The sequence below is a fragment of the Anastrepha ludens genome, chromosome 5 (assembly GCF_028408465.1).
Source record: "Anastrepha ludens isolate Willacy chromosome 5, idAnaLude1.1, whole genome shotgun sequence".
Taxonomy (NCBI): domain Eukaryota; kingdom Metazoa; phylum Arthropoda; class Insecta; order Diptera; family Tephritidae; genus Anastrepha; species Anastrepha ludens.
In genome coordinates, this window is record NC_071501.1 from 72230693 (window position 1) to 72807408 (window position 576716).

A 576716-nucleotide genomic window follows, 5' to 3' on the forward strand; every position below is an offset into this window, starting at 1 on the left:
TTTACGAAATGGGACGCTATACGCTTGAACAAAATTGGGAGATTTTGAAAACCTATTTCCAAAGTGGTGAGTCTTCGTCTTCTTCCGCGGTTACAGTAAATGGCAAGCGTTACGTGACATGCTCAACGAGTTTTTGTTTCCAAAAATTGAAGGGGATGACATGGACGACATTTGGTTTCAACAGGACGGTGCAACTTGTCACACTGCCAAAGTTACACTCGAACTTTTGCCTACCGTTTTTGGATTCCGATATCAATTGGCCGCCTCGGAGCTGTGATTTAAGCCCGTTGGACTATTTTTTGTGGGGAGCCGTTAAGGACAAATGCTATGCGAACCATCCAGAGACGATTGATGCTTTAAAACACGAAATCGAAGTTGCCATTCATGAAATTGGAGCCCACACAATGGAAAATGTGCTTAAAAATTGGGTTGATCGAATGGCCTACTGTTAAGCCAGTCGTGGCAGTCATTTGAACGATATTATTTTTCATTCATAAATGACAATGTTCAATCTTCAAAATAAAAAAAAAAGTTTGAAAAAATATTGATTAGTTTTTTTTTTTTATAGCCGATTCAAAAAGCAAATTTTACATGGCCCACCCTATAGAATGATCGGTCAGTATCTAAAGCATTTCCCCATACTATTAAAACAAATTGTTAAAATAATTCTGACTTGGTTCAATAAAAATGCAACTTTAGTAATCTAAATAAAATTTTTTATTTATTAATTTTTTTTATCATTAATAATAAGTATAATAACATTTTGGTTTTTATTTTATTTTTCAGTATTTTTATATGTATATATGCGATTTTTGTTTTTGTTCTTCTTGTTTTGTTTATATTTATATTAATTAGAATTAGGCAATCAAGTTTTCAGTAATTTTCTTTGTTTTTTTATATTTTTTATTTTATTTTATTTTATGCAATTTTATATTTATTTTATTTTTCTTACCTCATTTAGTTTATCATTAATTAATACTACATTTTGTTTAATTGTTATGGTTTTCTTTTCATTGAATTAATGCAACGAGTTTTGTGTTCTTGTCTTATAACTCCAGTTTTTGTTTTGTTTTGTGTTTACTTTTTTCTGTTTGCTAATTTTTTGTGGTATTCATTTAAATGTTGCTAGTTTTATGTTTGCGGTCCGTTTAACGCCGTTGGTATTTTTAACTGCAATACTGCAAAACAATGCTGATTTTTAACACAAACATTTTGTTCATTGATTTTTACTGTACGATCTGTAATTTGGTAGCTTTTCGTATCGAATACATTTATTTATTTGTTTTTTGGTTTTTTTTCTCTTTGTTTTTCAATTTGATTTTTCCAAAAGTCATGTGATTGGTATTGCTGTCATTTCTTTATTTTTTGTTTTTGTTTTGGTATAAACACTGCGTTGTTCAGACGTACTATAGTATGGTAGTAGTAGGAGTAGTAGTAGCTGTTGTTGTTGTTGTAATTGTGATTAAAATGTTGTCTGCTGTCTGTTGTCACATTGCCAAAACCAACAAATTTTTGGTGTACATATGTGTATGTATGTGTGTATGTAAATTTTACACAATTTTAGTTTCAGTTATTCTCTCATTAGGCGATTAATACTCGTTAGTGTTCTGCATTTAACCATTATGTGGATCATGGGCTTACCTACAGTACTCAGTTTTTCTCATGTTAAATAGTACATAGCTATTTATTTACTTTTTTCTGTGTATGTGTGTGAGTTTTCTGTTTTTTCGCGTTTTCGATTTCGTTTTTGTTTTTAAATTATTTTAAATCTTACAAACTTTTTGCCTATTAACGTTTAGTTCTCACAGATGGTATGGTAATGTGGTGGAGGCGTGTGCTCTAAGGAAATGGACATAAGGGTATAAATAAGGGTATCATCATCTACAATCAGCAATTATTTGTGACACTTCATGTCGACCTATTTATTTATGGAACTCTCTTAAGTATAATACATTTCATTTTATTTACTCTTTTATTTAATTTTTAGGTTTTATTGCATTTCATTTAAACTAAGTAATCGTTTGGTCTTTAATTTTATGTTAAATTGTTGTGTGAATAACATTTTACATAAGATTAGTTTATTTTTTTTTAAATATAATTCCTTATAAGGGATAATTATGCATTTCATTTTGCTTTGCTTGTTTTTTTTTACCTTTTATTTTTTCAATTTCATTTTATGGATGCATGTATGTATGTGGATGTATGTATGTGGCATGTATGCTGCTTTGGTGTGTGCACATGATCACACTTAACGGTATTTAATTTGCGGTAAAAATTTAACAATAGTTCATCCTGACGTACATGCTTTCAAACGCACGTACTTACATATATTTACATATGTATGTGTGTAAGTGATCGCAGCAGCGTGTGTAGCAGCGTGAATTGTACAATAGTAGTAGTAGTAGTACGAGTACATACAATAGTTTAATGCTATCAAGTGTAGATAATATAAAGTAGTTACTCTTCAACAATGCATACCATACAAGTATTCATATTTTTCCCATAGGTTTCCTCATAAGTTCGAATACTTAAAATAAAGCTGAGTAAGTGGTGCTTGAAACAGAAATACAATGTAGGTTTGGTATTAAGGTAGATAGTTGGGGATATACATAGTGTAGGTAATTTTTTGTTCTTTTTTGTTGCAATTTTTGTTTTTGGTTTTTTTTTTTTACAGTAAAGATGCACTTTTGTTAGTATAAAGTATATAGTATGTAAGTACTTATCTAAAATCTAGAGGTGGTTTTTACCAAAAAGCGGCAACTAAAATAAAGTCGCCTCCCGGCTTAGTCAAATTTTAAAGGTTTTAATTTGTTGCTTTGTTGATTTCATGTTTTTGTTCTTGTTTTTGTTTTTATTTTTGTTCTACTAGGTTTTTATAACATTATTAGCATTATTTTATTTCAGTAAGTATATTTTTGATGTATTAGTTTAGTGAACACATTTCTGGTTCAAAATTTTGCGTTCCCTCGTATGAGTTAGGGTAAGTTGCACTTGATTTTCAAGCAAAATTCATCCAAATAAAAAATAAACGCAACGTCAAGTAGCGTTTGAATTAAGTATATAAAAATATATACAAATATTTATTTATTTATTAAATTTTGTAGTCAAAAAACACAAAAGTTCTTACTGACTATTGACTTAGCGCTAATATAAACCATTTGTTAATAAATTAACAAATAAAACGAGCTGCAACTAAAATACTACTAATCAAAACATTAACAATTATATTAGCGAATTAAATGACGCATTCAACAAAAAAAAAGAGAGCTGATTTTAAGTAGTTGTCAAATCCAACGAGATCTTATTAAATTCGTGAAGAGTCCGAGCAATAGGTGCACTGGACTCGAAATTCTTTTTGAACATCTTCACATAAAAGGGGGTGAGAGCTTCGTAAAGTTCTCTCTGTATTAATAAAGTTAATGCCTTGTAAAAGAAATGCACAATCAATGTCGCCTTGAATTAAATTAAACACAAAAGAAAGCGATAGAATCGATCTTCTGCACTCAAGCGATTGTAACCCATATTAATAGATTAATAACAAGCGGGAGTTATATGAAGGAAATGGGATAGAAAAATCTAAAGACCTTACGGCATATTTAAGAAACATCTTTTGTACCCGTTTTATTCTTGTGATAGCAAATTGGCGATAAGGTCCCCATATAAATGAAGCATATACCATACCTAGATTGAACAGACGCGGTGAACAGTAATTTAATCGTGAAAGGGTCTGAGAAGTCAGCACTATTACGTCTAACATAGCCCAAGATCGAGTATGATTTTGAGATAATGTAATCGATACGATTGAATAAGAAAAATTATAGTAAAAAATTACTCCAGGGTTTTTCCTATGCAGATCGGAGGCTATTATTAGAGATATATATTGTAGAATATCACGTGAGAAAGAGTAAGTGGCTTCAATACATTTTTTTAAATTTAATTAGATACATGAATATAAAAACCAAGAAGCGAGTTCATTAAGGTCATGTAAATTGTTCAGGCGTTTTTATTTACACTTCAGTAGGAATCCTCTTGGTTCTAAATGGTTCCAGAAAAATTAATGCTCTCATTATGTTTGGAGGCTGAGTAAGTTCAAGCAATGGATTCGTTACATATTTAACTACATTTTACCGATCTATGATTATATGACAGTTACGATTGGCGACTTGGAAGCCAATATTGGACTTGTTATTAACGAAAAATGGCGGCCGGCGAAAGGAGGTGTTAAGAAATTGGACCGATCGTATGATTTTCGTAAGTCGCAGACGAGATGGCGCTCTGACCGAAGTTTTTATAATATTTCTAGTATATTTTCATGATATAATAACAAAATGTTCGAAAATCACACGCTATGGATGGCTATGATCCATGAATTATAAAATATAGATTTTTAATTACATGTTTGAGACGTTAAATACAACATTTTGATGTATTGCGTCATATCTTGAAATTGAAATTTATACATCTGTACATAAGTGTATCGCACGTTTGCATCAAGAGTGTCATCACAAAAATTATTTTTTATATAAGTATGCAGAAATTACCAGAAGCTCTTCTTTTATATGAACATAACTAGCGCGTGCAGCGTGCATCCTTTATTGGGTGTTTGGCCGAGCTCTTCCTCCTATTTATGGTGTGCGTCTTGATGTTATTCCGCAAATGGAGGAACGTATAATTTTAAGCCGACTCCGAATGGCAAATGATTTTTTATGAGTAACCTTCTCATGGCAGAAATATGGTACACTCGGAGGTTTTCCATTGCCTGCAGAGAGACGACTGTTATTCGAAAAAACTGTTTCTATCATTTGATTTTGCATGAACGGCGATTTCAATTAACAGTATCTCACTAGATGAAAATGTGTCTCGACTTCTACTTAAGGAGCCTTGGTACATTGAAGCCGGTTTTCAAGACAAGTTGATATTTTGGTTTATGACACTCTTGCAGTAAATGAGCGATAGTGACTGCAGCCCTGAAGAAAATCTTCACTGCATGCTTGGCACTGGCTTTTATACCACGCTCGTGGAAGATGGTGAGGGTCGCTTTCATCCCTAAGGTTGGGAGAGTTGACTACACCAGCCCCAAAAGCTTTAGACCTATCAGCATGACCTCTTTCATGCTGTAAAGCCGCGAACGGGTGGTAGAGTTGCATATGCGTCAGAAGTCGCTGAAGGTTCACCCACTCTCTCCATTTCAGCATGCCTATCAAAGCGGAAAATTCTGCGAGTCGGCACTGCAAAACCTTGTTGCTAAGATAGAGCAGGCCATCGACAGAAGGGACTATGCTATGTGCATCTTTTTGGATATAGAGGGGGCTTTTGATAATGCCACTTTCGACAGTATGTACAGCTCTGCCAGCAGACATGGTGTAGACCGGGTGCTGGTGAATTGGATACGTTCAATGCTAGTCCAAAGAATCGTCACGGTGCGGGCCGAAGAGGATCTACTGGTGTCGTCCGGGGTTAATAGAGGTTGCCCCCAAGGTGGTGTGCTGTCTCCATTGCTCTGGTGCATGGTGATCGATCCTCTACTCACCACCTTAAATGGTGCTGAAGTCTACACACAAACATATGCGGACGACGTTGCCTGTTTGATAACGGGCCCTTCGCATATGAACATCTGTAGAAAAGTACAGAAAACACTGGATATGATTGATTTGGTGCTGTGCAAATGGGCTATCGGCAAACCCCACCAAAACTGGTATTGTCCTCTTTACCAGATGGAGGAAACCAAAGAAATCAAATATCTTGGAGTAATCCTCGATAGTAAACTTCTTTGGAAGTCATACGTTGAAGCAAAAACATCCAAAGCACTGACAGCCTTCTGGCAGTGCAAAGTGTCTTTGGGAAAACGGCAAGGTCCTATGGATCTATACGGCTATGACAATACCTATTATCACCTATGCATCAGTGGTCTGGGTGAGTAGACTCTCTATCGTGGGAGTCAGGAGCACCTTATCGAGACTGCAACGCACTGTGGCCATCTGTTACACCGGAGCTTTTCCGACTACTTCAGGTCCGGCATTGGATGCTCTGATTGGTTTGCCACCACTTGATGCTGTCATTCAAGGAGAGGCCTTGAAGGCCATTTGCAGGCTGAAACGCAATGGGAACGGGTACGGCCCCTGTTCGGCATTGGAAAACAGAGAAGGCATGGACTTCGATCAAATGATTCTATCCATGTCCCTTGACTTCATGCTATCAAGAGTCGTACTTGAAAAGAGACACAGTGTAGTGCTGCCAGAGGCTCAGTTGGGGTCAAACTCTGAAAATGAACCCGGCAAACACTGTTCTCGCATTTTCACGGATGGCTCCAAGACCGAGCACAGCTCCGGCTCTGGGGTCTACCTGGAATCCAGCAGGACAAAACTGCACTTTTCTCTTGGAATGCATGCATCTGTGTTTCAAGCGGAGGTGTATGCAGTTCAAAAAGCGATTAACTTTGTTGTGGAAAACTGATGGAGAGGCAGATCTATATGTGTCTGCAGCGACAGCCAAGCTGCGCTCATGGCCCCAACCACATCAGGGGTAGTAGAGTCCTGTAAATCTAGACTTCTGACTCCTTAGCTAAGATAGGCTCTGAGGCCAACTTCTTTGGCCCAGAGCCCGTTTTGCCACTTCCTTTTGTGGCCATCAAAGCCACGGTTAGCAAATGGGTTACCACAACCCCCAAGCGAGCTTGGCAGGCTGAAAGAGGCTGCAGATGGACTAAACTGATGTTACCAGAGAGGAGTGCAGACAGCTGGTTTTACTGATGACGGGCCACTTTCTGTGGGCGAAGCACATGGAAAGGGTGGGCATTTCAGACAGTGTACTCTGCCCAGCTTGTGAAAAGGAGGATGAGGCGGCGGACCACTTCCTGTGCGTCTGCCTCGCCTTCGCTCGAATCAGGTTTGAGGTCTTTGGCACTGATGTGTTAAGAAGCGACCACCTTGGCACCACAAGATCTACTCAGATTTCTTCGGAGATCGGGTAGATTTAAAGAACATTAAAAGGGAATCCAAGTGTAGTACAATGGACTTAATTAATGTCTGAGTGCTCCACTTCCTAGTTGTCCCGACAAAAAAAAAAAAAAAAAGAGCGATATGCCAACAGTTATGGAATCATACATATGTATGTATCGTATACGTAAAGCAAAGAGGTATGATTAGATAAATTTAGCTATTAAAATATTATAATGATGGAAAAAAGCAGATAATTTATGAAAAATATTAATCATACTTAAATATATAATTTATTCTAACCGCAGACCTTATTTAATTTTATTTTATTACTAAGCTTGTGTAAAATTTAAAATAAAAAGTAAAAATTTCTAACGAATAAAAAAACAACAAAAATATTTCCATTGAATACCTGCGCATGTGGGTACATATATTTTTTCCATTTCTTAACTTTGAATTCATATAAACTTTTATTTTTTATTTAAAATTCACAGCACGTGAAATAATAAAATTAACCAACCATCGTGGTTTATATATAAATCGAATTTCAACACCGTGCTTCACGCACTTAATAAATCTACGACAAGTAGTTCGACCTATCAACAACTCTTCGCAGAACAGGAAAGAAACTACCGGACAACAATTGGAATTTTTTATATACGGATGGATCAAAAACCAGCACAAACACCACGTTCGCTGTAGTTAATCAACAAGGATTGCTCATTTCTGGAGGTCAGTTATCTAAACACTGCTCGGTGTTCACAGCGGAAGCAATGGCCATATATAAAGCAGCAGATTTCGCGCAGAGTAATAAAGGAAAATTCCTCATTTGTACGGATAGCATGTCGTCTATTAAAGCCATACAAAACATTTATAGTAGTAGCAAATTGGTTGACAAAATAAGAGACCTTTGTATTCGGAACTTAAAAAAGATCAACATTATGTGGGTACCAGGCCATAAAGGCATCCGAGGCAACGAGCGAGCCGACGAAACAGCTCGACTTATGCCAGCAACAAGCTCATTGTTTCCAGTTTATTCAGAGAAGGATTTACATAGGCATATAAAAAAACATATTGACTCGATTAAGCTGGCAGAATGGTATACGTTTAGGCATCGGTATACTGAATTCAACGCCAGGCGCAAACCATCTCTATACCCAAGCAATACACCTCGATATTTATCAAGCCAGTTCGCCAGACTCAGAATCGGACATACTAAACTCACACACCAACACCTCCTCAAAGGAGGTGCCCAACAACAATGTCCATTTTGTGATAATAACGCATCAGCTGACCATCTTTTAAACGATTGTCGTACCTTAGAAAGTTTCAGGAAAAAACACTTCGGATCTACCAAACCGTCTGCTCTGCTGGCTACGGTTTCTACCATCAATATAACTGCTTTAAAAAATTTTTTGAAAGATTGTAACTTAACTACTATGATTTAATATGACTTGCTAATAATAACACAGACTGTTCTATCTATCTACCGAGTTGTAGGCCCTGGCAGCTAGTACTCGTTCTTGTATTAGTTTTAGTATTATATATTAATTCTAATAAATAAATAAATAAAAAATTATTGTGTAAAAAAATTTAGACAGTTTCGATTATTTCAAGAAATTCTCACATTGAAAGGCCCCCAGAAAATTGTGATTTAACACCATTGGCCTACTTCTTTTGGGGTTATTCGAAGACTGGCAAATACGGTGGGAGCAATCCAAGGAAGCTCGGTGAACTTTTCAACTGATTCCAAACATTGCAAGATGGATTGACCAAAACACTGAGAAATCGATTTCTATACCACGCAGTTGCTTACTGAGTATGGCTGCTTCAACGCATACCTAAACAGGTTCCATCTAAAGAACGGACCCTTACTGCATGCAGTGCCACGAGGAATACGAAATGGCGAGGCATATTCTTTTTCCATGCCCGCGTTTCAATAATGAGCCAAATATCTCTCAAGCATGGTGAAAACTTAACTGAGTCAAATCTTATGCCACATATTTGCGCAAACGAAGAAAACTGGAAACATTCAGTAGCGCCAAATATCATGAAGATCCTTCTTCTATTGCAGAAAATCGGACTCGGACAGAACGACGATAGCAGACGACTGCTAACGTTAACAGTGAGATTCCGGGGAAATCTACCGTCGGATATGAGGTATGAGTTTAGTTGGGTTTAAGTCCGACACCACGGCTCCAGCCATAAACGTTTGATGCTTGCTCTACTCCACCCAAAAAAAAATTTTTTCATGCTTAAAAAGCTAATATTCAATGCGCTTGGCATTCGTGGCATACAACCCGATTCAGTGGAAAAATGCTATTCAAGCTGAGATTGAAAATCTTTATTCGTGGTGCGCTAGATCTTATCTTTGCTTAAATATTAAAAGATGCTTTCATGCCACTTACTCAAAATCACGCTTTAGTTTGAAAGCTCCTAGACTATTGCTAGCCATGTGCTGGAGACTGTTGATCAAATAAAAATTAAGATTCTGTATTCACATTAATTTTATCATATCTAAATCTTATGCACCCATTCATATTAAAATTGCTTTATACTTCTTTTGTACGTTCTCACCTTGAGTATGCCACTGTTTTTTAGTGGCCTTATCAACAATTCTTTTTAATTTGTGCTAGTAGTCTGTAAGAATTTGTTGTTCCCAGACTAATTAAATAAAATTTGGTTAACCGGACTCGTTGCGGCAATAGAAGCCGTGGAGGCTATTCGCATGATGCCTATATTCAAAACTTAATTGTGTCGATTGTACATACTTCACATTGAATAAAAAACATTTGAATTCCCTCAACAATTATTGTGTTTTTTTTTCGAAAAAATCATATCACGCTTGATGAAAACGCTTCATGTTTTTTAGTACCTCAATACATACGCACTCGCATGTACAATACATTTATGTGTGAAGTTTGACATTTTTATTCGCATGTGGCCAATTTAGAGCACAAATGTATCAAGGTTCTATGCACAAGTATAATATTATCATTTTATCAGTGTATGCAGGTATGTGGGTTTGTATGTATATACCGACTTGTACTGCCTTGATAAATTTTCGCACACTTGCTTATCTATAGAGTGCACCAACGCTATCTGGGAACAAACTGATATGAATTGTAGAAAGGAGGGCGTGATAAACAAGGTTTAAGTTATTAAAAATTATTTTCATTGTTTAATTTTGAATTTTTATTAATTTTTAAAGCCATTCAATAATTCCATTGACCAGACAATGACCAAACACCAGATTGGATTCTTTGACATTTCATCATGGAAAGGTCTCAACGTTTACAAATCGCACAATTGTATTACGAAAATCGACGCTCTGTGAAAAGTGCTCATCGCGCGTTCAGGCCATAACTTATGTTCAGCGATGAGCCCCATTTTTTGGCTTAGTGGTTAGGTCAATAAGCAAAATTGTCGCATTTGGGCTGAAGAGCAACCCGAAGCTATTCAAGAACAGTCATTACATCTCTTGAAAGCAGCCGTTTGATGCGGCTGTGGGCTATGGGCTGGAGGAATCATCGGCTTATATTTCTTCAAAAGTGAGACTGGCGCCAATGTAACAGTGAATGGCGAACGCTATCGCGCCGTGATAAGCAAATTTTTGAGGGCGGAAATTGAAGCTCATGATCTCCACAATATTTGGTTTCAACGAGATGGTGCTACTTGTCATACAGACCATGAAACAATGGATTTACTGCGTTGTCGTTTCGGTGCGCAATTTTTCTCTCGTCTCGGACTAGTGGATTGGCCATCAAGATCGTGTGCTATCACACCTTTGGACTTTTATTTGTGGGGGTATGTAAAGTCTAAATGCTTTGTGGATAAACTAGCTTCGATTGAGGCATTGGAAGCCAACATTACTAAAGTTATTCACGAGATACCGACCGAATTCCTCCAGCGATGCAATGCCAATCTTTCATCATAGATTTCGAGATTCTGGGTGGCACAAACAAAAACCAAATACGTTTGTCACTTGTTGTTTTCGTTCTACGCTTGCTAACTGTTTAATGAGGCTTAGTTTATGCGTTTTTTCTAAAATAAAGCAAACAAAAAATCTTAACTAAAAAGTAATGGCGTATTGGGCAAAGAAGCCTTTCTGGTCGGCGACACAGTTCTTATGGAACATTGAATTTTAAGTAGCGCCATACGATACTGTGCTGGCGGCTTAAGGGCTCAGCTAGAACTCCATGGCTAGCTTGATTTAGGGGTTATCGCAATAAGATAAATCTTATAGCTGAATAAAGCGCTGAATGCCATAAAACCTGGAATTCTAGCTCAACTCCTCGATTCTTAGTACTTTCTGATGCAAAACTGATATGAAGTGTTTAAGAGATGTCAAGCACTCTCTACCAGCTTCAAGTATGCAAAGAGAACAATGGTATTGGGAAAGAAGACCATTTTTTTTGTATTTGTTTTTTTTTTTCAAAATGTTTTATAAGTAACTCAAATATCAAGTGCAACATTTCCGCTCTTATTCAGTACGTGCAGTTAAAACGCCTTTTAGTATCGTCAAAGTTTTCGTGGCTGGTCAATTATGTATGTATGTATATGTGTTTACTGTTTTTCAGCATATCTGCTCGCTTTGCGCTGAACCCCGTTGTTCATTTACATTTTACAAATATTTTTGTTTAGCAAATACTTGTAAATCGTAATAGTTTATGAAACAAAGCTTTTGGTGCACTGCAGTTTTCTTTGATTTTCGTTTTGTTATTGTTGTGTTACTTTTTGCGTATTTCGCCTATGTATGCATATCGTTTTACAGTTGCTTTGCAGATGTTTAAATACTTTTGGTTCATAATTAGTTTTTATTTTTGAATTATTATGTTTTTTTTTGTTGTTTTCTTTTCATTTAAAATAACACGTATGTGTGTATGTATGCATGCTTTTTATGTTTTCATTTTTATTATCCTTTTGCTCTTTAATTTAGTTAATTTCGCATAACTATTTTATACTTTCTTTTTTTGCTTTCAAAAATTTATTTTACCCAACCCGCTTCGCTCTACTCCGCTTCGTTTTAGCCTTACTATCCTATCAATTTGAAGACATTTGGAGTAATTTTTATTTATTTTTTGTTTCTTTTTTTAATTTTTTATGCTAAAAAGTTTTCATCTTCTTTAATATTATAGTTTGATTTTATAAATTTTAATACTAAATGTAAATGGTTTTCGTAATTTGTTTTGTTTTTGTGATTCAATTTTTTTTTGTTTTTTTTTTCTATTAATGATTATTTTGCCATGTTGGTTGTTGTCGTTGAAACAATGCGGTAATTACATGTTTGTTTATTTATGTGTCTATGCATGGATGTGTGTATGTATGCATGTGATTTGCAATTTTTTTGCATTGTAAATTTGTCCTGTCTGTCGGTTGGTTGGTTGGTTGTTCACGTCGCAGTGTCTGCACCTATCTTAAGTAATGTTTGTATATATGTATGTATGTATGACTGTATGTATGCAAGTATTGTATACTGTGTTTTTTTATATTTTTATTACCCGTAGTACGTAAGCATTAACGTTAATTATTTATTTCACTAATTTGTTTAACTTATATAACGTTTTTATTTCTTAGTTTTTTTTTAATATTTTTTTATTTATTTTATTTTGTTACTTATTTTGCTTTGTGGGTATGTTTGTCTGTTTTGTAGGTGTTTTTAGTCTGTAGGTCTTTAAAGTTTTTACAAAACTTTTATTATTTCCGCTATTAATTAATTCTATTAAATGGCTGTTTCCATAAAGCTGATGAGTAATACATAATTCGCATAAAGGTGAGTGTATTTTGTTTTTATTTTAATTTTTTTAGTTCCCTTAATACAAAAACAACTATGAAACACGCCTTTGCAGTGCAGATTTTATTTTACATGATTTTGATGATTTGTTTGTTATGTATATATGCATGTATGCATGTGTGAATGAATGTACGACTGCATTTGTTTTATGTTATTTAGTTGTATGTATTATTATATATATATTTGTATATTTATAAGTGGGTATAAATTTCTGTTTTGGTTTTTTTTTGGTTTTTTCTTTCAAAATTAATATCTTAAGACTAATTAAAAATATATTTTCTTACAACATTATCGTTTGAGTATTATCTTTATTCTATACTAATTGTTTTTATCTTTGTGTTTTGTTAGTGGGAAAATTTATGTATCTACAAGTTTTTAATTTACATTATCGAAAAAGTTAAATTGTTTAGTTTTTCTATTGAATAGAAATTTTAATTGTCTACCCGTTTTTAGTCAAAGAAAAAGCGATTTTTTAACGGGTAATTCTAGAAGTGGTAACTAACATATACGAGAATTAAGATGTCTGTATGTCTGTATGTATGTAAGCATATAATTTTACGCTTTAACTAAGCAAACCTATCCTCATTTTTACAACAAATAATGCATATGCAAATATTATAATACAAATGCGCGTGCATTAAATTTGTATGTATGTATGTATGCATGTATAGTGATCCTTTCCTACTTGTATAATTCAATTAACACATTTTTTATTTAATATATTTGTTTTTTGTTCTTTTACTCTCATTTAATTTTTCTCATTATAAATTATAAGGCAGAAGTTTGGGTTGAACAAATTTTTTAGACGCTCATTTCCCCCACATCAATATTACACAATAGGCTAACATCACTTCAGCAACATTCTACATATAGTCATCTCCTTCGTGCGTCTGTCTACATTAATAATTTAACCATTTTGGCTTTTTAAGCATACTTGTAACTTTAAACTCGTGAAATTTAGGTCAAACCGATTTCCCATATATTCAAATGTGATACATCCGATAATGGAATACGAGTATGATATGGTGTGTCGCAAAATTCATGACAAATTTTGAATTTTGAGGCATTTGCGGAGAAGAGTGTGTAGCCAATGGACAAAAAAAACTAAACTAAAAGAAAATAGAAACAGCTGGTATGGTTTTTTTATGTCCCACATAACCGTATACTATATATTTTGTGAATCAATCATCAAAAAACTAAAATACCATTTTCAAATAAAATGTTATTTAAGCATAGTACTATGTAAGTTCGCGTTTCACGTGAAATGGCTGTCAAAAGCCATACAAATAATATTGCCGTGAAATATGCGTGAAATTTTGTGGGTATCTCACGGCTAAATCGTACTCAGTTCACGCCGTGAATACACTGCGCAGCATGCTAGCAACATGATGTCAGCAACATTATGTCAGGAGCATGATACCAGCAACATGACGCCAATCACATTTTTTCACACGTATTTAAAATTCACAAGTCATTTAGAACTCAGCCAAAACTAACATTTTGTGCCTGAGTGCGAATATTCCGAAGGTATGGCATTGTTAAGCAAAGCATCATCGCAAAGAGTGTAAGCACATAAATCTGCTTTATATTTTTTGTGTCAATAATGTGTATGTTTAAAAACACTTTTCTTACCAAAATTTGCCAATCGATTTTTAATAAGAATGATAGAATAGAAGAACACGCCTTCTAACTTCTAGTAACTTCTCTTCACTTTGTTCACATATTCGCTTCGCGGCGCTGACGTCATATGTATATATATATATATATATGCAGGGGCCACATATGAAGGGGCCTGCAGTTTTAAGCCGACTCCGAACAGCAGATGGATTTTTATTAGAAGCTTTTTCAAGGCAGAAATACACTTCGCACCACGACATTGTCTTCCGATGGGTGAAAAAACTTTTCTATCACTTGGTCTTTCATGCCCGGATTTTCGAGCCTTGGTACTTCCAAGCAGTAGTCACGCACCACCTACGGCTACGGCGGCCCCTGTCGTCATTGGTTGTCAAAATTGCGAGAAATTAAGTATTCTGTATTCTGTGGTGAACATTTAAGGTCGATTTGAGTCGAACCGAAATTTAGTCAATTTCGGTCGAAGCCGAACCGAACATGATTTAAGATTTCAATAGGTTATCGGCATTTTCACCTTAGTGGTAACGTCTATGGCTGTAAAATTGATCTGCAACACTTTACTATCGAGTAATCGCTGCGAATAACGTTGTTAGCGATAGTCGGCGAAGTTGTGAATTTTTGATTTTTTATATACAACTTTTTTTCTAATATATTATTACAGAATAGGTATAAATCCTTTTTTCAACTTAAAAGGCGTGTTCGCAATACTCATAAATATTTTAAATAATTTACGTGCGCCATGAAAAATCTTTTTTTCTACTTCTGAAAATGTTTTGTCGCAATTTTTTTTCAAATGAAAATGTGGGACCAGTATTCAAAAGCTACAATTTACAAAAACTAAAAGTGTATATGGTAGAATTTTTGAGGAAAAACTTTTAAGAAATTTGCGTAAAAAGTTCGGTTTTTTTTGCTGAGGACGAGCACAAACCGCAATAACCTTTTATGGCTAAACATGGCTGCAGCCAAAGCCAATTCCCAAGTTCGGCCGTTCTCTTGTAATAGCATTAAAAAATACCACAGAGTTAACTGTAAATTGATTTTCATTAATTAAAAGGAGAGAAAATTGTAGTAGAATGGAACAGAATTATATTTGTAGTACTAAGATTTTCAACGAAGCAAAAAGCTTTTAGTGAATTCAATGTTACTATTGTCTTGCTTTTGTGGTATTGTTGTCCTACCTTTTCTACTCCAAAAAAATTATATTGTAATTTGAAAATTAATCCATAATTTCATAATTTTACAAACCATGTTAAAATTTTCTATTTTGACGTAATATGAAACAACTGTGAGGCTAATAAAAATGGTGATTCAAAGGGAACTAGAACTAATGTGACGTATCAAACCCTATTAAAAATGGTCATATCGTAAAGTAAGGACACTCGTTAATTACCAGTTGGGAATGGCACAAAATAATACAAGGTATATATTCTACGTTGACGTTTCTTCCGCTTCGCTGGTGGTACATCTACTAGATGTAAGGCGCATCCAACTCGTTTTCAGATCTCTAAACTCTTTTCACACATCTAATTATTTGAGTGAAAATGCGGTTGCCTATCGTTGGCCGGTACAGCAACTTATTATTGGGCTGGTGTAGTGTTACACAAGTTTTCTATGAGCAGATAATATAAGATGTCCAAATTCGACTAGACCTCCACGCCAAACTTTCACAGCGTATTGGCTTTCAGTCCTGCATTGAGTTATAAGATTTGCCTGCTGAAAGTCATAGCGCCCAGAATGCAGAGTATGCAGCTCTAACTTTACTGCTCTGACACATTCGTGGAAGTTCTCAATCTTAGTTCTGCTTGTGGGCATTAAAATCTTCCTCTAACCTTAATGTACTTATATGATACTATAGATGCCGCACGAAAAATAGAAAGCATTTGGAAATATTCGCTTATTTTGAAACCACTAAAAACCTTTTCTTGCGAACTCATTGCTTTATTGCACTGTTTTTTTTTTCAGTATTAACAAAAGTTAAGTAGTTAAAAGTGTGAAAATAATTTTTTATAAATGGAAATTCTACTTCAAAGATTCATTGCACGTTTTTCACATGAAGTTTTTGCATTTTTAGAGATAAGAACAAGGCACATTGAACAGGTGGTAGCAGTAGAGCAAAACAGCAAAGGCATTGCATTTCGTTTGCACTGTTGGTTCTTACAAATCCAGCATCTATAAACAAAGATTGACAGTTTAAAGTAATTTAGCAAAATTTTACAATTTAGAGACCAAATAAATAGAAAAAACCAAATACCTGCTCTACTGCTACTACCTGTTCAATGACCCAAAGATGGGTATAATCTCCTTTTGCGGCAAATAGTTTTAAATATATCTGTTTTCTTGCCGTAAGAGGTGCGCGATTCGATCGGCTTCACACTTCATAGTTTTTAGATTCCCGAAACGTCTTGGACGAGCTACTTGATTTTAACGAATCGCGACGAAACAGCACAAAATAGTTAAAATTGTCAACGTTCTTGCACACACCTTCTTTCTTTTCTTAATACGTAGCGAATTTTTAGACATCTTCCCTTAAATATACATACACACATAATAAAAAACTAATAAACGAAAACAAAAAAAACAACATTCAGTGTTTCTATATAGCTTTCACATAAAGTAAAATAAGTTGATTAATTTCCGAATCTTAATTTCGTTGTAAAAAATTTTCACTTTGTCTTTTGGTTTTTTTTTTTGTTTCTGCTTCAATATTATGTTTTTATCTATGTAAGTATGTTATTTTGTTAATTCATTTCATTTTTACTTTATTATCCTGTTTTTATATTTTATTTACAAACCAAATAGTGTTGGAAAGATAGAAGGAACAATTTGGTGGCACCTTTAACAGTGATCTTTATTTATTTGTATGTATACGTTAATTATAGCTAATCTACAAATGTATAAATGAATTGTTAGTTCGATGCATTTACAGTTTGCTATAAAAATAATAAACGGTAGATGTGTTATGTAGGTATCCGGAAAATTTGCCCTTCCATAGCTTTCATTACATTTCAATTTTCAATTGCTAGCAAGTGAGTGAAGCTTTCACTTATCCACTCAGACGAGAAAAGTTTGCCACTCTAGTAGTTCCCATTGTCGAATTTTCAAGTGTTAGCCGGTGAGTGCGTTCAGCACATTTTCACATATTTTGCAAACTTTCACTGGTCATATGAGGGAGCTCTCACTTTTCCACTCAGACAAAGAAAGTGTTCGCTGGATCGTTGGCTTTAACTCGCGAACTTTGAGTTACTAACGAGTGAGTTGGGTTTAACTCACAGTTAATATATTTTGCAAGCTTTCACTGCTCATTAAAGAAAGCTCTCACTTCTTCATTAGCGAACTTTAAATCATTAAAGAGTTAGTTGAGTGTAATAACCATTTGAGATAATCTTCAAGCTTTCTCTTTTTCGCTTAAACTAGAAAAGCTTTGGTAGCTTTCAGTTGCTAACGAGTTTAGCAGACATTTCAGATATTTTATAAACTCTCACTTCTCCACTCAGGCGAGGGAAGGTGCGCTGATTTGTTAGCTTTCGTTTGTGATCTTTCATTTGCTAACGACTGAGTTGAGCTTAGCTTGAGTATTTCAAGGTTTCACTCCTCATACGAGGGCAGCTTTCAATTCCCCATGCAGGCGAAAAAAGTTTGCTGGTTTGATAGCAAACAAACTTAACTTTCAATATGGGAGAAATTCTCTTTCGTATTGCATTAATGCAGAGTGTTTTTGAGACAAAATATAAAGTAGTATATTTTTTTTGAAGATCCTTAAATAGACCTTAATAAGCAACATAAAATATGGGTTTTTTTCTGAGGTTTGAGGTACATTGCATTACTTTTAGAATATATTATATGTTGGCAAATTAATATTTTTAATGAAACATCTTAACGTATAAAAAAAAAGTAAAGTTAAATTTGTGTGTGATTATTTTTATAACAAACTGTATGTCAGCGTTTTATTGTAGTAAGTGTAGCTCTTTGAACGGACAACAAGCCGAAAGAGTATGAAAAAGTCTTCAAAGGTTTCTTTATACATATTTACGAGTCAATTTCAATGGTACATTATATAACTGTAACAAACAAATACCAAACAAAAAAATTAAAACTTGTTACTATGAAAGAAAAAAAAAAAAACATTCAGACAGTCCGAATTTGCAAGTTCTTGATTAGTTAACTTTGTTAATTCTAATGCTTCGGACGGTCCGAAAGGGCGAAATTTCTTCAAATCATTAGATTCTCTGACATATAAGTATTTTGCGCACATATGGCTATACATATGTCTTATGTCAATTATCTACGATATACATATAAGTATGTATATACGACGAGTATTCCGAACCATATTGCTACGAAGTTAGTTATCCGTTGTTTTTCTGTTTTTTTTTGTTTTTTTTTTGAAAAAAATTCGCATAACTAGAAGCACTAATTAATATTCAACAATTTCAAGACGGCAACTTTCGTCTTGTTCTTCTTCTACGAAGTTGATGGTGAAATCACCTAACTATTTTTTTCTTTAACATGCGATAGCTAAAAGACAAGTTTAATTTTACCTCTATATTAACCTTGGCTTGAGCTTAAAGTCAGCTCGGTGAAAATTTTTGCGACGCTCATTTAGCGAATTGTAGCCAAAAAGTAGCTTGATTTGCTTCATGTCGGATATGAGTCCTGGAAACTTTTAGAATTATACCAACCAAGTTGTAAAGCCTAGGAAATTAGTATTTACATATTATTGACGTACCTACAGATATTGAAAGAGGCAGATATTTGTAAGGATCGTATCCGCAATTTTGCTAATCTTTTAAATAATTGAAAGTATTGAATACTGAATACTTCGATCTTGCATTTTATGTATGCCAACTCTGAGTTTTTTACCCATTGCAGGCGGGCGCCTCTTCTTGCAGGAATTTTTTCGTTACATTTTTTATTCGCTTGGTAAAACTATGAAAACACACAAGACACTTTGAAAACACCGTTTCATATATATGTATATATGAAACAGAAACACCTTCACATACATATTTATCTATGAAAAAAAAAAATTAAAAATCTTGAACTTGAAGCCACTATTTTTATTAGAAACTCGTGCTCACTCAATACTGGCCACCTTTTAGCTACAACCGCGGCTAGTATCAGATACTTACATATGTACAGAATCGTTAAGGTAAATTCAGAAAACATTTTTGGAGACTTGGGTTGTGACATTGTGTGCGATTAAAATGCCATATTTCCACTTGATTGTTTCCTGCTTGCTAGTGCAATGATGAGTCGTGGGCAGGGTAGAAGAGCTGTGATGCCATAGTCAATACGCGCCAGAAAAAGTTGTACAGAGAAAATTGAGCAGTTTGGCTACATAAAAACACAAGTTTTTGACACAACGAGCGCCTTTCGTGAGACTACATTGGTACCTGCTCACAAGGCAAGGAAGACTCAGGCTTGGTTTCACAGCAACTTTTTCTACCACTGGTCGGCATTTTTGTGGTCACCTTCGAGCGCGGACTATGTTCGCACAACAGTCACTCGAGCAGAATGCCCTAATTCTTAATTCTGGGTATGTTAATGCTGTTACAAAAACAACAATAACTGCAATTCCGTTGATTATCACCTCCTAGCCGTAGCTGAAGCAAAGCTTAGCATAACGCCTCATGGCGGTAAGAACACTCTCGAGACTAGTATCATGGAAGGAGCAACCAGAATGCACAAAGAGTTGGCATGTGCATGTAGATGCTTCACGACTCTGGCTAGAACAGAATATTGTACTTATAGTTGATTGTGGTTACTTTCGGGCAATTCACAATATTTTTTAACGCCGAAAAAGTATACGTGACAGAGGTATATCGTCGTCTTCGATTTTTCTTTACGAAACAACTACAAATTTTTTACAACTGCCGTGAAGTGATATAGGTTTCGCAGCCGCATCGCACATAGAGACAGCGATGCCACTCAGACCACGAAATGGGCCCGTTGTGATATAATTTCACATCAAATAAGACACCTTGTGAATAGCCTAATTGAATATTGCTCAATTATGACATGTGTACTCGCATTGCACCAAGATGCATGAAAAGAAAATTAATTTTAAATGCATACAGTGAGTGACATAATGATGAGGCAACCACATATTGATAAGTTTTGACTATATATTATGTATATTTTTTTTCAAATTAATTTTAACTATTTTTTCTTATTGATAAGTTTTGACTGTATGCACATATACATATTTTATTTTTAAACTATTTGAAATACCTTTTTTATAAAAATATATGTATTTCATTCTATACCAAAAAGCACATAAATCAAAGCTTCAAACTTTGTGCGAAATTGTTAAACATTCATCGAATTGCCATCAAAGTTGCGTGCCTTTCATTTAGAATTGTTAGAATTTTTTCTGTTTAATTATAGTAGAATAAGCTGCTGGTTTGAAGTAGCTCAAAATTCTCGTTGATTTTTGTTAATTTGTCTTAATTTTTTTCGCTGAGTTGTTGGGAATTCTCTCCAAATAAAAAAAAGCGTTGTGCATTCGTTGCATGAAAAAAATGCGTCTGCTATCGTGGGGGAAAAATAATCAAAAATAAAGGAGATTTTTTAGAAACTTCAGACTTGCGCTTTATTACATTAAAATTTAATAAACTATAAAAATGCATGCCCAAATTTTTCCAGAAATTCGATAGTAAAAAACCGTGGCATTGTGAGGGATTTGATGATGGTTTGTGGCACTTTTCTAATTTTTGTTTAAAGTTTGAAAATAAATTTACATGGTTTTTATTAGACAATGAGCCATACTTTTATAAAAATGTAATCAGTTTTCAAGAAAAACAAAAAAAAAAGCAAAAACTATTCAAAACTGATAAAAATGTTGAGGTGCGCTCTTTCTTGTCGCGCTCTTTATGCACTGTTCTAATTTTTAAAGTTCAATATTCCGTGTTCACCTTGAGGACCCTGTACATATGTAAAGTTTATACTGAGGAAAAAAATCGGTATTTCGTTTTAAAAATAGTATAGCAAAAGGACACATACATTTAGTCCGCTTTTTATGTGAGTGTTTCAGAAAATATCAAATTTGTTTTTCAGACTAAGTAAACCTAGCTTAGTATAGCTGTTAAGTTTCGTCTCCCAATTGGAATTCTTAAAAACTCCTTCTTTTTTTAATTTTGTAATTACTAATAACAAAAAAAAAATCATTTTCAATTTAATTATTCATATTTTATTCACATAAGCTCTGCTTTAAATCAAAGTGCGTTTTAATTATCAATTATCAATTTTTCAATACTTTTGTTATTATAATTATTATTACATTATTAACTTAAATTTTGTTTCCTAGTTTTCTGTTATTCACTTGTTAACCGACTAAACCTGTCCGGAACTTTTAAAGTTTGGCAGTTTTTCTTAAACTTATACAATGAGGACAAATTAAACATTCGCGCATAATCCTTCAACATTATTCATTTTTTAACTACTGCATATTTCTCGCTCTACTCTCATCGCATTCTAATTTTAATTTGCCCACATGCTAATTAACTAATTAGTTAATTCATAAATAATGTATTTTTAATTTTTTACTTTTTAATTTTTTTCACTATTAAAATTATACAATTCAACAGTTTGCACCATAAAATTAGTAAATATTGAATTAACTCTCCAATTTGTTGTATTATTATTTTTTTTTTTGTTCTTTTTGGTTGTTTTTTTGTTTCTTTCTTTTAAATTTGCATTACAAAATCTTCATATTTATTTACTTGCTGGTTTTATTTAATCTTTTATTTGTTTGTTTTGCATTTTATTTTTAATTTTTTTTTGTTTTTTTTTGTTGTTTTTTGTTAAGTTAATTTACTTTTTCATAATTTATGAAAACATTTTCGCCACTCTGCGCCTAACTCGTGGCGCAAAGTTTTCTGCGCGAATAACGACGTCCGCCTATTCGTCTATTCGTCAGGTCTTTTGCGTTTTTGTGTTTAGTTTTTAACTTTTTTCTTCTGATTCTTTTTTTAATTTTATTTTTCCTATTACGACAAATCTCATTCATTCTTTTCATTACATTTTAGCGCTCAGTATGCCGCATTTGTCAAAATGTGATTATACATTTTTTGTTGTTGTTGTTGTTTTTGTTCTAGTGTTTTTGTTATCTATAATAATTTTGCGGGTCGAGATATCGCAATTACATTTTTGTTTGGGAATTTTATCACTTTCGACTTTCGACTTCGAATACACGCATCATTTTCTACAATACAATAAAACAATGGGCTTTTTGTTGGTACTGTTCATGTTGGTCTTGTTCTTGTTGTTGTTGTTGTAGTTTACTATATTCTAATGCTCGTACTCGTTTCTCGCACATTTTGGATTTGTTTGGAATTTAAGCTTCACGATTGCAACAGTGAGTGTGAGAGTGTTTCATACATTCATTTTGTATGTCTGTAAAATTTCTAGGAAATTTAATCATAATTTCTCCTTTTCTTCTTCCTGCAATTATAATAGGTAAATAAGTGAACTTTAGTGTAATAACAAACTTACTATATATGCATGTATGTATGTATGTATGTATGCACTTATGTAGTAGGCATGTATGTATGTATGTAGTATGTGTATAGTAGCCTGAAGAAAATTTGCAAAATTTTTTTATATTGATCTTAAAATTACGAATATTTTTAATATCTAATTATTTTTTTATTTTTGCATTCTTTTCTTTCTTCTTCAATATATTATAGCATAAGTGAGTGAATTTAAAGACTGCTTATTCATAATTTTTGTGTTCTTTTATTTACTTTTGACATTTTTCTAAAGGGTAGGGGTTGCATACAATTGCACATGAAACATTTTTCGCTAGTGCATTAAGGCGGAGCCAAAAAACAAGAAAATGATAAATATTTGATTTCATAACCATGGAACTAAAATCTATTATATAGAGCTTTAAAAAATTCTTAAATGGCACTCTACGCAAACGGACATTAAAATTTAGTGAAATTTTTATGAAATGATTTAAATATTAATTGAAAAAAAAACACTAGAAAAATATTATTTTTAATTAGAAATTAAGAATTTGTTATACTAAGGTTACCTCTACTAGGGTACTATAATTATATTCGAAGCTAATAAACAACTGTGCTTAGTGAGTATCATAAAAATAAATGCACTCGAAGGTGGTCGCTATTTCTGAAAGTGAAATATAAGGTTGCCACAAAAATTACCGGCTTGAGCCTGAAATTCGAAATGTTGGTATTTTTTAAAAAAAATCATAAAAAAATATGTGATTTTAAAGTATATTAAAAATCGTAGCTAATCAGGGAATAAGTGGGAATAGCAGCACAACAAGTAGCGGGTGTTTTTTCAAGAGCTTGAGAACTTGTACGAAACTGAAATATTGTTGGAAGTAATTTTTTCTTAATTTATGATAGTCGGCATATGTCCGCCGCGGTTACGAGTTACATAAGCCATAGTAGATAGTACTAATGCAGCTAAAAACACTCGATACATACATATTTACAGTTGTATATAAAATAATATAATAAAAAAAAATCTTTACAAAAATTTTCTTTTTTTTCTTAATTTAAATTTTTAAATTAAATTTTTTTTATAACTTCAACAAAAAAATTTTGTTTTCCCAAAAAAACATATTTTAAAATTGTGACTTTAGTCGGACACTATAAAACCTTCTCGGGTTAAAATTATATAAATATATATAGGTATATATATTTAATATATATAAATATTATATAAAGTTTTTTTCTTATGCTTCTAGAGGAAAGAAAAAATATGAATTTTAGGTCGGAAGTCATATTATAAGTATATATTTTCAGATTTGAACTCTGGATTATTATTATTAGTCAACTGCGTATTGGTGCAATTGAACTCTTCTGAACTTTCGAGCTTTTGAACAATTCGCGCAACTGAACCAAAATGTTTAACTATATTTGTCAGCAGTTGTTCTTTAGAATAAAAAATAATATAATAAATAACTACCGGAAATATGACAAACGCCTATTTTAAACGAACTTAATACCCCTAGCGGCCGCCGTAGCCGAATGGTTTGGTGCGTGATTACCATTCGGAATTCACAGAGAGGTCGTTGTTTCGAATCTCGGTGAAAACCAAAATTAATAAAAACATTTTTCTAATAGCGGTCGCCCCGTGGCAGGCAATGGCAAACCTCCGAGTGTATTTCTGCCATGAAAAAGCTCCTCATAAAAATATCTGCCGTTCGGAGTCGGCTTGAAACTGTAGGTCCCTCCATTTTGTGGAACAACATCAAGACGCACACCACAAATAGGAGGAGGAGCTCGGCCAAACACCTAACAGAAGTGTACGCGCCAATTATTTATATATAATATATAATACCTCTAAGAATTTGTGAAAGGCATAAAATTGTTTTGAGTGTATTTCATTAGCATTCCAATGATGCTAGTACCGCGTATGAATAGTTTTTAAAATTTAAAGTGCTTAAAAAACGTGCTGGTAAAAAGTCGAAATAATCAAATTAAGCATCGTTCAAATTACTCCTCTCCTCGGTATGCATCGAACAGTTTTGCGGCCACTTGTTGCTCATACGCCCGGGCTGTTCGAAAATGTGTGAGAGACCTGCTTTCTGTAGATATCACCACCATTAGAAAAAATATAAATTTCCTTAACTAAAACTATTGGCATATATATGACTTTCTGTTAACGCTGAAGCATGAGAACTGCTAGTCCTATGTAAGTGGTATGCAAATATCCTCCAGCCTAAGTGTTGTGTGTGCCGGCCATTTTTGGTTGTTATTTTTTCTAAAAACACAATTCTCCGCCAAATGTGATGAGAATTTTAGTAGCTACATATGTTGAAAAAATTTATACTCAAAATTATCGGTATCCCGGCATCCCAGGATCCCGGCATCCCGGTGTCCGGGATTAATATCCGTAATTCTCACCGAGTGAGTGAAGTTTTAAGCTCGAGACAAAAGAAACCAAAAAAAAAACAAATTATTTATCATTTGAGAATTATTATTAAAGATAGTTGTGGCAAATGTTTAGAGAATTATAAAGCTTGTATGTTTTTTCTATAGTTTCTCGTTTGATTTATTTTATACTCGTAATGAATATCGGTATTTAATTTGACTATATTTATGACTTCTTCAATCTTATGCACATAGTGCGTATGCCCATTCTTTCGGAGGAAGGAGACAGTTGCTATTAAGGAGTGTGGGAAGAGATGTCTTACTTCTAGAAGTCTGGTTATTGTTTTCAAGGACACGGCATGTCTAGAAATAATTTCATATGGCTATTGGGAACTGCAGCGTTTGATTTAAGCGAATGCAAAATTGAAGTAAAAAATTTAAGGTCAGAACTGAAGTACAGAAACCTTTAATGGTATTTACAGCTGCATTTTATAGAACTTTAGAACTGGAATATTCCAAGGATAATAGATTCCATGGATGATGATTGGTCATCATATGCCCAGCCGTGAGCCCATATGAGCGAAAAGGCAATCTACGAAATGGTGTTCTATATAGATGAACAAATGCTTTTCTCAAAAAATGAAATCAGTGCAAATTGCTGCTTTAGCGAAAGCGCTAGCATAGGTAAGTGCTCGTATATTACGGCCGTATGCAAATCGCTCGAAGCATCGTTTCGTAGATATTTGAATACAACTCGAAAAGTTATGGAAATCTCATTCTGATACTTACAGGAATTACTGAGAATAGGCTCAGTTATTAATAAACAAATATGAAAAAATGTAAGGGGGCTGTTTCTTGAAAATGAAACAAAAAATATTTCTGTCTGATAAAATTTCGAATAAAAACAAAAACTAAATTTTTTCCACCAGTTTTTTTTTAATTATTAAAATATTAAATATTATATTATTAAAATTATTAAATACAATATTAAAATCCGAAGTTACTTGTATTTCAATTTAAAAACTTTATACCTAAATTTCAACATTATATTAATCTGAAAATTACAAATATTTTAATCTCAATCTGACATTTACAGGGATTGCTGATATTAATAAAAAAATATGAAAAAAAGTCTAAAGGGGTTTTTTTTCGTAAATGAAAAAAAACCAATTATTCCGAAAAATTTCGGACAAAAAAATATTAGTTTTTCCCCCAATTTTATATTATTAAAATTTTAAATACTGTATTATTAAAATTATTAAATATTGAAATCCGAAATTTTGAACGACTCAAAAATTATATTACCTTATTCTGACACTTACAGGGATTACTGAACATAAGTTAATAAAACATAGGTTATATTAATAAAAAAACATAAGAAGAAAATCAAAGGAGATTGTTTTTTAAAATGAATTTTTTTTTAATTTCGAATAAAAACATTTTATTTTGAGTTAACAAACTGTTAAAAAGATCTGAAGATATTTCACTCTAACAAACCTTATACTACAATTCTTAGAAAAATTTACGACAATTTCCAAAGTACTTGGATCACTTGACAAATATCATACTTGGTAATGAACAAACATTACGTCAGTAAAAAAATTAATAAATTTACAAATAACTCAATTTTGAGAAGAATTGCCGACGATTTCCAAAGTACTTGGATCACTTGATATGGAATCGATCCATATAAGGGATAATTTTCACAAAAATTCACATACAAATTTAATTGAGTAAAACAAAAAAAAACAAAAAATATTTTCAATGTCCGCTTTTGCGTAAAGCCACTTCAAATAAAAATATGGATTTGTGTTTAACGGTTTTCCTTGACTTACACTACAAACAAATAAAATAATCATTTGCAGGAAACGAAAAATGCTTCTCTGTGTATTTTCAATTTCTACGAATTCACACTGGGGTGTAACTATGTATGTATGTTTCAATAATAAGGTTTATATATAAAAGACAAACTAATCATCATTACATCCTTAACAATACAACAAACAACAAATGTTTAATAAAAACATTTTTTCTTAATTTTGCAAACTAGTACACTCCATATTTTTCGTAAGTTTTTAAAATGAATAAAAATGCAAAACATTCAGCTATGGGTTAATCGTTGGTCAATTGGTTGATGGTTGGTTGGTTCTTTGGTTCATTGGTTGGTTGGGGTAGAGTGATTGCATTTTGGATGTTATGGTACTGGATAGTGATGGTTTTGGTGGCGGTACAGTGATACTTGGTTATATGCTGTTGATGTCTGTGATGGCTATCGATGGGAGTTTTTTTTTATTGGTTTTTATTTTTCATTCGTCAAATCAATTCAGTTTAAAATCGTTTCTTTTACTCGTCGCTTGCATCACGTTTATCAACTACACACAATCCATGGTGGGGTTATTTGCAATAGTAGTCAGCGCATTTGTTGATGGGTTGGACGTGAGACGATTGGTGTTTTTTTTTTTATTTAGAAAATAATTCATTTGCCATGGGTGGGTAAATAAATGTTGTGGATAAAATAGAAAAAAGGGAACGTTTAATGTTTTTTATAATCAATTATAATGCAGACAAATATATTACGATGTACAGGAATATTTGTTTATAAATAAAATTAAAAGAAAAACATACAAGGCAACGAAGATGGGTTTTTCTGCTATTCTAAATTAAATGCACATGCCCTGCAAGTTGAAGGGTTTACTAAATCAAAAATAAGCAGATTGCAGATTGGAAATGCTAAATAAATTAAGAAAAAAAAAATCAATACAAATATGTGACATTTTAATATAAAATTGTTTACTATTCATATATACGAATTTGCGACAAATGCTACTTCAATGCGTAAATCATTTTAAAGTAATAACAGTAAGAGCAAATGTTAGTGAAAATAATTGTGTGCGTATGTAAATATATATTTTAAATTAAAGATTACAAAATGTGTGTATTGAATTAGCTGGGGGTTAAGGTGTTTACATTTTTTGGCATTTCATTTTTTACGATGGTCGTTTGAAAAATTCGTGCAAAGTCAGAGAGTTTCCACTACTAGTGCATATCGAGGTTATGTTTAGTCAGTAGCATCTCTTGGAAGAACACACACCAAGTTTCAGCCAGTTCGGTATATTTCTTTGTGTTTGGCATGCATTCGTTTCAATCGAGGAATACGAGTGATTTTCGAAAAGTCATTTTCCATCACCGATAACGCACCAGCTAACGCGTCAGCAGTTGTGGAGGCAAAACTAATGGAAATAGTTTCATCCCTCTCATTCTTCAGACTAGACTCCCTCGGATCCCTTGGACTACTATTTGTTAACCAATTTTAAGAAATGACTGGCGATTTTATTCAAAAGAATTTGATTAATCCTATTATTCGGAAGGAATCAACAAATTAGAATAGCATTGGACGAAGTGTCCTAAAAGGAGGTTATGTTGAAAATTAAAAAAGATTTAATTAGTTGTTTTTTTTTTTGCACGGACTTTTGAAACGACCCTCGTAAGTTGATCGGAGCAAAATTGACAAAGTTATGAGCATTTGAGCGTCAATTGCTACAAGTGGGGTTCTATACCTGCTCGACTTTACAACGATAGTCTGAAACTTGATGGTTTTGAATTCCGTGCGCGCCATAAATCTATTGGACAAATCGTTCTAAAAATTTGAACAATACTTCTGCACAAAATTCACTAAGTATCTCTGTGGTCACTTTATTTGTGTGAAAAAACATCAAGCCACATAGCACAAATAGGAGAAGGCGCTCGGCCAAACACCCAATAAAGGAGGTTAGCGCCAATTACATATATACGAGGTGTGTTAAAAAAATTAGATGATGATACATTAGTCGCTTCGATTATTATTATTTTTATGCTGGTACACTGGCCTCGAAGATATGTTCACAGTTTTAGCAATACAGTATGTTTAGTTTGTTTGTGAGAGCGATTTTCTCCTATCGAAAAAATGGATCAAAGCAGTTGCAACAAATTTTGTATAAAAATGGAATTAAGTGCACAAAAACACTTGAAATGTTGACAGTGGCATACGGTGAGAGTCCTCTGAGTCAAAAAAACGTTTAAAGTGGTACAAGTTTTTCACAGAAGGTTGAGAAGATATGAATGGCGACGCTCGCTTTGGACGCCCCAGCACATCAACAACCGATGAAAATGTTGAGAACGTGAACAAAATTATTATGGACAATCACAATTAGAGAAGTTGCTGAGGATGTCCGCATATCGGTTGGCTCATGCCATGAAATGTTTTTGGAAATTTTGAAGTGTGTGGCAGCGAAGTTGTTCCAAAATTGTTGAATTTTGACCAAAACCAACGTCGCATGAACATCGCTCAGGAATTGTTGATTGAGGACGACGATGATCCAGATTTGCTTAAAAGGGTCATAATTGGTTACGAATCATGGGAATATGGTTAGGAGAATCGTCCCAATGGAAGAGTCCATGAGAGCCAAGACCAAAGAAAGCACGCGAAGGTCGATGAAATATCAAGGTTTTGTTAACTGTTTTCTTCAATTACCATGGCGTAGTGCATCAGGAGTTCTTACCACAAAATCGTACGGTAAATAAGGAGTATTACCTTGAAGTTATGCGCCGTTTGCGTGAAGCAATACGAAAAAAACCCTCGGAACTGTGGGAAAAAATGTATGATTTTTGCTTCATGATAATGCACCACCTCACTCATCTTTGCTTGTGATGGGTTATTTGGCCAAAAACAACAGCGTTATCATACCTGAGCCACTGTATTCACTGTATTTTTTTGGAACGTAAATCAAGGCGAATTCATTAAAGGCGGTGGCACTAGACCAACAATACCATTTTGTCCATTAGAATGTCACCTTTAATAGATTCGCCTTAATGTAAATTAAAATAAATTTTATATGGAAAAAAGAATAAAAATAAAAATTAAATCAAACAAATGTGATGAATACAAACCCATATATTGAAAGCAACTGAAAATCAAAAGTAAATAAAAACGCTAATGATATTTATATGTTTTTGTACTTTTTTATTTTTTATTTGTTTATTATTCAAGTTGAAATTGACATTTTTTATTTTAAATTTAAAACTTTGCTAAATTGAAGAGAAAAAAATATGGTATAACTATGGTATGGTAACATAACGGATCCGTAGATATAAGGTTTTAGAGTTTTTATAAAAAAGTAAACAAATTGGTGATAATAATAAACAGAAAGTAATAATTACAAAACAAAATCTCAAAGTAGAGTACATAACAGCGCCGAGATAATTATTTTTTGTAATACTACATAGTATATCAAAACAAAATATTCATTATAATAAAAAGTGGAAATGAATTGTATTAAGTTTTATGCTCATTAAAATTATGCTTATTTTTAGCCTTGCTTTCATTCGTTTTTTTTTTTTCTTTCTTCAATAGCCAGATTAACGCCACTTTGAGGTTCGTCAAAAAGAATTTGATTCTTTATTTTCATTTGCGCTCTTATTATCATTGTCATCACTTTCAGTGTGATTATATGTATGTATATATATATATTTTTTTTTTGTTTTCATTTCAGTTTTATGCATTTTATAAAAATCGGTTTTCCTCTCATTATGATCCTAATCTCCGTTATTTTCTTTTGTATTACTATTTTTGCTTGCATCATCATCTTGTTCAGAAGCTCTACTATATTCCACCGTTCCTGCCTCCTCTTCTTGTTCTACTTCTTGCTGACTAAAAACATGAGAAGGTGGTTACATGATGACTCGTAAATTGAAATAACGATAATAAAGAAATTGAGCATACACTGCCGCCATTACTGTTTCAGAATGTTTATTGGTATTTTATTTAAGCATCGAAAATACAAAACTTAAAATACGTGTAACATGAAAAATATCCAAAAGCACGAACCAGTATATGATTTCTTTTCTTCTTGTTTTAGTTGTACATGGAAAACATATGCAACAACATGCAGTAATACATTTAAGATAACGAAAAAAAAAAAAGAAAAAATTAAGGCCACTAGCTCGTACTGAGCTTAATAATTTATGGATAGCTTAAGATTTTATCATATTAAGTATTATCTCTTAAATATTGTTCAAAATAGCAAATTTAGCCGAACATATGCACGCAAGCGCTTGAGGGTAAATTTAATTTCGGTAGCGTCTACATTTTTTCATGATATGCAGCCGCAAACACGATGACGTAAAGCCATTTGATTGTCTGCAGGTTACAGAATATTTCGTTTTTTTTTTTTTTTGTTTTACTTTTGCATAATACCTGGAGCGTAGAATAGTTAAATGGCACATACGTGCTACGGTCCATTCATAGATCTTTTCATTATTTTACTTTTGCTATTTCTAGCGCGCGTGCTCCTCCCACAGTTCATTGCTTTTGTTGCATATGTTTTATACAGCAAAAAAATATGTACATCATTTTCACACCAACTACATATGTGTGTGTAGGTAGGTGGTACCTACTTTGGAAAACATAATCATAAAAAGTGTAAACATGATTAAAAATAAGCAATAAGTACTTAAAACAAAATTAACACACTTTCATTACTTTATTTCGCATTACTTTCCTCCTACATTTTCTAATGCATTACAAGAACAATCAAAAACTATACAGATGTATTTAAATATAAGTATGCACTTTGTAAACATTATAAAAAATACGGTGTAAAGCAGAAGAGAAAGAAAAACCAAACTATGCACTAGTTGCAATTTAACAAAATAAAAATGTACGATTCTACAGCAAAGTAGTGCACAAAAGTAAATAAGACATTAAACGAATCGATATAGAAATAAATATTACAGCAATAATATATTTTTTGGACAATTTTTGCATTGCATTTTTTATTTCGTGTGTGTGTGTGTTATTTAATTTTTTATTTTTATTTTTTTTAATTTGTTTTTGTATGTGTAGGTGTGTCCTATGTACGTTTAAAGATGTGGTCATTGAGTTTTTTCACACTAGTGTTGTATCGTAACAGGCCAAAATTAAAATAATAAATTGTGTATAGTGTGACGAAAATAGTTAACATATTAAGTATCATTTCCATTGCAAATATATAGTTGTATTTGTATTTGTTATGTTTGTTTAACTGCGACTTCGCCGTTTGCGGATGTGTTCGTGTGCAGAGTGTTGCCACATAGTACTTGACGCGAACGCGAGTTTTAACTTAGACTTTAAATAACTTAAAATGTTATTATTAACTGTTTTCTCTTTGTAATTATCGGCAAAAACAAAAAAACAAAAAATTGAAAACGTCATGCAATTTTTGCATTGCGGAAATTAAATAATTTTAAATTTATAAATAATTTACATTTAAGTAAATCAGTTTTCAATTTGTTAACTAATTTTTTTTCTTTTCGCTAAATTTCATATTAAATTATGTTTTAAATGTTTTGGACTTTTCTCAACGTCTTGTTGTTTTTTTTTTTTTTTTTAATGTTATTTTAAGTTTACGCACGCAAATACACCTATATTCGTTTCACACAAAAAAAAGTGTAACTATATATTTTTAGAGCTAACCGATTAGCGTCGCAATCAAGGCGAATCTATTACAGTTGGTAGTAGACCAGCTGATTTGTTTTTTTTTTTTTCGTTCGTCGTGTACATTCGAATGTCAGCGCGAAATTGAATTACGAAACGTATTATAGGACTGTCACAATGGCCAAACGTACCGTAGTGCCACAATGAAAGTCGGCATGGCGTCGGCACGCCACATATAATATGTGGCACCTTCGACTCAAAGACATATAATCTATTTTGTCAGTCAAATTCGTTGCCGCAACGGACCCATTGTAACGGACCTATTACTCGCATTCGCATGTAATGAATTTAAATTCAAAAGTTATTATGAACATTTTAAAATAATTTCAACACCAGCACCGAAGGCCCTAATAGCCAGTGTGCAAATTAAGTTAGGGTTATATTGTATATATCCCCTATAAATAATAATAATAATTTCAACAGCACAAATAAATTGTTCCTTTTTTTCAATTTTGTATTCTCAAATAAATCGCTTCTTTGTTTTTCACTTTCACGTGACATTCTAATGTACAAAATGTTGTTGTTGGTCTAGCGCCACCACCTTTAATGAATGCGCCTCAATTGCCATCAATAAACGTATCTGTTAGAATAGAACCCTATTAGAAAACTTTAACTTTACCCTTATCAACTATCGATGAACAAACACCGATTACTTTTTAGCAATTTGCCATTATTAATTACTTGTGGCTAGCAATGTTTCAGCGATTAACGCATGAAATGCACGAATTAGAACTGAAAAATTGTTGCTTTTGTGACAAACTGAATTTTACTTGTCTTGCTTCATGTCCTACGTGTGTGTGAGTGTCCTAGTATTACTTTTGTTTTTTGTATTACTATTGTATGTTTATACAGCGTATGCCTGTACAGGTGCATGTCTTGGATTTGGAGAAACTTAAGATCGTTTGGTGTTTTGTGTTCCAACTGATAAATTATACAGTTGTGCATTGTTTGTGTGTGTGTGTGTATGCGTGTATGGTTTTTTTGTTTGCTGTCGTTTACGTTGTGAATTCTGAGTTTTTCTTCATTCAACCAAAGTGTAATAAAGTGTGCCAGCTAGCAATGGCATTCATTTTCAGCACGCAGACTTGGCAGCTAAGCAATAACTTGTTTTCGCATTTTACCTTGATTCTGCCTCATTTTTCAAAAAAAATATATTAATATAAATGAAAATAGGGAAACTTCAAATATGCGTGCATCAAATTGGGTGGCACACTTTATATTATTATTACTACTCAACTAAATGTCTGTTGTTCTACATGTAATAGTTTTTTTTCAACACTTTCTATTTCAGGTTTTGTAACACTAATCTGTTCTACATGTTTGTTTACAAGTATACTCGTGTATGTATATGGTTTGTTTTAATGGTGGCTGGTATAACTGTGGTTGTTGTTGTTTTTGTTGTACAAAACTTACTGATCTTGTGGATCTGTGTCGCTTTCTTCCAATTCACTCTTGTTGCGTCGCTTTTCATAGATGAGAATGATCGCACAGAGGATCAGAACTTCGGCGCAGATACCCAGGAAAGGCCACAAGGCGGCGAGTTTGCCTACAAAGTGTTTAAAAATAAATTATTAATTAATATAAATGTATAACATCAGTTTTTTTGTATAACATCAAGCACATATCACCACATCCATGACTCACCCTTAACGCGAACAAATGAAACGTCACTGGCCTCGGCGTAGTCAGCATACTCATTGGCGTCATTGCGACCAATGCATTTATACTCGCCTCTATCATCAAGGCTTATATTCTCAACGGACAAGATTGCGTTTTTCACATGATTATCATCGGGTTTCAACATATAACGACCTGTGCTGTTTGAGATTGTTAAATTACCTGCAATAAAATGAATGCACATAGTTGTTATTGCTGATTGAAAGTGTAGACACAAAATCATGACTTACCAATCTTCCAAGACAATTGCGGATCCGTACCAGCAGTTGTACAGAGAATTGACAATTTCTCACCCTCAACAACACCGGTATTTGAAGGCACTCGTACAAGAACGCGAGCTGTGAGAAATAATTAAAAAGCATTTAATACATTTTATTGGCTACCGATTCATAATCATATTATTTATTTTTTATTCATTAAACCGTTGTATTTCAACAGTGTGTGTTGTTTTCTATATGTTAAAACAGCTCAATTCATAATTAGAGTCAAAAATGCAGTGCATGATATTTCGGTTAATTAACAAAATGTTTTTTACCACTACGTATAAAGTTGGTTTAAACAGCTGACGCACGTTTCGTGTTTTGTTTCACTGTCAAACATCTTCAGTTTGGTCTATAATTTAACCATGAATCGTCTTACAAACGAAAAACGCTTGCAAATCATTGAATTTTATTATAAAAATGCTTGTTCTGTTAAAAAAGTTTAAAGTCGAAAAATTGTGTTCAGCGACGAAGCTCATTTTTGGACCAATGGGTACGTAAATAAGCAGAATTGTCGATTTTGAAGTGAAGATCAGCCACAAGAATTGCAAGAGCTACCAATGTATCCAGAAAAGGTCACAGTTCGGTGCGGTTTATGGGCTGGAGGTATCATTGGATCGTACTTCTTCAAAGATGCTGCGAATCGTAACGTAACTGTGAATGGTGAGCGCTACCGTGAAATGATATCCAACTTTTTTTTGCCCAAAATGCAAGAGCTTGACTTGCATGACATGTGGTTTCAGCAAGACGGTGCCACATGCCACACAGCACGCGTAACAATGGGCTTGTTGAGAGGCGAGTTCGGTGAACATTTTATTTCACGTTCGGGACCTGTCAATTGGCCATCCAGATCGTGCGATATAACGCCTATAGATTATTTTTTGTGTGGCTATGTTAAAGCTCATGTCTATTCAGACAAGCCTGCTTCAATTAACGCATTGGAAGACAACATTAAAGCACTTATATGTAAGATACCGGCCGAAACATTGGAAAGAGGTCCCTAGGTCCCTCCATTTGTGGAAAAACATCAAGACACAAACCACAAATAGGAGGAGCAGCTCAGCCGACCACCCAAAAAGTGTGTCTGCGCCGGGCGTTGCTACTAGCCTAAATTCTTTTTATGTTTCTACACTCTTCATATGAAAATATGTGAAGTTTCATTTCAATATGTCAATCCATTCTTTGTTTATAAGCCGTGTCCCAGAAGGCTTAAAAGCAAAGGAAATTCATGAACGAATGTTGAAAGTGTATGACTTTTCGCCAACAATTAGCACAGTAGAAGCCTTGAAAACTATCCACGTCAAGGACGTACAGATACAATCCAGGCATCTCATTGGGCAGTGTAAGCAATATTTTTACTGAAGTTTAGGGTTTTCGAAAGCTGTATGCACAATGGGTGCCGCATTCGCTAACAACATTCTGAGCGTTTTCAAAAGGATAAAGTTGATTTTGTGTGTCGATTCATAACTATGGATGAGACTTGGGTATATCACCATGATCCTAAATCATAACAAGATGTTAAAGAGTGGTGTGAACATAGTTCTTCGGCCCCGAAACAAGTTCGTGTCTTGAAATCGGCCGAGAAGGTGTTAGCATTAGTTTTTTGGGATGCGAAAGGGATGTTGATTGTGGATTACTTACAAACTGGTAAAATAATAAATTCTGAATACTATTACAACCTTTTAGACCAGCTAAAGGAAACGATTCGTGAGAAAATACACAATCTGCAAAAGAAAGTACTATTTTTTATCAGGACAATGCACCGTGTCACAAGAACATTTCGACAATGACTAAAATCCATGAATAAAGTTCCAAATTTGTGGGCATCCACCGTATTCACCAGATTTGGCCCCTCGCCACTTCCACCTATTTCCAGACCTAAAAAATGCATGCGTGAAGAGCCTTTCTCATCAAATAATGACGTCATAATAGCTGTAGAAGCGTCTTTTGCAGACCTTCAGATTCTCACTTCAGGGATGGAATTCATAAATTGGCATCTCGTGGAAACGAGCGTACTGATGTTCAGCGAGACTATTTTCACTTTGAGAACGAAGAGATGACAATTCGCTGGAATTTTCATTCTGGATAATTTTTATTGCAAAAACTACAAAAACTACTGACATTATTATAGCCTCGAAGGGCTGGCGTTATTTATAATCAGCCTAGAACTTTTATGATGAAGTGAAGTGCCACCAAACCAACTGAAAGCCTGGTGGACCTCCAGAAAGATCTAGGGATGCCAAGAAGTTTTAAGGGTGCAAAAAAAAACATCAGTAGATATTTTATTTTTTTTTATTATTTTAATTGTGCAGGGTGAAATCCAAAATAAACAAGACTGAGCTAAAATAGAAACGACAGGATAGAAAACGATCCGATAACTCCGAGTTTATTAATTAAAAATAGTCTCCTCTGGCCTTGATACACTGTTTTGAGCGATCTAAAAGTTTTTCGAAAGAGTGTTTCAAGTCATTGACTGGAATGTTCTTCAGGATGTCGGTATGTACGCAAAACGTTTTCCTTTCATGGCCAAATGCAATTTTTCGAATAGGTAGAAGTCACAGAGAGCCATATCAGGCGAATACGGTGTGTGATTGATGGTTAAAATGCGATAAATCGATGTTTTGGAGATATTCAACCTCGATTCCATGAATTTCAACAATGATTTAGGTTCATTTTTAATAAATTTACGAACAATTTCGATGGAGTTTTCGGCGATTACTGATTTTGGGCGGCCCGTATGTTAATTGTCGTTTATGTCCTCACAACCATCTCTGAAGTGTGTAAACCACTCATGAACTCTTGCACGAGATAGACAATCATCGCCATAAACTTCCTTCATCTATACAAATGTCTCGGTAAACGTTTTACCGATTTTAAATTTAATATTAGCTCTTTGTTCGAAGCTCATTTTTGTACCGATGACACAAACATACTGTCACTTTGGACGCAGTAACTTCGCTTCCACTGAACCGGATGTGACCAAGCTTTCACTGGAAGTCAGCAAAGGATGTAACTTCCAACGCACTAACTCATTAAAAAGATGGCGCCATCAAAAACATTTCTATGACGCTAGTCTTGTTTATTTTGGACTTCTCCTTGTATTACTATAAATAACACTTTTTTCTTTTATTTGGGTAGGTATATATCATGGATACATAACATATCGCACCCTAAATACAAGAGGGTCACAGCTCAAAATTTGCCACACTCGAGCTTGACTTGTTTACAGTAGCACAGAAAACAAACTATGTGACATATCACGCTGAAATTTGCCATGTAAGCTTATAACAGTCCTACCAAAAAACAAAAAAATTATTTTTGCCATATGTCATCCGCGGACCGTTTTATTGATAACGTCTCGTTTATATTTGAGCAGAACGTACATTTTGAGTTGTGACCCTTTTGTATTTAGGGTGCGATATGTAAAAACACCATTGACAACGGAAACTGGCAATACTCGCAATTTGGAGGGTCGTGATATGATTAAATTCCTTGTTAAAAAGGGAAAGGAAATACTCATACAATTTTGAATAATTGGCATCGGTTTTTAAGGGTTTAAGGGCACGGCTATAAGAACAAGGAAGGCATGTGAAGAGGGCTCTCGCTTAAGTCGCACTGTGACAATAAGGACCACGAGTCGATTCCGGTTCTAAGTTACGGGAACGACCGGGATTTATATCCAGCCAAGGACTGTCACTCCAGCGGCATTATAAAAACGAAAATTTTTGGCCATAGAAAACCATTTTGAAGAAAATTCTAAAACATATTTCTTCCACCCTACCGTCATGGTCTGGCTCCTAGTGATTTTTTTCCTTACGGGGAAGAAGATTTCCTTGTAACAGTGGCCATTTTGAAAAGAAAAAGTGTATTTCACTTAAAAAATAAAATAAAAAATTTAAACCATACTTTTCATAGACTAAGTACCTTAGAGGTCCTGAATTATGGCTCATAATTTAGCACTCATATCTCGTATGTTGAATTTTAGTATTAAAATATTAGGCTCTCCTAAGAACGCTAGACCATCGTTTCTGAACAGCTACTTCGTGAGCTACCGCTTGTTCCTTATAGTATTCCTAACCGGGCCAAAACTAAGATTTTTTTTTGGGTCAAGCGTTCAGCAATAGTTTAGAATTTGTTGTATTTTTAACTATGATAGTGCCCCTATAGAAAGTGGGTGCTAACATCATTCCGCATGGCGGTGTGGCAGAAACAGCTCTCCATGCGGGCAAATGAAATTTAATCGGCTCAAATTATGAATACCTGGCCGAAGGGGTTTATGGGTGGTTCAGTAAGGTCCGTGTTCGAAACCCATTGTCGACATGCTATGCTATATTATGCTAAGCTAGATACTTTTGTACTTTGCAGTATAATTAACATCGTAGAAACTTACCAACTACATTAATATCTTTCTTCTGATCATCGGCTACACAACTGTAGAGACCATCATCGAAGATATCTGTTCGGTCAATTATGAACTTTCTTTCGGCCTGAATTATTCTGTAACGTCCTGTAAGTTCTTTGACTTTCGCAACATCCGTACCGTTCTTCTCCCTAGAAAAAGAAAGAAGAAGAACCATAAAATTTATTTCAGCTGACAACAATCAAAAAATGTGGTGTAAAAGACTTAACATATCTAATAATATTTCTTTGTATGCATAATATACCTTTTTTTGATTGCAATTTAACATATATTTTATTTTTTAAAAAACTAAGTATTACACAAAGAAACGTAGTATGTATAGCCAACGTCTTTCTTACTCCAGAATAACTTTGGTAACTTAAAGTATAATTTTTTTTTCAACTTACGTCACCTATGAGAGTCGCTGGGAGCTAGAGGGTTAAGAATATGCCAGTCCAGTAAATTTTTATAATCTTGTTCAAAGTATTCCTCAAGTGATATTCTATAAGCCCGACGCTTCTATACTTTGCGTTCGAGCACCAGTAAAAATATGAAAAAGTATAATATAAATAAGTTCGATGAACTGTGAGCGACAAAAAAGCTGCTCGATCACGTTAAGAGGAACTACTCGAAAAGAAAATGTGTTTTGCGAGGTTATCGAAGGATTATTACACGGCATTGGTAAGTTATTAAAATCATTGAATTTTTCTCAAAATTAAATTTATGACCGCAACTGGGATGGTTTGGCGGTTTCTTATTGTTTAAGACACTAAAAATTCAATGCCATCAGCCCCAAGTGAAATTGCTTCTTTCTCAATTGCTTAAAAAAAAAAAAAAATTCGAAAGTTTTTTTTTACGAAAATATGTACAGGGTGGGCCAAATAAGTCCTACTAATGTTAAGCACAAATAACTTTTTTATTTTTTGACATATTTATTTTTCTCTTTTTGTAGGTTATAATTGAATTGTTGGAAATTTATTATGGAACCACCAACCACGGCTACAATACGCTATTCGTTTTACACAATTAGCCACACAAATTGATTTTTTAAATAATGTTTTGATGTCGGATGAAGCGCATTTCCATTTAAATGGTTATGTCAACAAACAAAACTGAAGATTGTGGGGCTCTGAAAATCCAAGGGCAACACACCAACATCAGTTGGTGCGGTGTTATGGCCACTAGAGTTAGCGGTCCATATTTCTTCGAAAATGAGGATGAAACGCTGGAATCGATTTCAGGAGCTTCTTACATTGATTGAAAACGTTTTGCGGCCAATGGTGGTACAGTATCCTAATTTGTGGTTTCACAAGATGGAGCAACTGCGCATACTGCTAAGTCTTATTTGGTATACATTAGTAGGTCTTATTTGACCCACCCTGTATTATTTTAAGGCAAAAACAAGTGCTGGCATTTCATTTCATTCAAATATTCAGAAGTTATGAAACCATTTTCAAACGCGTTTTTTTTTTTCTAAAAGTTGATTTTAGTTGTCAACCACTTTTCCCCACAAGCAGCAACATTCATAGTAGGTGTTTCGAACCGACGAGTACGATAATTCAAAAAAAATTTATCAATTTCGTTGAAATTTTGAACATTTCAGTATTTTCTAGAGAAAGAACTTGGTTTGAAATTTTTTTTAATCTTTTTTTTTTTCAAAGCAGAACCAAAGTTGGGTCAAAAAGCAAATCTCTTATTCATTTTGCTTCCTCAAGCCAACTTTTCTGTCAACAATTGTTTCAAAGCAAGAACTTTTGAAAATTTTGGTCAAAAGTATAAACAATTTTTAAAATGTCTTTTGTTATGCTTTGTGTGTAAAATGTCTTTTTGTTGATCTTGTGTTCTGGCTTGTTTTAAAAATTTGTCAAAAATATAAGAAAATATATAAGAATTTTAGTCATAAATGCAATAATTTCGATATTGTCTTTCATTTTGTGATTTTTCTATTCTTAATTTTTGAGGTAATTATTTATTTATGATTGTAAGTTGCAGAACTTTCTCTTTCATTTCATATTAATTCAGGCTGTTGATAAGTCAAGTTGTGACTCCCGCATAATGGACTAGCAATTTTCATTTTCAAAAATTCAACAAACCAAAAAAAATTCTATGCGCTCAAAAATGAATAAATAGTATTAAATATCTTTGAAATGTAGAGTAATTTATTCATTAAAAAAAAATCAAAGTCTGTTCAAAAATACCGGACAAGCCAACCAGAATTTTACTAAAACTGGAGGGCACTTTTCTAAAGGTTTTCGGGATGCTAAATTTAAATCCATACTTGCTCTAATGGCTCAGGTTTCCGAGATTTTTTAACAAAGAAGTGCAAAAAGCGATATTTCGGACTATATTTGAGGTTATGTAGCATCACAATTTTTTTTTTGTTTTTTAGAAAAACCAAAAGTAACATATAAGTCTTTTTTTTCGTGTGCCGCTGAACTTCCTCCAATATCTATTTTTCGCCGACTGTTCGACTGTTTCATGTTGGCGTGGTCCAGAGATGGTATTTGAGTACTGAGAAGTTTTTAATTTGAAAATGTTGATGTCTTTCAACTCAGCGAGAAGAAAAATATTGGCGTATACTCAACGGCATTCGAAAGAAGAAGACTTATACTTTTAGATTCTGCGTATGATTTTTCCTATATAAATATAACCTCAAATATGGACCAAAATCGCGTACCATTATTTCAAAAAGTCCGAAAAATCCTCTTATAATTCTCTTTGAAATTACAATGGGCTAAGTTAATCTTAAATTTAGTAAAAATTATAGACATTTGTAACTACATTTTTATTCTATTGTTGAGAATGCGCCATCCACTCTACATGCAACTGTTTACTATTACTTGTTTATTAAGTCCTGGTATAAGTCTTCAAACTGAAATCGAGTAAGCTATAAAACATTTTTCATTAAACTTCAGAAAACTTTCATTTAACTAAAAAATTCGTCGTGTGCGAAACGATTTTTTCTTTTGTCATAAACAAAAATTTTACAAATCTATTGACCCGTTAGCTAGCGTGCGGGTGGACAAGGCATTGTAATCGAAAGGAAAGTTTGGAAGTGCATAATCAATGGCCAACCAAAATGGACAATTAATTTTACAAGCGTTGCAGAATCTGGACGAGCCCGCAACAGTTATGAAAATCGTAACTCACATCGCAGATACGGCTGGTGTAAGTAACTTGTTTTTGTTTAATACAGAATGGTACTATATTGAAAGGTATTCAAACGGAATTTTATTTTTTTCCAGGTGCATCCCAATGATGTGAAAGAATCAGTGGAAGAGACATTAAATGGGGGCGTGCGCTATGGCTATATACAACGCTCTAACCGAAAATACTATGCCGCACCTGTTGACTTGGACATTATGGACAGCGAACCTGAAGATAAAAATTACAAGGATAATGGCGAGTTGGAAGATCGCGGTGGTAGGCGACGAAGTCGCAGCCGCAGACGACGCAACTCACGTCGTGGCTCCCGACGTCGTCGTCGCCGCTAAGCTATACTAGGAAATCGGTACGATTTATAATGACTAATTTGAATTCGTATATTTTGATGTAAGTAGCTTAATATGTATGCTTCCTTTTATATACATACATATTAACATATTTTGTGAAAATTGTGTAAATGTACAAAAAAAATTATAATTTCGATAAAATTTGTAGAGACATAAAATGTGAGTTGTTTTAATTACAGAAAATTATTGGTTGCTTAACTTTGCTATTTGGTAATAGCTGAATGTAAGAAAGGTGAATGTAGGGTGGCTGATAAGAACGATGTGCCACAACACATCACAACAATGATGGTGATATCAAATTAATTTCGACTATACCTTGAAGCGACGTTCATTGAATTTATCAAATAGCCACCTATATTTCGCTGGCACTGTTTCAAAATTTTTGATGACATGATCAAATATGTGTGGTTATAGCGTGTTAGCCACGTTCTCGTCCAAAGTGATTGGCTTGTTAGTGTAGACAAAAGACTTGAAATAGCCAGAGAGAAAGAAATTGAGAGGTATTCAGTCGCTTGAGGGCGGCGGTGACTAATTGAATAATGACTAAGATAACCCAGTCGGCAAATTCCTCCTGCACAACCAAGGCGAGTTCATTAAAGTAAGAAAAGACAAATAAGCTGGCCTACTGCTTCCACCTTTAATAGATTCGCCTTGTTCACAACTTCGAGGCTAGTTGTGTGGTACGCAGCGACGTGTTGTTGGAACCACAACTCGAATATTTCGGTGTGGTCGAGCTCTAGCCAAAGAAAGTTCAACAAAAGGTGTAGAGAACTCGATTAAAGGCGTGTCGTAACATCCTTCTATGCTTTTGACCTCCTAAATGTTTGGGGAATGCTACTAAAGTGAGAGTTCTTGGTCGTATACACAATCAGGTCGTTCCCGTAACATAAATAAAACTGACTGTAGAGGGAACGAGAATCAAACGGTATTTCGGAATAATGAATAAAAGAAAATATTTTCTTTTAATATAAAATTTTGGCAAAAATTGTTATCGAAGTTAACAAGTTAAAATAAAAATAAAAATTACTGTTAGTTTCATATTTACAAGGTGCTTACAAAACCTGTTTTCTTTCAAACATACAAAAAATCTCCATTCCACAACCATGTAAAACTTAACATTTATAAAAAAATAATCAAGTTATAAACTGTTCAGCGCGTGAAGTTATGATGCCAAAATTGGTTTTTTAAGAATTGAGAATTTTAGGTTGTTGGGAAAAATTTTAAAAGGGGAACTTTAAAAGAAGTTTCATACGGTAAATATTTATAATTGCTTGCATTTCAATCATTAAAGGCTGCCGCCCTAAACTCTTAAAATATCGAATAAACGCGGTACAAAGAGACGTATTACTAAATACTATAGGCCAAAAGCGCGTTCTTTGAACTTTTACATTAAAATATCTCGGAAACCTATGGAAACCTACAATTACGTCTTAACCGCTTTAGCGTCTTTACCGCTGTCGTCGTCTTAAAGCTGCAATTAGTGGTGCCATAACACCATAGCCGTAACCATAACCATAGCCGCAACATTACAGCATGTGTCGATTAGTCATGCCATGACCGTAATCAGCTGATATTGAAGTAGAATTAATGACAACATTTGCATTTTGTCATAAAACACGGATAATTTTCCATTAAGTCAATCAATTTCTCGTCTCACATTGTTAATATTCAAATTTTTATCGCAAACAAATGCCAAGTATTTCACAACTGCTTACGGTTACGGAAAAAACCAAAACCAAAATTCAAATTCAAAAATGCATATGGCTAAGGTTATAGTTATGGCGTTATGGTGCGGCACCTACAATCGCTTACAGGATGTCCATATGTTTAATCAGAACAATTGATTGCTATGATTACGGTTATGGCTAAGGTATGGCCCTACTAATTGCAGGTTAACTCTTTCGCCGTTTTCTTACACTTCTTTGCTTCGTCGTTGCACAACATTTTGTCGTCTTTCAACAAGTAGTTATCATCTTTCTTCGCTTTTTACAGGTAGATAGTAGAGTTGGAGTTTCTACCCCACATATTTTAACACATGTCCTGAAAAGTGCTGGACCTAACACATAGATGGCACTAGTTTTATTGCATTCACCTCTTTTTCAGTTAGTACTAACCTTAAAAAGACAGCTGTTAAAATTTCATGATATTCTCTTCCTTAGTTCGTGAGTTATTGTGCTAAGAGTGACGCTGCTTTTGTTACTTTCAAAACATTGGATCAAAACTAATTTCGTGTTTTAATTTTACACTGCTTCTTGATGAGAAAAAATACCGTTTAAAAGAAGCAATGGCTTAAAAAGTGTTATGGGGACACCACTCCATGAGAAACAACAATGAACCTATGGTTTGTTGATTCAAACGTGGTTGTATAGATGATGCACAATGCAGTGGACGTCCAATTGAGGCGGTAAAACCAGAGTACAACGAAACATTTCACTAAATCGTTTTGAATGATCGAAAAGTGAAGTTGCGTGAGTTAGCTGACATCGTAAAGATATTAAAAGAAGGTATTGGCTTTATATGGCATGATCATGTAACTAGGAGAAAGCTCTGTTTCAAGTGGATGCCGCGTTTGCTCACTGTAGACAAAAAACCAGAACGTGTTGATGATTCTGAGCAATTGCTACATTAAGGGGGTAGCCTGGTTTATAAGGTCAAAAAAATCAATTTTTTTTCAGAATATTCACACAAAGTTACAGAGCCTAATTCTCAATATTTCCGTAGATACAAAGCCAAAGGTAGACGAGCGTTAGGTAGTTACGCTGTGACCGGACAGCTATAGTACAAACTTTATCTTCTTTTCTCGACTTTTCATTTTTATGATTTCTTTGAATTGGCGTACATGAATGAAAAAAACCAATGAACCTTTTGAAATGAATCATAGGTTGTTCCCTTCAGTATTAAATTCTCTTCTACTTGAACTAAGAAAATGGATAAAAAAAATTTCAAGATTTTTATACCAAGTTGAAGTGAATTTTTTTTTTATAGAAAGGCATTTTTTTCTTTAAAACCTCCAAAAAGTTGAAATTTTGGAATTTCTCTCAGTTTTCTTAGTTCATCTAGAATAAAAAATCATGATAATTAGAAATCCATTTGAATTTTTTGCTTTAGATAATAATTACTATCTTGTACGCCAGTTGGAAACTCCAGCGTTGCAGCGCTCTACTAATTTCTATGTTAAACATTTTTTTCAACTTATTTTAACCAGTACAAAAATTTTTTATACTTCTTAAATGTTCATTAAAAGATAGAAAAAACTTTGCAGTGCTAAATTAGTTTTTTCCTTAAAAAAAAATCGCAAAGAGATGCAATTTTTAGACCTCCCCCTTAATTGAACTTCGAATTGCTCCCAAATTCACAAAAAAAAAACGAGTTTTCTTTGTTAGGCCCGGACTTTTCAGCACTTGTGTGATATTGTAATAATTGTAAGGAAATCAAATAGAATAATTTGAGGTTTGCATTGCCACCTAAAAATCGTTTGTGCCCTCTACTTACTCATCACAATACCTCATCCAAATCCATTTCTAAGCCTCTGAACCTTCCTTCTGGTTGTACCAGGCCGAATAATTGTAAAAATATTGTAAACATTTTACTCACCATTTGAGTACGGCACCATCACCTTTGGTTATGTTACAGCTAAGTACTAGGGGTGATCTGATTTCAAATACTTTTAACTGATGTTCTGCATTATCATAGTTTGGCACCAAAAAGTCAGTATCTGCAAAAAATTATTCATATACAAAATTAATATTATATCTATACAAGCATATGGGTATCTAAAGGCACTACAAAAATAAATCATTGTATTCCATTAGATATCAATAAATACATCGACATTAACTCATTGATGGTAAATGAATTTAATGTTGTGCTTAAATTTTCACTTTTCATTTTCAATAAGACAAGGTAATGATGGTTTTAAAAATAAACTAAAAATAATACACTCTTCACTTAAAAAATAAATAGATAAATTATTGTAAAAGAAAAAATAGAAAAAAAAATATGAATATAAATTAAATCGCACTAGCAAGAGAACAAAAATACAATAGTACATACATATAAGCTATTCAAAGACATATTATTTTACACATAGTCTTGGAAAAATATATTATAATAAAAAAAAGAAATACACTATATGTACATATATGTATGTATGTATGCATGTATGTATGTAGATATACTATGGCAATAAAATAAAGTATGTATGCTAAAGAAAAGTTAATAGGAAACTTTTATCGTAATAAATAAGTTCATGTGTGCATATGTAGGTAGGTGGGTGGTAAGCGTGTGTGCAAACTTCATGTTTGTGTGTATGAGAGCCAAATTGGCGTAAAATTTGAGAAAACAAAAAAAAAAAACGTTAAAGCATTTTCGGGTGATGATACAGAAATTCACACTTGTTCATTGATACAAATTAACTTGCTAGCTAGCCGCTTGCATATGAATCAGCGCGCTATGTGTTACACACACACATACATACATATATAGTATGTATGCATATATCGGCTTTTTGGGCGCTATTATACGTAGGTACATATCGTCCCCTTAGTATAACAATAGCCTATGTGCTCTTAGGCTATTATTTTTTTATTGAATTTTTGCATTCTCCATCGTCGACTTTATATGTGGTCAAAATTTTGTCAAATTCTAGTTCCACAAAGTGGGTCAAAACGCCAGTCAAAAAATAATAAATATTTACAGACATAACGAGATTTGAGTGAGAGCTACTTTCGACAAAAAGTTTGAAATTCATTTTCTCAAAACATCAAAAAATTTATAGGCTATTTTAATACTAAGGGGACGATATGTAATAGAATAAGCATTCATGTTGTTGTTGTATGTACACATTATGTCATAGTGGTGACGGTGATGATGATATCACTTTTGAGTTTTATTGAATAAGTTGACGAATAAACGATATGTATGCATGTGTGTGTGAGTGTAGATTTGCGAAAGTACACAATAGATGAGAGCAGCGCAGAATTTTAAAGACTCTTTTACAATTCAAACTTGGACTGAAATCATATAATTTTTGAAAATATTTGTTATTTATAAGCCTCGCACTCCTCCTAATGTTTTTAGTTATGGCAAAAGTACGGAAAAAAGGAAAAAAAGCTTAGAACAAAGTTTGTTTTTGTTTTTGATGAATCAGCGCTCGTAAAGCTGTGTATTAATATGCAATTAATCATTCAATTGATAGCATTAACTAATAAATGTGTAGAAAGAAAGAAAGGCATAATATTTAAATACTTGAAGCACTTTATATCAAACTTTGCGCGTTAAATGCGGTTGATAAATAAAAATTATTTTCTTTTTCTTCTTTTGGTTAGCGGATTTGCTATGCACAGTATGCGTTCTTTATTTGTATTTTAACGGCACAAATTATATGATTAGCGGCGAAAGTTGTACGTAAGGAAATATAATATACACATATGTACATGCATGCGTTTTTTTTTTGTTTTTATTGTATAATTTTCAAATAAAAATTACACGAGTTTTGTTGTATTATTTTATAGAAACTCAAAAGTCTTATTAAAATTGTGTCTCTTTATTGCTCTTCCATGGCCTCTCATTTGACTAAAAAAAAAATTCGATGATACGCTGCAGTTGTTTGACTGCCAAATACGTTTAACCCTCTAATGCACAAGGCTGGTTGAGGGTAAACATGTTTAAAGCCACTTATTTTCAATTTACTAATGTTTTTTTTCCAAGTCCATTGATGTTAGGATCACTCAAACAAATTTCTACCAACAAAACGATATGAGTTTGCTAAAATACGGCAGAAAATTTCAAAATTATTATCGGTAAAATTTTAGGATTTACAGAAATTTCTGGTATTTACCAAGAGAATTATTTCTGTAGGTACGTAGATGAAATGGTTGAAGTACCACTCTGGCACTCCCCAAGTAACACTAAAGCGCAGTTTTGATATCATTATCCCAACAAGCAAATATTTACAGCCATCCAGAACTGTTGTTGTAAAGGAGAAGATTTATGGGATTAAGGTTGGCGCACTGATCCAGGCTGTCGAAGAAAGGATCAGGAGCCAGTGGCCTTAATCGTCTAGCTGCCAAACCCGGGCATTTACAGAGAAAGGGTTCAACAGTCTCCTCTCTGAAAGGTCTCTACAGCTTCTACAATCGGTGTTAAATGGTAAACCTTGCTTTTCCGCGTATGTGCCGATTGTCCAATGACCAGTAAGCACGGCTATGAGTTTGGAAATTGAATGGCGTAGAGTCTCCAGGACTTTCCGAGTCCTCGGTCCAGTGTACTGGGGCCAACAGGTTTTTGAAATAGCACATGAAGAAATGGAGCTTACTCTTTTCTGGGCTTTCCTAAAAAATAAGTTATTTCTGTAAAAACGATATATTTCTGATAGTCGTATCGAAGTGCATAATTCTTTCATAGCTTCAATAAAACTCAAAATTACGATAATTAATTATGGGTTAGTAGTTTAAAAAATAAATTTGTGGGTTAGCTGTACGCACACAGGCATCCACACGTATAAGCTATGATGAATATCACAGAACCGACTTCAGGTTCGCGCTTTTCTCACCCAGAGAATACATATGGGCTAATAAATTGCAGAAGTTTAGCTTCACACATTAGAGGGTTAAAAGGGATAACGCAACGAGTATATACCAATATATTTATTTGGGTATACATATATATAGGCGCGTTCATCCTTTGCTGTGTTTCTGGCTGAGCTCCTCCTCTAATTTGTGTTACTCGTATTAATGTTGTTCCAAAAGCGGAGGGGCCTAAAGTCCCATGCCACCTCCGAAAGTAACATGGGTTTTATGAGAAACTTTTTTCAATGCAGAAATACTCTCACTCTCTGATCCCACTGCTGAGGGGGCGACCGCTACTAGAAACAGCTGTTTATATCATTTAATATTTGATGGAAGCATAATGATCATGGGGCCGTGGACTAACTGAATGCTCATCACGAATAGGCCACCACGGCTAGTGTGATCATTGAACTTACAGCTCCCACTTGTTTTAGTCCCCAGAGATAATATCACTAAGATCATACACTTTTAACCGAGGATCTAGATTAAACTGAAAAATAAAGCAAACTGGATACCCCTGTTCTTGAAAGAAAACTCGAAGAGTGCACACTAAACTGGGTGCTGGGTATGTGGCTTCAGAAGAAAGCTGTCTGCGCCGATGGGTGGCTTCCAAGTGAAAGTGTATGCCATCAGTCTGTGCGCAGAGGCCGATTTAGGAAAAAACCTCCGATATGCCATCCTTTTAATCTGAAATCCTCATTAGCCCTTGCGTGTGTAATGAATTTAAATCTATTAGGGATGCGCAATCACATACGGCTTATATTGGTCCCGGGGCATACCTGGGACCGAAGTAGTGGCACCCACGAAACTAAAAGGAATTTGGCTCTTTCTGGTCATTCAACAACATACCATCTGCGAGATCTAAGCTGGCACCTAACTATAAGGCTACGACACACTAAATCCTTACGGGGATGATATAATTAAAAGGGACTTAAATATCTCATAAACCTCCCTAAGGACCAACTGAGAATGCTTGCAGGCTCGGGATGTGATCCAACAATCCCCGGAAACAACACACCTATATCTCGAACGCGAGAAGATGGAGTAAACCGATAGAGCAGCACATGCGCTCTGCAACCCAGCTCCATCCTGGGTTTCGATGAGGTATTTTTGTGAGTAGAGGGCGCAGAAGATCGAAGTTCCAGTCTCCGTTTTTATTCTACTATTCCATTTTATTCCACATTGAAAATTAAAAAAAAAATTATATAGGTGAATTTTTTTTCCTCTTTTTTTAGAAATATATTTGTCTTAACGGTAACTTTAATGCTTTAATAAATTATTAGTTTTTTAGTTTATTTTTGAAGCTAAAGCTGTATAAAAGTTTTAGTTCCGCAATTTTAAAGCTATTATGCATAGATATGTAATAATAATTAGTAATAACAAACGGTAAAAATCACACATAAAGTTTTTTGCTTAAAATATGTAAACATCACCAAGTTTGAAAACAATAGTGATATTCAGCAAGAGTAAGTTTGCCATTTAATGAGATTAGGAAAGAGAGAAAAGCACGAGCAATATTGAACGAGAAAAAAATCAAACGCAGTAGAAAACATATTCAAGTATAAAATAACAACAAATATTAAAAATCTGAAATGGAAATAGAAAAAAATATTCAAATAAACAACGTTTAAGTGATAAGGAGAGATGAGAACCAACTTCAAATTCGTATCCATGGTCACTGAGCAATGGACGGTAAGATGGTATTGGTTAGTGTTGGGGGGCTTTTGGTGACAATTGTGAAAGTGAGTGAAGACTGAGACTGAAATGCGTTGATGCGTTCGGACTAACTGAGTTTCATTTATTCTTTTTTATTTCGATTTTTCTTTTTTGTATTTATTCTTTAGCGATAAAAGCTAAAAGGTTTAGGCTCACCCTTGCGGATTGGCATTTGTGCCGTGGGAGTGGGTTGTGGTGACAGAGATGTGGGTAACACCATAGTGCCGCCCACCGAAACTGCGGTAACACTTGGAAACACTGGCTGCCGCTGCTGCTGCTGTTTTCGCTGATTCTGTTGGCTCAAATTCGGATTCATAAACTGATGCGGTGGATAAGTTTGCTGTTGATTGGGCTGATGCTGATATATTTGCTGGCGGTAGTTATCAATTGGCGGCATTGTTTGTACACCAATTTGTTGTGGCGTGAACATTTGTGTAGGCTGCTGGTAGTTTGACGAGGCCGTTTGCAGCGGAAATGTGGATTGTGTTTCGGTCAGTTGATAGCCGTGCGTCGTGAAGGGATTGTTATTGCTATTACTGTTGCTGGCAGTGATCCCGTGGTAGTGATGATCCGTATTACGATGCGGTGGGGGCGCTACTGTCAAGCGTGGCGGTGGGAAATTTGGCATAGGTGGATATTTAGCGCCACCAATACCACCACCACCACCGCTGTTACCGCGATTGGACGTTGTTGTTATTTCGCCATGCTTTTTTGGCATCATATATTCAAAATTGTTTAACCGTGTGTCCAATTCACTACCAACACTACTGCCGCCGTCACTGCTGCTATCTGGCAGAGTTAATGACGGTTTACCATCGAAATTTGTGGCGTTTATATAAATCAACTTGTGCTGCTCATCCAGATTTGTTGCTTTGAATTGTGGCATTTGTGGCAATTGTTGCTGATGATGGTGATGATGTTGTCGCCGATGTGTGGTGCTTGCTGTTGTTGTTGTCGTTAGTGTTGGCAGTGACATAGCCGGCGAAACGCCCACATTCACGTCCGTGTCCCACATTCCTGTGAAAAGATCATCCACCGAACTGGGCGTCAGATCGTGTATAGTTTCGTACGCCGAGAATGTTGAAAGATGTCCACCAGCGTCACCGTCACCGCCGCCGACGCCACCCGCTGTCACGACAAATGGAGAGTATGTTTGTGGATGTTGAGGCGCCTCATTGGCACTGCGTACGTGCAACATGTGGTAACTTGTGTGCAAGTTGTTGCACTTATACTGACCCTCGTGCACTTTAAGCGCGTGACGCACGTTAAGATGTGCCTCGATTTTGTGTTTCTCACCTTGAGAGTGGAAAGTTGGAGTTTTAGAGAAAGTTTTGGTTTTGTTGTTGAGATTTTGTTCTACTAGTTTTTGCTTATTTGGTTTTTTTTTCTTTAATTTTTTTATTAATTTTTTATTTTTTTTATTAAAGTAATGACAAAAACTATTTGTTATCAAACTAAACCTAACTTTTAAAAAATAAATACAACGAAATTCAGGGTAAGGAGACTAGAACTGGTTAAATTAAAAGAAAAATTTGGCTATAAAACTAAGTTGGATTCAATGGAAAAACCACTCTGTAATATATTTCAGTTAAGTAAGTAAGAAAGAAAGTAAGAAACGAAAAGGTGTGCCAGGTGAATCAAAAAGTAACTGGTCGGAATGAATCAAATGCGAGACTTATAACGAATGGGTTTGGAATGAGAATATATTCTTAAATAGGTGTGTAAGTGCATATCATTTTAGTATTCTGCTTCTCAATATTTGACATTCTTTGAATGGATTAATGAACGAAACGAATGGAAAAAATAGAGATCTTAGGGCATCTCTTAACTTTCGAAAATATTTAAATGGATTGATGAACGAAACGAATTATTTGAAGCGAATCGTTGCTCAAATCAAATTCATTCAGAAAATGAGTTACGCTTACAAATTGGCATGGGCAGTTGAGAGCTGAAGACATCACACCAGAAGTACGGTCCCTAAAAGATAAAGTGACCCTCTATTCTTCACTTTCACAGATGTTGCTCTGAAAGAACTACCGTAGATAAAGAACGTCGGAATGAAGAAAAAAAAATGTATTCTCGTAATTTTATACCTTGTATTTCTAATATCAAGAAAACAAGAAATTTAAGGTAAAAAAATTTGGTGAAAAATTGAAGATCACAGTTGGTGTTTTTTTATAGTTGGTAGCTTTTGGAGAGAATAATGAAGCAAATAATTTGTACACAAAAAATATTCTTTAAACCGTTTTCTTGTAAATTTAGTATCATGAGAACTGTTGTTGTGTAATCTATAAAGATTCTTCTCATACAGATATTTTAATGGAGAATAAATTATGGAATTTTTAAAAAGTATGTTGTAATGGAACACTTTTAAAGGTATACTGAAAACTTTTTAAATAAAAATTAACCATAGCATGATTTACCTATAAGGGTTAGAAACGAACTCTTAACTGGACTCTGCCAAATAGTCTTAAATCTCGTATATTTCTCCAAGGTGCTATAAAAGCTGCATTAAGAACTATAGGATGCAGGAACCGATTTTTTCAAAAGACTCGACGAGGTTAATCAAAAACATTGGAAAATACGAAAAGAGGGACTAAAATTAGGAGATTGTGCATTGTATATTGGCGGCAGTCAAGTTACTTCAACGAGGTTCTTTACGGACTTCACGCCATTTACGTTAATACACAAATCAACCTTCAAACAAAAAAAAAAATAACAATTTTTTGTTTAGAAAACCCTTAGAAAATTACTGCAAAACGTATTCGTTTATTTTCTGAAAGGAAGAAAAGTATGCAAAAAACATATATTTTTATTGCTAACTTCTCCAAACTGCCGTCTGTGAGGCCACCGCTTTCTAAGACGACCGTAGCTTAACTTTGCAGCAAGAGATGGCATAAGCGATCAGTTTAGTGAAATGGATTTTTTGAATTTTTCTTTATTTATTTTTTTTTGTAACTTAGTTTAGTACAATTGAAGTCTTTTACAACCTTTTAGCTATTTTTTGATTCACCTTTGGGATATTCAAACCACACAGGTTAAAGCCATTCAACGCAAAAACACTTTTTTCTAGCACTCTTTTCTTTCTTTTCGTTACTCATTACCTTGCTAATCTACAAAAAAAAGCGTTTATCACCTGAGCAACAAATACAAACTGCTCGCTAAAAGCATATTATTAATTTTTTAAAAGCACGACGCTTTTTGGTCTACATCTATTTTTTTTTTGTTTTTTTTTTTTTTTTTACTAGAATTTCGTATACGAAAATGCTTGCTTTTAGCTAAAAACACCCACTGTTTGGATACTCACCCTCAATGGCACTCTCCGACAGCGTGTACGAGTGCTCATCGCGTCCGTGTCGCAGATTGTGCCGCGTTATTGGCTCGCCATCTTTGAGCCAAAATATGGGATCGGCCAAGGGGACTATGCATGTGATTGAGAATGGCTCGCCAATATTAACATTTGAATCGCCATAATAAATCGCTGTCTCATAGTCAAAATCTGGCAAATCTGTGTTGACATTTCACGCATACATATGTACATGTATCATAGGAACATACATATTTGCATAAATTGTTGTTGGTTTTTAATTTAGTCGATTTCGCATTGGTTGTGTAGTAGCAGTTGTAGTTGTGGTAGCGGTTGTAGTTGTAGTAGATATTGTTGTTATATCGTATGCCATATGATATAAACGCAAAAATTTTGCGTATTTCGCCATTAAAATATTTCCATTTTGCACATCGTTTCGTTTCGTTAGGTTTTATTTCGTTTCGTTTCATAATCCACAACAAATGTTTGCATGAACAATTCGCATTTAACACAGATTTCAGTACATACATACTTGTAATTTAATTCAATTCAATTTGTCGGGCTAATTATACGTTTTGCAGAAGGTTGAAATTGGAGGAAATAATTATAAAACCAAATGAAACAACATAAAACTTGAAATCAAAAATTACAAAAAAAAAAAAAGAAAAATAGGTAGCAAGAAAAAAACCAAGAACAATAACACGCTACACTTACTCGAGTATTCCAAGTAGAAAGAAAACGAAATAACGAAGAGGTAATTAAATTAGTTTTAAAATAATAAAACAAGTTTGTAGGTATGCGTGTTGTAAACAAATTGTGTGTAAAGGTATTTATTTATTTATGCATGTGAAGGAAAATTAAGAAAAAAAATGCAAATTGGAGAATGGAATAATGTGTGTATGTGTATGTGCGCGTGTGTGTGTTTATTTAAATAAATATAGATGTATTTGTTAAAGGATTCTTATTTATCTCAGTGTAGTTAAAAGTCAATTAATATTGCTAATATTTATTTTGTTAATTCCTTAAATTAAATCGAATGATAATATAATAGAATTTTCGTTAAATTTATTTGATTTCAGCGCCAAGTTGAATGTATCAATGATTACTTTTGTGAATAACAAATTGTAAATATGAATGACGTTGTCGCTCATAAAGAATTTGTATACAATCAATATTGCTTTAACAAAAAAAAATTATTCATAGTCAGTTTAAAGGAAAGAAAGGAAGAAATGCGTTGGCAGTAAACTAAAGAATTATGTACCAAGCAGCTAAAACGATACACTATATTTAATTCTTTTTTTTTTGCACAAAAGGAGACATACATGGGGTGGTACATACACAATACAAATACAGGTGATCTAGGTGAATATTACCTAAGCAATGTGAGTGAATATAATGTGTGCTTTCTGCTTGATTGACTTAAGAAAAAATAATTGTTCTATAGATTAGGGTAGAGTAAATGGGAGAAAATTAAAACAATAGAAAACTAAATAATAATGGTAACTTGAGGCTTTGGTTAACCGTGTGCATCTGATTTGTATTAAAAAAAAAAAACACGGACGAATATCAAAATTATTATTTATTTATTTTTTTTTTATTTAACTTTTTCTATTTAATTTTTTTAATTTAATTTTTTGTTATTTAATTTTTTTTTATTTAATTTTTTTTATTTAATTTTTTTTTATTTAATTTTTTTTTATTTAATTTTTTTAAAATCTTTTTAAACCTACATAAGACACCTTTTTAAAACTTTCGGTTGGGCACCCAGGTCTGGCCTTTTTTCGACCTTTTTAAAAGGTTATATCTATAAATCGATAGAAAATTAAAATTTTAGGAAGCTACCTGGAAGCTCAAGTCGTTGGCTATAATAGAAATATGTTAAATTCACGTCCTCGAAAAAGTTTGGCGAGACCCGAGTGCCCAACGGAGGGTTAAATTAAAAAACAAAAAAAAGTTTATCAAAAACATTTTTTTTTCTAATATTTTTATTCCAATTTTTTTTTTAATGTTTTTATTCCGAATGATTTTTTTCCAATTCCGAATGTTTTTGTTTTTTAATTTTTTTATTCCGAATGTTTTGTTTTTTAATTTTTTTATTCCAATTTTTTTTAAATTTTTCTATTCCAAATTTTTTCTATTAAACATTTTTTTTAATTGTTTTTTATTAAAAAAAAAAATTTTGTTTTTTAATGTAAGAGTTAATATTTTTTTAATTAAATAATAATTCGTAATTTTTAAATTAAAACAAAAAAAAATTGTTTCTTTAATTTAGCCACACTCCTTTCCCTATTTGTGTCACACATACTTTATACCATACAAAAATCACAGAACTCATGGAATCTATAAAATAAGTTTTTTTACTTGATTTAGTTATTCCTTTATTTTGATTTTAAATATTTTTAAGAACAATAAATTCGTATAGAGGAAAAATTTAATTGTCTATCGACGCAAGACATCGGCTGGTATGACAGATATTCATTAATTCAAATATAAATATATGTATGCATATGAACCCAATGACATCCCCCTGCAAAAAGCAATGAGATAAATGCTTAAAAAATCTAACTTGCCCATATGATCATCAATCGTGTTGTATGTATGTCCTTTCAATTTATTTTTTATCCTAATTATTGATTATTCTTATTCTAAGCCTACATTTTTCTAAAATTACTGTTTGAATCACTACATTAACAAAAAGATGCATGGCCTGTTCAAGAGTGAAGAAAATCTAGAAGACTTCATAAGGACGCCATTATACTCAAATCAAAGAAACTGTATGTATGATTTATGGTTTGATGCAGTCAAGAGGCCATATTCGGTACGTAGAAGCTTGTAAAGCTTCTTTTAACTAGAAAGCGTCAGTAGAGATGTAATGCTTGGCTTCGTCAGATAGCACGAGAAAGTTAAAATGCAAAGTTCTGCATGAGAGGAGGGACTTCTTTGCTATTACATCCTATACCTACAATTCCTTAACCCCTTCCAACTCTCATATAGAAGAATTGGCTATTTTACTTTGATTTCATACACTAGTGGAAAAAATGAAGGGATCAAAAAAATTTGGTCGCCAGCTACGGTAATGCCGACGGCATTTTTAATTTCATGCGTGTCTTGGGGATAATCTGAATTTATTTTTTATTTTCAGAATTTTTTGTTTATTGTCACAATTTTTTTGGTTTAATTAGGAAAAAAGTGTTTCTTTTTTTCATAAATTTGAGAACATTTTGGCAAAAAACAAAATGCAGAGAAAGTTGAGAAAACTCGTTTTTTTTTCATTTTGATAGCTGTTTTTCTTGCTTTTTCAAATTTAATAGAAGGATGGAACACTTTTTTATTTATTTTTTATTTTTTAGAAGCCATAGACATTCATTGAAGATGATTTCATCGAGTTTTTGAAACCGCTTTTAAAGACAAAACGATCTACAAAAAAAAAATGAAGCTAGATAAGCAAGTTATCTGATCCGTGTAGTGGTGTGGTTGGAAAAAAATGTTCCTAGTTCGTGGAGTAGTTCAAAGTCTGAGCACAGTAATTGCAGCATTTAAATTTTATTTGGAGTAACTAATACCAAACGTTTTTTGCGGCGCCTTATACCTAAAAGGTTTTGTATTTTATTATCGAAAAGAATTTTCACAAAAAAACAACATAAAATTTTGTTAAAGCCAATGACCCTGTCGTGTCTTGTAGATTTTGGTTAGTTTGAACATAAAATTAAAATAAAAATATCTCTGTATATGTACAGATATGTTCACAAAAATAGCAGCGTGACATACATATTTTAAAATTTTGATAATTTATTCATTTTTTTAAATTTTTTTATAAAAATATAGGTCCTTCTACAACAAAGACAATATAACTTATATTTACAATAAGCAAAACAATATAAGCAACAAAAAAGCGGAAAAATGAAGAAAGTCTACAGTCCAGACTTTTATTTCTATTTATAGAAAATATATCAAAATACAATAAAAAATAAACACAAAATAAAAAAAATATTCAATGTGCTTCACATTTTCCACACAAAATGATGAGATGTTGTGCTCAAATTGACACAAGGGACTGATGCGTCTTAAAGTTTCAAACTTTGTACGAAATTAAAAAAAATGCATCAATATTCGAAGCATGGAGTTTTTTTATAATTATTTTTTGTTGGCGGTGTTATGAATTTTTTTCCATATAACGAATGCGCGAAATATCTTTTATATGGAGCAGACCATCAGCAAAAAAAAAATTGTCTAAATTCAATGCAATTTTTGAACCATTTCAAATTAGCACTTTCTTATAGCAAAATTTAATGGACTAAAAAACTGCATACTCGAAATACTTTATGAAAATTCTGATTAAAAAGATTGACATTTTTGTGAAAATTTACTGATTGTTTTTAATTTTGTATACGAGTAAAGTTCGAAACTTTAAGGGGTTATACGCAGTTATGACTTTCAAAAAAATCGATTTCATTGCATTTTTGTAATGTACATATATTCAAAAGTATACGCACGAAATTCGAAGTACATAGATCTAAGCAATACTTTCGGAGTTATACCTAAATATGTAGAGATGCCTCGGCACGTTTTAAGGTAGGTTCAACCGGTATTGAAACTTTAAACGTGTTTTTTTTCAAAACGGCATTTTTCAAGTCGGTGTACACGATATCTCGAAAACGGCTTGTTTGATCGGTCAACCGTTTTAACTCAATCTTTAAAGATACATTTTCTAGTAATTAATCGTTCCTTTTGTAAATCTGATACTTATTTTCCATTTTATAATCAATTTACGGCCAAATTTTTACGTAAAAATCGAAATCATTTCTTTTAAAAGCTGCCATTTTGTGAAAATTCACTATTTTGATTAGCCGAACGATTAATTACTAGATAATCTAATATATTAACAAACTTTGTTTGGTTTTTTGATTTCAGATAATCCAATCCTGAGTTACGATGTACACCGTAAATCGTCTTTTTTTAAAGGAGGTTCCAGAAATCGGCTGCAGCGCGCTCTATAATCAACATTTTCATAAATAAAAAATTTTGTTACGTTCAGGGATGAAGGATGCTTTTATAACCGCCAAAAATTTTCAAATTAAAATATTCTGAAGTTTCTTCAGGATAAATCCTTGACAACCCGTCTTTTATTTGCTTCATAACTGCGTATAACCCCTTAAGTAACATGCTTTTTGTTTTTTGTTTTTTGCTGTATGTTTATTTGTATAAACTACATTTTTATAAAAAAATAAATAAATTCAAAACTTTGAAATATGGATATTTTGAACACAAGTGTGTACATATACATATATATATATTTTTTTTTGTATTCAGGTTGTATGTTCATGCTATGCTTATTCTGCTAATTTTAAACTTTGCATATTTATTTCTTAGTATATGTAGCAAATAAAAACAAAAAAGTCTAAAGGCAAATGGTTAACTATGCTGAAAAAAAATTTAATTTATTTCGTTCATCTCAGGCGTCCAAACTGTAATAAATATTAAAAACTATCCTTTGATATGTTTCACATTTGAGATGATGGTATGTGAAATTTAATTCAAAGCAGAACAAAAACAAAATGCATGGCTTAAAATCTTGAGTTTCCCATTACGCTGCATCTAAGACGGCCCTACAATTACCCCGTTAATCCATGGTTTCTTTTGACTTAAAAATCAAGTGCGTAAGAATTTTCTCAGTAAATACAGTATCTCTAAGTATTTCCACCTTAACTTTTTGGAAAGGAAAAAGCAAACAAATTCAATCCAAAAGGGTTGTAAATTAGAATTTTTGCAATATCTAGCGCCAAGCGTCAGCTCTTTTGAAACGGAAAATGAAGGGAACGAAAAATTTCTATATTAAATTATAAAACTAAAAAGATACAGAGCAGTAGCTGTTCAAATTATCAAATTATTATACAGCATGATATTTCGAAATATGGCATTTTCAGTTTGAATTAAATAATTTTCAAATTAAACGGATTTCTTTGCAAAATAAACGAAATTTTTTCCAAAACAAACGGAATCTTTTTTAAAATAAACGAAACCATTTTGAAATTTAGTGAAATTTATTGAAATTAAATAACAAAAAACCAAAAAACAAATAGTAAAATATTAACTCTTATTAAAAAAAATAGTCAACAGACAAGCAAGACTTAAAAACGTTCTTTTAGATTCTGTTCACATGGCTTATAAGCTTAAAAAGGCCAATGGACGAAAGTAAATATATACAAATATTCTGAAGAACATTTTAGGTATACATATACAATGTATGTATGTATGTGTTGTAATTACCAGCTGAACATTCAAAATTTTAAGAGGCTAAAAGAATTTTGAAGTATTGACACAAATTTCTATGAATTCTAATTAGTATTCTAACAAGGCCGCGGAGGTGCACGTAAATAGTCAATGCAACGTTCTCACTTGAGTATTTCTATGTATGAAAAAATGTACACAGTTACAAGCATATGTATTATGAGTAGCTACTAGGGTTTATAATTATGTGCAAGCATGTATGTAAGTGCCCCTTCCACTTTCCACTTTCCACTTGCCATATGACACCCAATGATCTAATTTATAATTTTACGAAATACGAGCAAACGCCTATGACTGGCTCAAGATGTTAATAACATGGCTGCTTATAGGCACACGCACATATGTCCGTACCCTACATGCAATCATGTTTACATATATATGCGAATATTCATTAATGTGCAGGCATGTGCGCAGAGGTTTAACTGACGCTGTGTACAAAATAATAGTAATCAAAAATTTTGCTTATTATTACACCAACAATTTTGCCAAATAATAATAATAATAATAATAATTTTGAAATAAGACACATAAAGCGTGAGAGATAGAAAAAAACTCTACACTAACATTCAGCATGACAGATAATTTCTCTCAAAGGATTAGCAATTAATTAACAATTTTTTGGGGCTGCCCAAATCGCATGAATAAATTATAATTTTTTAATGCTGAAGAGTAGATTTCGGATATAGTACTGGTAAAACCAGTATGAGATAAGTACATATTTGTTATCAAAAATCATATTCCTTCAAAAGTTCAGTATGAATGATTTTGTTGAACAAAAAGACATTTTTTCTACAATTTATCATAATAAGTATAGACTATTTTCACCGAACCTTAACTGCGGCGGATGTTGCTTAACTATAGCAAAATATCGAATTCAAATACCCAAATCTTCATACAACTAATTTTTGCCAAAGCGCGTCAACCTCACTTTCAGAATGGAGAATGTAGTGGAGCCAACAGAAAATGTTAATGTTAACAGTGATAGCCGTATTACGAGTGTAAATATTTTTGATAGATACTTTCCGTGACTACACAAGCGAAAGAGAGAATTTAATTAATGCAGAATTTAAAGAGGTAAAATTTTCGTACAAAAAAAAGTTTTCTTTTATATTTAGCATAAACATAAACATTTTGTATTAAGCAAAGTAAATGTTCTGATTATTGGGAACAGCATATGTTATAAGAGCGAAACTATTAAACACAGAAATAATAAACTTGAAAATTACAAGTTTTACGTACAAATACGTGCAGCTGAGGTAACCTTCAGCAAACGACAAACCTTCAATATATACAATAATCAGGGGCATGAATTAAATCTATTGAGATCGTATAATATTTCTGAAACTTAGCAGAGTTTTTATTGATGGAAACATTTATATTGAGCCCTACTTTGTAACTTCAAATGAGTAATTAAAAATTTCTGAAGTCGTTTTACTTGAATTTTTAATTTTTTTGAATCGTGACGTTTTTCAAACAAGCAAGTGCTTTTTTAAATTTAGTTTTCTAGCGATATGATATCAGTTATAAGATCAGGAAATTTTATAATTTTGCCATTTGTACGTCATACAATTTGATAACAAATTCAATTTATATAAAATGGAGCCGCCACAGAGGTTGTACTTCTTTATGGATTGGAAAGAGTTGATTGACCACTTTGGAACAGATTTGATATGTGATTTCGTTTAAATGCTCTGCAAAGAGAATTTGTATGGCCAAAACCAGATTTTGCGTCGCAGTTTTTTTTTCGCGTTAATGTATATTAGCTGCAATATAAATTGAGTCAAATTGAAAGTTATATCACTTAATGCTTAGATATAATGAGGAGGCACTAGCATTTGCCACGTTCCCATGCCAGTCGGTTCTACGTAACCGGAACGATCCAGATTTATATCCGGCCAAGGACTGTCACTTCAGCAGCATTCCTCGTATATCTATGGGATAAAACGCGGTAACGTTCCCACAAGGGGCGAATTTATGATATCAGAACGCAACCGATTTATATACGACCAACTAACTGTAACTCCAAGAGCATAAAACAAAAAATTTTGGGACAATATTTTAAGCAATTGCAAAATATCAACACGTTTAGCTGTTAATTTAAAATATTTTAAATACCACGGAATTCCAAAAACAAAAAAAAAGCAATAAAAAAATTTAAAAGTCACATTTACCACGTAAAATTCTACTGATATGTATTTACCTCATTTGAACAATGTTAAAATGTACTAAATTTTAAAAATTGAAAGGATATTATCTTGTGTCAATATTTAAAAATAAACAAAAGCGGCACATAACGAAAATATTTTTTATAATAATATTTGTTTTATTTTTAACATTTTTTCATTTAGACTTATTGCAACTTTTTCGCACACAATTCCTCGCATATACAAGTACTTTTGGGAGCGAGTATGTGCGCTGTCTTTGTTTTTCGTTTTAATTAAAAAAAAAGCGTTGACTATGCGACTGGTTATGTATGTGTGTGTGTGTGTGTGTGTAAACAATTTTATATTAGCGTTAGTGAATTAGGAATTGCTATAAATTTTATTGAGTAATCATCACTTGAGAATGCGACAAAAATATTTATAATAACAAAAATAAATTAGAATATAATGTATAAAGAAAACTATATTATTTAAAATAATATCGCAACAAAACAAACAACCATATAATTTACTACCACTACTTACACAATTGGGCGCTTATTATTAAATGTACATAAATACATATATACATACGCAAAAATCTATGTGAGACAGAAATATTTTAATTATGTTTGCTTAAATTATAAAATGCTGATGTGACAATGTCACAGTCTTTGCCGTTTTTAAATGTTATTGTAGGCAATGGGCAATTGGTTGGCGATAATTAGGCTAACTAAAGAGTCTGCAACCAAGTCAAAAACAGACAGCAACAAACAATCAGTTACTGGAGGCAAAAAATCGTATCTTCTCACTCTGGTTGCCAAGCTTATTGGCCTGGAAAGGGGCCTGCAGTCACCGAATACACAATGAATTTGAATTTGTAAATAACTTTAATCAGTATGCAGTGCCAAATAGACAACGACCGTAAAAACAACAACAACAATAACACGCTCTACACATGTTCATACTTATAATTAGCAATGTATGTTATCTGTAATACGCCAGCTAAGAAATAAATATGACAAATACTTGAAGCGTATTTCGAGATAACGTTATTATAGAGCAGAAAACTGATAAGATAGGAGCCATCAGAAAAACAATAACAGGTTCGTTACTTGAGATTGACAAGGAACAAGAGGCCAGGCTAAAGCCAAAGTAAAATGTACTTAGTTAGATATGCTGTTCACAAGTGACAGATATTCGCTGACAACGCGGGCAAGTGACACGGCACGCAGCGGCGCGGCAAAAGCGAAGAAATTCCTGTATTTGTCAATGTACGAGTAGATTTACTCAAGTCCCCTTAAGTGCATCCATATGTATACTATATGTATTGGTACACATGTATATATACATCTACAAAAGTATCATTCTAAGTACACGCGTGCATGTGTATGACCAGAGCGATAAATTTTATCAAAAGCTTTACAAGGTAATTTCATCAACGCTGTGCTATCGCAAACCTGCTGTGTTTTTCTTCTCTGTGCTATACTTTACGTGCGTGTGTCTGTTGGGTTATTGGTTTGTTTGTGCTTTGTGATTGGGTAATTAACTTAGCGCTCGTGCGTTGACTCATGCTCGTATTGATAAAGTCAAACGATGAGTTGATGTCGGCTTTGATATGCGAACACGATCACCTGCTACATGGATATTTGTATCCATGCTGATTTTTTGTTTGCTTCAAATTTCTATTGCCTAGCAATTACTGAATATGTATGTATGTATGTATGTATGTATGTACGCGTAGTTAGTTTCAGATATGCATTCAGCACATTTGCTCATAAGTTATCTCGAAATCGAAATTTATTATTTTTAAATTTTTCGAGCATTTACGTAAAACACAAATCAATTGAATCGATCAATTGATTAAGTATTCGTTCAAGTGTATGTTGGCTTGATTGCAAATTTTGTAAACTGTTTAATTGAATCAATTTAGTAGCATATTGAACGCCTACCAATTATGACGGTATTTCGTCGTACTTAAATAGTAGTAATTTAAGTTATTTAAAATTTTAAATAACAATGATGTACAAAATGCACGGACTAGATATCGGTGCTCATACTAAATAGGTACATATGAAGATGAAAATAGCGTATATAAAAAATTTTTAAATGTAAATTTAGAAATTTCTCAATATTCAGAAATCCCTGAAGAGCACGCATGCATTTAGAAACTTTTTAAATTCAATATTTTGGAAAAAAGCATTGGCATTCGAAAGAAGAAGATTTGCACTTGTTGTGTATAGCTTTTTTTCTTTTTGTTTTTTTCTTTTGATTTGGAAACGAATCGCAATACTACGTAGCCTTAAATATAAGTCAAAACCGCATTTTTTACACTTTTAGGTTAAAATATCTTGAAAACCTGGATCATCAGACTAACCATGACCCTGAATTTGCATTCAGTACCTGAGAAAAAGTGGTTCCCTCTGGTACCTGTTAAAATTTCTGTCTACCTGTGTTATCAGATGAATTAGAATTTTGCTATCTGCCTGCCGTTGTTCAGATACCGATGAAGTTTGTCTACCTTTTTTTAGCTACCATAAATAACAGAAATTTTGCAACTAAAATTACATATGACGTAGAAATATATGTAATTCAGATATAATTCCATACATGCCCGAAACGCCTCTTTTTCTGTTGATAAATACAGACGGTGACAAAAGATGGCTTCTCAATATTTTAAGTCTTTTTTTGGTGAATGTTAGTTATTTTTATATAAAGTTTGAAATTATAATTATAACTTTTATAAAAACTGTTTTAATTTCATAAGCAATAAAACAGTAACCAAACATTTTTTCTAGAAATTTTAATTAAAAACCCGTTGAATTGTGGAAAAATTTGTGATTTTTTTTATTTTTTGTATATGGTTTGAAGTTTGAATTAATTTCAAAATAAAACCAAGCATATCCATTAACAAAAAAGGTAAATTTTATAAAGAAATTCGCCTTTCAATTCGAACACAAAAGTACACATACATATATCATACTTGTAAATGAGGTAAAGTGAAAACTTCTGACTATTCGCCTCCTTTAGTGAACCATTTCTCCACAATTCATTGTGGAACAACATCAAGACGCGCACCACAAATAGGAGGAGGAGCTGGGACAAACATCCAATAAAGGGTTTGACGGTTAATTATACATATATACATATATATATTATTGCATTGAGTGATATGTTACTACTATACGACTATTTAAAGGAGAGATTATGTTTCAAGAGATACTTTTTAACGGTTCTGTTTTTGTTAAGGCCAGGATGTGTTACAGCATGTATTACAAAATGGAGGCAAAAAAAGAAAAAAATTTAAACATTTGATTTGACAGCTACGTCAAGCATTACCTATTTCTAATTAAATTACACTGTACAACAAAATCAGACTTTTTACCAAATTAACAAGGTTGTTGTAATAGGGGACGAAATTCCCACCTTTTGGGCATTCTTTTGGTAAATCGCCATAGAAACCCATGTGATAGGGCAAATGATTATGTATCGGGGGAAGAGAACACAAAACCCAAAAAAAAAATTTAAGGGAAAGAAACAGATATAAGACAAAGAGTTGCAATCACATCCATAATTTTTTATTTATCCAAATTTATTACAACCTGTTTTCCATCATGCAGAGAAAAAATATTTGTGTGTGTTATGGCTTCTTATTTGAAGCTCTTTCCTGACACAGATGATTGTCATTACCTGCCGAAGGATAACCCCAACCTTTGATGCTTCTTTTCGACAGTGCTGAGCGCGCTTAGACAGCCTCCAACAAGTTTATTCATATTTTTAATAACATTGCTAGAAACATTACACATATGTATGTATGTATGGGTAAATGAAATATTTACTCGTGTTTTATGTTATTGCAGCATTAGCTTATTTAAGCGATAACAAAAATATTCACTGAACAGACTAAACTGCCAAGTGTAATGGGCCTGTAAACCAAATTGCCGTTAAATGTACAGCTGCAGCAATCACATACTTGACTTTTGTTATTTTTTGCCCGATAATGCAATAATAAGCTGCGAGTAAATTGGAACGAGAAGCAAGTTTAAATAAATTTACTATATTGTGTGCATAGTACTGCATTCAATCCGTGCACATACACACACACACATGAAATGTGTTAAACAAAAATATCTAAATATTTATTTAGTCAGTAAACAACTCAACAGGTTGGCAATTTTTAGCTACAAAAACAGTAAAATATATAGAGTGAGATGGAGAAGCAAAAGCAGGTAATCTGGAATTGCAAATGGCTAAGTGCTCCTGTTTATTGTTGGTGCGGCTGCAGTGATCCTACGTAGCATTGCATGTGTGTATGTACGTATATACGCCCATACAGATATACATATGCATGTGAATTTTTTGCCACGAGTTGTTTGCATTATTATTAGCATGCAACACGCATTTAGTCAGCACACATAAACACCTAGTAGTGACACGAGGGTTAAGAGCAATAGCTCTTAGCACCCAACACGGTATGTATACATACATATGCATATAGATGGACCTAAACACAATACATTGAGTGCCTTACACACATACAATTGTACCCGAGTTGCTGGCGAACAATAGCAGCGGCAGCAAAGAAAAGAAATATTTTTCAAATAAAAGGCGCATGCTTCGCACATTAATTCACCGACAAAAAAAAATATAAATAAACAAAAAAAAAACTTTTAGTTAACACCTTTGTGTAGATGCGATTTTATTTCGAGAACCCGCAAATATAAAATTGTATACAACAATTTAATGTAAACAATTCTTTTTTTGTATATGCGTTCCACAAACGCTGAGCGCGTAATAAGATATAAGAGAAAAGTGAAAAGTGAAATAGCTACGAACAACTTAAGTAAATAATAAAATAAACGAGCAAACTGACGTCGAGCACGATAGTTAGTTATGACAGTGCGGTGATTTTACTTCATATTTATAGAGATGCTTGCGCCCACAGTATTCACAGAATGTGCAAGCAGGTATGTGTGTATGTAGGTATGCGTTTATATGTAGATAAGTTGGCACTGTCATGCAGTAAGTGAGGCAACGATCAATGGTGCATATATAATAAATGTGTGTATGTGTGTGTACTAGTAAATACTTGTGCTTTTGGAAGTGTGCTGACTGCAATCAGCCTACAAAGTCCACTGATTAAATTGCATATAATTGTTATAGCCTTTAGGGATCCACTAATAATCTTGAGTTCATTGTTTGACAGCTACACAAAGAAATGCTCAATAAACTGGGCCAATCGAAAGTGCGTGCGTGCGTGTGCATGTGTATGTGCGTAAGCTTATAACTTTGTTCGATAAGTTCACAGAATTTGTCGATACGCATTGTAATGAAAACAGTTCAATTACACCGGTCGACACGATTTCTGGGTATAGCTACTGAATGCCAAATTTTGATTACTTTTACGTTACTAATGGAGTTTAAATAATAATTTCGATCAAATTTTTTGTAGACACAACCATTTCTGGAATTTTGAAGAAAAATTACTGATATTTTTTCATAGTTTTATTATAAAATGCAATCACAAGAATTTTCGCTGTACATCGGAGTCTTTTTAATGTAAAAATAATAATTACTAATAGCACAAAAATGTAAAATAGAAAGAAATCAAGTGGAAAAGTCCAAGGAATAAAAAACACAAAAAGTATAAAAGTGAGTATTCTTAGTGATTCTCTTATTTTTGCATGGATTTCCCTGTATTATCAACTTAAAATAGCAAATTTTAAAAGATAAGATGGGATAATCCATGGTTTCCGACGCCTGTCATCAGAATGAATTAAAACAGAAAAGCGAAACAAATTTTTTTTGTTATTACATTGATATTCTTTTTATACCCTTAAACTAATAGCTATTGTAATTATTATACAATATACGGGTTTTCCAAGCTTTAAACACTTTTCATCGAACGATTTCGAAAGCGCATTTAAGTCGTTCTGGCCGATTTAATATCATGTTGTGATCCAAGTATTTTGGCCACTGTCGTAAATTTTTGTGAAAATTGGTTTATTTGTAGGCTTGAGTATCATAAGAAGTAAACGCAGAAAATTAAAAAAAAACTTTGGCATAGTTTTTGAGCGTGAAATATCTACATTTGTTTTTGATATTTTTAATTTTTTTAAGGATTAAATGAACTTCAGAAAAAAAGTTTGTTCAAAACTAAAAACGAAAGATTTTTTGGGAACATTTATTTATTTTTAAATAAACTTCTACCATTTTATTCTTTTTTTCATTAACAACTGAAACAATGCCTTTGAACATTTTTTAACTTTTTCCATGTTTTGCTCTGTCACATTGGAAAGAGACAAATTCATGCATGACTGTGTTTTCGACTTACTGAATGCTCGTATGTTACCGTTAAAATTTTCCACAATTCCGCATATGACATTTTGCTAAAAATACGATAATTCAAATAGAATTTTTAATCAGCTAAATCCAAAATAACGAAATTTTAAGAATACCGCAAAAAATAATTTATTTTCAAAGCTTTTACTCACACATCTGAAGAATTGCGTTAAGAAATGAGACAGAGAAATTAACTGAGAAACGTAGAACAAAAATACCCAAAAAACCATTTTCACAAACCCATTGTACATAGTAAGATTTTCTTAGACTGTACGAAAAAGGCACCACTGAGCTCGAATGATAAAATCGTAAATTCGAAATTCGTACAGTGTGTTCATTCGTAGCGCCCTGTTTATTGCCCGCTCTAACAAAGACTTTAAAGTTTTTATAATACATCTCCCGAATGGAAGTTACAAAAAAATTTTCAAATAAATTTTGATGGCTTATTGAGGTTGTCAGAAAAAACTTACTAATTCAGATTCTTTTCTATTTTGTCGATTTTTTAAAATGTGGTAATTTAGTAAAAATGTGAGTAGTAAATTTAATAAAAATATTCTTTTTTAAGAAATTTGCTTGTGTGTATTTTTTTGTTCATCGCGTCACCAGCACGCTCGATAGCTGCAATTATTATAAGAAAATCCAGAATATGAAAATAATTACCCTAGAATTCCCGAGTTACAGCAAATGCTAAAAAATGGACAGATTTTGGGGAAAAATGCGGCAGAGAAGCTTTCCACCTGCTGCGTTCAATCGAAATTGTTTAAGAAATCTTTTATTCAAAACTGGGAATCGGCCAAAGTGCCATCCATTTCCAAAGATTTCAAGGTAATTCTCAGCGTCCTCAACTGCATCTGAAGTATTTTTAATGTTGTTACCTCTCTTCATTCAAAAATACTATTACCGCATTTTCAGTAGATTTTAGAAAATTAATTCAAGAAATGGAAAACCATTGCAAACAAGTTTTTATGATAAAATTCGTGTGTTTACTTGGTGCCAACTGGTTAATATTTCGCATTTGAATTTGGTAGCACTTTTTTGAGTGCACATGGGTACAGTGATAAGGCTGAATATCTAAAAGGTGGTTCATATCCATTTCAATAAATGACATCCGTTACTTTTTTAACAGAATATACAAATAAATTTAATATGCGTAAAGCGGAGCATTAAAATATCACTGAGTTGTTCAAAGGAATTGGCATATTAAGGACTCTTTGACCTTACAATTTGATTTTTTTTTTGTATTGCAAACTTTCTTAATGAATAACAGACATCTGTGCATATATACTTCCTCTTCCGCTGTTAAAAATATAAATTTCAATTTAGTTATACCAGCTGCTCTAATCCATTCATTAACTGTTAATAACACACTGAAAATGTGTTTTATTTTAAATAAACTTTATACTTACATACATATATACATATGTATGTACATTAATATATGTACATTTTTAAAAGCACCAGAAGTCAACCAATACAAGTAATGAGTAAATAAATATTAGCGGCACAGAATACTAAGAAATAACAAACAAACAAAAAACCCAAATAAGAGTGCAAGTTCATTAACATAAAAGAGTAAAGAACCAACTGATCATGCATACATACATACATATGGTATATAGGTGTTGCACACATGCACAAGCACGTATGTAGTGACTGAAGCCGGCAAATATGCAATGGCAAAAATCCCAAGTGCTTGGTGAGTTTTAATAGAAACCGGTTTGAGCATTTCAAATATGAGTTAAAAAAAGAAGAAAAATGCATGAACGCCTACTTTCAGTACAACCTAAGCTCTTAAAATTAATGTATGAGACCAATGCTTTACGGATAAACTCGTATGTACACCTATAAGCATGAGTTCATAACTTCACCCGCTGGCTGGCTCATTTAATTAACAAATATTTTTGCTGGCCACAATTTGCTTTACACTTAATACTTTTGTGTGACTACTACATCACATTGAAGGGTTCAACATTAGGTTATGCGAAATATGGAACTCTAATAAACAGTTAATTGCACTCGCCTAGCAAATTTCTCAACCGACTTGTGAAAAACAAATTGAAAGCGTTCACTGCTTACGCAATCATTCTACCACTACGCTAGAATTTTAAAAATAAATGGTACTTAGCCGCACAAAGCGCTACCGTTTCAATTGCCTGCCTCAACTAAGTCTACAGTTCCATGCATTCCAAGTGTTTTTGACGCTGTAGTAAATTTTTCTGAATTTGATTTATTTGTAGGATAGAAGTAAATTGAATACATTAAATTTTCAGATTTACTCAATATTGAAAAGTTTGGCTGCGTTTTTAAAGTGAAATAACTTTTGTTCTTTTAAACATTTTAATAACTTTATTTTTGTAATTATTCAGGATAAAATGTACTTTAAAAATTTTTTTTGGAAAATAATTTAATTTTTTTGAACAAAATTTTTGGCGAAAAAATTAGTTTTAATTATTTTTGAAAAGCACCCTCCTAAGTTTAATTATGTATATATATAAAAGAGAAATAAATTATTCGAAATGCAACATGTTGAATAACCCTTTAGAATAGATAATTTATGCACATACACTCTACACGAGCGTCGATACATACCCCTCCACCCTAAATCAGTTATGCCGGATTGGCATATGTTGCCATAAATGCGGTACGTATTTACACCACTGCCAATGGAGCGTTCACAAGCATGAAAATTAGGCAAATGAGCAAATGAGGAAAAATTGCACATGGAATGGATGTACGTATCTATGTATGTATGTATGTATGTAAATGCCAACTTGTACAATTTGTTATAAACAAATTAATAACAAACAGAATACCTATCAATAAATTTAAAAAATTAAGCGAGCCAGCAAGCGCATGGTATGTATGTATGTAAGAATGTATGCACGGACGTTTGAATTTACAAAACTTTTTTCCTCAAAGGTTATACGAGTATGGTCGCTTAAAAATATATGCATAGTTACATACGCGTACATATAAATGGAAAATTTATTTGTTGTGCACAACTCAATTTGTTTGGACCGAAATCCACAATTAAATGTTTACTCAATCCATCAAAACTGTCCGTCCCATATCACTTCCAGCGAAATAATAATATACAAGGTGGCGCAAAATTATTCATTTTTTAATACTTTTTTAATCGCTTAATCAATTTTGTTTCTGAATACGTTTTTTATTCACAAAAAAAAATATTTTGAATGATGGAAATCTATTGACCATTGTCAAATATGATTGACGTACGACGCCGCGTCGATTATAAATCTTCCGATAGGGTGATTAATTTTGTGCCACCTTATACAAATAACTCAATGACATCGTTGCTTGTGTTTGAGCTATTATATGATGCGATAAAAAATTTGAAAAAATAAGTATTAATAAAACAATAAGCGTGTACATACAAACAAACATATGTATAGTATACCAAGCGCATTGCCGCAATAGTCTAATCGCCTGCCATTTTATTATTTATAAATTTTCGATAAAAAGTACTATTCACTCCGGTTTATCAACTTTTGTACAATTGACTTCATTTTATTTTTAGCACTCATACATATGCACATACACACGTATAATTGAACTTTGTTTTGCAACCTTTAAAAAAAATACAATAAATGCTGGACAAAGGCAGCACAAATGATTTTAAAATGCGCGAAAATATTTATTATACGAATCAAAGAGCAAATAATTACACGTATTATTGTTAATGTTCGATCAAAATATCATCGAGGTGCAAATGCGAGCACTTTTTTAAGTTGAATAAATTATAATAACAATAGATGATATGGAACTTGGCAAACAACTTCAAGTTACTGTGATATCTTTGAGATATTCTTATGAAATTTCGCAAGTAGCTTCACAATTTGAACTTTTATTTAAGTACAGCGTGATCGGATAACAATGATGATTCTTTCAATTTTCATGTTTCACCAGGTGCCAAAGTTCGCAATGAAGACAACCAGCTGTCAAAATATTCAGTAAGAATTATTATTTCATCGTGCATCGTTTCACGCTTGCCGAACGTGTGAAAATTAAAAGACATTATCGAAATTCCGGCTCAGTTGTAAATACTCAAAGCGAATTTCGTCATGATGTCGGTCGTCAAGTCTTCGGACAAGACTGATTTTTTGACTCAGCGACTATATCAACAAGCAAAATTAGGATTATTGGAGCGAACATAATCCACACGTGTTCGATTAAGCCGCGATGCATTCACAAAGTTTGGCTGTTTGGTGCGGTTTATGACGTGGCGCTATCATCAGACATTACTTCTACTCTCAATTGCTCTCGGCATAAAACAATTTTAATGGACTTTCTGTGAGCAGAGCTCGATAACATCGATACATTCAAGCTATGGTGCGATACAACAAATTGAAGGTCAAAGTGTGGGGCGGGTGGGAAATTTCTTCGCGAAAAGATGTCGGTCGATCAAATTAAATAAAATTTTAGCAGCAATTTTTTCGTAAAACATTTTCACCCATTTTTGTCTCTCATAGAGGGTCTTTATGATACTTTATTTGAAAAATACTTAAAATGTGCTATTCAGAGAGAAGTTAGAGGATTAAAAGCGTACACAAATCATCAAATTTTAATTAAAAACATAGGATTTGTGTAGTGGAAATCTTTATTTTGACCTTCATCCAATTTTGTTTTTGAATAACTGTTTTACTAAATAAAAATTTTTTGAGTGATGGAAATTTTGCTTCTGTGTTTGTACACTGCTGCGTCTAGTTCACAAGTGCCAAATATGGTTGACGTATGACGTCAAAAATTATAAATCTTCCAATAGGGTGAATAATTTTGCACCACCTTGTATAATAAAAATCACATAAAGTCAAGTTTCAAACTTTTGATATATTCATCCACTTTCCATTAAAATGTCTCAATTTGTATGCGGATTTTCTAGAAAATTTTTGGGTATGAATAGCCTATTTAATTTGAGTGAAGTGAAGTACAAATTAATCATGTTTTTCTTGATGGTGTTTGCCAATTTTTTTCATATAAAAAATGCATGACATTTTTCTTATATGGAGACAATGCGCAAAAAAATTAATGGACTATAAAAGCTGTGGAACCAAATTATTTTTAAGTGTTTAATTTTCGAATTTGATGAAAATTTTTCGAATTTTTATAAATCTTGCACAAAGTAGGAAACTTGCATTAATATGGTCATTGTTTAAAATTGACTGTATTTTTCATAAAAAATTATTCAAATAAATTTAAAAAGAAAATTTTGACCAAACATGGTAAAACCACACATATCAAAATGCGGTTATCTGCTCATTATGTCATTCACGTCATGCATTAATCCGTTGGGTACATTTGACGTCTGGGACACGTGATGTACTTGTTTGCCCCAGGAGCGAATGAAGTGTTTTGTTTTTGTTAATTTATTTGTGTTTCGCAATTCTATATTAAATACCTGATAAGACTACGTATGCCAAATGAACTTTTATGTAAAGTGTACTGCTTTTACATACTACTCCAACCCCTCTACCATACTTCCAAAATACATCAACAAAGCCAAGATTTTTTGTTTGTTATGTTTGATCGCAGCCATTTTCTTTGACCTTTTATTGCAAAATGCACTGAATATTATTCGCAACTTACTGCTTTTTTGTATCGAAAAATGAATCCAGAATCTGTACTAAACTCGAATGAAAAGTTGTTCTTTTATTCATAATAATTAATTCAGCGCTGATACGGGTTCAATATATTGTTTATATCACAAAATGTATCGCGATTTTTCGAGGTCGAAAAACTGATTGCACTTTATTGACCGCATGTGTAGGTGAATATACCATATGCACACATACATGCATGCATATAAGCAAGAAATAGCGGATATAAGAAAGATCTTTAAAACCACACAAGCAAATGCGATTAAAAACAAAGGAAAGAAACCGAATGGACGACGGTGGCCTAGTTGAATGACTGACTGGACGATTGCTCACAATGATTTCAAGCAAATAAATAAATACGCTGACATACATATATATGTACAAGTATAGACGTGCATTTAAATTGCATATACATATATATATATACAAGTAGATATAAACCCTTTCATGGACAATCGCATGTTAGTATGTAAGAATGTCCGTATGTACACACCATGCGCCGGAAGACAAGCTGGTATACATTCGTTTTAAATACATTTCAGAATTTCATTTCCTACTACCATACAATATATTCACGGTTGAATGTACGTATATACATAAGTGTATGTACATATATATGTATGCATATGCTATATAAGTAGGTATGTGCACACATACATACATATAAAATATTACTTATGCACACATTTTATATTTTAGTTGTAGTTGTGGGGCTGTAGATCGTCTACACACTCGCACGTGAATGCACATACATACATACATACACATATGAATTTGATGGTAACTCTGTTGCCATTTGAACATTCATCCATATTGGCCACCACTATTACCGGCAGGTAGTGGCAGCAGCATTGGTGTTCATTATAATTTGCACTGTAGAAAAAGTAGTAATTCAATCATATCATGATGAGCACGATATGAAAGTTCACAAGTTGATTGTGATACCTTTCCTTTCACATCTAAATACACATAAATATACAAACACACACCTACAACACACACTCACTCATACAAATACATGCATCCATACACACATACATACATACATATTCTGCAGCAATCTATGGTGGCAGCGGAATTGTTCGCACAGTATCCACTCACTCACTCACAACAAAAGGATGCGCACAAAGGTGATGCGACTAGGAAGCTTGAATGAATAATGAAGCGCATTCTCTGGCACGTGAACTGAACGTAACTTATGTCCGTATGCAGGTTGTAGGTACTACAACGGCAGCGGTGGCGGTAACTGAAGACAACGCTTACACTTACTTCCGAACATACACCACGCGGTAGAAGTGGCTTTGTTTGGTAATAATAGTAACAGACGAGGAGAACGTTTCATTGTCGAATGTCAAAACATTGTAAACAATACGTAGTGCACGTAAGTGTGGCAAAAGAGTGAGCAGTTGGCCGTAGTGGATGGGTGACTGGCTGGCAGGCTTTCAGGCAGGCAGGTGAGGTAATGGTAGCGGACGAAGAAGGTTGCATATTTGCGACGACGACGACCACGACAACCACATGGTCGCGTGCATTGGTACATTAATAGATTTCGGAGAGTGCAAGCAGGGGAATAGGCGAGTGTAACAGAGCAAGAAACTAAATGCAAACACAGCTGTGTAGACATATGACAAATAAAAAAAAAGTCACAAAAAAATCAGAAGGGACACTACTCGTGGGGCACACTGATAACTTAGGTTAATAATAAACAAGTAAATACGAGCAGACATGTAAAGTGCCAAAGAGTAAATAACTGAATGTATTTGCTTTTTGTGTTTTTTGAAGATAATGCCAACTACGTTTGCTGCTAGACTATCAATTCAATTTAGAAAACTTGACACTTGAAATGTGACAAAGAGGGAGGCGAGGTAATTAAGAAAGTAGGGTTGGGATTTCCTGTGGCGATGCATAGTAACTGAAATGTTTTAATGAAATCGATTTGAATTGCAATTTCGTAAGATTTTGAGCTATTCATATTCGGTATGAATCGTAGGTCCTGCCAGCTAATACTCGTTTAATATAATATAAAGGGTTTCTCAAAAATGTAGATGTTGTTTTAAAATAAAACATTTAAACATTTAGATTCTTTCAGGTTACACTATTTTTATTCGGCTCTATTATTAAACGGCTCTTAACAATTATATGTGATTTATATGTCATTTAAATGACCATCATGAGTACGTCTACAAACTGTCATACATTATCGCATTGACTTCAGCAATCTCATTCCGAATGTTGTATTTCAACTCTGGAATCGTTGTCGGCTTATTCACATAAACTTTACTTTTCAAAAACTAGCAGTCGGATCTGCCAGTCCTTTTTCTATCCTCGGTAGTGCCAGTTGCTAAATTTAGTTTTTTTTAGCCAACCTTTGAATTGCCGACAAGAAAATACGAATTTTGCGATCCGTTGTTCATAAAGATCGACCATTTTCATAAAAAGCTTCAATAATTTGAGTTTTTTAAGTCTATCCATGGTTAAAATTGTACATCCACCTACTTGGCAAAATGTTAAATAAGGCATAAAAGAAATATTTTTTGCTTTTTATAATTGTAAAATAAAAATAAAGCTAAATAACCAAACAAATTACATAAAATAAAAAAAAACAACAATTAAAATTGTTTTAAAGAGATTAAAAAAACCATAAATAGAAAAAAAAAAATTAGGAAAAATGGTTTTACGATATTCTTCGTAGATATTAAAAACTAATAAATTGATAAAAGAAACTTTTGAATCATCAAATTAGGTTCCCGAATTCTTGAGTTATTAATTTTTGAAATTCTTGATTTTCTGAACTTAGACGGTTTTCCATCAAACGAGCAATATGTACATGATGGCACAAAAATAATTACCCTATGAGAAGATTTATCATATTAATTATATTATTATATCATACAAGTAATGGAGCGTGTAAAGGTCAAAACAAAGATTTCGATCACTCGAGATCATTTTTATTTATTTAGTAAAAAAGTTATTCAAAAACAAAATTGGACGATTAATTTCGTGCCACCCTATATTCAACACATATATATGACTACCTGATTCCCATTCATGTTTTTTCTAGCCGTTAACACCTTTATTTAATGTGGACAAATTTCTCCAAGATTTACATACCTACTTTTATGTAAATGTGATTCTTTATTTGCATACAATTGATGCAGTACGAGAAAATGTTTCCCTGTTATTGCCCGTCATTGCCCGCCCACAGCGGGCATCGAACCGGAGACCACGGAAAAACGAAGTACAGTGCGAATTGGTTGCTCAAATCAGCTACATAAATAATATATTGTTTATATCTGATTAAGTAAATACTATTTAATTTTTTGCAATTTACTTAACTTTTGTGTAAATGTACTAAAGCTTCGGATATTTTCTTGTAGACGATCCCAACATATGCTACTCAGACGACCTGGCAATATTCAATAACACTCATACGACCTGACAATTCAAAATGTTACTCATACAACCCGTAGATACACATAAATTTGCAGGTGCGATGAAGATCGATGATAATTTTTTTTTGGGTGCCAGCAGTCGCTAACAATGATTATTTTTACAAATGTATACAATTTATGTTAAATATTTTTCGTAATTTTCTTATAAAACTGTAGTTCGCTCAATAACGTGACTGTGAGCTATAAAACTGCATAAGGTAAAAAACTGTTAAAATTTTTAAAATTTGATACAAAATATTTAATTTTAATTTGATCCAAAATTATTTCAAAACTTTTAAATGTTAATAAACATTTTTTACATTAAAATTTTAATACAATTTTTTTTTAATTTAAATTTTGATACAAAATTTTTTAATTCGTTGATTTTCTTGCATTTCTTTTAAGGTTTTAAATATTTTTTATTACGTTTAAGTTATTGAATGAACTATATTTTTATAAGAAATATTTTCAACAATGCTGGATATATTTTAAACAAGGAAAGTTCCATAAAACCGGTTGACGAAGTCACCCAAAGACCTGCGACGTGTTCATTTAAGCTGGGCTAAAATGAGTTAATCGAATCAAATGCCAAATTGAGAAAAAATTAATACTAATTTCACAGATCGCACCGAAGAGAAACTTAAATAATAATTTATAATTTTGGAAAATATGAATAATGCTGTATAATACAATAAATTTTCTGTATGTCAATGAAGTCATTTACTTTTATAAAAAAAAAAACAGGCGAATCAAACCATTTTCGCCGTCACATGCGAAAATAATCCAATTATGTATTTAAGGAATGCCTCAACATATTTTGTATTCCACGCGACTGTATTAACCATTTCGTAATAAGAGAGAAAAAAAAAACCAGTTGTAAATCTTGAAAGCAAAACCGCTTGTGCGCATTTTTACCGCTATTTAACAAGCATATTAGGTGTGACGGCAGTAAGGTTTTGGAGATAACTACTAAACTAACTGTAAACACATGTGCATACACGGAGATACATGCACACTTATGTATGTATACATCTGTGATAAGATATGATAGATAAAATGTCGCAATGCGTCACAAATCATTCAGGGAGAAAGAAAAAAATTAAATTAAATAAAAAACTTAAACAAAAAATGAACAATTGACAGAAATAATCAATCTGGTAAGTTAACCAGTTTGAACCGCTTGAATTGGATCAGAGCAGCTTTATTTTTTTATATGTATATGTGTACATATGCAATTGCACGCAGACCAATGCTATTAATTGCAAACATATAAATGAATTTTTTTTATAGGAATGAGTCAATATCACACTTAGAGTGCATGAGCATTTGAAAAAATGAAGCGTAGAAATCTAAAAGCAATCAAAGCAGATGACTCCAAAGCTTACTAATTTATGTACTCATTAACATTGATTTATTTATTAAATTTATATATATATATATTTATTTAGCAAATGAATAAAATATCAAAATTAGTGTAGGCTAGAATGTGCATATTTTAAGTGTAAGTGAGAATCAGAAACAAGAAATTCATGAAGCAATTTCTTGAAAATCCAAAATCAATATCCACATGTTTTGAGGAAAAGAGCCGAGAGAATGTTGGAACATTATTTATTTTAATTAACAAAATGTTTATTCAAATTAACTACCTTTTGGGTAGGATTTTAAATTGGCTGCCAAATTTCGGATATAATTTCTATGAAAAAACTTATGCAAACACAAGCCTTCATTAAATATTTTTCCATACAAGCTCAAATAAATCCGATTATTACTTTTTTTGAACTTACGAAGAAAATTTTGTTTTCTTATTCCCGAGTTTTATCAAATCCGTGTTGTAACAGAGCACTTTAAATTGCTTTTTTGCAACATCAGGAAAAACTCGTTTGCAAATGTCTACATTATATCTAAGGATCTCACCTAAAAACAGCGCGATGCGTGCTGCATTTATTAGCCATTCAGCAAAAAGCTTTGGAACAGTATTTTATATTTACGGAAAATTGTTAGAGACTTTAATTTTTGGAGAATCATTGGAATAAGTGTAATGAAGTTCATGGAGACTATAAGGAATAAAAAAATTTTTTCCACATTTTATATTATTAAATAAGTGCATAATATTAGGAGAATATTGTGCCAAAATTCCAAATCGATTTAGACAAAATTGACGAACCACGCCGGGTTTCTATAACAGCTCGAATTTAAAGCTTTTTTTTTTTTTTTTTTTAATGTGTTATTTTTAGTGTCCGTGTACGACAAAACTAAAAAACCGACTGGGTGAAATTGTGTACAGTACTTTTTCACATAATTCATAAGGTATTCCAGCGACATTTTTTGTTTTTTTTTTTTTATAAATTAGTCATCTTGCAATAACAAATTGTTCGTTTTCCAATAGCAAAAACCGTAAATAGGTGAGTTTTGTTTCCAAGTGCTACGAAATGTTGAAAAATTGAAAAAACTTCCCAACTCGAAGAACATCTCCTTTAACAAATGCATTTTAATTTTTTTCTTTCAGATGTTGCAAAACAAAGTTGTGTTTTCGCGGTGCCGAATATTCACTGACACTCGCCCAAACTTCAATATTTTAGATTGAAATTTCAGGAAAATATAATTCAAATGTTGTATTACTATATGGAAATTAATTGAATAAACCTACACTAATTGCATAGCCAAAAAAAAATTTAAAAAAAAAATGGCTTTCTTCGCCGAATTAACCTTATCCCTCCTGAATGCTTCTTCCAAACAAGGCACTGATTGCCTACTGTCTCAACGATTAATTACTCAGTGAGGCTATGCTTACCCCTCCTATATCTCTACAATTTCTTTACTAAACAATTCGAAAATTAAGGGGATATTTCTAATTATTACCCTATTAACATACCTATAGCACTTTGTACAAGCTAATACAAATAAAACTAATTATGAGCTTTTCTCATCAAGATCACATTGTACCCACACCACTTCCACATATACGCATGTATGTATACATATGCATATACTATGTATACAAGCCCACATGCATATGGGAATATATGTACTATATAAAAGAAATATATCGCAGAACTCTAAATATTATATTAATATGTCCCAGACATTGGAAAAAAAACTGAAACGAAAAAGGAACATACGCAAGATATTGGTATGTCTGGCAAATTTTTCGGCATCACATATACTAATATATGTGTATGTATACTTAAAGAAAATTAACATTATATTATATTTTTTCACACGATTGTTTTGACGTCGTTGGCTGTCTAGAAACGCGATTTATTTTTATACCATAAAGACAAAGAGCCAAAGAAAAAAATCGCAACGTCGCGAAATTTCATAACTATATAAAAATAGGAACAAAAAAATATAGATATGTACAAGTATATTATCATATATGCGCGTACATACTTAAGTACTCACAGTTATAGGTATGTATGCAGATATTCTATACTACATTGCACACCAGATGAATATAAATTCTAAAATATTTATGTTTATATCTTCTATGTAGAGCTCACACATTGAAAATTGGTTTCAAAAATTTTTTTTCGATTTGAAACGATTTTTATGCACCTTCAATGAGAAATGTCTCTGCATACATATACATACATATAAGTGTGTGCCTGCGTATGTTTGGACTTATGCATGCGGAATAACAAATGAAACAAATTTCACATACAGACATATGTATGTAATATATATAAAATGAAACTGTTGTATACTCAGTAGGTAATAGACTAAAATGCATATGCGATTGCGAAAATATGCGTGTACGACTATGTACTCGTATGTATGTATGTATGTATGTATGTATGATTAATACATTTTTGGAATGCAAAATAATGTAAACATTGTAAGAATTGCTAGGCTCAATAATAGAGTGAATGAATGAATGAGCAAAAACGCAAAGAAATATGTAAGTTGATAGAAAATAATAATAATTTATGAAATAAACCAAAAAGAGAAAACCGATTAGCAAGGCAACAAATTGAATGCAACTCAAGGTAAATAAACTGCCGCAAGAGTTAAGTTTTGCTTTTTAGAAGAGTACAGAAAAAACCAAAAAAGGATTAAAAATAATTTTTAAATAAACACATTTTTCATAAAACTAAGTAAATTGAAAACAAATAGAAAAGAATTGCACAGAAAAAAAGAAATAGAAATTAACTCATTCATGATGATAATTTGCAGCAATTAATAAAAACAAAAGTAAACTGTTGAAATGATAATGAGGAATTATAATGAGTGCCTGCAAAAAACAAAACACCCAAAAACAACAAACACACACACACACACAAAAAAAACAAAAAAGAAGGAAGTAAAAATTCATTTGAAATAACACCATCATTCCTCCAAACTCTTCGCATAGTGTCTGTTATATGGATACATATGTACTGATAATTGTTTCATACATGAATTACGGCTATTATTCCACACACTCGCAAGGGAACTTAGAGATTATACCAAGGTTAATTCGACCAGAAAATTAATTAATTGAGTATGTATTTTTAATTCATGTGTTAATTGTATAAACTAAATAAAAAAATAAAAAATTTAGCACATCACATTTATCCCATTGCTTTGGTGTTAAAGTAACACTAAATTTTCATCGTGCCAACAAAATTAAGAATGTTTGCTTTTTTTGGAAATATGAGAAAAACAAGAAAAATAAGAAATATTTAAAAGAAAAATTAAATAAAAAACATAAAACAAAAAATTAAAAAACATAAAACAAAAAATTAAAAAAAAAAACAAAAAATTAAAAAAAAAAATTTTTTTTCAATGAAAACCCGAGCCTCATATTGAATAATATTTTGGACCAACTTTTCATGGCGCATACGTGTTAGCGCAATACTAAAATGGTTTTCTATTAAAAAGCATGTTTTCTAACATTTTTACATTTCCCTTCCAAAATGCCAATATCGAACCCACAAACTTCACATTAGCTGCCAATAAGACACTTTCCATCATTAGAGTCTCATTAAAATTGTATAGCTATGATGGCCACATGTCACTTATTAGCGTTCATAACTTCTATCTCCTGGTTATATTTTCGATTCGCTTTCGATTTACTGCTCGCTAGAAAATTGTGTTGCTCGCTGAGCGAAAAATTTATATGTGACAGCAGCTTTGTGTATAGCCGCTTAGCTCACAAGCGATATGCTTATTGCTTATGCTACAAACCTTCTCCGTGGAGAAATACATATATATACCAATTTTTATAATAATCGGTCCAGTAGTTCTTGAGTTCATCGAGGACATACAAACAAACATTCATTTTTATATATAAAAGAAGGATATATTTTGCATACTTTAGGAGCGATGCTTTGAAAAGGCCATGCAATGGCCTAACCGTTTGTTAGAAGGAAAATAATGCAACGTTGAATTCTAAGGAAATGGTTGGTAGGTGGTTGGTGAATCGAAAGCAGCTGGTGATTCTTTGTCAAGTTAGACAAGAGCAAAACGGTCTCTTTCAACGTGGCCAGGATAGTTTTTGGGTGTTTGACCGAGATCCTTCTCCTATTTGTGGCGTGTGTCTTGATTTTGTTTCCTATAGTTTCAAGCCGACTGCAAACGGCAGATATTTTTTATGAGGAGCTTTTTTATGACTGAAATACACTCGGAGGTTTGTCATTGCCTGCCGAGGGGCGACCACTTTTAGAAACAACGTTTTCTTAATTTTGGTGTTTCACCGAGATTCGAACCTACGTTCTCTCTGAATTCCGAATGATAATCACGCACCATCCCATTCGGCTACGGCGGCCGCCATTGAAAGATTTTTCCTAATATTAATTAGATGAGGAGGCAGACTTTACTCTCGTATCAGAATATATGCATTTATGAGACTTTAAAGGAAGCTGAATAAACTTGAAAGGTAAGACTGACAAAATATCTAGGACATTACCTAGACAGCAGTCCCCGGCACATTTATCACTTAAAAAGTTATTTTGGTAATTGGTTAGTCTGTATTCCGGTAAAACTTTGAATTGAGAAAGCATTTTTTATTAAGTTTCAGTAGTGTGACAAATTGCTTCATAGCTGATTCAGTTTTATTGAAAATTAAAAATGCCACAAAAAGATGCGATTTCGAAAAAGTTTAATTGCAAATTCTGAGAAGCAAAACTCGCTAATTAATGGTAATTACTTCAAAATGGGGCAGTGAAGATGAAGAATTGTTGGAGGATACCATTAATGTGTTTGCTAGTCGTTATGAGTTATCGCAGAGGTGTGGAAAATTGGATTTCAATAACCATTGGTCGCTTTGTTGTTGTTGTAGCAGTATCTTCGCCCTGTCAGTGTAGTGTAAATTACCGGTCGTCTTCGTCTAGCTCATCTAACGGTAGGCCCAGGAAACTGGCAGTTTCGACGGGTTGGGTCCAGAGGGAGAGAGGTGTTAGATGAGTGGGTTTGATGGGGCATGTGAAGAGGTGGTTAGTGTCGTGCGGGGTACCTTCACATGCACGACATATGTTTAGTATGTCGGGGTCGATTCTGGATAGGTAGGAGTTTAACCTGCTACAATATCCAGAACGTAGTTGTGCCAAGATTACGCGGGACTCTCGAGGAAGCTGGAGCTCTTCGTCTGCGATAGGTGGTGGTTGGACTCCGATAACGGCATTCGGGGGTCGGGAGCTTAGGAAGGTGGTAAGTGTCTCCCGATGAATGTCGTTAATAGCCTGTCTGTATACTGTCCGATCCTGGAGAGGTCTGTCCGTTTTGTCCTGGATCTCGTCCACGTAGTTGAGGAAGTGTCTCCTGATGTGCCTGGGAGGTGGCTCAGGCTCGAGCAGGTGTCTGCATGGGTGAGGCCTACGGTGACACCCAAGCAGAAACTGCTTGCCGAGCATTTTGTTATGCTCCTTAACCGGGAGCATGTGCGCCTCGTCATGTAAATGGTGGATAGGGGACATCAGGAGACATCCTGTCGCGGTCCTGATGGCAGTATTCTGGCAGGTCTGAAGCTTCGTCCACTGCGTATCACTGGTTCCAGGCGACCAGACAGGCGCGGCATAGTTCAGAACCGGTCGGCCTATTGCTTTGAAAGTCGACAGCAACATTTCTTTGCCTTTGCCCCAAGTGCTGCCGGCAAGCGACTTGAGGACCTTGTTGCGATTCTGTACTCTCGTTGCAATAGCGGTTGTGTGCGCCGAAAAGGAGAGCAAGCTGTCAAAGGTGACTCCCAAAATTCTGGGGTTGTTTATCGTCGGAATTGGGGTATCGTCGACGTGTACCTGAAGTGGCAGCTTGACCTCCTTTGTCCAGGTGGTAAATAGGGTCGCCGTGGATTTAGTGGGAGAAAGTTTTAAGTTTCTCGCAGTGAAGAAGCGAGAAAGGCTGGCGAGGTAGTCGTTTACTTTTGAGCATAGGCCATCAATGTCATTGCCCGACGCCATTATCGTGCAGTCGTCGGCATATGAGACCAGTGAGACTCCCTCTGGTGGCTGGGGGAGTTTCGAAATATAGAAATTAAAAAGCAAGGGTGAAAGGACACCACCCTGCGGTACTCCTTGCTTTATTTTTCTCTGTTTTGAGGTTTGGTCTCGAAATATATTACTACCGACGAGTGACGACCACTCAGGTAGTTCGCGGTCCACCTCTTCAGCCCTGGCGGGAGTGTCGACTGTAAAATGTCATCTAGTAGCGTGGCGTGGCTGACTGTGTCGAAAGCCTTTTGTAGGTCCAACGCTACTAGGACAGTCCTCTCGCAGGGGCGGTTTTGGTTAAGGCCGCGGTTTACCTGGGTGTTTATGACGGTGAGTGCCGTGGTGGTACTGTGCACTCTACGGAAGCCATGCTGGTGTGGGGCTGGAGTCAGGTGTTGAGTGAGGAGTGGGAGTAGAAGGGCCTCAAGTGTCTTCACTACTGGGGAAAGGAGAGTTATCGGACGATAAGACTCCCCTTGGTTGGCGGGTTTCCCAGGCTTCAGCAGTGGGCCCACTCTCCCTAATTTCCACTTATCAGGAATGATGAGCGTGGCCATAGACAGGTTGAAGACCTTTGTGAGATATTCTACTCCCAATGGACCCAGCTTTTTCAGCATCAGCATGTTTAGTCCGTCGGGGCCAATGGCTTTTGATGGTTTCATGTGTTTGATGGCCCCCTGAACCTCGTCGCTGGTGAAAGTAAGCGGTGCACTGTTGTAGGGCAGTTTGTGCAGCCGTCTGGTGGCACAACGTTTGGATCTGTCGACCGGAGGATGCAATATAAATTGCCGGCTAAAGTAGCTCGCGCATCTCTTCGGGTCCGACGAAGTACGACCGTTGAAGGTGATATCCACCTTGTCGTTGTGCTTCGTCGGGTTCGACAGGGACCTTACGGTGGACCAGAGCTTGCTCACACCAGAGGTGAAGTTACAGGACTTCAGATGCTCTACCCATTTGGTCCGCTTACGTTGGGTGACCAGTTGCCGGATCTCCAAATTGAGATCCTTTATACGAGGATCCCCGGGATCGGCCTGGCGTAGACGGTCACGCTCGTTTGCCATAACGGCTGCTTCGGCTGGGAAATTGGGACGTAATTCCCGGATCCGTCCAGCAGGTATGAAGCGAGCCGCGGCGGCTGTAATCGCCTTGCGGAGTGCGCGTTCGCCTGCGCGCACATCGGTGGGAGTGGGTAGGGCTGCGAAGATGTTCTCAGTAAATTCCGCGAATCTGGTCCAATCAGCTTTGTTAAAGTTGATATATGACCGGTGATCCGCGGAAACAAAATCGGCGGGTCTCTCGATCGAGATGATAATGGGCAAGTGGTCTGATGCAAGCGATAGCATAGGTCGCCAGGTTATGCTATTTATCAGTCCAGCGCTAGCAATTGTTATGTCAGGCGAGCTGCTACAATTGCCCACTACCCTAGTGGGGGCGTCGTCGTTTACAGTGCTGAACGTCGAATCGTCTATCTGCTCTGCCAATAGCTGTCCCCTACGATCATTTGGCAGGCTTGAATGCCAAAGATCGTGATGCGCGTTAAAGTCACCTACTACCAATCGGTTTTCTCCCCTGATGAGCGCACCAATATCGGGGAGATATCCTGCCGGGCAGCAGGTGACAGGGGGTACATAAATATTGTAAATTTCGAGCTCGGCATCGCCTGACCGGACAGCTATACCTTGACGTTCTAAGGTGCTGTCCCTGCGGTCGATGCCTTCATCAATAAGACGATACTGCACTGAATGGTGTACTATGAACGCTAGGCCACCACCGTTGTCTCGCTCGCGGTCCTTTCGGTGCACGTTATAGCCGTCCCTGGTAATCAGGGGGGAGCTAGCGTGCAGTTTTGTCTCTTGGACCGCAGCTATCTTAATTCCGAGCCGACTCATGAAGTCGACTATCTCGTCAATCTTACTCGTTAGTCCGTTGCAGTTCAGTTGCAAAAGCTTGAAGCTTCGCGGGAGGGTCGTCGTAATTCGGGGGGTGAGGGATGCGTGATGTTGTCTGCGTTGGTCCTGCTGTGCGTTCCGCAAAATGGGGAGTGGCCTGATGTTGTCGGGTGGCCGCGCCACGGTGGGCGGTTGCGGGTGCAGAGCTCTGCAGCAGGGGGCAACGTAGTCGCGTGTCCACTCACGGGTGGTGTGCAGGCCGGAGCACCTCCGAAAGTGACACCAGCCACTGCAAGAACTGCATTGGACAGTTGTCAGGTTCCGAGGTACTACGGTCTGGCACACGGAGCAGACTGTGCGGGGGACCAAGAGCTGCTGGTTTGTCCCCGCACTGGGGTAGGAGCAGGAGGGTTGTGGGTTGGAGAGGGAGTCGTGTTGCTCTTGGGGGCTCCTGGCCGTTGAGGTGTTGTTAGTGGCGGCAGTGTGATGTGCCGGCACTGAGGGCAGTGTCGCCGTAGAGGCGGTGACCGCCTGTGGGCGGGAGCAACACGTGGCCACATACCTTGTGGACCACTCCCTGTGAGTCTTAAGGCCTGAACAGGTCTTAAGATGGCACCACCCATTGCACTGGTTACACCTAACCGAGGTGGAGTTCGGGTGGAGCCGCTTGTGGCAAATGCAGCAGTAAAATACTTCAGGTCCGGGGTTGGGTTCGACGAAAGGTTTAGGGTAAAATATGGTGCACTAGACAGGGCTAGTGTACTGGGGCGGCAGCCCTTGGTCGGGAATAAAACCCCGAGTCATTCCGGTAACGTAGAACCGGCTGCCATGGGAATGAGTCATTCCGGTAACGTAGAACCGGCTGCCATGGGAATGACGGGACGCTAATTGGTGCCGCTTATTCCCACTTATAAATAGCTAATGACGAAGTTTTCATGAAATGCAGTGGCAAGAAATTTTCAACTCACAATCAATTAGTTGTCGTTTTGTGCATATTGGGTGCATTAGGAAACACTAACAGTATTAAAATAAATTAAAATCAGTTTGAAAGACAGCGTCAACCACTGGGATTTGTGATGGTGGAACCTAAACTAACTCGTACGTAAAGTATTCAAAACTTTTTTTAAATAACTTAATCAATATACCTATACATATGTTTATGGCCGGAACCCACCTATCCTCGAGTTACTATTTTGTGTAGATTGCATAGATTGCACTGAAATTAGACTTGCCGAAACACCAATGAAAACCATGAAGTTTTCTTTTCAAGGAGTCATATTTATGCAATTAAGGCTCGAATGGTTTGCGACTACAAGCTCATAATTACTGATGTTGTTGACGACTTTAGCGACTCCACGCAAGATGCCAAAATGTTTACCAAGCACCAAGTACCAAAAAATTATCAAGTAAACCAAAAAATACATAAAAACTACGGGCCAACAACTGACGAGTTAACAAGCCCGATGTGAATACCACTCATCTTTATCTCCATAGTTAATGAGATCTGCTAGGTGCGCCTGAAATGCAACTATAGAGACTACGATAGAAGTTTTGGAATTACTAATTTTTCTTTTTGTCATATTGTTGAGTATGGGTTTAAGCTGTTTGGTAAAGTTATGAGTTCGATAGAAACGGATTATGCGCCAAAGTTTAAAAAACTGATATGCATGACGTTTAATTTTTTTGTTTTTTTTGTGTAATTGAAATTACTATATTAATAAATAATTTAGCATAAAATAGTGAATAAATTAGAAATAGTGAATATTCATTGGCATGCTCCGCCCTATATTATGTGCAGAGAGATGTGTTTTTTATGGTAATTCTTTGGTTCTAAAACTGTCATCTAAACGTGTATATTATATTATCAAAAAATAAAAACAACAATAAAAATGTAAGGAGCGCCAAATAATTTACAATTTAGTTACGAATGCCCGTTTTTCAATACACGGATACCCTACATATTGTCGATGACTTAACAGCAGCAAATAAGATGTCATTCTACAACGGCAAAGTGAGGTGAAATGATAACACAAGTGCCTTCTTTTTCTTCGCCTACCTCTCATTGACACAATCAAATGCACTTGAGCATAAAAACGTTTGGAAAGTGAAAATGAAAATTACATTACATTTAAAAGAATAATTGTATGTAAATAGGTAGTGGACACAACAATGAGACAAACTGTATACAAAAGTGAATTTCAAGGAAATGAAGAAATGTAATGGAAATAGGAAACACTCAAGTTAAAAACAAATAAGAAACAAGGTGAACACATAAGTAATGCAACAGACAAAGAGAGAGGGATATTGTAAAACATAGAAACTGTTCTGTATAAATTTATGCTTATTGTAGTTTTTGTTTTTTTTTTGTTGTGTGTTTTCTTCTTGCAATTTTACAATTGTGTTGTGTTTTAAATATTCGTTAAAGACAGTTTGCATTTGCAATTAGTATTTGTATTTGCTTTTTATATATGTATTTATATTCTTTTGTTTGTACTTAAATAAAAAGACATAAATATATACTCGTATGCAATAAAATATTAGAGAGAGATAGTTATGTTAAAATATTATACATATTTATAAACAAATAGATATGTTGAGGATAGTATATTAATTTTAATTTAACAAAAATAAAAACAAAAAACAAGAACAAAAACAATTTACATATGTAAAATAGTTGGTAAATTGTGTGCCTATTCGACATTCGGGTACTCACCAGCATAAATCGCTAAAAATATCGAGAGGAATGAAATGACGCTTGCCAAGAATTTTGCCTCCATCTTTGGTATTGATCCGTGGTTTGTACTTTTATGCTTATTATTGTAATTATAACAATTGTGATTTTTACAACTTCTTTAAACTACTGTTGTTGGTTGGTTTGTTGTTGCTGCTGCTGCTGCTGCTGCTGTTGCTTCTGCTTCTGCTGTTGCTGGTGTTAATGTTGCTGTTTTTGTTTTGTGTTTAGCTTTCCTGTTTTGTGAACTTTTTTGTTATAAAATATTGTTGCCACGTCTGTTGTTGTTGCTGTTGTTTAAATTCTATTTAATTTTGCTGCAATTATTATAATTAACGTTTTAAATTTGGTTATTAGTTGGCGAGATTTTCTTCTTATTCTTGTTGTTGCTAACGCAGGCTGTTGCAGCTGTTGATGCTACTACTATTATTAGTATTAATGACTTTATAATTTTTACTTGAATTAATTTCTTTTTTATATTGCCACGGTGCAAATACTTTTAAATTTTGTAATTTTGTTTAATTTTCCTTTGATTTGAATCATTAACTCTTTTAAACTCTCTTTGTGTTAATTTTGTAATCAAACGCAGATATACCGTAACATAGATGTATTAATTATTGCATTAAATTTACGCTTAATTTTCTATATTGAATCCAAAGTTGATCGTCGTCTGCGTCGTAGTCTTCGTCGAAGTTAAACGAGCTGCACATTTTTAAGAAAACAAAACCAAAAAAAAAACAGAATAAATTTAATACGAACAAAGAAACGGCAACAGCAACAGCGAGAATGACGATGATCGGTTAAAATTTACAGGCATTTTTTGCCAGTGATGACAGCGTTGTCAGTGCGCGGAAGAATTAGAAAAAAAGAAAGAAGAATAGAGAAAAATTTAAACTTTAACGCTATTGAGAAAATGCACTCTATTTTAATAAAAAATAGATTCAATGAAAATACGCGTTTTTGTGTTTTGTTTCTTAATTATGTTTTCATTGTTGTTTCATGTTTTGATTAGGTTTACTGTTTAAATGTGTGTACGTATGTTTATTTTGTTATATTTTTTTTATATTGAGTCACTGTTCATGAAAATATGTAACTGTTTTAAGTTATACTGTACACAAATAGGGTGAACAGAAGAAATTTTAGACTTGAAATCATGTTTCAATCACTACCCCAATTCCGGGTTTGTAGTGATCGACAGTCGAAAAGCATTCAAACTTCAAACACTCCATCTATCCAATTTTTCTTCTTATCCTCCTAAATATGTGTGTATGCATGCATGTACATATATATGTATTAAAAAAATAAATAAAAAAAAAACAACTACGTACAAATTTCACGTTTTTGTTCAACACTTCAACACGCGTTAGAACTGTCCTATAGGCGACAGACAGCAAATATGTAAGGAATGATCGAAAATAATGGAAAGAATCAATGTGAAAGCCAGGCAGTCGCAGACACTATTTGTTGACCATCTACCGTTGACCGTCAGTCACCTCAAAGTACGAAGCGAACGAAAAATGGCACTTCACTGGTGAGGAGAGGTGGGTGTTCGATAGTGGCTAGTACACACGCACAATTTAGTGCAATTTGACTTGGGCCACACAATTCACACTAATTCGACACATACAACGTGCAGACTGACAACTTTTTTTTATGTTTGCTCTTTTTTTCGTTTGCCTTTGGAAGCACGAGTTAACGAAAACGTACCAGCAAGCAAGCGAGTAAATAAAAACGCAGGCGGACACGAAGATGGCGAGCGCGATACTGACTGACTTTGAGTGTTTTCACAAATTGAAAAACACTACCCGACAACAAGGAATCGGCAAGAAATCGAAATCCGAAATCGGCACCGACAATGGCAATTACGACCAGTGAAAGATATGAAGCAGTATGTAAATTACTCAAACAACACAGCACAAGCGATAAAGCAAGAGAAATGACAAAAGCTAAAACTATATATTATATCGACAAAGACGAAGGAAAATAATTGTAAATGAACACTAACAATGGAAGGCCAATAAAAACAAAAAGAACGGCGCGACGCGATGACACCAACTAAAAAACCCAGACTATTAGCGACGATGGCGGTGGCGGTAGCGGCTGGGAGTACAACATTCGCGAACGACCACAATTTAGCGACTAATCATGACCAAAGAAGCTATAAGGTGAGCAGCCCATAGCCAGCAACCAGCAGTGTCAGGCGTTAAGGCCACGCGCTCGAGCATGCCAGCAATGGGAGAGCGCATTCAGACAAGCGTGCGACCTAAAGAGCGAACACCCAATAGTACTCATGGCGCGGATCGGTTGCTTCTCCGTGTGTACCGCGTTTTTTATTTGCCTACAACGCATCGCTGGTGTGCGAGACAATTACATTACAAGAACATTGTCGCGAAATATATGTAGATGAGTGTTTTTTTTAACACGGACATGGAGAATGCAATACATACGCACACCCGCAAATCGCCCGCCCTTGCGCCCAAACATACGCATTAGCGAAGCGCAATGCGCTATTTGCATTTGTGATAAATGTGTGGTTTTACTTTATCAGTAACTATCAGTAACTTCACTTATCTTAAGTTTTCTAGATAAAAAGAAAAGTTGTGTCATTATTGGCATAGCGTTGACTTACATACACATGTACATGTGCATATCAATGACGAGCACTACAACAAAATTCATAGTAATTTCGTTATCATTGCAAAAATAATAATAAATGTATGTATGTAGTTATAAGAATGATGTTGCGGCAATATGACGACTAATGCGATGGCTGACAGCAGCCACACGCACGTGCAAACATACATGCATACATTTATATAGTAAGTATGTAAATACGAGCGAACAAGCAATCGACCGGTCAACTACTACACCACCAACTCAACAAGAAATTGTAGCCAAACCCCACCTTCAAATAGGCTTTAAACCGCATGGAGAAGCACACATACACAAAAATACATGAATGTCAAGCACTACCAAATAACGATGGCGACGACAATTTTTCGACTTGGCAGACTTTAATTCAGTTTGCTACTTTTTTGCCATTACCGCCAAACAAAAATCAGCCCACATTTGCATTCGTTCAGGGGAAGTCGTATGTGCTTATAGGTTTCAGATTTTTGAACGCACATATGTATGTATGTGCATACGTACGTACATATTCCGATGTGCAAATATTTGTATGTATAATAGAACCACTAAGACGTCCCAATATATAGCACGATTCTGTAAGTGAATCGTAGAGTAGTGGCTTTCCTTTTTGTAACATTGCATGTGTGTTGGTGTAACTTTGGTGCCGTTTTAGTAATTAAGATAATGTCATATCTATAACCTACAGTCACGAACTGCTACAAAGCAACAACGATGGCGTTTTGGATGGACAAAAACTAAATGGAAACAAAAGCTAAGGAATATCATTTTCCTGCTCTAGCTGGCTTGTGATTTTTGTTAATTTGCAAATACTTAAATTTATCCTAATCACAATACACCTCAAAAAGGTGCACCTAGTGGTATTCAATTCTGCCGTGTGCAACTTTTGGGAATTCAAGTAGTCGACCGCAGTCCACTCAATATTGTACACATAGCACCAACGAAATCAATGTATTCGGATCCAGATCTCAATTTAAAAAATTCAATGCATTTTGTTATTTTTCATTGTGATTATGACTAAATACACAGTTTCTTAGTTAATAAACCTTTAACGTTTTGAAATAGCCTCATTTTCTCAACACTTTTCACAATTTTAAAAAAGCAGCACAGAAAATCGATTTCGAATATACCATAAGAGCATATGAATTTCCGTCTTGTAGCTGAATTTCCTGTTAGCTCCTAAAGGTATGCTTATGTGTCTTGTCTGAAACATATTTGCACAAGCACACAGTTCAATTTCAATCACTTTTCTAAACTCGATTCCAATATTCATCAGTACGATGATTGTGATGATGACCAAACTCCAAAACACTGACTAATAACAACAACATACTTATGTACTACCGACATATGCGCCAATACTCTTATTCCGTACACTACACTGCGCTGATGACTGCTGAGTACGAGATGGATGACGTTATTTTTGCTGGACACGAACGTAAACTACTGACGGCAACGCGATTAGGGCGAAAAACGAGATGAAACAATAAACGATGAAGTTAGCTGCTTGCTGCTTGGCTTTGTGGCATTGATGAACTAATGCAATGTTGTGGTATTGCAATAATTTGTACAATAGCTATTTATTCTGCTAACTGAAATAAAGAAAACTCAGTCAGTCAGCCTCCAACAATGCAATACATTTTCTATGTACATATATGCATATGAATACTTGTGTGCTCTTACATATGTATGTATTTCAAATGCATTTGGATGTAAGTTAAGTACAATATGTGGGAACTAATGCAGGCGCGCAGGGAGCGCCGCAATATGACAGCATTGTGGGTGAGGCGATGACGGATGCCAATATGTCGGTATGTACTAAATTTTTGCCAGCATGTTATGGCACTGTATGCATGAATGTGTTTGTGTGTCAAGTAAGCGGCGAATCAAATCACGAGTTCACATAGCCGGAGAAAGGACGTTGATAGGGATGGCGACCGTGGTCGTATTCCTAACCATCAACTCATTAACTATACACATCACTTGCAAGCATTAAGTAGTTACGTTTTCTCCTTTTGTATAATTTTTTTTCTTTGGAGAACTGTAAAAAGCCAAATGTGATCAACTAATTCGCACGCTAGCCACAGAGTCAAAAACAAAAATAGAATTGAGGTGCTCCGGGCTAGTTGACGGACGCAGCGATTTGCAGAGACCCGTAGCGGTTAATTTGGCCATTACGGGAGCTCCCAAAAATTTGCAGATCGGCTCCACTTTACATTTCACCCGGTGTACTCGCTGATTGTAGAGTATTTAGCAAATACACACACACATTCACAATCACACATTTTTACCTTGCGGGATATTCCCATTTTTCATTTATGCAATAATCGTACAACAACAACAACAACCAGCTTAAGAACAACACAGAAAATGTATTTTTCTTTCGAAGGAAAATGGCACAAACCCCACGATGAAAACGAAAAATGATGAGACACGAAAACGGGGAAAAAAATTCCTCCGATGGCCACGGACGGCAATGACGAAATTCTTGCTACTCCCTTATGTTTGCCTACTTTAGCAGACTTTCTGCTTTGTGATGGTATTTTTCGTAGTATGGTTGGTACAGGTGTATGAGTACTAGTGTATAGTGTGATTTTTGGTGGTAGTGGTGGAAGAGGAGTAGCGGAATGGTAGTGGATCTTTCTTATTGGGTTCTTGATTTTGATCTTCCTGCTCCAAATAAAACTTTGACTAAGTTGCTCATTTTGATTTTATTTGGTAGCCTTTTCCATGCTTTCACCTTATTCTTTCTCCTTTTTTCACGAATGCCTCCTTCCTTCCACGTTCCTCTTCTTCTAACCACGTTCAATTCCAATTCACTTCGCTTTTGCCTTTTGCCTTTTCACTTTTCGATTTTTTCTCGACGAGAATTTTTTTCACACTTTTTTCTTAAACTCATCACTGCACTCTTATTATCCCGCTGTTGTTCATAATTATTGCATTATGGCAAACGATTCGTCGTCAATACACCTCGCACTATATAATTATTTTTTAATTTACCTAAGCACAGAATACAGAATTTTATTTTCTTCTATTCTCCCATTGATGATGAATTTTTCACTTCGCTCGCACTTCCTTCAGCTGCGAGTGACCTTACATGTGCGCAGGGTTGTAATAATAGCGCTGTCAAAGGCAACCCATGTCCCAATAAGACCGAAACGTTTGGAATCTTTGAAACGAATACTGTAGCCCTTGCCCAAAAAACGGCATCACTGTTTGAAAGTGAATAACCCAAATATTGCTGTAAGACAGATAAATAAAACTGAAAAAATATTAAAACAAACGAGTAAAATTACATTTTTCTTAAAAGTTGTTTTATGGATGAAATAAAATAAAATTCCCGACAAGCACAGGTATATGAATTATTGTTTGTATTATTTGCTTAGATAAAAGTTTCCTAGAATTTTTATTTATCCATTGTATTCTTAGCACAATATAAAAAATACTTACTTAAGGAACTTATACAATCACGAATATGATTTTTAGTGAGTTTTGGAATTTTTAAAATAAGATTTAGCTCTTTGTTTTATAAAATAACACTGCGGACTTCAATTGCTTTAAGTTTCTCGGTTCCGAATATCCGTTAAATTTATCTTTTGAACAAGTAGTTGCTGTAGAACAGCTGACTTTACTTTTTTCTATTTATTTCGTCCCTAAATTATGAAATTTTGTTTAAATTACTATAAGCTGTCAAACTTTGTCTAAGGTCCAAAATACATTGATCTTGTTGTTTTTGCTGTACTGCTTCTACCTGTTCAGTATGCCTTGCCCGTAACAAAAAATGTAAATGTGTTTATATTTCAAGGTCCAGAAATACAAGTTATTCCAAAATTGCAAACTGAAAACGTCACAGGAAAATTGAAATAAAAGTTACGATGCAACGTTAAAAATAAACATTTGGATATAACTCTTATTGGCGAAATAAAAAATATTTCTCTTTTAATAACTGTAATGGAGCAATACTTTTACGAATAAATCTTATAACTTTCATGTCCCTGATTTTTGTTTTTTACTTATCACCAAGGAAGAAACAAGAAGCTGCAGTTTCCGACCTCTTCCACTAACATATCGAGCTAAGATATTTCGCTAACTAAAAACCAAGCGAAACTAATGAGTTTCAGTTGAAAATAGGGGTTTGATTTCATGTCCTTGGCGTCAATTCAGCCCAAAACTCAATTATGGCCATTTCTTCAGTATTAGTTTAACTACGAGGAATTTTTAAGCTCAGCTAAACCTGTAAAATTGGGCATCTAAATTTAGTTTAACTGAAAAGATAAAAGATAATAACAGTTCCAAATGGTTTTTGGGTGCTAAATTCCCTAGCCAAGTTTTGTGGGCGGAACTGGCCAGGTACTGCAATTTCTTGTCTATATATGTCTTTGCTGAAGCTTCCCCCTAAGGAAACGTTCTGACTGGCCCAAAAATGGTATCATCAGTAGATATGTCAGATATATCTATGTATCCTACTACTACTAATAAAGCAACATTTAGTAATTACGTTTTGTTTAGAAAAATATTTTTGTTTCGGAATTTGTGCAAGAACGGAATTTTCGTGAAAAAAATGTATTAGTTAATCCTGTTATTTGAAAATCGTGTATGGAAAGAAGGCGTACAAAGAGAGTTGGCTGTGCATGATTGGAGTTGGAGATCCATTTACCTATATTCACCAACAATAATCTTGATTGAATTTGGCCTATAGGTAGTATATAATGAAATAAGTGTCCAACAAGGAAATTTTGAAGAGTTGCCATTCGCCGAAGAGTTGGCAATACTGTTTAAGTAATAGATTCATAAATTTGGAATAGATTAAGTTGAGGGAGGGAAGCAGCATTCATTAGTTTGTCATCATCGCGACAGTGCGTTAAAAATTCTGTGTGTTATTTTTGATTTGTTTAACGATTAATTTTATTTATATTAGTTAGAAATTTTGTTGCGAATAATGTTAGAAAAGTGATGAAGTAAGCAACTAAAATACTACGTGCTGCGTAAGGTAAGTGTGTAGCAGGTGTTAAAGCGATAAATAAATAACACTATTGACAACGCCCGGATAAAGAGAGGCTTGACAAATACCTTTGCTTTGGTGCGCTGTAATTGAAAGCTGTTGTTGTTGGCACATGGGCGTTGACCAAAAGTAGAAATTGTTAAAGCTTTATTGTTTTGGTCAAATTGCTAAATATACAGTTAAGCCCATCATTTAATATCTTAAACAAGTCACCTGACCCTGATCTTCGAAATTCCAATTAGAATGCTGCACAAGTATTGCAGGTGTCAGCAATTACTACCACACCACCAAAGTACGTAGAAAAGCTAATATACATACATACATACATATATACAAAGCTGTGTAGCTGTGTCAGGGCTTCAGCTTGCGTTGATACAAACTGTTTTTTATGTTTTTGGTAATATCCCAGTGGTTTGGCATAAACTAAGCGGAAAAGGCTTGAAAATTGCATTTCTTCCACTTCACCTATCAGCCAACCCGTTTGCCAATTACACTTTGGCCCCTGGCCGTGCGCCCCTCATTAATTAATTCATATTATGATTCATGTAAAAGGGGTGAAAAATACGTAGTGTTGGTGTGCAAATTAGGTGCTACAACAACATTTCGTGAATGAATATCGTAGTTCTCGCATACTCTGCTACAATACTGGTCATTTTACAAATATGTAGTAGGTATTACATTCAGAGCGAACGCTTCAGTGCGCACTCGGCGGCACAGCAGACTTTGCTTGCTATACCGTTTTTTAAGCTGCATATGTTACTAGTGCAACATTATACAGCTTGCGGAGATAAACATAGGGCTTATGGAAGCCAAATGTAAATATGAATGTTCACATACGCATACATATATGTATGGGTGTGCGACAACGTCCACATGTGTATACTCTTCATACTCGCTGTATTATTTTGAAATATAGTCTGACCAGAGATCCGCTTTCAGCAATTGCTCAATGTCTAGGCAAATGCAATGCATCTGGTTTTAATTTTATTTCACATATTTTTCTTAGAGCATATCTATAGTTTTGAATTTTGAAATTTTCCTTATACAATATTTAGAAGTTCTGATAACCCCGAAGTTGTTTTAGTTGATGGGTCATCGAGATAAGAAATTGTGTAAATAAATATGTACATATGTATGTACATACTCCTTCAAGTTATTACATTGCTATAAACATAGTACATCGAGCGCAAAGTGAAATCAATTTGGATTACAAATTTACTTTGCCCAAACCATTGATTTATGTAGTGCAGTACCATAATATTTTTGTTTAGACTGCCTAGATGTTTGATTATAGCTTATAAATTATAAATTATTATGTAGCATCACTATGTACATACAAACATAGATATGCATATTTGTATTTACATATTAACATATCAATCACTTATGCTGTACAGTTGTTAAAAAATTTCGAAATACTAAATTACGTAAATCATTAGTGCAATGACTTGTCGCCGCTTAACTCGCTGAATGAAATGGGCTCTATAAATACACAAAATATTTTGATTTCCCAATACGTTTTTTGTTAGGATTATTTTGTGGGAAGCTTTTCTAACAACCAACAGCATCCAGCTTTCGAGCAACACAACTAGCACACATTTCCCACTAAGAATTGGCATCGACACGCACTAAATTTAGAGTATGTGAAGTAAATGAGTGTTGTTGTCTTTTGCAAGTAATAGTACAGTGTCGCGATTATGGATGTAATAGTCTCAATTTTTTTTCTGTTCTTTCAGAAAATTCTAAAATAAAATCATGCTTGTTATTATGTGCATTCATACTTACATATGAATATTATGTTCCAAAATATTTGAAAAAAAAAAAAAAAATTATTTGAATATAATCGATAATAAGAGCATGTTTTTGTGTGTAAAAGCGTTACATTTTACATATATTGAAGTATTTAAAAAACGCGTATTTTTGCTTTACATTTGACATACTTTGCTACACTGTCGACGCTGCTCGAAGGTGCTTACATACGGTACGCATAAATTGCAGTTTAATTTCTGTGATCGCATATTCGAAATTCTTATTCAGTTATTTTATGTGGCTCACATAAGTGGGTGGTGTAGTAAGTGCACGCGAGATTGCCACACTTATTTTATTATTCTTCTTCACTTGCAGATTACATAAAGATTCCTTCAATGTATCCCAACGGGATACCGTTGCCCGCCATGTCCTACTCACCTTCATTTAAACCATGGCTACTTACAGCTGCGTTTATTGCGCTGTGCTGTAATTTAAGCAATATTGCCGCACAACAAGACAATTACTATAATACCCAACAACAACAACAACAAGAAGTGTTCAATCAAAATAATCCACAAAATCCATACCCGGACACTCAAGGCTACGACGAGGCGAATCAACGGTTCAATAATGATCCATATAACCCCAATCTGAATACGAATCCCAACCAAAATACAAATTATAATGTGAATGATCGTGATCGTGATCGTGATCGCACACGTTATCGCACCGACAACTTTAATGATTTGCCACTTGATGAACGCCCTGGTGGCGGTTATGGCACTGATGAAGACTTGAATTTCGGTCGCGGTAAAACTTCGTACAATGTGAAGGCAACTTTCCTTGATATGTATCATTCACACGAACCGACTTATTTCATTGTTTCGTCGCGTATGGTACGCCCTGGTCTCATTTATAAGGTGGCGGTGTCGATTTTGCGTGCTCAATATCCGGTTACGGTGCATGCCAGTATTTCTTGTGATGGTGTGCAGATTAGTGGCGATTCTAAGGACGTGAAGGTGGGAGTGCCCGAGACGATGTTGATGAGAGTACCACCAACGAGCGTGATTGGAGAGTATAAGCTACGAGTGGAAGGCTTTTATCAGGACATCTTTGGCGGTTTAGCATTCTTGAACGAAACTCGCTTGGATTTTTCACAACGCTCGATGAGCATCTTCATACAAACCGACAAACCTTTATACATGCAAGGTGAAACTGTGCGCTTCCGCACAATACCGATTACAACTGAGCTAAAGGGTTTCGACAATGCTGTTGACGTTTATATGCTGGATCCAAATAAGCATATTGTGCGGCGTTGGATATCACGGTAAGAAAAAATTTGCTACTGTTTCCCAATAGATTTATATTATTTATGTTTTAAATATAGCCAATCAAATCTTGGTTCTGTCTCTTTGGAATACAAACTTGCTGATCAACCCACCTTTGGTGAATGGACCATACGTGTAATTGCGCAAGGTCAAGTGGAGGAAGGTCATTTCAGTGTGGAAGAGTATTATCAAACCCGTTTTGAAGTTAACGTTACAATGCCAGCATTCTTTTTCACCACCGACCCTTTCATTCATGGACGTGTGATGGCCAATTTCACTAGTGGGCACCCAGTGCGCGGCAATCTCACATTGAAAGCTACAATTAGACCCATTGGCTACTTCAGTAATCAGGTGTTAAATGAGAAATTTCGCTTAGGACGTTCACCCACCGAAGAGGCTGCACGTCATTTACAACATCAACAACAAATGTACTACAATCAGTACAGCCCAGTGCCTTTACCAGAAGATGTTAATCGTAATCAGGATATGCTGTATCGCAACCAATATGTGGTCGAGCGGCATTATGAATTCGAAGAGGAATGGCCTTTCTGGGTGCGCAAACCTGACGTGCCGGAGACCTACGATACCTGGTCTGGTAGTTATCGTAAAACATTGCCGTTTTTGCGCTACTTCAATGGTACATTCGATTTTAAATGGCCTATACGCGAACTGGAGGTTTTGGTGCCAAATTTGGCAGGTAAGTCGCTGGTGAAATGCATTGAAAAGTTTAAAAATTTTAATCATGAAATTGATAACGTAATATACAACACAACACACAGGCCTAATTTATATTTATACAAAAAAATGTAAAGTACTTCATAGTTTCCAACTAAACTCGAATTTGAAAAATTGAATTTGAAAAATTGAATTTGAAAAAATAGCTAAGCTGCTGAACGTCACTCATATATACTTTTTTTTACTTTAACTTTTACTGAAGGCATGGAAGTATTAATCACCGCTACAGTTGGCGAGAAATTCTACGATGAAGTGATTTCGGGTTATGCCATAGCGCGCGTTTACAATTCCAGCATTCGTGTAGCATTTTTAGGCGAGTCGCCGCAGGTCTTCAAACCCTCCATGCCCTTCACCGCTTATTTGGCTGTAGAGTACCATGATGGTTCACCAATTCATAGAAATCTACTGCAGCAAGGCATAATGGATGTCACCGGATTTGTAGAAAGCAAGAGTGGTGGTCGACGGGATTGGCCTGCCACACGTTTGCAAATGTCTGCTTCCAGTCCGGGAATTTGGGCCGTGAAAGTGGATTTGCGCAACGATCTTCAGCTGGATGATCGTGTGCAGTCTCGCGATTTTCTAAATGGCGTCGAGCGCATGCGACTGCAGGCGAGTTTTATTGATCCCCGTGGTGAACGCGCTCAAACGGAGCTTCTAATGGTGGCCCACTATTCACCACGCAATCAACATATTAAAGTTTCCACCAGCACAGATACACCAGTTGTTGGAGAATACATCATCTTTCACATACGCACCAATTTCTATTTGGAGGACTTCAACTATTTGATTATGTCAAAGGGTGTGATTTTGGTAAACGATCGTGAAACAATAACGGAGGGCATACGCACCATCGCTGTGGTGTTGAGCGCGGAAATGGCGCCTGTAGCTACGATAGTTGTTTGGAAGATAACGCTTTCTGGTCAAATTGTTGCCGATTCGCTCACATTTCCCGTGAACGGAATTTCGCGGAATAACTTCACTGTATACATCAACAATCGTAAAGCACGCACGGGTGAAAAGGTGGAAGTGGCAATTTTCGGCGAACCTGGTTCATATGTGGGTCTCTCCGGCATCGACAGCGCATTTTACACCATGCAAGCAGGCAACGAGTTGACCTATGCGAAAATAGTTACAAAAATGTCCACATTCGATGAACAAACAAATGGCACGTACAAACATGTTTGGCATACACATGAGGGCACACCCGATGAGCTCGTCTATTTTCCTGCGTCGTCGTTCGGTATCGATGCGAATCGAACCTTTGAGTATAGCGGCTTAATCGTTTTCACGGATGGCTATGTGCCACGGCGCTACGACACTTGTAATCGCACACTCGGTTATGGTGAGTGTTTATCCGGACGTTGCTATCCACTCAATAAGCAATGCGACGGGCTGCTAGACTGCGATGATGGCACCGACGAAATTAATTGCCGAGTACGCAATGATACAGAACTATTAAATTTCCGTAAGTATCGTTTCAACCGCATTTTGCGTCACTACGAAAATGTTTGGTTGTGGAAAGACGTAAACATTGGACCGCATGGACGTTATATATTCAACATTGAAGTACCAGATCGTCCTGCCTATTGGATGGTGAGTGCTTTCAGCGTTAGTCCTTCGAAAGGTTTCGGTATGTTGAACAAAGCTATTGAGTATGTTGGTGTCCAGCCATTCTTCATCAATGTAGAGATGCCCACTCACTGTCGGCAAGGCGAACAGGTTGGCATACGAGTAACTGTTTTCAACTACATGACTACGCCCATTGAGGCCATGGTGGTGTTGCATGCCAGCAAGGAATACAAGTTTGTGCATGTCGAAGAAAATGGCATTGTGCGTTCCTACAATTCACGTACCTCCTTTGGCGAGCAACAATTCTTCATTTATCTGGACGCACAAGGCACTACAATAGTTTATGTGCCGGTTGTGCCACAGAAATTGGGCGACATCGATGTAACGTTGCATGTGGCAACGCTGTTGGGAACTGATACTATCAAACGTCGTCTGCATGTCGAATCGGACGGTTTGCCACAATATCGCCATCAATCCATTCTTTTGGATCTATCAAATCGCGCTTACGTGCTGGAATATATGCATGTGAATATTACACAAACGCCAGAAATTCCCTACCAAGTAGATCGTTACTTTGTCTATGGCTCAAATCGAGCGCGCATCTCTGTTGTGGGCGATGTGGTTGGACCGATTTTCCCCACAATGCCAGTGAACGCAACCTCGCTACTCTACTTACCCATGGAATCAGCCGAACAAAATGCATTTTCATTCGCCGCTAACCTTTATACTATCATGTACATGCGACTGATCAATCAGCGTAATAAGACAACGGAAAAACATGCCTTCTACCATATGAACATTGCCTACCAACGCCAATTAAGCTTCATGCGCCCGGATGGCTCATTCTCCCTCTTCCGTTCGGATTGGAATAACTCTGCGTCATCGGTGTGGTTGACTGCGTACTGCGTGCGTGTGTTCCAGGTGAGTGGTGTTAACTCGCATACATATATGTACATTTATGCTGAACAATAATAACAGCCTTCTTGGCAAAAAATTAAAAACGAATCCCAGATGGGAGCCGGTGAGGTTCAGCGTACTAGACAGGCTATTACTAGTGTGCCAGCTCTTGATTGAGATCGAGCCGAGTTATTTCCGTATCTAAAACCGGCTATCATGCGAGTGACTCCCAGATGGACTGCTGTTGCTGTGATAGTCCTAAGCCGTATATAAATCCGAGACGTTGCGGAAAAGTAGAGCCGCCTGTCTTGTGTTTGTGTACTTAAAAGCTAATAACTTTGCTGGCTTGTTCAGTTTTTTAGATGGGTACTGCAGAATTAAAACAAACATATGTATATTTCTAAACAAAAAAAATTGGGAAAAAAATTATTTAAAAACAATAATTAAAAAAATTTGTTTGAATGAAATAATTTATTTATTTGAAAAAAAAAAATATATTTATGGCGTCAAGTTATTTAAAAAAAATTACAATATTCAATAAAAAAAAAATTTATTTGAATGAAATAATTTATTTATTTAAAAAAAAAAAATTTATTTGAATGAAATATTTTATTTATTTGAAAAAAAAAAATCATTTAAATTATTAAAAAAGCAAATTTAAGGCAATTTAATTACATTTATTGTTTTAAATAAATATTTTTTTTTAAATAAATAATTTTTAAATAATTTTTTAAATACATTTTTTTTTTAATAATTTTTTTTTATTCATATTTTGGTTCTTCTTTTAGAAATGTATGTTTTTTTTAATTCTGCAAACACTCTATTTAAGAAAAAAAATTGACATAAAAACGTCTTTCTTTTATACCCGAAATAAAGTTATCAGCTTTAAAGTACACAGTATGTATAAAAAAATGATTTAAGAAAAATTATTTAAATAAATTTAGTTAAAACAAAATTATTTAAAAAAAGTTTATTTAAAAAAATGATTTAAAATAATTTTAAATTATTTCTAAAAAAATTTATTTCTATAAAACAAAAAAATTTCCTTCAATTTCTTCATGCAACTACTTATATATTTCTCTTCGCAGGAAGCTTCCTTCTATGAATGGGAAAATTTCATTTGGATTGATTCGACCATCATTGAGAAGAATATGCGTTGGCTGCTGCAGCACCAAACGCCTGAGGGCGCTTTCTACGAAGTCACTTGGCTGCCAGATCGCAAGATGAATCGCACGAATTTCGCGAATAATACCAGCCTGCAAAATCGCAATATCACACTCACATCACACGTGCTTATCTCATTGGCCACGGTTAAAGATCTTTCCGGTTCGTTGGGCGCGCGCGTCGCACTAGCCCAACAACGTGCAATATCGTGGATCGAGCGTAACATGCAATTCTTGGAAGATACTGAAGAACCATACGATGTGGCCATCACTGCATATGCACTGTTACTCTGTAAATCACCAATGGCTGAACATGTATTCTCGATATTACGCCGGCATGCACGCGTTCTGGGCGATTTTATGTATTGGGGCAGTAAAGAGGTGCCGCAGCCACCAAAGAAATTGGAAAATCAAAAATGGTTCTCTCTACCGCGACTACCATACGAATTCGATGCATTGAATATCGAAACGACTGCTTACGCCCTGTTAGTTTACGTCTCCCGACGTGAGTTCATAGTGGATCCAATAGTGCGCTGGTTGAATGCGCAACGTCTCAACGACGGCGGCTGGGCGTCCACACAAGATACTAGTGCAGCTTTGCGTGCGCTCGTCGAGTACACGGTACATTCGCGTATACGTGAGGTATCATCGTTGACGGTTGAAGTGGAGGCGTCATCGCAAGGCGGTAAAATACAAGCGCTACACATCGATGATACGAATTTAGCGCAGCTGCAGAGCATTGAGGTGATTTCATGGGGATTGAGAGAATATAATTTGAATTATATTTAATAACATTAAATTTGCTTTGGCACAGATACCCGAATCCTGGGGCACAGTTAAGGTGCAGGCTAAAGGTGCTGGTTATGCGATATTGCAAATGCATGTGCAGTACAACGTGGACATAGAGAAATTCCAAACGAAGCCACCAGTGCCAGCATTCGGTCTGCATACAAGAGCTATTTTCCACGGCAGAAATCAGTCGCACATCTCATACATCGCCTGTCAAAAGTAATAAGTTTGCTGCTTTAACATACGATTTTCCTAATTTGAAAGTTAAATTTTTTTTCAGTTGGATTAATACACGCGAATCGGAACGTTCGGGCATGGCGGTACTTGATGTCGCCATACCCACTGGCTATTGGATACAACAACAACGTCTCGATCACTACGTGCTAAGCAATCGTGTGCGAAATTTACGCCGCGCTAAGTATACAAGTCAAAAAGTTATATTCTACTTCGATTATGTACGTTGTGCAACTTCATAAGCAAAGAAATGTGTATTAATGGAAAATCTTCATTTTATCCACAGCTCGATCAAGAGGATATTTGCGTTAATTTCACTATCGAACGTTGGTTCCCAGTGGCGAATATGTCACGTTATTTGCCCATACGCGTCTATGACTATTATGCACCAGGTAGGAAACAATTGAATTACATATCGCAGCAGTTTAATTGATTATTTGAATCTCCTTCAGAGCGTTTCAACGAGTCTATTTTCGATGCGTTACCAACATACCTTCTAAACATCTGTGAAGTGTGTGGCAGTTCGCAGTGTCCATATTGTTCGATTTACAATATGGGCTGGCGGGCCACTATGTCCGTGTCACTCCTGTTCTTCAGCGTTTTTATATACGTAATGCGCAGCCGAATGCATATCGTTTTGCATTGTCTGTATTTGCTCACATAAGGCATGCCCATATTTCCTTCATTTGAGTTTATGTTTAAAAACTAAGTTTTAAAGTGAGTTCTTTAATTTTTTTTCTTTTTTTTGTAAAAAATAAACTGTTTTTGAGTTCTTAAATCACACATCAATTAATATGTAAGCTAGAAAAGACAAATGACTTTAACATAATGGAATAGCATGCTCAGCTGGTCTTTTAGTACTCTGAAATATAATTTATAAATACATGAAATACGAAAAACTTTACGAAGCATATATCGATTTGAAATGCAGCTTAATTGCCAGCGCAACGCTTAGCAACCGCATTCCGTCCAATACTGTGGTCATTAGCTGACCACCGAATCTTGCGCCGCTTTTATTTTGCTACCATTTAAACATGTTCCAGTACCCATTTGTTTGTGTTAGTATAGTGCATTTTTTAACTACTTACTACTAATTTTAGTTGAAAAGGTCTTGAATATTATTAAAATAATTGAAAGCAGCAATAATCATTAATTTTATGTTAAGTAAACACTGAAAATCTCATTTGTACAAAGCTAAAAACAGCTGATATTTAAGTACGTGCATATATATTTACAAATTCGTGTAGATTGGTTTTGCAATATCAGGTAGCTCCGTTCTCAAAGAGTTCTGAAACTCGAAAAAGCAGTAATTTTGAAATATTTTTACGCACTGAGTGTGTAAATAAATATGAATAATAAGATAATACAAATGTGTCTTAAAACGGCAATTAACTGCCCTTCATGTTAGATAAGTAGAACATATCATTGCAATCACAAATGCATTTTTGGTTTATTAAAGCCATAGAATGCGACAAAACGAATATTCAGATTTTTTTTAATACGTTTTCTATTGAAGTTTGTATTGTTGGTAAAACTCTGTAGTAGCAATTAGTTTCGTATACATACACATATACACTTTTATAAACTTACTTTATGAAACAGACGATTTGTTGGCGATGTAAAAATATAAGTGTAATTAATAATTACACACACTCATACATACAAAGAAATGTTAAGCAAAGAAATTGCAAACGAAAAGCTTTTATAAAACACCTTTTTATAAGCGAAATTTTATCCGTCCTCTTTGTGAAAAATCGAATAAATAAATAAATATAAAATTTTTTCACTTATAATAGAAAAAAAATTGTTTTTGTAACACCGTAGCCGCTTCCCCTGAAGTTGTACTACTTGGTTGGATAAATATTTGTAGTTCGTGACTTAGATCCGACTGACTAATAGGCCTGTCACAATGTTATGCTGAAAACAGTGAACACCGTAAACGCAATCCCGACTCAGCTGTTCCGTTCAAACTAATGAGAACCCCATGTAAATGAAAAGTTCCTTCCTTCCGTACCATAGTACCGTAGATTTTATTTCACGATTTTTAAAAAAATGCCGTAATACCGACTCAGCTGATTGCTCTCTCACCACACAGTGTTGCAAGCAGTACATTTCGAAATCATTTACAAAATAAGCTTTGAAAAATGATAATTTTTGTTAAAATACCTTAAAAATACTGTTGAATAATGTTAATTATAGATGAATGAACTATTTGCATTTGTTGGTTTTTGGCGTTGGTTTATTGAACAGCTTCACCATTACTCTATGTACGGCACGCATGTTGCGCCTTTGACTCAAGGGGTTCGGGTAGTCAGAGGCCCTAAAAAATGATGCTTTACAATAATATTTTTTTGCTAGTCAATTACTTTATTACAAAAACGAAATCATGGCATTAATACATCATGTTTCGACTTGACTTAAGCAAAATTTCAAAAAAAAAAAAATTAATAACTAAAAGTTATCGCTGTTTGTGTGGAGCCTGTTTCTCCAGATGTCCCTAAGTTCCTTGCGGTGATCATCACAAATCCTTGGAGATTCCTCTAAAATCAATCAGACAAGAGAAATTAGTTTTATTACTAATCAGGAAATATTTTTCACATTTTCGAGAAAAAACCGACAATTGTTAAAAAAATAGAAAATTTTGAAAAAAAGGCCTTCGATCAGGCACGAGTTTTTTACGTTCTTCAAAAGCAGTATACATTTTATTGAAATCTACCAAGCGGTTTTTAAGTGACAGTGATCACCTGTTCAAAAAACAAAGTTTTGAGAAAAACGCATTTAAAGTTTTGCGAACGCTCCGGAGTGCCCTTTGTTAATTGTTGAAAACTCGAAAAGTATTTGTCGGATTCACTTCAAATTTTTACACAATATTGTTAAGATATTATACCTTAAGAAAATGCAAAAAATTTTTCTGGCTACCCTTAACCCCTCAAATAATCCATAATCCATTTTGCTCTCAGTCAAATTCGTTGCCGCAACATCGTCATCGCCATCGGAGCCTGAGTTCATAAAGGTGATGAGGGGCAGACACTCAATGAACGTCGTGTTTTATCTGTTTGTATGCCGACCGGAGTGCCTGACTTCGAAACTCCGGGTATGAAATACCAAATGTTGCGTAAGGTTTTTTCTAATAGTGGTCGCCCCTCAGCAGATACAATGGCAAACCAGCGAATGTATTTCTGTCATGAAAGCTCCTCTTAAAAGAAAAAGCAATTGCCGTTTGCAGGCCGCATAGAACTGTAGGTCCCTTCATAAGTTCTGTTACAAGTTAGGTCCGTTATAGATATGAAATTATAATACTTTGTTTAATGAAGTTAGTTTTATTTAATCATGTAAATTAGAAAAAAATTATAATTTTCATTAGAAATGGTCCGCATTTGCTTTTATTTGATATTGACGTTGTTGCTCAAACCAAAGATTGTTTGAGACTCTACATTTTTGAGAGGCCTTCGACAGGCCATGTTCTATTGTACAATTCTGACTACAAACTGTAGTCCAATGAATTCAGATCTGGACCTCCAGACGGCCAATCTTCTGCGGTTATGAACCCAGGAATATTGTTTTTGAGCTACAGCTGGGTGGTTTTTGCCTTATGGCTTGGAGCGGGATCTTACTAGCAGATCCAACACTCTTCATTGAAGAGAGTACTGCTCAACCGCGTCTTCTAAGACAACCTCCTGTTACACTTTGCCACGGTCTTAACGCCTTTTTCGCAGAAATGAAGACAAGACACTCTCCATCAAACCATTACCGAATCTAGATGGTGGCCATACTGAACCTTTGATAGGCCAAGCAATGTTATAGCGAACGCGTGTGCGTCCTTTGGTGTGCCATCTCAGAAGAAAGTTTATATTTATAAGAAAATGACAGGGTTGCCACATATATACCGGAAGATCCAGTGGTAAGTAGTCATGAATCTCCTCAGTCATGTCATGCAGATGTCTCCTCATATACCTAGGACGTGGCTCAAATTTCAGCAAATGGCTGCGGTAGCACTCCCATAGCAGCCTGTTCTACGTACTGGAATAACTCGGGTTTTATTCGATCGAGGGCGGCCACCCCAGTAAACTAACCCCACTTAGTACGCTGAGTCCTAAGTCGGCAAGCAAAATAAGTTGGTTTTTATCGGATGAAGACAGATCCTCAATTCATTTTAATCCAAAGTCACATTAAACCTGTTTAGGCGGTGGCTTTGTACATGACTACCAGGGTTCTGGTTGCCGAAAATGGAGCTGGACAGTTCGGAAATTGTCCCGTGTCTCAAGCTACAGAATCCTGAGGTTCCTATGGATGACTGGTCTGTCATCAAAGTAGAAGAACCCCAGCAGCATAGCTCAGCCATATTACTGCTGATCAACAACGAGTCGCTGGAGGCACTCGAAAAACAGCAGTTCAAACTTCGCTTTGGCCTCAGGTTGGCCAAAGTGAAGGTCTTCCCCGCCTCTGTCGCCCTGGACGATGACTTGGAGAAATTGGGGGATGACACCAAGAAGCTGCTCGACGATCTGCGGCTGTCTGGGACGGACGCAGACTCTGAACTGGGGGAGCAGTCGTAAAGGTAAGTAACACTTTTGAACAGGTTGTTAAAAGTATTACAAATTAACCTTCGTCATTCCAAACTAGCCACAGATAACCTACGAGTCCCCCTCCGGGAGGAGGACATCGATGTCTGCCTGATTCAGGAGCCATGGATCTGGCAGCAAAAAATCATGAGACTGAGGGACAGATCCTATGACCTTTTTTATGTCCAAAGTGATGGTAAGCCAAGGGCCTGTATCCTAGTAAGGAACACAATTAATGCCTTTTTGCTGTCTAATTTCAGTTCACCGGATGTGACTGCGGTCAGGGTGGAACCATCCAGTGGCAGTTGCTTCTGCTTGGTGTCTGCCTACATGGCCCATGACAGATCGGCGCCTCCTGAGGAGTTGCAACATCTAGTGGATACTCTCCAGCTCAAGAAGGAGAACATCCTGATCGGATGCGATGCGAATGCCAGACACACCATTTGGGGCAGCAGCGAGATCAATGAACGGGGTGAGTCTCTGTTTGATTTTATACTAAGCCGTAATTTACTTATCTGGAACAAGGGCAACTCCCCAACTTTTGTCTTCCCGGCATCGGAAACATCAAGTGGTTGGGAGGAAGTTCTTGATATCTCTCTTTCTACTAACTCATCTGCTGTTAGGGTTGAAAATTGGACGGTCTCCCAGAGGAACTCGTTTTCGGACCACAGGATGATCCTCTACGAAATCGATTTCGTTCGGGAGACCTTGCTACCCCGCAGGAACCCTAAACGAACAGACTGGTCTCTTTTCCACAGGGTTTTCTGCAAGAAGCTGAATAGGAGTAAGTTCTTGGCTTCCACTAAGGAACAACTGGACACGCAAGTTAGACACCTAGAAGGGTCCTATCAGATTGCCTTCAAAGTGGCCCGTCCAGTATCCTTTAGCAAGAAAGACTTTCCTCCCTGGTGGAGCAAGACGCTGACCGACTTGAAAGAGAAGGTTAGCAGAGTCTTCAACAAATGTTACCAAATAAGGAACTTTCAAGATTACCGGGAAATTTTGAAAGCTTATAAGAAAGCCATTAGAGATGCGAAGCGCAACTCTTGGAAAGAGTACTGCGAATCCATCGAATCCGTAAGAGACTCGGCCAGACTCAGCAGGATCCTATGCAAGGACCACTCCTGTAAAACTCTTGTCAAAAGAGAGAACGGGGAGTGGGCTGAATCTGCAGACGAATCCTTAAAAATCATTATAGATGCCCATTTCCCGGAAAACTCTATTGATCCGGTCTGTAACGAAGACGCGAACCGGCAGGAGAGGTTACCTGTGATGTCCCTGACACCGGTCTTGTCCGTCAACAGAATAAACTGGGCAATCGAGAGTTTTTCCCCTTTCAAATCTCCAGGCATCGATGGTATCATGCCAGTAATGCTTCAGAAGACTAAGACCGTGGTGGTTCCCGTTCTTCAAAAGATCTTCTCGGCGTGTATCTCGCTGAACCACGTTCGTGCTAGCTGGAAGAAAACCAAAGTGGTCTTCATTCCTAAGGCAGGAAGGAGGGGCCACGTCCTGGCCAAGGACTTCAGACCTATAAGTCTTACCTCCTTCTCCGTGTTCCTTCAAAACATTCACATTCTAAAATCCGGGGCTCTTAATTTGCTTAACTAATTTTATATATCTCTTTTTTCAAGTATTCATCGTTTTATTTTTTCCTTTTAATTTGAAACCCGAAAATTTTAGTTTTATTAAAGTATTTATTTCGTATATCTTTGAGGCAAGACTTAATTTTCATGGCGTACCAAAAACTTCAAAGTGACTACTATTTTTTACTGATCTATCCGACATTTGCCTTTTTTTCTGATTTGTCTGATCTGTATTTTTTTCTAAATATTGTTTTTGACTGTTAAGAAACATGAAACGCCACTCATCATCGTCACTGTTAACTGAACAACGCGGTCCGGGTCTTGGCTTGCTGTAAAATTTGTCTCCAGTTCGATTTATAGCTCGCTTGAGTTCTCCAACAACGTATACCAAAAGCTCAGCGTCCCGATCTATGCCATCCAACCTTTGCCACTATTTCTTCGGCACGTACTCAGCATTCAAATTATGACGCCTACCAAAACGATTTTCACAGCACAAACCAACTATGAAACTACAATATTTGTAATAATTGTAGGGTGTTGGTGAAATCGGGGTGTGGTACATTGAATGAAAAAGTAAACTTCAACGCAACCACCCCAGAAATAATAAATGCAGTGACCAATAAACCCAAAATTTACAAGAAGCTTCCAGCAGCCAAACTCAAGTAAGCAATTTAGCAATTGCATACTTCACTGAATTCTCTACGTCTTATCTATTTTCAATTTTTGATGATATTAAAAAGAGAAAATTAAATTTAATTCGGTATCGATTTTTTTTAGTTTTATGCGTTTTTTTTTTTTTTTTGTTCTTGTGAGGTTTCTATATTTCGTTCTTTTCACTAAAGGCCAGGTTTCAATTCCGTTTTTTTAAATGGTGCTGATTTTACTCCTCCTATCTGTTTTCCATAAATCTTTTCGGGCTGTGATGCATTGATTGAGTTTAAAAGTCGATTCCACAACTCACAACGGACCCGGTGTTTGAAAGAGTGATCGACTGTCACATCCGAGAGCACTGTGAAACCAGACTTTCTCCAGCCCAACACGCCTACCTGAAAGGGAAATCTACCGAGTCAGCCTTACATGAGGTAGTAGGGACTGTAGAGAAATCTCTGGAGGGGAAACAATTCACTTTGGCGGCCTTTATAGACATAGAGGGCGCCTTTAATAATATTACGGCGGAGTCAATTGTCACAGCTCTAAACAGGCTAGGGGTGGAAAGACCTATCTACCGCTGGATCTCGTCCCTGCTTGGAGGCAGGGAAATAAACGCGGTGGCAGGAGGGGCAAGAATCACCAGATTCGTACATAGGGCCACACCGCAGGGCGGTGGTAGCATATGCCGATGACTTGGTCCTGATGGTCTCAGGTCCCTTCCCATCAGTAATGGCTGAAATTCTGGAAGGTGCACTGGCTACACTCAGCAGATGGGCCGCCAGTTGCGGTCTCAGAGTCAACTCTGACAAAACGGAGTTGATGCTATTCACCAGAAAATACAAGCCTCCACCTTTTAAGCTTCCTAGACTTAACAACCAGTGCCTTACACTTTCATCGGAAGTCAAGTATCTTGGTGTAATACTTGACCCCCAAGCTCCACTGGAAGCCGCACATAGAAAATCGAGTTAAGAAGGCTAATATAGCCTTCTACGCCTGTAAATCTATGTTCGGCAAAAAATGGGGCCTCAAGCCACGTGTCATACTTTGAATGTACAACTTAGTGGTTCTGCCAATTTTGACATACGGCTGCCTAGTTTGGTGGTTAGCTCTTCAGAAGGGCTACAACTTCACTAAATTAGAGAGAGTGCAGAGAACTGCATGTGTAGGCATCACTGGTGCCTGTAGGACATGTCCCACCGCTGCGCTCAACGTTATTCTCCACTTAATTCCTGTGGACCTGCAGGTTAAATCCATTGCTGCTCAGAGTGCTATTAGACTGAAGGAGTTTGGCCTTTGGAGACAACTCCCTGTAGGGCATAGCAGCATCTTGCAGCAGATCTCCCCTTCCTTCTCTGATATTCGCACCGACCTCTCCATCCGCAAACTGTGCTTTGAGGGTTGTGCTAGGGCTATCTTTCCGAGCAGGCAAGATTGGAAAGAGGGGAGAGTTGTTGCGGATATAGATGCCCCTGTTTTCACTGACGGATCCAAAATGGAGTCTGGAGTGGGAGCGGGGGTCTACTCCAAATCAGCCAGCATTTCGGTCTCCTATAAACTGCCGGAGACAAGCAGCGTCTTTCAAGCAGAGGTCGTGGCGATCCTGCAGGCATGCAAAATGCTTCGGGATCGCTGTTGGGAGGGAGACATTAAAATTTTTTCCGATAGCCAAGCTGCAATCAAGGCACTGTCGTCGCCGTATTGCAGCTCTCTTCTCGTGAACTCCTGCAAGGAGGAACTCAAACGCCTCGAACGTGCAGGAAACATTTCCCTCATCTGGGTTCCTGGACACAGGAATATAGAGGGAAATGAAATTGCCGATGAGCTTGTCAGGAAGGGGGTCGGCAGAACCGGTTCCAGCTGCCCCCTTTTCAGACATCGGTATCCCCTTGGCCGTCGTTAAAGGGAAACTACACAATTTCTTTCTAAAAAAAGGGCAAGACAGATAGAGGTCTGTCTCATCGTGTGCCATTTCAAAAGCACTATGGCCTCAATACGATATAAACAGAACGCTTAAGGTGATGGGAACCCCCCGCCATTCAATTTCCAAACTCATTGCGGTGATCACTGGCCACTGGGTGATCGGCACTCACGCGGAGAAGCTTGGAATTCCGTACAACCCCCATTGCAGAAGCTGTGGGGATCCCACAGAGAAAGAGACTGTGGAACACTTTCTCTGCAGATGTCCGGCTTTGGCGGCTAGGCGCTTGAGATTCCTCAGCGTGCCCTTTGGGGATGACTTGATGAAATTCTCCAGCCTAGATCCCTTTTCTCTCCTCCGCTACATCAACAGCACTGGATGGCTGTAGACGGTCTTATCTCCTCCCTTAATCCTTTCACAGGTAGTGGTCCACTTTATGGTATCAAAACGGCACGTAAGTGCTACTTGTAGTGTACCTGGGCTACTCTTGCCATCTTACCTACCTACCTACCTACCAGGGTTCGACAGGTGTGGACATGAGACTTAAAATGCTAGAAGTTTCTTCTAATAGCGGTTCGAACATAGTTGTGCTATGAAGAAATGTCTCGTAAAAATCGAATGGCATTCGGAGGCGGCATAAAATTGTACGAACCTCAATTCCCAAGACAACGTTAGACAAAAGCTTCTCGTAAAAACCGTATGCCGTTCGTTTTGGCATCAAATTGTAGATACCTCCATTTGGACATGCAGCTTATGAAGTTAACCCTCCGTTGGGCACCCGTGTCTGGCCAGACTTTTTCGACTTTGGAAGTGAATTAACATATTTCTATTATAGCTAACGACTTGGGCTTCTAAGCAGCTTCCTAAAATTTAATTTCTATCGATTTATGGATATAACCTTTTAAAAAGGATTCTCGAACAGGACGAAAAAAGGCCAGACCCGTTTGCCCAACCAGAGGTTTTAAAAAAGATGCCCAACGGATGGCTAATAAAGTCTCTTTTAATACTTTTACTGCGGAATTTTTGATTACATGACTTTTCGATGAGAACAATAAATGTAGACATATTTTCGAAGAGTTCAAAATCTAGCCGCGATATTTCATACAAAAACTAAAAAAGGAGAAACAGGTTTATATGAATAGGTATATAGGTAGATATCATACGTGAATATATATATTTCATTAGATTAATATTTTTAAATACATATTTGAAAGGGAATAGGCTGTCCTATGGAATATAAGTTGATTCAATTTAAAATATAGGCAACAAAACATGTAATCTAAGTAAGAATAAAATCACAAATAAAATTTTTAATTTTATTCGTATAGCATATTATCGAGTGAGCTAGGTAGAATGCCGTCTAATGGTAAAACCAAACTACGCAGTTGGTGCTACCACTGTCACTTCTTCATTGTCATTACTTTCCGGGAGCGTTGGTGGCGCTGGCGACGCAGCTGACGATCCGGACTCAGGCATTTCTGGTAAATTTTCCATCGTTGTTGTGGGCGCTGTGCCACCTTCAAATGACACACGCTTTTCGAAGCTTATCCTTCTCATTGGCGCTGCGCCTGGCGCCTCCTCATTTGAAGAGGTACTAGTTTTTCGTGCCGCAGCTGAGAAATTTACAATGCCCTCCGTCGCTAATATACTGGCGCTGGACAATAATATGGACACCTGCTCTGCTGTTGGGCAGGCAGTGATGGTCATATCATCGTTATTGTAACCATTTGTGGTGAGAAGTTGTTCGAGCTTCACAAATGTTTGAATGACATTATTCTGCAGGAAACAATTTGTTTATATGCAGTATGTCAGTATATCAATATCATCTCAATGTCGAACAACTTACCCGTATCGGTCGAAATATTATAAACTCTGTATCCCGATTACTTAAGTATAGTTGCATCGAGCGTTGTAGCGTGGACAATTTGTTTTTTATTAAACGCTGTGACTCTTGAATGATACTGCTAATTTGCTGTGGGCTCGCCCAAGCACTCTGACGCAAGGCATAGTTTAGTTTAGGTGTAGCAGTTTCTCTCTCATTCGCGGCTGCTTTGTTATCTTTGCTTTGTAGTAGCGCCTGTGCTTTATCCAAAAATTGCAAAATTGGCGAAATTAACATTTGCACCGCGTCTTTTATAAATTGCTCGCACACCATTTTCAGTTGGCGATCGACTTCTTTACGCGAATCAAGCAAATGCTCCTTAATCTGTGGGGTACCTTCAAGCAGAAACTCGAGTAAGGCATTATTGCTACCCATGGAGAAAAGCTGTTTGCGCTTGTGTAGCAAACCAAAAGCAGCAGTTTTTATTTTACTGAAGTCCAAAGAGGTCTCTTTGATGGTAAAGTCTACACGAAATGGAGCTATTTGCTCGCGCAGAATAAGTAAATGTTTGATTTCAAAGAGTTCACCATCGATGGGGGTCTGAAAGTTGAGATGGGGAATATTGTGAGGAAAGTGTTAAATGAAAATTTGAATTTGTCCATACCTTCGCTGCTGAAATTTTCGTAGCTGCTGCGGAGACACTCTGTATGCAAAGTTTGAGTGCCTCTTGTGAGAGACCCTGAAATATGGGACGATCTACGCAACGGTAAAGGCGCGAAAGACAAACTAGCGTGCGACGTACGGTTGGATACCACATGCCATGCAGATCAGCAGGTGATGAGTCTGAAAGTTACCAAAGAGAGAATTTGATGGTATTTGTAATTTAAATATTTAAGATACGAGCTTACTTATATTGCGTGGTCGATATGCGGTATCGACGCTTTCGTTTTCTACTGCACTCGAAATGCTTGAATTGATTGACGAACGCGAGTCATAACGGCGCATTTGTTGAGGCTCCTGTAGCGACAAAGCAATACTCTGTACAAAAGATATTAAACATGTTAATCTTGGGCAGGTTACTGCTAGTAATTTTTATTCAATGCTGCACCTCCATCATTTCCAGTTTATCTGGGTAGGCAAGGTCACCGGACGATGGATTATAATTTAAAATATCTGATTGCAAATAAAGATGCGCACGAAACACCAGACGTTCTTGTACATCTTGTAGCAGTTGATTTACAGTATTCGCAAACGCTTCCAGCGCGCCGGCTGTACAAAACAGAATAATATTAGAATATATCAGTGCATATGGGACACTTACGATTTTGTTGTACATGTTCCTCTAGCATTTCAATGCGTAAAATAGAACATATTTCTGCCAAAGTTTCCAAGTGGTTAATGTGTATGATATAAGGGCGCAATGTGTCATACAATATAGTGCAAAGACCCTCCAGGTAAGTGCTACGAATATAAAATTTATAAGTCGATTTAAGCTAAAAAATCAATGCTAAAAATTTCACTTACGTCAATTGCTCACTGCCTAACGCGAAAAATTGAAAGAAGAGCCTTTGCTCATCTTGACAAACATGCACCAGGAATGCACAAGCACTACGCGTCAGCGCACAATGATCTCCTTTGTGTGCGGCCTTCAGCTCCTGTATGGCTTTATTGACTGCTGGCGACATAATAGTTGCTCGTTCATTCAGATAATTTTGATGCATTTCACCAAGTAACTGTTCATATTCTGTACTTCTTTCCAGCCGGGACTCGACTAGTTGCGCCACGCGCTTAATTTTTACCGCAGCTGTTTGATATTTGCCATAATATAGTGCAAATGCGGCATCCGGAGAAGTACTTACTGGAGCGGTGTTGGATTTATTTTCACTCTCCATTGTGGTGGATGTCGTGCTTTGTAGCATTGCAGAGTGCACTTGTTTCGGATGTAATGTGGCAGCGGTGGCTTGTGACATTACAACGGTAGAGTAGTTCTTTATCAATGTCACGGCTTTTGCTAGACAGTGCTTATATTTCACCGTGTAAGCACCAACATCTTTGAACTTGGGCTGAAAATAAATTGAAAATAATAATAATAACATACACTTATACAACTATTCAAGCCTTACATTTGCTCTTAAGTATTCAAGGCACTCATCGATACGATCTAAACAATCACGGAATGCCTCGCTTGAGACCGACAGAGTTGGGCTTTGAAGTCGCTGATGAAGTAGCTCTACTTGACTGAAATAGTGCAAGCGACGTTGTATTTCTTCGCCGAGTTTTTGTAAACGTTGCTGCTCTTCGGTTAGCTTTTCGCTGGCAGTATTTAGCGCACTAGTTTTTTGCGATACTGTCTCATATTCACTGTTTAGCGATGTGAGCTGCTCTATTGCAGAGTTTATCTGCTCCAAAATTTCCCCACACTCCGCATCACGTTGTTCCAGTTGCTGCAAGTATTGGTAATACTGCGCGTCTGCATGTCGAGTGATCTCCTCATTGACGCGATCATACCATAACAGAAAATCTTTAGTGTTATTTATGCCAGGTTTCGGCAATGCCTGCAATTCTTGTGCGCTTGCACTACCTACAAATGTTGTTGATTTGCTTTGTTTAGTGTCTTCAACAGCCAGAGATTTGGCAGTGCTTACGCTAGATGTAGCATCCGATGGTACCTAATGTTGGAGAATTTATACATTTATGGGTCGATGTAAATGGGTGGGGTGGCAGTTACCTCATTATAAATCCGGCACTGGTTAGTTAACACATCTAAGCATTCCAATTGTAGGGGGTTTAATGGAGCAAGCGCATCACCATTTGATTCCCACTGAAGTAGTCTCGCGCGAACTTTTCGCAAATTCTCATTTTCACTCTGGACCACAGCAACGTCATCCATTTCATCCGAATCAGAATTGCTGGCACATAATCGTTTGTGATGTTTTTTTCTCTACTTTTTCGTGTTTATTTTGTGAAACTGAGCTAACGTCAAATCGAATAAAAGAGATGGTACCAAAATAAACGATAAATTTGAAATCGTCTTCTTAAAGTATGTTCAATAAATAAACAAAAATAAATCCACCAAATTAATCTACCCGTTCACATATGGCAGATTAGCTGCAAAATTGACAATCAGCATCTTTCAAAACAGGTTTTCCTCCATAGAAGCAGGTATGGTGGAATGCTTTATTATTTTTGGTTTGTTCAATTATTATTATCGATATGAAGGAAAGGCGAAGTGAAGCAATAGATAATTTCATTGTGCACTTTTTGTTATACTATCATACGTTCACATAAGTAGATGACCTACTTCTTCGCGCTTAACTCAAAATCCGTAATTAAAAAGCGCGATTTCCCATACAAAGTTTCTCTCCCAAAATCTGAGATTATAAAATAATCCTAGATAGTAACGATATTTTTTGGCATACAACGTTGTGTTTACTGTGTTATCGATAATTATTATTACGAATGTAAGGAGAAACGTCAAAATAGAAACTAAATGAAATGGATGCCGGGATAGAAAACAGGTCTGTAAACATAATTCTAATAAAATGTTTGTGAAATATTATTAATTAGGGATTCATTTTACAGAAAAAAGCGTTTGTCCATAAACGTTTTGTCCTCTTATTACTTATTATAAAATGTAATACTGAATATCCCATGAGGATTGCTGCCATAATTTTTTGCAACCTCGGTAAATTTTGCGCAATTAAATTAACTATTCCTTCTCCTTGTATTTTCTTCATATCGTTAATAATAATTAAAGAAACCAAATCCACCGAAATATTCCACCAAAATAATTACTATGAAGAAAAACCTCTCAAAGCAGTATTGACAGCTGATTGTCAATTTTGCAGGTAATCTGCCATATGTGAACGGGTAGATTAATTTGGTGGATTTATAGGTCATTAATGCATATGTGAACGTATTATTAGTAATAGACATTCTACTGGGTTGTAAAAATTTATGGCAGGAATACGCATGCGAAATTCGATATTACATTTTATAATAAGCAATAACAGCCCAAAACGTCTAGGGACACACGTCTTTTTCCTGTAATATGAATTCAAAATGAATAATATTTAACAAAAATTTTGTTAGAATTATGTTTACAAACCTCTTTTTTGCCCCGGCAACCATTTTATAAGTGTTTACTTTTACGTTTCTTCTTGCATTTGTAAACATAATTGACCACAACACAGAAAACACATGGTTGTATGTAAAAAGTATAGTAATAATCTAGGATTATTTTATAATATCAGATTGCGGGAGAGAAATTTTATATGGATAATCTAGCTTTTTAATTACGGATTGGAGTTAAGCACGTAGTAATAGTAGAAGATAATCTAGTTATAGGTGTGTGAACGTCTTATAACCTGATTTTTGAATAATAACATACCAGTTTTATATGAAAATTTATTTATTATTAGTATCGTATTAGTAGTATTACCTTTATACATAATAAATTTTCACGAAAACAGGTATAGCTGGAATTTTGGATTCTTTCATGTATGAAATGTGATATTAAAAGAATTCGTAAATTTAAATTGAGAGCGTAAATTCTGTTATGAAACTGCAACACTGCCAAAATCATTTGTTTACGTCGAGTAATGAAAGAACTTTTTTCCTAATAGGAAATCGCGCATCCAAGAAAATAAACTTTTCCCAATGGCTCCACAACCGGTCGTAACTGGGCTTTCACCAAAAGAGGGTCCACCAGGCACTCGTGTTATAATACGTGGAGAGTTCCTAGGTACAAGAGCCACCGACCTTATAGGTAAGTCGAATCATAAATGATATTTACATATTGTTAACGCCCAGTTTTGCAGGACTGAAAATTTGCGGTTCTGATTGCCTGCTATCCGCGGAATGGAAATCACCCAATAAAATAATAGCACGTACAGGACCTGCAAAGGGCAAAGGCGATATTATTGTGACTACTATTAGTGGTGGTGAAGGCACATCGACAGTGCAATTTCGTGCATATCATGAAACTATTGGCCCCTTGAAAGAGTCGGCAGTATGGATAGAGGAATCTCCATCACAAAATTTTGCTTGGGGTCGACGCACTTTGGCGCAATCAGTTTTGACGCAGGAAGATCCACTCGGTTTATCTATTGAGGGTAATGAGCAGAAAATACCGGAAGATTTGCGAGACTTGTTTCCCGATGCAAGTGGTGATTTATCACAAGATAATTTTTCACCTGCATGGTTTTTGCTTGAGAATCACTTAGCCACTTCTTTTGAGGATTTGAAGGCTGGCTTAGCCTATTTGAAGCGAAAAGTAGAGAGTCAAAAGGAAGGACAATTGTCATTTTTGAAGTCTAATGCAGGTTCTGTGATTGATCAGTTAGACACGCTGATGAATATTCGAGATAAGTTGCAAGAGGATACGCGAATATATGGTACAGAGCCCCTAAATGTTCTTGAGAGTTCTATAGATAGTAAGTAATTGAAGTTTATGTTTATGTTACGTTTTTACTCATGCAATTTTGCATTGTTTTAGATTCCATTAGTGAATCACAAAATATTTTCACTGAAGTATTATTACGCAAAGAGAAAGCTGACTCCACAAGAGCAGTTCTATTTGCACTTTCGCGTCACAAATTTCTATTTTGTCTGCCAAATTCAGTGGAACGACGCGCACAGGCTGGTGAATATGATATAGTAGTAAATGATTATGCGCGTGCTAAGAACCTGTTTGGAAAAACCGAAATACCGGTGAGTATTGAAAACAACGATAAGCAATTTTCAAATTATTATTTTATTATCTTATTTCTCTATAGATGTTTCGACGGGTGCTCGAGGAGGTGGATCAGCGTATTCTACAAATTCGGAAGCAGCTGCACGAGAAAGTAGTTAAAATGCCTCAAAGTGTAGATCAGCAAAAGAAACTGATAAAAGCGCTGACCAGTTTAGAGGTGCATAATCTTTGTTTACTTTTCGATTGTATTATTTATATTTATTCTGTTTTTAGGTACAACAAAGCGGCACTACCATTGGTGATCGCCTGCGTAATGCCGATCCAGCTTGGGATGCTATTGAAGCACGTGCGAAATATTTAGAATTCACTTTCAAGCAAGCGTTTGAACAGTATGCATCGAAGGATCAAGCAGGGCAAGAAAGTAAATTATTAAATATTAGTTTATGCACACACAAATAACATTTGTTTGATGATTTTCAGAATCCAAGAACCGCGAAAATACCAATCAACCGCATAGTCGAGTACTCTTCTGTGAAGAGATTTGTGATATTGCTGCATCCCAATTGCCAGATTTGTGGCGGCTAGGCCAGTTATATTTCACGGGTGAACTGCGTGGTGCACACGATCCCAAACCAGGAGATTTCAAGGTAGTAAAACTGTTAACAATTTTTTAAATATACTTTTATTGAAAAAAGTGAATTTTCTAACAGCGCATGGTTTTAAATGCAATCGAAAAATTCTGTGCTTACTTGCGTGTCGCTGTACTCATTGCTTCAGACTTGCGTGCGTTGCGTCAAACAACTGGCTTGGCCTGGCCAATAGGCTCGTCATCTGCTACCCACCAATTTCTGCCTTGGATATCGCAGTGTTTGCGCTATACGCGCATCACATACGCCACTCTTATACGTTTAGATTTACCGTCTGAGGCATTGGATATCATACAGAAGTTAATTGATGAAATACGCATTTTCTGTTTCTCAATAACTTTCAAACGCGCTACTGATCGCTGTAAGAAGCTAGGGGAACAAGAATCTTGGGATATGGGAGTCGAAGACTTTCCAGGTGCAACAATGTTGCCCAATTGCTTAGAAAAACTATTGATAGAGACGCTGGATGAGACGCAAAGCACATGTATGAACCCAGAAATAAGGTGAAACAAATTGATTTCTGTACATATTTTAGTATTGGAAATGCATTCATCTTAAATGAATATGAATATGCACATATATGTATATCTGCAAACTATTTTTTTTAACAGAGAAGGAAATTTACTGGAGCCACAATCAGATGGCCAACGGGAAGTGTCACAACGTTTACAAGAATTTCTAGCAACATTCTGCGGCGTTATTGAAGAGCTAGCCTATCAGTCACATGACGAGGAAACACCAACACACAATGTTTCGCAGCTTATTGGCTATCCAAATGTGCAGCAAAGCGGTATGATGTCGGGACGATTTTGGAGCTCAAGCGTTATTACTTGGGAGCAACGCATGCTTTGTTGCCTGGCCAACTGCGCCTATTGCAACAAGAGCTTCTTTCCACACGTAGGCAATGTTTTTGTTAAGTAAGTTGCTTGGCTAAAATTTATATTAAGTACACAAATTTTACGCTGCTATTAATTCCCTCCTAGATACGGTTACCCATTGCCCACACTGGCAATTGAAACTTCACGCTATTCCGTAAACCAACTATTCACAAATCTTCTGGAGGCCTATGTAGAACATAAGGGTGATCCGTTGGTTGGCACAATAGAACCATCAATGTATTTGGGTCGTTTTCAATGGGACAACGAAATGGAAATCGGCAAACTGCGTCCATATGCGCACGAATGCGCTGATAATTTAGTCGGTGTCTATTCAGAGATATATACCATATCACCAGCACTGCTGCGCCCAATACTTGAACCGATTGTGCTTACCGTTTCTGAGGAGTTGGCGCGCCTGATGAGCTGTGTTCAAGAATTTAGCTACACTGGCGCCATACAAGCGAATGTCGATATACGCTTGTTAAGAGATGCCTTGAAATTCTATACAAATGAGACCGGAAAGTGAGTCAAAATATTTGTAGAAAAACAACTTTCGGTATTTTATTTGATTTATTGAATTTTCAGAAATTATTTCCTTGAAGCCTTGGAGGCTATAAAACCACCACTTAATGCGGAGCAATTAAAAAAAAGCGATGAAATTTTGGAGCGTGTAAAAGAATGCATGAAGTTGCAACTAATGTGCTTTGCAGTCAAGGATCCGTGAATTTGATTGTTACGGTGAAATATGCAAAAAATAATTCGTAATTCAAATATGTATTAAGCCTAGGTGTTAAAGATACTCATATATTTATTCCAATTTGATTGCTACGAAAATTTGAAATACACTATCCAATATACAGCCATGGTCATATAAATAGCACATTAAGACTTTGAAAGCAAAGAGTACAATATGTTTTTAAATAATTATTTTTTATTGGGGGAAAAAAGGAAGATAAAAAATAAAAAACTTATTTATTTCCACTTTAAAACAAAGGAAATGGTCAAAAACAATTTCAGTTCTGATTTAATTTACGATAACGTTGATAACTCACGATACCTCCTGGACACATAAATAGCACAACCTAAAAAAGTCCAAATAAAAGCAAAAATAGTAAACAAATCAGATAGTTAAGTAATAGTATTGCTTTGCCAGATTAGTATTTTATACTATATCCACCGTTTTTGATTACTTCTTTAAGCCGTCGCTCCATGCTTTCTACAAGTTTGTGGCATCTTTCCGTCGAGTACCAAGCCTCCTAAACTGCGGCCTACAAATCATAAAAATTTTTACAATTTTTGTTAGCGATTTTGACCTTAACGTCATTCCACAAATTTTCTATTGGATTGAGAGCAGTGCTCTGCGCCGGCCAATCCATTACATTAGTTTTTTCTCTTCTGAGCCATTGCTTCACTGTCTTTGCAGTATGCTTTGGATTATTGTCCTGCACAAATGTCCAATTTAATGGCATAAACTCAAACACAAAAGGCTCCATTTTATTTTGAAGTATATCCAGATACTTAAATCTATCCATTTTACCAACCACGCGAATAATCGGCCCAACACCATGCCAGGAAAAAGCTCCCTAAACCACGATGCTTCCGCCGCCGTGTTTAATCATCTTTTTTGTGAACCTAGGATTTAGCGTTTGATTTTTTGGACGACGTACAATAGTTTTCCCATCTGGTCCCATCCTATTTATTTTCGTTTTGTCGGTCCAAAGTACGTTTTTCCAAAACTGAATAGATTTGGCTTTGGGGGCTTTTGCAAAGGCAAGTCGGTGTTCGATATGTCTTATGCGGTCAAGCAACTGGGCTTCGTTAAGTCGCCTTTCTGGACACCTGTAAAAGGGTCTACTTTGCTCTTGCGTATTATAGCTCTAGCCACATTAACATCAGTTTTTCGCGGCTTTGGTTTTCTTTCTGTTTTTTTGCTTAGATAAGATGAACCTTTCTTAGCTAAATTAGGAGCATTATAAACCATTTTCAGAGAGCACATCATCATTTAAGCTATTTCTGCATAGCCTTTTGCGTTTTGACTCCTACGGTATATAAGAACTCTTTTCTCCGGCGTGCAATGTTTTCCACGCCCCATTTTTAGTAATTACTTTAAAATTTTATTTAAGAAACAAAAAATTATACTAAAAATCGCTGAAACAATATTAAAGTTTTACTCTTCGCTGCATAAGTTAAAATGTGCTATTTTTGTGTCCACTTCAAAACAGCAATAAGCATAAAGGAATAGGAACGCAAAAAAATCCAACGAAAAAAAACGGTAAATTCCTTGCATAAATGTAAGCCTAATAACGGTAATAAATGCAAACAAACAAATTTATTTGATCAAAGCAGAGTTCGTACTAAAAAATTAACTTAACATATAAGGTTTACATTTATGCTATTTATCTGTCCATGGCTGTATGTACATCCATACCTACATATGTATGTACTCGTAGTTAAAAACAAATAATAATTATGTTGTGTACATAATCTAGAGATCTAACCTACTGAGCTGCTTTTGGTGTGTTGGTGTGTAAATGATGGATCTTAATTATTTTAATATAATTTAAATAATAATTGCGCGCATGTTTTTGTTTTATTTTGTTAACCGGTGTTGAAAACACTTCTTATGTATATCGACCTAGCTTAATACAACCTATAACGGTAGCTACGCACAGGCACAGCTGGCTACGCCTTACACTTAATATTTACGCCATATGTAATTACGATCTTTAAACAATATTTAGCAGCACAAAAGCCCTTCAGCTTACATTTATTTAAAAGCGAATTCTCTAAATACATACATACAAATATATGTAAAAGTAAATATTTTCCATTTATAACTTAAAGTCAAATGAAAAGTCACTACCCATAGTCTCGAACTTCTCAATGTTATCCTTGATTGCCTTTTCTACATCAATTGTATCGAATTTCTCCTGTATACGCATCTTAATGGGGTTTTCTAGTACATCCATGATTTGATAACGCAATAAATTAGGTAAAATATTGACAGCAGCCTCTGCAATATAATCCAATGTACCGGCGCCGTCACTGCGCACTTGCATATTACCCAAATCGATTTGTAGATCGTTGATACGTGGCCGCTTACGTGTATCCAAAGCTTGGCTGACATCCACCGTCAAGCGAATATATTGAATCGAGAATTTAAATGTTCCTGTACGCGATGCCAAACCAAAATCGATTTCCCAATGACTTTCGCCAGCTATCTCCTGTGTGCCCACATGGAAGTGCAATTTGATTGTGTTGTTTTGCATCGATACCGACATATCACCCACACGATAGAAACTCGCCACACCCCAAATCCAAGAGTTCACAAGCTGAAAGGTAAATATGCCAGCGGTACGATTATAGTCAGGCAAATGGTAGGGATCATAGCCCCTGCTACGCACTTCCCTTCGACTTTCGGCTATGGCCATATCGAGTGGAGAAATCGAGTTAGGCAGGCGTCTGTCCCCTAAAATTTTTTCCAGATTTCCATTTATCTCATCACGCAATTTCTTATCCGCTTCTTGCAGCATGAATGGTTTCATGGCGTCGAAAACGAGTGTGGGCGCTGAGTTTACAATACTCTGGAATAAGTTGCCCATAAATCCTAAATTCTGGAAATCCGTAGTCATATCACCGAAGGTAATATCCATTTTAATACGTTCCGTAGTTAAGCGGCCATCCCTTTCAACAGCCAGTGTGGCATGCGCCTTGACAAAGACGTTTTTAAGCACAACAGTGAACGGACCATTAGCTCGGGAGAAGAGGGCATTGAGCGTGTACAATCCCTTTACGTCCATCTCATCCAATTGTATGCCGGCATCGACCTCAAGGCAGCGTGAAATGCAAAAACAACTTAATTAGAATATTTAAATGCTCAGTAAAAAGGGGAACGGAAAAAGTGGATTCGAAATGGCAGTTCCGAGAGATGTTGGATTCCTTTCAAAAGAGGAAACTGCTTTTTTTCCTTTAACAAAAATTGTTTTTATTTGAAATTTGACTGCTACAGACTAAACAGATTCCGGAAATAACTCTTAAGTTTTGAATGAAAAGTGCAATAGGTCGGGTCTACACTATTGGAACGACCCCGGTATATATATTTATAATAGATTGAAGAGATTGTATCAGACAAGCCATCGAGGCCAAGGATGACCTAGACTCAGGTGGAGGGACGAAATGGGAGTAGACTTGCCAAAAATGGGAATCAAAAACTGGCAGTTTAGAACAAGTAACAGACAAACATAGAAATAAATCGTCTTGTGGACCAAGGCTCTCCAGGAACTGTATTACCAAACGATGATGAATATACTAATGACCGTAAGAACGGCGTCCGGTATTGACATTGATGGCTCGTGTTCAGAAATTAATGGTTATCTTAGTGGGCTGACTCGCTTCCACACCACAGGGAGCCTGCAGGTTAAACTGGCAAATTTAACGTTCCCACGACAGTCGGTTCTACGTTACTGTGAATATCCGGATTTATATCTCGCTAAGGACTGCCATTCCAGCATTATTCTCAAAGTATGTGATGAACATTTTTATGCTATTACTACAACAATAACTAAGTTACCTTCCGCAGTACTTCTCGCGGGTTACCAAATTTATACACAAAAAACTGAGCCAACAAAGTCCTACAAATTTAACGGAGGTATTAGAGGTTAGAAGAAGGTACGATACATTAAACAGCCCTTGGTCTTGAACAACCCGAGTCATTCGTAGTCATTCGTCATAACGTAGAACCGGCTGCCATGGGAATGTTACCTAAGTACTCAACTTTATACCGAGTCTATGAAGGTCATTTCTATCCCTCAGTTTGTTCTTCAAAGGTGTAAAAGATCTTTAAGCTTGCTGAATTTGTCCCCTCCCAGCAAAGACTTTGACTGGCGTAGTCCCAACTGTTATGTCAGTATAGGTCTCTTTTCATTTTCCTTTCTCCTGTAGAGTACTTCTTCAATGATGTGTTCAAACATCGGCAATAAAGGCTGGTGACAACTTAGAAGTCGATATGAAAGCTGGTTTTAATTTTTCACAAGGATCACCCCAGCAGAGACCGCCTAGAGCACAAATCCAGATTCTAGTTACTTTAAATGGCATTTAGTCGTCCTAAAAGACGATGACAAGCAATGCATGCATAATCAAATCAAATGGACCCTAACAGGAATAACATCACATTCACCTAAAAGCAACACCCTTACTATATAAGCTCGCGTGCAGTAAATGCGAAATATCACGTAGATGAAGAGCTTGAGTTGCACATAAGGACCCTGGATTCTGTAGCACAATAAAGTTCAACTTATTCTTATACAGGGTGTTAAGAAAAAGATTGTAAAATATTTAGGGTGGTAATATACCCCTTTGGGTGTTTGGGTGAATTGCTCCACCTATTTGTGGCGAGCGTCTCGATGTTGTTCCACAAATGGAAGAACCTACAGTTTTAAGCCGACTCCGAACGGCACATGTTTTTTTATGAGGAGCTTTTTTCATGGTAGAAATACACTCGGAAGCTTGCTATTGTCTGCCGAGTAAAGCGACCATCATTTAAGAAAACTGTGTTGGAGAAAACAATAAGTGTTTCATGCCTAAGGATTCGAGCCTGTGCACTTCTGGATAGTCGTAGATACGGCTACGCACTAGTTTTGAAGAGCTTCTCCAGTTAACCAAATTATCTAACATCCCTTTCCTTTGGGCGAGACCCCTTCGAAACAGTAAATTTTCGAGGAAGTTAGAAGGCTCCGTAGCCAATGAAGTTTGGTGCGTACTACCATTCGATAGGGCCCGCGTTCGAAAACCACTATGGGGGGCAATTCCAAATGATAAAAATGTTTTTTTCTAATAGCAGTCGTCGTAAGCATATGCTCTGCCATGAAAAATATTTTCTTAAAAAACCGTCTGCAGTTCGTAAGCGGCATAGAATGGGATCTTCCCCTGCAAAGTCCCTTCCTTTGTGGAAAAATATCAAGACGCACATTATAATTTGGAGGAGGTGCGATGTATTACTTTATTTGGATTTTCTAGTCATCCTGAAATAAATAATTTTACATTTGCTATCTATCCATCCCTAAACGTCTAAGCAGCGCACTGAATTGAAAGCGGGATTTTAGTTATAACGAAAAATAACGTCTGGCGCTGCGGTCATCATTGAATCATTGATTTCAGTTGTACACTTAAAGCCGATGTTATCAGCTTCAAGACTCATTTTAGTTAGCTGTCTCGACTTTCTCAAAAGCGCCAATTCAAAATGCGTCTCGTTTTTATCTGTAGCAGTGATCTTGTACGCAACAGCTTATAATCTTAGACAGACAAAAAGAAAAGCAAATTTCCACATAATCCACGTAATGAAATTCCTAGTAATTATTCTTTTGCTTTGGTTGTCTTCCCATTTCACTATATAAAATTTAATTGAAAATTTTTAGTAGCTAAAGCTTGAATTTTTCACTCACCACCATTTCTTTTAAATCCGCATCTATCGAGTCGATACGAAACTTGGACAATCCATACGCCTTCACTTTCGACATACTCAACGTACCCATACCGACGCTTTTACGAATATCCGGCACCTCCATTGGATCTGGAATCGGTGCGCCAGGGAAACCCAATGGGTCTTCTTGCTTGTAATGCTCAAGTATGGCGAAGAGTTGTGCAGCTAAACGACTCTCGGTTACGCGTACATTATGTTCGTCTTTCGCCTCATCGGACTCTGTAGATTCTGTGTCATGGATAACATATTGAATTGTTTTTGTTATTTATGATTGTATATTGTACACCGTTCATTTACCATTATCCTCATCTTCTGCTAACGCTCTGTGGAAGCTCGAGCAAAATAGTAAACCGAAAGATAACGTGATCCATGTGCGAGTTTTTAACATTTTTTTTTTCAAAGTGTAAACAACAACAAGTTATCAGCAGTATTAGCAGCCAGCACAAAAAAAACAAAAAACAAAATAGCAACAACAATATTCAATAATCAATAAGAATTCTGAATATTGAAAATCTTTGATATGCTCTGACAAACGAAACGTTCGAAGACGCACACAACACGAAGAGCCGCACACAAATGGCATTGTGAATCGATAGTTAGCTGCTGCAGCTCGCACATTTGGCGCTGGAGTACGGAGTCGTACTCAGTCTCATTTGAGAGGCGAATTTAAAAGTGTGTAGCTTTGAAGACCCTTTAGTTTGGTTTTGAGATAAGCGCTGCTGGGATTCGGAATATGATAACAAATCTCTATATGAAACGAGCGACAAACATATGTACTTTTCTACACAACAACAACACAATCGATATGGATTTCAATGGCAGAGCCGTTTCCACAACGGTGAGATCTACGCCACCAAAACGACGCGGGCTTATGTATTGTTAGCTTTTACAACAATAATGACAACATTGAGGCAGCGTAGGCAGGGTAAGGACAGTTGGAATAGGCCAGAGCGTAAATTTTGAATACTCCACTAACATTTCAAATGGCAAATTCTGCGTTCGACCAGCGACTTATGTTAACAGCTTGAAGTAGTTGTTGTTGTTGTTGTTTTGTAGCAGCATAAACATTCCCCATACATATACGGAGAATGCTGCTGAAGTGTCAGTCCTTGGCCGGTAATAAATACGGGTCGTTCCGGTTACGTAGTATCGACTGTCGTGGGAACGCTTGAAGTATATGTGACCTGGTCTATGAAAAGGTACCTTACGTGTCAAAAAATCATTTTTCACTTTTTTGTTCATTCGAATAGTGTGTGAAAGGCTCTTTAAAATGGTGAAAACCAGAAAGTCATAAATTGTTTAAAAGTTTGTTAAAAGTAAAAAAAAAATAAAAGTACAAATTCGAAAAAGACTGATTTTTTGTCATGATTTCTGCGATTTGCATTAACTTTTTCTTATTTATTTATATATATATAAATGTTTTTCACTGCTTCTGTGATTTTATTGATACTGTGATCTATGCTGAAGAAAATAAGCAGTTACAAGGGTTTTTAGAAGTTTAAACTTTAACTGCTGTTTACTCGAAAACTTGTTTTCGCACGTAAGGTACCTTTTCGTAGACCAGGTCACATATATTTATAGCCAGTTGGACAATTTGAAATCAACTTTAATTTTTTAATAATTTATTACATTTATTACCCAATTCGATTTTGATTCATTTTAAAACTTAATTATTCCAATTAAAAAGTATACAATCAATTGTAATAACATACATACATACATATGTACTACTACATACTAATTAATACAATATATCGTACGGATATATATCTTTTGTTTTTGCTGTGTTTATATGTATTTGATTTTTTTGTATATTGTTGTGATTAAATTTTTTTTTTATGATTAAAAATACGCAAATATGTAACCTTAAACTTAATTGTAACATTTCAGAAATGCTTCGAGGTTCATTCAAATTTAAAGTTATCGTTGCAAACGACTATACCACATTAAAAATGCACTACAAATAAAACAATAAATTTTCATTAAAAATACAATTTGTTTTAACATCAATTTCATCCCTAAACTTATTATTGTATGCAATACATAATTAATAAAAAATCGCAAATTATTTCACAATTTGTTCGAATCGACTTAGAACTAGAGCAATACAAAATTCTGAACTTACTAATAACAAAATTATATTGCAACTAGCTTATTTGCTTGAACCTGATTGCAGGTATAAAGCAACGCCTAAAAGTAGGTAAAGGTATGGGCGTGTAGCGCAGGGCGGTAGGACAGTCGAATCGAGGATGTATAAGAATAGTATGTAGCTCCTAATACAATAGAATGCATTCGAAAATAAACGAATTTAAAAATTAATTATAACAGTTCTGCAAGCTAAAACTAGTATAAAATAGTTATATATGTACGTTTGGCAAAAATGTCAACTAGCAAGAAAATGTTGGTCGATTGGTTGGTTGGTAGGTACAAGTTTTACACTACTGAACTGAATTGAATAACTATGCATATCAGAGTATTTATTTAGCATTGAATAGACGAGTATAATTTTCAAACCGTTTCCATTGAAACTATGGGGGAGTTCAAAATTCGTTATTGTTTTCTGCTACACCAAATCTTTTGTTTGCATGACGTCAAAGTAAAGCCGAACCTCGTGCTCTACTATCAGGCTTTAGATATTTGTAACCGGCAGATAATTAATTTTAAAGGTTTAACGACTTATAGCAACTATTACATACGTAACTGTGGTCACAATCAAAAACAGCCTAGGTTGGGCTAGGTTAGATTTTTCACTTAATCAACGGACCTATGTGGTACCACTGTGTAACACGGGAACCTTAAGAACTAAGTTGACTTAAGAAAGATTTGAGTTATATATGTACATATGGCCATTAAAATAGTTACGCTGGCTTTGTCTATCGATATCGTTGTGCTGTTTGGAAAAATTTAAAGCACTTATTGAATTTTTTTTTTTTTTTTTTTCAAATGGCACCACTACAAAAAATGGCGTTTTATGCAAGATAAAAAAAAACTCCTCAGTGCTAGTACGGAAATGGTTTTTACAAAATATTGCCAAAATTATGGATTGCCCAAGCCCGTCACCCGACCTAAGCGCCATTGAAAACCTTTGGGGAGTTGGCAAGGAAACATTAAAAAGTAAGAAGGATTTATGACAAAAATATAAAAGAACTATGGCATTCCATTCCCACACAAATCTGCCGATGTCAAATCGAATGTAGAAGTCCTTGACATGGTGTATCCACAGTTGGTTATCGATTACACTTCGATAATTTAAACAACACTTTTAATGAAGGGCCTCTTCTATTCGCCACTTCTCTGCTCGACTAACTTGACTTGACTTGGCCTCTTCTATTTGCCATTTCCCTCGATGCCCGATTAACTTGATTCGCCGTAGCCGAATGGGTTGGTGCGTGATTACCATTCGGAATTCACAGAGAGGTCGTTGGTTCGAATCTCGGTGAAAGCAAAATTAATAAAAACATTTTTCTAATAGCGGTCGCCCCTCGGCAGGCAATGGAAAACCTCCGAGTGTATTTCTGCCATGAAAAAGCTCCTCATAAAAATATCTGCCGTTCGGAGTCGGCTTGAAACTGTAGGCCCCTCCATTTGTGGAACAACATCAAGACACACACCACAAATAGGAGGAGGAGCTCGGCCAAAAACCTCACAGAAGTGTACGCGCCAATTATTATTATTTTTTTTTATTTTTATTCCCGCGTTGGCAATATATGATCATTTAAACCAGTTGCTTTATCTATTTCCCTTTATTTATATTTATTATATTAATCTGATAAATAAAAACTATATGCAATTCAACATCTGCTATTGTTAATTGAAAAAACTTGCTTTTTCGGTATGAATGTGGGGGATACCTAATTTAATGACCATATGTGTATAAAGTGTGCTTCCTCTCGAAATCATGATTTTCGATTTAGGCGGTTATTGATAGTGACTACAGTTATATAAAAGACTTCGATACCTTATAAGATATTCTTAGTCCCTCTGTGAATTATACGAAAGTTTGTACTACATACCTTAGTGGTATTGGTAAAGTAGCTTAAGACGAGACGACTAAAACTAAATAAAATGAGAAACTAAAAATTTTCTTTCCTATAATTTCCGATAGAAATGTCATAAATATTGTTAATTGTTTACAATAAATAATTGCACTAAATATAATAAACCACTCACTTTGCGTTTAAATTCGCTAGCCGAGTGGGAAACAACAAGAATATGCATGGTGTTGTTTTTTACATTGCAATTAGAACACCTTGACCCATTACCCGACCCCCGATACCCCGAGAATTCTTTAACACAATTCCCGAGATAATTAACTACAGATTCTCAAATTCTTTGTTTTTAGCGTAAATTTAACGCGGCGTATTTTCGATCTTAACTTAATCCGGCACGATTGGAAGTTTAAATTCAATTTAGCTTGAAAGTTGTGGCCTACTTTGGCGGCCTTTAAATGAAATTTACAGCCTTTAATTGGCCATAAGTGGCAATTTTGGTAGCGACTGCTACTGCCCAGTGCCGTACTGTATACGAATTTTTTATCCAATAAAAACTGTACACAGTAAACTTGAATGTTTTTAAAACGGTGACAGATATTTTCATTCTTTTCGTCAAGTAGAATATTTGATATTCCAACTGAAGTAAATACTATACTGTGCTAACGCCAAATAATCGTCGCCAAAAATTAAAAAAAAAAAAATATATAATATATATAAATACTGCTCCAATTGTTATACAATTTCTGGTGTCCATCGTATGCCAGCTTTTGGAAATATTGGCTATACAATTTTAGTGATAGCGAAAACTCTCCGCACATATTTCTTTACATTTAACAGCTGCCTCATTTTGATTCTCGATCTCTTTATCTTACAAGTATTCTTACCCAAGTAGTTGTTTACTCCCATTCTTCCTCCAGCTACAAATCACTGGCTTCAATTACCTCCACCAACGCAGGTGTTATATGCGATCCCGTACCTGAGATATTCATGTTCATGCCCAAACTCATACGACTGGCGCTGCCACTCGCGCTACTCCCATTACTGCCACTACTCAGCGATGTCACTGATGTTATGCGTGGCGCGGTTGGCGTGCTCGAAAGGCCACTGTGGCTATAGATTGTGGATAGCATGTTGGAATTGATATTGCTATTGTTGCCGCCGCTATTAACGACTGTCGTTGATGTTACGGCGCCTGTGGTAAAATTTATGAAGTCTGATTCGGAGGAGTCCGAAAACAATTCGGCCTTGAAAGTGTTGGGCGACGAGGACATAATGATAGGCGATAGGGTGATGGTTGTGGCTGAGGCATTCGATGTTAGGATCGGTGTGAGGGTTTGTGATTGATGTGCATTGCTGTTGCTAACACTTGCAGGACGCATTGTTATAATATTTGATTTAATTTGTTGGTTTTGCGCATGGGTATGATGCAGTTGATGCTGCTGTTGCTGATGCTGGTGGTGGCTAGGATGATGTTGTAGTTGTATAGGTATCGAGGTTGTTGCACTACTGTTGCTTACAGCAGAAGTTGTTGTGTTATTGGTAGACGTTGTAACGATATTGGAAGAAGTTAGCCGCTGTGCGTGCATCTGTTGCTGATGGTGCTTTTGTTGTAATTGATGTTGTTGCTGTTGCAAACGATTTGTGTGTTGTTGCTGATGCAGCAATACACTTTGTGGAGAAATTTTTGTGGTTACAGTCGTGGGCGATGACGCGACGGTGTTGGTGGTTGTACTTGATAAAATATTCACTGTCGTCATATTACCCAAAATAGTGTGGCTATTATTATTGCTACTATTGCTAGAGGCTGATGAAACGACTTGTAGTTGGGGAATATTATGAATGCGCTGGATGCTGGAATTGTTTTGCTGGTGGTGTGTGGGTCCCGTCGTCAAGACGTTGACAACTGAAAAAAGGTTACGAAAGCATGAATTAAGCAAATTAGTGTATTCTTTCATCTTATTTATCTAATTTTAAGCTCACCTTGATATTTACCCTCGGCATTTTGTATCAGTACCGATTCCATTGGCAATATATTGGATTGCTGCTGGTTACTGCTTATATTTGTGATTGTTTGGGTTTGTTGCTGCTGCTGTTGGTGTTGCGATTGCTGCGACGAAATGGGGTGCAAACTGATGAATGGTATTAGAGTAGCTCCTTTGGAAGACGGCGAGGATGTGCATGTTGTCAAATGTAGTTGAGATGGCACAGTTGCCACCGAGGATGACGACATTGCTGTAGACGAAGAGTTATGTTGCTCAGACACAGCTGTTGCGGACTGTTGATGCGCAGAAAGTTGAAGAGGCGATGTTGATGTCGCCGCGGAAATAGTGTGAGTGCGCGTCGACAGCAAGTTGCCAACCTGCAAATCGGTTGGGCTCAAACTTGGAGTTTCGTCGGCCATTTGAATTTCATAGCAAGCCAGTTCTGGAATTACCGGACGTACTTTGCCGCCATCCGGACGATGAGGGTTACGACAGCCACGGCATTTACAACCAATACAAGATTTGGAATCTACATAGCAGGGGCAACGCTGACCGCAGCAAGTCAATTTACCCGGCGTTGGGGTGGCATTGCCGCAGCGGCAACCGCGCCGTTTTGCATTTAACTTGTTGGCAGGTGTTTGTTGCTGTGCGATGCCTGGTGTGTTGCTAGTAGCCGCAGGTGTAGTTGAGGGAGTTGACGATGTAGAAATTGAAGTTGCAACGCTTTTCTGAAAGTATAGTTTTTATTTAATAAAAAAATTAATTTGAAAATTTTACATTAATGCTTACTCTCTGCCCACTTTCATCATCACCGTCGGTCTTTCTTTTAATTGTAATCTTATTCCCTACACCGGTGTACAACACAGAGTACATTGCCGAGCCGTTGGAAACCGTTTTTATAGAAGGAGGGTTTCGTATTTGTTGTGTAGTTATTGTGGCAGTAGTGGTCGTTGGGGTGGCGGAGGTTATCGATATTGAGTTTGCGATTGTGGATGTAGCCACCGCCGAGATTGTTGCCGATGATGTAGGTTTTGTTGTAGTCGAAACTTTAAAAGTGATTGGAGCGTGTGTATCAGAATGCGTTAAACCGGCAGCCTTTACTGCAGACGCTATGCTAATTGGTGCACCACCGCGTGCCTGCGCTTGCGCCAATTGACGTTTAAGCGATTGCAGCTTGGCTGAAGCTATCGTTAAGGGAGCAGTAGTTGTGGCGGATGAAGAAACAATAGGCACCACAATACCGGGCGTATTCGGACCAACGTATGTAATTGTGGGTGCAGCAGATAGCGGTGCCATACTGTTGTTGTTGCTTCCCACAATGGATTGAGTGGCGCATAGCTGTGACGTATGCACATTAGCGGATTCACCGACTCCTGACTTTAAATTATTCACATACACCATATGCGATTGATTGTGTGGTTGTGCTTGTATGGACACCGATGAATTCACTTTCGATGTCATAACCAAATGCGCATGGCTGTGCGTAGATGTCAGATTAGTGTTTTGTTGTTCCAGCTTTATAATGGTTCCGTGTGTTGGTATTAAAGTTGATGAACTGTTGGTGATCGCCGCCGGCGGGTTAGGAGGTGTTGCCAATCGTGGTGCGGTTTGAGTGTGCAGGCGCTTTTGGGGCATTGTTAACGGAGCTAGAGGCGTAACTGCACTAATGGACAATGGTGTCGATTGGCTTGTGGCCGCTGCCGCCACTGTTGGCATAGTGGCAAGCGGATGGTGTAGTTTTACCGCAGGACCTATTTGCGGTAAGTCAGCATTGAAGGCATTCAAAATGTCCTCATATCGTGCTCCTTCCTGAATTATGTCACCACATGTTGTCATATGTGGCATTGATGCCACTCCAAAAACATTCTCTCCACTACACGTCAACGCCTGATGAGCCTTTTGCCGGCTGAGCTGAGCATAAAAGTTCGTACCTAACATATGTTCACAAAGGCTTTTGTAGCAAAGCAGTAAGCAACGCATCGTCTTGTTTTCGCCATAAGTTTTAAAATCCTGTAAATCCTTACAACTTATGCAAAGGGGTCGTAAAGCTTTTCGACCGCGCACACAAAGCCGACAAACGTTGTGGTGACAGCGCGCATTATTGAGTGGTGCGTATGGGTCATTCAGTAGACGGGCACATACAGCGCACGAAAGCAGCTGTCTTAGTTGTCCAAATAACCGGGTAAGGTCAAACATACGTTGCTCGCCGAGTCCGTTGCTCTCCGTTGTGTCGGACTGCAATACTAGTTGCGCCGTGGATACATACACACAGACGGCATTCATAGCGTCAAGACGCTTATCTTCACCAACACCGCAACCGCCACTAGCGCTTCCACTAACTACTGAAAACATCAACAAAAACAGTTGATTGGATAACTTTTATGCCCACTAAACTATTGCAAATAAAATAATGCTGACAGTTTATAATTCAATGGCCCATATTCACAACAAGCTGTATATAAACATATATATTTATTGTTTTCTACGTATGTTTTGTTGTTATTGGTTTAGTTCAATCTGTTGCAAAATCGATGGCGCTAACTACCGGCGGTCAATAGACGGAACTCGAATGTTTATATTTCATAGGAGACACTATTTAGCACAGCTAAGCAACTTATTGAAAGGCACCTCGGAGATTGGCGTTTGCGACCATTTGTCAAGAGTTTGTAGTCTCCGTTTTATTCACTGGATAAAGTATAAGAAATAAACTGCACCAAAAGAACGTTGTTCCCCTGCGGCTGTTAATTGCTATTTTTGTGACACGCGCTCAATACTTTGAACAACTAAATTTCGGTGTGCAATATATATAAAAACAAATAACTTTTCACTTCATACACACACCGCAAATGGAGGCCCGCTTTAAATACAATTTGATTACGAAAAATCTCAATGCAAATAAAAATTGCGCTGGAAAAATGCTGAAAATTCTGATAAAGCAGCAGCAAAACTCGCCGATTGTTTTTTGGCATTTCGTTTTGCGACGACATTCGGTTTGTTGACATTCTTTGATTTTTACTTTTCGCTATTTCGTACGAAGTACAACACGAACAAAAATAAATTAGATCATGTTATCAAAACTATAAAAGTTATAATATAAAGTTAAATAATTATTTTTGATAGTTTCTAATGTTTTCGTATGATCAGAGCTACTATATATCAGGTATATTAAAAATGCATTATCATTCATTATTTTTCTGAGGTACAGTACGTAATTTATGTTTACGATAACTGCAGCCAACTTCAGCTGTTTAAAAGTTTTATTGTACCGGTAATAATGAGGTTACGAATATGCTGCAAATTTGTATGTTAACTAAAAATTAAGTATACGACCACTTTATAATTTGGAATACTTTATTTAAACAAAAATGAAAACGCGCACTGGTTGTGGGAATATAGAGGTTATGTGATGCATTTATGTGCGATGTGTAAAAGTCTCTGCAGGTGATTTTCCCTGTTTCCGGTAAGTGGTTTACAATTTCCGTTATTGTATGTATTTGGGTGTTACTGCTACAGCCTATAAGAGCTAGGCGCGCTAAGTAAACATTTTTCATGAAAGAAAATCAGGGGAAAAGAGAGGCCTAACAAAGAATACACGCCAATTATATATACATACATATATTAGTATGTCTCACTGAAAAGTTGAGGTATGTCCACCAGAGTTATGAAATTTATTATATTTTTAGACTTCCGCCAATTTTCTGTTGAAAAATCTTCAAAAATCGAGTTTTATATAAATTAAATTAGTTAAAAAAAGAAATCACCTCAGATGAAAGAAGAGTTTACGCTTAAAAGGTCTGCAAAAATATTTATAATAAATATATATACATATATATTATATTTACAATATTATAATTTATAATATTTAGAATTTCGCCGCTGATTTCAAGACAGACGCCTACTTGACTTTATTTACTTTAGTGGACTCTTCAATCGAATACGACAGATTGTCTTCATTAATGCGCTTGGTTTGGTTACCACATCTCGCATATGGGGTGCTCACGTTGCGCACGTGTGTAGGTGCAGAAGTCGGGATTGAGTGCAGCTGTGGACTTAGCTGCATCCTTAGAGGTATCACTGTATTACTTTAATCTGTTCATAAGAATAGCAACGCTGCCATTAACTGACTAGTGAGTGGAATTATTTGCGTAAAAAAACCATTTCTATCTTAAAGCACATTATTTTTGGTAATTTTTCGGTTTTCAGTTCTCAGAACCTTGATAAAAAAATGCGGAAATAAAACCAAACCTACAAAAATATTTGGCTGCTCAGCGAAAGTAATGTTCAATGCTCCAAAATTCAAGAATCATCCTGAAACGTGCGGGCGAAAACGATTTACAGATGAAAAAACTGACCGCAAAATAGTAATTTAGTGTGACGGCAACCAAATATTAGTTCCCAGAAGATTACGAAAAAGCTAAAGCTCAATGTGAATGCAGTGCGAAATCGTTTGTTGGAGTCAAATTTGAATGCCCATAGCACATGAAAGATACCGCTTTTAACCTCGCGGAACGTGAATAAAGCTATGTTGGTACTCATGTCTCTCACTCATGCCGACGAGTTCGGCCATTTCGAATGTTCAGTTAATTGTTGACAGCTGCTTTGCTTGCACTTTTTTCGGCTCGTCTTCGTTTTTTACCTATTCAAAAAGATGGATCAAAGAACCTGTATCAAATTTTGTATGAAAAACGAGATTAAGAGCGTGGATGCATTCCGAATGTTGACTGTGTCATACGGAGAAGCTACTTTGGACCAAGGCAACGTTTATCGGTGGTACAAAATGTTCTCAGAAGGCCCAGAAGATGTGAACGACGAAAAGCGTGCCGGACGCCCAAGCACTTCAATAACAGACCAAAAAATTGATGAAGTGAAGAAAATGGTATTTGCCAATCGTCGAATCACCGTTAGAGAAGTTGCTGAGGACCTAGACGTATTGATTGGCTAGCGCCATTCGATTTTTTTCAATGATTTGGGCATGAGATGAAGCGCCGCAAAATGACTGAAAACCAAAGCTCAATCATCTTAATGGAAGCTGCCGTACGAACCAAGACCGAAAAAAGCGCGCCAAGTTCGGTTGAATGTAAAAGTTTTGCTTACGGTTTTCATCGATTGCAGGGGCGTTGTGCATCGTGAGTTCTTGCCACAGGGTAAAACGGTCAATAATAAATATTACCTACAATTTATGCTTAATTTGCGTGAAGCAAGAACAAAAATTGGCTCTTGCATTATGAGAACGCTTCCTGCTCACACATCGTTGTTTGTGCGAGACTTTTTGGCCAAAAACAACACACTAATGATGCCACAGCCACCGTATTCCCCAGATCTGGTCCCCTGTGACTTTTTTTTTTCCCAACTGAAGAGGCCCATGAAGGGACGACGCTACGATTGACGAGATAAAGACGGCATCGAAGGAGGAGCTGAACAAGATAAAAAAAATGATTTTTTGAAGTGCTCCGAAGATTGGAAAAAACGTTGGCACAAGTGCATAATATCTCATGGGGATTACTTTGAAGGGGTAAAATAGATATTAGTGAATACAAATTTTGAAAAAATACAAAATTTGCGATACTTTTTGAACATACCTCGTATGTTGTTGCTTTTCCTATTTCGGTACGGAACCTATATATACAATTGATGATATCCTCGATCAGCTACACGTATGTTGAAATCCTAAATGATACGGCGTTGGCAGCCGATACTTTTTACGCTTGATTATATTTGCTGAGATCACAATAATTTATTTATTAATTTTTTCTGGAAGGTTTCGCTTTAATTTTTTGCATCTTAGTAGGAACACTGATATTTTTGTGAGAAAGAAGTTTAAGAACGACTCTGTTTTATATTGTAACTGGTAAGTAAATAAAAAATAAAGTATCTGGAGTATTCCTACAGTACTTTACTTTCGTTGAAACGATTTATAAAGTCGAAAGCTCTTCGAAAAGCAATCATAGAGTTGCAAAAGACCGGTTTATCCTACAGTGCTATTTTAATACAACTATTAAAAACGATGGTTTCTAAAGCTTTGAAATATTTTTCCGAGTATAAAACAGCAGAAAACGTTTCCAGAAAATCGAAAGCGCAAAATACTACTATCCAATTGATAGGATGATCGTTAGATTGTCACTACCCAGAAAGTGATGCTGACATCCATCGAGAAACTTTTTTCTACTCTGAAAAACCAATAAGGAAAAGAACAGTTGCGCTTCGATTGAAAGAAGGAGGGCCTTTCGGTCGACTGGTACGTTAGAAGAAGAAGCCGTTGGTAATAAATCCAATGGCACATCTTTGGAATGACGTAAAAATGGACTCAGTGTACAGAGTACCACAAGTTTCGATCAGTTATTTGAAAAGGCCAAGGCAGTAGGGAATCCATCCATTCCTGTTGAAAGTTGTAGAGTGTCAATGCGAAGGCGCTGTGCAGTAGTAATAAAGCAAAAAGGGTTTTCAACAAAATGTCAATGTATCCTTTTCTCTTTCGCCTGCATTTTTTATGATTTGTCTGTTATTTTGCTTCATTCTTAAGTATTTTTTTCCCAGGAGTTTCGCAATGTATTAACTAAAGTAAAGTACAATTTTTTATGGTTTTTCTAGACAAAAATACAGATTGAAAATTTTCCAAATTTATAAAATAAAGCCTAATATGCAAAATATTTCAGTGATTTTATTGAAAAAAGTCTCAAATGGAGAGAACTGGGTATCGTTCTTAAGTATTTTTCAATGGATGTAAATGCGCTGCCATCATTCGGAATGAGGGCTGTAGGTATGTATGTATGTACTATTTTATGTGAACAGGGTTTTTTTGTCTATTTGTGATTTTTTTCGTTTTATTGGAAGAAAGTGCAAAGAAAAATAAAACTTTTTATTTTAATTATATGTGACCTGGTCTATGAAAAGGTACCTTACGTGTCAAAAAATCATTTTTCACTTTTTTGTTGATTCGAATAGTGTGGTGAAGGCTCTTTAAAATGGTGAAAACCAGAAAGTCATAATTTGTTTAAAAGTAAAAAAAAGAAAAGTACAAATACGAAAACACAAAAGCTAACTTATTTTTTAAAACGATTTCTGCGATTTGCATTAACTTTTTCTTATTTATTTAAATATAAAAAAATGTTTTTCACTGCTTCTGTGATTTTATTGATACTATGATCTATGCTGAAGAAAATAAGCCTCCGGTTTGGAAAAATATTAATATTTAAAAAAGTTACAAGGGCTTTTTGGAGGTTTAAACTTTAACTGCTGTTTTCTCGAAAACTTGTTTTCGCACGTAAGGTACCTTTTCGTAGACTAGGTCACATATGTGTTTTCATTCATCACGCATTAGAAAATGATAATCTTTTGATATTTTATTCAGTTTACTTTTGAGGAAGTCGTGTTATCCCACTTTAGAGAACGCACTGCTATTAATACGAACATAACTGCATTTATGCACATTTAAAAAATTGGAAAGTAACCAATAATAATTTTTGTGGGAAGTAAGCTCAAAAAAAGAAACAAAACAATAAATAAATCTACCGATAAAGAAAGGTAAATTACAATACATAAACATTAAAAGTGTATACATATGTCATAAGGGCCACATTTGTTACTACAGAACAAAATAAAAATAAAAATTTTAAGTGAAAAAACACTAAAAATAAAAGAAATAAAAAGAAAAAAAAACCGCAAAAAGCATTACTATTAAGAAATTAACGCATCTCATCAGCCAGCTGGTGCAATTCGTCAGCCGGCAAACTGTTGTTATACTTGGGGGTCGCTCGGCACCATCAAACCGCTCAGATGTACTTGTATTGGCGGGCCATTTCATTTTCATTGAACGCGCGCTGTTTTTCTTTTGTCGAAAATTTTCGCGTGGCGTTTTTGTTTTTTTATTTTTTTTTGCCGGCAAACTCATAAATTTTCCTGCGCATTGCTCTATTGCCGCACGATCGCACGCAGCTCTAGTATTTATCTCTTCGTTTTCGTAGTACCTACGTAAGTGCTTACGAGTACGTCTAATATTGCGAGTATATCCTAGATATATATCTAAACCTATATATCACTAACACAGGAAAAAACAGAGCAACCAGCGCCATCGCCTTCGGAATTGGCATCGGCATCGGCAATCACATCCACACTTCAACAGCAATATTAACGGTACATATCATCCGCACTGGCGACTGACTATTTGCATCACTACAACCATCGTTATTGCAAGAGGAAAATTCTTTCAGTTGGTGTTTCGTACTCGTCGAGTGTTGTTCTCGGTTTCTTCCTCAGAAGATTTTCCGTTGCTCATCTAAAATAAGTTTTCTTTATTTAATTCATACATATACGCGCGCACACACCTACATACATACATGTATACACGTCGCGCTCCTTTGAAATAAAAGTTTTTCTGTTTCATATTTCAATTGGGCGAAAATCGCATTGTTTTACATTGGTGTACCTTTGAGTGTACGGCTAATTTGTGTATCGATCTCTACGTGTCTAGAGTTTATGGTTAGTAGTGATGTACTCCCCAACAAAATCCCAAAATCCATAAGAAAGTGGGAAAATTCGAAATACTTCGTTGTTAAGCATACCGGAAATGTTCAGCCAAGTTACATAATAAGCGAAAATAGTTTTTTTTTAATTCTGAACAGCGGAACGCACATTTCGAAAGTGAGTTCACACACACACACACAAATCCACACATAATTGCGTGAAAATGTATATGAATATTATTAGAAAAACAAAAAATAATAATAATGACTTTATTAAGTGGTACCATTTGAAATCTTTGGATATAAAATCCTCATCATTGAACACCTTTCGGAACTATTGAAACCAAATGGAAGTGAAAATCAAAAGTCGAACGATGGAAATGTGGAGACGTTGAGTGTGACCGTTGTCAGTAAAAGTGTTCCATCAGTTGCAGTAACATCGCCGCAACAGCAACGGCATCAGTACCAACAGGCAGCGGCGGTGGGAGCTCGCAGCAGAAAATTCGGTTCAACAAGTTTAACGAACTGAGTTCATTTCTATTTTTGAAATACGAAATAATTTTCCTAATTTTTCTTTTACTTCATTTCATCTAACGAATTAGCCACAAAGTGTGCTACGCTACGGCGGTGGGTATGGGAAGTGCTGATGCTGTTGCTCTTGTTGTTGTTGTTGTTGCGTTAGCTGATGATTTTGATGCTTTTGCTGGTGATGGCTATATGTGTGATTATGGCAATGGCTGCAGCTGAGTATGGCTGCGCGCTGTTGGTTAGCCCATAGCGCCTCACAGCCTTGCCGTACCGCTGGCACGTCCACACTGCGAATATTATTTTTTATCGTGATCGGTATGAAATGAACAATATCGGGGATAATTAAAAAAAAAATTAAAATGAAAATGTGCTGTAGTAGATTAAGCAGAAATATAAAAGAACTTCATTTTGTTTAACAAAATTGATTAACTTGAAGAGATAACTTGGAAGATAAATGAACATGGAAATTGGTTTTCCCTTTAGGTATACTCGTCTGTATGAAATTTGTAGAACATTTTTTTTGGTATAACTGGTTGAATGCGCAAGTAATTTAAAACTGAAAAAAAAATTGTTTCACTGAGAATAGTTTTTTTAGATTATATAGAACAACTTAAATTCTCACAAAATTCTATAGCCACATTTCATCAGATAATAAGCTTACAAAAATAAATATAAAAACATACAATAATAGAAATAAATGAAAAGTCCCAAAACTTTTAAAAGCTAATTTTATATTTATGCGGGAAATATAAATTAAACCGGCTTAAACGAGAGGAATCTAATATTCGCCGCCTAATGACAGCTCAATATGTAAATATTTGATGGATTTTTTCATAGCCGATAAAATTCTCAGATTTTCAGTAGAAGATGCTAAATTAAAGTTTGTTGCTTTGCAAAAAATTTAATATATTTTAGGACATTTTAACACAATTTTTTTAGAAAAATACTTTTTGTTCATAGGACCCTGCGCCGCCAAGACTTTTTGTATAAATAAAAATAAATACTGAAAAATGTAATTTTTAAATATCAAAAATTCTTTTGGAATATTTCTAATAACCAAATTCTTGGTGGTAAAGGAACCAACTATGCTTTATTGCACATACTTCGATCCATCTCGCCTTAATAAATGTGAGTGGGGTCGTTAGCATTAGCTAACTATTGGAATTCTTTACCGTTAAGTTGGTTGAAAAAAAAAACAAAAACCAAGATAGAAACAAAAAAGCAAAAAAAAAAAAAAAAAAAACAAGTAGGTAGTGCTAAATTATGTCCCGACCGCACTTTTCATAACAGCGCACATTTTAGTAAAATTTAATTCAGGTCAGACGGACGAAAGTTGGTCTTAACGTATAGAAAGTGGACCTGATTTTTATCCGATCTCAATAATAAGTACATAAGTAGGATCTAAATGAGGTGCGGAGCAAAAAGGTGTACCAAGTTTGTGCAAGTTTTTATTTTTGTTTTGGGTTCATCATTTGCACCAAATTTCAGTAATTTTGCCGATATCGCCCATTTTAATATCAAACTACTTTTGACAAACAGTTATAAGAGTACCAAGTTTAATTAAAATATCTTAATTTTCGCTCGAGTTAACGTGCGCTCGGCAGGCGGACGTACGAATCTTTCCCTCGACAGTCGGTTTTTCGTTGCCCGAGATATCCGGATTTAAATACGGTCAAGCACTATCATTCCCGCACACATTCCTAAAAAATTTATCAGTAATATTTTATGCTGTTACAACAACAACACCCACACCTCTGATTATTCTAACGCTAGATTGAACTTTTTTTTTACTTTTTACTCAATTGTGGTGAAAAATTATTTATGATGATATTATAATTGGTGCTTACACGCTCTGTTGGGTGTTTGACCGAGTTCGACCTCGTATTTGTGGCATACTTCTTCTTGAAGTTATTACATAAAATGGAGGGAGCTGCAGTTTCATGCTGCCTCCGAACGACAAATGAATTTTTATGACGAGCTTTTTCATGGCAGAAATGCAGCTCGCAGGTTTGCCAAGGAAAAAACTTTTCCTATCATTAGGTGCTGCATGCATGATGTTTCCAAGCTGGTGGTTTCCGAATGGTACTCCGTACCAACCCATGCGGCTACGACAGCCGCGAAAAATTGTATAGAAATATCAAAACTTAGCATATTCGTGCTTCAGAGTCTGAAAGGTTTTCTGAAACCCAAACCCACAGAATACGATCATCGAAGGCTTGGCAGTAGTTAGAATTTGGCGCTTGTATTTCGTTAATCGCGTCACGCATTTTGAGTTTCAAGGGCGCAATCGATTCGATTTTCGTGTCATTTAGTCTCTATCGCTAAACTAAAGCTTTTCATCAAACATATTTTGATCATGCAGCTCTCGGGTTACATTTAAAATTTTTGCCATTTACAGAAAAGGAAGATCATCTCATCGAACTCCCCACACCAAACTTTCAAATCATCAACTTTCAAATCCAAGCTTTTTTTCTGGCAATATGTTTCCTAACTTTCATGGGAGTTATTTGTAGCCGAGCACAGTAAGATACTCACAAAATAGAGAGCTAAATTATTTGATAACGATTTAAATTATTTTTATTGGACTCCAAATATTTAGTTTTCGTATTTTTAGTTAGCGAGTTGTCTGTTAATAATTTTTAATAATGGAAAAGGTATTTTGTAGTAGTGAACATCAATAGAAAACTTTATCAAATGTAGTTACAAAGGTTTTTGATAGCTGTTTGCTGCCATTTCAATTGAATTTTTTCAGTGTATCTGGCAATTTTTTATAGCCACCTAATAATTAACTCAATAAGCATTTTTACATTTGCCTCCTAAATATAGGCACAACGCTGTTCTTTCGAATAAATTCACTACAGTCCGCACAATTTGGCAGTGTATAAAAGAAATAAACAAAATACTAAATTCTTCCACAGGAAGCGTGTATTTGCACAATGCGTGAACTGGAACAGATCCAGAAATTTGTTGTTGGAATGAGTTTAAAGCTACGCACAAACGGTCAAAAGGATCGAGTGTTCATACAAAAGCAGATACATATGAAAATCATTTCGCATTCATTTCGTGTACTGATACAGGGCATACAGGGTGGCTGATGATTTTTTTTAAGAAACTCCAATTTTGTAATTATGTAATATTTTTAATAGTTTTTAAAAATGATGGAATTTAAATCGCCACAACGCTGAGTGATGCACCTGTGGCTTTTTACAATAAAAATTATCATCACTGCGTGCAAACTAGAAATGGGAATTGCCTCAGTAATCGATTCAATCGTTTTATTTTAAAACTAAATTTTAATGATTTATTTTTGTAAAATTGGCTGAGTCATTTCACCTAAAGGTAATATGGGTTTTTGGACATTGCCACATTGGGGGTAACTACAGGGCCTAGTTCATCGGCCGGCACCAAGTTGACTAATGATTATACAGACAATGACATATGTATGCATACCCTACAGACTTGTAAGCTTCTTAATTTTGTTATTTGTATAAGAGCAGCGAACGAGAGATGGTGTAATGAAACTACCTGCCAATACGCCCGACAGTTGTGGCCGACACTCAATGCTAAACTTACAGAATCTATCTCTGCTAAAACATACTAAGCATACTGAAAATTACTCACTGGTTTTAAGAGAGATAAGGACATGTCATCGCAATGGGCTATGAACCAGAGTGTGGCTCATAGTGGACAATCGCCTCAACCTAATGCAACCTAAACAAATTGAACAATTTCCTTCAAACGATCAGGCTAAATTACAGGGCCATGAAACTGCAGAGCCCACTTTCACTAAAGTACCGTGCAGTTCCGTCTCGTAGATAATTTCAGAGTCATAGGCGGTCGATGCTCGACACTTTTCCTTATTAACATTGCCGTTGAGGTCGGAATGAATTGCGTCGGACTTGAAGCTGGAGCTAAGTATGTTTCCGTTCCCTTTCACCGTCTGAAGAATCCTCTGGGGGAAATCTCAAGCACAGCGGAAAGCCCGCGGAGTTTATTGAGTTGTAAATTGACCTTTACAAAAAATAAATTCAAAATTTTGTATATGTAGATCTATCTGCAATGCGCCCAATTCTTTGACTAAATGCTTGCAATGACCGAATTGTATTGATGAAGCTGTTGAGCAATTTTCTCAGCTTAGTTATGACCCAACTGCTCAGAGGCATGATTCTAAAAAATGCGTCGAAAGTTCTTTTGTGTGAAAATTTCCAACTCCAACGCACAATCCGAATATGTGTAACATCGTCCTTATTATTGATTTTTATTAAAGCAAAAATGTTATCTGAAAATAAAACAATAAAATTTAGTTGATTAATTACGCAGAAAATAGAAATTATTAAATATGAAATTGTTTTTGGTAGCCACCCTGTACAGCATATGATCAATACATTTACTATATTTTTGAAGTGAAACTTCTAAGACGTCGATGGACGAGCGAGAATGGAGAGTACAATTTCAAGGCCATGCAACGTTTTGGGCATTTTCGTTCCGCGAGAAAGAAAAAAGATATAACGCAGAGGAAAAGAAGAGAGAGAGCTATACCTAATATATATCTTAGATACACTTTAGGCTATTTTTCCTGAGTTTTTCCTTGTGGTTGCTAATTTCTGAGAATAACATTGCCTACTTTTTGGCGCTTGTTTGTTGGTGCAAACTTGTAGTAAATATATTTTTGGTGCCTACTTTTTCGCGTTATATTTCCTTGATGCCTACGGCGTTTTTTGGTCCCAATTTTTTGGCTTTTTTTTGGTGTCTACTTTTTGGTGCTTATTTCCGTTTCCTGCTTAGTGCTTGTGCGTACTATAAAGTGCCATCCATTCCGGCGTCGGTTTTATTGGTATTGCCTTGCGGTAATTTGTGCCGTTGCTGCGGTCCGGGAATCGCTGCGTTTGTGCGGCTGATAAGCGCTCGGAGTAGTGCGCGTTGTTGCCACGGTTTGTGTCCGGCGTTTACCTACACCGGTCGACCCTTCTCCGTTTTGTAAATTTTGTCTATTTGTATTCACTGCAAATGTTGTGAATTTATTTAGAAATATTTTCTTTCTCTCTCTCTCTCATTCTCTTTCGGGTCTCTCCTTCGGGTCTCCTTCGGGTCTCCTTCTTTCTTTGTCTGCCTTGAAAGTTTCACTTCTGTTATTTGTACTACGCTACACGCACCTTTTCTTTTTACTGCACAGAGGACAACTACAGAACAAATGGGTTAACTAACCTCCCACCGAAAGAGATGTCTAAAAGACTTTTTAATTCGTGCAGAGCGGACCCATGAACACACTCTGGGTCGATCAAGGGGCAATTTTATCTCCGATAATACCTTAGTAAACTGAAATTGTTATTTTTTAGGACTGATCCAATCAATTGCTATGACTATTAATGTTCTCTAAACTATAGAATATGAAAAACTGAGAAGTACTTAGAATCTTCGACATTTGTATAAGGCGAATGGCCACGTTAGAGGTCACAGTGAATCAATGCCAAGTAATAATAATAATCACTTTACATTTCATTTGAATAATTTTCTAAAATATCACGATTTCTAGCCTATTCCACAAAGCAAAATATACTTTCTAATATCGGCCTTGAGACCTTTAAAGCAAATATCCGCCACAGCTTACAAGAGTGATTACATTGTGAAAGCCAAACACTTACCAAGGTCTGTAAACCAACAAAGAAAATAGAAGAAAAATGAGGAGAAATTAACACACTATTTACGTTCAAAAAATATCAAGTTAATCCCTAACAACAAATTCAAGTTTATTTATGAGTAATGGTGCTTAAACTTTTCCCTACATAATAAATTAACCCGGAAAATGTCTACAAACTGTCAAAGCTGCCAGCGTAGAAACACAATTTTAGCTGTACGAGTGTATCAAAATGTTCAAAATGTTTTCCTGTCTTCGGACCTCAAAAACATGCGCCAATATGTGAACATTCACTCTCACATACAGCTCACATCAGGCCATCCACAACTTGTATAGAGAAGATAAATGTGTTTTCCCACAAAGTAAATACTTTCGCTTTTAAAATGTCGTCAGCGCCATTTTTAATAATTTTTAGCACAACCTGCATATTTCCGTAGTGCGAGCAACTGGTACATTAGACTGAGTTGTTGTTGTTGTATTTCGACCTCCATTAGACTAGTGGGTTAGCGAACTAATTTTTTGTTTTTGAAATTTGTGACAACTGTTAGGTAAATTCCAGTTCATGAAATGAGTTGCTCGAATTTCGAAGAAAGATTCTCAGAAAAATATTTATTTTTTTTAATAAGTTTTTTATTTTGTACCTACTATTAACAAGTTGGCTCGAATTTCTTGCAATTTTTGTTAAGTAAACATTACAATTAAGCTAACAATTCGCTACAGCACATTTTTTATATTTTATTTATTTATTTTTCTAATTCGTCAGTGCCTGTTATGATACCGTCAAGTGTTCCCTAATCAATTTTTAACAATTGGATTGAAATAACTACAACAAAGACACCTAATTCCAAAACCTAAGAAATAAAATAAACACCAAAAGAAATTTACATATAAACCAACGCTGCCAAAAAAAAACCGAATTTATTTAATATTAAATTTGTGTACGGATTATTCGTGAAAGAACTCATCTTAGGCGTGTCCAATAAGCAATATGTCCGGTCAGCAGCCACCGCCCTTTGGTGGGCCGCGTGGTTGGAATCCACGTGCGCATAATCCCGCCTCTCCATCGCCATCGTCGTTCATGTACCGTCCACCATCGCCATGGACACCGGTTGCGCCCAGTCCGCCTCCGATTATTTCTGGTCCACGCCGTCCCTCTATGCAATCGCCGGCGCCCATGAGCCCTACTCCGTTCGGGCATGCCATGTCGCCGGCGCCTGGCCAAGGTATGCGCGGTACACGTGGCACGAATAGCATACCATATCCTCGTCCACAATGGCCGCAACAAGCCACATCGATGGGTGGCAATTTATCGCCTGCGCCTTATCAACCCCCCACTTTCCAGCCGACTTTCTATCCTAATCAGCAAGCAGCGGTACAGTCACCGCAATTACCGCCGAAAGTGGCGCAATCGCCTACGGGGCCTAAGCCGTTCCGTCCCATGGTACATGTGCCCGTGCAGCATCAGAATTCGTATGGCGTTGGACCTACAAGTTCTTTCCAATTGTCACCGACACCATCGCCGATTGTTTGTCAAACACCAAATTCGGACTTCATGTACAGCAATCGTCAGACACCGATGTCGCAACTATACGAAACACCACAGCAGCAGCAACAACAACAAAAGCCGCATTATCCGAGACAACAGTCGATACCGAATCAATACGACTATGTCGGTGTGCCACTGGAGCCTCCGCATCCTAAATCATATGTAATTTATGATGACGAGGAGGAATTCGGCCCATCGACAGCGGAGATTATAGCGAATCAGTCGCAAGATTATGTCGATGAAAAGTTGGCCGAATATCAGCTGACTATTCTGCAGTTGCAAGGTAAGTCTTGTTAATAGTAATTAAGTAGCCCAAGAGGTAACTAAGCAAAACACTATTTTACACTTTGAAATATTTTTCTATCTTTGCAATTATAATCCAGTAAAATGAGCCTGGAGGTGTACGAGCGCACTCACCTGTCGATGCCCACGTATCTGTTTAAATTAAATAGTATAAGGGTAAAGTAGTAATTGACGTTTTGAGACTCAACATTAGCACAATTAACAATGTCAGCCAGAAATCTAATGGAAAATTTCTCTAGCCAAAATGGACAAAGTAGGCAACAGAAGAGTGAATCCTTTTTCGACGAACAAATGCCATTTAAATCTTTTATCACGCTCGTTCTATTGCATGGCGTGGAAGCTTCCACGATGAGGCGGCTCTTGGAGCATTCGGAGGGAAGATTCTGGGAAAGATTTATGTACCCTTACTCGTTGGTGATGGCGAATATTGCCGACATAACCTGGTGTATAAACATCGTTGCACGCGTGGATAGTACAATAACTCTGGCCGTCAAATTATTCCATGCGGTACCTCCGTTGGAAAAACCAATTGGAAAAATACCAGCTTCACTTAGAGTTGGTAATAGACGCGGATTTCCGTTGAAACGAGTGGAGCGCTATAGTCATCCCGCTCAAATCCACCACATGGACATTTTCAAGTCTGGTTTATACCAATTTTCAAGCCAAAACTCAACTAGTCGCGCTGTTGGAATTTCTTTTGTGGAACTATCCTATAAATATACTGAGAATTCTTCTCTTGACCATTTCGCCGTTGTTCAAGCAGAATGAGGGTAGATGTAACACTACAGACTCACTCCAAAATATGATTTGTTCGCAAAATTTATTGCCCTGTAGCCTGAAAACGTGCTTTGATCGGCATATCCTATTATGAACTGAAAAGGCCAAAAATAAAAATTTTTTCATTTGAAAGTCTCGTTTTCAAAAATTTTCTCTTACTCACTGCCCAAATTTAAACTGTGATCAATGTAAAATTAATCCTAGAATCCAACCTGAGAATGTTTAAATCTATAAACAACAAAGAGTGACAGCTGAGAAATTATGGATATCAGATTGAATCTGTACAGAGTCCCAGTGCTTTGAAAGTGTAGAATAAATCGTCAAATCATCGACATACAAAAAAAATGTATTTCATAAAAATGTGAAATAGCGAAGGGTCAAAAATATTGCTGTGGGGAGCCCCGGACGAAGCAACGACTTTGCAAGACAGGCACTCGTTAGTGAACGTGTGTTCAACTAGTACCCTTGCCTTGGTTTGGCATATTTTGCAGGTTACTTTTGTTCTGGACGCAGGAAAAGAATAACATATTTTCGCGCCTTGCTAGACGTACGTGTGCCTCTCTTATTCACTTCTCCCTTTTTTAATTTGGTTTTAAATTTCTTGATTACTGCAGCCGTTTCTCTATTGGTAGCAGTACCTCGGTGTAGAGAATTTGGAAGCTGTAGCAGCATCAGACCATTAATGCGCTCCCACCGAATTTGAAGGAGTCAGCTGCTTTGCTGGTGTAGCCGGGGATGTGACGGCGGCTTGTTTACGACACAGGTCGGGAAAAACTAAAATTGTGTTGGTGATATACGAAAAAAACCAAACGCGTTAAAATACGCGTGAAATGAGGGAGCACATTTCTGCTGCTGAGTCCCCTATGACGTGACAACCGAAGTTAAGCTGTTATATTGCTTACCATCTAGGTCATTTGCTGATCTATTCAAACCGTTATGCCGGTTACCTCGCCAATAGCGAGGGGTTATCGACTTGGTTATCTTTTTGTTACCTTGGCCGGCTGCGTCTATTATCCGTGCGGTTATCTTTTGTTACTCTGTCTATTTCAACCAATTACCTTGTTTTTTATAAATTCTTCGTAAATAAAAGTCAAAATTAAATTTTATCTGACTACGTTTGTTGGGAGCTTAGGAGATTTCCGTATCTACTTCACTTTTTTTTATTTATTTACTTATTTTTGTTTTTTAAAATATTAAATAATAATAGAATTGTTGAATAAACAAAAAGATAACGCAGCGCTAGCAACAAAGGCTTTCAGCTGGGTGGGAAAGAATTTCTTGATTATATAAGTCGTAGAAGATCGGAGTCCTTCAGAAATTTATAGATTTTGGAAATGCACTTTTTATTTGCACTACATACAATTTTTTTAAATACAATTTTTCAGTTGCTTATTAAGCTAAAATTTATTCAGTGAAATAGTGATAGAATTAATATTATAATATATTTCCTATCTGCATATTATGGTATGCAAGCACGAGAAAGGGGCTTAAAATTTTCCTCAGATATTATATTTTTATCTGTTTTAGTGTTAGTACTTGGTGTATGTGTGTGTGATGCTCTACATATATTAGCTGTATAGCCATTTAAATACTAATTTCTGAATTATATCTCTCCTAGAGAAATACTTAATTTTTTTTTATCCTAAATTAATAAAGCTAGAAGGGCGAGTTTCGAGTGTGTGCATATATTTTCAAAAATAATTATAGGAAATTTTTAAAGGATATGCAAGAATAAGGTTTTACAAGGGAATTTTCAACACCAAATTTAATTACCTTTTTTTCAATTTTAAATGTACATTTAATTTTTTCCAGTTCCATGGAGTTTTCTCTCTTTTTCAATGCCCATTTTACTATTTTTATTTTTTATTTTGTTTATTTTTTTAAATAATTTCGATAATTAATCATATCCTTGAAATTTCAAAGTCCTTAACGTCGCGAATGTGTTGATTTTTTCGTGTGTTTAGAAATTTTTCGGTTTTTGTTGAACGGTGTTATGGACAAACAGTCTCCAAGAAAACACTTAAATCTAAAAATTTTGATTTCATTCAATTATTTTCAAAATACATCTGTGCAACGCGTTAGTGAATGTGCAGGTAAAGCAATTTGAAGCCGATTTAACCGCGTCTAAGTGATTTATGTTTTCCTCTCGAAAATATGTATCTATTATTACTTTCCCTAATTTTTAGCTTTTTCGAATATGATGGATTATTTTAAGAATTATTTTTCATTTGAAATAATTATACAGAATATTTAAAAAAAAAGTGATTTTCCTGGTATTCTCTCGAGTCGGTCATTTTAAAATAATTTACTCAATATTCTTCTTGGCTCACTGCAATTTTTACCAATTGATTCAGTTCAAATGATTCATTACAAGTTGTATTATTGCCTACTTAGATATTTAAAATTAGCAATATTTAAATTTAAACGACGCCATTTTTCGCGCACAATTAATGCGTTACATTGCACATTCTCGGAGAATGTTCAAATAAAAGTAAAAAGATCGATGCAAGCACATACTTGCGGCTATGTAGAGTTAGATTGTGTGTCTAGCTGTTTATTTTCGACAAATTTTACTTAGCAGAGAATTTAACCAATTGAAAAAGCGTTGCATTGCAGGAAAATGTTCGCACTTGACCCAGACGAGAGAAGAACCCTCTCACCACCTCATACATATATTGTACCAATCTACCTTATGGTTGGTGTGGTTGTTGTTATTACATATACTTATACATAAGCAAGTATGTTGAAGTGTCTGCGCAATGGTGATGGGGATTTGTAAGAATGTATCGAAAGTTTTGGGCGTTCTGCCAAATTTGTTAAAAGCGCCATTTGCGATGACATTTGTAAGTCATTACAATTATGTTTAGCCACTTAAATATGTGTAAAAAAACACAAATGTACTGGTATTTATACATACTAAATAAGTGTGTATAGTATTGTATAAGTATAAGTACACTAGTGGCACTTACTCAAATTGCTATTTTTTAATACAAATTTGTATAAAAAAATTTAATTAATACCCCGAAAACCTCCTCTGACCTTCCAGCATCATTCTAAAAATGTGTTGTAAATTTTGTTTTTAGCATTTGTATTTTATTTTTTGCAATACCACATGGATACAAAAAATTCCCAGAATAAATTCTGAAAATTCAAACTGCAAGTTTATTCCTCAAAAGTTATATTATCACCTTCAACGTACTGCCCATCAAATGCAACGCACTTATGCCAGCGTTTGATCCAGCTCTCGAAACATTTCTGGAACTCTATTTTCGGTAAAGCCTTCAGAGCCCTCTTTGAACTTTCCATTACTTCCTCTCGGCTGTTAAAACCCGTTCTCTGTAGTAGTTTTCCATATAGTTTTTCTCCAAACATTCACGGATAATGGCACTGTGCGACAGTGTGATATTACAGTGTTGTTTTCTCACAAATCTTTTATTTTTTGACAAATTGCTTCACGTAAACGTCTCATACAACCCAAATAGCCAGTCCCTGTTCTAATCTGACTGTCTGACCTTCTGGCAAATAATTGTGGTGAATAATACCGTTGATGCTTTCCATTTCAATTCAACCGGGCTATTCGGGTCATGTTCTTCGATTTCGATGTAACTTAAATATGTTGCTCTCTGGTCAAAATAATGAGAGTATTTTTTTGTTCGCCCGAAAAAATTTTTTTTCAAGAGTTATCGGCAATTTTGTTTTTCGGCTCAAAATCGATTTTTTTTAATTATATAAAATTTTTTTTTTTTAAATGCCCATAACTTGTCAAAAATAAACTGCTTTAATAGTTCTGGGTTCAGACTGATCGTCATTACTCACACGAGTGATTTCTGAACGGATGCATAAACAATGATTAAGTCCTCTGTCTATTTTGCGATTATTGATCAGCTTTTCATTCACTTTATTGATGTTTTCATTAGTTTTCGTGGTCGATGGCCTGCCACTACGAGCGTCATCCTCTTTGAATTCACGATCGCTTCTCAAGCGTTTATGCTACTCCTAAACGGTTGTTTCATTACCCAACAGTTTCCGAATATTTCTAAGGTTTTCGCACCAATTAACCCATTTTTTCAAAACCTCGTTGTTGCAAATTCAAATCCGTTTTTAAAACTGTAAAAAATCGTACTCGAATAGGTTAAGAACAAATTATGCCTGTAATGCTTCTATTGTTCATTCTCTTCATGAACTCAATGAGATCTCGAATTATCTAAACTATACTTTTTTGCTCAATTCAACTGTGTATAATAATTTAACTTAACCTTTAAATTAAGTTAACTTAACACAACTCAACTTAACGATACTTTTGTAGTAGTAGTAGTCAGTAAAAAGAATTGTTTATTACTTTCAGAATTAGTAAATAAATTAGTTAATAAATAAAAATAATAATTAGTTATTACATTTTATTATTTAGTTATTACATTTATCATTTATTATTACATAGAAATTTAATGCATAAACTATAGGTATCGCCAAAAAAATTCTTAAAAACATTCTTTTTTTCACCGAATTAAACTTACCCCCCAACAGAAATCAGTCCCAAGATAGAGAAACAGGTTGTCTTAAATCTCGTCCTGTATCAAGCGGCTCGAAGAGACCTGTTCAAATGCTTGTGAAGCTATTGAGGAGATAGAGCATTCAGACTTTGCAATATATAGGCAAGTTCCTCTCGTGCTGATGAGAACGCCTTTAAAATTGACAAAACGATGATGTGTGCCGATTCGTTTTGCTCGGATTTCTTTCGAGATTCGGCGTATTGTCAATATCTGGTTGATGGTAGGTTTACCAAGTCTGAAGCCACGCTGATAAGGCCCAAACAGTTCATTATTGTTGAATTTGATCTTTGATAAAAAGAACCCTCTTGATGTAACTAATTAGAGTTAGTGAACTTATTTTGGTTCTAAAATGATAAAATGCACCCAATATCACGCTCACATCGCGAACCTTAAGAGTACTCTATTTGATCAATTTTAATATAGTTTTTAGTTTATAGTTGTAAATTTTTAATAATTTCGGTAGTATAGAAAAAAAGTGAACGTTATTACACTAACAACTCTTAATATTTCAAGCGAATTTTTTATGAAAACAAAAATGGAAGTCCAAAGCATAAAATAATATTAATAAAAGAGTCAAAGTTGTATTATAAAGTGTGATTTTTAAGAGCTTGATAACTTAAAATGATAATCCTCATCATTGTTGGCGTGACGGTTCGGGTTGAACCTTGGCCTCCCTCAATAACTTCCACCAAGAATATCGATTCTTTGCAGATATTCTCCAGTTTTTCAGTGCAAAGATCTTGTCAATCCTAGCTTTCCTTGGACGACCCCTTTTCTAAGGTACATGCAGCTTACTATTGTAGATTTTTTTTGCAGATTCGTTTGGGTTCATCCGCAGAATACGCCCAGCCGGTATAAGACGCTGAAGCTTGATGTAGTCGCCGATTCGGAAGTAGTTTCGCTCAGCTACGCATTCATCATTGTAACGTAGGCGATAGTGGACGTGATCTATCTGTGATCTATGGAAAATTATAATGCAAAACAGAAATATTGTTGGAATGATTTTTTTTCTTTATAATCTGGAAGATAATTTAATGGCATTTATTTTTTGAATATGACATCCGGTATATGTACGCCTCGATCAGTACAGTTTTTGTCTACTTTTTTCAACAAATCTGAATAATAAATCTAAATGAGCTCAATCAACAAACATGCGACACAAAAAATGGTCATTTGGCTTCAATTCTTGCACGAGCTGCATTTTATACGTATGTAAAGCAAGATACTTACTTCCACGTAGTGGAAAAACAATGGTCAATAAGTTGAGAACGACGACGAATCGACATTTCCGCGTCTCTGTGAACTTGGCGAACAGATGTTTTTTTTTTCAAAGTAAATTTCCACAATTTAGAAGCGTTGATCTCTGCTATGTTTTAATATAAATAATCGGATATTTATTTCATTATAAAGAGAAGATATGCCGTTAATAGTGGAAAATAACATCAGGCAAATGACCACCACGACCACGCTTACAGGACAATATTCTTTTCATGAAATTTGTGATCACATCTTCGAGAGATAACACGGCCCGGAAACTTTTCCCGTATGATCTATGGTTTCGGTGCTTGTGTTGAAAATAAACGTTAACCAGATCAATACCATTCAACTCCGGCCATAAAAAATCGTTAATCATCTCACGATAGCGCAATCCTATTCAAAGTAACCCCTGTTATTGGAAAACCCTTTATGAAGACTCGCTAAATCTTACTGAACAGAAATGCCACTCTCAGCTGTCAAACCGTAGTTATCGATATCGATAGTTCTCATGCAGCTAAAAAAACACCGGCAATTTTTTTTTGTTTTTAATAAAATATTATTTGTGATGCTCCTCATGAATCGACAGATACATTTCAATACTCGGAATGTGCAAAAAAAATTTTTCCAAATGCGACTATGTTTTTTTTATTTTTTCTAATAGGCTTTTAAAGAAATAAGCACATGACTAAATTTATTGCTGATTTTTTTCAACTGATTTTAAATAATTTTATATGTTCCATTCATACCATTAATGCCATTCATAGCAAAAACTTGCGGGTTTTTTCTTTGCCTATAATTTGATATTATTATAATTAATGACCTATTTATTAATTTACGTATCTGAATTTTTTTTTAATAGACTTCGGATTGCTTTTAATGTGCTAATATTATTAATTACCTATCGGCCGATATTAAGTCATCTGCATAATTAAAATTCCCGAAATCACTTTAGTTGTAAAAATAAATATTTCAAAAATATTCTGAACCACATACATACATACATAGCACGCTAAATAAATTCATATGTACATATGCAAAATTGAATACTTTTAATTTCAAAATAATGATCTCATTCTGTTAATCACCGGCCATGAACACTGGCCACGTCTATGTCCGAGCACCGCCCCTTGCCTTTACTATCTGTCATCCACGGTCAAATGCGATCATCATCGCCATAGAATAAATATTTTCACGAAAATGCAAAATACATATGTACATTGTATATATGTATGTTGTTACACTAGTCCACACACACATACATATATGAAGGTGTCTGTACATAAATGCTTATCCATTGTTGACTAGGAATCAATCGAACAATATGCGATGAGCATGTGCCATCAATTAACTGTCAAAGTGGAAAGCCTTTTGGGATGAACTTAGTGAAAAGTTGCAATTGTTCGCAAACTATTTATTCACTCCCAATTGTTTACTCTATTTTTTATTTTTGTGTTTATTTTTCACATAATTTATTCTATTTTTAAGTGCAACACTACATAAGTGCGGACCGTAATTTCGTTTTCAATGAATTTCCAATACTTATGCGCCAATGGGTGGGAGTTAAATTTATTGTTTTCGTTTAAATAGAGATTTTAAAAGTGATAGCGTAGTTATAAAGATATGTAGATATAGATATACCGATGTGAACATTAGGATAGCCCAAAAAAAGTTCCTTGATATAAAAAAACTAGGGAGCTATTTTTTATATATTTTTTAAATTTTATTTTCACTCACTTTTTAGGCCAGGGTAAAGGGTGATTTAAGGAAGAAAATTTGCTTACAAATTTTAAGTTGTTTTATTGAGTTTCCTCTGTGCAGCTCACTTTGCAGATGTATTTGTGGCTGCACAAATGCTTGATGACCAAAGGAAAAAAACTGAAAAATATTTTTGTTTTTTAATCATGCATTTTTTTTAGTTGTTAGAGATTTTTCGTGATCCCTATAACAAATTTTTTAACTAAATTTTTTTAATAAAGGATAGCACATCAGTTTTTAGTTATTTATGAATAGAAATTACAAGCGGAGATCAAATAATATCGGTATATATTCAATAATTTTCTAAACGTTGGCGGCACGGGTAAATGCTTCCTTATTAAAAAAATAAATTAATTGGAATAAATTTAGGGGTAGCATGAAGAAAAAACATGTTATTTTTTTTTTTGAGCCGCCCTAGTACAATTTATATGCTTACGTAAAGGGTGATTCAAGGAAGATAATTAGCTTAAACATTTTTAGCTTTTTTATTAGGTTTCCTTTATGCAACTCTGTTTCTGTACAAATATATTTGAATATATACATATAATCGGCGTTTACACTCTTTATTGGGGATTTTGCCGAGCTCTTACTTCTATTTGTGGTGTGCGTCTTGATATTTTGCACAAATGGAGGGACCTGCAACTTTTTTCCTGGCAGAAATACATTTGTAGATTTGCCATTGCTTGCCGAGGCAAACTTCATAATTCATTTAGCGAATCTTGCTCGCTTTTTGTGTCTCAGTTGCCAATTTTCTGTGTTAAAAGATTGCTGGAGCACTTATCGAAAAATCGAACCACTTTCATCAACAATTTCAGTAACAACTGTTTCAATGATTTCTAAAAACTTGTTATAATCCATCTTCCCGAGGTGGCGCTGGTAACGAGATATTTAAGAAAGTCAAGTTGACCGATTTGGCTCATATTTAGAACATAGATAAATATAGGTAGTTCGAACGAGCATCCTTAGCTGAACTCCTCCTTCAATAAGTGGTGTGCGTGTTGCTGTTCTCTGAAAAGTAGAGTAAGCTGTAGCTTTTTGCCGTCTCCGAAAATCACTGGTTTTTAGGAGGAACTTGTTTTCATAACAGAAATGCACTCGGATGTTTGTTATTTCTTGCAGAGCGGCGACCGCTATTAGAAAAAATTTTCCTATCATTTGTTACTTCAGGTGTTTAAGTTTTTGTGCTAGCAGTCAGTAGATAGATCTTGAGATTCACGTTTTGGATAGCAGTGTTGATCCACTTATCAATGGATAAATAAAAAAAGTGAGCTAACATGTTGAGGATGGACCCGAATGAAATTGCAAGATAGATCTACAATAGTAAGCTGTATATGCCTTATAAAAAGGGTCGCCCAAGGAAAATCTTGATTGATACAGTCAATGACAACGCCAAGATTTTTGGAATGAAAAATTGGATGATGTCTACAAATGATCGATATTCTTGGTGGAAGTTTTTGAGAAGTAAAAAAGATCTAAATCTGTAATTTTGAAGTAGAAAAGATCTAAAATTGATGAAGTAAAAAAGATCTAAATCTGTAATTTCTCTTTTCATGAAGAGAGGTTTAAATTTCGAGTTCCCCTTGTTTGATCTGCGACTTGTTCTAAGAATCGTTTATAGATTACGGATTGTGACAAAGTGGACAAAGAAAAATACGAATTAAAAACAGTGCAATAAATCTTCACTTATTACGTGAACTCAACAGTGGACTCTGTTAAATTCACAGAGAGCGGGATAGCTGTTCGCGGATGTCGGATTGGTTTGGCGGCTCAGTACTTGTACTTGTACAATTAGTTGTAATTACATCAAGTGGTTGAGCTGCTCATCAAATTATTTTTTCGCAGCTGCAGCGCAGTTGAATCCCTTCACCTTCTCGAGCGACATTGCTATCTTCTTTGAATACCTTGCGTACTTTTATTTGGACACCAATAAGGGGTGGTTCGATCACTATTTGTTCCTACATCTAAAACTTGTTATAGGACAAAATGTTCGCCCAAGGGAAGTGCTCGCCCCTTAGATCTGTTTAGGGGAGGATAGTCTGTAATTTATTAGCTTAGGCTCATCTTTTCACACTCGCGTGAAAAGGGGCTTTAGAAAGTTGCAAACACTAATTTAACATTTTTGTTCTGAACATCATGAAATTTTGGCTTTAAGTACCGTTAATATCGCATTAAGATAAAATTTATAATATTTACTTCTCTAGGCCTTGCAGAGCACGCCGGTTCTACACTTTTTAATAGTCATGCATTTTTAGTCGTCTTCATATTTTTTTACCACGTAAATGGAATATGGATTTTGGAACACCCTTTATCTTATTTAAAGGAATTGTTTCCTAGTCAATGGTAATTTGCATTCAACGCTGAACTTTTAAATTGTTTCATTTCAATTTTTGCGGCATACAAATTGCTGACGAATGGCTGATATTCATATGTACTCGTATATATTACACGTAGAAAGTGCTTATCTGTATGTATGCAAGCATGTATGTACTTGTTGTTATTCATGGGCACTAGGTAATGATGCAATTTTTACCCCTGCCAAATTTTCAGACATGCAAATACAGTTTTATGCCAAAACCTTTGTATTTAATTGCGACATTATGTCATTTCTTTATTTTCGAAAGAGACAATTCGCAAAGACGTCTAAATAAAATTCAAACAGATACAATGGAAAATTGATAAAAAATGGCAAAAACGGCTATAGCGCTGAGTATAAGTACGAAATTAAGTAATTACTGGATTAAGCTTTTAAGATTTAGATAAAAAGTATTTTCATATTTTTTGGGCTATTTTTAATGCTGACAGAAAAATTATTGTTAAGAAAAACGCTTAAGTAAATACGTGATGCGATAAAAATGTTTACAATTGCAGTTTAAATAATTTTTAGTATACCCAGAGGAAATTCAAAAGCGCAAATTTAGGTGCGAAGGTGGGTCCATATGTATCTGAAAGATGAAAAAAAGGAGCACTTTATGGCAATAAAAATTTTATTTCTCATAATAGTCTAAGCACCATACGCTTCATCAGACGCTTCCCCAATTTTTAATGACCTCTAAATAATACGATTCTTCGGGGACTTCGCCCATGATTTCTTCATTCTCTACTCTACTCGACTCTACTCTCTAATCGTCAAGCCATTTCTTTATATTTGGAAACAATAAATATTCACAGGGGTATAAACCAGATTAATATGCTGGATGAGGAAGCAATTCGTTAGTTCGTAATTCATGCAATTTTCTACTGCGATTGCGAAATTGTAGACTTGGGCATTGTCCTGATGAAAAGAGCTTCGCATAAATGCAAAGGCGGTTTACCATTTTCAAAATAATCGATATGAACTCAAGAAACCGTGGTTATTCTCAAATGGTTGTAACAACAAAACAATTTGACGGATTATATAGAAAATTAATCTGAAAATTGGAATCAAATTGTGAACATTTTTGTAAAAAATGGAAAGTTTTGTCTTCTACTTCCTTCAGGGCATATATTCCGCAGTTTATAGTCAAAGAATTCTCGGTGTTTTTAAACTCAGCGGAAAAATCAATATTTCACGATTTGTATCCGAGCCGATTACTTACAATTATCAACTATTTCAGTGACGGCTTGTCTGCTTATGCTACAAGTTCGATTTTTCGTGCTAGCGGAGGGCTCCTTAATCTAAATGCAAGGACTTAAAAAAAAACAACTTTTATCGCTTGTCCAGTTTGTACAATGACTTGGATCTCCCAGAAAATATTCAGCGCGTCATTGGTACCTGGCCTGTCTATGCAAATTTTCATTGTGAACATTTTGGTGAAAATAAATTGGTTATCTTATGTATAAAAATGATTTTGAACGGTAGTGATTATAAAGCTTTGTACAAATTCTTATCTAACTGCCTCAAATACAGGGAGCTTCTTCTTAATGAATTCTCGTAATCTGCTTGTTATTTGTTGTGTACTGATTAATTTATATTTTCATTTTAGGATTAGCTTTTGAATAAGTAACGTTGGAAAAAAATTAAATATGTGTCAAAAAATAATATTTTTTATTTATTATACCCCCGACTGACAACTAATGTTATAATCATACGTTCTGTTAATTATTATTATGCCCTTGTAATTATTTGAATTTAATATGAGATAAAGAACTTGAAACAACAACAATAAAAACATATTTGCGTGATATTTTCTATGACTTTCGATTAAGCCAAGCATTTAGGGCTAAACCAACAACAGCGTTCTGATCAACTCACTTCGACTTTTGGTAATGAAGCACTCTTTCTAGACGCCATGTTTCTTTGGTTTTCCAAATCTAATCACGCTCGCCGTTCTCACTACAGTACGAATTTCTGACAAATCATATTAATGGGAGATGCAAAAAAGTTCTAGGCGCTTGAATATTTGAAAAATTATGGGCAAGCAGTTTTCTAGCTGAGGTGATCGCTCAAAGTATAGTCGATGTTGTATAACTCCCTCAGTTTTTCTCTGATTTTGCTTGAAATTTTTACACGAAATTACGGAAGCGTTACATTTTTTTAAACACAAACAATTTTTTTGTTTGAAATCGGTAAAATAAGGCCTAACCAGTAGCCCTGGCTAAATTTTTTTTTTGTCGAAGTTGTATAACTCTCTCAGTTTTCCTCTGATTTGCTAGACATTTTTACGCTAAATGTCAATTACGAGAATGTTTGCAACAAATATGCCAAAAACAAAAAATCGGCTGTTAAAAAAAATTAATCAAATGAAATTAATCAAAAATAAAGCCTCACTAGTACCAAGCTGACACATTTTTCTTTGTTTTATTAGTAATGAAATAATTTTCCCTTCAAATAAAAAAGTAAACTTAAAACCCATTTATTTATTATTTATGGATGCAATTTTTTCGAGTGAAGCTGTTGAAAATTACAGAATATCCTAATTTCGGAATTTCGGGATTGTAATAACGATATCCCGAAAGCTCCTGGCTCATAAAAATCGAAACAATTAGCCCAAGGCATTTGAATATAACTCGAAAAATTATATACAGTGTGAAGTGGCCGTTTCCAGACAAATAAAGTTAAATACATTTTTTTGTAAAAAACTTATTGCAACGGATGTATAAAAAAATTTTAAATTTATAGCAGAATCTTAAATTAACCAGTGGAAAATATTCCACGGTACTCAGGTGGCACAAAATTAAACATCCAATTTTGTTTTTGAATAACTTTTTTAGTTAAAAACATGATTTTGAGTGATGGAAATTTTTATTTTGATCTTTACGCACTCCATTGCTGGTCTAGTTTCTTCTACTTCTTGATTAACGCGATAACCGCTTACGTAATTTTGGCCGAGTTTAACAAAGCGCCAGTCGTTTCTTTCTCGTGATAACCGGCGCCAGTTGGAAAAACCAAAGGAAGCCAAGTCCTTCTCCACCTGAAGAGGAGGCCTCTTCTTCTTATCTACGCTCAAAGTCGAAGCATTTGCATCCATTCCGACGACATGTCTCAGCCAACAGAGCCGCTGGATCGCTGCACTATGTCAATGTCGCAATACTATGTATAAGACGATTTATTCGCTGAGAGGGTTCGTGTTATTCGCTAGTCAATTGCCTACTTAGTCCAAAGTAGCATTTGTTCGTAAGAGAGATTCTACGTTGGATTTCAAGGCTGACATTGTTATTGGTGTTAATGCTGCTTCCTAGATAAACGAAGTCTGTTACAACCGCAAAATCATAATTGTCAACAGTGATGTGGGTGCCGATAAGCGAGTACGCCGACTGCTTATTTGATAACAGGAGATACTTCAGTTTGTCCTCGTTCATCACTAGACCCATTCGCTCTCAAGTTTACAAGTATCAAATATGATTGACTTTCGGCGCCATTTGCAAAAAATATAAATTTTCTGATATACATACATATATGTATTTATAAAAAAAAAAATTATGTGCAGCATCGTACACGTGGTAGAAGTGAAACTTCTGTGTGTGAATGAGTGTGAATAAGAGAGAGAGAGAGAGAGAGAGAGAGAGAGAGAGAGAGAGAGAGAGAGAGAGAGAGAGAGAGAGGAAGAGAAGGAGACAGGGATAATTTCAAAAGAAATAAAACAGTATAAAATTATATTGATATATATATGTATCGATTTGCGGATGACAGAGTTTGTTAAATCTGCGGAATGTGCTCGTAGGCTCTGACAATTAAGAGTATATACAGATAGCCCTCTTCTCTGAGTCATGAAATCGATTAATTGTTTATCCACAGTTTCCAGTCTATTTAGTGATAGTCTCTGGAATTCATTTTGAAAATGAGACATACTGACTCTTGCTCGTCGACCATGGTAGAATCTAAAATCATTTCCGTTCGTTATAATCCACAGGCCTTCAATACAAGTGACTCGTGATAAAGCAACGTAAACTAATGATTGCGAATGCTTTTTATCATATTCGTAAACAACTTCAGAATACGTGCTTCCCTGAGACTTGTGAATGATCGTCGCACAAGCACAAACTAATGATAAATATGATCGTTTAGCGTTAATCGTTTTATTGTTGTTAAGCGGGATTGTTGATGTGCGTCGTCCGATTGGTACCGCTGCTTTACTGATATTATGCGCTGCAACATGACCAGCAACTTTTTCTCTGTCGCGTAACATTATGGTGTATAGCTCTCCTTCTCTTTCTCTCTAAGTTATATATCTGTATACTCTGTCTTACAACGAAGCCTATGTCTTAGGTATAGAAAATGTATAGCTCTCTTTCTCCTTCTCTCTACGTTGTATCTTTTTTCTCTCTCGCGTAACGAAATCTCTAAAAATTACATTTTTCCAATTCACTCTCCATTCTCGCTCAAATATCAGACCGCCGCTAAAGAAGTTTCATTTCAAAAATATATATAATTGGCGCGTACACCCTTTTTGGGTGTTTGGCCGAGCTCCTCTTCCTATTTGTGGCGTGCGTTTTAATGTTGTTCCACAAATAGGGAAAACCTACAGCTTCAAGCCGATTCCGAACGGCAGATATTTTTCATGAGGAGCCTTTTCATGGCAGAAATACACTCGGAAGTTTTCCATTGTCTGCCGAGGGGCGACCGCTATTAGAAAAAACTTTTTCTCAATTTTGGTGTTTCACCGACATTTTGGGCCCAACTTGTGTAACTTGTTTGAGAAGATGCATACCAATTTTTAAGTTAATCGGTTGAAAACAATTTTAGAGAAAAACACAAATAATCTATACTTCTTGAAATGTTTAGTAATTTTTAAACAATTCCTGCCTTGAGCTTAACTGAATAACTTGATGGCCAAAATCAATAAATAAACTCAATGAATAAAAAAATAAATAGACTAAATAAATAAATGGATACGTAAATAAGCAAAGAAAATATCAATATATTTTTGTTTTAATTTTAGGTTGTTCAATGAATTTTGAAAATAATACGATTTCATTCTTAGCACTCATACATTTACTTTGCTAAATGGCAAAGTCGCTGAGCAAACGTTAAAACCAGAAAGTCATGATAAAAAAGGAGCTTTTTATTTCTGATACAAAAATTTCCGAGGACTTGGAAAATTTCGCACAACTGTTATTTGTTAGCATCACAAGACTATTTATTATCTATTTTGTCAGATTGCTTCAATTTCAGAAATATACGCTACACCCCGCGCTATGACAAAGCAATTTCATACAAGAAAAACTAGAAGATTATATTCCATTAATTAGAGTATGGAAATATTTGATTTTCATTTTCTTTAAATCAAGTCTTTTTGATGCGAAGCTTGTTTTCATAATTTACTATGCCTTACGGTAAAACATATGTTGCTTATTTTTGTCTAGTAATGACAAACTATACACAAGACACAAGCCATGGAATAACACGCGTACGCTGTATGTCTGTACATATATGTACATATATACATACATGTGTATCTATATGTTTCTTCAAGATTTGACCTAGGCCACAAAGACTTTGATGTCGTCAAAAGATTAATTATTGTACACTGCTCGCACAAAGCTTTAAATCCTTGAGAGAAATTCAAAAATATACAAAAATAACGACAAATAGAATTTATTGCTAAAGGAAGACGTACACGCCCACGCATAGTTGCTACGCTATTGTACAATGGGGCACATATATATGCACTAGCAACTATTTCTAAATATATATATAGATTTTCTTTATATTAAAATACACTGATTTCCTTACACAAGCGCGTAAGCAAATTTTAGGTACGTACATATGTATTAGGCCGGGTCGATTTGTGGGAAGGGAAAAAAATCGCCCATTGCTCTGTGAAAATCATATTCTAGGGATCAAAGTAAGAAACTTTGCCGAAGGAACCATGCCTCTAAAACGAATTCTGATGTTTCCCAATTTGGGTCGAACTTTTTAGTTTCTTTTCTCATGTAAAGGCCAAAAATGGTGATATTTTGAAATGATTGTATGCGGAACTCCCCAGGAGAGTTCCAGGGGATGTGCCACTGGCATGGGTGGATCGGCCGTCCAAAGTTAGTGGGGGTCGGTCATACATTTGGACTCGATTGGAGCACTCTAAATGGGTCAAAGTGGGATTTTTCGTTCGACCCAAATTGGGGTACATCAGAATTCGTTTTAGAGGTATGGTTCCTTCGGCAAAGTTTCTCATTTTGATCCCTAGAATACGATTTTCACAGACCAATGAGCGATTTTTAAATCGACCCGCCCTAATATGTATGTAGGTGTATGAGCGCACATATGGAAAATGTGTATGTATTTAACACTTCTCTATATATTTATACAAATGTGCAATAAAAGTATATAATATATACATACGTATGTATGTATGTATGTATATAGCTGCATGATATGCTGAGCAAAATCTCGCCGCCAATTGCTTGGCGACGCCTAAAATTGTTCAAATAATTTCTTAAATTCCACTCACAATTGTCTAATGAATAAAATAATAATAAAAATTGTTGCGAAAATGTAAATTAAATATTTACTTACGCTGTCATAAATGTTAATTAAATTCATTTACGCTCGCGTTTTATGCTTTTATTTTATTCATAAATGTTCAGCGGAAATTTAATCGATTCGCCATTGCGACCACGGCGCCCATTGGCTTAGGCGAGCCTTTCCTGCACGGCTGTTGATTAGCAGATTCACTCATCACCTCATTTATTGGTGTATTTTGGTGGTTTTCGCCAACGTAGATAAATATTTTTATACAAATAGAAATATCTGCATAGTTTTATTTTTGGCTACCACATCCACTCGATTTGGCGTAAAAGGGGTAATATTGTGCATACGAATAATTATGTATGTATATCTATACATGTACGAATATATATGCACATCTGCATGTATAGTGCCTGTGGTGAAATACCAAACTAGTCAGTAAAAGGCGTTTTGTGACTGAAATCGAACTAGTCCGAAGAAGACCAGATTGGTACCGATTTCGAAACGATTTATTCATGCCTATTAATTTATTTCTATTTATGTTGTAAACCATTAAAGCGGTACACCCGTAAACCATATATTTTTAATTATGTATTAAGTACTTAATTGAATATATCGTCGCTTCGCAATGTATCGCATTTCAGGCTGAAATTCTAGCCATTAATGAGGTAGCTGTCTGGTTAGACACAAATGTGACTACCTTTAGAAAAATCTATATATCTTCTGATATGAGTGCCAGGGCATAGTAACATACCAGGGAATTGTAAGACAAACAAATTAGCGAGCGGGGGCACTACCACTCGCCGCCCTCTTGATATGGAGATTCTAGGTATACCCTTCTAAACGAGGAAACTGCGTGGTACAAGTAGCTTTGTCACTCCAGCCAACACGAGAAGGGTGGACAGAATGGAGATTCAGGCACTCAAAGGCGTTACTCAATCGGTGAAGTAAAAACGTCTCTAAGTTAGTTGCTTTGATCACAGATCACTGTCTCCTAGGTCGACATGCTCAAATATTGAATATGCCTCATTTCGACTATTGTTGTAGCTGCAATAATGACATAACGGTCGGACATCTTTTTTGCGACTGCCCCACCTAGCATGCCAGTAGGTTTAGATACTTTGGTTCATCGATCTTGGATGATATTGATGACCTTAGGGTTATATTATTATTAGAAGGCCATTGCGCACTGCGACCAGAGTTGATCTATTGTGCAAGACCTATTTTTGTAACCCTAGAGTTTAAGGCTTTTTATAAATTTTAGCACTATTGTGGGTTTGTTGTTCCAAAGATTACATGGAGATACTACGATACCACCAAGGTGGTGAAGTCTTTGTCTGCCCAGCGCAGGACATTCACAAAGCACATGTTCTGAGCTTTCTATATCCATTTCGCAAAAGCGGCAGACATTGGTCTCTGATAGACCAATGTTATTTAAATGATACCTCAGGCTGCAGTGACCTGTGAGGTATCCTGTTAAAAGACGCAGATCTACTCTGTTTAGTGAGAGTAGCTTGTCTGATATTCCTTTGTTGGGACTAAGAAATTGTTTGGCTTGACGCTGACCGGCACAATTTAGCCAGTGTGCAGCAAATTTCCTTTCTTCCCATTTCCTGAGGAATTCATTAATGTGGCTTTTCGTGAGTCCACAGAAAGGCTCAGGACCAGTAAGTTGCATATTTGCTCCTTGTTTTGCGAGGTCGTCAGCCATTTCATTCCCCTCATGCCCTTCATGTCCCGGAATCCAGACTACATTTACTGTGTTGAGGTTTCCTAACATGTTGAGAAGGTTTAGGCAATCATTTACCAATTTAGAGGTGATAGTTGTTGATAGAAGGGCTTTTAGAGCCGCTTGACTATCTGAGAGTATGTAGATGTGAGTACCTCTCATTTTCCTGCGAAGGCATTCTCTCACACATATTTCAATGGCATGTATTTCTGCCTGGAAAATTGTTGGGTAGAGTCCCATCGGAATCGATTTTTTAAATTTAGGCCCATTGATTCCTGCCCCTGTTCTACCATCTTCCAGCTTGGACCCATCAGTGAACCATAATTGAGATCCAGGCTTGAAATTGATAGAATTAGTTCTCCAAGTTGTTCGTTCATTAATAATAATTCGGAAGTTTCTGTAGAGAATGGGTTTGGGAGATATTGTATCCACCCTGTGTAGTATAGGAGTGTGTAGAAAGTCTTCTAAGATCTTTAGATGTCCTCTCATATCTCCACTTTTAAGATCGGCGTTGCCTTTTAGTCTTAAGGCACTCAATCTTGCTTCTTTTTCAATTAAGATGGGAAGCGGTGGTATACCTAGGAGCACGCCCAAAGCTTCAGTTGGGCATGTTTTCATTGCTCCTGTTATACCGATGCAGATGAGGCGGTACAATTTGTTAAGATCGCTTGCCGCCTTTCGTTGCTTAACTTTGGGCCACCATGCTATGGAAGCATAAGTGACTATAGGCTTAACAACAGTAGTGAATGTCCAGTAGGTCATTCTGGGGCTGAGCCCCCATGTTTTACCAAAAAGCCTTGTGCAGGCATAGAATGCCCTTGTGGCTTTTACAGTAACTTTCTCAAGATGCGAGTTCCAGGTAAGCGCTTTGTCAAGGTTGATACCAAGGTAGTTCGCCTCTGTGGAGAGTTGTAGAGTCGATCCATTCAGGACAGGACATTTGATGTTGATATTCCTTTTCCTGGTGAACGGCACTAGCGCAGTTTTAGATGGGTTGATAGAGAGCCCTTTGTCAGTGCACCATTTGTTTATTATGTTAAGGGCTTGTTGCATGCGGTTAGAGATGGTCTCTTCATGCCAGCCCATTATATATACTACCAGGTCATCAGCATAGCCCTGGGTGTGGAATCCTAGGTTGTTCAGTTTGTGGAGAAGTTCATCTATTACTAGTGTCCACAGAAGAGGAGAGAGTACTCCCCCTTGCGGGCAACCTCTTGTGGCCTTGATAGACTTTATTCTTCCTCCTAATTCTGTACTGATCGTTCTGGATTTCAGCATCGATATAGTCCATCGTCTGATGGGTTTAGGTACGTCCTTTTGAGATAGGGCATTGTTGATTGCCTCATAGGACGTATTATCGAAAGCTCCTGTTATGTCAATAAAAGCGCAAAGTGCGATTTGTTTTGACTCAATAGCTTTTTCAATAATGGTTACCAGACTGTGTATTGCAGTCTCAGTAGATTTACCTTGTTGGTAGGCAAATTGAAGTTGGTGCAGTGGGAAATTAACCAAGTTATTCTCCCGTATGTGCTGATCCAATATTTTTTCCATTGTTTTTAGGAAAAATGAGCTAAGGCTAATCGGTCTGTATGACTTAGGCAATTGTTCGGGTTTTTTCCCTACCTTTGGAATGAATACGACCTTTACCTCAGCCCATTTCGTAGGAATATAACCTAGCAATAGGCTTGCTTTATATAGTCTGGACAAAGTAGGGACAATGTATTGGCTTCCCTTTTGCAGAAGGCAAGGGAATATCCCATCAGGTCCAGGAGATTTGTATGGGCTAAATGTAGATATAGCCCATTGTACCCGATTTTCATGGAATAGCTTATTTGCCAGCTTTAGGTCCTCCCTGCCAGCATAAGTGGTAGGTTCTACCAACATTGTGGACTCATGTAAAGCATGGCATCCCGGGAAATGGGTGTCCAGTAGAAGTTGGCTAGTTTCTTCTGGGTTTTTAGTGTAGCTACCATCTGGCTTTTTCAGGGTACATATGCCGTTTGAGTGATCCTTTGATAAGGCTTTCTGGAGGCGGATAGCATTAGGAAGATTTGAAATCTTATCACAGTGATCCCTCCAGGAAGCTCTCTTAGATTTCCTCAATTCTTTGTTGAAGTTGGTTAGAGCTCTTGAGTAGGAGACCCAGTCCCCTGTTTGTTTAGCTCTATTCCATAATACTCTGGTTTCATGGCGTAGTCTTGAAAGCGTACTATTCCACCAGGGGACATCCCTTCGTGGTTTTTTCACTTTTTCCTGACAGCTCTCATGAAATGCAGACGTAATGTTTGAGTGGAGTTCATTTGCCTCCATCTCAAGCTCAGATTTAAGCACCAGGTGATGCTTAGAGTAGTTAGCACTTTGTTCCAAGTTAAAGTGAAAGACATTCCAATTTATATTCCTTGGATTTCTGTAAATTGTTATGTGCGGTAAGGTAGCACCTAAGTCAAACCTGATAAGACTGTGGTCCGACATTGATGCTTCCCCGGACACATGCCAATTTGAGACTTCTGATAGTACATTTGGACTGCATAGGGTAAGATCAAGTACTTCCTCCCTTATTGCATTCCTAAATGTTGGTTCATTGCCTCGGTTTACTATTGATACATTATATCTAAGTAAGAATTCAAGAAGGCACTCACCTCTCGCATTGATGTTTGTGCTGCCCCATATCGTATGATGGGCATTCGCATCGCATCCTATTATCCAGCGTAGGTGGTTCTCCTTGCAGTAGTTGACTAGGGCTACAAGTTCCCTTGTTGGAGCAGTTTCCTCATCTCCTGGAAGGTAGGCAGAGGCAATGATTACCTCGTGCTCGCCTTTGTCTGTTGGCACCTTGGTCCAGATCGCAACGAGATCGGTGGTAGTGAACTGCGAAATGGGAATGAAAGTTAAATTATTGCTAATTAAGATTGCCGCTCTAGGGCGATCATTGTTGGCATAGATTAACTTACCATTAACATCTTGGAGTCCCTCAATGACTCTGTCACGTACCCACGGTTCTTGGATTAGAGCTATATCCAAGTTTTGTTTGTTAAACCTCCTTGCTAGTTCAGCCGAGGCAGCCTTTGCATGGTGGAGGTTTAATTGAAGGCATCCGAGTTGCCTTCTATTGTTGCTTAGGATAGCGTGTGGCATTATCGCCTCTGTTTATTGGCACTGGCTGCCTTTCTCTTGCCTCTGTTGCTACCCAGCAAGGCCGCTTCCTCAGCAGAGTGACGCTCGCCTTTTTTGGTCCTCTTTGGACCATTATTTTTCTTGTCGGCACGAAGCGGGGGTCGCATTCTTATGCCTTCCTCTACCCTTTGAGCACTTGACATTGGTGCAGGCTTGGTGGCGTGTGGCGCATCTTTAGAGCAACATGGCTGCTCATCAGTTTGCGTTACGCTCACTGCGGTTGCTGCGATCGCCGATGCCGAAGTGCAGGGTTGTTCCTCGGTCCGCTGCAATGCGGGAGGCTTGGGCGCTTCTGGTTCAGCATCCTTCTCCGTGGTTTTGGCCTTAGTTCTAAGTTGAACTGTGCTAAACCCATAGTTCAACCAGTAGTGATGTTTTTTGATCACAATGGCGGAGATGGGGTCGATTGCGATGGTTAGCTCCGTCACCTTACCCTTTTGTACTCTACGTAGTACCCGCCATTCCTGAACGTTCAGGCCAGAGTTTTGCCCATCCAGGAGGTTGAGGATGTCCTCTGTGGATGTGCTGTCCAGTTCTGGAAAGTGGCATGTGAAGATCAAAGGCCTTGGTATGTCCTCTTCTAAAACGATCTTAATTTGCGCATCTTTCCATGGTTCAAGTTTAGGCATTGCTGCCTTTAACCAGTCGGTTGTTTCATCGTTGCCACATGAGACAACTATGTATCCTGCGCGGAAGGTGCAGCTGTTAAAGATTGGCTTGGCACCACCAGTCTGCTTTTTCCTTATGCTGTCCAGGATAGCGTGTTGAATGGCCTTTAGTTTATCCGTAGGCCATATCGTTGCCGGATAATCAGGTGGTATGATACCCAGCTTGGTGCTACATGCAGCATCTTTGTAGGACATTTTAGCCGTCCCTTCTTTCACCTCCAGGTTAGGCACTGCTGCCTTTGCCCTTTCGGCTTCTGATGGGTCAGTTGTCCTTTCCACTAAGTTAGCTCTTTTGGGAGATCTTTGCTTAGGGGTGGTGCTGCTGGAGCGCTGACGCTTTAAGTTCATTGGCTGCTGTGCTAGTTGTCGCGCTTCTTCAATGGAGTGACCTTTACCCAGGTGGTACCTGAGTCGCTTTCTGGCGGCACCGCTGAGCCGCAGCTTCACTTCCATTTCCGCTCCATTCTTAGCCGAACTTGTGTTTTTTGAGGGAGAAGTTAAGAGTTTCTCCTCTTCCTCTGGTGATAAAGCGGAAGTTTTCCCGATGGGCCCTAGGTCCATTTCGTCGACTTCCATCTCTAATTGCGCTATGGCAGAGGTCGGGCATTCGCTGCCTTTTGTTGCCTGCGGCAGTTGTTGTTGTTCGACAGTAGCTGCCGAAAGGTCACTGCTGACCTGGTTTGTAGAAGGCATTGTTGCCTTTTCTTTGTTTTCGTTTTTATCGTTAGTTTCAGACATAAGTGAATCCCACGAGTAAAGGGGAATGGAGGTCGAGCCGCAACAGTGCCCCGGTGTTGCGGTAAGGCTAATTACAACCAGAGGGCGCCCGGTATCTGGAGGTCACCGTTAAAAGACACACTGACGTAGTGCCATTCATCACTTAGGCACGGTACGAATAACACCTGTGATTACGGGTTTTTTCGAGTTTGCCTCTCTAGATCCGCCATTTTCGGTCGAAAGCAGGGGCACCTCGTGCAGGAGTGGAATATTACCACAATGGTCGGTCTTTAGGCTTTAGGCAGTTCCTGCCAGTCGCCTCTGTGTGCCCTACCTCTATAATAGAACCAAAACACACTTAACCCCCTGCGAAGGGTTATAAGTATCAGCCAGATTAATGGGTTTACACTTAAAATAAAGTTGTTTACCGAGGAGTAGCATGTAAACTGCTACTGGGATATTACAATGGACCGACAATGGTCCAAATTAGTTAGTTTAAGGGGTTAGAGGTAGTCAGAGGCCCGAAAAATGATGTTTTTCATAAATTTTTGTTTTCTAGTCAATTGCTTTATTTGTAAATAATAAAAAGATAGAATTAATACATCTTGTTTCGACTTGACTGTAGCAAAATTTCAACAAAAAAATTAATAATTGTAAAAGTTATCGCTGTTTGTGTGGATCACGTTTCTCCAGAAGTCCCTTGCGGTTACTTAGTTTTATTAATAGATAATCTTGTAACTTTTCGAGAAAAAAACCGACAGTTAATTGTTTAAAAAAAATCGAAATTTTTGAAAGAAAAATCCTTCGATCAGGCACGAGTTTTTTATGTTTTTCAAAAGCAGTATACATTTTATTGAAATCTTGAGCAAAATTGAGAAAAACGCATTTAAAGTTTTGCGAACGCTCCGGAGCGCCCAGGCGCCCTTTGTTAATTGTTGAGTAACTCCAAAAGTATTCGTCGGATTCACTTCAAATACTTCACACAATATTTTTAAGATATTCTACTTTAAGAAAATGCAAAAAAAATCAGTTTTTTGAGAATTCTGACTAGCCCTAACTCCTTAAGGACCGAATACAATTTTTATCTACCTACCTTTGGCAAAAAAAAAAATTAATATTTCATTTCATTTCTTTATTAAGTCTATGATTACCAAAAATCTTACAGATTAGCTACTTAATGGCTAAGTATACAAAGTTTTTATTATGAATAATGGGAAGTAATTCCAAAATGAGGCCATTAGTATGGGTAAATCAAAATCTAATATAGTTTTCTATAGATTTTATTAATTTCATTAGCTGTTCTAGTAATGGGTGCAAAATAAAAATAAATGGAATTAAGTGCTACAACATGAAAGGGGTAATATTCAGGTTTAATTTTTCGTCTTGGTTCATTTGGAGCTATTTACTCACTCGCCTGAATCTCCATTAATGATGGGTTTAATGAATGTTGGGTGAGGTTCTGCCTTGGAAGTTATGCTTTTGGCGATACCCAACGCGGTCACTTTTTTCATAAAATTAAGATGCTTTGGGATCAACTTTGCTCAACACTATTAAGTACATATACAATGCCTTGAACGTATCCATAAGCAATATTTAAGTCCTCTGCCAACTCTCTGATGGTTAATTTGAGGTGTTATCAACTTTTCCTTCACTTTTCATCAATTTTCGATGTCGATGACCTGCCACTACGTTCGTCATCCGCGATGGACTCACGATCTCTTCTGTAGCATTCATGGCTCTCGTAAACGGCTCACCAGAATCACCACTGAAATAGTTTTTCAACATTTCGCACCATTAAATCCATTTTCAACGCAAAATTTAATACGAACTCGTTGTTGCACATTCAAATCCATTCTTAAAACTGTAAAAATCGCCGAGGTGGATTTACTAAAGACGGCGTAACTTTTACAATGTCAAGCAAGGGCGATACAATTTTGGTAGGAATAGATGTGGCAACCTAAAAAAATGAACTCAAATCAGATGACTTAGATATTCACTTGGCGATTGTTCCGGGAACTTTTTGACCAAGGTGGTATATACACACATTTATTTTTTCTTCCTTTCTTTCTTTTTTACACCAAGACTTGTGGGTGCTTAGTGAAAAATATTTGCTTATACATGCATACATACTTGCTTAAGTAAATATTGCGGCTTAATTTTTAAAATATTTTCTCACTTCCGATCCAGCATCAGCTGCAGCGAGCTCAACAGATGGGGAATAGGGACACTGACTTACATACAAAAGCAATCAGAATTTTATTTAATCTTGTACAAAAAGTGTGGTCCGCGTATACTGCGGTTGCAAAATAAATGTGTGCATATGTATATGTATATGTAAAATTATATGTATTAAAGCGATATGATCTAAAAGTATTTGCAAACAAACGAGTGGTGTGTGCTGAGTGCTGATCTAATCTGCTGTGTAAATGAATTTTCGCACAACAAAATATTTGGGCTTTCGAAATTTGCATTTCATTGCCAAGGTTACACAAAACGTATAATTAAGTACGTAATGATGTGCAGATAAATAAATATGGTACGTATACATAAGTACATACATAGAAGTTAATTGGCAGTTCGCGAGTTTTATGCGAAAACCTGCTATTGTAATGAAATTAAGCGGCCTGTAAAGTTTACTTATGGAATGTGAAAATACAAGGTAATTTAACATTTTCATTTCTGTTACCAGCAATAATTACACTAACTTATAGCTATCAGTAACAAATAAATTGTCTCTATTTATTTGATACGTAAAAATAGTGGAGATATATGCAAGGAAATATAAATAGTTTTATATTCACTCCAAGGTAAATGGGGGGCTTTTTTTTTATATCCGTGTTCACACCGCTCGGGAGCATAGGGCTTCGACAAGACTCTTCCATCGTACACGGTTCTGTGCTGTTGTTTTTGCGCCGTCGCATGTGATACCGGCATCTGCTAGTTCGTGCAACATCGACCTTCGGCGAGTGATCTTTGGCCAACCGCGATCTCTACTTTCTTGCGGGTTCCAGTTCAGTGCCATTCTAGTGATGCTATCTGATGGTTTTCTAGCGTGTGACTTATCCAATGTGACTTTCCGCGTTTGATTTGTTATAGGACGGGCTTCTCATTCGTTAATATTCACGGCGCGTTGTTGCTGATGGTATTCGGGCGGAATATTCTACAGATGATGCGGACGAATTTGTTGACGAAAGATTGCAGCCTCTATGTGATGGTGTTGGAGACCAGCCATGTTTCACTTCCGTATAACAAACCTGATTTCATACATGAGCTGAATATTCGCATTTTTGTGCGCCTGCAAATTTGCGAACTCGCCCATACTGTATGCATTCGCCCCAATGCCGCCCTTTTTTCAGAGGAGGTTAATTAAAGGTCACACCAGTGGTATTTTGGGCATGCTCCCACTAACGCTATAACATTCCTCCCCTCTCGGTTGATTCCACCCTGGGATTGCTAAAAGTAATTTGAACAAGGTGGGGCCGTGTTTATGCCTTTTAGACACACCAGGTACCTTCGTCCAGGTTCCTCTCTTAATTGCGTATTGGGGTTATATGCTATCGATAGCAACCATTGGTTTGTCACCAATGGGGCATCGGGAAATTGCGATATTGACTTGTCGTCTGTTTAGGGTCGTCTTGAGGCTTTACCTCACGCGTTCGTGCTTGTCGTCTGTTCGTGAATACAGTCATCCCCACAGGAATCCGCACTTGCTTTGTTTAGCCTGCAGCTGACATTTTCATCTGATACGTCGGACTAGCGAGCCTTACGCCTGCGTTGGTGGTGATTGGGCCGCTGATGTTGCTGTTGTGGAGCACTGCCAGTTCGGAGTTCTCGTAAACGGCTCTGGTGAGGCGGATTATCTTAGCGTGAACTCCCTTTTTACATTTTATCAGCCCAAAATTCTATTTTAGAAAGTACAAAAGCCTGCTTGGGTTGTATTCAGAATTTGAGTGGCATGAGACAGGCGACCTGTCGGGTAGCTTCTCCGCGAAATGAGAGAATTGGGATACCTTTGATGGTGGTCTGCTTCTAGAAAGGTGTGCTACGCTTCAACTATGCGTGTGCTGGGGTAGTACACAAACTTGCAAGATCGCCAGATTCTTCTGGCCACGCGTGGATTGGAGGCGCTCGAGGAAGCTTCTGAGATAACAAAGCATAAGTTCTCGAATTTTGTGGGTGCCCTTAAAGTGGGTGCCCAAACACCTGACAGAAGTGTGTGTGCCAAATATTTATTTTTTTATGCATGCTTTGAGACTAGACATTACTTTGAGTCCTTTTTGCGCTAGCTACATGGAGTATAAGGTGGAATTATGTGAGTACTTTCCCCTTAGCTATCCTGCTCTCGCGGGACAAAGATTTAGTAATTTGGCTCACACTTCACTGCAACGCCGACATGATGTAGCAGGCTTTGGTATTAGCTTTTGAAGCGCTTAACGTAGCCGTAACTCAGTCGTCGTTAGGCCATCCTTCAGTCATCAAGAACCAAACATATTTTGTTCATGCACCATTCTATTGTATATATATTTACACTTTTGTGCACTTATTTCTTCACAATATTTAGTGTAAAACAGCTTTTCATTCTTAGTGATAGCGACCATCTTAAGTTAAGGTATTCTTTTGCGCTTTGGAACCTAGTTCAAGTTCAAGTACCATACATATTTGAGTTTCAACGTCACGCATTACTCATCAACTCATTGCAAGCACTTTGCCTGGCATTATTTCGCCGTATGGCTGCAGTACTTTTCTTCCTGCTTTTACTATTCTTCCCCCTGCTATTCTTAGCAGCAAATAATAGTTTACTGCAAAGGAGGATCTCTTAGTGTTGTTTCAGTTGCCTATCCAATCTATCTTCTCTTACTTTCCTTTACATTCCTTTCTGCCTATGGGGCCTCGGATCTCGAGAAGTTGGATGTGCAAGTGTGGTGTTAAAGTATTGAGCTTTTAAGACCAAAGAGTATTTTTATTTCACAGCTCGTTGAGTATTAGCATTCGCACAAAGACTAATAGCGTGAGACGCCGCCTGAGAAATACTCGGGAAGTAGTCAATTCCTGCTGATTGATGGTAACATATCTGCTTGTAGGTGTGGAGGTGTGCGCCTGAAGATATATATATATCCACAAATGGAGGGACCTACAGTTTAAAGTCGATTCCGAACGGCAGATATTTTTTATGAGCAGCTTTTTTCAAGGCAGAAATATACTCGGAGGTTTGCCATTGCCTGCCGAGGGGCGATCGCTATTAGAAAAAAACTTTTTTCTTCATTTTGGTGTTTCGCCGAGATTCGAACCTACATTCTCTCTGAATTCCAAATGGTAGTCACGCACCAATCCATTCGTCTACGGCGGCCGTAAGAGATAACCTGCAGAAATTTTAGACTGCTTTACTGCCTTATTCAATTCTGAAATTTTGTCGCAATTTACGATTGAATTAACAATGTAGGCGACTTGGTGGCATTTTACTATTTTCAAAGTCATTCCTGCCTATGTTGAACTAAATGAAGTGGTGTTGGTTTAAAGATCCAAGTTATTGCTATATGTTCGCGATATCCGCGTGACTTGCCTGCTAGACGCTTTCATTCGATTAAGATCTTTTTTAGCTATAGAGATGATTTCGTTTCACCGCATATATAGAACACATAAAGAAATTCCTTAGGAAATCCAAAGTGAAGCGACACTAATTCTGTAGAATTAAGCGGAACGTAACCTAAATCACAATAGGACTCTTAGTCCGGGTAAGCCCCAATAGAGTGATTTTTTGAGTGAGCCTTTCTGCCATGGCCTTGGCTTCGTTAAATTGCTAGGCACATTAACTCTCTTCTCACTTTCCATTGTAGAACTTGAAATCAACCCTCGACCCTCTTAAGTCATTTGGTATAACTAAACTAACTGCAATTTAAAAAAATGGAAGAATTGAATTTCTTGAAAAAGCTTTTTATTGAAAAAAAAAAAAAAATAAATTTATTATACTTCTCTTGTCTACCCCTTTTCGTTACTATAGAACCACTTTTAGTTTGAAATTCCTAGGAACTGGAATGTACGCAAGCACATACATATACATATAATGACATACATCGGTATGTTAACATAGGGGTTAAAAATAGTTTTACAACAGCTGCCAATTGTGTTGAAGTATTACAAACAAGTTGACATGCTTGTTACAGGGTTTCTTAACGGGACCTTTTATGTGATCATTAAATATTTAAATCACTTTTCCCATCTAACTATGCAGAGAGCTTTATACACTAGGAAAACTTATAAAAGTACACGACATAACAACGCCTTAAAACTATTGAAGCTTATTCTGAAAATGGTCGATCTTTAAGCACAACATATCGCAAAATTCGTGATTTTTAGTTGGAAATAATCGTCCGAATAAGCCGCCAATTCAAAGGCTGGTGAAAAAATTTCAGGAAACTAGTTCTGTCGTGAATAGAAAAATAAGGGCTATTGAGAATATTGCTGCTGCAGTGCAAAGCGCTGCTGAACAACCTTAAATATCGATATTTGGACGTTCTCAGCAATTAGGCATTCATGAATCGACTGTTTGGCTGATATTACCTATAGAGGTGGACATTTAAATTATGTAATTTTTCACATGTAATATACATAAGTCGTATTGTACATAATTGTTAAGAGTCGTATTTTGAATGAAAATAGTGAAAGTTTAAATTATCTGAAATTTTTTCATTATTATTATTATTTTAAAAAACATCTAGGCGTGCCTTTTGAAAAACCCTTAATTTGTTGGTTATTATGTAGTGCCTGAAATGAAAAAAAAAATGCTCCGAAAACGTCTAAAAATAGAGATATTATCTAAAATTAATGTTCATCAAAATTTTTGATGAATTTGTAAATACGTAGCAAGGTGACCATTTACAAAAATTAATATATTTCATATTTTGACTGAAAAATAAGGGAGGATTAAAGGGCTTAGAACTATTTAACTTATAAAATTAATAGGTACATACATAGATTAAATACATATGCACATAAAATATAATAGAAATATATATAACAGAAAATGGGAAATGTAATATAATATATAATAATAAAATATAATAGAAAAAATATTAACAGAATTTATACTGATATTTACTTACTGCGCAGAGCCCAAAAATAATATATAAATTTATTAGCAACATAATTGCGAATTTTTCGATTACGCCACTAAAGGTCAAAAAGACACAACTAAAGGTCAAGTTGTCATAGTTTCATATTCTTTACACACTTAACTGCAATACAAAACACTTTCCCTCTCATACAAATATACAGAAGTACATAAATATAAATACACGAATGATCACAACTAAGTTATGATGTCAGCCCACATTGTGCATTCAAATTTAATTGCCTGAGAAAATAAACAAATAAGCAGCCAGCCATTAATTACCATAGTTGATGGATAGATCTCCAATGCATTTAAGGTAAACGCCAATTTATTGTTTGCCGGCTAATTCAATTAAGCGCCTTTTCAAATGACATCCAATAGAAAATACATAGATAAATATGTATAAACTGCTTGAATACATTTACATACATATGCATGTAATCGTTAAATGCAAATGTAGTGTGCGACAATGGCGTCACTTTTTAAACTACCTCCTAGCCATAAAAAAAGATAACAAGGTAATAAAAAATAACAGCATGCAAATTGAGCTACAGCAATGAATAAGGTGGGTCAAAGGCTTAAAGATCCATTAGTTGATATGCGCATTTAGCAGAGAAGTTCTCTCAGTTACTACCGTTCTGTTAACCGTTAAGCAACTGTTAGGCAGCTGTTAGCAAATCAGGTTATGTACCGTTGCTCTTATTTTGAACTATGTAAAAATTGTTTTAAGGATCAGTTAATATTTGAGATAAAATGGGAGTGTAAAAAATTGGGCAAGCAGCACTCAAAGATAAATTGAATGAGAGATATCATATACTCGTATAAATGAGACCGGCTCGCCGTGCAATACCGCATTCAACACTTACATCTGCGTATAGATGACAGCTGAGATATTGTGAGACTTATGTAGTTACTATCATATTTATGGAGTTCGTGATAGCTTACTGCTTAAACAGAAGTCGAACAACGTATACCATATTTACATATATTTATAGAATGTTATTAGGTGACTTATGTATGTGTAAATAAAATGTTTCGCCGTCGCTCGCTGGATACTCCATTTTATTTGCTCCATTTTATTTGCTCCATTTTAATTTTTTTCCATTATATAAAATACATAACACAGCATAAATTAGTTCTCATTTCTTTGGATTTGGCGATTTTGGCGAGCTCTGTTAATACTTTTATATGTATGTATGTATGTGCATACATTTGTGATTTTGTGCTCTTCAACTAATATTGCCACTAATACTTCTAAATATACATATGTCCTAGTATGCACCGTGCAAAGGGAGTGACTTAGTACGTACACATCTTGACGACCACAAATCGCTCGTATGTCATGCGCCGATACGTCGCTCATTGTAATTCTGTTCACGGCTAAATTTTTAACGGACTGTTCACTGTATTGAAGCATTTGTATTAGTTAACGCCACCTATTATGTTATTGTGTCAACGAACAAGAGCATTCATAGTGCGCGCACACATATATATTAATGTATTTATTTTACACACACCTATGCATATTTATACTGAGGGTACACTTGTAATCGTGTAAAGCGCGCACTCGAAACTGGGTAAAAAATAAATGATGACCTATTAAGCGATGCGTGCTTGTAGTGTGACTATATGCCTGCGGGGAATACTTGTGGCTCCGATAATAGATATCATACATACATACATACGTAATTACATCATATGAATGTTTTGCCGTCAACGTAGAAGCTCATAGGTACTCTATGTACATATGCGAGTATTATATATGTATTTCTACACACTTAATACAGTACATAAATACACTAAGGTATTCAATATCCAAACTGACCTTGTACAATAACGAAAGTGTAATGAGAATGTAATGAAATTCTGAACAACTGTATTGTGGTTTTGTTGACATTGCTTTTGTCAATTGTTGAACTAAATGCACAAGTGCTTAGTGCTTATTAATCTAGAGAGATCTTTTTGAAATTTGCTTTTGTTGGTGAACAAAACTAGTCGCAAATATAATGCTACACATGTATACTACCCACATACATACATATATGTATTATATACATATGTATATAGTACATACCTTAGTTAGTAAGTTTGCAATAATTGTATTGATAAATATGAACTGATAATTCAATTCTCTGTGCATGCAGTGTTATCAATGCGATCTATGCTATTAGACCTAGCAGCTGCAAATATCTAGTCTTAAAGTTGTTGTTTATACCTGGCAAATAACGACCTGCAAAAGCTTTGTAAAGAGGATATTTTTAGAACAATCAATATATGGTTATAATACCGAAAAGAAGTTAAATCAGTTGTTACATAAGTATATCTCAGCCTCTGCTGAATTTGAAATCGTGATTAGATTAGTAGCCGGGTTCTAGGTAATGAACTGTCGATATTTTGTTATTGCTGTTAATTTCTTCTAATAGTTTTAAGTATATGTACATAAACGAAACTAGTTTTTAAAAACATTTTTTTTCCAAATCGTTGTAATTTTACCGAAATACTTTGGCAGAAGTCTTAACAAATAATAAGTTTTATAATTCTGAAGGAAAAATATTACGTGTGTATGTAAAGTGTATGTAAAGTGACGCATCCTAATGTACATATGTACATACATACATATATATTCTAACCTCAGCGTAAACGATGTTTACAAGCATTTCTATGACGTCTAAATTAAAGTCGTGAAAATAACTGCTCTAACTGGTAAACCGCAAGACTGGCATTGTTTAACGGTCAATGTGAAGAAACCGAACACATATCGCTAGAAATGCGGCTTGGTATATTAAATCTTTTGAGACAGACAGAAGAGCTCTGTATCAAATACAGTCAATGCCATTTAGAATAATACAAGGGCTAAAATATGGGAAAAGACACGGTAGAGTCTTACTTTAATTTTGCTCTTTACTTGTAAGTTGAATCTTTTTTAAGACGCACTTGTTTCATAAAATAATGCCCAATATTTACCCCTTGCATCTCAAAAGTTTACACACTTACTATGTAGTGTAAAGGTGATTTTTTTATATTCGTTTGCTTTTCGTCGAATACGCGTGAAATGTTTACGATGGTGATGTCACATTCAAAACAAACCCTCTCACTAAAGCGTGCTGACTGTGGCCCACAAAGCAAGCCAACAAACATTGTAAAGAGAGCTACTACAGCTAACGTGTGCTTATCCATGCATTTATTGTTGTTGTTCTTATCAACCCCAAGTGGACGTGCGCTGGCACAGTTTTACGAGCGTCTCATAGCCGCTGTTTATGCCCGCACATGAGTCCACTTACTTTTATATGAGATTGCACTGGTATGTTACTGGTGTTGTAGTGGTGGTTGTAGCCGAACGTAAAACGTAGTAAGAAGCTCCGGTAAATACCGATGCTCTCTGTGCTTATACTACATAGGAACATGCACGTATACGAGTATATTTGTAAGCACGCTTGCTGAGCGCTTTCAGTGTGTCTCATTTCCATTCAAAAATCGATGTATGCTTCTCCATGGTTGCGCTCACAATGAAGCTGGGACTTCGTATCGCTGGCGCTTTGGAGCAACGAGAAAAGGTGTAGCAGCACATTAGGTTTATATAGCCAGTCTCGGTTTTAGTATCGAACCGGCTTTCTACTGCAACGGATTGGAAATAATACAGCGAAAAGGCGAAGAAACGCACAAAATTATATACATATATTTTTCTACTTAATATATTTTGCATTCCCCTTGAAAAAAAAAATTGAATGAGGTAGTTGTGAAAAGGCTACTTACTACTTAAGCGAACGCCATTTGTGTGAATTTGCATTTTTATGTGACTAAATTAATGAAATAAACGAGTAGAATTATAAACCGTTCAAGCTTACGGTAAAATATATATGTACAGCACTTGCACTGTAGTTTGAAAAAAAAAAAGATATTGAGAAAAAATTTATCAATCAACGAATACGAAAATAAGAGAAAATTGAAAAATTAATTAATGTAATTTTGAGAGCCCTTCAATTGAAAGGGAGTAATAACGTGAAAAAGTGCGTTTAAAAGTGAATTGTGTTTGTTAAACGGTTGTTTTTTTACTATTGCCAACGACGCGGTGCTGCTTATCACACCAAGACGCAATTAAATTAACTTAACATTTAGAGTTTGTGGTGTTATTTTTGTTAAGTTTGCTTTGGCACGCGCACGCCAAAATCTTATTGTGTGAATATAAATTCCTGCAGGTTTCAGAGCCAATCGCATATCGAAGGCGTTATGTGCTAGTGAGAAAAATCGATTTTCCTACATTTTCTCCACATTCCACACCAGCAGCATTTCGAGAAAACTGTGTATAGAGCGACGTAAAACGCACTGAGACAACCTCAATGTGTTGTCCTGCAGATTGGACGTACATGACAAACGCAGCAACAAACATATCGATGTCATGGACAGAGATCCAGGAAAAAATAAAGACCCACCCATATCACCATCAGATGCTGGGGGTCGAGCCCGTGGTACCAACGTTGAGGATTATGATGCAGCAGCGGCACCTCCGCCCATTCCAGCTGCTCGCAAGAGGCATTTAAATCGCGCAGCTGATGAGGCACCATCTAATAATGCAGCGGCAACGCCAGAACCAGTTGCAGCTGATACCAGAACTATTATAGGAGATGACGTACGTGAACAGCTGGAAACATCGACAATTACGCGCACGTATACCTCACGTAAAGTTATACACCACTCGACGGAATTCCATGAGAGCAGCTCAAGTTCGAGTTCTATGCAATACGTGGCAGATGAAGATCTGGACTCGCCGACTACTCCGCACCGTTTGCGTCAAAAAGTGGCAGAGTATGAAAAGGTTTGGTCCTCTGGTGGCAGCCTTAAACGCTCACCAGACGAAAGTGCAGATGAGTTGCGCCGCGAATTCGTGCAAACTTCAACTCCTAGTGCGGAACACTCAACTCAAACCTTTACCACCGTTCAAGAGTCACTGGATAATCCTTTTGATATTGATGTGCTGGAAATTGAGAAAAGACTTCGTAGAGAACGACAACGTGGATTAGCGGAGGCTGAGGCGGCTAAGCTTGCATTTCAACAGGTGCAGTTACGCCACACCCCACAACCTTCTCCACGTCGTGTAGAGGTACAAGAAGAGTATACCTCACTGCCCTTTAATGTGACACTGCGCACGACTACCAAATTAAGTCCAGGCGACGAAACGGGATATGTTGACGCAGGTGATACACCGGATAGTCCTTTTAATGTGACACTTCGTACAACGCATCGTATTGTAAAAAAGGACCTTTCAACTAGCTCGCAGCAATATGAAGAGACTTCGACAACCGCAGGTAGCCCCTTTAACGTTATATTGCGCACAACAACAAGCCGCGGACATCCGATTAGTCCAGTGAGTCCTGGCGATCCGAAAAACGCATCTGCGCGTTTTCTGGAATCTGAAAAGACAGTACGTGAAGTAAATGCTGCTGATGGTGTGCGCACCATTGTGACATCGTCCATGACAAGTGATGGACGCAACCATGAAGAGAAAATCTTTCGCCATGGTGAAGGATATGTATCACCACGTTGTTCACCACAGCGTGAAGAACGCCCCTTCTTCGAGACACCCGAAAGCGAACGTGAGAGTTCAGTGCCGCGTTCTTTAAGCGGTCGCGCCAGTGCAACACCACCACGGTCTATTGACATGATGGCCGGTGGCCGCCGTATCCTCATACGTCTCGAAGATGAAACGAACGAGTTGAGTACACATCACGAAACCTACGACTTTACTGACTCGGTTCAGGCGCGCATACGTCAGTTAGCACGCAGTCCAGACGGCGGTGGTGGCCTGCCTGCGGGTGCAATGTATAACGTTGCGATGGAAACGTTACCTGGTAACATTGACATTACGGTTGGTAGCACCCACCACCACCACCACCGTCCTCATCAACAGCAAACGGATTTGCAACAGCCCAGCCAATGGTATTACCAACAGCAACGGCAGGAACAACAAATGGACAGCGAAAACAGTGTGGAGAATGTGGTTTCCAAAACACAAATACAACAAGAACAGGCATATCATCAACAAACACCATGGCAAATGACAAAGTCAACGCATTCAGGCAAAACAGTTACAATCAGTGCACCAACAGGAGAGGCCGCGACAGGACAAACGAAACCTGGTACGCATACGTCTAGTGCATTAGAGACGGGCCAATCGCACGGTTCTTCAGCGGAAGAATCGCAACGAGTTGTTAGCACGAAAAAGAAAACGACAACGACCACAGTTACCAGTAGAAGGTATGCAAGCGAAGATCGCGAACTGCAAGAAGAACAACAACGTCAAGTTATCGTTGGAAAATTAACGCGACCGACCGGTTTAGCTTTATCCGGTGCGAATGTGCAAATCGGTGGAACCACGGTTGGACAGTCAAAAGGCGAAAGCCTACTGAAAGGTGAATTAAGTGACGACTCAGATACTGAAGGTGTGGCTGCAAAGAATCTGGTAATTGTGCCCACACGTGTGGAGCCAAGCCAGACAGCAGTAGCTGGAGCGGCCGGAGTGAGTCAGAGTCAAAGTCACAGTCAGAGTTCAAGTGCAAGTGCGAGTGCAAGTGCTAGTGCAATACATACGCCAACAACCTCTTCAACGACAACTGCCAGCAGTACTTTCGGTAAGAGTCTGACAGGACATCAGACACTACAACAACAAAGTACTCAAGACGAATACCAAGAATTCCAATCCACAATGGCAGCGATTAATTTCGCCCGCAGCAACTCCCAATACGACAGTCATATCAGGGAGAAGAGAGGTAAATAAAAGAAAGAAAATTATTAATAAATATTAAAATATTCTCATAAATATTAAGTTAGAATTTCACACCGAACTTACAAAACTTTGGGGTTTGCAGTGCGTTGTGCAGGCTTAAGATTAGGCTGTTGAAAAAAAATTAAAGCGGCTGTGTGTAAAACGCGTATTTTGGAGTTCTAGTTTTAAGTTTGGGAATTATTCAAATTTAGCTAGATTAGTTTTGTGTGAGTGTGGCTAACTTTTTAGTTAGTACTAAGTTTTTAAAAATTTTGCCAAATGGTTGGAATGCTTTTAAAAATGATTTAAACATACTTTTTTATGGCTTTTTATATTTGAGACCAACGAAAAGTCATCTAATTAGGGAAGGTATCTGTGTTATTTCACGACTTTGGGGTATTTCGATAATTTCTAAAGAAAATATTAGCTCAGCTAAAGCTTAGACTTATGTACGTAAAGTGTGCTGAGTTTATTTCTGTATGAGATTTATGCGATTTCAAAAGCGCCGAAGCCTTGCTAGGGAATTTCAACTTACTATAAATTCTTCGCATGCTACAACCTGTTTTCAATGTGTGTTTAAAGAAATCAAAGGAAATATCTTTGTAGAATTTTATTAGGTTCAGAGAGATTGGAGCAAAGTTTTCTAAAATTGATTTGAAATTTAGTCATGGGCTACGAGCATCCTTCTGATCATCGTCTCTTTTGAAGAGGTCAGTCGGTAGCTACAACTGATGTCGCTGCTGCGTTGTGCGATTTTATTGCTCGGACCTTGTCGTAATCGGGCATAGCCTCTAGGACTTCTTCGTTGTTGTAACAGTATAAATATTCCACATGAATGTTGGGTGAATGTTGCTGAAGTGACAGTCCTTGTTCGCATATAAATCCGGTCTTTTCGGTAAAGCGTAGAAATTACTATGTGGGGAGCAACGAATTCCTTTTTCTGTCTTTTGTCTATTGAAGTTATGCAAAAGGATGAAAAAGAGCAGAATAAAGAGCTACAAAAGCCTCCAACGGCAATTACTGGATAGTTATGTTTGTTCTTCTGCACGCGTGTCTATCAGTCAGCCTGTGAACTCTCACAATCCAGTGCGTCTCTGCTTTCGAGGATTTGTCCAATACTTCTCTGTTATCGTGTCTCTCTGTGGCTTATTAAGGGAGGGGGACATATTTTTATGTTATGGGGAAGACGCTATCCTCAAATTGATGAGTCTTAGAGGGCGTGTTTGAGGAACAAGCAGCGGATGGGCTTTGCGATAGATGTGTTTCGCTGTTTAGAGCCTCACATTTGTGGCATCAATTAGGCCTCGAAATGTTTAAGTAGCCAAAACTAGCCAGGCCCCACTTCTTGTAAAGTACGTGGCAGCAGAAGTTCCAAAACGTTTTCTTATTTTTTTTGTAACGTGGGCTTAGTAGCTCCTTCTCTACTACGAAATAATTTATGCACTAAGTGAGTTACTATGTACATATGTATGTACGTATTTAACAAATCAATAAACTACGAATGTGGTAGCTGTTGTGAAGGAAGAACCAACAAACAAACAAATAAACAGCAGACATGACATCACCTAATGGTAAAAAAGCTATAATTAAAAAGTAAACAAAAAAAAAAATGAAAAAAAAACAGCTCAAAATTTGGATGACATGTTGGGATGGCAATTTAAGAAAGATTTAATATTTGTGTTTTTCATTTAACGCGCATAAAAATTTACGTACTCACATACATACATATCGGCCTTTTATTTGGTCACTTGCGAATACGAGAATTCGCACTTGAGAATGTGCTAACAAGTCGACGAATTTTTTCACATTTTTGTTTCTGTTAAAAGTTGTTAAGCGTGACTTAAACCAGCTCGAATACATTTGCGTGTTGTCTACCGAGATAAATCACGGCAGTTATTAAAGAATGACAGCTAAAATGTGTGTCTCTGCGTAATGTGATTTTTATGCTTTATGCACATGGCTATTATGCATATGTATATACATATGTATGTATGTTTGAATTATTTTACGGTGTAATGTTCCCTTTTTCAATGTTATTGTTCAGCGGTTTGTAACAAAGTGAAGCCCATTGGTTGCTCTTCGTTTCATTGGCTACGAAAGTTAGTATAAATTTGTGTGTTCGTGTGCGTATGCTGTGTATTGTATTTGCTAACTAAGGGCATGCTAGTGCGGTTTTTTGCCCATGCCGCCCTCAAGCATACTATTCAATTACAAGGCAAATCCACGAGTTCCTCATTTTGCTTACGAAAAACGCGTGCGTTGATTTCGAGTGCATTTTCGGTTTTAATTTTAATTTAACTAACTGTAATGTTCCGCTTTTCGATTTCAACAGATAAAACCAATAGAAAATGAATTTTTATTCAACACATACGGTTTGTGAAAATAACGCACGTGCTATCGGAAAAATAGAAAAACAAATTTTTCATTTCGTATTCGGCTTTAGGACTTTAACATGGCTCGTACACTCGAGAGACAAGTCAATGCGGCTCGTTAGTTTGCCAGTAGTTTGTTGCTGCAATATCATGCCAGCGTGACTTTGCGTTGCGCTTTTTTCTATTTTTGTTGTTTTTGTTTTTATTTTTTGTTTCTTTCCCAAGAAACTGTGTTGGCAAGCAAACAAGCGCACTAAGTTTGTTTGTTAAAGAAAATAAATTTATGAGAATAATCAATACCAACTACCCACGAAACGCTCAGCTGTCCATTGTTGAAAAAAATGACACGGCAGAAACGAAGGCAGAAGTAATAGTTTATGAACTTGTCTAACACAGAAATAATTTATTTGTTGGAGTTTACGTATTTTGGTGACGAATGAAGTTGTGTGGAGTTAATTCTTTATTGTGAGCCTTTTTCACACAAAAAAGTAAAAAACAGTGCGTTATACAGCAAATCGAAGTTTGAAATGTGTATGTAACTGGTACTAATATTTATTTACTGCTGTGCGGTATTAAAGAGTTTGCCGAGGATTAAAGCGAAGATTTTGTAGGTAAGGGTTAAGGTGGCTTTTGGGATTTTATAACGACAATACCGGGATTTTTCGAGATTATAATACGGGTTTTCGTGATATTCACGTATTTCAGGGTTTTTTTTGCTATTAATTTTAATACTATTTTTTGGGGTTTTTGCGGCATTTCAGTGTTTTTTCCTCTATTAATTTTAATATGCGTTTATGGATGTAAGTTAAAGTTGTGTATGTATTAGTAGATATACATAAATTTTGCATTTTGTAATTTATTAAATTGCATTAAGGCGGTTTTTGGGGCTTAAAAGGACAATTTTGGTATACTTTGCTCTTCGACAATTTAAAGTTACAGTCGGAATTTTTTGATATTCTTTATGTAATTTTCCGGGCGATTCACGGTTTTTCCATTCTATTATTTTAATCAAATTTTTCAGTCTTTTTTTGGTATTTTCGCGATATGTCAGGATGAAATGTCTACGATTTTAATATGCGTTTATAAACGTAATTTTGCATTTTTGTATGTAAATATAAATATGTTTTGTATTTTTTCAAATTGTTAAATTGTATTAAGGCGCTTTTCGGGATTTAAAAATTAACAATTTTGGTATACAGAGATTTTCGGGCTTTTAAAGTGCCAGTCGGAATTTTCCGATATTCCTTTCGTGATTTTCAGGACATTTAACGGGTTTTTCTTTCTACTATTTTTATACAAATGTTCGGTTTTTATTCGGAATTTTTCCGGGATTTCCTCGGGATTTTTCCGGGATTTTCGCGACATGTTAACATTTAATTTCTATTAATTGTAATATACGTTTAGTAGAGAGCCATACGCTCTAGCTCACCAAGTGAGTCTTGCAATAGTATTTTTAAAGCTGGCTTTCCATACATTTGCTTTCATTTGTTCTGAGCCTGATAACATAAAAAAATTAGTATGTAGTTTTATATGTTTTTCAATCCTTTGCTTCACAAATCTAAACTGGGTTTTGATTATTTACATAAAAAAAATCGCAGCTATGCGGAATCTCACTATTTTGATATTCGCCAAGCTAATATCTTTCAAAGTTTGCTTGATTGTATAGCCTTTGGAAGGCCATAACCTCTGCTGGTAGTGCAAATTTGTAGGAGCCACAAAGACTATACCCAAATGCTTCTTATTCTCTGAGCGAACAAGCAGTGAAATCGTTTACAAAAACAATTCATAGCTTTAACCAAAATTCTGATTTTCTATAAAGCGAAAAATCGTTTTTGAAGATATTAGTCCATATATATTAGTATTTCCTTCCGCAAGTATGTATATCTCCTGATTTCTATTTTATGCGGTGCTATTAAACTCTCTTTATTCATATTCCAAGAAGACTTTACTTCTTCAATGAAAGGCATGACGCAAAATTGTTGCCTGATAAAATTCCTTGAATATCCAGCGCAAAGCGTGTAACTGATATAAATTTAGGTTGCATGCAAACAACAAATCAACAAACATTCCCCCAGCACTTTAATATGCTTGGAGCTGAATTTAGCGGAAATTTGATTTGATTTATTTTTGGCAGGAAATTTGATCGAATAATCTATTATGCATAGATTCCTGAGTATGTTGAAATTCCTCAAAAATACTTGTAATAATGAATTAAATAAGACATTTTTGTTTGACATTTAGCGGTAGTTATAGCCATTGTGGTAGTATCCTTTTTATGACTAGACGGTCATAAAGCTATTTTAAAGAGTCAAAAGTTAGTGTAGAGCGTCTCAGCGCTGCCCATCTAAGGAGTGAAGCTTTTATTGCCATCACTTCTTTGCTGGCGTTAATATTTAAAACTCGGTTTTTATTTATTACTCTACATAAGAAGTAGGCACTGATTCTTCCTAATGCTTCTTTAAATTTAAAAGCTGTAGTTCGGCGAACTCAGTCAACATTTTGTGCTCGACATTCTCCATTGCAGTTCGATAATTTTCTCTCATTATGTACCTATGCATGTTTTCCAACGTATTTCTTGTCCTCTTCTCTAAACTGTGAGCCACTTTTCAACAGCTTGAGGTTTTAACTTCGATTTAAACTCTGGGCATAAATACCAACAAAGATCAGCACTAGATTATGCAATATTAGCTCAAAGGCCAGGGTTAAAGGGAGTTATGTACGGTTTATCTTGGGTTAACTAAGACATTTCTTATAACTGATTGTTTAAATTATACTATTATTTAATTTTGATCGTCTATCGTAAATTCTTTATAGGCGACTATATCCCAGTTTTAATTGACTTCATTTTTTGTCTTGGTTGTCATGTAATTAGTTATTCAGCTAGTAATCTAAGGAAACTATTGTTAGAGTCTAAGTTATACTCGTACATATATTTCTATGAAATTACAAGTTTCTTATACCTCTCCAGATATTATCTTAATTGCTTCTAAAGCTATTTAGTACGTGTAAAACTTTTATTTTTAAAAAATGTTTATCTCGGCTCATTTTATACACTCCTTTTAACATTTTTGCCAACTATTTAACACTTTCAATCAATTAAATAATTAAGCGTTTGTACATACATATCTTCATCTAATTCTACGTGCTTGTTCGAGTTTACACCTGACTAGAAAAGGCTTGAAATTCACACGCGAGTTCAAAGGTGTGAATCAATTTTCTAATTAAAACATTGCCATATATACTCGTAGTTGGTTCTAACATCATCGCTATTGCCATTCGACTGTGAAAATATTCGTTGATGTCGTGTGTGCATGTCTAACTTTGTATGCGTGAATATGGGAGAAATCAATAGATTCACACCCTAATGAAGAAATTGTGCAGAATTAATTTTCTTTGACTTTTGACTTTTGGTGCATACTCTTTGGCATGTTATTGTTGTGTAACGAAATTTTGAGTGGGTCGATGCAGCTCGTTTAAGGCGGCCGTAAAAATCATTCGACCAGACAGGCTGTGCATGCCACAGCGGACAAATTCGATTCAACATATTCACTACTGAATGTTTCTATGCCAGTAAGACAATGCAGCCGTAAATGCTTTGGTGCAAAATTAGTACAATCAGTGGATTCAATGCTGCTCACAGAAATTGGGAATCCGTCAGTCCGTATTGAGGCGAAAAGATGTTGAACTACACTGAACAAATAAACTCAAAAAGTGCAGCGGCTTGATCATTTGAAACGCCGCAGCTTCTTCGATTGGACTCTATAATAGGTGTATTACGTTCCCATTGAAAATTTCTCTATCAAATTTAATTATTTTCTTGCTTCTTTTACAAGTATTCAAAGTCATTTTTCGCTGACACAGTTTTTGGGTAGTTCCATTTTTTCAACAGTTCTCTGAATTCTGACCTATAGGATTGAACATTAACCAAATTGGGCCGCGAGATTAATGAAAAATAGTAGTCCAAACCTTAGGTAGAGTAGACAGAGCAGTAGAATTTAAGGTTCAACTATAGGTTGCATGGTTTTTGAGAACTTAGTAGGGCAGCTGATTAATAGATAATGGGAATTCTTAGCTTTCGTTAAGACCTCGAAGGTTTACAGTGTGTTGTAATATAATTTTTTGAAAGATGCGGATGTAGTGACAGTGCTTGGCTGAATATAAATCCGGGTTGTTCCGTTATTAATATAATTGTTGGAGATAGTGGTGAGCAACGTAGGATCTTTTATGCCATATTCAAGGATTAAAAGAAGAATGTTGTTGGTATTGTTATAACAGCATAAACATACCCCATACATGTACGCGGAATGCTGCTGGAGTGACAGTCCTTGGCCGGATATAAATCCGGGTTGTGATTTTCGTGGGAAAGATTAAAGTAATATGTCGTATTTAATTCTGCTTCCGTGAGGAATTTTAGTATTGACCCTAAGGCCTTGAAATTCATTATGCCGTTTATTTTTAGATAGTCACCCAGATGCACAAATCAGTAAGGAGCATCGCTGAAGTATGTCCCTTGCAGTTTTGTTCTCTACTGTACATAATAAATTCCCAGCCTACAATCCTGCCCAAAGTTCCGTGACGATTCCACAGCTGTTCTTAGATAAACTTCATGCATTTCTTAAAGGATTTTCTGTTTAAGATCCCAAAAGTGCTTTTGCAGCACTCAAACCTGGTAAATTATTCTACAATAATTCTGTGAGAGCAAAAGCACTTTGACTCTATCAAATAAGTTGATACTCTCGTCTATGCGAGTTTGCCCACAGTCGCATTTCCTTTAATGCCACTGTGACCAGATCTTGATTGGTCGTGCAAAGTGTGTTTATGGTAGTTTATAAAGCACTCCGTCACCAATTTAGAGGTCATCTGGTTAGATCTGAGTGGTCAAATATAACAATTTGAAAAAAGAAAACGAAAATTTTACAGCTCTGCCGGAAGGCGGAACGAATGCGTCATTAATGTGAGAAACACCACTAACTCAACACCACTAAACTCAATCCCGGTACCATCTCCAGTTACTGAACCATTCGTGTACCAGGTTATTATAGTATATTGGTTTGGTATGTGTGCTTCAACTACACCCATCTAACTCTTATTGTTACTAGAACCCATTCTGAATGCATGTTGATTCTCGGTATTGCAATTTCGGGCTATTTGTTTGCCAGATTTCACAGGTCGACTACACGTGTGCTTTTGTTTTTGTTTTTTAACATGCGACTGGTTTCCTTTCTTACGCCTTTGTGCGCGGAACTCGATTCTGGTGATCAACAGTGCTAACCACGTCAAGGTTTTAAAAAAGTGGAGGTACAAACCTATAAAAACGTGTTTTTGGGTGCCTGTACGCCTCCTTTTCTCAAAAGCTTGACGTGCTAAAGCTTCAATTTAAAAAAAAGTTATGCAGGACCTGTGCAGACTATTAAGTAGCGCCCACCTCTATCGCAATTTCTCTCTCATTGAATTTGACTGGCAATCGCTGTGTGTGCGACGTGACATTTGTGCAATTTATTCGTGCTATTTGTGTAATTTTTTCTTCTTGCGCTCGTTTTCGCATTTTCATATTTTGCTCACGCAACTATACCAGTGTGAAGCCACGTCTCTCTATCATTCCTCAACTCGGATTCCCTTTATCCCCGATATTGACATTAGTTATCTTCCATCATTACGATAAAGTGGACCACGTTTGTTGCGAGGTCTACTTATATTTCTGAATTTTCTAATTTTCCCAGGGTGGGATTCAGCCGAGAAGGAGGATTGTTGTAGTGTTAGTGGGAGCATGCCCCACATATTATTGGTGCGACGACTCCTTTGATGGTGTTTCTGACATTTTGATTTTAACCTCCTTAAAAAAAGAAGATATTTCTGAAGATTTAAATATACTTGAGAACTTGTTATGCTACCCAAATCATGGCCTTCTTCATGCATAGCAGTAGACACGTCGAGTAGAAAAATCCTTCTGGATTTTCACTCACTTTAGTCTCGTTGCTTGGTCCCAAATTACTCGTCGTGCGTTTTATGCACTAAACGCCTTCCTATCTATCTTCAATTATAAAACTTAATTCTATTTTGCTTAGTCATCTTCAAGTCTAACGACAAGCGATGGCAACACTTCTGCACTCATTTTTCTTTCGGCTAGAGTTCATTGTGTAAATGTCAGAAAATGTTTGATTTGAATATGATAAGAGTTCAATACGTGGGATTCCACATTTGCGAGTACGCGTGTAATACCAAGTTGAATTATTTTCATTTTCCTACACGAAGCATGTAGATATGCGTAGGTGTGTATGTATGCACATACTATGCTCGTAGGCTTCACACCGGCTTTTTATCAACGCCTACATACAAGTGGATAATACCCGATGCCTACATGCAAAACAACAAGCACCCGATACTATTTATGTAGTTTCTAATAAGCCATACAGTCAAACTCATTGTGCATTCTACTGGCTGCACAAGCATGCGTATCCTGGCTGAAATCAGTTTGTCGAAATACTATTCACCTTCGGCACGCTACTAGTCCACAATTAATTTCTCGAAATATTGCAACCGTCTACTAGGGCGTGGTCATGCCATCAGTTTTTTGCACTCATCTTGAACTAGTTTTTAACTAGTCCTTGGAAGATACTCACGATCTTAATACATAAAATATTATTTTCACATCTATTTCCATACACTCTCGAGCTGGTCCGCAATTTGTACTGCGTGCATGCAAATTATATAGAAGTTGCTTGCATGTAGTCTTTCTAAAATAGATGTGCATGTATGCATGTATGTATGTGCGTAAATATATATCAGTTTTAATGTACTTAAGTGCTTCTGACAGCTCACAAACTTTCCGCACAGGATTGAATTAAAAATGAAAAAAAAAAAAAAAATACTGGTAAAAATATGAGCCGGTTTTCAGACGCCTACAGTTCTACCACAAGCACCAACTCCTTTACTGCTCAACGAGTGTTGTTTTTGTACAAGTATTTATGTATGCATGCATGTACAAGTATGGCAACAAATTTGAAGTGCGAGTTGCACCCATGACAGCCGGCTATGGCTACATGCAACCAATTCGTTTTGGGTAAAGTTGAAAAAGTATAAACAGGGGCGTGCTATAGGTCGCAGAAAAATCAATTGTGATTTGGGTTTATGCAATACTGGGTAGTCTAAAAAGTGCGGTAATAACTTTGCGTAAAACTAAATAAAATTATTATTTTTTTCAATGAAATTTATTAAATAAAATAGTTGCTACCTTATTGAGCATTTTTTTGCATTTTTTCTTTCTGTGCATTGTTTTCTGTGTTTTTTGAATGAAAATCTATTTAGAGCACTACTAAAAGGCCACCTCTAAAAATTTTGTAACGAGCGAAAAAATAATAGTTTGCAGCTGCAAGTCAGACACAACAGGCTGTATACATCTAAGCTTCCCAACCAAAACTTGCTCAGTCTCTGCCGCGTCATTACCGATGTTTGTGATCTGGCGTTATTTTAAGAGAGCCCATTGTGCGTTCTGATCGCTGGAACTGAATTTCTTGCAGCAGTTTCTCAAATTGTCGACCGTTAAGGTCAGATTCAGTCATTTGGATATTCGATAGTAGCTCTTAATGTATCATTTCCTTTAAATTCCACCAAACAAGCGGCTTTATTTGCATGGTCGTCAATCCACGGCTTGCTACCATTTATATTCGCTTATTAACTTTAGCCTAAGAGTTAGCCTTTAAATCTTAATGTGATTGAACTGCTTGTTAGTCTATTAAGTGGGCTCGTTTTGACCTCTCTTCGTTCTAGTTGTAATATGCCGATTTGAGGTGCGTGAACAGTAGCCAGAGGATTACAGAGGATTTGCAATTTTTTTAATGAATTTATAACTAGTAATCATCCGTTATAAAAATTCCTCACTTTCGTTTCGTGAGTCTCAGGAAACAGGGGCAGAACTGGGAACGAAGTAACGGACGCATTGGCTAGAGAAACTGCGGTCTCGTTACCAATAGTATCCAAGCCCCTTTTTGCTACGAGACAGCACACCATCAAGGAGTAGCTTTGGAAGAGCTAAGGTTAAAGTAAGTTGCTGACACCACATTATGGTGCTATGCCCAGGTATTGGTGGGGTAAAATCCAAAGAGGTTTAGAAAGCTCATAACGCTCCCTAAGGATAAACCCTCACAGGCCGTTGCAGATTGCGCGGCCATTTGCACAGGATTGGGATATGGCCCACTGACTCTTGTCGTTTTTGCGACCAATCTCCTAGGCTCCTATACACCTTCTCCTTGAATGTGGCGCTATAACGCGAAGAAGGTGGAGACATCTCGGCCAATTGCAGCCAAATGCAGAAGAATGGCATATACGCTTAGCTCAACCCAGCCTTATCATAAGCTTAATAAGGGAATTGGGTGTATGAGGTACTGTGATCTGTAGAAGGCACAAAATACCATGAGATCGAAGTGCAAACCTCAAATCAATCTATCTACCTTCCTTTGTACAGCCACACATCGAACTTGTTTTTGTGTGCGTTTTCTTTTAATAGTTCAATATTTTTTGATGATGGATTCTTAGTTCCCTAGCAGTTCCGTGACTGCAAAGGTGTCAGTCTACCCAAATTTTACACATAATTCCAATAAAATTTTCAGTGATTGAGCGACCAGTCCACAGTGGTTCCGCCATAGGACATTGGATGAAAATAGTCATGTTAAAATTATGCAGCAATATTTAGCTAAATGTTAGTTAATTAGTCATAGTTACTTAGAGTATAAAAGAAATTTCAACTGCACAAACACTTCACTTATAATTGTGCCTCCAAAGTAAGAGAATTTGAAAAGTGATAGTTAGCGTGGTCTCCGCTCCGTACTTACGCAGTTCCGGGAAGTGTTATTTTTCTAAGAATTACTGTGTTTATGACCTGTTGTACAATGGAAATTCAAGTTGAAAGTATGTAAAACATGTTGAACGTTTTCTTATCTTTTTTAATTATTATTTGATGGGTTTTCAGACCGTACGAAATACGTACTTTAAAATTTCCCTTTTTTTTTTATAAGAAGTTTGTAAAGTTTTAACTAAGTTCGCACGAATTCGCACAAATGAAACATACATTAAAATATTCTTACATATGTCCTCTTTAAGGAAAAATAGTTTCCAGCTGCGATGACCTGCGACTGCGCTTGATATAGGGTCTAATCTGTACCTATGTGACTCATCTACGAGTAAATGTTAGATTTGTGGTGCGACACCTAAAGAAATGAATGACGTAGAAAAGTGTAGAAACAAACAAGTAAACTCCAGTAGATTTGAATTTGGTTTATCACCCCTGCATTCTTGGATTAGATTTTTTGAATACTTTATTCATGTTTCTTATAGAATCGAATTTAAAAGGTGGCAAGCACGTTCATCTGAGGAAAAAGCACTTTTAGCTAAGAGAAAGGAATTCGTTCAGAGGGAGTTTAGAGAACAATTAGGCTTGATAGTTGACAAACCGCGAATTGGAGGAAGTGGCACCTCTAATGATGGAAATACAGCACGAAAATTTTTCCTTCATTCAACCATATCATCCGAAATCACAGGAATAGACAAACACGTTATAGACAGATGTAGTTATCTCCTACAATGTCTTTCATCTGGTTTTAAAATTAATTCGAATAAATTCAAAATATATGCAGTAGACACTGCTAAAATTCTAGTTAGTTCTTGGTATAATTTACCTGCATCAGTTCATAAAGTGCTCATTCATGGGTCGGAGGTAATCGATCATTGTTTATTATCAATTGGAGAATTATCAGAGGAGGCAGCTGAATCATGTAATAAATTAGTGAAACAATTCAGACGTGACAATACCAGAAAGCACTCAAGAACTGTAACTAACACGGATCTTTTACACAGGCTTCTTCTTAATTCCGATCCATTTATATCTAGTCTACGAAAATTACCATGTAAAAAGAAATCTATGATGTCAAGAGAAGTGTTAGATTTACTGAGTTAAAAGTTTTGTATTTCTAAGTACATTAACTTTTTGGAAAGTGAATATTTTATTATTTTCATAAATAAGAATATGTTAACTCATCCTTTCGGAATTTAATGTTTTTTTCTATTACTGTTTATAATTTAAGATTTATGCAAAACCTTAAACGGAACAAAAAAATTTTATGTAAAAAATGTGTGTACCTAATTTTCCTTTGACTTTTTATATTAATTATATATTACTTTATTATAATATATATTATTATTATTATATCTTATATATATTCTTATTATATATATATTACTTTTTATATGTCTTAATGTTTTTTTAACAAATAAAAACATTTATCAACTTAAAAACGTACTAAAAAGTCATTTATCACGCCAAAAGTTCCTATGACCGCTCTTCCTGCGCAGCGGGACCACTGTGCAGTCTCAGCATTTTCTTTAGTACCCTAATTTTAATGACGAAAGCTAGTTGCTATTATTCTAGACATTGCATTATGTTCGTAAGCATCACATTTTTTTGCAGTTTGCGCAGCTTAATTCCCTATTTTTTATGGCTAAAGAGCAAAATAAGTTGAGGATTCTGAAATTTTTAAATTTTAAATCAAGTTTTATAATACATATAATTCTTATGCTCTTCTAAAGCCGTATATTCGCAGGGTGTTATCGAACTTTTCTCATTACCCATTATAACTTTGTTGGCAACAATTTTTTTTATTTATTCGATTTTCCTTATCCTTAAGAACACATAGTTTCGAAATTGTTGCTATTTGTGTGTGTTTTTATTTGTGTATGCCAAGTACACACCCTAATTTGGCATGTCATATGGCCATTACTTAAAGGCTATAAAAAATTTTGTATTTTATACGTTATCCTTTATTTATTTAATTTCTTTATCCTACTCAGCAGGGGAACAAGAATTTTTGGATGATTTTGTTACGATTTATTTTTGTTTTCTTTTTTCATTTGTTTGAATATTTTGTTATAAAAATAAATAACTAAGCCAGCATTGAGGGACTGAAATGTTGGCTTGCAAATATAAATCGCTTTTGAACACGTGCATAGTGCATTGATGCGCGAAATGCTGAGAGTTTTATGAGGCTTTACCTGTCAAACAATGAATCCCTTTTTAGTTGTAGATTTTAAAATTGTGTAATACAAATATAGTATTCTTGTTGCTGTAGGTATATGAGATCATCAGCTAATATTATATTCATCAGCATTTGTTAGAAGCGAAATTCTTCAATCTATTTGCCGACATACTTACATATATGGACATATTTACATACCTCACTCCTATTTTTAATAGAGGAAAAGCGCAACCTTTTACTATTTATTTGATTTCAACAAAGGCCTGGTCATATGAATGTGGTTTTAAAAAACACGAAAACAATAAAACATGAAGCGGTTTGCGCCGGCTGACTGTCGCCATAAATCGCCATTAAAGCCGGTTTCAATGTGCTAAGTTTATGGCGAATAGCAAATTAACGGAAATACTGCGCCAATGACGTTCAATATTTTAGCATATAAAATTGGTATCAAATAATTTCAAATTGAAATACAGGCAAAACATCAAATACGTAAATAGGAGCATAAAGCAAAATGTTGCATAATAAATACTTAGCATCTCTATTAACCAAAAACAAAAAAAAAACAAAGAAAAAAAGTTAGTGGCTAGCTGAGATTGCTAGTTAAAAAGGAACAAATGAACCTATAATTAACACAATTTTAATTAGTAATGTTTTGCGTCATGTGTAGAAATGGTATACATAACTCGATCAAAACTCGCATTGACCCAGAAATACCCGTTCGCTAACTTCACTTCTTGATATTTTAAATAATTTTTCTTTTCGCCGAATCGTAATTTGGTCTCAAAAACTTACGGATATTAATAAAATTTAAACCAAATTGCCAAAAATAACAGCATTTTGTTGTATAAATTTGATTAAAAATTTAAAATCAAATAAAACCTGACATTGCACGAATGAGAACCTTTTAAAAGCGACCGCTAACATAAAACTGTAAAATTATTATTAAATTGCTTTATATTTCGCTGGCATCATTAATTGCGTGGTTGCTTAACAATACACGATGGATTACACTAATTATTCTATAAGCTATAAAAAATATTCTGAGGAAAACAACTTAAGGGTTACTATTAATGTAAACGAGCAAAACGATTATAAATTTTAGTGCATTAAAACTTTCCATTAGCATTAATTTTGGATAATTTAATAAATAAAAATTTATTAGCATTTTTTTCCAGAAAGAAGCATGAAAATGACTAACTATATCCTAGTTACTTGTAAGAAACAAAAAACATACATACAAATATAAATATAATTGTATATTCAATTTTCATTTATAATTTGGGATTTGAGTAACTCAGACTCTGAACCTATATTAACGGAAATGAAGAAATGCCTTAACAAATTTGTGTCTGAGAAAATAAAAACAAATTTTCAATTTGTGTCAACCTGTACTTTAGCTATCTCATTATGACACAGAAAAATATTAACAAAACTTGTTCACATTAAAATTAGTAAATATTTTCTTAACAACCCATCATAAATCAGTTGCGAAATATCAATAAATCTCGATAATTCTTTTTTGATTGATTGCCTAACTTTAAAGTGCAGCAGCAAAATGCATTCACAGTCATGTATCAATGGGAAACACATACTTACCCAAACATATGTTACGAACATTTACAGCTTTAAAAGAGAACTCGTATTGCTGCTCACCTTACTTATGTAATTTAAGCTGAAAGTCAAGTTTACGTTTGATTGTACATACATATGTATGTGGTTATAGATGCTGTTAATGTTGTTTTTCTCTTGCTGTTGTTTTGCTGGTGGTGCCAATCAAGTACATTCACACTTATAATATGATACTTATACATACGAGTATAGCGCCGGCCGGTCAGAAGTTATTTTTAGTAGTGAGTAAAAACTGAGTGCCTTTGAAAATAATTTGAAAAATTAATATTTAACTACAATATTTTACAAATTGAATATAAAAGTGAAGGTTTAAAGTTGGACATTAGAAATTTAATTAATGAGTTACACGAATGCAATTTCATTGCAATGACAAAGCTGTCTATTGTTAATTGATGTTGTCATGCGATTTTCTTAAATATTCAGCGCTTACCGGAAAAACTGCATATTTTATTGCCGCATTACTAATATGGTAAATATTTTTTTAAATTTTTATTTTAAAACTGCACAGCATTAATCATTCATATGAAATAACCCATAACTTAAATTCTTTCAGACCTGGTTGGAGATGGCAAGCAATACGGGTTTTCAAAATAATTTTCCTGTAAAAAGAAAGAAATTTTATAGTTTGACTGCATTTGTCACCAGCTTAACAGTTTACAAATTTTCCTTTAGCGAGTTTTATTTTTCTGAAAAGTGCTGTCGAAGCGTTCGCGTATTGACATATGAGATTGTGGAATGGCCGTTGGCAGTCTGGAATCCGCAAATTTATATACTATATTTATAAAGACTATTATTTTTTTAAATTTTTTTTTACATTTTTCCTTAAGAGTTTTTCGATGACATTCATTATATGATCTTCCACCTTACAATAGTCGCCTAAAGCTTATCAATTTCCCACTATTTATAGTCGTAGGAAAATAAAATTTTCTGTGGCGAGAGTTAACCTTAATGTTCTTTCTCGAGCATCAAGGCCCTTTAAGCCTCTTTTTTAAAACTGTATGACATAAATTCCGAACTCAATGAACTATTTCAACTCTTATGCCAAGATTTAAACTCTCATTCCCGCATCCTCGATATATCGGACTCCTTTGATCATTAAGTAAAACCTATCCTCTCTCAATAAATAATTAACCACAGGTTCTCAAGTAACGTTTTTGCTGATTTTTCGGTATGATGTCGCTTATTTTTGACTTACAAGTATTTGTCCCCCTAGTAGATGGAGGATTTTGATACCGAATAAATAAAATCGAAGATCGCATAATCGATAAATTCAGAATCGGCTTGATACATTTTAATAAATGGGGAATCGAAATTCGATATTTTATACATATTTCGTATATGTAATATATACTATTTTTTGAATAAAAACTGATTTAGTGAAGACTTAATTTAAGTAACTTGGAATTCTAGACTTAAAAAATTCTAGTAAACGAGGAATCGAAATTTGATATTTTTTGAATAAGAGGTCACTTAGTGAAAACTTAATTTATGTAACTTAACTTAACACTTTGGTTGGTTGGTTGGTTTAAGGGTGACCCCGCATCGGAGTACCACATAGACCGCAAGTTGGGTCCGTTGTGTTGCCCTAGAGCTCATTATTTTAAATGATTTCCCCACCTAACCGAGATTTTTATTGTAGATTTTGATCAAAGATATTAATTCGTTTCGAAAATTTGATGAGAGATTCGATTTTCAGGTCCGAGAGTACTGAAAGATTGTCAATTGTTGGAGAGCCTAGAAGAGCGAGTCGACTTCTGGCTAGACCCGGACAACTGCACAGCAAATGTCTGCTCGATACTTCCTCATCTTCGTCCTCGCGGTATCTGCACAGGTCGTTCTGAGGAACCCCGAGCCGACGTGCGTGAGTGCCCAAAAGGCAGTGGCCGGTGATAAGAGATGTTATATGCCTTAGTTCGAGTTTCGATAGACTTATAAGGGTTTTTGTCTGTTTCAGATTGTAGGATGGCCAGATTTGTCTGGTCGTAACGCAAGTACTTTCCACTCGCCACCTCCGATCAGCAATGCTGTGAAATTCTCGATCGATGAGCATTTTACATGTTGAGAGCGGAATGTGGATTGTGGGTAAGTCACTAACATTTGATTGCGCAGCTCCAGCTCTTGCGAGCTCATCAGCTTTGCAGTTACCTTCGAATCCACTGTGACCCGGTATCCAGATAACTTGGACAGAATTCTGAACACTTATCTCGTTAAGAGATAAGAGACAGGATCGAACCACATCTGAGTGGGTATAAGAGGAGCTGAGTGCTCGAACGGCCGCTTGACTGTCGGTGAAAAAGCGGATATCCTCTAGTGATATTCTATTTTCTAAGAGAGTTTTCGCAGCATACCAGATAGCGCATACTTCCGCTTGGAATACGCTACAGTAGTCGGGTAATCTAAATGATAGATTGATGTGAGGGGATTTGGAAAAGATTCCAAATCCCACTTTGCCGTCTTGTTTTGAACCATCTGTATATATAATCAGCGGGCCATCGATTTCGGTTAGATTTGTCTTCCATTCCTCCCTAGTTGGGAGTGAACAGGAGAATAGCAAGGGTGGTGATGGAAGACTTACATGGTAGTCTATGTCGGAAGAGATAACAGTGTTCCTGTTCAGTATGGCCGAATGGCCAAGATACTTATTCTATTTCGATATAGCATTCATGCGTGTCGCTGCTTTCGCTGCAATCGCTTTGCCAGCCAGATCGATAGGGAACAAGTGAAGCAACGTATTTAGAGCCTTAGTAGGTGTTGTACTTAAGCATCCTGTTATCAGGAGGCAGGCTGTTCTTTGGACTCGATCAATTGTGGCTACTCTGCACCGTTTTTCGAGTGCTGTCCACCATACAACCACACCGTAGAAGAGTATTGGTTTGATGATCGAGGTATATATCCAATAAATGATCCGAGGTGAAAAACCCCAGGTTTTGCCTATAGCTTTCTTACAAGTATAGAGAGCTATGAAAGCTTTTTTACATCTGTTTTCGATGTTCAATTTCCAACTCAACTTCCTATCTAGAATAACTCCTAGATATTTAGCTGAATCAGATAGGAGTAATGATTCCCCTTTTAAAGTTATTGTTTGCAGTGGAGGAGATTGTTGTTTCCTATTGAAGAGAACAAGATCTGTCTTTGCTGGATTCGCATTTAGTCCGCATTCGGTGCACCATTTTGACAGAATATTGATTGAGCGTTGCATGAGCTCAGTGAGGGTATTCAGGTGTTTGCCTGACACGCAGAGTGCAATATCATCTGCATAGGCTACAACCTTGCAGCCTGCTTTTTCGAGATTTCGAAGCAAACTGTTTACAGCGAGATTCCAGAGAAGGGGTGAAAGTACTCCGCCTTGAGGAGTGCCTTTGACGGCGTACATTCTCATGCGGCTTAACCCAAGCTCTGAAGTGATTATTCTATTTTGGAGCATTTGTTCGATCATCTTTCGGATGGAGTAATTAATACCCAATTTGGCAATTTCAGACAAAATAGCGTTGGGTTCAATATTATTAAAAGCACCTTCTATGTCCATAAATGCGACATTCCCTTATTGTGAAGGGAAGTTTCCACTGTTTGCACCAGTGAATGAAGTGCCGTTTCAGTCGATTTCCCTTTAGTGTAGGCATGTTGTGCCTCAGAGATCAACTTAGTATCAAGTTGGGTTTTGATTTGCTCATCTAAGACTTTTTCAAAAGCCTTTAAGCAAAAAGAGGTTAGGCTAATGGGCCTGAAGTCGTTTGGTTTGCAGTGTGAAGGCTTCCCCGTTTTCGGAATGAATACTACCTTCGATTTCTTCCAAATTGTCGGAAGGTAAGAGAGATTTAAACACTTGTTAAAGATCCTTGTTAACCAAGGCAGTAGAATTTCCAGTCCTTCTTGAAGTTCTGCTGGAATGATGTTGTCAGGACCTGGTGATTTAAATTTTTTAAAGCTTAGTATTGCTGTAGAGATGCTATTAGAGCTGATTAGATCTGATCTATTCCCATAATTACTCTGAAGAGTACTGGGAAGTGCAGGTAAGTTGGCAACACAGCCTGGAAAGTGAGATTCTAGAAGTATTCTAAGAGTGTGGTCAGTTGAAGTAGTCCAAGTTCCATCTTGAGTCATGATAGAACTGGGAGAGACTGGGTTTGATGCAAGAATCTTGCGTAGCCTGCTTACTTCTGAAGTGTTCTCTAATTCTTGAGTGTATGATCGCCAGGATGTGCGTTTTGCACTTCTGACGGCTTTCTTAAAGTCTTTGAGACATTGTCGATATTCTTCCCATTCGTCTGTTATTTTAGATTGGTTAAAGAGTTTCCGAGTTCGATTGCGAAGTTCTGAGATTTCTGGAGTCCACCAAAAAGGTTTTTGCTTACCTCCTGTTTTCGTCAGGGGGCAAGATTGTCGTGCTGCGCTTTGACACGTCTTCGTTCTCATGTTGACAGCGTTTTCGATATCGTTTTTATTTGCCATTTCAAACTGCCTGATATCAGGAAGTCCATTGGCAAGATGTTCTTTATATTTGATCCAACTTAACACTTTAGTTTTGAAAATAATTTATTTGATGCGGCATTATAGGAAACGAACTGCTTAACAGATGTAATATATGATTCAAGAACAAAGTCAAGTCAAGTCAAGTTAAGTCAAGTCAAGAGCAGAGGAAGAAGAAGGTTTCATCGGCTATCGTGTCCATTAGTAAGAAGAAGAGATCTGAAAGTTCTTAGAAATTGCACATTTTTATTTTATGATATTGCACTACGCATATTTACATCACTATTAGAGATGTAAAGAAAATATTGTTCTGAAATAAAAAAAATGTTGGCCTCCGTTTTGTTATATAATAAGCAAAATAGTACTTCACCGGCCGAGCCGTGGGTAACATCTGTGCAGCAATAAATAAAAAGCAAGTTCACCACATCAATTGACCATTAAGTGCACCAAACACACACGTTTCAAAGCCAGAGAAGTTCAAACTAAATTAATGATACGTGCATTTAGTCGTCTATTAACTTATGGCATACGTACATTCTTTTTCACTATTTGCACAAGCAAGCTTATTTTGGACACGTCTGCGGTCACTTTAATTTAAATAAATTTTGAATTTAATAGCTAATTCAATTATGCCATATTTTTTCACTCTCTAGCAGAGTACAATAAATTATAATATTTTTTAATGGTTTGAAATTTCTAAATTTTTGCAAAAGCAACAAATAAAAAAAACGTAAACTCAATTACTGAGGCAGTTCAATTATTAAAGCAAATTAAATGGAGCATAGAGGCGATCAACAACTAGGAATTACTACTATTTTAAAATACTAAATGTGTAATACTACATAAATTTTCATTTGATTCATATTTGAAATTATGGCCACTTATGTATGTTTGTCAAAGTCGCCTTACATTTTATAGGTCTCTTCAAATTTACCATAATTAAAAGAGCAGCGTTTAATTGTTCTAAGAAATTAGGCGTTCCAAATTGTCTGATTTCATGACTGCGGAATTTGTGTCAGTATTCCGCGTGAGCAGATTTTTGTGGGTCTCTAGCTAACTATGTGTTTTGTTTAACTTTATGTACAAATTATTCAATTAATTCGTGCTGCAAGATCCAGACTTCTTCAGTTTGAGCTTGTGAAGAAAATTCCAAAAAAAAAGATGATGCTTCCAAGAAATATGGCTGGCTGACATCAATTAAGCTGACACTAAATTGGAAAATGTAAGAATTATTTCTAACTTTTTTTTTACAAATAAAACTTAAAACTTTCAAAGTATTTAACTACTTATCTACCTACATTTTGGTATCACATACCATCAAACAAACAAATGTGCAAACACTATTCAGGTCAACACGTTTGACAAGTGCGCTTGCGAGTCCAATATTTTGGCAATGCCTTCATTTATCATTTACTCAATATGCTAAATAGCTGCCAAAATCAATAGCTCCCACTACCTACAAAAGCCATTTAAAATGCTTTCAACGAGCTTCTTAACAGTGCACGAAATTGACAAAAGCGAATTGGCCAAAAAGGCCAAGTGGTGGGTAAAAAAGTGGTTATTCATCTGCCTCCTTGAAAATTTGTCAATAACTAGAATTTGACAAACTGGATTTGAAACAGAACTGCGTAGAGCATTCGTATAGGTGTGCATGTGCACATATGTATACTTATACACATATACATACATATGTACATATATACCTACCATACCATTTGACAATGTGCTGGATAATCTCAGCTACCCACACAAAAGCCGGCCAACAGCCGTATTTGTATACATAACTGCTTTTGTTTGCCGCTTTTATGCCAACTACATTTGTTTAAATTATTATTTTTTTATATTCGATGCTTATTTGTTATTCTAATTGAGTTTTTGTTTGACTGTCTAAAAACTCTTTCGCCTGAATGTGTTGCTTTGCTATGGTTTTGAGCTGTAATTGTTTTTTTTTTTCAAACTTTTTTGTGTCTACTGCTTTTTGTATTTTGTGTTTTTTTTTTTTTAATTTAGTTATCGCATTAATGGCACAAATTTGAGAACCCACAAAGGATTAATGATATATTTTTCGCACTCATTTTATAGCTTTGTGGCCTTAATAGGATTTCTTATAAGATCTTTCTTAAGTTCACTTTTACAGCTGAATTTGGGTTAGGCCGATGTTTAAGTATTTCATGCCTTTCACAGCATAGGCATACAGATTTTTTTAGCTCTCTTTTAATCGGTCATATAATGAATACTCGATATTTCTTTTACGTAGAAAAAACATGAAATATCCTCAACAAAAAAAGTTAAAAATCAACACTTGCACTTTATTACACCAAACTTAAATTAGCGACACAGCTACATATTAGGAATTTTTCTAAAAATTCTGATGAAAATGATTGAAATTTTAATGAAAATTTGCTGTATGCTTGAAACTTGGATTTGTGTGGTTTTTGTAGGAGAATAATTAGATTTTCATAAAAAAATATTAAAATTAAACCAGAGAAAAATATATTTTCAAAACTTATCAATAAGTCCCTGTGCTATTGTACAAGGCGACGCAAAATTAATCATCATAATTTTTCTGTTGAATAACTTTTTTACTAAGAAAAAATCAATTATTTTGAATAATGCAAATTTTTATTTTGACATTTACGCGCTCCACTGCTTGTCTGTTTGTATTTTGCAGCTGAAATATGGTTGACAAACTACGTCATTTGAAAAATTATAAATCTTTTGATAGGGTGATTCATTTTGCGCCACCTTATAGTTATTTCACGTATGCACATGCATAAATCTCCATACAAAAAAAAAAAAAAATAAGAAAGGTATTATTTTTCCATCAGAATAACGAAATTTGTTATGATTTAAGATCTTTAAAAGATTTACGTGAGCAGGACCGATTTGAAAATACCTAAAAAAATTGAGATTTTCATAAAAAACAAATTAGTTTAAAAACACTTTCCATAAACTCACCTCCAAATAATATCTTAGGCTTAAAAGGTGTGAGTGAAAATGCCTAAATATTTTATCAATAGGATCCACATAGTGATAATTGGGAGGGAAAAATTTCGATGCAAATAAAGTAATTTCCTAAGAATGAAAAAAAGATTAAAAAAAGGGGAATGGGCTAATTATGCAACAAATCTAAAGGATGGTAAAAAAACATTGCAATGCTACTTTAAAAGTTGAAATCAGTCAAAGTTTGGCTGAGTTATTCAAATTTTTCTTAAACCTTCCAAAAATAGTCAAAAATAGCAACAAAATTGGCATTATTTTGCTTCCGCTTGTAAAATTTTTAAAATTTTTTATGCTGTTTCAGGCTTAAACTAATTTTATTTATAAAAAACTCCATATTTTCAAATAGCTCCAGCTCACTTAAATCTTAAAATTGATCCGAAATATTTTAGCGTAAGCCTTAGAATATAATAAATTTTATAGTTCCGTTGGAAAAATCACAAATTTGTCTGTAAGTATCAAAACGGCGCTTTAGTGCTATTTGAGGAGCGCCAGACTGGCACTTCAACCATTCCACCTACCTACCTATGCACAGGTAAACACACTATTCCCCCGACCAAACTAAAATCAGCCACTTGTTATCATTTTTTCAAAAATTTGTTTCTAGTAAGTGTCCTCAAAAGATTGACACTGCTAAGTAAACAAGGCGGACAGCAGCCATGTGACACATTTTCACGCCTGACTGCTTCTGCCTTGTGCATAAATCATATTTTCGTAGAATGCATAATTTTTTATGTAAATATAGTTTTTTAAACTTAATTCCATGAATTACTCATTTTTTGTTACTGAATTTTTTCTTAAATTTTCTTAGTTCGATTATCTGCTATTCTGCTTTTCTTAGTTCGATTATCTGCTACAGGATCTTTCAAGTATGAGTTTAATTTTTATCAGTATTGTGTGCACAGCTGTTGCAGTTCGATGACGTTTGACAGACGTTAAGCATAAAATCTATAATTGACTATAATGACTTCGTTTTCGTTCGAGTGCCGTATAAAAATTATTAAAATCCTTTACAAAAGTCTTAAACCTGTGGGAACAACAACAGAAATTCTGCATATTTTTGTTCGTTATATTCCTTTAACAGACTTTGTAATAAAAAGTTATAGCTTTTATATAATGCTGTATTTTCGGTGCCAAATATAAAACACTAGAGTAGATTTGTACCAACTTCTCTCTCTTAGCTTCACAGTCTGTGGTGGACCATAGCTTCATCAACAAACCTCCTCCAATTCAGTCTCTCTCTTGCCTCATTTCTCCAATTACGAACGTTCATCGCTTTTAAGTCGTCCATCTCTTTCTTGGTCGGCCTCTCTTTCTTCGTCCTGTTGGACGCAAAGTAAACACCCTTTTTCGGACTCCATCTAATCCGCTGCGCTTTAATAAAACATATTACATTTTCTCCACCAATAAGTTTTTCAATTTCGTTCTTGTAACGTTCTTGTAACGGATGCGATACATGCCGTTTTCCAGCCGAATAGGACCGCAGATTTTGTGTCCTTATGGTTTTTTCAAATCACAATAGCTGGTTTATATCATTACCGGACGTATCAAAGTTTTATGCATATTGATTTTCTGCATTCGTGATAAAACCTTTGCTCCGAACAATTTTATATTTGCATAATAAGTCTTATTAGCAGATTTAATTCTTCAATCTATTGCAATTGATGTGTCTTTACTCGCTGATAGAAAGAATCCTGTACCAACTTTTGAAATGAAAATATCGTTGCTATTAGGGAAAATATAGAAGAGAATGAAAATGAAGCTGGACATTCGCTTACCATCAACGAATTGCGATATCGGGATATTTGATTTAATTTTAATTCAAAAAGGTAAATTCAAAATGAGAAATTGTAACTCAAAATGCAAAAAAATTAAATTGTATTGGGAACATAAATTTAAGTTGATATTGAGAACTGTAAATTTCAAATGAGAAAGGTAAATTCTTAGTAAGAAAAGGTAAATTCAAAATAATAATGTGCAAAAGCCGCTGGTTATCCAACGTTGGGCAGTTTTGTACTTTACACCTAGCGAAACACAATTTGAGCCTGCATTCTCAACATTTACTTTAACACATAAACAGATCGGGATTAGAGTTTAAGCGCCATGAGGTTTTTGAGGGTACAACTGAAAAAACTTTCCACAAACTTAAAGGAAAAAACGTTAAATTAATAAAAAAAAGTTAAATGAAAAGCGAAAAGGAAAATTTGCATTGTGTTTCGTTGTTTTCGTAAGCTCTCAAACCATTTTACGAGTAGGTGTGCGCGAAACTTTTTTAGCCGCAGTGAAAAAGTTTTGCGGGGACCTGCTCTTCTACATATACCAATAAACATACATAGATATCTAAATAGATTGTATATATCAGTATACAAGAATTGTATTCTTATTCAAAATATGTTTTTAATCATCTTTAAATGGGATTTAAACAAGAAACTCGAGTTTGAAAGACCCTGTATGAACAAAATTTATTATTCTTCTTGAGCTCCGTACGGCGCACTACATTATTTATTGGTGCTTTCAATACACTTGCTACCTTCTCACGTATTAATAATGATATTGAAAGTTCCTACCTGAAAACGTACAAATTTTTGTCTAATTTAGCACATTTTTCCAAACAGCTAATGAATAACTTTCTTTTTTGTTGGCTTTGTATTACTGAATGCCATTAGAATTCTATGATTCTCTATATATTATCATTGACGTAGCATGACTGACTGCCAAATGCTGAATACACCCATCAACAGCAATTATATTTGATGAATGAAACTTCAATTTTTTCTGATGAGAAAAATTAAATAAACAAAAAAAAAAGTTAATTATTCAATAAACCAGAAAGCAAAAGCGCAAAACGACACCGGAGACAGAGCTGCAGACAGCTGGTATTGTTGTTATAGTAATTGTATACAACATGACCCATTTACAGTAAACTCTGACGAGTACCTCACACACAAACACACATGCAAAAAACATACTTATTCATGATCTATTTATAAATAAATACACACTAACATTTAGTTGGGGGAAAATTAAGGTTCCTGGAAATAAAACTAAAAAAAAATGCTGTGAAAAATGAGTGAAAAGTGAAAAAGCTTAACAATATAAAATAAACGAAATAATAATTTATACCGTGCACTCGTACTTGAGTGCGTATGCTGTGAATATGTAATTGATGCACATACATACATATCAATGTAATTGTAAAGGTGCGGCTGTATCACATTTATGTACCTGAATTGGTACGCGTAGACACACATAAATGGCAAACAATTACCGTTCACCGCCGGCAATTGTGGGTTAACAAATTCGGTTTTTTATGTAACACACATATACTCGTACATATGTACATACTATGTATGTAAATAAATTAAAACCACAAATAAGTCTGAGAGTCTATTAAAATACACTTCACGTACGTACCGAATGACTACTTAATCTGGCTGCTACATAGCAATAAAATAAATATTGTAAACCTGTGATTTACTTGCTTATTGTATAAGTACAACATGCAAAAACACTCAACTACAGCTACTTATTTAAATACATACGTACATATATAAATTGTGTGCCTCAAATGCAAATAAAAATCATTTTTGGTTGCTATCATTTCACTTAAGCGCAAAAAATCAAGCAATAAAAAAAATAAAGCCAAAAAGAAAAGAAATAGAACCAAAATTAAAAAAAAAAAAACAAAAAACAAAAAATAAAGAAATACATTACCAACCTTACCCATTTCTGGGCGCCTCACTTTCGCAGGTGCCTCATCCTCCTTACCATATGCATGAATGTATGTATATGCATGTTGGAATTTTTAAAGCTGAGTGGCGTCGGAAATGTCGGAGGCATTATGAAAAATCACTTGTAGCCTATGCGCTTCAGTGCGCTTGAATCGTAAAGCAAACAAATATTAAATTATATGTAGCAAAAATTTAATAGAGAAACAAAACAAATACAACAAAATGAAAAATGAATAACTCTGGCAATAAAATTCGTGAGTTTATGTCTCAGGAAGATTAGATTAGCCAAAAATAATAGAATTTTTCTGAACATTTTTATAGCAACTACGTATGAGACTCTAAGCATTTGAGCTAATTCGTGGTATTTGAATTTTCATTTTCACAGTTCTTCATTACATGAGAAAGGTCATAAAGTTGTGAAAATTTTTTAATTAAAACGTTAGAACTTTCGAACGAATGAAGGCGCAAATAGGCTTGCGAAATGGATATAGAAAGCTCAGAACATGTGCTTTGTGAATGCCCTGCGTTGGGCAGACAGAGACTTCACCACCTCGGTGGTATCGTAGTATCTCCATGCAATCTTTGGAACAACAAACCCAAAATTGTGCTAAAATTTTTAAAAAGCCTAAAACTCTAGGGTTACAAAATAGGCATTTCACAATAGATCAGCTCTGGTCCCAGTGCGTAATGGCCTTCTAATAATAATAATAGTAATAGTCTGTGGAAGTTAAATTAATATTTTTTTAAATTTAATATTTTAATATCATTTTGATTATTTTTAGTAGAAAGTGATCAAACATCATTTTTTGAGCCCACAACTGAGCCGAAGCGAAAATTTTCGAGGTTACAAAAATTCATTAAAAAAACTGAGTTTATTAAATTAATAAAACAAATAATAGTAAATCACACAATTGCAGTGCTTATTTCAAAATAACAAAAGAAAAATCGATTAATTTGTACAAATTACACATAAAGCATTAACAAACATCTTTACACACATATGTACAGAGGAAGTCTCAATAATAGCACAGCGACATTTTGCAAAGTCTTGAATTATTTATCTATATTTTAAATAGCGATCAAATTCAACGTTCCCAAGCAGAAACAAAAACAGACAAAAAAATTATCGAAAACTAACACGAATTTTGAGCCATCTTAGGGCTGCACAATATAATACTTTAAATTGATAACTGAATGGGTTCAAGGATCCCTTCTATCCCTTCTACTCTGAGTCCCTACAACTGTACAAATGTCCAAGTCAATGCTCCTTCCAGACAAAGCTAGCATATTCTAGACAGAATTGCTAGCAATCAGTGAAGCCTGGAGTCAAGATATATAGGTCTTCACGGATATTTAGGTTGCTATAAATGCGATAAATTCAATCAAGATAACTTCCAAACTCTTAATGCTTTTACACAGCGGCAACTCAGCTCGCTAAGTCAATGGCTGGATATCACTCTAGTATGGATTCTAGGCCAAAGTGACGAGAAGACGAATGAGCTTGCTGGGCTCGGATCCTCCACAAGCTCGCCCGAGGCGGAACCAGTAGCAGCTCCCTTCAGAAGGATTAAGACGGAAGTAGAGTCTCTCTATTACAGCATTGCTAATAGACGATGGAAGGGCATACCAACCGTTGCATGTCCAGTAAGGCATATCTTGATTATAATGCTTAAAGATCAAACAACTGCTTGAATATGGTCCTCCTGGCATTTCAAGCCTAACCGCGTTTCTCACAAGCTACTGGAAGATAGAGGATCGCATAGTGACGTTAAACAAACCACACAACAAAATATGCCGCAGTTGTCTGGTGTTGTCAAGAGTAAGGTTACGAGCTTTCAGCAAATCAGCAAACAACATTGAAGACATTTCGGAATCAGAATTGAGGTCGCTTCTTTTCTTTTTAAACACAAGGATTTTATTATAGAAAGTAATACTCCATCACTAAAAAAGCAGGCGATTGTGATACTAAAACGGCTCCAGACGAAAATTAAATGCATACTATGTATATATATATATATATATAATTGGCGCGTGCACCCTTTTTGGGTGTTTGGCCGAGCTCCTCCTCTTATTTGTGGTGTGCGTGTTGATGTTGTTCCACAAATGGAGGGACCTACCGTTTCAAGCCGACTCCGAACGGCATATATTTTTTATGAGGAGCTTTTTCATGGCAGAAATACACTCGGAGGTTTGCCATTGCCTGCCGAGGGGCGACCGCCATTAGAAAAATGTTTTTCTTAATTTTGGTGTTTCATCGAGATTCGAACCGACGATCTCTCTTTGAATTCCGAATGGTAGTCTCGCTCAAACCCATTCAGCTACGGCGGGCGCCGGCATACTAGTCTGGGAAATATAGCCACTCAAACAGCAAACCACTTAATGCAGTCCCAGATTTTTTTTTAATTCTGATTAAAAGCCTAAAATTTGTAAGAAACATTTTTTTTATTTCAAATTTTTTTTTTGTTTTTAATTTTATAAAAAGCGTGAAACTTTTAGTTATACGGTTAACTATAATACGAGTTAACTCAATGTAAAAAGCCTGAAATTTAAGAAATATTTCTTTAATTAAATTTTTTTTTGTAATTTTGTAAAAAGTGTGAAATTTTAAGTTATACAGAAATATTTCTTTAATTAAATTTTTTTTGTAATTTTGTAAAAAGTACGAAATTTTAAGTTATACAGTTAATTTTAATACGAGTTAATATCAACTAAAAGGCTGAAATTCTAAGAAATATTTTTTAATTGAGAACAATTTTGTTTTTAAATTATAAAAAATTATGAAATTATGAGTTATAGGTGCTATAACACAATGCAAATTTTAATTTTTTGTTATCACTGGGAAAAGATTAACCGCGTTCGATAGCGGTAATTCAAATTCGGACACAACATTTTTTCCACATTAGTTTTGTGAAAATTTTACTCATTATCATCAAAAAAATGTATTACAAATGAAGCGAAAATGTTACTATTAATCCAAATGACAGCACGAGTATTAAAATTTACACTTTTATACTCCCGTAAACACTATTTGAAGTTTCAGTCACCACGACTGACTCTCTCGTTTGGCCCAGCGAAGTTTGAATGCAGTAATTTAACGGCTCAATGTTAGTTAACAGCCTTATGTTGACCTTGGCTGTTAAATGCTCATGGACCTTTAATAGCCGGCACTACCTATGCCCCTAGAGCTAACCTGCAGTACTGAGCAGTTGCTCACTAGGCACACTCGATGGCGGAGCATAGGCATACTCGTACATGTATTTTTTTAAACTCATATATTTTATTTTTATTATTTATTAGAGGAATATGAAATATTACACAAATTTTTTGAGCGCACTAGCTACATACTTAGGCCTACAGTGCCATATATTTTATATTACATTTTGAGCCGAATAAAGCCCAGTAAAATAATAATGAAAATGGAATGGACTGAAATGAAAAGTAATTAATATTGTTTTTCAAAATATTCTCCTTAGAAATCAAACAAAGTCCCAAAGCACTTTTGCCACTCAGAAGTGGATACCTCCAAAACTATTCCCCGACCAAAGTAAATTCAGTCACTTGTTATCATTTTTCAAAAAATTTGTTTCTAGTAAGTGTCCTCAAAAGATTGACTCTGCTAAGTGAAAAGGCGGACAGCAGCCATGTGACACATTTTCACGCCTGACTGCTTCTGCCTTGTGCATAAATCAGAAGTGGATACCTTCAAAACGAGCTGTTTAAAGGCTTCAACAGCTTTTTCAGGCGTTAAAAAACCTTGACATCTCATTTTATTTTTGATGCTAGGGGGGGGGGAAAAAGAAATCCATAGGTGCCAAATCAGGTCTGTAAAGCGGATTATCCATTAATTCGATATTTTGTGTGTTAAAAAAACTCCTCTGGGTGGGAGCTCGCACTGGCTTCGTAAAGGATGATTTGTCTTTGGCCGTTATATTTCCTTAAATTGTAGTTAGGTCCAAATAGTCACTTCTGATTCGCATTTCCGGTTATAAAAAAAGGTTTCCGAAAAGGTCCATACTCGTAACATAGAAGCAGCAACTCTTGTACTGAAAGTAGCATACGATATTCCTGAAGCTAAGAAACAATTGGTTCAAATAAGAATCAATAAACTCATGGACCTGTTTTGGGAACCTTGAAAAAAGTTTATCAAATACATGGACTTTTTCTCTTTCCCATTTTTTCAAAACTATATTCGTGCATAACTTTGATTGACAGTTGAGATAAAAAAATAGTTAAAGCCGATTTTAGAGCTAAAAAAGTTATTGGTTTGATAGGTAAAGCTCATGATTCAATTATACAAGGTTAAGTAAAGTTTGACAACTGATTTCGGATGCTACTTAATCCATTGATGCAATTTGGAAGCAAGGGAAAAAAGGGCATAAGTTTATCCCCTTTCTGAAAATGTAGTAAAAAATTGAAAAAGGTCGTTGTAAGCCATAGAATAATTTTATGTTATTTTATAAGTGGTACTTAATTATTTATGTTTTTAACTTAACTATTCCCATGGATTTGTGTCATATATATAAAACAACTTGAGAATAGTGGAAACTCTTAACGAGGAAAAACCACTTTTATTTCGTCAGGTCCGCTAATCATACATTAGATTTTTTAATGAGATTACCTGCAAAGTTACAAGTATAAAGTCTGTGTTAAAAAAGATAAATTTATATATACGCAGTAACACAAGTAGACGCCTAAAGCATTGCATACTTTACTTACAATTATCTTATCGAATGCTCATTGTTCTCTTCTTTTGTTTATTGCACCGGTTAAGATGCTTTATTCGAAAGTGCATCCGGCATTTAAAAAAAACCGTTTAACATCATCGCGTAAACTCACGTTTTCACTTAAAGTGAACAATTTTTGTAAAAATGATATCCCACCGTAAAGCTTCCTGCCGTTGAACTGGTTAAACGCTGATTCCAACATTTTAATTTTGTCCAAGAACTCGGTGCTTGGTTTAACTAATCCGCCCTTAGATAAAGTGCCAACCCAAGTAAATGTAGGCTCATTGCATGAACAATCGGTTAACTTTAATTTGCGTATTATGTAACCGGCAATATATTCAAGGGCATCTTCGTGTAAGCTATCAAAGTCAGCGTCCTCATTTAATGAATCGTTAGCGAAGAGAGAGTCGTCTAAAACTACATATCTCATCTTCTGTTAGCAAACTTTGTAAAGTTTCTAAAGAAGTATCATTGAGACGGAGCCCGCTAGTTTCGTCGGCCTCAACATTGCCACGATCAACTAATATTGAAGTATTTCGTGCTGCTACTATTCTTATGTATACGAGTATATGTGTGTGTTCATATACATATATAAAAAACAAATGAGATTGTGATTTGCTGACATTTGACTTTGTAATTTATCGAGGGTGGTTAGCCTTCAAAAATTGATTTATTGAATTTTATTGCAAACTCCACTTACGTCATCATGACCTTTTTGCTTAATATCCTTGGATTTCGTAATCGAGTATAAACGTGTTTATACAAACAAACCTATTTACATACATATAAGTACATGTGAGTAAACGGCTTTACGAATTTTTGCGATAAATAAGCCATTTGCACTAACTACAAAAGCATGTCCGGTTCGTATGCGATAGGAGTACATGAGATTAATTTGTCAATGGCACGTACACGATTTTCTTGCTGTTTGACATGGAATTACTTGCAGTTTATTTGCGAATTTCATACACGAATTAAAGCGAATCAAGCGAGGCTTTTGGCATTGCATAATTTATTTACATACATACATACCTAAATTCTAATGTGATCGAAATGTTTTAAAATAAACTACGCTTGCATATGAAATTAAATACAAAAGTAAGGTAAACAAATTTTAAAAATAAAACAACAACTAAATAAAACATAAAAGTTGACAAGTAATGCAAGCAGAATGAGTCAAAACAAGTTTCCTACCTTATTTTAAAACCTTGCCAGATTTGTGATCATGAAATCGTGCAAAAAATGAATAAAAACAAATTAATTCATTTAACATCAAAAATTTATAATACTGGTTAGGCACAAATAAACAAGCAAAAATAAGATAATGTGAATTTAATGTGAAATAAAATGAATCTGAATGAAATTTGTTTTTTTTTTTAATCATTACTGGCAAATACAGCATGCGCTGATCTGCCGTTAGAGCAAAGTAAAAGGTATTTCAAAAGACGCGCCCAGATGTTGCTTTAAAATAAAAAATGATAAAATTTAGGATCTTTTTGGCTTCACTATTTTTTATTGAAAATTTGGCTCTTAGAATTTGTATGTTAAAAAGTACATCTTTTAAACGACCACCACGAGCACGTTACAGGTAGAATTCGCCAAACAGTCGATTCATGAATACCTCTTTGTTGAGTACATCGAGATATCGATGTTGAAGGTTACTCAGCAGCACTTTGCGCTCAACATTCTCAACAGAAGTGTAGTTTTTGGTTCACCGGTTCTTTTTCTATTCTCGGCAAAACCCAATTTCTTAATATTTTTTCACCAATCTTTGAATTGTCGACTCATTCGGACGATTATTTCCACCAAAGAAATGATCATTTTCATATTACTATAAGTTTTAATAGTTTTAACGCTGTTCTATTGTGTAAAATAGTACAACTGTCTACTTGATAAATGTCAAAAATGGCATAAAAAAGGGCGCCGCTTAGGAATTATTCACTATTGACATCCAGGCGTCTTTTTTGAAAGAGCCTTTGCATGTATACAAAGGAGTAGTGAGCCCCACAATAACATATCAGGAGCTGCTTATTTGCGTTTAGTGGAGCTTGGCACATAGCAAACATGCAACTTTAAAAGTTGCGCCTTTTGTTTTAAAAATTTTAATAGTAAAATCTTTTAATAAATATCTCCTTCAGTTCATAAATGCGGAATGACAGTAAACATTTAAAAGTACAGTACTCCAATCGGTCGAGTTGTTTTTGATTTACAACAGTTTGAAAATAACTTTTATGATTTTCCAACAGATGTTGGCTGTATACGCGCCCATTTTGCAAGTTTATGCAATTTAGGTTGAACAAAATCCTTCCGGGAGAGATTACTTTTAAAATAAGAAAACTCCTGTGCAAATCGCAGCATTTTGTGCAAAGTAATTAGCTTACATGTGTACATACATATTTTAGAACTTTATTTTTTAAAATGTAAAGCTAAACACCCTCAACATCACTGAAAAAATTTCAACAATTGTCGAATAACTTCACAACATCTTTGCCATGATTTTCCAGAAGCAATGCGAAATACTGCTGTACGGCAGTGACTTCGCGAACAGCTTTTTCACAAGTAATTCTTCATGAGAAATATATAATAGAGTATTCAAATGGGAAGCTTTTCTGATCTTGAGACGGTTGGTTAAGTGGTTGTTGTTGTTTTAGCAGCATAAACATTCCCAACACACATGTACGGGGAGTGCTACTGGAGTGACCGGATATTAATCCAGGTTGTTCCGGTAACGTAACGGCATATGGAAGCGCTGACTGCCTGCAGTGGGAACGTCCATTAGGCGGTTTATCCATAAGGCTTGAACGATACCGTTTCAACTGTAAAAGCCACCGATGTACGGTTGGAAATCAAGGAGTGGATTCTTTTAAGACTTCCTCATTTTTTTAAGTTATTTCTGTCGCCGTAAATCCTTCAAAACCAAAAATTTTAACTCAATATCCATGACCGATATTCGGCTTTCACTATTATAAAAAAAAAATTCACCCGCACGTCAACTTCAAATGGCTTGTAAACAAAAAATAAAGTAACAGATGAAATATAAAAATTACTTAAATATAAATTTTGATACCTCTATCGCCTTCAGTACTTTTCAACCAGCTTGTTATTATTTGAATTTGCTAATTGGTTTTTTCTTTAAACCAGTTGTATCACTTTTAGTTTTTATGTATTTTCCTTACGACCTTTTCGTCTTAATTAAATGTTTGTATAAAAAATTTTTTTAAGATTTTGAATATTTTATTTGCACACATGTCTCAAACTTGTCGCTCTTGTTGGCAGCTGCAAGTACAATTTACTGTTAAATACCAAAGTGTGTGTATATATTCGCGCAATTAAAGGTACTTAATTGTTGTATTTTTGTTTTCGTATCTGGTGTAAATTTTTAAAATAAACAAAAATTCTCTGTACTAAAAATATTTATTTTTATTTCACGAAATTGGGTCCCCAAATATTTTTAACGCACTTGAATTAAGTGGAAGTACTATTTTCGTTTTGGCGGTATTATTTTAGGCTAATTGCCGAAAATTTTACTTCGAAACTGAAATTATGTAACAGCTTTAATTTTATTATAAATTTCACAGCGCTTTTATAACCTTTGCGTTCTGAGGCAAAACAAAATCACTTTCGAGATATGTACATGAATACATATGTATGTGCACATGCGAAAAATGTTCGAAAATAATTTTCAAAATTTAAAAGTGTTTTTTGCAGTTTGTCAAACTAATATTGGGCTCACTTTTGCAAATCACTCACATAACCTTGAACCAAATTCTATTTTAATAATAATGGCTTGTGAAGCAATTTGCATTGAGCAATCGCTCACACTCTAAGTGTATGTGTGACATATGTGCATATATATGTATGTGTGTACGTCAATTCTTTTATCTAACGTTGGAAAAGTGCGTCAGTAGAGTACTCGTTTATTTGCATACTTTTGTATTCAGAAGAAATGAGATTATTTCGAAATAATATTGAGCTATATATTAACATCCGTTTTCCAAAAAAAGAAAAGAAACGAATATATTTTTAACTAGTGACCTACTTAAACAAGCGTACACAGTTATGCGACCATAGGAGTGTCGTAAATGTATGTATATGGAAGCGCTCAGTATGCTCCTTCAACTAGTCAACCTCTCATTGGAATTATACAGGCAATGGTTAGGGCACTTTTTTTTGACTTGAAAACGATTGAGTTGAGAGCCGCACTCAAAATCTTACACTGAGTTTGATCAATTTTAAACTTCAATACTTTGAGTGGGTAGAAGCGCCATACGGCAAAGTAGAAAATGAGACTTCGAGGAGTGTGGCTTAGAGCTCTAGACAGGGCTAGTAGGTTAAACTCGTACACATCCCGAAAATACCCCGACATGCTCAACATGAGTCTGGCATGTGAAGGTATCCCGCACAACACTAACCACCTATTCACATGCCCCCATAAATGCACTCATCTAACACCCTTCTCCCATCGGACCCAATCTGTAGAAACAGTATGCTTCATCGGCCTGCCGGTGATTACATCGCACTGGCAGGCTTTGATGAACAGCTACAAAAACAACAACATTAACTTTTTCCCACGGTAGTCGATCCTACGTTGCAGGAACGACCCGGATTTATATCCGGCCAAGGATAGTTACTTCAGCAACACTTCTCCATACATTCATAGGGTATGTGTATGCTGTTACAACAATAACAACAAAAACATCTTTCGACTGAAATTTTCGAATTCCTTTTCCTGGCGTAACATACTATTCGTGTGGAGAATTTAGCTTCTGGAATTGCAGTAGTTGGAATGTTTCTGACTCTTGAATTTAAAAGTACATCATAGGAACTTTCCAAAGCATCTTTTATATATAATATTCAGGAAGCATTGGGAGTTTAGTTTGAAAATCCACATATGCATTTTTTTATTTTTATTTAATGTGGAAAATTAATTATTTAATGAAATGCAATTTCTTCAATAATTCATTTAATAATCGTTTAAAATTGGATTTTGATAAAGAAAAATTTATAACAAAAAAATGTTAGAGTAATAAGCCAGAGAGTTAATTTTTTTTGTAAGAAAGAACTTTAATTATTATTTATATTTTTTTACTCTTTTTTTATTTACTTTTTATTCTGTTCAAAAGGTAAGAAAGAAAAATTTAATTGAAGTAGTGACAAAAATTATTTTAATAAGCAGGAAGCACTGGGGATTTAGTTTAAAAATTCACATATTTTTTTTTTTTATAAATACATATATGTTTTTTATTTAGACGTGAAAATATAAAATTTCGTACAGTTGAGTTAAGAAAACAAAAAAATTCTTCAACCATTCATTTAATAATAGTTTAAAATTAGATTTTGATAAAAAAAAACCGATAGCAGACACATTTTTGAGCAATAAGCCAGAAAGTTAACGTTTTTGCAAAAAACAAAAAAAAATATTTTAAAATTTAATATGTAAATAAGGATTTTTTTAATCAGTTTAAAGGGCAAGAAATAAGAATTTTATTGAAGCACTGGCAAAAATTATTTTATAATCCTGGATTTTAGTTTGAAAATTAGCATTTCTTTAATCTGGAAAATATAATATTTCGTGCAGATGAGTTAGGAAAAAGAAAAATATTTAACAATTATTTTAATAACAGTTTAAAACTAGATTTTGATAAAGAAAAACTAATAGCAGAATAATTTTAGGGTAATAAACTAGAAGGTTTTGAGTTTTTGTTTTTACGTTTTTTTTGAAAAAAAACTTATTTTTGTTTTAATTAAATTTTTTTTTAATCTGATCAAAACCATTTTAATAATACAGGAAGCATTGGGGGTTTAGTTTAAAAATTCACATATTTTTCTATTTTTTATTTTATCTGAATTTATTTAATCCTAACTTCGTAGGAAGTTCTTTTGTAACATATTTTTCTATTGTAACTTATTTAATAATCGCTTGAAATTACATTTTGATAAAGAAAAATCGACAGCAGAATAATTTGTTAGCTATATTTCAGGCTTATTTTGTAAAAACAAAAAAAATTAAAATACTAATAATAATTTTTATTTTGTATTTGTACTTTTTGAATTTTTTAAATATTTTTCTTTAGGTATATTTTTAATTTTATTTAATACATATTTTAATTTTTCTATTTTTTAATTAAAAATATTTTTTATTTTTTCCCTTTTATTTTAAAATTTACAATTGAAAAATTACAATTTGTATAAAAGTACAGCAATAATTTATTAACTATCAACACCTCATCTTCAGCGTTTTATTACCGTATTATTTTCGGTTTTTCCGCATCATTCTTTACCCAAAGCCATATGAATTAAAGTTCCAAACTTTGCACAAAATTCAGAAAAAATCATCAAACTTTCATAAAGATTTCCAACTTTTTATATATTCTTTCTAAAGAACTTTGTAGTAAGCAGTATTCTAGTTCATTTAATTTTAGTATAAAATTGTGTTGAATTTTAATAATTTTTTTATTGATGATTTTATATGAAATACATTTTTAAGTGGGGAAAAGTTTAACACTGACACCAACTTTTCTTTTGAAGATTAGTTAAATTTAAATAAAAAAAAAATTAAGTGTAAAAATTTGTAATCACTAAGGGTGCGTGGATATTTTATTCATCAACGGATGTGCGTACATATATATGTTTATATACATACATATCGATGGTTTTCGAGAAAAGTGACATAATTCAAAAATACAAAATACTGAGTTGGGTCAGTTTTCTAGATAAGTGACGCGCCAATTCGATCACCTCACAAAACGACACTAACGCCATCTCTCAGAATTGCTTCAAGATTGGCTTATGACGCTTTTCCTGATAAAAATATATAAACTCTGTAGTTGATTTTTGCTTTTAACGGCAAAACTCCGAATTTTGAGTTAATTTTGAGTTATGTCGATTTTCTCGAAAACCATCGATATGTATGTATATGTATGTGCTCGGTATTACGTACTTTCTTCCTTGGCATTCTTAGCGCTGAAATTGAAAATTAGCAAAACGTCAATGTTTAACAAGCAGCTTCAGTAATTATTTTCCTAAAATCTTATCTGAAGAAATTTCATTTATTCATCTTGCATTTGGAGCATAATCACAAATGTTGCATACTCACATCCCATTTGTATGGGTTCAATTTATGAAATACATCTGACTCGAACTGCGGCAATTCATAGGATTTCATCCAAAATATTTAAATTGTGATAAAACTATTTGTTGTTGTTCTCGTGCATATTTCTTTTTTTCTTTGGCTAATTACTTACGAAATACAAAGCAAATCAACGAAAATGATTTTATTACGCGGGAAGGCGGGATAAATTATATTTTATTGAGGTTTTGTGTTTTTCTGTTATTTTCTGGAAAGTTGCCAATTTTATTTTAATATTTTGTTTTTGTAGAAAATTTATTTGAAATTTGTGTTTTTATTTCTCATTTTAATTTACCTTCTTTGCACTATACATTAACTTGCTAGTCATCGACTGCCAATAGACCGTGACCAGTTGCGGTCGATGGCGCCGCCTCTACCGCTGGCATTTGTCTGTAGTAACTTTTCCTGTTTAGCACACTTAGTAACGTGCGCAACGGTCGGTCGGTCGGTCGGTCTGACTATCTTGGCTACATTCTCCTCTTAAATATATACATATTTAAATACATACAAACGGCAAAATCTGCAGTAAATACACACATACATACGTTCTGATTTTCGTAGTTTCGACAGGTTCCGGTACTTTCGTGTGCAATTTCATATGAGCGTTGTTGTATTTTACACCAGTTCAGCTAAATTGCTTACACAAAGCAGTGAAGACATTTTGGCGCTTTGTTCGATAGCAACTAAAATTTGGACAGCACCGTGACAGACAGTTTTCCACGACTACGTACGAGTACCTTCATTGCATGTGAATAATAGGAAATATGGTACAAATTGTTATATGCTTATCGATAATACAAACACTCATATCTGCGTCTGCTTATTCACATTTTGGCTTTATTATAATTCATATTTACATACATACACACATATTTCTCTATGCACTTAATAGCGGAAACGCTAACTCTGAGGTAGCTAATTTAAATTTGTTTTTTAATTTTTCAATTTTACTATATAATTATATTCCTAATTAATACTATACAGAGCTGATTAAAATTATATTCTCATTATTTTTTCAATTTTAATTTTTTTATTTTATTACTTAAAATAACTTTTTCATTAATTTTTCATTATTACTTTTATTCGAGTTCTCTGACGCATCATCTGGTTTATGAGCCAATTACATTTACGCTTTGTACTTCAAATACATTTTTTTCAAAGCTTAAAAAGGAAATACCAAAGATAAGTTATCGCAAGTATAATTCATTTTATCATCACTCATGATACCGTTAAAACTTGAAGTGAAATACAAGAAACAAAGAAAGGAATGCACTCAAATTAGTGTCATTTAGTATACATATTTATAAAATAAAAATAATAAAAAAAAATATGTACATATGTACACTTGTATAATCACATGTTTGTTATCGGAATAGCATTGCAAAATTGTGTACTGAACCTTAAATACCTGTGTTTACGGATTTTTGATTTTGTTTTGATTAATATAGTACACCGTCGTCACCCTATTAAAATTTCTTATCAGAATTGTTACATTGACTTTTGTCCTTTTTAACAATTACATATACTTACGTTTATATGTAAAGGGTGTTTTTAGACGATAGATTTTTATGCATTTAACTTTCTCTAATATATTTAAATATCTTTTTTATAATTTGTAATTTTATTTTTCCCTTTTATTTTCCCTTTTCTGGCGTGCTATTAATGACCACAAAAGCTCACTCCCGTGACTTGTTTTCCATGAAAAGTCAAAAAGTTGTCGCTCTATGCCGATACATCAGCAGCATTGAATCACTTCGGCTAGAACTCCATACTAAGCGCTCCATATCACAAATTCCATATCTTATAGCTGAAGAAAGCGCTGAAAAACAAAGCGCCGCGTACGAGTAGTATGAATCATCTAGCTTTAGAAGCCAACATTCGTGAAATTGTTGCTTATATACGGCATCAACTTTTGAGCAAGGCCATGTTAAGTGATCCAAGTATTTAGGACATTGTGATTGATTCTGAAAATTGGTTTATTTGTAGGCTTGAATTTCTTACTATACTGAACAAATTTAGAAGCCAATTTTATAATTTTTAGATTTATTCAATGTTGAAAATTTTAGTGTAAGGTTTTTCAAAGTGAAATATCTGCGGTTTTTTGACATTTTTATATTTTTGTTTAAATTTTTTAAGATAACATATACTTAAACAATTTTTTTTCTGCTTTTATAAGTTTGAATTTCTTTGAATAACTTTGCGATTTATGCAATGATGAAAATTTTGGTATAGAGTTTTTTCAAGTAAAATATCTGCGGTTTTCTTTGACATTTTTCTATTTTTTTTAATTTTATGTTTTAGGATAAAATATATTTAAAATAATTGTTTCAAGTTTTTTTATTTGTAAGCTTGAGCATCTTATTATGTATACTGATTTTTTTTTAATTTTTATAATTTTGAGATTTATTAAATTTTGAAATCTTTGATATAGACGTTTCTTTATTAATATAGTTTTTTTCAACAGTTTTATAATTTTTACATATAACTTTTTTTGGATAAAAAAACACATAAAAAAAGTTTTTATTTATTGTTGATAATTTTTAAGAAAGGTTTTCGAATTAAAAAAAAAAAGTACTTTGTTCAAAGTTTTAGAGGCAAAAAAAATTTGTTTTGGTCGAAAGTTTTTGAGACAAAACAAAAATTTTGTTTGTTGAAAATTTTCGGCTTAAAAAAATATTATTTTTTGTTAAAAGTTTCTGAAATAAAATTTTTTTTATATTTTGTTGAAAATGTTTGAGACACAATTTTTTATTTATTTTTTGTTGAAAATTTTTGAAAAAAAGAAATTTTTTAACTTTTGAATAAACAAACTACAAGTTCTCAGAGTTTTCTCTTATTTTTGTCGTTAATAGCTGAGACTATGCGCAATAATCCCTGAAAGTTTCATAGTAGGATTCCCATAACTTTTCGAGCTATATTCAAATACGCTTACAAATGTACGTAGCGACATTTCGTTTGACTTTCGAACGGATGTAATATAGGAGCGCTTCGGTAAGGCAGTATTTTGATCTGAATTTTGGTATGACAAAGTGCAAGTTCTGAGTGACTCATAAGTCGCGTTGATTTTTAATTTTTTTTTTGTCTGGCGGCCTTGTGCATTTTCGACTCATACACAAATTTCAAGCATTTGTTACATGGAAAAAATGCATAATACCCGACAAAAAAGTTTGTCAAAAATGAACGTGAATTTTGAGCTACTTTAATATATTAAGCCAAATAAAAAAAGCTGGCAAGTCTCGCTGCTTCATTGCTCTTATGAGCATTAATGTTCCAATCATAGTGACCTTCAAAAAAGCATAACCGCTATCGTGATTTCACAACACCCTTTATCAGCAAATATTAAAGACTATCAACCAATTTACCTATACATACCTATCTATGCCTGTCCATGCTTATCTCTTATAGCAAAACATTTAATTTATTAGAACTTATGGTTTAACAACTTGATAAGTTCTATTTAATAATACAAATAAACGTACGTTTGTGGAAACACCTGCATATATGTACATATGTATCATATGAGTAATTCAAGCCACTGTCAAATGCATAATTAAAATATATTATAAAAAATATAATACAATGAAAACTTAAAACGAATTAGGCAGACAAGCTGAATATTTTTAGGCTGACTACTTTGTGGTACTTCAGAGAGAAGGCTTTCATATCGCATAAAAAGGCGTAAACCACAAATTTGTAAGGAAAGGGGGATGGTTTTTAATAAACAACAGAGCTTTAAAAAATTTTTAGAATAGCAAGAAAAAATAGGTAATAGGTTCAAGTGATAAAAATTTATCACAAATTTATAATTAATTTTTAAAGAGGTCTAGGAAGCTTGATTTAAAGCCATAAATTTTTCATAAAAAAACAACTCTTTAAGTATCCGAATACTCATTTTTGGATAAATAATAATATTTATGGTTACATTTGTTTTGCTTTTTGAAAAACCAGTAAATTTTATGATTTTATGGAATTTCATTTTATATGCATTATGCTTGCATTCCGCAAGGGTTGGTGTGCGACTACCATTCGGTAGGTCCTGTATTCGAAAACCTCGGCAGGCAATGCCAAGCCCCTGAGAGTATATTTGCCATGAAAAGGCTCTTCATAAAAACCATCTGCCTTTCGGAGGCGGCATAAAATTGCAGTGTTACGAGCAAATGTTACTAAATATTATTATTTTTTAAAATGTAACTGCTTAGAAACTTTCTAGGTGTTCGCACAAATATATTTGGGCAAAGGTATTAATTTTTCCGAATTGCTAAGGTTATGAATATTAATACAAATAGCTAAGAAAACGATATTGGTAGCTTTCGCTGTGGTATTTTATTCCTTTTTCCGGACTCGTTACGTTACGTCGGAAGAAATGTCATCATCTTAACAGGTCGAAAAAACTTAAATGTAATCATAATCATAATAGGTAAAAGAATATACAAGGTGGCGCAAAATTAATCATCCAGTTTGGTTTTAATTACTTATTCAATTACTGGCTTCTCAAAAAATTTGTTTTTCTTGGGCACACATTTTCATAAAAACTCGACCACACCATTTTTGTCTTTTTGCATTTTAGTAGACCTTGAAATGTTCATAAATTCTCGACTCAAAGTCCTCATCTCGTTTCATTAAACAGGTAATTGTTTTATTTTTCTGATGCGTAGGCATACATATACACCTACATTAAAGCATTTTAGAGTTGAAAATAAAAGAACAAAGGGTTTTATAAACCATTTCATGTTTAAATATATGAATGTAGAAAACCGGAGAGATTTATTACTTATCTAATTATTTTTGTAAATTGAGCAGGAAGTAATAAAGCTATGAAATATTTTGCTGAGCCCTTTTGATGATTTTTGACACGCCTAAATATCTAGAAAGTCTTAGAATAAGTGCATAGGTACGACTAGAGTTATTTATAAAATATTAAAAATATCTCACCCCTTTGATCTCTGTATTTTAGTTGCCGCATAAGCGGGCGTTACAAATCAAATATTACATCAGTTCTAATTTGGTATGAATTAGGCAGTAAAATATTTTAATATCTAACGTTAAAAATATGCCAAGCGACAATTTATCAGCAGAGCGGAAACAATAAATGCCAAACAAAGAGAAATAAAAGTGAAATGACAAATGCCAAATGAATTATTTGAGGTAAAAAGACGCATATATTTGAATGTGCCTAAGCCAGCAAAGTGTAGGGTTATTCATAATTTAAATCGAGCGCGTTGTATAAACAAAATATAGCTCATACGTTTGGGAAAAATCTGCAAATTGACTTCAGTCATATATTTACCTTTTTTGAATAGTTCCATCTACTGCGTCAAATAACTCTAGTATTAGGACTTAATGAAGGGGTTTGTCTCATATTTAGTTTTATTATTTTTTTAATCAAAATATAGTTCATTCTGCTACAAAAATCATCTAAATCCAAGCATCAAATTTGTCCAATTTACAAAAAAAAATTTTGATTCTATTTAAAATATGAAACTTATTAATTGGAATTTCTAGTAAAATTTCAAATTTGCTGTTCTATCGCCCATTGAATTTTGGTTTTATAAAGTGCAAGTTTCAAGTAGCTTAAATATATGTTGTAAAATAATGTGGAGTATTCGTTATATGAAGAAAATTCACATAATCGCCATGAAATATAAAATGATCGCCAGCACAAGAATAAACAAAAAATTGTCAAAAATCAACGTGATTTTTGAGCCACTTAAAACTTGCACTTTATTATATCAAAATTTAGTGAGCTATAAAACTGCATATTAGAAATCCTGATGAAAAGGTTTGAAATTTCGAGGAAAGTATGTTGATTTTTTTAAGTTTTCACATAGTTTGAAACTTCGATTTATTTATAATTTCTGGTAGAATAATCTATGTGTTCATAAAACTAATTATTAATGTTAAGCAAAAAACAAAAAAATTGTCAAAGAAGTCAATAAGTCGTTGTGTTATATTTTTGGAATGGAGTATAGTTTTTAAAAATAAAAAAAATCGGCGCATTTTTTAAATTTTTCTGCAATAAATCAGCGCGGTGAGATTTATCCGATTTAAATCAAATATTTGCTGTCCATTTCGAAAACAAATCAATGTTGAAAGTAATTTCAGAATTGCAGAAGTCCTCGTCCCAACTTTGTCCTGCTAATTTACACAAGCCTCTCTTGTGGCTTATTTTCTAGAATAAATAAGAAACGAATGGCAAAAATACTTAAATCTATGAAACTGATTCAAAAATAAAATTTCTTTTAGCTCAAGAGATTTTTGATGGGACTCACTGTATGATCTTCCACCACACAATAGTCGTCTAAAACTGATCTATATTTCCGCTCTTTGTTAGTTGTAGAAAATAACTGAGAATAACACTTAAGTTAAACTGCTCACAGGTCTATTTCTAGCCCATTTTCTCTGGTGCAAGCCTTAATATTCCCTCACGAATATAACCATTTTAACCTTTTTTTGGAAGCAGTGTCTTTTGTAACAGGAATGGGCATGTTGTATAAGATTGATATAAATAAGTAATAAAGTATGTTTGAAAACTAAAAAAAAATAATTAGTTCTAATTTTTACAAGCAAAATTTTTATTTTATGAACAAAATAAAACACTATTGAATTCAAAATATCAGGTCAGTCCATAAGTTCGTGCGTATTTTACCCATAATTTCACTTTTGTACGATTTTTGCATACAAAAAATTATTCGCGGAATATAACGGAATTTTTTATATTTTCCTTGATATTTGTGTATTCAACAAGTGATTTTAATCGCGGATAGAAGCACGTGTTGTTAAAAAATAAAATGGTCGTCCTGAAGTCTTTAACTCCGACGCCTTGCTCGAACTCGTGGAAGCTGAGAGTGAATGTGTGTTCTCAGCTGATGCAACGGCTTGAAAATGAAAGTTTTTTGAACCGTATCGTTACTGTGATTAAAAATGAGTATTTTCCAATAACCCTGTTCGTAAACGCAAATGGTTAGATATAGATGAAACACCAGAACCGACCCCTAGAGATGTCCTTCACGCCAAGAAGATTCTCCTGTCTATTTGGTGGGATATGGCCGGTATTGTTTATTACGAACTTCTGGAACCAAACCAGACGATAGCTGCTGATTATTATTCCCATCACCTATCAAACCTGAATGAGACACTTAACAAAAATCGACCGTCTTTAGTGAATAGACGCAAAGTTTTGTTTCACCATGACAACGAGAGACCTCATAACGCAAGGCAAATATTAGCCAAGCTGAACGAGCTGGGATGGGAGCTAATGCCGCATTCACCATACTCTCCGGATATTGCACCTTGTGATTATCACCTTTTCCGTGGACTTCAATCCCATATGAGTAACAAGAACTACTCCTCAAAAGAAGCTATAAAAAGGGATATCAAAGCGTATTTTGGCTCCAAGGACAAACAATTTTTTTAACAGGGAATTAAAAATTAGCCTAAACATTGGGAAGACATTGAAAATAATGAAGGAAAATATATTATTGATTAATAAATACTTTAAACATCTTTTTTATTAATTTTAAAATCACCTTTGAAAAGCGCACGAACTTATGGACTGACCTGATATATTAGGAAAAATCTTCGGAAAATATTTAAGGATTGATTCATCATGACAGCAAACAAATCGTCGCTTGTGATCGCTTGCCTAGATCCGCTGCACCTTCCAAAATTACTAAATTCTGCTTGCACAAATTAAAGAAAATTGGGCAGTAAAAGTTTGTTTCGACCGCAGAGTAGAAAGATAGGCGAAAGAAAAGAAAAGCATTGGCGGGGTGTGTTAAGGGGGCGTCAAGCACGATTGCACAAGAATTCGCTGACACAAATAAAATCGTTGAAGCGTTTTTTGACAAAATTTTAATGGTGCAACTTGGCCTTAAGGGGTTATACGCAGTTATGAAGCAAATAAAAGACGGGTTGTCAAGGATTTATCCTGAAGAAACTTCAGAATATTTTAATTTGAAAATTTTTGGCGGTTATAAAAGCATCCTTCAAGAACGTTACAAAATTTTTTATTTATGAAAATGTTGATTATAGAGCGCGCTGCAGGCGATTTCTGGAACCTCCTTTAAAAAAAGACGATTTACGGTGTACATCGTAATTCAGGATTGGATTATCTGAAATCAAAAAACCAAACAAATGTTGTTAATGTATTAGATTATCTAGTAATTAATCGTTCGGCTAATCAAAATAGTGAATTTTCACAAAATGGCAGCTTTTAAAAGAAATGATTTCGATTTTTACGTTCAAATTTGGCCGTAAATTGATTATAAAATGGAAAATAAGTATCAGACTTACAAAAGGAACGATTAATTACTAGAAAATGTATCTTTAAAGATTGAGTTAAAACGGTTGACCGATCAAACAAGCCGTTTTCGAGATATCGTGTACACCGACTTGAAAAATGCCGTTTTGAAAAAACACGTTTAAAGTTTCAATACCTATCTTAAAACGTGCCGAGGCATCTCTACATGTTTAGGTATAACTCCGAAAGTATTGCTTAGATCTACTTCAAATTTCGTGCGTATACTTTTGAATATATGTACATTACAAATAACTGCGTATAACCCCTTAAACATTTTATCTGCGATCTGCATTAGACATAAGGCTAGATCACCTGCTCTAGGTGATTTATTAAGTCACTGATTATACGATTACATAAATATGTATGTGAATTCATACTACTAGTTTAGATTTATTTCTGAATATCTATAAACATACATATATACATATATATTACCACTTCAATCGCTAATGAGCGTTTTTTCCATTCTCTTTCCATTACAGAGGAGCAAGAACGTGTGCAGAAGAAGACATTCACTAATTGGATTAATTCGTACCTCTCGAAGGTAAGACGATAAAAAACTCATGTAGACGACTTGTCTCAGTTTTATTAAAAAAAAGTTTGTTTTTAAGCGCTGTAATATGTGCACACTTGTATGTTTACTTTTTTGTGCTAATGTCAATGCATAAGTAATTTGAGTAGCTTTATTTGTTTTTAATTACATGCATTGTACTTTGTCGTTACCTTGAATTTATTGTTGTTGGTGCAATATCAGGGCATTAAACAGCATACTTTTGTAGATACTTTGCATATTCAGTGGAGTTAAAGAATGTGTAGACAATTTCAAAGCATTTTATTGTGTAGAAGTTTGCAGAGTTTGGATTACATTACTAATTTTATAGATATCAGTTGACGAAAGAAATATTCTTACGAGGCAATATCGCCTACTATAAGTATTAATCACATGGAATAAAATATCAAGAGGAAGGAATTCGATTCAATCGTCACTCCTATAAATAACTTATTCACAATGGTAAATATATCCAAATTTCTGACTGGTATTTGCTATATTCTGCGAGAATTTTCTACTCCACTCGAATGCATACCAATGTCCAGTACGTTGCAGTATTTCTCAAGCCAAAATAAACGCTCCAACTTAAGCAGCTGAGTTCGCATTTGACCTAAGTGCTATTATAGCCTAGACACTCGGCGGCGTTAATCGGGATTACCGGCGCAGTTAATTCTGATTAAAATTGAAGTGTGGCAGACAGTTGTTACGCGGACTAGTGAATAGCTGAGTTGCTTATTGGATAGTTTTATCAGTAAAATTTGGATCGCAGGCAACAAATTCGAATATTAGCTACCCTGATAGTAAGAAATAATTATTTATTTAAAAAAAATCTTGAATTTCAATTTCGCAATTTGTTCCGAAATATCGAAACAATTATTGATTTATCTTAAAAAAATATTAAAAAAAATTATAAATATGTTAAAAAGAAATTAATACAATATATTTTTTAAGAAATTAATATATATTAATTAACCACCTCGTGGTGGTTAGTTCTATTCTGAGTTAGACGTTTCTAGATGTGCAGAATCTTCCAAACATTTCCCATGTTAATTGAAAAAAATATATTAATTTCTTTTTAACATATTTATAATTTTTTTAAATATTTTTTTAAGATAAACCAATAAATGTTTCGATATTTCAGAACAAATTGCGAAATTGAAATTCAAGGTTTTTTTTAAATAAATAATTATTTCTTACTGTGTTTTTAAAACTGACAAAAAAATGTTCCCAAATATTTTTACAAATAAAATTAAAAAGTTTTCCCTAAAAAAATGGTTTTTACAAATACATACATATATTTTTTTCGAAAAAATAAAAAAAAAATTAAAAATATTTTTTTTCTAAAAACTTCAATTCTAAATTTTTTCTTTTCATTACAATTCTTGTTTTAAATACAATACATTTTTTTCCAAAAATTGTAAAAAAATTAAAAAACAAATTTGTAATATTTTTAAATACATAAATAAAAAAAAAAATTTTTAATATATATTTTCCTAAAAAATTAAATTTTTTTGTTTCAATATTAAAAAGAACTGAAGATATTTCGAAAAAACTCTATATAAAATGTATTATTATCTCATAATTATTATTTTTTTAATTTTATTTTTTTATATATTTTTTGAATACAAAAAAGAACCGAAGATATGTATTTTTATCTCAAAATTATGGCATGGAATCACTCTGTTGTTCAATGAGATTAATCTATTCTATTTACCTAAATGAACTTTTCATTTCCACTAAAGTAAAAAATAATAATAAGTAACTAAAACAATGCAATTTGAAGAACTTAATGTTTCTTTCCGATTCTCGAAATTGAAAAAGTCGAATTATATGGGTAAATAGTTTAACGAATCTCCGAACCCATTAGAATTGTGAAATGACAAATTGCAGATTTTTCAATCCGATAATATTTTTTTGTCTGGTAATTTGTGTAGTTGCTCTTTTACAGGGTTAAGGTCAAAACAAAATTTTTTTTTTCAAATATTTAGTGAATTTTTTAATTTCTTTATCTCAGTTAAAAATGGTTTTACTAAAAAAAAACTATTTGAAACTGTAAGTCTCTAGTTTTTAGCTCTTAGGTAGGTAGGTGAAATGGTTGAAGAGCCAGTCAGGCACTCCTCAAGTAGCACTGAAGCGCCGTTTTGATACTATTATGAGACCTCCAACAGGCAGATATCTTACAGCCAGCTAAAGCTGTTGATATAATGGTATAATGGAGATGATTGATGGGATTTAGGTTGGCGCACTGCGCAAGGCTGTCGAAGAAAGGAGCACGCAGTGATCTTAATCGTCTAGCTGCCAAAACCGAATATTCACAGAGAAAGTGCTTAACAGTCTGCTTCTCTGAAAGGTCCCCATAGCTTCAGCAATGAGGGTTAAATGGTAATCCTAGTTTTGAGTTCTTTTACCGAGCAACAAATATCATGCAATTAGAAGTAGCGTGAAAAAGTTTAGATTTTTTTGCATCCTTTTTTGGGCTCACATATTTACACAAATTTTTCCCGTCTAAACTTTTCAAAGGACCGACAAACTTGTTTATCCAGTTACAAATTTTTTTATATCCCTCGAAACGATCGGGCTTTGAATCGAAAAACAGTTTGTTTTTTCTCGACCATCCTTATCTCATCAACGAATGATCGCATGCAAACAACAGTTCATCGTTCGAGACTCCATTGCATTTTATTATTTCAAATTAAATTTTTGATGAACAGGACTTAGTCCTATAATAAAGAAGAAAAAGAAGAAAGTCATTCTCGCCCCTCACACTTTGAAATCGAAATGAAAAAAAATTTAAATCACGGATTGTAAAGCATCGCCATTCCAGTCACAGTTCAAAAGAGAGAATGGTCGATATCTCTTCAACCTTTTTGAATTTGGCTTGCTTTTTTCTAAAAACTAATTTTGAAAAATATTTCCACCCGAGCACATTTTGGGTTTTGTGTATGAATTCACATGAATTCATCATAAATAAAAAATGACTATCAGTAAGAAATTAAAAAGTGCACATATTGTTTTCTTGTATAAACATACAATATTCATATTTTCAAAATAAGAAAAAAAATATCCAATGCACACTCGCACAGTAATTGCATGCTGTTTGAAGAAATACAAATTTTCGTAAATGGAAAACATTTAGTTTCACTCTGAGTCAGCAAAGGTTTCTTTAATTTATTTATAAATTGAAAATTCAATGGAAATTTGTCTGACGGCAGCGATGACTATGCGCCAAATATTACTTTCCCCCACCTAAAAAAGGAAAAAATAAAGAAAGTAAAAGCAAATTAAAAATATGAAATTACACTTTTAATGCTAATAAAAATTTTTGTACAGTATAAGAATAGAACAAAATCGAACAAATGGGCAAATAAACCAATAAACAGCCATGTGGAAGGCATTTTGCCAATAGAACCGTTTGCAATGCGAGCAATTGGACATGCGAAAAGGCTGAGTGAAAATTTTGAAAGTGCATTGTACTTACGTGCTACTTACACATGAATATTCATGTGTATTTGTATTTGTATATAGAGAAATGTTCTCATGAAAATAAGAGAAAAAAAACAACGCAATAATGGCCAAAAGCAGAGTCATGTATTTATTCTAGAGAATGACCACAAATTCGTAATATTTTCGTTGCTCTCGTGTCTGCTCCGGACACGTTGAAGGCTGTGGCTGCGTCTGTGGCTCTGTTGCGGCTGCGGCTGCATGCCTTGATGACTACAAAAAAATAAAACGAAGTAAAATGCAATATTGTCTGCAGAGACAATGCAGCTGGCGGTTTTGTAAGGCTTTCGAGGTGAAACATAGCAATAAGGAAATGTAAGAATGCGCGAAAATGTTCCATGTACAAAGCCAAAAGTAAACAAAGCGAAAAGTTTGAAGCTTCGCAAATACACACTGAAGTACTCTTGGCCTAAAGACTACGTGGACCAGTCTAAAATTAGCTCATAGTTGCAAGAAATCGTACACACTCTAGGGAATAGCTGCTTCCAAATGGATGCAAGTACGAGTATAAATTTACATTTCTCTTGAGTGAAACAAATCAAAGTGCTATTTAAAACGTTACACAAATGTACATATGTGTGTACAGTATGTCTAGGGAAAGTGTGACCGGCAAAATTCAATTCAAATGGTAATGTCTCTATATATACTTGTACACCTCAAAAGGTCCGAAAATGTCACTTATATCTGCAGCAAAATATTTGAAGAAGTCAAAGATGATCATAGATAAATGGGTGCTTACACCCTTTTAGGGTGTTTGGGCGAGTTCTTCCTCCTGTTTGTGGTATGCGTCTTGATGTTGTTCCACAAATGGAGGGACCTATTTTTTATGAGGAGCTTTTTCATGGCAGAAATACACTTGGAGGTTTTCCATTGCCTGCCGAGGGGTGACCACTTCATTTTGGTGTTTATCTCCGAATTCCGCATGGTAGTGGTAATTTCTACGGGGGCTGCATTGGTACACAGAAATTAAGAACATCGACAAAAAAAATACCTTTCGAAGATCGGAAGATCATTGAAGCTGTTTTAAAGAAAATGTATGCAAAAACACGATTCGAAAATGTCTACGTGCAGAAGACCTCAAATTCTAGAGCACAGTGAAAAAATCGCTGTTCTCATTATCACACATTAAAGAAAGACCTGCATGGGCTAAAGCAAATTCATAACGGAATTGGGCATACGTTATATTTACTACTGAAACTTCCTTTTGGGTGAATAGTTAGTTGCATACGTCGGGCCTGGTGCACTGCTGATAATCGATAACGCCAATGAACTGTTAAAAGCATCCAATTAAGGTTCATGTTCGGGGCAGCTATTCCGGCAAAGGATTTGGCCGTTTAATTGTGTTCACTGAAATTTTGAATACAGTTTTGAACGGGTGACCTAAAAATCAGAATAAATGTTGGTTTAGGATCGGATCTCCTTCTCCCGCCGAGCCAGATTTCGATCTGTTAATAGTATTGTAATTGCTCCAGCTAGTACTGGTAATGATAAAATAAATAATAAAAATAAAATTTACTAAAAAGCATTATTACCGCCACCTGAGAAGATGTTTGGAAGAACTTACACTAGTTTACACCAAAAATTGTCCTCGACCAAAAAGCGGTTTTTAAATTAATTTGAGGTTGCTGAAACCAAACATGAATTTTATTTTTTTTTCAAAGAACGGTTTCCGAGATATTCCCAAAAAACCTGTTTTTTTGGACAATAGTGCAGCTCTGTTAAAAGTAAAAAAAGGCATTTTTGACGTTTTTTACTAAATTATCAAAGTTTATTAACTTTTTTCTGGAACAACAAATTTTTGTATATCGACATAAGATAGGTTTTCTGAAAGACAATTTTGTCACCTACATTTTAAGCTTAAGTTTGTCTGAATCGACGAAAAATTGTAGAAGCAGGATAACAAATATGGACAGCCAAACAGTTATCAAGGCAAATTCGGCTGATTTTGAGCCAATTTCAATTCCACAACTTTCGCAGAAGCTAACACAAAGTATGACTATGAAGATGTGAAGCCATTATAGCTAGTGGTGGTGACTGGTCCATACAATGCAGTTTGTTAGAATTGAATTGGTGAAAAAGTTTCTAAATTATGGCGGTCACACTTCTATTAGACAGAAAGTACATATGTACTACTATGTCTATGTGATAAATTTTAGTGTGTCAGACAGGAATGCGTAAATACTTGTCATAGGAAAAGAGTTGTGGATAAATGAATCACGGTTTAGGTGTGGTCTTTTTTCCGTTATATGTTAGGAAGAGATGATAAATAAGCCATTTGAAAATATCCTCTTGAAAGCAAATTCTCGAAACTTGTGCTTCAAGCATGAAACATATATAAAAAAAGTGGGCACATTTGTTTGTTTTCATAGCGGTCGCCAGTAGGCAGTCACAATTATCGAAACTCCACTTGTGGTTCGCCTTTAAAAAATCTTTTCCCAAAAACAGAACGCCCGCCGGTGAGTCGCCATAAAATTTAGATCGCCTTATTTGTATGAATAAAAAGCAGGCGCAAAACAAAGAATATATGAAAGGTCATATCTGTATAGTTCTGCCCCTTCAACTCATGAATCTCTCTGCACGTGCTACAAATTACAATTTACTACTCATAGCATTGATTTCTAGCTAATTTCTTCTGGCCGAAGTTGACCCTAATGTCTAACCCTAAACATCTTGAAAGATTTTATTAGGGAGGAGTGGAGAAGATTACTGTCGAAGATACTATTGAAAATGGTAAACTCTATATCCAATGGATTTAAAGAAGTGTTGAAACATCGTTGGTCCCCCACAAACTACTCCAAAAGTTCATACTGTTTGAGAGTTTTTTGAATATTTTAAATTTTCTATAAGCGAACCAAGGCGCACTCATTAAAGTTGGTAGCACTAGACCAACAACAATATTTTGTACGTTGGATTGTCAAAGCAAAGTATTAGCAAAGTAGAAAACAAAGAATGATTTCGGTGTGTCCATGTGGCTGTCAGCACAAATCAAACAAGGCGTTTGGGACGCGGACAAAATCCTTCTATATATTCAACTTTGTCAATGCTTTGCTTTGACAAAAGCCTTGTTTCATTTGCGTAGAGCGTAGACTTTTGGAATTTGATATTTTTGGGTTTCAAAAAAAATCTATTGTTCTATTATAATTTGTTAATGGATGGATCTAAAATGAATTATACATTTCATTTAATAAGTTTAATATCGTTATATAACTAAAAAAAATTAATTACGGTTGAGGACGTTTCTTTTCGGATTTTTCTAATTTTTTTTAACTTTATTGTGCGAAATCGCACAAACCCTTCGGCCTGACAGCATAGCTGCACGATTCCTATCTTTAAAAAAGATAAGCAACTGCTAGATAACTACAGGGGATTATCTTACTTAGCTCCGTGTTAAAACTTTTTAGCTGAAAAGGCTAAAAAAAAGAGCTTTTTTATGTTTTGCCGACCTGACAAAAGCATTTCATAGGGTTTCGCTTAAAGATGTAAATACAATTTTAAAAACGCAATTATGACAGCAATGTTCTGGCAGTAATTAGAAATCCCAACACTGAAAACACCACTTCTGCCAAGACTAATAATGAAATATCAACCCGAATACCAGTGGCAGCAAGTATAAGACAAGGCGACAACTTAAGTCCTATCTTATTCAATCTGTTAATGAACGAGATAATATCTGCTGTAAAACCTACACGGGCAAGAGGATATTTGCTGGCAAATGAAGTCAAGATAATGTGTTACGCCGATGACGCAGTTATAATGTCGCACAATGAAGACGACCTTCAGCGGATGTTGTATGCCTTGGAGAAAGCTACCTTTGCATTTAATAAGGTGTAAGCTCGTACAATATGGAATTGGGTACCATAAATATATCAACGAAAGAATTCTCAGCTGAAATAAACAACCGCATGAATAAAACAGCACGATTCTTTGGATGTTAAAGCGATGTAATATGGCAAAATAAGCATCTAAGCGTAAAGGAAACGGCAAGGCAAGAATTTATAAAACATGCGTTCGACCAATACTCATTTATGCTGTTGAAACCCGATCAGATACATTTGTAACACAACAAACAATGAACGAGGTTGAACAAGGCAACATCTCCTGCGATCAATCATTGGACATAGGTACTCGCAGAGATCTTATGCGTAACGAAACGATTAAAGGGTTATGCGGGAAGGGATTAAAGGCACGTAGGGCTTTTAGTTTGTGAATCTGTTCAATTTAGTTTTCCTGGAAGGCACACTTGTAGATTGCCACTTTCCTTTTTGCGGCTAGTAATTCTAAAATGCCTTAGGGATATCGTTTTTTTTAATTATTGTTTGTTTGTTTAGCTACTAGTGGAGGGACTTATCCAACCAGCTTTTTTAATATGTGTTGTTAGTTTTATTGTCTCATCTGCAATATCGTCTTCGCTGGTAATTGTGTCGGTAAAGCCTATCTAAGTATTGAGTTTGCACTTGATTTTGGCTTGCCATTTACATACATAAAACTGGGTGAATGGTCCACAAGTATACCATCTTCTACTTGGACGAGATGGTTTAGTATATGTTTGATCACGCAGAAGTGTATAATAGCGAGAACTTTCTAGGGGTCTGAGAACAAATAGGTTAGATTTCCTGTTTCGAGAACTGAAAAAAGTTGTAAATTTTAACTTAAGAGAATTACTTTGCAGGGGAAGATTTCGATCCAGTAGTATTCAATATGTATATACTACTGCAAAAATGTAACAACATGCACCTAATCCAAAAAGAAATTAATTGTAGATTTCCCCACTTTCCCCACTAATTTAATGCGACGCTGAAGGCTGGCAAACGATTAGCTCACTCCCAGCTATGTAGCCGCATTGAAAGGTTAAACAGCTGAGTGGTAAAAGTACTATTAAATAGAAGCATACCTATGTATACACTATACATAACTAGCACATACATACATAAGTATGTTGATGTGTGCACAGTAGATTGCATGCCATGATAAAGTCTTACATTAATTTTTTTTCCCATTCACTCGCTAAAATTAACTTCGACTGAGTCGCGCCTGCAGTACTCGTATGCTTGCGGCGTTTTAATGCAATTGTGGCGAATGCCGGCCGGCCGGTAAACACAAAACCGGCACGACCGCTAACTCTACACACGCGCCCCTCCTCACTTCGGCCATGCTCGTGTACTTGAGTTTAGACCGGTATTATAGTTTACTTGTATAGTAGTTGCAAGCGTGCACTCGTTGGCACTGATAAATAAATATGCACGCCTCTCTTGCGATACACTTCTGATAGACGTTTATACCGGTGCATACCTACATTTAACACTCACGAGTTAACTTTATTTGAAAACGCAATGTTGGTAATGCTAAAATGAAATTGCATATTCTTTTGTGCATGAATATGCATTTTGTTGGCCGACATACGCACTTACTATTTTATACTGTAGCCTCTTTACATATTTATGTATGTATGTATGCCTATTCGCATTATTGGTGCAGCATACAATTTGTGTGCAAACCAGTTACTTGGCTTCAAACATGCAGTTGGTTGCTTGCTAAATTATTATACGTACGTTTGTATGTGAATACATTAGGATGGATTTTAATTTCTCTTAAAAAAATTTACCAAAAAAGAGTTAAATTTTTTTTTTTGGAATAACATTTTTTTTGTTTTTAATTTTGGTTTCAGGGTCGTCTTATACTTGTATCAAAACTGTTAAACTGTTTTTTTTTTCAAAATTTGGGTATAATTTTTTACACATTTATGAAAAAAAAATTGAAGGAGGAGATTAAATATATATTTAATATCGATATGTAAACCCTTTACACCAAATTTATGGAAAATTGCATAGTTCCCATGGGAATTCATGGGTAATTTTTAAAGTGCCGGCGGTACAGGAAAGTATTAATAAAAATTGTCATTGCAAAAAACTTAGGCTAGGTCTTTGGATCGACGTTTTTAAAGTCAACATGACTCAGGTGATTGGTCGAATTCAGTTAAATTTACTCAACAGAGTAATAGGAAATTAGAACTTTCGGAATCGTCTCATCTAGCGAAGCGGCAAAGAAAATTTGAATGATGCCAAAAAAAAGACTTTCATTTGCTTATTTTAATCCATTTTGGTCCACCTCTATTGTACATGACCCAGGTGATTAGTTGAAGTCAGTTAAATCGGGTCTGTAGAGTCATAGAAAATTATACCTTTCGGATCCGGGTGAAGCCACGACGGACATTTGAACGATGTAATTTTCCATATATATTGGCAATCATGGGTCTTTCAACAGAAAAAAAACAAAAACTAAAAGAAGTTCGAGAATAAAGAACCTTTCAGAAGATGCGCCTAGATGTTGTTTTAAGATAAAAAATGTAAAAATTTTGATTCTCCCAGGTTTCACTCGAGATGTCGATGTTGAAGATTCAAGTTCAGCCAGTCCTTTTTCTATCCTCGACAGAACCAGTTTCTTTTTTTTTGACGACCTTTGAATTGTCGACTCATTCGGACGATTATTTCCAAAAAAAAAGACTAATTTTGTGTTCTTAAAGATCGACCATTTTCATAATAAGTTTCAATAGCTTTAACACGTTGTTCTATCGTGTAAAATTGTGCATGTGCCTACTTAACAAATGCCAAATATGACCAAAAAAAAGGTACCGTCTAGGAAGCATTCACTACTGACATCTAGGCGTCACTTTCGAAAGACCCTTTACCTAACACACAGCTAGCTAGCTTTATTCCATTTCGACCCACTCCTATTGGAAAGCCCTGCATGCAAGAACAGAAATATGAGCATTGGTTTGTTGCATGCCGCATATTAATTTGCATCAGTAAATGCCACAAGCAGCATGCCTTTGTGGTGTATAAATATTTGAATATGTATGCATGTTTGTTTGTGGGCATGTGCGGGGGGATATCGCTCACTTGGCACGTCGGTAATCATTTTATGGACAAGTTAGTGCATTGGCTTTGTCAGCTCGGCGATAATTATTGTCCAAACGAGTTGACTCGCTCCTTATGTAGGCCCACATCTACATACGTCGATATGTTTGCTTGCGTGCAAAGAAATATTACTGCCGCTCCTTGTTTAACATTGCGGTTTTAACACGTTTCTTTGCTGGAAGTGCGAACGGATGTTGCAGACAAATTGTTAGATTGACAGAAGCCAAAGACGCAAAATGCATTAGCATCCGTTCCTTGCAATGTTTTTCGAAAATTCCCTAACGGTTTATTGAATAAAAATGTATTTTCATCAGCCATGGCCGCTCGCTCACATAAAATGTGTTGAGATGCCTCATCGTTCTCCAGACTTAGTCCGCAATATGTCCAAGTAGACAGACCCATCACGTGCAAATGTGATTATAATCGACAACAACCAGTTGACGTCTTAAGTGGCAGAAAAATCTACGTTAGGTTGCCTATGAGAGGCCTCGCTAGGGAGAGAAAAAAATCGTTCCTGAAAAAGGAAGGAAAGAAGATAAAAAAAGGGGATCGGAGGTATCGAGATTGAGGATTATGAAGAACAAAAACGGAACGATGACTAATCACTAATCGTGCTTCTTCTTTTTCAATGGCGCGATAACCGCTTAAGCCAAGTCCTTCTCCACCTGATCTTCCCAACGCAGAGGAGGCCTTCCTCTTCCGAATACTTTCAGAGCCGGCGCGTTTGTATCCATTCGGACGATATGATCCAGCCAACGAAGCCGCTGTATTTTTTTCGCTGCACTATGTCTATATTGCCATAAAGCTCATACAGATCATCGTTCCGTCGAATGCGGCACTCGCCATCGCTAACGTGCAAAGGTCCAAAAATCTTTCGCCGAATCGAACTGATAAAATTAATCAGATGGTCAATATTTACATCTGCTATATCCAAAGCGAGCGCTAAACCAACTGCACTTAGCGCTGCTGGAACAGGACAGCTGAGGCACCTTCTTCCCTAGGTATGCATGCTTGGACCCATTTTGTGGCTGTTGTCGATAGGATGAGATGTTATGGAACAAGACAGCTCAGGAGAAGGTGCCTCAGCCGCAAACTGGGCACGAGTATGCCTACCTATCGGAGAAGGTGCCTCAGCTGTCTTGTTCCAGCGGCGCTAAGTGCAGTTGTTTTGGCGCTCGCTCACAGTTTTGTTAGCCTTAGTAGTTCCCTAGAGCGTCTTGGATTAACACGTGGCCAAAAGGATCTCGCGAACTTACAAGTGTGTGCACTTTCCCGGCTTTCGCTGAGTTGGCACGAAGCTCACCTTTTCAGAAACAGACAACAGGAAGTCAAGGGCATCCCTATCATCTAGTATCACCGGGAAGCCGTCTTACAGACTCCTTGTCTAGCTAACTTATCCGGCCAGCGGTTTTCCGCAGTATTCCTGTAATCAGGTATACAAATGAGTCGGATTTCAAAAAGTTCTGATGTTGTGGAAAGGGAAGCTAGGTTTTCCCGACCAATTTCAAATGCACCATCTCAATTTACGTTTGGCAGTCGAAGTAAATATTTACTTTCTTGTCAATCAGCTGTTTCTATGATTGAAGGCGGGCTTTCTCCAACCAATTTCTGCTTGGCTGTAGCAGTAAATGTTTACTTACTTCACAGTTGTTGCACAAGTGAGCAGCTAATCAGCTATTTCTACGATTGCGACAACCTCCGCTTGAAGCTCTTTCGTCTGGTCCGGTAGCCCGAAATCGAGTTTGATGTGAAGCTCCTCGCAAAATACCGTCAATCCAACTTTGAACCTTACGTGAACAGGTTGGCCAGGCCCTGTCTTCAAACGCTCTACCCCGTCCACCTTTCCTCCGAAAAATCTGGTTCTCACATGCAAAGTTCTCGAGTCATCCACGATCTCAAAGATTACGTGACTTTCACTCAAAACGCGTCAAAAAGCTTGTCACGATGTGTCAAGCATAAAATCACGCATTTTATCCGTCGTTAATTCAGAGTGCAACACAAAGCTTTTATTGCTTTTATTGCTAAAATGTGAACTTATAAAAAAATTTCAAAGCGAGAATTTCGTCATACTGATTTGGTTTATTACTTTGTTTTATTTTATTTTTTTAATTATTATAAAATATATTTTTTTTCCACTCAGCAAAGAGAGTATCTTAATTAAGGCCACATCACTGACGTATGTAGATAAAGATGCAGATACGCAATGTACATATGTATGTATGCAAATGTGTGTATGTGTATCAATAAATGTTTGAATAAATATTTTGGTGGTAGTATAGTGAGACTTATACATGCACATGCGCACACACATACTTATATGACTAAATTTGTTAAGCAAATAAAATTACACAACTGAATTTCAAATGCAAATTTTATTCACCAATTGACACTTAACTAACTCAATAGCACAATTTGGTTCAGAACAACAACAACAACAAGTAGGAGCAAACATCTGATGACAAGCTTTTGTATTTGTGCTACATAAATTTAATTGTGAATTTGTGATATACAAATGTAGGGTGGAGCAATTTTTCAGACCTGAGTATCATCCAGCAAATTTGAAGAAAATACAAAACAAACCACGTAAATGTGATTAAAATTTAGCTGCGCCGCGAAATAAGCTCGTGTGTGCAGAAGCATATGCACATATCTATATACATATATATATGAAGGTATGTGCGAACTTGCTGTTCCAAATGTGTTTACATAGCTTGACAGTTGCGCGGCAATTTGTTTGAACTTCAGAAAATCCAAACATACATAAACCCATAATCAAAACAAAAATCAAAAACCAAAAACAAAAAGATCTAAACTTTATTGCCTGCCTTTTTACTTTTTTACAGTTTGTTTATGGGCGAGTTCAAGGTGAGCGCGTCGAGCCGCTTGTTCGGCGTTGACGGGCTAAAGTTTTGTTTTTGGCTTTTTTGGTGATTTATGTATGTTTGCCTGCGTGTGTATGCCATCTCAGTTTCAATGAATGTGCCGGTGCTATAAAATTTTTTGTAGCATACTTAATTTTCGACTGTCCAGCTTCGGCTTGGTTTCAAAAGTTGAATGTTAATGCAGAAATGATGCCAGCTAAGCCATGGATGCATGATTAATTTCAACTTGAAAATGTAATATCATGCGAAAAAAAAGAATGTGTGATTATTTGGCTTTAAATAAACCAGCGACCGAAAATAACCATTTTTTTTCAATAAAAAGAAAATTTAAAAGTTCGAAAAATCGAAATATCATACAACAACTTGGAATATGTAAATGGTGGCGCACAATTAATCACCCTAGAAAGATTTATAATTTTTGCAAATGGCGTCGTACGTCAATCATATTTAACACATGTGCATTAGACAGCTGCAGTAGGCAAACAAAATATAATATTTTTTTTTTTAAATAATAAAAAAGGGAGTCAAAAATTGTCAAAAATTTTATGATTCATTTTGAGCCACCTTGCATGTACATACATAGCTATGTACATACATATGTATATGTGCATATTTTTTTACTTTTATGCATCTTTCGCGATTTAAAAACTTTTGTGCTTTCTATAAAAAAATATTATTAAGAATGACATTTCAATTTATAATTAATCGCTCAGAAAACACAATCACATATCGAGTAAAATTTTTTAATGAAAAATAAAACTTCTTGTTCGAGTCATAATTTTTTCGCTCTGAAATAATAATTTGTTGATTTGCTTTGTGAGCTGTTAGTTTTTGATCAGAAACAAAAGTTGTTTTTTTTATCAGAAATAATAATTTTTGTGTGAGTTATTTTTTTTAGCAGAAATAGTAATTTTTTTGTGAGTTATTTTTTTGTTCAGAAGGAATATTTTTTTGTGAGTTATAATTTTGATAAGAAATTTTTTTTTTCTTAGTTTTGAATTTTTTGTTGAAAATTATAATTATGAGCTATTTAATAATCAAACATAATTTTTGTATGAATTGTAATATTTTTAATCAGAAGTAATAATAGTAATAGTAATAGTAAAAGGCGGCCGCCGTAGCCGAATGGGTTGGTGCGTGATTACCATTCGGAATTCACAGAGAGGTCGTTGGTTCGAATCTCGGTGAAAGCAAAATTAATAAAAACATTTTTCTAATAGCGGTCGCCCCTCGGCAGGCAATGGCAAACCTCCGAGTGTATTTCTGCCATGAAAAAGCTCCTCATAAAAATATCTGCCGTTCGGAATCGGCTTGAAACTGTAGGTCCCTCCATTTGTGGAACAACATCAAGACGCACACCACAAATAGGAGGAGGAGCTCGGCCAAACACCTAACAGAAGTGTACGCGCCAATTATTTATTTTTTTTTTTTTAATAATAATGTTTTTGAGAGTAAGCTTTTTGATCAGAAATAATAATTTTTTTGAGCGTTAGTTTTTTGGTCAGAAGTAATAATTTTTTTTGGGTGGTTATTTTTTTTAGAAGAAATAGTAATTTTTTTGTGAGTTGTTACTTTTCTGTTATCAATTATTTAGTATTCATTTTTTTTGTGAGTTGTTATAATTTTGAACAGAAATTTTTTTTATCTTAGTTTAAATTTCCGTCGAAAATTATGATTATTTTTTCGAACTATTTGTTTCGTCGAATAATTTGTTTCTTTCTAAACTGCAAATTAATTTTTGACTTTTATTTTATTGTATTTTTCGGCAGATTTAAAAACTCAGAACGCCGCATATCAACCAAGCTCACCTTAACTCACCTTTTACATGCATAGATACATAAGAAAATGTGTCATTTTAAAGCACGGCGATTTATTGAAAAGATGAGACAATTTATTTATTTCTCATTTAAATAATTTTGATAACATTTTTTATAAAAGTGCATATGCATATCCTATTGCATTCTACTTCTAAAACTATATAAAGCCAAGTTTCCACAAATTAAAGAAATAATAATAATTTCCATCGATTTTACAAACTATTTGATCAGAATTCTGAGGAAAATTTATAACTCATCGAACTTTGGTGCAATTTCGAATTGGCTCAGAAATCACGTTGATTTTGACAATTTTTTTTTATTGCGGATTTGCGCATTTTCTCTATATAAGGAATGCTCGAAATTTTTGTTATTCGTAATACGCCAGAGGCTGTCTATGGAGTTTAAATAATTAACAGGAAATATATTGCCTGTCAAATTCGGCTAGTTGCATCTATGACGCCAACCAAATGGAAAAAATGGTCTTCAATTGAAGGTATCAGGTTTTCCTGTAGCTGTTGGTATTTAATTGCGTTCACATTTCCATCTATAAAGGCAAGGTATTCTTACTATAATTACGTACAGCATGGAGAAAATTCCTCTAAATTATCCTACTCACTATCTGACATATTAATTAATTTTTTTTAATTTTCCATGGATTTTCGGGATTTCGTTATTACAATTTCGGTATCCTGAGATATTTATTCTTCAACAATAACTTAACTCGAAAAAATTGCACTATAATTTTTTTTAATTTTCCATGGATTTTCGGTATTTCGTTATTACAATCTCAGTATCCCGAGATATTCATCATTTTGCAATAACTTAACTTGAAGAAATTTGCAACACTGTTTCTTGAAAAGCACTATTACAATATAAAAACTTATAAATAAAAGGGTGTTAAATAAACTTTTTTAAATTAAAGTCAAAATCATTTCTTTGTGTTTTTGCTATAAAATCGAATTGTTAATCCCGAAAATCTCGGGGTTATTTGCAATAAGACAAAAAAGCTTGGATCTCTAGTCCCTACATAGGAAGTATATTTGTTTGTTTTTCCGCGAACTTCACTTGGTGCACATTATACTTATATGTGAACTTTATGCGTAAAGCAATGCCACTTTGTTGGTGCACTGCTGGCTATGCGTTTACAAACTTCCATAAGAATGCCAGTTTTGTCTCTGTCGTCATGCAATTTGCATACCTTGCAAACAATGTTGTCCAATTATGCATCATGTTAACCTTTTATATCAGCAAGTCACGCAGTCTCTGTACTTTTTAGAACAATAAGTTTGGCAAATAATGCCGTTAAATGCTGTCTTGCAAACTTTTTGCTAACTAAGGAAGTATAAATATTTCTTAACTATTGCCGTTTGCATTAAAATGCCTCTATTTGCTATTTGCTAATTATAATCGTTTATTACACACCGTCTAATTTATTTTTCTTCTTTTTCTTTAATATTTTTTAGCGTGTTCCACCGCTTCGTGTTGACGATATAATCAACGATTTACGCGATGGTACCAAACTTATTGCACTTTTGGAAGTGCTATCCGGCGAACGTTTGCCCGTGGAGAAGGGTCGCGTTCTTCGGCGTCCGCATTTCCTCAGCAATGCCAATACAGCCTTACAATTCTTAGCCAGTAAACGAATCAAGTTGGTGAATATTAACCCGGCAGATTTGGTGGATGGGAGACCACCAGTTGTGCTGGGTCTGATATGGACCATCATATTGTACTTCCAGGTAAGTTGAAGTGTTTGAAAAATTCGATTATCTTAATAAAAAAGTAAATATATTTAATTATTTTTCTAAAGCACCCTGTAAGTGCACCATTATTAAATAAGTATATTTGTTGACGAAAATTGAAAACTCTACCGAATGCCTAGAAAAGCTCTCTAAAAAAATTAATCTCTTATAGTTTATTCATAGTCAATTACAAACACCCTACATACAGAGTGAACCATATGGTGTTTTTTTAATCATATAGTATGCTATTTTGATAGTGACAGCTTTTTTCTGCTGAAAATTATTATAGAAAGTCAGTATCAAATAAATTTGTGCGGGATGAAATGAATCGCTTTACGCTTGAGCAACGTCGGGAAATATTGTAAACTTCTTTCCAAATTCAAAGTAGGCAGCCCTAACAGTGTTTTTATTGAAAATAAATCAATCAAAACTGATGCATCTGGGAATCAGAAAGACCTCACGTGATCGTCGAGAAACCAATGCATTTTCAGAAAGTGACGGTTTGGTGTTGATTTTGAAGCGGTGCCATCATTGGCCAATTTTTCCTTCAAAATGCTACTAGAAATGCCATTCCGATCAACGGTGAGCGTTTCACAGGGATGATAAAAGATTTTTTGTGGCCGAAAATTGAAGTCATTCATGGACTTGGACGATCTTTGATGTTAGCATAGCCTATACCATTGACAGCCCATACCATAAACGATTTTTTGTGCGGACAAGTTCGGTAATCGTGTTATTAGCCGTCTCGGTGATGCCAATTGGCCACCCTGGAGCTGCAATTCCATACCGTTAAATTTTTTTATAAGACTACGTGAAGGAACGATATTGTGCGAACAATCCTTTAACGGCAATCCTAAACCGTCACCAAGATCTTGAAAAACTGGGTTAACAGGATGCGCTACTGCGAGGCCAGCCGAGGCAGTTACATGAATGAATGTTTGGTCTTTCGAAAAAAAACTAATATAGTAATAACAACTGAAAAAAAATTTATTACATTTTCTTTATTTTTTGAAAGTTTTTTGAATTTGTAAAAAGAAATTAATATATGAACCACCCTATATTTAGTATACACTCAAATACGGGACGATCCACATCAAACGGAACAGATCTATTGTTGCTGTAGCAGCATAAAAATTCCCATATACATTTACGGGGAAAGCTGCTGAAATGCCAGCCCTTGGCTGGATATAAATCTGGGTCGTACCAGTTGTTGGAACAGATCTATAGTCCAAATTGGCGCAGTAAAAAGAACTCACTTAAAGGGATTATGTTGAAAAATAACATAAATTGTACATGTGTACAAATGCAACCCTGCCTACAAAAATTAAGTACATTTACTTTCTGGACAAGCCTCGTACATAAGAAGGGCTGGCTCTCTTCGTCTTGCAAAGCACTATGCGCGTGCACTGTAGAATTTTGCACTCAATGAAATGACATAAAAAAGATAAATGAAAAACTATTTCCAATTGCTGCAAAGTGGGCGACACATTTGTATTGACAGGCCGTGAAAAATGCGACCCTCTGTCAGGGGCTTGTTGTACCTTTGCGGCGTGCAATGTGAATAGTAATCTCGCACTTGTGCATACTTCAATATAGGTTTTTTGCATTCCCTGCCATTGTGCAACCGGGTTGTTTCTGAAAAAGCCTCTGTAGTATTATGAAGGAGAAAATTGGAAGATTTAAATTTTTTCTTCCATTCAGTAGTCACTTTGGGTGTGAACGCGCTTTTCTATCTGCTTGGCTTGGCGCGAACAATACGGGCGGCTACTTTATTCTTACACTTCCCACAAAACAGAAATTAGGTTGTGTGTAGAAAGCTTGTAAACCTGACCTTATCTTCCATGTATATAGCCATTATTCCCCGTGACATTTCGGCTAAAAAGTTCAGGCAAAAAATGTAAAGTGCAAATTTGTACCGATGGCATGAAAGTAAGCCAGCGCTAGTTTGCCCTTTTGGTCATTCCCTCACCACGAAGCATAATTAATATAGATATTCGCAAACTTAATAAAAGCGAAAGGCAGCGTCTAATCCAGTTCAATTTATTGGTAATCATAATAATGCACAGTGGCCCACTTATAAATATTTAAATGCTTTTCTAGGCGTTCCTTTCCCTTATCTATTTTCTAACATAACACAGCACATAATCTGTACTTTCACAATTGCTAACACTTAAAACAAAAATAGAAATTAAAAAAAAAAAAAATACACAGTATATACACTAATAATAGACTAAAGTAAAGTAAAGTAAATAAATTGTGTGTACTTCTTTCCTTTCTATCTATTTGTCTCTTTTTGAAATCGTTTTGGATTTTGAACGGTTTTTAACTTTTTATTTGCTAAAAAAAAAGCTTCATAAGAAGAGGCGGAAAAAATTAGTAGTAGTAATAAATTATGCGCCACAGGTAGGTTTGTAAATAGTTGATGGTTGTTGTAATTATGTACATAACGATGATAATTACGAAATGGACAAATCAATTGATTTTTACGCTTTTCAATTTTAATTTCAATTCAAGTACAAACATAAATGAAAATTGCACATTAACTACACGCCATTATGAGTTATAATAAGTTTTTATGTTTTCGAAATTGCTTTTAAATTTTATGGCAAACGACTTATTCGTATTTTTTGACGTAAATGTAAAAGTGCAGGAATTAAATTTAATGCTGCAAGTCTGCCAACAAATGGCTTTTTTTTTTAATGGAACTTTAACTAAATTTTTTCTGGCATAGCCTCATACCAGAATTCAATATCAAATATGTGCAAACACTGTGCCACATGTATTATACTGTGCTGCCCAAGAAAAATTTCATATGCACGTGCAACTATAGTTTTTTTATAGTAATGCTGCATACTCAGTCTTTCATTTTCAATTTAATCAATTTAATTTTTCAAAGCGCAAGGAAGATTTTATTTTTTTGCAAATGGCCAATCATTTTTGACACTTGTAAATTAGACTGATTTCGATGCCTTAATACAATTTTTTTTTATTTAGCAAGAAAGTTATTCAAAAAACAAATTGGATGATTAACTTTGCGCCATTTAGCTCCCTCTTCAGGCCCTCATTAATTTTGAAGGGTGAAGGAATAAATTCTGCAGATTGGATATTGTCAGAAGTTCCTTGTGTTTTTGCGATTTCCAACAGGTTCTGAATTCGGCGATCCTTATGAATGAATGAATGGGCGCACTTAAGAAAATTAGAGATTTATAAATCGGTGTGATTTGCACATATAGCTACGATAACTGCATGTCTTCATTTCTCGAGCAAAGTGTAGTCCTCCATGTCTTACCTGAAAGAGGGCAAAATGAAAAATAATGGTTTCCGGAAGTTATACAATATATATTTATATATATAATTGGCGCGTACACCCTTTTTGGGTGTTTGGCCGAGCTCCTCCTCCTATTTGTGGTGTGCGTCTTGATGTTGTTCCACAAATGGAGGGACCTACAGTTTCAAGCCGACTCCGAACGGCAGATATTTTATGAGGAGCTTTTTCATGACAGAAATGCTCTCGGAGGTTTGCCATTGCCTTGCGAGGGGCGACCGCTATTAGAAAAATGATTTTCTTAATTTTGGTGTTTCACCGAGATTCCAACCAACGACCTCTCTGTGAATTCCGAATGGTAATCACGCACCAACCCATTCGGCTACGGCGCCGCCGGAAGTTATAGCTACATTAGGCCGGGTCGATTTGTGAGGAGGCAAAAAAATCGCCCATTGCTCTGTGAAAATCATATTCTAGGGATCAAAATAAGAAACTTTGCCGAAGGAACCATACCTCTAAAACGAATTCTGATGTCCCCCAATTTGGGTCGAACTTTTAAGTTTCTTTTCTCATGTAAAGGCCAAAAATGGTGATATTTTGAAATGATTGTATGGGGAACCCCCCAGGGGAGTTCCAGGGGGTGTGCCACTGGCATAGGTGGATCGACCGTCCAAAGTTAGTGGGGGTCGGTCATACATTTGGACTCGATTGGAGCACTCTAAATGGGTCAAAGTTGGATTTTTCGTTCGACCCAAATTGGGGGACATCAGAATTCGTTTTAGAGGTATGGTTCCTTCGGCAAAGTTTCTTATTTTGATCCCTAGAATACGATTTTCACAAAGCAATGAGCGATTTTTAAATCGACCCGCCCTAAGCTATATTACATATATGCATGCCCTCAAATAGTGTGAATTTCTCCATTTTTCCCATGAAGAAGTTTCTCATAAACAAAAAAAACTATCTGGCGTTCGAGGTGTACCAAACTTAAGGTCTTTTTATTTGCAAAAAAAACATATAGACGCAAAAAACTACAAATCACAAAACGAAAAAGTTGAGCTTTCCTCCTATGAAATAAGATATACACAAGAGATGTTTCTGTTTACGTTCCCTCTTTGAAACTTTAACCTCCTTTAGAAAATTAAATTGATGAAAAAATGATAAAATGAAAGATTGTGTATACTGCATTCCTAAAATTACAAAAACATGTTCTTTCTCGTGCCTATGAAAATTTATTTTCCTAAATAATAAAAAGTTTATTTTTGTCGCATGGTGTTATAATACGTGCGGCATACATACGTCAACCACATTTTATCCCCTTAAAAACGACTATGACTCATTCCCAGCATTGTTGCTGCAAACGAATTCCAGAACGAAAAAAAGCTCTCGATTTGAGTGGTTTCCTTCTTATGTTATCTTTCGCCTATGAGGCTCTTAAAGAAATTATATAATAGTATTAGAACTTCTTCTACTTAATTGACGAGTTAACCGCTTAATCGATTTTATCCCAGTTTATCGAAGGGCGTCAATCATTTCTTCCTCCGTCCAATACACAAATGAAGCCAACTCCTTTTCCACCTAATATTTCCAACGCAAAGGAGGTACTCCATTGAATACTTTCAAAGCTGAACCATTTGTATGCATTTGTACCGTATGACCTAGCCAGTGTAGTCACTGGAGAATTATGCGTTGTGCTATTTCTGCTGCGCAGAAAATTCGTACAGTTCATCTTTGCATTATCTGCCATATTCGTAGTCGCCAAAGCGCAAAAGGTCCAAAAATCTGTCGTTAAATATTTCTGTCGAGCATCCGGCTGTTGTCATCCTCCAAACTTTTCCGCCATCAGCGTGGTACTCCTACACTATTTTTTGGGTATGAATGGTGGGTTCGATAGACTACGATTTTCGCATACCAGATAACTTGACGAGCGGGGTATACTCCCATTTCTAGAAGTAACCAATAAATTTATAGTTTTATAGGCAGTAAATGAAGAATATTTCAGACCATGGTTGTACACTTTTAACCCTTTTGCATCATTCGACGGAATAATCCGCGAACAAAAACTCTCCCTTATCACCAAGAGAGGAATAGTCCGCCTGATCGAAAATTCTCTTTTATCACCAAGAATGGAATACTCCGCAATACATTATTTTTTTGTTAAAGTTTGAGGAAAATAAATAATTTAGGCAATGCTGTATAAATCTTGCCGACGTAAGGCATTATGACGCAAGGTATTTTGAGTATGGCTCGAAGTGAGCGAGAGCGGTGATGCAAAAGGGATTAGAACAAAAAATCGTTGAACATGACTTTATGCTGGTTGTTGTTGTTATAAAAGAATAAAACATTCACCTAATATTTTTTATAAATTCAGCCGGAGTGACCGTTTCTGGTGTAGACCTGGCAGTCGTGGCAACGGTGTGCTCTGGCTATTGTCTCTCTGTTGAAGGGATACTTCTTGATGTATCCTTTCTTTTGTACAATCGATTCTGAACTACTGATTTTTTAATATGGAAGGGATCAAGTGTCTATCTTACCGAAATACTTCCAATTCTGTATACGAGGTATGACTATTAATAATATTGAAATTGCATTGAATTACAGCGACCGGCCGTTGTTTAAGTGAAGACTTGTATTTCGCATGCATAACCTCTCGATCTTATAAGTAAATTATGTAGTAAAGCTTGGTCTGCGTTCGCAGTAGAGCTGGTTTCGTTTCGCCGTTTGAAGTGTAACCATAGAGCAAGAAAATGCGCCATCTCTTTCCCTCTGTCAAGAAGCTTCCATGGTAGAATACCATCCGTCATAGTCGTCATAACTTGTGCTGTACGATTTCTATCTGTTTCTTGAGGTAGAAACGGCACTAAAAGGAACAAGATTTGAGCTGGCTAAAGCTACAAGACACGCCTGCTGTGAAGCTGACAGAAAAAGACTTTTTGCACAGTTTCGATCAATGGAAGATTCCCGTGGAGCGTTGTAGGGATAGATAGAGAGTGTATATTGAAGGTGATAGTAAGCAGATATGGCAAGGACGAAATCAATATAAAATGTTTTACAGTGTCAGTCTCGTTATTGAATGAAATGAAACCTCAGATGCACACCTGTGTTCAAAATAATAGCAGCGCAACGAATGACCAAATTTCAACAGATGTTTTAGTATTCAATTTAATTTTTTATGTTTTTGTAAAAGTATAGTGCATTCTCCAACCAAAAACTGTATACTCAAATTCACAAACATTTTACACATTTTTTGCATCAGAAGTTTCAACTTTTTAATCAGAATTTTCTGAAAATTTTGAATTTTAGCGTAAATAAATAAAGGGTAAGTTTGAAGTCGCTCAAAAATCGTGCTGATTTTTTAAATTTTGTTTTGTATAGGATGCAGAAATTTCTTTTCCATATAAAGCATATTGTCGGAATTCTTTTATAAGGAGGAATATTTTTAACACCTCAGCGACAAAAAAAATTTCAAAAATGAACGAAAATTTTGAGCCACTTGGAACTTGCACTTTCTGGGTTACAAAAGTGCATATTAAATCTTTTTTTTTTTAATTTAATATAAAGTTAGACAATTTTTATGTATTCGCTTCAAGGTTTGTTAAATTTTTGTGAGTTTTGTGCAAAGTTTGAACCTTTGAGTTGTACGGACTTTTTTTGTAAAATCGACTACGCTTTTATAAAAACATAAAAAAAGAAATTAAACACCAAAAAAATTGTTGAAAGTTCGAATTCGTCGTGCTACTGTTACTTTGAACGCAGGTGTATGTATTTATTGTAATGAAAAATGCAGAAAATCGAGTTAAAGTTCCAACATTTTTTTTCATAATTTTGTACAAACTGAAATACTTTTTACTTTTTTTTATTTAGACTTTTTTTTATTTACAAATATTTATTATGAAGCTTTAAAATTGTATTTATTTTATTTTTCTTTCTTACTGCACGCAAAGTCCATTCCAAACTGATATTTTGTTCTTTCACTCTGACAGATTGAGGAGAATAGCCGCAACCTTGAATATTTGGGTCATGGTATTGGCGGTTCGGTTAGTTCTCTCGATAGCGTTGGCAAGGCAGTCAGCGACCAAAAGGCTGAGAAATGGAAGCAAGGTGCTAGGAAGACTCTATTGAATTGGGTTACCAATGCCTTGCCAAAGTAAGTTTTACTTGGATTATTTCTTTATTTCCATTTTATTAATCGCACTTTATTGCCTTTTTTACCTGCTATTTACAGGGACAGCGGTATTGAGGTAAAGGATTTCGGTGCTAGTTGGAGAGATGGCGTCGCCTTCCTAGCCCTGATTGATGCCATTAAGGCAAATCTTGTCAATTTAGCCGATTTGAAGAAGGCCAACAATCGTCAACGTCTGGAAACTGCTTTCGATGTGGCCGAAAGTAAACTGGGCATTGCCAAATTGTTGGATGCTGAGGATGTGGATGTACCAAAACCGGATGAAAAGAGTATAATGACATATGTGGCGCAATTTTTGCACAAGTACCCTGAACCAAAAGTGAGCAATTTCCACACATTCACACATCCTTTTCCTCCTTTAACTAAGTGTGATTTTTTTTAATTTTAATTTCAGGGTGCCTCTCGTGATACATCACATATACAACAGGAATTGGACGAACTACGTCGTTTCCTGATTGAAAAGACTACAGAATACGAGCCCATGGTCATGTCGAATTCATTCCCGCGTGATTTCGCTGAATATTTGATTGCACGTTCGGAAATCGACGCTCACTTGCCGGTCTACAATCGCCTGAAGGAATTGATGGAAAGTCAAAGTGGTTTCCTACAAGTACCACGCCCTGTATGGGAGGACATAAATTCGCTGTGGCAACGTTTGCAATATCAAATGAATTATTGGCTGTGGTTGTTGGATTCAGAATTGCCCGGCGAATTCGGTGTGGTCGGCAAGTGGCTCGCTGAAGCCGAAAAATTACTAATGGATAACGAGATACCAAGTGCCATGAATGAAGAGACAGCATCAGTGATCAGTAGAAAATTGGAGGAGCATAAGTTATTTTTTGCCGATTTGCCGCGTATTATGGCAATGTTCGAGAATGCAAAGCGTTCACCATTGGTGCAACAAGTGCCCATCGAGCAATTGCGTAATATGGGGCGTCGTCTGCAAGAAGTGGCGCCCAAGGCAGCCGAGCGTAGAATACGCTTAAAGTTCTTGGAACATAAGTGCTGTCTTATTGCTTTCCTCAATTTGGTTGAGAACAAAATGAAGGGTTGGACTGGCAAATATGGCTACGAAGAGAAGGTCAGCCAACAACTGGAACAATACAAGAATTTCGTATCGCGTAACAAAATTTTCCAAGAGTTCCAGAAAGCTTTCGTCGACATGCAACAAGTGGTGGACGAATACAAACGGGATGGCAATGTGCCACGCAAAGATATAACAGAAATCGATCGCTTCATGTACGAGACTGAGGAGCGTTGGAAGCGTGTCTCCATGGAGTTGAAATGCTGCCAGAACTCATTAGAAGAGGTTGTGACCTGTTGGAAGACATGGAATAATTTGGCGCCCACCTGTGAGGAATGGCTCAATTTGGCCGAAACTAAGTTGTCGCGCTCAGAAGATGAACGTTTGGAGTTTTTCCAGGACATCACCACATGGAAGGACAAATTCGATACACTCGCCAATGCGGCAAACTATTTGATTGCCTCCTGCGAGGATGGCATTGCGCACAACTTACGTCAGAAGCATGGAAATCTATCAGAGCGCTTTGAGCGTCTCTTTTCCAACACCAAGCAATACATGCACGCAGGTGATATCATACGCGCTCGTAACGAATACAAGTCGGGCATTGAAAAGCTTTCACAATGGCTGCGCCATGCTGAACAAGTGCTCGGGCAACGACAAATGCTGGGTAATACACAACAGATTGCCAAATATGGCGAGGACTTGCAAAAGCTAGCTAGCGAGATTGACGATAATGAGGAACTCTTCAAGACGGTTAGCCGCAACTTCCAAGGACTTATACAGGATCTACCACGCGACGAGGTTGATAAAATGATGAAATTACTCAAGCAGGAGAAGGAGTCGTTGGTGCGCATACGCGCGCAAATACCAGCGAAATTGCACCTCTTCCATCAGCTACTCATACAGCAGGAATCGCTCGAAGCGGGCCAGAAAGAAATACACCAATGGCTGAATGATGCAGAGACGTTGCTGAGCACGCATACGCTTTCAGGTGGACGTGACGCCATTAGCGAGGAGCTGAACAAGCACAAAACTTTCTTCTCGCGCACCGTCTACTATCGCTCCATGTTAGAGAGCAAAAATAAGGTTTTCCAGAACCTATTGAAGTCCGTTGCCGCTGATGATAATATCGACACTTCGCAGACGTCACACAGTATGCAACAGCTGAACGAGCGCTTTAATTATGTCATACAAAATGCTGAGCAGTGGGAGCAGCGCTTGAATGACACCTCACGCGGTTGGCACGCGTTCAAGGAAAGCGAACGTGTTGTTAGCGAATGGCTAACGCAGGCCGAATCAATGTTAATTGAGAAACACATTGAATCGAAGACAATAATCGAGACACAGAAATACTTCTTTGAAAATGTCAACGAGCGTTGGATGCACAATCTGGTGGAATCAGCACAGGACTTGCTGAAAACGTTACCGGCTCAAGAGCAAAAGCCTGTGGTGGACTCGGTTGAGAAGTTGCAAGCCAAGTGGCAGCAAGTTTTGTCGCAAGCGCCATTACATTTGCTGAAGCTAGAGTTCCGTCTTGACGAATCGGCCTTCTATCAGACGCTGCAGGAAGTTGAGAAGGAATTGCATTTGGAACAACAAGCTTTGAACCGCAACGAAGATATCGACTCAATTCTCAACCGCAATGAGCAATTCTTCCGGCAACAAGGACCAATACCGCAAATTGAAAAGTGCTTGCAGAATATGCATCGCATTAGTCAAGCTTATGGTTACCAAAAACCAACCGACAACAGTTTGGGTCAGTCTTATGACAATGCTAAGCTGCAGTGGCAGCAGTTGTCCGGTAAAATTGGAGATATGCGCGAGACATTGCAGCAAATACCGGCACAGTGGGACAGCTACCATGAGAAATTTAAGGAGATGGTCGAGTGGATGAATATTGTGGACAAGAGTCTGAAGAATATTGTCAATGAAGTGAACAGCATGGAGGAGTTCGAGAAGGAAAAAGTGGTCTTCCAGGTAAGGACGTTGTTATTATGTACATAAATTATTTGTGTGGATTTTGAAAGAGGGAATTAACCAATGAGTTTGTAACTTTATTCTTCAATACTTGACAAAAGTGAAACATATCTCCCAGAATTTCCGAACCGCATCCAAGTCAATTGCCATAAATAGCGACGCCTCTCATAAACTTGCTGTTTTACTCACGAGTTGCAAGTCAAATCGCTAAGTGAATTGGAAAGTATTCTGAACCCGCTCCCAGGCAAATCAAAAGTTGAATTGACTGTTTTCAGAATAGGGTGATTCAATAAGACCGCACATTGTCTTTTATACATAAAACTACAAAATTTGTTTTTTAGACGCCCCATAGATGCATTATACAATATCCGCTAAATGTCCACCACGACTCTTTTGGCAACACAGCATGTGACAAGTCACGTCATTTAATTTAGACCATAAAAAGTTTGTTATCATGTCACAATAACGTTCACTGTTGATTGTAACATCTGTTACTGATATCATTTTCAAAGAAGTACGGTCCGATGACTCCGCCAATTCAAGTGCCGCACTAAAGATGGTGAACGCTCATGGTAAAATGCACTTAGTGCAGTACGACCATTCCCTTAAAATATTTGGATCACTTTTACGCATTGTTCAACTGATTATCGCTCTATGACTAAGTTTTCGGAGGACTGTAGTAACATTTGTCTTGAAAAAAATATACACAAAATTTACATATCTCAAATAATTGCTGTCAAATATCTGCATCAGTCCTGAATCACTTTATACAGATATATCAAGACTTGAAGAAAGTCTCCCATTGAATTCATTCCAGTCGGTGATTTTTCGCTCCTTGGTTACTTCTCAAGTTAGGAATGTTTCAAAATCCACACTCAACTATTCTCGTTCCCATAACCTCAAGCATTGTATAAATCACCATACTAATCAAATTCTCATTGCAAATCCATTAATGCAGCTCAGGGAACTTGTGGTAAAATTATGCTTCATTAAATTGCTCTAAAATGTTTGCTTCATACAAACGTAACATACGAGTACTCGTATAAACTGAACCCATTTTTCAACATTACTGTTTATTAATATCGAAACCTTTTCGTTCACTTTGTTTCCAGAAAATCTGCCAAGAAGCAGATAACAAAAGGGAGGACATGAAATGGCTGGTGAAAACGCTAGACTCCTTACTTAGCTACGCCAGCGAAGATGAGGCAAATCTCGAACAGAAGAAACTCGAAGATCTAATTGCTCGCTACAAGAACCTCATACCGACCATCGAAATAACAATGGTTAAGACCGAGGTGTTCTCCAAGTGCTACACATATCGTCGTGAGGTGCACGAGGTTGTCTGTCTGCTTAGCAAAGTGAAGGAGCAAGCCACCAATATACCCCCACCAGAGAGCCTTGAACGCGTCAATAAACTTATTGAAGAGCAACAATATGCCATTAGCCAGCTTGACCATCAACGTCCACACATTATGTCGATGTTACAGCGTGGTCGTGACTTGAGCAAAGATGTACATGCGCCAACTTTCGTTAATGTAGAAGTGAAGAACTTGGAGACAGGCTGGAATGAGGCATACACAGAAACTTCTGACAAATTGCAATTACTCAAGGGCACCCAGGCTGTGTGGAATGATTTTGTCGATCAGAAGAACGACATCTTTTCCATGTTGCAGACAGCGGAGACAGAATTGCGTGCGTTGACACCACTTCAAACCGACCCCAAGAATGTGAGTCAAGATTTGCAAGCTAAGCGTGAGCTGAATGTTCATCTGCAGCAGGCCTCACATCAATTGCTGCCTAAATTGCATTCCTTGAAAGCCGAGCTGGCACCTTTGGCCGCGCCAGATAAGCGTCCCATATTAGAGAAGGAAGTGACTGAAGTCGAGAAGATGTTCTTTAATACAATGGAACATGTAAAGGATCGCGTCGGTTATCTAGAAGATTATAGCGCCAAGTGGAACAACTATAAATCGCGCCTGTCTGAATTGCAAGAATGGGCAAATCGTGTGGCGCCTAAGAGCATAGAAGCATTGCAGTCCGAAGACCTCACACCCGAAGAGCGTGTTGTGAAGGTGAACGCTTTCAAGGGCGTGCTTGGCGAGCGCATGAAGCAGCTGGACATATTGGCTTCGGATGCTGCCGAACTGGCACCCAAGGAGGGCAATATCGCCGAAGCTAAACGTCTTAAAGGTGAAATCACCAAACTGCAAGAGGTGCTGAGCGCAATCAACCGTAATGTTGATCATCAAGCTAAGGCTGTGAAGGAAGATCTGGTGAACTGGCAACAATACCAAACTGGTTTGCAGCAAATCAAGCCGATAGTTGAGGAATGTGAAATCAAGGTAAATACCATAGTTCCTAAGCCCATTACACTTGAAGAAGCCGTTGCATTGCAACAAAACGCCAAACAGTTCGAAACACAATGCCTCGAGCAGTTAGACAGACTCCAAGGCATATCAAACATTAGTCATAAAATGCTGTGCAAAACCAATGCCCCTGACGAGCTAGATGCCATGCATTCCCGCTGGACATCGGTTCATGAAAATGCCAGGCAAGCCAGTGGTAAGCTGGAAAAACTTGTCGCCAATTGGAAATCTTTTGATGCCGACGCTACCAAACTGGAAGATTGGGTCAATAAGGGCGATCAAGCGATGGGCAAACGCCCGGCAGTGCTCAATACACCGCACGTCGATAAGCTTGAGAAGGAGCTTGTCAAACTCAAGTCATTCAATAATGAAATTTCGGAGCAACAAGCAAAACTCGTCGCACTTGGTCAAGCAGCCGATCAGATAAGTTTGCATTTGGCGCCAGAGGGCGCAGTTGCACTCAAGGAGCGTGTTAATAATATGAAAGCCAAACTGCAGAAGCTCTCCGAGGGTACACGTGCTAATATCAATGAAGTAACCGATGCGATTATAGCGCGTCAAGATTTCAATGCCAAAATGGTGAACTTTTCCAATTGGATGGATCAGCTACGCAACCAAGTGGCACAAGTCGAGGAAATCAATCCTGAACGCGTTGAGACCAGTTTACACGTTATTCATGCTTTGATGCAAGAACATGCCGACAAGAAACCCAGCTTCAATGCAATATACGATGAAGTGAAACAACTTTCGCTATCCGCGCCAGCTGAAGAAGCCAAAACACTGAATGACAGTTATACAACACTGGTTGTTAACTATCAGAACCTCGAAACAAATCTGCAGCAAAAGAAGGTCGCGCTCGAGAAGTGGACAGAAATACTTGGCTGGAAAAATGAGACCGAAAGTCACTTGAATTATTTGAAACACCAACTGGAGAAGCCCGAAGGTCCGAAGCCAGAGGAGCTTAGTAAGATCATCAATGAAATCGATACAATTGGCAGCTCGGTGAGTTATTGGAAAGCACAAGCCAAGGAGATCGATGAAAGTCCGGCCATCCAATTACGTGATGCTTTGACACGTAAACCACTGATTGCCTCACAGATTGTTAATGATGTCGAAAATAAATTGGACAATTTGAAAATACGGTCTCAGGCACAAAAACAGCAGGCTGAACAGATGAACGTACGCAAAGAGAAATTCCAAACGCTTGGTCAGAATTTCGGTCAGTCATTGCTAGACAATCGGGCTAAATTGCATAGCATTCTACAACAGAAGCCCGGTTTGCATAATATAGACCAAATTATAGCCGACTTAGTTGCTTTGAATGAGGTAATCAAGGGGCAGGCCGAATTAAAGGATCGCCTTCATGATGAGGGCTCTATATTGATGCGTGAAGATATCGGTATTATGCCCGCCATACAAGAAAGTCTCTTGATCTTCGACAAAGACTATGACACGCTGCAGAACGAAATTGCCGATCGCATACAAAAGTATAATTTGATTAGCCAAGCGTTGCGCGAATACGCTGACACAAAAGATAAGTTTGCGAAAGAACTTAAGAAGGCCGAAGATCTATTCAGCGCTATACCACAGCAACCGCGCGATGAAGTGGAATTGCAACAGGCTGCGGAAAAGACGCGCAAAACTATGGAGCAAATACGCAAGTCCAAGGCGAATCTTGATGATCTTGAGCGACGCGGCAATAATGTGGCGAAGTTATTTGACGCCATCGGCGAAATTGTGCCACAAGAAATCTCCAATGATGTAAAGGCAGCCAAACAGCAATGGCAAGATTTGCACGACAAGACTGCCAAGAGTGCACATATGTATGAGACAGAGGCGGTAATCTGGTCACAGATCGAAGATGCTAAGAAGGAACTAGTACCATGGTTGGCTGAAACTAATCAGGGTCTATGTGATGCTGCTGATAATTCAATTGAAATCGAATTCGGCCCTATGCGTCTGACTAAGTACCATGCTGAATTGCCTTCCTACCAAATACTGAAGGACACCATCGCAGAGAAGAGTCGCGAACTTGTAAAAATTAACAACGGCGTGGAAATTCCAGCACTTACTGAATTAAATAAACTGCTCACAGCGCAGTTCCAGGAAGTGGATTCGAATGCCGCACGTTTAGAAGCAGTCACTTCAACTTTCAATGAGCAAGAACAGGATTTGCGCAAGAAGATCAAAATCGCAGGCGAGCAAGTGAACAAATTGCGTGAGCAGTTGATCAAATGCGATGACATGTCAGGTGAGCCGAGCAAAATCATGGAACGTCTACTGAAATGCCGCGACTTACGCAGCGCCTTAGACGGAAGCGCTAATGAAATTGACAACATTAAGCAGTGCGTTGATGAGATGCGCGCCCAATATCCAACATTCAGTGAGTCGATTATACCCAAGGAACTGAACAATGTGCAAAAACGCTTTGAGGCCGTGGATACACATGCAAAGAAGATCGAGTCCTCACTTCTGCAATTTCTGAAGAAATTCCATGCCGATAAGGTCGGTATGCTGAAGCGCATAATTGCCACACAGCGCGAAAAGGTGGCTTGGTGCCAACCTGAGTCAACAAGTGACAAATACAATTTGGATGTGAAGCGTTCATCGCTACTGGAGGTCAGCAAGGCAATTGACGATTGCCAAAAGCGTAATGCTGAAATTGGAAAATCTCTGGAGCTACTACAAGCTGTTGAAACACCACAAAATCTTAAGGACTTGCAAAAGGACGCCGAATTATTGAACGGTGAAATGAAAGCATTGCAAGATAATTTCAATAAAATCAAGAATGTGCTCGATGAAAATGTAGATTTATGGTCGCAGTACGAGCAAACCAATGAAGAGCTTTCCTCGTGGTTACGCGATGTTGAGGGGCGCATCAAAGCCGAGACAAGCAATCAAGTGAATGTACCAGAAATCCAGAAGAAGTTGCAAGAACTCGCCTTATTGCAGCAAGACATTAAAGCGCACGAGCCAGTAGTGCAGAATTTAGAGAAGACATCACAGCTGCTGATGGAGAAGAATCCCGAAGCACGTATTGGTCAATTTGTTACACACTTGCTACAACGCTACCAAACTGTGGCCAAGAGCTTGGCTGGCTACATCGACAAGGTGCAAAACGCACAGCACGCGAATAGTGATTTTGTGACAGCCGTGAAAGATTTCAATGACTGGTTGTCTGATGCGAAAGTTGAGTTCCAAGAATTGGCGCGCATGGGCTCACCCGGCTCATCTTCGGCTACTGCTCAACAGTTGCAGACAGTGAAGAACTACTTGAAGACCTTCGATAATGGCCAGCTTTTGTTGAATAATGCTGTTGATATCGGTGAGGCACTATATCCTGTTGTAATACCTGAGTACAGAGAGAAGATTCGAGCAGAGCTGCGTAATATACGCGAAAACTACGACTATTTACGTGACGAAGCCAATGCGCTCTTACAACAGATTGAGGGCGTTTTGATACAGAAGACCTCCATTGAGGAGAGTTACACGCAGGTGTCGCACTACCTCAACGAGTCCAAAGCCAAGGTGGCCGCAGCTGATGAACTCTATCCCACCTTGGCGGCTAAGAAGAGCGCTCTGCAGAACTACAAGACACTTCTGCAAGAGATAACATTGCATAAGAACGCTTTAAAACAATTGCACGATAAGGCTGTGACACTCTGCGATGACGAATCTGAACGTAAAACCGAAGAGTCTATCGAAGAGTACAATGGTTTGTCTAAAAAAATTGCCGATCGTATCAATGTGGTCGGCAACCAGGTTGTCAAGCATGAGGCATATGACCAAGTACTGGAGAAAGCACAAGATTGGCTCAACACCATAAAATCGGAAGCAATTGATATTTTGAATGAGACAACTTTTGAAAAGGAAGGTGCAGAAGAGAAGTTAACTGTTGTTGAGAATCTGCTGCAACACAAGCCCGAAGGCGACACAATATTCGAGACATGCCACCAACTATTGCAAACTGTGCTTTCACAAACACACCCCAACGGCCATCCAGCATTGCTACGTAGCTACGAAGAGCCAAAGAAGTCATGGGATGAATTTATGACTTTGTGTCGGGATTCTCTCGTCAAATTGAAACAACTTTGTTCTAAATGGGATGAGTTTGAATCCATTATCGACGAGATCGATAATTGGATGAAAGATGTCGAGAATGTCGTGAAGAATCAGAGTTTGAAGAGCACGGCTGGCACAAAGAAAGCGCACTTAGCCCAACTCGAGAGCATTGCAAAAGACATCGACCAACGAGCAGCGTCCATTAATGACTTACTCGACCAAGGTCGTGAAATCGAGGGTGAAACCGATTTGAATCTTAAACTGTCTCGACTGAATACACGCTATCAAACGCTGAAGAATCTCTGCAAAGAATCTATTGCGAAGTACGCCAATTACGTAAAGGATCATGAAACCTTCGACACTGATTATGAAGTGTTTAAGAAAGACTTACAGCAGTGCATAGAAAATTTGGCACAAAACGGTGAAATTGTCGGGGATCAGAACATATTGCAAGAACGCCAAAACAAATTGCGTGAGATGGCAGACAAACGCATCAACGATTCAACTAGCTTTGAAAGCTTGGTCGATCGCGGTGAGAAGTTATACGGACATACAAGCCCCGATGGTCGCGAGATAATTCGCCAACAACTGCGTGCGTTGCGTACCATGTGGGACAATTATTCGGATGACCTAAATGCGGCCACACAGAATATAGACCACTGCCTGCAACAGTTCAACGATTTCAATATTGCCAAGGATCAGCTGACCAAATGGTTAAAGGATGTAGACAAGGCGATGCAGAGCCACACCGAACCAAAGACAACACTGCAAGAAAAGCGTGCACAGCTGCAAAACCACAAATTGCTTCACCAGGAAATTACAACACACAATGTATTGGTGGATAACGTTTGTGATAAGGCGCAGGTGTTAATCGATCAAATCAAGGACAACACACTGAACGTCTATCTACAGTCTATCAAACAATTGTTCAACAACATTGTGAAGAAGTCTGAAGAAATTCTAAATAATTTGGATAAATGCGTGCAAGAGCATACCGATCTACATAATCAAATAGCAGCCGCTAAGACTTGGATCTCTGGCGAGAAGGAGAAATTGCTGGAGTGTGACGACGCCTATGGTGAAAAGGCTGACATCAAGCGAAAGATTGAGACATTGGTGCAGCTGGCTCAGAATAAACCGCATGCGCAAAAGATAATCGAAGAAATACGTGGTCAGTTCGAGAAGGTGAAGGCCACTACTTCAGAAAAGGGCAATGAGATCCTCGAAAAAGAAATCGAAGAACTAGAGACCACTATAAAGAGTCACTTTGATGATATTGAAGGCATCGAAGGTAAGCAAAAGGACGTTCTGCAGCAATGGAATGATTTTGAGAGCAAACTTGAAGAGCTCACAAAATGGTGTCGTCAAGCCGAAGTCGTCTTCCGTGAACAGCAATTAAAGTCAACTTTGCACGAGAAGGTGGAACAATTGGAGAAATACAAAATCCAACGTGATCTTATATTGCAGAAAGAGAAGGAGATTGACGCATTTGCTGACGCAGCTCACGCTCTGTTGAACAATTGTGGTGCAGATCGTCTGAAAACGCTAACAATGCAAATCACCAACCGCTACCAACTATTGCAAGTACTCAGCAAAGAGGTAGTGAATCGTTGGTCGAACTTAGTGGATGATCATCAAATCTACCAGGACAAATACAATGAAGTGGATTTGTGGCTTCAACCGGTCGAGCAACAATTGGAGAATGCGCTTAAACATGAACCTTCTCAAGCCGCAAATATTTTACAAGTTCTGCTCTCTGAGAAAGAGCAAGCAGAAACGCTCTTCAATGCGTTGAATGCTGCCGGTGAGAAGGCGTTGCCTGAAACCTCCACTGAGGGACGCGAAAAAATACGCAAAGATTTGCGTGATATACATGAACGTTGGGACAAACTGGACGAAGGTATACGCAATCTGCAGAAACGGCAAGAGGCACAAAGTGTGCAACTATCGAGCTACCAGGATATACTTGGACAGACACTCAACTGGCTGGATCAAATAGAAAAGGTGCTACAGAACGAAAATCCCAACACCTGGACTAGTGCGCAGGAAATACGCTCCAAATTGTACAAGTACAAGACCACCACACAAGACATCAACTCGCACAAGCGCATCATTGAGGCTGTGAATGAGAAGGCGGCTGTACTTTTGGAGGGTACTGCCCCTACAAATATTGCTGATATCAAGAACGCCGTTGCCGATGTAAACAAACGATATGAAAAAGTGGCCGATGACTGTGCCACATTGCTTGGACAGCTCGAGGAAGCATTTGAGGTGTATCAGCAGTTCAGTGAATTGCAGAAGGCACAGCAGGATTATCAGAAGAATCTTTGGGATCGCTTGACCGGCTACTCAGATTACTCTGGTAACAAGCCAGCTTTACAAGCGCGCCTAAATAAGATATGCGAAATTCAAGATAGTTTACCCGAAGGTGTTTCTAAACTACAAAACCTCTCAGCTCATATTGATGAGAATGCAAAGTTGTTGCCTGCGCGCTCTAAAGAGGCGATGTCACGAGATTTAGCCAACTTGCATGCGGACTTTGATAAATTTAGCGCCGCACTTAGCGACGTAAAGAGTGGCCTTGAGAATCGCCTACAACAATGGAGCGATTACGAAGTAAATCTGGATCGTTTGATTAATTGGTTGAGCGAAGCTGAGAACGCACTCAAGAACTATAATCCAAAGTCGACAATGGAAGAGAAGGAAGAGCAATTAAATCGCTTCCAATCGCTTATGCAGAACTTACGTCAAAATGAAATAGAGTTCGAAAAAATGAAAGACGATTCCTCGGAATTAATCCAAAGTTCTGGTGAGACCAGAATCGCTGTTAACGTACAGCAAGTTACCTCACGTTTCCAATCCATTCAAGCGACCACGAAAGAGATTCTCAAGAAATGCGAACAATCTGTGTATGACCATCAACAATTTAACGAAAAATACAAGCAATGCTCTGATTTCTTGGCAAATGCGCAAGCGAAGTTCGATGACTCCAGCGATCTCGCGCAAGTGGGTTCGCGCGATGATCTGCTAAAGAAGCAGACCGCAATCCAAGAACTCTTAGCCCAACAACCCAATGCCTCTTTGATGTTAAACAGCACCATCGAAGGGGGTGAGAAATGCTATGCATCCACGGCCACGGAAGGACGTGAAGCCATACGTGTGCAATTGGCCGAATTGCAGGAAGCCTTCGACAAGCTTTATGACAATCTCACAATCGTTTCTAGAAAGATTCAAGATAAGATGTCCAAATGGTCTGGATTTGATGAAATCGCCGAAAAATTGCAGACGTGGTTGAATGAAATTGAGAAAGCCCTACCAGCTGAGATTGAGTTGAAAACCACGTTGGACGAGAAACGCGCTAAATTGCAATCGTACCGCGACACTCTTAATGATCTCAACAATCATCAAGTTGAGGTGAAGAATTTGCAGGAAATCGCTAGCAATTTGCCGGAGAAGAACGATCATGTCGACCATGTTACTAAAGAGATTGCTGAGCAATTCGATAAAGTGCTCAAACGTGCCCAGAACTTTGTTGAACGCTACGAGGCTATTGTGAGTGACCACCAGCAGTACACTAAGGCCGTCATGGAAGCACAAGAGTACATTGAAGCCACGCACAACACAATTGACTACTGGGGTGATTTGGATTTGGAACAAGTATCTCTGCATACAAACTTAGATCGTTTGAAAAATCTCAAAGACAACTTAGCCGATGAGTTCCCTCGCGTGGATCAAGTCCGCGCCTTGGGCGAAAAGGTTATTCCTGGCACTATTGAGAGTGGACAGACAAATATCAGATCCCAAATTGATACCACCCAACAGGAGTGGGAAGGTCTTATCGCTGCCATTACCTCGACCATTGAAGCTATCGAGAACCGTTTGCAGCAGTGGGCAGAATATGAGCAGCTACGCGACCAATGCCTGGCGTGGATCCGCGAATCGGACAACAAGTTGCACGCAATTGACTTGAAGCCTACACTTAACGATAAGAAGGCGCAATTGGAAGCATTGAAAAATCTACAAGGTGAAATGCGCGCTAAGGAGCTAGAAATCGACAGCGTTTCAGAGAAGGGTCAATCATTGCTGAAGGGTGCGTCCAGCATGCGCTCATCTGGACCTGAGTTGACTACGAAATATCAGCAGATCTTCCACAAAGTAAAGGAACTCAACAACCGTTGGCAACAGTATGTCACATCTCATCAAGAATTCGATAACGCCATTTCTGAGTGTTCCACTTGGATTAATGGCATCAAAGATAAGTTGGACTACTGTGCTGATATGTCCTCCATGAGCCAAAAGGAACTGGATAAGAAGTTAGCAACTATTCAGGATATTATACTACTCAAAGATGAGGGCTCTGCGAAGGTACTCAGTATTGTTGAGCTAGCGCAGAATGTGCTTGCCAATACCGCACCAACCGGGCACGAAGCGATCAACAAAAAACTATCAGATCTACAAGAATTGTGGTCCAATATTGCATTGCGCATTATCGATGTAAAATCTACTCTTGATGATTCCATTACTCAGTGGTCTGGTTTCTTGGAACAAGTACAAAATGTACGTAAATTCAATGAATGGTTGGAGAATGTGTTGAAAGAGCTCTCCGAAAATCAAACTACAATGCCTGAGAAGCGCGCTCAACTCGATCGCGTAAAGGCCACCGAAGAAAAGGTGCGCATGGAGAAGATTGATGTTGATTCGTTGAAGGTGCAGGCTAGAGAGATGATCGAAAGCGGTCAACAAAGTCAGGCAGCCTTCCAGGCTCAGAAAGTACTCGATAATTTCGATGAATTGTTTGCGCGCATCCAGAAACTGCTCTCCGATCGTCATGATCAATACAGAGATCATCGTCTCTACAAGGAAGCTTATGATGATTTGGTTAGCTGGATTAGCCGTGCACGCGAGAAGTTCCCATCGCTTAAGCAGAGTAGTCTCAGCGATAAGTTGGCCATTGAAAATGCCGTGCAGGCAACTGAAGCCATGCTGAATAAGCAAGCTCAGGGCGAATTATTAGTGGAGCATTTGGTTCACACGGGCGAAGTTGTATTGGCTAGTACATCCCCGCAAGGACAAGAGATTATTCGTAATGACATACGTGCTTTGCGTGACAGCTTTGAGTCACTGTTCCGTGAAATTAACCAACAGAAAGAAAACTTGGAGGTTACCATGGTTCAATGGCGGGCCTACAAAGATGAATACGAACGGTTGATCGAGTGGTTGCAACAAATTGATATTCTTGTTAAGAATCACAAACTGAACTTGTCGCCAAACTTACCAGATAAAGAAAAACAAGTGGCGGATATGCGTGAAGTAATGTCTCGTTTGGAAGGAGGCAAAGCGGATATCGATAAATTCAATGCTTCATCCGCGGGACTCCTGAAATCACATTTGGAGTCCTATGTGAACAATCAGCTGAGACATTTGAACTCGATGTATCAAGTGCAAGTTAATCTGGCTAAAGATGTGCTAAAGAAGGTTGAAACCAATCGCGATCAACATCGTGAATACAATGCGAACTTGAAGTCAGCGCAGGATTGGATCAGTGACGCCAAGGATGCAATACGCGAGGCTAGTGATTCTTCCAGCGCTGGCTCAAAGGAGCTACTGCAGAAACGCTTGGAGAAAATTCAACAATTGATTAGCAATAGGGAGGTGGGACAGAACTTGGTACACACGGCGATCAACAACGGTGAAAAGGTAGTTAGAAATACTCGCTCCGATGGTCGTGATACGATCAACAGCGAGATGAAAGAACTGCAGAATGATTGGGATAGGCTGGTAAAGAAAATGTCCACTGCCAAGGTACAGTTGGAGACCAATTTACTGCAATGGGCCGACTACAGCTCTAGCTATTCACAACTGCAACAATGGATTACCGACCGCGAGTCCAAGTTACAACAAGCATGCGAACAGAAGGTTGTAAAATCGAAACGAGGTCAACCAGGCTTAACCTCTGGTTTAAGCGAGCGTAAAGCCAATTTGCGTCAAACTAATAACATTGTGCAGGATATAGTCTCCTTCGAGCCAATGATACAATCGGTGGCATCGAAGGCATCCGATTTACAGCAAGGCGCCCCAGCCTCAGAAATATCATGCAAATATGAGACACTCACCAAACAGGCCAAGGATCTGTACGAAAAACAAAAGAATACTATCGACCAATTCCAGGCATTGATTGATGCCGGCAATGAATTCGCTGCATGGCTGCGTAATGCCAAGGAGCATCTGAGCAAATGTTCTGAGCCAACTGGCGATAAACAAGCGTTAGCTGAGAAGACACACCAACTCAAAATACTGCAGAGTGAAGTGCCTGAAGGGCAAAAGAAGTTGCAAGCTGTATTGGTGCAAGGTGAATTAGCTTGTCACAATGCTGAGACCGAGGATCGAGAGATCATTGAAGAGGAGGTTGGATTGTTACAAGAAGAGTTTGATGCTTATGTAGAAGCACTGAAGAAGGCCAAAGACTACTTAGAAGTTGGTATTGTCAAGTGGTCAGACTACCAAGACCAATACAGCGAAGCGCTAGAATGGCTTAATAAGACAGAAGCAATGGTGCAATCGTACAACAAACTACAAGATAGTTTGGCACGCAAAAAGATAGTATTGGAAGAGTTCCAAGGTCACTTGCAAACACTTTTCGACTGGCAGAAAACATTAGATCACCTCAATATGAAGGCACAAATGTTGCTGGAGACCTGCTCCGATACACGCGTTAGCAATGCTATCATGCAGTTGGCAACCAAATACAATACACTGCTCACGTTGGCCAAGGAAGTGATGCGCCGTCTGGAGTTGCACTACCAAGAACACCAACAGCACCGCACTTTGTACGAAGAGTGTCAATCATGGATTGAAATCACACGCGAAAAGCTTGCGGAGTGCGCACAGATACCAGGTACCTTGAACGAGGTGCAAATCAAACTTAACACCGTTAAGAACTTGCGCCAAGGCTTTGAGTCCGGTCAGAATAAGCTACGCTATCTGCTTGAGCTGAAGGAGAAAGTGATTATGAATACCGAACAAAGTGGTGCGTCCAAGGTTCAGGAGGATACCGAAGCACTGAAACAAGACTTTGACAAGTTGTTGATCGACATGAACGACGTACGCCAGAAATTGGCGAATCGCCTGTCACAATTGGAAGAGGTTTACAAATTACATAAACTGCTAACCGAATGGCTCGAAGACGTCGAACCCAGCGTCAAGACCAGCGACGAGTTCCTAAATGATTTGAGCGAAAAACGTGCAGCGCTCGAGAAATTCCGCGCCATTCAACGTGACATCAACGGTCATAATGATATTGTCGAGAAGATTAATGCGCGCTTGAATGAAGACAACAGTTTGGATCGTAAAGACTTCCATGAGGGTCTCAACAAGTACGAGACCTTACAAGAGACTGTCGGCAAGATCATCGAATCTCTCGAAAACCAAGTCAATAATCATGACAAATATAAACAGGCATTGAATGAAATACAAGATTGGTTGCGCAGAACACGCATTGAGATCGAACAATGCGCCGATTGTCACGGTGAAAAGGTGCAAGTTGAAGATCGTCTTAATAAGCTAGGAGACATTGGTGCTTCAATGGTGGAGGGCAAATCGTTGCTGGATGCTTGTGAAGAACTAAGTCAAGCAGTGATTGCCACCAGCGGCAATGAAGGTCAAGATGCGGTGTCTCAGGAAATCAAGCAATTAGTAGGCGAATGGGAAACACTTCAGGCGATGATGCGTGATGCGCGCGCCAATTTGGAGACTTGTTTGTCGTTATGGAATACATTCTTGCAGAATTTCAATAAGATCAACAAATGGATTGAAGATATTAGCAAGCGTGTATCTACAGCCGCCGAAGCCGAAAATAAAACACCCGACGACTTGGCATACGCCAAGGTAAGTTCATTCATGTATCACTCTCTTTCCTTACTAACTCAATACCCAAGCTGAGCTATTACTAAACGCACTTATCAAACTAATCATCTAAGCTAATTGCAATCAGTCATTGAATATACTCACATTCCATTAAAAATGCTGCGTCTCACCTACGAAACACAGTGTACAAAACACTATGCTTTTTAGATAAGAATTCTAGTAAAACATGAGTATTCTAACTAATACTATTATTATATTAGAAAAAGTAAAATTCTTAAAAATGTGTATAAAAATGATAATAGTTAACAGTATTTTTCTTCTTTGTAAAGAAAACAGATTTTTTTAATAACCCATATATCTTTTACGATTTCCGAGCAGAAATTGTTGGAGGAAGTTCTGGCGGAGAAGGACAATGTCGAGGATCTGAATGACGCTTGTGAATTGCTCATGGAGCACAGCGCTTGCACGCGTGTACGTGATCAGACAGTGGAGACACAGGCTAACTACACTAAACTGCTGACATCAGCACAAGGTTAGTGTTTTTTATTGTAGAGTTTGAGACATTCGGCACATTTGCTGATTGATTTATTTCTCAGGTCTTGTTTCTAAGATTGAGAAGAATCTCTCTGATCATACCGAGTTCTTGAACTACAAGAAGGAAATGGATGCCTGGATTGAGAAGGCGCAACAAATATTGGATGGCTGCACTGCGGATGGTGATGTTAGCGAAATCGCGCAACAATTAGAAACCGTTAATGTAAGTTGAATTACTATAAAAGTGAATTTGCGTTTTTGATAATCTGATAATCTTAATCGCTGCTCTGTTTACCACCAACGTAATCACATTAAAATAATATAAGGGTACGATATGCGCCAATTAATAAGACCTCGGTAAATTTCATAGCTATTTGTGAGTGAATTTAGTTAAAAATAATAGTAAGAAATAGCGCTTATGCCTTTTGTTGGAAGTGTGGTCGAGCTTCTCCTGCTATTTGTAATGTGCTTCATGATGTCTTTCCACAAATAGAGTCTATAGATCCCAGTTCCATGCCGCCCCCGAACGGCTGATGCTTCTTTATGAGCATCTTTTTCACGGCATAAATACAGTCAAAGGTTTGCCATTGTCTGCCAAGGGGCCTCCGCTATAAGAAAAAACTTTTTCTATTATATAATTTGGTGTCTCATATCCGGAGTTACAAATTTGGGCACTACCGGCCAGGAAATAAAGGGGTTTTCAATTGGCGGGTCGATTTTGGCGCCCTGTGGCAGCCATTTTGTTTTGGTGACATCTGTGAAATCTTTTAAAAATTCTAGGTTGCTCCTATTTTTCTTTTCAAATAATTTCCTTCTTTCTCTCTTCCCACAGTCGCTTGCTTCTCGTCTACCCGAAGGTCAACATCTGCTCGGCATGGTACAAGATGCCTACACGAAAGCTTCGAATGTGACACCCGAAGGCAAGCAGGAGGTATTGCGTGATCTTATGACTAAAGTACGTGAGGACTGGGATGCATTGGGACTCGCTGTCAAACAGAAGTTGACAGACTTGAAACAAGCACAAAATCGCTGGTCCGACTTTGCCAACAATCGCGATAAGCTCGAGAAATGGCTTACCGCCACTGAAGATACACTTAAAATCGCTCCCGATACTAAGGGTGAATTGAGTGAAATGAAGACACTTCTCGAACGCTACAAAGCACTGCAGATTGAAATCAAACAGAAGGGAAACGACATCGAGAATTTGTTGGGCGAAGCTAAAGGTTTGGGCACCGAAGTGGATGCTGTGCACCAAAAGCAGGCACGTTGGGACAAAGTGAAGAATGATTGCGCCACCTACATTAAGGGTCTCGAAAACGAAATGGCTGACTATAATGCCTATCATCAAAGCTTGCAAGATATCGAGAAATGGCTACTGCAAATTTCCTTCCAACTTATGGCACATAACTCACTGTTCATTTCGAATCGCGAGCAAACAGAAGAACAAATCAAACAACATGAAGCACTGTTGGATGAAATACAAAAATATCAATCGAATTTGGATGATTTGAATGCCAAGGGACAAGCGCAAATTAAACGTTACGCACCGACGACACCGGCCATACGCGACACCGTCGAAGAGCAGCTGAAGAATATTCAGGAAAGCTATAATTCGCTGTTACAGACGTCAGTGCAAATCAAGAATCGTTTGCACGAGTCGTTGGCGAAATTCAAGGAATATGAGGATACCTTGGACAGCATAATGCGCAATTTGGAGGCCTATGAGCCGGTTATACAAAACGAACTCGATGCGCCGGCCACGAGTTTGGAAATTGCGCAACAGCAATTGAAGTGTGCGCAGGTGAGTGTGACTGTGAAGTGCTAAGCAACGGGAGTAAGATTTTTATTACTTTTTGTGCTTAAAACAAATTATATTTAGTATTAAAATAACGAAAATAGATTTATTAAAAAAAGTATATTAATAATGACGAACACTATTTTTGATTTTTTTTAACTTATCTTTAATAATTTCTAAACATTGCATTTGCTCAGGATTTGCAAAACAAGCTGAACAACGAAAAATCGCGCCTTGCTGCTGCTGTACAAGCGTGTGAAGCTGCCACTGCTTCCATCAGCCGCCCCAGCTCTCCGCTGGAGACTGCTATGCAAGCCATACCCGAACGCGAGCTCATTGTGCGCGCGAAGCTGGAAGATTTGCTGGATCAAGTAAGTTGTTGACTAAGTTTTTGGGGGCAATTATGCATTTATACAAAAGAAAGGCTTTACAACGCTTAGTAGAGCGCTTATATAAGAGTGTAATTATTGCGTAGAAAATGAGTAATACCGATTGAGCGTTAACACCTGTTGTCAGAACACATTCGAAATCCCTATTTATTTCTCTACTGATTTATTTTTTATAATTTAAATTTACTAATTGTTTTTGTAATAATTTTCTAATTAATTGTAATCCGCTGCACTTACACTACAATGCGCACTGCTATTTTTCAACAATACAAAAACAAAAATACCCTACCTGCTCATTTAACCACCTCCCGCAACAATTCCTTACGCCAAAAAAAAAAAAAACGAACAAAAACAAAATTTCAAAACGCATAAAGATGCCGAGCTCTGCCAACCAAGCATTGCACTCAAGCAACATCGCCGCTAAAGCAGATGTCGATGTTGATCTACAAGAGGCTAATGACGCTCTGCACGATCCAGCTGCTCAGGAGTGCACAAATAGCAAAATCATGCGTTCGACTAGCGAGCGTGTAAACAAGCTTAACGCACTAATCACTAAGGTAAGTTTGGCGCCTGTTGGCATACAAAACTTTCGACCACTCTGACGCTGCTGATATTGTAATGCTTTTCTTAATGCTTTAGTTTTGTACTAATTTTCGTGCTAAACCTGCAATTTGGGTCACAGCAACAAAATTTTCTATTCAAAATCGTTTAACAAACTCTCCAATATATAAATACATACATACAAACACACATATACACTTACATGCATACGTATATATAATATGTTTTGAAAGGTTTTTGGGCAAAATTTCACATTCGCTGAATTAGGTTCGTTGGGCATTATTTTCTTTTGTTTTTTTCTTTGTTTTTGTACTATAAAAAACAAATTTTTGCTTTCTTCATCTATTTAGGTGCAATCCCACTTGGGTGGATTGACCGCTTCAGTGAGTGAATTAGAGCAACAACAGAAACAACGCGCCGAGCTACAAGATTGGGTTAAGAAGCAGCAATCAGCGGTTTCCGATTGGTTAACACGACCATGCAAGTTGCGTCCCGAAGCTGCTAAGCAGGAGCTAGTAGCTATGAATGATTTGTTGAATTCCATTGGCGACAAACGTTCACAATTGATGTTGGAAATGACTGGATCATGTAAGTATTTGAAAATGCAAGCATCAACTGGCGAGTAGCCTGATTGTACTGAGATGAAAATCTCCTCTTTCAATTAAGTTTAGACGGTAGAGTAACACTGGGTGATATTCACTCTAGCTATAGCCAAAATAGAGAAATCTCAACTTTTCTCTATCAAGTACTCTACAAGGTAGACCATTGGTACCTCTCCTCTAGAGTTAGTTTGCTATATCCCTGGGTCCAAATGAAGCTAAAATTTTTTTGGGTTGCACTTAAACTAAAAACTTAAGACTGTTGAGAAGGTTAAAATTGCCGCTGCTGTGTATTATTTACTGCAATATGACGAGCAAAATGAAAAAAAAACAGAAATTGTTGGCTGAAGAAACGGTATAATAAACGACCCATAATGTAGACCGCTACCTAAAAAATTACAAAACATACAGGAAGAAAAACCATCTACAGCCATCCAGTGCAGTGGTGGAAGGGAGTAAAGGGATCTAGGCTGGAGAACTGCCTCAGGCACGGAAACTCAAGTGCCTAGCCGCCAAGCCCGGGCATTTGCAAAGAAAGTGTTCAAGAGTCTTTCTCTGCAGGATCCCCACCGCCACAGCAATGGGGGCGAACATAAGTCCAAGCTTATCCGCATGAGTTCCGATCACCCAGTGACCGGTGAACGCAGCTCTGAGTTTGTAAATTGAATAGCGGGAAATCCTCTGCACTTCAAGCGTCCTGCTTCTGTCGTACTGAGGCCAAAGTGGTTTTGAGATTAGATTTGATTCTTTATGAGGTTTGCACTTCGACCTCTTGGTTCTTGTTTTTGAGATAGCACACGATAGGATACAACTCCATCTGTCTTGCGCTTTTTAAGAAAGAAATTGTGCAGTTTCCCTTTAATAATGGTCAAGAGGGTACCGGTGTCTGAGGTGGGGACAACTGAAACGGGTCTTTCGACCACTTCCGGGCAAGATAATCGGTAATTTCATTTCTTTCTAAGTCCTATGCCCTGGAACTCAGATAAGATAAATGTTTCCTGCACGTTTGATACATTTGATCTCCTTGTAAGAGTTGACTAGAAGAGCGATACAATATGACGACGACAGGGCCTTGATCGCAGCTTGACTAACGGAAAATATTTTTATGTCTCCCTCCCAATTGCGATCCCTAAGCATTTTGAATGATTGCAGGATCGCGAAGACCTTTGCTTGAAAAAACTACTAATTTTCGGCAGTTTAAAGTAAACTGAAATGTTGGCTGATTTAGAGAAAACTCCCGCTCCAAGATTTCATCTTGGATTCTTCGGTGAAAACAGAGGTACCTATGTTCGTATAGATTCTCCTCTTCTTCCAATCCAGCCTGTTTAGAAAGATAGCCTTAGCACAACCCATAAAACCCAGTTTGCGAATGGAGAGACCATGAATACAACCATAACGGCTCAAATAAATAGACAATAGACAATAGACTCAGGCCATCGTTTGTGCTTCAGTTATTCTTTGAAATTTGAGTTTACATCGGTTTTCGTCTCTCTATCGTTAGAAAAGTTCTGCTTCACTTAACTTGAATGGAAGAGCTTTGAACTTACTAATGATCTCAAACACGAAAGACCTGGCTTCTTACGGACTAATAGGACACTGGTTTTGGCCACCAGGTGCAGATACGTCTTCTGTAGGCAACAAACATCTAACTTCACCTGTCATTCTGACTTTTTCACATTCCCTTGTTAAGTTCCTTGTTTAAACATTCCCATTTCCCCCTTACTTTCAGTGGCTGACGAAGACACCGATCTCGACGATAATCTCGACAAACTCGAATCCGAGCTGATGGACGCTATCGCCAAGAAACAAGCTGGCCAAAATGATATCGACAGCTACCGACAAGGTGTGCAAGATGTTCAAAACTGGTTCGACTCGCTAATCAAACGCATGGATGTATTGGATAAGGGTTCTGGTTTGAATTGTGGTCAGAAGGTGGCTGCCATCAATGAAATCAAAAAGGAATTTGAGGAACAGGGTCCCACCAAAATACAAGAACTGAAGGGCAAGGCGGCACAGGTTGCTGAGATTATTAGCAACTTGGATGGCCAGCAAGTAGAAGAGCAAATGAAATCGTTGGACCGTCGTTACGCTGATCTTGGTAAGCGTATCGATCGTAAGGCACAACTCTTGGATGTCACCAATAAGGGTGTTGATGGTGCTAGAGGCGAAATTGATCAACTGCACAACTGGGTCAAGGATAAGATACAAGAGCTACAAACACCCACTGTTATGGGCTATGAACCAAAAGCTGCTGAAGCACGTCAACAAGCCATCAAGGGTATTATGAAGGAGGCTGAGGCAAAGAAGTCACAGGCCGATGCTTTGGAGAAACGAATTGCCAATATGAAACCTGAACTTGAACCTGTTGAGTACGCACAACTTGAATCTGCTCTACGCCAATTGAACTCAGAGCAAAAGAATCTTTTAGAAGTGCTGAAAAGCGAATTGGATCGTGCATTGGACGCATCCAAAGCACGCAAAGCGCTCGAGGTTGATTTGGAAAAGGCGCGCGCTTGGTTGAAATCGAAGATTGCCGAAGTGCGCAAATTGCCTGTGTATCATCCACTGCCATCGTCCGAAATTGAGAAGAAATTACAGGAGAACAAGAAGTACGATGATGAAGCCAAACAATTCAACGATTCAGTATTGAGTGATGTACAACGCCAAGCGGCAAATATAATGAAGGACTGCCCGGAGGCAGATAGAGCAGCTTTGCAAAAAATACTTGATGAAATAGCAGGCGATTATCAAACGTTGAAGGAAGAGAGCAGCAAGCGTGCTAAGGCGTTGGGTGATCTTTTGCAGGGACGCAAAGCATTCGAGGATACTATGAAAAATATGGGTGATTGGTTGAATGAGATTGAGACCGCTACCGCTGGTGAATTACGCACCACCAGCGTGCCAGTTTTGGAGGAGCAAATGGCGCACTACAAAAAATTGCTGGCAGACGCTGAAGGCAAGGCCGACTTGATGAACAATGTTGCTGAGCAAGGCAAGGGTATATTGCCCACACTAAGCAATCCTGATAAATTGAAACTTAATGACGACATCAAAAACTTGAAAGACCGTTACGGCAAAGTAACGCAGAATATCAAGGATCGCGTCAATACACTTGCGGATCATATCAAGAAATACAAGGATGCTAAGGGCAAATTAGCCGACTGCATGCAATTCCTCAGTACTATACAACAACGTTTGCGCGATTTAAACAAACCTATCGGCTCAAAGATCGAAGACGTTCAAGACTTGCTGGGCGCATATGAGGACATTCTCAAGGAACTTAAGGACAGCAAGAACAAGATGGGCGACATACAAATGGATGATTTGCCTGAGTTGCAGAGCATATTACAGCAACAGGATGATATGATCAAACTGATTGAAGATCAGTTGGCTCATTTGCGTCAATTGTTGTTACTTCGTGAGCAGTTTATTGCGCTGATCAATGAGATTATCGCTTTCATCATGAAGTACACTGATGTTATAATCGACATTGAGAACTCGCCTGACAGCTTGGAGGACAAAATCAATAAATACGATGGTGTGATTGTTAAGATTCAAGAATGCGAGGGTCTTCTCGCATCCGCTACCGACAAAGGACAGAAGATTGCATCTGAAGGAACAGCTGCCGACAAAAATAGCATCACTGAGCAATTACAATCGCTGAAGAATCAATTGCAGAATTTGCGCAAGGCTGTCGAGTCACAACGCCAAAAGCATCAAGTGCAACTCGAACACCATCGCAAAATGGCTGCCGAACTCTCTGAAATTCTTGATTGGTTGCATAACAATGAAGCTTCCGCCAAGTCGCGTCCACTATTGGATCGCGATCCCGAATCTGTGGAACATGAAATACAAAAGCATCAAAAGTTGTGCAATGAAATCCAAGAATATTTGAATAAATTCAACAAAATCAATGATAGCGTCAAAACTGAGGTAGGCATGCCCAGTTCATTGGTCGAAATGCTTTCCGAGGGTCGTTCATTGGTCTCCTCATTGCCACAAGAGCTTGAAGATCGCGAGAAATACTTGATTAATAACCGCGACTCGCGCCTTGAATACATGAAATTGGTGGCCAAGTTCAATGATTGGGTGCATGAAGCAGAGACACGTCTCCAAAATAGCCAACATGGAATCGACTATGAAAATCTTGTACAAGACTTGGAAGAGCACAAAATCTTCTTCGGCAATGAGACACCCATCAAGAATTTGGTACATAAACAAATCCAAGAGGCAGCCGATAAAATCTGGCCATCGTTGAACAACTTTGAACAGTCGGAATTATCCAGAGAATTGGCGCAATATCAAACAAAATTAGCAAATACCTTTGCAACGGCGAAATCGCAACAAGGTGAATTAGAGAAGGAAGTCGAGCGTTGGCGCGAATACCAACAGTCGGTGGAGCGCGTTAAAGCGACCATCGAGCGTAGCAAGTTCAGCGATGAACCGGTGCAGAATTTGGCCGGCCTGCATTTCAACATACAGAAGTTGACGCATGCCATCGGCAATGTGCAGGTGAGTTGAAAAAGATTTTAATGTAATTATTTTTAATTATGCAACTATTTTTATTTTTTATTTCAATTCAATTATTCTTAATTATGTAATTATTTTTATTTTTAATTTAATTATTTTTAATTCAATATATGCAATATTTGAGATTCTGACTCAAATATGAGCTCTCGCCTTACTTACCAACTTAGTCACATAGTAGTATGATAGTTACATATTCTAAGTTAGTAGTTATAGTTACTTGGCAAAATCAGCAAAACTCTCGAATGAAGTTTAATTAAGGATTATGAACGTATTAGCTTGGAAATACATTTTTCTAAAAATAAGATTTTTTGAAAATTTTTCATTTCTGTGCAGTAGTAAGGAAGAATTGTGAATCTGCTTCTGATAAGTGGCAAATGATTGCACCTATCTGACGAATGCTATAGGGAATTAAAGACTATTCCTGTTGAACTGTTGACTAAATAGTTAATATGCCCGAGCCCTCCAATCCTGGCCATTGCTCTGTTCTAAATTTATTTATTAATTTTTTTTTAATTTCTTTAAATTTAATTTTTTTAATGAATCCTTCAATGAGCACCAGAATGATTTAATTAATAAATTTAATTTTATGATTTTATTTTATGTTATTCTATTGTTATATTTTTATTTTATTTTATCTCATTTTACTTGGTTTTAAAATTTAAATTCTGCAATTTAACGTAATTTTTTTGATTATATATCATTTTATTTAATACATTTTTTTTATATTTAATTTAATGAATATTTTAAATTTAATGTAAATATTTTATTTGATTTTATTTTATTTCCTTTTTTTACTTTAATTTCATTTTGTTTTACTATTATTTTTAATCTAATTTTTTAAATTTTTTAATTCAATTTAGTTTTTTATATTTCATTATATTACATTTTATTTCCTTCATTTTTTATTCATTTTTATTCTAGTTGCCCTAATTTTAATTAATTGTATATTTTTTTACTTTATTTAGTTTTATTTAATGAAACTTTATTTAATGTTATTGGTGTTAATTTTTAACTTAATTCAATGTAATTTTATTTTATTTAATTATTTTTTATTTAATTATTTTACTTTTTTTAGTATCAGTTGATCTGGTTTTTACTTTATTTTTATTATTTTATTATATTTCTCTTAATTTTGTATTACATATTTTATTTCATTCTATTTTCTCTTATTTTGTTTTATTTTACTTTATTAAATTTAATTTCATTTTAATATTCAAATTCTAAAATTAAAATTTATTATTTTATTATTTTTAATATAATTATTTTGCTGTATTTTATTTAGTTTTGTTATATGAATGTTTTATTTAATTTTATTTAATTTTCTTAGTTTTATTTTATTTCATTTTATTTTTTACAGTATATAATTTTTTATTTTATTTCATTTATTTAAAATTTAAATTCAAAAATTTAATTTAACTTATTTTATTACTTTTAATATAATTTTTTGATTTATGTTTAGTTTAACAATATTTTGTTTTTTATTTTAATGTAAAGACTTTATTATATTTTATTTTATGTTTCTTTTTTTAAATTAGTTTAATTTTTGTTTTATTAATTTTTTTATATTATTTCATTTTAACCTTTTTATTTAATTTCATTTTTTTTAATTTCATTTTAGTTTGTTTTATTTAATTTTATTTTGTATTTTGATTTTTTATTTAATTTTAGCTTGTCTTATTTAATTTTATTGTTTATTTAATTTTTTTTTCAATTTTGTATTTTATTTTTTATGTTTCATTTAATTATATGATATTTTGTTTAATTAATTTCTTATTCTTTTTGATTCTATTTGTCCTTAATATACATTAATTTCATATTATTTTACTTTATTTTATTTAGTTTTATTTAATGAAATTTTATTCAACGATATTTTATTTTATGTTAATTTGTAATTAAATTTTATTTTATTTCATTTTTTTGTATTTAGTTCTTTATTTTTTAATTTTTGTTTTTTGGAGGCTACTTATGTATTTTTATTTATAACCAAAGCGACTATGGGCCACTGTTTATATGTAGCCAGAAATATCCCACATTCATGTCTGGTCTTCACATTCCGCTTTCAATTACTCCTGGCTTGTGATTTTTTTGTTTTAATTTGCTGCCGGCCGGCAAAAGTTGTTAAGAAAGTTGTTCGGTGCGGTTTGATGCGTTTGCCTTTTAAGTCTCTTGCTACGTGTAGCACGCACCACACCCATGTGGACAGGTCAAGAAAATGGCAGATTGCAAGTGAGCGAAATTAGCCAACTGCAAAAACAGAAGTATTCAGAGAGCACAAATGGACTTTAAATACAGCTGCTGCAGCGCAATACTCAGATGAGCAAAAGCCAAAAAACAAGGCAGCAACTCTCAGCTTACTTTGAGTAAAGAGTTAGCTACAAGAAACATGTGGTCAAAGCTTACAATAAAAAAAAGTGAAATATGTGAAAATGTGTTCGAGATAGTATTATCGACTGTTGTATGGCGGCAGCTAAATGACATCATCATCAATATCACCGTCACCATCATAAAACGTCGAGCCAACAATCGCGAATAGGTGGAGTTGAGCTGCTTCAAAGGCATATTATTCTCGTGTGAGAAGGAATATGTGAAGTTAAATTGTTGTTTAATTGAGCTTTTCTATGACTGAGTATTACCATGCAGGGTTAGGCTGGATTGCGTAGGAAGGAAATTGGCCAGAGATTTTATTTGAGTGGATGTACGAGTATATACGCTCACGTATGTATGCATGTAATATAATTTTTTACTCTCCCACAAAATTGCACACCTTACATTTGCATCACTCCCCATCTCTCTTCACTTTTCTCTCTCTCTCTCTGGCTCGCTCCTTCTGAAGTATGCTGGAATTTATGGAAAAGTGTTAGCCGTCTTGGCCATTTGAGGCACATTAGCGCATGGTGGCTTTACGTTTTCTCGATGCGTCAGCTGTTTCCCTGCACATCTTTTTTGGTTTCGCTTGTGCGCTTTAATATTTTCTTCTTTGTTTTTGTTTTAATTTTTCATTTGCTTGCATACAGTTGCATACTCGTACAAGAGTTTCTCTTCAACTTTGCCACATTTCGTTTTGTAAAAACACCGGCTTTTATTGGCTTATTGTGTGTGAGTGTGTGCGTTCGTGCGTATACATGTTTGCTAGTGCATGTGTTTGTGTTGGGGAGAGTGCACATGTTAGTATATTTATATGTCGGCTTAAATTGGAGGCTTTTACTGATTCTTTGGTGCCTACTTTCATAGACATCTCCATACATATAAATATATAGAGTATATGTATGTGTATGAGAGCGCATTAAATTGTTTCCACATATTATTTTATAGTAATTGGAAAAAGTTACTGTAAGAATTAAGGCTCTTCTCCGGTCATAGACAATTAATCTTCTTTTCGGACAATAACTTAAGCCCGCTTAATAACTTTTACCATTTGTGAAGTTTTAACGGTTTTCCATATTTTCTTAATTTTTCAGTTTCTACCGCTTTTCTCTTACCTATATGTACGCGCACATTATATCTTTCATAGTTTTAATTTTCCTTAATTTTCCTGCAGTTCATGTTTTGATCCATAGAGTAAGTATTTTTGTTACCCCACAATTGCAGGGCCTTTCAGTCCTATGTGTCTCTTAATAGCATTACTTGTCAAGTAGCAGACATTTTTTGGTGCTCCAAGCCCGCTGTAAACCGTTTTTCTCTTAGCCGTAGCTCCATACCAATTGAAATTTACATTAGTTTCGGTCTATAAACTAAAAAAATCTTAGCCAAATAAAAGAACACTGGTGAAATCATTAGGCGCATGAAGTTGCAATCTGGTTTTCCTCAAGGGGGCCTTGTCGAATGGGGTTGGCATTTATGCCGGTTCTATTTAACAATTCCACAGGTTGTTCGCCTTTGTTCATTGAGATTGCTTGAGAAGCGCCATAAGTTTAGCCCGTTAATGGCTCCCAGTCGCCCCATATTCTGGCGATGATTAGTTGATAGAAAATATTCGTGCTAAAACAGGCTGCGAGACATGGAAAGATTGACACTTGAACGACACTCTAGTCAATTGGTCAGATTTTTCATCTCAATTTCAGGTACTACCATGTAACTTGGCACAAAGAGTAATACTAATGTAGTGGTTTGCTTTGCCAAACTAAGTTCGAACTAAGAAGAGAACCAAACTCACATAATATAATACAATGAATTAAAACGACCAAATGAGGCAGACACTATGCACACAGATGCTGAGTAAAGTGGCATCCATCTTAACCGTGATTGGAGGGGGCTGGATATGCGGTTTTATAGACCGCTAAGAACTCTCGAATAGCTAGTGGGGCATACTTTTACATATACGAAAAGTTTCTTAAACGAGGTGCGGCTACTCAATAATGAGACTACTCCAGTAAAACATTGTGTTTTGATCTCATATGAATTAACTTACTATTATCACCTTGAACTATCCCTTTCCCTTTCCCTATCCATACAATCAATGTGAATATTTCATTACTCAAAACACTGCCACAAGTCTTCCTCTGTCAGTTTCCTCATAAAGCGTACCACTTTTGGTGGCCCCGAAGGTAGGCGGCGCGTGATCCGGCGGATAAGATGCTTGGTCTTAGGCTACGATGCTGTAAAGTCATGAGAGAGAATGCGAAATGCGCTGGTACTTTGTCTTGGTTTAGAATCTATGACAGGTTCTTTCACAATTCATGTAATTTCTTCCTTGTCCCTTTACGGAGATGGTATAAAATTTAACTTTGGGAACCCAGTGATGCTACCACATCGAACCAGTTTACCAATTTTTTTCAATATTTTTATTTTGACATTGCAAGGCGAACCGCCTTCTTAGAAGCACCTAAACAACTCAAAAACTGAACGCGACAAATACTGATTGGCCTACACTTCTCGCAATAAATTATAAGTTTAAATTCAATTCAACAAGCTTCGAAATTCCTTTGAAATTTCACAACTCCTACTCCTTGCTCTGCTATTACATGCAAGGCCACAAAGAGAGAAGACTTCTCACTGAACAGCTGGCGTCGTTGGATTCTTTGGCATTTGGCGCATGCCTACATTTTCTAACGCTGAGCGAACTTCATTGGACGAAGCGCTGTCATCGGGTCATATTCGTCGAAACATTTCACCCAGTAAAAAAGAACCAGAACGAAATACCCATCAATAGCGCAAAGACGAATTCCCGAATTTCTCCATTAATTCAAATTATTAAAGTTTTAAATATCATTTTTATATTGTGCAAGGTGTTTCTGCAAGTAGGGCAACGTTTGCGTAGAAGTATTGTTAACATTTTTCACTGTCAGCTGATTTTGCCTATTGGCGACAGCGGAAAAATTAAAAATAGTACTTGCTATCGAACGAAATTTTTCGTCCTGTGCAATTTCACATACTGTAGTGATTTTTAATTGTGACAGCCAACATTCGTCCCACTAAATCTGCTAAGTGCCTTGGTTCTGTTAACACTTTAAAGTGGCGTCAATCTTATTATTTAGTAGCCATATCTCATACAGCGTGATGTGTTGATACATAGGTGGATATTAACTATGTTATTAATTTTCCTACAGGCTGCGATAATTTTAAATTCGTTTAAAAATGTATTTGTTTAAGAATTTTAAGTATAATAGTGTCTATATATGTAGATGTATGTTTTTGGATTCAATTTTGTCTTTTTAATTGTTTTTTTACATTCCTTCTCTATTCTCCTAAACTTGTACGCATATTTCGAGTCATTTTTCGTCAACTAATTCAACCGACTACGTAGGCTGCGTTATTTAGCCGTGCCTCAACAACGTGGTTTTTATTGCAAAATTTGTTATTTTTTTATGTTAATTTTTCCACATGTACGAGTACTCTTTCATCTTGTCTGAGTGCCGGCTTTTGGCTTCGTTCATTTTATAAACATACGTGGTTGTTCGTATGTGTGCATGCAAATATGGTTGCTTTTGTTTTTATTTATGCAGCAGTGCTGTCGTTTCAAGTTTTTTGAACGGACTGAAAGTTCCCAAAAGAAGGGAGTATTTCGGAGTGGGACAAAGGAAAGTGTATTGAAGTCTCAGGAAATGTAAAAATATTTAAAACCATCCGCTTCCGAGAGTCTAGGCATCGAAAGTCACTAAATTATTCATTATTACCCTTACTAAAGTTTGCTTTTGCCTGTTTTTTGAAGATAAGGTGTTTAATGCGAGAAAATTCATACAAAGTAAGGAATTCGCTAAGAATATTCACTTTTGAATACTTTGAAATTGTTTATTATTTTACATTTGTATGATATTGCTAATCATTAATCTTGTATGAAAAAAACTGCGATGTTCTGCAAAAACTTTTGTTATTATAATTTATAATAAAATATAAAAATATTATAATAAAATAAAAAAAGTTGTAATTTTTGCTAAGAATTCGAAAAATTGCCTTGGTTTGGGCAAATGCAAACTTTGATAACAAAAAATGTTTTTCCGTGTATTAGTAACGTAAACAAATCCAGCATCCAAAATTCAGAAGTCAGATCAAAAAATCGAATTTATTATAATTCATTTTAAAATAAAGTGGCACTGCCATAAGATATTAGTGCTCGTTCATCTATAGGCCATTTTATAACCATGTTCGTAATCAAAGTAGTTTCGGTATGACCAGTTCAACTTCTGTCCATGTGAGTGTCATCCATAAATCGAATCATGATTTGTTTATAATATACTTGCATTGACTGTTATTTAAGAGAAAAAGTTTTTAAGTGAATTTATAAAAATATCACCACCAAATCATTTATATTTTTTAGCCCCTCGTTTCTGTAACTTTTATGAATAGGGTGAACTTTAATGAACAGAGTTTCATTGAAATCTAAGTAATTGGAACAAAGGCTTCATACTTCACTAAAACGATTATACCACTAGAACAATATAAGTTCTTGGTGGGCGCCAATCTTTCAAGCTTTGACAATACAATAATTTTTAAATATCAGGGAATTGACGGTAAACTATTTCCAATTGCATTTTTTATTAAGCTGTTTTCCGGCCTAATACTATTAGTGGTATAGTAATGCTTCGACACATTTTTTCAAGCCTGAGTATATTCGTAGTTTCACCTGAAGTGTTTTTCAAGAAACTTTATATATATTTTTTCTATTCCTTGCCATAATTAGCCTTCAGTTTGTTATGAATAACAAAATTAAGATTTCATTGATCGGTGTTTTTGTCGCAGTTGACTGCGAATTTGTGACTTTCACGTTTTGTTGATACTTAATAGTTTCATTGTATATCGGGGTTGTTTGAAGTGTGCTTATCAAACATCTCAGTCATCTTTTTTCGGGAACTTTATTTAGACATCTATTGATTCTCAAAAATTTATGTCGCATAAGAATTTTAGAAAATGATTTGAAATTCAATAATATATTTTTCGAAAATGACTTAACTTAATTTTTTCTAGTTTTTCGAATAATGTCTTGTTGTTTTTGAGGTTTTTTATCCCAAGAGAGTAATCAATAGTTTTAGAAATATGTTTTTACTACAACACTGACTGCAATTTGTCGTTTAAAAGAATACGGATTCACAGTTTTTTAAACTAATGAAATGAATACTCAAAATTAATGTGGGGTAATATCAATTTACATACATCGAATTATGTAGGATGCTTTACAACATTGTTTTATTCTAATTCAAGATTTAAGTTCTTAACCGACCTTGCTTCTAATTTAAACTCCTTTGAAAAGAGTGGTGATGTAGTGGAATAAAGAGGGACGTACGTCTAAATCGTAGTGAAAAACTCCATTCGGAGTTACGGCGACAGCACTGTCTTACCTGCTGGTCTCAGCGTCTCGTTGCGGCTTATACGAGTACATTTACTCTCTGTGCTCTGTATGTACGCATACATGTAAGTTTGTATGTATGAATGCAACACCTCACGTTTGCCGCCTAGCCCGCCGGCTTTTATTACTACCTTTTATTATGTCTATTTGACGTTTTTTCGTACACACACATCCCCCCTTAGACACATTCGTATAATATGGATGTATTAGTGTAAAGTATTTCTGTTCTGCTCACGGTTGCCACTTGCAAACAAAAAAATAGCCAACCAAAATCTAAGAAAAAGCAACCAAAATAAGAAAAAAATGATTTTTATTCTTTTTTATTACAAAAAAGAAAAAAAATACAGTTACGAAAACCAAAAGGTATGGGTACAGTAATAATAATTCATATTTCATACATACGTACATATACATATGTAACAACTTGTAAAATTAACCAAAATATGTGTATGTTCAACCACATTGTTAATAATTAAGTAATTTAGTGTGCCGAATGACGGACTCTTAGGCCCTAAGAGATCTTTTGTGTCCCAGTACATCTTTCAAAAGCAGTTAATACTTCTTCTTTTGACTGGCACTAGCACTATTAGGTATATTAAGTATATTACATCCGATTGAATTTAACCTAGATGTTCCCTGTCTCTGGTTGGAAATTGGCTGATAACCAAATTCTTTTAGTATCCCTTCAAATTTCAAAATGTCTGAAACAGGAGCATTCTCGATTTCATTCGAATCTATTTGATCTCGTTGAAAGACGCAGTCTTGTCTTTGCCAAGGCAACACAGTTGGCAAAGAAACTTCGAAATGTATAAATTATTATTCTCTTCCTATAGCAATACCGTCCAGTGCGACTAAATTAAAAGTTTATTTTAATAGATTTGATGATCATTCTTACTATCGCATACTTTTTTTAAAGGGAAAAGAGATAATTTTTTAGTAAAAAACAACCAAATCAAACCAAATAACTAATTAAAAAAAAATAAGAAGAAACCATCCAAGTTTGGTTGAAAACTGCCAACAGTGGCAACCGTGGTGCTGCTCGCTCGTTTGCAAACACGCAAACATACCGACGTACATACACACATACTTGCCCACATTACGAGTTCATACCACATAATACATCCATATCGGCGGCGCTTCAAGTTTTAGCGATTTTTTGAGCGGCGCATGAAATCATTTCCAGTTGAGACGTCGTCGGTAACGAGTGTGAATTTAAAATTCCTAAATGATCAAAGTGTAACTTCTGTGTCGTCATCACAAAGCAACAACAAATAAAAAGGGCAAAAGCGAAAATATAAAATAAAAGAACACACTTTGGTGACGAGGTGAAAAATTCAAGTCTAGCCAAAATTAAAGCAAGTTTAAGTTTAAACGAGAAAAAAGCTGCAAACTTATACAAAATTAAAGTGATATACTTGTAAACATTAATTTGTAGCAAAAAACAAAAAAGAAAACATTTGTGGACACACGTCGCCAGCTTGAAACGCTGTCGCCATTCTGACCATCAGAAATATACATACAAACAAACACACCCGTACGCACATATTTTATGTGTACAAGTTTTAAATGAAACATACAGCAACGACAAATACAACAGTGAATAAAAGTGCAAAGGGATTTTTCCAACATTATTATTGTGCAATTCAATTGTGAAAAGAAGTGACAACGTGTTCAAGATTTATGTACTTCCGAAAAATCGAGTAGAAAAATCAATTACTGTCTTCAAAGCATTTTTCGTGCTTTTAATTTTGAATTTCGCATACGAGTAAGGTGAGTCGCCACTGTCATTGTGAGTAGTACTTCCGGTGTATTTTAGTAGGAAATTCGTTCCGAATATCCGCACAGATTGTAGATTTCCCAGCTTGTCAAAAAAAAAAAATGTTTTTTTCGCCTACGAATATGCGAAAATCCTTCGGCAAAAATGTGTTCATTGTGTAATTTGCGTGGCACGCACAATGCCGACATCAGCCGAACAGTTTGTACCCACACATCAATGCGTTGCCCTTTTTTGTTGCCACTGCCTTGGGAATAGTGGATTCAAGTGCCAACGTGTCGGGCCAAAAAAATTAAATAAAGTATAAGTAATAAAATTGTTTGAATTGTTGTATGTACGTGCACACTAAATATATTCACATAGTTACTTAGCTATCCATATAATGAGTGGGGAAGCTAAAAATTAAAAAGAAATGTTAAACAAATTTTCATGAAAAATAAAATAAAATAACAAAATCATGAAAAATGAATAAAATGATTTATACATGCATATGCGTCTATTAAATAGATATATTTGTGCATCAAATGAATCGGAAGAGTACAAATTACAAAAGTAAATTAAAAATAATGAAATTAAATTTAGAGTAAAATAAAGTAATGAAATATGGAACAAATGTATGCGCATAGAAATATGTGTATCAGTTTAAACAGCTACATAACTCCTTATGCATGAGTAAGAGAGTACGAAAATTTAAAATAAAATACAAAATTAAAAAAAACAAACATTTAAATAATTGAAATAAAAATTAGACAAATTTTTTAAATTTTTAAATTAAATACATTTTTTTTTTTAATTAAATTAAATAATCAAATGTGTACGCATACATTCGAATATACAAATATATACGTACGTAAGTTTACATCGCAACATGCATAAGCACAATTAAAAATGAAAAATATTAAACGATAAAAAATAAATTTGAATTTTGAAAAAAGTAAATTGCTAAAATATGGAAAAAATAAATAATTAATGCTTGCACTCGTTCATGCGCACATAATTAATGAAAAATTAATAATCAAGAAAATTTTACATTTAGCAAAAATAGAATTGACAATAAAATGAAATAATAAAATACGAAAAAATGTAACTGCAAACACATGTATGTGTGAGCATTTATATAAATTTGAATTGTTTGTTGATAATTTTAATTATATTAAATGAAAATAATAAAAGAAATTTAATATTAAAAAAAAATATATACAATACATAAATAATTGTTTAAAAAAAATATATTAAAAAAGAATATTAAGAAAAAAAAATTGAATACAAATAATAAGAATAGTCTAATAACAGCGTTGCGATGTTGCCAAGTCCTGGCTATTAATTTATTTTTTAGTTTCTTTATTTTTTTTTTATAAAATTGTAGTATCTATAAATGAAGTATAGTTTCATTAAAGATATATCTAGTTAAAAAAATGTTTACATTTTCATCAAAATTTCAAACTATTTATTCAGAAATTCTAAAAAAAGTTAGTGTACGACATTTTATAGTCCATTAAATTTTGGTATAATAAGCTGAAAGTTTAAATTGGCTCAAAAATCGAGTTGACTTTTAGCATTTTTTTCTGGCATTTTGTTTGTATATTTTCATGTAAAAATAATTCGAGCATTTGTTTGATGAAACAAAATGCATAATACCGTGAATAAAAAAAATTATTAAAACCTATGGGAATTAGAGCCACTTTTAAACTAGCACAATATTATAAAAATTGAATGGGTTGAAACTGCATGCCCGGAATTTTTTTTTACTTCTAACTAAAAATTATCTATGTAATTTTGATGACAATTTGTTGATTTTTTTCTTTTTAATTTTGTGCTAAGTTTAAAACTTTTAGCTATGTGATTTTTGTTGTAGTATCTACGAATTATATTTTTACAAAAAAAAAAAATGTTAAAATTAAATAAAAATAATATACATTGCTTTGCAATAGGCCGCGCTGCTTTTATTGTGATCGCAGGTGTACATACATATATATTCTTAAAAGTTTACATCGCTACATGCATGCATATGCATATAATCAGTAAGAAAAGTAAATATAGCTATAAATAGCAATGAAAAGTAAATATTAAAATATTGGAAAAAAATAAAATAAAATAAATAAAATAGAAATATATATATAAATGCATGATATCAGCATATAATCACATGTGTCATACTTATTGAATGTTCAAATGCCAAAATTGAAAAAAAATTTAATTAAAATAATAATTAATAAATAAAATAAAAAATAAACAAATTTAACAAAATTGGAAAAAAAAAATTTTATAATTAATAAAAAAAATATTAAATGAAATAAAATAAAGAAATAAAAAAGCTACAAATTTAAATAACATAACCCACTAGAGTTATTTAAAAATTCTAAAAAAATCGAATCGCATCAGCTTGAAAGTGTAGGAATGTCATTAAGTTTATTTACTTATTTAATTTCTCATAATTTGACTTAAGTTTTTTATTTAGCACCTATTATTAATTTAGCACCCACTAATTAGTACTGATTAAAAGCTTAGTACTTATTATTTAAAATCTCCAAAAATCCACTTTTATTTAAACAGAAACATATATATGTGTATGATATTATGTATATATATATATTATTACTACAAATTACTTTCAGTAAAAACATCTTGTTTTCATTAATTCCAAAGCTCAACAACAACACAAAAAATAAACATAAAGGAACATATGCTTTAATTTTTTTCTTACATTTTCTCTTTCTTCTTCTCTACTACGTTCTTTGCACACACTCACACCCATAGAGCCAAACGAGTGACATCACTCTCGCCAATCAACAAGCACAGGGACTTATACGTGAAGCAGACGCGCGCAACCGTCAGCTGATTGAACAGGATAACGCTGCATTGAATCGTTTGTGGAACGAATTGATTAAAGGACTTGAGACACGTCGCGATTCGTTACAGAGTATTGCCGAACGTTGGGACGATTTTGAAAATCGCTTGCATAGCTGGGAGAAGGCAATTAGCCGTTTGGAAGATAAATTCCGCAATGTCGACCCAGTAGTTAGGTCGCGCCGTCATTTGGAAGATACGAAGAATGTCATCCAGGTGAGTGAAAATTAATTTCAAATAAATTGAATTTTATGATACATATAATGCAGACACATATGCTCTGTTTATAACGGTATCATATTGATACGAGTGGTAAAAATAGTGTTGGTGGGGAAAAACTTTAGTTGAATTAAAAGTTTTCCCTATATAAATTATATAAATGCGAATACTTCTCTGTGGAGCATTCATGTATATCCGTTCCAATAAACCTGGAAAATTAATGGTGCTATTTTGCAGCTAGATGAATTAGGTTACTGGGTGTTCCTTTCGTCGACAGCCTGTTTTAATGCACCAACCTAAATCCCATCAATTTTCTTCATTACATCAACAGCTCTTGCTGGCTGTAGCTCTCATAATGGTATCAAAACGGCGCTTGTGAGTGCCAGAGTGGTACTTGAACCATTTCACCCACCTACTTATGGTGCCATAACCATATACAAAATGCAGAGGTGTGGCCAACTTCAGGCCGTTAACGGGTTCTCAGCGATTTTGATTGTTGAAATATGAAACAAATCAACGCAGCCCTCACCTACAGTACTTGTGAGAGAGTAACTACGACTGCCATGTTACCGGGGATTCGGCAGCAGAAATCTGCCTGCTCATTTCACACGTACTCACACACTCGTCCAATCAGTTTTTATTCAGACGGCCACGAAGCAACGAATCAGCTGATTCCTTCAAATTCGCTGAGAGTCGATTAACGGTCTGAATTGTTCTCACCATGAGAGCGCTTAACATGCAGGAAACTGAAATTGGTAGAAACAAGCGGCTACCGTTTTCGCGAACTGAATGATGAAACTTCAGTAGTTCTCGAAAGACGAAAACTTTTTCCCTCAGGTGGTGTAATTCTAAATCCATTCGAGGCACAAAAGACCATGAGCTCGAACTGCAAACCTGCGATAAATCTAGATCCATTAGTGATATGGAAAAGAAGTCCAAATGGAGTCAAATACAATAAACCACATCAGAGGTCGCAGTGTATTATGACCCAATAATAATAGTGGTAATATTGTCTGACCGCTACAGGACTGACGATAAATAAAGCTGCAAGAAGGTGCGATTTTATTATCTTTTACTCCGGTAAGCGGCTGCTTGCGCAGGCGTGGGCTCTCCAAAATAGTCTTGTTGATAACCATAAAAGTTGTTTGCTCATTATTATATTATGGGGTTAGTTGGTTTGGTGCACAAACTCACAGAATTAATTTGCACACAATATATTAAACTAGAAAGTGCACAGAGGGTTTAACGCTTTGGGGCGATAGGCGCTGTGAGCAAGTGCTCTATGGATCTCCTAAATTGTATAGCAATCTTTCCTTCTTATTGATATTCATATGAAGTACATCCCATCGGTGTCAGCTCATCCCTAAGCTCAAATATTGAGCTGAACTCTTCCCATAAGTGTAATACTCATTACAATAAGCCTCCGAGTAACAAGGCTTAATAAATTAATAAAATATATGGGCTGCGCTAAACAACTTTATGAACTCTAAAGCTTATTTGAGCGTAAACACGTAAACTAAACCATCACGAAGCTTAGGTAAGACTCCCACTATTCTCAGTTTCCCCGCTCGCATATACTATACTCGAGCTCTTTAACTAGAAAACTTCTTTCAATACTAAAACTCACCTTTTTATGCTCGAAATAAATTGACGATAGTCGGAACGACCCGGATTTATATCCGCCCATGGGCTGTTACTTCAGCAGCATTTTCCAAACATTTATGGGGGATGTTTATGCTGTTAAATAACAATTACAACGATTTTATTGTAAGAGGCTTCTGATATACGAGTAAGAACACGTCCGCTAAGGCTCACAATCGAGAAATATGCTTATTGGAATAAAAGTTAATTAAGAAGCACGTACCTTTTTAGGCTGATTATACACGACTTAAAAATAGTTCTATAGACTGGTTTTCCTTTTATTGATTTCTGGGGAGCATTTTACATATCTGCCCGGAATCATCAACTAAATTGATGTTGGCAACTCTGCGAAAAGAGTAACTTGTAACTGATCCATTTCACAGCTTCACTAGAAATATAAAGCCAAATGTATTGCTTCATTTCGAAAAGTCAAATGGATGACCTAAGTTGTTTAGTGATAGTGTTTGACTTCTGAGGAGTGAAAGTAGATTTCATAATGAAAAAAGCTGGCCCAAGCATTTCTAATGGAGAGACTTCTGAAGCTTATTCTTCTTCTTAAGTAAAAAGCAAAGACAAATTAGTGGCTTTCTTAAAAGCAATACTTTGTAAGTCATAAGTTCAAGAAAGTATATAGTCGTATTTCCATTTCTTATTTTCCTTTTTTGTTTTTTATGATTGTGGGATCATAATACCCACTATTCATAATCACTTTAGGACTGTATCTGCTTTGTAAGATGCTCACTTAGTCAGCTGTGCAGTCTCAAGCTTAAGAACAATTAAAAATATGAAATAAGGCATTAATTAGTGTCTATACTTGTTCACTTCAAAATTTTCTCTAAGGCCGCTTAGTTTTTAATAACCCTTTTTCTTTTTCATTTACTGTTAGTGCGCTTTCTCTGTGTGCACTGGAGCCAGTGTGTTAATACGGGAATGAAATTTTGCACGGGAAAGTATTCATGAAAACAATAAAACACATAGAATCAGATGAAAGTGGGAAAAAAGTTAACAATAATTACAGTCAAGGGAAACTATAAGTATACTGAGCAGTTACAAGCAGCTGATGTGAACAGTTGATGTGTATGAGGGTACAGTTAAAGCGTGCAGCTACTTGTGCATCTACTTGTGCACCTACTTTTAACTAATGATAAAGCATTTTTTAGCCAAGTCATGGCTACTTTCCAAAATTTATCAAATAGGTAATATCAAAACTATACAGAGTAGAGACTTATAGAAAATTCAAGTCAGTGTATTGCAGTGTGGGATATTTTCAACAACAAAGCATACTGCATGTACATGGATATGTATTAGGATGTATGTACACTGTGCATATATGCATATATATGTAAATGGAAAACGTTTTACATGTTTCTATTTAAGTATCGTAAATATTTTTTTGTGAAAAAATAGCGATACTTATTACGAAAGTAAATATGAAGTGCTCTAATTTGAATTTACTAAAATTAGTTCTAGGCTAAATGCTAATAACAGAGACTCAGTAATAGGGGTGTCCCATTAACACCTTCTAAATAAAAAAAAAAAAAAAAATAATAATAATAATAATAAATAAAAAATATAGTCTATAAAAATATAAGAATAAATAAATAATAATAAACAAAAAATAAAACCAATGAAATAAAAAAATTAGCATTATAAATAAAAAAAATAAAATAAAAAAATAAATAAAAAATATAAAAAAATAAGTTAAAATAAGCAAATAACTAAGAAGTAAAAAAATATAAAACAAACAATAAATTAAACCAATAAAATAAAAGAACAAAAATTTTATAAATTCAAAAGGAATTTGAAAATAGATAATAAAAATAAATGTTAAAAAATAATAAAATATATAATATTATAAAATAAAGGAAGAATAAACAAAAACTAAAATGAAAAGTAAACAATAAATTGAAATAAAATAAAATAAAGAAATAAATAAAAAATTAATCACGTTATAGTATATAATATAAAAAAATATTAAAAAATTAATTAATAGAAAAGTATATAAAAATAAGAAATAAATAAAAAAATAAATACTTATTAAAAAATTACTAATAAATAAAATTATAATAATACTAAAATAAAAAAAAAACATATAAAATAAAAATATAAAATAAACGGTAAATAAAACTAATAAAATAAAAGAATAAAAATTTAATAAATGAAAAACATTAATAATAAGCAAAAAAATAATAAAGTAAATAATAAATAATAATATATAAAAAACAGAAGTAATGAATAAATAAATATATAAAAAGAATTAACAAATAAAAAAACAAATACTTTTTAAAAAAATTACTAATAAATAAATAAATAATAATAATAAAATAAAAAAATAAAAATAATAAAATAAAAAAATAAAAATTAAAAATATAAAAAATATATAAAATAAAAAATAAATATAACCAAAATAAATAAAAGAATAAAAATTTAATTAATAAATGAGTTTTAAAATAAATAACAAATAAAAAAATAATAAAAAATGTAAAAAATAGAAAAATATAAAAAAGTAATAAATAAAAAAAATACTAATTAAAAAATAAATAATAATTAAAAAAATAACCAATAAATAAAAAATATAAAAAAATAATAAATAAAAAGAATCAATAAATAAAGTAAAAAAATATAAAATGAACAATAAATAAAACCAATAAAATAAAAGAATACAAATTTAAGAAATTTTAGTTATAAATAATTAATAATAAAAATTAAGTTATAAATAATAAATAAAAAATATAAAAAAATTAATAAGAAAATATATATAAAAAATGAATAATAAAATATGTAAAAATAAAATAAAATAAAAGAGTAATAAATAAAAAAAAATAAATAATAAATCAAAAAAAAAAAAAATGTAAGTGTAAATTGGAAAAGTTATAATATTTTAATTGTAGTAATCAATGTAGGCATGGAAATCTATATGTAGGCCCTGGCAGCTAGTACTCGTTCTTGTATTAGTTTCAGTATTATATATTAATTCTAATAAATAAATAAATAAATATATGTAGAACACTCCTTCGCCCTTTTGATGAAATTTTCGATGCATTCGAAATTCAGCGTCTTTCAGTTCAAAAATTGTTTCTAGTTTTTTTGGCATACGGCTTTCGTTTCAAAACCCACAGAAAACGCAATAAAGAATTTAGCTCGAATACTCTTGGTGCACAATTCACATCGCCGCACATTGGTATGGTTGAGGCTTAATTTTGTCGTAGTTGTTGTTAGTACAGCAAAAACATTCCTCATAAATGTTTAGGAAATGCTGCTGAAGTGACAGTTCTTGGTTAGAAATAAATGCAAGCAGTTCCTGTATCAGCTTATTGTAATTTCTAGCTCTCTAGCAAACTAATGCTTAAAATGCCTTTATCAGTTGAAAGCCTTAAAGTAGGATAATGTTGTTGTTGTTTAATCAGCACAAACATTCCCGTACATGTACGGGGTATGCTGCCAGAGTGACGGTCTTTGGGCGGATATAAATCGGTGTGTCCTTCCTGTAACGTAGAACTGACTGTCGTGGGAACGAAAAGTAGGATAATAATTGTAAGCATTTGGTTCTTCTTATAATAAATAAATAAACGAAATATCATACGAATCTAAGTAATAAAAGAAAGTTGATAAGCTGCAAGTGTGCGTATAAATAAAAATTCGTTAAACGTTTCGACTATTTGAATGCGATGTGGGCTTTTGAGCTGAATTGTTCTCCAACTCAATTTATTTTTCGCGATATACCATGAAATAATCTCACGCCGGTACGCCATAAAAGTTTCCCTACAAAAGTATCAACGTAATTTTAAACAGGCTTAGTTACATGAGAATGGAAAGCAGAAATTATGTACTCCTTTCGAATATAAGTTGGAAAACAGTATGCAACGCTCGGCGGAAGTTTGTTTTCTTCAAATATATATTTCAAGCCTTATAGTCCGAGTTTTTAGAATAAATAATTCTGGGTATGCAGTTTTATAGCCCATCTAATTTTGGTATGATATTCCGTAAGTTTAAAGAGGCATCTAAAATTCAAACTATGGAAATTAGATTTTTAATAACTTTTTTGTTGCTGGTCTTGCGCATTTTCATTCATATAAAAAAAATTCAATCATTATTTCTATGGGAAAAAATGCACAACAGCCTCAGCGAAAAAAATGATGAAAAATCAACTCGAATCTTGACCGAATTTAAACTGGCACAAATTATGCCAAAATAGATTGACCTATAAAACTACATACCCAACATTTTTATAAAAATGCTAACTAGAAATTTTAAAATTTCGATGAAAGTTTGTTGAAACTTTTCAAATTTTTTACAAAGTGTGAAGCTCTGCATTATTAGTTTTTTTTTGTAGTATAACTTATATTTGAAAACTATATTTATTATAGAAAAAAAAAAATAAAAAAAAAATAGTAAAAAATATATATATAAATATATATATAAAAAATAATAATAAAAATAACAATAAAAAATAAAAACATATATATAATAAAAAATTACAAAATTTCGCACTGTAAATTGTTATGCCAAAAGTGCACAGATTTGCATATATAAAACTTATATTAACCTCTTCGGGTAACGTTCTTTCATTTTTTTTGTATCCTCAACTGTAAATCGGTAAAATATGCGTGATTATAGTAAAATATTTCATTAAAATTTCCTGGCAGTTGAATTGAAATTCAGTCGGGGGAATTACGGAACCTGCCCGAATAAATATTTTTACTTCCGTTTTTGATGGACGGCTCCCATAAACGGACAGTTATTTCCGTACGTACTACAAATCCTTAAGAATTTTTACAATTTTTCCCTCTTGCACGTTATCCCTCCCATAACGTAGCACTTTTCTCAAAGCGAAAATCCCCATAAGCGGACAAATTTTTTACTCCCCCAGGTGTCCGCTTAACAGAGAGTACACTATAATGGGATATTTGCTACAATATTTTTTTAAATAAACAGTAATTGTAATGATAAAAATATAAAACAATTAAAATAAAACGAAAACATACGTAGAAAAAGACGGGGAAAGGTTAAATGAAACCTTTTTTGTTAAGCAAGCTATTCGTATGAGGGTACATTGTTTAGGTCACCTTTTACACCATTAAATTCATTTGATTTTGAACAATGCATTAAATAAAAAAAAAAAATTGCACAAAAAAATAATAAATAAATAAATTAAATGTTATAATAAAAATATAATATATAAATATACAATAATTCTAAGAAAATAAAAAAAATAAAATAAAATGTAAAATAATAAAAATATAACAAATAAAAAATATATAAATACATATAATAATAAAAAAAATTGAGTTTTTTTGTGTTTTCTACTAAAATATAAGCATCTATAAAAATACTTTTGAAAGAGCCAACATGAGAAATGAAATTTTTGAAAAATAAATAAACCACTCGCATATTTCAAAATAAACTGTGAGCGTCGAAACACATATTGACAAGTTTTGACTATTTAGTTTTTATTTGAAATTATTTTTTTATAAAAAATATAGTTCATAGTACCAGAAAAGCCACAAACAAATTCGGCAAATTTCAAATCCGTAGATAAAATCCGTGTACACAGTTTTATAGCTTATTAAATTTTGTCATAAATATATAATATATACATACATACGTTTTAGGCGCTTACACCGGTTTTTAAGTGTTTGGCCGAACTCCTCCTCCTATCTGTGGTATGCTTGTTCTTGAAGTTATTCCATAAAATGGAGGGATCTGTAGTTGTATGTCGCTTTCGAAACGCAAACTATTTATTACGAGGCGCTTTTTTGTGGCGGAAATATACTTGGAGGTTTGCAATTGCCTGCCTAGGGACGACCGCTAGTAGAAGAAACTGTTTCTATCATTTGATGTTTCATGCACGTAGCTTCGAACCTGTGCATTTTCAACCCATTAGGCTACGACGGCCGATATGTATAATATATATTGTACTTTAATATATAAAATGCAACAAGTGGCTAAAAAATCGCATTGGCTTTTGGCATTTTTTGTTGACAGATGTTTTCTTACATAAAAAAAAAATATCGAGCGTGCGGATTTTACACAAAACTTTCACTATTGTGATAGTGGATTTTAACAATTTTCATGCATTGCACATCCGAGGAATGTCATATTACTAAAAATGCTATATTCAAATTAGTTATCCTAATTGAAACATCCAACAGGTTTGAAATATTTCCAGTGCCAATTCGAAAAAAATTATAATAAATTCACTTATCAGTATATTTTTTTTAGTTTTTTTTGTTTTATTAGCACATTTCTCATTTTTTTATTATAGCTGAAAATCTGCTTTGACATATTGAGTAGAAAATCCGTGATTGCAAAACAAAAAAGTAGATTTTCACAGTACTATTTTTTGTATAATTACCTACATGCATAGAAATTGTAAATGACTGAGGTAAACAGCATTACAAAGAAGGTTTTACTAGGTAACTAGTCAATTTGTGTTTTGCTATAAATGCAAAAAACTGTAATGAACAAATAGCAAACGACAAAAACTTACAACTCAACGAGCTAAACTTATTGTGGGACTTAGTTGAATTCGCTTTCGTGGCGCAAATGGAATTCGTTGCTAATCAAATTTATATTTAAAGCGTGACGTAAGCCGGCAAATAGAAGCTTGAGTGCGAATGCGATAAACAGGGTTTATGAAACTTAATTAGACAAACAAAAAAGCCCAAGCAAAAATGCAAACAATTCGAAAATTAAGCAAAAAAGACAAAAAAAGAACAACCGGAAAAAGACGAAAAAGGAAAAATATATTGTAAATAAGTACAATTTGTTATTTTTTAGTGAGAATTTTTTTTCGGTCAACTTTCAAGTTAATGTCATCGCTCAAATTCCAGCAGTTTGCGTTTCGGCAGGCATCCACGCCTATCTACTTATGCAATCTTATGCATATGTGGGTATGTGTGTATGTATATAAATACATATGTACATATGTACGTGTATATTGCTAGAAGCTCCCCAAATCACATGCAAAATGGTCGGAGAGCACGCGACACTTGTCGCCAGCACTCGGCTCAGCTCAGCTCAGTACGGCTCAGCACAGCAGCTAGACAGTTTTATACATAAATGGGGCTGTGGTTAAATGTTTGTAAACGTTTATGGCAAGTGTCCGCTGAAAATCAAGTTCATGGGCAATGCCACTCAAGTGCACGTACTTGGTTACATATCTACATAAATACTTGTACATATATTGGCATATGGGCCCATACATTCACACATACCATGAGTAATAAAGATACTTATTGAAATCAATGTATAATATTAAGCCACTACCGGCTGCTACCAGAAAAATTTGCTTTTCTTCTGAATTAGTTATATACCATTCTATTCAAAAAATAAGTTTGCAGTTCTCTACCTAGTCGAAGCCCTTCAGCAATTACTTTTCCAACAAATTTTTAAGCTACATTATTGGCACCATCAGAACTGACCATCTACGTCATCTGCGGAATCTTTTGTGGTACTAATTCCACAAGACCCGCATCCAAATCACTAAATCCCTCGTCACCAACAGAATGATTTTTTTTTGTTGACATTATTGGGCTCTACTATAAGTTGAAGCGCCATTACGAAATACATTTTTAAAACTAAAAAACTGCATTTTTCCACCTGTTATTAGAATTCAATCAGAACAAATGACTAATACTAATAGTCAGCTGTGATGGCAGCTCTGGCACTTTCAACGAATTCAAAAATTCCATCGCCTAACTGACAAATTCTTCTGGTGTGATAACGTTATCAATCGAATTATATTGCATGCTCGTAGATTCGCCGGCGGTTTGTCCTTGAACTACTTATGTACATATACAGTGAGTCAAAAAAGTTTTCGAAATCTCTTTTTCACTTTCTTTCTTTCACTCACTTTTTTTTTAATATTCGCTATATTTTTCATGAATATATTTTTCCTTAATTTTGTATAAAAATATAGTTCCTACTACAGCAAAAGCAGCAAGTTTCAAACTTTACACAACATGAGAAAAATTCGTAAAATTTTCAACAAAATTTCGAATTTTGTACTCTAAATTTGGAAGTTTGAAGCTGTTGAAAGCTTCTATTGATTTTAAATATTTTTTTTGCCGCCGGTCTTGTACATATTTCAGCATACAACGCTTGACCGCTTGAAGTGAAGAAAAAAAAGAGACGGTCAGTTAGAAAATAAGTAAAAATCAACGAAAATTTGCAGTAATTTTAAATTACACTTTGTAACACTAGCATTACATACCAGAAAAAATTTTAAAATCACTTTTGGCATTGCCCAGAAATTGTAGATTCACCGAAATGCTATTTGGAATTATTTGTATAAAGATATGTATAGTATAATTACAGATGGCAATTCTTCGCCGAAATAGAGGCATATAATTAAGGCAAACATAACAGGCAGGTCATTAAGTAATACAATCCAAATTGCAGAAACTAAAAAGAAATATTTGGAGTTCCTTTGACACCACTGTAGGGTCACAAATTATTATGACAGTACTCCAATTATTATGTGTGGTTACAATTTTTCAACGCAAGAGCTACTAAGCTAACGATGATGACGATGTCCAGCGCTACAGTTCAAATATTTGCGTTCCTTATTTTTACTCCGCAGATGAAGACGATAGAGTTAGTATTAATTTTGTTTAGGGAAGATTCAATTTATATATACTGTGAGTGTCAAAAAGAAGTGTATATCCAATATTTATCTTAATTTCAATGATTTTTTATAAAAATATAGTTCATACTACAACAAAAACCATATACAGCAAAGTTTCGAACTTTGTATTAAATTTGTAAAAAACCGGCGAATTTGTATCAAAATTTCAAAATATGGTATAAAATTGTTGTTTAGAAAAATTTTATGTACGCAGTTTTATAGATAATTAAATTTTGGTATAATAAAGTGCAAGTTTCAAGTGGTTGATGTTTGACAATTTTTTCTGCTGTCGGTGTTGGGTGTTTTCTTACATATAAAACAAGATTGGGAGGGTTTGTGGAGAAAATGCACGAAATAGCGTTAAAAAAGAAATTTCTCAAAAAACATTTTGATGTTTGATCTACTTGAATCTTGTCAAAATTCAATGATCTATAAAACTGCATACGCAAATTTTTCTTTTTTTTCCATTTTCAAAATCAACCAAATAACCAACATACAAGTAATTGAAAGTAACTTTATTGAAAACACAAATTTTATAGAGAACCTCGCTCAAAACCAATTATAAATTTTAAAAGCAATTCATTTTAACCGTTTTCTATCGTATGCCTATTCTCAGCCAACAAAGATTTTTTACCATTCCGATTGTATGTCTACTCACAGCCATCACAGCAATGAACCATACTAATTTTCTACTCTATTTATTTATAGAATTAATCTTTTCTATCCTTCATAACCTGACAGGGTTTGTATCAGTAGTTTTTCAAGGAAAATTAATTCCGACTAGTTCTGACCATGTCCAAATTTAATACGACCGTAAAGGGTTAATGTTTACTGACTTTTCGATTCTTAAAATGTTCATGAAAGATTGTAGGAATATAAGATAGTAAGCATTTTATATATTTAAGTTCTTCTGCTGCCACTGGTGCTGGCTGAATATAGTGGAAATAAACTAATATTTTAAATCTTCCTCTGCTAGGTGGAAAGTCTTGAACTGAAAATTCATTAGCATCAATATATTTTTTATATGGTAGAGCATCTTGTAAGGAGAATTTTTTTTTTAATTGTATGCATTGAATTTTCATCCAAAGACAGATTCGCTCGCAGTATGTTTTACTCTTCCCGATGAGTTTGCGAATTTTTGTAGTTGCGCTTTCAGTTATAAAAGGGGTTGCCCTCGTGCTCTTTATCAGTGTTGGATGATTGATGTAGTTAATTTGGCGTTTTTTTTCTTTTGTTGATTTAGATATTTTCTTAATTAGCTTTAAATAATTAACTTTCGCATAGCATTGCAAACATTCTCCGTTGTATTATTTTTGACAATAGCGTAGAAATTTTTGTGAAAATACTAGAATTTGTTGCCCTCCACTAAGAAAGTGCGAGGCTCACGAGGGACAATCCTGAGACCATATTGACAATATCGAGAGCGAAAGTATGTTAGATCCCTTAAACGCGCATTCAATATAATGGAAACGTTTTCAAGGGTAACCATCTTTGACTGTTCGAAAAAGAAGCAACTTGAAATGAGAGGAGATAGCAAAATTTAACATTTAACCAATCATCACTAACATATTAGCGAAATATAAAAATGAAATTAAAGTAAATAAAATCACACATACACTAATATATAAAGAATTATGATGAATTTGGAATTAAAAGCTTAAATGCAAAAAAAAAAAAAAAAAAAATTAAAAGCAAAATTTACCCATAAGCAGATACTAAAAATAATGAATTATGTAGCGACAAACAAAAACCAAAACAAATGACGCCAAAGCAAACGAGTTAGTTTGCCGCAAGCGTCTAATTAATAGAAATACATTTATTAGATGCAGGTTTAGCTTACACGTACATGAGAAAACCGCGCGCACGTTGTCTGATGGCTAACCAATATTTGATGCAAAGTCGCGAGGAAACAAAAAAAAAAATCATGAAACATTCTAAAGAAGATAAAAAATAAAAGATATAAAAATGTTTTTTTTTTGGTTCGTTTAATTTGCTGTTGTGATTGTTTGCCTTTTTGATTTTTTTACTTTCAATTTCATTAAAATTCATGGGAATTAAAACCAGTTAAAAAAAAATCGCTAAGCGAATGCTTACGTAAATTTGTATGCAAAAAAGGCAAACGACCAAAGGCAAAAAGAACTCAGGTATGGAAATAACGAACGATACGCGCTGCTATGCGGTAAATACAAGCATAAATTAAGTTAATTTTTTTTGATTTTTTTTTTGTGTTTTTGTTTGGTTTTTTTTTGTCTTTTTCCATTTGTTTCTTGAGAGCTGTAAATAACTTTTTGACTTCCTTACTAATATTACTTACTTTTTATACCTCTCGTGCTTGATTTTTTTCCCTAGACCAAATGAAGTGGCTATTTGCCTTTATAGGTTATTGCTGATAATGATTAATAAGTACAATTATAAAACTACATACATACATACGCATTTATATGCACGCAGACAAGTATTATTCATTCAAAAAAATTAAAAGAAGGCAATAAATACTAGATAGCCGCGGCAAGCACTAGTGTTTGTAAGCATATTAGGGTGGGCCGATTTTTTATGGGAATTAAAGCAAACGCAGTATTGCAGGTTAGAGTTACAATTCTTGTAATTTTTATTAAGGGTTTGAATTACAAAAAATTTTTTTTTGCAAAAACTCGAATTTTCAACATCAACAACTACAAATAATAAACAATAATACAGTTACGAAATTGTAATAATATTACTTTCGAAGTTATAAGCAGATTTCTTTTATTAAATTTTTCACCTCTGTAAAGGCATCTATACTCACTCAACGCCTTCTGTAGAATATTTTGATATCACACATAATTTATAGGGCGATCAACCCACCCTTTTGTAAATATGCGCGTAAATAAATACTCGTAGCTATTAATAAGTGAGTAAAAAAATTAAAAATAAATAAAAGTAAAATTGCCGCTCAACTGGTTTGTCGGCTGGCGGAAGAGGAAGGTCCTAACGTGCGAAAGCTGTTTGATATTTATCAGCTTTGCACTTTTTTCTGCTTTTTTCGTGAAATGAATATATAATAAATGCTTCCATTACCAGCTTTACTGCTGTTTGCGAGTGTTCCTAGAATTTTTAATCATTCATTCCAGTAGTTAAAAATAGCACCCCCATGGCTGGTTTAATAAAACTTGCATAATTATGAATGACAGTTGTTTATGGCATCGAGTAGCGGTTATAGCACAAATAATCGATTTGAGGGTGTTTAGCAGGGATTACATCTTTCACCCGCAATACATTACATTACAAATAAAACTACTTAACTTTAGTTAGTGCTACTGAATTTGAAATGGCTTTCTGCATATTCACACAGACATATGTATGCACATGCACACATCCATCTGAACATTATAAAGTCCATTAGTACTTAAAAAAAAGTACTATTATTACACTTTAATAGGAGTGTGGTGAGTCGCAAAAAGTTGACCTGAAAAATTCTGGCGGAAAATCGTCGCCATGATACTCTTTTAGGTGTTCAATAAATTCCCAATTTTTAAATGATTAAAAAATAATAATCACTGATCAGTTGGCTTCCCGATGGTCACTGGTGCTGGTGGCAGGCCAGCAGTGCCACAGAAAGATGTGTGCGTCGGCACGTCATTTGCCATTTGCATCATGCGGGAGATGGGTTTAATACAAGTAAATCTCATAAAATTTCGAAACGACCTGTGCGCAGTGCAAGAGAATTGTTGTTGATGCAAAATTACGCATTCAATTTTGTTTTCGAATAACAATTTTACTAAATAATAAAGATTATTTTGAGCTATGGAAATCTTTATTTTGACCTTTACGCACTTCACTGCTTGTCTGTTTGTATACTGCAGCTATCCAGTTCACAAGTGTCAAATATGATTGACGTACGACGTCATTTGCAAAAATCATACATTTTCCGATAGGGTGACACATTTTCCTTAGAAACTGCACAACTGGCTGGGATTTTGAGAGCAATTTCACGTGAAACGCGTACATAGTACATATTATGCTTTAAGACCTACATACATGTCTCAAAATTTGCGATTTTTTGGGTGGAATTAATTGGTTGAATGAGTCGACAATTCAAAGATTGGTGAAAAAATGTCAACTGATTTTGTCGAGGAAAGAAAAAAGAACTGGCACACCAAAAACTCGACGTTCTGATGAGAATTTGCTGCTTTGGCGCTGAGTGCTGCTGTAATGTTGCTGAACAAATAATACTATTAAATATTTTTCTTAAACCTGATGGTTCTGGTTGTGGATCAGTCATTTTAGGGGTTAAATTGAAACCAACATCAAATATTATTTTTCTCAAATTTCTATGTTAATTTTTATTTTCACACAGTCTTGCCCTCACGGGGTTCAGTCGGTCTCGAATGGGTTAATATATTCCTAAAGTTATGTATTAGGAAAAAATACATTCTACGAAAATCAGAGTGGTTGTTGTTATATGAATGCCTATGTTGCTGTTGTTGTTGTTCTTATATGGATGCTTGTGTTGTTTGTACTGTTGTTGTAGCAGCAGCATAAACATTCCCCATTGTACGTGGAGTGTTACTGGAGTGACAGTCCTTGGCCGGTTATAAATCCGGGTCGTTCCGCTATCATAAAACCGACTGTCGTGCAAATGAAAATCAGCGTGGACTTACCCTTTAAATAAATAAATTCCCTACATTTAATTTCAATTTCGTCAGCCTATGATTTCGCAAGCCTATACGTTAATCTATCTGAATTGTGTTTTTGTTTTTGGTTGCAAATATATGAATAATAATGTCGTTGACACCTACCCAACACATTATACGATATAAATTCACATCATTACATTCACGCACATGTACATATGTACATATAAATATTTATAATATGTAGTCCGTGCTTTGGATCGCCCCATTAAAAATTCAATGGCAAAATATTAAGGCATGACGTTAACCGCGAGAGAATTTTCTTTTCAATTTCAGCATTTTTGTTGTATATACAGATATGTAAATAGATATGTAATCGTGCAACTGTATTTATACATGCATAGATACATACGCGTATACGACTTTGTAGGAGAATGACTGGCCAAGTGGCTATAAGTTTGCATGATGATTTTAGTTATTGTAAATTATAAATTCAGTGCAATGAATACTCAATGGAACTACATACATACATACATATGTATGTACATACGTACATGTGTTTGTTGGTAGGCACGTAGCAATCGTTATTCTTACACAACCTTCACGGTCTTACTTTGTATGAACCGATATGTACATACACTTGTAGAAAACCCGCTTTAAAATTTTTTAAAAGCCAGCAAAAAAAAAAAAACTAAATGACGTTGAGTGGAGTGAAAATGTAATAAATAAAAAGTGTAGCTAGAGATGAGGCAATGCTCATAATAACTAATGGAAGAAGCTGCTTTTGCAATATAATGTTTGTAGGTATGTATTTGCACTTAAAATTCTATGTATTAATTTATGAATCAAATTATTTTCTTTTTTTCTGGCAAAGCCATGAGTCAAATTAGCATCCAAGATCAACTTTGTTAATTGAAAAAAAAAAACAAAAATTGTATATTAGATCTAGCAGCTCAGATACAATTATTTTAATTAAGCAACCAATTAGAAATTTTGTAAAAGCGCATGACAACTCGTTTGCCGACTGCTTTTATAAATTTGCTTACATCTTCTGGCAAGTCTGCATAGTGGAGTGGCCAAAAAATATTTTTTTTAAATTGATTTTGTCACCTAATTTTTTTTTATATGGTTAAAAAAATGTGACCATACTGCATAGTCTGCACTAGCCAATGTTGATAAGAGCCGCATTTTCTTCTTTTTTTTTTGTGACAAGCAGAAATTCTTTTGTCTTCTGAAGGACGCTTCATAATATGTGTTACCTTTTTTTGAAAAAAAATGGCTTTTTAAACACATTAGGGTGATCATGTGCACAAAAGAAAATTCTTCAATTACGTCGGTGTATTCTTTAAACATTTACTACTATATATATACTTATTTCATTTAGTACCACCTCGACGAAATGCCAGGTCTCAAGCTCCGCCATGAGTGATTCCATGTGAAGGGAACCAAGTATTTCGGACATTGTCGTATTTTTTCCCCAAAATTGATTTATTTGTAGGCTTGAGTATAATAAGAAGTAAACTGAAAACATTTTAGTTAAATTTTATACATAATTTTTTTAATTTTTATTTAAATTTTTTGGGGTAAAATACAATATAAAAAAGAAAATTTTTGGAAAGGAATTAAAAAAAAAATCCTTTTAAACTTAAAAATTTTTTTTTTTAATTTTTTTTCAAAAATTCTTGGAAAAGAGTTAATGTTTGGATTAGAATTAAATTTTTGGAAAAAAATTTAAAAAAATCTTTTTAAATGTTTAAAAAAAAATCTTTTTAAATGTTTTAAAACATTTTTTCTAAGGTTAAACAATTTTTCCGTTTCAGATTGAAAAGAAAAAAAAATTTTTGGGAAAGTTTATAAAAAAAATTCTGTTTAAATGTTTTAGAAAAGAAAATTTTTGGAAAGGAATTTAAAAAAATTCTTTTTAAATGTTTAAAAAAAAATTTTTTTCTTAAGTTAAAAAATTTTTTTTTTTTAATTTTTTTTCAAAAATTGTTAGAAAAGAATTAATGTTTGGATAAGAATTAAATTATTGGAAAACAATTAAAAAAAATCTTTTTTAAATGTTTTAAAACATTTTTTTTAAGGTTAAACAATTTTTCCGTTTTAGATTGTATTTTATTTTTTTTTAACTTTTTTTTCAATGTTGAACTTTTTTTAAATGATTAAAAAAAATGTTTGAGTGTGGTAAAAAATATCTTTTATTTAATTTTTTTAGTTTTTTTTTAATTTTTTTTAGCTTTCCTAAATTTTTTTTTATTTAAAAAATGTTTTGTTTTGTTTGCAAAAGCATATCTTACTAAATCTCAAAATTATTTATTCAAAATTTGTTTCAGTTATCTTATTATTATACTGAAGTTTACAATCAGATCTATTTTCAGAAAATTGACCAAAATACTTGGATCTTTGAAATGGAATCATTTCTATGTAGAACAACTCTAAGGGATCCCCCCAAGGTTTTCCCCAAACAATTAAGTAGTATTTATTTTCCCACGGACTTTTCAAATGACCCTCCTATATATATGTATTACATTATAGTTTTGGACACGGAGTCAAGCTGACGGGTCAAATCACACCATCGGGCGACCAATTGATACAAAAATTTGATTTTTTGATAAAACTCTGCATCATTTCGCTGAAAGCAAGAATCATCCAAGCGCGTGCTCTCAATTGGAGTCCATATGAATCCGTTAGTGATAGTTTTGTAGTACCCACAGTTAACCGAATCAAAATCCTTACCAAAAAGACATATCTTGCAGTTATATTAACTCGCCACACACACGAGCAAGTTCTCAGAGGCCCAGGTAGCGCAGTTTGGTTCTTATTAGCATGATCGCTGTAATGAAAATGCATCTCGTCCGAAAGGATTAGATATAAACTGCACTAATTCTAGAGTACAGACGCGTAACGAAGCAAATAGTTGCTTGCCCGTAATTCCCGAGTTCACTCTAAGCGAGTACTTAACTAAAATCATTTTGTAAAGTTTTTATTAAGTTGGTGGTAGATGAGTCGTTTTGGTTTGAAAGTGGTATAAATATATTAATTTTTTTTCATTTTATTGCAGATATAAAATAGGATATCTGTATCTTACAAAAACTACCATTAACTCATTTTTTTCCAAAAGTAGATTTATACCACTGCAATACATACAAAAATAAAAATAATAAACAAAAAAAATAAACGACTCAAATATTAGGTCTGTTCATGTAAAAATTATACAATAACTTGCCAGTTACTGAATATTCGAAAATTTGCCCTCAGAGAGAAAAATATGAATAAAGTATGTTAAAACAAAACCAGTAACAATTTGCAAGTTTTACCAACAGTTAAAATCACAAAGATTATTATTTTTTTCAGTTGCGCAATCTCGTATGATAAAAAAAAATAAAAGCAAAATAACGTGGTGAGCATCCCATGATTTTATTTCGTCCACAATAATTAGTTCTATTTCGTCATCGCTGTCAGATGAAGAACATTCCATTAGCAATTGTATTATTGTGGTAATCACATCTTTCTTCACATTTCCCTTGCTTCCGTCTCTGCATGTATATGCATATATTGTCAAATTATTTAATAACTAAGAAGTAGAAGCATAAAATATAAAAGTACGTTCAATGCTTTCGATTAGTATTTTGGAAATCGTAGCAACGGTGCCTGGAAGCTGTGTTTCAGAAGTACTTAAATACCATTGGCCGATTCCTATTTAATATATGACTTCAAATAAACTTATAAATATTATCTAAAAGATATTTACTTACATTCTCCATTTTAATCACGATTCAACTAAATTTAAATGCCTCAATTTGCAATTTTTAATCGTTATTTTTACTTTGCGATCAGCTGTTTTTCTCAGTTGGAAATTCTTACAAGTAAAAATGTATCCAATAATAACTTGCAATTCCTCCCCAATATGAAATTTCCTTTTGCTCTCTCACTTTCCCCTACTTTGCAACTTTTTCGAATTAGTGAACACCAAAACTTGATAATTTGTAACAATTATTACAAATTATTTGCTTCATGAACAGGCCTCTGAGTTGCTGAAATTGAGGCAGTCATAATTTGGTATAGGAAGTAACCAAAACAACCACTGATTAAAAATAATTTTTTTTTTTGTGAAATAACCTGTATAGTGCAGATATGTACATAAATATGAGCATTTGCAAATATTATTGATTTTCTACCATTAGTCACTTTATTAGCACATTCTTGCAAATTATTTTTTCGCATACGCCAAAGGGTTCCGGCAGCTGTGTGAAATATCAAATATATGAATACTTGCGTATACAAGGTGACGTAAAATTGATCGCTTTATCGAATGATTTCCAATTTTTTTGCACGTGGCGTCATATTTGACACTTGTGAACCAGACAGCTGTAAAATAAATAATTTCTTTTATATATTTAGTAAAAAAGGTATTCAAAAACAAAATTGGATAAGTAATTTTGCGCCACCTTGTGTTTGAAAATATAAGTGACAGATATTTATGAAATTCTTGGAGTTCTATTTTACGTGCACGAAAGTGATATGCAATTAATAACTGAATAATGAACAACACCGGGTGTTTTTTTAAGTGCTTGAGACCTGAAAATGATAATACAAAACAGAAATATTTTTGGAATGAAATTTTTTTACTATAATCTGGTAAATAATTTCTTGGAATTCATTTTTTTTAATATGATAACCGGTATATGTCCGTAGCGGCTACGCATTTCATGGTCCATTCGAAAAAACACGCGATATAATAGGTCAGATCTAACCGATCACTGTAGTGTTTTAGGGTGTTCCAGGCTGAAGTAAAACCCATCAGCTCTTATGTCCGTCACTTTCAATCCTAAACGAGTGCTGTTCTGATAGCATTCGTTTCAGTAGAGGAAAGCTGTACGGTAGATAAGCATGCAAGTCAATGCACGGCCAAATATATTTTTTATAGAAAACAAAAAGCAAAAAATGTTGAAAGATATATTCGAACTCTGGATAAAAGTGGAAAATTGTAATTTTCTAAATTTTTGAATGATAATCTGTGGGAATTTGTTATAGCTTTTTTATATTACGAGTGTTTTCTGTTTTTCCAGTAATTTTCTATGAGTTTATTTAATTGCTATAGATTTAAATTCACTTCAATTTGATTTTTCCGATAAAATTTTTTGCACTCCCTATATTTTTTTAAATGACCACTCGTATCACAGGTCTAGTGTGTAACAGAAATTCTTGACATTTCATATTCAAAATTATTTTATTCTTATATATTTAATTTTCGTTGTTTTTTTGCCATTTCAGGAAATACTCGCCGAATCTGAAGAACTTAAATCATCACATAAAGAGATTGAGACGCTCTCAAAATCAATCGTCACATTCCTTGGGGAAGTTCACCAACCCACATCACAGGCCCTACAGGCCAAAGTGGATAACTTAGTACAGCAGCAGACAAAGTAAGTACCTAACACAATTTTCAGTTGATTATGCAATTCAATGCAAGAAATAAGATGAGTTATCCAAAAATTTCGATTATTGCTGGAAAGTGAAGTCGATTGTCACGAGAAGATATGTATAATAATTTTGATTGTTCTTCAATTTTAAGAACTACAGAGTTTGAAGTGTCGACGTGTTTTATTTTTCCGCTTTTGAAGATAATACAAATTATTATCTAGAAATATTTGTGGAATGCTTTTAAAGTTCCAGTCTTTGGCTGAATATAAATCTTTGTCATTTCGGTAACGAAGAACTGAACATAAGTGGTGGCTTTACTATGCCCTTTTAAAAGCCTTTTGAAGTTTTGAATCTAAATTGCTCTTACTCACGACAGCTTCTAAGTGCTACCAGTGCAGGTGTAATTTTGCTATTTTCCTGTTCTGTGATTAGATTTCATTGCGCAAAGCTACTTTGTGGCCATATTACAAAATACTTCGATCCTGAAGTCAATCTATCGGCATATTCACTTGAGTTTCAGCCGCAGATTCAGCTTCTCATCTTTTCTTTTACTTATTTATGTTTTATTCAGTTTTTGTCTTGCTTTAGTTGAGTATTTTCGTTTCAATCATATGTCACGTGACGTGATCTCCTCATTTCAATTATGAAAAAGCGAATGGAAAATAACTAACATCCTCCTTATGCCACATGAATGTTCGCATTTTCTAATTTTCAGTTAATGGTCTGTACCAAAACCCAGAAAACCATTTTTTTGTTTTGCGGATGAGGTGATAGAATACTACTTTCACCAACTTTTTTTTTTATCTGAAACCAAACTTTACGTGAGCAATAAACTTTCAAAATTGGATTCTTCAAGTTTGAATTATTTCAAATTCATGTTTTTGGCATGAGAAGAACTATCTATATAGGCATTCTATTGCGCCCCCCATGAAAAGCTGGGAGATGAGCAAAAGTAAGTAGGTACAGAGAAAAAATGCACTAGGCATCAGCCGGTTATCGCCCTTCTGTTGCAAAAGGAACATTTCTATTACTTGAATATCGTCGAATTATGCCGGTATTTTAAATAGCGTTTCTTCTTCTTTGCGCTTCAGACATAGGCAAAAGTAGGTTTCTGCCGTGATTGGCAAACAATAAACGAGGACTCTCAGGCTAATCGCACGGAAAGAGGAAAAAAGTGAGATAAAAAAATCCAACTGTCTTTATTCAGTCTTCCTTCAGTACTGACAAAAAACCATCCATAGTATGCGCAGATTCGCTAAAGTGGGAAACAATTTTTCTATAAAACTCGGTTTCCAGTATGGAACAATCGGCTTTGTATAATTCTGCTTCCCATGACGCCCATGAATATTCAGCCTTTGACCAAATCAACCGTATGTACGTGCTTTGACAGGATGATCCTCAGGCACTTAAGAGCTCAACCTAGTGGACTTTAACGGCTTTACTCACCGTTTACAGGAATTTAAATTATTTGAAAAACCTTATGGGTTGGCAATATAGAAATATTTTGGCAATTGATGTTTGTGCAACACTAGTCCGCCTTTTCGATATAATTTGTCAACATATTTACCTAAGCCAGTTTTTCTTGTTAAGTGGGAGGGAGGTTTTTCGTTTTATTTATGTTGTTTCTGTACCTCGTGCCTCTGAAGACTTTTTCACTTACACCTCACTGTAGCTCAAGTCTTGCTTTATTAAAACCAAAACTCCTCTCTCATCTCTGTCTGTTTATATGGCATTTCATCAGGGATGCACAGGGATGACATCGCAGTCCTACAACTCCAGGTTAATAAGATTAGAAGGTGGATGTGCCAAACTCGTACATATCCAAGGTTAAGTGTCTTTTTTTACAAATTTCGAGATGATGCTTCGCCTAATCTTAGCTGCATCGACAAGAGCCATTGCGCTTTTTATTAAATAAATTTGTAAGCTTAATTTTTTCTACTCTTTACTGAAAGAGTCAAGCTTTTCTGTCAGAGTTTAGTGAAGTGGCGGATGATTTACAACCTTCTGAGAGTTTCTGCGTTTCATTCGCTCAAATAACATTCATGAAATCTGTGTAGTCAGTTGTTACTTCAGTTTGACCAGTGTAACTGCAAAATGTGGAAAATCATTAACAAGGAACTTTTTTTTAATCTTTTGAATATTTATTCCACTAACGCCTATAGTCTACTCCTTTAAAATCCAGACTCCACCCTTTTAATTTTTTTACCAACAGGTGCGGTGCACCCCACTGCTTTACTTTGGGGTGCCCCTAAATATTTTGAGCTATGGAAAATCACAAACTTAGCTGTATTTATACAAGCCTATGCATGAATTTTTTGGTTTTGTTTTTTACAACCATTTACCGAAAACACTAGTATATAATGTGGCATACGAAACCTGCGCTGGCGCCTACCTATAATTGCCTTGCTCCCATATGTACTTTAGGGTGCATCATCCATACAAAAAAGAAACAAAAAATCGTTAATGTCCCTCTGAATTATAAAATTTATTATCCGCTAAAATATTTCGAATAAATATTTAGATTTATGTGAGCTGAACTGATTTGAAAATACCTCTAAAAACCGAGTTTGTATTTTTCAAAATATTTTTTTTTCTCTAAAATCTTCTCACATGATAAAGTAGTTTAAGCTTAAAAGGTCTGCATAAAAGTTGAGTGTACAAGTAAGATAAGCGATTATAATTCTATGTTCAACTGAGGCGTATTGATATTTCCAAAAAACAAAAACCAAAAAACAAAAATTGGACGTGTTTGGGTTAATTTTTCAAGAAAAGAAATAAAAGGTGGGGAAAATATATTTCTAATAATACCTTAGAAGCCTAAATTGGTCACAATTTGGCTGAATTTTTTAAAAATTCCTTAAATCTATTTTCCAAAAAAGTCAAAAAATCTTAGAATTTTGATGTCGTTGATAAATTTTTGTATTAATTCTTATGCAGACCTTCCAAGCTTTAACTCTTCTATCATATGAGATAATATTTTTGTAAAAAAATACCACAAACCTCATTTTATTAATAACAAGCTCGATTTTTGGATTCATTTTCAAATCATTTCACATCAAGCAAAGCGCAATATTTTTTCGAAATATTTTTGCGGTAGTCTTAAAATATATTTATTTTTATTTTTATTTATATGTAAGAGTAATAGTTATAAATAACCAATACACTAAAATTTAACAAGAACTCTGGCTACTAAGGCCTTCGGCTCAATTTAAAAAAATATATTTCCGATGGAAAATTTGCAAATTTTTGGTGAGGCACCCTGTTACAAATACATGCATGCATACATCTATGTAGGCATATATTCTTGCCTCGCCAAAATAATTGGCGTCACTCACTTATTTTTCATTTATTACAACCTGTTGCAGAACATTGTGGAACCCACATCGTAATCTAATACGATCGTTGCGGCATTTCCACAATTTACATGCTTAAATTTTTTTCGCATTCAGCTGAGCGTCGCTTTCACAATTGCATAACTTCAATTACACTTGTAATCGCTACCAAAGCGTCTACGAATTGTTAAAAATGTCAAAAGAAAGGGTTTAGTTTTAATTATAATGTATAAATATGAGTACACCTGATAATGTGATATATCCGATACCACCGACACCACCGTTAGTGGCGACAAGGCCACATTTGTGGTGAGATCTCTCGCTCTCCTATTGGCAATTAGAGTAGTAGCGGTTTTGTTACTGATATGCCAGCTGTCTGTGTGCTCTGAAGCGTTTATGGATGGTTTCATTGCATTGTGTTTGTTGCTTTGTTCAAGGCGACATACATTAAATTAATTATATCGTATACAGGAGCATTCGAAAAAAAGAATTTGAGTACTTTTGTTTTTGTTATGTTCTGCATACTGTGTACATGGAATAGAAATGTTATTGTTATACTTACATACATATAAATACTTATACAGATGTTGGGCTACTTCCGCATTGCAAATGAGAGGCGAGAAGCATAGAATACGTACCGCTGAGTTTGACGTGATGAATTGGTGGATATTTAGCGCTAGGCAAATCTGCCAATGTTGTTTAAATACGTAATATATATTTTTTTGTATCGATAATTTTGCTAATTTAGAAGCAACAAAAACAATGCACTATGTATTTAGTGTTTCGCAGATTATATTCGATTTCGAATGGCAGATATTAAATTTAAACTTGAAGAATTATGGGTTTCGTTCTTTTTCCACCCGAATGTTTGTGATTTAATTTCTAACAATAGACAGGGTGTCCTAAAACTGCGTACTTAATTTTTTTCTTTCGGAATCGATAACTCCTGTTGCTCTTTTAGTTGTTGTTACAGTATGAAATATTCCCCATATACATACATATTTGGCTTGGCCGATTATAGATTCGGGTCGCATTGGTAACGTAGAATTGAATGTCGTTGTTTAAAGCAGAAACTGGAAAACGGGATGTATTTTAATTTTTTTCTAAATTTTCAGATGAACTGAGGTTTTTAATATAACGGTACTTTACATATGTTTGCAGTGTTAATAAAAAAATAGTTTGCTACGCTGGAAAACTTTTAATTGTTTCTAATTTCACATTTGCACATAAATTCCCCAGCCAAAATGGCAAAAAAGCGTTAGATGGGCAAACACCAAAATGCAAAAGTTAAATTCGAAGAACACACTCGAGCTTGACTCGTTTACAGTAGCACAGAAAACAAACTATGTGACATATCACGCTGAAATTTGCCATGTAAGCTTATAACAGTCCTACCAAAAAACAAAAAATTAATTTTTGCCATATGTCATCCGCGGACCGTTTTATTGATAACGTCTCGTTCATATTTAAGCAGAAGGTATGTAGGCATAATTTGCATTTTTAGTATATGCATACATACGTATCGAGCATTTTCCGCAAGAGTCTTAAGAGTCATAAGCCAACAAAAATTTTTGTTCAGATAAGTATGTAGAAATGACTATTAGCTTCTTCTGTATGCTATGTAAAAATTCATGGCGATATATTTATATATTAATACTAGATATTTCATTGTATACAAATAGGTCTTTACTTTTACTTAGGGAGGCATAGTAAATTGACAACTTGAAGGCGTTTTTGTCGTCATTTTAATTTTTAGGTCTATGGCACTCTTGTTTAGCAAGTGGCGCTAAATTATGGCATAAAGCTAATTAGTTTGTAAGCAATAAATATTTGTCAGCGAAGGTTGGAACCGCAGTAGACTTTTTTTAGTAGTTATTGAATTTGCAGTAATCCAGCCGTTTAGAAAGCTACACAAGCGTTAAAACGAAAAAAAAAAACGCAAACAAAAAAAAAATACGAAAAAAGTATGTAAAGTAAAGCAAAAGGCTAATACGAAAATGTTCAACTCGGCAAAGCAAAATGTCCATTCAATAAATATACATACAATGAGTAAACAACTGATAGATATGTGCATATATGTACAATTTTCTAAGATTGTAAACCCATGCATTCAAAATTTTTTGCTAGGATGTTAATATGTGCATATACACCTGTGTTCGCAATAATTGCAACGTGACATTTTATGAGTACATGTTTGACTATTTGTTTATTTTTTTATTCCTTTATTTATGTTTTTATTTTTTTTTTTTTTGTTATTATTGTAATTAATAATTTAAATTTTTTTAATTTATTTATAATTTTTTTATAATTTTAAATAATATATATTAATATAATTTATTTAGTTATTTTAGTTTTTATAAAAACATAGTACATACTACAACAAACACCATAAAAAAAAATTTTCAAACTTTGTATAAAATAAAAAAAAAAAAAAATTTACAACTTTTAAGTAAAATTTCAAACTCTTCAGCTAGAATTTTTTGGCAGATTTCGAGTATCATTGTGCCAGCTATTTACTTTTATTTTTTATAAAAAACATAGTTCATTCTACCACACGAACCATATAACTCGAATTTCCAAACTTTGTATAAAATTAAAAAAAAAATTCAACATATTTTCATAAAATTTTAAGAATTTTTGCGTAGAATTTCTAGAAAAAATTCTAGCTATTTCGATGTAACGAGCATTTAATTTTGATATGACATTATGCCAATAATTTATTTTTACTTTTTTTTTTACTTCATATTTTACTGTTTTTGTTATTTAAAAATATAGTTCACGCTACAACAAAAACTATTTAACTCAGGTTTCCAAGCTTTATGTAATATTTAAAAAATCCAAAAATTCATTTTCATAAAAATTGCAAATTTTTTGGTAAGAGTTTGTAGAAAAATTTCGAATGCAGTTTTTTAATCCATGAAATTTTGGTATAATTTTGTGCCAGTTATTTATTTTCTATTTATTGATTTTTTTACATATTTTAATATTTTTTTATATATTTTTTTTTATTATTTTTTTATAAAAACATAATTCATACTACAACAAAAACCTTATAATCCAAAAATCCAAGCTTTGTATAAAATAAAAAAAATCAACTAATTTTCATAAAAATTTCAAACTTTTGCGTCAGAATTTTTAGACAAATTTCGAATAAGCATTCAATATGGGTATAATATTGAACCAGCTTAAAGTAACTTAAAATTCGCGTTTATTTTCTATAATATTTTTTTTTGGTGGCGGTATTATGAATTTTCCTTGCATATAACGAATACTCGAAATTTCTTTTGTTATGTGGAGAAAATGCATTACACTTAGACCACTAACAAACAAAAAATACACTATCGCGCAAAATTAATCACCCTATCGGAAGATTTATAATTTTTCTAAATGGCATTCATCAAGCATATTTGACACGTGAGCATTAGACAGCTGCAGTGTGAAAAAAGACAAGCGTAAAGAGCGCGTAAAGCTCAAATAAAGATTTCCGCCAAAATTTTCAAAATCATTGGTTTTTATATAGTGAAAAAAATTATTCCAGAACAAAATTGAATGATTAATTTTGCGTCACCACAAATATGTACCTGTAGAGCGAAAATAAAAATTAATATAGTATCACTCAGAATACTTTTTTTTTGTATTTAAGTTTCATAAATGAAAATTTAAGTAAAGAAACCATGTTGTAGTATAAGCTATGTATATTTTTGTTAAAAATTAAAAAAAGTAACAATCAATAATAAAAACGTTGCCATATGTCGTGCTGCTATAATTGCGAACATAAGTGTAAGTATCCACTGCAAACTTGCCGCAGATTGAATGCCTTCATTTGACTCAATTGCTTGATAACGATAACGATAATTTAATTAATTTGATCTGATTTGATTTGGTATCTTTCATTGTTCTCATCAAAATGTTATTGTCACTGCTATCCTACATTCTTCATTCATTGTACTAATACTGCACAACACATACGTACGTACGTAGTTACTCGTGCCATAAACACTTTTTGTGTAAACTGCGGCCGTCTACGAAATTTCATTTCAGCTATTTTGTGATATTTATTTATAGTGTTGACAACGTTAAAAATGTCATGCAGACGGGAATGCTCTTTCGCACAAGCGGAATCATGTTTAAGGCGTCTGCTGAGCGTGAGTACTTCTAAGTCACGTGACATTTCGGAAGACTCATGACATAAATCTTTTACTATTGTACTTTTCTTTGCTTAGTGTAAACATTAGCAAAATATTAGCGCTTAGTTGGAAATACATACATACATATTTACGCTTTGTCGTCATGTATGACGCGCTAAATAAAGCATAGTGAAAAATAAAACAAATTATTTGATAAAAATAGCAAGGAACTGCGTGTAAAATTAAGTTAAAGCTTTCAGCAACAATAAACGGCAACATGTTGTGTTGCTGTGTGGGATTAGCAACATTTGTGTGCTTATACACCAACGCCTATTCGTCGACTTCTCACGCTCACGTTCTTTCTCTCTGTCGTCTATGTTCGTGCGTCTTAAAAGCTGCTCGTTTCCGTTTCTTTTTTAAATTTGTTTCATTTTAAAATGTTCCTCTTGTTGTTTTTCGGGTGCCGTAAGAAATTCACCACGCGCACTGTTGCGCCGATGTTAGTGTGTTAAAAGCGCAAAATAGCGGTATGGCAAGCATAATGAAATGTTCGACGTTCGAGGACGTTCATGTCTGTAAAAATAGTTTTACGATTGCTTGTGTGTTTTTATGTTTTTATTTTTTTACGTATCGAGAGCTCAAAAAACAAAACAAACACATTTTAGTTTTTTTTTCTGCTGATTCATTTGAACGGCATGTTGATAGCTGTAAAGTAATGGATTGCATTCTTCACGATTGCTGTGCTTTGTTTTTGATTTTTGTTGTATTTTTACTGGAGTCTTTGTGTGACAGCAGTTGTAGGAGAGCTAAGAACTAGACACAGTTTTCTTTAATGGCAGACAAATTGGTGTCTATTTTTATAATATAGGCTGGGAGAGGTTGATTTTCCTCGCACATTTTTAATGAGTTTATGAAGCATTCCGGTTTTTCTTTTGTTTTATTTTGCTCTTAACACTTCTTACATTATTTGTTTTGCTACTCAATGTGCTTTTGCTTAAAAACATGCTTTTATTTATTAAGTGATCTCACACCGCCTTCTCAGTGCCACACGCAACAAATATGCGCTGGGTGGATTTCGTTTATCCTAGAAAATGATTTTGTGTTTTTCGTTTACTTGTTGTTGTTTTTGAGTTATTTATGTACGCGCAGTGCATATTGATGTTTAAAGCATTTCGTGGAGGCATCAACAGATGCTGTCATCTTTCCACATTAAAGGCAATTCATCTTTCTTTGCATTTTTCAGACTTTTTTACACATTTCGTTAAGTGGATATACTGACGTAATTTTCTAAAACTGCGGCACAAAAGAAAGTTTACATAATTTGAGGCATAAATTAACTATTAATTATTACTCATTTTAAAGTAGCATCAAAATATTGCACGCTACTTCTGTTCACTCTCTAGAGGAGATCAAAGAAAAAACAAAATAGTGGATACCTGCGTACCAAGAATTTAAAGTAATCTCGATTTATTTGCTTTGCTCATAGATTAGCATAATTTAAAGGAGATTAGCATACCAATCAAGTTTCTTGAATAAACTGTGCAGCCTGCTGAACGGCTAAATTTGTTTTTGTCTATATAAAACGCACCGGGTGAGTTATAATTCTCTCTTACAGCGGTAGTGCCCTTTAACCGCAGTTGATCCGTGGTTACTTTAGAAAGGATGGCAGACCAAAATGAATATGAAGGTGAAGGCTTAACATAGTTGAGTTTCCGCTTTTCTCTTTGAGTTATGCGTTAGTCTCTTTGAGCCACAGTCGATTAACGATTCGGCATACGTCAGCATAGTCAACTCCATGTTACACAGAAATACGAAGGACTTCAGCGTCTTCTACTGTCCATACACTCATCCATATTTGGCGCATTCGTAGCCGCTCAACGCCGTTAAATTTGAAACTTGTAATTTTTAAGTTAAACAAGACCTTATATAATTTTTCTTCTGCTGTTTAAACATACCCTTGTACGCCTAGCAGCCATCTTTTCTGTTCTTACACTTTAGTTCATAGAAATACATATGTGATTACCTGCTCTGAGCTATTGCGAATACGCCCGCAAAGGTTTGTAAGTTTCTTTGAAATTGCTAGGTGGCGCTGGAGTCGTAATATTTCTAAAACTCTGACATACAGTCCATTAGGCTTGTTAGGTCGAAGCATATTTTTCACAAGCAAAGACCTCGCCTATAAAAAATTATTCCTGACATTATCGTAGTCACCATTTCTGATAGTGCATTGAAAAAAGAGGGTGGTTAGATTCCAAGAATTTATGTGGCCTATACAAACAAACAAATAAGGAAAGGAATAAATCCGGTCTGAACCGAGCTTTATAAGCTCGAGGAAATTTTTGCTAAAATTTAATTTGGGCTGACTGTTCATTTTTATAAGCAAAGACCATGAGAGTTATAGCTCGTAACAAAGTCGAAAAGTGAGCGTGGTTCTTATCCAATCTCGAAAATAATTATATCGGATCGAAATGGGAGAGGGAGAGTAATATGTGCACCAAGTTTGGTGGAGTTTTATTAAGACGTTATTGGGGTTCGCGGATTTACCCAGCAGTTAGCATGGTGCCGCCTATTTTTCAAAATTTTACTTGCGTTGTATTTTTTTGTTTGTTTTGGGATCAACATTTGTACCAAAATAGAGTAATTTTCTTCCTTGCTGAAAATTGCCGTTATATAGAAGGTGGGCGTGGTTATTGACTGATTTTGCTTATTTTCAATACCAAACTACCATGAACAAAGAGAGTAAGTTTCATTAAAATATATTAAATTTGACTCCGCTTGATGGACGGACGAACGGACATGCATGATTGAATTGATTCCTCTCATCATTCTGAACAAGGATGATATATTTACTAAATTTGGCCATTAGCAATGGTGAAAAGCAAAATTGTGCGAGCAATTTCACTCGTGCGAGCTCGTTGCACACATTTTCCCCAACATCATCTCAATTTTTTGTGAACACATGCCCTGTTTCGTCAGCCCATCAGCTGATTCTTTCAAATTCGCTGAGAGCCGGTTGACGGTCTGATATTGGATACACGCGTAAACATTTTTTCAGCATGGCATATGTATGCCCATCAAAGATGAGAGATTATCAATTTTGGTCTGCACGTATGGTAGCGAGTAACTTCGGCTGATACGTCACTGGGTACTCGGCAGCAGCCTGCTCATTTCACATGAATCTCACATACTCGTCCAATCAGACGTTGTTCAGACGGCAACGAAGCAGCATGAGCGATGGCTATCTTAATTTTTTCGTATATCACCAACAGAATCTAATTATTTTCGGAAACAAGGAGCTGCTCCGACCTCGGTTACGTCAACCAATCAGCTGATTCTTTCAAATCCACTCAGAGTTGGTTAACGGTTTGATATTGGCTACACCTTCTGATTTTTTTCACCATGTATGCCCATATCTATCTCTACGGTTATGTAAACAAATGTATAATACCCTCCTGTGCGAGGGTATAAAAATATAGGCTTTTCGCAATGTGTCCGAATAAATCATCCAGTTACTAAACAAAATAACAATGCGTGCCAGGAGTTTGCTAGCGTTTGTGAGTAATTATATACTCCGCCAATGATTGCTTACATGCATGCATGTCTGTATATATTACACATACTACTACATGCTGTATACTACTTTGCATATTACATACCTACTAAGTAAGCATTGAGTTTGAAAGTAAATCGAATTTGGAGCGTAACCTATATTACTATTAACCCAAATGTAACTTTTCATCTGAATAATAAATTTTACCAAATGTAGGAGGTGAAATCATTGTTTGAAAAAGGTTAAATCTGTTTAATTTGTTTTTAATCGGCCTTTGAATCGTATTGTATACATAAATAATTATAAATATAGCTGCGCGTTGCAATAAAGTTATTTCTGTTATTAAAGCGGGCTGTGTTGCAAATACTACCGTTTATTGAAAGCTGAGTCCTCATCAAACATGGGGTTTCCCATGATATTTGAATATATTTTAGAACCTCTGCATTTATTTCTTTAAATGTTATACTTATTCCATGCTGTTGTTGATTCTGTATAATAATAGGTGGCACAAAATTAATCATCTTATTGCAAGATTTATACTTTTTGCAAATGGCATCGTGCGGCAATCATATTTGATGCTTGTGAATTAGACTGCTGTAGTATTCAAACAGACAAGGCGAGGTCAAAATAAAGAGTTCCTTCACTAAAAATTAGCATATTTAAGAAATGTTATAAATTCAAATAAAACCAGACATCAATAAAAAAAGTATAAATATTTTAAAAAACAAAATTGAATGATTAATTTTGCGCCACCGTGTACATATTTTTAAATATGGATGCAATTTTTCAAAACATACAATAAAATCGTATTGACATACGTCGCAATAATAGCCTAGCTTTATGGGCAGTTCTGTCGAAATTAACGTCATATTTGTTTATATAATTAAAGTTTACGTGAGTGCAATGCCGAGTTAATGCCTTCAATAATAAAAAAATTAAATGTCGTTAAAACAGCATTTGCAATAATTCTTCTACGCCTCATTGAGCGCTAAATTCGTACAGTGTCGTCATTTGCTATTTATTACCAAAAATGTCTGAATGTATACCATATTTATTATGGATGAATTTAACCACCTGAAATCACGAGAATTCAACACACGCGAAGAAATAGAATGCAAACGCTACATAATCGAATATAAAATATTTGGAAATGCGCACAAAACTTAAGTCATCCAGTGCGACTTTGGTGCCTATTCGTACATGAATGAGTAAATGCAAATTTAATTACTGCAATGGCAAAACAGCAAAAAAAAAAACTAAATAAAAATACGAATGAAGCAAACAAATACAAATAAAAGCATAAAAACATGCCAGCATAAAACACAATTGACACAAAGCAGGAAGAAAAATAAAGTAAAAAAATACAAAAATCAACCGCATTGATGGTAAACAAATAAATGACTTCATCGGCGTTAAACAGCTTGCGGGTGATAAATAAGATATTTGGAAATAAAAACATTTGAAAATTCCTACCAAAAAATATGGGATATATGCCACATACTGCTGGCGCCCAGCTTGACAGCAACATTTTGTGACAGAATGACTATAACGAGCGTGCGACGAGTATGTACGAAAATATGGACACATATTTTTCATGTAGATATGTATGTATATCGATTTGTGCACAGAGAAAAATGAAAAAAAAAAATGTTTTTAATTTAAAAAATTAAAAAAAAAAAGTAAAAAAAAAAATTGACAAGTAACTAAAATATTTGCGGCAGCTAGCCTTGCTACGCGTACGCCTGCTATTTAAAGCAAAACACAAAAACAAAGCAGAAAGAACACACAGGAAATCAGGTCACATGCGAAAGTAAGTGAGTGTCAAAGTGAAAATGGACTACTTATGCAGAAAGAAACGTTTGCCTAGAGATCGCACACGACTGCTGCTTGTTCCGGCGCCTGGAAGTAATACCCATCAACATTCACAAACCAGTTACCAACCAGCTGTACTTGATCTCAAATACCGAAATAATATAATAAAACCAATTTAGCATGCACTTAACACTTGTGCATCTTTGTATGTGCGCTATCGCTGCTTGTTTTGGGTGCCGGCCACAGCTTTTTGATGACATTTACGGCGGCACGTAAGCAGCCAAATCGAACAGTGAATGCTGCCAAACATTGAGCGAATAGTGAATCAGTACTTGTTCTGATGTGCGGAGCGCTGTACTCCACCGTGTGTTTGTGTAGGAGTACCTAACGGTTGGCTCTTGGTTCGATACTCGCTGAGGGTCATGAAACATCAACTGGTGGAAAAAATTTTGTTTCTAATGAGAGTTTGTTGCATGGTAGGCAATTACAAATCTACGAGTGCATTTCTGTCATGAAAAAGATATGCCTAAAATATCTGTTTCCGTCTGCCATCCATTCAGTGGTGGCATGAATTTTTGGGTACTCCACCTTAGTGTCTACCATAAATTGGTCTAGAAACTAGGATATGCAAATATTTTTGTTTTGATTTTATCTCCTTGCACAGTGCCATTTATTATTGTACTTTTTCATGTTTTGTATGAATTTCTGAATTTCGCGCTTCGACACTTTCGAAATACATATCTTAATTTATCGTTAGCAAACCAAAAGAAAAAACAAAAAAAAAAAAAAAAACAAAAAAAAAACAGAAACGTACGAATAAATTTTACGCTAGCAAGCCAACAAGCATTTAAATGAATAACCTGGCTGTTGATTGCTAACTGCCGGTCTCGCGCTTGGTCTGTCTACCGAATGATTGCAATGAGGTAATCGCGTAATTATAAATTTATTAATATTTATTTTGTTTGCGTATTTTGTCATTGCGCTGTTGGTGGTGTAATTTTTTATGCAAAGTTGACATTAGCGTGAAGAAAGCAACAAAAAAAGAGGGAGAAATATAAACAATAAGCCAAAAAAAAATTTATAAAAAAATAAAGTAAAATAATAGATAAACTAACAAGAAAACCCAAATAATTAGGTTATTCAAATTCGTCGGTTTCTGCGTTTGGATCATTTTTTATGAACCTTTATTTTTGTTTCTACTGTTTATTTATGTTTTTATTTTAGATGATTAATTTTTTAGCTTTTACCATTTAATTAAATTTCTGTTTGTGATGTACAAGAAATTTGCAAACGCGCTGATGATTTGCATATTTTTCAAGATCGCAAAAGTGGAATTGTGAAGCAAGTGCCATTAAATAAAGCGAGCGAGTGATTGTATAAGAGAGGGTACGATTATCGAAAAAGAGAAGTGGTTTTCAGATAGACAGGGAGAGAGAGAAAGTGTATGTGTTGAAACCGAAGAGAAGGCGCAAATATTGAAGCGAATGTATATTGAAAAGAAAGAGCAGGAATAAACTTTAAACAGGAAAGAGATAAGAAGACTAAAATGTTAAGCAAGTTAAACTCAAAAGAAAGGAAAAAATACACCTTCTAATACAAGGTGATTCAATACGCCAGCATAATTTATTTCATAAATACAACACAGAATTTCTCGAAATGATTATTTATTAATTCTTCATGAGTGTATGAAATACAAATGAGTTCAAAAAAAAATAAAAATAAAAAAATACAAAAAATGCCAAATAAGCTAAAAACAAATCAGGTAAAAAAAAAATAATAATGAGTTAAAAAACAAAAATACAAATAAGTTGAAAACAATAATACAAATGATTTAAATGCTCACCACAACTCCTCTGAATTCACGGGATGGGTACATACAAAATCTCCATGAGTTTTTCGCATACTTTAGGCTTTTATATCATTTATAACGCATACAATTTCGTTCTTTAGTTCTGGAATCGTCGTGGAATTATTGGTATAGACCATATTTTTCATGTAGCTCCAAAAAAAGATGTCCAATGGAGTAAAATCGCAAAATTTCGGGGGCCATTTGAGCTTGATGTTTCGTCTTGGATACTTTGTACGTAATGGGACCATTATTTCATGCGCTGTGTAGCAAGTGACACCGCTCTTTTCAAACCACCTATAGTCTGGGTGCTTGTCATTTAATTCAGGCCATAAAAAGTTTGTTGTCATGCCACGATAACGTTAACCGTAATAGCGTTTTCGGCATCATTTTCGAAGAAGTGTGGTCCGATGACACGCTGGCCCAAAAATCACACTCAACAGTGACTCGTTGTGGATGGAAGGTTTTTTCTTGAATTATGCGTGGATTTCTAGTACTCCAAATGGTACAGTTTTGCTAGTTAACGTATCCGTTTAAGTGAAAAAGTGCCTTATCGCTCAATGCACAAAGCGCGCACAGCACTTCTTGCAGAACTAACACTTTCATAACACGTTCGAATCACGTTATTCAACTGGTTATAATTCCATCACTATGTTTGCAAAATGTCTATAGAATAATTAAATTAAAATAAATTAATAGCATAATTGACATATCACAAATAATTGTAATCAAAGATCTGCATTACCCTCGAATCACAGACAGAAAGACAGTAAGTTTTCTTGTTTCAGTAAAAAATAACTTCCAAGTTAGATCTCACGACAAACGTATAAAATTCAGAGTAAAATAGTGAATGAAAAGTTGCTTTATTGGTTACAAAGCTCGTTTGGTTTACTCGTAAATGTGTGAAATGGAACCATTAAATAAAATATGTGTGAATTACAAATCGAAGCATTATGCAGTAGCGTAGCAACAATTTACTCTCAACTTTACACTCACATTTGCCCTGCAAATGTAGTTGAGCTACAAACTGATCTTTCATTCCCTTCTTTACCAACAAATTTAAGTACTCTCCAACTCGCCGGCTGTTTCGCTGTTTCATCTCTCTTGGTATTAAAATTCACCATACTAGCTCGCTTCACTCAACCATTGTTGCTTAACTTTTACATTGACTATAGTATTCACTACTCGTCGTTATCGCTGTTTCAAGTTCGCAAAAATGCATACATATGCATACATATATACACATGTGTCAGTGCATATACGCATTCGTATATTTGCTTAATGGACTTTACAGCCGGCTTTTTATGACGAACACTGGCACTAAGTGGCTTATCAAAGTAATCTATGTACATAAATACATACATACATACATAAAAACGCATACCTCGTGTGGCAGCTGGAGTGTGTGAAATATCAATTTTCTCTTTAAAGAGGTTGAATCATAAATTCGTGATTGATGCCAAAAAAGCAGATATGTGCATGAAAGGCCTTCAAAGACAATTGAAGCAATTATGAGATGTGCAAATAAATTTGCCAAAAATGTGTAAAAAAAAAAATTATAGAAATAAATAAATGGCAAGCACTACTTGAAAATGGAACAGACAAAGTAGCAAAAACAGAAAATAAAATCAAATAAGAAAATAGCAAAAATAAAAGAAAAACGTGATCGTTGAGTGGTGAATTGAGTGCGGCCGATCGAAATAGCATACGGGTATTGGTATGATCACCACGCTTTTAAGGCAACACAAGCGCTCTCGTGCACGCCAACACAAACACATACCTATAAAGGTACACATGTTATATACATATAATAGTATAATGTGCACTTGGCCGGTTCTCGATCGAATGACGAACACCGCTGAGGTTGCCAAAATGTTCAATAAAAATCAGTTGGAATTTAGCGTTGAAAGAAAGCGGATGTGATTTACTGGATGGCTGGAAGCTAATAAAAGGAGCATCAGCTAAAGCGAAAGAGAAAGGAATTTCGAAAGGAAATATTGTACAAATACGATTAAAAGAAAATAAAGCGTGCGATAAAAGAAAAAAATAAATATAAAAGGCAAATACACAGCAGAATAAAATAGACATTCTAAAAAAGCTGTAGTACAAAAAAAAAAAATAAATACATAAAAAATTACAAATAAAGTGAAAGAACTTGAAGTAAAAAATTTAAGGGAAATTCAAGTCGGCGCACACTAGCGAAAAGAGAAAAGCTTTACAGGCGGCGCGTAACCCACAAAAAAGTATAACAAGAATTGCATTTTATCTCCGAAAAGAAAAAAATATTAATATACCATTTTTTGCTCTTTTTTCTGGCATATTTCGCAAGGCATTGGACGTGCAACAAGGTTACGCACATTTGAGACTTTTCTGCAGTTTGTAGAACTGCTGAAGCGTGGTACGTGGCGTATGAGTAACGAATTTAGCTCGCTTGTTTTTCTTTCCATAAGAAAAGTGAACTTGAAAGAGTTAAGCAGAAGAAGCCTGTGGATTTTATTACAGCACGAAAAGAAAATTTTCAGCAGCTAATCAAGCGAAACGCAAGCACACGCCTGCCTCCTCTTCCCACCCACCGAGCGTTACAGAGGAGGTTGGGTCAGTCGTGACTAAGCTGAGCGAAAAGGGAAGCGATCAAACAAGAAAGTTCCACTTTCACGAGCAGAAGACTGAATTAGTAGTTTAGAAGATAATTAAAAGCAACGTCAACCGTACCAAATACCAAAGAACAGGACGAGCGATCTTAGCATCAGCAACAAGCTAACAAATAAGCAACGAAAAAATTTCGCTTCAACGAAATTATTGCGATTGCCTAGAAACTGTTGCGAACGCATTTGCAAGCATTTGTCGTAAAAAAGCAAGAGGTTCGTTCCCAAGTGAAAGAAAATGAAAATATTTTTTTTCGGTTTTTGGTTTTGTCTTACTTTGCAGCTAAACAGATTTTCGATATACATTTTATAAATTCTACGTAGCAAGCGCAGGCAAGCAGCGGATAGCAACTTGAATTGGTGCTGCGTGTGCGCCAAGCAACAAGCGTACGAAAACGGGCAAGTTGGTGAAGAGCGGATGGGGGGGAGATGTACGACAAAACGATAACTTAAAACTTGCTGCTGTTGTCACCGTTCTTTGTTTTTGTCGCGCGCTTTGTCACCGATCGCGCAAAGCGTCAACGCATTAACGCTGGCAGCTCTGCGATTAAGTCATCGTCTTTTGTCTACATAAAACAAAACAAAAAAAAAAACTATGTAGCTTGCGACTAAAGTGGTGTGGGGAATAGGAAAAAAACGCAGCAGCATAATTTGCACGAGCTTGAACTCTAAGCAGCAAAACTGTTAAAACAAAAAAGAAAACGCGAAACTAGAAAGTTAAGAAGTAAAAGATCAAAACCTAAAGAAAACTCAAAAGCGAAACAATATATACGAATTTATAAGTAAATAATGAGTGAGGTCAGCCGTTGGTCTTCGCATTGTCCACATGCTTGCTTGTGGACTCTGACGTCGGTCAGTGGCTCGATGGACTAAAGACCACTTAATCTAGTTTGTGGTCGATTTGAAATTCTGCCAAGAATCTCGTTGGTGGCCTGGCTTGGCTGGCAGGTCATTTGTGTGCGTGTAGCTACAGCAATGCCAAAAAGCTTATGAATATAAATTTGCGCTATTTCTAGAAATTCTAGTTTTACTTCTTGTACTAGAACGGTGTTGCTGCATACATTTCATTTGTTTATTTTATTAAAATTTGCTAGGCGTTTCTGTGAATAGCGGAAATGGCAGAAATGCAGACGGTTAGTCAGACGGCGGCTTAGGCAGATGTTGAAAAATGGTTTCCGCTTCAAGTAAAGGAATTTTATTGTAGCAAATACAATATGAGGTTTTTTTTTGGAGAGAGTTGGGGACTGTTATGTGGCTAATTGATAGCATATTTAGTGAGCGTATTTTTTTTTAAATAGTGCATTAAAAGGCTAAACCAATATTAGTTAACTGAATTTTCTTCGAACTACGTTTTTTGTTTGTTGGTTTTAAGAAATTTTTTTTATTCATCTTTTTTTTTTTAATTTTCTCATTCCTCAAAACAAGAAAACGCTGTAAATTGAACGGAACGTCTATCACATTTCTTTGTGTAAACAAGCCGTGAAATATGAAATCAAGCACAGCTGGTTCAATAAGAAATATCGTAACAAAAACAAAAGGGGACAAAAAGTTTTAGAAGAAACAGAAAAAATTGTAGCTGAAAGTATTTGCTCAATTTTTGTTTTATTAATGCCATTTTATTTGAAAATTTGTTTACAATATGGTGCAAACAGAATTCTCCATTTGCTAAAATGAAATGAATTTTTTAAAGTACTGTGCGTAAACAGTAATTTAAGGAATTTATTTGCAATTCACTAAGAATTTTAAGAACCTTAGCCGGCAAAAAATATTTACTAAAACTGTGCGTTTCTAAAATTTCTTGAAAATTTCACACCTACGCAACTCGGCCGCAATACTCGCTAAATTTTTAGTTTCTTTGTTTTGTTTTAAAAGTAAGACGAAAAAATTAGGAAATAAAATTATTTTAAAATTAAAAAAAGTTTAAAATTTCGCCAATACTCATTTCTGTTACACAGCGATTAAATGTTTTAAATCGTAAATTCTGAAGTTTAAATGTATTTCGAATTTCTTGTTTTAATACAGCATTTTTAATTTTGTCATTTTTAGCAACTATTTCTGTAAATTATACTTTTCACATTGCGTCTGGGTTTCGAAATCATAAAATTTTCATATCAATTTTTTTATTTTTTTTTGCTTAATTTAAGTTTAATTAATTAATGAAAAATTTAATGTTTTATTTTAATTTTTAAATAACTAATTTTTAATTAAAAGAAAAAAATGTTTAATTTATTAAAATTTATTATTATTAAAATTTAATTTATTTTAAATTACAATTAATTCAACTAATATTTGATATTTCATTTGCTTATTCTGTTATTTTCTCAATTTCAGTTTTGCTTTGCTTGTTTTTGAAAGTTAACTTGCTCAATTTTAAGCCGTTGTCGTTGTTGGCTATTTCTAAATTATTTATATTAATTAAAACTTTATTTAGTTATTACATTTACTTCTTTTTGAAAACTTTACGTTTTCATTTTAACAACTATTTCTCTTAATTGCAATACTCAGTTTTCCACAAAGAAATTCATTTTAGGAGATCATTCAAAAAAAATCAAAATTTTATCTTTCAATTTTTTCCGAAATTTTTTTATCATTGTTAATTTTTTTATCAATTCTGTCCAATAAGAGAATCTATTTTTTACCTTACAAACTAACACTTTTTAGTGCTTAAATTTTCTGTCGTTGACGTTGACGATCGATGCATTCTAATGTATTTTTTGTCAAATTTCAAAAAAAAAAAATTTAAATGGAATCTCTAAATTTATTTTCAAGCACACTAAAATAAATAAATGGATTTTTAGAGCGAAAAGCCGCAAAAAACAAAAATAACAGCTACATGACTTTAGTGTATATGTAGAAATATTTGAAGGAAAAAAACAAAAACAAAATTTAAACGTAAAAACACTTTATGGAATTTCTAAAAAAACTACAGGCAAAAGCGAAATCCGCGAAAAAAACTTAAAATATCCTACATAATATACAGCTAATAATACAAACACTACCACCAATGCATTTATAAAACAAAATAGTAAAAGTTAAACGTACAGGGAGAAGCTAAATGAAATTCAAGTGTGCTCGTGTGTGCCGTTTTGTTTTGCTGTAGCTGCTAGCAGCGCCGTAAAAGTCTACGAAAAATTACGCCGAATTTATTTTCTAGATATGTAGTATGCCTTATTTTTAAACACTTTTGGCACTCACATACATATTTGTTTTGTTTTTTTTTTCTAATATTTTTGTGAGGATTTGCATTTCGTTATGTTGGTCTTTTATATTATTTTATTTTATTTACTTATTATTATTTTTTTTATAAAGTTAAATCTCTATAACTTTTTGGTCTTTTTTCTTTGACATACGTTTTTTGTGCAGTTTTTCTTATTTACTTTTAGTTTATGAGTATTTCTGCATCTCTTTTTCTACTTTGGCTTCAGTCCAAAAACGCAATGCGCTGTGAAAGCCGTTAAAGCAACATGTTGGCGATGTTTCAATATTTAGCATTATTCTGTGTAAATACGTACACACATATGTATATAAGTAAGTGCACATACTACGCATATCAGCACGTCATCTCCGGCGACAAGCGACGCCGGTGGTGGCATGTGCGCCTGCCATTCAGTCTGTTCCATAAGTTGAAGCTTTTTCTTTCAACTTTTTTCTTTCAATTTGATATTGTTTTACACAAAGATACAAAGAGTAAATGTTTTAAAAACTTTTACAGTGGTGGGTGGTTAATGTGCCATCATAGAATTATTAAAACAAAGAAATTCAATTACTAACTAACATTTTTTTATTTGCAAAGAATTTGGTACTAATGCAGGAAATATTTTTTCCATCTACAACTGTTTTTATTTAAAAGAGATTATTATTACTCAATGACGTAATGTCCTTAAAAATATTCATATAAAAATAAAAGCGGAAAAAATTCGCTGATTTTGCACGTACAAATTAACGAAGTGGGCTTAACTGATAAAATGCATGCATGTGGATCGCTGCAAAGGCCTTTGGCATGCATGTAACTATACACACAATTGCATTTTCGGTGCATTTACTTGCATGTGTGTGTGTGTACGCCTAAGGTTGGTAATATTAGTGATAATTGTCAATCCCGAGATTTCGGGATTTTGAAATCTAATGGAATGTAACTTGCTTAAAATCCGTTAAAATTCAATACCATTTTTGAGTTGATTTTTTATAAAAATTGTAAAAATTTTTGTAGAAAATTGCTTATTTAGTGCAACAATTTTTAAAACATGAATTAGTTCAAAAATTTTTAAAACATGAATTAGCTTACAAATAAGTAGGTTTTTTTATCATAGTTACGTAAATTTAGACTTACCAACATTTTTAAGATAAAAAATGTTCATTGTAATAACTTTGAATTCCTCTATAAGCTAAAAATCAAAGAGCAGCTTTAGAGTCTTAGGTCTATAGTATAATTTATTACATTCAAAATGCCAAGTCTTCAAACCGTCATCTAAATTTTTAGCACATAAAACCTGCAGCAGAAAACACCACTCTGCAGCTAAAAGCTGCTACTCATCTTATTCCAAATCTTTTCTAAACATTTAACTAAAAAATAAGAATCATAAATTAGCCTGGTATCTATATAGGCTAATCCCGTTACTTAAATAATATCAACATCCTGTGATCCCAGTATAGGCATCTCTAGTACGCACAGTGCGTATAAACGCCCTGGGTGTGGTGCTGGTTACGTCAATTTGTCTGCCAAACAGATGTGGGTGAATTTTAAAAATAAAACTTAAAGTAAGAATGCATAAATAAATAAATAAATAAATAAATAAATAAATAAATAAGGAATGAGGAATGAGGAATCACAACAAAAGCCGCTGAAAAGAACAAAAACAAATCGTGCAAGCATAGCAACACCTTCCAATTTTCAAGTAAAAGAAAGCGAAAACTGAAACAAAAACTAGGGGATGCAATAAATTTACGCGCTCATCATTAATGTCAGCTAAAAATGTTAAGCGAAATTTTTTTACATTTTATTTATTTTTTTACCTTATTTAACTTTTCTTAATCTCTTTCTTTTTTACTTTTTTTCTTTTTAATCTTTGATCACAGAAATTCTTAAACCGCCTTTACTTTCTTTCCAATTTCTCATCCATTTGTAATAATTTTTCACATGTTTCCTATGTGTATGTAATTTTATTTACATCTGCAAAAGGCATAAGTTGCATTTAAAGCAAAAGCTCCTACCAACATACCTATCGTGTATAAAATATTCTATATATGCGTGTGGAGAGAAAAACTGTGTTTGGTTTGTTTGTATGTGCCCTTAAAGTCAACAAAACGCAGACCAATAAAACATATTTCGAAACTACTGCTCTTCCTGGCGTCTCAACCAAACACAACAATAAAGTCAAATCTTACTTATTACAGACCAAACAAATACTAGCGGCCGAGAGCTACCGCATAACCGGCATTTTTCACGATCGCTCTGGAACTCTCTTTAGTGTCTCGCTCTCTCGTTGCCACGGCACTCATACTCTTCTCGTTTACTTCTTTGTTTATGTGTTTTTCTTCATTCGTTACGTTGCCTAAATATTTTTGGTTTTTTTTTGCAATCAACAGCAGCAAAAATCGGAGGCAAGCACATACAGATATGTGATTTTAATCTCAATGAGATTTTAAAAAGAAAATAAGTTTCCAAAAAGAGACAGAAAAATTGCTTAATGAGATCATGACAGCAAAACAGCCGATTTCCGCTTTGAGGTTTTCTTTTTGGCAGAAGCCATCTGGGAAAAGCGCCCATTAATTTATGTGAGCAATCAACTGGCAGCATCTCCCCAGCTACAAGTCCTCTTGAAGGCGTCGAAACTTATATGTACATTTTCTTTCTATGCTCTTTGTTCGCTACACTGCCATTTTCGAAAACGTTTTCGAATTCGCTAGCAATTTTCTTCTGGGCTGCTATGTATATTTGTCCGTATGTATGTACATCGGGCACTGCTGCCTTAGCCAAACAATATTTTGGTCCGTTCATTTGGAGAATTCTCATTTACTAGCGCGGTCGCATTTCTTCCACGGAAACCTTTGACGCATTTTTAATCCCAAATACTTAACAAAGACATACATTTTTTCTCAAGTGTTCGATTGCCGCAACCGATTGAAAATAACGCGCACATTTTTTTCAAAAAGAAAAAAAAACGCAAATCTAAGAATTTTAAACACTTTTAAATTTTCCCAGGGGGGAAACAACCAAAGCATAATTATTATCTACGTCTTACTACGTACAATAACTGAAACGCAATAGCCGAGGGGTTGACCGCGTGGTTTTTGCACAAAAAAATTTGGCGTGCCTCAACGACGGAACTTAAATCTTATTTTCGCTCATTCGATCTAATTTTCGCTCATTCTCTCTCTTCCTCTCTATTTCGCAGATTAAACGACACCTTACGCGAGAAGGATCGCCAGGTTGGCAAGGATCTGGAAGAGATCGAAAAAGTCTTCCATCGCATTTCAGAGCTGCAAGATAAATTTAACGCGCTATTTGAGCAGATACAAGAAGTACACGCTTTTGACGAGAATATCGCCGCTATTGAAAAGTCCCTAAACGATTTGCAGCAACAAGTTGACAAAGCGGTTGAGGAGAGCCAACAATTGATCGCCAACACCAAGGAGAGCTACTTGAAGAAACAGAATCTGGTACCCAGTGATATACAACAGGAGTTTACCGCGTTAGAATTGCTCTCAGAGCGAGTACAAGGCGCCATGGAAACGAAACAAAAGGACTTCAAACGTGCCAAGACTGTACGCACCGAATACCTGAGCGGCGTGGATGAGATCCAAAGATGGCTGCGACAGGCGGAAGTGCAAGTGCAAGATCGTACACTCGCACCCACACAGATGAAAGAACTACTGCATCGCATCAATCAAGAAATTGCCGGCATTTATGAGCGCTTCACAATGGTTAAAACAAATGGACAACTGATTATCGATAATTGTCGCAATAGTAATGAGAAACTACTCGTACAATCGACGATCGATCAGTTGGCACAAGAATTGGGACAAGTACGCTCGTGGTTGGATGAGAAGAAACAACAAGTCGGTGATAGTTTGGATGCATGGACAAGATTTATGAATTTATACCAAATTGTGATGGCGTGGGTCGCCGAGAAACGCATCTTCCTCGATCAGACAATCGAACTGCGCACACTACCCGAGGCACGAAACAAACTCAATGACTATGCGGCGGCTGTGAAGAGTATCAAACCAATCGTGAAGCATTTGAGCGAAATGGATAAGGAACTGGAACACATTGGACAAGTGACGACTGTGGGCGATCTCAAGGACAAATTGCAAGAGGCTGAGGATGCGAAGGTTTCCGTGGAAGCGGTACTACTGGAAAGGGTAGGTGAAACAGTGGGAGGAAAGGTGAAATTGGTAACATTGAGAGTGTTCAATAGAAAGGTGGCTTTAAATATTGAACAAAATATGATTTGATGGGGTGTAAGTAGGCTTGATGTGCTGGAAAGGTTATAAATTAGAGAAGAACGCATAAACTGGGTTTGAGTTATAAGCTCGTGGATGACGGAAACTCATTTCGGGATGACAGCAAGCGATAAGGAAAAATTTCACCTCCGCGAATTGTAAATTTTTAGTGTTTTTCTTGCATTCAAATCCAACGATTTCGAGAGTCTTAATTGAACTCTTTAATAGGTGCATCAACTTTGCCAAATCTTTTTAGGGTAATTCGAAAACACTTTGTCTTATTAATATTTCGAATTTTCAATACACAGAATTCCCTATTACAAGAAGCCTGTGAAGAATGGGATCAATGCGAACGCAAAATCAAGGACATACGCAACTGGATAGACAAAACGAAGCAATCATTGGACTCGCCGCAACATAAGAAGAAACCGCTGCGTGATCAATTGGGCTATTGCGAGAAAACACTAGCAGACATTAATGTACAGAAAACCAAACTGCGCCTATCCATCGAGAAATTGGAGGTGAGTGAGGTGCCCACGCCACCTTGACATAGTTAACATTATAGTTGTAAAAGTTTACAACAAATAAGAAATTATTGTTGATTAAAAGCAAATTAAATAATGCGTGCGTTTTTGCCGATCTCTCTCTTTCTCTTTCTCTCCCGCTTCGCTTTTCTCTTTTACCCTTCTGTGTCTGCAGGTGCACTTCCGCAATGGTATGGGTGGCGATCCGCGCCTAAGCGAAAATGTCGATGAGCTGTTGAAGGTCTTGGACGGACTGGCGGAATTGGTACGCACCAAAACCACTAGTCTGGAAGAGACTCTGAGCCAGATCGACATCTATCAGCAACAGATGCAAACGTTGCGTCAGAAGATCATACAAGAGGAGCAACAATTGCGGCTCGTGATGGCGCCCACGTATCTGCCACACGATCGTGAGCGTGCATTAGCAGAGCAACAGGTATGTAAACGGAACAGGCAGGTGTTGTTTTTATATTATTTATGATAATTATCAACTATTTAGTTTACGTAGTAGAATATATGTATATATAAATAGCATATAATAAAAGTGATTACTAGCTGTGAGGCAGTGAGTTGTTAAGCTGTTTTTAGGACACACTTAGTTGTTGTCTGACAGTTGGCAGATTATATGTTTAGGATCTGAAAAGTATTTGAAAAAAAATGGAAGGTTTTTGCGGCCCCCTCTTTTTAGGGTATTTCCTGTGCTTTTTCTCTCTTTCTCACATTCTGCTAAGTTTTTGAGACCCTCGAATAAAAGCACAGTTCTTTCATTGACATCGAAATCATTATCGCAAAACATTTGGTGCTGTTTATTTTCAATAACACAAACGGTTCCCAGAGCGACCGACTGTTGTTAGCAAATGTTAACGAATTGTAATTTGACTAACACACGCACCCTACCTGGAAATCCCTCCCCATAAGTAACTTCTAGCAGCATTGTAAATTATTATTATTTATTTTTTAATTTTTTTTTTTTTGGTATTAGTAAGATGACGCAGTTTTTTTAACTTATTTTATTTATTTATTTTTAACAAACTTGATGGGTACCAAATTTCATGATTTTTTTCGCTAAGGAAGTTGCACGGTGGCTGCGAAGTTTTTGAAATTGGCAATTAAAAATACTTTTTTTTTTTTGGTATACAAATACCTTATTTTGAGTTTGTATTGTTTTTTCTTTAACTATGTTTTTTTGTTTGTATTTTTTCTTCAAATTGTTCTTTTTATTTTTTAATTTTTTTACGAATTTTTGGTTTACATTCTCAAATTATCTCTTTATTTTCTACATTGATTGCACACAAATCATACGCAGATTGCATCTGCACGCCATCCTACCCACCTTTTCCTGTGTGTATAATTTATGTATTTTTTCATGGTTTTTGGTTGAGTGTATTTGTTGCCATGCCACTATTCATTTGTATTTTAACACCGTGCAGCATCATCATTTTGTCTATATGCCATCATGCCCATCAATTCATAACTCATTTTAAGTGAGCGCAAAGTTACAGAAAATTGTGAAGAGATTTTCGTTAAAGTTTTAACTATGCGCTATTGAAGCATTCAGGCTCGTTTGAGTGTCTTTAAAGAGTAAAATGAGCAAAAACAAAAAACGCATTTTGCAGACTTTATATGGCAGAAGATTTTGCAAGGTTTGAAGTTCAAAGTTTAAAAATGAGCATTCCTTTTTGGCACTTAAGTTGGCTTTTGCGCTACGGCTTTCAAACTGCTAGAACTCCTACTAAGAAATCGACCTGAATAAAGATTAAAAAAATATTATGTTTACTAAAGCGCCTCTCACGCCCACTCTATAGCGCATATCAAAAACAAAGTTCAGTTAAAAGACGCGTAAGTAAACTCTCGTACGGATGTGTGAGCTCACCTAAACCATTTTCTGTAGCTTTGTCGTTACAATCGACACAAAATCATGCATACGAAAGAGTTTGAGAAAAATGTGCGCATAAGAAATTTTTCTAAATTATAATAAAAAACAGCGGCTTAGAAATTGTTTAGTTAGAATTGGCTCCAAAATTTGCATTTTTTCTACTTCGTGATGCAACCGAATTTTTAATTTTTATTTTTTAAATTTGAACGTCAACCACGTGAACTTGTTAAAACACATCAATTGTATGCAGCCAACACGTGGCACAAATATATTACGTACAAATCTACAAAGATATACATTTTTTGGTAAAAATTCTGTAGCTGAGCAGCAAATGTATATTTTTAAAGAAATTTCAGTGAAAATTTAGTGCTAAGCGTATGGAAATGCCTATGCGGCTGCCGTCATAGCGCGTATTTTTAGCTTTTTCTCTCGCAGTAACACAGAAATTGTGCATATGTGTGTATGTGTTCACCTTGAAGACTCGCGTATTAAATATAAATAATTACGCACGCACTGGTTGTGTGTGAAATTTCAAAATTTCATAATTTATAATTTTTTTTTTTTGGTTTTGGGATGACCGAATATGAGAAATGATTCACGTAGTGACTTCTGAAGAGAAAAAAAAAATATTATTTAAAAAACGTGAAAAGAATTGAAATTAGTTTTAGATTTATTTGCACATACATATGTAGAAAAAATATATTTTTCAACAGGAAAGCGGCAAAAATTTCAATAATTTCGCTTACAAATTCACTTTTGAAAATCGTGCTTTTTTGGATTGAAATTTTTTTTTTTTTGAAAATTTCAGTTATGACGCACTTTCGTACTTAAACATATGCTTAGTAGACGCCATTAAGCACTTAAGCCACTGCTGCTCATGCACGTAGGCTGGCTCATGTGTGTGTATATTTTTGCGCGAGAGCACCAAAAGCCGCCTAAAGCGGCTGCTGCATTGTTGCACAGTTGCATTGGCATTATCCGCACTGAATTAGTTTACACGCTCATTCCCATCATTCATTCACTCTGTCATTCATACATCATTTCATTACTCACATGTCCCGCCTTTGAATTTGAACACCAAAAGCGGTTGAGTAGCATTTAACTTGTTAAACGAAAACAAAAAAAATTAATAACATTTCTTTTCGTACTTCGTATTATAAATAAACGGTAGTAGTTCCTTACAGCTTGATTTTTCTAATTAAAAATAATTTGAAATTAATTCATTTTTATTGCATACTTGCAACTTGGGTTGTCGTACTCATATCTCATCTGCACTTATTGGGTATGGTTGAAAAAAGCTCTCTTTCTCTCTCTCTCTCGCACACACCCATAATTTAATTTACTTTACTTTCCTCTCTTTATGCTTCATGGTTTCCTTTAATTATTAAATATTTATTCTTATTATTATGAAAACAAAAAATGGTTAGTTTATAATTTTCAACATTATTTGACATTTTGTATTTCTTTTTTTCTTTTATTTACATTCTCATTTTATAACAAAAACAAAACCCAAAATAAAACAAAACAAAAATATGTTATATTGGGAACGTATACATATCTAAAACGTACATGAAAACATATAACTAAAAACAACAACAACAAAACGAAAAAAACATGTAAAACAAATGGTGTTGTTGCTTATTGAAATTTACTACGAAATAAACGGTAAAATGCGACGGTAATGGTATTGAAAAAAAAAACAATAATTCACTAACCAACTCACTTCTCACATACACACACACAAATTGCTACTAATTTAAATGATTAAAAATTGCTAAAACTTGTTTGAAAAAACGCTAAAAAACTGCCAAATATTAAAAAAAAAAATATTTGCAATCTAACAACTAATTAATTTTTTTTAACTAACGCTACCCTTACCGGCTTTGTCTAACTCACTGATGTCCTCTCCGCCCTACTCTGTCGTGCTTTCGCTACCTCATACTCATGAAAAATAAAAATATATATAAATAAAAAAATGTTAATATCTCACCCGCTATCTGCTTATTGCTTATATTTCACTCCATTGCGTTGCAAAAAATGTTCAAATATTAATAAATGCCTCTTGTTTAAAAAAATTGCCTTCTTCTTCCTCTGGTAAATGGGTAACTCTGTCTCGCTCTCTTACTGCGTGATAAACGCAACCGAAATATATTTATGAACTCATCCAACATGTATTTAAATGAAAAAAAAAAATATTTATATATATAAAATATTTATTTTACCATCTCCATGTCTATCAACCGCCACCTCGTCCTTATCCGCATATGCCTGTGTCACTGTGTGCCCATGTGTGTATGTATTTAGGCATGTCGGGAGCGTGTTAAGAATCTTCATTCAAAAATAACTGCACGCAATGAGCGCATCAAATTGTTGATCCATCGCGGCACACCGGACGATGCAATGCTAGATATATAGTTTTAGGCGCATAAACCAAATTTCAACCACACACACATTTATAAACAGCAGAAAAAACAAAAACAAAAACGATTACATTAAATACCATACATTACTACATTTTTACTATAAATATTTATAATTTTAATAATGTATAGGCAAACATTAATTATTTTAAATTTAATTTAAATTTTCGTACCTAATTATTAAAAAACAAAAAGAATAGAAAAAAATGTGTGCGCAGCGTAAAACTTCAATACCAATGAACACATTACGTACTTACAAATACAAACAATTTAGCTAAGTAGCAGCCACCGCCAATGAAGCTACGAAATGCGTCAAATTGCGCGCGTTCTGCAGGTACTTTTTCTGCTGTCGCGCCGTTCACAGACTCCCAATGTTGGCTGCGTATGGCAGTGGAGAAAAAGTGCCAGGAATATACTTGCCACTTGACGCAGCGTAAGAAAAACTTAACTTTTTTATTGTTGTCCACGTATCCGAACCGTTATTGTAAACAGCCATTATTTATAAATACAACTTAAAGAATAACCGAAAGCAAAAAAACAAAATGAAAAAAAGAAAAAAAGAAAAAATACAAACATAAATATTAAAAACCCTGACATGACCCCAAAACAGTAGCGATTTTAAAATAAAATATAATATAAAAATTTTTAAAAAAACTTTTGCGTAGTTATTTCAAAACCCTTCAGTGCATAGTGGCAGCATCTCTATAAGTCGAAACTTTTGTAGCAGCATTAGGCTTTTAGTAGGCTTAGCTGGAAATGCTAGAATTTGCTCAGTACCTTTCCATAGCTCAGTTAGTTCAGCTTTTATGTACTATATATAGATTATTTTGTCGATTGAGGGCTCGTGAAATATTTTTCTTCAATTACATACATACATACTATAATTTTTGTTTGCGAAACAAAACCTCTAACATATTTGGCAAATCTCGCCCTTTATTTTTTATTAAAAACAATGCTAGACTCTGCGTACGTCTATCGATGACATGCAACAGAAATACGATGTGATCGCAGCCTTATCATACACGCTGGATCCGCATTCCGTTGTTACCACATCATCGGCTGTGTCCATGCTATTGAAGCCATCCAAATTAGGCCTATCTTATGCGGAGGTGCTCTCGGGACATTCCAGTCCCGTGAGTTTTGCACAAACGGAAAGTGTTTTGAATAAGAGTAAGGTACAAAATGCCAAACTAGAGACCACTACCATAACCACAACAACCAACAACGAAAACACCACTACCACATCGACAATTCATAATGTAGTAGCCAGGCCAGAGGCTGTAAGCCGCGAGCCGCAAATAGTACAAGAATTTGAACCTCAACAATATGAAACCATGAATATCATTACCACCATGCAAGAATTGCAACCGGAACAACCGCAAAATGATGCAATCGACTTGGAAGTGCACTCGACATCAGTGCCACAAGTGCAGAGTTCGCAAATCGAATATATGAATGAGAGTGGTGAACACGTCACGGAGACGCGCACAACGACTACACGTACCACGACGCACCATGCGATGAGGAAAGCACAACAATCACAGCCTGAACGTGAACATGAATTAACGATAAGGGCTTGGCAAGAGACGCCCGCAGTGGCTAGCGTGCCGCTTCGGCAAGAAGAAGTCGCTTATCAAACGGCACTCATGCTGGATGCGCCACAACCCGCAGCCCGCCAACAGCAACTACAAGCGCCGCGCGAACAGCGTCGTGGTCGTTCGCCGCGCCGTCGTGCGCAGCATGACGACAACTCGCAATATCATTTAACAACCTCGTCGCAACATGCGCAATCGACGCAACACACGACGCGCGAATTCCGTGAGTCTCAATCACATGTGTCTAACACTGCGGCTACAACCGCACCTCGCAATCAGTTGCATCCAAGACCACAGCAACACCAATTGGAGCAACAACAGCAACAAGCACATCTGCTCACGCCCGCACAAGATCGCATGCGTTCACGTAGTCCCATCTGGGCGCCCGGCTCTACTTCTTATGCGGAAGTATTGCGCGGCATAGAGATGGAACGCCAGCGTGCAAATGCTGAACAAAATAAATCGCTAAGCGATAAAAGAACAGTAATTACTACTACGACCACGACTACAAGTGAGTACGTTACGCCGGTGCAGGCGCCTGCGTCAACGCAACCACAATATGAACCACAAATTCAGCAACATGTTGAAGAAAAAGAAGCATACGTGATAGAAACAAATGTCGTGGAATTTCAGCAACCAATGCACGATTTGCCGGCAGATACGGGTGGCTCCAGTACAGATTATGTAAATGCTGCCGCAACCTCAAAGCAAAACGACTCCGCACCGTTTGCAAGCGTGTTAATGGAGTCAACAACGACTCCAATTACACCCGTCGACAATACCACTATCGCAAGCACTTTAGTGGACCCAACCACATTACCAAACTCTTATGTCGATGTACCAATGACCGCCGCAGAAATACAGGCTACTTACCTGCAGCCCGATCCGCAACTCTATCAGAGTATGTATGAGAACATGGCTGATGCCGGTCAGTGGGGTTATGCAGCAATGCCTGAGGCGCAACAAGTGGCTCAAGCCGAGCCGTCGACGGCCTCTCAAAATTACTACGAACAAATTATACAAATGCAATATCCACAAGGTACAACCGCACAAACGACATACACTCAGTATCAGTACCAACCAACTGCTACGCAATACCAACTCATGACCGGTTATTATCCCACAGCGCAACAACAGCCCGAATCGTACCAAACAACAGTTTATGCAACACCCAATGATCAACAAACCCAGTTATACTATCAGCAACAAACACAGCCCTATCAAGAGCTGCAAAATGTTGGTTATGACACGCAGCCCCAAGAATATTTAACTGATTATCAACAAACGCCAGCGGGACAGAACGTGATTGATCAAGTGGTCACTACACTTGCGTCCATTGTACAAAATGTGACAACCACGCACACACTCGTTAATGCCCAGCAACAATTTGTACAAGATACAACAGAGCAATTCGAGCAATCAACGCATTCACCGTTCGAAGAATCTGTTCAAACTTATGAACAATCTTCATCCCCACAGCAATTTGAGCAACCCGCGCATTTACAACCCTACGAACAGTCGCAACCCGCGCAACATTATGAAGAAAAACCGCATACGCAATTGTATGAGCCGCAATCGATTGAAGTCGATGAGCCGCGCCCCGACATAACCTTCGGACAATTTGAGGTTAATGAAATAGAGTCTATCCCTGCCGAAATCGTGGAGACTCCACAAGCACACCATCTGTCCGTAGAATGCACGCAAGTATCCGTGCCGGAAGCGGTACAGCCAGCTCCTTACTCTGCTCCCTTGCAACCCATGGAACCTGTGATAGCGCAAGAAGCACTAGGATCTCCTCAAGTGCCCGAAAATCCCACATATTTTATAAGACAAGATATGGTACCAACAACAGAGCCCACACAAGGCACGACTTATGCTGAAGTACTATTTGGTATACATCAAGGTAGAAGTAATGTTTTCCAGCCATCCAGTCAACAGCCACAGCAACAGCAAACGCAAATCCGCATTACAACAACCAAATATGATACAAATACAAATAGAGCACAGCAACAAAGATTGACAACCAAAACTGCAACGACAACTACAACGACATATGCGACTACGACATCGAACAATAATAATCGTCGACCACTGAAGTCTCCTTCTCGGGATGCGTCAGCAGTTCAGAAAAGAGAAGACATAGCTTCCGTCGCTGCGGCAACATTGCCGCATCCACGTAAAGAACAACGACCTCCAAGAGGTCAACGGACTGATTCGAAACAGAGACATCACAACGGATCTCCACCAACAACGCACGAGGTGGATGTGCGACAGAAGAACGATAAACATGAAAAGCACGAGAAACATGATAAAAATATTAAAACTGTGGATGAGTCCACAATATCTGTAACAAGCAAGTCTAACAAGGACTCAAAGCATGTACGCGAAAGCAAAAAAGTGAAATCAGCTGAGGTTGTGCCTGAAATTCATGGAGAGACCACATTGGCTGCCGCAGCTCCTGTGGGAAGGTCAGGCACAACTAAGCAGCAGGTTAAAACTGTAGCTAATGTCGTGCATGAGAAAGAACCAGAGAAGAAACCATCAAAACCTAAAAGGCAAAAGAAACATAAGCATTCAGGTGAGATTGAAGAGCCTGTGGAGAAGAAAGAAAAGTCAGAAATGGTTATAATACATGAAGCCGCAAAAGTTAGCCCTGTCGCTGAAAAAGTTCCTGTTTCTGCTGAGAAGTCTATCGCTCCAGCAGATAAAGTAGTTCCTATTGAAAATATCGTTCCTCCTAGTGAAAATTTCGATGATATAAAGTCGAACACAATTGATTTCATTGCATCTGAAAGTGTAAAAGACATACCGGCCAAACCTGCGAGGAAAGATAGATCAAAAACGCAACGTAAACACTCACCAATTGAACCGACAGCGGAAGTAATACCCTGCAGTCAAATTGAGAAGGCGCCAGTAATTTCCGAGTCTACTAAACTCATAACGTCAAATAGTGGCTCCACTACTACGACTATCACAACGACAACAATAACCAAACGCACGACAAAGCGTATTATTACTAAAATCATTGATGGAAGAGAAGTTGTGATTGAGGAGGATGTAGTTGATGATGATGAGCCTTCCGGCGAAACTGAAGTTTTGCACAAGGAGGTTGTTGAACAACCTGAAATCGTTTCATCTACTATCACTACAGAAAAAATTCAGAGCAAAGATAAACCACAGAAGTCATCAAAGAAGGACAAAATAAAAGCGAAGAGTCAAGAAGTGACTGTAGAACCATTTGTAGTACAAACATTGACTACAGCGGAAACTATCGCCGAGCCTTTTATTGAGGACGAACCAAAACAAAAACAAGAGGTGGCAAATGTGCAAGTCGTAGAAGCGATTGTTGCAGATAAACCCAAATTAGTCACCAAGAAAGATAAGAAAAAGTCCCAAACTGCTAAAGAAACTTCTCCCATCACTGTGATTGAGAAACACTCTGTAGCTGAATATATTGAACCTAAACACAAGCCAGCCCAAAACGAACAACACTCAATCACAAAAGTTGTAGAGCCAACACCAATTGTTGTGGAAGAAAAAGTAATCGAAGGACCTTGGACACAAATGTCAACAGAACCCGACAACAGTTTAAAATCAAGCATTTCTCAATTCATAAATGCTGAAAAGGATAAATCAGAAAAGCCAACGAAAAAAGACACGAAAAAGACAAAAAGTCCAAAGAAACAAAAGGATACACCAACTGAGCCAATTGTAGAAACTGCTAGACCGATGACTGCACCGGTAGAAGCTGTTGTTGAAGAACTGACAATAATAGCGAAGCCCATCACGGAGAAATTTGTAGAAACCTCAACGTTGGTTGAGGAAAAATCCGCACTTGAAGAGGTTCCAGTCAACGCCATAGGGGAGAGCACGTTAGTTGTGGAAGAGAAACCAGCAGTTGAAGAGACTCGAGCTGAACATGCTGTTGAGGTCACAACATTTGCTGAAGAGAAACCCGTGCCTCAAGAGCCTCTAACCAATCCTGTGGTGGAGAGAACCAATGAGGAAGAACTTCTAACTACTGAGCCTATCGTAGAAGAAAAACCAGTAGTTGAAGAGACTCGATCTGAATCTCTTATTGAGATCACAATACCTGTTGGAGCCAAACCTGTATTTGAAGAAATTCAAACTAAACCTATTGTAGAGGAAACTAAACAGGAAGAGCCTCTAGCTGCTGAGCCTATTGCAGATGATAAACCAATAGGTGATGAGACTCGAGCTGAGCCTTTCGTTGAGATCACAACACTTGTTGGAGAGAAACCAGTGGTGGAGGAAATCAAACAAGAAGAGCCACTAACTGCTTGGCCTATTGCAGAGGCCAACGCAATTGTCAGCGAGAAAGAAGTGTTGCCAGAAAATACACTCAAATCAAGTATACATGATTTCATTGCTGCTGAAAAGCAAGCAGTTGAGAAACCGCAGAAACCTGCAAAGAAAGACAAGAAAAAGGCAAAGAGTCAAAAAGAGAAAAAAGAAATACCAGTGCTCCCAGCAGAACAACGCACTGTCGTCACTGAAGAAGTACCTATGGATACAAATGAGACTCCTACTGATGAAACCATAATATTTGGCGAAGAAATTTCTTCAACAGATGGATTCGCCACATCGATCATCAAAACTACTACAAGAAAAACATCAACTTTAACTACGCGTACAAAAATTATTAGAATTATTGACGGAAAGGAGGAAATTGTTGAAGAAGAAGAAACCACACAGAAAACTCCAAAGGAATCTGTTGAGCAACTTGTCAGCATTATTGAAGCGAAACCGGTTGTACAAGACATAAATACAGAACAAATCATTCAAGATGTTAATGTTTATCAGCCAGACTCTGAAATTGTAAGCATATCTACAGAGCAACCAAGAATCGAAACTTATTCCAGAACTACAACTGACGGTAATATATCTAAGACAACGACAGTGATTACGCGAAGAATTATTACAAAAATGATTGATGGAAAGGAAGTGCTAATTGAAGAAGGTGAAGATATAAATCCGGTTGAAAACAAACCAGCTTTCACAAAGGATACCATGATCACCACTAGCACCGAAACTGCTTTTGAGGAACCCATTGTTACCAGTGAGCCTGTTCCAGAGCCAGTTGTCGAATCTGCCGATGTGTTTGTAGGGGAGACTCTTTCGACTCAGGTCGCCGACTTCATTACCGCTGAAGGACAAACATCTGAAGTATCTCAGAAACCCTCAAAGAAAGTTAAGAAAGATAAAAAGCCAGGTAAACCGGAAAAAGAGTCCAAAACAGCAAACGTCGAGACAGTTGAAAATATTGTTAAGGTGGCAAAGAAAGAGAATGTCATGGAAAAAAATCTACCAATAGCAACAGTTGCTATTACTGAGGAAGAAAAATCTCCTGTTGATAAACCTCTTCTAGTCGCCAATGAGAACTTTTCACCGGATGCAATGTCGTCGCATATCACAACTACGACAACTATGACACAGGCAACACTACCGAAGTCTTCTATCAGTGTCTCAGTTCCCTTAAGGAAGTCAACGAAACAAGTTGCTTTCGCAATTGACGTTACAGATAATGAGCCTTTTGTTGCGGAGTTCAGTGAATCCGTTACAAAAGAGCGCGCAGACATTAAAACTTTGACAAACGACTTCTTAAGTGGTGAGAAGCAAATGCAACCACCACTCCATATACCACAAGCAACGGACGCTGAGACAGATGTAAAATCGGCTAAACCGATTGTACAGAAAGTCGCCGAAATAACAATTACAGAGCCACAGCCTGTATTAGAAACCACAGAGCCCCTGAATGAAATAAGTGCAATACCAAATATACCAGAAAAAGAACCACCGGCCGAAGACGAGAGTGGCGTAGTGAAGACCACGACCGTACGCAAGACGAAATTCGTCAAGAAAATAACACAAAAGAAACAAGAGTCACCTGAGCCGCAGGTTGTGCCACCAATAATAGAAGATATTGATGTGGCAGAGGAAGCGAAGGAAGAACCAAAAATTGAGAAATCGGAATCAGTTGTGAGAGAAGTAGCTGATAGTGGTGTTGTTAAAACCACAACAGTTCGCACAATGAGCATTAAGTCACAGAATGTCTCAGAAGGTGAAATTGCCGTTGCTACGGAAGTAACGGCAGAAAAAGAGTCTACACCAACACCTTCAGAAGAGGAAAAGTGCACTAATGCCGATGCATCAGTAACATTGGAAATTAAAAATGTCACGCCCTCAGAAGAACAAAATATCGCATCGATACAAGCAGACCAAGCAATTAGCGGAGAAGTGATTAAAACGATTCGTGTACGTAAAACGAAAACTGTTAAAAAGATTACGCAAAACATTGAAGAAGATACTGCCGAAAATACCACTACATCAACAAATGTGGCTGAAAACAAGGTGCTGGCCAAAGAACCTGCCGACGAGGGCACAACCCTTGAACCAAATGGCGGTGTAGTAAAAACTGTGACTGTGCGAACGACAAGCTTTGTCAGACGCATACCGCACGATTCCTGTGTCAATGCAAGTGACGAAACCGCTCAATCAGAAACGAGCGAATCGACAAGCGAAGATCAATTAAGAAAGTCACCAATGATTATTGAAGAGCCCAGTGAGAGCTCAACCACCACAACACATACAGATGGCGCTATCATAAAAACCACAACTATACGTACAATGCGATTGAATAAGACTATTGCATCGGATGGACGTATACTATTGAGAGAAGTGGATAATCCAGATGATATCTTAGTAACCTCCTCAATTGAAATGCCCGATCATGCGACATTGCCGGGAGGAAAACTCACTGATGTCATTGGATCATCTGAAACTTTGTCAAAAGCATATGTACCAACTGAAAGCACTAACAAACTCGAATTCGGTGGTATTGATGGGGTTCAAATTATTGATTCGTCAAATACTGTTGAAGTGGAATCACATAGTCCTGGCACTAAGGTTATTGATATTGAAACGAAAGAAGTACCAAATGTTGAGGAACAGCAATCACAGCAGACGACGAGTACAATTGACAGTACGCAATCCTCAGAAACAACCACTGACATTACAGTTACCAATAAGACCTTAATCACTCAATCTGACGAACAGTCAACAAAGTCTACCACTACCGTTACCAAACGTACTAGACTTATGACTTTACAGGGAACTAGTTTTGAAACTGTAGATGGTGAACCGCTACAACTAGTTAGTGAAAGTTACGAGAGCCCACCAAAATCGGGTGAGGTTAGAAAGATTGCGCTCATTACGCATGAGGAGAAATATAAAACACCAAAAATGAAAATGCATTTCGATTTCCCATCCGTTAGTCTTGAAGTTACAGAAACATTAACAGAACATTTAGAGAACACAGAAAACGAATCTGACAAAAGGAAGGTTGTAGAAGAAGTAAAGCAAGAAACTCAAACCGAAAAGACTCAGTCAGTCATTCGGACGGTAACGGAAGAGCAGATAAGGGATGATATTGTAGATGAGTCTGTAACTGTGAGTGATGTGAATAGTGAAGAGGTTTATAACTTAGCAGTTAACCCTGATGCCCCCACAAAGGTAGAGCCCTTAACACAAGAGGAGCAAAAGTTAGAAGAGTCAATATACGAGCAGCAAATTCAAATAGAAAATACAGATTCATTTATTGAGAAAGTAACAGAGGAGAGGATAGTAGATGAACTAATTACAAAAACCAACGAGGTTGTTGAAAACACTTTCCTGTCAACTGAAAAAACCAAAGTTGATATTGTATATCCGGATTCAACTCCTAAAGAAATTGAAACCCAAAACATCGAAAGGTTAGAAGAGCCCAGTGTAATGCCGACGAAACCAGTAGACACGCAAGAATTCATAACAGATATGACTGCTGAAGAGCAAGTATTATTTGAGGACATTAAGAAGAAGCTTTCTAAGAAAGATAAGAAGAAGCGCCCAGCGCTTCCTGAAGACTTTTTCAAACAGCAAGATGTAGATAGCACCGTAGAGTTGATTACAGAAGAGCGTTTAGCTAGCGAAACTAGAAATATTCCAAAACAAGAGGCACAAACCGAAAATGTTAAGCCAGTTGATAAAGATTTAACAAAAGAAATGACCAAAACTGTTTTAGAACAAAATATATTCCATGAATTGGTTGGAGGTAATTCACTTAAACTTAGGGAAATAAATAGGGTCGACGAACTGTATCATGAATTAGTTGAGCGGGATGTTCTTACTCTTGAGAAACATGTTGAGACCATTAAAGAACCTAAGGTTGAAGAAGAGGTGCAAGAAATAACAAAATTGCCTGAATTTACAGAAACCACTAATATTGCTAATGCTAATGAAATACCTACCGCTAAACCCTGCACAAGCGATCTAATCGAAGAATGTAGCCCCAATACTTCTTCACTCATTTGCTTTGAGATACCTAAGTATAAAACAGGTGAACTTCAATTAGCCGAAAAGACCTATATTGAAGTGAGTAACAAACACCCAGAACCCAAAATAGAAGACTTGCTCCAGAAAGAAGAAAATACTCTTATTAGCGAAGCTCTTAATAAAGACACAAGTGGAATTATAAGTGATATAAATATTTATTACGATGTTCCAAAATACGATGTGTCCCTTCTGGCACAAGCTGAAGTTAGATACCATGCCCTGCACGAAGATGTCAAACCACGATTACAGGAGACCGCAGTAAGTGAGGTAAGTGATAAAGAAGAAGAAAACTTAGTCGAAAAGGTTGCAAAGATTGAACTAGTAGACAAAGAAGATCAGTTAGTTTCAAAAACCACCTCCACTACATTTACCACGGGTACCATTGTATCTGAAACCACAGTGGAAGATATTTCTAAGCCCACTACTGAGACTGCAGCAGTAGTTAAGAAAGAGCCAATCGACAAGGACACCATAGTTATTCCATCAACTTTTCCCACCTCAAATGCCACGACCAACGTTGCTACTGTTACAAAAGCTCTAGCTTCGACGAGCAATACTGTTTGTGGGTTCATAAACTTCGAAATACCAAAGTACAATATTGAAGCTATTCAAACAGCTGAAAAACTTTTTGTTGAAAAAGTTGCAAAACAGCAAAATAATGCCTCGGAGGAAGTGAAGACTCTAGTTTTAATGCCTGCAGAAACCATTGAAAAGAAACCCATCGAAAATGTTGATGAAGTGGAAACAGTTGAAACTCCAATACAAGAAGTTGTTGATGTCGAATCTGTGGAAGCAGTTGAAACTCCAGTTCAGGGAGAGAAGGTTGTTGAGGAGAAACCAACCGAACCAATAAAAGAAGAACCAAAGAAACCTGCATATGCCGGTCTTCCAATTGACGAATCTTCTAGCACGTGGATAGATGTACTGGATGAACCTATGGTGTTCTCAGACGAAGAACAAACATCTGCTGAAACTGTGTCCCGCACCACTGCAACAACTACCACCATCACCACTGTTATTACTGAAGCTGTAGAAATGAAGACTCCAGAAATAAAGCCTGCAGAAGTGATTCGAGAAAAACTCATCGAAAAGATTGAAGAAATAAAACCAGATGAAACCACAGTGAAAGAAGTTTTGGAAGTCAAGACAGTTGAAGAGAAACCCATCGAAAAGATTGATGAAGTGAAACCAGATGAGACCACAGTGGAGGAAGTTTTGGAAGCCAAGACAGTTGAAGGAAAGCCCATCGAAAAGGTTGAAGAAGTGGAACCAGTTGAAACTCCAGAAGAGAAAGTTGTGGGAGTGAAAAGCGTTGAGGAGAAACCGGTTGAACCAATAAAGGATGCACCAAAGAAACCTGCATATGCCGGTCTTCCAATTGACGAATCTTCCAGCACGTGGATGGATGTACTGGACGAACCTATGGTGTTCACAGACGAAGAAGAAACATCTGATGAAACCGTGTCCCACACCAGCACGACAACTACCACCATCACCACTGTTGTTACTGAAGCTGTGGACATAAAAGCTCCAGAAATAAAACCTGCAAAAGTGATTGAAGAAAAACTCATCGAAACAATTGAAGAGAAACCAACCGAAAAGGCTGAAGAAGTGAAACCATATGAAACCACAATGGAGGAAGTTGTGGATGTCAAGACAGTTGAAGAAAAACCCATCGAAAAGGTTGAAGAAGTGGAACCAGTTGAAACTCCAGAAGAGAAAGTTGTGGGAGTGAAAAGCGTTGAGGAGAAACCGGTTGAACCAATAAAGGATGCACCAAAGAAACCTGCATATGCCAGTCTTCCAATTGACGAATCTTCCAGCACGTGGGTGGATGTACTGGACGAACCTATGGTGTTCACAGATGATGAACAAACATCTACTGAAAGTGTGTCCCACACCACTACAACAACTACCACCATCACCACTGTTGTTACTGAAGCTCTAGAAGTGAAAGCTCCAGAAATAAAACCTGCAGAAGTGATTGAAGAAAAACTCATCGAAACAGTTGAAGAGAAACCAACCGAAAAGGCTGAAGAAATGAAACCAGATGAGACCACAGTAGAGGAAGTTTTGGAAGTCAAGACAGTTGAAGAAAAACCCATCGAAAAGGTTGAAGAAGTGGAACCAGTTGAAACTCCATACCAGAAAGTTGTGGGAGCGAAAAGTGTTGAGGAGAAACCAGTTGAACCAATAAAGGATGCACCAAAGAAACCTGCATATGCCGGTCTTCCAATTGACGAATCTTCCAGCACGTGGATGGATGTACTGGACGAACCTATGGTGTTCACAGATGATGAACAAACATCTACTGAAAGTGTGTCCCACACCACTACAACAACTACCACCGTCACCACTGTTGTTACTGAAGCTCTAGAAGTGAAAGCTCCAGAAATTAATCCTGCAGAAATGGTTGAAGAAAAACTCTTCGAAAAGGTTGAAGAAGTGAAACCAAATGAAACTACAGTGGAGGGAGTTTTGGATGTCAAGACAGTTGAAGAGAAACCCATCGAAAAGGTTGAAGAAGTGGAACCAGTTGAAACTCCAGTAGGGGAGGTTGTGGAAATGAAGACTGTTGAGGAGAAACCGGTAGAACCAATAAAGGATGCACCAAAGAAACCTGCGTATGCTGGTCTTCCTATTGACGAATCTTCCAGCACGTGGATGGATGTACTGGACGAACCTATGGTGTTCTCAGACGAAGAACAAACATCTGATGAAACTGTGCCCCACACCACTACAACAACTACCACCATCACCACTGTTGTTACTAAAGCTGTAGAAGTGAAAGCTCCAGAAATTAATCCTGCAGAAATGGTTGAAGAAAAACTCATCGAAAGGGTTGAAGAAGTGAAACCAAATGAAACTACAGTGGAGGGAGTTTTGGATGTCAAGACAGTTGAAGAGAAACCCATCGAAAAGGTTGAAGAAGTGGAACCAGTTGAAACTCCAGTAGAGGAGGTTGTGGAAATGAAGACTGTTGAGGAGAAACCGGTAGAACCAATAAAGGATGCACCAAAGAAACCTGCGTATGCTGGTCTTCCTATTGACGAATCTTCCAGCACGTGGATGGATGTACTGGACGAACCTATGGTGTTCTCAGATGATGAACCAACATCTACTCCTGCTGAAACTGTGTCCCATACCACTAAATCAACCACCACCGTCACCACTGTTGTTACTGAAGCTGTGGAAATGAAGACTCCAGAAATAAAGCCTGCAGGAGTGATTGAAGAAAAACTCATCGAAAAGGTTGAAGAATTGAAACCAGTTGAAACCACAGTGGAAGAAATTGTGGAAGTGAAGACTGGTGCACAGAAGTCCATCGAAATAGTTGAAGAAGTGGAACCAGTTGAAAGCCAAGTAGAAGAAGTCACGAAATTGAAGGTTGTTGAGGAGAAACCAATCGAACCAATAAAGGATGCACCAAAGAAACCTGCATATGCCGGTCTTCCAATTGACGAATCTTCCAACACGTGGATGGATGTACTGGATGAACCTATGGTGTTCTCAGACGAAGAACAAACATCTGATGAAACTATGTCCCACACCACAGCGTCAACTACTACCACTGTTGTTACTGAAACTGTTGAAATAAAGCCTGCTGAAGAGAGTGTAGAGACACTCGAAAACGTTGACGAAGTTAAACTGGATAAGGTCACTGTGGAAAAGACTTCAGTAGATGTTGAAAAGACATCCGTCGAACCGATTGCTGAAGATATCGAGAGTGTAGGTGATAAAGCACATAAGGCCATATCGCAACATGTTACTCCAGTCACAGAAAAAATCCATGAAATTGCACAATTGACTTCTGTGGTGAATGAAGGCTTACTTGTTCAACCTGTTATGGAGAGAGCAAAAGAAGAAAAGATTGTCTCATGCGTTGATGACAAAATTTCCGGCATATCTATGAAAACGGAGGGAGAACAAATTCTACATAATTTAGAAATCAATTCAACAAATTCATTTGTTCCTTATGAAAACGTACCTCTAGCGCCTGAAGTAGCAAGTTATCCAATTACTCACTACTCGGAAGACACAGGTATTAATGAACCCGATTTACTTATTATGCCAAAATGGTCCGACGGGAAGCCCCTTCAAGAAGAAAAAACTGTAATTGATACTTGGTCAAGTGTATTAGAAGATACAGCACCTATTTCATCGAATATCGCCTTTACCTCAAAATTATCACCTAATGCTCCTGAATTTACACCATCCTACCTACGTCAGACAGACTCTGATCAAAACTTACTTTTCTTGGAAAGTGAAAGACATCTTAGTACCTTAATATCAGATCACGCTGATATAGATAATATGCAGAAAAAAGTCAAACAACAAAGAAAAGAGAGTATGCATAGAGATCATACACAACTCAATGTCGATGCTCCAGTATTCAAAGTTTCTGAAGAGTCGAGGGACTCAAATCCAGCGAAAGGAAAATCATATGCGGACGTTGTGTTTGGGGAGCTTCCTCATGTGGAAGAACCGAAAACGGTGCATCCAGTGAGCGAAAATAAAAATATCCCTGTCGAAAAAACAATAGAACAAAAAATAACCGTGGCCGAGCAGATCAAACGGAAAGATGATACGCATAAGAAAACAAAGAAAGAAAAACGTAAGACCGACAAAGTTGTAAAGATTGCTGAACCAGCAGCTAAAGATGTAACAGAAAAGGAAACTGATAAATTTGAAGAAAAAATTCAGCCAATAGTTTTGGAACTTCCCCAAAGTGAACCGGAAATTGCTCAAGCACCATTAATGTCGTGGTCATCTATAGTAAAGAAACCTGGTGAATGGGTTGACGACATCGTTAGTAAGACAAAGAAAATATTTATCGAGGACGAGAAAAAAGTGGCTTCTACTGAAAGAAAACATGATAAAGAAAGTTTGAGGGAGAAACCAGCAGCGCTTGAAAAGGACCGTAAATCTAAAAAGTCCCAGAAACATAAAAATATTGATGCTTCCTTAAAACCTATACTGTTAGAAGAAACTGTTCGGAAGCCAACAAAAGCGGAAGAAATTAGATCAATAGAAACTGACGAATCTGACGAATATAAGGAGAATGGCCAGAGCCCAGTTACATCTGAGGATGAGCCCCAAGTCGTAGCAGAAACACCTGCTGTTTCTGATAGTAACGTTCCAACAAAATCTGAAGGAACCTTCGTTTCTTGGGCTTCACTAGTAAGTAGACCAGGAGAATGGATTGATGAAACTGTTTCAAAACAAAAATCTACTGTGGAACCTTTACCTAAAAACGAAAAAGCAAAAACATTAAAAATAAAGGAAAAGAAGATTAAACCAAAACAAAAACCCGAGCGCATCTCAAAGCGGATGGAAGCACACATTGAAAAAGTTATTGAGCCGTGTGAGGTAGTTGAATCAGCAGAGCCGAAGCTTGTGGAAAAGGAACAGCCACAAACCGAAATAAAGGAACATGAAGCTCCTTCAAACACACAGGGATTCTCTTGGGCTGCTTTAGTTAAACGTCCTGGGGAATGGGTTGATGATATAAAAGAACGTAAAAAGGTAGAGAAATTACCTGACCATGGATATACCGAAACAACCGCAACAACCACAACATCGAAAAAAGCAAAGAAACCCAAAGCTATCCCCAAAAAACTTCAAGAAAGTGTCCCAATTTCCAACGAAAACATACAAAAAGAAGTATCACTGCCGACAACTTCTGACAGTGACTCCGAAAAGTATGAGAAAATGCCTACTGTTGAGTCGAATAACTTAACTTGGGCTAAAATTGCAAGTCAAAAAGAAGTTAGTTCTACACCAAAAGATATTCCAAAGCCCAAAGAAAGAGAAGCAAAACATCAAAAAGATATACCACAGCCGAAGCAAAAATCAGTTTCAACTGTTAAGAAGGAACAGAGAGAGCAAGTACTATCTGATGTATCCACTGTTTCTTCTATGAAGTCTTGGGCTTCTATAGTTAGCCAATCCACAACTGATTTCATAAGCAACGAACGTAATCGACCAACGCCCAAAGCAGATAAGGTCAAAGCTACTCCGCAGAAGACACAACCGATTGAGAAAATCGAAGAGAAACCTAGAGTGGAGATTTCGCAGCAAAAGGAATCCTTAGACGATTTCGAATGGAACAATCTCTCTGAGAACGCACCTTCAACTTATGCCAAATTGAGTGACTATGATGCTGTCCAAAATGAACCGAAATCTTGGAGGGACATGATAGACGAAGAAACGGATGACGACATATTTAGTTATGATAAACCACCAAAAATAACAAACTCTATGAAAGAACACTCTGTAACGGTGGAACAGGAAAACAACAAAAAAGTTGAAGAAGTGAAACCAGTTGAGACTCCACTATCCCAGGCCGGCTCAACAACTACTATCATGACCACAGTTGTTACCGAAGTAATAGAAGAGAAACCAAGCAAAAAGATAGTGAACGTGAAGCCAGTAGAGGAAGCTCCAGATATGTTTGGAGAGAAACCCATTGAAAAGGTGGAAGAAGTGAAGTCAACAGAAACCCCAATAGAAGAAGCTGTGGAAGTGCAGATCATTCACGAGAAGTCGGTCGAAAAAGCTGAAGAAGTTAAATCAGTTCCAGCCACTGTAGAAGAAGTTGAAGAGAAACCCATCGGAAAGGTTGAAGATGTGGAACCAGTTGAAACTCCCGGAGAAGAAATTGTGGTAGTGAAGGCTGTTGAGGAGAAACCGGTGGTGCCAATAAAGGATGCACCAAAGAAACCTGCGTATGCTGGTCTTCCAATTGACGAATCTTCCAGCACGTGGACGGATGTACTAGACGAACCTATGGTGCTCTCAGACGAAGGACCCACATCTGATGAAACTGTGTCCCACACCACTACTACAACTACCACCATCACCACTCTCGTTACTGAAGCTGTGGAAGTGAAGACTCCAGAAATAAAGCCTGCAGAAGTGATTGAAGAAAAGCTCATCGAAAAAGTTGAAGAAGTAGAACAAGATGAAACCTCAGTAAAGGAAATTGTCGAAGTGAAGACAGTTGAAAAGAAACCCATCGAAAATGTTGAAGATGTGCAAACAGCTGAAACTTCAGTAAAGGAGGTTGTGGGAGTGAAGAGTGTTGAGGAGAAACCGGTCGAACCAATAAAGGAAGCACCAAAGAAACCTGCATATGCCGGTCTTCCAATTGACAAATCTTCCAACACGTGGATGGATGTACTGGATGAACCCATGGTGTTCTCAGATGATGAACAAACATCTACGGAAAGTGTGTCCCACACCACTACAACAACTACCACCGTCACCACTGTTGTTACTGAAGCTGTAGAAATGAAGACTCCAGAAATAAAGCCTGCAGAAGTGATTGAAGAAAAAGTAATCGGAAAGGTTGAAGAAGTGAAACCAGATGAGCCCACAGTGAAGGAAGTTGTGGAAGTGAAGACAATTGAAGAGAAACCCATTGAAAAGATTGGAGAAGTGAGAGCAGTTGAAACCACAGTGGCTGAAGTGAACACAGTTGAAGAGAAACCCATCGAAAAGGTTGAAGAAGTGAAACCAGATGAGACCACAGTGGAGGAAGTTGTGGAAGTCAAGACAGTTGAAGAAAAACCCATCGAAAAGGTTGAAGATGTGGAACCAGTTGAAACTCCAGTAAAGGAGGTTTTGGGAGTGAAGAGTGTTGAGGAGAAACCGGTAGAACCAATAAAGGATGCACAAAAGAAACCTGTGTATGCCGGTCTTGAAATTGACGAATCTTCCAACACGTGGATGGATGTACTGGATGAACCCATGGTGTTCTCAGATGATGAACAAACATCTACGGAAAGTGTGTCCCACACCACTACAACAACTACCACCGTCACCACTGTTGTTACTGAAGCTGTAGAAATGAAGACTCCAGAAATAAAGCCCGCAGAAGTGATTGAAGAAAAAGTAATCGGAAAGGTTGAAGAAGTGAATCCAGATGAGCCCACAATGGAGGAAGTTGTAAATGTCAAGACAGTTGAAGAGAAACCCATCGAAAAGGTTGAAGAAGTGAAACCAGAGGCAACCACAGTGGAGGAAGTTGTGGAAGAGAAGACAGTTGAAGAGAAACCCCTTGAAAAGGTTGAAGAAGTGCAAGCAGCTGAAACTCCAGTAGAGGAGGTTATGGAAATGAAGACGGCTGAGGAGAAACCGGTCGCGCCAATAAAGGAAGAACCAAAGAAACCTGCATATGCCGGTCTTCCAATCGACGAATCTTCCAGCACGTGCATGGATGTACTGGACGAACCTATGGTGTTCTCAGACGAAGAAGAAACATCTAATGAAACTGAGTCCCACACCACTACAACAACTACCACCGTCACCACTGTTGTTACTGAAGCTGTAGAAATGAAGACTCCAGAAATAAAGCCTGCAGAAGTGATTGAAGAAAAAGTAATCGGAAAGGTTGAAGAAGTGAATCCAGATGAGCCCACAATGGAGGAAGTTGTAAATGTCAAGACAGTTGAAGAGAAACCCATCGAAAAGGTTGAAGAAGTGAAACCAGTTGAAACTCCAGTAGAGGAGGTTGTGGGAGTGAAGAGTGTTGAGGAGAAACCGGTCGAACCAATAACGGATGCTCAAAAGAAACCTGTGTATGCCGGTCTTCCAATTGACGAATCTTCCAACACGTGGATGGATGTACTGGACGAACCCATGGTGTTCTCAGATGATGAACAAACATCTACTGAAAGTGTGTCCCACACCACTACAACAACTACCACCGTCACGACTGTTTCTACTGAAGCTGTAGAATTGAAGGCTCCAGAAATAAAGCCTGCAGGATTCATTGAAGAAAAACTCACCCAAAAGGTTGAAGAAGTGAAACCAGAGGCAACCACAGTGGAGGAAGTTGTGGAAGAGAAGACAGTTGAAGAGAAACCCCTTGAAAAGGTTGAAGATGTGCAAGCAGCTGAAACTCCAGTAGAGGAGGTTATGGAAATGAAGACTGCTGAGGAGAAACCGGTCGCGCCAATAAAGGAAGAACCAAAGAAACCTGCATATGCCGGTCTTCCAATCGACGAATCTTCCAGCACGTGGATGGATGTACTGGACGAACCTATGGTGTTCTCAGACGAAGAACAAACATCTGATGAAACTGTGCCCCACACCACTACAACAACTACCACCATCACCACTGTTGTTACTGAAGCTGTAGAAGTGAAAGCTCCAGAAATTAATCCTGCAGAAATGATTGAAGAAAAACTCATCGAAAAGGTTGAAGAAGTGAAACCAAATGTAACTACAGTGGAGGAAGTTTTGGATGTCAAGGCATTTGAAGAGAAACCCATCGAAAAGGTTGAAGAAGTGAAATCAGATGATACCACAGTGGGGGAAGTTGTGGAAGTCAAGACAGTTGAAGAAAAACCCATCGAAAAGGTTGAAGATGTGGAACCAGTTGAAACTCCAGTAAAGGAGGTTTTGGGAGTGAAGAGTGTTGAGGAGAAACCGGTAGAACCAATAAAGGATGCACCAAAGAAACCTGTGTATGCCGGTCTTCCAATTGACGAATCTTCCAACACGTGGATGGATGTACTGGACGAACCCATGGTGTTCTCAGATGATGAACAAACATCTACTGAAAGTGTGTCCCACACCACTACAACAACTACCACCGTCACCACTGTTATTACTGAAGCTGTAGAATTGAAGGCTCCAGAAATAAAGCCTGCAGAAGTGATTCGAGAAAAACTCATCGAAAAGGTTGAAGAAGTGAAACCAGATGAGACCACAGTGGAGGAAGTTGTGGAAGTCAAGACAGTTGAAGAAAAACCCATCGAAAAGGTTGAAGATGTGGAACCAGTTGAAACTCCAGTAAAGGAGGTTTTGGGAGTGAAGAGTGTTGAGGAGAAACCGGTAGAACCAATAAAGGATGCACCAAAGAAACCTGTGTATGCCGGTCTTCCAATTGACGAATCTTCCAACACGTTGATGGATGTACTGGAAGAACCCATGGTGTTCTCAGATGATGAACAAACATCTACCGAAAGTGTGTCCCACACCACTACAACAACTACCACCGTCACCACTGTTATTACTGAAGCTGTGGAAATGAAGACTCCAGAAATAAAGCCTGCAGAAATGATTGAAGAAAAACTCATCGAAAAGGTTGAAGAAGTGAAACCAGATGAGCCCACAGTGAAGGAAGTTGTGGAAGTGAAGACAGTTGAAGAGAAACCCATTGAAAAGGTTGAAGAAGTGAGAGCAGTTGAAACCACAGTGGCTGAAGTGAACACAGTTGAAGAGAAACCCATCGAAAAGGTTGAAGAAGTGAAACCAGATGAGACCACAGTGGAGGAAGTTGTGGAAGTCAAGACAGTTGAAGAAAAACCCATCGAAAAGGTTGAAGATGTGGAACCAGTTGAAACTCCAGTAAAGGAGGTTTTGGGAGTGAAGAGTGTTGAGGAGAAACCGGTAGAACCAATAAAGGATGCACCAAAGAAACCTGTGTATGCCGGTCTTCCAATTGACGAATCTTCCAACACGTTGATGGATGTACTGGAAGAACCCATGGTGTTCTCAGATGATGAACAAACATCTACTCCTGCTGAAACTGTGTCCCATACCACTAAATCAACCACCACCGTCACCACTGTTATTACTGAAGCTGTGGAAATGAAGACTGCAGAAATAAAGCCTGCAGAAGTGATTGAAGAAAAAGTAATCGGAAAGGTTGAAGAAGTGAGACCAGTTGAAACCACAGTGGAGGAAATTGTGGACGTGAAGACAATTGAAGATAAACCCATCGGAAAGTTTGAAGAAGTGAAACCAGTTGCCACGGCATTAGAAGAAGATTCAAAAATAAGTATTGCTGTAAAGAAAGTTGATATTGTAGAACTCGATGAGTCGAAAACTGCTTCTCTTTCTAGAACAGTTGAAAAGGTAGAGAAATCAGGTAAAAAGACTAAGGAAAAGAAATCTGGAGAAAAGCTTGTTGAAGATATTGGAAATTTAAAAATTGTTGAAGAGGTATTTGTGAAATCTGGTGAAAATCATAAAGAAAAGCCAATACCTAGTGGATCGGAACTGGTCGAAAAATTGGAAGAAAAACCATTTACTTCGAGCTGGGCAGACATTGTTTCTGATACCTTAGACCAAGAAAAACCATTGATAGAGAAAGAGAAGGAGAAAGTGAAAGAGAGAAAGAAGAAGACTAAAAAGGACAAAGGTGAAGTCAATAGAGCAGAAGATCAGTCTAAGCTAAACATTGCTCATGAAAATGTCGCCTTCATTGACAAGGAAAAACAACATTCGGCTTTGTCGTCAATGAAACCTGAAGACAAACCGCTTCTTAAAGACAAGCCTGAAACTAAACCAACGGTATTGCAAACTTTTTCATGGTCAGATGTAGTAAAGCAAAACAACCCAGATGTATCTAAACTGCCGCCTGTTGTAGAAAAGAAAAAATCTCCTGTGACTAAGAAGCCCGAGAGCATCGTCGAGGGGCGCGAAATTACCGTGGTCGAAGAAACACATACTGATGTTAAAGAAATCGTTACCACATCTTCTGAGGACAAAATGCCTAAAGAAAAGACAAAGAAGCAAAAGTTGAAAAAAGAAAAGGTAGAAAAACTCCCGAAACCATCTGCAGTTGAAGAAACAAAGCCACAAGAACTTATTGTTGATCAACAATCGATTACTCCTACCTTACCATGGTCTGTCATTGTTAGTCAGAATGTTGTAGAAGTTCCGATTACCAATATCCGCGAAATATCAGAAATTATTGAAAGTAAAAAAGAAATGGTGAATAACGATAATGACGATGCCAAACCAAGTCCCAGAGCAGAATCGTCAGCGCATAAGTATAGTAAAGAACAAATACATACATTTATCGAACTTGAAACGCAACATACCGAGAATTCCCAAGTTAAACCTAGAAGAGAAAAAACTCAACCACCTGAACGACTCGATGAAGTTCTGATCTTAAAGTCTGATGAGTCACCGGTTGAAGTATCTTTATCCTGGTCAGATATAGTTGATCAAGAGGAAGACATTGTACCTCAACCAATATCAGAGCTTGCTTCAGAATCTATAATCGAAACTGCGCCGACTGTTGAAGTGACAAAATATCACTCACAACCTCCAAAAGACGTCGATTTCATCCAAACTGAAGAGACTCATACAATTGAGAAGATACCTGCAGAAATACCTGAAAGAACGCAACTCAGAGAAAGAAAAGAAAAGTCAAAGAAACAGAAGCATAAAAAAGAAAAGACCAGTGTTGAGCCCGAGGAGTTGAAGTTAATTAATCCTACTAAGGATCCGGTTTCCGAAACAAATAAAAACCATGAAAGTATTATTCACGGAGAGGATGTGATTCAAACACCTATTGCTCCACCCTCAGTTTGGTCTAGATCAGAAACCTATGCCGAAGTTGTTAGAAAGTCTGGTTTAGTCGAAAAAACAAATATTCGATATCAAGAACCTGAAATAGAACATTTTACTAATGAAATCGACACTTTCGTACCTGAAAGGCAGACATCAGTTGCTGACTTCGAAGTTCCGATCTCTACAGAAGAATATGTGGAGCTCGAACAAAAGGAAGCTGAACCCATTGCCGTGAAACAGCCCGAGCAAGTTCCATCGACAAAAGAAAAATGTAACGCAGAAGTGTTCGTCGAGGTAGAAATTCCAAAAGAATCATTTTTAACTAAAACAAAGAATGAGGATGTTGAAAGGCCTATTGAAGCAACCAAAATGTCATGGAAAGAGACAATGGAAAATGAAGACGTGGAGCCAAAACAAGTTGAAACTTCGTCATGGGCGTCAGAAATGACTTGGAAAGAAATAATGGAAGATGAAAACAAACACTCAACTGAACCGGGAACATCATCCTGGGCTTCTATTGTGAGAAGTTTTGCGCCACAGGAACCGCAACAAAAGTTATTTACATCTCACGAAACCAGCAATGATGTGAATGTCGCTGCTCCGTCGAGATCATCTCGAACAATAGAGCGTCCAATTATTCAAGTAACGGAAGCCCCTGTTATCCCTGAAGATTCTCAGAAAACGAAAGATAGTGAAGGATTCCTTGAATGTATTTCTAAGAAAGAAAAACGCCGAAGGCGATCGAGGTCTCGTTCGCAAAAATCAATTCCAGATGAGGCGGTGCGGCCTCAAAAGCCTGATAAAACAAACAAAAAGAAACAAGGCAAACAAATTCCTCGAGAACATAGTGTAGATGTACCAAAAGCAATACCAAATGTTGCGGCCAAAGAAGAACCATTACAACCAACTTTCGACTCAGAGAATATAGTTGTGGAACAAAAAGTGGTGGAACCGCAGAAAGCTATTACGTCACTTACGTCTGGTATGTCATGGGCGGCAATTGCTGCACAAAATGTACCGGAACCGATTCAACAAATTCGTCCACTCTATGATGAAAACACATCGAAACCAGTGGAAACTGAACCAGAAGAAATCTTTGAAGACAGAGTACCCGTGAGTACTGTCATGGCGCTGGAACCCGAGAAAAAGGAAAAAACCAAAAAACCCAAAAAGAAAAATAATAAAAAGCATTTAGCAGGCGTTGAATTGGACAAATCACCGGAAGATACAATAGAAAGTATTAAGCATACTTCTGAGTCTGCTGTCACTGATGGCTTCGTCTGCCAGACTTCGTATTGGTCTGCTAAGTTAAAACCGCAACTGAAAGTTTCTACAGTAGAAACTGAAGCAAAACATATAAGTGAGGTTTCTGAACAAGCAGACGTTTCGGAAATACAACCGAGTACTGAGGAAGTCACCGTTCAATCGCCAACAGACCAACCCACTACATGGTCAGCACTCATACAAACTGAGACAACAGTTTTTCCGGAGCCGATTGTGAATTTACAACAGCATGAAGAGTCGGTTCCATGGACCACACTCGTAGTGAGCCAAACTGCAGACTTCCAACCTCCCAGGCAACAAGAGATTACAGATGCTACAGTCGATTTCCTTGAGAGTGAAAGATTATCCATAGAAAAATATAAACCAGTGAAAGTGACAGGAAGCACATATGCAGATATTGTAAAAACTGAAGAGCTACCCGCCCAAGTAGTGAAAACCATTTACGAAAAAGTACCAGATACTTTAGAAAGTACAGAAAAAGCCGTAGAACCTACCACAAAAACCATTGTTGAGACCATCAAAGCCGACACTATTCCCATCAATGTTGTAACCATCGAACCACAAACCGAATTATCCATTAGCGAAAAGCCATTGGTAAAATATACTGACACAGCGCCTAAAATGACTGAAGCAGACAGACAAGTGAGAGAAAACATTTCTATTGGAGAACATTTTCCTCTAGCTCCAGTCGCGCCACAAGCGCTTGATCTCACAAAAGACTTCCTCGAAACAGAAAAATCTTTGCAGGAAATAGTTCAATGTAGGCGTGTAGATGAACCCGGGAAAGTGGTGGCGGTTCAAGAACCTGTGGAAGTGGTTGAAGATCAGGAAACAGCTAAAGAACCAGAGCCTATTCAAGAATCGTCAAAAATTAGGAAAGAAGCAACCAATGTCGCTGAAATTGTTGAAACATCCACCATCGAAACTACCCTGTCTGAATTGGCTCAAAAATTAGAAGAACCAGATGTAGTTGGGGAAATTGAGAAAAAGGATGTGCCAAATCAAGATCAGTCTCAACAGGTTGAAGAAGATTTTACAAAGGTTCACAAAGCAGTAGAATCTTCTCCTATCGCAGAATTTTTGCCAATCTCGTCTAGCCCGCTCAATCTCACAAAAGACTTCATAGCAACAGAAAAGGCACTGCAAGAAAAAGCTTTGTCAATAACGAAGACTGAAGCTGTGGGAAAATCTGCAGCAGTTAAAGAGCTAGAATTAGTTGAGGAACTTGAAGCTACTCAAGAACTCGAGCAAGATCAAATGCTCCAGCAAATCGTAAAGGAAACAACAAAGGCCACCGAAGTCATAGAAGCAAGCCCCGTAGAAATCTCAGAAACTGGACTTATTTCTAATGAAACAGTCATCGAAGAGCTTCAAACCAGTAAGGTACCTGAACTAATTGAATCTGCTGAATTTGTTGCAGAAACTGAACTAGCCGAAAAGTCTGAATTAAATACACCAGCTGGGGAAATTACAAGAAACGATGAAATACCAGTTGAGCGGGAAGATTTTCCACTCTCTCCAGCTACACCGACAGCTATCGATCTCACGAAGGATTTCCTTACTACGGAAAAATCTCTGCAAGATGTAGCGCAATCAGTGAGGGTCATAAAACCCGATAAAGAAATCGAAAGGTCTGAAATTTTTGAAAATCTTGAAACAGTTAAAAAGTCAGAACCTCTTACGGAACTTAAAGTGCTAGAGGAAGATGAAATAGTTAAAGGGTCAGAACCTGCTACAGAGCTTCAAGCTGACAAAGAGTTCGAGCCTACCAATGAGTGTCTGCCCGTTATAGAGGGCACAAGTAAGGTTATTGAAATAGTAGAAACAACTATCGTCGAATCTACTGAAACTGATAAATTAACTACTGAAAAGGAAACAACGCTTCCGGTCTCTGTTGTAACTGATAATGTGGATATCGAAAGTAATATAGTAGAAAAAATTGAAACCGCGCCTGAACTAGTGCAAGCTGCTGAACCAGTTTCACAAATTGAACTGGCTGAAGAGCCCGAATCAAAGACTCAACTTGCTCTCGATGAAACTGTAAAGGTCGCCGAAGTGGTAGAAACACCAGGTCCGGAACTTACAAGAACCGATGACATACTTGTTCAGCGGGAAGATTTTCTACTCTCTCCAGCTCCACCGACAGCTATCGATCTCACGAAGGACTTCCTTACTATGGAAAAATCTCAGCAAGCCATAGCGCAACCGATGATGGTGGCAAAACCCGATAAAGAAATCGAAAAGTCTGAAATTCTTGAAGAAACTGAAACAGTTAAAGAAACTGTCCAAGAGCTTAAAGTATTTGAAGAACATGAACCAGTCAAAGAGTCGGAACCTCTTACAGAGCTTACAGTGGCAGAAGAAAATGAGCCAGTTAAAGAACCAGAACCTATTACAAAGCTTGAGGATGGCAAAGAGATCGAGCCTACCAATGACAGCCATCCCGTGGTAGAGGATGCAAGTAAGGTGAATGAAATGGTGGAAGTAACTATCAACGAAACTACTGAAACTGATCAAGTAACTACTGAAAAGGAAATAATGCTTCCGGTCTCTATTGGAGTGGGCATTGGAAATAATATACAAACGCAAATTGGAGCATCGTTAACAGAGCAAACCCAAATGTTTATCGAATATGAGAGTGAGCAAATACAAAAGGTTGATGAGGAGGTAGGTTTAGATATAGAGCAATTCGAAGATGAATATATAGTTATTGAGCCGAGTGACCTCCCTGCAATAGATAGTGACATTTTAAAGGAGAACTTATATTTAGATACCAATTCATTGGTACATCCGAATTATGAACATTTTGAGACCAAATTGTATTTGAGTTTAGAAGATGAAAAGCAGAAAATACCACAGCAACTTCAGGAAGTATCTGTAGTATCTCCTAATTCTCATGAGGTTTTAGGGAAACCAACTAAATCCGATACCTGCGAAAATAAAGAACATCCGACTGAATTATTGACTGATAAGTTCTTGCTTAACTTAAGTCGAGATACCTTTGTAAGACAAGTGAACAACTATAGACAACTAACACAATGTGAAGATTTATGGATGTATTTCTTAGAGTCCATAGCTCGAACTGAAAGTGTACAAAAGACTGAAACTATTACGGAAGCAACTGAAGTAGATGTAACCGCAATAGAACCAATTAATAAACATAGCATACAAAAGACTGAAGAACCAAGTTTAACAGAACAAATCATTCCCACTGAGCAGTTACAATCAACTGCTACGGACCTTGACACATTATGTAGAAATTTGTACATGGACGTATGGCATGCCGATACTTCCAACGAATTGATAGTTGAAAGAACCGAACCGCCAGTTGAGAGTGTGATCTCGGTAACTGAAGAAGAAGTAGAAACTGAACACACAGACAAACAAATGGAAAAGTTGACAGAAACAAAAGCACAGCCAAATGAAGGCGAAACGAAACATGTAGGTGACGAAGAAGACGAAAAAGAAGAAGAAGAAGACGAGGAAGAAGAACAAGCAGTAGAGGAAGATACCATAATTAAAACAGATCATGACTCTGACGAACACAAGCGAGATGACCGTGACCCCGGTAGTGGTAGTAGTGGTAATGTTACCCCGACACCTGAACCCGATAGCAATGCGTACAATCCCAACCAAAGCTGTTCCTCAGAATACATGTCAACTGATCTGCCAGGCGGCGTAGGGCACTGGCGTGACCAAAGCACTTATCTTGCTTTGGATACCATATCGGGTGACGAATCTATTCCTTGGAAAGAGTCGGCACCACAAACGACAGTAGAACCCGAATCCATAATTGAATTTGTACACCCACAAGCGCCGCTTGAGTTACTAACTGAAACTAAAACGCAAATAGAACTAACCTCTGCTGCTGACACAGAAACAGCAACTGCAACGCCGCAAGTACCCGAAAATGTATCAGTGCCCTTAACTACTTTCCAATCCTCATCCCCATCACCGTCCCCATCCCCATCACCATCCCCATCATCATCCTTAACCCCAATCTCAGTTCCGACCTCAGCACCAATTATCGCCCAAACCGAAAGTATACCCACTACTGTTGTTGACACTACAAGTAAGCTAACACAATTGGCGGGCGCCATTATTAACACCGTTAATGTGGCAACAAATGCAACAACTACTACAATAACTGCAACTAAAGAAGCAGCGACAGCTATGCTCGCGCCCATTGTAACAACAATCATCGATAAGGCAACAACACCAGCAACAGCAGCGCCAGCAGCAATTGCCGAAGAAGCTATAATACCAGCGCCAACAACAACAACCACAACAACAATAGAAACTCATGAAGAAAACATAGTCACTCCAACAATTACAGTGCCGGCAAGAGAAGAGCCTGCCACTGAAACGCCTAAAGAAACAGTGACTTTGGTGTCAACTGAAGCGCCATTGCCAACAATAGCAACAGTAACAGCAACCGCAACGGAAACGGCAATTGAGGCACCAGTGGTGGCACCAATTGCTGCAGCATTTGCATCACAGGCAACGACGCAAACAACAACAACCACCACAACGGTGACGGATGAGTTGTATAGGCCGGATTTCATTGTTAATCCCGAACCAAGTATTATAAAGCGCACAACAACAACTACGACAGTAACAACAACTGGCGTAGCGACAACAACAGCCCGCAATGCAACCGGTGGTGGTCTATTGCGACAACAACAACAGAAGGTGATGATCACGTTGAGTCTACGTACATTTATTTTAATTATGTTTGCAGCTTTTCTGTGTGGTTTTGGTATATGTTTATGGCTTTTAAGTGGCTATAATTGCCTTTGAGATAATTAACCATCATAAAACAAAGCAAAAACAACAACAATAACTAAGAACTTACATAAAACTAAACAAAAACTTACAGTTAACAAATTTCTCCTTTCTGCTCTTTTGAGTTGCCACCCATACATACATACGCACCACTTACACCTACGTATTTATGTGCATTCATATACCTACACTTACTCATCGACGACATGAAGCACAAAAATAACAACGAATCCTTCATATGAACATAAAAAAATCAAAAATAAGATTAATCGAAAAATTTAAATATTTGTTATACCCAATATGAACAAAAACACTTGCAAATGAAAAAAAGTAAAAACATTAAAAAAAAGAAAAAACATTTGTTAAATTGCTAACAAAAACACAAAACACAAAAAACAAACGAAATAAATTTTGTGCAGCAAAAAGTACTTGTAGTAGAGCAGCTTGCAAAGTTGCCTGCTGGCAAATACCATGGCACATAAATACATACAAACAAACATACATCCATACACAAATACGTTGTCGAAAACATTTGATGATTCTTCATGCATATGTATGTATTGTAATTACATAGATATATTTAACGTTTGGTTAGTCGTTTGCATTGCTGTGGCATGACAGATACATAGATATTTATGTATGTTTTTAAATATATTTTATTATTTAATTGATATTTTAATATGCTAGCAAAACATGTAACCCTATAAACTATTCTCTAATATATATTCTTGCTTGAAGTATGTCAAATTCAAGTATCTGCATATAAAGGCCTAGAAAAATAATATGTCCGATATTGTGCCTTAATATTTACAAACATATGTACATACATATGATTTATTTCTAGAAAATACCTAAACAAAATTAATTTAATTTTTTTATTAACTATTTTCATTTGCATATTTTGTAAAAAACTTTTTTTATATGTATGTATTTTTTTTATTATTATTTTGTTTTTATTTTAAATTTTAATTTTTATTTCATTCAAATTCTCAACTTTTACTCACTTGCCACATCTAATTAATTGTTAAATTTTAACCTTTTATGCGCTAAGTATTCAGTATATTGTTGTATCACAATTCACACTTTCGTACTTACGTATGAACGTATTTGTATTGTATTTATTATTTTTTTATTGTTATGCTGCTATAAATGATGTACGAGTAGAACTTATTAAAAAAATAAAACAAAACTAACATAAATCCACGCATGCTTTCTTTTATTTTCTATTTTAATATTTTTTTCGTTTTTGTTTTTTTTTCATTACAACTTACTATTGGCTCATAGACGTTTTTATTACACATTCTTTAACTTACCATTCATATGACACAAAAGTAACACTCTAAGTAATACAATTTTCATTGATATACTCCGTAGTTAAAGATTTTTCCGTAAATATGCGACAGAGGCGCAAAGATTTTAGGTTTTACGAAAAATGACAAACAGAGACTGCACCCATTTGCGATGCATACGAGTACATACACATGCCGCGCATTTGCTGCCAGAATGTATGTATAATCGAAAAAAAAACAACAACAAAACAAAGTCGAGAAAACGGACTTCAAAGCTTTTAATAGTAAATGTCTGCTTAAGGAAAAGTAAATAAATATTTTCATCTAAAGACTTACTTTTACTTGGTATCGATATCGCCAAGCATTTGCTACTCAACATAAAAGAGGAGCTTGCCGTAATTTCTGTGTGCGTATTATGCAGCAAATGAGCGGCTTGTATGTTCCCCCTATATCGCGGTACTTTTACAACGCGATTTCATATTACGCCATTTTACATATGCGCCTCGTATAACGCGGGATTTCTCCCATCTTTCTGTATCTTGAATTATTTGTAGAATTTATAAGTATTTATTTTAATTGAAATATTTATTTCTCAGCCATGGCAAGTGAAAAGGAATCAATACCTAAGTTAAAAAGGAAATCTATTTTTCTACAACAAAAAAATTGATATATTTAGGGCCAAACGGGTGAGTTATACGAGAATACTCCTACAACGCGTTTTATTACAACGTGGCACCAAACCATCGTGTTATAGGCGGTATTTATGCAATTCACAGTTCATATTCATATTCTATAAAATTCTAGACTTCATATAGAAATAAAACCGTGGCCAGCTTTTTTTATCAATTACTCAAGAGATTCGAAAGTTTTATGCACCTTTTCTATTGATTTTTCCTTTTACAAAAGTATTATTTCTTTATACAAGTATAATATTTGGTTTATAGAATACAAATTGATATGATCCTTGTTTGATATATGCAAAGAAACACTAAAAAACAGAGGAGCAACAATACTGCTTTAATAGCCATTATACAATTTTTGTATAGAAATAAAATTTATAATTTGTCATATTCAAATTTCTCTAAAGCAAAATTTCCAAACTGACTACCATGCAGATGAAAAGCACACATTTTCTATGCCTACCTCTGAGTGTATTTCTGCTATGAAGGAACTTCTTATAAAATCTAGCACTCGTTCTTGCTTCTTCTTCTTAATTGGCGTGATAACCGCTTACGCGATTTTGCCCGAGTTTAATAAAGCGCGCCAGTCGTTTATTTTTCGTGCTAATCGGCGCCAATTGGAAACTCCAAGTGCAGTTCAGTCCTTCTCTACCTGATCTTTTCAACGCAGAGGAGGCCTTCCTCTGCCTCTGCTACCACTAGCTGGGACCGCATCGAATACTTTCAGAGCTGGAGCGTTTGTATCGTGGAATCTTTATTCGCTGCACTATGTCTATATCGTTGTGAAGCTCATACAGCTCATTGTTCCATCACCTACAATACTCACCGCTGCTAACGTTAGTTCTCAAGCAGCTAAAAAAACAATTTGTTTATCTTTTTTCACCCCACTGCGGCGCATAGGGCCCCTTTCTATGGGCAAAAAATTAGACATCGTTTTTAATTTTTTTAACTAATATCTATCCGGCTTTGAAAATTACAATTGAATTCCTTCGGGAAGTATGCACTTTTTTTTAAATTTGGTATAAAATGTTTACAGATGGATATTTTGTAGTCTGCTCTTTTCATTCTGCGGCACAAATGTGCAAAAAACGGGAAGTTCAACTATAGGAGCTCTAAGAGTTCCCGAAATAAAAAAAACTATTAAAAATTAAATTGAAAAATTCTTATTTTTTTTTGTTGATTTTTTTTTTTTGGTGCCGTTGGTCTTTTAATAATTGTGAAGGGAAATGCAAAGATCAGAAGAAAATATCGTTATGTAATTATTTTGTATGAAATTTGTCTCATGTGAGTTTCAGTACCAGTTTTCTAAGCGTTGGCGGCACGTTTAAGTATTAAACGAAAAAAAAAAAAATTGATGTTTAATTTCTTCGACCATGGAAAAAATTTAGAGACTAGCAATAAGAACCACCCTCCTTTTATAAGTAGCTTGCTAGTATATAGAGGTTTTCTATAGCGACATAAAAACGCTGTAGTTAAATAAAATACAAAGTATTGAAATGTTGGGTTGAAATTTATTCCATGCTCATAAATAACCGCACCGCGTTCAATCGGCCGCGATCAATCCATGGAGCCAATTTTTCACAAATCGTCCATTCGCATCGTAGACAATTTCGGCCCTTCAAAAGAATACTTCAGTTAATTAAATAGAAGGAAGCGCTCTTGAAGTTGCACGAATTGCCTCAAAATGTTTAACACTTACTTTTCATGCTAAAAATATAAACCGCAAGTGACTTTTTGACATAACCAGAAAAAATTTTGGATGTAGTAACCATCTTGGTGGTATTGCCATGAGGTCATATGAATTATGGACCCATAAACCTCAGAAAGTGCTGAAATTTTTTAAAAGCCTCCCCAGGCTTTGCACAATAGATATCTTCTGCCGGCAGTGCGCTGTAGCCTAAGATTAATACGAGTAATAACAACATTTCAGTGGTAGAAATTTACCAACAATCTTTCCTGGATTGTTTGTGAAATTCATAAAACATAATATAAAAATATATTTGTTTCATTATATCCACATTAAGCGCGGAAAACACATTAGTTACTTCTTTATTAGGCAGTAGCCGTCCAAATGGTTTTGGTTGAGCTCAAAAACGCGCACCATTCCGTTGCTGTGGCGCTAATTCGAAACAGCAAGTGAAGCTAAGATATTCCCCATTTGTGCTTTCCCATGTAGAGTCTCCTGCCATGAAAAAGCTCCTCATAAGAACTATTTGCCGTTCGCAGTTGGCTTAAAACTGTAAGTCCCTCCATTTGCGGAACAGCATCAAGACGCACACCACAAATAGGAAAAGGAGCTCGGCCTAACACCTAACCGAAGTGTACGCGCGTTTATTTATTTTATTTGAATGCAGAAAAAGTCTTCCGCTTCGCATCTTCTCACTGGTAGCCCTCGTATCGATTACTTTTAGTGCTGAAGCATTGGTGGTCATTCGTATGTTGTAAACTTAATTTGGCTCTTGCAAGTCTGTGTCACTGCTCATAGAACAAACATTTTCGTGGCATCTATTTCGTATATTTTTTATTTCAAAAATTTTTCCACCCAATATTTTCAAATATGTTTAACAAAGAAAGTGCAAATAGAAAGCTTTGTAAAAATGCTATTCTTAACATTCCAAACAAGCGTTCTCTTTTCTTTAGTCAATAAAAAAAATGTATTGTATATTATTTTGTTTAAAAGTTGCGTTTTTGCTCGAACTTCCTTTATATTTAACATCTTTTCATTTTTATGGTAATTCTTGCAGCCAAAACGCAACAAGGGTAGTAGAAAAATAAATTCAATTGAAATTGAATAATTGATGAGCTCATTTCTAGCTGAAAGTATCAGAAAATAAAATTCGTTGTTCAAAATCCAATTGAGTCATATAAGAGAGTTCTTAGAAGAATGCATTGCTCATGAAAGTAATTGTAATTTTAATTACTTCCTTAAAAATACTTAAAATCAAATCATCCACTCAATTAGGCACAAATCCACAGCAACCCACACATTTCAGACGTTGGTGTTGTAAGCAATCTTGGGTTGCAATTTTTCTTAAATAACTGCAAAATACTATACATAAATAGTTTATTTATTAGTCCTGTAGTAAATTGGACTAACTCAGAACTGGCGCAGTACTAGTCCATTTGGGCGCTGTACCAACACAACTGGCTTCGATTACATTGCCATGGAAATGCGCATACAAGACGAATTGATTTTGTGATCCCATTATCTACTATTAAATAAATGAGCGAATAAGTGAACTCACATTAGTATTGTTAGAGTAGTTTGAAAATTGCCACAAAGTAGGTAGTCCATAACTAACCACTCCTTTTATGTGTCTCCCCCTTTTGGATACTACAGGAAATAGTTGCACACTTGCACACACGCATGCATGTGTGATCGTGTGTGTGTAATCTTAAATGCAAAATTTCTTTTGCACATTTGCATTTATACCCGGCTGCTGCTTGCCGCATCATATTGCCCACAAATATTCGCACAAAACAAGTAATACACGCAGCGTTGCCGGCTTTCGTGGCTGCATTCAACTCGCTCGATTTCAGCTGCAGTCAGCATTGCGGGCATCTAAAATAGATTTCTGATTTCTGTTTGGAATGCGCTCGACAGTTTTGCAGTAACACTCGGCCAGTGGTGAACGAACGTCTTGTGCGAATAAGTGGCGAGCAATCACACAAATCTACTGCACCTATGCATCTATACGAGTATGTGCCTGCATTTGAGGTGGATTAGTTTTGAAAATAAAGGAATTCGCTGAAGAGCTGAAATGAAATAAAACTGTAGTGAAAAGTGTTTAGACCCCTTTTTGAAAAAAAGCTATTGCATATCTGTGTTAAGTCAAGTTAATCTAAAAGTTATTCGAAGTTGATTGTGAAGCGCTGAAAATCTAATTTCATTGGCATTTGGCGAAAAGTGTTTGTTCCAGAAATAGCAAAGACTGGAGACGCCAAGTTAATGCTACGTGAAATAAGTAACTAAATGTGTATGTATAGGCATATATTTACTTACAGATCAATTTACATACTTGTACATACTTACACACGCACTTCAATGCAATTTTTATAACGCAGAGCTCCTTTGAAATCTATGTATGTGTTTAGGGGCAATTTCAGCTGTGAACTGTACAAGACGCGTAAATGGTAGTGCCACATACTGCATTATTCGCTGTTGATATTTGAAAGTTGATTTATGAGTGCTCAAAAGATAGGTTTTTGAAAATAGTTCACATGTAAATAGTACTTACTTGTGTTAGGAAATCGAACAGATCGCACAAAAAACAAAAAAAAATATATGTAATTAGAGTTCAAAGGCTTTCAAAAACAGAAACTTTGCTTCTAGAATTAATTTTTAAATAAAAATAAAAATAAAAAATAAAAAATTTTTAAAGCTGAACCTGCATGATTTGACAAAACTCAAAAATGAAATAAACCTGAGCTTGAGTTGAATGTAAATTCAGTATATTTCTCCACTTCCTACGCTTATTCTCAAGTTTACTGCAATTGGAGAAAAAATTCTCTAGCAAAGGCAAACATTTTTGTACGCAAATAATTTCAGTTGCTCACCTGAAAGAAGCTTGGATAGCAATTTGTATTCAAAAATTAATTTCAAACTTGTCTCATATACAAACATACAATTAAAATGTTAAATACGAGTAATAATATTTCAAAGTAAATGCCAGTGATATTCAACTTGAAATCAAACCTTCAAAAAAAAAAGTTGGATCTTAAGTGCCGTAAAATGTTTTTCCTAAATCGACTAGAAAATCATTTAATTGGCGTTTACACTCTTTTTGGGTGTTTGGCCGAGCTCCTCCTCCTGTTTGTGGCTTGCTTCTTGATGTTGTTTCACAAATGGAGGGGCCTACAGTTTGCAGCCGACTTCGAACGGCAGATGGGCTTTTTGTAAGAAGAAACACACGCGGAGTTTTGCCATTGCTTGCCGAGGGCTGAAAGCTATTAGAAAACAAGTTTTCTATTATTTTGCTACTTTATGCACGAATTTGAACCTACGCACTTTCGAATGGTAATCACCCACCCACCCATTCGGCTGCGTTGGCCGCCTAGATGGGTTTTCTAAAAGGTCCGGGCGTGCATAAAATAAGGGCCAACGCATGTATGCGTGCATACTGAGTGCATAAATAATAATGTACAAAGTGGCGCAAAATTAATCATCCTACCGGAAAATTTATAATTTATGGAGTCATCATATTCGTCATTTTTGAACTAGACAACTGCAGCACACAAACAGACAAGCAATAGAGCGTGGAAAGGTCAAAACAAAGTATTGTTTCGTTAAAATCATTTTTTTTAATTTTTAAAAAAGTGTTTCAAAAACAAATTGGGTGATTTATTTTGTGTCATCTTGCAGATCCAGCATAGGTCAATAAAATATGATTTTTTTTATACAAAAATAATTAATACATTTAACAATTACTTTCTCGTTTGAAAATAATATTAACGTTAATTCTTTAAAAGCTGAAAAAATTATTAGTATCTTATTTTGTGAAATTCCAGTAATGTTTTCTAAATAATGCTTAATAATTAGTAAACATTTTTCGAATGAAAAAATAACTAATCTTTAGTGGAGGGTTTAGAAAAAAATAGTAATAATATGGTTAAACATATATTTTTGCTCTTATTTTTCTATTTACCATTATATAATAATATGTTATAAATATTTTAAACATTCCTTATAATTCAAAATTAATTTAGTATTTTTATCTTCATTTAAATTTTTCTTCATGTACATAAATATTGCTCAGTTAGATATATGAATTGTATTAATGTAGAAGTTGGCATTCCACTAAATAAACTTTTGAGCCGAGAAGAATCTTTTAAAATGTTAAGCAATTGGTTTTCAATTTGGGGGCAAAAATGACTTTTCGATTTTTATTTTTATTTATTTTTAAACAAACAGAGACCCTATGAAAAGAGTCTTATAAATAACTTCTTAAAAGTAGACTTAGAGTAAGAAAAATCAATTGAGGCAACTCTGAGGAAAACAATCATAAAAAATTTCTTATCGATTTCAGGCAACTCTCAGAAAGTAGCTCTCAATAAGCTTTCAGGCAAAAATTGAAATATTTTTTCGTATGTTTGGTTTGAGGCTGAATTACTTCACGCATCACTCAAAATGACTTCTGATATATGCATTTCAAAGCAGTTATGCGTATTTTGCAAAACCTGTGGTGCTTTCTTCTGCAAATTAGAAAAAATACGAATATAGAAATTAAATAATGGAATATGTTACATGTATTTTTTCGCCCTTTCAAAACTTACCGAGACTCACCGAACTTACTGATCGACTACTTATGTTTAAACTGGTTTCTGCTTATTAAAAAAATGCAGAAAAATTTTATGGAGCTGTTTGTGATTTCTACGCTTGAATTGAAATTTTCAAATTTAGTACAAAACTAAAATATTATAGTACAAAGTCAACATAAATTCTGCATTTGAGTCTTTTAAATACCTGGCTAGGCATTTAAAACTTTATTTAAAATATCGAATGTCAAACTTTTTTATTTGAATTCTTAAATATCTAACTAATGAACACTTTTGTGAAAATAAAATGAATGATATATATTTTTGTAAAATCCCCCATATGACAAAAAACATGTATACCACACTTCCGTTGACACCTAATACCCATATGACGCGCGATCAATTTTGACTACTTTTAATTTTTTTTCGGTCAATTTTCATTAATTTTTTACAAAAACATAGTTCAATTTGGGTTGGTGCGTGATCACCATTCGGAATTCACAGAGGGGTCGTTGGTTCGAATCTCGGTGAAAGCAAAATTAATAAAAACATCCGAGTGTATTTCTGCCATGAAAAAGCTCCTCATAAAAATATCTGCCATTCGGAGTCGGCTTGAAATTGTAGGTCCCTCCATTTGTGGAACAACATCAACACGCACACCACAAATAGGAGGAGGAGCTCGGCCAAACACCTAACAGAAGTGTACGCGCCAATTATTATTTTTTTTTTTTATTTAGTTCAATTTACAACAAAGAACATATCTCGAGCTTCATTTTCAAAATTTCTAAAAGACTTATACAAATTCGAAAAATATCCTTAAACATTTCAACCTTTTTAATCAGAATTTAAAAACAAAAAAGGTTGGGTACGCACTTTAATAGCCCATTAAATTTTAGTGCAATAAAGTACAAGTTTGAACCGGCTCGAAATTATGGTTGATTTTTAATAATTTCTTCGGCTGACGGATTTGCGCATTTTCTCTTTTACGCGTTAACTTTAAATCTGAACAAGGCGTATGTAGTTTTTATATTTTAGTCATTCTTTTTATTGTAACACTTAATACTTTTTTGATACAAACTTTTTTCAAAAATAATTAATAATTCTCTAGTTGCATTTCAACTTACTTTGACTCTCAAAGAAAAATGTTCATAAACTAAATACTGCGACTCGCCTTCAATAATAACTGTTATTATTTGAAATATGTAATTTTTGTTAACTAAAAAAAAACTGTAACTACTTAAATATAATATTATATAATGGTTTTTTCCCAAACTAAATACAAGGTGGCGTAAAATTAAGATTTTTTGTTTTTAATTTAATTTTTGCAAATAGCGTCGTACGTCAATCATATTTGAAAATAAAGATTTATTTTTTTTTTATTTAATAAAAAAGTTATTAAAAAAATAGTATGACTAATTTTGCGCCACCTTGCCCAGTATATGTGTCATTCATTGATCTTTAGCTTGGTACATACAAACACTAGGATTACCCAAAAAACGAACCGTTTTCTTAATGCTTACTCCTGAATTTTCTATCACCAAAGAAATAGGAAACTCTTTTTTATGTTTTTTTATCTAATATTTACCTGTGATGCCAATGCTTTGCAAATTACCATTGAATTCTTATGTGAATAATGCGCTTTTCCGCAAATTTAATTGAAAATATGTACGGGTGTATAATATTTGATCTCCTCCTTTAATACTCGTATATCTTCACTAAAGTCCAAAAAGTTTGCTAAAAATAAAAATGGGAGTCAAATATTTTTGTTTTTATTTTTTGAAGTTTTTTATTTAAAATTTTTTTTTATATATGATTTTGTTTTAAATTTTGGGGGGTTTTCAGTTATTGTATTGTATATTGTATATAAATTTTTGTTTTAATAACTCTTGGGGTAGCATTGCATTGGGGTAATATTGCAATACAAAAAAAATGTTTGTTTTCGGCAATGGTAATATATTTAGGTAGCATTTTTGTTAAGATTACACAGAAAAAAAAGAACAAAAAAGATGTCTCATGTCTTTGGCCATAGTATTTAGGTAGCTTTTATTAATATTAATTACATACAAAAAAAAATTAAAATTAATTAAAATAATTAAATTAATTCAAAATTAAAATATACTCGTATTTAGGGAGTAGCGCTAAGGAAAAGGACTTTTTTGTACCATTCTAATGTTCCATATTCTTAATATAACTAAGTAATTTTTATCTTTTTTTATTTTTTTATTTAACTTATCCTTATTTTTAATTTATTCCATTTCTTATTAATTTTTTCAATAAAATACTGAACTATTAAATGTATAAAAATAATAGCGAAACGGTTTTAGGTGTTTAAAAATTTAAAGAGTCAGGTATCTCAAGTCATTTTATTTCTTCAAGGACTAATAGAAAACATTGGTGAAAGTTTGAAATTTCCGGACATTTGTTTTTAAGCAAAATTAATACTTACTGCTTATAAGTATCAATACTCTTCAACCTGCTGCTTAAAACCAAAATTAAACATTAATCAATTTTTTTTCTCATCTATGTGTGTTCTTTGCATACCATCGCATGTTTCACTGTAACTATTTGCCATTGCTCATCTCATCTGTATGTCATGCATGTTGTATATAAATACAAAAACAAAAAAAAAACAAAAAATGCTTCCTGTCTAAATTACGCTGTCTCTTGCCCAAACTCTTATTCTACAAAGCAAAAGAAGCTATTCTGAACTTTTACAAAATGAGTCATAATTGCATTGTCCTCACCCACACAACAGTCCTATATCTTGTATATATGTATTTACATACAATTATCTACTTACTTATGTACATAGTATCTACCAAAAACTCATGACGTAATTTAATTCTGCGTTCTAAAAACAAAACCAACAAAAAAAAATTCACGAATGCCTTTGTTATATACCTTTGTTTCTTCATCACTTTCTAAAATTTGTATAAAATTCTCTTTGCATTTATCTTTTATGAAAATTCTGCTATACATTGTTTCTTGTTCCGAGTGTTTCTATTCTGTTTCTATTTCGCACAATTTTGGGTTCATTGCATTCGAAAAAAAAAAAATATTACAAAAAAATAAGCAACTACCTAACAATTTTTTGGCTCATTGTCCTTATTGTTCTATAATATTTGGCATTGTTTTCATTTCCTTGTTTTTTCTTGCTTTTGTTTCTTGCAAATAACGAATTTCTCAACCTATTTTATTCACTTTAAATGAAACTCACATTATTAATACGAATGTTATAGGAGTTAACGCACGATATCGAAGATTTACTGCAATCCCTATCGACGGTCGAAGATGGTATTGGCAATTTGCCCAGCGCAAGTCTGGATGGTATGCTGCAAGGATTAAAGGTACGTCTCCGCGATTGCAAAGACGATTGTGCATACATATGTCCATATGTACGTATGCGTACCCGCTAGCCTATGTATGTATGCACTATTTTGTCTGTAAATATGTAAGTATGTATGCAATACGCGCAACTGCGGTTTTAGTAATGTAGTTTTGCATTTTCTACTATGTGGACATGTGCTATATACTTATATTCTATATAAAGTATTGTAAATGACACTTTTTGCATACAACCCCAACCACCGACTTACACACATGTACATCCACAGCATACTAAGTTTAACAAAGGAAAATTTTGCATAATTGCAATATCTAAATTAATTAGCTTTGTCTATATTTAAACTTGAAAAAAAAAAAAAATAATTGTCTTAATTACACCCAAAATTTAAGTAATTAACAAGTACTTACAAATATATACGCATATGATTATTTTTTTTTCTTAAACAAAAATCCGATTAAGTGAATGCTGGCGTGTGTCGCATAAATTCAGTAACACAACCGCATCCCTCATATATCGCACATTTATTTTGTTTTTATTTTGATTTTTTTTATTTTATTTAATGAAATTTTCATTATATTATTTTCTTTCATGTTGTAAACTTAACTGCACAGAAATACATTTTTTTCGTAAGACAAATTTTGAAATGCGTAAACTACGAAATTTTACGCGCCAAGTCAGGCATGATCGCCTTAGCCCATTTTAAAATGTTAGATTTTGGAAATATCTGATACTCTTATCGTAACATTACATGTTACACGTTACACGTTACGTTAGTTATTTAATTCTTATATACATATTTATTACATATTACGTATACTTTCAGATACGAAAATTAGTAGGAAACTCATAAGAAAAATAAAGCAAACGGAATAAAATAAAGGAGTAAAGTAAATTCATAAACATTTTAATTACTTTCTGAGAACCCTGCCATAGGTTAATGAGTCCGTCAAAAAGTAAGCAAAGTGCAAATATCAGGTATTTTTTTTTAAGAGCTTGAGAACTTAAAATGATAATACAAGACAGAAATATTGTTGGAAGTAATCTGGTAGATAATTTTGTGGCATTTATTTTTTTAATATGATATCCGGCATGAGCCCACCACGGCTATGATTTACATGGCGCATTCGATCAGCCCAATCTTTCACTACTTTTTAAATTAAAATTTGAATGAGCCCAATCATCAAAAACGATGATGATAAGACTTTAACTCCTGCACAAGCTGTATTTTATAGGCACGTAAACCAAGGTTCCTACGTCATTTTTTTAACTAGTCGAAGGGCAGAGACCAACGAATCGACAACGAATGAACTTCGTGAACCGATTTATCAATTAATTAATTTTTTTTTCGAAGTAAATTTTCTCAATTTGGAAGCGTTGTTCGGATAAAATTTTAAAATTGTCTTCAGCAGTTTTTATTAAACTGCGTATGTTAAACTATATTGTCTGTAATTTTTACTAAAATCCGCCTAACAGTTTCACAGCCATTAAATTTAGGAAAAAAAAATTGCTGATTTTGGAAATCTTTCTTTTTGTGGAAAATTCTTTTATATTCAAAATGCCTCATATACTTCTTCTTCTTCTTCTTGATTGGCGTGATGATCCCTTAAGCGATTTTACCTCATTGCGAATTGTGAATCGAATTGCCTCATATACTAGGCCCGTTATTTCCAAAATTTAAAAAAAATGCGAAGCGCTACTTGAATGCTTTGCTTATTTTTTGACGGGCTCGCAAGAGCCCGTATGGAAGTTCTATTTGTTTTTTAGTTTTTTATTAGGAAAAGTTTAGCAAAAAATAAAAGTGGCAATAATTATCTCGTTAAGTATCGATCAAATGATTTAAAATTTATGCTCGTTGTCAGGGTGACATTTGACACTAAAAAAAAATGTTCGTACTGTTTTTTCGTTTGTTTCATTCAGGCGCGAGTTACAGGGTGACAACAAAGAAAAAAATTGGTACATTTCACAGTTTTTCTTTGATAAAGGCGAAAATTCAAGTCAGGCCGCTGAAATTGTGAATGGTGTTTTGATGCCGTTACTGAAACAGTTAATTATTGTACATTTTTTACGTTAAAGAAAATGTTGAAATTGACCAGCATATTTGTAGTCGTATTGCCGTCCAGGAGCTAAAGATCGAGAACTATTTGCGCAAAAATGTGACGCAAAAATAATGGATTTCTTTCAATTAATGCATTTCAATTATCAAAACTGCTACTTATTTCTATTTAGAGGAGGTAGCGAAATATTAGTTACCGTAGTCCAAAACATAGCTTCCAACCATTATTTTTGTTAGTTCTGAATTTCAGTAGCTTGGTAGTACTTTGAATGCTTTTAGAAAAATTTTAAATTTGAATACGTAGTTTGCTTATATTTTTTACACAATACAACAAGGCATTACAACAAATCAATGCATAGCTATATTTTTTCACTTATATTTTAAATGTAGTCGTAAACGTATTAATTCAAAAATAGAAAAATGTAGGCCAAAATTTCGAAAAAGTACTAAGATGTAAGTAAAAAGTCAGACAAGTGAAGATAAAAATTTAATAAGGACATTTAAAAGAATAAAAAAAATTGGTAGATTTGAAATTATCAAAAGTAGTAACAGTAGAAATAAAAAATGTGATGTCTAATATAACAGAAGATTTAAAAAGTGGATGCTTTTGCTTGGCGTTAAAGGCCATATTCATAGTTTTAAATACAGATTCTATTCACTTGATGATGATTTTCTACCCTACCGTTGAATGAAAAACTACAAAAAAAAGCACTAAAAAAAATTAGTTTTACTTTAAACAATAAACTAAATTAAACTTCTTTCCACGATATTTTTATCTTGAAAACAAATAAATAAAAATACTAAAAAAATATAGTTGAGTGAAAAGTAAACGATTTAAACTCTTCTCCACTTTTAAGACTTTTTACTTACATAAAAAAATTGCTGGTGGGAAATAATTTCATAAATAATTAAATGTATAAGCGTCCTAATAATCTCCAAACGTACTTTCTTTAGCTAATCCAAGAGAATCTGGAATACCAGGAAAAGGAAACAACACGTCTACAAGAAATCAGTTATACGTTACCTACCGATCCAGCAACAGAGCGTACACTTAACGAGATCAAGGACCGCATTGATCTACTACTACGTCGCACCCAACAGGGCATCACAATGATTGCAGTAAGTTAAAAAAAACAGAAAGCAAAAAACATACACTTTATGCGCTACATAACCTCAACGTCTTTCTCGCTGTTCGTCTCATTTCATTCCATTCTCTATCTACATCTCACAGAACGCCATGCACGGCCAGACAAAGCGTGAGGAAGAACTGAATGAATACCAAATGCATTTGATCGCATTGCAGGAATGGATTATGGAGGTATCGCAACAGCTCAAAGACCTTGAGCCTACCCCCGAAGTCGCCGAAGATGAAGAGCAGCTCAAAAAACAAGCCGAGCGCAGTCAACAGCTATTACGCGCACTGAAAGATAAGCAGCAATCACTTGAAGAGTTGGTCGAGAAAACGCGCCTGCTGCAACAGCATGAAGATGTTGCGCCCATGGCTTGCGATCTAATGGATCAGCTCGAGCATATTATTACGCTGCTGCGTGAGCAAATCACTGTAGCCACTACACGTATTTACACCATCGAAAAGACAATTGTGGAGCTTCGCAAGGCTAAACATGAGGAAGAGCATCGAAAACGCGTTGCCGCCGAAGCGTTGATACAGCCACCCACCAGCGCGCCAGAATCGGTTATATCAAATGCTAGTACAATTGATTCTACCCCAATGCCAGAGGAGGAGGTAAAGCCGACTAGTGCACAAGTACTGGCAGTGGAAACGCAAACTTCCGAAAGTCTTGTTGTGCCACAATCACAACCTATTGTGGAGACTCACACAGTGGAGGCGCAAACCAGTTTAGTGGAACCAGTTGTGCCATTGGCACCTTTTGTCGAAACCATTGAAACTGCCATGCAGACACAGAAGGAGCGTAAGCCTACCGAGAATATTTTAGTCACCTCAACCATACAAGCTGGCCAGGAAACGATACAAATCGACACCATTCCGAATAAGGAGATACCTGAAGTGCCAGACGATGTCGAAATTGAAGCACGTTACCATCAACAGCCGCAAGGAGACATCGATCGTGCCACCGAATTGGTGCTGAAAAACGTGCCACAGTCATTCGAGACCACCTTTGTCGAACCCGATCAAACGACTACTGAAGTTGTGGTGGATGCAGATGGCACCAAGCATATCATTGTAAAGAAAGTAACACGCACCCGGCAAGAGGTGGTGCAACATCAGCAAATCAGCTCTATTGCAACGGTAGCCGATACAGATGGCAATATTCAGGTGCAATCTACCGGTCAACTTAATTTGGAAAATGTGCAAACAGCCGATACCAGTGGTGATGATGAGCATGGCTATAAGACAGTGATCATGCAACAGACACGCGGCACTGTCGTCGATGGCTCTGATCCGAATGCGGTTGTCGTTAAAGAGTTCGAGACCGAACCAACAATTGAACGGTATGAGCAATTACAAATGCCTGAGGGTCATACTGAAATTATTACCATCGCAACGGACGGTCCAACGACCACAGCCACAACGCAGAGTAGTATTCGCGCCGTTGTGCAGCAAGTGACGCGAAAGATTATCCGCAAGACACGCAAGATCATTAAGCGCATTGTGGTAATCGATGGCGTTGAGCATGTCACAGAGGAGGTGGTCGAAGAGCCAGAAGAAATCGAAGTTAGCGAGGAAGAATTGCCACCACAAGTGAATGTGAATATCATTCGTACTGTTAATGGTAAGGTAGTAACTGAGGAAGAGTTTGAACGGCTAACTAAGGAACCGGGCGTGGTAATAGAGGAGGTTTCCACGGACTTGTTGGAACCAAAAGACTCCGAAACAAGCAAACCCTTAGACGAGGCTGCCCCATCAGTGATTGACTCGATGCAGCCGCAACAGGTATTTGATATTCAAACTTCTACCATTACTACAACTACAACACAAACACAACCAACAACAACCAGTATTATAACAACAAGTACAACAGAAAGAACAACAACATCAACAGACCAAGCACCTGTAGAATTTGTTGATTTGCCAGCACCAAAAGTAGTTGAACAAAGAATCATTGAAACCGTAGAAGCTACTAGTACTAGCCCCGTTAATATTCCAGCGGACTTAAGTACAACAACCCATGAAGAAAAGATAGTAGTAGAGGAGACAATTTCACCAAGCGTACAAACAACTGAGCCTATCGAGAATATAAGTGAGATTTGGCCCAAAGAACACCATTTGGTACCAACTGACATCGATTTTTCACAACACATCGATGAAGATCCAAAACCAGCGGTAGAGGTTTATGAAGCGAAGATTAAAACTGAGGTTAAGCCAGTAGAGGCAATTTGGCCAATTGACGAAGATACGGGCTATCCTGTTTCCTTAGATAAATACAGTTTCGAAAAGGTTGTGGTACCAAAATCGAAGCCCGAAGAAGACGAGCCACTCGAAAAGTCAACAGTGTTGACAACAACAACAACAGTGACTACCACTGAAAGCAAGTTGCCCGAGAAAACCGTCGAAGTGACTGAATTAGCTGAAGAACCAATATTCGTTGGAATAGAGATGCCTGAATTGGCCCCCTTCAAAGAACCTGAATGCTTCGTATCAGAAGAAACAAAAGTATACCCTTCAGAATCTACAGTATTAATATCAGAAGTGCCTGAACAAATACCACTCACTCCTCAAGCAGAAGTATTAGCTCCTGCACCCGTCAGTGAACCGGAAATTTTGCCAACAGAAATTCAAGAAGCACGTCCTAAGACACCTGAACCAACAGTATTAGCACCAATGCTGCCATTGCCCCAAGTCACGACCATGGAAGAGGTGGCTCCAGTAGAACCAATCTGTCCTGAAGAAGTGACCAAAGTAACCACAGAAGAAGTCATTACAGCATCACCTGCCACGCAACCGCAACCAACACCAGTTGATCAGTTACCCCGTAGTGAACAAGAGTCGTTCACATCAACTGAGATCAGCGCAAGTACGCCACCAGAGCATAAGCTCCTGGAAGTCGCACCATCAGAAAAAACGGAAAAATCCAAAATTGATATACGGGCTGCCACACAACTTTTCATTTCTGGTGAAGTATTGGCTACTGATAGTGATTCGCCACGAAAATCATTCACAGTGACCGCCCCTTCAATTGAACAAGCTGGCAGCGGTGTTCTAAAAGTTGTTTTGACACCTGAGGAAGATATTGATCCCAATCAATTGCCACCAAAGGTAAGCATGAAAATTGTTGAGACTACAACTGTAACTGAGACAGAGCGCGAGGACACTACGCCGCGTGGTGATGAGTTGAAAGCTACACCCAGCGACTCTAAGAGAAGTCGTAAGAAAAAGAAAAGAAAGGAAGAAGTCGAACCTGAACTTGAACAAAGCGAAGAAGAGCCCAAGGTGGAAAAACCTGAAGTGCCAGTGTCCAGAGTTTCAGTTTCCGAAATCGACATTGAATCTCCTCGAGAAACTGGCTATGAAGCAGATGACAAAACATTAGATGATGAAGAAGTCGATGATAGTAAGAAGAAACGACGTAAGAAGAAGAAGCAAAAAGTCAAGGCTCGCGAAGATGAAGAGTCGCATTTACCATCGTCAGAGGCGACAGCCCGCGACATTGAATCGCCTAGTTTGGAATCCGAACGTAAAGTCAAACATGAGGCAATTACTGAAATTAGTCCGGAAAGTGAAGCTACCAGCATTGAGGTAGATACTTCAGTAAAGGTGGTCGAAGAAGCTGTTTTAACGCCTGATTCCGATTCTCCACGTGAGCAGTTCACTGAGTTGGTCATTCCGACTGAAGTTTTGGAAATTTCCTATGTAGAGGATGAACAACAACAGACAACGCCACGCGAGGAAACGCCGTTACCAGTCTTTGAAGAGCCTGTGACAGAGCTGAAGTCTTCTCAGACATCTCCAGAACATAAGCCAAAGCATGAAGAAATTTCATTACAGACCAGTATTGAAGTTGTACCGGAGAGTCAAGACACCGAAGCCCAAACAATAACAGTAGAAATAACAGAAACGGAAATGCAGACAACACCGCGTACAGAGGAGCCCGTCGCACAGATAATAGCTGAACCAAAACAAACAGAAGAAGAAGAAGTGCAAACTGATGTACCTTTTATGGAGGTCGAGCCCAAAGTAGAAATTCTTCCAAAACCCGAAACCACTGAGATATCAAGTCAAACCATTGTCGTTACCACAATTGAAAAAGAACTACAGACTACACCTAAGGAATCGCCACATACTCCCGAACCCAGCGTCACGGATATTATACAGCCGTTGGTACAGGAGTTGGTCAGGGATATGACTACGGATCTACCCGCTGAAAAAGTAGAAAAGTTAGATCAAGCTATTGGAACTGACGAAACAGCCACGCAAGAGATTTATGTACAAACAATCACGCCCGAACCGGTGGAACATGTTAGACCAGCAAGCACACCTGAACCCGTGGTTGAAGAATTCATTGAACCCGTACAAGTGGTGAAATCACCTGCAGAACAACGTGATCAGCACACAATGACTTTCGAGTTGACTCAGTTCGCAGATTCAACGTCTCAGACTACGCCACGTCACGAGCCACAGCCGATGGAGCAGCCAACATCGTTGGAACCGGTAACGCTAACGGAAGATATCTCGTCAACATTAACTTCCATGTCCGAGCCGTATAACATAGAAATACAGACATCGGTGGCGATACCGCCAGACACGGATAGCTCTGAGTTAGAACCTGTTATATATGAGCATACACAAACCATTGAATTGCCAAAACGTGATAAGAAGAAGAAGGAAAGGAAGAAGAAGAAAAAACATGATTCAGAAGGAACTCCAGCGGAAGATGAATCGGTGTCTGAACAATTACCTGAAGTCAATGTGAATATTGAAATAGCAAAGGACATTATACCCGATGCGGGAGTAGTAGTAACGACCAGTCAATATCTTTCAGAACCAATTCAAACAACTGAAGGCAAAACTACGCCATCTGTGGAAAAGAAACCCCAATTGGTGCAGCTACAAATCACTAAAACGACAGTTTATGAAGAATTCCCAGACGTTCCTCTACAAATCAGTGAACAAAGTAAGGTGACTTTGTCAGGCCAACAAAGTGGTGGTAAACCTCGCTCCAGACCTACCTCATCGGTCATGATTGAGGAAGTCAGCTCGCCGACAGAAGAGATTGTTGTGCCAATAATACCAGGCCCAGACAATGAACCACCGCAAAGCGCAGCAGAAAGCATATGGTTGACAGCAACTTCTGCCATTAGTGTGGATAAAACGCCAAAAGATGCCTCGCAAGCAATGATTATGTCGGAAAGTCTGCAACATTACCCCGGCCCACAAGTGCAATCAAAACCTGTGGATGTTTGGGCGGAAACGAAACAGATGATTGGCGGACGCATCAGGTCACTGAAAGAGTCTACACCGGAGCATACACCACTTAGCAATGTTTTACATTTGGCCACTCTTTCCGACAATATAAAGGATGTACCCATCGAGGTACGAGCACAGGAGGTCAATCAAGGCTTACACGATTTGGAAAATGCAGTGCAGCGTGGTGATCGTACAATCATCGAAACTACGGTTATAACTGTTATTGAAAAAGTTTCCACCTGGCTAGAAACCATTGAATATCGCGTGTACTTGATTAGGCAGAACTCCGATGAGGGTCCATCCGAAGAGAAGTTGGATAATTACAACCAACTGAATGACGAACTTTGTACCATCAAGTCGAATGTCAATACACTGGAAACGCATCTAGAAAAGGCTGACCACTTGACTGGTCCTGAGGTGCATCAATGTGTAGATGCTCTCAAGGAGCACGTAAATGCTGTGGAAGATGTCACCAAAGACAACCAGGTGCAAGACTCTAAAGAGTTGGAAAAGTGGAATACTTTTGTTGTGTTGATACAACGTACCACTACAATTTTGGAGGAACTTCAAGAGCGTTACGAGACCATTATAACACAAGACATAACGTTGAATGCGAAATTGCGTAGCCTGGATGAACTAGAGGCACAAAATGCCGACGTACAAGCTGGTATCGTTGAGCTAACGCAAAGCGCACGAGCTTTCCAACGTAACTTCCCAAGTAAGAAGGTTCCCCAAGACATCTACAACTCCTACGAAGTTTGTAAAAATATCGAGAACAACATATTGGCCGAACGCGACCGTTTGCTACAGCTACAGTCATTAGGTGAAGAGTATGAGCAAACGCTAAAGGAGTTCACCAACATTACGGTATTAGCAGATAAAATGGTAGAAAGTCCAATCATTTCCAGCTCATTGGAACAACTCAACAATGAGGTGCAAAAACATCGCAAATTCTTTGTAAATTTGAGCCACTGCCGCGCCATGTTAGAGTCACTGGAGGAAAATATCGACTCGGAAACGAGAGAAAAGCATGCCGAGTTGCATAAAGAACTATACAATCGTGCGACTGTGCTATTGGAGAAAGCCTCTGAGCGTTCGTCGAAATTAGTACAAGCTGCTTCGCGCTGGACTGTCTTGGAGAAGGGTATGAAGGACGAATTGCAATGGCTGCACGTAGCGCAGCAACGTGTACCTGATTTGTCGGCTGTCACTTCGGCTGACTACGACCAATATACAACACTTTATCAATCGCTCAGCACCGACATCTCACATCACTATCTAAAGATGACTCAACTCTCAAATATTGCCAATAAACTACAAGATCTTGTGCAAGCGCCCAATCTTGTCGAGGAGACCAATGAAGCACTCATTGTGCTGTTGAAATTGCGTGAAGAAGTTTCCTTGTACCTGCATCGTCTGCTCGTATTTAAGGAAATCTGGACGCAGTACGAAAACCAAACCGACAAAATGGAGACGTTTGTGCGAGACGCTGAGAAGGAATTGCGTAACATACACATACCCGAAGATCCACTGGAACAACCAATCGAACACATGCGTCAATTTTGGGAAATGAAGGCTAATTTCGAAATGCACAACAATATACGCAACTTAGCTGGACATAGTTTCGAGAAGGCCCTACAAGTCATACCGCTCGCCGATGAGATGTTGCAACGTCAATTCCATGCGCAACTCGAAGAGCGCTGGCAAAACATAGCCGCCTCCATCGAACGCATACAAAACAACATAGTAAATAGTCTCGCATCGCAAGATGTGCCAGCAGAAGAGAAATTGAAGTTGCTCGAACGTGAGTTGCAAGAAATTTACCTCACAATGACCAGCATTAAGGGTGTAATCAAGAACGAGGAAGAGCTTTGTCTCTACATTGAACGCATACAGGTACTGCGCACACGTGTTGGCTTCATTGGCAATGAGCTGGGACGCATTGGCCTACAAGATCCCGCCATTGAACCAGAGAAGGTGGGTGAGCTCTTCGCCCTCTCTCACAAGATCAACACGCAGATTTCTGAAGAACTCGAAGGTAGCTCTGTGCTGCGTGAACAACTGCGCGCCATACAAGAAGGCATACAGAATTTACGCAAACATCAAACTAAACTCTCGGTCATACTGGATGAATGTGAAAGCGCCGAAAAATTAGGCAACGAAGCGATCGAAAAGGCGGTAATCGACTGTCAAGCTGTGGGTGAAGATCTCATCGGTAATTGGCAAGAAATCATGCGTATACGACAAATGTTGCATACACTGCCAATGCGTTTGAAGATGTCCGTGTCGCCGCTGAAATTGGAGCGTGACATCTCGCAGCTGCAAGACGATCACGCTTTCTTGGAGAGTAAGTGCACGAACATTTTGACGATACTAAGAAATCGTTTAGCGCTCTGGATACGCTATGAGCGACAGTTGGAAATGGTGCATGACTCCGTGCAGGAGACAGACTTTATGATGGAATTGTTGAAGGTGCACGGACAGGTGGACTACGAGCGGCTACGAAAGGCCACTGAGCGGCTAGAGGTGAGTAGAACGTGAAAATAAAAGTATACTAAAAATGTTTATAAAGTTGCGATGGGAAAAGGCCTGAGACACAAGGGTTAAGATGAATTGTAAAAAAACGAAGGTAGAGGTAAAATATTTTCTGAAGCCCATTTGTATTAGTGTATCCCATTTGTAAAAGTGTGTAGCATATGTAACTTTTCATTAAGTCATCCAACATCGATGTGAAGTTAGAGACAAAATTTTGAAATTATCACCTATTAGCAAGTTTTGACTATGTATTTATTTATTTTTTAATTAATATTAATTATACATTATCAATATATTTTTTTTCATTCTAGAACAAAGCCAGCATTAATTCAAATTTCAAACTGTACAAACAAATTTTCATTGAAATTTGAAGTTTTTTTAATAAGTTTTTTTTTTTTTTTGTATTTTGGGTACGTAGTTGTATAGCCCATACAATTTTAGTATAATAAAGTAAAAGTGTAAAGTGGGTCTCGTTGATTTTAAATAATCATTTTCCTTGACGATGTTTTCTATTTCCTACGTATAAAAAGTGCATTCGTTGTATAGAGAAAAGGCTTAACACCGCTAAGGAAAAAAATTATCAAAAATCATCGATGGTTTTGAAGCACTTCAAACTTACAGCTTATTTAGTAGAATTACATGCGCTATAAAACTGAATACCTAACTTTTTTTTTTTTAAGTGTGAAATTGTATGGAAATTTGTTGAATGTTTTAAAATTTTGCACATAGTTTGGGACTTAGGTTTAAGTGGTTTTTATTTTAGAGTGAAATATATTTTTATAACAATAATAATCAAAATGAATTTAAAAATATTGTCAGAACTTATCAATAGGTAAAGCCTTTATCGGTATTTCACTCTTTTGATATTGGAAACAATTTTTCCTGGCTTTGTTTTGTGAAAAGTGGTCTAATTTGGGATATAATTTTTGCTTCGAAGCCATTTTTGCAACGACACTTTTACTACTTTCTAAACGAATTTCCTTACTATGCCTTAGAAAGCACACAACTACTTTTACTTCAAACCTATTGTAAACCCGCTTAGTTTTTTAAACAAAGGCTCTCCATCTTAGGCGCTCATTTCGGTAGTTTATTTCGACGAATTTCACAATACTTTCCGTTGAAAAAAATAAATAGATGTAATCACTTCAAATACAAGCAGCCATTTCTTTCTATACCAATTTGGTATGTTTCCGATATTTTTAAGGCACATAAGACCATTTTCAATTTATGTATTATAATTAGCCGTGTCCAATGCGGCAAATTTAGTGAAAATGATTCGCTTTAAATATTCGTAAGTCACCATGAAGTTTTCGCTCAATACTTACACGCTTGCTACTTAAATGTAAATGGGTAGCAGCGCCTATGAAGTTGGTGCCGCAAACATGAGGAGCAGCAGGGACATACATACATTCATGCATATGCGCACACACATACGAATACATATACGAGTATGTGTTAAGAATTTGGGTCTGCCATTAGAAGCTTCATAGAGAGTGTTGGTTGGTAAGTCGTCGGTCGTGCGGCGGGCTATGCGACTGCGGGCCATGCAAAATGGGAGCCACATAGAAAGCTCATGGGGTCTTGTGTTTTCAGCTGGTTAATTTGTATTTGTTTTTCTACTGCACTTCTTTATTTTTCAATATTTTCTTTGCCATTTCATTGTTTTTTTCGTGTCTTTGGATTGCTTTTCGTTTTTTTTTTTGTTTGTTACTCTTTGTTGGCTCTTTTGTGCTGATTGCTGTTTAGTACGTGCTAAGGTTTTGACGTGAATGCGCGCTGAAACGGCAGCGGCGTGCTACTGTCAGCACAATAGTGAGAATAGTAAAAGTGTTGTTGGGTTTAAAAAAGTGTTATTATTGAACTCCAAATTCACGAAAATGTTTCGTAAAAGTTTCAAGTTTATAGTGAAATTTGTCGTGCTCCCCTCATTCCTCGTCTAATCGCACTAAATCGTACATAGCGGTGGCTTAACATATTTTGTTTACTTTCATTGAACATTCAAAATCAGGGTCTTGCTGGTGATTTGCAAAATCGTGAAACACTCTTGGACGACTTAAAATCTTCTGCCAAGCCCCTTATCGAAACGTGCGATGTACAAATTGTCGAACAAATCGAATCGGCCGTGCAGGATGCGGTTGTAGCCTGGAATGATACTTCGGATAATTTGCAACAATTGTGTACACGTTATCAACGTGCCGTTGAGCTTTGGGAGAAATATCGCAACGCATCGGCCGCTGTACGCAATTACGTTGAACAACAAATGGATACAGTGAAGAATTTGGAGCAGCCATTAGAAACTTTACAAAATGCTAAGGTAAGTGATTTCACAGCAAACTTATTTTAATCGAATTGAATTATAGTATTAGTAGCAAGGTATGCAGTACCCATTTTATACTGACTGATTCAAAATAAAAAAAAAAACTATTTTAATTTTAATCCTATGTTGGCGCTTGTTGTTGTGTTAATAAGGTGTTACTGCACATTTTTCGTAAATGCTGCTGAGGTGATAATCCTTGGCCGAATATAAATCCAGTTCAGTCCGGGAACATATACATGCCTAATATCTTGAGTGAGTTGCAGGCTCAAAACGGATATAATTTTCTAATACAGCGCTCCAAAGTAATTTGCAATGGGTACTGCCTGCCTTATTGAGAAACTGGTAAAAACATAATAACAAAGATACTTATAGCCGCGTAAGTCCTGAATGATGATTTTATACTAGCCTAGGGAAAATATTTGCTCAACGCAATTCCTACTGGCAAGCATAAAAAATATGGAATTATTTGTCTTTTTGTTTGTAAAATAAACAACTTTCAGTACTTACTTTAAAATACTCACAAATAGCTTTTAAGATATGACTAATAGGCAATGTGGGTTAAAATATTTTTTAATGTGTGTGAGTGTTTTACTTTTAAAATTAACTGTATCACTACATTTTTGCAACGGACCTTAGTATTAAAATGCTGTCGGTAAGATTAATAACACATTTCTCTACAAAAAATTATATCGGCAATGGACTATTACGAGGGCGGGTCAATAAGTCCGTGACTTTTTGTATTTCTGACCTCTTTACTGAAAAAGAAATACTGCTCCTGTAAACAGGCATCTGTCAGTTGACTCCTGTCAAAATTTGAACGTGCTGCATCAGTTAGTTTGTGTTTTACAGCTACCTTTATCAGCTACCGAATACAGTACGCTTCAGATTAGGAAAACTGTGACTTTTTACATGATTATATGATAGTTAGGAGTACAACCGATTATTATATATTTAGGAGTTTTTAAAGACGAAGAATTTTGTGATAATTTCGGAAAAATATTAAGAGTTACTTGAGCACGGCCGAGCTTTTTTATAAATAAAATTACTTTTTATAAATTTTTTTTCCAAAAAATCAGGAAAGATGGTGGAATGAATGGATGGATGATGGAAAGGACTTTAATTATTTTTTATTATTTTCGAAAGAATTAGGACTTGAACTATTCGTTCGACTACGACGCTACTGCAACGTCTATCAGGGAGAAGTTCTAGCTATAAAAGAAGTGGCTACTATCTAAATACGCATGTAGTAACAAAAATAACTATAAATATATTCCCGGATAGCCAGGCGGCCTTTAAATCATTGCTTGCGGCTATACTAAGATCAAAGATTGCACAAGAATGCCGATCAGCCCTTAATGATATTAGTGCCGAGGCATAGAGATACTGAAGGAAATTGTAAAACCGATGAGCTGGCCAGGAAAGGTATTACTCTTCAACTGCTCAGTAATAGAAGTACCATTGCGATACCAATGGCCACGAGCAAATTAATAATTAAGAATAAGAATCCAGGAGGGCAATGGGGTGTGGAGAGATGAAGACACATGCGTAACAGTTCGGTTACTATGGGCGCTAATAAATAAGAAAAAGGCAAAGGAACTGCTTAGCCTTTCAAGAGAGGATATCTCGAAGGTCGTGGCTTGTATAACCGGCCATTAGCTATTTGGCAGGGATTTCTTGAAATTAGGCGGCCGCCGTAGCCGAATGGGTTGGTGCGCGACTACCATTCGGAATTCACAGAGAGAACGTCGGTTCGAATCTCGGTGAAAACACCAAAATTAAGAAACACATTTTTCTAATAGCGCATGGCAAACCTCCGAGTGTATTTCTGCCATGAAAAAGCTCCCCATAAAAATATCTGCCGTTCGGAGTCGGCTTGAAACTGTAGGTCCCTCCATTTGTGGAACAACATCAAAGCGCACCACATCACAAATACGAGGAGGAGTTCGACCAAACACCCAAAAAGGGTGTACGCGCCATGAGACCATCCTTGAAATTAGGAGTTTTCTCCCATGAGTATTGTCGACGTTGTAGAGATGAGGAAGTGATAGAAACTGTTGAACACTTCCTTTGCAACTATCCAGCCTTAGCTAAAATCAGAACCGATTTTCTAGGCGGATACCAATCTTCCCCTTTATAAGAGCCGCAAAATGGTGCCGCGAAGAAAAATAAATGAGATTTCGGTGTCGCACAATGGACCTGTAAGATTTAAGCAACTACCGCCATAATCTAACCTAAAAATCCATTGATTTGGGAAGTGAGTGGCTTAATTTTCCAACGCTGCCTTAGAATTCTGAATCGGTCTAGATTTTACTATTGTACATTAATCAAGTATTCCTTACATCTATTTTCCAAAAAAAATTAAAAATTAGTATAAAGAATCCCATTATTATGATTCTGTTGATACAATTTTTAAACATCATTATACAGAGCTTTTAAGCTTAAACTTTTCTATATTCAAGTTTTTTTTTTTTTAATTTTTAAATCACTTTCATTTATAAAAAACTCGAGTTTTGGATACATATTTTCATTGGCCCAACTAACATAAATCTTAATATTTTTCTAAAATATTTTAGCGAAAATCTTAAAATATAATAACTATTAGAATTCCGATGGGAAAACTGTAACTTTTTTTCAAGCTTCCCTAATGTACAGGCGAAATATACGCCGACTTAATTTGTGCGCTTTAATAAGTACAAATTCTTGTGCCAAGGGGCATACTCGGGTTGCTGTAAGGTTGAGCACTTTACTAGTATTTACATAATTAAATACATACATACATATATACACACACACATAAGCACGCACAAAGTCCCTTTTTGAATTAGTTTGCTAATTAGGCAACGTTACCAAAGGGATAGACTTAATTAAGTAGAGGATTCATTTAAAATGTCCGTTAGAAAATTAAATATTGGTGGGCGTCGATTTGACTTAGAATTACAAATGATTGGTAAAGCTCAAAAGTTCATGTTTGCTGACAATTCTAATCTACTTATATAAGTATACAACCTACTTACAACTATATACATGTCTACATACCTAAAAATGAGTAAATAAAGTGAATTAATTAAAACAAAAATGAAGGTCAACGTTTAGAAATTATTTGCCTCAATAAGTAAAGCGATTTTGAAAACTCTGCTCTTCCACGTAGTTGGATTGTAGCTCAAATAAATGCAAAAAATGTGATGGAAAACCTTTTCAGTATACTAAAAACTTTTTTCTAAAAGCGATCGCTTATCCGGAAGCACTAGCAAACTTCCGAGTGTATTTTTGTTTCAAAATGACTCCTCATGAAAATGTTTTCTTCTGCTGTTTGCGCACTTCTATTCGTCTACCACAAATTGGAGGCAAAGTTCGGCCGTAAATTTTTACAAATAATTTCACCCATATGGCAGCTAGCTTAACTCGACCTTATTAGCATAATTTGCAGAACTTTTTCCAGCCAATCGATCTTTCTCGCTAATATCATAACGGACGTTGACTTCCAAGTGATCAATTTCAGTTAGATTATCAGCATAAGAGCCAGTCTTACTTATGTAGATACATTTGACACATTTCAGTTTTCATTTGCTGTTGTAACAGGAAAAATAAAAGAACTTGCGGTTTGCAATTTAAGAGTTTTAAATGAGAAGAGTGAAATTGTGCTACTCGTGAAAATCATGCGCTTCGCTAGATCAATATTTTGCCTGATTTTTCGCTGGTTCGCTGAGCGTATTTGAATATAATTCGAAAAGTTATAGGAAACCAACCATGAGGCTTTCAGAAATTACTGTGCACAGTCTCAGCTATTAATAAAAAACGATACAAATGTGAGGGTGAACATTTTTCAGGAATTAGGAATTAAAAACCGATCTTCTAATAGCTCAAATTCCTGCATGAGCTACATTGTATAAGAAATAGGCAAACATTTGTTCATCAATACATCAACTTAGTGGGCAAATAGAGGCCGAATTGTGGGTCATATTCACGTACATTTTTTTATTAGTGGATATATTTTGTTAGTGAATGACTTATAATTCTCCCAAAACAGTCAACTTAGACAAAAATTGATCCATCCTTTTGCATAAAAGCTGCTCATATTTGTGATTATGTACCCATTAATACGTGCGAAATACTCTGTATGCTCACCGAGGCACAGAAGGTAAATTTTTAAACGCTACTTGGATGTAATTCTTTGTGTGCTAATGTGCCAGAATATACTTCCGAAATGGCGAAAACATGAGTGCGTTTCCTTTAGAATGTGCCACATGCTATTTTGTCGAAAGTTCTGCATCTTAAAAAAAACAATCAATTCTTTATTGAACTGATACATTTGGCCCATCTGTAGTACCTACTACTGAGTGTCGTGTGTAGCATATTCGAGAAAACCTTTCAAGTTGATGTTTATTTCACGAAAGTAAATTTATTTCAGTGCAAATAAGTGGGCGTGGCCAGGTAAAAATCCCGTAAAGCAGAACTAAAATCCTTTATGACCACTGCTCGAGAGCTCCATATGGTTCTAAGTTTTGCTTAGCTATAAATAAAATTCTTTTAAAAATTTTATAGTTTTGATAAGAACTGGTTTTACAGACCTTTAATAGGCATTTTTCTTAGTCATAAATGTTTTCTGTAACAATAAAGCAAATAGTAAATTAAATAAGTAAGGCAAAGTGCGCAAATTCATTAGAGTCCTCCTTTTTTAAGCACGCGATCGAGCACAGTATGCCAAATTAGAAGTCGCAGTGCACTATGACCCAATAAAAATAAATAGATATATATAAAATAACTATCAAATTAAGTAAATACGCAAATTTGTTTTAGAAGTTCTTGCCTCGAACTAAAAATTTAAAGAATTTGACCTTCTCTGATTGACTGCAGCCCATTTTTGGCGCGATACCGGTCTGTTAGAATATTTCAACCGACCGCAGTCTTATTTTAAATATTTATTTATTTACTCAGTTGCGATGTTATTGCTTTTTGTAAGAAAGTGAAACGCACTGATACTCGTAAATTCAATGGAGCCAGCAAGAAAGGGAAATTTGTTTGCCTTTCAAGCTTATCAGCACTTACTAAAGTCTAGTGAGCTATACATACATACATATATGCAGGATGGTATGTATGTGTATATATGTACATTTATGCATAATCTCATATGTATGTAAATATATGCCATTGCGGAAACAGGCAAGAGTTAATGTAAGTGATTTTAAAATCATTTCAAGCTTATCGCAATTTTTATATTTTTTTATTTTACTAAAAAGTAAAATAACAGCAGCCAAGCCAATATTTGTATTTGTATAATTAAAAGTCTCATAAATGTATAAAACCAAAGAAATTAAACAAATGTAGAACATGAGTATATGCATGTCGTAGACATTCCAATTGCTTCAAAATCTGTCACTGAAATCTGAGTGAAAAATGTTATGGCTGCTTGCTTTTTTTGTTGTGTTGTATATTCTATGTATGTTGTACTTAGTACACATAATTTGCTGACAAATTAATTGTAAGCTGTCGGCGACATTGTTGGAATTTTACTAAGCCTATCTCAATGTCGAAAGCATAGATAAGCTGGCATAGTGCTAAGGGTACGTACACGTGCGCATTTTTATGCAAGCGGCAAATTAAGCAATTTTTCGTAGTTATTTCTATAGATGTATATACGTTTACATGCTAACATAGGTATTGTATGACATCACAGTGATATCATAAGAGCAGATTAAGTAAACAAGAAAGGGCACACGAATTTTATCTAGTCTATTAGTGATTGGGCAGTGTGTCGACAAAATTGCTATTAACACAATTTTAATGACAATAATTTAAGGTAACAAAAACAAACACAACAAAAAAAAGTAAGAACAGCGTTTGCGATGCTGCCGGTGGACAGTAGGATACCGTAGGTACCTAACAGGGTGGCGCAAAATTAATCATCATCTTATAATTTTTGCGAATGGCGTCGTACGTCAATCGTATTTGACACTTGTGAACTAGACAGGTGCAGTATAAACAAACATACGAGCAATGGAGCGCGCATGAGGTCAAAATAAAGATTTTCATCATTCAAAATCATGTTCTCTTATATAGTAAAAAGTTATGCAAAAACAAAATTGGTTGATTGATTTTGTGCCACCTTGTATAAGGTAAATGTGTGTAAATGTATGTGTGTATGTATTGATGTGTGTTCCATATGTGTCAAATGGTTTGAATATTACTCCTTAAATCATGTCTTAATATAGATTTACTTGTAATGTATATGTAGGACTAACTCAAGAGTCTTACATATACATATATGTACACATATACTTATACTTTCATATGTATGCCTGCCTAGTCGCATACACAGTAACACTAGTTTGCAGTTAAAAACAACCTAAGAAGCAGGCCAACCAATTTCTATGTAGAGCTGAGCTCAAAAATCCCCATAAATATTTTTTCTCCATATTTTTCTGATGCAAGGCACCTTTTACATATTTACTAATTAATAATAATATAATTTAATTCTACTTACCTAGTTCAATCTAGATAAAACAATCCTTTAAGTACCACTTAGAGTGGGATTTACAAAAATCTTACTTACAGTGTAAGTCTTATCCTATTTAGTTCGTCTAAATTTTTTGTATGTAATTGTATGCTCCACATTTACTATCCTGTATATAAAGTATAACTGGAAAAGTTATGGAGACCCCTTAATAAAACTTGCAGGTATTACTGATCACAGATTCAGCTATTACTAAAAAAATGAAAAAAACACTATGAGGGATATTTTCCAAAAATTACAAAAAATAAAAAACAATATCGAACAATAACAAATTCTAAAAAATTTTCTTCTAAAAAGTGTATTTTATGCTAAAAATTAAAACAAAGTCCTAAGTTCCAAAATTTTTTTAATTATATGTTATATGTCACTCTAAATAACTCTAAACAAAAATTTGCAACATTGAATAAATCTAAAATTATTAAATTTACAACAAATTTTAAATTTTTATCGAAATAATTTTTAACAGAAAAATATTTTTTTCTAAAAAATTGCTTTTTAAAAAATGTACTTTATGGTAAAAACTAAAAAAGAAATTACTAATTACATTTGGTATAAATATATTTCACTTTAAAGAACTCTATACTATTGAACATTAAATAAATCTCAAAATTATTAAATAACAAAAAAAAATTAGTTTTAAAATTTTTTTCGAAAAAAATTTTAACAAACAAATATAGTTTTTTTCTATAATTTTTTTTTAAAGATATATTTTGTGGTAAAAATGAAAACAAAAATATTATATTAGTTTCAAAAATTTTTAAAACATGTCTCTCTAAATAGGTCTATACCAAAATTTTCAAAATTGAATAAATTTAAAATTATTAAATTAAAAAAAAAAAATTAATTTAACAATTTTTATAAAAAAGGAAAATCTCAAAATTATTAAATGAAAAAAAATGATTTTTAATTTTAAAATTTGTTTCTAAAAATATAATTATAATTTTTTAATTTTAAAATGTTTATCGAAAAAAATTTAACAGAAAAATAAATTTTTTTTAGAGAATTGTTTTTTAAAAAGTGTATTTTATGGTGTAAATTAAAACAAAAAAATTAATATTTTAGTTTGTATAATAATTTTATTGTTATGTAAACCTTTATAAAATAAAAAAAAATAAAAAAAAATATTTCATTTTAGAGAACAAAATTTAAAAAAAAACCAAATAATTAAATTAGAAAAGAAATTTGTTTAGTTTACTTATATATTACAGGAGCCTAGTTTGAAAGTTTATCGCTTTCACAAAAATTAGAAGGTTTGGCTTGTATTTCTGGTTTCTTGTACGCATGCTTTTGTGGCTTTTGCTATAACATAGAACGTTCAAAAGTTAATCAAGTCAACCCATTAACTCAAAATTTGTATAACAATAAGAAACGAATATTTCCATATATTTGCAAAAAAAAAAACGAACAAAAAAATAAATTTTGCAAATATCTTGAAAACGTTTTATTCTAGTGAAAAATAAAACATCAACGAATGCTGTAATATATTTTTTTATTTTCGTTTTTAAATAAAAATCTGTTAAAATAGAATAATAAGTAATTGTTTTTAAAGTAGTATTGGAATATGAAATTTAATGGCCCCTAATTTGTTATATCCTTTGAATGGATTCTGCAGATATTATAAATTTTTATGATCTACCTCGCTTTTTTTAACCCAAAAGCACTATTTGGCGACATCTCGCAAATTGAAAGACAAAAAAAGAAAAATTTCGTAGATCCGAACTAAGCAACCCATTTTACTTGGGAACTACTTTTGGTACTTTGGTGAACAAATTTAAAATTATTTGTAAAGCAGTGTAGTATTATATGGTATGATGTTGTATCGCATGTGGCACCGCTTACATTCGAACGCTTACACTATCTTTCCTGTATATGTAGTTTTGAAAATTATTTCATTGGCCAGTGAGCGTTCGAAATTCATGTGAACTGGACATTAGCAAAACTCCGAGTGGAGAGTAAATGAAAAAATGAAAAAATAAAATCTATGAAATAAAATTAAAAGGACAATACAAGGAGCGTTAACTAAATAAACACACGCACACATATGCATGTACATACATACATGTGTGCTGGTCTGGTGTCACACAATCAATAATTTGTTGTTATTGATCTCCTTTTTGCCTTAATCACTCATACGCCCTGTCGACCACTAGTAAAATAAATGCCCAAGTCTGATATTTACGAGTATATAATGTGTGACACACTTATTAACAATATGCACATATTTATATTTGTATATACAAATATATGTATGAACATGTTATAATAAAGTATATGGAGCATGCACGAGTATGTGTGTATTCAAGAATATTTGAAGTGATTGTGAAAGTGAACGGAAAATGTCAACGTACGCGCGAAGTAGCCGTTAGTAGAGGCACGTAATCACGAAACGACAGCAAAGGCAATGTATAAGTTTGAAAGTGTGCTAGCTGGTGCAGCATAAATTGCAGAAGTGACCACCTGAAGAACATATATACATGTACGTTAGAGTACATATACATACATGTTAAGTGAAAACTATGCTATAGACAAACTGTGACGGCAGACACTTTCTTGGAGGGAAATTAGATGAGTGACTTGTGCGCTAAATAATTTATTTAAAGCACTACAAATAAATGGAAGTGAGTGAATGCATGTAGAGTAAACTTAAATGTGTGGATTTCCTAAATATATAAATACGAAACAATAACAAAAAAACGCTGCACTTCTAAGTCATCTTTTATTTTAGTTGCATATTTTTGTCAACGAGCTAATTTTAATTGTTCTTTTTTTATCTCACATACATACACACAGATCTGCCAGGATAATTTGAATGCACAAACAGATCGCTTGTCCGAGCTGCGCGATATCGTTACGAAAATAGCCGCCGATATTGGTTTGGATGCCTCCGGCCTCATGCAAGGCGAATTGGATGCTTTAGGCCAACGCTTGCAAGACTGCAAGGAGGCCATTACGACATTGGCCAATGTGGCCGAAGCCAAGGATAAAGAACGCAAGGCAATCGAAGAGAATGTACAACAAACGAAAACGTACTTGAACAATGTGCAGAAGGTGAGTTGCAATGACTTTTCCAATTGTACAATTTTACATGCATATCTATACTATATCTATAGTATCTATCTATCTCTCTATCCATGTTTAAAAATATATGTACGCGTACGCATACATATATGTATGCGTTTCACACCTATGTGTATACTTACATGTGCATAATTTGCTTGTAATTGCAGCTATGCATGCACTTACCAACAAAATGTTGATTCCTAATTCAGCGAAAATTTTCGCATGGCATCAATGAATGTTTGCGTACACTCGTATGTACGAGTATGTGTATATGTGTACGCCCATACTAATTTCGATTCGTACCTATCCCACTTGTACATTCAAGTTCATTAATTCTTTAATAGAATTAAATGTTTCCGATAGTGCATGGAGATATAAAATATATTCAACGCTTCTGCACAAGTGTCTGAATCATTGATTTCATTAAACGGCAAGCGGGTTTCCTCGCACATAGCGTGCACGCCCATGTGAAGTATATACCACGCGCAGGCATACATCTGTATATGATATTCTCGTTATATATACATGTACTTGCATTTATGTGCAATATGTAGATATTAAAGTTTTTGCAGCTAAGCAAAAATGGTGTGAAATGGGAAAATACGCGAGTTCATATCCAAAAAATTGATTTTCAAACTAGATTTTTTAAGTATGAATAGGGTGATACTCGCAGGTCACAGGCATATGATAAGAGTAGGTAGGAATAGAATTTTCTAAAACCCAATGAAACGCCAAACGAAATAGATCAACTAAGACTTTAGTAGTGTGAACATTTTGATGGTATCAAACTAGTTTTCCATTTTAGGTTTTGGTGTTTACTAAATTTCGATTGGAATACGGTAATATGAATGAATATTGTAACTAAATTAGTACACGATATCAATTTTACTAAAAATTTAATTTTGTTAAGATTAAAAATTATGTTAAAATTAACTTTTCTTTAAAAATTAAATTTGAGTACTAAAAATTTATATTATCATTAAACATGATTAAGTACAAAAAAATTAGAACTCACATTTTTATTAGCACTAGAACCGGGACTAGTACTAAAATTTTAGTGAGTGGTAAAACCTAAGCAGTACTAAATTATGTTCTAATTTTCAAATGAGTAATAGGAAAAAGTAGTACTAAAACTTAAGTTACACTAAAATGCCTTCTTTCCTCTTCGAATTTTGCTGTGCACTCATTTGTGATTAAACACGGTATCTCAAATAAAATTTTTATTTACAATAGACTTTTTCTACTACGTTACATAAGAACATATTTTCGTGCATATTCTCTATTCTTTAGGCACTTTTAAATCTAGTAAAATATCTAAAAAATTGGCTATTATTCAGCCACTTATTCAGGTTAATAAACCAAAATTATAGCCAGAAAGCATCTACAATAAAAAAGTTGCATCTCATGTACTAGAAATCGCTCACAAAAGGCACCATGCTAAACACTAACTGGTTCGAGTATGATTCAAATTGGCTCTAATTAGATTTTGCTAAGGTGAATTTCGTTCGAGTGGTGAAAAGTGGGAAAATTTGCTCACTGTTAAATTAGTTGCAGACTAGACGTTTTTCACCAGCTCATGTTTTCCCTACATGGAAGCCGATTATAGAGCTGTAAGTGTGTTGAAACCCTAGTAGGTGGGTGGAAGACAACTTTTCCAAAAAGTGTTCTGTATAAATAAACAACGATTTCCGTTGGTAAACATATACGTACACGCCGTAATATAGAGTAGTTGTATTGCTGTATGCGTTTTAATGGAGCGCGAATTTTCAGACAACGGCAGGATTTCCATCGCCTTGTCAGTTGAGTGTTGGCGCATTGAAAGTCAGTTGTGGCCACAATACTTAGAACAACTACACACATACCAACCCATAAGTGTGAGTGAAAGTGTGCACATCTGTTTTTCGCATTGATTGATTTTGACTTTGAGCGTCTCCGCGGAAGTGTTCTCTTATGCGGTGAAGTCATTATCAAATTATAGGAAGTAAAACATTTTTGCAATTACCTTAAAAGTCGGCAAATTGACTGTTCGAAGGAAGCATTACAAGCCAAGTACAAATTGGAAAACAAAAAATCCGTAAAAATTTGCATACCTGTTTGTTGATAGTGAGGGCGACCATCCTATTTGGACGCATGCGAATAGTCTTATGACACTGGGTTGGTTGTTAAATATTCCGCCACAATGTTCGAGTTTGTATTGTAATTGAAGGTAATTGGTATGCAAGTAGCAAGTAACACATAGACCTGCCAATTTAATAATGCAGGTTACGGCAATTACAACAAAAAGTGGCACAAAGAATGTGGCAAATGTGCAAAGTGCCTCTATTCGCAGTCAGTCACCGCCGTGGTTGAGTGCATTTTTCGCTGTCGCTTCAAGCATTTATTTCTACGTTTTATTCTTCTTCTTCTTTTAGCTAACATTACAAATAATGTCTCTTGTTCGTTGTTTACAGGACGTTGATCGTCAGGCGCAAGCCTCGGTTGCCGGCGTGCCTAGTGAAGAGCAACTAGCAGCATTGCGTTCACACCTGCAGACGCTGGCGCGCACTGAGGAAGAGTTGAAGCAGTTGCGTGAGCGAAATATGGAAAATGCAGTTACAGAGCGTGGCAATGCAACTGAAGATGACAACACCATCATCGAAGTACTAGAACTGTGGCAGAAGATTTTCCAGGATACCTTCCAGGAGTATCATCGTCTGTCCACCCGTTTGTTGCGCAGCCAGAACAGCGCTGAGGCGTTGAAGTTGTGGCGCCAGTACTTGCAGCATGTGCAGCAATTCCTTGCTTGCAACATACCCGAGGACTACACGAGCCTCAAAGAGCAGCAACATCTCTGTGAGATACATCAGAATCTGCTTATCTCACAACAAAATGTACTCGCCACGCACACTGAAACCGAGCAACAACTGGAGCCAGCGCTTGCCGAACAATTCAAGCTGCTAACGAATATGCACAACGAAACGTTATCTGGTATTATGCAACGCAACAATGAGTTGGAACGCCGCATGGCAGTTTGGAATGCATATCGTACCGATTTGACTGCGCTGCTAGAGTGGTTGAAGGAACGCGAAAAGGAGCGCACGCGTCTACAGCTGCGCTACATACATCTTAAACGCGTGCCGCGCCTCAAGCAGCGGCTGGAAGAGTTACTGCAACAGCTGCCCGTAGGCGAGTCAATGTTGGTAAAATTGAAAGAGCAGCAGACTGATTTGCTACGTTTCTGTGATGATGCTCTGGCGACCTCCATACGCATGGAACAGTCGAGCGTGGCGCAGCGCATCAATAACTTGAAAGCGGCGCTAGAAACATGGTTCGGTTTTCTGGTTAAAATTTCAAAGTTGGCGAGTTCGTATGATCAACGTGTAGCGCAACTCGATATCGAATTTGAAAACATTCAACAACTGGTGGCCAATACTAACACGTCGTTGCCTACTAGTTCCAATGCCATACAGGATTGTTTGAGCAAATTACGCGCGCAGCAGGTGCATCTTTCGACGTTGACACAAGATCTTGAAGGACTCAATGTTATGCAAGAGGAACTCAAGGAGTGCATTAGCCCGCATGACATGAAGGCTATACGTCAAAAGATTTGGTTGCAATGGCAACAACATGCCGATCTCGAATACCAATTGTCAACATTGATCAATACTATAGAGGAGCGTTTGTCATTGCACGGACTCTTCAATACCCGCTACGAGCGTCTGGCTCACTGGCTGACCGGTTTAGAGCATCGCGTTGAACGTGATTCTGATATCTCAGCAATTGGGAACCCCGAAGATGCGGCGCGTCAACTGGACAAACAAATCACCGCCGAGCTGCAGTTGCGCGAGAAGGATCGTGAATGGCTGCTCTCTACAGGACGCGAGTTGATCTCACTCTACACCGACAATTCGCAGAATGCGGATGCGATACGATTCGAAGTGCAAGATAAATCTGATATGCTAATCGATCGTTGGGAGCGCCTGAAGTATCTCAGCAAACAGCGCGCTAACAAGATTGGCGATTTGAAGATGACATTGTTGCGTCTGGAAGAACGCATTGCCTTAATACGAGCCTGGATGTTCGAAGTTGAAACCGAGTTGGACAAGCCGCTCACCTTCGACTCTTACACACCACCAGTGATAGAAGCGAAGCTTAAGGAACACGAGAAAATTCAACGTTCAATTGAGAATCACAGCAGTAACGTAGGTGAAGTGCTGAATTTGGTTGAAATGCTCTTAAACGATGCGGACACTTGGCGCTCGCATGTGAATACCTCGAATTTGGGCGTCTCTGCACAAAATCTCGAGAAGCGCTGGAAAAATGTGTGTCAGCAATCCGCCGAACGCAAACAACGCATACTCACCACATGGAATTTGTTACAGCAACTGATCAAATTCACCACAGAGTACAAGACTTGGCTGAGCAAGCAAGAGTCAGACATTGCTGCCTTCGAACGTGACCTATCGACTTTGTCGAAGGACGATGCATCTGCCCGCCAAAAGGCCGTAGAAGCCAAATTGCGCGAACTGGAGGCACAAGAGGCGCCGCTCAACCAACTGGCGCACACCTACGCCAAGCTGATGATGAGTGCTGGCATAGATCCTGAAAACATACAAAATCTCACCCTGCCAACGAAAGTAATGTTGGCGAAGTGGCGTCAACTCGGTCCACGCTGTCATGCTGTTATTGATGTTATCGACAAGGATGTAAAACTGCGACGCGATTTCGAAAAGGCACAGCAGGAGACACTACAAATGCTGACAGGCCTACAAAGTGAGCTAGACAAATTGCAGAAGCAACAGCCGAAAACACCGGCTGAAGCGCAAACTGCACTCAAACGTATCGAAAGCCTGGAGGCCAAGCTGGCAAAGGCTGGTGAAAAGGTTGAATGCGCCGACCAACTGGCAGCGCAGACCAAAGCCAAGGCGAAACAGGACGAGCTCACGCGTATTATTACGCTTATAACACAGTACACGACAATTTGGCGTGAGTTGCAGACACGCATTGTCACAATCAAAACCGAGTGGACTACAAAGGCCGCTGCAATGGCTGCGGGTGTTGCTGGCGCTGCCGCGGAAGCAGTTATTTCAGCAACACGCGTCTCAGAGGCCGATGCAGGCGTACAGGTGAACACTTTGTCACAACGCAAACTACGCAAAGCGCAAATGCAACGTGAAACTTCGATCACGGCCAAGGACGCCTATATTATGGAACTGGAGACAGCGATCAAAGAGTGTCAAACGAATCTCGATGCGCTACAGCGCACCATTTGCGATAAGACACGCAAACCAGGACCACAAAAAATTTCGAAACTTATTGGCAACGCGCAATCGTCAACTGAGTTGGTGAAGCACTTGAGCCAGCTATTGTTGAGCGAATGCCAAGCAGACGCCAATGAGGCGCAAGTGGAAACGGTGGCAGAGTTGGCGTTACGTTTCGAAACATTACTGTCACAGTGGAAGACGCGACAGCAGCAAGATCAGAAAGCAAGGTAAGCCAGAGCAGGTGATCGACTAATTTGATTTTTAGTGCTAATTGAGAAAAATACTTGCTTTTTACAATCACATACAAATGTAAATATTAATATATTAACATTGGTGTTGGGTTCTCATATTGTTATTCTCTGTTTTCTTGTTTATTTACACTCTACACAAAAACACATGTGAAAACTAAAATTATTAAAAAACGAAAAAAAAAAAAAAAACGATTAACACACGCCTAAAATCATGCTTCATGCCACGCTCTCAAAACTCAAAACACTATGTGTCAAATTCGCAAACGCATTCACATACATATAAACGTTTAACAGAAGTGCGCTTCCAGCAGCATATAAATTGACCTGTCCACAGTAAGTGCCAGTACACCGTAATTTTGATTGTACATACATGCCTTCTTAAATTTATTTAAATAACACTAGCCTGTATTTATGCGTATATAACACTTTTTAGAAATATTACCATGAGTTTTATTTACACTTACATGTTTTTGAAGGCTATCTGAAATGTGTAGTTTTTGCAATGTAAAGTAATAATTCGAAGATCGCAATGGCGCTAAAAGCTCTAACAAGTTTAATTCTTCGAGATCACAAAGTAACATATCGTATTTATTGTGACACTTAATGATAACTTTGATAAAGAAAACGTCTCCAATAGGGTTCCAAGTAGCACAGTGAGTCCAAAAAGTTGTGTAACAGTGAACTTTTTTGCAATATTCGCCATGTTTTTCACGCCAATTTTTTCCTTAATTTTGTATTAAAATAAAAGAAAAGCAATATATTTTGAAGTTTCAAACTTTATATAAGATATAAAAAAATTTTAAATTTTCAACAAAAAACGAAAAGTTAAACTTTTTGTTTCTGGTATGCAGTTTTATATCCCATTTTATAGCCCGAGATGTAAATTTGATTTTTAATATTTTTTTTTTTTTTTTTTTGCTCTTGTACAAATTCTTCGCTTGAAGGGAAGGAATTGTAGAGACTATCAGCATAAAATTTTAAAATTAAAAAGCAACGAAAATTTTGAGCAAACAGAAACTTGCACTTTGTTGCAGTAGAATTAAGAGAGATACGAAATTGAGTAAACACTTCGAAATTCTAATGAATATTCAGACAAATTTTCGGTTAACTGGACAAAGCTTATTTTTTTATAATTTTTTCCTTGTTTTTTATTTTGTTTTTGCTATTTTGTTATTTTATATATTTTATTTGTTATTTTTAGTATTTTTATATAAACTATATTTGCATACAAAATTAATGGAAAAATGTGTCATAAAAACATTTTGGACAACGAAAATTTGAAGCAAACAGAAACTTGCTCTTTGCTGCAGTAGAATTAAATGAGATAGGAAATTGCATTCCAGAAAAAGTATTAAATACAGTAAACATTTGAAAATTTAATTTTTCGTTTTGATTGCTGGACAAAGTTTATATTTTATTTCGTTTTGTTTTTGTTATTTTTCTTTTTTCAATTTTATTTTTTTTATTTTATTTTATTTTATTTTATTTTTTTGTTAATTTTTGTATATGTTTTTTTGTTATGTTTTTATATTTTTTTTATTTTATAAACTATATTTTCATACAAAATTAACGAAAAAAACTTTATCGTAAAAACATTTCGCATATTGTGCAAAAAGTCACTGTGCCTAAACTTTTTTGACTGATTTTTGTGTGCCAGCTCATTTGAAGTGTAAATAGAACTCAATCGAACATTTATTAACACGCCGCTTTCAGTATTTAACAAAATTAAAAAATTCTTTAAATTTATTATTTACATACTCATGAATATTACAAAATTCTGATAATAACACCTTCTCCTTCTACACACCTTCTCCCCCACAGCGAGGTCGGTCGTCTGACATGCCCGCTTTGCACTCAACGCAACTGGCAACAGATCGACAATGATCTATGGCGTCTCGAACAGTGGTTACAATTTGCCGAAGGCACGCAAAAGGCACAAACCACACCGCCCTCGAACATTGAACTGCTCGAGGATGTCGTACAAGATCATCGTGAATTCCTACTCGATCTCGAAAGTCACAAATCGATTGTGATGAGTTTGAATGTTGTCGGCGATCATTTGGCTACACACACCTTGGACACAGAAAAGGCGCGTCAATTGCGCGATCGTCTTGCAGCCGATAACGAACGCTGGAATTCAGTTTGTATAACAGCTACCAAATGGCAGGGTCTCTTACAGACCGCTCTTATGGGTAACAGCGAGTTCCATCAGATAATCGATGAGTTGTGTGCTTGGCTGCAACAAACCGAACAGAATATTAAATCTTCGGAACCGGTCGATTTGACTGAGGAACGTAGCGTTTTGGAGGCGAAATTCTGCAAATTCAAAGAGTTGCGCTCCGAGCTGGAACGCTGCGAGCCACGTGTGATGAGTTTACAAGATGCGGCTGATCAACTGTTGAAAACCGTAGACGAGGCGAATGCTGAATCAACGCACACCTATGCAAGGTAAGCGGGCGTATGGGCCAAGCCGCAGGGCGGAACGATTAAAGTAGGGGGTTGTTCGAAACAAAAGTTGTGTAAGAAATTGTGATACGTTTGAAAGTGAGCATAAAAAAGTAGTTGTGAGCAAGATATGTATGTATATGTACTCATACGTATATATATATACATATATATATATATATATGTAAAAAAGAGAATACAATTATTGAAAAAAGGAAGAAGAGTAAAGGGAGCAAGTAACATAATGCAAAGTAACTCAAGAAGTTTGCTAAGAATGGGCTGCGATGAAAAACATTACTTTCCTAAAGTAGTTTGGCAGTAGTGAAGTTTCTTTATATGTTACTTTGTAGAAATTTGTAAACTAAAAACAACAAATTCAATTTATTTTACTCAATGTAGTCCTTTTAGTGTAGCAAGCTGTACACAATTTTCGTTTGTAAGCGTTTTGTTTTATCCAAACAAGTACTCTATTAATTTAAGTTGTTTGTTAACTTTTAAAACACATCCCTCATCGTGTCTTAGTGCTTTGTTTGACCAAAAAAAAATGTATATGAAATTTTACTAACACTTAATGTAGTTTTCGGCTTTATTTCTAGCTTAACTATCCTAAAAGTTCTTAATAAGAAATATGTTATTACTATCGGGTGTTTTTTTTAGCTGCATGAGAACTATCGATAACGATAACTATGATTTGATAACTGAGAATGGCAAACAGTGTTGACGTTTCTTTTCGATAAGGTTAGGAAAGTCATCATGAATCGTTAAATGTCAGATCAACGCTTCCAAATTGCGGAAATTTATTTTGAAAAACAAAAATAATAATAATAGAAAATAAATAAATCTCTTCGCGAAGTTCATAGAACGAAATGTTGAAGAAGGCACCGAAATGTCGATTCGTCGTCTTTCTCAACTTGTTGGCTTTTGTCCTTCGACTAGGTAAAACATTTTACGCAAGAATCTTGGCTTATGTGCCTATAAAATATAGTTCATGCAAGAATTGAAGCCGAATGACCATCGTTTGCGTCGCATTTTTGCTGATTGGTTTCAGTTAGATTTATTATTCAGATTTATTGTAAAAAGTAGTCCAAAATTGGACTGGTCGAATGAACCATTTAGCTTGTGGCCGTGGCGGACATATACCGGATATGATATTAAAAAAATAAATGCCATGAATCTATCTATCAGATAAAAAAAAAAAAACTCATTCCAACAATATTTCGGTTTTGTATTAACATTTTAAGTTCTCAAGCTCTTAAAAAACCCCCTCTATATAATGTTTCAATACAATTAACTCTAGTGTACACACACATTTAGGGACTCACAAGTTGTCATAAATAGTTATGACGTCATAAAACCATAAAATTTCTTATAAAATTACATACTTAGTTCAAAATCTTCGTTGTAGACTTGCAAAAACGGGAACTAAAAAATACAACTCTGAGTGCTAGTTATGTGCTCGAAGCGTTTTAACGGCTCAGCTGATTTCACTGCTTCTAGCTCTGCTGGCGTAGCTTACTAGGCGCCAAGCAAGGTGGATTTATTATAGGTGACAGCATTCACCCAGCTGAATTTTTCGCCGTAGGTATGGCTTACGTCAAAATGATAGGCTTTGTTTGTATGTATTGGTATGTTTACATTCGTATGTTTACATTTGCGATTGTACGTTGACGTGATGCTTGGACCAAACGCAACAACAAATACATGCAGGGTTTTACTTATATGTGGTTGCTGTCACCTATAATAAATTCGCCTTGGCGCCAAGTTAGCCTCTTTGCTTTCGCGTGAAGTAACGCAAATAATTAAAAAAAAGAAAACAACAACAAAAGTGTGCTTCTATGCTACGTACTGCGAAAAGTTCTGGTGCTGGCTTAAGGGGTTAGGGGTAGTCAGAGGCCCGAAAAAATGATGATTTTCACGAATTTTTTTTTGCTACTTAATTAATTTATTTAACAAAAATAAAAACATAGCATAAAAACATCATATTTTAACTTGACTTCACCAAAATTTCAAAAAAAAAAATTAATAATTGCAAAAGTTATCGCTGTTTGTGTGAAGCCCGTTTCTCCAGAAGTCCCTTGCGGTGAACATCACAAGTCCTTGCAGATTCATCTAAAACCAATCGGATGAGAAAAATTATTTTTATTGATAGATAATCTCGAGCCGGATCGAAGCTTGTTTTTTTTTCAAAATGAACAAAATGGCGGCCTCAGGAAATACTTTTCAGATTTTCGGGAAAAACCCAACAGTTAATTGTTAAAAAAAAATCGAAATTTTTGAAAAAAAAAAAATCCTTCGATCAGGCACAAGTTTTTTATGTTTTTCAAAAGCTGTATAAATTTTATTGAAATCTACGTAGGGGTTTTTAAGTTACAGTGTTCACCAGTTTGAAAAACATAGTTTTGAGAAAAACGCATTTAAGGTTTTGCTATCGGCTCCGGAGCGGCCGAGCGCCCTTTGTTAATTGTTGAATAACTTGAAAAGTATTTGTCGGATTCACTTCAAATTTTTACACAATATTTTTAAAACATTATACTTTAAGAAAATGCAAAAAAAAAATCGATTTTTTGAAAATTCTGACTACCCCTAACCCCTTAACTTAGAAGCCGATTTAGTCTAACAAATTTTAAGGCATGATTTTTTAAGACTTTACGTTGTGACTACTCGTATTAGCCAGGCGGCCAAAAAGATGTTCTTAAAAACATATTTCCAGCGCTTAAAAATGTGATATAAAATGTTTTTAAAATCCTTGTAAGCCTCAAGATATGCTTTTAAATTTCATATACAGACCGATAGCCCCAGCTGCTAGTTGCCTTACTGCTGTAATGCAATTATTTATAATTATATTTTATATAAATAAATAAATTTCATATACCGGGACTTATTGAGAAGATTTGACGATTGATTCGTTTCTTACAATTTTTATAATGAAAATATGGTTATTTCTCCTTCAAAACCCACATAAATTGAAATAATGTAGCTATGATATTTTGCACTGAACGCAAAACAAAATAAATTCTAATATAACTCATATTTAAATAGACTTTGCGTTTAACAGGCTTTCTCACCTTGTTTTAAAATATTTTAATAGCATCCAAATATTTAATTTTTATATTTTTGTTTCTTTGAGCTGAAGGCTGATTTAACAATAAAATAAATTCAATTTTTGCGTTATATTCTATTTGTTGATATTTTGACCTCACTTAGAAGTCATCGTCAGATACTCTTGGCTGTGGCGGCTCGATTCAGACAGAATTTTCAAGCACAAATTTTCGTTCACAAAGAGTCTTTTATTTTTACAAGGAAGTCTTCAGTCATTCAAACTGCTTTTACGACTATTTAACTTTATTAAAAGTTTTCTTATTTTTCAAGAAAGAATACATTTTCTTTCCCGGCATTGAAACTTTCATGTTCATAAGGCAACTTTTATTTTCACAAAGAAGCTTTCAGTTATGAAAGCTGCTTTTAGTTAACTTTATCAAAAGCTTTCTTATTTTTCAAGAAAGTACATATATTTTTAATTTCAAGCGATTTAGCTTCCTGAAACGGACTTTTAGTTGTGAAATGTGCGTTTATTAAAATTCAAAACCCTTTATTAATACACATTGAAACTTGAACAAAAACTGTTTTGTTAAAAGATTTTTGTCATGGCTTTATTCTCCAAAACATCTCCTCTCCGCAAGTGCATAAATGGGAAATAACAAAGAAAAAACTAGAATGTTTATTATTTCATGTATTTTAAAACCATATTTTATTAATCTTAGAATATACATCGCTATAATATGCTACAACTATGTATGTACACCTCATTAAAGCATACAGGGTTAGTATTAAGACCTCTCGGAAGTAGCGCAAAATTAATCATTGTTGAATAACTTTTTTCCTAAATAAAAAAAATTATTTTGAGTATGGAAATCTTTATGTTGGTCTTTACAAGCTCCATTGCCGGCCTGTTTGCATACTGCAGCTGTCCAGTTCACAAGTGTGAACCATCTTAAAAAAATTGTAAATTTTCCTATAGGGTGATTAATTTTGCGCCACCTAGTATTTTCTTACAAATATTCAGCAAAGTGTGTTGGAGTGCAAACATATGCAAAATAAAGCAGTTTAAAATTAAATTTTTAAAATTTTTGGAACTTAGTTTTTTCTTAGAAGACGAAAATAATAAAAAAGAAAAAAAAATAAGCGAATAAAAATCTTAAATTAACTTTCAAAAGTCGACAAAATAAATTATTCGATGCTGAAAATCTTTGTAAAAAGATATTTAAAGTTATTTATATTTTATATTCATTTCAATCTGTGGACTTTGTACAAAACAACTTACAATTATTCGATTTGAGCAGGTTTTGATTTCATGAACTTCAATAACTCTTAATCATTTATTAAAAATTTAATTAAAATAATTTTTTTGTTTGTTTTTAATGGAGCTTTAAAATACAGTTTTAAGTGAATTTTATAAAATTTTCGCCAAAATTTACTGCTTAATAGTCAAAAATTTCAGAGTTTTTAATTCGAAACTTTTTAAATGGAGTTTGAAAATGCAGTTATGAATAAATTACATAAAAGTTTCCCAAAAATGTACTGCTTAACAGCCAAAAAGAGTTGAAAGTTGTTTAATTCAAAGTCCACAAAATCTATTTCCTGCTTCTTATATTTGCATTACTTTTGAGCTTTTACAGCTTCTATTTCCATTGCACTCGGAGTTTAGAAATTTTCAAAAAAAAATTAATATAATTGCACAATTAGTTGCTCAAAGCTTGTTTAAATCATAAAAAATTTGAGTCAAAAACTGTCTTCATATCTTGTCAGTATATTCTTAATCACACACACATATTTATATACATACATATATTTATAACTGGTATATAACTCAACCTATTTTACACACTTACATACATAGCTTTTGCCATTCCATTTTAATATTTACTCTATTATTTACCGTATTACTCTTTGATTCTCTTTACCTTATATATTTTTGTTAAAAAGAAAATACTATATATTTTTTGCTTAACAAAAACACCAAATTTTCCGAAGCAAAATTGGAATGAACGCTTTCTTGTTGTTCTTGTTGGCGTTCTTTTGGTTGCGTATTTGGTTTTTTGCACTTTTTTGTTTAAACTCGAAACTTTTCGTCCGCCCATTCTAACACTTCATCCAATTGAATATCTCCTAAGTTCACTAACATTCGCATTAAATCGAAGAACCCTTTCCAGATTGACTGATCTGCGGCTGCGTTTGCAATCATTGCGACGCATCTCCGGCATCTATATTGTGAAGTTGGGCGCTGTGCTGGGCTATGATGGCGACAATTTGGGCGTGTCGCTGCATATGCTGTCGAATGAGGTAAGCTAAATGGGATGGGAAAAGAAAAATCAAATGAAATTTCTTCTAATTTAATGTGTGGGAAACAATTTATTTTTAAATTAAAAAATTTTAATCAAAAATGTGATTTTTTCTTAAGCACCTGTGACCAAATTGGATTCTAAATTAAAAAAAAAAAATTTAAAAAAAAAAATTCAAAGTTTATTAAAATTGATTTCATAGTAAATAAAAAAAAAATTTTGAAACTTAAAAAATATCTACTATAAAATTTAGTTAAAGAGATGCTTATAAAAATAGTGATTAGTCGTCTTTGATATTTAATTTTTTTACTAATATACATGTATTCGTTTGATATTAATTTATTTGTTTTATTTTTCATTTCCATTTTTTCGTTTTGTGATTTTATTGCAATACAGCTTTTGGATCAAACTACATTACCCTCTACATCTTCTTCTATGCAGGCCGCCGCACCGTACACTGATAATGCAAAGTAAATATTATTAGATTGTAAAAATAGTTTTTATAAGTTTTTAGAAGCATTTTATTCTTTCTAAACATTTTTTCTTAAACATTACTTTCACTTTAGTTGAAATAGTGGCCTAAGAGTTTATCATTTCAATCGAATTTATTAGTAGCAGATTTATCAGTGCATGTCTCAATTATTTACAAGTATTTTTGAAATAGCAAAGTCGTTGGAGCCACGTCAACTGGCCGGCCATCTCATAATTTATTCGTTTCTTAGTTCTACATATAAGTTCTCGTTATTATTGTATTTTACTTTTGTGTGCGTTTTTGATGATTAGTACATGCACAGCTGCACCCTACGTTCATTTGCTTGCGTGCCACTAGACGCAGGGCTAAGTGATAAAAAATCTTGATGTCGAATTGTGAAGAACAATGAGTGTGTAACGGATTTTTTCAATGGGGACAATTTTGTAATAAATTGTTTTTTTTTTGCTTTTTTTTAATCAGGCAACGTCGACATTCCAGGTTTTCTTTGCGTTCGATTTTGGCAAAAAAGCTGAAAACAGTTCAAATTGCAAACAGTTCACCGATTGCTGCCAGATGAACTTATTCCCACACTCTGTTGAGCCGCGTGCAAAAGATGCTTTAGTGCAGATTACGATCGCTGAAATCAATTGTTAACTTGCTTTGAGTACCGTCCCATGACACTCATTTTATAGTCTATCAATCTCGTTCACTATCGCGCGCTTTTGCTTGACAAACCAGCCAGTAGTCTGAAGATCGTGCAGAAATATATAAATACATAAAAAACTATTGATATAAATAATAGAATATTTAAGGTGGCGCAAAATTAGTCATCCACTTTTGTTTTGAATAACTTTTTACTATGTAAGAAAAAAATGATCTCGAGTGATGGAAATCCTTATTTTGTCCATTAAGCGCTCCAGTGCTTGTCTGTTTGTATACCGCAGCTCTTTAGTTCACAAGTGTGAAATATGATTGACGTAGGACGCCTTTTGCGAAAATTATAAATCTTCTGATATGGTGATGAATTTTGCACCATCTGATAGAATGATGAAAATAGTTTTTCTTGCAGTAATCGTCCACTACAGGTAATAGTAAAGCTTATAAAAGTATAAGTGATCCGAAAATGGCTTAAAATTTTAGGAAGAGTAAAAGGAATACAAAATAAATATATTAACAATAAATAAAATTAAAAAAGAAAAATAAACCGATGATGATTTTCATGACAATTTTCAGATGAAAAAATAAAAGGATAAAAAATGAAATAAAAAATTAATTAAAAATAAAAAAAAAACAAATTAAAAATAAAAAAAAAAAACAAATTAAAAATAAAAATAAAACTATAAAAAAATAAATAAAACATAAGATGGCAAAAGCGGCATGCATCTTTTGTTGTTTTTTAGAACATACGCCATTACATACGCATACAAAAAATAAATTAAAAATAAAAAAATAAAAAAAAACACTTAAATAAATATAAAAATAAATATATTTTTGAATAAATATAAAAATTAATTTCTTTTAAATAAATATAAAAATTAATTTTTTTTAAATAAATATAAAAATTAATTTTTTTGAAATAAATATAAAAATAAATATTTTTTTTAAATATAAAAATTATTTTTTTTTTAAACAAATATAAAAATAAATATTAAAAAATATATATAAGTAAATATTTAAAAAATATATTTAAAAATTAATATTTTATTAATTAAATGTAAAAGTAAATATTTTTTGTTTTACATTTTTTTAAATGGGAAAAACTTTCGGTGCCCCTATAAGAATAGTTAAATTTATTTTTTGTTCAATAAAGCATAGGGTTTGACTTTTTAGACATTTTTATTTAATTTTCAGACACATTTGTGAAGGCAAATTAAAAGACGAGGTTAAATAAACGATGTGTAAACATTTTATATGTATGAAATTTACGAAAAGTGCATTATTTCCATGAGAATTCAATGACCATTTTCAAGGTGTTGACCACACGGGCAAATATTAAATAAAAAAATTACCACAAATCAGCATAGAGTGGGAGTCCAGCATACAATGGAAGCACTTAATGAGTATTAGTAAGACCGCATTTGTACGGCTAAACATCTGATGCTTGAACTCGTTACTTGTGATGTACAAGCTCTGTCAACACCGTTTGTTTTCTTGCTCTTCTCAATGTTGTTGTTGACTTTAGACTAGAAACTAACAATTGCAAGATGTGTAAACACGACGAGCAACACCAAAGGAGAATTCGCAATGTTGAAGCAACAAAAATCTCCCTGTATGAACGAGGTCTAATGAAACTCTTTTTAAAAAGAGTTGGCAGCCTTGAAAATAGTGAATCATATCAATTTTATGATTTTTTTTAGCCAGCGGCGACTCTTCCTCGATAACTTTAGGCATCTTCTTTTCGCCAAACGTTAACAGGTGGCGAATAGGTGAAGCAACTGGTATAAATGGACAACAAATTGGCAACGCTGGAACAGAGCTGCCTTAAATTTCATGTGTTTGTAAAAATTGAGTTATACCAGTTTAATGAGGTATAAAACCGTACTCGTTAGCGACGAAACTTACTCAATAACTTTGTTGTTGCTTTCGCATGCAAATTTTTCTTCAAGTTAATCGAGCACAGAGATAGCGAGCGGGCAAATTGCGAATAGAAAAGGCCTTTTGTAGTTGCTTTCAGATGTAAATTTTTCATCAAGTTAACAGAGCCCAGAGATTGCGAGTGCATAAGTGGCGAATCGAAGGCGCCTATTGTAATATAAAAAGCAATAACTTTGTCATTGAGGATACAAATCAGGGTGAATCTTGTAAAGAAGGGAACCGGTAAATCAGCTGATTTGTTTTTCTTTCACCGTGTCCTTGTAGCTGCCAGCACAGAATGGAACAAGGCGAAATCCTGCATTGTTTTCGATTTTGCCAAAACTTTGCCGAGACAATCAAACGTACAAAATATTTTTGTTGGTCTAGTGTCACCACCTTGACGCAAATCTTCAAATTCAATTTTTTTACAAATCTTCAAAAAAAGTTTCAAATGTTATTTTGTTGCCTGAATTGCCCTATCGAATTATCTCATCCTTTAGCTCTTTAATTGTTGCTGGCTTATCGACGTACACCTTTTCTTTCAAATAACCCCAAAGAAAGAGGTCCAAAGGTGTCGTTAACGTTTAGGTGTGGTTCACATTCAACATCGGCCCTTGAAATGTAACCACCCTTTAGACAATCCAGCCCTGGTCATAGGTAGGTAGGTAGGTAGGTAGGGTGGTTGTCGTAAGACACACTTAGACCTTCGGCAGGTCCATTGTGATACCACTGGAGCTTCTCCTTACTCTACGTGTTCCCTTTCAAACCATCCGGTTGCTTTAATAAACGAGCAGAGCTTCGTTAGTTTTAGATGGGCTATATCCGCTACATCGGTTAGAAATGCTGTATCGAGGGTGCGCAGCCTTCTCCTAGCTAGGCTTTCACACTCACATAAAAGGTTTCCTCTTCTTCTGTATTTAGACAGCTTCTACAGAAATCGAAGTAAGGTAGTCCTAACCTTCTAGCGTGGCTGCCTATTAAACAATGACCTGTTAATACACCTATCATTTTTCTTATAGATTCCCTGTTGAATCTTAGCAAGATCTTCGATCGACCGCTGTTCCAGTTCGGCCATGTCTGTCTACTTAGTTCGCATGTTGTGAGGTTTTGCCAGATTGTATTTACCTTTTTGATGGTTTCCCTGTCTATAAGTAATTTAGAAGTGGCTATAGGCATGGGTATCAGCGCCATAGGTATGATGTGTAGTTTATTTTTTTAAATTGATCTTCAATTACCATATAAGAGATCGATATCAAGATTTTAGCACGCTTAGTTCAAATGCCTTCTTCTGAGCCTGTATTTCTATTTATTTCATACATTATAATTTTAGACTTAACATTTTTTTTATTACAAATTACTTGAATTACTATTAGCAAGAATTTTTTGTTAACACTTTCTATTTCTCTCTCTCTCTTTCTCCCTCTAACGTATAGCGGCACCACCGGCATCGCTGCCGATGCTGTCGATGGCGATGCCATCAACACCACCGTACTTGCGCGCGGTGCGCGCTTCCTCGGACGGGTTGCACGTGCCTCGTTGCCCATACAAGCGCTCATGTTGCTATTGTTGGGTGTTGCCACGCTTGTGCCCCACGGTGAAGACTATACCTGCATGTTCTCAAATTCGTTTGCGCGTAGCTTAGAGCCGATGTTGACATACCCGAATGGACCGCCACCAACATAGTAGTGGGTGGTTGAAGGAAACGACAACAAATACAAATACAAAAACAAAAACACTGGACAATTAACTAAAAGTTAAAACGAACAAACACAGTAGTATATAAGAAAAAAGAAAAACGAATAAGAAGAAAAATTAAATTTGTATATGAAAACGAGCTATGTATGTAAAAAGAAATATGTCTGTGTACTAGTAAGTAATGGGTCTGCGGCAAACCAGTTGCAGTTGCAGATAAAGTAAAAACAAAAAGCTAAGAAAAAAGTCGCAGTAGTTGTACGCTTGCGTAAAATTGTAAAGAGTTGATGTTAGTGATGAAATTGTATTAGAAACGAAATAAGCGAAAAGTATTGTATAACCTGCATACACACATACACACACATATGCCTTGCTTGTAATTGTACAATAATTTGAGAAGAAATATTCATTTGTATAGAACTTTCAATTGTACTTAGTGCATTTTGTAAAATTGATAGGCGCGTGTGCACTTGCCGGTGTTTCCTCAGTAGTTGTGTACATTTGATAGACATTAGATAGCGCTTTGGAATATTTGAAGAAACGAAAACAGAAACAAAACAAAACAAATATTAGGAAAAACAATGTTTATGAAACCATTAAACAAATAACGAAAAATCTTAATAATTAAATATGAAAAGAAGAGGGCAAAGTGAGTGCTCCAGTGAACTGCTCTGGAGGCACTCAAAGCGATGCTTGAAAATCGGTTTACTCATTCAATACCCACACATACATAAATGAACGATATGTATGAGAGCGAAAGGAAAACGTAAAAAGTATCAACGTACTTTATGTGACAATTTAGCGAGTAAGAACAAAAAAGCAAAAAACAAAAACAAAAAAAAAAACAAAATACGAACGCACATATATACGAAAAATTATAGCAAAACAAATAAATTTTTGATATTTTCAGTACACGAACAAGAGAATTAATGAAAGTAGTTATTACACAGCTGGCAACACATTTTTGTGCTCTGCCATTTGCTGAGCGAATTTCGTGGAACATTTTTGCTTAGCGCATTGCATAGCACAAAAAAGGGAAATAAAAGCAGCAAAATATACCAACAAGCGGCAACAAATACATGTAGAAAACCGAAATCCTTACGCATGCAAGAACCATCAAAAAAACAAAACTCTCCAAAAACCAAAATTTTCGAAAAGCCACAGCCACATAAAGAAAATTCAACGAACGTTTTTTTTATTAAAACGTAAATTTCATGACCCAATAAATTGAAAAATGCGAATTGCTCATATTTTTACGTGACCTCATCTCCCAAATTTAGGGGTTGCGTTAAAAATCAGTGCATTTGCGCATTTTACACAAAAAATGCCACTGTTGCGTTGCCATTTTGAACAGACACACACGCACACAAATCTCTCCAATGTTGTTTGTTGTTTTTCAAAATGGCCTACCGCAACGTTGGCTCACCACGTACTGAGTAACGAAAAATTTCGCAAATCCAAAACATTCCCAAACAGGCATTACCATAGTTGTTTCTTCTTCATTTTGGAACGAGAAGCTTAATTTATTTTCTCTAAGAAAAGTAGTAATAGTTGCAAAAAACGTCTCGATGTCGTCGCTGTTGGTAATTTCACTTTGCTGTATATTTTCTTTTGTTGTTGTGCAGTTGTTGATAACTCATTCAAACGCAAAGTAGCAAGTGTCCTAAGCTGGTGCTAAACCAAAATTCATAAACAAAGTCCGTTTTGCAAACAAAGCAGCGGAATTATGCTGAAAAGCAACACGAACGATATGGAATTCATATTTTGGTTTAATTAAATGCAAAAAAGTTAAATGTGAAATTAAAGAAAATATTAAAAAAAAAAAATGAAGGAAAAAAGTTTTAAAAATATCGAAAATCTGCACATGCACTTTAGCGCATGTGTAACATTTTTGTTTTGCCAGAATCCATCCAATTTAGGTTCTACTATAAGCAAACCTTGTATGTATTCTATTTTTTTTTCTTTTATTTATTAAATGTTTGTTTTTTTCTTTTGAATAAATTTACGCTTCGTCTATGCTTTTTCTATGTGTACCTAAAACGCAATATGCAAAGTTATCGTTATAAACAACCACATATAACTAACTACAATTAAATCATTTCACTATGAATTTACATGCACACATACATATATATCGATGTGAAAAATTATGATATTATTGATAATTGTTTAATTGCTTATTGCTTTGTTACTTTTTTCATAGATTTATACACTCACACATGTAACAAATGTTTGCCTTTATTGTAAAAAAGAAAATGATTTTTTTAACGCTAAGTGACCGAAAGTGACCACTACTAAAAAACAAAGATAAAAACAAAAACGAAAAAACTACAAAATACACAAACTGAAAAATACTGAAAAAAAAAACGTTTGAAAGAAAAACGCAGTTTTGAGTTGTCAATTTTAAGGAAAAATCAAAATTACTATATAATTTTGCATTAAGCAGCAATTTTTTGTGAATTTTGTTTAGGTTAACTTATTTAAGTAATATTTGTTTTTCACTTACTCGTATCTATAAATGCATCTACATATGCATACGTACATATATTACACTTTTATTATTATTATTACTATTATGTTATGAATATATCACCTTTGCAAAAATATAAAAATAAAATTTAAAAAATATTAATAATGGTTTATATATTAAATGCCGTGTGTTTTACTTGAAAATACTCGGGGGACCGAAAAGTGTTGTCGTTTCTGCGCATTGCAATGTTCTTTACCACCGTTTATGAGTTCATTGCGTAGTTGAAAATCGTGCCAGAAACATTTCAAAGTTAAAGTGACTTGTTTAGTTGGGAAAACTTAAATTTCGCCATTTTTACTGAGATACCAGATGAGATTCATATCCGCCATTGTATAGGGTGGGCCATGTAAAATTTGCTTTTTGAATCGGCTAAAAAAAAACTAATCAATATTTTTTCAAACTTTTTTTTTTTATTTTGAAGATTGAGCATTGTCATTTATGAATGAAAAACAATATCGTTCAAATGACTGCCACGACTGGATTTACAGTAGGGCATTCGATCAACCCAATTTTTAAGCACATTTTCGATTTTTTGGGCTCAAATTTCATGAATGGCTACTTCGATTTCGTGTTTTAAAGCATCAATCGTCTCTGGATGGTTCGCATAGCATTTGTTCTTAACGGCTCTCCACAAAAAATAGTCTAACGGGCTTAAATCACAGCTCCAAGGCGGCCGATTGATATCGGAATTCAAAAATGGTAGCCAAAAGTTCGAGTGTAACTATGGCAGTGTGACAAGTTGCATCGTCCTGTTAAAACCAAATGTCGTCCATGTCATCCTCTTCAATTTTTGGAAACAAAAACTCGGAAGAAGAAGAAGACTCACCACTTTGGAAATAGGTTTTCAATATTTCCCAATTTTGTTCAAACGTATAGCGTCTCATTTCGTAATGCCAAACCTCTAAGTAAATTATGAACACATTTGACATGCCATTTGTGTTACCATTCTCAAAAAAATAGGTGGTTCAAAAAGCAAACGCTATATGGCCCACCCTGTATGTTTTCGGAGTCCCACAAGGGTAGAAATGCAACAGTTGCTACTAAGAACATTTTCGATATTTGCCCAAGTGTCTTAGATGTTCGGAAATGCCAAAGGATGTTTAGTAAGTTCAGATCCGATAAATTCGATCTTCTTCGATCGACTAACATCGATCAGGAAAATAATCAGAACAACTTTAGACAATGGCGTGTTAGGGGCGAAAGTGGAAGCAAGTCGGTGTCGGACAATCGAGGAACTGTCAAATACTCCTAACCCAACTGGGTCGACCATCCACAAACATTTGCAACAAATTGGTGGAACAAACAACAGGTGTTTGAATTCCGCATAATCTGTCTGAAAAAAAGAAAACAGAGCTATCGGATTCACGGCATGCCACTTATTGCTTCAACTGTACAATATCTTTTTGTGAGTGCTTAATCACTGCAGGTGAAAATTGGGTCCTGTATGATAGTACGCAAAAGACGGAACCGCCAGGACTGTTAAGCCAAGTTTACGCCCGAAAAAGGCGCTTTGTGTGTTTGATGGCATATTCGTGGAATTGTCCATTTTCAAGTGTTGAAACCTGGGACCATTGTCAGCACAAAGCATAACAAAAGTAATAAAGGTCTTAAAAATATTAAATTTGGCAAAAAATAATAAATCCGTCGGACCGGAGGAAATTTCAGCTGAATTATATAAACTTGTAGATGAGAAAAATATAGGAATTACGTTTCAAATATTTAATAAAATTTATGATTATGGTGTGTATCCAAAGGCATGGCTGCAGTCGACCTTCGTAAAAAATCAGGAGCTAACAAATGCGTTAATTCCCGGCACATTAATTTAATGAGTCATGACTTGAAAATATTATATTTCTTAAAATCCTTCACAGACGTTTATTTACGAAATGTGAACAATCAATGGGCTGTAAGCAGTTTGGATTCAAACAAGCTATGGGAACGCGCGAAGCGTTGTTCAGCCTTCAGGCCTAATACAAACCTGTTAAGACGTCCACAAAGATGTTTCTATATGCTCTTTCACTATGAAAGGCTTTTCATAAATTACTGCACACAAAACTATTTCACCTTTTAAGGCCTGCCAAATGATCGTAAGGGACAGCTATTGGCAGAGCAGATAGGCGATGCAACATTCAGCACCGTAAACGACGATACTCCCACTAGGGAAGTGGGCAATTGCAGCAGCTCTCCTGACATCACAATTGCTGGCGCAGGTCTGATAAATAGCATAACCTGGCGACCTATGCTATCGCTTGCCCATTATAATCTCGACCGAGAAACCTGCCGACTTTGTATTCGCGGATCACCGGTCTTATCTAAATTTAAGGGGGTAGTATGGTTAATTCGGTGTAAAACAAGCATATTTTTCGAAATTTTTTTTGTCGACACAGTTGATTTATTCAAAATTTTAAAATTACTTCATTATAAAGTCATATTTAAAGAATATTGTGTGAAATTTTCATTGATTTTTATAAAGAAATGAGTTGGTGGCAGCGAATCTTCGCGGACGTCTCATAAAAAAGTTTTATTGCGGTGTCCCTCAGAACTCATTACTGGATCAACTAAAATCAAAAAACCAAATTGATTTCATCAGCTAATAAAGTTTCGCAGGTAACAACGTCGAATATTTTTTTTTTTTTTTTTTTTTAATTTTTTAAAGCGCTTTGAAGTCAAAACACCGTTTTTTCATAAAAAAAACTTGAAAACTTTGTTGTTTTAAAATATGACAAAATTAAAAAAAAAAGAAAACTCGACGTCATTACCTCGTGAATAAAGTAAAGAAACAAAAAAACCAAATTTGAAAAGAATCGGTGCAGTAGATATGAATCTACAGTGGACACCGACCGTAAAAAAGGCAAGTGTGAGAAAAACGCGTTTAAAGATTTTCGGCAGCGTGAAATCCGGTTGGAGAGGTAGATACTTAATCCTTTGTGTCTTTGTCAATTTTACTCTAATGCACTTCAAACTTTCACACAATAATCTTAAGATGTTATAGAATAATTAAAAAAAAAAAAAAAAAAGAAATGAAAAAAACAAAAATACCATACTACCCCCTTAAACAAAGCTAATTGGACTAGATTCGCGGAATTTACTGAAAACATCTTCGCCGCTCTCCCCATTCCCATCGATGTGCGCGCAGGCGAACGCGCATTCCGCAAGGTGATCACAGCCGCCGCGGCTCGCTTCATACCCACTGGAAGGATCCGGAACATACGTCCCAAATTCTCAGCTGAAGCAGTGATCTTCTACGCCAGGCCGATACCGGGGATCTTCGGATAAAGGATCTCAATTCGGCAACTGGTAACCCAATATAAGCGAACCAAATGGGAAGAGCATCTGAAGTCCTGCAACTTCACCTCTGGTGCGAGCAAGCTCTGGTCCATCGTAAGGTCTCTGTCGAACCCTACGAAGCATAACGACAAGGTGGATATCACCTTCTACGGTTGTACTTCGTCGGATCCGAAGCTACTTTAGCCGGCAGTTTATTCTGCATCCTCCGGCCAACAGATCCAAACGTAGTGCCACGAGACGGCTGCACAAACTGACATACAACAGTGAGCCACTTGCTTTCTCCAGCGATGAGGTTCAGAGGGCCATCAACCATACGAAACCATATGAAGCCATTAGCCCTGACGGGCTAAACATGCTGATACTGAAAAAGATGGGTCTATTGGGAGTAGAATACCTCACCAAGGTCCTCAATCTGTCTATGGCCAGTCTCATAATTCCTGATAAGTGGAAATTAGGGCGAGTGGTCCCAGACCTGAAACCTGGGAAACCCGCCAACCAAGGGGCGTCCTAGCGTACCGATAACTCTCCATCCCCAGTAGTGAAGACTCTTGAAGCCCTTCTACTCCCACTCTTTACGAAATACCTGACCCCAGCCTCACACCAGCATGGTTTCCGAAGTGTGCATAGCACCATCACGGCACTCACCGTCATTAACACCCAGGTAAACCGCGGACTTAACCAAAACCACCCCTGCGAGAGGTCCTAGTAGCGTTGGATCTAAAAAAGGCTTTTGATACAGTGAGCCACGCCACGCTACTAGATGACATTTTACAATTGATACTCCCGCCAGGGCTGAAGAGGTGGGCCGCGAACTACCTGAGTGTTCATCATTCGTCGGTGATATTTCAAGCCCAAACATCCAAACAGAGGAACATAAAGCAAGGAGTTCTGCAGGGTGGTGTCCTTTCACCCTTGCTTTTCAATTTCTTCCATATATCTCGAAACTCCTCCAGCCACCAGAGGGAGTCTCCCTGGTCTCCCACGCCGACGACTGCACGAGAATGGCGTCGGGCAATGACATTGATGGTCTATGCTCCAAGGTAAACGACTACGTCGCCTGCCTTTCTCGCTTCTTCACTGCAAGGAACTTACAACTTTCCCCCACTAAATCCACGGCGACTCTCTTCACCACCTGGACAAAGGAGGTTAAGCTGCAACTTAAGGTAAAAATCGATGACACACCAATTCTGACAGTTAGCAACCCCAAAATATTGGGAGTTACCTGTAACAGCTTGCTCTCCTTCTCAGCGCATACAACCGCTGTTGCAACTAAAGTACACAATAGCAACAAGGTCCCCAAGTCGCTTGCCGGTAGCACTTGGGGCAAAGACCAGGAAATGTTGCTGTCGACCTTCAAGGCAATAGGCCGGCCGGTTCTAAACTATGCTGCCCCTGTCTGGTCACCTGAAACCAGTGGACGAAGCTTCAGACCTGCCAGAATACTGCCATCAGGACCGCGACAGGATGTCTCCTGATGTCCCCAATTCATCACCTGCATGACGAGGCTCACATGCTTCCTGTAAAGGAGCATAACAAAATGCTCAGCCAGCAGTTTCTGCTAGGGTGTTACCGTAGACCCCCATTCATCTAACACCCCTCTCCCTCTGGACCAAACCTGTCGAAACAGCCAGTTTCCTGGGCCTACCTTTAGATGAGCTAGACGAAGACGACCGGTGATTACACTACACTGACAGGGCAAAGTTACTGCTACAACAACAACAACAACCTTTTAAGGCAAATGGACATTGATGAAAAAGATTATAAATAGAAAAGGCGCTATTTTGCAACACGATAATGCAATACCGCGCTGCGCAAGAACAACGCTGGTAAAAATTAATGGAATGGGGTGGGAGGTACCACCTCACCCACTGTACTCGTCAGACATTGCGCTATCGGATTTTCATTCCGTTCACTGCAACACTTATTTACAAACAAAAAATTTCAAAATTTACTTGATATGAAAAATGTCATCTCCAAATATTTTACTGAAAAGCCAACTGATTTTTATTGATCCGGCATTGGAAATTTGCACACTAAATGTCAGATGGACTAAAAAGAAAGAAAAAATTGTTTATTTGAATTTACTGTAAAATAAGTCATATTTTCCGGTCCCCAATAGTATGCAGGAACGATTGTAGCTAATATTTTTGCCAGGGTTGCTGTAGTAACAGCATAAACATTCCCATAAATGTTTGTCACTGTCACTCCAGTTCTAGCTTTCCTATCCCTGCTTAAAGCCGTGAAGCTATCACTCGTCGTCGGCAATCTCACCCGACCTTAGATACAGATACCTTAGATACTCGAGTTTTCACAACAAAGGGCTGCTACCCCAGTAAGCTAAGCCTCAATACATTGGTGCTTTCGCTTGCTTATCGAATCTTGTTCAAAAACTTATTATTTCCATCCCAAATTCTCCTACAAAAACAAAAAAAAAACATTTTTCAAATCAGCACCCGATAACCAACTTCTGTCGCCTTTTCTCAAATAATAACCGTTACATCCTAAAACTATCACACATTTGGAGACGGCATTCAATTTTGAGAACTTCAAATTATGCAAAACACAAATATTGTTGGAATTAAAATTTATTTTTGTTATCATCCGCGGCTAGTTACATGGTCCCTTCGATCAGTCCAAATCAGTTATTATAATTTTTTTCGTATAAAGCATAAAGGAATCGAGGTATAGATATATACACATACACATATCAAAATGCTCAGAATAATGAGAGGATTCGAGTAGAGCATGTCTGTCCGCTCATCAGTCCATGACCGTCAGCACAGCCTAACCAAATCCTCTCTCCATAGAATAGTGAAGATTGACTTCTCCAAGCCATCCTTGCAAGAGTGCAATTCAAATCAAATGGAATCAAATGCAATTTTCAAAAAATTAAGTAAGTTTATTTTAGAAAATATATAAAAGAAAAACTTCAATATCTTGTAACAGCACAAATGACATAATTTTTCATAAAGAAATAGGTGTCATACTTATACATTCAAGTTTTTATTTATAATTCCCATTTATTTTAAACCATCTCTGCCGACGTCAACCAGGTTGGGCCAATTTGGCAAATACCTTCAGTCGCCTAACGTGGTCGACGTGTTTATGCTATTAGTCGTATGCACGTAGCTTAAGCTATCTATCAGCTGATTCTCAAAGTGTTCAGTAGCTGAGCGGAGCTGCCACTCAACACAATTTCCCGTGACCAAATTCAGTAACCAATAAAAAAAGAAGATTTCTCCAAGATAATTAATTTCTCTATTTTTACTGCTGATTATCATGGAATAAATAAATATGGCGCGACACCCAAACGGCCTTGCGAACGTCACTGGACTTGTTTCACTTCGACAAAACTATCAGCATACTGGCTGATTTACTGCGTAATTTTTTTGATTAAAAATCTGAAAGCAATATGTGAAATTTAATTTTTTATCAATAGTATATAAAAATGCAATATCGGGTATAATTCGCCCATGAAAAAGCTTCTCATAACATTTATCTGCCGTCCGAAGTTGGCACAAAACTGTAGGCGCTATTCATAGGACAACATCAAGTCGTACACCACAAATTGCGGGAGGAGCTCGATCAATTAGAGTATATGTAGGTATAAGTATACACTGAATTAAATAACTATAGCACAAGAACGTATTGACAAATTAATTTAATTTAATTGTTTCTTATTTAGTTTTTCGTTATGAAAATATATATTATTCCTTTACAAAGACCAGATAAATCCAAATATCAAACTTAAACACGCTTTAAGTTCAGAGTGCTATATTCAATATTCAGGACAACAGCCTGTTGAGAAAATGAAAAGCAAATGAAAGTTTGCAAAGTAAGAGTTTTGAAATTCATATAATTTTATAAAATATTTTATAGAGTAAAATAATTATTCTTAATTCTTTAATCAAATAATTTACACTATTACCATATCGTTTTATTGAACATTTTTAAATTAATTTATTCTCGTGTCATCCTGTAGTCTATGGTCAAAGCTGTCAAAAATTTGATGAACAAGATATCTTCTAGAGTTCTACAATCTACCATGCTAAGTGCGATTGCTTCAGTTGTAGGGAATTCAATAGAAATTGTATTGTAAATTGTGTGGTAATTGGTTTTTCTTTTTATCAGCAAAATGTCAGGCGTAACTAATTTATCAAACAGTGAAAAAGTAGAACTTATTGAGCAGGTGAAACAACAAATTGCGGTGGCTAATGCCCAAGAACTATTGACGGTGAGCACATGAGTTTCACATATTAACAATTACACAACCAATAATGCGGTGTTCTTATTTGCAGAAAATGACAGAAAAATGTTTTAAAAAATGTATTAGTAAACCGGGTGTCACATTGGATTCCTCGGAGCAGGTCTGTACAACACAATTACGCATATCCCATCTAAGTCAGTGTAGTTCTGCTTAAGTTGAACTTTGTATATGGGGTACCCTTAAAAACCGAAGCGAGGAAAAAAATTCTGGAAGATTATGTAGTATTCCCTCTCATGGCGAAAGAAATTAAAAATTGTGCGCGAACACGAAATTTGCAATGGCCAGCTGATTGTCTGGTTTGAATTCAAAATTTAAAATATACATTTCTCACAGTAGGATGATGCCTTTTCTGGAGAAATGTACTACAGAAATTTTCTAATTTGCACGTAGTTTGAATAAGTCGCCCTCCAATATTTGGTGTTTGGGGAACGATCGCAATTGTAAACAAAATAACATTTTTTCATTTGATGTTTCATACACACAGTTGGTGACGAATCAACCGATCCAACCGACTGTTACTCGTGCTCAAATCCACTTGACAATTGTGGCCGGTTGCTTAGAAATAAAAATTTATTCAGCGAGAATTCTCGACAACGCGCAGAAAAAAATGCCACTGTGCTTTCTTAATTACCACTTTCAAGTCTTGTGCTCCGCGAACAAAATGTCAAATTCGTTGGAATAATTAATAATTAGTTCCCGCGCGAGCAGGATGGAACTAATTGAATATCATAATATTACCTACCAGGCGCAGTAAAAAGAACATTTTTGTTTTACAATTACAAATGAATTTTTTATAGATCTAAAATTTTCCTAAGCAAAAAGCCGAGGTTTTGTTTTTGGCATACATATGTATATTTATAATTTACTGAGCAGAAGGAAGGGCCACCCATCGTGAACGAAGCACTGACAAAATACTTAATCGATCCCTGAATCTATTAAAAGTAGGAACACTTTATTAAACAAATACATTATTGTATTTAGACATCCGGCATATTAAAAATAAAATCATTTTTATTAATTACAGAAATGCATTTCGATGTGCATGGATAGATACATGGACTCTTGGAATTTGGTATCGCGTACATACAGTAATCGTCTGCAACGGGAGCAAAGCAAAATGTAGAAGTGAACCACAGGCAATAAAAGTGTGCTCTCGCTCCTACAAGTCATGTTATAATAAGTATGCTTTTCCTAAAATTTTTGTTTTATAAACAAGATTTTTAGACAAAACTTAGCAAGTTGTTAAAGCTAAAATCTTTTGTAAAAGTCATGAACTATGTATATATATAATATGTGGGTGTAAATCTAAGATTTTACTGCACATACATTGTGCAAATATAAAGGAGGCATTAAAAAATGTACAAAAAAAAAAAATAATAATGGAATAAAAAAGTTATTTAAATTGTTCGCAGCAGAATTACTAGAACCTTGGTAAGGTCTACATTACATTCCTTAAATAATCCCGTCTCATATCTTTCTTTTACTTTTGAATTTTTGAACTTCTTTTTATGAAGACCTCGCATTTGTTTCAAAGGATTTAACAAAATAATGTTTATTTCTCATACGCTTCGACGTATCAAGTTCATTTATTTGCAGCATAATATTTGTGAAGTGTACCATTGATGATGCTGCTGTTGTTGTAATAGTTTACTAGATCCTTTCAGTGCGGTGTAGTTACCGATCGTCATCGTCTAACTCATCTAGCGGTAGGGTCAGGAAACCTGCTGTTTCGATGGGTTTAATTCAGAGGCAGTGAGGTGTATCGTGCGGTGTATCTTCAAATGCCGGATATATATTGAGAATGTTGGGGTCGATTCTGAATAGGTACGAGTTCAATCTGCTACAACATCCAGACCGTAATAGGGCCAAAGTTACGCAGGTCTCGCAAGGCAGCAGAAGCTCCTTGTATGCACTAGGTGGTGGTTGGACTCCGATAACAGTATTTAGGGGTCGGGAGTTTAGGAAAGTGGTAAGAGAGTACGATGAATGCCAATTAAAGTCGGTCTATATATTGTCCCGACCAGTAGATGCAGGTGTGTTTGGTCCTAGATGTCGTCGGTGTAGGCGAAGAGATGTCTCCTGGCCTGGGCGGCAGCTCAGGCTACACCATATGCCTGCACGGGTGTATCATACGTTAGCACCCTATTGGAAATTGCTTGCGGAGCATTTTGCTGCGCTTATTGGCTTGGGAGCCTCGTTGTGAAGGTATTGTAGAGGAGACATAAGAAGGCAACCCGTGGTTTGTTTGATAGTAGTATTTTGACAGATTGTTGTTGTTGTTGTAGCAGCATAAACATTCCCCATACTTATATACGGTGAATGCTGCTGGAGTGACAGTCCTTGGCCGGATATAAATCCGGCTCGTTTCGGTAACGTAGAACCGGCTGTCGTTTTAACACGTCCGGAGCTTTGCTTAATGCGAATCACTGATACCGCTAGAAATGTGGAATAAGCTGTTCATTCAACAATGTTGGCACAGTCTCGTTTACACTCTTTCTGACACAAAGATTAGAGGCATAAATTTAGGCGTCGTAATTAAAATATTCTATAGGTAGTTAGGAGGTCTTCTATTTCAAACTCAACATTTAAAAAGTTGGCGAGGTTTTTATTCAATCCCTATAATATTTATGTTGCGTTGTATTTCTTATTTAGGCTCATCATTTTTAGCAATTTTGCTTTATTTAATTAACCAAAAGCAATCGGAAATTGTATAAATAGTCTTCAGTTGCAAATAGGGGTTTTGAGTTTTGAAGTTTTTTTCCGTGAGTAGTAATTGAAATAGAGCACCGAAGGCAATTGTTTCTCCAACCGTTTGTTCCACTTTTCTGAAACGACCAGTGCAGTATTGGCATATATTGTAAAGACCGGATCGAAAGGAAATTTATTTATAATAATATTTGTACAATTTATTTTCACTTATTATCTTATTAGACTTTGAATTAATATTACTTTCTCATCTCATTTTGCATTATAAGTGTATTTTGCGATTTTCGTGTAACTTTTCGATGGGCCCAAACATTTGCAAAAGTGTACGCACTATTTTGTTTTCGGTTCGCCCTAATGCATGTGTCAAAATGTGAGTGCTCACAAATACATAAATTCGTTACTATGGTTTCGAAATAGTTTTTGAAAAAAAAAAAAAATTACAGACCATGACAAAACTATAAATTAATTATAAACGTGACGCTCATTTTTAAACAATTTGATAAGATATTGGATTATCATGTTTCGACGCGGCAAATTGCATTTCCTGAGCACCAAAGATGATCGCATCAAAGTAATGAATGACCGAATCAATTTGGCGGAGAAACATTTGATGGAAATATGCGTCGCATTTGCGGCGTGTACGAGGAAGATAGCGAAGTAAGTTTTATGTGGTGCTACAGAGGAGTTTAAATACGTTCAGCTCCCTTAGCGCATTCACGGACGGAGTGGTAGAACTTGCTGAACAGAACCTTTGCAGAAGAAGCAAACTTTGTCTTACCTTTTAAAATCGGGGCCTCTGGGTTTTATAGAACTACTAAAATCCCGAGTGGCCCTTTTTTTGACAGTAGTCTCGCAGAATTTTATTTTAGAACGAAATAAAATTTTTTTTTATATACATACATACATACATACATACGTGCATGCATTCTATTTTGCTTAGGTATCGCGATGCTTTCGATGAGTTGGGCCACAAAGTCAAAAATTTCGCCGATGAAGAAAAAATCAATTATAGTTTAAGCGACGGTTTAAATTCCGTCACGACTTCCATCACTGTTCAAGCTGATTATATGGATTTGCTGGTGCATCGGTTAGAGATGAAGGTACATAATTTAATTAATATACATATACATATTTATTTATCAATTTATTATAACAACTTAACTGTATAAAAAACAGTGCCCAATGCAGATATGTATCATTCATTGGTATATGTAAAAAAAGGTATTATATATGTATATTTTTTTATTAAATATTTTTCATTTACAGATTGTGAACGAGTTGAGTCAATTCGAAAATCTTTGCAAATCCACACGTGAAAACTTACGTGCAGCTACCATTGCTCGCGACAAGGAAGTGTTGAAACAGCAGCAATTGATGGAAATCAAATCTAAATTTACGGCGAATAATGTGAGTTGAAATCAAAAAGAAATAGTATCTTATCAAAAAAATTAAATTTCTATTTTTTTTTAATTAAATACATTTTTATATATTAAATTAGACGGCAGCAGATTCAGAGCTATTGAAAGCCAAATTGGAGGTTAATCGCGCCAACAAAGAAATCGATGATATCATAAATAGCTTTGAGCAGCGTAAATTGGCTGAGCTAAAATCGTTATTAACCAATTTCATACTTATATCATTGAAATACCACACCAAAACATTGGAAGCACTCTCAGCCAGTTATTATGATGTTACAAATATTGATGAACATGGAGATTTTAGTGAATTTCAAAAGTTAATGAAAACTAAAACCGAACCAAGAACGCGAAAGCTTGCATTAAAGAAGGGAATGAAGTCACAATCGATGGATAGTTTGGATCATGATACGCTTTTGAGTCCCTTAAAGCGGCGCAGCAAATTGACGCGCAGCAACAAAAGCTTGTCTGGCAAAACTGATGATGAGCAAGAAAATGATGAAGATGAGGATGAGGACGACGATGATGATGATGAGGTATTTAGGCAGTCGTTGTCAACTAAAATTAGGTATGCATTTTTATAATTGTTATTAAATTTATGAAGGAGGAAATTGCATCTGTCGATAATACTAACGACGAAGAAGAGCATTCCGGTACGGTTTCAGAAGACGATGAGAACACTGAAAGAAGAACCGACTCAAAGCCTGCAACAAAAGTTAATAAGGCTGACGAGAAAAAGTCCAAAGAGCAACCTAAGCATCCATTCCGAGCTGTAGCATCGGCACACGTAAGAACCCAACGACAATTGCATGGGAAATCCAAATAGTTATAGGCTGCTTAGGATCATTTTTTATCATATACCATATTACGTTTTAGTACCATAATTGGCATATTTTAATCACGTGTTTATAGAGCTATGTATATGCAAGTAAAAAAATTCAACTGTTCCTTCTATTTAACCGCCATGACATGATGCATGAAAAAAATAACAAAGGATACAATACAATTCATAACATGTCTATAAACTAATTAACTTCACCTCTCGATCAGGTCGGCAAGTCACAAAGTCATCGTAAACCATTCGCTGCAAAGAGTGGCGTCGGCATACCAACTTCGCATAAGCGTGCGGCTGCTTCACAATCTGTCGCCAAGGAATATCAGCTAAAAAATAACCCTAGCAACGTTACTATGACACTGGACGGGCCGAGTAGTCGCTTAGTGACAATTGTTGAATCGAAGAAATGAATATTTATGATTGCGTATGTGTATTAAACAAACATTGATTATACAATAATATTATATATTATGGAACATCATGCCAATAAAGCTTCTGAAATGGAATGAGTTAGTTTTTTTTTGATATTGAAATAAAGGAATTACTAGTATCTTCTATGCTATGTAGAACATAATATACGTTTTATTATAATATGCATTTTATTTGTAGGCTATTAAAAAATTATCAACTGTTACCGATAAATGACTAGTATCTTGTTATTGCATTAGCATAGGGCATTGTCTAAAAATTAACACCAGAAATATGAGACGTTATGATGACGTAGAGCTGAGTGTCGAGGAGACAGCAAATAAGGATCGGAAAATTAACTTGAACCAAAACTAATTTCTTTAGTACTGGTACAAAATATGAGTCACATATTTCTGATATGTCCTTTACCGGTGGTACAAAATTTGTGGGCGCAATATTTTAATTTCTCACTCATTTAGCAAAGGCTTAAAATTGAAAACACTTCAAACCGCATGAACGACTTTCCAATTTGTCTTCTTTCTTATTCATTTATTTGCGTTTTTGTGCAACACATTTTATTAGTTCATTATAAGTTTTTATTTGGTGAAAAAAAAAAAAAATATTAAATTTGTTTTGTCTAAGTAGGGGGTTGGTTAGAATGGTGATTCATCCAGAATCCAACTAGCGTTTCCGCACTATATAATAATAATATAAATTTTTTGCCAATGAAGGAGTCAAGATGTGGAGGAGTGTTACTTATATGTACATTCAGCTGGGAGTTTCTTTAAACGTATTCAGTATAAAAAATCATACTAATTTGTTTGTATAAAATTCTCTATTTTAAAAAATAAAACCTTACACAATTAATGCGCTGCTCACTCATACATATATTTAAATGTAACTAATTCTTTCTCATTCCAGGTTTTTCATGTAGTATGAAAAATTTTCAACTAAATAAAATTATTTTAATTTAATAAAATGAATAACTTAACTAAACATTCGCTTTTCGCACTTAAATATTTTATATGATTTATAGTTGCGTTCGTTTGCTTTCTAATGAATTAACATATACATTCACGCTTAAAATTGGTACCTTGGTATTTTATTTTAAACTCACTTATTTAAAATTATCAACTTAATTCAACAAATTCAATTTGATTTGAGCCAATTATTTCACATTACAGCACACAACGACGCTGTTTCTTGATGAATTGAGGGCGTTAACGTACAAGTTGTGCATGCATGAATGTATTTATTTATGTTTTAAGGTGATATAAATGTTTCGATTTTTTACTTGTTTTAAATTACTGTGCCATATACTATGTAAAACGATATACTATATATTATATGCTCCATGAAAAATTTGAGGTTTCTATGCCACCACACTGCGGTTCGTTTTCCATTGCATTTCGATGAGCCTAGTTTTACCTATTTTACTTTTCCGGTCCCTCGACACCTGCTTGATTCATCAAATCTGCAATGCTCTTTTCCAAATCATCTATTCTATTGCCCATATCATCGATGCGTGTGATAATTTGATCCGACATTGTTTGAAACTTATCTTGCACGTTCTGCAGGAGATTTTGCACCTAAAAAGTATTTAATCAAGTAGAAATTTATTTAATAAGCACCTAGAAAAATATACAAGCTATTCTGTAATGTAGTAAGAAAGTGTAAATGTGGTATTTCCCTCTACCCCTTGTTTGAATGTCTGATTGTGCTAAACAAATTTGTGTACATTAGCAAAAACTGGGAGTGGCGGGCACGCAGAAAATGTGGCGTACACCAATTGCGCAAGTAAACATAAACACTTTCTTACATTGCAATATAAAGTTAGTAATTTTTAAATAATCCTGTAAACATTGCAAATTTCATATAGTTGCAGAATAATGAATTCCTCTTTAGTTACTCACGTAAATTGTTAGCTCCTGCATATTCTTCGGATCCGCATTACTATTTAATGAGTAATTCTGATCCAAATCGCTATCGATATCATTTTTGAGATCCGCCATTTTTACCCTTTCGTGTAACTTATTTACCGCTTTAACAGTGAACAAATTCCTTATAAAAGTATAAAATTTATTTATTTCGTCTAAATTTTCTGTTCTAGGTAACCAGACACAACAAAATTTCAACTTAAAATGACAAACGGTCAGCAGCTGAGAGTTACATTTTGTTCTTTGTGATTTTCTTATTAGTATTGTTGCCAGGGTTATACTACGTAGGGTGACACAAGTGTTAGTGAATATAAATACAGGGTTGCGTGGCTAATTGAATATTAAATTCGTAGAGAATTTGTCGTGAAATTTTAACCAGTACTATTTTAAACTATGTATAGGTCCCTCCATTTGTGAAACAACATCAAGTCGCCAGCCACAAATAGGAGAAGGAGATCGGCCAAACACGTAACAAAAGTATAAGCGCCAAATACTTATTTATTTATTTAATATTTTATAAATATAGGGCTTCGCTTAATTTTATAAATATGTACAACAATAAAAATGGGGATATATCCACTAACTAATATTTAGAGTAACATTTATCGATAAAGTGCATTGCTGGGATTCTACATCACTTCGGGTTGTTTGCTCCAAGGCTTTGTTAAAGTTGTTCTTAATTGGTAGTATTGTAATGATGGCTTGAACTGGCCAACCCCATTGTCAAAAAGAAGGGAGAGACCATTTTATTAATTATGTGGCTTGCCTTATTATTTCAATGATTGGTTGTAAACCGATTAAGCGGCTAATCAATTCTATATACACTTGGCTATATCTTCCTTCGACTTTTAACAAAAAAGAAAGACAAACTAGTTTCTGGAGCATGCTTATATAATACAAAAAAATTAATGCCTAATTAGGATAGGTTAAAGAAATAATGTTGCTGACCACATATTGTTGTTTGTATGTTGATAAAGAGTTTTACATTTTGCAAATTCAAATCCCCCACTGGAATGCTGCTAACACATTAATGAAATGAAAGATCATCAATTCAAAATTTATTAAGCAGTTATTTTTAACTGTCAAAGCTTCGTTAGAATTTTATTGATCAGTTTTAGTAATTAATTAAAAATAGAAAAAAAGTCTGATCCTTGAACTAACATATAACAGAAAGTTGAACGTGCAAGCAAAAATATAGGTAAAGTTGTGAATATCAAATGAATCAGTAATGACCTAAATAACAATGTCCTTAAGTATCTAGGTGATTTACCGGTAACCCTGTATATCTACTTCACAAATTTTTAATGGATCGGCCGCTTGCACAGATTTGTTTTTGACTATAGGTAAACGGGCCCCATGAATTCTGTGGAAAGAAAATACGAAATGAAACGAAATGTTTCTCTTAGCCAAAAGTTACGAATTATTTAGACAATTAAATAATCCATGATTTTATGTGAAGTATCTGCCCTTGGAAGCTACGACTTTACTCTATCTCTCATGCTGCTCTGTCGACAAATTCGAGTTCTTTTGACTTGATCCATTTATTGAGCCAGTTTGCGATGCTCTCGTAAGAAGAGAACCGCTCTCCAATAAGGGCTGACTGCATTGATCGGTACAAATGGTAGTCCGAAGATGCAATGACTGGGGAATTCGGTGGGTGGGGCAAGATTTCCCAATTCAGTCCTCTCAACATTTGTGGACCGATTTGTCAATATGTGGCCTGGTGTTGTCATCCAGCAAAATCAGTTTGTCATGCCTACCGTCCCATTCCGGCCGCTTTTCTTTGAGAGCTCGATTCAAACGCATTAGCTGCAGTCGGTAACGATCGCCAGTGATGGTTTCAGATGGTTTAAGGAGTTCATAGTAGATGACACCCTTCTGATCTCACCAGATGCACAACATAACCTTTGAAGCATGATTTTTTTTTTTTCACTGTCGATGGACCTGGTTCACCTGGCAGGCTCCAACTTATTCGACGGTTAGGGATATCGTAATATATCCATTTTAATCGTAATATATCCATTTTCGTCGCTAGTGACGTTAAAGAAGCATCTCACGCGTCACCAAACGTCTCTCGGTATCTCTCTCCTTCAATTGATGTGGCACCCAGTTACCTGCTTTCTGGACCATTCCCATCGCGTGCAAACGTTTATCGACGGTTGACCTGTCAATCTGTCAACATCCAACTCTTTAGACATACCATCAAGGGTTCGACATGCGCCTTCATCCAATAATTGTTGTAGTTGAGTATCTTTGAATTTTTTCGTTGCCCCTTAGCGATCTTATCACTCACGTCGAAATTGCCACTTTGGAAGCGTCGAAACCACTCTTTACTAGTTGTATTTGATGGAGCGTGATTATCGTAAAAATGGATCAATATACGACACGTTGCAGCTGCACTTTAAAAGGTAATAACGAAGCATGACTTCCCGCAAATGTTGTTTCTTCCGGACGAACGTAGACATGTTTGACGTCAGATAAAAAGGATCTTTAGGCTGCAAACTAATGCCAACTACTGTGTTCGAGACCTCACATATCCACCTTCAAATCACTAGTATATTACTAGAGTGAACACAAAAATAGTATCAGCAGCGACATCTCTTTTACGAGGGCGGAAACTTATTCTCAAACCCAATACAATAATAGCGGTCAATCTTTGATAGGCAATGCCAAACTGCTTAGGGCAATTCTATCATGAAAACTCATATCGAAATTTGTAAAACAACATCCAGAACCACATCAAAAGTTTGAGCAAGAGTTCGACCAAACACCTAAAAGAAAATGTATGCGGCCGTACATATGCACATATCTGCATACAGTGAAGCCTCGATATAATCAATCTTGATAAATCGAAAAACTCAATATAACAAAAAAGTTGCTGAATTTCTTGAAAAACCCTCGTTGTTGCAAACTTTGGCGTATAAAAATGCTGCACAGATATTATCACTGAAAATAATTGAGCACTCGAAAAAATGCAAAAGCGACACAACATAAAAATCTATTATATTTGACAATGAGCGGTTATTGCATCTATCAAAGTTCTTGTATTCTCTCTGTTGACTTCTAGCAGGCATTTTGAAGGACCACTATTGAGTTTGGGCCATGCCAATTTGCTTAATTCGCATGTTTTGCCATTTTTGTCGGAGCAAACTCGACAACAGCGAGTTATCCGATCAAAACACCTTCTAAATAAAATTAGACACTATAAAGCCACCAATGATGTGTGGTTGTTTTTTTATCAAAAAAATTTTGATAAAGACCAAAAGACCAACCGAAGAAATAACAGATGGCTATGTTCCAATCCTACAGAGACTCCTGTTGTCATGCACATGAAGTTTTCAGCTACTGTTATGGTTTTAGGTGTTGTGAGCAACAAACGACATGTCACCACACTTTTTTACTCAAAGATTTCGAATGAATTATACCGCATTCATATTCCAAAGACAGTAGTGAGATCTGGATTGATAGTATACGCGATGACAGCTCATAGATCTTTCAGTAAGATGATTTTGCTCCTTTACTCAAAGCCATGACGATACAAGTTTGGATGGCTGAAAGTTTCCGTGTCTGCATAAGACCGAACTTATGCCCGCTTACTCCTCAGACTTTAATCCACTGCATTACTACGTATCTTTATAACATCATTTCTTATCTTAAGGCTGCAATAATACCGTTATGATCAATATGACTAAGGAGCATTTGTTTCGGGCATGCAATCGTTTGCGGAGCTGAATCGAGGAAGTTATTGTTGTTATTCGAGATTTGATTCAATGATTTTTATGTTGTGTAAAAATTCGCAAAGTTTCATTAAATTTTGTTCAAAATAAAAGCTAATTAGATTTACTCTGAAGTTGTCCCCAAATACCTTAACCCTGGCTGAGTTGCTTCTGGTCTCGCATGTTGTGGTTATTTGATCTAAAATAATTGCAAACAATTAAAAAAACCCTGCAATCACGAGCGTATCAAGATATTTGGCGCCGCGACATCTACACAGAATACCTGTCGTATGAAAAAGTAAGATAAATAGCCTAATTAGGCAGCACGATCCCAATAAAACTAATAAATATATGTTTATACATATGTACATACCTATACTAGTATAATCAGTTCAAACGAATGGCAGTCACGTACAAGTCCACTTGGTTATGATAGCCACCCCTGGTGTAGGCAAATTTATTTATTTGTCATTTCTAAATTGCCAGAACTCCGAATTTCACGAACCATTCAGCGCAGCGAGCTTATTTTCATTTTGTCGAAAACCGTTATCGGCCTTTTTCATAACAAACATATGATTTATATAATATATCTCTCATACGAGTACCAATAGACCTAAAAATGGTTTGACACCTTCGAATCTGCATGTGCCCATATGTGCACTATTTGAGCGAGAACCCTGCAGGAAAAAATACTAGGCATGAACTACAATACTACCAGTTCACTTTTGAGCTCAACCAGTTCGGGTGCTATTTCTTCCTCATATTAGGAAGTGGTATTTTTAACATGGCGTTATCCTAGGTAATGTTAATTGCCCGGCTATACATCAGCAAAATACCAGTTCATACTAGCCAAAAAAAGAATAGTCCACTATGCTTCTTAAATAATTAGTTTTAGACCAATTAAGGTTTAGAAAAATCCATTACATTCCACCTTTTAAACGGTTTAATATACGAGGGCGGATCAATAAGTCCGTGACTTTTTGCAATTCTGACCTCTTTACTGAAAAAGAAATACTGCTCCTGTCAACAGGCTTCTGTCAGTTGACTTCTGTCAAAATTTGAACGTGCTGCGTCAGTTAGTTTGTGTTTTACAGCTACCTTTATCAGACTACCCAGTAATTCACAGTCCACCACAAACGCAATCCTGTAACAACGTCACAGGAAGATATGGCGTTGTTTAATCGCAATATGGAGGAGTTTTTGCGCCGTTTTGTAACCCTGGACAAACCATGGATCCATCACCACACACTAGAGACAAAACAACAGTCGAAGCAATGGGTTTCTAAGGGTGAATCGGCTTAATAAGCGCACGAAATTCAGTTTTGGCCAAAAAGTCTTGCGGTATTTTTATTGAATTTTCAATTGTTCATAAAATTGGTTATAATAATGCGATTTAAGTCAAATATGCGCCGTTTTGTTCGATGACGAGTACCCAACTAGATGCAACCTCATAATGCCCCTCTTATAGAAGCTCGCTTCCCTATTGTCAAAAAACTCGGGGAGCCAATTTTCACAGGACTCTCTTGTGGACAACTTCCGACTACCAAGCTCGTTCGCCATGGACAGAAATAGGTGGTAATCACTTGGTGCGAGATCCGGACTATACGGTGGATGCAAAAGAACCTCCCATCCGAGCTCCCGGAGCTTCTGGCGCGTCACCAAAGATATGTGTGGCCTGGCGTTGTCCTGATGGAAGACAATTCGGCCTCTGTTGATCAAAGATGGCCTCCTCTGCATGAGTGCTGCATTAAAGCGGTCCAGTTGTTGGCAGTACAGGTCCGAATTGAGCGTTTGGCAATAGGGGAGCAGCTCATAATGGATGATTCCCTGCCAATCCCACCAAACACACAGAAGAACCTTCCTGGCCGTCAATCCAGGCTTGGCCAACGTCTGGGCAGCTTCACCGCTTTTCGACCACGACCGTTTGCGCTTCACGTTGTTGTAAGTGACCCACTTTTCATCGCCAGTCACCATCCGCTTCAAAAACGGGTCGATTTTGTTGCGATTCAGAAGCGATTCGCATGCATCCATACGGGCAAAAATGTTTTTTTGCGTCAAGTCGTGTGGCACCCATACATCGAGCTTCTTTTTGAATCCAAGCTTCTTCAAATGGTTTATAACGGTTTGATGACTCATGCCCAGCTCTTGGCCGATGCTACGGCTGCTACCATGCCGGTCTCTTTCGATCAATTCAGCGATTTTATCGCAATTTTTGACTACAGGCCTTCCGGACCATGGGCCATCTTCGATCACCTCTGCACCAGAACGAAAAAGTTGAAACCATCGTTGTGCGGTGGAAATGGAAACTGTATCGCAGTATCCATAAACTGCACAAATTTTATTGGCAGCATGAGATGCATTTTTGCCTTTATCGTAGTAGTACTGTAAAATATGCCGTATTTATTTTGCTCCATGTTTGCGACGCTATAACTCGCGAACGACTAAAAGCAAATAACAATTAATCAAACACGTGTTAGCACGTGAAAAGAGCTTTCCAAAAAGCTCTAGCGTGAACCGATGCGACGAATACAACTAGAACTACGCGCTTGCAAAGAGAAGATTGCGGAAATACCGCAAGACTTTTTGGCCAACCTTTATTTTACATTAAAAGTGTAAATGGGATTTTTTTTTTTTAATTCTTCTCTCTTTTTCTTCTCTTAAATTAAACTTCATTCAAGTGCAGTAGTAATTGGGTTTACTTTCAAAAGTTGGTTAGAATTTACACTTTAAAGGTAATTCTCTTGATTCAATTATAGAATATTCCCACTTAACCACTATCTATTACTGCGAAGTTACCTAAGCGACCGGTACTTCTATGTTAAACATCAGGAGGAATGCTCGGAGGTATTAAAAATGGATGCCGGAATACCACAAGGCAGCGTACTGGGACCATTGTTGTATATAATTTACACGTATGACATTCCCTATCCAAATGCCGACAGCATGATTGCTACTTTCGCCGACGACACAGTATTAATTACGTCTGATAGGAATATAAATCTCGCTACAAAATCTAATCGACACAGTGTTGACTTGGTTTGCAAAATGGGGAATCAAAGTAAACACAGACCAAACGGTCCAAGTAATATATACCAACCGCAAACATGACCATCGTACGATAACAATTAATAACACAGTCATCACTCAAAACACAAAAGCTAAATACCTGGGCATGATCATTGACGCAAAACTGACATGGAAGGACCACATAATCCAAAAAAGGAACGAAGTGAAAAACCGATTCAGACAACTGTATTGGCTACTCAACAAGGACTCAAAACTGTCAGTATACAACAAACTACTAATATATAAGGCAATAATAATACCCATCTCGAGATACGGCACAGAACTATGGAGAAGGGGAAGGAAATGCAAATCAAATATATAAATAATTCAACGACTTCAATCAAAAATTTTAAGGACTATCGTAAATGCACCGTGGTATATAACAAATGAAGGCTTACACCGCGACCTAAAAATTGATCCCATAAAAAACGTAATCTAGAAATACAGCACGAAACACAGACAAAAATTACTAACCCATTCGAACAAAGAGGTACAAGAAATACCGCACATGGTACAGTTTGAATGTTTACGATTTTCAACGAATAATAATAAAGGGAAGCGTCAAAATGGAAACGGTGTTGCCGACATAATAATTTCCACCAAAAGTTAAAATTTTGCTACACTTTAAAAGTTTGTTTTTATAAAAAATGTACGAGTACTTGTAAAGAAGTACCATGTTTTCAAACAGGGGAGCCGATTTGTCAAGAGGAAGCGAGAAAGCTGCATACTTACCTAACCATCTATAATTGAATCATAGGTAATTCTTAAAAAATTTGAACACAAAAAACTAATATAATAAAGAAATAAAATCTGTGGTACTTGCTTTACATACATAGAAATATAATTATATATTTTTTATTTACATAAAATTAGCTTACAACATAAATCTTATAAGCTATTTGAGACAAAGCAGCTAGGGCTTAAGCTCAATCTTTTCATACATATTTCCGTTCCTATATTTAGATAAATTTTATTTTAGATCCTGTGATAGAGATTGGTTCCTTTAAGGAATTTAGTTATTAGGAATATTGATTCAACAGAAGGGACTGAGAGGAGTGAAATTGGGTTTGTGTTGGTAAATATTAATTCTCTACAGGTGGTATGCAGTGGGCAGTCTAGGAAAATATGAGTAACTGTGACTATGTCATCTGTGTTGAAAGTACGGTGTATTGGGTTTGTGCTATTCATAAGACGGCCGTGTGTTATTTTCGTCCTATTTATGTCCTAACCGAACACGTTCGAATTTTATAATGTCTAGTAGTGTAAGTGTTTTTTTTTAGTTTTTCTGTTATGTGGGTCTTTGTTTAGTTAATATTTTTATACTAGTCATTGGTAAGGTTCCATTCGAGGTGTTGTTTGTTGTGGAAGTGCTGTTGAATATGGTTTTTGATATCAAGTAAATTGAAGTTGTTCCAACAGGCATGTGCGTCCAGGCACCCATACTAAAATAATTTTTGGGTAGTATTGCGTGATAATAATTCTGATATTCATTATGTAATAATTGCTGTTATTTATATTGGCTATGGAATTAAGTGCGGAGAGTGACTCTGAGCATATAACAACCTTTTACGTCCCGTGTTTTACTAAGTTTATGGCAATAATTTCGGTTGAATATATAGAACTGTAATATGGTGTAGATGATATTTTTACAACCCAGATTTTTTCGGATTCACATTTTCAGAGTCCGGTTGCTGCGAGTATTTGTCTGCGAATAAATAGACAATAAACTGCTTCGGGCTTGCAGAAAAATATTTAGCTGTGGCAAAAATAGTAAATATTACATTATTATGGAGGTGTATGGAAACAATGCATACGTAAACGGTGTGAAATAAATATTTCTTTTGACGTTTCAAAACTTAAATTGAGCTGGTGTAGCAATATAAATCCATTCCTCTAATCTTTGACTTCTAATGCCAGGCTACATACATATAAATTGAATAAATTTTAATACAAAATAAGGGCAACAATTATTTGATAAACTTGTATACGGAGCTTTTGAAATAAATAAATACCCTTTGTCTTTCAAAAGTGATGCCTAGATGTCAGTAATGAATAATTCATAGACGGTATCTGTTTTTATGTCAAGTTTGTCAAGTAGAGAGATACACAATTTTAAACGATAGAATAATAATAAGTCGACAATTCCAGTTGGTGAAAAAATATGGAGAAATTGGAGAAGAATATGGTTCTACCGAGAATAGAAAAAGAATTGGCTGACGAAACTGGAATTTTTTTTTTTAAGTAAAGTCTATAATAAGCCAACAACTATTCCAGAGCTGCAACACAACATTCGGATTCAGGTTACTGAACTCAATGCGATAATTTGTGAACGAGCGCTGAAAAATTTGAACTCTTGTATGACAGCCTGTAGACGTGCTCATGGTGGACATTTAAATGACATTCTTTTAGGTTTCGTATTTTGAATAAAAATAGTGAAATCTGAAAGAATCTTGTGTTTTATGTTTTATTTTAAAACAACATCTAGGCGCGTCTTTCGAAAGACCCTTTATATCCATCATAATCTACTTACACTTAGTCTTACCATAAATTCTGTTACAAATTTTACAATGCATACGCCGAGAACAAATTCGAAGAAATAAGTTATTTTTGCTTTTGTTCGTAAGCACAGTCTCATAAATTATACTCAGTTATGTGGCAAATTTCATTTGTTAATTTTATTCCATTTTCAATTGTTGAGATTTACGAACTGCGAATGTTTGTTTACCGCACGATCAATCGTTTTTCCCAAACGTCTGAAGTGACAAACAGAAATAGAAGTGGTTGTTGTCGCGTAGTTCGAAACAGTGCAGAGGAATTAGAAAAGTAAAAAACCATATCCAGGAAAATGAATGTATTGACCAGATCCATGTCAAGATTAATTAGAGACGATCTCTACATGAAAGCCTTCCGTCGCTCATCTGGTAATTTTTTCACAAGGCACTTGAAGAAAATTAGTCTCGACAAATACAAGCAGATGAGAAAACTTTCACTGTTGAAGAAATTTTTAATAACGAGAAAGTCTATACTAAAACATCTAAAGACGCAAAAAATGGCCACCATCCAGCCTCCGTAATGGTTTCGGGGGGAGTGTCTTGTAAAGGCGTTACATCTCTCCATTTCTGTGGAAAAGGGGTTAAAACTGGGGTAAAAGTGTACCAGGAGGATGTCTTAGAAGACGTGGTGAAGCAATTGAGCAGTTCTCTCTTCAATGGAGAGCGTTGAATCTTTCAGCAAGACTCCGCTCCACCATATAAGGCCAAAGCCACCCAGCAGTGGCTAAAATACAATATTCCTGGGCTCATAGCTACCTAATATTGGTCGTCTGGAAGTGCAGATCTGAATCCATTAGCCTACAGTTTGTGGTGAGAATTGGAGAACATGGCCTGTCGCAGAACTCACAGAAATTTGGAGAGTTTCAATAAATCTTTGGTTCGAGCATCGACGTCAATATCCATGGAAAACGTGCGTGCTGCAATGGTGTGAAGGCTTGTGTAAAAGCAAATGGTGACCATCTCGAATGAAAATTAAAAATTTTGTTTTTAATATTTACCAGATTAAATAAAACTAGCTCCAGTAAAAAAATATTATAATTTCATATCTATAACTGACTTAATTTAGAAAAGAACAATACTCTAATCATCGGAATGCATTGGTGCGTCCATAGACGAGCCTTCCTTGTCTAAGAAAAAATCAACTAACTTGCAGACAAATGGATTATTCTACTACTGGCATTATGCTAGTCATTTACGAACGAGTAAATTTTTTCTATTAAATCTTCATCTATTTCATCTGAACTAGAATGTTTCCATACTAATTTGTTTTTTTCCTGCAGGGAACACGTGCAACACATACATATAAATATATACATAAATTAGACGTATGCTTAATTTCATTTCTTTCGCTTTCGGCAAGAGCCTCCACTGACAATACGATAAAACCTGTATTGGAATGATAGATGTTGGTTTGGTGAGAGTTGCTCATATATTAGCTGACTTCTCACGTGGATTTGTGAATCTGTTAGATTTGTAATGTTTAACCTTGCGGCTGCAGATTGTATTCTAGGCGCCGTAAAATACATCGTGACCTCTGACTCTAATACCGGATTAGTATTACTCACTATTGGACAATAGACGGCGTTTCTTATTTATTCAGCCTAAAATGTGTGTGTAATTACTTAGGTGTAAAAATTGGTTGGGCGGTGTCAAAAAAGAAAAGGAACGTGAACAAATGTTGTTAAATTATTATTATCGCTGTATTTACTTACTATGGAATACTTGGGAAATCAATTATGGTCGTATGACGCAACTTAGGTTTAATAAATAACACTCTGAAACATTCACCTTTTCACCAAAAAGAGGTTAGTTGGTATCGGCTGACTTTGATCCGCCGATTTCTAGTCCAGTATCAAAAATTTATTTTATTTATTTATTTATTTCGTCTAACTCAACAACCACAGGTTATATATCAGTGTTAGATTCTAATGGTATTAAAATATAGAATAATGCATAAAAAGTAAAAAGTAGATATAAATTGAACTTAGCATTTAAAATAAAGAGTAATACAAGAATTTAGCGAAGTAGAGTAGAGACAAAAGCTTAAATAGTACAAATTATCCCTTACTGTGCATATAATTTAAATAATGCTATTTTAAGGTGCATTGCGTCTTTAGTAGCCTTCAGCTGAAGGGGTCGTTTGTTCAATAGGCGGACAGTATAGACGAAAAACTCACGTTCAGATATTATAGAAGTGAATTTCAGATACAAAAGCAGTTGTAATTGTGACGATTGATTATTTTGAAGACGATTTTTGAGTTGCGGATGCTCTTCAGAGATTATGATACTTTATACTTTATGCATTATAAGACATTTGAACTTCGACTTATCATCGAATGATACCGAGATTATCGTGCGAGCCCATAGAGAGATGGGATCATACTGTTTTCTGGTAAATATACGAGTACATCTGCCAATGTTATTATAAATCGCATTGTGATTTTTATTGCATTGAATATTAGTGGTAGCATATATTTCACAACTGTACAACAAAGTTGGTAGCAAATAAGATTTCGCGATGAGCAGTTTTGTGGACATTGGTGTTAAATGCTGTGTTTACCACAAATTTTACGCTATGCCAGCATTTAGAAAACATTATTTTTAAAAAACTTGTATTTAGAAATTTTGGAGACTTTTAATGATGAGGCTAAAACTTTCTTCATAGCATTAAGTTCTTCTTCTTAATTGGCGCGATAACCGCTTACGCGATTTTGGCCGAGTTTAACAAAGCGCGCCAGTCGTTTCTTTCGTCGTCGTTTCGGCGTCAGTTGGACACACCAAGTGAAGCCAAGACCTTCTCCACCTGATCTTTCCAACGCAGAGGAGGCCTTCCTCTTCCTCTGCTACCACTAGCTGGTACCGCATCAAATACTTTCAGAACCGTATCATTTGTATCCATTCGAACAACATGACCCAGCCAGCGTAGCCCCTGAATCTTTATTCGCTGCGCTATGTCTATGTCGTCGTAAAGCTCATACAGCTCATCGTTCCATCGCCTGCGATATTCGCCGCTGCCAACATGCAAAGGTCCAAAAACCTTGCGCAGAATCTTTCTTTCAAACACTCCACGCGTCGCTTCATCGGATGTTGTCATCGTCCAAGCTTCTGCGCCATACGTTAGAACGGGCATGATGAGGTGTTGTGTTAGTTTTGGTTGTCGAGAGAGGACTTTACTACTCAGTTGCCTATTTAATCCAAAGTAGTAATTGTTGGCAAGAGAGATTCTACGTTGGATTTGAAGGCTGACATTGTTATCGGTGTTAATGCTGGTTCCTAAATAAACCACAAATAGGAGGAGGAGCTTGACCAAACACCCAAAAGGGTGTAAGTACTAAATGTGTATAAATATAACGGAACAAAATTGGTCAGAATCTACTACACAAACAGCAACAGCCACTCATAGTCCCAAAGTGCCAGTTTGTTGTGCATTTCCAAGCAGTGACATAATTGGAGCATATCTTTTTTTTAAATCGCCGAGGGCAAGCAATTTACATGGACGGTTTCGCTTATCGGTGCATGTTGAACGAATATTTTCTGCCAAAAATGTGAGAGCATCTCTCCTTTAGAACACACACATGTTTTCAACAAGATGGCGCCAAGCCGCACACGGCCAGAGAGACTATGGCAATACTGTGTGATTTCTTCTCTAATAAATTGATACTCCGCTTCAGTGACATATCCTGGTCACGAAGGTTGTGGTTATGCCTATTGATTTTTCTTTCTGTGGGGGGTACCCCAAAAGTACAAAGCCAGTGACCAACAGAGCACTAAAAGCACCAAGAGTTAACATTAAGAGGGAATAATTACCCTATCTTCTGGGTATATCCCTAATTTATGGAGGACGATCAGGGGCTCCATTGCTCATATATATATTTTACATACTCGTATATATATTTTATGAGTGTATTAAGGATACATTTTCCACATATCACGATATGAAATATTTTTTTAAATTACTGATTAAGCAAATACATTAAACGCTAGCATATCTCATATCTCATACAAACTGAAACTTATAGAAAGCCAATAGAATTGCTCTCATACTAACAACTATGTATCTCCCGTATGTATCCTGTGCTATGGCATAACTGCCACCCTGCACAAAGTGCTAACAAACAAAGTATTATAACTTCGACGAAAAATTACAATTTTATTGCGCAAAAATACGCTGCATTTAATTTTAATTGGAAGTTAGTCACCACAGGAAAGTTATGCGCCAGCAGAATGTGAATATTGCACGGTTAGTCAATTATGAAATCCTATTATTACACATAATTTAACAGAAACCATAGAACGCAAAGTGTACAGTAGACCGAAAAACCCACCAAAAAACAAAATGAACAGTAGCACCAGTACCATTACCAGTCCCAACTCCAGTCACAGTAACTGCAGCACCAAAATGTAAATATTCAAGGCGGTTGCCTGTGTCGCGTCCAACATTCAGCTATTTTAAATTGTCTGCCACTATCAATATGAAATGGGTGTTGCTCTTTGGATGGTTATTGCTGCTATTGTGGCAGTAGCAGTTGCGGTGGATGGGCGAATAAAATTTCACCTGAAATTAAATTGACAGGAATGACAAAGCGTGACAGCACAACGAGTCAGTGAAAGATGAATAGCAGCGCTGGCTGGTGGGGGGTATGTAGGATGGGGGCAGAAGGCTGCTTGCTGGCCAGTTGGCAGGCGAAATCATTGTCTGCCAGCCGTTTGGTGGGTGAAAGCATTGAAACTGAAGCTGCTTGTTAGTTGGTAGTCCTTTAAAAGGATTTCTTAGAATATCGTTGGCAAATTGCTGGGCCAACATAGCTGTGAAAGGATATCTTATGTAAGTATGTATGCATTTACTAGAGAGTGTGTATAAGTGTGTTAATTTAGTGTACTTTCTCGTCCGACTCTTGCCTAAGCTTGAACAGCCTTGAGTTATGGCATGCAAAAGTATAATTTGTTTAGCTTTGTGTTTCATTTTGTTTAAAGAAAGTTGCAGGATTATATAATTCAAGTAATTACTTTGATTAGTTGTTGTAATTTGTGTAATCATATTTATAGTGGCACCTTTTGATCACTCCAAAACTTGTGTTCAAATATTTGAGTGGAACAAATTTTTCGGGAAAGTAATTTAGCGAAATGCATAAGAAAAATAATAACTGTGTAACAGCTAGCAGCTGTTAAAGTATACCTAACAGTGGAGAAGTACCAACTCTTTACAGAAAATAATGAAAGCAAAATATTTAATATCTCCAGTTGATCTAAGGGTTATCGTTCGACTATTCATTAATGTATAATAGCACCTTAAAAAGTGTTAGATATTTAAGGAGCTAATAGTATGGCAACGCCGTAGCCAAATGGGTAATACCCAGATTTGAATCTCTAGGCATGAAACAGAGAATTAAAGAAACATATTTTTTCTAATAGCGGTTGCCCTTCCGCAGCCAATGGCAAACCTCCGAGTATATTTCTGCCATGAAAAAGCTCCTCATAAAAACTGCAGGTCCCTCCATTTAAAAACATCAAGACGTACACCACATATCTCGGTAAATCATCCAATAAAGGGTGTAAGCGGCAATTACATATACATATATATATATATATATATTGGCCACAGTTACGAATTATTTAAGCAATTAAATAATACATGGCATTATGTGAAGTATGTGCCATTGAAAGTTACAACTTTACTCCATATCTCAGGCAGCATACGGATTCCCCTGATGAAAAATTCGAGTTCCATTTAAGTGTCCAGGAAACCTTATTTGAGTTAGTGGTTTTGAAAAAAATACTCCGAAGCTTTTTTAGTGAAAACGGCGTTGTCATTATTTCTTTATCAAAACTTATATTAGTTCAGTAAGTCAACTGCTTTTAAATCTTATTTTCAATCAGAAATTAATATAGTTTTTCTTTTTTCATAGGATACAAAATACGAGAAGTTTCTCTAACGTGAATACAGTATGTATATAAATATATTATACATGGCAGAAGCTTCAGAGAAAAAAACCATATATGTACATAAATTTCAGATTTCGGGCTTAGAACAATAAAATTCATTTAACAGCATTTGATTGGTATTTAATAGCATTAAATGCTGTATAAAATTCTTCTTCCACAGACAAAATTATAATAATACACTATCATTAATTAAACGAACTCAACAAGACGATAGGATACTTAAGTAGCAAAAGCAAAAACAAAGCGTACAAATAAAAGCTGAAGACAGCATATTTTTCTCTGACAAATCTCACATAAATTTACCCCCAGGTCTGCATGTTGTGTCACATTAAAAACAAATTAATGACGAAGAAGATATACTCGTAGGTTGGCCAAAAAGAGTCGAAAAAAGAAAAATTACGTAAATCCGGATATGTGGGCTGAGAAGAAAGGAAAACATAAGGAAATGACAAATCTGAAGCAGACAAGCAGGCGGCACCAAACGCACCAACAAAGGAGGAAACAATTATTCGCCTTCAACAGAATTGCGTTCTTATAAATTACCGAAGTAAAGAAGCCGAAAGAAAGAAAAGAAAGAAATAATACGGGATATAACAAATGTGTGAAAAAATAGCAATTTAATTAAAGATGAGAAATGTGGCAGTAAGAATTAGGTATTTTGTAGAGTTTAAGCGAAAATAAAATGATAAATATGATATGACTCTTTGATTAATAGTAGCGGTAAAATGATGTAAGTGGTAACAGATACATACGTACGATTGCGGACAAAAAAATACTAAAAATTATGTTTTGCTGCCATTGATTTCAGGCAGCGGAGGAATAAGTAGAATAGTGCTTGTGGAAAGAAGAGCATCACAATTAGACATCTGTATGGTTCCGTTCATTAAAAATGTCATCTAAAAGTATATATTATCAAGGAATAAAAAAGGTTCGATTCATGCTCTGATTGCACAACCGAATTCGTGAGTTCGCTTCATAACTCGAATCCGGTGCAACTGTTGAGTTTGCATTGGTTGATTGTAGCTATTGAAAGTGTGTTGTGATGCTATTTTCAACTATTGAGTAAGTAATGAGATAGAGTCACAACCACTCAAGTTTTGGCAAAGGGTCAAAAAGATGTGGTTCGTCGGGTGAAAATAAGAGGAAAGGCGAATCATCGCAACTAACTGTAGTTTTTTGTGTCTTTGCATGGTCTTTGCTCGTATACGCAAAAAAGAAGAAAGTACATGTAAATATATACACAATGGGCTTTCAAAAGTACCTTATAAAGTGTAACACTTCAGCAAAAATTTAGATTGGACAAGTTTCTTTTCTAAAAAAGATATAAGTCTCAGCTCAAAGTGGCAAATGTGTCAAGTCATATGCCGTACCACTCAAAGTTATGCCGCACAAGTATGGGGCTACATTTTATTTGAAGACGCAGACACACTCTAACTTTACTTTGTTAAAAAAATCGTAAGCCTTCCGGAATGCTTGCCAACTTATGCCATAATGTTGGAAACGAATATAGAAAGTGGGCACATCTGTACTCTTGCACCACATCAAAATTACTTACATTCTGTCCAAAAAATATCGGGAATTGTTCATTTAAAAAGCGCGCGTTACACATATGTCTAAATTTTTTTTGCTGGAATGTTGGTACAACTCTGCTCTATAGTGTGGCAAGTTATCATGAATCTTGCACCATGATAACTCACCGTCTCACAAGGCGCATATTGTGAACAAATTTTCACCAAAAACTCGACAAATATCATCGACTTGTGACTTTTTCCTTTTCCCAAAAATTAATTTGCCAATCCGCGGGCGCCGCTTTGAGTCGATCGGGGCCATTAAGGAGAATTCGCTGAAGGAGCTGAAAAAGATCTCTTCAAACGCATTTAAAAGGTGCTTTGATGATTGGACTAACAGTTGACATGTGTGTATTGCTTCGAATGGAGCCTACTTTGAAGGCGACAAAATAAAATTTGAAGATTAAACAACTACATATCTAAATGAAAAAGAAGACATTTAATTGGAAGATGCCCGATATTGTCAAAAAATTCCAAAAAACAACTCTGACTCATTATGAAATATTGAATCTGTTGAATGGAAAAATGATGAGTGTTGGAAATAGCTGGTTTCTTCCTTATCCGGTGCTGTAAGGACAGAGAATTAATTTTAAATGAATTTACGTGATACAATAAAAATATATCGCATATTCCGCCAGACCATTGACGTATATTCTTTATTTATTTGTTTACAAATTATATATTTTAGTCTGTAAGCAAATATTGTGAACTTTAAATATAAATACATATTTGCACTCATCCATAAATGCTGATAAAAATTGTGTGAATAAATGAATAAATTTATTCAATGAAATTTGTCTGCCATTCGAAGCTCCTAATATTGTACTTACAAAAACAAAATACTTTTATAAGCGCAGAAGCAGCTACCACTAAGCATATTAAAATGCTCTTTAATACAACAAAAACTATTGTATTTCATTAATAAACGCAAGCGCGTATTTCACAAAGCAAAGCTTGTTCAATCACAAGACGAGCAATGCATTATATTTACTTATTTTTGCCCATTTTTTATGGAGTCATAGAACTGTGGGTCGTTTGCTCTTATTTTCACTCTATTCACGAGCAAAGCCATCTATAACTCGACGCGATGATTTGCCTTTCCTCTCCTTTTTATACTTCTTACCACAAAAGTAAAAAAAGAATTAACGCACGTCACGAAACAAAAAATGTTGCTGTAAAATGCATTCAGGCAAATTAAAAGAAACTGTAGTCAAAAGAATTCACATTAAGAGCAAAATTACACTGAAATTTCTTTAGCCATAGTTGGATTGAATATGTACCGTATGGCCATATGAACTCAACACTTTTATTCCAATTTTGCAAAAGTAGGTAAAACTATTATTTTCAAGAACATTTTTGTGGTTTGTTGTTGTTGTAGCAGCATTTTTTGTGGTTTAGTTTGTTTTACTTTGTTCGATAATTGTTTTTGTTTTTTTTAGACTTTTAATTATTCGGAATTGCCGGTCTTGATAAATAAATGATTTTTAGTTAGAAAATTAATGCTGATGTACAGTAATTGCTTGATTTTCGTGACAAACATAACCAAAACTAAATTAGCGTGTATTTGATTTTAGCCGCCTAGGTTTAATTATAAGCAAAAAAAAAAAAAACAAAAAAGAACAATAATTCTTAAGATTTATTAAAAATAAAAATCGCGATAATAGAACTCTTTTGTTTTCTTTGAAGGGTCTCACTTATAAAGTGGCATTCAACAACCACATCTGAAATAAAACAAGAAATTTCGGATCGATTTACAGCCAATGTAAAGCCAAGGCGAATGCACTAAGAAAAGAATAAAGTTCTATTAAATATGAAAAACGCACCAGCTGCAAATCTGCTATATTGTTTTGAGAAATTACTTAAGAAAAATATTTGAAAATTTACTTAAAACTATCGCTTTTTTATATACTTCAAATAATAATAGCATAATGCTACCATTTCCTGCTCAGTATATACACCCGTGCTGAAAATAATAGAAGTGCGATATGTTGTTAAGTTCTGACAAATAATTTTTTTTGTATTGAATTTTGTTTATTGTTTTTAAATTTAGTTCATTTCATTGTTTTAGACAGAATTATGATTTTTTTTTTTCCATAAAAATAAGTTTTTTAGTACTCTTTATTTGGTAGAAAATGCTCAACTCCGTTTGCAAAATAAAAAAAAATTATCAAAAATCAATGAAAATGTTTAGTCATTTCGAACTTGCCCTATGGAGTCATAGAACAGTGGGTCGTTTACGGTGGGTTTTTACTATTATTGAATGAGCTAAAAAACTGCATTTACCAAGAATTGTAAAATATTGTACAAAGTTGAAAATTTCGTTTATAAGGATTTTGTCGCACAATAAACTATTGTTTTTAATTAGTTTAAACTAAATGAAAGCAAATTAATAGTCAAAACTTTCTAACTTATCAGACTTTCTTTATTTTGAGCATGTGCATGTTTGAGCGTATACAAGAAGTTGCAAAAGTAATCCTCTAATTTGGTTTTGAATAATTTTTTTACTAAATAAAAAAAAAAAATAATGGTTTTGAGTGATGGAAGTCTTTGTGCTGAGCTTTGTGCGCTCCATTGCTTGTCTATTTGTATGTTGCAACTGTCTATAAGTAGTTCACAAGTGTCAATTATGATTGACGTACGACGCCATTTGCAAAAATTATAAATCTTCCGATAGGGTGATTAATTTTGCGCCACCTTGTACATACAGTTTCATATGCAACTTTGTGCTCTTATAATTACTTTATTTTAACTTTTTGCAATATTCGCAATATTTTTCATGATACATTTTCTAATAAAATAAAAAAAATTTTTTTTTCTAACCACACATGTTGACATAATACAAATTTTGTGACGCAACTTTCAAAACTTTGTGCAAAATTTTCAAAAATGTAATCAATTTCAAAAAATTCATGTTTGGAAGCCTTTAAAATGGAAGGAAATGCTCAATATAGCATGCAAAACAAAATTGTTAAAAATCAATGCGGTATTTGAACGTCTTCAAATCTACGCTTTATAATACTTAAATTGAATGGGCTTTGAAACTGCAGAGAAAACTGAAAAGATTCTATTAAAAAGTTGATAATTTTGATGATAAAGTTATTAATTTGTTATTTGTAAAAACAATCTAGAAAGCACAATGCAAAAATATATGCGCTTAATTTGGTTCCTCGCTTAAGTTAACACTCAAAAAGTTTGTATCTTCCATTTCAGGATTTTTTATTTTCTATTTTATTACTTTCTGTGTGCAGTATTATGCATGTATCCCTACATGTGTATGTGTATGTGTATGTATTATTTCGTTCAGATACCTTAATTATATGCATACACATTCTTTTGCGCTACTTATCACTAATTTACATGCATAAGTACTTAACATAAATGATATTTTAATGGAAAAATAATATAGTCATCACCACTACTTTTCCATCACACTAATGTGAGAAGAAGTGGCTAATTTATCATTATTAACTGCTATTATTATTATTTACTAAATAATAGATGAAACCAATTGTAGTTAAATTGTCGAACTTAATATATCATACGTATTTTCATTTCACAGTCCATTACCGATTTGCTACCCAATCACTGACCTCAGAATGCTCCATTTCCCAAATACTCTACTCTACTTGCGATGCGTTGCTACCTTCTACTGTCTTACTGAAATGATCAATTCGCTATTATTCGCTTCACATCCGCCTGTCAATTTATTCCTTCTCCGACATTCACAATTGAGCACAGCTTAGCAACACTGCAATATACCAGCATCAATTTCATTGTGAAAACAAGTCTTTGTTTTTTTTCCACCAACAACAATTGCATTATATTCATGTTGCAACGGCGATTTGTGCCTGTGTGGATGGAAGTATGAGTTGGCCTGTACATAACCGAAATTGCGCATTTATGCTGCTTCATCGCCCATAATGAGGGAGCGGAAATGCAGCTTAAAAAAAAATATGGTAATACCTGTGCAAACAAAGCTAATTCGTTTTGTATTCGCCTCCATCTTTTCGATCACATCCACATCCACGTCGGCATTCGCATTCGCATTCGCATTCTCATTCTTATTCATGTTCACTATCTCATTCTACTTGTATGTAAGTGCTAGGGCTGCCAGTGTTGACGGAAAAATTTTATTTCGGGATTTCGGGATATTTTTGAAAATACTTTTTTATTATGAGTAAAAATTCAATATTTGAACGAAATCATTTAAAATTAAAGAAAAACTGATTTAAAAATTTCACATTTCTTAATAAAATCACTTCTTAATGTAATACTTTTTCTAAATTGTAATTAAAATGCCATGTAATTCAGGAACGCAAACATCACAAATGAGAATGCAAATAAAATATAGTTCTGAAAGTAATAACTAATACAAAAATTATCAAAAATGTAAAAAATACAATCAATCTAAATATCAATGCTTTTGAACTATTTGTAAAAAATGTATATATGTAAATAACAAAAGCAAACCTCCGAGTATAATTTTACAATGAAACAACTCCTCATAGAAACTATCTGTCGTTCGCAGGTGGTGTAAAACTATAGAGCGCCCCATTTGTGGAGCAACATCAAGACGCACGTCCCAACTAGAGCAAACAACTCGGCCAAATATTTCACAAAGGATATAAATAAACTCTCAACTTATACACTATAACATTTCCAGTTGTAGTTTAACACGTTCCCACCGGCGACCGAATTTGTTGTTCTGGGCAGCTGACGGCTCTATAACTCCAAGAATGATTCATCGGACGGCGCTGTTGTAACCGTAATTGCATATCCCTCGGTGAGAGCTGCCGACTATGCTTGCGTTGGATGTAAACTAGATATTTCTCTCCTGTTTGCGCAGAAAACCGTTATCAGCATTCTCAGAAAACCGCCCGATGAGACAACTGCGTATGTACTACCAATGGTACAAGCCGTCTAATGGGACAGATCTCAATGTACTACTAGTGGCACATGCCGGCGGGAATGTGTTAACAGTCGCAAACCAAATTCAGAAAGTTACACTCCCGATTCATTCCAAATCAAATTCAGAAATTAGGTTTCAATGTCAGACATCTTTAATTTAAGTCCAAAAAACTGTAATAAAACCGGCCATCAACCGAAAGTACTTTTTTCCAAGTTCTAGAAGAAAATCCGACAGTTTTCTGTTCGGGCTTGTCACAAAACACTTTGCAGTCCAGCAGCGTTCCAGACTGGAACATAGCTCTTTATGTAAGTTGTGTACATAATCGCTGATCCACGTCTTGATTCCTGCCGCACTGATTCCGATTATTGGCTCTGGTACCTGTGGGGGAACCGCTGCTCCATAATTGGCTAATTCATCGGCAATTTCATTCTCTTGAGCCGCGCAGTGTCCTGGAACCCGTATAAGTACAAACTTATGGTATATTGCAGCAGAATTAAGCTTTTTCTTGCATTCTTGAACAATCTTTGAGGTTTGCTTCGCGTTCTCCAGAGCCTTTAGCGCAGCCTGACTGTCACTAAATACTCCAATCTGTTTTCCGCTCCATCTCCTCTTAATTATCCATACTGCTACTTTCAGAATGGCAAGAATTTCCGTTAGAAAAACAGTTGCCATTTCTGCCATAGCGTAATGATACCTATTACTCTCGTTTAAGTACCATACGGCTTCAGAACCTATTTCATTCTTGGACCCATCGGTAAAGAAAATATTCGTCAAACCTCTTGTAATGCATGCTCTGGATTACTCTATTGCTCATGCAATGGATATTTGGCATCAAATCAGCTGACTGCTTCGAATTCGGTGAGAGCCGGTACACGGCCTGCTGTTGGCCACATCTTCTGCATGCTCTTTCCGTGCTGGAATATACATACCCAAATTTGTACTTAGTTTATATATGTAATTATATGTTTTTTATATAATGAAATATTAAATTTTCCGAACTTAAATTGGTATCTTCTGAAATTGAAATATATGATTGAGTTAATGAAAATGAGGTTTGCACTTCGACCTCATGGTCTTTTGTGCACTCTAATCATCGCAGTACCTAATCCAAGCCCTGTTCGCTTAATAAACCTAAGATAGAGCTGAGCTGAGCTAAGCGTACGAGGGGTCTGAACTGTAATTTTCTGAATTAAAATTGAAATTCTGAATACGAATGGGAACTTTTTGAGCTTGAAAAGGAGTTTCTGAATTTGAATGTAATTTTCAAAATTTTAAATATCTGGTCAGTCCATAAAATCGTGCGTTTTTCAAAGATGGTTTTAAAATTAATAAAAAAGATGTTTAAAGTATTTATTAATCAATAATATGTTTTCCTTCATTATTTACAATGCCTACCCAACGTTTAAGCAAAATTTTTAATTCCCTGCTCAAAAAATTGTTTGTTCTTGGAGCCAAAATACGCTTCGATATCCCTTTTTATAGCTTATTTTGAGGAGTAGTTCTTTTTACCCATACGGGGTTGAAGTCAACAGAAAAGGTGATAATCACAAGGTGCAATATCCGGAAAGTATGGTGGATGCGGCATTAGCTCCCATCCGAGCTCCTTCAGCTTGCCTTATGTTTGCCTTGCGATATGAGGTCTTGCGTTGTCGTGGTGAAACAAAACTTTGCGTTTATTCACTAAAAACGATCGATTTTTTTTAAGTGCCTCATTCAGGTTTGATAGCTGATGGGAATAATAATCAGCAGTCATCGTCTGGTTCCAGAATTTCATAATAAGCAGCACCGGCCATATCCCACCAAATAGACAGGAGAATCTTCTTGGGGTGAATGCCATCTCTAGGGGTCGGTTTTGGTGTTTCATCTTTATCTACCCATTGGCGTTTGCGAACAGGACTATTGTAAAGGACCCATTTTTCATCAACTTTCATTCTCAAGCCGTTGCACCAGCTGAGAAGACACATTCACTCTCTGCTGAAGGTTGGCGACGGAAAGTCTATGCGGATTCCATTTTTCCTGCTTTGAAACCTTTCCGAACTGAAACAGGTGCCTGTGAACTGTTTGAAAACCACTTTTGCGTAGTCCTTACACTCACGGTATCCTCTCCATGAACAGTGTTTATTTCTGCAGCAGCAGTTGTTGCATTTCTACCACTTTTATAAAAAGAATACAAAATATGCCTCTCATACGCGTTCGAAGATTCCATTTTATTATTATTATTATTTATTAGAGCAATATGAAATATAACACTAATTGATAGAGCACACTAGCTACTTAGGCCTACGGTGCTAGATTCCATTTTATTTTTTAGCAACACGCGCTTCTATCCGCGATTAAAATCACTTGTTGAATGCACAATATATCAAGGAAAATATAAATAAATAGTTCGTTATATTCAGCGAATAAGTTTTTGTATACAAAAATCGTACAAAAGTGGGTAAAATACGCTCGAACTTATGGACTGACCTGATAGAAATAGAAATTTTTAAATAGAAATTCTGCATAGGAATAGAAGCTCTCTGGCCGAAAACGGGACAAAACCAATAAAATCTTGCTTAGTTTGGCTGAATGAGTTTATTTATTTGCAAAATAAGGCTCCTGTAAATTGAAAAGCTGATTGTAATATAATACAATTTTGAAATAAACAAGTTTCTACTTCTTACAATTCGGTAGCTAATATTTTCGGGAACCCGAAATTAATACAAGCTAAGTTCCAGGGATCTAAAAAATACCGGGATCGCAATAATACTGGATCCCGAAAATGACATATTTAGCACATATTCGCATACCTCCGGCGACTTGCTAAAGCGTTTATCGTTTTTATCGCCAACTGCTTATTTTTGTTGTTGCCACCAATGCTTTCAACGCAATGAATTTGCAATTCCCAGTTGTGCAATTGTAACGCTCAACGAATGCATGAAATAGTTGAGACACTCCTCCCTTTATCACCACCACCTCATGCCAGACAATGAAAAACAAAATTTCACTTCACAACTCTCTTGCCAGTTGCAATTCATATGGACGGAAAGACGCGAAAGGCAAATTGCTAGACAGCCGGAAAAAATAACAGACAATAAATCAATTGAGTTGAATAAACGCAAAGGAAAGAAAGCTTGCCAGAAAATATAATCTGATATTATGACAGCTCAGTTAGCATAATCCGTTCGCAAATGCGCTATATCCCCGCACACGCCCGACATGTGATTACAGACCCCGCGCAACCACTTCTACCTATGTACATATATCCACCTCCAACTGGGTGAGTCGACTGATTGCCAACGCAAATTTGATGTTCAGTGGTGTGTAGACACTTAAATGATGCGCCACCGTTGGATGCCCATCACAATTGAGTTATTGAAAAATTTTTATAGCTTTGCTTGGCGCTAGGAGAGTATCTCGTTTTATTTCATTTTATGGAAGCGATTCGTCATATTAGCTGCGAGAGTGAAACGTCAATAGGTGATTTGCAAAAGTGCTTGCATTTTGAAATATTTCAAAGTAGAACTGATGGAAAATGGTTCGTTATATTTTTTGATTTCATTGTAAAGGTAGTCAGCAACTATTTCCTTTGAATTGTTTGAAAACGTATTTAATGTTTATTTAGTGCACCTTTGGCAACATTCGTGAAATGGTTTAATTTTATGGGCAAACATTTTTTTTAATTCATCTACCATAGGTTTGCTTGGTAATAAAACTCGTATCTCCAAACAATCAACTCTTCGTTGGACACCTTTTTTGAAAACCTTCGGATAGGCTGGCATATTTTCGTTCCGTTTGAAGATCTTTTGAAAGGTTATACCATAAATCGATAGAAAATAAAATTTGAGGAAGTTACTTGGAAGCTCAAGTCGTTAGCTTTAATAGAAATTACTGGCCAGACCCGGATGATCAACAGAGGGCTAATCAAGGGAGAAACCGAACTAAAACACAATCCATATATTATCCAGTATAGTTCATATACAGTAAATATAATATTATCAAGGAATAGAAAAAAAAAACGATTATATTCACTTGGAGTTGGTTGCAACTCAAAATCGTTTTATCAAATAGTTTATCGCTGCAATGGGTACTTTTCGAAACAGGCTTTTATTGTAACATTTTCATCTCCAGTTGCTGGCCTTGAGTTTTGCTGAGTAAGACCGCTTGACTAAAGCCCAGGCAGAGGGGGTTAGCTGAGTGACTATAGCTGACTTTTCCTGATTTTCCAACTGACTTCTCCAAGAGACTTTAATAGCCCTCCTTTGCGGTCTAGGGGCTCAATAAATAATCGTCTACTTTATTAGAAATTGCATCTAAAATTTATAACCCATTACAATCTTCACTGCAATAGCAGAACAGTGATTATATCCTCATCTTGGAAAATAATGAATATGATGTAATCAGTGCAGCGAATTTCTTCGAAACGATAGCAATATAAAGTTTTACAGCTATCGTAAATTGATAATTAGAACACTAGTTTGTAATAAATAAATAAATAAATAAATAAATAAATAAATAAATAAATAAATAAATAAATAAATAAATAAATAAATAAATAAATAAATAAATAAATAAATAAATAAATAAATAAATAAATAAATAAATAAATAAATAAATAAATAAATAAATAAATAAATAAAAAAATACCAGTCCAACGGTTAGACGCGATAGAAGTGAAACCTTCCGTAAAACAAACTGAGAGAGAATGAGACGAAAGTAGCATTAGGAGCGGGATAATTATAGGTTCATTATAATATTGCTATAAAGTTCATATTTTATTTTCTTCATTTTATTATTATTCATCCTCAATGTTTTCAATTTCAACAAATGATACGAGTGGCTTATGATAGCTAAAATACCTATGATACAAATGCTTTGGTTTCGATATTGTCAACATATCTTTGAAATACCACGTCAATTGTTGTTTTTGATCATGTTTTCGATTCAGTGCGATTGTTACACATTTTTAAATTGAATGTTGTATTGAGAAAGTCAATTAAAGGAACCGCTGTGTCCAATGCAAAATTTACGTTAAAATCGCCACTTAAAATCATTGGAACTGTATCGTAATCTTTTCTAAGTATCCGCGATACTTCTGGTGTATACTTTATTAAATTTTCGTGAATGAATTCCGTAATGCTATTTATTGATTGATTCGGTGAGATATAAATTGCCACAACTAAAACTGTTTTTCCATTGCTCAATCTGGTTTCGCATGCACATATTTCTCCCACTTTAGAGAGCTAGTTGCTGTGCATTCAGATCTATCTATGGAGTTACAATACGAGCACCGTCATTTTGATTGTGGTATATTGCAACACCGCCTGCAATTGCGGTAAATATTTAAAAATGAAAATATTTACGAATATAAAAATACGGACGCAATACAGCACACGCGGTTGCTATTATGAGCGTCGTAACGCGTATATTACAGAGACGTACTAACATACACACAAACATTCGTAGGACGCTTGGTCTAAGCAAGTATTAGGTAGTGTAGTATTTACATAAGGCATACATAATGCCTTCTCGCTCACCGTGGCCCCGTATTACGCAGGCGCGCACACATACGTACTAGCATACATGCAAACATACATACGTATGACGCTTGAACTAAACACCAAAGCAAGTAATAGGCAGTGTAGTATACATACTACAATACTCACTATACTAGCGTGGCTCAGCAGTACGCACCCACACACATATACGTATATCAACATATAACGCTTCGTAGCCAAGAGTGTCGTTTTTTCGTTTCATCGAGTCTCAAATCACTCCCAACGATTCTAAAGATGTTTTCACTTCAATAAATAAAGTCTTACATACATTATTGATATACTGCATATAATATTCAAAATATTGTCCATCGCAATCTAACATATAACCTTACGAAGTAATTTATAAAAGATGAGTCAGCATAAACTATTAAGCTTTAAATTAAGTAATGTAAAAAATTTCCTACATACATCTATTATTATTTTTTCTTGTTTGGTTAGTGCCTCTATTTATTGCGTTTGAATATTGAAAAAGGCTTAGTTTCAAATCCTCAATTTTTGGTTTAAGTTCACCGTATTAATTTTTTTCCAATAAATGAAAATCGGGTTGGTAAATATGATCTCATCTCAGCAGTTTTGTTTACTTATTTTCTCACAGTTTACTCTTAAAAAAAGTATGTATTGCTACATACATCTTGGTATTTACTATACATATATTACATTTATGTACATATGTATGAAAGTATATTTAGTACTACTTATGCAAAAAAATACCTCTGTAACTATCTTTTATCTTTGTGACTTTTTTATATTTCATTCTGAGTTGCCTTGAATTAAAGAACCACGGCGTAAGCTCACATCCACTCTTCTGCCCTCAACCACAAAGCCACCTACTCACACACACACACGTACACTTAGCCGTAAGTAGTCGCGCAGCTACCAAAATGCCCTGTGACAAACGATAAGGTCGCGTCGCCTTTTCGCAAGTCTTCGATAAATGTGAATATTTCCGTAGGAAAGGGAAGCGAGTGGAAATGCACACTACCAAGTCCCAGTTGTGGCGATGGCGCTTCGTACACAAACATAAAAGCATGTCACTCTAAAGCGGCAGTTAGTTGTATGTGTACACAAATCCACTTTTATGTTTGTTTGTGTATTTTTCAGCTTACTTTCATTGATGTATGCGCCGATCGGTAGTTAGCACATACACACGCTGGCACCAACTGAATTTCGCATATATACAGACACGCAAATAGGCGAATACCCAGTAAACAAAACGAAAAACGTGAAGATACCTCAAATGACTTGCCTAATAATGTTGTGCAAAATTATTACGACTCTTGACTTTTGTTTTGCTTCAAAGGTTTCAAAGCCTACGTTCTTCAAATGTGGGAGATGGAAATTACGTCCTAAAGCTGTCGAAAGCAGGATAGGTCCCTTAAAAGCAGACACACCATCGAAGAAATGGTAGAAAGCACAGAAAATTAGCAACTTATTGCCACGTACTTAGAGCGATTCCTGCCGTGCCCAGAAATTTGGCATATACAGAGATGCTTAATCGACATGCTAACCGTATCCTAGTTATAAGATAAGTAGATAGCATGATGGTGGCTCCAAAACTGGTGACTCTGGTCGCAGCGACAGTAGAAGGGACAGTATTTATCAGATTGCCTACTTGGATCTTCTCTGTCGTCGATAAAATGCTAGTTCTTGTAACATCCACGAGAGGAAGAGAAGGGATTGTTTTAGCGGCACACCACTCGATGCAGCAGACGATAGTCACTGTAAGTGCAAATGCATTATAAACCCTATCTCTCCGCCACAAAACTAAGGTCTCTAATTATAATTCCGCACTGCGTTCAGCATGAATTGAGTGACGTTTCATGTGTTACCAAATATGAACTCAAAGTGGTCAAATCTTTTTTTTTTTTTTTGTCGGGACAACTAGCAAATCTCAATAAATAAAAAAAAATTTGCGTTTTCCAAATCTCCAGACATATTTACAGTGGTATTTCAAATCTGCCATAATGAAGGTATTTTTGCAAGGTGGTGGAAAATTCAAACTCCTTTACACATACTAAAGAGCACCAAAACTCCGGAGGAACCCGCATTCTACCTACCGATACACTTACTATCAGGTCAGTCCACAAGTTCGTGCGTATTTTACCCAGTTTTGTACGATTTTTGCATACAAAAAATTATTCGCGGAATATAACGGAACTATTTATTTATATTTTCTTATATATATTGGGCATTTAACAAGTGATTTTAATCGCGGAAAGAAACACGTGTTGTTAAGAAATAAAATGGAATCTTCGAACGCGTATGAGAGGCATATTTCATATTCTTTTTATAAAAGTGGTAAAAATGCAAAAACTGCTGCTGCAGAAATAAACACTGTTCACGGAGAGGATACCGTGAGTGTAAGGACTGCGCAAAAGTGGTTTTCAAAATTCCGAAGTGATAACTGCGACGTGGAGGGTGCTCCGCGCGCTGGTCGTCCTGAAGTCTTTAACTCCGACACCTTGCTCGAACTCGTGGAAGCTGAGCCAAAGTTGACAGTCGATATGATAGCTCAGAGGTTAAATTCATGGCATGTAACAGTTCACAGGCACCTGTTTCAGTTGGGAAAGGTTTCAAAGCAGGAAAAATGGAATCCGCATAGACTTTCCGTCGCCAACCTTCAGCAGAGAGTGAATGTGTCTTCTCAGCTGGTGCAACGGCTTGAGAATGAAAGTTGATGAAAAATGGGTCCTTTACAATAATCCTGTTCGCAAACGCCAATGGTTAGATAAAGATGAAACACCGAAACCGACCCCTTGAGATGGCCTTCACCCCAAGAAGATTCTCCTGTCTATTTGGTGGGATATGGCCGGTATTTTCATTATGAACTTCTGGAACCAAACCAGACGATAACTGCTGATTATTATTCCCATCAGCTATTAAACCTGAATGAGGCACTTAAAAAAATCGACCGTTTTTAGTGAATAGACGCAAAGTTTTGTTTCACCACGACAACGCAAGACCTCATATCGCAAGGCAAACATAAGGCAAGCTGAAGGAGCTCGGATGGGATTAGCTGCCATCCACCATACTTTCCGGATATTGCACCTTGTGATTATCACCTTTTCCGTGGACTTCAATCCCATATGAGTAACAAGAACTACTCCTCAAAAGAAGCTATAAAAAGGGATATCGAAGCGTATTTTGGCTCCAAGGACAACAAATTTTTTAAGCAGGGAATTAAAAATTTTGCTTAAACGTTGGGAAGACATTGTAAATAATGAAGGGAAATATATAATATTATTGATTAACAAATACTTTAAACATGTTTTTTATTAATTTAAAAACCACCTTTAAAAAACACACGCACTTATGGACTGACCTGATAGATATAATGGAAAAAATCTTGCTCGTTTGCAGCGGACAAAATAACTCTAACGCTATCAATGGTGTAGTAAACCTAGCAACAGAAGCCATTGAGGGAAAGTGGGGGTGGCGTTGCGGAAAAATAATACTGCACTGTGTTAACTCTGGCTATTAGAAACACTTTCAGCACAGCAAACTAGCTGTAGGTAGGCAATCTCTCAAGGGACATGGTAGCATTTTTGGGCAACTAACATCGTATTTCTCTGAACTTCGTACAGATCTTTCTATTCACAAACTGGAGCTTGAGGGTCGTGCCAGGTCAATCTTTCCTAGTAGGGAGGATTGGTATGAGGGGGAAAGCTGTAGTATGGCTGTTACCTCTGTCTTCACTGACGGCTCCAAGATGCACTCGGGAGTCAGAGCAGGGATTTTCTCTAAATCAGCCAATTTATAGTATCAATGTATTTCCTTAAAACTGCCGAAAACTGCTAGTGTTCAAGCAGAAGTCTTTGTGAATCTGCAGGCATGTAAAATTCTTAGGGATTGCGGAAGCGAGGGAGATATCAACATTTTTTCCATAATCAAGCTGTGGTCAAGGCTCTGACGACGCAGATCCTAATTGGTAAACTCCTGTAAGCAGAAGATCAAATCTCTTGGGTGTGTAAGTAAAATTTCTCTGATCTGGGTTCCAAGACAAGGGAACATAAAGGGAAAGGAACTTGCTGATGAGCTTGTCAGGAAGGGGTCGACTGAATAGGTTTCAGAGGTTTCCCACCCGGTCATCGGCATCCCCCTGGCTGTTGTTAAAAGAGAACTTATTTCTCAGAAAAGCACAGATCAGATGGAGCTCCATTACTTCGTGTGGTATTTCGAAAATCCTGTGTCCCCCAATAAACGGAGAAAGCGGACAGTCTTTGGGGACGCCATGCCATTTAATTTCCAACCTTGTAGCTGTGCTTACTGGCCATTGGACGATCGGCACTCACGCAGAAAAGCTAGGTTTATCATTTAACTCCCATTGCAGAAGCTGCGGGGACTTTTCAAAGAAGGGGACTGCGAATGTTCGGGTTTGGCAGCTAGTTGATTGATGTCACTGGGGACTCCTTTCTTCCACAGCCTGGGATAGTGTTCCAACCTAAATCCTAACAACTTTCTCCTTTACATCAACAGCTCTGGTTGGCTGTGCATATCTGTCCGTTGGAGTCTGTTGCTTCAACCATTTCATCTACCTACTTACCTAAAAGATGATTTCTTTGTATTGTTTTAGTAATTTGCAGGCTTCCCTGATGGCTTCCCACTGGCATAGTCAGGAAGTCGAATTGATTCCAATTAGTTGAGCGGTTCCGAAAAGAGGTAAACTTCCATACCACAATTCATCTTAGAACCGTCAGTGTAGATTTCGACATCTAATCTACCAATCACTTTTCCTTTCCTCCATTCGGTTCTCGATGGAAAACGTACCGTAAAGCCTTTCTTGAAGTTGACGTCAGGGATTATGAAGTCTGAGTTGTTTTTGAGTAGTGAGCAGGAACCGTCACAGAAGGATCTTGCTGGATATAATGGGAACAGATGTTTTTATTGTTTAGTTTGGTTAGGTTGAATTTCTTTTCCATAGCGGACCACGAGACTAGTGCCGCATTTGTTACTATCGGTCTTGCAATGGCTCTGTAGGACCAATTGGATAACTATGGTTGAAGACCCCATTTTTTACCCAACATTCTCTTACACGTGTAAAGTACTTTCTTCAGCCAATGTAGAATGGGCCTCCAACTGGGTTTGGGATCAAGGATAACAGCTAAGTATTTTGCTTGCTGGGCTAGCGTAAGACTAGCTCCGTTTAATTTTATTAAATAAAAGTCTGATATATTGGTTTTCTTAGTGAGAAATTTGCGGTAATAGTTGAGATTTTCCAATCGTACTGGTTTTTTTTTAAAAGCCTCAAGTACTTTGCCGAAGAAAATACTTCTCTGCTTTTACTCCAATTTTGTGCTAAACATTTAAACAAATAATTCTATCTCGAACATCTTTCTTACCAATTTTGCTACGAATGTTTTGTCTCTAATTCCTCAATTTTGGTCTACTGAGCAAACGGCACACAACACAGCCGTTTAAAAGCAAATATTGTATGCGGGTATGTGTGCGTGTATTTGTATGTGTGTAAGTAGTTGCCGTTGTGCGCCTTTGCACACACATTTACAGCATCACACAAATATTTTTGTTTGATAGTTCAACTGAATTGAACCATTAAGCTGATTTATACCCTTATGGTCTTATTTTTGCTTCCAATGCCAGGAGCAAGCACGAAACCTGTTTGTCGTCTTGTTTTGTATGAAAAAGAATAAAAAAGGAAGAAAAATTGAATGAAAAAAGTAATGAAACGAAAAACATTGTAATTTCATTTTTTCGCTTTACTTTGCATTTCGCTTCTTATTTTAGAACTTTTCACTTTATTCAACTTTTTCTTTTGCTTCGTTCTCTTTTTGGCAAATCGAAGTAAAATTTTCAACATGCAAGAGCAAGCCGATGTCAGGTTACCGCAGCAGCCTTACTGGTCCATGAGTTGTCACGTGAGTGATGCTGGTGAGGAGAAGAGCGGGTAGAATGCAAAAGTTTAACAGCAAAATTTACCGCAGGGGCCAATATGTAGATATTAAGACTTTTCTCTTTTGGAGGCAAGTAGGGGGTGGTGAATGATGAAATGGACTGTGGTAGTAAATCTAAAAGCTAGGGAATAGTTTTTAAATGGCTAACAAAACGAGTGGTATGTACTATCATAATTCGATAAAAGAGGTGAGAATTAGCTAATTTTATAAAAACTCGATCAGTTATGAAATCAGTACATGGTACAGAATGCAGAGTACATATAGTTATACTTTTATGGTAGAAAAATCAAATTTCTTGAAGTATTCATGTATGATGGGCAGCTTGTCATAGTTTTTTTATGCAGAGATAAGTGCAAACTAATATATTTTTTAATGCTACGTAAAAAATGTGATTCTGCTCACTTATTCCTCTTTCTAATTTCTAAAAAATGATGGAACCTTCTTCATTCCTTTCATCTCTCTAATGCTATGTTTTCTTGCTTGCGACTTGCGGTATTGGTTTATACTGCTCGCGTCTTTCTTTATTTTTCACCTTGTACGTATGTACTGAGCGACTATACTGGCGTCGAAATACAGTTTGCAATACAACTTTACAGAGATTCAAATTTGTGAGAAAAATTTCTGCTACGGAGTATAGCTAACTGACATGCATACTCCTATTTTTAAGTAAAGTAATCAATTAACGATTATCTTGATGTTTTTCCACAAACGGAGGTACCTATAGTTTTCAGCCGACTGCGAACGGCAATTTTATGACGGTGTTGCCCATTTTCTCCCTATAACAAATCCACGAACTTTTTTTTTATAGTTTTTATAGAAAATCCACTTCTACCGCGATAAAAAGCTTGTGGTACTTTTCTAATTTGGTATAATCTTTGAAATTTGGATTTATAAGGAATGAAGTACAACTTTATAAAAAAAAATAAGACACATAGTAAAAATCGAGAAAGGATAAATACTCAAAACTGGTCTATATGTCGAGGTGCTTTCGTTTTTTCGCTAACTGTATATTGCTTATTTTTTTGAAGATTCTTGGTTAACATGCCTTCCATTTGTATTGATCACGGCCTTAACCATATTTTGATTAAACAGTAGACTGACTTGAGTTGTCCTAAATCCAAACCTTTACACCAGCTCGCCAGACGTACATTTTTTAACTCTGGAGAATAAAGAAGCTAAATCAATGAAAAGAAAATAACGAAAGGTAGCAGAGAATGATAAAACGGGCACAGAGGTAAGAAACAAAATCGCTCTGAGAAACAACATATGCTCCGTTATTTATGATGGATGGATATGTAGACTGAGTTTTTTATATGGGTCGCCGTAGCTGCATGGCTTGGTGCGTGACTATCGCTTGCAAGTCCGTAGGCTCGAATCTCCGTGCTTGAAACACAAAAATGATAGAAAAAGTTTTTTCTAATAGCAGTCGACCTTCGGCAGGCAATGGAAAACCTTCGAGTGTATTTCTGCCATGAAAAAGCTCCTCTTAAAAACTATTTGCCGTTCAGATTCGGCTCTAAACTGTAGGTCCCTCCATTTCTGGAACAACATCAAAGTGCATACCATCAATCGCAGAAGGGGCTCGGTCAAACACCTGATAAAGGCCCCTCGAAGTTATAGCTTCTCGCGCTTTAATATGAGCTGAATGTCTCACGGTGTGTGTTCTATGCCAAGCTTTGAGACCCCCATCATGTACCGTCAAATTATTTTCGAACTTATCAGAGAAAAGGATTGTTTCTCAATCGCTGAATTCTTTGTACCTTCTTTGTAGTCTTCATTTTCTTGATTAGAAGAGGCTATTTTGCTGGCTGACATGACTGTACGCGCAAGCCATTGGGGCTGTGTTAAATGTCTCTAGTACTGGACGTGATTTTTATACAGTCTGTTAGTTGCTTATTCAATTTCGATGCAGAAGTAAACGGCAAGGATTTTCTTTTAAAATTAACTACTGCTCAGAAATTCAGGGAATGTGAAGCCACTATTTTTTCAACCCTTCCGACCTCAGCATATTTGGGCAAAAATTTTGGTAAAATATATTTTCAGTGTTATTTACCTTGCCTTCCCTATTTATTATTCTACGTTCTCTACTTGATTTTAATAAGTCTTTTTTTAACTGTCTTCTATTCTCTATTTTCTATTTTCTTTGTTGAATTTTCTATGCCAATATTCTCAATATTCTATGCCATAATTCTATGACTTATACTTTACTGTTGATATGTTTTATGTTTTATATTTTATATTTTACAATATATTTTATATTTTATATTTTATGTTTTACAATATATTTTATATTTTATATTTTATATTAAATATTTTATATTTTATATTTTATATTTTATATTTTATATTTTATATTTTATATTTTATATTTTATATTTTATATTTTATATTTTATATTTTATATTTTATATTTTATATTTTATATTTTATATTTTATATTTTATATTTTATATTTTATATTTTATATTTTATATTTTATATTTTATATTTTATATTTTATATTTTATATTTTATATTTTATATTTTATATTTTATATTTTATATTTTATATTTTATATTTTATATTTAATATTTTATATTTTAAATTTTATATTTAATATTTTATATTTTATATTTTTTATTTTATATTTTATATATTGTATTTTATATTTAATATTTAATATTTTATATATTATTTTTTATAATTTATATTTTATATTTTATATATTATTTTTTCTATTTTATATTTTATATCTTTCATCTTTTGTCTTATATCTTATATTTTATATTTTATATATAATATTCTATAGTCTATATTCTTAATTTGATATTCTATTTTTTTTGGTTTCTCTCTTTCTGTCTTGTTTTCAAACTCATTTCTTATGTTTTATTTTTCACGATCATTTCCATGCCCCAAAGTTTTTAAGCTACACGTGCTAGATATCCTGAAACAATCGCTTTGTTCCATTGTACCCGTCAAATAAATCTCTGCGCCATTACAAGATATTCAAGTTGCTTTGCACAGCTTTACGTCTGTTACCAAATACCTCAGCTTCCCACCAGTCACTGCCAATGGCTTGTAAATAAGAGCACAAATAAGTTTTTTGCTTCCATCCTTACTTCCTGCTTCCTTTTATGCGCCACAGTACCTTTATTTTTCACATTTTTTCTATGTTTAAGCAATATTCGATTTTGTTTCGACAGGTAAGTGAAAAAACTAAAGAAAGCTAAATCACAAAAACTAAGCAGAAAACAAGAAAAAAACTGGAAAATGAAATTCAAAAAGAATTGCACAACAGGAAAGTTTGTAGTGAACAAGGAAAATCCATTTTTTCTGTAATTTAAAACAAATTAGATTTGCTTAGAAGAATCGCAAGAAGAAGAGTGCAAAGGGAGCTGTTATGTTCAGCACATCAAAACTTGCAGACACTTAAAAGACATGTGCATTAAGTTTTGAGTGAATTTTTAAGCAAACGCTGAATATTTGACTAGTTGAGTGAAGTTTGAAAAAGAAAAATAATACAAAAAAATTCGCTGGCATGAAAGAAATGTTTGTGTCGGAATTTTTAAAATTAGGTAGTTGAAAAGGCTCAGATAGGCTGAAAAGTCATCTCATGGGATAAGCAATGCCACGATAAATTAATAAAGAAATAACCAGCTTACAGAGCGTTAAAATTCAACCAAGCTGGTAGCGAATATTTCCAGATTGTGCGAAATTGTTATAGAAGTATGTGAAAATATTAATCTGACGGCTGACATTCAGCTCATCGTAAATTATGAAAATAATGCTTGTGTTGTGCGCAGAGATATTTATGAATTAATATAATATTTACTGTATCTGCCTGCCAGCACCGAAATGAGTAGACGAATATGGCAAAGTAGAAAAAGACGAGTTGTAAAAGATTATGGAAGCAGCATATTTTTTATGCAAATCCCTTTTTGGCATCACTCCAGCTCGAAAATAGTATTGCAATAGCTCAGCGATGTGCTGTATATGAGTGGTTAGCTTTCATGCAGTTTATTTTGGAGTAATCCAGCGCTAAGCCGCATACGCCTTGGACGAAAAAACCAGCTTTTTTGATATCCAGAGAAAATTCTGAACGCACGTGAAACTATGGCTTTTACAAAGTAATGTTGCATGCTCTGTTTTTTGTTTAAACATCAATTTGATTTTTTAAAGGACTCTAAAATTTCAAATGGGAAAAGTGAAGAGAGGTACCCCATTGCGTATACGTAATTTCATAAGAGGGAAGCACAACTATTTTTTGACGTTTTTATGAAACAGCACGAAGAACAAAGTTGAGGTATGTGTTACTATATACAAGTTTATAAGGTGGCGCAAATGTAGTCATTTTAGCGGAAGATTTATAACTTTTGCAAATGGTCTCGTACGTCAATCGTACTTGACAATTGTGAATTAGATAAGCGCAGAATAGACAGTCAGACAAGCAATGGAGCGTGTAAAGGCTAAAATAAAGATTTCCATTACTCAAAATTTATATATTTAAGAAGGAATAAACTTTTTATTAAATAAATAATAATTGTTTTTCTTACTTGAATATAAATAACTCATGCAGCTAAAAACAGTTGACATTTGAAAACATTTTTTGAAAACTGTGAAACTTTAAAGCTCATAAAAAAATTAAATTCATAAAAAAATTAAAACTTACTACGCAGCATTACTTTACGCACGTGAAACTATGCCTATTTTCCTGTATATTACATTTTTTACTGTCTCACGGTATTACGAGTAGTTATCTTTCAGTTGATTTATTTTCAATTGAACTCACTCTTTTTCATTCCAAATGCTAATGCAAATGTTTGCGTAACGTTTTATTTTAAAATTTCCTCTTTACCGTTTACTATTTCGCTGATAATCTGCACCATTCCAGATTTTTTTTCTTTTCAATGCGCCAACGATTTTTATTATTTGGCACAAATAGTAACAAACTTCCGAAAGAAAAGGAAAAGAAAATTTTGCGGCAACGCAAAAACTTTTAATATGCAACTTCTTCATCCTCAACATGCCAATTATTCTATTCCATTTTCTCTACTTTTGCGTTTTTGCTCGTAACTTATTTTCCGCTTGACTATTTGATTAAAAAATTATTTGATATGGGAATCATATTTTCATATTATTTAAGTAAGTTTCTTGCACTTGTTTAGCTTGTTTTCATAACAGCTGTCAGTGATTTCCCTTGTTCTTTCATCAAGATTTTCACCTCATCTACATTTTCTGCGAATACGTATTGCTGTGGTTTTTTAATACTGTAACAGCTCCAATGTGTGTGAAAATATCTCTACCAAAATACAAACCAGCTACAAATGAAAATAATTAATTGCAACCGCACAGGAATCACTCACACGTTCACAAATTACAATTTGCAATATCCAGTGCATTCGCAATATCCAGTGCAGTCACTCCGAAAACTTGCTTGGCACACACAGATGAGTGACTCTCTTTTTCCCCATTGGCGTTGAGTGCAAACAGTCATTGCGGCAGACCTCAACTTGAATATGCATAAATACTCAGCAATTAAATGTCAAGCAGTTTGAAGAGTCTTGCACCACCACCACGGCCATCGTCTGCACCATTAGCACCAGGCAACAACTACCAGCAATTTTAGGCAATACTCTTAATTGGTGAATAATGGTGCATAGTGAACTTTGAATACCAAAAGGAGGATTGCCAATGCAGTGTGCCGCTCGTATGAAGTGAGAAGTGCTGCTTGTTAATGGTTTGGTATAGAGAATTTGGCTGTGCTCTGGTTTGCTGGCAGTTTGAGAGGCTGACTGGGTGAACTTGGTGGGATGGCAGGGAAAAGTAAAATCATGGCATTTGTGTCTTCCGTCAGCGCTTCATTGCGTTCGCTGGTATTAACTGTGACGGATGCAACCACTAACCGCAGTCATCAGACTCTAGCCAGCAGCCGCAACTAAAAAGGCGCTGCATCATCAGTTATGGGCTGTACCAAGAGTGTTGAAAACACCACCGATTGCAGGAGCTGACAAGCAAAGTATTCTGAAGCGTTGAGGTCGAACTCAAACACAAATCAAGCAAGTAGTGTGAAAGACATAATGTACCGTGGTATTTTTGCGTGTTTCATAGAGAAAAATTTCGTCTGCTTACAGCTTGTGGAAGAGTTGTTGTTAACATATAATAATAAAAAAACATCTATAACAAGCCCAAAGCTCTATTGCTTGTGCGTTCGAAATTAATCGGGGAATGCCTGACGTCTCTCTAAACTGCATCCGAATTCTTCGATATTAGACTCATTTGGTTTCCTGGTCACAGCGACATAGAGGAAACTGCTGAGCTGATAAACTGGCATGACCGTCGACCATAGAGATGGTTTCATCGCAAAATGGGAGGATTGGGGTTCCTTTGAGAATCTGTGGTCTGCTGCTGGAAAGATGATCCTCGCGTCAATTCGGCGAGTGCTGGGCTAGTGCGCATTCGTGCAAAGTCGCGAAACCTTTCTGGACGCGGGTAGATCGTGGTCAGTCCCAGGCACTCTAAGGCTAACAAGGACGCAGTCAATGCGGTGAGCTTGGGATTGGTTTAAGTCCTTTCTGCTGAAGCTGTCTGGAGGATGACTAGGAATCATCTCAGTATCTTTTTTTCAGCTACTCTGCTCTCGTCAGGTAAAATTTTAGACTTCAATTTGTCGCTACACCTGCGGATATTTCGAGTTTAAATATCACACATCTGCTGAAATTCATCAGTGGTTTGAAGCGGTTAGTACGAACGTAAATCCCCACTGTTGGTCGTCATCCTTTAATATAAAGCCCCTTCTTCCTTTTCTTACACCTGCCTGGTTCCTTCTCTGCTCCTTTCTCCTCCCCTTCTCCTTTATGGTAGCACAATAGACAAATTTTGGTTTTGGTCCAAGTGAGCCCCTCTCAAAGGCAGCCATTCATCCTAACCTAACCTAACATATAATAACTTCTCAATCGTGGGGCTTATGAAAAGAAACACTGAACATTTAAAAGATCCATCGATTCGGAGATTCCCTTATGTAGCACTCGTCCGCAGTATTTTTGATTACGCAACTGTAATTTGGAGTCCATACTACGACTTTCATTCTCGATAGAATGAAGTGATCCAGAAAAATTTGTTTACATTTGTGCTCAATAGACTGCATTGGTTCATTGATGCCCCAAAAGGTATGCCTGCTTACCAATCAAGAATTGCTTTAAAGCCCATATGCCAACTTTAACATTACGTAGTCACATACCATTTATTGAGTCAACTTATCATAGAGAACTGCGTACGCACACAAGTGTAACTCTTAGGCTGGAGAAGTACTTGGATTCAATTGGTTGGCCCATCTGGTGTCGGTTAGCATAAGAAAGAAACGGCTCGTGCTTTCTAAAACCAATCGCTAAACCCATCGCACCAATCAAGAAGAAGAACTCTCAGACTTGACATCACAATTATTCCGAGCCTACGCAAATTTTAAATTGAGTATTTTTGAATCATATATTTAATGTATATTTAATGTATATTTATAATGTATAGTAGCGTTAAACTTAGTTCGTATTGGTTTTTATTCTTGTAGACTTAACAAACAAGAACAAAAAACATTGAAAACATGGCAGAACCCAAACAAGTTACGGAGCGGCTCATGAAAAACGACTCTACCACAGATGACTGGTCAGATGGCAAGCAATCGTGACATAAAATTTTCTCCAACGAATCATCTGTCGAACTGTTTCCAAAGCCTAATCGATGGAATATGCAAATCGGGACAATTCAAAATCAATAAAAACGGAACGAGGATCAAAACAAGCCGAAATAGTCTCTGTTATATTAGCATTTGTTAGGTTCAATAGCATTGAATTTTCAGGCGTATGTTGCTCTACATGTAATTTGTTCATTCAAAACTGAAATACGCATATTGTGTTATACAGGGTGATCAATTTAGAGGTATCGAATTTTAAATTGAAACAAAACAACGAAAATTCAAATTGATTGGGTAATCTTTATTATATTTGTGTAGAATCATTCATGACAATAATTTTTTATTGAACGGAACTGCATCTTAAATCGACTATCCGCAAACACCAATTTTGAATGACTCGTTGGAGGGCTTCGGTCGATATCTCCTGAGTAACTTCAATAGTGTTGGCTGTCACTGCTTCAATTTAAGCTGGTTTATCCACAAAGCATTTAGACTTTACAAATAACAGTCCTAAGGTGTGAAGTCACACAATCTTGGTGGCCAATCCACTGCTCCGAGATGAGAGACAAATTGCTTACCGAAACGACGTAATCCGACGACAGTAAATCCATAGTTTCACGGGTTGTATCACAAGTAGCGCCGTCTGCCGTCTCGTTGGAATCAAATGTTGCGGGGATTACGGGCTTCAATTTCCGCCATCAAAAAGTCGTTTATCATGGCACCATAGCTTTCGCCATTCATTATTACATTGGCGCCAGCCTCGTTTTTGAAGAAAGATAAGCCGATGATTCCTCTAGCCCGTAGGCAGCACCAAACGTGTAATGCACCAATGCATATAATGACTGCTCTTGAATAGTTTCGGGTTGTTCTTCAGCCCAAATATGGCAATTATACTTATTGACGTGGCCATTAAGCCAAAAATGGATCTCATCGCTGAACCGTTATGTATGTACACCATAAGATGCTCTGAGCGCGCGATGAATCCTTTTCACAGAGCGGCAATTTTTGTAACACAATTGCACGATTTGTGAACCTTATCCCTAAAGTCTTTCCATGATGAAATGTCAATGAATTCTGAAAAAATGATGTATTTAGCTTGACAGTAATCACGCGTGATCTGTCAAAAGAACCCTATTAGAAAAAGTACCTCCAATCGGATCACCCTTTATCGAAATGAACGCGTCCAAAGTCATTGTATTTGCTCCACATTTCCTTCGTTTTCATGATCGTATTCTCCAATACCATGAAGATACTACTTGCGAAACCTTAACAATTTTAAACGGAGAAAATATTATGGAATGGATATGAAAATATTAATGAACTAGCGCGCGAGTTACGTCACTCAACCATTCTACTCCAAGAAATAAAAATAAAAAATGGACTGGTCATCGTAACTCGATACCCAGCCAAATAAGTTTCATTGCACTAACGCATTTCACAAGCGACACAATTAGCCTGTAAAAATGAGTACAACGACACTTATGCAAATAATTTACGAAATTTAGAATAAGCAACATTTCGTTGATTCACCAAATATTGTATTGTAGGTGAATCAATTATTAGCAATAGGTATAATAAGAAACCAGAAAATATTAGAAATACCAGCTGTAAGCATATCAAGATTGTATTTGAAAATATCATTAAATCAATAAAGATGCGTTTCGACGCCACTTGATTTTTTTTTAAGCCACGACTTTCGCTTTGGCATATTTCGCGTAAGGTAATACCTTTCTGACAGTTCCGCGCGAAGAGTGAGTTCCTCTATGGACCGTTCGCAGATGCCACCGCCGTACTCACAATTGACTCCCACCCCATGTGGTCTCCCAAAAGCTGCAGGAACTTGATAAAATAACTCATTGGTTGAAGGAGTAGCGCGTCAAGCTAAACGAGACAAAATTTTCTCAAGCCACTTTTACACAAAATCGAAAAACTCGCTACCCGTTAAACTCAGTAATATAATTGTCCCCCAAACTAACGTCACCAAATTTCTCGGTATGCATCTTGATAACAAACTTACATATTGTCATCAAACGGAAAGCTCTAGGAATAAAATTCAGAAGTCCTTATAGGTTAATACATCGAAATTTTCATAGTTATCTCGAATTTTAGTTCTCACTTTTCTCAGCTATCTTGAAACCGATGTGGGCATATGGCTTCAACTTTGGCGCCCTGCAGCTAAGTCGAAAACCATCAGAATGATCTTAAACGCCCCTTATTATATCACAAATGCATAAGTTCATTGTGATCCCAAAGTACTCACAAAAGTTGAATAAATAAGAAAATACGCCACAACTCTGGACTCTAATCCAATCCAACTTAAACTCACTTGTCACAGGAATAATGGCAAATGCTATAACCTTCACCAGACTCAAGAGAAAGTTTACAATAGACTTTATATGATGGTAAGTTAGTATAGTAAGGTATTATTTATCATAAAATTAGTAAATGGTTGCAATGTTTTTTTCTTAAATGAATGAACTAGCGTTAAGTAAAAATATTGTATAAAAAATAGATCGCAATAAGAAAATGGATTTAAACCAAAAAAAACAAAAAAAAAAAACAGATGGGCAGTGCCATGAGCCTTCGAAAACGATATTAAGGAACTCGACTTATATTTCAGCGATGTAACAGGTGACGCTAAAGTAATCCTCCTATCAGAAAATGCTATAAATTTTGCGATTGGCCCCTAATGTCAGTTCTGTTTTGACATTTGTGCAGTATACACATGCGAAATACACGTTAATAAACAATGTTACGCTACACTGTTCCAGAACACGGAATATTGCTGACTATCTATTTGACCAATAATCGGTAGGTGACTTTGGCACAACGTGAATTTCGTTGCAGATTTCCTCGCCGTCCAACGCCTACTGGTGAAACACTGCGACGTTTAGCCGCTCGCCTCGAAGAGACTAGCACAACACGAGATGCTGCCAGGCCCCGGAGTAGCCGTTCTGCAGAGAATATTGCTGCTGTAGCCGAAGATGTCATGAAAGCGCCGTCGACGTCGACCAGACGACGTGTCACGCAAATGGGTTTCAGTCGACGGTCTTTACAGCGAATTTTGGTACAAGATTTGAAGAAGCTGTTAGCTGCTGACCGCCAATCGCGTCTAACATACGCTCAAGCCATCCTTAATCACCACCAAGAGGAAGATGATTTTTCATCAAAAATAACCATTTCCATCTTAGCGGGCACGTAAATAAGCAAAATTTACGCTTCTGGGGCACTGAAAATCCGCGTGTAACCCACGAAGAGCCATTACACCCACTCAAGGTCACTGTATGGTGTGCTGTTTTCGCTGGAGGAGTCATCGGACTTTTTTCTTCGAAGACGTCGCGGGCCAAACGGTTACTGTGAATGGTGAGCGCTACAGAGCAATGATCAACGAGTTCTTTTTGCCGCAACTTGCTGAATTGGGATTGGAAAACATGTGGTTCCAACAGGACGGTGCAACGGCGCACACTGCACTTGCCACAACCGATATGCTGAAGGATGCATTTCCCGGGCGCCTAATCTCCCATTTTGGCGATTTGCACTGGCCAGCAAGATCGCCTGATTTGACCGCTCCAGACTTTCTTTTATTCGAACATTAATGGCCTTGAAAATATAGCAGTTTAAAGAATACTGTTATATGCGAGGTGGGCGTCATAGTTGGTGGAATCTGTGCACATTAACACTTCAGGGAAACTTACATACCATAGTTGAGCTTCTAGCTAAATTTTTACTATTTATAATCAATTTCTGGGGGAAACGCTCCCACTGTATGCCAGTGATACTACTAGAAAGCCACTGGCACTCGACATGGTACGAGCATGAATTTTACAATTTTCAAGTTTACTTTGCTGAAGATGCAACCAACCCAAATACTCTGCAACGGAAACTGAGACCATTATACGCGTACAGTGGTTATGGTACATATATTTAGTATACGCAAACATACATATATACTAGTAAACAGATAAGTGCGCTAGTGCATGCAGTTGTTTGTGCATACTTGCGTGAGAAGCCTGTAGGGAAAATCTTAACAAGTTAATTACAATTCATATTCACAAATAGAGTTTATCAAAAAAATGCAGTATAATCATTTTTAGCAACATAAAGTGGTAGTATTTTTTTTTATTTATTTGAAAGAGTAACAACTAATTAATAATTATTACACTTATAATATTACAGCACTAGTTACCAGGGCCTTCTTCTTATTGCCGACGTTCTTTCTGTGAATTCCGAATGGTAGCCGCGCACCAACCCATTCGGATACGGCGGCCTAATAAGATTCTTAAATCACACAGACTGGATATAGTCATGGTGTAAATAACCGTTAAACAAGTTGGCAACGAGGATGTGGCAACAAAATGGTGCGGAAGCGCTTTTTGGATCCTGGATGAATCACCACTCTAACCAACCAACGGCTCTCAATAATTATATCTCATACGTTGTTCTATCGTATAAAATTTTACATGTGACTGCTTGACAAATGTCAAAGGTGATGTAAAAAAAGTCACTGTCTAGGAATTTGTCACTACTCAAGGATGATAGAATACAAGATAGTGTCTTCTGAATTAGCTGAGTCAAGTTTCTGGAGTTTAAATATTACAAATCAAAATATTACCAGGGAATTCACTGCATTTTCACAAACATGCAATTTTTTCTCCTTCTCTTTGTTTTGCTCATTTGTTTTGTATAGGAAAGGATCTGACATGAGACTTGTCCAAATCGCTAAAAAAGAAAGTGTAAGTTTTGGGAAGACGTCCCCTTCAATACTCAATAAGCCTTGTTGACTACTGACACCTAGGCGTGTACTTTGGAAAGACTTTTAATTTTTTCTACTTCACGAAACACAGAATTTAGCATTAATATGGCATTTACAATAAAGCAAATATTTAAAATAGAGTATCATTCTTCTAATCCTGATCTGACCTACAAAGCCTGCCAATATAAAATTATTGTATTTCTGCGTCAATACTTGCCAGCTAAACTTTCTGCACTATTAAAAAATATGTCTACTTCTCTTTTTTGCTGATATGTCAGGTTTCCTGCAAACTGAAAGGCTCTTACTTCAATATATATCAAACGTAATATCGGGTGTTTTTTTAGCTGCAAGAAAACTGTATTTATCGAAAACTATGGTTGAGAATGACAAACTGTGTTCACTTTGGGTTCAGTAAGGGTTCGTTAAACGCCAGAACAAGGCTTCTGAATTGTAGAAATGTAGCAAATTACTTTGTAAAAAAAATTTAAAAAATCTGTTCGCGAAATTATAGAGCACTGCCGGCATCATCGGTCCTTATTTCTGTCGAAATGAAGAAAGCGTTGCTGTTACGGCAACAGAAGGGTGAGCGCTATCGGCCCATGTTGATTGAATATTTGATTCCAAAAATTAATCTAGTAAACGGCGACGATATTTGGTTTCAACAGGACAGCGCAACTTGCCATACAGCGTGCTTAAAATCGATTCATCGAAGGACCATTTAACTCGTAGCCATAGCGCATATATACGGATGTCATATAAAAAAAAAATGCCTTGAAATGATCTACCAGATTATAATAAAAAAAATTTATTCCAACAATATTTCTGTCTGGTATAAAAATGTTGGGTTCTCAAGTTCTTTAAAACACCCTATGCAAGCTAATTTCGGGATTTTCCCGATCTGAAAAATACCGTGATTCTGGGATTGGTATAAAATCCCTATTCGTCACCAAAAGCACTAGCAAAGAAAAACATTTTCGAATTTACCCGATATGTTTAAGCTATTTCAAACTTGCGCTTTAAAATTAAAAATTCAATGAACTAATAGGACTATGAATAAGTTCGTGCGGTTTTTTTTCGAAATTTGAAACTTTATTGACGTAAAATGGTTACAAATTTAATATTCAAAATATTGTCCATCGCTTACTACTACTTTTTCCCATCTTTCTGGCAATTCACGGATTCCCTTTGTGAAAAATTCGGTCGGTTTTGCCGCAATCCACGAATCGATCCATTTTTTGACTTCATCGTAATTACGGAAGTGCTGGTCAGCCAGGCCATGTTGCATCGATCGGAAGAGATAGTAATCGGATGGCGCAAGGTCTGGACTATACGGCGGGTGGGGTAGGACATCCCATTTGAGCGTTTCTAAGTATGTTTTGACCACTTGTGCAACATGTGGCCGAGCATTGTCATGTTGCAAAATAACTTTGTCGTGTCTATCGGCGTATTGCGGCCGTTTTTCTCGCAGTGCTCGGCTCAAACGCATCAATTGTCGTCGGTAGACATCCCCCGTAATCGTTTCATTCGGTTTCAGTAGCTCATAATACACAACACCCAGCTGGTCCCACCAGATACACAGCATAACCTTCAGGCCATGAATATTCTGCGCCGACGTCGATGTTGAAGCATGGCCAGGGTATCCATACGTTGCCCGACGTTTTGGATTGTCGTAATGGACCCACTTTTCATCGCCAGTCACAATTCGATGCAAAAAACCCTTTCTTTTGTGCCGTTGAAGCAGTTGTTCGCATGCCATCAAACGGCGTTCAACGTCTTTTGGCTTCAATTCATACGGCACCCAATGGCCTACCTTTCGGATCATTCCCATGGCTTTTAAACGTTTGGAAATGGTTGATTGATCAACTCCCAAAGTTTTTGCAACCTCTTCTTGCGTTTGAGCCGGATCTTGATCGAGCAATTCCTCCAATTCGGTATCCATGAACTTTGGCGGCGCACCCTCGCGTTCTTCGTCTTCCAAGCCAAATCACCACTTTTAAAGCGTGCAAACCACTTCTGGCACGTTCGCTCAGATAGAGCATGCTCACCATAAACTTCCACCAAGATACGATGACTTTCGGCTGCTTTTTTCTTCATATTAAAATAATGAAGAAGAATTCCCCGCAAAAACACATTATTTGGCACGAAATTCGACATTTTCAAGTGTGGTAAAAATATTGTTGTTTACGCTTCAAATAAAAAACTTATACTGACGTTTGTGCCTTACGACAGTAGCTCTCCAATGAATGTTTGGAAATGTGGATCGATGGAATAATAATCAAGTTACGCCATCTGTTGTAAAACCGCACGAACTTATAAATAGACCTATTATAAAACTGCTTCCCGAAATATTTTTAAAAATTCTGATTACAAAGTTTGTAATTCTTATGGAAATTTCTTGAAATATGAAACTTGAGCTTACTGTAGTTTTGAAGGAGAACAAATTATGTTTCCATAAAAAAAAATAATAATTAAATCAGAAACAAATAAATTGCCAAGCAACCAATTATGTCAATAATTCCTTGTGCTATAGTTATTCAATGCACTATAGATGACAATTGCAGCTACCTTGAGGAACGCAAACAGCACTCGTATGACAACACATTCTGGGCACGAGTACCACTAAAAATTTCTATCTTTTTGGGGACAATTTCAGTTGTTAAGATGTTGCCATACCTTAAAGCTTACGTAACTACCCTCGAATCTACTTGGCGTGTATCCCTTTAAATCACGTTCCCGCCAACTTGAAGAAAACAAGGGTTGTTTCCATACCCAAGGCAGAGAGCAAGGGTCACGGCTTGGCCAAGGACTTTAGGCATATACGTTTTACCGCATTTATCCTAAAAGTGTTTGAAAGATTGATTGATTATCATATCCGAGAGCACATCGAATACAAATTATCTCCAGCGCAACACGCTTACCTGAAAGGGAAATCCACGGAATCAGCCTTACACCAGGTCGTAAGGACTGTGGAAAAATCTCTGGAAGGCAAACAATTCACTTTGGCGGCCTTCACAGATATAGAGGGAGCTTTTAATTACATCACTGCGTTAGATAGACTAGATGTGAAAAGACCTATCTGTCTCTGGATCTCGTCCCTGCTTGGCTGCAGGGGAATTAATGCGGTCGCAAGAGGGGCTCAAGTCACTAGATTCGTTCACAGGGGGACGCCGCCGGGAGGTGTTCTTTCGCCCCTACTTTGGGCTAGTTGCACTTGACGAAGTTCTGATAATGCTAAATAAGGGTAGGGTTAAAGTAGTAGCATACGCCAATGACTTGGCCCTGATGGTATCGGGACCGTTTCCCTCAGTCATGGCTCAGATTTTGGAAAGGTCACTGGCTGTACGCAGTCGCTGGGCTGCCTCTTGTGGCCTCCGAGTCAACTCTAACCAAAACGGAGCTGGTGCTATTTACCAGAAAATATAAACCTCCACGCCTTCGATTTTCCAAATTAAACAACCACGTTCTCCCGCTCTCATCGGAAGTTAGGTATCTTGGAGTGATACTTGACTCCAAACTCCATTGGAAGCTACACATTGAAAATCGGGTAAAGAAAGCCAGTATAGCCTTCTACTTCTGCAAATCTATGTTCGGTAAGAAATGGGGACTCAAGCCACAGATAGTGCTGTAGACGTACAACGCAGTGGATTTGCCAATTTTAACGTATGGATGTCTGGTTTGGTGGGAAGCTCTTCGGAAGGGCTATAATATCAGTAAACTTGGGAGGGTGTAAAGGACTGCATGCATTGGCATTCCCGGAGCATGTAAAACTTGCCTGCCCTGAATGTCTTTTTGCACTTACTTCCCAACGACTTTTCCGCCATTGCCATCGCAGCTCAAAGAGCACTCGGATTCAATCACTCAAGGGGCATGGTAGCATTTTTCGGCAGCTAACACTGTATTTCTCAGAGCTTCGGACAGATCTCTCTATCCGCAAACTAGAGTTTAAGGGTCGTGTTAGAGCAGTCTTTCCAAATAGACAAGATTGGATCGAGGGGAAAACCTGCACCGAAGCTTGCCCCTCTGTCTTCACTGACGGTTCCAAGATGGAATCGAGAGTCAGAGCGGAGGTTTTCTTTAAATCAGCAAATGTATATATATATATATATCTCCTTTAAACTGCCAACCACTGCTAGTGATTTGCAAGCAGAAGTCTTTGCGATCTTGGAGGCATGCAAAATGCTTAGGGAACGCGGGAGCGAGGGATATTAACATTTTCTCTGATAGTGAAACCAAGATTAATGCTCTGACGACGCCATGGTGCATAACGAAATTAGTATATTCCTGTAAAGAAGAGATCAAATTTCTTGGATGTGTAGGTAACATTTCTCTGATCTGGGTTCCAGGACATAGGAACATAGAGGGAAATGAAATTGCTAATGAGCATGCCCGGAAGGGGACTGAATTTGCCTTAGAGTCCTCCTACCCGGTCATCGGCATCCCCTTGACAGTTGTTAAAGGGGAACTGCACAAATTATTTCTCAGGAAAGCGCAGAAAAGATGAAGATCCTCAATGCGATATACGAAGGACTCAGAAAGTTCTTTGGACTCCACGCCATTCAATTTCCAAACTTGTAGCTGTGTTTACCGGTCACTGGACGATCGGCACATACGCGGAAAAGTTAGGTTTGCCATTTAACTCCATTGCAGAAGCTGTGGGGACCTTTCAGAGAAAGAGACTGTAGACAATTTTCTCTGTAAATGCCCAGGCTTGGCAGCTAGACGACTAAGGTCACTGGGTGCTCTTTTCTTCGACAGCCTGGGGCCATGTGCCAACCGAAATCCAATCAATCTTCTTCATTATATCAACAGCTCTGGCTGGCTGTAGATATCTACCTGTTGGAGGCCTCATAATGGTCACTTCAAGCAAACCTAATAGCGTATTTGCTAAGGCCGATGACCTTAATATCGTCGGCATACACCAACAATTTTATGGTCTTTTAAAAATTGTGCCTGTGCGATTAAGTTCTGCGGCTCGCACGATCTCACCCTGTCTGAAACCTCGTTAGGTATCAAATGGCTCGGAGAGGTCCTTCCCAATTCTGACGGCGCTGCAAGTATTGACCAACATCATTCTGCATAGCCGGGCCAAAGATCAGCCCATTCTAAAAACATATAAAGAATTCATGCAGTGCTGAATGTGGGTAAAGGATAAGCTCTAATGTGATTAAGCCCGTACGTTTTTGTACCACCGCAGGAAGTATAGAGTCTCGTCCAAATACGCGCGAAATGACATTTAATGTATTAAAAGCAATACCATTAAAATCGGTCTTTTAGAAGTTTGAATTCTTGAATTTAAGGTAGCATTTTCAGGCTACTCCTAAATCTAATTTTTTTATCTTTTTGTCCTGCGTTCACGATAAATCTTCATAATTAATTCATTCGACCCCAAGGGAGGAGTTGTCTTAGAATTGCTCGAATGTCCGAAGTCTGAAATATGAATACCTTTTTCGTGTAAAAAAATTTTCCAGACTGAATTCTGTAAATTAAATCAGTTCAGTGTGTGGAAAAGCGATGCGTCACGTACTAGAGCAGCCAGCCACAGTTCCGCATGCATTGCAAGAGCATCGAATCAATGCAATGGTTTTTCCCGTAGGGTGTTTACACTGAATGTATGTACAGGGTTGGCCATATTAAACTGACCCATTGAGTAACCCTATAACTTTTTACTGTAATTTCAGATCAGCTAATGACATACCGCGTTGGAAGCGTCAGTCGAAGGAGATTTATACCATGAAACAGTACACCCCAATAGAACGCGCTGAAATTGTTCAGCAGTACATTCAAAATTCCTTCTCGATTGTAAAAACGCAACGTCATCAAATCATTATGAGCGATGAGGCCCATTTCTCCTTGAACGGAACCGTAAATAAGCAAAATTGCCGTTTCTACGCCACTGAAAACCCTCAAATTATTGAAGAGGTACCTCTCCACGACCAAAAAGTTACAGTCTGGTGTGGCATTTGCGCTGATATGGTCATTGGGCCGTTCTTCTTTGAAAATGGTCAACACCAACCATTGACCGTCAATCAAGAGCGTTATCGGGCCATGATAACCGATTTTGTGATGCCGATTGTTCGTGAAAATGGTATGGAGCACTTCTGGTTTCAGCAAGATGGCGCACCACCACACACAGCACGAGCCACCGTCAACTTATTGAAGACTTTGTTCCCTGGCCGTTTGATATCAAAAAGCGGCGATTTTGACTGGCCGCCACGATCACCGGATTTGACGCCACCGGACCTTTTTCTTTGGGGCTATTTGAAATCTAAGGTTTACGTCAACAAGCCAAAGACACTAGGCGCACTTAAGGCCAATATCCGACGGGAAATAGCCGCCATATCGGCCGAGACGCTGGCCAAAACTATGGAAAACGCCGAAAAACGGGCACATTACGCTATACGAGCTAAGGGCGACCACTTGCGCGATATCATATTCAAAAAGTGATGTAAACGAATCTCCTTGAACTAAATTAAATGTTTTTCACAATGAAACACAAAAAAATGTTTCTTTTTCCATATTTTTTTAATAATCACATGGGTCAGTTTAATATGGCCAACCCTGTATATGTTTTTGTGTACGCACACAGTTGTTTGTGGTTAAAAGCGTTTCGAGCAAAATAGTTAAGTGGCTTGGGAAAGGATTGTCAAACCAGAGAGGAATAGCGCTGTAAATGCCAATGCTTTTGAAGGGGACCGGACGAAAGTGTGGTGCCGAACGGAAAAGGGAAGTGTTGCTGTAAACTCAATAAATGCTGATACAGAAGTTTCCGCTGATCTGTTGCGGAGAGTTAGCGCCGAGTAGTGCATCAGCTAAGCGTACCATGGAATAAATGGAAATGGAAAATTTGTGGTTATATGAGAATAAATAGGTGCACAAATACAAACGAATAAAATTTGAAAATCTGACAATTGCTTAGCGTCCGTTTTTGGAATGCTATTGCGAATTTGCGTGTGCTGTTGGCGTTTTGGGTGGACAAGTGCTTTTATTTGCCAATCAATTATTTTTTATTTATTTGTATGTGCAACTGTCAGTATTGAAGTGATGGTATGTCTGTCGGCGGTACGTAAGTAGACAGATGCATGTATGTACAGGGTCCAGCACGCGAATTGTAACCAATTAAAAATGCCATAAATTTAGTTTGGAAAACTACTTTTATTCAAGTCAAAGTAAAAAATTTGTGAAAATAATACAAAATTAAGAATCAATTTAATTTTGCTCGATATGACCTCATTTTGTCTTGACTATGGCCTTCAGACGGTTCAGAAACGAATCGCAATCTGTCCAAATGTGACTTACAGGTGTTTTGGCCCACTCGCGGACAATAACTTTTTTCAGCGCCTTTTAGTTTGGACCTTGCTCTCCAAAATGGTCCAAAGATTTGGGTTGCCATTCTGTGGACGTTTTGAAGTTCGTTGTTTTTTAGCCACCGAAATGTTTGTCTGCCCGCGGCTTCAAAACAACCTCTAATATATCTCCCCGATAGTATTTCGCATTTACCTTGACGACAGGCTCGATGAAAACGATTGGGGAGCGCCCATCTGCGGTTACAACAGCCCAAACCATTACCTGTGGCGGTTGCTGCCTCCTGGTGGCCAATCGATGACTCAAATTCTCGTATGAACGGTCCGTCAAACAAACCCTATCGTTTTGGGAGTTTACAAAGCAACTCCTTCGCTCTCTCAAGTCTGTCGTGTTGCTGTTTTGGTGTGAGATCATGCGCCATTTGGATCTTGGATCAGATTTCCGTTGCGTGAGCAAGTTTTTGCCATCCTGAAAGTAGCCGAACGGATAATCGAGAGGAGATGGAGCGGGAAACAGATTGGAGTCTTCAGTGACAGTCAGGCTGCATTGAAGGCCCTGGATAACGCGAAGCAAACCTCAAAGATTGTTCAAGAAGGTAAGAAGAAGCTTAATTCTGTCGCAAGACAAAACAGGCTTGTACTTATATGGGTTCCGGGACACTCCGGTGTTCAATGAAATGAAATTGCCGACGAATTGGCCAACCGTGGATCAGCGGGGTCCCCACAGGAGCCAGAGCCAATAATCGGAATCAGTTCCGCAGGAATCAAGAATTGGATCAGCGATTATGTGGGCAAGCTACATAAAGAGCGACGGTCCGGTCTAGAACGCTGCAAAACTGCAAAGTGTTTTGTGACAAGTCCGAACAGAAAACTGTCAAACTTTCTACTAAAACATAGAAAGAAAGACATTCGGTTGATGGTCGGCATCATTACAGAACACAACCCATGGGGTCAGCATATGACCACCATTGGAATCACCGAGGACCCGGTATGCCTGTCATGCTTGGAGGAGGCGGAGAGCACTGAGCCCTTTCTCTGTGAGTGTCCTGCCTTTGCTACAGCACGGATACGAGTATTGGTTTCTGATGCCATGAGAATGAGTAATATTCGTTCTATAAAACTGGATGATATTTACAGATTTGCCAAAGAATCTGGAAAAATCTCACAGGACTAAATATCTCTATCTCTGTCTCTATTCTTTCCTTTCTCTTTCTCTGATACTTTTCTGCTTCCTTCCTTGACCTTTTCGACTTTTCGACCTTTTCAAATTTCAATTTCACTGTCAGATATTTTCAATCCTTTCGCCATTTGATTGGCACTTCGTCAGGAATTTCGCTCAAATCGCTTCTTCACATTTTGAACCATTTCACGTGACGTTGCAGTCTTTTGATGACCTCCTCCATGACGTTTCGCGATGCTACCAGTATCCTTGTAACGAGTAATGGTGCGATACGCGAAAACTTTATTTACTTTAAGGTACTCGACCTCACCAACTATCGCTGGTTGTGATTTTTCAGCCAAATATAATGCAATCACACTATGACATTTTAAATCCATTACTGATTTATTTCACGTTTACTCTCGGCAAAATGCGTCCGCGCGCTTGTAAACATTACTCTGGACTATCATTTAGCCAATTAAGAGACAGCTGATGTTGGTTAAACTTCGAGTGCCGGACCCTGTATATACATACATATACTTGCATGATGCATAACTGTTGCAGCGCATTTTTAACACGCACACCCTTGTACATGTGTGTATATCGCTATTTGTTGTTAATGCTGCGAGCGCATTGCGAATCGAATGGCTTTCCAGCATTACAAATATATTTGCAAATCGTGTAAATCATGCAAATAAATTTGTGGTCAACCCAGCGTATTGAGCAAGTAAATGAGCGAATGAATGAATGCAAAAAATGTTGAGTTTGCAATTTCGTTTTCCTTCGGTGTAGATGCCTGATTGAACGAATTGAACGTTGGTTGGTTAGCTGCATAGATGATTGAAATTTGCTTTATTTGGCCAATCAGTGCTGAATGCTCAAAATAAAATGTACTTTTTGCGAGCGCAGCGTTGCACTACTATTTTGTTGGACAGTTTGTGTTGTTTTGGCTTTGTAAATTTCACGCCAAATTGAATTTGCAAATTTGGGCGCAGCAAGTGGGGTGAATGCCAACTTGCTTGAAATTTCAACAATAACTGTAAATGCACAAATTCGGTTAATTATGATGCTGTTGCTCTTCGCTTGGGCTCGGAGTGATGCGTCAAAATGCGGCAATTTTTTCATGCCTTGACATTTTCGAAACTAATAACAATTAAGTAGAAAACGAAATCATTCAAATTACTTTTAACCGCTTATACACTTCGACGTTTTTGCCATTTAACACTTTTTTGAGCTTTTATCGCTCAATTTGAATGTCAATTAAAACAGAAGCTTATAAATACATCGCACAATCGAACATACGCTTTTGCATTCTCATACGCATCTCAGCAAATACACACATAAATGCGTCACATACTGTTTTGTGTGTGTGAGTATATGGTATATTCGATATTTTGCCACTTTACTTCGATTTGAAAGCTCTACAGCAGGGTAGCTGTAAACATCTGTGCAATGCCAAAGTTCCAGCTGTTCGAGTGTTGCATGAAACTTTTAATTGATTCAAATTTAATTGAATTGAGTTTGTGGTGTAAAAGTTTGTCCTAACATAATTTGCACTCCATTACGTATGTATGCACTAACACGCTCATACGCGAACACCCAAACACGTACTTTTTGTAATTGCTAAAAGGTAAACATAAGCTCGATATTTCCTTACGCACAGCTAAACAATTAAAAGTGAATATGCCCGTACATACAATCAATTGGCTGGCAAACTTCTTCCACTGCCGCCAAATCGGTTGGTGAAAAACTATCGATGGCTTCATTTTGTGCGCCACTACCAATGTTTTTTGTTAGCACTATCGATACTATAGTCTAAATACTTTTGTTTACACTAGCGGTGCACTTTTACGGGAAAGAGAGGAAAAAGTGTGGAACGATTGCAAATATTGGTATGAGAAAAGTAAACCAATCAATCAAAGGTAATGAATTATAATTTCTAATTCATTATAGAGAAATAGTAATTGGTGTAGAAGCTGCAAAAATGAGGAGGATAAAGAGTCTGCCAGAAATCTTCTTTGCCCCTTTCCCACGTGGAATGCCAGTAGCTTTAGATATTTTGGCTTATCTTTCTTGAATGAAGAAGTTGTTTTGAAGACCGACTATCACTTCCACCTATCTACCTACCTACCTTAAGTAGGCAGTTCTTATCTGTTGAAGACCACGGCGAACAAACTAAGGACTATGATTTGAGAGTATGCACCTGAAATGACTGGTCCCTTAATGGTGAGGGTGTCTCTGCCCAGCTGGTTGACGTATTCGTAAGAATAAAGGCTGACATCACTGCCATTAATGAGATGCGATGGACGGACCAAGTTATGACCGCATCAAAGATAGATTTTTCAACATCTCGCCCATTTGCGCCCACGTCCCGACAGAAGAGAAGGACGATGCGACCAAAGATTGCTTGCATGTACGCCTACCTGAATATGAAACCTTACAAAAATAATAGGGCTATGCAAGATGACGTTGCTCAACACCAGCAGCGACGTCAGAATTGGGTAGGTCCTTTCCGAGCATTTTGATACCAAACGAGATTTCAGACAGGGTGAAGCACAAACGTGTGACTTCTTTAACCTGATGCTTGAAAAGATCGTGCGAGCTGCACTGATATTAACATTCAGCCTTAAGAACCACGTTGTTAGTTCTGCCTTTTCCAAACTGGATAAAGAAGCAAAGCAAATGAGTCTGATAGTGAACGAAGACAAAACGAATTACTTCCTGTCATCACTGTTGACACTTATAAGAGCCTTGGTTTATCTTGGAACCCATATTACCTACGAGAACAATGGCAGGCTTGAAGTTCAACAGAGAATCTCTCTTGCCCGCAAGTGTTTATTTGAACTAAGTAGTCAATTAAGTAGTAAATTCTTCGGTTTTTCGGTGATTCGTCCAGAATCCTACTAGCAATTCCGCACCACTTTGTTGCCACATCATCGTTACCAACTTGTTTAACCGTTATTTACAGCATGACTATATCCAGTCTGTGCGGTTTAAGAACCTTATTAGGATGTTGACATCTAAGCCAGACAGTTGTTCGAGACTCTCGCACAGCGGTTTGCCCAGGGTTAACATTCCGTCCTTCCATACGGCAGGGTATTCACGCAGGAAATGTAAGATTGTTTCCTTTACTCTTGATGAGATTAAAATTTGATCTGGCTATAGTTTGCATCAGAGCTGCCCCACAGAGAGTGCCTTGCGTTGGCGTCACATTCGACTAGCAGGGTTTTGTTCTTAGTTTCAAGTACAAGTCGACGAGCCGCCTTAGGCGGTGCTGGCCGATCAAGTGCCATGTAGATGCAAAGAAGTATTATGCCAACACCATCAGCAACTTCCACCTCAATAGCCGGATGTGATTACAAATGTATTTAAATGTTTTTTAGCTACAATAGAAGATCTGGGGTTACCTTGATTTCGTTTGTAAAACAGATTATGGTTATTTCCGCACCCAGAGCTCCTAGAATAATGCAATGTGGATGCCCTCCTCCGCCAGGAGAACGGTTAGGTTGTCCGTTGCAGTCCTTGGGTGCTGCAGATTTATCTGGACAACCTTGAGACCTATGCTTACTGGTCATTTTACAATTTACTGGTGTCGTCAAGCTGCATTCCCGGATGCTGCTCGAAGAATGCCCGTGAGAAGGAAGGATTCGCTGTTTTTTTGCGGTGCCTTCGCTTTTATGATGCTCCAGCCAACCATCGGAAAATTGCGGTTATGAGCTTGCAGGTATGGCATCAGCTGTTTGGCTTCGAACTCCATGCTCGGTATCCAGACGCAAGATCTCGACTGTCGTGGAACCTCGCTGGTGGGGATTAGTTGAGCTCCAAACTTTCCCGGACGTTCTGGACCTGGTTTAAGTCTTCACTCGACGAACAAGACTAATAATACCTGATTCCATAATGCCCATCGTCGACACAGTACAGCGAATAAAAATACATCGGCTCTGTTGGCTGGGCCATGTCGTCCGAAACGCTCCTGGTTTGAATGTTCTCGATGCGGTACCAACTGCCGTTAGTATTTTAAGCTGAAAAAAACATAAAGTGCTTTAAATTTTTCCCGTCAGCAATTTAATTTTCACCTTGCACTTTACCATTCAACAAACAATTCTTTTTACAGGTTTTTTCTTATTATCCGAGGCACATTTTTCCGTGCAATGCAAACAGATTAAGCGAAGAACGACAGTTTTCACTTTTTCACCTCGTTTATTTAAGTTTTAATCTCACCCCGCCTCTTTGCGTGTATGTGTGAGGCTAACAGTACAATACCATAAAAAAATTCAGGAAGAGAAAACAAAACTCAGTAGAAAGGAGCAATGCGAAGTGCATAATTTAAAATTTTTCTGTTGCAATATTTTCTTACCGTGTTTTTCTTTAATTAACGCAATTTCAACGCGCTCAACTACTACTGGCCGGCCACTGCCCGCAACTTGCATTCAACGTATATTTCTACACAGACCAACGACCAACTACAGCACCACTTCCATCTCCTCTCTAGTGCAACCAGAAACATTATTCGTTTATTTTATTGCGCCGCTGAAAAAACACATTTTAAGAAGATAGCGAGGGAAAGGGTGAGAGACTGGGTGGCAAATGGCAGCGCAGCGTGGAGATAGTAAATGTGAAAGGAAAAAATTGAAACTTTACCGGCACCGAGTTTAATTCATGCGCAAAAATAAGAATAATTTATACGCACTTACTTAAGGTGAATTACGAGTTAAATCAATTAAAATGCCACAAACAAAAAGCGAAGGAGAAAAAAATTTAATTCAGACAACTATTACACAAGAAAAGACTCGCGGTGTCCGCCACATTACACAATTACGAAAAGGGGTTTGGGATGTTTGCCACAATTTAAGTGCAGTTGGCGCGCTAGCTGAGTATATTTGCGCGTGAATACGATACGGTTGGTCCAATGTTCCATGTCCATGACGGATATTAAGCAGAAAATGCTAGAAAGCGTGTTTTTCGCATAGCCTGACATCAGAATTTTTTTCTTGCAAGCCATCTGCCGTTCTAAGGCTTAAAACTGTCATTCGTTTGTAGGACCATGTCAATGCGTACGCCACTGATTAAAATTATGCACAGACTAATCCTTCTAACCAACAGACGTGTCCCATTAAGAGAAGATATGCAAGTACTCGGTGCCACTTTATCGACAAAAAGAGTGGTCAAATACCTGGGAGTGTGGCTATACTCAAAATTAGCCTACTGGGCGTACATAAATAATGCTGCGACAACAGTTGCCAAAGAAAGCGGCATGTTAAGTAAGCTCAAACCTTGAAGATCCAACTCAGAGCAAGCAAAAGTTTTAATGGGCACGACGATCTCTATGTATTATTTTATACAGATGCCAAATATGGGCATATTCGCTAAGGGTGAAATGACGGCGAAAAACTTTACAATCGGGGCAACGCACCTGCACTCTCAGAGTGGCTTCTTCATACAGAACAGCATCAGAAGCAGTGGATTTAGTTATTAGCGGAATCATCACTATAATTTTCTAGCACAAGAGTGCAATCGGAGATGGGAGGCAAAGTCTCTGACATGAGATTTCGAACGCTCAAAAAAGAGCGTAAGCTGGAAATTTATGCTGGACGCAGGGAAAGTAAGTGAATGTGTCTTTCTAAGGTCATCGTCTTGGACCTAATAATGTCACGTAGTAACGACGGCTCCTATATCCAAAACAAAAAAAATTAAAACTTACATGACAAAGTAGGGTGGTAGTAGCTTGGCCACATACGTAACGAATTATGCCGCTTTATTTCGACGGTGAAATTATTATTTAATAACTCGGAAATAGAGGATTTCTTGTAAGCTGCTAACTACGTTTTGTGAATGAAGAATCTAAGCCCAATGAATTTAAGAACTGGGTTCCAATCGTCGCATGTTTGAACGAAAAATTTGTCAGCTCTCTCCAACGATAAGTTCGGCTTTGTCACAAACAAATCAAAGGTCTTCGGATCTTGCTTTGGAGAGGCAGTTTTTGGGCCTCATCCGGTGAAGTCGTTAAAATTTTTACTTTGGTGTATTTTCACACCCATTTATTTATGACCGCACACATAGGATCACTCCTTCAAATGGTTTTTCATACGCGGAGCTCATTGTGTAAAAACGCCGCACGCTCTCTAAATTTTTCACAAAACTAACAAATTGCGCAACGGGTATTGAGAAAAATAATATGCCTATTTAGCAGCATTTTCGTTTTTTTATAAAGGAATTCTAAGTTTGAATTTTGCCGGTCACGATTCCATTAGACCGACTGTAAATAAAATTCATTGTATCAGTCAGTTTCTCGCTGACTTTCGTTCACTCGCTATGAAGCGCCTTGTTTTGAATCATTTTTATAAAATAGCGCGTAAGAATATCGCAAAAATTGAAAAAAGACAGAAAGAAGTGAATAAATTGTATTTTCGGGGAAAATACTCACAGATGTTTAGAGTTTGTAATTCAAATTTAATCTGCATCATGAATTTCTCTCAAATTGCTTCTTCACATTTTGAATGATTTCACGTGACTTTGCCGTCTTTTGATGACTACCTCCATGACGCTTCGCGATGCTACCAGTATCATTGTAACGAGTAATGGAGCGATATGCAAAAACTTTATTTACTTTAAGGTGCTCGACCTCACCAACAATCGCTGGTTGTGATTTTGCAGCCGAATATAATGCAATCACACCATTACGTTTAAATTCCATTACTGATTTTTTTTTTCGCGCTAACTTTCGGAAAATGCTTTCGCGCGCTTGTAAACAATACTCTGGGCTGTTATTTAGCCAACTAACAGACAGCTGATGCCCGTGCATCGACTGCTTGAGCGGTCTGAAGTTGGTAACATTCGAGTGCCGGACCCTGTAGAATATTGTAATAATTTGTCCGCTTTCCAATTGTTTTCTGTACTTCAAAACTACTTTTTATGTATGGTTCCGTAAAACAACCAAAATTTACAATAAAACTTTTTCATTATTTTTGTTTTAATATGTCGTACAGTGAAAGAGTTTTTTTCAACGCTTTATTAATTGATACAGTAAAAGGTTAATGTTGCCAAATTTACTTACGAGCTGAAACTCCACCACAAATTATTATTAAATTTATAAAACCTAAATCTATTCCGTCAAAAAAAAAAAAAAAAAAAATAATAATAATAATTGGCGCGTACACTTCTGTCAGGTGTTTGGCCGAGCTCCTCCTCCTATTTGTGGTGTGCGTGTTGAAGTTGTTCCACAAATCAAAAATGATATTTTGTACAATAATTAAAAAAAAAAAACGAAATAAATAAGTTTTGTCTATGCAAGTGAAATCTTACTAGTTTTTTCTTTTTTTTTGTAATTAATGTGGCGATTTCATAAAAAGCGATTATCAGCTAATCTGACAAAGTGCAGACCAATTTAGAAAAGCTAAATTTACTGCACCACTTTGTGCACTTTAATAGCAGCGCAGATTCTGTCTGGCTGCATACCAACATTCCAGCATTCCACAGCTTTTGCACTTAATATAATGCCATATACATACATACGAGTACTTAAGTGTGTGTAAGTGTCTACGGTATGCATTTACACACATATCTAAATCCAGACGAAAATGCTTCGCGAATTTAATTATGTAGATTTTGCAGGAATCGCTGCACGGCTCACAAACTTGCTAACAATTTAACTCAATTTGCGCTCGACGGCGGACAGAGTTGCTGACTTGTGATCTGTAAAATGTGAGTGTGTGTGTGAGTGGAGTGTGAGGCCAGGCAAGCCGATTGCAAAACTAAATGAGTGAATGAATGAAGGAAAACAGATGAAAGTAAGGTGGGGTAATTGTGACAAATAAGTATATAAATGGACGCTGCACTAAATGGGTGAATAACTGAGCGAGTGCTGCGATTGTTGAATGTGGACAAGAGTTTGTGCAAGTTTTCGCATGTGAGTGGCGGCTGGCCTTGGAGTGAAGTTCAAGTTTTCTTTGTTAAAAAAAGGAAAATATTTGCACACATTTACCAAGTTCGTGCTTATCTATAATGTTTGTTTACTTAAATGAAAATCTTTAATGTAGACGAACTTTTTGCGAAACGACAGATAAAGAGTGAAATTGCGGATGACTAAGTAAATACTGTATACTGGCATATCCGGTAGTCGTAGCTAAGTGTGGTTGTGCGTGATTACAATTTGCTTGGCGGAGATTTCGTCACCTACGGCAGACAAGAAATTAAAAGTATATTCGCAAAGATTAATAAAATGAAATGAGAAAATGGACAAAACTCATAGGAAAATCCAAACATTTTAATTACACTGTCCAACACTGGTTACTCAACACGCACGAACGCTAATAATTATGAAAGGAGATGCATACAGAATCAACTGTGTCGAAAACATTGCTAGTCAGGAGGATGCGAGTTTGTTTTTGCGGTGGGTTGAAGTTTCTAACTTTCCGGCGAAAGTGCGAGTATTCTATCTTTTATCTACTTGTTTCGATTCATTCTCTCTAATTTAATTTTATTGTAATTCGCAACATGTGGCATCACTAACGCTTATAAGACTTCACATTAAGCATTAAAATTCTGGTCTTTCGAAACGGATTTGCTCGAAAGTCTACTCGGGAAATATCTACTATGCATGGAATAATGTAAAGAGATTGGACAGATCTAGTCTAAGTACGCGGTCCCCCGAAAGGCTACTAGCTAACACGGTCTTTCTGTGTTCAGCCGACTGGAAGATGCTCTACAGGTCTGGAAAAAATTCACCAACATGGAATTTGGATTTGGAAATATACAAAGATAAGGTTATGTAGGCGCAGGCAAGGCACCCACAATTTACGGGCCAGTGGGCGTGACCATCATTTAAAAACCTTTTTGTTAGTGTTTCCATGAAAAAATTTATCTCACTAGCACGCAGAAGTTCTACTGTTAGAAATCGCTTTTGAAGGATGAGACCGCGCAAATGTTAATTATATAAACATTTTTTTTTTTTAAATGCCCATAACTTAGTCAAAAATGAACCGATTTTAATAATTCTGGGTTCAAAATGATCGTCATTACTTCCACGAGCAACTTCATGTAGAAATAATTGCAAAAAAGTAGTTTCTGCCGAAAAACAAAACAAAGCTTGAAAAAAATGTTTTTCGGGCGAACAAAAATATATGTGTCTCATTATTTTGACCAGAGAGCAACATATTTGAGTTACATCGAAATCGAAGAACATGACCCGAATAGCCCGGTTGAATTGAAATGGAAAGCATCTATGTAAAATTCTAGATGGTGCCAACGAGGTACGGAGCTTGGATGACATCGGCAGAAATGATCGCGACTGTTGGTTGATCCACTGGCTGGAGTCCAAATTAGACACGGAATCGAGGCGTAAATGGATTGAAGAGAGCAAAGAGATGAGTGTGCTTCCTATTACTGGATTTTTTCATTTTTTGGATGCTCACTTGAGTTGGCACAGCCAAAGCCCTGTCCTTTTGGCAGGATCTCCTCACCATGTAGCAGTAAATCACGTAACTCTACCGCACGTGAATTTGTTTCGATTGACAACACAAACCCTGTCTATCCAAGATCGACGTCTGCTAGTCAAAGATAGATCGCTATGTTTCAATATATCGATATATCGAGAAAATGTATCACAAAGTTTTTCAACGCACATTGCGACTGACGTCATCATATTACGTTACACTCTCAATGAGGTGAGAGAAATGTTATGCAGACAATTTTATTGGGGGTCACCGAAGACGAAAACTCATACCAAGAAGAATACTCATATACAAGCATGTACACATTGAAAACAATATACATTCTAGAACTCACTAAAAATACGTTTATATTAAAAAAATTTAAATGCTTTGGCTTTTACAATTACTTATATTGACGTTTTATACTTTCTTTATAAATTTGAATTTTATCGTTTTAGAAATAGAACAATTAAGTAGTTGCTAATTAAACATTTTGCGTTTATAACAATAAATAAATTCAGGGCAAACTTTAGCAAAAGGAAAACCCAGAAACTGTTTTTAGAGTAAAACAACATATTTTCTGCACAATTTATTTTTTTTACCTTAGATTAGATTCGATTAGATTTGTGGGGGGTTGGACAAGTCCAAGCACTCAGTCAGTAGACCATTGCACTACACCCGGATAGAAATCAGTAGAAAGAATAGAGATAGGAAAGATAGAAGGTGGATGGTAAAAACGGATAGATTGGTTTGAAGTCACCCTTCCACAAATCTCTTGGATTCATTGATGAAGTTTAAGAGATCCGGTAGAGGAAGAGTATGAACTTTGTCCATGTGTATCGCAACCCAATATCCTAAGTCTGATTCTGGCAAATGCAGGATAGCTACAGAGAAAATGCTCTGCAGTGTCGTCATTCTCAAGACAGAATAAGCATATCGGACTGTCCACGACCCCCAAGGTAGCCATATGCTGACCACAGACGTTGTGCCCTGTGATTACACCCACCAGTACTCTCAGGTCCTTTCTGCTGAGTTTTAGGAGGAAGGCCGCTGTTTTCCTGTTTGGTTCTTTCACAAAGCACTTGGCTACTCTGCACGAGTTCAACTCAGACCAACGACCTCTGTGAGTAGACCTCATGAAGTCGTCAATCCATAGTTGAATCGATGCGGCATCGACACCTAGAAAGGGTTCAGGGCCTAGTGGCATACTTGCAGAGCCTTCATTTGTCAATTTATCAGCCAACTCGTTCCCTGCAATACCACAATGTCCAGGCACTCAAATAAGACTAACTTTGTTGTGTTTTGCAACACTGTTCAGTTTTGTCTTACGTTCACTGACCACCTTCGAAAAGCAGCGTGGGTTAGCAAGGGCTTTCAGTGCAGCTTGACTGTCACTATAAATTCCAATACTGTTGCCCCGCCACTTTTTCTCAATTAGCCAGTACGCCACATTCAAGATGGCATTGACTTCCGTAAGGAATACCGTGGCCATCTGTCCTGTGGCATAGGAGTACTTAATGTCTTCGTCTAAGTACCATTACCTTAATTTGTGAAAAACAAAATCAATATTTTATAATTTTTTAAACTAACTCTAAAAACTAAATAACATAAAATATACAAAAAATACCAACAAAGGGGTCTAAAATTGCATTTAATCGATTTTTGGTAGACAAAGTCAGTTCACATTAATTTTTATTTCCAAGTAATACCGAGGTATGATTTGCAGACACCGCATTCTTCCTATGTTAGAGTGATTGTACACATATAGTCATTAAAATAGAGACCCGTACGTTCATATGAAAAATGCAAGTTTTTATAAATTCTTATTAACATATATTCAATTGTAATTGGTTCCTGTTTTATAGATTAACTAGCAACCCGCCCGGCTTCGCACGTGTATAAAATATATACCTTATGTCGCTCACTGAAAAAATGATTAAAATCGATCCAGTAGTTTTGGCTTATTCATTAGTGCCCGTTGCCCGCACGCGTTAAATTTGGAGTAAAACAATTCCCCTTTCTTTATAGCATGAAGATTTCCTGCTATCTGTGGAATATCTAAATTCATACCCTACACCTTAACATATTTCCTTTTTGCATTTTTACATATGTATTGTATTTATTTTATTTTTACAACAATTAATATATTACAGAATGTCTTTATATACAACGTCCATAGCCTTCTTGTCATTAGACAATACAAACATGTTTTCTCTAGAGGTTACTCTTGAAAGAGCGACATACAGTTGGCCATGTGAAAAACAGTCAACGCTCAAATCTAAGCCTGCAACGTTGAAGGTTTGACCCTGAGATTTATTAATGGTCATTGCAAAAGATGTCTTTACCGGAAATTGTAAGCGTTTAAATTGGAATGGTAGATCCGATGGTATCAGAGGGATTCGGGGAATCAATACATCTTCGCCGGTACCACATCCTGTGAGTATTGTGCACTCTATTATGAAAGTTTTCAGTGATTTTACCATCAAACGCGTGCCATTGCAAAGTTTAGGTGGATTTAGGTTTCTTAATAAAATAACAGGATAACCTATTTTCAGCTCCATTTTGTGAGGAGGGAGTCCAGACGGGTTCAAAGAATTTAGAAATTCTGTAGGAAAATGAACAGCTTCTTCCAAATCGAGAACAGTATCGACCGAGTAGTATATTTTCGTCGGTGCCTCAATCTTTGAAATAATCAAGTTATTTACTTTATCTACTTGTTCGTTTGTTGGTGACAGAATAGCTCTTTCTTTAAACCAAGAAATTGCCTTATAACTTAAGTTATCAATGTCACATTGTTGACTAACTCTTGGATGTTGTCTACCAAAACACAATGGTTTTCTAGGTTAATTCTTCCCTCACTTTGTGTTAATTCTCCATTGCCAACTTTTAGCAGCATCTCTGGAAATAGCCTGTTCTCACGTGAAGATGACGAAACCCTCATATTAGTTTTAAGCTCTAATTTATTGGCATGCAACCAAAGGTGGGATCTTTTTAGCGAAGCATTTATTTCGTCAGTACGTGTTACTCGAGTCACAACTGGTAGTATTTGACGGAAATCTCCTGAGAACAGAATTGTACATCCACCCATAGGTGAATTTTTGTTGCGCAAATCGCGTGTTGTCCTATCCAGTGATTCCACAAACGTCTTGTTTGACATGGTAGCTTCGCCCCAGGCTATTAATGAGCAGCCACGCATCAATTTTCCTGTATTTCTCTGCTTAGAAACACTACAGACGCTGTTATCATCATTGCTGGCGATTTTCAGCGAGAGCTTGATTGTAGAGTGTGCGGTTCGGCCTCTTTCCAAAAGACTCTTTCCAAAAGAGTAGCGGCAATGCCGGATGACGCAACAGCTAACGCAATTTTTCCGGTAGATCTCAATTACTAATTACTGATGAAATATCTTGAAAAATATTGTTTTTAATTATATGCTGTAAAGAGCCATATACATAGATCTATATGAAAACAACAATGTATTTAAGGTATTTAATTGGATAAGGATTAATGTTGTACCCATTTGTTGAAATCGCTTCGAAAATAAGCTATTAGTTGTCGTAAAAAGTAAATGACAAAAAATGTTATTGTATGGAATCGATAGCAAACTAAACGCGCTCTGAATCAATAAAAACTATTCAAAAACTGTATTTTAATTATGTGCGATTTACTAATATAGAACGTGAAAATAGCGTTTTATTTCGCTGTAAAATTGTATGTACATATAATTACATGGATTTCAGTACATACATAGATACATATGTACATACGTCCGAAATGAAATAATGCGAGCGACTCGTAAATACATACATACATACGTCACCATACGATGTAATTCAACATTAATGAGGTGTGGTGAGATTATCGCTTAACGCCTGTTGCTTCATTCGGTTGACAGCGAACAAACACACAAACAGCTTTTTTGGAAAAAGAGCTGCTTTTGTTTAAACAATTTTGGTTAAATAACAAATTAATCAATTTTTTTTTTTCATGCAGGACGAAAGTAAATATTTCAAAGTTAAACTTCAAGAAAGTTTCATTTTAATTGGTTGATTCGTTTATGATTTATGGCCGTGAAAACAAAAAATTTATGTTTTTTTGCCACATTTTGACCGATTGCTACGCCCCCTTTATATATTTCTTCACATTATATAGATATAAATCTTCCTCTTCAATCAATCTATCTTTAAAAAAAAACCGCATCAAAATCCGTTGCGTAGTTTTAAAGATTTAAGCGTATAAGGGGACATAGGGACAGAAAAAGCGACTTTGTTTTATAATATGTAGTGATATAACAAATGTAAATAATTCGAGGATCTTTTGAGACTTAAACTAATGACAAAATATTAATGTGATGAAATAGAAATAGATACGATATAAACAGGGCTTAATGATTTTATAAAAAAGTGGAGGCGTAATCTATAGCCATTGCGGATCCACCATGATTGTCAATGGCCTTTTGTATTCGATGTGGCATAGAATTGATAACCAACTCTGTGCGAGTTTTTGATATAAATCCTTCTTATTTTTGAATGTTTCCTTTCCGACTCGTTTTCAATGAAGTAAAGGTTGGATGACTGGCTTGGCTAAGCCATAACCTTAACATTACTTTGTAAAAACCCCTCACATACTGACATTGAGGAGAATTTTGGGTCATTATCTTCCATAAACAGCCAACTAAGTGGCATATTACATTCAGCAAATGGTAGAAATACGATTCTATATCTTTGTAAATAAATGTATCAATTTAATTGGTTATGTGGTAAACAGGTCCTACTTCACACTAAGAAAACCATCTCCAAGTCATTATGTTTTGAATCGCGGAGCAACTCTTGTCCTTCAGGACGCACGACATTTCGCCCAGCATCATTTATAAATAAATTTAGTTTTTGTTTGACCAAAGTATGCTATACCTTCTTTTATACGTCGTTCTGTGCATTTCGTGGGCTTAAGGGCGCTTAGAAGAAAACTTTTGGACCGTCCAAGTAACTCAGTGATAAATTTGTACGATCACCAACTGATTATGCCTTATCAATGCGGCTGTATACCGTGCGTGATATGCTGCGTCGCTTTGCTGAAACCAAATAGCTTTCAAATTCATGTCTCCAATTTCGACCCACAAAAGTGCGGAAGTCATAGCTCTCAACTAACCGAAACGGTATTTCTTTCTACCACTATTGACAAAAAGGGCAAATGATAGTTATACGCTTACTGTGTTGCTTAGAATGCCAGTACTCTCTGTACATAATTTTGAGCGCAAATATTTTCCTTTTACCAAAATGTCATTCCATTTAAAATGCGCTAAATACGAGTCGCTTTTAATTCAAAATACTGTAAAACGCACTCATATAAAATACTTTCATCTCAACTGCAACAATGTTATGCTACTGCTTGTGTTTTAAAATTAAGACTATGTTTTTATTTGCAAGCCGCGCAGCGCTTTGCTACATTGGCTTGTCTAATTGACACTTCGCCTGTAATATTAGCATTAACGTACAAAATCAGCGCACATGCTTACAATTTTAATCTACATACATCTACAATGTACTGCATTTATACATAGAAAAAAATTCAAGCGCACAGTGTAAGCTACATGTGCAAGTGCGATTAAATAAAAACACAAAAGAAAAAAACACATTTTACGTATACGCCATGTAAGCCGCACTAATTGAAATTTTTCGGAACACGAAAATATCGCAGGGTATTATAAAATCTACAGGCGAAGCGCCACAGTAGCAGAAACAGCATGACAATTTGTGCACGGTTGGTAGATAATTAGACATGGCTGCTCATACAAAAACAAAAACACAGCGTAAGAAAAACATTAAAAGTAACCGAAAAACTGGTTCATCTACCCACGCATACACTTTTGGTGATTTTACGCCGGATTTGGGTTTGGCAAGTATGTAATATCTTTGAATGTACTGAGATTTTACCACGCTTATTTAAGCCTGACAGTGTTTATATTATACAGGGTCTTTTAACTTGAGTTTTCTTTTTTAAGTTTCACTAAAACACAAATTTTAAATGGGAGTTAATTATTTCATTTATTTGTATACTCGAGCATGCAATTAAGGGTCTATAATTTATGCATAGTGGGCTCCATCGAAATGTGCTCCATGCTCTGAGTACGCGCTTTCAGGTATTGATTCTATTGATTCAATTTACGATGTCATTTATTTATTTATATATTTATTTAATGAAATTTAAATGTTATTTATAGATACTAAATTTTGGGAAGGAGAATTCCATAGTCGAGTCGTAAACACCAGGAACAGTCCTACTGACGTCAATGTTTTGCATCTAGCAGCGAGAAGTTCCAAGTTATTCTGAGGACGAGATACTTTCGAGTAGTAGATTTTATGCAAGAGTAAGAGGGATGGTAGGGAAGGTAGTTGAAATGATTGGAGTACCAATCTGGCACTCCCTAAGTAGCGCCCAAAGCGCCGTTTTGATATTAATATGAGATCTTTAACAGGCAGATACCTACAGCCCGAGCTGTTGATATAATGGAGTAGACTGATGGGATTTATGTAGGCGTACTGCCCCGGGCTGTCGAAGAGAGGATCACCCAGTGACCCTAATCGTCTAGTCTGCCACACTCGGATATTTACAGAGCAAGTGCTCAACAGTCTCCTTCTCCGAAAGGTCCCCAAAGCTTCTTCAATAGGGGTTAAATGGTAAACCTAGATTTTTCGCGAGTGTGTCACTCGTCTAATATTACCGGCCAGCTACGAATTTGCAAATTGAATGTTGTGGAGCTCGCGGGACTTTCTGAACTGTCCGTCTGTCATACTGGCGCCAAAGGTTTTCCAAATAGTCCATGAAGGAATTTAGCTGCATATTTTCTGCGATTTCCTGGGAAATAAGTTGTGCGATTCCCCTTTAACAACAGTCAGGGCATGCCGATGAGCGGGAAGGAGATCTCTGAGTCTCTGAGACCAAGTCAGTTCCTGGCAAGCTCATCTGCAATTTCATTTCCAGTCCAAAGGAATATAGGAAAGGGGTTTGAACAGAGGAAAAATGTGGTCTCTTTCCTTGATCTCGAACACATAGGTATATAATATTAAGCTTCTGTTTGCACGCTTACCCACAATTTAAAACAGTTTCAGAACCATATAATAGCTATGGCGTAACATATCTTTGATACTAAAATGCGAATACGTAGAAGAGTAAAGAGATGCGTAGTTCAGAGCGTGCGAATCATTTATTTCGACTAATTATATGTGGCTATCCCCAAGTTATGTTAATGATTTAAAATGATTCCAAGATTTTCAGCAGAATGCACATAATTGGTAGCAATGTCGCTAAGTAAGATTTTTGGGTAAGTTGAAGTGTTGAGGGGCTTTCTGCAAATACAATAACAAAGATAGTGAATTGCCGGATGCCCATTTGTTAATGCGGCATAAGTTTTGGTTGATTTTCAGAAACCAGTCACTTATATAATTAAGTTTGCAAGGTCGATAAACTTGGACTTCATCTGCACACAAGTGAGAACGCATTTCGGAAAGTACATCGGTGATGTAAAAAGAGAAGAGAAGAACACCAATATGGATTCCTGCGAAACTCCTTCTTTTAATTCAAAAACAGATTATGTCAGTTGTCCCACTTGTGACGTATTTTCTAGAAAATAGGGGAAAAACTGTATAGAAGTAGGAGAAAACCTAAAAAATTTGTCGAGTTTTGCCAATGAGATACCATGTATCGAATGCCTTTGAGTGGAAAAATACCATACCCTTTGACTTTTTACTTGTCAAAGGACTCACAAATATCTCCGATAACGTCAATCAGCGCAGTTATACAATTATGTGCTTTTCAAAACCCGGATTACCGTTTGTGTAAAAGGGAGTTCTTAGAAAGAAAATCGCTTAACTGCACAGATAGATGACCAATTCGAGTATCTTCGGAAGATAGGGTCAAATTGCGATTGGTCTGAGTTCACCTTCACCTTTAGGGGTGGGCAAGGATTTAATGGTTTGTCAACATTTTTTAGTATCATGTGAAAAGAACTGGTTATATTGAATGAGATAACATAAAATAATGTGATATAAAATTCGCCTTAAGTTATTTATACAAAAGAGGTCAATGAGAGAGGTCAACGCCGCTATCGCAGGCCAACCACTACCTGTTACAGATGAAGATCTTCAGGTGTCAATCCAAGTATATACCAGCGTTGTTATCTTGGGAAATGGTTATATTGTTCTTTGTGTTTAACTGTAGCCCAAAAGTCACATGCTAGGATTTTTGCTCATTCATTCGAACTTGAGAGACCCTGCATATGTGGGAACTAAATGGTGGAATGTTTGAATTCAAATTGTACTCTGTAGAGGACTAAATTTTTACGTTTCACCCTAGTTGGTGAAGCTTGTGGGCGCCGTTAAATGGGGAAAGAGGAAAAGCATATATTTTGGACATGATAAAAACGTGTGGTAGGAGCTCATTCTTAACATTTTTGGCATTGCTTAAAATTTTTAATATAATCATGAAAGGAAAGGAATTTTGAAGTTCGTAATTTGTTCGTAAGTTTGTAATTAAAGATCTTCCTTTAAAAAGCCAAACTGAATCGCTATAATCCCGATTTTAATGCTCTAGCTGACAAAGAAGCGAACATTTGTTTTAGTTCTAAAGATTGACAGTGCAGCCTAATTGTAAAAAACCGTCACTGGAACTTTTTTATAACTTTTGGCTTCTCAAAAATATATAATACTATCTGAAATTATTGTGATACAAATTGGTACTGGTTTCCAAACCAATACTATGCGGTCGATTTCGGGCCATAGTGATATTTTCCTCATATTCATCCCATACAGTCCAGCGGAGGCTAAAGGCAATTTAGTTTCAAAAGCACCACGGATGAGATAATGCAGAAGGTTCCACGGTTCGTGAATATATAAGGTGTGTAAGAATGGAAAGGTGTGGCCAACATGAAATCGTTAAACGGCTCTCAACGAATTTGAAGGAATCAGCAGCTGTGCTGACGTAATAAGTGGTATGACAGTGGCTTTTTTTGCAACAGAGGTCGGCAAAAACTGAGATTGAGTTGGTGATATGAACAGAATTCAACGCAACTGCCTATACCTATACTTCGTTACCATCTGAACAACGACTTATTAGAAGAACACACGATGGAGAGAACAATAAAGGTGGTGCCGACCGATGCATCGCTACTTTGTTCTTAGCGAATTTAATATTATCAACTGATTTTCGGGGCATCACATCGTTGCAATTGGGGATCAGTGTGACCAGATTAACATATTCGTAGCTTGATTTAGCTTTGTTTTGTTCCTTAGGCTCGGAGTTTTAGTTTTTTCTTCTTGACATTTTTCAAACCTTTTTTAATTAAAATCTGATGTTTATAATTACGTAAAATATAAATTATATAAAAATTGGTTGAATAATTCACTCAGTTTTACTTAGCTTAATTTTTCTTATCATCTGACCACATTGCCAGCGATTGCGATTATTGTTAGTGTTGGTGATTATTCGTGTGTGACATTTCTTCTGCTTCATCTTCTTCGAGCAGTCAAGCCTCTCTCTCGCAACTGCAGTGCTGCTAAGTTTTGGATATAAAAAAACACTAAATATCCCATTTAAACAAAAGAAAAAAACAAATTTTTATTGAGTTACTATGTGCGTGACAAATTTACTGTGTGCGTTTTTAAAATGAATGTCTTATGGGTTTTTACAATAGACTCTATTATTTTATTAGTTTAAAAAACCAGCGTTGTATCTAAGACTTATGTTAAGATAATTTCTTAAAAAAAAGGCGGAAAACCTCTTTTTTGCTATATTTGAGGTCGTTTTGGTTTCTTCAGTATTTTCTTTTTTTTTTGGTTCACTTTTATTATGAATACACCTCTATGACTCTAATTCATATTCAGTAAACTCGAAGCATTTTTAAATTTAAATTTATAATACGGTTTGAAATGTAATGAAAAGTTGAGTGAAGTAGATCCCAGATTCTTGCAAAACCTCAGAATGACCAAAAAATGAGATTCGCAAAACATAAAATTTTATAAGAATCAACAAAATTTTCAATAGCACTAAAATCTTCTCTGTATAAGCTTAAAATGTAAAAGTGGCCCCTTTTAACTTTTTCTTTTAGTTATACAATTTTTTTTTAACTTACAGTTTTGGAAGCTTTGAATTAAAGAAAAAGAAAACACTTAACTCAAAAAATTTCGCATTTCGGGTATAAAAAAGCACTAAATTTATTGCGAGAAAAGGTTTGGGAATACTGCACAACTGCATCAATGTGATGCCACGCACTTTCTGATGGGCGCAATCTTGATTCTGATGCTTTCCATTTCAATTCAACCGGGCTATTCGGGTCATGTTCTTCGATTTCGATGTAACTCAAATATGTTGCTCTCTGGTCAAAATAATGAGACACGTATTTTTTTGTTCGCTCGAAGAAATTTTTTTTCAAGAGTTATCGGCAATTTTGTTTTTCGGCTCAAAATCGATTTTTTTTAATTATGTAAGAACATTTTTTTTTAAATGCCCATAACTTAGTTAGAAATGAACCGATTTTAATGATTCTGGATTCAAAATGATCGTCATTACTTACACGAATGACTTCATGTAGAAACAATTGCAAAAAGGTAGTTGAAAATTTTTTATTTTGCAAAAAACAAAAAGTGCGAAACAGGTTTTTTACTCAAAAATTCATTACTCAAACATATTGTAACTCATTTTAGCTACTGGGCATTCAGCTCAATTGAAGATTCAGGTGTCCTCTTGATTTGGAAAAAGTTATAAAAAAAAAATACACTTTTTGAATTATTGAATTTCGAAAATATTTGAATTTTTTTTCTTTTTTGCTAAATAAAAAATTTTCGACTACTTTTTTGCAATGTTTTCTACATTAAGTCGCTCGTGTAAGTAATGACGATCATTTTGAATCCATAATCATTAAAATCGGTTTATTTTTGACTAAGTTATGGGCATTTAAAAAGCATTTTTTCTTACATAATTAAAAAAAATCGATTTTGAGCCGAAAAACAAAATTGCCGATAACTCTTGAAAAAAAAATTTTTCGGGCGAACAAAAAAATACGTGTCTCATTATTTTGACCAGAGAGCAACATATTTGAGTTACATCGAAATCGAAGAACATGACCCGAATAGCCCGGTTGAATTGAAATGGAAAGCATTTTCTATCAATCTTGGGAAGAACGTCAAGTTGTCAAGTCCCCTATGACGTAGCAAGTAATACATTTGCATGCTGGTCATGCATATGCTTCTCCTATGTCCTGGAAATGAAATTTGCTGATGAGTGTGTCAGGAAGGGGCCCACTGAATTGGTCTCAGAGATCTCCTTCTCGGTCATTGGCATTCCCTGACTGTTGTTAAAGGGAATCGCACAACTTATTTCCCAGGAAATCGCAGAAAAGGTGCAGCTCAATTCATGGGCTATTTCGAAAATCCTTTGGCTCCAGTATAACAGACGGACAGTTCAGAAAGTCCCTCGAACTCCACGACATTCAATTTCCAAATTCGTAGCTGGCCGGTAACATTGGTCGATCGGCACACACGCGGAAAAGCCAGATTTGCCATTTAACTCCTATTGTTCTTCATGAGGACCTTTCAGAGAAGGAGACTGTTGAGCACTTGCTCTGTAAATGTCCGAGTGTGGCAGACTAGACGATTAAGGTCACTGGATGATCCTCTCTTCGACAGCCTGGAGCAGTACGCCTACCGAAATCCCATCAGTCTACTCCATGATATCAATAGCTCTGGTTGTAGGTATCTGTCTGTTGGAGACCTCATACTAATATCAAAAAGGCGCTTTAGGCGCTACTTAGGGAGTGTCAGATTGGTACTCCAACCATTTCAACTACCTTCCCTACCATCCCTCTTACTCTTGCATAAAATCTACTACTCGAAAGTATCTCGTCCTCGGAATAACTTGGAACTTCTCGCTGCTAGATGCAAAACATTGACGTCAGTAGGACTGTTCCTGGTGTTTATGACTCGACTACGGAATTTTCCTCCCCAAAATTCAGTATCTATAAGTAACATGAACATTTAGACGCGAGCTTCATTGTTTGCCCTGTGAAATAATATTATTTCATAAGTAATTTTTGTCAGCTGGTACGTTCATCTAGCTGTACTGGGGTAATAGGGAACAGTTCTTTGAGTATTCCATCCAACGTAGGCGTTGAAGCTTGATTTTACAGACCAAAAACTTTTTGGTTTCACAGGAAATTTTGATTGCTGAAACTCCCCGCAAAGCTGGCTTGTTCCATCAAATGCTGTCATGTCTCCTTTCTCTGCGCCTTTAGAAGGCCATTCATCCACACTCTCCTGTCTTTTCGGCATGCGTGACTTCGCTTATCAAGTTGAAGTCCACCCGACGGGATTAGTATTTAGAGTAAAACCTAATAAAAAGTAATTTAAGCAAAATATTTACAAAATATGGATAATTGCTTAAATACTCTTAATAAAGTGAATATTAATGATATTTATTATAATTGCTTTAATTGCTCATTTCTGCCTTCCTGCATTGTTTATATGTATTAACCTAACCTAACTTTGCATTGTGGTTTCAATTTTGCGGTTTGCCCCCAGAGCAAATTTTAATTTAATACGCACAGTAAAATTAGTCTCCGATTCATGACCTGGACATTCAAAACAGCTTACCATTCTGCCAAAAAAAAGAAAAAACAACTTTCAAAAAAAAAAAATACTCAACCCGTGCAGTCCAAAACTAATTCCTAAACTAAAGCAGGCTCAGTAGTCAAAACGTGGTAGTCGAGAAAGTCCTAGAACACAATAAAAAGTACAGATATGGGTGGCAAGTATGAATTGTTAATCTCATGACAGTTTTGCATTAATGCTATTTGTTTTTTGCATACAGCAGCGTGTTTGCTGGGAAACATGGCGGAACGGTTTGTTACGACCGGCGGGTAATGGGATCTCTCTGCTACATACATATGTAAATATATCTCTGCATAAATGTGTGTGCTTGTTGAAAGAGTCAAGCTGAATAGAAGCGACTTGTATTTTAATTGCTTATTTTCCAGACTGTCAGCATACCGAAGAATAATGCGGTGACTTCATTAAAAATGTGCAGTGGCGAAAAAGCGAAAAGTAAACGAGTTGGAGAGCTGAAAAGTTAAAGAGTAATGGGAATAACAGTGACAACCGGTGGAGTGGTTTGAGACAAACACAAAATTTTGAATATCGCATTGAGTCTCGCTACACGTCAAAGCATTTAAAAGAAGAAGAATCAACAAAAGATGAGCGAAGATAACTTAAATGTGGAAACGCTATACCCGTACAAGTGGCCTGTGAGTGAGTGAGTGTGCGTGCGTGTGAAAGAAAGCTGTTGATGACGCGAGTAGGGCAAGTGCGTGCCCAAGTGAAGTTGAGACCAAAGCGGTGTTGAATGGGCACGAACACCTAACTACACGATTCAAATGCACATGTGTAAGTAAGTATGTTTGCACGTATGTGAAAGCTTGCGTTTGCTGGCAAGTTTTAAAGGATTCGCTTTTTCCCATACATAGGTAGGCATGCATGCTGAGTCTGTCAGCCCGTTGGCAGACGCGTCTACAGCGACTCAGTTTGCGTGACAAGCCTACATTTCTGATGCCTGTATTTTTTTCGCTTAGCGTTGAGCCCGAAAGGATTTCGAAGTTTTCAGCACGTACGTACAGACGTGGTTGACAAGCGGTTGCCTTTGTTTTCCTTTCACTGCTGGAGCTGATGCTGGTGGTGGTGCTATTGCTGCTTGCTGCCTGCTGCATGAGGCGTAGCATATTAGCAGCCTTAAGGTAAAGCAACTATGCATGAAAGCCGAAGTTATATAACAGACTTGCCTACCAGGAATAAGGATACTCTTTTACATGAAAAAAAAAAAAATTTCAAAAGTACAGTTCTTTAAAATAATAACACTGTATGACAAAATGGGAAGAAAAAAGGCAAGACTGCGATGTAACAAATAAGAAAGAAAAAGACCTGTAAATACTGGACTCTAAACGTCACAATTTTGTAAACGAGTTGGAGAGCTGAAAAGTTAAAGAGTAATGGGAATAACAGTGACAACCGGTGGAGTGGTTTGAGACAAACACAAAATTTTGAATATCGCATTGAGTCTCGCTACACGTCAAAGCATTTAAAAGAAGAAGAATCAACAAAAGATGAGCGAAGATAACTTAAATGTGGAAACGCTATACCCGTACAAGTGGCCTGTGAGTGAGTGAGTGTGCGTGCGTGTGAAAGAAAGCTGTTGATGACGCGAGTAGGGCAAGTGCGTGCCCAAGTGAAGTTGAGACCAAAGCGGTGTTGAATGGGCACGAACACCTAACTACACGATTCAAATGCACATGTGTAAGTAAGTATGTTTGCACGTATGTGAAAGCTTGCGTTTGCTGGCAAGTTTTAAAGGATTCGCTTTTTCCCATACATAGGTAGGCATGCATGCTGAGTCTGTCAGCCCGTTGGCAGACGCGTCTACAGCGACTCAGTTTGCGTGACAAGCCTACATTTCTGATGCCTGTATTTTTTTCGCTTAGCGTTGAGCCCGAAAGGATTTCGAAGTTTTCAGCACGTACGTACAGACGTGGTTGACAAGCGGTTGCCTTTGTTTTCCTTTCACTGCTGGAGCTGATGCTGGTGGTGGTGCTATTGCTGCTTGCTGCCTGCTGCATGAGGCGTAGCATATTAGCAGCCTTAAGGTAAAGCAACTATGCATGAAAGCCGAAGTTATATAACAGACTTGCCTACCAGGAATAAGGATACTCTTTTACATGAAAAAAAAAAAAATTTCAAAAGTACAGTTCTTTAAAATAATAACACTGTATGACAAAATGGGAAGAAAAAAGGCAAGACTGCGATGTAACAAATAAGAAAGAAAAAGACCTGTAAATACTGGACTCTAAACGTCACAATTTTTTTATTTTGTGCTTTGAAGTTTTCCTAATTTAGTATTAAACTATTTGAAAAACTCGTACAAAACTACAACTACTACGTTTGTTGTTTCTAGAATTCATAAAAAATTGTTGGTGCACACTTATGTAGAACATTTTAATTACATATTTCTTACCCCTGCTGGTCATTTTGACCTTTATTTTTAAAACATGAAAAATATTGGTTTGGGGAAAAAGAAATCCATTATTTTTCCGTGAAATTTTACGGAAAAGTCTTAAAACTGCTTTACGGTCGATCTTTAGCTCTTGACCGATACTACGACTACTAACATGTCGGTCAATTTCGATTATTTCTGTGATTTTATTGTCATCTTCCTAAACATTTCCTGTACGGAATAGACACAATTAAGAGGCGAGTGGCAAAGGAGATGTTCTAACGTACCCCTTGAAATTGAAATTTGAAAGGTCGAGCCAAGAAGCACCGACATATTTGGTAACTTCTAAAACACACATTTTATTTAAAACTGTGGAAAGTGTAAGGGTAGATAGTTAAGGAGGAAAGGGGAGTAATAACATAAGGAAGGATAGAATAGAGGAATAGATGTAGTTAGGCCTGTGATAATTTTCCAGATTCTTGGATAAGTCTGAAAATATCCTCCAGTTTGAGAGAACGAATTTACTTGTTCTCATGACATCGAAACCAAAACTTCGCAGCCTTGCTCTAGCAAGTGATGGACACTCACAGAGAAAATACTCAGTGCCGTCTGCCTCCTCTAAGTAAGAGAGGCAAATCGGGCCCTCAATGATTCCAATGGTGGTATGTTGATCCCATGGATTGAGTCCTGTAATTATACCGACCATCAACCGAACGTCCTTTCTTCCAAGATTTAGAAGAAAGTGCGGCAGTAGTCTGTTCGGGCTTAAGATGAAGTACTTTGCAGTTCTGCAGCGTTTTAGACCAGTACATCGCTCTTTATCTAATATAAGTTGTATTGCTGATCCACTTCTCGATTTCTGCAGAACTGATTCCGCTAATTGGCTCTGGTCCCTGTAGGAGAACCGTTGTTTTACAGTTGGCCCTTTAACCCTGCAGTGTCCTGGAACCCATATACGTACGAGCTTATTCTGTCTTGCAACAGAATTAAGCTTCATCTTACATTCTCCAACAAACTGTGAGGTTTGCTTTGAGTTCTCCAGAGCCTTTAGTGCAACGTGACTGTCAATAAAGACTCCAATCTGTTTCCCGCTCCATCTCCTCTCAGTGAGCCATTCTGCTACTTTCAGAATGGCAAAAATTTTCGTTTGAAAAATAGTTGCCATTCCTCCCATACTCATTACTCTCGTTTAAGTACCGTCCGACTCCCGGTACATCCCATCGGCAAAGAAAATATCCGGCAAACTTCTTTGAACGCACTCTGGATTACTCCATTGCTCACGCAATTCTGCTTTCTACTTCATTTTGACATTAACGATAACAATGGTAGAACCTCTAGGTATAGCTGGTATATTGCTAGTCAGATAGTGACAGAGGAATCTATAAGCTTCTTCTTATCTTCCTTTGGAAGCTTTAATCCCCCTGGACCTGATGAACTATACCTAGCAATGCTAAAGAGAGGAGGAAATCCCATTCTTCTTCGCAAAAGTTACACGCGCCGTTTTGGGTCAATCCCATTTTAGCTGCGTGATATCGAGTGAGATAGTATTTCGTCAGTAGTGGTAGTAATAGAATAAAGTTGGTTGTTTTCGTATTGCAAGTTCGCAGCATTTCTCTCTCTGTGGGAGGTCGAGGTTTCCCATATAGACTGTACTTCCGGAGTTAGCACCTCGTCTAGTTGCGTCTTCAAAACTGAGAATGAGGGATATACCTAAGTTCGACGCCTTAGCAAGCTCGCCAACTCTTTCAATTCCCTCTATTCTCTTATGCCCCGGTACTCAGTAAATTGTGACCTGTCTATTTTTGCCGAGTTCGTTCATTTTTGATCTACAGTGTTGCATGCATTAGGAGCTAGTCATTACAGCCATTTTTGCTCTAATAGCAGCTTGACTATCGATGAAGGTGTTTGTGCGATGTCGGGCGGAGTAAATTCCAACTCTAATTCAGCTGCTTTGATTACAGCATGGATCTCAGCTTGAAATACGTTACAGTGATTAGCAAGCCTGAAAGACTTTTGAAGATCAAACTGGGGGCAGTAGACAGCCGCTCCTACCTTTTCCGTCATTTTGGATCCAGGCTGATCTGTGAAGAAATTGTATGCGTGGAGATTGGATTGTAAGCCCTTCTGCCAACCATTCTGTTCTATTACAAAACCAGGCCTCTTGCCAAAGTTTACTTGAGAAATAAGTTAGTCTGGTCTTCCGTTTATGCCCTTTATATTACTAGGACCAAAAAGCTTTCGTGAGAATTGTCTAGTCATCCTCAGTCTTAGTGCAGTTCTTTAGGATGAGTGTTTTACTACTAATTTGATTGGATGCCAGTCGAGAAGTCTTTCTATCGCCACTGTTGAAGTTGCGCTCATAGCGCCGGTTACACATATTTCTACAATCCTTTCCATGCTCTCCAATCTTTTCATGTACCTCGTCCTCCATACTAGCGAACCATAAAACTTTATTGGCCTACTAACTGCCATGCATATGTAATGTATGAGTCGAAGAGATATGTAAGCCCCAAGCCCTGCCGAGCCTTTGCCTGCATGCGAATAAGATATTAGAAGATTTCTTTGCTCTTCCTTCCACATTAAATTTCCATGACAATTTACTATCTACATCTGCACCTGGGTATTTAGTCGATGTTTTAAGTGTTAATTCGACTCCTCCAAATATCGGTGGTGGCCAGTTGAGGATCTCGTACTTTCTTGTGAACAACACCAACAACTTCTCGTTAAAAACTAGTACCATTACACACATCCCAACTGTGGGTCGTGTGGCGCTTATGGCCCCTGACGCACTAAGTTATTGGTTCGACTTGGCGTGAATTTCAAACATAATTTCTTTGTTATTGTGTCAAACAGGAGTTTTTAATTAAATCCATGAACAATAAATTTACGTACAATAATTAAAAATACAAAGACAGTACATTTTTTGGTTTCCGCCAAGTACTCTACACTTCCTCAATAGTATGCCGAAGCAGGCTCTACACCATCGACTATTTTCAACAGCTGTAAAGATGTGAACTCGATCCAGTTTAACTTAACATGAATGCCGATGAATTTAACACTGGGTCAGATTTATAGAAAAAGATGTGCTGAACTTAATAGATTTCAACTAGCGAATTTGGTACTAGTTCCAAGCTATAGAGAAACGGATGAAACAGGGAGCAATTGACACTTACTACTACATCGCCATGTAAAATTCACCAGTCGCTTATATGGAAAAGAGACAGAATTCAAGCTAGTCATAATGCTAAATTCACTAGAAGATAATCAGTTCAGTACAAATGGATTTCGCTACAGGGTATATATGGACGAACACGTGCAAGTATTGCACATATATTTATAGATACGATCTTAGAAATTTGTGACATTAATGTTAACAGAGAAACTTACAGTCAAAAGCCACACATCTCATAGCTCATATATACCGCTATCTGGCGACATGCCTTGTATATCTAAATCACCGATGAAAAAATATAAACTAATATGAAAATGTTATACGCGCTTTAATAGAAATTAAAAAGAGCGCAACAAAATATTTAGATTTAACGGTTCATTTGTGTTCAGTACGAGAAGAAAGCAAAAAAGAAAATACAAAAAATTGTAATAATAAAAGTAAGTACAGCAATAACAGTAATACAATCAAATGATGCCAGCAGCGCTATGGTCATAGAACGATTGGTTCATTTAGCTTTAATATTTCAGACATTTCTTTAATTGCCAACGCTTTTTGGAGTGCTCAGCTGTATTATAACGTCAAGGCTGGGCATTTGATTTGATTTTTGGGTGCACTTAATATACTAAGTTTAGATGATCGTAATGTTGATGTGACAGAAAACGGAAAAAGGCGTAAGCAGTCACGTCTCATAAAAGTTAAACATAGGCGTTTAAATGGTTATGAAGCGAGAAAAGCGGCAATAAAAGCTGAAAACCTAGCAGAAAAAGAAAAATTAAAAATATACATCTGGGTTCACAATAAAAGCAGCGGGATATATTTCAAATATACAAAATTTTTGTTTTGTAAAAACAAAGTTGCTGCTACCACAGAAGCCAAATATACCAAATTTGTAGATTTTGTTAAAAATTCCAAAAAAAACATTAAATTTTCATCACTTAATATAGTGCGCTTTTAATAATTGGGAGACCTTGCGATTAACTTTAAATAAATAGAATTGAGCGCGTTAAAAGTATTTCTTAAGCAGGACTTACGCACGCATTACGATTTGAGTTCCCTGTTCCATCCTATAATTCTCGGCTAAAGATAATAAATTTAGAATCTCTAGAAATAGAGACGGACAGTCTTTCACTTGTATTTATGTCCAGTGTTGTTAATGGGGGAGCCTGGTTTATGAGGTCTAAAAATTGCATCTCTTTGCGATTTTTTTTTCAAGGAAAAAATTAATTTAGCACTGCAAAGTTTTTTCTATATTTTAATAAACATTTAAAAAGTATAAAAAATTTGTGTACTGGTTAAAATAAGTTGAAAAAAATGTTTAACATAGAAATTAGTAGAGCGCTGCAACGCTGGAGTTTCCAACTGGCGTACAAGATATAGCTCGTAATTATTATCTAAAGCAAAAAATTCAAATGGATTTCTAGTTATCATGATTTTTTATTCTAGATTAACTAAGAAAACTGTTCAAAATTCCAACTTTTTGGAGGTTTTAAAGAAAAAAATGCCTTTCTATAAAAAAAAATTCACTTCAACTTGGTATACAAATCTTGGAAATTTTTTTTATCTATTTTGTTAGTTCAAATAGAAGATAATTTAATACTGAAGGGAACAAGCTATGATTCATTTCAAAAGGTTCATTAGTTTTTTTTCATTCATGTACGCCAATTCAAAGAAATCATAAAAATGGAAAGTCGAGAAAAGAAGGTAAAGTTTGTACTATGGCTGTCCGGTCGCAGCGTAACTACCTAACGCTCGCCTACCTTTGGCTTTGCATCTACGGAAATATTGAGAATTAGGCTCTGTAACTTTGTGTGAATATTCTGAAATATATTATATATATATATTATTAATGCCCCTTAATGGCACCATCGGAAATCCAGTTCTACTTGAGCGGATAAGCTTTAATGTTCCACAAAGAACTCTTTTAATTTTTTACACTCTATGTGAAAATTTTAATACTCAATTTGCGTGTAATGCGCCTATTGTTTGCCCGCTTCGCCACTATAACTAATTATCCAATTCCAGCCGGCTTGTTTACGCTTTATCTAGATCTAATTTTGTAAACATTTTAACTTCAGCCGCGTAATATTGTATTTATATTGATTGCTATTATTTTAGTTGTCAAATTGATTATCAAATTAATTAATTTTTTTTTGTTAGTCTGTAAGGTAATTTATACTGTAGATTATTAAAAAAATAAAATAAAAATAAAAATAAAATTTTAATCCGGATACTTTGGAAGATGATAATCCTCCGAGTGTCTGTCTGAAAAAGCTCTTCATAAAAGCCTTTTGCTGTTCGGAGTCGTCTTAAAACTGTAGATCTCTCAATTTGTGGAAAAACATCAAGCCACACTCCACAAATAGGAGGAGGAGCTCGACCAAACACCTAACAAAAGTGTGATTGTAATTTTCATCAATATAGTGAATGCTCGAATTACTTTTTATATGGAAAAAATGCACAAGATTGACAGAAAAAAAGGACTCTCAAAACTCAACACAATTTTTTAGCCACCTTACATTTGCAGTTTATTAGACCGAAATTCAATGAGCTACAAAGCTGCATACTCAGAATTTTTCTAGAAATTTTGACTAAAAAGTTTTTTTTTTGTAATTTTCTACATAGTTTGAGCCTTTAGGTCGTATGGTTTTTTTTGTTGTATAAAGTATATTTTTATGAAAAAATAAAAACTTTTGTTAAAATAAATAAAGAAGTGGAAAATTACGACGTGATGCGCTGATTTTATTGTGAATACAGGTGGCGCAAAATTAATTACCCTAACAAATAATTTACATATAATTGCGGCCACCGTAGCCGAATGTGTTGGTGCGCGACTACCATTCGGAATTCACAGAGAGAACGTCGGTTCGAATCTCGGTGAAAACACCAAAATTAAGAAAAACATTTTTCTGATAGCGGTCGCCCCTCGGCAGGCAATGGCAAACCTCCGAGTGTATTTCTGCCATGAAAAAGCTCCTCATAAAAAAATATCTGCCATTCGGAGTCGGCTTGAAACTGTAAGTCAATCCATATGTGAAACAACATCAGTACGCACACCACAAATAGGAGCGGGGGCTCGGCCAAACACTCAAAAATGGTGTACGCGCCAAATGGTATATTTGACATATCTGAGCTAAATACAGTATAGTAAACAAATTTTCATCACTCAAAATCATTGTTTTTAATTTTATTTAGCAAAAAGTTATTGGATGATTAATTTTGCGCCACCATGTATTACATGGAAACAGGCGACAACTCCTTAAAAAGATACAAGTTGTTAAAAAAATCACACCAAAAGTATTGCTAAGCTTTTAGTTACGCTTACAGTAGATTTGCCGAGTAAGTGGAAACAGGCTAAAACAGGGAATTAACAAAACAATTTCACTGTTTATATTATTACTATTGTTATTATTATTTCAACTTTTTCTTGCTAACTCAAACATAAGTTCGATAATTGTACAATGCTCGCTGAATATAAAACGCCTGAAGGGTGTCTGCTGTTGATTACGGACAGGTCATTTGCAAGTTTCGGCGCTGGCGTATAAGTGTATAAGCAGCAAAGTACTAGCTTTAATGCGTCTAAAATGATATTGAAAGCAACTAAAGTAAATGATCCGCTTGGAAAGAAAATAAATCAAAAAAGAAAAAAAAATTAACTGAAAAAAATTTAAATTCCAAGCACAAGAAAATACACCTACAGAGAGTTAAGAAAAGAAAAACGCGAAACGGCATTGCAATTTCGAGCGCATAAAAAATAATTTCGTATTTAATATATTGAAACCTTGGGGAAGGTATTTAAAATAGAAACAAGATTCGAAGAAAAGAAGTAAACACTTTCGAGAATATCACTTAACAGGCACAAATCCCGCCAAGCGGTTGCTAAGCTATGCTGGTTGTTGTGTTGTCTGCTCTCTTAAGCTGCTGGGATACCACTTCGGGCTGGTGCAAGTTTATATATCTTTTTATTTTATATTTAGCTTTCACTGCTACTTTGCGCGCTCTCCTGAAAAGCTGTTACACGTGGCCGACACTTACATACATAAATGTTTTCAGCCGGCCACCGGACCTGCTAATCTATTGCAGTTTAGCTCCATATTCTTCTGCACACAATTTAAGCTTTTTGTTTAAATTTGTTATTTGAATTTGTTATGAGTTTGCCGGTAATAGCCAACATTACTAAATGAAAACAAATAAGGGTGTGAAGGAAGTGTTTTTGAATATGTGATTATTTTATTGTTTTTTTTTTTTGTTTTAGCAGCTTCCAGATTCCTGTTTAGTGTGTGTAAACTATCACTCGACGTAGTCAATCCATGTAACTCTGGATGCAAGAAACAGCCTTTTGCGACGGGAGATCAAGGGACCAAATACACTAGCGTAGCCTATTTCAAAAGAAGTGTAAAGTGATGCAAAACTAATCATCCAATTTTGTTTTTGAATAAAATTTTTATACATTTTTTTATTTATTTAAATTCTAAGTACAGAATATTTTCTCTTAAGCGGACATTTAAGAGACTGAAAAGTATGCCCGCTTAAGAGAGAGTGCACTGTATTTAAGAATTTGTAACATTTAAATAAAAGTAAGAAAAAATTTATAAAAATTTTATTCAAAAACAAAATCGGGTGATTAATTTTGCAGGGGGTGTCTGCTTATGAGAAAAAAATTTAAATATATTTAAGGATTTTTGAAATGCACTGAAAAAAGTGCCCGCTTATGAGAGAGTACACTGTATATAATTTTTTAGTGAAGGAAATCTTTATTTTGACTTTTATGCACTCTATGCATATTTTTTTGTATACTGCAGCTGTTAAAGTCACGAGGATAAAATACGATCGACGTACGACACCATTTTCGAAAATTATAAATCTTTCGATAGTGTGATTAATTTTGTGCCACCTTGAAAATACAATTGCATACTAGTGCTTTGCCAGCGTAGATTTTGTACTGATTTGCTGTAAACATTTGAATAATATTCGAAAAGTTCTGGGCATCCTATTATAAAACTTGCGTTGTGTTTTAGAAAAATACCAAAAAACAGAAAGTGTTTTTTTCCCAAATTTGTAATAAACAAATAAGGAAAACACATGATCGAGAATGTTTTTCAAAATTTTGTAAAGAAAAATCGCGAATTTTTAAACAAAAAAATAAAATGTTTTAATTAAAAAATTATTCCCTGAAACTTCTAACAGAAAAATTCCAAGTTTTCCAAAAATAAATATTGTTTTTGATCAAAAATAAACAAATAAAAGATTAAAAAAGCGAGCGATTTCATAATTCATAATTCATAAGGAATTTACTAAGGGGATAGATAGCCTTACTGGATTGTGAATTCTAAGGGAGGAATTTTGCCGTTGGCTGTCGGTTGAATTTTCCATACACTATTTTATAAGCCAGTTAAGAGGTGCGGATAGGAGATAGGCGTGTTAGATGGATTCGCGAGTTACTTTTAAAAATAGCGAATTATAAACTGAGGAAGGGAAAAGAATAACTCACGTAAAAATATTCTATCATGACTTTGATTTGGCTATCATAAACTTCTACAGGTCTATCAGAGCCCTGCTCTTAACACCTGGAAATGTGTGGAATGACAAATTTAGAGATACAGTTTAACCTGTTTAATATTCTAGTACGTATCTCTTATTCTGTAAATAATCAAACCACAGTTCAACAAAGTGAAAAAAAATACAATTTTGCTACCTGAAGTCTAGTTGCATTTTTCTGATAGGCTAAGCCAAAAAGTGAAAGAAGACACGTATTGCACCAGATACTCGTAAGTTTTTTTTATTTTACGCTCCATATAACTTTGCAGCTTTGATTTGAAATGAAATTCTGAAATATTATGGATAAAAACCTTATTTAAATTCGTTCAAAACTATTTTAAATATTCATACATCTTACGTTGTTTCTTTTATAAGCAAATCTTTGAAAAGCTGCTATTTCTATTGGTAAAATAATTAGTATTAGTACTTGCATTGTACATTGTGTAATCGGATCAAAGTCTAAACATTACACACACCGGAAGTATTTGTACAAGCAACGGCAACTATTTGTGAACAAAATTTTAGCACAAATAAACGCCGGCCGAAATTTCTCACTTTGATACAGCAGATGATATTTGGATATCGAATATACCGGCTGTGATGAAGATTTTGAACGAAAATCACCCTGTCTCCCGTTCCTCGCTTTAACGTCTTTTTTGTTAATTGTTCGTAAATACTGACGAAATGCTGAATGAAGAGGAAATATCTGAAGCAGAAACTGAAGACTTGAATGAGGAAAATTTAACAAAACAAATTTTTTAATAGTATTACAAAAAAAAACAAAAAATCATGAGTCAGCTGAAGTTAAATTTTTGCTCCTAAATACAGCCATCACACCGCTTTAGTTTCACTTTTTCATTAGGTATTCAGTTTGCAAAACCCACCAGCTTCTTCCGATAGGCATGGAAGCGACAAACATGACTTAAAATTTAACACAGAGCACATTTCGATCACAGATGTGTTTAATTTCACATGTTATACAATTCTTATGAATAATTCAGGCATTTCACTGTGTGCATAAAAATAATTATTTTAAATTTTAACTCATACGACATGTCGCACACGTGTTTTGTTGAAAAGTTAGATAAAACATTGTGACTTCCAGTTAGGTAATGCCGGAGAACAAGCTTGCATGGAAAACTGGTAGCATACGCCTGGCTACATGTTAACTATTTAACAATTCGTACGCTTCATGCAAATATGTTACTCATACGCCATGTGTGCATAGGCAGGTTGTGTACTTACATACAAAAAGCTTTGTCAAACAGTTATGGCACTTGGTAAGTGCCATTAGTTGAGCTAAGAAGAGAAAGGAATGAATTTTGTTATGTAGCTACTTAAGAAGCACACAGGCGGCACCAATAAATTCAAAAATACATAACTGGGTATGTACTGAAGCATGCTTGCACTTTTATAGCATAAGATTATTAGGGGGACACGATGCCTTCTAACACATCCTTTGGCATTACAACATTCATATCGACTGAGGCTAAGAGTAGTAATAAAATATATGTAAGGATAAGTTAATTCGAAAAAAATGCGTAAAAACTTCTCGACTCTCTGGCACCTTTAAAGAAAAAGGAAGTTATACGCTCGAAGAAATGTACAATAGTTTTATAAGTCAGACAATATTTCAGTTTGATTATCTTTATTATTTTCAAAAGAAAACTAATTTTTAAAAGGTACTACTTTTCAATGATCAAAGCACCGTTCTATATTCCTAGCATTTTGTCAACTAAAATCACTAAAATCAACTATAATTATTAAAAATACTGAAAATGTTCCTTTTAAATAAGATTTTTTCCAAGATGGAGTCTCGGAGGCTTCAGAAGATAGACTCTTTGAAGATGCACTACCAAACCGAAAAAAAATTCTACTTTAATTAAACTCTTTTTAAAGTGTTCATGAGGGTTTAAAAAGGGTATTTGAAGTGCTTTGCATTGCGCCTTAGAAAAGTTAAGTTGGAAAGAGCCTTCGGTTCCGTTTAGCTAATATGTTATCGAAGAAAAAACATGAATCAATAGCGACATCCAGGTCTAATTCATTGGCAGTGAAAAGCTGGGCGTTAAAACAGACAGATACTTTTTGAATTAGTATTACTCATATTAAGGGATATTTTTTTCTAATACTTTTTTAATTAAAATGCTAAAATCACATTGGCACAAGCTTGAGAGTTTACTAAAACTTTCGAGTTATATGCATAGACTATTCCATTTTATAGCTATTTATTAATTAAAAGCTAGGTAGAGTCGGTTCTGTGCTTCATATTTGAGTGAAAACGTCCTTTTGCCTAGTTCAGAGCTCTTTTGGTTCGGCTAGTGATGCCCATTTTCGTGAAATTCTATAAATGTGCAGAGATGTACAATCCCATATGCATAAAGCAAAGACTTAGAATGACGAATATTATGAACAACTAGAACAAATAAAATGGACTTCGAAATTCCACCCTGGCGGAGTAGAAGTAGCTTCAAAAACATGCGCTTTAATATCATTTAATTCAATGAAATATGAAATTCTTCTGGAGAGATATAATCGAATCTAGGTTATAATTGAGGAATGAAAGCCTTGATTTTTAAGTTTCCGCAATAAAATACTCTGCGAAATAGCAACAAAAGCTTTTGAAAAATCATCGCATATAACATCCAGTGGGAATCCAGCTTTTTTAAAGACGAAATACCACAGACCAAACCATGCCAATATTGATCAATTATGACATTTACAGCAAAAACTAATTTATTTTTCCCCACTTTTGCGAGTTTAAGATTTTAAGTTTGCAGTAGGAAGTAAGGTTGGATATGGATCTGTACTTTTTCATGCCATTTTTATTAGCAGGTTTGAAAATTCGAGTAATGCAAGCACACTTCAACAATCAAAGATAATACCAGCGGGCAGGGAAGGCGAATCACTACATTTTAAAATAGAGAAGCCCATTCGGTATCACTTTCCATGAAAGATTTCAGCGAAAATTCACTTTTAATTATATTCAACTTAGAAACAGATGGATAAGGGCAGCCATATCCCTTGTGGATTGCTGTGATGACAGCAAATGTTCAATTCTTGCAATTTTGACTGCGTCGTTTTGATAGCAAATATCAAGCACTCTAAGTGGATTTACTCATATTCTAATATAAGAGTAGAAAAACAAAAACTCCAATGGAAATTTAATATGTCATCAAGACAGAAAACTGACCAACAAGCTTTAGAAAAATAAATCTCTTGGTAAATTTTGCGGTATCTAAAAATAAGACTGGAAACTCACGACCTGAAATTTGTATCGATCAGACGTTTGATCAGTAATCAATTATGATCGAGCTAAATGAACGGCTATATGAATTAAGTGATTGACTTAAATTGAATGAGGCTACTCGACTGTCAAACCAGTATTTGATAGAGCAATATGGAGTTAATTAAATGGCTTAATTTCTACTAAAGGTTAAGAGACATTTAATTCATTCCGCTATAATTTAACCAGCGGACGAAAACGACCTGTGCACTGGTGGACGTCAGAAATCGCAGAGCTCAGAAGAACCTGCTTCCGTAATAGAAGAAGGTACAACAGAGCCAGACAAAACAGATAAACAGAGGCGGAAGCTGCTGATTTCAGACAATCCCGAAAAGCGCTGAAGGAAGCAATCATCGCCAGTAAGAAGGCAATGGGAGGAACTTCGAAGGGATCTAAATAGCAACCCTTTAGGTCTGGGCTACTAATTTGTAACGGGTAAGCTAAGTGCCAACTATACAACCGTACATATAGACAGTGATGCTATCAGCAAAATAGTGGCCAGACTTTTCCCCCTGCACTCTATGCTATGCACCGACCGAGACTCCCAAGGTGGAGAGATGCTCCCAGCCTTCACCAAGGAAGAGCTTAAAACCGCGGCAAGAAGCCTCAAAAGAAACAAAGTTCTAGACCCAGATGGCATCCCAGCTGAAGCACTCAAACTTGTGGCTGAAAGCCGACCAGATGTGATGATCGACGTTTACAATGCATGCATTACTCAAATCATCTTCCCTAAGCTGTGGAAAATACAGAAACTGATGCTGATCAGTAAGAGTAGGGGTGATCCAGCGCAACCGTCAGCTTGGCATCCGCCTTGCATGCTGGATGTTGCCGGGAAATTGTTTAAGAAACTCATACTGCGTATACTTGCAGAGTCTGTTGAGAGAGCAGGAGGACTGTCAGCAAGGAAACCGTATTTCCGACGCGGAAAATCAACGCTTGGCGCAATAGAAGAGGTGGTAAGCAGCGCTCAACGCAGACGACACTACCCGAACCGCATCACCGTCCTGGCAACGCTTGAAGTACGAAACGCCTTTAACAACCTACGATGGGCAGACATTATTAAGGCCTTACGAGAAAGGTTTCGAATACCTGCATACCTGCTAAGGATTCTCCAGAGCTACCTATGAGAGCGCGAACTGCTGTACGACACACCAGATGGCCAGAAAACAAAAGCGATAATGTCTGGCGCAGCTCAAGGATCTATTCTCGGCCCCGATCTCTGGAATCTGAGCTACGATGAGATATTCAGCATAGAAATACCAGAAGATACATATATAGTGGGATGCGCGGACAATATCGTGGCGGTCATACCAGCTCGGGACATTGAGGACGCTAGAAGGAAGCTGAGCCAAGTCATGACAAGGACGTAAATATGGCTTGAGGACCACGGCTTGGAGCTCGCCAAACATAAAACCGCAGTCATTCTTATGACGTGAGGTCACATGCCACTCGAGGTCAGCATGCAAATAGGCAACACGTCCTTAGTGACCCAAAAAGTAGTGAAATACTTAGGTATTCAATTTGACCTACCTTACTTTCTGGACCCAGATACGGCATGTGGCTACCAAAGCAGAAAAGGTCACGGATATGCTAAGTAGATTAATGGCAAACATCGGTGGGCCAATACAGAGCAAATGAAAGCTAATTATGGCGGCCACCAACTCAATTCTCCTGAGCGGCAGCGAAGTATGGGGAATTGTGCTAAACTGCAAAGCCAAGCGCAAAGCACTGGAGGCTGTGCAACGAACAGCGGCCTCAGCCTACCGCACTGTCTCAGACGCAGCAATTTTTGTGATCAGCGGTCAGATACCCATCGACCTCATGGACCGGGGACGAATGGAGGCGTGGGACTCCAAGAAGAAATATGCCATCACTAGCTTCCCAGAACGGAGATGCCAAACCATGCTGTGGTGGCAAAGCCGATGGGACACTGAACCGAGCTGCAGATGGACTACGAAACTTATTCCATCAATTGACAAATGGGTCCAAAGGAACGTCGAGCTAATTTTTAACTCAGTTCCTCTCTGGCTACGGATACTTCCGGAGATACCTTTACCGCATGGGCAAGGTAACCGATTGCATTGTAACCAAGTGCATATACTACGAAGCGCAGAGCGATGACGCTGAACACACATTTTTTAGTTGTAAAGATGGCTCACGGAAAGAAATGCTCTGAGGGAGCAGATTGGCGACATCGTACCGAGCAACATAATCAGCAAAATGCTCGAACGCGAGGACAGCTGGAACGAGGTAAAGAAATTCATCGAGAACGTACTACGGAAAAAAGGTCGACCTCGACACAGTGCAGCAAAGTGAAGCCGCACAGATAGAGATACAAGAAGACGAGCCTATAGCATGAAATCTGGCTACAAATATGGTGGACCCAGACGTCGGTGAATGGAATTGGCCCTTTATGGATGCCTCTTAGAATTCTTACTCAGTCTTGGCATTTCTACCAGAAAATAATGCAATTACAGATTCCCCCTATAGATTATTCCGTAAATATACCCGGCCACCCTAGTGTATATACGCACGTAATTATGTAACTATGCAGATATGAGAAGTGCCAGATAACAAACGAAAGAAGTTTAATGGTATTGGTTCTACATAAAATTTGTTGATCTTTGAGTAAAATCACCATATGGTAAAAAATAAAAGCAACCTGATGAGTTTTATCAAAGCATTTTGTTACGCTATTTAATATATTCATATATTTTGAGCAACGTGATTATATTTGTTATAAGTTTAAAATGTAAGATTTAGGAGGGATGCTTTCAATGTTTTTTGTTAATTTTCCCAACAGTCGAGATTTTGCAATTTTTGAGCCAATTCTTAAATTTTATTTATAATTTAATTCTTAGGTTTTTCGCAGGATTTGGAATTCCCTTATCTGATTTAGGTAGAATTTAATTAAGAACGATTGCTAATGATTAGCTTAGCTAAAGTGCGGGGCGAAGATAGAGCTAAGAGTGATTAAGGAGGGTGGCGAAATTCAATATTATTACAGGGGTGCGTAAGTTACGATATTTTTATAGAGCTCGGAGATGAGTTCATATGGTGTGTCAGCACACATTAAGTTAGTCATCCGTTTCATAAGCTTCGTATAAGAATAATGAAACTATGATGCATGATGTGACCCATACATGAAATAAAAATTGCGCACACTTTAAGGCTTGGAGTCTTAATAAAGCTAGCTTTGCTCTAGGAAAGAACGTCACGCGCTGAGTATGCTTGTGTGTGGTGTACAGTTTGAATTTATTGTCATAAGCCAATTGAGTGGTACAAAGAGGTTCTAGCTGATAGTATTTTTTCTATTCTAATGGTCTGGGTTCAAGCTCGTGAAACATTAAATGAAAGACCAGTTTCGGATATTTCGGTGAAATATATAATTTCCTTTAACTGCGGTTGACCAGAGTATGCCCAGATCTGGTTTCAGTAATCACTTTATTTCGAAAAGACAGGGGATTAGCCTAGGCTTTTTAGTCCAATGGTAGAGCTGCTACCTCTGGCACCATGTAGCTACTACTTGGGCTTTGGATATGTCATTGATGCACGTTTATGTAGCAGACGTCCGCTGCAGCTGCCACTAGCCGGTGGACAGATGCTACATTCTGCCTTGTGCTAGAATTGTGTTATGTGTACGCTACCGCCGGCATCACTCTTCAAATCATTGCACTTACTGAGCCTCCTCATCACGAATTTGATGAAAAAAGTATGTTTTTAATAATTTCATTTATTGGTGGCACAGATAGCATCAGTTTATGCAGTCAATTTGAGCATAAATATGCAATATGTGAACAATAATTTCTTAAAATTCCATTGAGAAATATTGAAAATTGAGAGAGTGATAGTGACTTTTCGGAGGCGCCTGACAAAAAGTTATTTTGCGATGTACTCGTAAATCTTAAGCCGCAACAGAATAATCTGAACAAAAAAAAAAGCTCAAAATGCTTTTGTTAAGACAGATGTTTCTCGATGTAATTATTTGTGAAAGAATTTGGTTTCGTTCTTTAAATTTTGCTGAGAGCCACAAAACGAATTTCGCTAAGCTCGGCAATTTAGCTTCAATCGACTCGAAATTTCGACACAATATTTTTGAAATATGATACTATCACTAAAAGAAAAAATTAATATCGCAAAAATTAATAAAAATTTAAATTAAAAAATATTAATAATAATAATAAATAAAAAGAAAAAAAAATAAATATGTAGGTATTTTTTCCCTTTTATTGGTGCTGAAAATCACTTGAAGCTTCACATGAATTTTATATGGAAAAAGTCCTTGTTTACAAAATTTATATATTGGGAATTTTTTTTAAAGCTTGAGAACTTAAAATGATAAATAAGACAAACCAGAAGTATTGTTGGAATGTTTTTTTTTATTATAATCTGCTAGATAATTTTATGGCATTTATTTCTTGAATATGATATTCGGCATATGCCCGCCGCAGCTGCGAGTCCGATTCGATCAGTCTAATTTTTGTATTATTTTTTTCAAGAAATCTGGCCATATGGCCTCAATGGTGGCTTGAATATTGCATCAAATCCATTGCTAAGTGGGCTGTATGATAAGTTGCGCCATATTTTTGGAATCAAATATCGTCGACGTTTAGCTGATTAAGGGGCCCGGTTCACTAGAGCTCGAAAATTTAGGGTATTTTCAGGATTTTTTTGTAATAAAAAAATGAAAAACGATATCTAAATTTTTTAGTATTTTTATTTAACTTCTTTTACATACAAAATATTTACATATCCAAATAATTTTTTTTTTAATTTTAATAATTTAAAAAATGGCGCTGAAGTTGACCCTCCCGAAAAATTGGAGCTGGACGGGGTTGTCCATTTTGGCTCTTCTATTTCTCTGAAACCCAAAAACCAAAAGAATTATTATTCAGTGTGACTGTAGCTATGTCCCGTACTAGAATAAAAAAAAATTGACAAAATGGCGCGGTTTTGAATTTGCCGCTCGAAAAATCGGGGATTTTTGATGTTGTGAACAACATATTGGGTAGTCGAAAAAGTCTTTTCGTATTTCTAATCAAACTTCAACTCATTTTTTTATATTTATAATGAACTTTATTAAACCAAATATGTACCGTTTTGGTCGACCAACTTTTGCCATTTTTCTTCTCGAGACAGTATTCCATCATTGTAAAACTTTTGTGGTTTCTCGGCAAAAAACTGCGACAAGTAATTTTCACAGGCTTTTCTTGAAGCCAACTTTACTCCATTAAGGGTGTTTTGCATTGACCGAAACAAATGGTAGTCCGATGGTGCAAGATCAGGGCTATATGGTGGATGCATCAAAACTTCCCAGCCAAGCTCTCCCAGTTTTTGCCGACTCATCAAAGATGTGTGTGCCCTAGCGTTGTCCTGATGGAAGACGAGGCCCTTTCTACTGATCAGTTCTGGCCGTTTTTTTCGATTGCTTGCTTCAATCTCATCAGTTGTTGACAGTAAAGTGTAGAATCAATCGTTCGAGCAGGCTGGATTAGCTCATAGTTAATGATTCCTTTCCAATCCCACCAAGCACACAGCTTAACCTTTCGAGACGTCAATCTTGGCTTTGCGACCATTTGTTGAGCTCCACCACCCTTGCACCATGATCTTTTTCGCACGTTATTGTCGTATATGATACACTTTTCGTCTCCTGTTACCATTCGCTTCAGAAATGGTTCCATTTCATTTCGTTCCAGCAAAAACTCGCAGATGTTAATTCGGTCCATTAAACTTTTCACAGACAATTCATGTGGTATCCAAACACCGAGCTTCCTTTTATAACCAGCCTTTTTTAAATGGTTCAAAACCGTTTGATGATGAATTTTTAGTGCCTTGGCGATGTCATGGCAGCTTATGTGACGGTTCTGGTCAATCTTTTCCATAATTTCATAGACTTTTTCAACGATAGGTCGACCGGAGCGAGGTGCATCTTTCAAATCGTCTCCGTAAACTTCGCAAATTTCATTGGTGGCTTGCGTGGCAATCTTCCCTTTTTTATACAAAAATTTCAAAATATAGCGAATTTCTTCATTATTTTCACTCATTTTTGAACAGCTTCTCCGAATTTAATTTGTTTTGGTTAAGTGAAGCTTAAGATGCCCCCTTTCTAATACCATATGGCATGACATAATATGATTGGTAGCACTGGAGATAGATGACTCCAACGACATCTATTGACAAAATACGAAAGGAGTTTTTCGACTACCCAATATTAACATTTCAGACGATTCGGATGACTAGTTTTTTGTTGACAAAACAGGCCGAGAAAAGTAGTTTTGAGATAATTGAGTTTAACGTTTTGAGAGTGGATATGTTCCATTGATGCCGCCACGTGATGAATCTGACTCTACCTGCTAAAACGACTGTAGAATCAAAAACACTGGGAATATCCTTCCAAAAATTTCATAGTATATTCCTAAAAGCCTAAACTTTCGAAATAACAAAAAAGAAATCGTTTTTTTTGAAAATTCTAGACCACCGGGACCCCTTCAACTTTGAAAACAAAAATTTAGTCATTCTCAGCTGTCAAACCTTAGTTATCGACATCGATAGTTCTCATGCTATTAAAAAAACACTATACCTTTAAAATCATCAGATCATCATACTAGATTATGTTAAATTATTGTAATAATATTATTATATTATATTATATACATATGTACATACATACATATGTGCCACATTCATCGTTCGTTACTTATTTGCTTGAGTTTTTCCCCCACTTTGTGGTCTGTGTGTTGGTTTTTCCTACAAGTGGAGGAATCTGTCACCTTCGAATGGCAAATAGTTTTACGAACAACATTTTTAGGACAAAAATTCACTTGGGGATTGGCTTTGCCTGCCAACAGGCGACCAGTACTAGAAGTCACATTTTTTTGGGTTTTTTAAGTTGGACCTAAATACACGAGTAAATATTAGATAAATAACTTCAAATGATGCAGACTGAGTATATGACCAAGTAAGTCCATCAGAATGCTTGTGCAAGTAAAGTTGAAAAGTTTCTAAATGGTCGACAACAATAGGTGATCGGCCACACGTTCATGGAAGATTAATGAATGAAACAGCTGCTGTAGTTTATTACTCAATCACACGTAGTAGTAAAACAAAGAGAAAAAAGAAAGAGAAACTAGCGTGGAAATGGCAAAAAATATAAAAAGTTGTAAAAAATATTTACGTATATAAACAAGTAAAAATTAGATATCACGAAAAAATGAGTTAACAAAAACCAAATTACTTAAAGAATATAAACTTTATAAATAAGGAAATATGTATTTGAGTAGTGGATTATAGGGATATTATAAGAGTGTAAATAAAAATTGGAGATTATGTTTTTAGTTCTATGACACTAAAGTACTGAGAGTTTTTCTTTGCTTCTTCGTATATAGGATGGGCCAATTTACCGTTTTTTCAATCATATATTTTCTTGATAGTGACAGCTCTTTCCTGCTGGAGAGTTTGATAGAAAGTTAGTATAATATCTTCGCACAACGAAATGAATCACTTCACGTTTTAATATAGTTGGGGAAATATTTCCAAATTCAATGTTATGTAGCACAAGGGGTGCGCTTATTGTGTATGCGATGATCTTTTCAATGCATTCTTAGGGGGTGACAGTGGGGTGCGGATCTTAGAGCGGTGTCATCATTTGCCCAATTTTCTTTGAAAATACCATTGCAAACGCTAGTTTGGTCAACAGTGAACGCTATAGAGATATCATAAACGATTTTTTGTGGCCGAAAATGGAGAGTAAGGACTTGTCTGGCCTTTGGTTTCGAGAGAATGGTGCGCAATGCAATACAGCTTATATCACAATCTATCTTTTGTGTGTCAAGTTTGGTAATCGTATTATCAGCCGCATCGATGATGTCAGTTGTCCACCTCGGAGCTCCGATTTGACGCTGTTAGACCTGTAGGGTGTCGTGAAGAACTAGTGCCATGCGAGTAATACTTAAACGATTCAGACGCCTAAGGTGAATGTCGAGTGAGCCATTCCCGAGATAGTGCAAGAAACCGTGACCAAGGTCATGGAAAATTGAGTTAATGGGATGAGCTATAGCGAAACCAATGAAAACGACCGCTTGCTCTTTCGAATAATTTAATCATATACCGAAAATAATTAATTTTTGAATTAAATAAAAAGCTCTATATGGACCACCCTTGACGTAGCATATATGTAATATGAATCTGGACCATGAAAAGTGTTTTAATTTTTTATTTTATTGTGTATTTGAAAGTTTAAAAGAAATGCTTTCTTTGGAAAAACAGAAAAATGCATCGAATATAATCCATCGGGCAAGGTACGTCAGTCGGTCAGTTCTTTTGCTGTTTTTTGTTTGTTCCATTCGGTTGCGAGGTACAGGGCGTTAATAACACAGGCCGACAGCATCTCAGACCCAGAAACCGGACTATATAATAGGACTATGAATAAGTTCGTGCGGTTTTTTTTCGAAATTTGAAACTTTATTGACGTAAAATGGTTACAAATTTAATATTCAAAATATTGTCCATCGCTTACTACTACTTTTTCCCATCTTTCTGGCAATTCACGGATTCCCTTTGTGAAAAATTCGGTCGGTTTTGCCGCAATCCACGAATCGATCCATTTTTTGACTTCATCGTAATTACGGAAGTGCTGGTCAGCCAGGCCATGTTGCATCGATCGGAAGAGATAGTAATCGGATGGCGCAAGGTCTGGACTATACAGCGGGTGGGGTAGGACATCCCATTTGAGCGTTTCTAAGTATGTTTTGACCACTTGTGCAACATGTGGCCGAGCATTGTCATGTTGCAAAATAACTTTGTCGTGTCTATCGGCGTATTGCGGCCGTTTTTCTCGTAGTGCTCGGCTCAAACGCATCAATTGTCGTCGGTAGACATCCCCCGTAATCGTTTCATTCGGTTTCAGTAGCTCATAATACACAACACCCAGCTGGTCCCACCAGATACACAGCATAACCTTCAGGCCATGAATATTCTGCGCCGACGTCGATGTTGAAGCATGGCCAGGGTATCCATACGTTGCACGACGTTTTGGATTGTCGTAATGGACCCATTTTTCATCGTCAGTCACAATTCGATGCAAAAAACCCTTTCTTTTGTGCCGTTGAAGCAGTTGTTCGCATGCCATAAAACGGCGTTCAACGTCTCTTGGCTTCAATTCATACGGCACCCAATGGCCTACCTTTCGGATCATTCCCATGGCTTTTAAACGTTTGGAAATGGTTGATTGATCAACTCCCAAAGTTTTTACAACCTCTTCTTGCGTTTGAGCCGGATCTTGATCGAGCAATTCCTCCAATTCGGTATCCATGAACTTTGGCGGCGCACCCTCGCGTTCTTCGTCTTCCAAGCCAAAATCACCACTTTTAAAGCGTGCAAACCACTTCTGGCACGTTCGCTCAGATAGAGCATGCTCACCATAAACTTCCACCAAGATACGATGACTTTCGGCTGCTTTTTTCTTCATATTAAAATAATGAAGAAGAATTCCCCGCAAAAACACATTATTTGGCACGAAATTCGACATTTTCAAGTGTGGTAAAAATATTGTTGTTTACGCTTCAAATAAAAAACTTATACTGACGTTTGTGCCTTACGACAGTAGCTCTCCAATGAATGTTTGGAAATGTGGATCGATGGAATAATAATCAAGTTACGCCATCTGTTGTAAAACCGAAACGAACTTATTCATAGTCCTATTATTTTCGAAGGCTTATGACGCGCTGAATCCAAATCTGGCCTCAGAATTGCTCTATCAGCAAGCTAACCCACTTAACCCTGGGGACAGCGTTTCTGGGTCTGAATGTTGGTTAAATTTTGACGGCCTGTGTAATGGATGACAACAAAGTAAAAATTCGGTACATTTTACAGTTTTTCTTTGATAAAGACGAAAATGCTAGTCAATCCGCTGAAATTGTGAATGGTGTTTATGGTGCTGATACTGTAATAACTAATTACATGCAATTTTGGTTTCGTCGATTTCGTTCAGGCGTTTTTGATGTTAAAAATGCGCCTCGCATAGGCAAGCCCATCGTCGAAAATGACGGTAAAATCGCAGAAATAACCAAAATTGACCGGCATCGCTCAGTAGCTAAAGATGGACTATAAAACATTTTTAAACCATTTGTGCAAAATAAAAAATAAAAATAAGCGATTTTTTTACTTTCGGTTTTTTGGGCCACCACTGAAGGCCAAATATTTCTCTTGCGTATAGCTGACCTACACTCCTTGCGACCATTCATACCGATAGATTTTTTTTGGCTGGAAATTAAAATCATCCAGCCGCTTTTCGTTACATGGCTGGTCGGCTGGTTGGTTGGACCATATCATTGTGACAAGTAAACATAAGCACTTACATCCAATTCAAATCGAGAGCAGTACTCTTCGTTGTTATTACTGCTACCAAAATCTCTACTAGGGCAAGTAGAAGACTTTGAAAGATCCTGCGTATCCCTTGGTGGCTTTCCGATTACTTATAAAATTTCGTTACTTCATTAAAGAGAAGTTTACGAAATAGATTATTACTTTTAGATGCCACGTTCGGGTTTTAAACAGTTTCCCATACACTTCATTTGTTAGTCACAAATGCACGGTTGACTGGTCGTATTGTCAATTGAAGATGTTTGGGAGTGCAATTGTGAAGTATTTTTTTTATTTAATTTTTTTTTTATTGTTAATTGTATTATTTTCAACTTTAAAAATTTTTTAATAATAATTTTTAATCAAAAATTTTTGTTAAAATATATTTTATCCTAAAATCTAGCAAAATACATAAAAATGTTAAAACTAACCGAAGTTATTTTACTTTAAAAACAAATACAAGGCTTTAAACGTTGATAAAATCTCAATATTATTAAATTTATTTCAACTTTTTTTCACATTATTTTCTATTGCACTCGAGTCTACAAATTAATTAATTTTCAGAAAAATTTACGACAATGTTCGGAATAGTACTCGGATCCCATGCCATGGTATTCTCAAATGCGGCACAAGTGATTCAAACTCAACAAACGATAAACCGGGTAACGCAGCAATGAGAGAAACAAGCACACTCGATGCCTTTCGATCTTTTCAATACAGGCGAAGAATTAGGTTAGGTTAGGTTTGGCAACCGCATCGCATATAGAGACAGCGATGCCACTTAGATCACGAAATGGGCCCGTTGTGAGGCGTGGAATCGACTTTTAAACTCATCCACTCAATCGATGCATCCCATCCCGAAAAGATTTATGGAAAACAGATAGGAGGAAGTAAAATCAAATTCAATGGGTTTTCGTTTTATAGCGGTATTTTATGCAGGTTTTGCACCATTTAAAACATACTGAATTAAAAACCTGGTCTTTAGTAAAAAGAACGAAATATAGAAACCCCACAAGACCCAAGGCTCCTTCTTCCTTCCCTTCTCCTCTCCCATGTATGGCACCACAACGGACGAATTTATAATATTTGTCCAAGTGTGTCCTTAGCTAGGGCAGCTATTTAACCTAACCTAACCTAACCCCACAAGAACAACAAAAAAAAAAGAAAAAAACATAAAACTAAAAAAAATCGATACCGAATTAAATTAAATTTTCTCTTTTTAATATCATCAAAAATTGAAAATAGATAAGACGTAGAGGATTCAGTGAAGTATGCAGTTGCTAAATTGCTTACTTGAGTTTGGCTGCTGGAAGCTTCTTGTAAATTTTGGGTTTATTAGTCACTGCATTTATTATTTCTGGGGTGGTTGCGTTGAAGTTTACTTTTTCATTCAATGTACCACACCCCGATTTCACCAACGCCCTACAATTATTACAAATAGTTTCATGGTTGGTTTTTGCTGTGAAAATCGTTTTGGTAGGCGTCATAATTTGTATGCTGAGTACGTGCCGAAGAAATAGTGGCAAAAAACAGTCAAAAACAACATTTAGAAAAATATACAGATCAGACAAATCAGCAAAAACAGACAAATATCAGATAGATCAGAAAAAAAATAGTTATCACTTTTTGATACGCCATGAAATTTAAGTCTTGCCTCAAAGATATACGAAATAAATACTTTAATAAAACTAAAATTTTCGGGTTTCAAATTAAAAGGAAAAAATAAAACGATGAATACTTGAAAAAAGAGATTTATAAAATTAATGAAGCAAATTAAAAACACGGATTTCAGAAACACCGATTTTTTTGAACATGTTTAGATTGTATTGAGTTATATCCAAGCTCTGGTGATGTGTGAATGTTTTGAAGGAAGACTGTAAACATTTAAGCTTCCTGAATTAAAACTTCTTCTTCTTCTTAATTGGCGCGATAACCGCTTACGCGATTTTGACCGGTTCTCATCCGAGGCTTTGTGTATGTTTTCATTGGGGGAGGCTTTTAAGTGGCGGGTGCCAAACCCAGCGCACAACCAGCTATCCTGGAATGTTTCGCCTTATCACTTTAGCTCACTCGCGAACGGGTGTGGAAGCTACCCAGAGGATACTTGGGCTAATCCCGGGAGTTGTGAGCTGCTTGAACAATATGCAGAAGAATCGTCCTGGCCACTCCCAAGTGAATGGCGATGAGTAACTTTCCCCACTTGCATGGACTTCTACATATGGAACCATCCTCCTAAATTAAAAGTTCGGACACTCAAATTAACCCTTCGTTGGCTCTCGGTCGGTCCTTTTGTGCGACCTGCCCGAGGATCCTTCCGAAAGATTATTATTAAATTTTAGGAAGCTACCTGGAAGCTCAAGTCTTTAGCTATAATAGAAATATGTTAAATTCCCGTCCATAGTCGAAAAAGTCTGTCTGGCTAGACTCGGGTGCCCAGCGGAGGGTTAAATGGATGAATATGGAATTTTTTAATTTTTTTTTGTTTTTTGTTTAGTAAACTTTATTTTGTATTCTGTCTATACATATAATTCAGAAGACATTTTAAAAATATTTGATTACATTTAAAAGTGACTTTGATTTTAAATATCGGAGTGAAATCATAGTTTTACACTATACGCCTAAGCGCAAAAAATGTCAAGCCTTAGGGAACACGAACATTTGTTTATTCAATAATGTTTCTTATTATCATGCGAAATTATAAAATATTCATATTATAAATGTGTGCCTCGAATTTATGTCTCAACTTAGTATAGATCCGCAAATTAATTTTAAACCATCAAATGCCCGCCATTACCATTTTATTTTGAAGACATGCGGATGATATCATCAGCATGAAACAGCGCAATAAAAATTCCACTGCTGGTATTATTAATGCTGTTGACAACAACTCAACTCACACTCACAGGAATAGCAGAAGAGCAAAGTACCTTGAGAGGCTGTGAGCGAATGGCGTCTGCAGAATTTCCCCATATTTCAAAGCTCTATGGAAGCTGGAGCGCAGTGAGCAGAGGCGAGACTCTCACAGCTTTGTGTGCTCGCGCTCATTTGTCACTTTTATACAAGTAGTGGACTAACGTAGTATATTTTCAATGCTACTTCTTCTCACACACGCACACATATACGAGTACACATGCACACACAAATGTACATTTTGCCATAACACATTTATGTGGTTGCCAAATACGCGACCTGCATTCACGCTTGCATGGGTGGTGGCATTTAAAAAAGTTTGTATTTATGGTAACTTTGTGTACGTGTGTACATGCGTGTGCATGTGTTTATGTGTGCACTAGTTGGCTGAGTGTTTCCTGGCGGCGCATTTTAATTGTGCCAACGGAAATTTTCATGTGCCCATTTAAAATTTTTATGTTATTTCCAGTTAAATTTCACAATAAGCTTTAGCGGACATATTAGTTAGGTAGAAATAAATTGGGCAAGCGCGTTTTTGTTATGCTACGGTAATGTGAGACCTGTGCATTTAGTAAATCGTAAACTGATTAAGCCCATACTTGGCAACTGATATTGTTTGAATACATTTAGAGGCTTTAGAGTTTATCTTTTTAACACACTTTTATTAGGTCGGGTTGTATGTATGTATGTATGTATGTATGTATGTATGTATGTATGTATGTATGCATGTAACGGAATCTTTGAGCTTAATTTTCACTGACTTCTAAAAATCTGATCGACTTGAAATTTTGCATACCTATCAAGGACCGATGACAATGCAATAATTTGATAAACGTTTTCCATTATCCTTATTAGGATTGCCAGGATTAATATTTTCTTTTTTTTACTGTGGGCAAAAAGTAAGGTGAATTTGGTTGTAAAATGAAAAATCTTTATTTATTCCTGTAAATCAGTTTCTCAGGCTCCCTCCACGAAATAAGTTCTTCATCCCGATTACTTCTTTACCACGGCCGATAACTGCATAGCTTTAGACTCACGGTCGATAAGAAAGGAATTAAATATAACACGAATATATCGAATCATTTATTCACTGACTGCAATGATAACAATAATTTTCATTCATAATAAAAAATAGTTAAAAAAAAAAACTAATATAAAAAACACGCTTTTTTGCTAATCGAACTAAAAAGTAGAAAATAAAAAATAGTTTAAAAAAACTAAAAAACACGCTTTTATTGCTAATCGAACTAAAAAGTAGAAAATACATTTTAATGACAAAGGGACCTATAATGAAGTAATAGCAAATAGAACGATCAGTCATAGTCAACTACCTCAGAACAGAATTATAACAAAAATTAAGATACAAATAGAGTAATTCAAATTAGAGTTAAAAGCGTGGGATGCATTTTGCTTCACTTTCATAACCCTCTGTACATAGGTAGTTGTCAATAGAATGATTGTAATATTTACTATATCAAACATCCCACGCTTTTAACTCTAATTTGAATTACTCTATTTGCATCTTAATTTTTGTTATAATTCTGTTCTGAGGTAGTTGACTATGACTGATCGTTCGATTTGCTATTACTTCATTATAGGTCCCTTTGTCATTAAAATTTATTTTCTTCTTTTTAGTTCGATTAGCAATAAAAGCGTGTTTTTAGTTTTTTTAAACTATTTTTTATTTTAAAAGTGTGCAAGGTAATATCGGGTGTTTGTTTTGAGAGCTTAAAAATTTGAAATGATAATACAAAATAATAAATCAGAAAAATAAATTTAAATTAGGCAAATATGCAAAAATGCAACGCAAACGACGGTCATTTGACGTCAATTGGAACATGAGCTGTATTTTATTGGCATGTGGGCCAAGATTCGTACGCAAAATTTCCTACGTAGTCGAAGGGCAAGTTGAAAGTGACGACGAATCGACATTTCGCCGTCTTCTTTAACACTTCGCTCTTTGAACTACGTGAGCAGACTCATTTTTTCTTTTTACAAATTAAGTTTCTACAATTTGAAAGCGTTGTTCTAGCGTTAAACGATTCACTATGACTTGCTAAACTTTATTAAACAGAAATGCCAACACAGTTTGCCATTCTCAGCTGTCAAGCAATAGTTCTGGATATATAGATATCTCTGGTCCATTAATTTTTTTTTATTTATGGAAAACACAGCTACAATTGAAATGAAATGGAAATTGAATGGCGTGAAATACTCAAGACTTTATGAGTCCTCCGTATATTATACTGGGGCCAAATGGTTATCGAAGTAACACGTGAAGAAATGGAGCTCCCCCTTTACCAACTGTCAGCGAGATGCCGATGATAGGAAAGGAAGGCCTTGAAGCCAATTCAATCCCCTTCCTGGTAAGCTCATCAGCAATTTCATTTTCCTCTATGTTCCTATGTCTTGAAACCCAGATCAGAGAAAGGTTTCCGGCTTACCCAGGAGTTTACTAGTTTCGTTCTGCATGCTCATTCTCATTGCGACATGACTATCGGAGAAAATGTTAATATCTCCCTCTGTGCCTGCAGGATCGCAAAGACTTCTACCTGAAAAACACTTTCAGTATTTGGCAGTTCAAAGGAGATATATTGTATAAATTGGCTGATTTAAAGAAAATCTCCGCTCCGACTCTTGATTCCATTCTGGGGCCGTCAGTGAAGACAGAGGTGCAAACTTCGGTGCAGATTCCCCCCCTATCCAATTATACCTATTTGGAAGGATTGCTCTAGCAAGATGATGATAATCATGAATAAATTTACTTTGTGTAAAATTGGTTTTCAAAACTTCAACTATTGGTATTTTCTAGTTCTTGCACCTCTGTCTTCACTGACGGCTCCAAGATGGAATTGGGAGTCGGAGCGGGGGTTTTCTTTAAATCAGCCAATTTATATATCCCCTTTAAGCTGCCGAATACTGAAAGTGTTTTTCAGGTAGAAGTCTTTGCGATCCTGCAGGCATGCAAAAGGCTTAGGGAAGGCGGCACCAAGGGAGATATTAAGAATGTCTACAATAATCTCACAACGACAAGTAATAACATGCCGATTGAACGGGTTAATAAATTTAAGTACCTTGGCCGATATATTAATTATACATGCGGTGATTTAATGGAAATTAAATGCCGCATAGAAATGGCCAGAGCTGCTTTTTATAAATGCAGCAGCGTTTTAAGAAACCATAATTTTAATTTAAACTTAAAAATACGTTTTTTTAGATGTTATGTTCTGTCAGTTTTGTTGTATGGCATGGAAACTTGGACGATGAAAGTTTCTGATATGAATCGCATAGAAGCATTCGAAATGTGGATACTAAGAAGAATACTTAAAATTCCGTGGACTGATCGTGTCTCAAACTCTGAAGTGCTTCGAAGAGTAAATAGGGAAAGACAGCTTCTACGGTGCATTAAACGCAGAAAAACAGCCTACCTGGGTCATATATGCCGAAATCATAAGTATAATCTTCTGCAACTTATACTGCAAGGAAAAATTGAAGGAAGACGAGGCATCCGAAGAAAAAAATTATGCTGGTTGCGAAATATACGTCAATGGATCGGAGTCCAAAATATCGGTCACCTTTTGGAATTAGCTCGAGACAGAGACGCTTTTTCAAATATTGTACAAAATTTATAAAAATGATTTTATTTTTGCGAGCATATTTGTTAAGCTTTATTGTACCTATTTATTTAATTTTGTATGCATAGAATTTTATAGTTACATTATATTATATTTTATACATAATCGCCTACATTCGGTAACGAATTGCAAATAAAGAAGAAGATCATTTCTCTGATCTGGGTCCCAGGACATAAGAAAATAGAGGGAAATGAAATTGCTGATGAGCTTACCAGGAAGGGGACTGAATTGGCTTCAGGGTCATCCTACTCGGTCATCGGCATCCCTTTGAGAGTTTTTAAAGGCGAACTGCACAAATTACTTCTAAAGAAAACGCAGGAAAGATGGAGCTCCATTTCTTCACGTGTTATTTCGAAAACCCTTTGGTCCCAGTATAATATACGGAGGACTCAGAAAGTCTTGAGTATTCCACGCCATTCAATTTCCAAATTGTAGCTGCGTTTACCGGTCATTGGACGATCGGCACTCATCCGGAGAAGCAAGGATTACGATTTTACCCACATTGTAGAAGCTGTGGGAACCTTTTATAGGAAGAGACTGTTCAACACTTTCTCTGTAAATGTCCGGATTTGGCAGCTAGACGATTAAGGTTGCTGGGTGCTCGGGCATATTGAAACTTACATGGCTAACTTTGACATGCTGGAATAAATTTGTGACGAATAATAATTATAGCGCTGCCATATAGCAAATACTGCAAAAAAGTTGAGATAACAGCAACGAAGAAGGCCGGTAACTTCATTGCGCGTAGCAGTGGTTTGTGAACTTAGATAACAACAACAACAACAACAGGGACGATAGTCTGAGTATTTTGAGTTTACAATTTCATCATCTGCTTAACTATCAAAATGTAGAAAAGATAAAAAAAAGTTTAAAATAACCAAATTCACTTTATACTGTAACGAAGAAAAATTCTTCACAATTTACTATTCGTCTAACTCAATTTAAATCGCACTGGGCACAACACAATTTTAATGCCTAATCTCTGAATAACAAAAGGACACCAGAATATATTGAAGTATTTTGCACAATCAATTTTAGCCCCTTTTGAAACTGCCAACAACATTTCACCAAAAATGCTTAAAATCACAAGATATTTATTGCCTGAGCCTCAACATGTATGGTTGTTAGTGTAATTGTATTTGTATGTTAAGTAGTGGCCACGAACTCAAATAACCTCCCACATGGAAACAAATAAATAAAGTCAGTAGGGGTGCCCTTATTTGTATGGATTTTTTTATTTTATTTTATACAAAATGTTACATAATTTTATTTGTAAGTGGCAGCTGTACTCAACAAAAGTTATTAGTCTGCTGACAGTTCATGTAAGCAAGACGATGATAAGGTTAAACCAATACAAATTTAATTCAAACGAGGAAGTGCATGCAAAAAGAATCAAAATTTTTTAGACTTGGACAAATCCAATTATTCGGAAGAGATGAACAGTCTAGGATAGCGTTGGGCAAAGTGTATAGCCTAGAATGGTATTATGTCGAAAAAGAAAAAAGAGGTTTACCCCAAACAATTAGGAAGTTTTTATTTTTTGCTCGTATGTGTGAATTAGCTGGCTATTTCGATAAAATGCTCGATAACTCCATATAACATCGTTTGAGAGTAAAAACTACTTTGTTTAGTAAAAATTAGTACAATAGCTTTAACCAAAACACAGATTGACTATAAAGGGAAAAGTCGCTTTTGGAGAAATTAGCCCATAAATTCCACAGAACACATTTCCTTTTCAAGTGCAAAGTGAAATTAATAAATTTTGTTTTGCATAACTTTTTTGCTAAATAAAAAAAAATGAAATGATTTTGAGTGATGGAAATTTTTATTTTGACCTTTAGGCGCTCCACATGATTCAATTATTAAAGGTTTGCTCACTAGTGACATTCGATTTTTGACACTCCCTTACAAAAGGTTGCATTTAAGAAGGTGAATAAAGTGGAAAATATTAAATCCTGCTTGATAAAAATGGTAACAAAAAAGTAGTTTCTTACTTAAATGGAAACAAACTGCAAACGATTTAAAAAATTAATTTTAATTAATATTTGAATGTAAATAATGGTACAAATAGAATTTATTAGCGGAAATTGCCGAGCCTAATATTAAAACAAGAAATTATTTCATTTAATCCAAGATTTTAGTTTGTGAATTAATTTTTAAATTTAAAATCGATTGCGAAGTTGCGAAGTTTCGCTAGTATCAAACTATTTTGTTGAAAATAAAAGATTGACACGTATAATTTTGTTGGGTGTTTGGCCGAGATCCTCCTCCTATATGTAGCGCGCGTTCCGCAAATGGAAGGACCTACAGTATTAAGCCGATTTCGGTAGATGGTTTTTTATGAGAAGCTTTTTCATGCTGGTACTGTGCTTTACGAAGCCTCCTCTGGACACTTCATCTATCCATGGGAAGGTGGGCTCATTGGAAATATGTTCCGCCAACTCCAACTTCTTTATAATGAGGTATGCAATGTTATCGATCGCGTCGTGACTATCCAATTATTCTCCCTGTCGTAACTCTTTGGGAAATGCTAGCTCTTTGCAAAACATGAATTCCGTCTAAATCACTACATCATAAGAAATAAAGCTTTGTAAATTCACCACTAATCGATCTTGGATTGTGTCAATTACTCTGTCATGTCCTGACTTAAGCGGTATGTATTCCATGTCACACTACCATAGTCCTGAACATACCGATGAGATCTCTTTAGCGAGTTGTTGCTCGTAAGCAGACCATTTTGAAAATGAAATGTGTTTTCTACAAATTTTACTTTTGCTCCACTTTTACTCAAAATTTCTAGAGCTAGCAACCCAGTGTCTTGCTAAGGGAGCCGATTTGTCAAGAAAGAACGAGAAAGCTGCTTACTGAGCAAACCTTTTATGATTGAATCATGGGCGCTCCATTGCTTTTTTGTTTGTATAATTGACATGAATTATTTTGACTAGCTTATAGTCCTAATTCTGCATTTTATCATGAATTTAACTTTCTACAGAGCTGTAGATTTCAAAGGACTAACTTCTCAGAAAAATGTATAAATACTTGTACTCACTTTGTCATATTAAAATGGATATCAAACTCTTCGCCAGACAGAATACAGTGCAATTATGCCCTTTGAAAATTTATTCCTAAATACCCCTGACCTTTCTTAATGCATTATTTACAAAAAAAAGAAAAAAATGTTAAAGACATATGTAGATGTATATGTATCTGTGGTAGTATATATGTACTTCAACTTTTGCCTTAGAAAAGCGTATACAAAATAGTTGACTTTGCTGCTATGAAATAAAGTATACGCAGTGGATACCCCCATCTACTCTCTTTTTGCCTTGCCCCTATTTGGGGTCTGCTCTCCTTGTCTTCATGCGCCAGTCCTCTGTCCTGCGTCGTCATACCATCAAAGTGCTGCTCTCTTATGTTCCTTTATGTCATACTCAGCTAGGTCGATTGTGGTCTTCCTCTAGCTCTTGTTGGCTGTTGGCTGTGTTCATGGCGAGTTTGACGAAGTGGTTTTCGTCTCTACGCACTACATGTGCGTACCATTTTCTCCGAGGTTAATGCAATTTTCATACCTTATTGTACCTTAAAGTTTTTCATTCTGTCCACGGGCGTTATTCCTGCTGCCCAACGAAGCATTTTCATTTCCGCCACGTACTCCTTCTGGTTGTGCTTAGCTTGCGTTGCCCGACATTCTGGCCCGTACATCATTACTCGTCTTATGCAGGTTTTGCCCACCTTACTCTTAATTGTTAATGGTATTTTCCTGTAACATAAAACGCCACTCTAATCATGTCGCGTTAACTCTGTGTGTCACATCTTCGTCTATGCTTCTATTTTGCCTCAGGATCGATATACTGTTATAAGCTGCCAATTAATACAGATCTGGCAGGTCTCGTTGGTGCCAGTATTCGATTTTCTTCAGATTTATGCGCATTCCGTTGTTTGTCAATACAGTAGGTTCTGTTTTTATGCGGCTTTTTTTAGGCGGTTTTGAAATAGTGCGGTTTTTTTTTAAATTACAAAATGCATGTCGACCTATCGGGAATTGTACATATAAACAAGATTCTAAACCAGCTAAGCAAAAACTCAGCACAGATTACATCAGAAATGCTAACCCTACAAGTATGGAACCGCCTGCATAACTATCTAGATCAGACGTGTACATTTCCTCAAGTGCCGAAAGTGATTTTACGCCAAATCCTAAACGAACGCGCAACATGTGGGTATTGTCTGATTATATTTCTGACGTAAATTTATTTTTCGATTCTGACGTTTCTTAAATAAAGATATAATTTTCAAAAATACAATATTTTGTTTATGCGATTTTATTTAATTATTTCAGATTCATGTGGTCTATGGAACGTATCTATAGTTATAATATGGGACTAGTGCCCTTTTTTATGCGATTTTATTACATTATTTCAGATTTACGCGGTTTTAGCACTTTTGAAACGTATCTATAATTTTACTATAGAACTAGTAGCTTTTTTTATGCTGTTTCTTGCGGAACGTATCTACCGCATAAAAACATAGCCTACTGTATTTCATTCCAAGTGTTCAGTTTTCTCTCCAGGCATACGAGGTCCTCATTATCATTAATATTAATATATATCGTCCACGTAAAGAATATTCCATGGCGGCTTGTTCTGATCTTTAGCCGTCAGATGATTCATAACAATGTTACAAATCAACGGGCTGAGTTCTGAACCTTGTGCACACCGACCATCATTGGGAGCTTTTGCGTTAGTCTGCCAGGTGTACATACTTGGGTGGTGGTTGATGTATTGCTCTGGTGTTCATTTGACTCTTACTATAGCCATACTAATTGCCTAGAAACCTCGAAAGCCTTCTCTAGATCTACAAAAACCAGATGCAGATTTCTCTTTCTAGTGCGATATTTCTCCATTAGTACTCTAATTGTCTGTATCGCATCTGTTGTTGACTTTCTGGTTAGGAATCCGCATTATTTCTGCCATATTTTCAATTCGATCTTTTACAACCATTTCCCATTTCTTAAGGGTATGCGGTATTAGTTTGACCCCTCCTTTGCCTTTATATTATATATTGGTATCGGGTAGCTATTTCTACCAACTATTTCTATTTGAGTTTTGACGCACGGTGTAGTGATGATGAATAAAAGTTTACCCTTATGTACATAAATGATAAAAGCGTGAGCGCTTTTGGTCACACATTTAACATTCACAACCTTGGACAAGTGTCAAAATATTCGACTGCAGAATAAAATTGTTTCCAAACAACAATAACTGAAATAAACCAATAGCAACTGATGAAAACAAAGTCTGTGGGGTTTGTTTGCTTCGATTAAGTGTTATTGGTAATTTCCACCTACAACCTAAATTTAACTTAATATGCCCATAAGGATTTTCCCACATGCACAGACACCAACGCTGATGTCAAATAAATAAATAAAATACACGCAAATAAAAAAACAAATATAAAAACAAACAAGAAAAAGTAGCAAGCAACTAGAAAAAAAGGAGAATGAAAGAAAAAGCAAGGTAAATATATAAATAGCCTGGAAAGTCAAGCCAAGTGAGAATGATTGTAAAGTTGAACGGAAGCCAATTGTATTTTAAATTTGCTGATGCATTGGACCAAAACCGAAGACAAAGAGCAATTCAGCTGCCAGCCAATCGAGAATAGTGCCAACATCAATGACGTAACGATGCTGTGAGTGAGGCGATGTACCATGCAATCATAAATCAAGGATTTCGATGTATGTGTTTGTTTTAGAAGCGACACAAAGGAAGTGACTGGGGGACATCTTGTGTCTAAATTTGGTACACCATCAAATGTTTAAGCACACACACATGCACATGAGAAGAAAAAAAACTTGTGAGAAAGAAGAAACAAAAATGGGTTTAAGTTATTCGTGATTCGAAGATATTACCACTAATAACGACCGACTAGTGAAGCGACTAGCACAGTAGGGTATCACAAAAAACTAAACAAGTATGTTTAGATATAAATGCATTGTTCTCTCCGCTACTTCCCTCTTTCGGTGGTTCTGGTTCTGTGCAAAGGCGTGGTACGGCAATTTATATCTGGTTTCCTTTATATTCCTTTATCGATATATTCCAAATATTTATAGTCAATGGATTCAAAAAGCCACTGGCTTCATTTGCTGCCTATATAATAACTTTAAGTGAAACAGAGATTGAAGTACTTTGACATAATATAGGTACGTAGGTATGTAGGAGGAAGTGGCAGTAGGTTTTCAAGCCAACTCTCTTAAACCGTTGCTGATCTATTGTGATATCACTGTAGTAGTTTACCTGCTACTACTCATTAAACCATTTTGATCTCGCTGACACTTGTATCCCTAAGGTTATCGGTAGTATTCAAGAACGAAGAGCCAAAGTATTGAAATATACTGGCACGCGCGGCAGTGACAGAGAAGATGTCTAACAGACTCTTCCTCCTTCTGTGCAACAGGCCACAGGACTTCGTGGAAAAGCGTGATGGGCTTTTTCCAACCAGTTTGGTTTTCGAAAAGTGCGCTCGACAGTGGATGCCTGGGAAGCATGGTAAGGAGCATTGCAAAGGAAGCCACAGGACGCTGAAGTTGGAGATCTGGCAACTATTGCACAACAGTAACACTTGACATAAAAAATACGTTCATCTTCGCAAGCTGGAGCCAGATAATGAGCGCGTTCGCAGCATTTGAAGTTTCATTCTGTTGCTCTACGACATTCAGGATGGTGTTCGACAATATAAGGTGACCGGCGGTGTGCCGCAAGGTTCGATCCTGGGTCCAACGCTATGGAACGCAATGCACGCTGGTGTGCTTAAAATGACTCTTGCCGCAGGAATAACTCTGGTTGGGGACGCTGATGTCTCGAGCCACTGATGGCCATGTACAGGCAATTTCGCCTATACCAAAATAGTTGATAGCTCCAAAACTGGAATTTGCAGCGCAGAAGACGGAAGTGGTCTTGCTAAGCACAAGAACAGCACTCCATAAGGATTCAGCCGTAGTTGAAGTACCAATGAGTCATCATTGATTCAAGAATGTCGTTCATGGTGCGAATGCCAGCGAAAAAGCGCCAGACTTGTGCCAAATATAGGAGGGCCTCGGGAAGAAAAACGACAGCTGCTTTCACTTGTCACCACATCCGTGATTACATACGAAGCGCCTGGTCTGGACAAGTGCGAAAAACTCGTATATGAAAAAAATAAGAACCACACATGGACATCGAGGCACGCAAGTTGCGAGTTTTATCACACACTCGATGCAGAGGCTGCATAATCTAGTGTGAGAGATACCGTCCGGCGCCATTAAAGAAGAGGGGCAGTGAACCATAGGAGAGTAGCATGAGCGCTGGGACATTTCTATCAATGGTCGCTAGTGGCAGAAACTGATACCAGAGATAGCGAAATGGTACCGAAGGAAGCACGGGGAAGTTTACCTCTATGTGACGCAACTGTTGAGCGGTTACGGATGTTTGAAAGAGTATCTACACCGCTTTAATAGCTCGGTTTGCCCAGACGAACCAGACTATGCGGTACTCCTGTGATCTCCAGACTGATGGAAACGCTGAACAGTTGTTACAAGGCCATCACCGGACTGATTCTAGTACTGACAGAAACTGACTGATTTGAGTTAACACACTCAGCAATGGTTTCCCGACGTATTACATAACGGCAAGATTCTGGGCGGACCAACCGTTCGAAAAAGAGTTCGGGTTAAAATCCAGCTCTGACGACACAAAGGCCATCTAGGCTTTTGACGCTTTCTTCCCACTAAAAAAAAAAAAAACTAAATGAAACTCTTAACTTTCCTCATTCTTGCAGCTTCTGTAATAGTCCAAATGGGATACGTTCAATCTTTGAGCATGCCATGCTAGAACACAGTAGGGGCTGTAATGAAAGCAATTGACTTATAGACATTTTTCCTTCACCGATTCAATAGCGCCTTTGAGCGCCTTTGGCCCATTTTGACCAAAAAATGGCGTGTCAAGTTAAACGAAACCAAGTCTGTGCATGTTGACTTCACTAATATAAATATAAATTATAAACCAATATTTATCAATAATACGGCAATACCGCATGCAAATACGGCAAAATATCTAGGAATGACCTTAGATGCTAAGCTGAGATGGAAATCACCTGTCAAGAAAAAACACGAGGAGTTAATTCTTAAATACAAGAAAATGTATTGGCTGTTAGGCCGACATTCTAAACTCTCTATTTATAACAAAATACTTTTATACAACCAAATACTGAAACCAGTGTGGTCATATGACATACAGCTCTGGGGCTGCACCAGTGAAAGCAACAAAAACATCATTCAACTATTCCAAAATAAAGTATTACGCGCCATCGTTGGAGCGCCGTGGTATATTCGCAAATAAACATAAAGAGAGACTTCAGCAGCACATCAATGACGAAGCAGCCAAACTACTTGTAACTGATGACCTCACGAGAAGATTAAAAAAGACGAAACCGCATGATCTCTTTTCATAAAATTTTGTCTTTACTTGACTTAATTAAATATATGTAAAATGAATTGCTTATTACTTTTGTTAACTAGATTGCAGTAGTAATAAATTAAAAAAAAAAAAAAACATCACGCAGTTTATAGGCTGAGAGGGTTATACCTACCATTTCCATACCAAGATAGAGGCGAGTGACAGTGTTTTCTTTCGCTCTTTTGCCTGCTTTAAAATTCGATGGTTTGTCACTATACCCTGGCATACATATCAAATGACTGCAGAAATTTTCCGCCATCTCCGTAAGAGATGCCCGACATTTTAGAGCAATGATGGAATTAGTGACAACCCCATTAAGACTATGTAATCGCTACTTGGTTCTAAAAATATATATAGATTTCTCGAATTTGCAACGGAACCAGACTCTCAGCCAAGAAAATGATGAACAATGTTATCGGGGCAACAGCTTTGACTGGAAAATTGAAAGGTGAAGACGTACGGTTGCCACGTATCTCAATGATCCCGACAGATATGCCATTCGAATTCAAACGTTTACAGTTCCCGGTGTGACTCGCTTTCGCAATGACTATTAACAAAGCACAAGGACAATCGATACATGTGTGTAGATTAAATTTAGAGAATCCATGCTTCTCACATAGACAGCTCTATGTGGCTTGCTCACGTGTCGGAAAACCTTCTGATTTATTCGTCTACGCACCAGATGGAAAAACAAGAAATATTGTGTATATCACAGCACTTCAATAAACATCGAATTGAAACTAAACTTTGTAATGTCACAATTTTTTCGAAATAAACAAAATCAATAAAATGGTTTAGAATGAATTGAATATTTGTGTAGTGATTTTTCTTTAAAGTTATTTTTCTTAAATTTATTTTAGTTGTTGGCGTAGCAACGCGCGCCGGGTAAAGCTAGTTAAATGATAAATACAAAATCACATGCAAAGTAAATTCTTTCCTTCTTCTTAATTCAATTTTTGTTCCTGGAACTTTTGCACCAAAGTTCATATTCAGTTTGCATTCGAATTTGCAAGTGTATTGGTATTTGGTTTTGTATTTCAATTTGTATTCGTGTTCGTACAAGTTCTCGTATTCGTGCTCGAGTTGCATGCACATTCGTAATTTACTTTTTATCTCTTTATTTTTTTTAATCCTTTAATCCAGAAATATTTTGGAAATATGTTGTCGTGTACCTAAATTATTTAATTTAACTGGCTCAAATATGTAAGTTACGATAATCCCTGAAAATATGTTTCCAAGGCGGCCGAGTAACATAACTGTATACATCAGCTGGGTTTTTAAGAGCTCGAGAATTAAAAATGATAATACAAATGAAATACAAACATAAATCTTGATGGAATGAATTTTTATTTTTTGAATGAATTTAATGAATTTTTTAATACAGTCTTATAGATAATTTCATGGCAATTTTTCACTACTTTTTCCAATAAATCTGAATAGTAAATCTAAATGAGCACAGTCAACACAAATACGGAGCAAACGATAGTCAGTCCGTATCAATTCTTGCGCGAACTGTATTTTGTAGGCACGCAAGCCGAGATCCTTTTTTTTAATTTTCCACGAAGTCGAAGTACAAAAGCCAACGAGTTGAGAATGACTACGAATCGACATTCCGGCATCTTCTAACACTTCGCTCTATGAACTACGCGAGGAGATTAATTTTAATTTTTTTCTTCTTTTTTCTTATTTCTCTTATTTCCCCAATTCGCAAGCGGGTTTCTGGTGTTCAACGATTCATGATGACTTGCTAAATTTCGCTGAAGAGAAATGTCAACATAGCTTGCCATTCTCAGCTGTCAAACCATAGTTATTCATTTAAAAAGTTTGGCCTGACTGGTTGAAATAGTTGAAAGTCATTGATTTCTTCATTTTCTTTAATTTTTGTTTTTATAAAATCCATATCCTAACATACACTTCGGTATAGAAAGCAGATAAAAGCATATCATTCAAACCAAACAAAATATATTTGAGCAGAAATTTAAACGTGACGATTCAAGATGATGCCGAATAAGTGCAAACTGTGACATTTAAATTTTAAGTAAAGATATTTTTTTGGCTGATACTTCTCGGAACTGTCGGAACTGTCGTGTTGAAGGGTGTAAATACACCCTAAACCTGTTTCCCTTGTTCTTATGCTTTCCTACTCAGATATTAGTTCCACACTCAACGTACATTTGTTGCAAAAATGTTTCCATTTCCTCGTATTAGTTTCATCTTTCATTCCCATTTTCTTAAATTTTTTGTTTGTTTTACATACGAACACACTTACAAATGTCATGTGTACAATTTTATATCACTTTCCCGATACTTTCCGCAAACTTTGAGGCACTAGACGCATACCCTTAGAATTTCTTACCTCACTAATTTTCGTCAGGGTTTCCATTTGTTTGTTTTATTTCCTTTATTACATATTTTGAGAAATCAAAGTATGTCACTAATTCTGCGAATAATAATAAATTTCAATCATATTTTATTTTTAAAATTCCTGATTCGATTTCGCACGAAAATTTCGCACCAAATTGATTTATTTGTTAAAACACAGTGAATGTTTAGCTCTTAACAAAATTGTTCATTTGGGCTTATAAATTTTCGTAATCAAATTGCACTAATACCACCAAATACAAAATCGTTGCAGTCATGAAACTGGCGCCCGTACGAAAATTCCACTCAAACAAGCCACAGAAACGGAAGCGCGTACTTTCGCCGGCCATAAATATGTTAAGCATTTCGAGCTGAAAATAAGTAATAGACTAAAAACTATTAACACATTTATGCATATGAAGGGAATTTAATATTTCTAAGATATTCAAAGCAACTGAATTTATGAGCAAACACTAGTAAATTATAATAGAAAACAAGAGAAGTTAAAAATAAATATAAAATATATAAAAATAAATAAATATAAAAATAATAAATAAATATTCAATAGTCGCAAATTTGTTTTGGATTATCGGCTGATAAAGGGGTTTTCAATAAGGGCGGGTAGATGTTGAAATGGAATAAAATGGCGTTTGCTGTGTGGCACGTAGCGCCGTCCTGCTGGAACCACATGTCGTCTAGGTCCATATGGTTCAATATGGGCCATAAGAAATTGGAAGGGCCACCACGTCTACCCAAAAATGGGCGCAATGCGCGCAACGTTTGCGTTAATGAACACTCAGTTTGATAATAAAATTTTGTCATTTGAACGTGCTGTTCAATCGTGTAGCTTGCCATGATGATTTGGCATAAACAACTGAATAATAAACAAAAGATTTGACAGATGTCACCAAAACAAAATGGCTGTCACAGGGCGCCAAAATCGACCCGCGCCAATTGAAAAACCCTATATAAATTAATTGTTAATCTGTTAATCGTTAATCGACTTTATGATTTTTCATTATATTCCAAAAAACGCTAGGAGTTTCAAAATTTACTAATATACTTTTTGGTTATATCAATACTTGTGCGTTTGTCTGGGATCTGTAACATTTTCCCTAGTTCAGCTTTCTTACAAACATCTTTGAGATCTCTCTCGATTCCGGCACCATTTTTACTACAAAATTTGCTTCTGAGTTAAAATTTTAAAACTATCTTTTGAGGCTAAATACAAAAAAACACTATTCGTCAAAAATCGGTTCAAAATTATACGTTGGCCTTTTTCAATTATAACATATATTATATAAAACTACATAGTCTCAAACTTTATGCAAATACAAATAAAAAAAAACATGTTACAAAATTTTCATTAAAATTTAAATTAATTAATAAATTGTTTTAGAAAATTTTCTATTTTATAAAATTACATACTAAAAAAAATCAAACTTAATACAATTAAGAAAAATTTAACAAATTTTTAAAAAATTTAAATTTAACAAATTTTTGTGCCAGAAGTTCTAGAAAAATTATGCAGTTTCATAGCTCATTGAACTTTGTTTTAATTAAATGCAAATTCTTTTTTCATTATCTTTTTTTTTAATTTTTTTTCAATTTTTGTTTGTTTTTGCTTTAATTTTTTTGCTTTTTATATGCTTTTTGTTGTGGCCCCATATATTTTGAACGTCCACAATCCCGCGCGCTTTAAATTAATGTTTACCAGCTTTCAGTTTTTACGATTATTGCTTTTAAAACATTAAATTTAACTGGCTCTAAAATTTCCACTCACATCTTGCACAATTTCCGCTGGCACTCCTTTCGACTGGCATAATTCCTTCAATATGAAACTCGTCTCTTTGGACGATGTCATGGCCTGTTCACAAATAACCATGAAGCAGCACAAATCCAGTACATTGATGAGACAAATTTGCGGGAATAGTGTTGGCGAGAACAATTTTCTAGGCAAGACTTTGCCACTCAAATAAACGAGGAAGTAAAAAATCGACATTACATTGCCAAACAGTATAACGACGAGAAATAGCAGCACCTGCCACTCGTATAGCTGATAAAGGCTTTTGGCCAAATGGCATATGCGCACATATTGGCGGCACATATCGGCAATTGCGGTTGCTCTGACACTTCTACACCCATCCGCTTGCTGGGCATTTTCAATCACTGAATACTTCACTTCAAATTCGATATCACTGGGATCTTCAATTGGTGTTAGTATAGGTGCATTGTGCACGACTTGTGCGCCTTCGGCTGTGAGCCATACTTGCACTACTTCTTTGAAATGCCAATTGAGTTGCTGTAGTTGTTGGCAGACGTTCAGGAGTGCAAAATAGAAATTAAAGACAGTCAAATGCGTCACATTCTTTGCCATACAAATGAAAACGATGTACAACACATAATTTAACGTTGGATTTGGATTGATGCCAAGCTTACCGCTGATGTGCGATGCGGATTGGAGTAGTGTCATTACACTTTTGGCTATGAGGCAATTATGAAAGTACGATTCGATATGTTGATTGGATTTCATGGGACACTCCTGTTGCCAGCGTTGCTGCTGTCGTTGTATGTCCAACAGTGCATTGTGGAGCCTCAAAAAGGCATGTCTTCCAAACCAATTTCTGGTGATTATCACGAACGAAGCGCTGATGCTGAAAAGTCGATGAGTAAAGGCGAGTAACATATTCAGTGGTTTGTCAGCGATAAAATGCACTTCGGTTACACTAACTCTTACGAAATATGCATAAATAATAAGCAACACTAAAAAAACATTTATAAATGGCCAATAGTAGGTGAGCCATTTGGTTGTTGTCAAATGTCCTGTACTTGAGTTGTAGTTATACGGATAAAGTCCATGTGCGGTTGAGAGCAGGAAGTGTGTGGATATGCAGGCGTTCGCAATCCTTGTCCGAGTTTGTTGCAGTACTTTTTTAAATGTATTCAGCCACATGTCCACTTGTTTACTGACCAAGACTCTACCAGACGCGACCAACTCGTACAGTTGACTTGAAAACACTTAGTTAATGAAATTAAGTTGATGGTAATGGCGCTAATTGTTTAATATTGATATAGCGTGAGAGTTGTTTTGATAGCACACATACACACTTACATAATTGGCGCATACATCTTTTATTGGAGGTTTGGCCGAGCTACACCTCCTCTTTGTGATGTGCGTCTTGATGTTGCTTCACAAATGGAGGGACCTACCGTTTTAAGCCGCCTCCGAATGGCACATGGTTTTTTGGGAGGGGCTTTGTCATGACATAAATACACTCGGAGGTTTGCCATTGCACCTGTGTGTAAAGCAATAAATATGAGCCAAATCGAAAAAAAAGAGTCAAAGTGTTTCAGAATGGTGAATTTATTGCTTGAAACGCAACTACGTATTTGTACTTTTTTCAATAGTTTATTACTTTCTATTTATAAAAATAATTTATTATTTATTACAGGATACTAAGTCATATGTCATGCCAGCTGCACTGACTTCACAAGTAATACAATTATGTATGAATGTAAGTTTACATGAACGTATTTTCTAAGGCACCAACATCTGAGTGGATCTCTCAACACTCAACTAAGTAGAAGTAGCCTACGTTGCTCCGGAAGTGTTGCTGTTTCTACAACTTTGGGTTCCTATTGTTGTTTGGCGTTGCCATTGCTGGCCAGAAGAGCGAAACAGAAGCAGCAGAGCGTTTATAGCCAGAGCGACAATGTGCATAATATAGCTGATAAATATGGTGAGAATTGTACGAGTATAAAGGAGAAAAAAAAAAAAACTTAGACCATCAGTTGGAAATGCATTTTACTAAAATAAAAAAAGAACAAAGGAGTCAAAATAGAACAAAGAAACCGAAACAAAGACGCCGTGACAAAAATAAGAACAACAAGGACAACAATATGAATAATAGCAGATGCTGTAAAGTGATGAATGTTAAAAGCAATTGAAGCATTTCTGCGCGCTGAGGAGTTTGGAGGTAAGTAGAGCCAGCAGAGACAGCCTGAAGGCAGATAAAAGTAGCGCGGATGAGAGTAGAGACTGTATTTATTATGGAACGGTTTGTAGGTAGGTGTGGCGAAAACAAATGCACTGCAGTTGAACATAAAGGCTCAGCTTAAAAATAAAATTTAAAAAATTATTGAAATGATGTAACATCAAGGAAAATAAAGTATAATATAAAAATAGTAAAATTTAGTTGTTAAAAACAAAAAATTAATTAATTAAAATAAACTAAAATAAAAAAATTAAGATAAAGTAAAAAAAAGAGAAAAATTAGTTAATAATATAGAATGAGATGGAATAAAAACATATAACAAAAGAAAATAAATGAAATTATAATAAAATAAAAAATATAGTTCAGTAAAGAACAAATAAAATATTACAAAATAAAAATTAATAATGTAAAATAAATTAAATTAAAGCAAAGTCGAAAGAAGTTTAAAAATAAAAATATAGTAATAATTCGATGTAATAAAAAAATAATGTATTAAAATAAAGAAAAAACTACAAAATAAATATAATAAAAGTGAAATAAAATAAATTAAACCAAATAAATTAAAATAAAATAGAATAATAAAATAAAAAGGGGTAAACAAATTAAAGCAACCGATTTTTTTGTCTGCCTTTTTTTGGTGTGGATGAGGGGGTTAAAAATGCTTAATGCATCATCAAACCCGCCGTCACAGCAATGGTGGTATGTCCGGGGACAAAAAAACTCTCTCTCCTTTGGAACCGTCGCCCAGTCTGGAACTGCTTTCGCATTACTTCAGAGTGGCGATCCAACTTCCTGATTACTATGCTTGGTCTACCTATTTGCCTGCGTCCAGGTCCCGCTTTTTTATGCGGAGAGATCTTTCCGCGAAACCACTGATGATTTCCCACGTTTCCTCGCTACTTAGCAACAACAGATTAAGGAAAATAAATAGTACAGAATTAAATGGAATGCAAAAATAAAATAGAAGAAAGAAAGAATAAAATAAAAAGTGATGTAAAATAAATAATTATAAAAAAAAAATAATGAATAAAATTAATAAAAGTGAAGATTAAAAAGTATAAACTAAAAATAAAAATATGGTTAAAATACAATTAAATAAAATAATAATATAAAATAAAAGAAAAAAATGCAAAATAAATAAATAAGTATTGAAATGAAAAAAAAATTAAATTTTAAATTAATTAATTAAAAAGAGAGCAAATTAAAATAAAAAATAACATAAAATAATATAAAATCAAGTGAAGTAGTTAAATACTAACAAAATAAAAAAATACAAAATTTGTATTGAAATAAAGTACAATAAAATAAAAATATAAATTTAATTTTAAATATAATAAATTAAATCAAATTAAAATAATATAAGATCATAAGAGATCCATTGAAAACCTTTGGGGAGATTTAAAGAAGCGAAGCGGAAAGGAAGCATTCAAAAATAAGAAGAATTCATGGCAAAAAACAAGGAACTATTGCATTCCTCTCGTAAAGAAAGCTGCTGAAAGATTATCAATTCTATGCCAAATCGAATACAAAAATTCGGTAATTTAAACTGCATTTTTAATAAAATCAATAAGTTCTTTTTGTATAGTATCTATTTCGTACCTATTTCAATGACCGCATGAATATTTGCTTTTTATTCCTATTGGCACTAGTTTAAGTTTTAAAATATCTTCGAATTGTTATTTATATTATTTATATTTATTAATCTATGGAATGAAGGCCACATACAATTGAATATCTGTTAATAATAATTTAAAAAATTTGCATTTTCCGTATGAAAGTAGGTATATCTATTTTAATGACCATATTTGTATATACCTAGTTCTGCCATAAATTCTGTTACAAGTCAAGTCCGTCATAGATATGAATTTGTAATACTTTTTTAATGATTTAATTTTATTTAATCATGTTAATAATATTTTTAATTTTCATTCGAAATGGTAACCATTTGCCTAGAAACAATTAGGTCATTCAGCTGTTGCAGCAGGCACGGTTCCCATGAATATTATCGTCGCTGCTCGAACCAAAGATTGTTTAAGACTCTCCAAATTTCTGTGAGGTGTTCGACAGGCCATATTCTTCAATTTCGACCACAAATTGTAGTCCAATGGTTTCATCAGGACTTACAGACAGCCACTCTTCTGCGGCTATGAACCCAGGAATATTGTTTTTTAGCCACTGCTGGGTGGTTGCTGGAAGATCCAACGCTCTCCATTGAAGAGAGTATTGCACAACTACTTCACCACGTCTTCTAAGACACCCTCCTAGTACACATTTGCCCCGGTCTTATTAACCCCTTTCTCGCAGAAATAAAGAGATGTAACTTTACAAGACACTCCCTACCAAACCATTACGGAGTCTGGATGGTGGCGACGCTGAGCACTTGGAACAACATTTTTTGCGACTTTAGAAAACTTAGCACAGATTTTGTCGTTTTGCGTTTTAAAAACTTCTTCAACAGTGAAAATTTTATCATCTGTGAAAAGGATATTTTCAACACTGTCGACCGCGTGCCACCGAAGAAGCTGCTTGCATCTGGCAAGTCTAATTTTCTTCAAACGCGTTGTCAAGAGATGACCGGTTGAGCGACGGAAGGCTTTCATGTGGAGATCGTCTCTAATTAGTCTTGACATAGATCTGGTCGATATATTTGTTTCCCTGGACATGATTTTCTGCTTTCTAACAAGATTTATGCGAACTCTTTCTCGAACGGCTTTAATGGCTGCACTGTTAACAAGCGAAATTTGCCACGAAACTGAGTATCATTTATGAGTAGACAACGCATACGTACAAAAGCGAAAATAACAGAATTATTTTCTGCGAATTTGTTCTCGCTGTATGTATTGAAAAATTTGTCACAGAATTTATGGCAAGACTAAGTATATAATTGGCGTTTATTTCCTGTTTGGGCGTTTGACCGACCTCTTCCTGCTATTTGTGGCGTACGTCTTGTTATTGTTTCACAAATGAAGGAACCGTTTTAAGCCAACTCTAACTGCACATGGATTTTTATGACGAGCTTTTGGGAGGCAGAAATACACATGGAGGGCGGCCGCTATTAGAAAAAACTTTCCCTTTCATTTGGTGTTTCAATCTTATTATTTCGGACCTGCCCACTTCGGCTATGGCGGTCGCCTTATTGCTGTTTCATAAAAACGGAAAAAAAATAGGTCATCTTCGCTCCAATGAAACTAAATCCACGTAATGGATACCTCGGTTTACGTTGCCTCTGAAAAATTATAGAGTCCTTTTAAAAATCAAATTGGTGTTAAAAGGTAAAGCTGAGTATTTAGCATTAACATATAAAATCTATAGTTTCTCGTGAATATGAAATTTTTTCTGAATATCAAAAAAGCTAAACTCCTGGCGTTAGATTCATTTTCTTCGTGATTCGACATGACTGGTGTAATTACATTCTTTGGCAGATGATGCTTTTAATGTTAATTAAAATATACTTAGTATTATGAATAAATACATGAATACTTGAATATAAATAAAAGAATTTGATTTCTACCAGCCACCTTCACTTACATTCGTATGAAAATAAAGAAATAAAAATAGTTGCACTTTATTAGAATGCCATTCACTTGTGAAAATTTAGTCAGTGTTAGAGTACGCAACAGCGAGCACACACTCTGAAGCCTTGTGCTATGTATGTGTGTAAGTGCTATATTCCCGCATGGTATAGTGGCAGAGGCGGCAACCGCGAACATGAGACTGTGCCCATGCACTACACGAATACTCCAACATTGTGCTTAGCTGTAATCAACTGAGCCACCGGACAGCTGCTTGCACTATTTTGGCTGCTGTGGCTTGGCTTTGCTCGGTTGGCTTGTTTTCGAGGCACTCAAAAACGCTGCTAAGCAACGCGCCCGCTAGTGACAGGACTAGCCGTAACCACACCAACAATGCGTTTCGCTCTTCTACTTACACATACTTGTACATTGTACGGTTGGGAGATAAACATAAAACAATGTGCTTTAGCTGCTTTCGGGATTATATTTTGGCGAAACGCAATAGCGTTAGCAACTGAGATGCCAATCCCAATAGCAGCTGCAGGGCACAATGACAGCGTGAACACGTTTTACACCACAAAGCTTGCACACAAGTGCAACAAAATATTGCACACGTCCACATTTACTACCACAAGCAATGCATGCTCGGAGAAGAGTGTGTTCTTTTTTGTTGTTATTTGTGCAAATAGTAGAGTACACATAGCAATTTACTAGCGGCAATGCAAGATTTCCCCACAAAGCATATTCTCTTGCTAGTTATTTTACGACTTTACTTTATTCGGCTTGAGCAGTAAATATTGATGTGCTGTTGCCATTGAGTACAGCAATGTTGTACAACATTTGTTGGCTGCTGGTGTGAGTGCACTACAAAATGTAATGTACATAAATGTTCTCCATACATATATAATATACATACCTGTGTGGGTGTGTGCATATGAAAAGCTAAATTACTCAGAAAACATTCTAGTTCATGAACTGGTGCATAATACATATGTAGTTCATAGGGGACTAGACTTGGACTAGTTGCAAAATTACCAATTAGAGCTGTAAACAAAACATATATTCTCTTTCTCTTAAAAATACGAATACTTCAAACATTAGGGATGCACACATGCCAATATTTCATTACGACGTTTTCTATGGCAAGGAGTGCCACTCCAGTGGTAGCACTTGTCATTGTAGATCATTTCGAGTTGAATCTGAGGCAAAATTTTAAAATAACAAGATGTTGACGTATCCTATCATATTATGACGCCACAAAAAAAGCATAATAAAAATCAGGTATTAGACGAACATAAATTTTGATGAACATAAATTATCTGCCCTTTTAGCGCTTAAGCTTGTGATTGCTTCAACAAAAAAAAAAAGGCGAGCACAATCAATAGAAAGAAGAACAACTGATGTAATAAGATATTATAAGTAAAAAAGACAAAATTTAATTAACTAACGGAATTTGAATTCCAATTTAATGAGACGCGTAATTTGTAAAAGTGAAATTTTAATAAATACACCAACAAATTGTGAAATGTTGAATGAAATATTTTTCAAACATTCATTTGTTAAGGGGGTAGTATGGTATTTTTTTTTTTTTTAATTATTCTATAACATCTTAAGATTATTGTGTGAAAGTTTGAAGTGCATTAGAGTAAAATTGACAAAGACACAAAGGATTAAGTATCTACCTCTCCAACCGGATTTCACGCTGCCGAAAATCTTTAAACGCGTTTTTCTCACACTTGCCTTTTTTACGGTCGGTGTCCACTGTAGATTCATATCTACTGCACCGATTCTTTTCAAATTTGGTTTTTTTGTTTCTTTACTTTATTCACGAGGTAATGACGTCGAGTTTTTTTTTTTTTTTTTTTAATTTTGTCATATTTTAAAACAACAAAGTTTTCAAGTTTTTTTTATGAAAAATCGGTGTTTTGACTTCAAAGCGCTTTAAAAAATTAAAAAAAAAAAATTCGACGTTGTTACCTGCGAAACTTTATTAGCTGATGAAATCAATTTGGTTTTTTGATTTTAGTTGATCCAGTAATGAGTTCTGAGGGACAAACTTTTTTATGAGACGTCCGCGAAGATTCGCTGCCACCAACTCATTTCTTCATAAAAATCAATGAAAATTTTACACAATATTCTCTACATATGACTTTATAATGAAGTAATTTTAAAATTTTGAATAAATCAACTGTGTCGACAAAAAAAATTTCGAAAAATATGCTTGTTTTACACCGAATTAACCATACTACCCCCTTAAGGGGTTAGGGGTAGTCAGAGGCCCGAAGAAATTATGATTTTCAATCATTTTTGTTTGCTAATCAATCACTTTATTTTACAAAAATGAAAATATAGCATTAATACACCATGTTTTTATGTTGCAAAATTTCCAAAAAAAAAAAAATTAATAATTGTAAAAGTTATCGCTGTTTGTGTGGAGCCCGTTTCTCCAGAAGTCCCTTGCGGTGATCATCGCAAATCCTTGGAGATTCATCTAAAACCAATCGGACAAGCGAAATTAGTTTTATTAATAAATAATCTTGTGCCTGATCGAAGCTTTGTTTGTTTTTCGAAAAAAAACCGACAATTAACTGTGAAAAAAATCGTAATTTTTGAAAAACAAAAAAACTCCTTCTATCAGGCACGAGTTTTTTATTTTTTTCAAAGTCAGTATAAATTTTATTGAAATCTACCAAGCGGTTTTTGAATTATAGTGATCACCATTTCAAGCAACATAGTTTTGAGAAAAACGCATTTAAAATTTTGTGAGCACCCGAGCGCTCTTTGTTTATTGTTGAATAACTCGAAAAGTATTTGTCGGCTTCACTTCAAATTTTCACACAATAGTTTTAAGATCCAATTTTTCGAAAATTCTGACTATCCCTAACCCCTTAAATGTAATGAAGCTCTATAAAATGTGTAATTCGTAAATAAATTTGTAAAAAAATATGTTAAATCCAATAAAAAATGTTAAGATAAAAAAAAGTTGTGAAATGTTTCCTGAAAAATATTTTCGTAACCTTAATTGTTAAATATTTTTAAGTTCCATGAAAAGGGTAATGCGTTAAAATAAAATTATTCGATGAATTGGCAGTCGGACTTAAAACCAACTCACTTAGACCATTGCCGATTCA

General features: G+C 35.9%; 12 protein-coding genes across 29 annotated transcripts; 6 read left to right on the plus strand and 6 right to left on the minus strand.

The window, feature by feature from the left end:
* Positions 1 to 30529: 30529 nt before the first annotated feature.
* On the minus strand, positions 30530 to 54372 carry LOC128864757 (uncharacterized; the record flags this gene model as incomplete). Its single annotated transcript, XM_054104514.1, has 8 exons — positions 30530 to 30894; positions 34132 to 34264; positions 34363 to 34557; positions 34626 to 34733; positions 39046 to 39206; positions 46161 to 46281; positions 50990 to 52147; positions 54159 to 54372. Coding segments are annotated over 8 exons (2205 nt in total), but the record flags the coding sequence as incomplete, so codon positions are not given.
* Positions 42121 to 42724, plus strand: LOC128863385 (uncharacterized). The gene is made up of 2 exons (XM_054102517.1): positions 42121 to 42222; positions 42300 to 42724. Exons 1-2 carry the CDS (start codon positions 42121 to 42123, stop codon positions 42546 to 42548), a joined length of 351 nt encoding a protein of 116 aa, XP_053958492.1. The 3' UTR covers positions 42549 to 42724.
* A 43122-nt stretch (positions 54373 to 97494) lies between the features above and the next one.
* LOC128862755 (CD109 antigen) lies at positions 97495 to 107896 on the plus strand. The gene is made up of 9 exons (XM_054101461.1): positions 97495 to 97637; positions 99774 to 100725; positions 100786 to 101423; positions 101664 to 103951; positions 105016 to 105834; positions 105905 to 106098; positions 106160 to 106334; positions 106400 to 106505; positions 106566 to 107896. Exons 2-9 carry the CDS (start codon positions 99794 to 99796, stop codon positions 106775 to 106777), a joined length of 5364 nt encoding a protein of 1787 aa, XP_053957436.1. The 5' UTR covers positions 97495 to 97637; positions 99774 to 99793; the 3' UTR covers positions 106778 to 107896.
* Positions 107897 to 115978: 8082 nt separating this feature from the next.
* LOC128863813 (conserved oligomeric Golgi complex subunit 3) lies at positions 115979 to 119647 on the minus strand. The gene is made up of 9 exons (XM_054103172.1): positions 119381 to 119647; positions 118776 to 119321; positions 118177 to 118715; positions 117974 to 118113; positions 117761 to 117921; positions 117561 to 117690; positions 117317 to 117495; positions 116677 to 117252; positions 115979 to 116606 (listed from the first exon to the last, which is right to left on the minus strand). Exons 1-9 carry the CDS (start codon positions 119540 to 119542, stop codon positions 116208 to 116210), a joined length of 2832 nt encoding a protein of 943 aa, XP_053959147.1. The 5' UTR covers positions 119543 to 119647; the 3' UTR covers positions 115979 to 116207.
* A 1418-nt stretch (positions 119648 to 121065) lies between these two features.
* LOC128865128 (exocyst complex component 2) lies at positions 121066 to 124752 on the plus strand. 2 transcript variants are annotated; one of them, XM_054105138.1, is made up of 11 exons: positions 121066 to 121124; positions 121278 to 121420; positions 121473 to 122087; positions 122150 to 122364; positions 122430 to 122564; positions 122621 to 122768; positions 122828 to 122994; positions 123058 to 123497; positions 123606 to 123911; positions 123978 to 124394; positions 124458 to 124752. In XM_054105138.1, the coding sequence occupies exons 2-11, from the start codon at positions 121312 to 121314 to the stop codon at positions 124594 to 124596; spliced, it is 2691 nt and encodes an 896-aa protein (XP_053961113.1). In that variant the 5' UTR covers positions 121066 to 121124; positions 121278 to 121311; the 3' UTR covers positions 124597 to 124752. The 2 variants fall into 2 exon arrangements, with proteins under 2 accessions (XP_053961113.1, XP_053961112.1); XM_054105137.1 differs by lacking the exon at positions 121066 to 121124 and having other exon boundaries at positions 121218 to 121420.
* Positions 124753 to 125228: 476 nt separating this feature from the next.
* Positions 125229 to 130908, minus strand: LOC128865129 (uncharacterized). Its single transcript, XM_054105139.1, has 3 exons — positions 130648 to 130908; positions 130313 to 130578; positions 125229 to 127699 (listed from the first exon to the last, which is right to left on the minus strand). The coding sequence occupies exons 1-3, from the start codon at positions 130736 to 130738 to the stop codon at positions 126704 to 126706; spliced, it is 1353 nt and encodes a 450-aa protein (XP_053961114.1). The 5' UTR covers positions 130739 to 130908; the 3' UTR covers positions 125229 to 126703.
* Positions 130909 to 133877: 2969 nt separating this feature from the next.
* Positions 133878 to 139283, minus strand: LOC128865130 (E3 ubiquitin-protein ligase msl-2). 2 transcript variants are annotated; one of them, XM_054105141.1, is made up of 4 exons: positions 139166 to 139283; positions 137114 to 138663; positions 136323 to 137052; positions 133878 to 136245 (listed from the first exon to the last, which is right to left on the minus strand). In XM_054105141.1, the coding sequence occupies exons 2-4, from the start codon at positions 138605 to 138607 to the stop codon at positions 135260 to 135262; spliced, it is 3210 nt and encodes a 1069-aa protein (XP_053961116.1). In that variant the 5' UTR covers positions 138608 to 138663; positions 139166 to 139283; the 3' UTR covers positions 133878 to 135259. The 2 variants fall into 2 exon arrangements, with proteins under 2 accessions (XP_053961116.1, XP_053961115.1); XM_054105140.1 differs by having other exon boundaries at positions 137114 to 139283.
* Positions 139284 to 144546: 5263 nt separating this feature from the next.
* LOC128865064 (muscle-specific protein 300 kDa) lies at positions 144547 to 431269 on the plus strand. Of its 15 annotated transcripts, none has more exons than XM_054104992.1 (31): positions 144547 to 144961; positions 151710 to 152775; positions 237032 to 237093; positions 253677 to 253949; positions 261198 to 261361; positions 261440 to 261716; positions 261792 to 264398; positions 265511 to 278710; positions 279068 to 279221; positions 279286 to 279446; positions 280056 to 281024; positions 281216 to 281389; positions 282319 to 282556; positions 284297 to 287079; positions 299409 to 299714; positions 319875 to 320026; positions 343732 to 344701; positions 345091 to 345303; positions 345482 to 345742; positions 350562 to 377879; positions 389436 to 389543; positions 392550 to 392714; positions 392827 to 400506; positions 402524 to 402829; positions 412134 to 412391; positions 414854 to 417873; positions 418192 to 418230; positions 419719 to 420345; positions 425541 to 425682; positions 426078 to 426151; positions 430161 to 431269. In XM_054104992.1, exons 2-31 carry the CDS (start codon positions 151935 to 151937, stop codon positions 430408 to 430410), a joined length of 63792 nt encoding a protein of 21263 aa, XP_053960967.1. In that variant the 5' UTR covers positions 144547 to 144961; positions 151710 to 151934; the 3' UTR covers positions 430411 to 431269. The 15 variants fall into 15 exon arrangements, with proteins under 15 accessions (XP_053960967.1, XP_053960965.1, XP_053960971.1 ...); XM_054104990.1 differs by having other exon boundaries at positions 144547 to 144799; XM_054104989.1 differs by lacking the exons at positions 144547 to 144961; positions 151710 to 152775 and adding an exon at positions 186345 to 190178 and having other exon boundaries at positions 350562 to 368418; positions 369643 to 377879.
* Positions 431270 to 440244: 8975 nt separating this feature from the next.
* On the plus strand, positions 440245 to 441710 carry LOC128863130 (mitochondrial import inner membrane translocase subunit Tim13). Its single transcript, XM_054102088.1, has 3 exons — positions 440245 to 440471; positions 440536 to 440604; positions 441529 to 441710. Exons 1-3 carry the CDS (start codon positions 440373 to 440375, stop codon positions 441625 to 441627), a joined length of 267 nt encoding a protein of 88 aa, XP_053958063.1. The 5' UTR covers positions 440245 to 440372; the 3' UTR covers positions 441628 to 441710.
* Positions 441711 to 443595: 1885 nt separating this feature from the next.
* Positions 443596 to 445941, plus strand: LOC128863974 (CBY1-interacting BAR domain-containing protein homolog). 2 transcript variants are annotated; one of them, XM_054103420.1, is made up of 6 exons: positions 443596 to 443867; positions 444151 to 444310; positions 444477 to 444617; positions 444709 to 445161; positions 445230 to 445412; positions 445676 to 445941. In XM_054103420.1, exons 1-6 carry the CDS (start codon positions 443728 to 443730, stop codon positions 445868 to 445870), a joined length of 1272 nt encoding a protein of 423 aa, XP_053959395.1. In that variant the 5' UTR covers positions 443596 to 443727; the 3' UTR covers positions 445871 to 445941. The 2 variants fall into 2 exon arrangements, with proteins under 2 accessions (XP_053959395.1, XP_053959396.1); XM_054103421.1 differs by having other exon boundaries at positions 445230 to 445769.
* Positions 445942 to 446706: 765 nt separating this feature from the next.
* LOC128863975 (heat shock factor-binding protein 1) lies at positions 446707 to 448029 on the minus strand. The gene is made up of 2 exons (XM_054103422.1): positions 447782 to 448029; positions 446707 to 447457 (listed from the first exon to the last, which is right to left on the minus strand). Exons 1-2 carry the CDS (start codon positions 447878 to 447880, stop codon positions 447302 to 447304), a joined length of 255 nt encoding a protein of 84 aa, XP_053959397.1. The 5' UTR covers positions 447881 to 448029; the 3' UTR covers positions 446707 to 447301.
* A 118267-nt stretch (positions 448030 to 566296) lies between these two features.
* LOC128864758 (gustatory receptor for bitter taste 22e-like) lies at positions 566297 to 568764 on the minus strand. Its single transcript, XM_054104515.1, has 2 exons — positions 567862 to 568764; positions 566297 to 566449 (listed from the first exon to the last, which is right to left on the minus strand). The coding sequence occupies exons 1-2, from the start codon at positions 568762 to 568764 to the stop codon at positions 566297 to 566299; spliced, it is 1056 nt and encodes a 351-aa protein (XP_053960490.1).
* Positions 568765 to 576716: the final 7952 nt, after the last annotated feature.

Bases quoted from the DNA above. Each gene is read 5' to 3' on its own strand.
- LOC128863385 (XM_054102517.1), top strand. From the start codon at position 42,121: ATGGCCAACCAAAATGGACAATTAATTTTACAAGCGTTGCAGAATCTG. The intron at 42,223-42,299 runs GTAAGTAACTTG...ATTTTTTTCCAG, and splicing joins ACATCGCAGATACGGCTGGT to GTGCATCCCAATGATGTGAA.
- LOC128862755 (XM_054101461.1), top strand. From the start codon at position 99,794: ATGTATCCCAACGGGATACCGTTGCCCGCCATGTCCTACTCACCTTCA. The intron at 105,835-105,904 runs GTGATTTCATGG...GCTTTGGCACAG, and splicing joins CGCAGCTGCAGAGCATTGAG to ATACCCGAATCCTGGGGCAC. The intron at 106,099-106,159 runs GTAATAAGTTTG...ATTTTTTTTCAG, and splicing joins TCATACATCGCCTGTCAAAA to TTGGATTAATACACGCGAAT.
- LOC128863813 (XM_054103172.1), bottom strand. From the start codon at position 119,542: ATGGATGACGTTGCTGTGGTCCAGAGTGAAAATGAGAATTTGCGAAAA. The intron at 118,716-118,775 runs GTAAGGCTTGAA...ATTTATTTTCAG, and splicing joins TTGAATACTTAAGAGCAAAT to CCCAAGTTCAAAGATGTTGG. The intron at 118,114-118,176 runs GTAAGTGAAATT...TTATATTCGTAG, and splicing joins TTAGGCAGTGAGCAATTGAC to CACTTACCTGGAGGGTCTTT.
- LOC128865128 (XM_054105138.1), top strand. From the start codon at position 121,312: ATGGCTCCACAACCGGTCGTAACTGGGCTTTCACCAAAAGAGGGTCCA. The intron at 122,088-122,149 runs GTAAGTAATTGA...GCATTGTTTTAG, and splicing joins TCTTGAGAGTTCTATAGATA to ATTCCATTAGTGAATCACAA. The intron at 122,769-122,827 runs GTAAATTATTAA...GATGATTTTCAG, and splicing joins GGATCAAGCAGGGCAAGAAA to AATCCAAGAACCGCGAAAAT.
- LOC128865129 (XM_054105139.1), bottom strand. From the start codon at position 130,738: ATGTTAAAAACTCGCACATGGATCACGTTATCTTTCGGTTTACTATTT. The intron at 130,579-130,647 runs GTAAATGAACGG...TCCATGACACAG, and splicing joins AGCAGAAGATGAGGATAATG to AATCTACAGAGTCCGATGAG. The intron at 127,700-130,312 runs GTGAGTGAAAAA...CGCTGCCTTGAG, and splicing joins CGGATTTAAAAGAAATGGTG to GTCGATGCCGGCATACAATT.
- LOC128865130 (XM_054105140.1), bottom strand. From the start codon at position 138,676: ATGTTTTCAGTAGTTAGTGGAAGCGCTAGTGGCGGTTGCGGTGTTGGT. The intron at 137,053-137,113 runs GTAAGCATTAAT...CTATACTTTCAG, and splicing joins ATGATGAAAGTGGGCAGAGA to AAAAGCGTTGCAACTTCAAT. The intron at 136,246-136,322 runs GTGAGCTTAAAA...ACCTTTTTTCAG, and splicing joins TGCCGAGGGTAAATATCAAG to TTGTCAACGTCTTGACGACG.
- LOC128865064 (XM_054104985.1), top strand. From the start codon at position 187,811: ATGGACAGAGATCCAGGAAAAAATAAAGACCCACCCATATCACCATCA. The intron at 377,880-389,435 runs GTGATGATCACG...CGAATGTTATAG, and splicing joins TGCGACAACAACAACAGAAG to GAGTTAACGCACGATATCGA. The intron at 392,715-392,826 runs GTAAGTTAAAAA...TACATCTCACAG, and splicing joins AGGGCATCACAATGATTGCA to AACGCCATGCACGGCCAGAC.
- LOC128863130 (XM_054102088.1), top strand. From the start codon at position 440,373: ATGTCAGGCGTAACTAATTTATCAAACAGTGAAAAAGTAGAACTTATT. The intron at 440,472-440,535 runs GTGAGCACATGA...TCTTATTTGCAG, and splicing joins ATGCCCAAGAACTATTGACG to AAAATGACAGAAAAATGTTT. The intron at 440,605-441,528 runs GTCTGTACAACA...TATTAATTACAG, and splicing joins CATTGGATTCCTCGGAGCAG to AAATGCATTTCGATGTGCAT.
- LOC128863974 (XM_054103420.1), top strand. From the start codon at position 443,728: ATGTTTCGACGCGGCAAATTGCATTTCCTGAGCACCAAAGATGATCGC. The intron at 444,618-444,708 runs GTGAGTTGAAAT...ATATTAAATTAG, and splicing joins CTAAATTTACGGCGAATAAT to ACGGCAGCAGATTCAGAGCT. The intron at 445,413-445,675 runs GTAAGAACCCAA...CCTCTCGATCAG, and splicing joins GAGCTGTAGCATCGGCACAC to GTCGGCAAGTCACAAAGTCA.
- LOC128863975 (XM_054103422.1), bottom strand. From the start codon at position 447,880: ATGGCGGATCTCAAAAATGATATCGATAGCGATTTGGATCAGAATTAC. The intron at 447,458-447,781 runs GTGAGTAACTAA...AATACTTTTTAG, and splicing joins TGCAGGAGCTAACAATTTAC to GTGCAAAATCTCCTGCAGAA.
- LOC128864758 (XM_054104515.1), bottom strand. From the start codon at position 568,764: ATGTTACTCGCCTTTACTCATCGACTTTTCAGCATCAGCGCTTCGTTC. The intron at 566,450-567,861 runs GTGAGTGGAAAT...ACTTATTTTCAG, and splicing joins CAGCGGAAATTGTGCAAGAT to CTCGAAATGCTTAACATATT.